The sequence below is a fragment of the Misgurnus anguillicaudatus genome, chromosome 15 (assembly GCF_027580225.2).
Source record: "Misgurnus anguillicaudatus chromosome 15, ASM2758022v2, whole genome shotgun sequence".
In the NCBI taxonomy this organism is placed as follows: domain Eukaryota; kingdom Metazoa; phylum Chordata; class Actinopteri; order Cypriniformes; family Cobitidae; genus Misgurnus; species Misgurnus anguillicaudatus.
Window position 1 is genome coordinate 17,008,105 of NC_073351.2, and position 535,933 is coordinate 17,544,037.

At 37.8% G+C, this 535,933-nt stretch overlaps 12 protein-coding genes and 3 long non-coding RNA genes across 34 annotated transcripts in view; 9 read left to right on the forward strand and 6 right to left on the reverse strand.

The window, feature by feature from the left end:
• kcnab1a (potassium voltage-gated channel subfamily A regulatory beta subunit 1a) overlaps window positions 1-7,237 on the forward strand; it is a 111,097-nt gene extending 103,860 nt beyond the window's left edge. For all 7 annotated transcript variants that reach the window (XM_055173770.2, XM_055173773.2, XM_055173772.2 and 4 more), the window contains 6 exons: window positions 1,200-1,285; window positions 4,933-5,053; window positions 5,341-5,435; window positions 5,529-5,649; window positions 5,869-5,957; window positions 6,054-7,237. In XM_055173770.2, coding sequence (XP_055029745.1) covers window positions 1,200-1,285; window positions 4,933-5,053; window positions 5,341-5,435; window positions 5,529-5,649; window positions 5,869-5,957; window positions 6,054-6,143 — 602 coding nt within the window. In that variant the 3' untranslated portion in view covers window positions 6,144-7,237. The remainder of the gene's footprint in view (window positions 1-1,199; window positions 1,286-4,932; window positions 5,054-5,340; window positions 5,436-5,528; window positions 5,650-5,868; window positions 5,958-6,053) is intronic.
• A 240-nt stretch (window positions 7,238-7,477) lies between these two features.
• ssr3 (signal sequence receptor, gamma) lies at window positions 7,478-9,186 on the reverse strand. 2 transcript variants are annotated; one of them, XM_055173774.2, is made up of 5 exons: window positions 8,958-9,179; window positions 8,430-8,556; window positions 8,229-8,327; window positions 7,989-8,120; window positions 7,478-7,762 (listed from the first exon to the last, which is right to left on the reverse strand). In XM_055173774.2, the coding sequence occupies exons 1-5, from the start codon at window positions 9,088-9,090 to the stop codon at window positions 7,696-7,698; spliced, it is 558 nt and encodes a 185-aa protein (XP_055029749.1). In that variant the 5' UTR covers window positions 9,091-9,179; the 3' UTR covers window positions 7,478-7,695. The 2 variants fall into 2 exon arrangements, with proteins under 2 accessions (XP_055029749.1, XP_073709581.1); XM_073853480.1 differs by having other exon boundaries at window positions 7,989-8,327; window positions 8,958-9,186.
• Window positions 9,187-22,586: 13,400 nt separating this feature from the next.
• Window positions 22,587-46,426, forward strand: tiparp (TCDD-inducible poly(ADP-ribose) polymerase). The gene is made up of 6 exons (XM_055173534.2): window positions 22,587-22,764; window positions 23,463-24,367; window positions 39,060-39,246; window positions 39,720-39,907; window positions 43,157-43,432; window positions 45,362-46,426. The coding sequence occupies exons 2-6, from the start codon at window positions 23,490-23,492 to the stop codon at window positions 45,807-45,809; spliced, it is 1,977 nt and encodes a 658-aa protein (XP_055029509.1). The 5' UTR covers window positions 22,587-22,764; window positions 23,463-23,489; the 3' UTR covers window positions 45,810-46,426.
• A 17,778-nt stretch (window positions 46,427-64,204) lies between these two features.
• LOC141349138 (uncharacterized) lies at window positions 64,205-122,134 on the forward strand. Its single transcript, XM_073853939.1, has 7 exons — window positions 64,205-64,412; window positions 64,769-64,851; window positions 71,369-71,583; window positions 94,247-94,366; window positions 105,158-105,321; window positions 114,858-115,057; window positions 121,967-122,134. The coding sequence occupies exons 1-7, from the start codon at window positions 64,409-64,411 to the stop codon at window positions 122,132-122,134; spliced, it is 954 nt and encodes a 317-aa protein (XP_073710040.1). The 5' UTR covers window positions 64,205-64,408.
• Window positions 122,135-124,268: 2,134 nt separating this feature from the next.
• On the forward strand, window positions 124,269-176,403 carry LOC129418696 (Leucine-, glutamate- and lysine-rich protein 1). The gene is made up of 7 exons (XM_055173533.2): window positions 124,269-124,373; window positions 136,094-136,171; window positions 144,696-144,878; window positions 158,813-158,906; window positions 162,586-162,750; window positions 167,156-167,359; window positions 175,157-176,403. Exons 2-7 carry the CDS (start codon window positions 136,128-136,130, stop codon window positions 175,568-175,570), a joined length of 1,104 nt encoding a protein of 367 aa, XP_055029508.2. The 5' UTR covers window positions 124,269-124,373; window positions 136,094-136,127; the 3' UTR covers window positions 175,571-176,403.
• Window positions 176,404-178,882: 2,479 nt separating this feature from the next.
• LOC129418730 (uncharacterized) lies at window positions 178,883-363,963 on the forward strand. Of its 6 annotated transcripts, none has more exons than XM_055173587.2 (15): window positions 178,883-179,124; window positions 192,293-192,340; window positions 222,437-222,574; window positions 270,851-270,941; window positions 350,830-350,874; window positions 355,461-355,488; window positions 355,982-356,079; window positions 356,221-356,355; window positions 356,481-356,537; window positions 356,881-356,908; window positions 359,185-359,210; window positions 359,735-359,752; window positions 362,370-362,419; window positions 363,025-363,484; window positions 363,590-363,963. In XM_055173587.2, the coding sequence occupies exons 3-15, from the start codon at window positions 222,566-222,568 to the stop codon at window positions 363,904-363,906; spliced, it is 1,362 nt and encodes a 453-aa protein (XP_055029562.2). In that variant the 5' UTR covers window positions 178,883-179,124; window positions 192,293-192,340; window positions 222,437-222,565; the 3' UTR covers window positions 363,907-363,963. The 6 variants fall into 6 exon arrangements, with proteins under 6 accessions (XP_055029562.2, XP_073709582.1, XP_055029561.2 ...); XM_073853481.1 differs by lacking the exon at window positions 192,293-192,340 and adding an exon at window positions 222,153-222,226; XM_055173586.2 differs by lacking the exon at window positions 192,293-192,340.
• Window positions 332,482-335,687, forward strand: LOC129418731 (uncharacterized). Its single transcript, XR_008636222.2, has 3 exons — window positions 332,482-333,912; window positions 333,999-334,062; window positions 334,629-335,687. It is a non-coding gene; the product is annotated as an uncharacterized lncRNA (long non-coding RNA).
• Window positions 363,964-396,317: 32,354 nt separating the features above from the next.
• Window positions 396,318-398,508, reverse strand: LOC129419515 (uncharacterized). The gene is made up of 2 exons (XR_008636555.2): window positions 397,931-398,508; window positions 396,318-397,696 (listed from the first exon to the last, which is right to left on the reverse strand). It is a non-coding gene; the product is annotated as an uncharacterized lncRNA (long non-coding RNA).
• Window positions 398,509-399,342: 834 nt separating this feature from the next.
• On the forward strand, window positions 399,343-411,500 carry cfap45 (cilia and flagella associated protein 45). 2 transcript variants are annotated; one of them, XM_055174642.2, is made up of 12 exons: window positions 399,343-399,611; window positions 399,691-399,810; window positions 399,936-400,060; window positions 400,918-401,062; window positions 404,835-405,005; window positions 405,153-405,331; window positions 405,840-405,969; window positions 406,050-406,196; window positions 406,379-406,492; window positions 407,493-407,686; window positions 407,956-408,180; window positions 411,335-411,500. In XM_055174642.2, exons 1-12 carry the CDS (start codon window positions 399,609-399,611, stop codon window positions 411,402-411,404), a joined length of 1,623 nt encoding a protein of 540 aa, XP_055030617.1. In that variant the 5' UTR covers window positions 399,343-399,608; the 3' UTR covers window positions 411,405-411,500. The 2 variants fall into 2 exon arrangements, with proteins under 2 accessions (XP_055030617.1, XP_055030618.1); XM_055174643.2 differs by lacking the exon at window positions 399,343-399,611 and having other exon boundaries at window positions 399,644-399,810.
• On the reverse strand, window positions 404,824-413,732 carry LOC141349718 (uncharacterized). Its single transcript, XR_012357697.1, has 4 exons — window positions 413,324-413,732; window positions 413,040-413,250; window positions 405,102-405,308; window positions 404,824-404,962 (listed from the first exon to the last, which is right to left on the reverse strand). It is a non-coding gene; the product is annotated as an uncharacterized lncRNA (long non-coding RNA).
• A 12,699-nt stretch (window positions 413,733-426,431) lies between these two features.
• Window positions 426,432-435,650, forward strand: tbrg1 (transforming growth factor beta regulator 1). 3 transcript variants are annotated; one of them, XM_073853485.1, is made up of 15 exons: window positions 426,432-426,583; window positions 426,715-426,866; window positions 427,699-427,756; window positions 428,330-428,412; window positions 428,499-428,535; window positions 428,778-428,858; window positions 431,551-431,763; window positions 432,217-432,287; window positions 432,503-432,723; window positions 432,804-432,941; window positions 433,225-433,373; window positions 433,656-433,753; window positions 433,865-433,975; window positions 434,391-434,554; window positions 435,157-435,650. In XM_073853485.1, exons 2-15 carry the CDS (start codon window positions 426,751-426,753, stop codon window positions 435,243-435,245), a joined length of 1,629 nt encoding a protein of 542 aa, XP_073709586.1. In that variant the 5' UTR covers window positions 426,432-426,583; window positions 426,715-426,750; the 3' UTR covers window positions 435,246-435,650. The 3 variants fall into 3 exon arrangements, with proteins under 3 accessions (XP_073709586.1, XP_073709587.1, XP_073709588.1); XM_073853486.1 differs by having other exon boundaries at window positions 428,796-428,858; XM_073853487.1 differs by lacking the exon at window positions 428,778-428,858.
• A 1,948-nt stretch (window positions 435,651-437,598) lies between these two features.
• LOC129419117 (uncharacterized) lies at window positions 437,599-504,635 on the reverse strand. 2 transcript variants are annotated; one of them, XM_055174142.2, is made up of 14 exons: window positions 503,828-504,635; window positions 499,146-499,463; window positions 459,062-459,119; window positions 455,314-455,568; window positions 455,080-455,140; window positions 454,832-454,962; window positions 450,670-450,789; window positions 450,109-450,222; window positions 447,014-447,124; window positions 443,905-444,018; window positions 442,932-442,978; window positions 442,653-442,820; window positions 441,352-441,502; window positions 437,599-441,248 (listed from the first exon to the last, which is right to left on the reverse strand). In XM_055174142.2, exons 1-14 carry the CDS (start codon window positions 503,984-503,986, stop codon window positions 440,812-440,814), a joined length of 2,244 nt encoding a protein of 747 aa, XP_055030117.2. In that variant the 5' UTR covers window positions 503,987-504,635; the 3' UTR covers window positions 437,599-440,811. The 2 variants fall into 2 exon arrangements, with proteins under 2 accessions (XP_055030117.2, XP_055030116.2); XM_055174141.2 differs by having other exon boundaries at window positions 447,014-447,127; window positions 503,828-504,634.
• Window positions 504,636-509,237: 4,602 nt separating this feature from the next.
• snrpa (small nuclear ribonucleoprotein polypeptide A) lies at window positions 509,238-511,490 on the reverse strand. The gene is made up of 7 exons (XM_055174146.2): window positions 511,433-511,490; window positions 510,970-511,046; window positions 510,691-510,863; window positions 510,419-510,589; window positions 510,140-510,313; window positions 509,975-510,063; window positions 509,238-509,802 (listed from the first exon to the last, which is right to left on the reverse strand). Exons 2-7 carry the CDS (start codon window positions 511,040-511,042, stop codon window positions 509,643-509,645), a joined length of 840 nt encoding a protein of 279 aa, XP_055030121.1. The 5' UTR covers window positions 511,043-511,046; window positions 511,433-511,490; the 3' UTR covers window positions 509,238-509,642.
• Window positions 511,491-511,636: 146 nt separating this feature from the next.
• On the forward strand, window positions 511,637-516,436 carry actmap (actin maturation protease). 4 transcript variants are annotated; one of them, XM_073853489.1, is made up of 8 exons: window positions 511,637-511,775; window positions 511,856-511,948; window positions 512,125-512,299; window positions 512,382-512,450; window positions 512,553-512,677; window positions 512,754-512,883; window positions 513,049-513,119; window positions 514,364-516,436. In XM_073853489.1, exons 3-8 carry the CDS (start codon window positions 512,139-512,141, stop codon window positions 514,693-514,695), a joined length of 888 nt encoding a protein of 295 aa, XP_073709590.1. In that variant the 5' UTR covers window positions 511,637-511,775; window positions 511,856-511,948; window positions 512,125-512,138; the 3' UTR covers window positions 514,696-516,436. The 4 variants fall into 4 exon arrangements, with proteins under 4 accessions (XP_073709590.1, XP_055030118.2, XP_073709591.1 ...); XM_055174143.2 differs by having other exon boundaries at window positions 511,647-511,775; window positions 511,859-511,948; XM_073853490.1 differs by having other exon boundaries at window positions 511,705-511,763; window positions 511,859-511,948.
• Window positions 516,100-532,800, reverse strand: itpkcb (inositol-trisphosphate 3-kinase Cb). Its single transcript, XM_055174117.2, has 7 exons — window positions 531,748-532,800; window positions 523,977-524,076; window positions 522,606-522,819; window positions 522,153-522,357; window positions 518,485-518,586; window positions 518,220-518,291; window positions 516,100-518,113 (listed from the first exon to the last, which is right to left on the reverse strand). The coding sequence occupies exons 1-7, from the start codon at window positions 532,783-532,785 to the stop codon at window positions 517,892-517,894; spliced, it is 1,953 nt and encodes a 650-aa protein (XP_055030092.2). The 5' UTR covers window positions 532,786-532,800; the 3' UTR covers window positions 516,100-517,891.
• Window positions 532,801-535,933: the final 3,133 nt, after the last annotated feature.

Consider the following 535,933-nt stretch of genomic DNA (forward strand, 5'->3'; position numbering starts at 1 on the left):
CAGAAGAGTCAAGCCTCAAATAGGAAAAATATTGAAACTCTTTGGTTATTTTTTTGCTCGATGCTAATGGTCTAATCAGATTCAATGGATTGTGCTAAGCTATGCTAAAAGTGCTAGCGCCAGAACCAGAGATCAGCTGAATGGATTCCAAAACGTTAAGAATCAGATGTTTAACTCTAGGGGAGCTGGAAAATTAGCATATTTTCAAAAAAAGTGGAGTGTCCCTTTAAGAGTTATTCTAACATGACTTCTTTATACTAGTTTTACATCTTCATGGGGATAAAGTAAACGTCCCTGCACCTCATATGCTACTGTACATTTTATCTTGGTCTAGTATATCTCTCTAAGGACTAGCACTGCTTAAACCAGAATCTAAAGCCAATATACCAACAAATTAAAAGACCATGCTGACTGTAAATTTGTACTTTATCTCTGTGAACATAATGACATAACTTCTCTCTGGTTGCGTTTATGCCATGACATGGCAATGTTAAAGCCTCTCTTTCTCATAGGAATGGGCTGGTAGATAGCTATGCAGTCTTTCTGCTGCATTAATGCGTAAAATGTCCAGACTTTAGTGGTGGATTCTCACTGTGTGTGCACCGCATTTTAAAGTTTTTCTGTGACATCACTTTCTTGCCTCTCCCTTTCCTTCTTGTTCTCTTTTTCAACTTTTTAATACTTGATCTGTTTTTTACCTGCAACACAGAAACATGATTACCATTTCATCAACCTGAAGGGTAAACGCTGAAGGGAATATAAAGTTACCCTGTAGTTTATCATCTGTTATTTCTCACGAGTGCATTTATTGAAACGAGTGATATCACATGGATGCAGGTGAAGCAGAACTTAATCAACTTACTAAGGCTTCTCAAATGAAGCTATATTGAACCAACCCAATTTTAACAAAAGTTCAAATACACCAGATAAAGTCTGTTCTTTTATTTTACTAAATACTAAATGTGTTGATCCATGTTTGCCTCAACCCAAATTCTGAACACCTTTAGTCACTTTTACTGTTAATAAAGCTTCTCAATGCAAACTGAGTGTCCATTTGTTTGAATAGGTTGTCCTGTTCCCTGTTTTATTAGTTGTGTATTTGTGTTCATGTCATTTTAATATCTGCAAGCAGACATTTAATGGTAAAGATTTTCCTGCATGCCTGCTAACCGCACTGGGTTGAATTTTTGTTTCTCTAGAGATTGTTAGAGCCATGACCTACGTCATAAACCAAGGCATGTCCATGTATTGGGGTACGTCACGGTGGACAGCAATGGAAATAATGGTGAGTTACAGCTTTTTTATAAAGCTCAGTTGTGATGGGGATCCTCCACATGGCAATCAAACCCAAGAGAATAAAGAAATTACTTTCATGTGGAGTGGGAGACATTAACTGTATTTCGACAGATATTGGTAACATCAGTTTTAAGACACACAAGGGATTGAAGTGTTAACTATGCAATAAGTGCTGGAAAAGATCATTGGCTTGAAAACAGGGACAGAATGCAAGAAGCAAACCGGCTTTGGTGGACAATAGAAAAGATTCTTGTATGTCTCCTTTTCTTATGTATATTGCCCACATCACATATTTTTAACCCTCTGTGTTTTGTCAGTATTGTGTGTTGCTGTAATTGCAGTGTAGCACAAGACAAGTTTGCCCAAATGGATATGTTGTAATTAAGCACTGACAGGATTATTTCATGGATGATAAATGTTGGTCTAATGAGGGTTTTTTACAGAAACAGTGGGAGAGGAGATGTGGTGATGACCTGTAATTTGCGTGACTGTGATAATACCATGTTCAGTGGTCATGACACAGGGCAACCTCCTACAGCCGCCATTACAGTGTGCAATGAGTAACGTATACCATTATATATGGATCATGAGAACTTTGTGTTTTTTGGTTGTATTTTTGTACCTGCAGGGTGTTGTATTCATAAGTTATATCATAATTATATATACAGTAGGCTATACTTAGAGGTCATATGCTAATTTACACTTTATACTGTAATTATTTTATATCACTGTGTAGGCACATATTGTGACTACAAAAAAGCAATTTTTTGGCTTTCTACTATTGCCCAAGAATAAGGATGCATGGTTTTAAAAATTTTACAGGATCCTGACATTAATAATGCAAAAGAGAACATACAAAAATATTAAAATTTTACAATAGTGTACCAAGAAAATTACAGTTTTACAGTAGCGTACCAAAAATATTAGTTTTACAGAAGCATACCAAAATATTAGTTTTACAGTAATGTACTAGAAATATTACAGTTTTACAGTAGCGTACTAAAAATATTACAGTTTTACAGTAATGTACCAGAAATATGACAGTTTTATAGTTGAATATCAGAACATTACATTAAAATACAAAAAATACAGTCTTGCAGTAGTGTACCAAAAAGTTTACAGTAATGTACCCAAACATAACATTAAAATACAAAAATACAATATTACAGTAGTGTACCAAGAAAATTACAGTTTAGAGTAGCGTACAAAAAGTATTACAGTTTTACAGAAGCATACCAAAATATTACAATTTTACAGTAATGCACCAGAAATATTAGTTTTACAGTAGGCAAAAATATTACAGTTTTACATTAATGTACCGTAGATGATAAATGTTGGTCTAATGAGGGTTTTTACAGAAACAGTGGGAGAGGAGATGTGGTGATGACCTGTAATTTGCCTGACTGTGATAATACCATGTTCAGTGGTCATGACATAAGCCACCTCCTACAGCTGCTATTACAGTGTGCAATAAGTAACATATACCATTATATATGGATCATGAGAGCTTTGTGTTTTTTGTATGTATTTTTGTACCTGCAGGGTGTTGTATTCATAATTATATATACAGTATACTTAGAGGTCATGTGCTAATGTACACTGTATACTGTAATTATTTTTTATATCACTGTCTAGGCACATATTGTTATTTTTTGACTAAGGGTGTCACGATTTCGATTTTAAATCGAAATCGATCGAAATTAAGTCACAACCTGGAACTTCAAATAAAAAAATGGAACGTCACGTCGTATCTTTAGTAAAAGATAATGAATTTTAAACTGAACCAATCATATTAATATAAGTACATATGCATATAAATAAATTGACAATAATAGTTAGATCATCCAATAATAGTTTTCTTTATTTTATTTAATAATAAAAGATATTGAATTTCAAAATAATTAATAAAATATTTTTATTAATATAAGTACATATGCATATAAATGTATATGATATGTATAGAAGTATTTTTAAACACAGTGCCTCGACCAATCTGACTCCTTCACGCGACTTACTGTCACTGCATGCACATTCAACTGTCCTCGCGGCTGCTGCTACTCTATAAAACAAAAAGGGGACAAAAGGTCCTATTGTCTTTGTGCATGTAGATGAATTAGATAAATTAATAGAAACAATACAACCTTAAATTCACACTTAAGCTATAGCCTACCGAGGTTGTGGAGGCTGGACCTTTGTGGAGGTTTTAACTGTTGCCAGCACTCCCGTGCCTTATCAGTGCATATCTTAATGCGCACCTATGGTATATATATATTTTTGGGACAATTAGAGCGGGATTCGGGGATTAAGATTTTGCTTCAGTATAATTTTTAGGACAATTAGAGCTGGATTCGGGATTCGGGACAGCAGCTTAGGTTTTGGGACTGTCACGAATTTTTCGGGAGGTCTGATCACCCTATTGGGGTATAGTCTCACAATTTCGTCTGACGGTAATAAAAGAGTGTTTTTATGGTGCAAGTATTGACAGATGTTCCTCTGACAGGAAATTTTATCAGGTATGTGCGTGTACCATATTTTTCCACTGGCAGCCCGACTAACATGGCAGGGCATCTCTGGGTTCAAGGTCAGATATTATATTTCACAAAAGGCATATCAACCTGTTCTTTAAAAAAAACGTAAAAATCGAGAATTGAATCGAACCGTGACATTAGGATCGAAAATATAATCAAATCGAGGAAATCCTGACACCCCTATTTTTGACGTTACATTAAAAAACAACAAAAATTACAGTTTTACAGTAGCATACCAAAAAATATTGTGGTTTTACAGTAATGTACCAGAAATATTAGTTTTACAGTAGCCAAAATACTACAGTTTTACTGTAATGTACTAGAAATATTAAAATTTTACAGTAATATACTTGAAGTATTACAGTTTTACAGTAGCATACCAAAATGTTACATTAAAATTACAGTAGTGTACCAGAAAAAATTGTTTTACAGTAGCATACTAAAAATGTGTTTTAAAGTAGAATACCAAAAACTTACATTAAAATACAAAAAAATATTACAGTTTTACAGTAGCATACCAGAACAATTACAGTTTTACAGTAGCATACCAAAAAAAATTTACAGTAGCATACTTAAAACTTACATTAAAATACAAAAAGAATACAGTAGGGTACAAAAATATTACAGTTTTACAGTAGCATACCAGAAATATTACAGTTTTACAGTAGCATCCCAAAAACTTACATTAAAATACAAAAAATATAACAGTTTTACAGTAACGTACCAGAAATATTACAGTTTTAAAGTAGCATACAAAAAACTTTTTTACAGTAGCATACCCAAAACTTACATTAAAATACAAAAATAATACAGTTTTACAGTAGCGTACCAAAAATATTATAGTTTTACAGTGGCATACCAAAAATATTATAGTTTTGTTGTCAATGGAAATTAATTACAGTTACAATTCATTTTAAACAGACTTGTAATTTTTAGTTCACTCTAAAATGGCGGGGCTACTTTAATAAATATTGGACTGAACACACCGCAAGCATTCACAAGCGTCATTCTAATTTTCTAAGTAACCATTGAAAGACAAGATGTTTAAAATAATACTTGCAAAGGTAATACTTTGTCTTTTCTTCTCTCTTTCTCTCTTTCTCTCTAGGAAGCGTATTCTGTGGCAAGGCAGTTTAACTTGATTCCACCAGTATGTGAACAGGCTGAGTATCATCTCTTCCAGAGAGAAAAGGTGGAGGTCCAGCTGCCTGAGCTTTACCATAAGATAGGCAGGTGTTAATCATCAGTCTGTACATTTATAAAAATATAAACATATTCCTAATCACTAAGCGCATGAAGCATCTGTTCAACTTGATCATAAATGTGACCTGTCTGTGAAATTATCTAATTAAAGTTTGATTTCAATCATTCATTTCACTTGAATTAACTTAAACAGTCAATTTCATGTAGAAAACAGTCAATCAAGTTACTTTAGCTGGGTTTTCACAGAAAGGGTCATATATAGAGTAGCTATATATAGCTGACATGTTATTATATCATCTGCATATGACTGTAGGTGTGGGGGCTATGACATGGTCACCGTTAGCCTGTGGGATCATCACTGGGAAGTATGAAAATGGCATCCCAGAATCCTCCAGGGCAGCTTTAAAGGTACCCAGATTTACAGACTAAAACTAAATACCAAATGAGAAATAGAGCTTTTTTTCAGACTACCTCTAACCTATACACTTTGTCTCTTCTAAGTCATACCAGTGGCTGAAAGACAAGATTGTCAGTGAAGATGGACGAAAACAGCAAGCTAAACTGAAAGAACTCGGCCTTATCGCTGAGAAACTGGGCTGCACGTTGCCTCAGCTCGCCGTAGGTAAGACTCTTGCTCCTCATTACCAATGAAACTGGCATGCATCACCATGTACTATAGCCGGTACCTACACAATTAGCTTGTATAATGATGTAAACCCTGACCTCTTGGAAACAACCAGAGCACCAAGGTGCAGATTAATTTTAGCTCTTAATCTTTAGCAAAAGCACACATTGTGACCCACTGACCTTTTTTAAAGATTATGTTTATTTTACTTTCTAGCTTGGTGTCTGAGGAACGAGGGCGTAAGCTCCGTCCTGTTAGGAACCTCCAATGCAGAACAGTTAACTGAAAACCTGGGAGCCATACAGGTAAGCATGGAAATTGTAAAATCTATTCAGAAAGTACAAGTACAAGTACAACCGTACCAAAAGTCTTTTGAATAATTTCGTCTGTTGCACATACAGGTACTTCCAAAGATGACATCCCATGTAGTGTCAGACATCGATCATATACTTGGAAACCGGCCGTTCGGCAAGAAAGACTACCGGTCCTAGGGCCTCTGTTCATGCCGAGGGTGGAGACAGAGATATGTGCAGCAGTTCCTATGCCCTAAGTGGTTCCTGTTTCGAGGCTTTTACATCATTGGTCTGGCCTCTCTGAAGCCTTAGAGTGCTACGCTCCATAACGTGTACCTGCATTCCCCTCCGTCTTTGCTGGTGCCCTTTTGCACATCAACACTACAGCAAGAATCTCTATGATTGGTGTCCAGGTGTCATTTAATAATGACGCCTTGCAGGAAAGATGGCAGAGCTGCTGAGCCCTTTGGTGTGATCTGTGAACTTTCTCAGTGTCCATACTTGGCCTGTGATCTGTCACCCTCTTGTGTTCAAATGCAGCAACTGCAAGTCTGTTTCCACACTGGGAGCAAGTGGAACAAATCAACGATTTATTTTAATAAGGGACATTTTGTGGTGGACACCTCTGACTTGACATGAAGTGATTTGAGGGCATCATTACTCTTACTGAACATGCAAAAGTATTATAAACAGACCTCAATTCACATTTTAGAGTATTGGAATTAAACATGCTAATTGTATAATACTTTTTTGTAAACTTGTTCCAGATTCTCCTCACTTTGCTTTTTAATTCCAAAGTTTCGATTTAAAAGACGTTCAGAGGGCATAGATTAAGACTCAATCATAAAATATAATGGGAGAAAATCTAATTAAGTCTGCGTGTACTTCATGTTTGTTTTTATTACAGCTCTTGCTTGACCTTTTTGAAAGCCATACTATCATGCCCTTAATATTTGAACACAGAAGAGCTATGGCTTGCCCTGCGTGTTTTACAAGCATTTAGAAATCAGGCATGAGCAAATAAACACAAGTATTTTTATCAGGAAAACACGGATGTTACATTGAATAAAATGCAGGTGGTTTTCTTTTAAATGATGATATGCGTGTGTACATACTAGTGCTATCTTTAGTCTAACTCTGTGCAGAGTGCCTTGATTCTAACCTGCATGAGCATTAGGGCTGGCCCATATACCCCATGGGTCCATGAGTGTAATACTGTGAGCATTACTTCATTGTAAATGATCTCTAACAAAAAAAACTTGGACTGCACCATGTGATGACTGTTTATAACTTTGTTTGAGAAAAAAGATGGCGTGTTAAATTTACAGGATGTTCTGAATCTTTGCATCAGGGTATTTTGTCAAATCTTGCATCTCCTTCCCTGTATGACCGCAGTGACTTCTGTAAATATAAATATGTAAACAGTATATGGAGGTAGATTATATGCTTAAAATAAAACACATACAGCCAGTAAAACAATGGTTGCTTAATTTCTGTGTGTCCTTTTAGTAAACATAAGAGAGAGAGAGAGATGAATAAATTGTCTTTTATTGATACAAAACAAAAAGACCAGACATAAAAAAGCGTTCAGCATTTACTGATCATGAATTTCATGAAAGTTTAACAGATGAAGTAATGGATGCATCCCAAAAGATCACAAACATCTTAATTCCTTACCACCCCTCCCTCACCAAATCCCATAATCCTCTAATTTGTTTGTCGTTTATCTCCTCCTAATGTGATCAGTCTCTTATTTGGACCCTGTGGACAGCAGGGCAATCAGACCAGAAGAGGCGCTAATGGACAGAATGTAGTTCCTGTGAAAGACACGGCAGAGAAATCATTAGATAAAAAAACAAAGCCTGATTTGATCAATCAATCAATACGCTCAGATATTTTCAACCCAGCACTGGCTCATAAAGGAGCTCACATTTGTTGGGTCAAATATAAAAATGTTATGTATTAAATTAACCAAATGGTTGGTTTTGTCTCTTTTTGACCAAACGCTGGGTGTAGGTTGATATAAATGTATACTAAGCTTACACTGTTGGGTTGAAGTTCTTCAGCAGGAAGAAAGAGGCAACGATGACCAGCAAGAGAAACAGGGTGTTGTTGTAAAAGATGGAGAAGGTTGTGGCCTCATAATCAGCGACCTCATTCTTCTTCCAAAGGATCCTGCGAGAAAGACTCACTGTTACCAATAAAGTACCTCTAAAACAATTTAAAGCAAACCTTGTGCCATAATTTGAAAGCGAAACAAAAAGACTATGTGTATGTATGTACCTCTCGTCCTTCTCTTTGCGGGACATTTTGCGGTTGTCGGCCTCAGAAAGCTTGCGAGTCACTTCCTTGGACACAGCATCTTCACGTTTCTGGGCGACCCTTAAAGTACCAAAGCTGAGGTTTAGCAACTGAGATTTATCACCTGACAAAGACGACAGGAAGAATGAAAATAACTGCAAAGACACTGTATAAAAGCCTTACTTGTGCTTAAGGACAAATTTGACATTTTTGTAAGCGAAGGCAACCAGGTATGTGCTGACTAGAGTCATGACTGCATACAGCACTGCTGACTGGACCAAATCCATATGCCAGATCCTCCAAAAGAGCCCTGTTTTAAAAAAAAAACAGTCGGGTAAGGACAAAGATGCAATCCAATGGGATTTATAAACCAACTGCAATGAAAAATGACACAATTCTTTCGTTTAGTTAATGACAGAAACTGAGCTAAATACAAAAATATTACGTTTTTATAATTAGATTTACTATAATGAAACAATTCGGTCATGTCTTTCTGTGTATGTACACCACATCATACACGTCATAGAATGGACTCAAATCTGCACAACACTAACGTTACACGATATTATTGATTGTTAAAAGGGAAAATAATGGGTAGAAGCAAGAACCACCGAGTCATACATACAGTACCAAAAGTGCTGTCTAGATAAACAAGTTAGAAAGAATGCTGAATTGGACATGAGCAGAATATCTAACGTTAGCTGGACTTACAGATGGGAATTGCGGACACAATGAGAGCATTTCCGTAGAAAAGCGCCGTGGATTTAGCCGAGAGATTCCTGCTAAAGTCCTGCAGAAGCAGATCCTCCTCTGACTGCTGTTTGTTGTTGCTTTTTGGTGGCATTGTTGTAGTCTATCCTCCTCTCGGGTCCTGGGCTCGGGCGAAAAGAGACAGACACGTATATGATCCGAATGGATGAAGCGCTTACGCCGCGTCAGCACAACCAGTTACGTAGAATGGATGCGCTGGCAGCGCAGTGAGCGAGTCACAGAGCTGCTGCCCTCTACTGTGCGGAGGACGAAATGCATATTACAGAGTTTTTTTTTAATTGTATTTATTTTATTATTATGCATGTACAGACAATTACAAACAAACAAAGCACAACTTTGGAATAGGAATTTTGGAAATGAATCATTAAAACACAAATAGTAGGCTAATTAAAAAACAATGGGGATTTAAAGATAAAAATTAAACAACATGGGCTTTTGAAAGTCTAAAGTCATATTACAGAGGTTTGACGGTGCGCACACCGATCAGAGCAGTTTTGGTGATAAAAAAAATCAGAAGCAGAAAGACAAAAACTAAAGTGAAACTTTGTGTCGGCGGGTGCAAATGTCTTGATACAAACAGATTACTGCACCGTGTGGACTGTAGAAAACGTGAAAAATCGTAGTCTTTGTTTTGTAAGACATTTGGGTATAGATGACCACCAGGTGGAGACAACTCATACAAGTTTAGGTTGTCTATGAGCCATGGGATCTTATTATGAAATAAAATATTTGATAGGTGCAGTTCAAATTCAGAGAAATTTTATTCATGTAGAAATTTTCTTGTACTTTCAACTTAAGTATTTGTACATTTTCTCTACATACATTTTCTCTGTTTCATAGTAGGGGAGAGTGGGGCACAACCTAACGCTTTTTGACTTTGGCTATCATTCATAGATTAATAATTTTTACACAATCAACACACACATCTCTGCTACAAATGAACACTTAAAGTTCATTTGTGGGACCGTTATCATAAAATTACACCGAAAGTGACAGGAGTGCAAACGTTACAACTTCCCCCATAGGTGGGGTTCATTGTAACAAACAGAGGGTTTGTTGTAACACCTGCTAGAAATTTGGTTTAAACACAAATAATTTAATAAAATTCTGTCTATATACTAAAGGTGGATATTGTTTATATATCTGCCTATAATAGATAGATATCCACACATTCATCCATCCATGATCCTTCATCTAATCATTCTTGTATTAAGCATCAATGCATATAAATAGATTTTTTGAAAGGGCTTCACAATTAAGACAACAAAATTATAATTGTGAATTATTTCCCTTAATATTGTATTAACAGTTATCATTTTGATAACTTGTATCTAAATTGTTTTCATTTCATTATCATTGTACACTGTGTAAAAATGTTTTCAATCCCAGCTATCAGTTACTAGGAGTTGCTGACATGTTTCAAAATGGTGTTATGTTTTAGGTAACAAGACAGTGATTAAAATAATACAAGATTGGATTTGGTGACTTTCACACCCAACTCAGAAATCGGAAAAAAAACTGTAGACGAAGAAATTTACTTGTATGCCTCCAAAACACTATTTGTTCAAGATCTTAACTAAAACAAATACAAACATCTCACAAATTCTCAGGAGAAGCAGCAAAATGGGGATTGAATTACATGTCTGTGAATAATAAAGAAATGCAGAAAATACCCAGTGAGGTTGAAGTTGACGTGTCAGGTGAAAGGGTTTCCCCATTCAAAAAATGCAGCTTACGCCATGACATGGGCGTAAACCTTCAGGGTTGTTACTTGCTGACTGACAGTCCTCGATCCTGTTCGATCACATTTGCAGCTATTAGTGGTAAATGGGCGGATCCATGTTGGTTACAATGTAGTACATGTGCATCATGCTTAGATTGGAAAGCAAAAGAATTTTGATCACCGCCAGCTTAGTCACATATGCTGACAGTTATGACAACGCTGCATAATGTCAATATGATTCGCCCTTTGTTTTCTTTTTTGAAATGTGGCCCTGTAAAGGCCCTGTAAGCTTTATAAGGATAGATAAATGTGCTGTTTATTTTAAAGGAGAGATCTGGAGTGAGCGGTTTTGAAAGACAAAGGAAAACATCCATAAAGCGAAGAAGAACCTTTTGTCTTCTCTTATCTGTTAAGCCAATACTACAATGTTTTGCATAGGTGTACACTACTAAGCTTGCTTAAATATGTGTGCACATGTATGTGTGCAGTGCACCTGCGTATTATTAGATCAATTTACTTTTTGCATTTGGCAGACATGATGAGTCAAGCAATTTTGTGTTTACAAGACGTCCAATAGCCATCTACAGCTAAAACATATAGGCTAAAACAAGACAATATTTGGGCTTGATTTGGTCAGTGAAAATTGCTGACAAAATAAATTTAATTAAATAAATATTTGAAACTAAACACCTTGTAATCACGGTTGACTTTGCTAAGATGATGAAATATCATCTCGCAAGTTATAATGTAACCAAATTCAAGTTTATTCTAGCTAAAAGTGTGTTACTCATAGACAAAATATTGGGTTAACCTAAGCGGTTAACCGGCTATTACTTACTGAGTAGTTGGTTGCACATTTATACAATGTTGGGAGGGTGTTACGTGTGATTGCCAGGTGGATTTTTACTGATCCAAGCCAAAAAATCCCAACCCAAATCATTACATTTTATTCCCTAAATAAGGCTTGTGGCACACCTATTGTACGTCTGTGGGATTATATTTAGTTATTTTTGCATGTTTTGCCATCTGCATGGCAAATATCACAAGCTTTGACATGTAGAAAAGTAAATTCAGGTAAATTAGGTTACTTTGTGTCATTGAAATGAAGGGCATAACATGGCCCAGTTGTCCTTAATTCACCCTAGCACAGCTCTCCCTGATAATTTGCATGATTCGTAGAACACAAACAGTGTGGCACAAGTTACATGCCTAACATTATTAATTATAGTTAGTGGTTTATTCAAATAAGGTTATAATAGCAAGCACCACTAATAAAGCACAGTGTGATGTTGTTCAGGAACTACGTCCTGTTATGGAGTTCAATACAAAATAAATGGAACGCGTGAAGCCCTTTTTTGTTTGCAGTAGGGGTCATAATGTTCTTCAGAAGTACACGGCACATGCTTAGCCAAAGGGAAAAGGCTTGAGGGTTAGACCAACCTGCCAAGGCTGTTAAAAAAACACCAAAAGAGAGGGAAAGAAAAAAGAGTAGATGTTGACATTTTGGCAGAAGAGGAAAGCGCGTTCGTCTATCTGCATCTGAAAGGTCACCGTGCTTTTTGTAGCGTCAACTCTGCGGGTGATGAACACGGGAGATGGAAAAACAAACTTGGTGTGACCACTCAAAAACCAGAAACAACACAGCAGGAAGATCAACCTCCCGAAATTGCGTAGGGTGTAAAATAAAAAAGAAATATTCTGCTCTTTGGCCTTTAAATGATGAAAACATTGGAACAAAGACTGAGGATACACAGAGTAAACGGGGATAATGACTGCTGAGTTAGCCAGACATTATGACCAGTGAAGACTGTGTGCCCAGAAAGACTTCACTGTTTGTGCATTCACATAAGACACTAGCAGATAGATGAACACATGGTTTTGTGCGAGCTGTGATTATGTGGCCAGTTTTTTTTTATGATGCTAAGATAGAATGATACAAAGAGTCATTTGTTTGACTCATGGCTCACTGCATGAGAGTTTGTATAGCAACCAAATGATGATGAGGTGTGTGTAATAAGGAAACAAGAAAACGAAAGGTACAGGAACATGCTACAGACCATAATGTTGATAAAAAAATGATTCATTGAATTTAATCAATTTTTTTAAGGTAAGTGGTTGCAATCAATTTATTTAAGCTACATTTAAACAAAAGTTTTATATTTTATTTTACGTTACTAATCTTTTTTGTTTAAATGTAGCTTAAATAAATTGATTGCAACCACTTACCTTAAAAAAAAATTGATTAAATTCAATGAATCATTTTTTTCAGTGCATATACTTCTGAAAATATGTAGTAACATGTAAAAAGTACATTGTAAAAATTCCTTGTTGCATGCAATTAAATTAAACTTAATATAAAATTACATTTTTTTTTTCAAATTTCTGGATTAAAATAAAGTTGAAATAACTTTATTTTTATTGTTTATAGCAACTCACTAGAAAAGAAAGTTGACAAAAACTGTAAGTTGACAAAACGTACAAATTTACGTGCAACATAATTTTTTATAGTAACTCTATATAGTATTCTTATTTTAGAGACCCCTCCCATCTTTCATGTTTCATCTGAATAATATCAAAATATATAAAAATAAAATAAAATAATAATAAAATAAAATAAAATGCTGATTAATTCTGATTATAGATGGTACTGTCTTATTTAAAACTTGTAAGACAAAAACTGTAAGTTGACAAAATGTACAAATTTACGTGCAACATAATTTTTTATAGTAACTCTATATAGTATTCTTATTTTAGAGACCCCTCCCGTCTTTCATATTTCATCTGAATAATATCAAGATTATAAAATAAAATAAAATAAAATAAAATAAAATAAAAATATAATAATAATAAAATAAAATAAAATAAAATAAAATGCTGATTAATTCTGATTATAGATGGTACTGTCTTATTTAAAACTTGTAAGCCAAAACTGTAAGTTGACAAAACGTACAAATTTACGTGCAACATAATTTTTTTATAGTAACTCTATATAGTATTCTTATTTTAGAGACCCCTCCCATCTTTCATCTTTCATGTTTCATCTGAATAATATCAAGGTATATAAAATAAAATAAAAATAAAATAAAATAAAATAAAATAAAATAAAATAAAATAAAATAAAATAAAATAAAATAAAATAAAATAAAATAAAATAAAAATAAAATAAAATAAAATAAAATAAAATAAAAATATAATAATAATAAAATAAAATAAAATAAAATAAAATGCTGATTAATTCTGATTATAGATGGTACTGTCTTATTTAAAACTTGTAAGCCAAAACTGTAAGTTGACAAAACGTACAAATTTACGTGCAACATAATTTTTTTATAGTAACTCTATATAGTATTCTTATTTTAGAGACCCCTCCCATCTTTCATCTTTCATGTTTCATCTGAATAATGTCAAGATTATAAAATAAAATAAAATAAAATAAAATGCTGATTAATTCTGATTATAGATGGTTCTGTCTCATTTAAAACTTGTAAGACAAAAACTGTAAGTTGACAAAACGTACAAATTTACGCGCAACATAATTTTTTATAGTAACTCTATATAGTATTCTTATTTTAGAGACCCCTCCCATCTTTCATATTTCATCTGAATAATATCAAGATAAAAAAAAAATAAAAAAAATAAAATGCTGATTAATTCTGATTATAGATGTTACTTGTCTTACTTAAAACTTTTTTAAATTGTTACATTTTGCAAATGTAAGCGATGTAACAAGACATATTTATATAGTAACTGCATCATATGACCTCTATCAACAAATGCTGTTACTTAATTACAGTTTCATTATATAGAAACTATTCATAATACACCATTTTACTCACTCAACATTGTAAAGGCTGGAAAACCCCTATAAAACTTTTGAAGGATTTACTATTTTGGTGTGACCATGCTTGTATGTCACAATCTCTCTCTGTGATTGGCTGGTTTGTAATAAGCGGATTAAGTACCGCTCCCTCTCCACTGCTTTAGACTGTTAAATACACTAAATGAATGCAGTTTGGCATGACCACAATGAAAGAGATGAATGAGTGTTCTCTTCATTATCTGCTCTGGGGATCTATGGGAAGACCTTGAATTGTCTATTTTTGAGAGATACATTTGATGTGTTTTACACAATCAATATATGTCATAGATTTATTGACCTTGTTCTTGAGTTCTGAAAGCTCTCCGCCCAAACCTCATTATGAACTTGTACTTCCAGCACCTCCCCTTCCTTCTTAACAGTGGTGGGGTTGCTGTCTGTTTACTTTGTTTTGAAACAAGCTGGGAACCTCCCTCTGGTAAAACAAATTCAATCTCACCAGTTACAGAGAGAGACGAAGTTTGGATGGGAGCTTAGAATCAAATATTTAGTTACCAACATAGAATTTTAAATCTTTAATTTAAAACATTGTGTTTAATGTCCATCAAGTCTTACATAAAATGTATTATTTTATTGTTTATTTTTGTGTGAATTAAAAAATGAATAAATGAAATATATGGCATTTATTTGTAAACAAATGGATGTCAATCATCTGAGAAAGGAGTTTTAAAGAACGTTTTTTCAATATTTTATTATGTTCTTACCTCAACTTACACAAATTCATACATATCTATCTTTTTTCAGTGTTTGCACTTAATCTTTGTGCGTCGTGTGTTAGCCTTTATCCTAGCACAAAATATATCATAAAATCGGCATGTTTTATTTTGTGCACCCATACTTACTCGTGTAACTACTCATGTAACAGTCTTTAAATAGGGAAAACATGCAAGTGTTTGGTGGCTTCTAAATACATCACTGTTTGGATCCTAAGGAATGAATGGGACTAGACTAAATGCTAACACATTCACGATGTGCTGTACAAAGATTAAGTGCACGCATTTAATAAAAGTAGGTATGTATTAATTAGTCTATATTGAGGTAAGAACTTAGTAAAATATTAAAAAACGGTGGTGTTTACCTTTAAAAAATGCTGAGTTATCCCAGCTCCTGGGATAAATTGGCCTAGAAAATGTTTATATTTGACCCAACAATGGATTAAACGTAACCCAGCATTTTTTTGAGTGAAAGTAACATTTTTTATTTTTTAGTCATGTGAGCAAATTTTTAAATGTAGTTATATGGACATTTATATTTATTACGTTTTTATTTATATTATATTACAGTTTACATATGGGTCAGAAATAAAAAAATTAAATACTTACCTTTAGTAGGTCTTAAACCAATGTTAACTATCGCCTTTATACTTGCACTTATGCCATGATGATGTTTCACATTTTGTAACTGGATCAATGATACTATAAAGCACCATGTCTATTTTTTGCTATTCAGAGCCTCGACCATGTGCTTTATTTAAATGACATATACAATAAATGCAATATGATATAAATACATCTCAGGATTATCTTAATGTAACTGTAATAGCTGTGATTACAGTATGTTAACATCCATATGAGGAGCTCAGATGCAAAATGCCACTTACGTTAAAAATGAGATATTAACCGAACCCTCTAGGCACGTATTATACATTCATCAAATATTTTATGGCCTCAGGCCATTCAGAATTACTGGTTTGTTGGCAGAATCCATTAAGAGTTGGAAATAAAATGCTAATTTACAAGAAAACATGCCTGTGGGTTTTACATATGAGCTCTTATGTACAAAAGGTTTAAAAATTGTACATGCCAGATATGAGTCAGTTCTTTGTAGTTCAGTATTTCCATCAGTATTTCTTTCGATTCAACGTCGGTGTGCCTGAGAAATAGAAAGTGATGAGTATGTTTAGTTGTGTCAACAAGACAAACGTAGGTGTGTTTCCATATCCAAATATGGAATGTCAGTTATGTGGGGAGAGAAGAAATTCAAAAAGTTGTGAGTACAGGTAGGCCTAACATTTCACACACAAAGTAGCACTTCACAATGCATGTTAGCCAGAGTGACGATAATGGCTGACCTTTTCCTCAGCTAAAATTACAACAGGACGCCCTTTTCGTTTCAGAAAAAACATGCATGCTTTTACAAGAAAATCACAATGAATTTTCCAGAACCAATCAGATGTGTTATGACACAATAAAGTCACTAACTTTAGATAATGCTTTTTAAGAAATGCATGATTTTTGTTGGCTGTAGCCCCTTTGAGAAACGGTTAGCCTGCAAGAAGAGTACAAGAAATAACACACCCAAGCTTACATCTGTACGCCAGATGGCTCAGTCAAGCCATAAGCAGCTGTATATCGTACACTTTCTTTACGTGCCAGTAGCTGCTGCATCTTTACAGCGTTAGCGTTTTCTTGGAATAATGCAGTTATTCCTTTCATCTATAAACAGGTTATTCTGCAGGTTGAAATAGGTTGCTTACGACCTAAGGGTATAGAGATTTGGAATGCTTTACTGTGGAGTTTCATTTCAGAATCCAACCAATAATAAACATGCTTCCAGGATAGTGCTGGAGTTTAATAACCAGCAAATCGATGTTTTCTGGTTGTCTTAAAAATGACAAACTGGTGGGGCAGAGCAGGGTTGGAATTGAAACATTTAGAAAAATCTCCAAAACACCCTTGAAACAGAACAGAGATTTTATTTTCACATAACCCCAAGTCACCAATAGATGGCAGGATTGTTTTCTCAGTTGGGTTTCCTGGAAGACATCTGATTGACCTTCAACTAGATAAGCGAAAGTTACTCAAGCTGTGTGTGATGTAATAATTCAGGAGGCAAGATGTTGATGTTAAATGTACAACATTATTAAATTACACCAATCTTGACCTGGCTGTTGCTCTGATTGTATAAAGCCATGTGATAGACCTTATCATAACCAGTCACAGGATGCATCAGGCAATGATGTGTTGTACTGATCCTGTGATCATTACAATGATGTGCCGTTTAAAACTCCAGGATCATAGCATGGGTCTCTGTACAAACAAGTCCTGAAAAAACAATATCCAGTAAAAACTTAAATTAAAGGTCACGTTCTTTCTGATCCCATTTTTTAAACCCTAGTTAGTGTGTAATGTTGCTATTATAGCATAAATAATACCTGTAAAATGATAAAGCTCAAAGTTCACTGCCAGGCGATATATTTTCTTTAACAGAATTCGCCTTTAAAGGCCTACAGTGAACGCCGGTTTGGACTACAGCCCTCTACTTCCTGCTTTAATGGCGTGAGTAGAACAGTTTTTTGACTAAACTCCGCCCACAGGAATACGTCAGTCGCCAGCTAAGCTAACGGCAAGCTAAGCTGCTATCGAATCACAACTCACTAAACAAACTACACAATCAGAACTCGATAAGTATTTCTGAAGAAGGGACATCATAGAACAAGTAAGACATCAGCCCGTTTTGAGGACAGTGAAAACACAGATAAGTAAATTGTGTGAAAAATACCGCAATTTTTTTAACATGTGAAACATGAACATGTTATAAAGCTTCAAAAACACATAAAGAATGGGACCTTTAAATTTGCAGTCAGTGCGAAGAGAGATTAGGAAAGCAACCAGAAAACTTTGCTGTGGCAACAACCTATTTTTGCTAAAATCACCATCATTCAGTTTCCTTTTTACCCACCATTCCATGAATCTGTTTTCCTTCCAGGAAATATAGGTTCTTGGCTCTATCCACTGAATCTTCTCCAAAGTCACCCTTAATTTCCATTTGTTATCCAAAGTCAAGTGTTGGAAATAAAGGTACTAAAGCTGTCTCTGGGATAGTACCCTTTAAAACGGGAGATATGAATCACACTGTAAAAAGTGGAAGTTGAGTTAACTTAAAAAAAATACTTCAATTGGTAACACCTAAAATTCTCACTTTAAGCGATAAAAATAAAATAAAATAAAATAAAATAAAATAAAATAAAATAAAATAAAATAAAATAAAATAAAATAAAATAAAATAAAATAAAATAAAATAAATTAAATTAAATTAAATTAAATTAAAATGTAACAATTTAAATTAATGAAATTATATTTTTTTACTTTTCACATTGCATTAGAATTTTGTTAAGGTACTAAAATGCACCCTTTTCACTGTAAAAAATAATACACTGGATTTACTTAAAAATATTTTGCATCATTTTTGCATCTATTTTTAAAGTAATTGCATAATTTGCTTTAAATTCCATGTAATACTTACTTAAAAAATGTATGCAAAAATGATGCACTATATTTTTAAGTAAATCCAGCCTTTATTTTGTTCAGTGTAGGTACAAAAGTATATGTTTTGAAAGGGTAACACCAGCATTTTTGATGGTGCAGATTTGGCTTCTGTTAGTTCTTCATTTATCTATTTGTCCTGTTTGTCCATTTTTCTTTGTTACAGTATATCCCTATCTCGCTTTTGCCCGGTGCTGTCCTTGTCTTCTGTTCCCATTCCATCATTCTTGTCAGAAAGAGGTTGTTAGAGTCTGCTGTGGATTTAAAGAGCAGACAGCTCATGTCTGTGTATCCTGGCGTGACCTACAAAGGTCCAGGGAATATACTGAGTGAGAAATAGTTTCCTCGGATATCTAAAGCGAGAGACATTTTAGTCCCTGAACGCTGCTGTGTCTGTCAGCACTATTTCATGGAATCCAAGACAGGTGAACGCAACAAAGAGATTTTTTTTTTTAAAACAAAAGAGACTGAATTCTTCAAATGAAGTATTAGGGGACAGTGCATACTGCAAGCCTGTGTATGTGTTGACTGAGCTGTTCATAATTCATGTGGCTTTAATGGGTGGTGTTAAGGAACCGTTTCTTGTGAATGACTAAAAACGGGATCCACTTATGGTAACTTCCGTCACAGGGGGACTGGTTGTGCAATTAAAGTAGAAGAGAGGGGTCTAGGGGCCCGAAAGGAAAGGCAGAACCGAAAAGGAAACTTAAGACCCTGAGCTTAGCCTCATGACGGGGAAAGGAAAGTAATGGACGTATGTTCATGTCAATGCTTGTAGTCATGGCGAGTCTAAAAAAGTTCCTATGAGTGGTTCATATCATATGGAAAAATGAAAACCAAGGTACTAGGCATTTCCCCAAACATAAACAATGACTATTTTACGGGTGCCACCCAGACAGTTAGTCACTGCTCATTAAATATTTGCCTAATATCACACATGTCTCAGTATTAATCAGTTTATAGGTTGTGTTCACATTTTGTTGCAGGTGTAAAGGTTTAGAGATAACAGAGGAGGTTTGTCAACATGTACGCTGGGGTTAATATGTCATCAGGAATTGTTTCGTTTACGTTGGGTATTCTGTTAGATTTTTTTTCCCACATGTCTGTTCCATTACATGATGTTCCAAATGTGCAGTTCATGTTAACTCATAAAATAATTTGAAAGATAATGAATTGTTTTTGAACAATGGCCATTAAGAACTTCAATAGCGAATTAAAAACACCCAAGCTATTTTTCGAGCAGAAGCCAGGTAACCTTTTTTTAGTTCTCTGTGCTGTCTTTGGAGACATCTGTGGCATTTGTGAGATGACAACCTGCTGGGCAGGTTTTTGTGGGGTCATTAAAATTCCTGTTCTCTCCTCTGCTACTAAAAGCTACATGTTGGCTCATGTCCATCTCCCCTCTTTGGTGCTGGAAAAATTTGCCCTTTTTCACCGATCTGAGACTTCTGCTCTTTCACTCACTAAAATTTAGAAGTGACAGAAACCGTTCTGGGATCAGGGCAAAGCTGAAACCTTCAGCTAGAGGATAAAGAGATAAAGCACCAAAGGGGAAGTCAACGTCATTTAAGGAAGAAACAGAATAGATCTAGATGACTTTGGCTCTGATGCTGTTTCAGGTGACCTCTACCCTCAATTTTCCTGCATCCCTGGTGGCCTCAACAAGCAAACCTAGGGCTTTGATCAGCACATTGTGAGTGCACACTAGGTGACCTGGTCATGTGCAGATGAGAGAAGAGGGCAATGAGAGGGAGGGTGAACGGCAGCTCAAGAACAGGGTATTGTTCCCGCTTTCCTGTCCTCCCTGGGCTAAATCACTGCGGAAGCTTTTTTGTTTGGGTCAGCTCTGCCACCACCACCTGCCTCTCCATCTCCGCCTCTTTTCATAAACCCCCCACTGCAATCCCATGCAACTCACGGGCTTGAAGAAAATCTCTTTGTGGAATGCCTTCAAACAGTCATTCATTTGCTTATAGACGCACGGACACTCAAGTCAGACAAGGTCACTAGGTCGACATCTCAGACATACTCCAAGCAGAGCTGTAATAGGAGATTTTAGGAAAAACTCTCTCGCACACAACACCGTCTTACAGAGTCCAGATGGGGGAATTATGTGTGTACGCCAAAAAAATTCAATTTGAGGTTTTAAAGAAGCCCATGTTCTTGAAAGAGATTAACACAGAAGCAACGTCTTGCAACATAATGGCTTTCTCTGAGTGTTCTGGCAAGTAACAATACTCCTTAATGCCCTAAACACCAATCCACAAGAAGAGGCCTGTATGTTTCTGTGGCATAGCGTGCACGGGTACTTATAAACCTCATGTTTATAAAGCCTTAAATGAGGATGAACAACACAAACGGTACTAGGCCAGAAAGCCTCACATATTAAGTGGTTTTAATACCAAATTAATAGCTATACAAGTTAAGTGCTTGTCCCATTTTGTGTGAACTAGCGTGTAGTAATTTTGTATCATTTGTGAATCAACCATTAAACTCTGATGAAAGATATTCCCGTCTATACTGTGTAATTATGGTATTAAAAAACGTTATGCATTGTTTTTGTGACTAAATGTCGGTTGCGTGGTAATATTTTTTTGTTGTGTGCTTCTTTATATCAGGTTAGCAGTTAAATAAAATCCCAAAGGGGAACCGACTGATCATTAATAAGAGTGCGTATCCTCCTGCAATTCTCTCAAGGGCAGAGCCATGGGAACGCGCACACGTCACTGTAGATTCCGCTGTGAGGGAGGGCTCGCACCGACATGTCTATACACAAGATACACAACGTGTTTTGGGCGAGGTACAATGTGAACTTGGCCACAGAGGCGTAGCCACCCAATTATACGTTCGTGTCTTTTTACTCCCTTTCAATGGCAGATATAATTTTACAGAGCAGCGAATATCTGTTTAAATAAAGTGACGACACATTTCTCTGTCTGATACCATCCTCTGTCTGACTGGTCTGTACTTGTTCCACCACCCTCAGGTCAGGTGTATGTTTACTTACTGTCCTCATTTGCGTAGGGTGATCATTTTGGCATTCATTTGCAGTTTGTATGCGTGAGCATGTAAAACAGGAGTGTGTTATTTGCCGTGAATACAGGTTGGGTTGATAGTGCAGTGGATAACCTTTCACCTAAATTTGCTCACGTCATTGTCACAGTATGGTGATACATATGTTTATCTCCTAAGCACATCAATAATTTACTTGCGTTTTCAATTCTCACAAACTGATACTGAATGACTAAGGTAATGGATCAGTTGGACCTGTTGGACTCCAAGGCCCCTCTTTATTCATTACAGTCAGCATTATCATTTCTACCCAATAAAGTATTCTAGAAATATGTATATTTATAAGTTAACAAACACTTAATTTTTTAGTTGTTTAAGCGTATGTTTGTTTTATCCTATGGTTAAGAGACATGTTTGGAAGGTTCTTGAGGCCCCCTAGTGGGCCCCTGGTTGTGAAACACTGCACTGCACGAGGTAACTTTGAATGTCTTTTACATGTTAAAAACACGAACCAGCCCGTGTCCTATAATTACAACACCTGATGAATTCTGGCGTAAGCAAACTAGTGGGGTGAGTCAAAACACATGCACGCATCGCACAACTTCCTGCTTTTTTCCTCCGTTCTCCTGGCAGTAGCTCCGCCCCCTCAGCGCTCAGACGCGCAGTGATTGGACGAGCGAGTCTTATCGCGCTTGTGTTCCGCAACAGCTGCGAGCCGCTCAGACGCTACTGGAGACGGACGGGAACGCATCGCGCTGTGAATGAGCGCTTTGTTAACGCACTGCCCTGTCCTGTATGAGAGAGGAGCACGGGATCACCGGGACAGGATACGGGCTTGCACTGGACCATCAAAGTCGGGACGTTTTACAGGTATATTCGGAATAGCTCCGAAATTATGGAGCGTTAACCTCAATCTCCGGAAAAAGAAGCGGTGTTTGTGCATTTCGCATGGGAAAATGCTGAAATCGGAGTATATTTTAACGTTTTATGAGTGTTTGGTGGTGTGTTTGGGTGTATTTTGGCGAAAGGTAAGCTTACTTGTGTATTTGTGGAAGAATGGGGTTTAGGCGCCGCAGTGGGCAGGCGCGCTCTCGCCGGGATCGCTTTAACATAGCTAGTACGTGCAAACTGGAACGAGCAGCTATTGGCAACTGGCACGTACGCTCCCAACTCCGTGTATCTAGATCAAGGCATCAAAATACTCCCGAGAGATCGTTTGGCTTGCGTTATACATGTAATTGCAAAGGGGCATTTAAACTATGCTGTTCGCGAGGATAGGCTACAACTAGATTAGTACATGTTGGTTTAGAATAATGGATTTATGTAAATCACTATCATGCTCCTTTCCCGTTGGTGATTTGGGGGGAGAGGGGGTCTTGAAAGAAACTTTCTCTTTCTGTAATGCCCCCTCCCTCCCCTCTTTTCTCGAGAAAGGAAAGGTTTCAGCTTACGCATATAGCTAAACGTATTGATTGGTCACCTAACAGTGAGTAAGCTGAGCAAAACACCCATCATATTGATGACAGATTGATGTGTCGTTTACGCATGTCTCTTTGTTTTTGGAATAGGTGTCGGTGGAGTAAAGTTTCTGAGCCATGCAGGAGGCTGTGGACATCACCGATCCCACCTTAGCTCTGCCCGTGGGAAGCGGAGACTTCACGGAGCACCAGATGGGACTCTCCGACAAGATCCCATTAAGGAAACCCTACTTTAAAAAGAAGCACGCGCAAAGAAAACTGGACGCGAAATGCTTGCGCGCTTTAGAGGACCCTGTTTTAAGTACATTATTAAACACGGACGCGCTCATGTCAATGGACGGCGTGTTTGTTCCGCGAAACCCCTCGAGACCACAGCGGAATATATGCACGGTAGCCGTTGAGAAGCAGTCGAGGATCGGTCAGGTGTGCATGAAAGAGGAGGAGGAGGAGGGCGCCGTGTCCGGGCTCATGGCTGTGGACACGGACGCTGATGTGACCGCGAGCGAGCTCCCCGGGGAGCAGAAGGTGACGGATATTCAGCGCGTTACAATAGACGCTAATGAGGGACGCTTCCAGCCCCAGGAGCGCGACGTGGCGGCGCCCTCCTCCGACGTTTCGGGGTCGAAGTTAAATGACATCTACACCGCGGAGACCTTGCAGGGTGCAAATTGCCTCGCCATCAAAGAGGGCTCGCTGAAAGGCGAGATCTTTCAGGATAAAAGCGAGGAGGCCTCTTTGGATCTAGTGTTTGAACTTCTGACCCAGCTCCAGTATCACACGCATCAAGGGGACGGTATATCGATTTGCGTGGATTTTCTCCAGGGCGTCTGCGTCTATGGCAGTGACTGCGCGCATCATCACACCGTTTTACCTTACCACTGGCAGATCCGCAGAGCAGACACGCAGGTCTGGCAGAGCATAGCAGATGATTCCCAAGAACAACTGGAAAGGCTTTATTGCAATCCGGACAACCAACATGTCAGACTTAAGTTTCTGTAAGTGTTCCTGGTTTTCCCTTCCTAACCTGATTTCGTTGAAAACTAATGTGCAACTTTGAAAGAAAATAATGGGTTATGATCATTTATAAAGAAAAGGAAACAAAGCTTAGTTTTGTGTATTATGCTCATGCAGCTCAATTGCAAGAGTATTGCATTAGGTTATAGGTTCGATTCCCTGGGGAACGATCCCATGACCTTTGCGTGGCAAACGCAGTGCTCTACCAACTGAGTTACAGGAAACGATGAAACTATAATTTAAATGTATTGTAAGGTCCATCTGCCAAATGCGTAAATGTACGCCTAATGTTTATATCACTTGAGATCTCTCAGGCTGCTATAATCACTAGGGATGCATTGAAAGTGAAGTTAGTACGTGACAGGAAGTTTTGTGTGTACTTGCGTGTTTGTGGATGAGGTATATGTGTCTAGAGATTGCTTCTCTCACATAAGCCTTCCGTTGGCCAGGCTGACATGTGGAAGCGTACTGACAGCTGTAAACCGTGAACTTGCGTGACCCGTCAATTTGGTCTAACGCACACTCATACACACGCGCGCTCCCACTCACTGCGGCTTGCGCGCAGGCGGTCACACGCACTGCTTGCAAAGACAGAGAAGGGCTCACACGCAGACTTGCTCAGAGACACGCAAATGAACAAGCTGCAGAGACACACGCACGATTATACACACGCACCCACCCACACTCACGCGCAAACGAGGACTATTCATGCACGTACTCGGCCAGCTCATGCAAATGAAAGAATACATTTTTTATTTGATTTATGCGCACACACACACGCAGACGCTTTTATCCAAGGTGCATTTAAGATATACATTATTATCAGTATGTGCATTACCTGGGAATTGAATGCCCTTTGGGCAATTAACGCAACGCTATGTCAGTTGATATACAGGAACAGGAAGATTTATCCACTACCAACTGCACTTTCTATTACCACATTTTTACGTGTCAGAGGAAATTGTGGAAGTTTCGACCCAGCAGGATTTTTGCCTAAACAAAAAGGGCCCTTTTGTTTGCCAGACTCCCATTTAGGTCCAAAGCGCGTTGTGTATGCAAAAGTCCTTTCCAAAAGGAAGTGAACTTGGTCATGACAAAGCAAAAATGACCTAGTGATTTTAATGCTCACCATGACACAGATCATGACTACTTCCTCAGACAGATAGTATTGTTGATTTGTCATGGAAATGTTCCCATATGACAGCTGCCTATTTAGTGCAGTGTTTCTCAACCAGGGGTCCGGGGCCTAACAGACTTCCAATGGAGTCTCAAGATGAAGTAATTATTTAAAATAAAACAAAACAAGCATTAATATAAAAGTTATTTATAACACATATTTCTAGTTGCCAGGTTGTAGAATATTTTATATGGTAAAAATTGTGATGGGGCACTTAAATATTGTTGTCGACAATGGGGGGCCTTGAAGTAAAAAGGATAGGGTCCACTTTTAGAGGATTTTTCAGTTTTAAAGAAGATTGAATGGCCACATTCATTACACTGTTGGCCAGTTTAGCATATGTGCTAAAGGCTGCTTTAAAGAAACTGGCTCACAAAAACCTGTTTTATGTTAATAGCTTAAGCCAACCATTTACCCCCTGCTGACTGGGATTTCGGACCCACAGAAAGCCTGTAAACCACACCCATATCTGCTGAACCCCCAGCTCCCCAGCATACAGATGACTGTATACAAATGATGCCCGCACATAATGTTTTAGGACAGAAGTGTATGTCTGTATGACAGATGGCCAAGGCTTAAGCCACCTGTAAACTTGCATGAATGTAACTGCATTATAACCAAAGATCAATCTGAGTGGTGGTTATTTTAATGAAACACAGCACAAAAAGAGGTTTGTTAGGTAAAAAAGGAAATAATGGAGCCTAATGAAGACAAATGCATTGGTACACCCTTTATAGTGGGGCTTAGTGAAACGTGACTGACTGCACCTGTGGTTGCTTTGCTATAACACCTGTGTGATCTTGAGGAAAACTGACTAATGCATGGTGTATACAACACTGGAATGACATGAAAACCCACTGGTTGGGAGTAGTTGAAATAATAGCTAAGAAAAGTGCCTTTAGTTCTAAGAAAACAACAACCATCGCTTGTTTAAAGATGCCGCTTGGTTTGATATTTGTGACCATGTCTGTAAAATACAGGCATAGTCTCATAATTTTGAGATTAGTGGCATTAAAGTTTTATTTTAGTCATTGGTTTACTTTATTTCAAGTCTTGACCTTAGTCAATAAAAAAGATGACAAGGTTATATTTCACAGAATGTTCTTTACATTATGTACTGTAGGATACATTTAGTGTAAAACAGTAAACAGTAAATCCAAACAAATGACTTTAGCTGGGTCCGCTGTTTGCTTGAATGCTATGGCAACATGTGATGACTGGTCAGGCTGTTACTGTGGTTTTCAGTAATCTAAGGAGCAGAACCTTTATTCATCGTTTTAAATGTTCATAACAAATGTGTGAGCAGGTGCTAGTAAATTTGGGATTGTTGTGCCATTGTGCCACTGTGCGTGTAGGAGAATTGTGACCCTTGATATTGAAGGTTTGGTCTGTATGGAAGCAGCTGAGGGTGAGATGATTGTGTTTGTCACACAATCTTACTGCACCAAGGGCACGGTGACTTAAAACCAAGGTGTTTGCTTGTGTGTGAGAAAAGAGATAACATCTCGTGCAGTGAAGTTATTCTCATGGGTGAGGTCTCATTGACTTCTCATTCTTTAGCGTCATCTTAACTCATGCGGTTCCTTATTTAGTCTCTGTTATACTTAAACCAAAAACAAGAAATGGTGTGTTGGAATAACAAAGTATGGTGTGTGTATATACAGTATATGGTGTACAACCATATATGTATATATATATATATATATATATATATATATATATATATATATATATATATATATATAAGTACAAACTGATACAATCTCAGCATATTTTCTTATTTTATTCATTGTTCTGTTTATTCGTTCTCTGTATGTCTCAAATGTGTTCTCTAACATAAACAAAAGCTGCAAAAATTTGCAGCTGAAGTATGTTTATGTGTTCTTCTCTTGCTGAGAGAGACAAAGAGCAAAAGCCAAATAGAGGCTGGATTGTCTGAACAAACAGTTCGTTCTTGGTCCCGCATGGTGCAACCGTAGTGCACGTCCTGTTAGTTTGTGGCCTCCAGAACATCCTGAGACTTTTTGGAGACTTTTCCTTCTCGTTCAGAGAGCAGGAGGGAAACAAGAGCGTTTACTGTCCTCAGCTCCTCCGAGCGTGTATGCCGTGAATGAAAACCAAAAAACGGGAAGTCAAGAGCATTGATTGAGGTTGATTTATTCCCTTTAACCCCTTGAAGAGGAAGAATGGAAAGCCCTTTGCACTTCATATTGAACTGTCAGAGACTTTATTGCTGTCATTGTCATCAGATGATTTTATTACAGCCGAATTTTCTTATAGCTATCGTGTAACTGCTGAATTTTACTTCTCACCCTTAATGTAGTGTTGTAAAAGATCTTTAGTGGAAGTGGGGGAAATTTCGATATTTCAAAGATCTGCAGTATTTTACCTTACCTTATAAGTTAAACTTTTTACAGTCTGTGCATCTTAAGTTCAATTTATACTTCTATGTCGATTGTACGGCATAGCCACAAACCTACTACATATGCGCACCTCTCCAAAAATGTAGCAACGTGTCTATTTTATGCGGACCGCAAGCGTTGTGATTGGTCTGCTAAAACCCCTTACTCAGGACAAAAAAATCGTTATTGCATGTTCTCATATGTATTTCTGCTTGATGGCCAAGTTGAGGAGCGCTATTTAACAACTTAAGCTGCAACACAAGTCTATTTACCACCATTAGGCATGGGCCGGTATAAGATTCTGGCGGTATGATAACCTTTAGCAACAATACCACGGTTTCACGGTGTTGCCATTGCCACTAAATGTGTTATTTCAAAATGCCAGGCAAAATTATAATATCCTTTCAAAAAATATATAATATTTTCGTAATGTATATTAAATGTAAACATCAAATCAATCACATGGCTTAATGCATTTTGGATAAAGACAGCTCATACCTTGGAAGCGATATCACAGAACATTACAGAAACATAGTAGTTTTGAAACCTTGACTGTTTAAAACCTCGATATACCTTGAAACCGGTAACCGTCCCATGCCTAACCACAATCACATGAAAACTGATGCTGATGGCGCACAGGCTATGGTGTAGGTCCTACGCAGAGCTATAAATTACACTTGAAGCATACAAGGGACGGGGTGGACATCCAGAAACTAGGCGGGTTGTCCACTCCATACAAATTTGGCCCTGTGGGATTTTGTAGATGTTTCAGATATAGATCATTGATGGAGACCAGTCATCTGCTAAATAGTTATTCTTGGCTGAGAGTCTGGTGATGTCAGTGGTGCATCATGAGTGCTTACTCATAAGCCAAGTAACTTACAGAATGTCCAAAAGTCACCTGGTTTAACCATTACTGTCATTCATCAGCATTATAGTCAGAGTCTTTGTCTATTTTTAGTAGCCTATGTGTAATAAATAATACATAACTTAAACATTAGTTACGTGTTATCGATACTACTTGTACAGCCGTCATTGTGTGTGCGTTTAAGTATCCGTTTGCTGGGTGAATTTACCACCCGCAGAGGTGAGGTCTTATCTCAGAGTTAGTAGTGTGTGATCAGGTGCATGCATTCATATGTGAGTGTGTGTGTTTAATTCTTCTCAGACTGTGACGCTCGCGCTGGGTGTGAATAATGCCGGCATGCGGGTAACTCACGCTGAGCACGTAGAAGTCAGTTGTTGTATTCGTTTGTCATTAAGTAGGTAAGATGATCATACAGAGAAGTTTGGTATGAGGGACAGCAGAACATACAAATATAAAATATCTCTTTACCGCCTCTATTTTCTTTTGGATGTAGAACTGTCTGTTCCTAATGGAGCGTCAGAGACCACAGATATGCCAGAGGTGCTATTTTACTGCTGTTTGGAGCATGTGTGTGTCTCTCATGAACTGGAAAACAAATGTCTAATCACTATTTTTGTCTTTTTAGCTTGTAAAAAAGCTTAGTTAAGACAAAATCATGAGACTTCTTTTCAGAGTGCACATCTTATTTTCTTGTCGGTCTTCTCTTACTGATAAGTTAATTGTTGGTTGTCAGGTGAAATATAAATCTAGACTAACTTAGTGAGGTTTATAAACAGAAAAACTATTTGCCAATATGAGGATCTTTATATGGATGATTATGTATTGACTGAAAACAATACAAAAATGCAGCTTATGTTTTGCAGTGTGTGAAACATGCCAGTCCCACTGGAAGCTTTAGGTTTGGGCACGCTCAGTGACGCACAAGCTATTAAACAGCTGCTAATCCCTCTCACTTCATGTGTGTGTGATATCTCTCTCTCTCTCTCTCTCTCTCTCTTGCTGTTTCATTCCCTTTTACATTGATTCCACTATTGCCCCCACTTGTACATATAGGTAATTTACATATTTTTAATTAATATGACATACTGTATAATATATATTTCTGTATGGGTAGATATATTGAATGGGAAATATTTGACAGATTTTGATTTGATCTTAAGCGTGCTGTGCGTGTGTGCATTTAAAGCTGATGAAATCTGCAGAATACTGATTGATCTTTCAGAAAAGCAGAACTGTATAGCCTTTCGGTCTGCCAGCTGGGCTCAAGTTCCCATGATTTAGCAGATAGTCTAGATAGCGGCTCATTTCAGGAACAAAGACGAGTTGAAACCATTTGATCAAGTTGAACCAGTGTTAATGAAACTGTCAGTCAATAATAACTGACTGGCCTTGTACACATTGCATCTTTAGATGGAGATTTAGATCTTGTTGTAGATTTTGATACCTTTTCTCCAACGTAGTTGCTCCCACCACCACATGTACATGGTGGTTACTGGTTAACTAAGAAAATATCACACCTTAATACATTTGTGGTCAGTAATTTTCCATTGCAAATAATAATTATGTAATATAGTAAGCATGTAGCCTGCCTAACACCAGACCAGTCTCATAGAGAATAAGACGTGGTCTGGGATCCACATGCTCAATTTCTCGTATTTAAGGCGTGGTTTATGAATGCCCAGAGCCATTTATTGGGCGCTACGAATGTCTATCAAATGCGTCTGTATGTAGCTCATAGTCAATCGTTTCAGTTATACCAGATGACGTATGTAGAGCGACATCAATTCAAACGTAAACGACTTTTATCGGTGTGTGCACACAGCTGAAAGCTATGCAACTAAACCGGTAGCTGTATATTGTATTGAAAAGCAACACATTTTAGTGGCACTATGACAACCACAGTACAGGCATAATGACAATATGATATTAATAAATACCACTTACCATTTATAAGTTAATTGTACTTCGTCGACGATGATGCCTAAGCAGGTTGGTCCTATAAAACTCCATGGCTATCATGTCTTGCAATATCCAAACATGCTTTTTGAATATGAAATTGTTTAACGCCAAAAGTTGCACTTTTTTTAATAAACTTGCGTTCAAAACTACTTAGAATACTATCTAAGGCTGCATTGAAAATTAACTTCGCGTTTGTTGCCGTGTTATTACAAATAACAAAACTGCTTTGGTGTGTCGCATAGACGTCGTCGTTCTGTGATTGGGTCCCTATTTCAGGGGCAAAAAAGGGCCATAGTTTCCATGCTAGACTTGCAGCGTGAATAAATTTGTGCGCAAGGCAGCATGGGGAAACCCAGGCTAGTAAGCATGTGAAAGCTAGCTTTTTGTAATTTTTTACGTGTACGCAAGGGTCCGCATGTAGTGCGTTTTTATCCTAATCAGAAGAGTGCACGTGTACATTGCACGCATAGGTTACGTGTACGCCTACCGAAAAATGTAGTAATTAGCCCAGGAGACCCTACTGAAAAACCCAGCTAAGACCAGCATAAGCTCGTAGCTGGTTCTATGGTTTAAGGTGGCAGTAGCTGATTTAAGCTGATCCTCCCAGCCTGTGAAAGCTGGTGGGTCAGCTGGTCTTCCAGCCTGACCGGCTAAAACCAGCTTAAAAAGTGACCAAAACAAAGCTAGACCAGCTTGCTACACCAGCATTACCAGCTAAAACCAAGCTGGGAGACCAGCTAAAACCAGCTCACCAGCTTATGCTGGTCTTAGCTGGATTTTTCAGTAGGGAAAGCATTTTGTCGCAATGCACATGCGTCGAATGTCCGTGTACACGACATACGAGTCAAACAAACTATACTTTGCAAGGGTGTGCGTTTGACCGTGCGCATACATTCACGTAAAAAACAGACTATACTACGGGCTTAAGTGTACACTAAAGAGGAAGACACTTTTTCATCTGTAAGCATTTTCTTTCAGGTCGACTGCTATGTAGCAGTAAGTAGCACACGTTCTGTACTTGTCATAATGTTTTATTTAGCAGCTATATCTGAATAATATCCAGTTTTACATTTTCTAATAAAAATCTGCTTGTTTCGTTACATTTATACATTTTGCAAAAGCTTTTATCCTGTGCGACTGTGCTAATGCAATGCTCTACTATTTGAGCTAAAGAAACAGTAGTTAGTCACAGAAGCTGCCTCAATCTTTTTACTTCTTACCGAGTCGGGTCAAAGGAGTTTATGTGTGTACATTAGCTGATCTCAGCACCTGACACCACTGAATCATCAAGCGGTTACAGGTCACGGTCACCGTGACGATGAACGCAGCCTCGTGATTGGGTTAGGGGGACATAAAAGAAACAGCAGGGCTAACAGGAAGAGCAAAACAGGTTATTCACCCATGACTCCACCTCATAGGTAGAGAAGAAGATAAAGAGAGATAAAACTGGCTTATCAACCGCTTTTCTCTCTCTCTCTGTCTCCCTCAATCCACATTAATGGCTTTAATTACAGCCTCTCTATCTTTCGCCCTGCTTATTGTCTCTTTTTCTCTCGTATTGATCTTTCTGCACATTATCTCTACAGCGGCTTTGCATTTCACAGTAGTTTTCGCTTCCAGAAATGTGCGTGTGCATGTGTGGACTAGAAAATCTGCAGGCTTGATAAGTACGCCGTGCTGATGAGCCCAGTGAATAAGTCTTTGCACTTAATTTAACGTCTGGAATGTTATTTTTATACCCTGGAGGATTCAAGCTGTCTCGGGGTTTATGGTATAGGATGAGTGAGCATTGTCTGCGAGGCAGGGTAAGGGGCCGCCGGGTCTTCTATTGTTATCAACAAGCTATTACTCGGCCCGTCAGGCGCCTTCTCGGATAACGGTCGCTATGGTTACCTTGCGCACAGGTGGCCCGACTTTGGTTCATCGTGCCAGGCCTGAAAAAGAAGCGAGTACTTGAAAATGAAAAGTGTGTGTGGGTGAGCCGCTGTGAAATCCAGTCTGTCAGGAAACCTGTGTGTGCGAAAACACCAAGCGTGAGGTATCGCATACCTCACATGAGTGTGTGTGTTGATGCACACCCAAAAGAGAAAAGGTAACACAATCTCAGTGTCACACAAACGTGCATGTGTTTGTGTTAAAGCGAACCGTGTTGTGAAATTGAAGCCGTTTTGCTTCTCACTGCTGGATAATCGGCGTCTGAGAAATGACGTCATAAACGGCTTTGCTGGTTTTGTCACTTTAAATAGAATGGAGAGAGAAAGACTTCTGAAATGTTGTGTAATCCTCTCAGCTCTCTTATTTCATGTTGCCTTAGCTCTTCACTTCACTGTGCAGTCACTTCTATAACCACCCATTCCTCCCTAATCCCGGAATGCCGTGTTCTTTCCTTATTGTGCCGGATTACGAGCAGAGAGTTCTGGACAAAGAACGAGCGTTGCGGAAAGCAAGAACACAAAGACACTTTATAAAGAGTCTCACAATTTTCCCAAACCATTTATAGTTTTTTGTTTCTTTCTCTGGCTGTCTTTGTTTTCGTTCCTTGGCATTAGAAGCGATTGTTTCTGTAAATAGCTAGTGATGGGTTACCATGGTCAGCTTGTCGACCAACAACTGACTGGTTGATTATCGAGTTTGACGAGTTAAGAAATAGTCCAACACTATCCCATCATTCTGTTTCATTCGTTTGTCCTCCATTTTTTTATGCAGAAACACATCTATGTTATACCATGGGGCTGTTGAATGCTTTATTCTGATTGGTTGAGAAATGTTCCACAGGTATGAATTATTTTTCGATAAACACCCACCTGACCTGTCAAATGTCTTAAAAAAACCCCCAGAGCAATGTCTTATGGTGCTTTTCCATTGCATAGTACCCCACGGTTACTTTACACGGTTACAGCTTACTTTTGGGAGCGTTTCCACTGGGTTCAGTTCGTAGTACCCAATACTTTTTTTAGTACCACCTTAGTCGGGGTTCCAAGCGACCCGAGCTGATACCAAAACGTGACGAGAAAACACTTTAGAAACATCCACAGGTTGTGAATCAGGAACACCACAACAGTTTATTTTCCAGACTTGCAGTTTGTGGCGGCACATTCGCGATGCGCACATCCGCATATATGCTTAAATGCAACTTAAATGAGGCACAGCTAGTGCTGCCTCACGATTAGTCGCGACTAATCGTTTGCAGAATAAAAGTACTCAAAGTACTCAAGTAATGTGTCCGCCTCTGTTTACATAATATATGTGTGTGTACTGTGTATAATAATTATGTATATATAAATACACACACATACATGTATAATTTTAAGAAAAAATATTTATATAATAAATATTTATATTTATATAAATTATATAAAAATATAAACATGTATATACTTATACAAATGTTTCTTAATTATATACATGAATATGAATGTATGGGAATGTACAACAACGCTCTCACTTGATGTCACAGCAGTGGGCAGCGCAAATATAGCAACACGCCTATATTCCCTCCCAATCCGAAGTGTTACTAAACTCGATGGAAAAGCTAACCAAGCCAAAGTGAGGTGAGCTTGACCCGACCTGACCCAAACCAAACCGTGGAGTACTATGCAATGGAAAAGCGCCATTAGCAATGTCTGTGGTAACCGTAGTATAAGTGGAATAATTGACTCCCGTCCTTTAAATTGTTTAAAAATAATGCACACCTGCGGTGTAACAGCACTGGGTAACAGCCGCATTACTACCATGGGTGTGCATTATTTTCGAAAATTCAATGGCCTGTCTGCAATAATTTTTTTAATTAACACTTCAAATAAACATGATCAGGATCAGGTGAGCCTAAAACCATTGTATTTCCAGATGGCTTCTTGTTCAAGGTTTTTAGGCATTCAGGCAATTTTGAAATGTGCATCAGAAAAAAGGGCAGATGGTGCAAAAGAGTGTGACATCCACTGGACCTTTCAGTTGCTGAGCTCGGAAGAAATTCAGACTCTGCTGCTGTATTGGGTGCAGATGACTTGGCATTACTCAGCAAGTCATCAAGAATCAGAAGTGAAACTAGCAACAGAGCGATTCCCGCTGAAGAATATTTTGGTTGCGAAACCTGTGACTGCCAGCATTTCAGTAAAGAAACACGAGAGCCCTGCCCCATCTTGAGTTTCGCATCATTGAATATCTAAAAGTTTGTTTTGCTTGTGTGATCATTTTTGTTTCTGGGATGTGACAGAGAGAGAATGGTACGTATGGGTTGTACATTAGTTCCAGTTCTTGTGGAAAATTGGCAGATTTATTTTTAAATATCCTGAAACTGTTTAAATAAACCTTTTCAGTCAGCTTAGCTCTTTCATCTTAAAATTATGACTATATTTAGCGCTTCCCATATAAAGAGAAATCACAAATTTGATCTCTTTTTAATGTCTACTAGACACCAATGAGATTCGATTGTCTGGTTCTTAGATTATTTTTCTGGAAAAACTTTTTCCTGTATTAAATATAAAGTATTTTGAACTACCAAAGATATTTCAATTTTTTCTCATTAACTTTCCACAAAGGTTAGGGCTTGAAAGATGCATGTGTTTTAATTATCCATGTCAAAGTTATTTGCATCCATTTCTCTAGTTTTCCACAGCTCACAGTTGATCTTCCTCATGCTTGCTTGCAGTCCTATGATAATAAAACTTTTCCAGGCACAATATTACACAAATAAGACACATTTTGTTCTCCTGTGATGGGGTGTGTGTATGTATTTTGGATTTGGATTGGATTTACTGTCCTCTCTAGCATTCAAAAGAACGTCAACGCCTCAAAGTTACGTTTGTCTACTAGATTGGTAATATCTGTTATTATTAAATTGCTGTAATGGTGAGAAACCTTTTTTATTCTCTTGATACTTTTGAAAAGGTATGGCATTTAAAGGAAAAGAAAGAAATTGGCGTATGTGTCCTGGTGTCTTCGTAGACGGATGGTCTCTGTTGGGTTATGATGGCTGAACCCAAAGCTGCTTCTCTTAATGTGTGTTTTTGTGCCCAGGACTGTTTGTAAAATACAGGGTGTCCCGGACATGCTGATTTTAAGTGGATCTGGGCGTGTACGAGTGTAAGCCTGTAGCGTTCCAGTTGAGAGGACACTGTGTGTGTCTTTCTCTATGAAAGAGAGAATTGAAGGGGTTCAGATAGATGGTAAAAGTTTTTGGATGGATTTCTGGAAGGTTCTTAACCTGTTAACACACTGGGCTTTATCTTGGCAACGGCTGCTGGGAAGCCATCAGACGTCATCATCATATGTGTGTGTGAGAGACTCACGAAGTCCACTTTGGCTGTGTGTCAATGTTGGCTGGTTACGTGTGTTTTGGTCTGACTCAATTCAGTAGGTCAGTTAAGCATTGATAAGCATCTTTCTCTTTTCTTTCTTGCTCTCTCTCTCTCTCTGTCTCTGTTTCTGTTTCTCACGTACGTGAAGTCTGGGCCTGGTTTTGTTTGTCATGCATTTTTTTAGATCAGATTTGGTGTCTCTTGGCAGGATTTCAAAGCCAGAAAGACACTGTGCGAGTGAGTGAGGGAACATGATTAACCCTCATTTGTTTATCTGCTCTTCACAGTCTCACTTCTGTCTCTCATGTCTGTTTTGGCAGCTCATGTGCACTCTTGCTTTATCTTTCCAATATGAGGAGTGTTTTATCATCGGTCTCCACAGGTTTCCCATCATCCCACCTGCTAAAAGGGTGATTTATGTGACAAAGAAATGTCTAGGATATATTTTACCATAAAAAAAAATTTTTTATGACATTTTCCAAAACAATCTCATGGCAATTCAAAACTATTTTATGCTAATTCATATGAATTTGTCTCATTCAAACAGTTAAAGTCGCCATGAAATGGAAGTAGCGATTGTCTTGTTTTCCCCGTGGTGACGTATATCAGAGTGAATCCGGCTTCTGAAATGAAATAAGGCAGGGCTGGATTTAAATTCGTCCATTGAGAACTGATTGGATCGTTTGATGTTGTGTCGTGTTGCTAATTGCTAATCGCTGTGATCTTTTCTTGGACCCCGCCCACCTGCCATACCATATGACCAGAAGTATAGAGAGATCGTTTTGAGGAGGGGAGGAGATTTGCGTTTTTGATTAAAGATTTCGAGGGCACTTGAATTTTTTTAAAAAAATATGAAGCTTACAGAAAAATCATTTGTAAAAATACCATAATATTCCAAAACAAATGACGGTTTTTCATTTTATTTTGGTGGCGACTGTAAAGGTGCAGTGTGTAATGTTTAGAAGGATCTCTTGACAGAAATGCAAAATAATATACACAACTATATGATCAGGGGTGTATAAAGACCTTTTATAATGAACCGTTATGTGTTTATTACCTTAGAATGAGATGTTTTTATCTACATACATCGAGGGTCCCCTTACATGGAAGTCGCCATGTTGTGCCGCCATGTTTCTAAAGAAGCCCTTAACGGACAAACTTTTTTACTAAGTTGTCTCCGGAGATAACATGTTTGTCCCGTGGCGGCTAACGCAGCTTCTCTATGTGTTTCAAAAGTGAGGGGTGGACAGTGGACTAAGCCGTTGGTTGCAATGCGCAACCTCACCACTAGATGCCACAAAAATGTACACACCGCACCTTTAAGTAGGATCTGGTGTCACCCCAAGGTTTAGGAGTGGGGTTTCATTATTGATTTTATGCTTTGTTCTATTAATTGTACTTTTTCGTATGATTCACAGTATGCAAATTCTTATGAGTTTACCATATTGAATTCCCATGAGATCAGGCTGTATTTTCACACAGATACATTTTCCTATTAAACTTGCATATTTTCTGTACAATACATTGTGTTTTTATGCACAGTTTATTTAAATTAAAGTAAATAAAAAAATATATAATATTATTTTTCCACAATGCACAATTGAGTATCAGGTTTAGATGGTGAGATTGAGGGCTAAAAGTAATAAATATAATGCCACAGTGTAAATAATCCTCATGGTTTCAAAATATCAATTTTTTAGCTTTATTGCTGTATCATTTATTCTGTTGTGAAATATGACTCACAACTTTTCACTTTCATATTTTAACATCCAAGCAAAGTCCATAAAAAGTGAAAAACTGGAAGTTTGATAGAGTTGATTTTTTTTTATTGCAACATGGATTGTTTTGTTCAAACAGTACATGTGTTTAGTCTACTATTGTCATGTTTTGAAGGGTGGTTAAAGTCTCATGCAGTTAATTGTATTTAGTGTGTATGTATCACGGAGGTTGTTGAGATCCTCTCTCTACTCTGAACTCTCAGTGTTTAGTCTACATCACGTCTGTTCGCTTGCAAGTGTTTCTCTTAGGCTTCAGTCCACCCATCCTGTCCGAGCTCTCCATCTATCTGCTGTCTTTCTGAGATTAGCTGTCTAAATTTGCTTCTATGATACAAAGTAATGATTTTAAGTGTTCTTGACAGTATGGGTTCAGTACACTTAGCATGACAGTTATCTTATACCAGTTATCTATGCTTCTCTTCTGTTTATTTTTATCTTTCATTTGACCCGTTGGGTTCCCTAATGGACGTTAATAATAAGCCGTGTCTGTGTGTGTATAAACTGTTATGAATTCAATGTCAATTATTTGAATTTAAAGGCCAGTAAAGGACTACTATTGTATTAGATGTTAAATTTCTGATGTTATAAACTTAAAAGCCATGTCTATTTTAAAGCTTGCCTGATTATTTAGGTCAATAAGTGGAACACCCATTGTGTTTGCCATTATTTGCCCCACTCCTGCCCAGACGTTTCACCTTTGACCTGACTTCGCTTTGTATAAGAGAATGAGTGTGATCGATGAGACTGCTATTAGTGACCCGTCCACCCCTGGAGGGTGACCTAAAACAGCCATGGTCAGCACATACGGAGAAGTTAGAGGTCATTTTCTATACATCCCCTGTCTGCTGGATAGTCTCACCCCTCATTGGGCTTTTCAAGATTCAGTGAACATTAAGGCACTGTCAGGCAACAAAGAGCAACCTAGACCAACGCAGGGAGTTTTCCAATAAGCCGAAGGAATTTTGTGGAAATTAGGTTGGGTGGTTGTTTTAGTAGGCTTGGAAATTTGTTGATGGCTCAAGAACACATAGCGTTGTTATTATTGTCTGGAATAACATATTCTGTTTAAATTATATTTACATTTACGCATCTGGCATTTGCTTTTATCCAAAGTGAATTACAATGCATGTTTTTGTTCACGTACATGTTTACATGGAGGATTGACAATGTTTACATTTTGTTTTACGTACAGGGGTCGAGTGTTTACGACGGACTTCGGTGAAATGCAAGTTTTGGACCTGGAGTTTGACCTCATTAGGCGTCTGTCCACGCCCTCCAGCTCTGAAGCCACACCCACAAACACAACCCCCACCCCCAACTGCCTGACTATGTGGAAGTACTACTGTAGAGATAACTTTGGCTGGAGGGAGTACTCGGAGGTGAGGCATGCCAATCCTTTCATTGTCTTTTATCGTTTGTAATAAACACTCGATCAAATAAAAATCAGAATTCAATAAAAAATCAGGAGTGAAACAGTAAGCAATGACAGTTCTTATTATTTTCAGATTCGGTCTTGATACTGTAGGTTTTGTTTAGTCTTTTCTTTAAAAGCATTCAGCATTATTGTTGTTGGCAGGTATTCAGTTTACGGAGTTAGACTCTATTTTTGTTTTTGTGTTCATTTTTGGTCTGAGCTAAAAGTCGAAGACGTCCTGTTCTGCTCACAAACTCCTGAAATCACAACATTACGTAAGCGTGCCTTTGAAAACCGAGCTCTTTATTTCCTCTGAAAATCTCTTCTGATGGATACATTCTGACCGGATGAATCAAATGGGAATCGAAACACATTGAAGTGGGCTGTTTCTCTTTCGTGCTCTGACTAACTCATTTCCTTTCTTTATCCATCTCACAGCCAGTGGTTCGGTTGATTGAAGAGGCAAGCGGTCGCGGCCTGAAGGAGGTCCGTTTCATCACGCTGCAGAATCAGTACATCCTGAACATTCGTGAGGGCTTCCAGCAAAACGCCGTGTTCGGTTTCCGTCGGCAAATCAAAAAACGACCGCTGTTCAGATCCTCCATCATGCTCACACCTTACCTCCAGTAAGTATCTTTTTAAAAAAAAAGCCCCTTATACATCCTCACATCTGACATACTGAAAGTTCTGTAGATGGAAATTCAAAGTTCATTATGACCTGTCCTGTGGTTGTACAGAATGTCCCAGATCTCTTGTTAGACACCCCAGCTTTCTCACTTAATATATATAGGAGCACAACAACACAAAAGATCCTCTGATCGTTCACCGAAACCTTGACGCCTTTGAATTTTAGAAAGACGAATTCAATGCGTACAAAGAACATATTGGACATATTGCAGTATTCCCATCAGTGAAGGGTTTAAAGAGATCTCTTTATAATTGCCCGGAGTACTGCTTGTGCCTCCAAAACACTTTTCTGAAACATAATATTCCTGCTCATCTTACTCTACGACTCCAGCTTGTAAACTGAAAGTCACAGGTCAGTCTATCATAATCTCATAAATCTATCATATGGAGAGAATGCTCTGTTATATCTATCATCCGTTGTCCGCTGGAATGTGACGTGTGCTTATTTACGGGGGAAAAAGTCAATCTAGAAAGCAGCAGATTTAAAAAAAAGAAAATGGGTTCCAGACTCGTCAAACAGTGACCATTTGAAAATCTGATTTCTGGCTAGCTTAGTTTTTGTCCTGTCTTTCATGAAGTGAATCAGTCTTGCCTGTGAAGTTTGAGAGATGTATGAACATTTTCTCTCTACACTACTCTAAAGCTGCGTGAACTTTTTTTTGAAACACAGTTTTTTCCATTATTTTTAGCCTTTTAAACTTAATTCTTGATTTTACGGATTTGCTTTTTTTATTAAAATGAGAGGAACCACCATTATGTCCAGTAAAAAAGTTTAAAATATGTAAAACTATGCTTACTGTATAAAGTAAAATAGTTTATAGCCAAAAAATATATGTATTAATTTACATATATTTATATATAGATAGTGAGTGCATTTACATGCACAGTCTTACGCCGATTATGTTTAATAAACTGATAACACGTGGGGTCATGTAAACGCGTAAAACGGTTTTCCTTTATCGGGGAAAGCCCATAAACGGCGTAAGCAAAAAACGATCGGCACAGATCGTTTTTTGCTCATTACGCCGATTTCGCGTGGCATGTAAACACCTTAACCGGCTTTCTCACGGTTTTGTCCATGTGCGCATGTCTCCGTGTATGAAAGATAAACGTCACACGTGGAAGTAAGCGCAAAGTAACGCTTAAAATCTCCGCTCGACTAAAGCAGTTGGCAGAGAAACTGTTAAAATAGAAGCTTATGTTACATATACTGCATATACTGGTTCTGCAGACAGGAGAAGAGATACAACAGTACAGCTTAAGACAGATATGCCGTTGACTTTTTGAACGACTGTTGTGTACTATAGGTGGTGACGTCACTGCCTGCGAGAAAACGGATAATTCTTCAAGTCCCATGTAAACGCAGTTGTCTGCATAGCCGGCTTATTGATTTGCATGTAAACACATGAAAACAGTTTTTTGTAATAAGCAGATTTCTGATAGTTATCCGCTTATTCTGTGCATGTAAACGTACTCAGTGTGGAGCCTTATTCATAAAATGTTGTGTAGAAAACATCCTAAATTTAAATAAATAAAAATATACATATATATATATATGTGTGTGTGTGATTCATAAAATGAATGTACGCATAGAAATCGCATGTACGCCTCACTTTTTTAGACGTGAAATCTATAAATGGCAAAAGAGCTTGAAATTGTGCACACCTGAACAGTTGCAGATTTCCGCCTTTAAACTATGCCTGATTAATGTTATTGACTTATTAAAGAGCACCTCTCAATGTTTAAATCCTTTTCGAGCAGCAAGAATGTCTTCCAAAAATCTAAAGCAATCGGACAAGCAAAAGTCCGTACATCTGCTCAGACCCTGACGTGGCGCTATGCACTTTTCCACATCACAGTTTTTATAAATATGGACTTTGCCATGGATTTTTACGTACGCACACTTTACGATCAAATGTGTGTGTATGCACGCTTTATAAACGAGGCCCCATATCCCTATATCGTTTGGTTCATGTTGTCAGGTAGGCAACAGCAATGCTGGTCCACCCATTTGAAAGTCTCCTGCAGCGTCAGGAACACATTGTCCTGAGCACAGGGGTGGAACTCATTTGTGCGATTGACAATTTGGCTGAACCGCTGCCCGCTCAAGCTGAGTAATGCTCAGCAAGCAACATAAATCTCCCTCCTACACATATACACACAAACAGTCTTAAACAAACAAACCCTTAACCGTTGGTTTCTCAAAAGTGTATGCTTATCTAGCCGTCATGCTATCTCTTTCCAAGCTCTCTTCATTTATTAGCTTTTCCTCATTCTCGCTCAGTGATTCTTAGAAATATATGATGAATATACTGCTATAGTTCCAGTAATGACAGTCAGCTTTAGAGAGAGAGAGAGAACGAGCAAATATAGCACATGAAAGTTGTAAGATGATTCAGAAGTCGTCATTATTGGATCATGTCTACCTAATAGAAATCAAATGAGTCCGGTCACCAGAATAGCTCATCCAAATTTGAAAATTCTTTCATAATATACTTGCCCTTATGTCTTCCCAAATGTCTATGATGTCATTTCTTCTGTTAAACACAAACAATTACATATTAAAATGCAGCCATTTTAAGCTTATTTATCTCGACAACACCAAATCAAATTATGTTTTCGATCAGTGAGAATTTTCATATTTGGGTGAACTTTTCCTGTAACCCTGACCTCTAATCACTATGAACTTTAGGGCTATTATTATTATTATTTTAAACATGGAAAATAGTAATGATAAAAAATAGTAATACTAAAATATCAAAAGACATTAAGAGTGGGTATGTCAAAATATGTCCAAAGTTGCATAAAAGCATTTCATAAAAGAAAATAGGAAACAAGTTTCATCCAAAACATTCTTTGTTCGTAAATTAGACTTAAACAATACCAAAATGTTTTATTTGTTTGCCTTTTTGGACTGTATTTATCTCACATTCATCACTTATATTAAATCAAGTCATCATTTTTACTGTCGTCACTTTCCTTTGTTTTTCATTAAGTCAAAAAATATGAATTCATTTATAAAACATATGAATTGGTTTTTTTAAACATTTTGTGAATTTCACCTTCTTCGAACCATAAAATTGGTTTAAATTGTCATGAATGCTAACTGTTGATGTTTTATCTTCGTAAACGTCTACACATCATGGCTTAATCTCCTAATGGCATCATATTTTTTCCGTCTTTTCTAGGACTCTCGGTGGCCTTTCCTCAGCATTTCTCTCCTCCCTGGAAAGTTCTGGAAACCAGCCTCTGTCTCCTACATTAGGCGCTCCTTCCAGATTGTACCCAGAGACCTGGTTACCCGTAAACTCCTGTCAAGACTTTCTGCAGGTGCCCGTGTCACGGGACGACCGCAGCTACCGGACCGTCTATAGCCTCTTCCACAAGACCGTTTCTGAGACCAAATTCCGCATCCTCAAGATCCTCCGTGTCCAAAACCCTTTCCTTTGGGAGAAGTACAAACGGTACGGTAGCAAATTCTCTGTCTTAATAATTGTATTTGGAGCCAGAGCAATGTTTAGTAAACAGTGAGATCACAAAGTGGCTGAATCGGACAATAAAAAGGCTATCGAGAATGATCTGTTCTTCTAAACATCTGTAAAATAAATCCAATTTAGCCACACCCATATGTAAGATTCAAGGCTTTGATGTTGTTTGTTTGCACACTGTTAGGTGTCAACCACGCTAACGGTTCCTACTAAGTTTTTGTTGGTCGGAAACAGATGTGATTGTGGTGAATAGATGAGGTGATCTTGTAGCGTGTGAAATGTCGATCATGTACAGAGGAAGTGCACACATAAGAACGGGGCGCTACTGTTTTTTTAATAAGCTATTGCCATAGAAACAAGGTTTCATACCATCAGTTATGGACCAAAGGACAAGAAAAGGGGTGACTCAGGGGGAAAGAGTCGCTGCTGACTCACTGAGGTGTGTTTGTGTACTTGTGCGTGCGTGCGTGCCTGCCACATGCTGCTATCTCGAACATGCCGAAGATTAGCTAATCCTTGCATATCTCTAAGTTCCACATGTCTAATAATGCATTACTAGAGTGATTGTAGTCTATGAGGAAGTGTAAACATCTTTGGAAATGTATAAATGTTCGGAAAAGCAATATAATGGTATTTGAGATGTCTTTGTGGCTGCTTCAAATGTGATCTACATAGCAGGATATTCTTTCTGATTAACATGAAAAACAAAAAAGCGAAAGCAGGTTAATCTAAAAATACAAAGCAAAGTCATTTATACAGGTGTATATTTTGTTTATTTATACGAATCTTAACAAATTTAGTGCAATAATGCTGTCAAACTATAGCAAATCGAATTAATCTTTTTTTTGCACATTCGTATTGTAGTAGTTTGATAAAAACTACTCATTTGCTTGCCAATAAGCTGGGTGTGGAGATCATAAATGATGATTTGTTTGCATCCCAGGAATGCTCAGTGGGAATGATGGGAGAAACTGAAAAAACACAGACACTGATATCCATGGGGTCACTGCTTGCAGGTCCTGCGTGACAGCGTATTAGAAATAAAGCAATGGCCATGACGACCGGGTCTATAGAAGGGCTGTAGGGTCATTGGAGGTCAGGCAGTGTCACAATGGGTCCTCTTACTGATCAGAGGCTTTCTCTCAGCCAAGATGACCTTTCGTTCCCTTCCTGAAACACCAGAGGCACAGATTCGGGTTAATGGAGCCTCGTAGCTGACTGGGTTCACTCGGGTCCCTGGTGCTCATCTGTTCACTCACCCTTTTGGTACCCTTGCACTTCTCTGTTTCCACTCGACCAGATGACAAGCTAAGCACTCGGGAGTTCAGCTTGTTGTCTTGTTTTTGTTCGAAGACAGCTGGCGTGCTCTGATACGGGAGGGAAAGTAGTTTTAAGCCCTTAAACTGTTGGCATCAAAATGTAAATTTCGGTGTTAGGCGAATTGCTTGTCTTCATCTCTCTTTAAAACTGCACTTGTTACAAATAAGACCTATAGTTAAATCTCATGTTCCTCATATTGTGGTTTTGGGTGCTTAATGTGAGGAATTTTGCATATATCTGTAGCAGGGCATTGTGGTAGCACCGTAAAGGGAACACCCATACAGATAAAAAATTTATGGATTGAAGTCGCTTTGGATAAAAGCATCTGGCAAATGCATAATTGTGATGTAATGCTCATTTAATTTGAATCGTTCATGTCACATTTTCATTTTTACAGTTAGGTAAGCCACATATTATGCTGCGGTTGGGTTAGCCAATGTTATTCTATGCTAATTTTAGATCCTGATGTTTAAAGTCAAACACTATCTGTCTGTTCCCAGAACTCGACTTCTGTCTTTGTTTTTGTCTGCCCTTATTTGATAAACATGTTTCATTAAAGCATCTGTTTTTCTCTTCTCATTACAGGAAGAAGGAGTACATGTCACGGCGTATGTCGGAGATGGATCGCATGCTGAACGAGCGCCACCTGTTCCACGGCACGTCCCAGGATGTGGTGGAGGGCATCTGCAAGCACAACTTCGATCCACGTGTCTGCGGCAAGCACGCAACCATGTTTGGCCAGGGCAGCTACTTTGCACGCAAGGCCGTCTATTCCCATAACTTTTCCAAACGGTCGCCCCGTGGCGTGCACTACATGTTTCTTGCCAAAGTCTTGACGGGCAAGTTCACGGTGGGCAACCCTTCCATGCGCCGGCCACCTCCGCTGAATCCAAGAGACCTTTCCAGTGATCTGTTCGACTCGTGCGTGGATAACTGGATGGACCCACAGATCTTTGTTATCTTTAATGATGATCAGAGTTATCCGTATTTTATTATTCAATATGAAGAGGTGGGAAATACAGTAGCTATTTGAAGAGTGACGTACATGTGGATAGCTGCACTCTACACCTGCGGGCACGGATCGAAACGAAAAGAGGAGGGTTGTGCTCCTGCACTGCGAATGGAACTCATGGACCGTATGGGATACGTTCGACAACGGAGAGCATAGGAGCAACAACCAGTTTCCCACCCTCGCTGGTGTGAGGGTTAATGTGTGACCATTTAGTGCCCGTCTTCGCATCCCCCTGTGAATACAAATGGGGATTGTATGTATGTGCGTGCATGTGCGTGCATGGTGTCCTTCTGTGCTGGACAGTTTAGTGTGTGAATCTTGTGTGCGAACGTGTGTATCTGATGTGGCTTCCATAGCTGACAGCGGGTTCAAATCCATGTTAGTTAAAGGCCTGTTAATGGCTTGCCACTCGGACTCGGGGCTGTTGTTACAGCTTCACATTGTTTTTTCCAAAAGACTCACCGTTTCTTTTATTGCTGCCATCCGCGTTCCATACTTAATTTGTGAAAGTTGTAAATATGATTTTTTTTGTTTATATTTGAACTGTGTGCCTTTTGTTCATAAATAAATTGTTTATTTATGTTAGTCAATGTAACAATGAGCAACTGAAAACAATAAAAAGAAAACATTCAACGTGAGCGTTATTTTTGCGTCATGTTCAGCGGAAGTTTCTTTTAAAGTTTAAGACATAACAGTTCATATAATTTAAGCTCCATACACGACTACCTTGTAAAGTCTTTTGGTAAGCTTTTCATGTGGAAGTTTTGAGGAAGTCACGTAAAAGGGGCTCAACTGGTATGTTTGATGCTAACATTTAATGGCAGCGATTTACTTGTTATAGGTGGAACAGTTTGCCGTTATTGGCGAATTACACTTGATTACAAGCTTTTTCTGTAAAGGAAAAAGTATGTGTCCCACCTTCTCTCTCTTTTGCTGTCTTAACCAACACCATCACTCGCTCTCCAGGGGTTCTGGGTTCCTAAGGTTCATGTTTAATGAATCCCAGAGCACCAGACAAAGCGAGGAGGCAGCAAGAGAACACCCGCCCAACCCTAATATCAGCCAATTTAGGAAACAACTGCAGGCATTGCACAGGTTCTCAATTCTCAGTTGAAATACTCTATAACACCCTCCCCAATTCCCAATCCAAGCTTCATTTCTCTTCCTGAATTCTGCACACCCACAACCTTCTGATGCAACATGTAACTCTCGAGATTAAATTCATTGTGCATATGCTCCTGGTTTTTCTTGGTAGACCAGCATATCTGTGATGTCATCCTGGTTAAGCTAGAGAAACAGCTTAGTGGGGCACACCAGCATGTGAAACACAATAGATGCCGGTGACAAGCTATGCTGGTCTTTTCATATGGATTAGTTTTTGATATGCAAGTTTTGTTTGCTGTCAGCTGTTTTATCAAACAACTCTGGAACCCATAGAAAAGCCAGGTGCTGTTTGTCTGCCTGACTGCCCATGTGGAATTATCACTGGCACACAGCCCTTATCGCTTTGTGTCCTGGGGCTGGAACAACTGAGGTGGGGGAAAGAAAAAGGACAGTCAGTGAAGGAAAGGCAAATAGGGTGTCCCCTAAAGGAAAATCACTGATTACAACCTGCTGTGACGTGACCATGCAAACAGGAACTCGTGAAATTATGTCTTCTACTCTTCCTGACTTCCTCCAATGCTTGTTCTCTTTTTATAGATACTTGACACCTACCCTGCACCTCTCTTCCCCAACCTATCTGCTGTCCTATCTCGTCCTCCTAAAGCTATAGACAGACTCAAGTTCCTGGTCAAAGCTTTGAAGAAGTTCACTTGATGATGTGACGTGCATGCCTTAAAAACATTTATCCAGCCGCCACATTGGTTAATGACTTCTAAATCTCTCGCACTGGAGAGACGCGTGTTTGTGTAAGGTGTGTCTTGAAGAGACAAGCAAAGAATGTGTGTGATTTAAGATATTTGAGTTCTTGTGTTGATTTTAAATATTTGACTTCTTGTTTGCTTCAGGGAGGGTTAAGCCAGGAACGAGCACACAGAGAGCTCGGTAATGTTGAATCCCCGTACTTCCTGCTTAACCCAGTTCCATATTGCTCCAATGACGCCCAGCTGCAACCAATGAACATTCCAGCTCACTTTTTCCATCATTTCAAATTTCTGCCATAAGCCCTTAAGAGCAACAGGGGCGAACCAAATATGGGAAGGGAGATTGGGTGAACTTAGAGTGACCTTAAAAGCAGTCTGCTCCGCTTGACCTCTGCTTTCTGTCCTGAAGATAGCTTTAAGGTCCAGTTCTTCACGCATGGTCAAATTCCTGGATTTTATGCCCTGCACACTTCCGATTCATCTTGCATTCCCTCCTTATCTAGTGTCCTTTATCTCATTTCTGTTTCCGATGATGAGGATTCTGGCCCTTCTTTTCACCTATCTACCTTTTACTGTGTCTTGCTTTAATTGGATTTCAGAAGAGGTCAGTCGGCGGGTAAGAAAGGCAGAGAGGTTAGGAGCAGGGTTATCTAAGAAATGACTCTTTTTGAGGGGTAGAAACATGATAGACTGATGAATATATAGCTTTGCTCTATCCATAGGCCAAAGGGTTATCAAGTCCTTTTGAAAGCAGAGCTTTGCTTCCATTTACCTGCTTTATGCTGACTGCTCACTCAACACATCCACGGCTTACATTTAAGTCTAATGCTGCATGGGCAAAATTATATTGAAGACCTGGATACATGCACCACTGTCCAAAAGTTTAGGACCACTTAAGGGTTCATTATAGTTCTGCGAAAGTTCTATGCATAGGCTACGTGTCGGTTTTTACCATCGTAAGCAGAAATCCTTATTAGGAAATTCGATGTCGATTTTTTTTTATTCAACTCAATTTTATTTATAAAGCACTTTCAAAACCATTAAAATGGACCAAAGTGCTGTCCATACTCAAAACGGATGGAAACATGCAATAATAACATCAAGAAATCATACCCAATCCTTCACACTTCCACAACCTAGTCAAACACTAAAAGCTTGATTAAACAAATAGGTTTTCAAGTCCTTTTGAAATACGTCTATGCTTGCAGATGATTTTATAGAAAGGGGTAGCATGTTCCAAAGTGCCAGAGCCGGAACAAAAAAGCACAGTCTTCACCACGCCTCAGCCGAGAACGTGGACCGTTTAGAAGCAAATTCTGAGAAGAGCGTAAAAGACGTTGAGGCTGGTAGGAAATAAACATGTCCTTGATGTACTCAGGCGCCTGATCGTGCAGTGCTTTATAGATGAACATTATATTGTATTTTGTGTTTTACAGGTAACCTGTTAAGAGATATTAATGCAGGCGTTATGTGATCCATTTCTGGTATTAGTGAAGACGTGACGGGTTCTAGCGGACCAATCACAGGGCTTGTGGTCCATGTAGAATCGACGTGCTGTCACATTTTTGTAGAGGTGTGTGTCAGGCTACGCAGAGCTACTCATAGCATACGGCGTAGAACATACGCAAGAACATAAATTTTACTTTACTCATTCTTTTTATATATTTTTCCACATTTATAATAATAGTAAACTCATACAACCTATGGAATAATAAAGTAAATAAAAGCTATGTTATATCTAAGCATCTTTAAAGTAGCATCTTTAAAATTTGCATACAATTTGTAAAATATTATCTTTACATGTTATTCTAGTGTCTTACCCTGAAATTATTTTTTAAACGGTATTAAATAAGTTTTTATTTTTGGCTCTTTAGGGACGATTTTATTCTAAGTCAGGCACAAAAAATAATTTTATATAATTTTTTTAATGAAAACAAATTACACTGCATAATGCGATATGAACCTATAGTTATTTAATTATTGTTTACCTGGAAGTGTCTTGATCTACTACATTTCTAAAATAGGCTTCTCAAACAGTGTGTAGATTTAAATGATCAATTTTCAGGTATTAGTTAAGACGTGACGGGAGGGGTTCTAGCGGACCAATGACAGGGCTTGTGGTCCATGTAGAATCGACCTGCTGTCACATTTTTGTAGAGGTGTGTGTCAGGCTACGCAGAGCTACTCACAGCCTACGGTGTAAAACCTACGCAAGACCATAAATTTTACTTTTTATATATTTTTCCACATTTATAATAATAGTAAACTCATCCAATGGAATAACCGAGTAAAGTAAATAAAAGCTATGTTATATCTAAGCATCTTTAAAGTAGCATCTTTAAAATTTGCATAAAATTTGTAAAATATTCTCTTTACATTTAATCCTAGTGTCTTACCCTGAAATTATTTTTAAACAGTATTAATGAAGTTTTTATTTTTGGCTCTTCATGGCTGATTTTCTTCAATATCCAGTTCAAGTCATGCACAAAAAAGTAATTTTAAGTAATTGTAGTTTTGTAATAAAAAAGTTATTACACTGCATAATGTAATGATATAAACCTATATTTATATTTACCTGGAAGTGTCTTGATCTACTACATTTCTAAAATAGGCTTCTCAAACAATGTGTATATTAGACTTCATCAATAACATCCATAGGCTTTAGTTATCATAGGACATTCAAGTCATTTTTGCAAGCAAACCTCACCAAAAATAATATTGGTGTGCATTTTCTGACAAAACAATGGGACTGATATATGTGCCATATGGATAAATGATAGGAGTATAGGTGAAATACAAAATAAATAAAACTTTATCATATCAATGATTATATGCACCAATATTACACATGCAAGACAATTGAGCTCATGTGGACATGTGTAAGTCTAGCATGTGCCATGTCCTGACTCCACTCTCTCTGTTTCTTTTCTACCTCCATTGTCTTTTCAAATCAAGGCAAAAGCCCATAAAAACTCAAACAAATGATAAAAAAGGAAAACTTAAGAAAGGTCCCACCTTCAAGAAGGTAGACCCGTCTGGGCATCATCACAAACACTTGTAGTTAGTGGGCTGCTGGTTGCGACAAGCCCGCTGGTACCATTTCCTGAGTAGAGGAATGGGAGGTGCTGCAATATGCCCAGTGCCCAGAGGAAGGGTGCAAAGATGTGGGTGGGAAGCTGGGGCCGGTGTACGTGCTGCACAGCTTGAAACTGGTGCTGGAGGTGGAGACTAGAACAGGATGCTGAGCCCTACAGGAATGCATACGCCCGTGCACTCTGTACATTACGCTCATCTTTCCCACCCCTGCACATGCTGAAGAAAAAGAGAGAGAGATGGAGAAAAATTTAAAGAGAGAGAGACTGAGAAGGCAGGGTCAGAAAGAAAGAGGATTATGGTGTCTTGGTGCGTCTCTTGTAAAGGAAATGATCTCTTCAGACAAAATTGTAGGGTACGGTCAGCTGTTACATCACAGCTTCTTGTTTTTTTTTAACATGCCAACAGGCTGATTCAGAAGAATCTGTGACGTGTGCATCTGTTTACGCATTACAACATTTACTAAATTAACATGCATTGTAAATCAAAGAGCAACACCACAATGTGAATATATTAATGAAAAAATATACACATTTTGGAAAAATCTTCATCTTAGACCATTTCCTTAATGTTATGTTTTAAATCACACACTCTTTAGATCTATTAATAGTATATTTACTTACTTTATCCTCATACTTATACACTTACTACCAAGTAAACATCCAGACACACCTTTTTTACACCTACTTATGATTACCATTTTCCACATTTTAGAATGAACGTTAAGTCATTAAGACACGAAATATGTTAGGCGGCAACCAAAAATGTTACATAAATTAAAATTATATATTTTTTAATGTTTAAAATAGGGATCTTATGCCTTGATAACAGCTTTGCACACTCATTTTCTCATCCAACTACATGTGGTGGCCACCTGGAATAATTTTTCTCTTGCGCTGCATATGAACTCGCTTACTTTCATACTATATAGTAGGCGAGAAGTATGTTCGAATTCATAGTATTCGAAAAACAGTAGGCGAAAAGTTCCCAGATGACCTACTACTTCCAACAAGATCCAGAGTCCCGGAGAAAAGAGTCATCCAAAGAAGAAGAAGGAGAGGCATTATCATATTCAAAAACGTCAGAATATGTAACGTTAACTCTATTCAAATGTAAATACATAAGGTGAACAGCTGTTTCTTGTCATTAAATGTGCTTGTTTAACATCATCCAAGTTAACATCTCACTTATTGCTGTTTTGTTACGTGATGTATCAACATGGTGGATGTACGTATGAATTTCATAAGCACTATTCATAGTCATACTAGATTCATACTAGAACGTATTGTTTTAACGGTCGATGAGTTGATCTAATTCAGTATGTACTGTCAAAAACATTTTACATTATAGAAGCTTCAAGAAATAATATAAAAAAGTATTGCAGTCACGGGTTTGAATCCAGTGAACATGCACACTGACAAAAAAATGCATCTTTGTATAGCACTGTAAGTCACTTTCGATATAAGCATCTGCATAATGCATAAATGTAATTATAATGTAATGTTTTAGTAATGCAACCTCTGTCAGTCATTTTAAAAGTAGAAAATATGTATAATTTTAAATATTTACGCTTTGTAATATTTCCAGTGTTCGAAGCACCTGTCTGCACCCATTCATTTATTATTTATGATGTTTATTTAGGTCAACAGACTTCTGTAATTTAAATGAAACTGAAATTAATCTCTGATTGTTCTCACAGCAATAGTAAATCTTTCTATATCTATCGTTCCCTATATTATGAAGCATAGGTCGGGTAGTGTTTGTTTAGGCTACTTTGAACCAAACTGGAAGTTCCTACAAAAGCCTCAGTGCTAAGCTACCTTTCAAAAACCTAAATAGATTCCTGGCCTGTGTTGTGCACAATGTACGCCGTGTCAAGTGTTAGCCTGTCTGGGTGTTGTTTATTACTGCAACTTCCCCTAACCTGAGGGATCTCAGTTCAGCCTTGAACACTGACAAACATTCCTCAGTGTGAGTCAGTGGTAACAGTTTTTAATGCACACACAGGCAGCACTATTTAAACCCCTTAGCAAGAAGAAAACACATGACATGGTTTGGATTGTGGCGTATTTTTGTCAGTCTAAAAGGCCCTTGAGTGTGTTCAGTAACATTAAAAAAAAGAGCAGACCACTAATTTAATCAAGCACAAACCAGGACACCCAAGGCCTTAAGTCAACCGTCTCCAACTTCCAACCTCAAATCCTATAATCATATTTCCAAAATATCATTGAGGTTTTCCTCTCAGAGGAGTTAGAGAGATGTGGTTGACAAAAAGAAATAATAAAGAGTCTGCTTTTGTGTCATTTTTCTCTACCAGGGACCACACATTGCTAGGAAAACACATGTGAGACGGTGTGTCGGCATGATGGAGGGGAGACGAGGAGGTAACAGGTGACAAACGTCGGCTTCCCGTTCCCCACAACTGATCTCGCATCGAGAGCATTGTTCATTCCACATACACGGTACAAGCCCAGGCAGGTTGTCACGGTAACAGTGAGGGAACGTAGTCTTGCACTACTTGCGTCACCGGAATTCCATGCATTTGTATGCATTTATGTTTGAGTGTACTTTGCATGCACTGAGCAGTTGAATTAAGACAAAAGAAGTCTCTCATGATCTGAAAACAAAGCCTTGAATGGAAAAAACTAAAGAATTTTTTAATTCCCCCCACATTCATGTCCCTGTGCGGAGCTGTCGTTTTATTGCTGTTGGACGGGTTGTATGGCAACTTTCTAGCCGTGCTTTAATTACAGATGCTCGGCTGTGTTTATAAACAATGGGTTTATTTCAGAATTCTAAGATTCTCTCATTACGAAGTGTAATAAAACTCAAAATGATGCAGTAAAATAAAGATAAGTATGTAAAATAATAGAAGGGTAAAGGTTGTTGTTTAGACTGTTTTATATTCCCATTTGCCTGTTGCAGTGAGATGATATTGACCAGACATGATTTATATAGTTGTGTGTGACTGCTTTATGTTCGTAGGAAGTCGAGGCTTAGGGCTTGAAACCAATGCCTAATTAAAAACTGGAGCCCGAATTCAACTATGCTCAAAAACAGACTAATCATAATCAACAAAAACAGCTAAACCGCTTCATGGGTCAAATCTAACACTCACAGGAATGTGCCTGTATATCAGCGGTTGTGCGCCTGCAAAGATGATGAGGCGTGTCGCAAACAAAACGACTTGATTAAGGGCAAATTACATGCAAAAGACCCTGGGAAATATTAAACTACATTGTTTTGAGAATGCAAATTCGTTTCAACGCCAACATCGAAACATAGACCTTTCAAAAAGATAAACCTGTTCCACCGTAACAATCATGTAAAACATACTACTCCATTGAGTGTGACAGGTCACCTGTTGCTGTTAAACATTGCTCAAAGCCCTGATATGATCGGTTACGTATAATATTACGGTGAAAACTGAAACCTGCCTTGTCAGTATGCATCACGCATATTTACTGTATGCCACACTTAACTTGGAAGATTTTAATCAAGCGCACGCACGCACACACATGTTGGCATGTGGTTTACGGGGACATTTCCATAGACGCAATGCATTTTACACTCTACAAACTGTTATATTCTATTCCGCTAACCTACCCCAGTCCCTAACCCCAATGTCAGGCTCAATCTATCTGTTAAATTCCCCCTTTTCCTCATTCAAAAGCTTGATTGGATGCTTTCCACAACAATCTTTCCCACCAGTCTCTCACAGAGCTTAGTAGTAAACATCTACACAATAGCCATTCCCCAAAATGGGCTATTGTCACTTAAAGTGTTTGCCTTCTCACAGAGGAATCTCTTTCTTATTGCGGCAGTGGACTGTTTTTCCTTTCCCCGCCTTCCTCTGGGGTGGTCTGGTGAAGATAACCCAACTGAGAGGTGCTGATACAGATCAGATTTGAGGACTGGCTGAAGAATGGCGTTCTAAAACAGCCGTAATAAGGGAAAGGAAAATGGTGTCAAATCCGGCCTAGAGTTCTTGCAGATGCTCATGAATGAGAAAAGGAGCACGGGTACAGGGCTCTGTTGAGGATTAAACAATCTGCTTATGGGATTTCAGTTAATTGAACAATGATGGGAATGACAGGGTTACTGATTGCACAGACAGATTATCAAGCAATAGCTTGACTTCTTTATCAGCAACCGGAAAAACAACTGCTGCTACCTTGTTTCTGAAATATGCACTGTTACCTGTGATTTTATTTACAGATTATGTACTGGTAGGTATAGCAATAGAAAAACATTGGAGCTTACAGTAATAAAATTGGTTTAGGGGTGGTTTCTGGACAGGGATTATTTTAAGCCAGGACTAGGCCTTATAATATAACTAGTTTTAACAAACATGCCTTACTAAAAACATTACTTGTGAGCATTTTGAGGCTAAAGAAAGGGCACTGATGTATTTAAAGATATGTCAGTGCAAGTTGTTTTCAGTTTGGACAGCTCTTATATTTATTTTAGTCTAGGACTAGTCTAATCCCTGTCCGGGAAAGCGCCCAATGATGACAATTTGATCTGGTTTTAGCATGTTGCTGTCGGGTTTATTTCAGGTCACCATGTTAATTCCAGGTCAGTCCTATGGTAATCTTCTTTAATTACACATCACAGCATGAACTGCAGCTCTGATAAGTATTGTGTACTTGAGATATAGGTCAGCTGAGCTGTAAGGGGGCGTGCACACCAAAGCTTTTACGCCAGCGGCCGGCGTATGTTTTGAATTGTTTGCAATGGAAGCGTGGCATTTAAAAAAAAACAGTAGCTAGTGTTTTATCCATGCTTGGAAGCCGGCGCTTGGCGGTTTTTCCACACTCAGCGCTGGGTGTTGTGAAATATTCAACTTTAGGTGAAAAGCTCAGCTCGTCAATGTCAGTTCTCACACAGCCGTCCAATCACAGTGGAGGAGGGGCGGGACAAATATCACAACAACCAACCGGTGCATCGTTCAACGACTGATAAACAAAGCAGAAGTATCACAGCAACCAACGCGCTTAGCTAATAAATGGCTGTTTCACACGGTACCAGGCAAGTGACGAAATCGCCACGCGGCTATAGCTTTTCTTGTGTAGTGAACGGGTTTCGTTCAGCATTTAGTGCCTATATGTTAATCTTCAACTGTGCCTGCCGTGAAAAGCCGTGTCCGCAGAAGTGGCAGGATTTTGGGTGCACGAGCAAGGTGTGCGGACCGACTCCACTTTACCTCTGTAACCGCCCACGTTTTGCCGCTTTCTGAACGTCTTCTTTTGACAATGAACTAGCCACTCGTGGCTGCCGTGTACCATGTGAAACGACCAGGAAGCTATCAGTCGGCTGATGTAAAGATGCCAGTCAGCGTCCGCCTGACATTTTCAGCCGCGTAAAAAGCTTTGGTGTGCACGCGCCCTAAATGTGTGATTTTTTAGTTAGTTTGATGTGCTTATTGTTACATTATGATTCCATTTTTATGTGTTTCAAAACTAGGAGCTTTTGAAGACTTCTCTTGTTTAGTACATTTAAAATTATTCATTTACACAGTTTGCGTATATTATTTAATTTGAGGATTTTGTTACATTATAAAAATAAAAAAATACTACTGATAACAAATACAAGTAAAATATATAATTTTTTATAATTAAATAGATTTATATATCACACTATATAAATTATGTTTGTTTCAAATAAGTAATAAGTTTCACAGACAAGCTTAGATTAAGTAAGGATTAGCCCATTGTTAAAATATGACATTTAGGTTTTATAAATGTGACTTATAAAGACTGATTTGAATCTTGAGACAAAATAATTTAAGATATTAGGGCTGTTTGTTGTTTTCAGTTAAAAGAGCTCAAACATGCATGGGACGAATAAGCCTTGTCTGTAAAAATAAGTGTAATATTCAAGTCAAAGGTATGTATGAACAAACAGACTGTATGGCCAACACAGATTCATTATAATTAATTGTATTCTGTTAGAAAATGTTGAATAGAAGACTGTCATCAGTCTTTCATATGCTATAATTGTTTTCAAATAATTATAAATAATACAAAATAAGATAATTATTTTTTTTCTTTATGCCAAGATGTGAGTTATGATGAGCTACTACTATTATAAACACCTCAGTCGTAGTTCACAGTTTAGTCCTGTTCTTTGTGATGAGGCATAAGATGAATAATTTGGTGACGCAGTTATGAAGGCCACGCCCCCAGCGCTTGATGCGTGACTCTCTTCAGTAAGTCACGCTGCTGCCGTTATTTGAACTGACCTGGCGGGGGTTTTGTCACGACATCCTCAGCTCAAATGCGCTGCCTCTGCGTTTCTCATGCAAATCCATTCACGAGAGCTTTTCTAACTCTCCCTTCCTCCATAAACACACAGACGCTTAGCTTGCTCTTTGAAACCTTTAGTATTTGCCTATTTTTACCCAATAACAAAATAAAACGGCTTTCTTTAGCGAAGTAAGTTAGATGCAAACATTCTACAGTCACAATCTACAAAGCGACAATGTGAGGTTTTTTATGTTGTAGCGTGTTCCTTTAAAGCAACCCTTTTATATACTGGAATTTCTGTCTTTCTTTATAAAAACGAAATAAAATGACATCGTCATGAAAATGAGAGCTATCACTCACAGTCTGTTCCTCAACCGGCTCTCAAATCATGTAGAAAAAAATATGCTGCTTGCATGACTTCCCAACCGATATCAGGTATCTGCTTTATAGTCCTCTCTCACGAAACAGGCACGCTAAGTGTAGGGTAGGTCAGTCACGCCATTGCCGTTCCGGGCGACACGCTGGCCATCAGTTTTAATTGATTATTTTTTTTTGAGTATGTTTTTAAACACGTTTGCGTGCAGACAGCAAGAAAAGACCATTTGGTGTTTGGGTCCCCAGGAAGGCAAAATCCCACAGGACTGAGCTGAGCGCAAGGCTGAAAAATTGTACAGGGAAGCAAATAACAAATGACTATTTAATACTACCACACAACTGCTAAAACTAAATAAAAAAAACATCTGGCATTTATTCAAAGGAAAATCATGTCACATAACGAAAAATGCTTTATCTTTTATGTTCATTGATTGATCGATTAAAGACTGTAATTTATTATAAGATGCAGTTAGAGGGAAACGCCCAGTCACATTTTTACATAGATTGTAATATGTCAACTCCCGTAAAATGCTGTTATCACGGAACTGTATTTCCACACGAGAAAACACTGATAAATCAAATGGGATCGTTTAAATTCCAGTATGTGTCTTTAAACTTTACTCATTCCTTCCTTACTCTCACGCACAGGCGCAATTTACCCCACTGCAAACACAGAGATCGCACGCACAAACACTGTGACATCCTGACACGCACGCACACACGCACTTCTAAGCAAGGTTATATTACCCCCCACACCCACACCATAGCGTGCCTATAACTCTAAACGAATGCCGGTCCCACGGGCATATTACCATTGCAGCACTTGGTAATAACACAATGACAGGACACTACTAATATTAAAAAGATTTAACAATAAATATTTGTTTTAAAAGAGAGATCCTCATACATGATAAAAATCTGAGAAACTCATTGCATGCAAAATATCCTGAAAGTACACTCGTTAAACCACTTGTACCATAAAAGAGGTGACAGATCCTGGGGGATCCAAACATTTGAGAGGCTGTGGGGAGAGGAAGTGTGGTTTCGTGGCATCAAGTTGAAAAGGTGTTTGTTGTGAATACTTAGGTCAGGTGACTTTGTTTATACATTCTGTGTTAAGCCAAAAGAAAGCACTTAAAGGAAAACACCACAGTTTTTCAATATTTTATTATGTTCTTACCCCAACTTAGACAAATTAATACATACCTATCTTTATTCAATGCGTACACTTAATCTTTGTACAGCGTGTCGTGAATATGTAAGCACTTCGCCTAGCCCCATTCATTCCTTAGGATCCAAACAGGGATGAATTTAGAAGCCACCAAACACTTCCATGTTTTCCCTATTTAAAGACTGTTACATGAGTAGTTACACGAGTAAGTATAATGGCACAAAACAAAACGTAAGAATTTTTTAAGCAGATAAAAAATTAGAACTATATTGTTTGGTGGAAGAGCACATAGTTTGCAGCACTTTGACCTCGGGCGCAGTAATAATGACGGACGTTTGAGCGAGAGGGGGAGTAGTCAGGAGCAATGATGTTACTGCGCGCCATCTTTACTGACGAGAGGCTTGTGACAATCGCATGCGATTTAATGTGCAGCCATAAGTTTAAGGTTCACAAAACAGATAATTTTCCACATACCGTACAATATTGTTATTCCTCTATACCCTGTCTTACTGAAACATCGATTTCTACAAAGCTTATCTTTCTGAAAAGCTCAGTGTGCCCTACTGTAATAGGCCAGCTATCCAGTGCAATGTGATTGGCCAACACATTCTCACCCCATGGCGTCAATATTTGACGACACTTGACCATGCGTCAATAGTTGGCGCGGAGGGTATACCTTTCGCGTCATTTTTTGACGAACTGGGGACTTCAATACTATTAGGTACGCGAAATTAAACAGTTGTCACCTGGCATTGGGGTTAGGTTTGGGTAGGGATGTCATTATGTAAATCTAACCCTAAACCGAAGCGAATATGGTAAGAAAATAGGAAAGAGAATGCAACGGACTTAGTGGTGTTGAGGTCCCCAGTTCGTCAAAAAATGACGCGAAAGGTATACCCTCCGCGTCAACTATTGACGCATGGTCAAGTGTCGTCAAATATTGACGCCATGGGGTGAGACTGGGTTGGATTGGCCAAATAGAGGGTATGCATTGACGTCACTTTTCCACGTGACCACGCCGGAGCACACCCTGTTGAGTGGCAAACATTCAACATAATGGCTGGTTTTCATAGCCGCTGCTGTGAAAATGACAGTAAAAATTATTATTATCAGCTTAAATTTAATTTAGTTGGACTTTATAGCAGAGGTGGACAATACTTAGTTACATTAGTTACATTATCCAAGCAACTGTGCTTTATTAGAATGTTTGTCTTGGGAGAATTTTTACTTCACTACATTCTAATGCATAGAACCATTTTGTGTATTCTTTAATTTTGCATAATAAAATGTATTTTATACCCAATTACATTAAAATTGTTTACTTTTACTTGGGTAAAAGTATGTTAGTGTACTTAAATATTAAATGTAAAACAAAAACTTGTATTATTTATGAAATGTAATAGAGTAAAATTATGATAATATGCTTTGTAATGTATATTTTCCAAACAAAAACACTGATAAAATACAAATACTTGAAAAAATACTTTTAAAGGGGCCGTGAATTGGTCGATTTTATTGCTTTATGACGTTGATTGATGTCTACTTATGCATTTCGCGTTGTTTTTACATTCAAAAACATCAAAAGCAATAAGTAATACGCTATTTTGTAACATGGATTAGTGGCTGTCTTGAGAAATGGTTCGTTTGAAGGGGCGGGCCGCATTGAAGACCTGAACGTAAACACCCACTGCTATGATTGGACAGCTTCATTCCCCGTCATTACATGTAGGGAAATGTTTTTAAAACATTAATGTGATAAAAATAGCAGCCGAACACAAATATGTTTGAGACACAAAAGATTCTGGGTGCTAAACATGATACACATAAATGACAATACGTATATTAAAGTAGAAACAAAACTCGACGTGACTAAATTACCGTATAAAACACAGTAAGCGTGCATCCGAATCTAAACTGCGGCTAATAAATCCTTATCAATAACTTTGTATATTACTATTGTGCTTGTGAGGTTGCTTTTACATTCACGTAATGTTAAATACCACAGTTATATGATAAAAAATAAGCTTTGTTGAGTGTTTGACCTTTCAAACGCAACTTGCCTAAGTTACCGTATACAACACAGTAAACGGGCATCAGAATCTAAACTGCGGTTGATAAATCCTTCCTTATAACTAACTTTGTATATTTCTACCTTTAAATTACAGTCGTATTGTTAAGTGTTGTACCTTTATTAATCGTTTAATGTTTTTAGTAAATTAAAACAGTCAACAAACGTATTTAGACACGGATGTTACAACAGGACACATCAAGCAATCTCTTTTAACAAAGCAATAGTGAAACGCAGTAACTTAAATAAAGTAAAATGTCTTACTGTGAATTATACTGCTGTGTCATTGTTGTCAGATCCAATATAAGTGGTGCTTCTGACTGAGTCTCTCTGCAAATCCAGCATCGACTTCTTTACAAATGAATCCATGTCCACAACGTTAACAAACGCTCCCCACACGAGCTGGAACTTCTTCAAAAGCAAACTTTATCCAAGCATATTGCTAATGTTAGGTTCCAAGCCTCCGAATTGAAGTATTTAGCTTCTGTGTTGTTCCCATGGTTGTTCCCACACGGTTCTTTCAAAACCGAAAAAGCGTTTCCATGGTATCATAACAGATCACCGCGTCAAAATAAAAGTCTCTCAGAAAAAATGTATTTAAAAAGTCATTTTGGTTAAATTTGTCAATCTTTAAAGACATGTTTACTTACTGAGACACACGTGTCACGCGAAGCTGTGGGCGGGGCTACAAAAGTAGACTTGTCCTTTTGGTTATGGGGAGGTGTTTCAATTCTACTTTGACGTCATAGATTTCCGAATTTTAGACTGGAGTTTTTAGCTGGCTTGGTGCCAAAGACGGTTATATTTCAGTAGCACGGACGTTTTCAGTTCTGAAACTTGCAGGATGTTCATTTAAGTATGATGACCTCTTATATAACAAATTATCAAGTTAAAATTGAGTTTTTGATTCACCGCTCCTTTAAGTAGAAAGTAAAACCTCTGCTTGATAGTGACCCTAGCAACTTGTCAACCCACCTGTGGTCTGTGGACGTTGACATGAATATGATCTATTTACTTCTCCTTTCTGTGTTTTTTGGCAGTTTGTAAAATGATAGCTCCGAATTCTTGTTAAATCTGTTAGTACAGTCTATCGCACAGCAGCTTTTCCCATTTAGATGCATTTTCCCCGTTATTTCGCAGTGTATCGCTGTCTTTTGCCACTCAGTGGGCGTAACCACAGTCACTTTCGCCGAAGGTGACATCACGTGCATACCCTCTATACATCATGCGTATGACGCAAATGATACGCCCCCTACCATTTTTGCAATATGAGCTCCCAAAGCAAAATGTCTACACCTGGGGTTCTCAACCTTTTCCAATTCAAAGCCCCCCTATAGTCCACTACAAAATTTGAAGGCCCGCCCATTCATAATTTCTACTCATTGAAATATACTAGAACTTGGCATAACTAAACAGAACGTACTGTATATTCATTACAAAAATAACCAAATAATAAGTAATATTTGAATTTAAGTTGCTTTAGCTTTTTAAATCTTTGTTTTGTCTTATTCTGGATGGTTTTAGGTCATCTTGCGGCCCCCTTGAAAGTTAAAGTTTGAAAGTCCCCTAGTGGCCCCGGCCCCTTGGTTAAGAAACACTGGTTTACACAACATGGGGTTTGTGGCAAAAATACCTTAGTGAGAATGAAAGTTACTCTTTCTTTCTTTGCATATACATTTGGGGGTGTTATGCAAATCTTTCCACACAGTGACACAGATATGTGGGGGCGTGTTTGAATGATATGTGGGGGCTTGTTTGAATGAGACATTTTTGGAAACCGTGGATGAGCCTTCACCTTTATAAAGATATCTCTTAAGTTAGATACTTTAATCTTTGCAACTTTACGGCTCTTTTATATGCATGAACAGCTTTTAACGCCCCAAAGACAAAGGAAAACATGAAATCTGATCATATGACCCCTTTAAAAAAATATAGAATCTGAGATTTTGTGGCTTGAGCTAAAGAAAATCAATTCAACAATATAATATAATATTATTACTCAGTTTCTGTGAACCCCTATGGTAGAAGTAAGAGAGTCTCAAGCAGTAGTTTTTCCACCTGAGGGTTCATCAGACTTTGATAAGCAATCAAGTAAGCCAGATAATGAAGCATTATGTGTCAACAGTAATGATACTGAAAGTGTTTTTTATGGTAACTCATAAACAAAATGTGACCTCTGCATTTAACCCATCCCAGTGAGTAGGAAACACACGCATTGCAAGTTGTGAACACACACACACACACACACACACACACACACACACACACACACACACACACACACACACACACACACACACACACACACACACACACACACACTGTAAGCTATAAACATATTCACACCCGGAGCAGTGGGCAGCTATTCCTGCAGCACCTGGGGAGCGACTCTAACCACTAGGCTGCTACGACTGCCCCATCTTAATATAACTGGTGACAGCACAGCAGTAGTAGTGAGGACAGTGGTTGCTTGTGTGATGAGGATGAGACAGAGGCACAACCAGAAAAAAGGAGAAACCTATTCTCCGATTCACGATTTTACATGTCCTTTGGTGTGTAGGTGTGTATTAGTACAGGTAAGCGATATGCAAAAGGTACATACCCCAAAGTAAACGATGACGCAAGTTGGATTGTAGGCAACAGCTTACTTCCTGTTGACGTAGACAAGACCGACATTATCATAATTCCAACCGCTTCGGACTCACAGCCTGTAAGTTAAATCCTGTTAGCATAGCATTGTGAGCGAATCTTTCAAACATGGTAAGGAGCGTCAGATTTCAGGCTGACGTCAGAGGTATTAAGCCAATCACAACATACAGGTTAGCTGGCCAATCAGGGACGCTTTTCAGATCAATGAGCTTTGTCCAAAATCAATGCGTTTGAGGAATGTACAGTATGTGGAAAATAATGTATTTTTTAAACCACGCGAACACATTGTATTATATCAAGTACACAAAATAACGTTGTTTTTAGCAATGAAATAGGGGCTCTTTAACTGCCTGTCATAAGATTCCTTATAACATTTAGGTTTTTTAGATTAATGTTTTTTTCAGATGGAGATGTTTTAAGAACATTTTGAAATGTCTGTGAAAGTCTGTCTTATTTATTAAGTTAAATGCTTCTCAGAAATGCAAAGTGAAAGGTGTTCCATGCTTGTCACACACATGGGTGGAGTGAATTTGGCTGACATAAGGTTTACTATCTATCAACTGTTGGCTATCAACTCGTTACACGTGATGCTTGGGGATACAAACATTTAAATCAAAATTAAAAGTCATGATTAAAAAATATATCAAATTGTATTGTGTCCCAAAAAGAAAGAAAATAGCTAAATAAATTAATTTTATGATCTTTCTTCATGGTTTTGCCCTTTTATGCTTAATCTTTTCACATAGGCTACACATTCTGCAGTAGGCTAACGGCGGATTAAACATGCACGAGGGCAGCAGCAGTTGAGGTAATCTGCAAACAATTTTTTATAAACAAACATAGATTACGCAGCGACACCGAGTCCACAGTAAACCATATTTAGCAGGAAATAAACACTTCTGCAAGAGTAATATGAAATAAAGATGTAAAAAATCCTACCCAAAATGCGCTCTGAAAAGAAAACTCGGTTTACAGATCCACACAGGTCACTCTCTCTGATCTCTACGCTATTTGCGTAAACACAGCGTTGATTCCATGGAGACTGCGTAACGCTTAACCACTTGTGTTTCACTCAGCGTGTTTGACCGAATGGATCAGGGGTATTTAGTTACAAGACAGGAATTTAACGCTTTTTCTAGCAAACTGAGAATATGGGTATGTAAAGTAACACTTTGAACATACTGTATAGTTATAGTAGTTTATTTATTTAACTTTTGAACGAGGTATGTCTTGGTATTAACTTATAGTTCGAGGATTTTGCTATGCTAGTTTCTGCTAATGGTGGGAAATGATTCAAAATGAAACCCCAAATAAGGCTGTTGTACAAACTGTCGTTAAGGACATGGTGTTTACTTAAAATTTAACCTAATCCTGAAAGGAGCAAATTTTGTTAAAATCATGATAGATACACACAATATCTGAATTATATTCTCTAGTTGTATGTAAGTAACATTTTAAGACATTGTGTCTGTGCATACAATAACATTTGTATGTTATCATCTGTCCTGTAGAGAAGATACCCAGGGAGCGAGCTGATAAAGAGGAAATGGAGATGCAGATTCCCTCCTACCCCCTGCCTCTAGAAATACAGCAGGTAAAAACATTAATTTCACAGGTTTTACACCCCTACTGTGCATATATAATTGCATAGGTTCTCAGTTTTGTTGGTATGGTTATTGCGGACACCGAATCTCTGCACAATAGTGAAAGAAGTCTGATACGTTGTGATTTGTTGTGCTCAGGGGCAGCTGGTGAGAGATATAAGGTGATGCAACATTCACTCTCTCAGATTTACACAAAGGTCATGTTGCTCTAGGTCATTTAGAGAAGTTGTATTATCATAAACCAGTTGAGAGTTTGACATTTATTCCAACATATCTTAGTTTGCCAGGATTACAGTTTAGGAATGGGGTTTAATAGGATTTAAAACAGCAGGATGATTTTTTTTTTTTACAAAAGAATGATTTCTAGATACCTTTATAACACGGGGCTGTTGAATGCTTTGTTCTGATTGGTTGAGAAATGTTCCATGAGTGTTGAATATTTTTCTGTAAAATGCAGACCTAACCTGTCAAATGTCTTAAAGTGCACCTATTTCATTGCAAAAAACAATGTTATATTGTGTATGTGGTATAAAACAATGTGTTTGCATCATTTATGTTTAAAAAACACATTATTTTCCACATACGCTACATTTTTGTAGCTCCAGATTTCCCTTTCTTCCTGAAATGCACGGATTTTGTACAAAGGTCCCTGATTGGCCAGCTAATCTGTATGTTGTGATTGGTCTGAATACACAGACGGAAATCTGACGCTCCTTACCATGTTTGAAAGATTCGGTTGCTAACAGAAGTTAACTTACATGGTGTGAGTCCAAGCGGGAGGAATTATGATAATGTCGGACTTTTCTACATCACCAATCCCAGTAAACTGTTGCCTACAATCCGTGTGTTTGTTGTAGTCCAAGAAAAGAGATTTACACTGGAGACTAATCGTTTACTTTGGGGTTTGTACCTTTTGCATAGCGTTAACATGTACTAATACACACTTACACACCAAAAGAAATGTGAAATCGTGAATCAGATAATTAACCATCAAAGCAATGTTTGTGTTAACCGTGGTATAATCAGAATAATTGACTTTGGTCCTTTGAATTTTTTTTAAATAATGCACGCTTTGCTTCGCGTCATGTCACATTACCACCTTGGGTGTGCATTATTTTCAAATATTTCAATGGCCGTCGTTAATTATTCCTTACGTAACTTATTTCAAGATGGCTGTAGCATTTATTTAACTTGCCTTGCCTGCTAGGAACATAAGAGATTTTTGTCTGTCTGGTACCTGTCTATCTATCTAACTGCATTGCCTACTAAGAATTTATTTCCCAAGCAAAACTTTTGTTTCATCAAATCTATCCTCAAACCTACCCTCTTAACCTGCATAGACCAGGTATTGTAATCTTAATGACGCCATAGATTTCTTTTTTATTAATTAGATTTGAGATAATATTGCATCGGTCCCAGCAATTTCAAAACAACTCATTAGCTTGCCACCTTGCAACAGGGAGGTTTCCATGTAGATGGGTTATTGTGTTCTGTGGCCCAAATGCATGGCATGCATGGCATACTTCTTTCAGGGTTAACACCCTTTGGATATTATCTTCGGATTATGAACAATTAATTTTATATGCCTTGTAAAAATAGTTTTTCACACCAAGCATCAATGCCTTAGATATTCAACATACTTTTAAATCACAAGGTGCATTTATTGCTTAATTGATTGGCAGCTTTTATAACTTTATCTCTCTGGGTAAACTTTGAGTGACTTTTATTCCTGATTTTTTACTTCCTGACTTAAATGTCTTAAAAACCAAGTCGACTGCTGTTTTAAAATTTTTAGCCTTTCCTCTATTCATTTTTGATGTTAGCGTGGCAAGTAGCTCTGCCGAAGTGATGGAGATCCTACTGAGTCTCACTATGGTGCCTCTTTGTAACGTTGCTCCTTTCTAAATAATGAATAAGACAAAAAACAGCCACATTTTTCTACCTTGGGAAATGTGAGGGGATAATGGTGGCAAGTGTTGCGTGTGCAAAGCATAACTGTATCTTTAACATCCCCTGTAGTTCTGCTCACGAACAGCCCTTTATTGGCCTCTCATCTGCTTCTGCTAAAGTGGATGGTTCCTTTGCCAGGCAAGAACAAATAATGCGTAACATTTACTTTTTTAAAACAACAATAAGACTTATTGGCCATTTGTCTGTTTTTTGTCTTGCTGTCCACAAAGGAATGGCTTGAGGAGGAGACTGAACTACTAAGCTTTAGTTATCCACCCATTGTTTTGACGTAATACGGTAATACGATGGAGTCATGAAGACAAAGAGATACCAGAAGTATTGACACACTGATAGTTTATTGATAGATTAGAAGGATGTGTTCCTATGCCTCAGTGCATAATGTATAGATTACATTTGAATAAACCCATCATCTTTCCTCTTTTTAACTTTAGTACATAAACAAAAAGCTGTTCTCAACTTCCATGAGCACACTAAAAGATAAAGACCCACCCCGGCATTTGTCTCTGTGTGCGTTGAGCTGTATATCAACATGCGGTCAAAGGTGATTCTTCCCAGTCACTCCCCTTGTTCTTTCTCCACGCGAGGATGTGTGTGCGAAGACAAGAGAAGGAGGGTATTGGGGAGCTCATCCAGGCGTCAAATGCACCCATGACTGCTGAAGGCCATCGTCTGACCGGCACAACCCCACCCCACTGCCCTGCTCCAAGTGAAGTGCCAGTCTAGACCCCATCCCCCTGCCAACAGGCATCCCGCTCTCATGTAATGTGTTGGCACGGTGGGTCCAGATGAGAATCTCGGCGTTGGCTCATGGTACAGTGAGCACAACGGGGGGTCTTTATCTCCATTAAAATTCACAAAGCTGCAGTCACGAACCATCCTCTCGTTCGCTCAGGCACGCTCATGCGAAACGCACAATCGCTCGCAAACATAATTTAGAGAAATTAGGAAAAGATTAGAAGAAATTCTTCCACTAGCTTAGTCTCTTTGTAAATGCCTAATTGATCGGCAGTGTCTGTAACTATTTTATGGTTAGTAGGAGATGAGAGAGAAAATGTGGGACTGCCACAAATACTGGACAGTTTTTTTGGATTCTGAAGTCTTAGACCATTGTAATATCGCTGAATAGATTAGTTTTGTATTCCAGAAACAAGAAAAAATCATAACAGGCTCCTTTGCGTGATGTTTTGGATGGGCTTGTTGTCATTTGCAGAGGTATTGGGGGTATGTTGCGTGTCTGTAACACTGACCCATTTCTGCCATGGGATTTGACAGGGTTCATTTGAAGAGAAGGGAGGGGTGAGCTGAACAAAAGATTTGGGGTTTGTTTTGCTACCTTTGCACGTAAACTGCTCTTACCTACCTTTCTCACGAGACAATTTTCCCAATGTTTAATCACGGCCAAAAGATTCCAGTTAAGTTAATTATGGGTCTTTCCTAACAAGGCCTGTCCTGTTATTGTAAGATAACTGCTTAGTCATATGTTAAATTCATCTTTATTTTCTCAGGGAACTGAGGGAAGATCCATTGTTTAAAAAAGATATAAAAACAGGCATATTTTGGAATCTCTAAGGCACCTTTTGGACTAATAACACCATTGAGTTTTGTGTAGCCTGACCAAACACCATTGGCTTAAGTGGGTTTTGGGTGGGACTACCTACTAGTGAACAATAACAGTGAGAGTTTTTAAACACAAATACTAATAAAATCTATAACTTGAATGCACTTTGAAAGGCTTTGAAGAAAAGTTATGACAAACGCATAAATGTAATGCATTGTAAAAGAGTTACTTTGCCACTTTTTTCTGTATAATGATTAAAAAAAGTGAACTTTCATAATCCTCTGAGAAGGATGTAGGACCAAGACTATTCCTGTCTTGTTGTATGTATCTTCCTATATTTAGAGCTTTAGTACAAGGTATATTTTTAAATGTGTTGTGGATGCGGTGTTTATGTGTAAGTGTGTTTCAGCACTAAGCGAATGTGTCAGTGCTAGGGGCAAGGGTCTCCCCAAGGGCCATTACTGTCACGGGAACACGTTTCTACTTGTGGCAGACATCTCCCTTTAGGCCAGCATGTGCGTGTATTTGTAAGCTCTAGCATGCGTGCCTGTCTTTAAATGTGACTGAATATGTGATGGAGAGAGAGAGGGGGGATCAGAGCCTTTGGATTTCGTGCAAATGTCTGCATTTTCCGGGAGGCAGAGGATTGCATGTGTGCGTGTCTGTTTAGACAGTTGGGTAAGCTGGATCACAGATTGGCATTAACCGAGACGGGGTCAAACTCACAGAGCAGTTGTGTTATATATGACTGTGTGTGTCTGTCTCTTTCTCACTTGAAATATTCAACCGTTGCTTTTTCTTTCAGCTTTGGAAAATCAGTATTAATTAGTATTTTTATACTGTATAAATATCTTTAAAACTAAATACTGTACATTTACTTTACTGCTATTTTGTGCTACTGCATCAAACAAATTCTGGATGGAGAAAAATGTTGGACGGAGTGTTAATGACTGAGAGTTTCATTCATTTTTACCGGATGAACAATGACAGCATCAAAATTGAATGAAGTGATGAGAGGATCATCAAAAAACCCTCCAAAACACCTTTTCTTATCTCATTTTCTTTTTAGTTCTAAACATAATTCTAATAAGATTTGTAAAATTTTTATTCAAAACAAGAAAAAAATTATTAGGCAATGTGCTAATTCAAATTATATTATCTCAAAACAAATTTTTGTTTTACACAGTTTTGTTTCTTTTCGAATCTTTGGCGTTGTTTCTATGTCATTTTGTTGAAAAGACAATTAGTTATTGTTTTACTGGAAAACAAAATAATGAAGGCGTATTATTACTAAATTATTAAGTAATAATTTAGTAATAAAATACAAGTTTTGGTAACACTTCAAAATAGTGTTGTATTTGTTAACAATAAGTTAATGCATTAGCAAACATGAACTAACAATCAACAATACTTCTACAGCATTTAGTAATCTTAGTCAATGTTAATTTCGGCATTTACTACTACATTTATAAAATCAAGCGTAACTGTTAACATACACGTACCATGAACTAACATGATTAACTGAATTGACATTAACTAACATTAAAGTGCACCTATTTAATTACTAAAAACATAGTTATTTAGTGTATTTGGTATAATGTATTGGTGTTGTTTATGGTTAAAAAACACATTATTTTTCACATACTGTACATTTTTTAGCTCCAGATATATTGCTTTCCTCAAACGCTCTGATTTTGAACTCCTCGATCTGAAAAGCGCTATGTACTTAAACTTCTTACCATGTTTGAAAGATTTGCTCACAATGCAATGCTAACAGGAGTTAACTTGCAGGCTGTGAGTCAAAGCGGGAGGTGGTCTTGTCCACGTCAACAGGTCCAGGAAGTAAACTGTTGCTTACAATCCGTGCGTTTGTTGTAGTCTAAGAAAAGAGATTTACGTCTGAAACGATAACTTGCGTCATCGTTTACTTTGTTGTTTGTACCTTTTGCATATTGCGAAAATGTACTAATACACACTTACACACCAAAGGAAACGTAAAATCATGAATCTGACGATAGGTGCTCTTTAACAAGATTTAATACATGTTGAAAACCTGTATTGTTCATTGTTTGTTAGTAAATGCATTTAATGCATTTTCTAATGTTTACTAATACAACATAATTGTACTTATTTTCCAAGACACTAAATGATTGATTAAAGACAAAGCCTGAGATATAGAAAATCAGAATGACTTATTTATGAATATGTCTACATATGTGCTGCATTCAACACTATTGCCATTCTGTGAATAAATAGCAAAAAAGTGAACAGATGAAAATCATCGATGTGACAAGAGATGTAATGATGCAGATGCAAATAAATCATTCTGGTTTCCCTCTAAACAGAAACATCTCTATCACTTCTCGTTTCATGACCACTAAAGTCTTAATGTTTTACAGTCTTTACAGTAAAACTACTTTAACACAGCTGCAGGTTCGGCAAACATGATCACGTGATCTCTTACAGTAAATGTGACAGAAACTGAGATGATTAGAAACTAAAGAAACATACAGTGCCTGACCTCATGTACAAACTTCTGTTTATAGTCACCAATGAAACGTAAGAAAAACATGTTCACAGCATTGTGTTCAGTGTATGGTTAGTGGTCTTTGGTGTGGTATTTGTGCTCTGACAGTTCTTTTGCAATGCGGGTAGGAGAGGCATGACTTGGTTGTTTGTCATGCTCAGAAGGTCATTATAAAACTGCCATTAGGTTAAGTGAAGTGTGACTGTGTACAGTAACTATATAAGTGATATGAAATGCAATGGATGATAAATGTCCTTACTCTGCCTGGAAATTTTGGATTTGTGTGTTTTAGGGAGTATGTATGGGTGACACCTTAAATTTACTGTATTTGTAAAACACAGTGCATTCCATACCATAAGATCATTATTTAAGATAACATAACAATGTTTGTGGATTGTAAAAATTATAAAACTATTACACAGTAATGAATGTATACTGTATGTGTGATCAGATGGATCATTCAGAGAAGGCCTGCCGTTACTGTGGTGTGAGCTATTTGATCCTGCACGAGTTCCAGCGTCTGCAGGAGCGTCTGCTGGAAGTGGAGAGGGAGCTGGAGAGAGAGAGAGGGAGTGTGGAGAGAGAGAGAGCCGTGAGAGAGGAGCTCCAGCAAGCCTACACTCATCTGGAGGAGATGAAGGCAACTGTGCTTCAGCATGAGGAAACGTGAGTCTCTCAAACATATATCCACACATCTTATTAATATTATATTCATCCAGAACTCCATGCTTTATTTTATACTTTACTTATGACACTGGAATGTCTTTTAACCTCAGTGTTTTAGGTTTAGATGAGGGGTGATTGATACCTCAAGGCGAGATGTGCTAGTACTTTAGTAGGTGATAAAATTTCTTTACTTGGTGGACATTATAAAGGGTAAAATTACACAGAAGGAAAGAACAAAGGCTGTGTTCACACTTGTAGTTCACTTCTCTTGGTTATTTTGGTCTGGACCACAAAAGAAAAAAGAATTTCCTGGTTTGCTTACATTTCACAAGGATTTTTAAAGATGTAAATGAATCTTTGGTGTCTCCAGAGTACGTATGTGAAATTTTAGCTCAAAATCCCATATAGATAATTTATTATAGCATGTTAAAATTGACACTTTGTAGGTGTGAGCAAAAAGATGTGTGCCATTTTTGGGTGTGTCCTTTTAAATGCAAATGAGCTGATCTCTGCACCAAATGGCAGTGTCGTGGTTGGATAGCGTAGATTAAGGGACGGTTTATCCCCTTCTGACATCACAAGAGGAGCCGAATTTTAATGACCTATTTTTTAACATGCTTGCAGAGAATGGTTTACCAAAACTAAGTTACTGTGTTGTTCTTTTTCACATTTTCTAGGTTGACAGAAGCACTAGGGAACCAATTATAGCACTTAAACATGAAAAAAGTCAGATTTCGTAAGTCAGTCCCGTTTTTACGCATACGTGAGGGTCTCCGTACAGTGAACGTGACACGAATTTCGTTATCAGAATAGTATGCGTGCACTGTACGCCCGCCACCAGATTTTTGTAACCACGCATACTGTACGCATAGGTCACGCATACAGGAAAATGTAGTATGTAGTCTATGAGATGCATTGCATTTTGTCACAATACGTTTCTGCGTATGAGTCAAATAAACTATGCTTTGTAAAACGTTCGACCATGCATTTACGTAGGTAAAAACAAACTATGCTATAGGCTTTTAGTCTGGGTTTCCCCATGCTGCCTTGGATGCAAATTTATTCACGCTGCAAGTCTAGCATGGAAACTATGGACCTTTTTTGACCCTGAAATAGGCCAATCACAGAACGGTGAGAGGCAGGAAGACGACGACGACGATGTCTATGCGACACACGGAAGCCAAAAAAGTTTTGTTTATCCAGCACATCAGCATACGCGATGTAGTGCAATGCAGCCTTAGATAGCGTTTTGAATGGAAGATTATTTAAAAAAACGAGCAACTTTTGGCGTTAAACAATTTTATATCCAAGAACGATGTTTGGATATGGCAAGACATTATGGCCACTGAGTTTTATAGGACTAACCTGCTAGGCATCGTCATCGACAAAGTACAATTAACTTATAAATGGTAAGTGGTATTTATTAATATCATATTGTCATTATGCCTGTACTGTGGTTGTCACAGTGCCACTAAGTTGTGTTGCTTTTCGATATCAATATACAGCTACCGGTTTAGTTGCATAGCTTTCAGCTGTGTGCACATGTACCGATAAAAGTTGTTTACGTTTGAATTGATGTCGCTCTACATACGTCATCTGGTATAATTTTAACGATTGTCTATGTGTTACGTACAGACGCATTTGATAGACATCTGTAGCGCCCAATAAATGGCTCTGGGCATTCGTAAACCGCGCCTCAAATATGAGAAAATGAGCATATGGTTCCCAGACCACGTCTCATTCTCTATACGACTGGTCTGGTGTTAGGCAGGCTACTAGGCTTTAACATTCACGCTGGCATTTTTAGCAGCAAACCAAACCTGAAGGCATAAGGATAAGGTCAGTAGGTCACATTAGCTTTTATAACATGTATTTTGCAACATGTTTTGCAGACCGTACAATACAATGCTTTGTGCTAAGCTAAACGCACTTACTACGTGAGTAAACATATGAGGCAATTTTCACCTGTGGAAACTCACAAAAGCTTATAAAATGTCAAAACAAGTGTCAAAACAGAGCCAGGCACTCTTTTATTATAAGCACAAATGAAACTATAATAAACACTCTTTATCTGTTACAAATTTGTGTGATTTTTAGGTTGCGTTTTGTCATCACTTCCTGTTTTTGCTTCGTTTAGATTACTTTGGGCCAAACCAGAGTTGTTTGGAAGCAGACCGAGACCCACCTTTTCAGCAGTCTCGGCCTGCTTGTTTGGTGGGTACCAGAGTTGGCAGTGTTCACACTAAAATGAACTGCAGCAACTGAGCGATTGCATCAGAGTGCATTTTAATCAAGCCAGATCTGAACACACTTGTGGTCTGGGAAATAGAAATGTCAATAGATCTGGGTGGGCATCAAGTTGTGCATGGGCAAGCAAGAACTACTTTTTATCACCACCCTGCAGTTAAGGATATAGTAAGTCTTTATGGTAAGGATAAAAAACTCCCATCATAGTTTTTAAAACTTGTCAGTGCTGCTGTCAAACTGTACCTTTTCTAGATTTACCACGTTGTCTGATGGTGTTGTGAACCACTGCAAAGCACACACAGTTCAATCCAATTCAGTCTTTCACCCACTTTACATTTTATATAGCATCCACCCACTCCTTATCAAGAGCATTTATACAGTTTAGAATCACGTGTCATCCATCATTCAGCCCGGTTGAACTCGTTAGTGAGTCAGGAAAAACGTTAACATATTATACCATATATGTTTTCAAATGGGCGTGTGTGTTTGTGGTCACGTAGTGTGTTTATGCGTAGTTTTGTGCATGTGTGTGTGAATAGTTCATCATGCCCTCCAGGTGTTGTTCTGGTCGTTCCTCATCTGGATTCCCTTGTGAGTCGCTACGGTAGAGCCGTGTACGTGCAGATATTCTCTCCCAGCTTACGCAGGCATAATTCCAAGCATAATTATACCAACGTGGCATTCAAAAAATAAACATCTCAACACCTACGCCTCTACAGGTTAGCACAGACAGAACCAAGAGAGAGGCGGAGAGCGAATGTGCTATAGTGAGTCCTATTTCAGGGCTCTTCCCCACTGCGGCTGATAATAATAGCAGGTTGTGTCGTCCCTGTGAGCTCACGAGAAAAGCAAACAGCGCTGCTTCAGTCGTGCTTCTGAATCAATGCTCCAACGATTCATTCATACGCAGCACATTCCAGACCCAACACGACTGAGAGGCGTGCATCTGCGTGCACATTTGGCTTGTGCACTTTTGTTCGAGGAAGACAGATGGTAACAAGGTGGATACGACCAGACTAGACAGTTCATTCTCTTAAACCAAAAACGAAATCAAATTAAAGCGAAGTCTTTTTATTAAAAGCTTAAATCAGATCTCACTGTAAAAAATTGGGTCACAGTTTAGTATGCCAGTGACGAAACATTTTTCTATAAGAAATCAGCTCCAGACCTTGTTGAGACTTTCGTTTTGAGTCATTTTGCGACCTGCTTGTGAACCCATTGATATGACTCAAAGCAAGAGAGGAAGAGGCGGATGTGAGATGGCAGTAAGTGGGTCGTGGGAGATGTAGATAGTTAGTGGGCAACAACATCCGTGACTGGTGTGAGAATGATACAGAGTGAGTGAGAAACTGAAAGGTGCTCATTTCTCTATGCACATGTTATGCATAACTATCGCTGCATCTTTATTTTTTTCAACATTTTTTTACCAAAGAAAGCCAACTTAAATGGTCTTTTCTGTGCCACTAAGCAATACCAAACAATAATGTTTTCAGACAGATGTCCCAAATATTTGACCTCCATACCATTGGCTGGATTAATAGATAATCCTGCCTGTGTCATTGGTTGTGTTAATATTGCTATGCTGGACCTCTCAAACAAACAGAGTGATGTTGAAAGCACCACATCCATATTGTTAACAGCAGTTCTCCTGGAGGGCTACAGTACCTTGTTGTGGATTTTAATTCCAAGACTACTCCAACACACCTGCCTTGAATTTACAAGTAAACCTTAAAGGGACACTCCACTTTTTTTGAAAAATGCTAATTTTCTAGCTCCCCTAGAGATAAACATTTGATTTATACAGTTTTGGAATCCATTCAGCCAATCTCTGGGTCTGGCGCTACCACTTTTAGCATAGCTTAGCATAATCCATTGAATCTGATTAGACCATTAGCATCGTGCTCAGAAATAACCAAATGGTATTTATTTTTAAACTTGACTCTGCTGTAGTTACATCGTGTACAAAGAACAACGAAAAATTAAAAGTTCAGATTTTCTAGGCCGATACGGCTAGGAACTATACTCTCATTCTGGCGTAATAATCAAGGACTTTGCTGCCATAACATGGCTGTAGGAGGCGCAATGATATTACGCAGCAGCATAAAATAGTCCCCTTAGTATCTTTTAATAGCAGCAGACTATTTTCAGGCGCTGCGTAATATCATTGCATCTCCTGCAGCCATGTTACGGCAGCAAAGTCCTTGATTATTACACCAGAATAAGAGTATAGTTCCTTGCCATATCTGCCTAGAAAATCGCAACTTTTATTTTTTCATTGGTCTTGGTGCACGATGTAACTACAGAAGAGTGAAGTTTTAAATAGGAAAAATATCGAAACTCTTTGGTTATTTTTTAGCGATGCTAATGGTCTAATCAGATTCAGTGGATTATGCTAAACTATGCTAAAAGTGGTAGCGCCAGACCCGAAGATCAGCTGAATTGATTCCAAAACGGTAAGAATAAAATGTTTAACACTAGAGGAACTGGAAAATGAGCATATTTTCCAAAAAAGTAACTATTTAATTCATTTTTACAATGAAACAAAAAAAACACACTGGTGTGCACTCCATGAGACAAAACAAGTGATATATGTTAAGATATGTCAATGAAACATGTTTTTAAATTAAGGCAGCTCAAAATGCATTTTACCCTGGGACTAATATAAGTCCGGCCCGGGAAACACCCCTATATAATTGCATAATAAACAGAGAAAAGATTTTGGAGTACTGTTTAGGGCTTGTTTTATATTTGTTGTGTTGTTGTCTACCATAATTTAAAGTGAAGTTCATTTATACACTTTGCAGTGGATATAAAAATAATCAAAGTTGTCCTAAAACAAGAACATATATTGTTCAAAATTCATTTACAACTTTTATAAAAAGGTTTTGATCCACCTCAAATGTTGACTAGCATGTTAAACACTTTTCACAATCTGCATTGTTGCAAGGCAGCTTTAAAAGTATAGTAGAACAGTGTATAAAACTTAAAGGATATTTTTTTGCGTTTCACATACAAACTGTTAATAACACTAAAGAATGTAACAAATTTCATGTTTAATATAACATACACAGTTATTTAGTTAATAGGTGTTTTTTATGTATGACTTTTTTAATGTGTATGGCACTGGCAGTATCACTGACATAAAGAATAATTGTGCTGATGTTACTGTAAAAGGTTTGGGGTTTTTTCACTTCCTCAGCGTATCTCTTAGCAATGAAGAAGTAGATGTTGAACTGTGCTGGTGTATGTGTTAACATTCCTGGATCTCTGTCATTGTGGGAGGTTATTTATAGGTTAATGTATACACGTGTTTGCGTGCCTGCGTGCTTGCATACGTTTAACCGTTTTGTAAAATGCGGCTGTAGATCTATAGCGTGTGAGCACAGAGACTGAGGCTGTGGTTTGCGCAGGAAGTGGAAGAGGGCAAGTACATAGATGCAGTGTTTTTCTCAGCATGCATTCCTGACCCACAAACACTATTCTCATTAGTGTATTAAATATAATGAGAAAGTAATGTAAATTCAATGCATGAATTAAGAACTTTAATTTAGATGCAATTCAATCAGGATGTCAATATGCTATATACAGTACAGCAGGACATTACGTATATGCTAATGCATGTTTGTGAGGTCTGTAGGTCTTTAGTTTTTAACCGATGATGCCTGACAGCTTCAATTAGTTTGCTATCAAAGCTTTGCTTTTGGTCTCACCTTAAATAATAATGATTGACAGGCCAGCTGTGATGCATGCTCTTCAAACACCATTTTTAAAATATTCAGGTGTTTATGTTTTTCTATTCATCTCATGTTTTTTTAATTGCATATTTTCATTTTCCTTTAGCAAGTTTTACATTTGAATTCAGTTGCTTGGATGTGGTCACCAGGCCAGCGAGTGGTAAAGCTGTTCCTATTTTTCATCTGCGTGAGTTCAGACTGAGGTCATACAAAGGCTGCTTTCATTATTAATAAGTGGCTCCAACCACGTGCCTATTTGTGTGATTGTATGTGTGTATATGAGTGTAGACCCCATGGGTCTCTCAGCAGGCCTTATCAGTGGCTTTTTATTCTAGCTCTAAGCATTTTTAAACCATCGCTTTCATGAGCTCGTGCCCCACCCACAGGGCATCGCTTTCCCTATCCAATTCAAATGTAGCAGGTGCGTGATTGACAGGGACAAAGGGTCAACGCATGAAAATAACTCATGTGATATGGGTTTGAAGAACAAATTCAGCTAAATGAAGTTTGTCCACGGCTGTGCAAAAGACCTGCGCTGACAGGTTTAAAAAGGAAAGCAGTGAGTTTGTAGATCAGGCACTTTGTATTGTTATTTCTTATGCTGTCAAAAAAAAGAAGCCTTTGAATCCCTGTCGGCAGAGTGATTACCGATACAAATCTGTCCTGCATCGTGCTTTTGTACTGTACCAGGCACTTGCATTGCTCTTAATGCTTTCCTTTGATGTGCCGGGACATGATCTCAGTTGAAGCCTATAAGCCAAAATGCAAAACATGATTTAGAAATGGAAAAAGGGATAAACAGCCTTCGGTGGTTGGTGTTGTCATTATGAGAAGGTACACTCCCTACACAACAGTGCTAATGTAAACAAAGTGCAAACAGACCACAGTCTACAACGCAATAATACTAGACACAAGGTTTAATGCATTCCTTAAGGAAATGAGAGCCATCTATAGTAAAATGATGGGGTTGTGACGGTTGTAGTTGTGAATTATGTGGGTCTTTTTCTTTGTAATTGAGTCACCTTTATCTGAAACTAATAAGAGTTAAAATTGCATTTTTACGTCTTGGACTAGTATATAAATACTTTGATACACTAATATAGTAATCGTTTAGTACCACGGTATACCATTACTATAGCATAGTACCATTACAGTATAAGGGGGTGGTTTCCCGGACAGGGATTAGTTTAATTAGGAAATATAACTAGTTTTAACAAACATACCTTACCTGAAACATTACTTGTGTGCATTTTGAGGTCAAAGAAAGGGCACTGATGTATTTTAAGATATGTCATTGCAAGTTGTTTTCAGTTTGGACAGCTCTTACATTTATTTTAGTCTAGGACTAAAGGATCTAATCCCTGTCCGGGAAACCGTCCCTATTTGTTTATTTAGTCATTTTTAGGGGCACATTTGGAAAGTACATTCATTTTTTTGTTGTTCTTCTTGATGTTTTGTTCTATATAGTGTCATATAAGTAAGATAAAGGCCCAAAAAGGTACAGTACTTTAACACTGAATGCATTATTGAAAGTTCAGTTAATCGTGTGGCTTTTTGTGTCTTGTAAGCAGTGTTGCATAGTTCAGCATGCTGTCATGCATCATATCTCGACATATCACACATATTATGCTTTTACTTGACAGTTTTAACTGGGCCACGGTTAAGGTGTTGACAGAAATACAGTATTGCGTATATATAAATATAGAGCTGGATCCAAAAAACCTAATGTCTTTCAAACATAAAAGTGAGCAGACAGATTACAAAAACAGAGAAAGATTAGGTCATAACCTGTCAAATATTTAAAGGTGCTGTAGAATGGATTTACCTAGGCATAGATAAATAATAAGAGCTCTGTACATGGTAATGACATATTGTGAGCCTCAAACACTATTGTTTCCTCTTTTCTTATGTAAACCTCGTGCATGCAAAAGACAGCTAGAAAACATGCCAATCTCAACATCACACCAACTGTGACATTACCGTCGCAATGTACGCCCCAACATTAAATTAAGTACAATGTTTTAACAATGTTTAAAACAAAGTTGTGACTGCTGCGTTAGTGATATAGCTAGTTAATGCTAGCTTTTAGCCAAAGTTTTACTATGGTCTTTATAGTTACATTGTGCAGGTCCATACCGAGGGGCAACCTTCTGATCTCTCTGATGAAGCCAATACTGCAATTCATCGAGTGGCCACTAGAGGCAGTCTCCAAAAAGGAGTACATTTCCATAGACCTCCATGTTAAAATGGCCAATTTTACAGTAGAAAATAATATGTTTACAGCCTGGTACAGTACAGTCTGTATAGCTAATTTTGCTCTTCAGGACAACTGTGAGGGGGGTAAATTTTTTTTTGTAACTCATCCGACGATAGGCACCATCTACTTTAGGCTTAAAAAACAATCTTTAGAAACCTATGTGTGACGTCACGAACACTACGTCCATATTTTCTGTCTGTGGTCAATACTGATAAAAACACAAACTTATCGGTTTGCCGATTATATCGGCCAATATGAGCATGTCGCAGATATATCTGTTTCGATGTATAAACCGCAGATATGCAGTCGATATGAACGTTTTTTACAGAACAAAGAAATGCTTTTGAATGGTGTAAGTACTTGTTTGTCCAGCAGAGCATGCTCCACTGTTTTGGTACTGATCACCCAGGTCACTGTGTAGTGACACCAGCCAGCCCCCCTTCACTTCAGTCAGTGGTCTCTTAGTTCAGGCAGCGGCAGTCACGCGGTGTCTTCACAACATTTTTACACCTGGTATTAAATGGACAATAAGTAGTTTTTAATGTATTTTATTAGTCAAAATCAGTCACAAAGTCCAAGCAAGTCTCAAGTCTTAACCATCAAGTCTCGAGTCAAGTCTCAAGTCACAGTTCAGATAAATTAAGCAAGTCAAGGGTTCACCCTAAGCAAGTCAAGTCGATTCCTGATAAGTTTCAAGTCAAGTCACAGTACTAAAATAAATAGGGGTACATTTGACTAATTTAGCATTATGTACAGAAATCGAATCAAATGAATAATAACACTGTCTTTATTGTAAGAATTAAATATCATTATAATTTTTTAGTGCTACAGAATTGAGTTTCTCTTTGTCTTTGGTTGTGTGATACAGACTTGAGTAGGTTAATTGAGGTTACTGTCTCTTTAAGAGAAGCACAGACTGGTTGCTGCCTCTAATCTATACATAATCCTATACACTTCCTCCAGCTGTGTGACCTCACGTAATTGCGTAATGCCGTGGAAAGGTCACGTGTTACATATATGAAACCCACATTTATGGACCATTTTAAACAATAAACTGACACAAAGACATTAATTCGACATACAACAACGTCGGAATGGTCCTCTTTCTCCACACTTAAACACTAGGGTTTAGTTTCGATACATCATTCGTGACCTCTTGACGTGATGAAGTATTACGTGAGGTCGCGCTGGCTCGTCACGCAGCCAGAGGAAGACGAGAAGTTGTGGTTTAAAACTTTTTTTCTTGCCAAAAATTACAACCGTTTTGCTAGATAAGACCCTTATGCCTTGTTTGGGATCGTTTAGTCATTTGAAACTGCAATTTTAAACTGCATTAAAACAGTTTAGTGTTGGGGTCCATTAAAGTCCATTAAAATAAAAAAAAAATCCTGAAATGTTTTTCTCAAAAAACATAATTTCTTCTCTACTGAACAAAGAAAGACATCAACATTTTGAATGACATGGTGGTGAGTAAATTATCTGGATTTTTTTTAAGAAAATGGACTAATCCTTTAATATTCTGTGCCATTTCTACATCTACTGTAAAATGTCAGATTGCCTTGTTGTTATTGACGACAAGATTCTCTCTTGAACATTTTTAAATGCTGGTATAAAATGGATCATCTGCTTTTGAATAAACATGGTTTATGCTAGCATGAGTGCGCGGTCATTAGCCTATACCAAAAAAATGACATGCCTGAATACTGATAAATTCTGAAATTCGTGTTATCAACATACATTTTCATTATATTTCAAACTGTTGTACTCATATTTTCTAATATGATTTTATATTAAATTTGAAACAAATGCAATATAGAAGCATTTTCACAAGTGGTTCTTGACATTTGGACCCCCACTGTATATTTATACAAGACACTTATCCTATAAAACAAGACAAAAGCATGTTTGGGTTGAATTACTTGACAATGAAAAAGCAACCTTTTAGGGTAAAGATTAGATTACAATAACTCAGATATTTCCTTGTCATATTGTTATTGTTAGCAACCAAACAAACAGTGAAAGGCTGGACATCATTCTGCCATACTGTGGGTCTGAGTCAGCACAAATTATGCAAATTCAGCATTTTGTTTGTCTCTCATGGGACATTCATATTGGACTATATTTCCAAATAAAAAGAACCTTATAGTCTGTTCCTAAACACATGCACAGACAACACTAACAATAGATGACACCTTTCTTTCTTTCTTTCGTTCTTTCTTCCTTTTATAAACACACAAACTGATATGTATGGTTTCCCTTTGGAAAGGGGCAAGGGTGGAATATGGGCTATATTTTCCATCCTTACTTTCCTCATGCCCTCAGCTTTATCAGCACATATACCTCAAAGCCCAGGCCAAATATAAAACTTTTCTTGCATGTTTTGTATGTCTGTATCAGTGCTGTATTTTGGACTTCTAAAATGAGAAGGGAATTGACTACACTATTTATTCCAACTCACATCATAATTCTAATTCTGGTTTACATTGCTTTACATATATTTGTTACTGTGTTATTGTATTTTAATATAAAGGGGTGAGCGGGGCACAAACTAACACAGGTTAATTGTAGCACAGCTACTTAGGCTTTTGGTCTTTTTTCTTAATGTCAGAAGATGATCTCCTGTGAATTTGCGAAAAGTTTTGATGTGCTTTGGTTAAGATATTGAACAAAGAGTGTTTGGGAGGCATAAAAGTACATTTCTTCATCTTACGTTTTTTTTTTTTTCGATTTCTGAGTTGGGTGTGCAAGTCACCAAATAAAACCTTATATTATTTTAATCACTGTCTTGTTACCTAAAATATAACATCATTTTGAAACATGTCAGCAACTGTAACTGATTGCTGGGATTAAAATCATTTTTGTATACAGCCGGGTTAGTTTTAACACAGTTAAACTTTTAACTTTTTAAAAAGTTTTAACACTAAGCATCTAGTATACAATGATAATGAAATGAAAAAATTTAAATACTATTAATCAAAATGATAACAATGCAATATCAGGGGAAATAACTGACAATTATAATTTTTTGTCTTAATTATGAAGCCCTTTCAAAAAAAAATAGGGCTGGGAAAAGATTAATCGCATACAAAATAAAAGCGATTTTTGGCATAATATATAAGTGTGTGCTGTGTGTAATTATTATGTACACATAAATACACACACATTCATGTATGTATTTAAGAAACATTTACATGTGTATATATATTTACTTATATTTTTATATATACCATATTATATATATATATAAATAAAAATTATATATAAATAAAAAAATCTGACGTGAATATATGTATGTGTGTGTGGTAAAAAATACACAATAATTACACACAGTACACACACATATATTGTGCAATAAAACAACTTTTATTTTGTATGCGATTAATCGCGATTAATTTTTTATGCATAATACAAGGATGGTTAGATGAAGGATCATAGATGGATAGATATCCACACATTCATCTATTATAGGCAGATATATAAACAATATCCACATTTAGTATATAGATAGAATTGTATTGAATTATTTGTCTTTTGATCAAATTTTTTAGCATGTTTTACAACAAACCCTCTGTTTGTTACAATTAACCCCACCTATGGGGTAAGTTGTAACGTTTGCCCTCCTGTCACTTTCGGTGTAATTGTACGATAACGGTAGTTCACACAAACAAATTTTAAGTGTTCATTTGTAGCAGAGATGTGTGTGTTCATTGTGTAAAAATGATTTATCGAACTTTAATATTTTTTGAATGATAGAGCCAAAGTCAAAAAGGTGTTAGATTCTGCCCCGCTCTCCCCTATATTATTATTAAGGAACAGTATGTAGGATTGTGGCCAAAACTGGTACTGCAATCACAAAACTTGTGGCTAAAACTGGTACTGCAATCAGACAACTGGTGGCCAATACACAAAATGACAACATAAACATCAGTTGAGGGCTGCAACTCCACTTTTTAAATGACAATATCCTGGGCGGACCACTGTTGTCAGTGATATAAGTATTTGAAATGAAAATGATTAATTAATGTCAAGTGACATATCAGGGCCATTTTATGATTAATTGATATACATTTTTTACATACTGTTCCTTTAATAATGGTCAGTTTCTTTTTGTATCATGATGGTCTAAAATCACTATACTCTAAAAAATGCTGGATTAATTTTCAACCCAGCATTGGGTCAGAAAGGGACGAGCCCATCTATTGAGTTTAGGAGTAATGCGCAAGTGAAATGTCAAAAGAAAAAACAATAAAATCCAACGATGCTGAGCTTCACGCTAACCTACGTCAAGGCCTCCTGTTGTTGCTTTGAAGTTTGAGTCTTACGATGGTGCATATAATTTTATATTTCATCCAGACATTCTGTGATCTCATTTAAGACCCTAATGTCTGGATGAGCCCGGAGAAACTGAAATAACATCAAAGGGGCATGTGAGTATATTTGGGCTATATGTGTCACCTCTGTGTTTGTATATATATCTCATCTTGTTTTTGTTTTATGATGTTTGGTTACCAAGAATGATCCCATAGCTGTGATTAGAATCAAGGAAATACTTGGATAGGAAGGACAAGCTCTCTCTCTCTCTTTCTCTCTCTCTCTCTCTCTCTCTCTCTCTCTCTTTGTATTTTATGCATACAGGTACAGTTCTGTCTTTCTACATCAGCACTCTTTCCTTCAACATCTTTTTTGTTTTCACTTCATTTGCTTACGGTAATAAATTATGTCAGACATTTGCATTTCAGTTCAGGCGATTAGAATTACAAGTCTTTTCAAAACGGTTGAGTGTAACTCAGAATAGGGTGCATTTCTGTAAAGATGTTCTAGTTTCCAGTAGCCTGGTTCTTTCATTGCGACGGTGATTTAGAGTCGAGCTCTTTGAGCTTCTCGACTGATCGGGAATGTGGCCGTTGAGTCACGACTCTGTTCTCTGTTCATTATTCTAATGCTCTCCGGCTTCACACTGCTGATCAAAACCTCACGTTCAGACTCGCTGCTGTTCAATAGACAGAGAAGAAGCCGTCAGGGTCGACCGACACGCTGATATCTTTTCGTGGTTGGTAATCATAGAGTAATTGGTTTGCAGTTAGTTGGTGTGATGCTGCTTTTGCTGATTATGATGGCTGTTAAGGGATTCATTTGATGCGATGCCATGGAACAGGCAAAGATTTTTATTCATGGTCACAGACCAGCACAGTTTATTTAAATGCAACATTAAGTTAATGAAACGATGACTCTTCGTTCTTTCTTTATTAACTTGACAAACAAATGACATTTGCTGGCATCACTGCTGCCAAGCTATTATACATTTTTGATTTAACTCAGATAGCAAAGTAAGGCCTTCTGGATTGGATCTGTGTTAACATTGCCATGGAAGAAACAAGTTAAAAACTGAACAATGCCAACACATTGTCTACATTGAAATCTTGGACAGGACATTTCAAAGCCATGTAGTTTAGCTGATCATGGCCAGATTTCCTGAAGCATTAAATCCAATGTTAAAAGCGCATAATAGTGCATCTAAGTAACATGTAAAAACATTTGTAAATTAACAAGATTCTTAACCTTGTGTATTACTTTCTTAAAATTATCATCCTTTATATCATGATAATATATCATTAGCCACATCACTTGGCCTGTGGCCTTGTTCTGTGTGATATGTCGTGCTGATAAAAACGGATAAGTTCAACGTATAAATGAAAGTATGTAAATAAGTTCTAGCCCAAAATGTCTTTTGTGTGTTTAAAAGGGACACTCCACTTTAAAAAAAAAAAAAATGCTCATTTTTCAGCTCTCCTAGAGTCAAACATTAGAAATCCATTCAGCTGATCTCCGGGTCTGGCGGTTTCACTTTTAGCATAGCTTAGCACAATCCATTGAATCTGATTAGACCATTAGCATCGCGCTCAAACATAACCAAAGAGTTTCTATATTTTTCCTATTTGAAACTTGACTCTTCTGTGGTTGCATCGTGTACTAGGACCGACAGAAAATTAAAAGTTAGGACTAGGACTAAACTCTCTTTCTGGGGTAATAATCAAGGACTTTGCTGCTGTAACATGGCTGCAGGGGGGGCAATGATATTACGCAGTGCCCGAAAACAGTCCCTGCTATTGAAAGTTACCAAGGGGGCTTTTTTCAGGCGCTGCATAGAGTAAACATTTGATTTTTACTGTTTTAGAATCCATTCAGCTGATCTCCGGGTCTGGCGGTTCCACTTTTAGCATAGCTCAGCATAATCCATTGAATTTGATTAGACCATTAGCATCGCAGTCAAAGAGTTTCGATATTTTTCCTATTTAAAACTTGACTCTTCTGTAGTTACATCATGTACTAAGTCCGACAGAAAATTAAAAAATTGCAATTTTCTAGGCAGATATGGCTAGGAACTATACTCTCATTCCGGCGTAATATTCAAGGACTTTGCTGCCGTAACATGGGAGCAGGAGGCGCAATGATATTACGCAGCACACGAAAATAGTTGCCTGCTATTTTGTTACCAAAATCAACGGTTTAACTCTAGGGGAGCTGGAAAATGTGCATATTTTCAAAAAAGTTGAGTGTCCCATTAATGGGGAAGTGTGTAATTTCTGCATCTTTAAATAGCTGTGTTAAAGGTTTCCTTAGACTGGAATAAGAACGTGTTCTGAAAAATATTAAACACATCAGAGGGTTTGACATTAAGCATTGCCATGTGGATGTCCTTCCTTCAAGTTAGTTTGTCATTCACTTGTTCAAGTAAAATGTTACTTGCCAAGATATAATAATGAATGACATTTCAGCTATGTCAGATTGGTTATACCTGATTGCTATAGAACAAAGGCTATATCACAAATAAATCATATTTTTATAATTTATTTATATTATGTATTTGTTTTTGCATTGACTTTTGAGTTTTCCGCAAAGGTTTACAGTTTATTTGTGGCAGCACATCCGAATATGCAGTCAGGTAGGATGCGAATCCACGCACAAGTTACAAAAATGAGTAACTTGTGCATGTCTGCATTTGTGTGCATCTCTCATTTGCCCGTCCGAACTTTCATTTATCCTGGAAAAAAGGTTGAGCCCTGCATCATATCTTTAATGTGGCTGTTATCAGCACAGTTAGGACAGTGACACTGTTGCAAAGGGACAACATAAAGTGATTTCCTTAAATGACTCAAATGGAAAAGTTTCATAACAGAGCTGAATGTCTATTCTTGACCATAGCCATAAAGATTTGCTCTGTTGACTCACATGTTTCTCTCTAGTTTACTGTCTGGCGTGCGAATTGTCCTTCTGCGTGTTTATATTTTCACAGCATGAGACTTCTGTCTCACGAAACCATGCAATCCTGTTGCACTGAACAGATTTATTTTTTGTGTGCATCCTCTGAAAAAGACAATGATGAGGATTAATGTGCAGGATGAGGATTACAGTATGATGCATGTGTTTGCTACCCCAGCTGTACATTTTTCTCTCTCACAGCTTTTGAATTTCACCTCTACTTATACAACCCCATACTTTATACAGTACTTCCAAACTCACATATGTATCTTATATTTTATCTGGCATTGAGAGCTGTGTGGACAGATGCATGGGTGAGGAATAGGGGTCTGAAAAGCAAATGCATATTCTTAAGCTTAATTTATAGTCAAGCTCTTTGAGCTTCTCGACTGATCAGGAATGTGTCCACGAGTCACGACTCATTATTCTAAGTTCATTATTCATGAGACAGAAGTCTATTGCGTAGCTAGCTACGTAGGCTATGTGTACATGCGTAGCCTGATGCACACCTCATCAAAAATGTAACAACCATAAACTTTAAAAAAGATGGAAGACGCCCATTTGCTCTCCTCCATTGGTGAAAAGTGAAGCCGCCAGTGTCCCGATACGGCGCAGTAGTAAAGGAAGTAAAGCCATGAAATCAAGGCCCTGTCCTCCCTCTGGCAGAATTCGCATATCACAGCTGTCAATCATGACGTCACACCACCGTTTTTATAGCATTAAATAACTAACTAAAAACGAACTTACTTTAAAAACAAACACTTGAATTTACACCAGCGTGATAAAACTACAGTAAATGACAGAAACCAGCTTCGGAAAAAGGATATTTGAAGTGTAATTCAATTGTTTAGTTAGTCTCAAGTCCCATTGAATAACATGGGGGAGGCGGGGTTTATGACCAGTCACTGGGGGGGCGATCGAGACATTTTGGCTTCACTTTCAGGGTTTGTGCGGCACGCTTGGTAACAACATGACCGTAACACGCAGAACGCAAGTGCTGTGATTTGTCCGCTAGAACCCGTCCTGTCAGGTAAAAAAAATCCTGATCGCATTTCTTTATAGACATTTCCACTTGCGACAGTAAAAACAAAGATGGGCCAAGTTGATATTAAACTCCATCACTGCTGGCCATTTCAAATCATACACACAAGCTGGTGCTCCTTCTTTTAGGGGTTTACTGGCCAAGCTGCTGTTGCACTGCTACTTTGGGTTACACGCGTGGATACTGCCAACTAGTGGTCTGCACGTGTTATTGCACGTCGAAATGAACAATGACGCAGAAGTATGAATGAAAACCGACGCGTAGCCTACGTCTTTGAGGCTACGCCGTAGCTCCTATGAACTATAATGAGCACTGTATGCAAAATATTCTATATACGCAAACAAAAAGGGTTTTACACAATCTAAAGGAACAAACCCAACTCGCTTTGTTGTAATTTAGTTGTAACCCATTGTTGTGTCAAATATAAACTTTTTCTGCTGGGTTTGTCCCTTTTTAAGCTAACCCAGGATTTTTTATTGTGTATGCATTGATTACTGTAAGGCGTGAAATAACCATTACATCATTAATACCACATTCATGTTTAGAAACCTCACCAAATTATTTATTAGCACAAACAAGCATACATATTATTACATATAGAAAATGTAAGAAAATTGGGTTACACTTTATTTTATAGCATCACTGTTACAGTGTAATTATACATTTATGTACTAAGTAATAATCATCAACAACATGTACTTACTATAGGGTTGGGGTTAGGATTAGGGTTTGGTTTAGGGTTAGTTGCATGTAATTATGCATAATTAACTGTTATTACTATAATAATTACATGTAGCATGTGTAACAAAGAAAATAAAGTGTTACCGAAAAATGTTTCTGTTCCAAAACCTACAGTAGTGAGCTTCAGTAGTTATGTAGGCAGAAGCGTACAATATATGTATAGGTAAAGCAAAGGTACAATAGAGGCCTTTTTTGCCGTTTTTTTTCCGGGTGGCATTGTTTTATGCAGTATCAATTGAAGACAAGGCAATCCAGTAATGCATGTGAAACATTTATATCAATGTGACATCAATGATCGAAATTAAACTTGTTTAATGCTCCAACTCTCATCATTAAATAATAAGACCTCAGCCTGGATTTCACAGACAGGATTACACATATGAGATTTTATTATAATTAGGATATATAGCCTTAGAGCGCAGCTGCTTGCGTAAGCACTAGACAGCAAGCCAGCTCCCTAGGCTTTGGAGACACTGACACACTATCATACGTATCTATATTTAGCTTAATATCATGAAAGTGATTCACTGCTTCATGGACTCACAGTGATATAAGTACCGAACACACATGCACACAGATTTTCAAGCCTCCCACTCAATGGCACGTTAATGGAAAGAGCAGGCCAGTTCAGCGGCTTACTCACGCACACGGTCTTAGCTACAGCCAGTTGTTATCTGTTATCACGATTCTTTCGAGACTCCCACACACATACGCATGGTCCTATAGAAGACAGAAGAAGTTGTCTGGGATTTGCAGCCCATGATCACGACTCATATCTCTTGGTACAGACAAACACCCACTCGGTAGGCAGCTGAATGAGTGTCTCTAGTCTGAGGTCCTGCCCTAATTTTGAGTAAAAGCCAGACATCGCCCGAGTTTTTTAATCCTCGCTTTAATTTCACTATAAGACAGTAAAGCCAACATCTGCCACTTGCAGCAGTGCCACTCATTACTGGAACATACATTATTTTATGGTAAAGCTAAGCGTATGGATTTATGCTCTGATTAAATACTTTGTACGCCATCAGTTTCGGCAGCCGTGAGCCTCTCAAGCCTTAAAAAATACCCATAAGCCCCGATATTTACCTGTGCGGATGGCGGGAGTGTAAAATGAAAATAACAGAGACATCTGGAGATGAAATATATTGTTTCGTGTTGCTCTCTCAGCGGTATTAAATAAGTGATGAAGATTCTGGAACAGGTCTCTCATGTCCTTACAAGATTGTAGCGTGTGTAATTTCACAGACAGTACTGGGTACAGTGCATTCTGAAGCCATCTGTGGCTACACCATATTTCAGCATGGCTGGATCTTCTGACAGCAGAAGTGAGAACAGTACATTCTCACTCTTTGTGTTCTGCTGTGGCTTGGAGATTTGTTACGGGGTAATAAAGAGTCACGAGAACCTCCTCGTTTTATGAAGTGAAGTTTTGTGAAGTCTTTTCTTACAATACGAACACAAACTTAACTTAGCATAAAGGACCATATTTTCAAATGCAAATCTGCTAAATGTTTTTGCCTCCCTTATATGAGGAGAGATTCATCTGATTTAGGAACATCAGTAAAATTATCACCTTTGTAACATTGTCCATAACAGCCAGGAAGAAATGTACTCAGAGTTGTTGGTTTTGGTACAATGACCATATGAGGAGCTCAGATGCAAAAGCAGCTAAAATAAGATAATTATATCAACCAAATGCTTCCGGCACATATTATACATTCTTCAAATACCTAGTTTTGCTTCAAATTCGCTTAATTCCAGCCTCAGGCCTTTCAGAAAAAACTGTTTGTGTATAAAAAAAGGCTCATTTAAAAGTAGAAAATGTAAGACACACTTAGAGGGTTTTGCACTTTTCATATCATTATTATTTTTTCAGCCTGTTTATTAAAATGCAACCAGGAAATAAATGACATTTGTATGCAGTATTAATAAAACTATGGACAAATTATAAGCTAAAGTGTAATGTTTTTAGTATGAGCTCTTACACTTGAGCAATAGCAGGAACCACAGTTTCTCTTAAACCTAAATGTAATCAAACCCTAATTTCTCATTTTAATCTAATGACTTTAGCAGTTCAGTCTCCCCAAAAGTTCAAGATGTGCTTACTGATGAGAGAGGTCACACTAAATACTGACTTTTGCCTGAAGAAGCCATTTTGTCTGGAAATTTTTGTTTTTTATTTTGTGTACAAAATAAGTATTTTCTGTTTGTATCTTAATAAAGAGAGCGACAAATAAATAGAGATGGTCAATGAAACTTTGCTAAAACAACAAAGCTGGTGGTAAACATGCAATAATGTACTTTTTTTCTGAAGTAATATTTTAATGTATTTCTTGTGATAATATTGAAACTTTTCAAGACCTTAAGTGCCTGTAGAGGAAAAGAATCAGGAACACATTTGAAAAAAGAAATGCAAGGGTCATTCTTCTATTGGGGTGGCACATGAGAGGCAGAAATTATAAAAATGCTTGTTTGATTTCTTTTAATAAAATGTATTGTTATGCATGTAAAATTTGTTTAATATGCTATCTCCATTAAAATTGAAGCTTAATAACATAATTTCAAATAATTTTCAAAACATCCACTTATGTCTGTGGTGTTACCAATATTTAAAGTAATTAAGACAGCCTTGAATTAGCCTAAATTACCCTAAATCCAGTCTTTTCTAAAATAGAGGCTGCCATCATGATGATTTCAATATTAGGGGACATTTAGGAAATATTAATAAGTATGCATTTATCAAAATTTTGATTAAAATATGTAAAATCTGGAAGTTATAAATATAACACCACAGACACTAATAAAGTGTAACACATTAAATTGTCAGAAATTTAGCCAACTTTAAGAAAATGAATGAGAAAGAATGCACTTACCATGCACCCCTCAAATCAACCAGCACCTGCAATGACATTGACACACAGGAAGCAGTCCAAATAGATTTCCTCCAATTCTTAAAGGGGCGACATTCATTGTTGTAACACCACAGACATGAATTTTGGTGTCTACTACTTTTTTCTTAAATATTACAAAGTATACATATTTTAAAACAATTTAACAAAATTGTACATGTTAAATAAAATCTATATTCACAATATAACCACTTCATTTGTGTTAAAAATGTTATATTGTTGCTATTACAATCCATGATACCTCTTTGAGGTATGGTGGGAACATGCATATTTTGTTACAAATGCAATATCTCAAACTCAATGAAATATGTATTAAAAAAAAAAAAATCAATTGTTAATAGTGCACGAATTGTGTTTATCCTACAGAATACAAACATGGAAACATTTGATAATTTATTGGTATTTTAAGTTTATTTTTACTGTTGTAAAGTAGAGTAACACCACTTGCCACCCCAATTGAAACAAAAAACTGTTAGGTGAGGTCACTGTTACACTCTCTATATATATTAAAACCTCGCTTTAAATAGCATTTTTATTAATTTAAGTATTTTTGAGAGTGGCAGACAGTATTTGGTAAGTTACTTAATAAAATAATTCACTACTAGTTACAATCATGTAATTAGAGTACTGTACAAATTACTCTCTCCAAAAAGTATTTCATTACATTTTAATAATTACTTTCTCAATCCTATTTAGTAAAATGATACAAAGGTAAGCTTGTATTGGTTTGAATAAATCATATATATACATAAATTATTCTGGTCACACTTTTTAAGGTCCAATTCTCACTATTAACTACCTTTGCCTCAATATACTCCTACTTTACCAAATAGTAAAAATAAGTATCTATCATTAAATAACTGTAAAATAATAGTAATCCCTTACTTTACTTTTTCAAAGAAAATGTAATTAAATTGCAGTAACTAATTACTTAGTAACTAGTTACACCCAACACTGGTGGCAGAGCAATCTGTATTTTGTATTCCCATCCATGAAAGGGGTTGCTATATAATTATAAATGTATATATAATATTGATGTATATTTTTTTAGCTCTTTGAAGAGTACAGAACATATTTTATTATATAAAGAATACAGAAAATGTTTTTTTTTTCATTTAAACATTCGGTCTAAACAATCTATTAATTGAATAAGTAGATCTTTAATTTTAAGAAAAACTATTTTTTGGCCATGTTCAGCTGTTGCCATACTGTAGATCCGTGTTTCCCAACCTTTTTTCTGCCACGGCACAGTTTTGATAAGTAAAAAAAATCATGCGGCACACCACAATCATAATAATCATTAACAGAACTGCACAAACCTCTATTGCAATGCTTAAATGACTTGTTAAACTGGAATATTATACTGTATTAAACATAGTATTCACATTTAATGTTAAACTTTATCTTGTTTTCATGAGAACACATATGATATCCTGGCTGGATTTTATGACAGTGACACACGCAGCTGTGACCAACTCAGCAACTTGGTAGCTAGCTTCGAGCACTTTTTCAAACACTGTCGCAGTGTTATTTTCCACGGGACACCAAACAAGTGGTCACGGCACACTAGTGTGCCGCGGCACAGTGGTTGTGAAACACTGCTTATGAACTGCGTTTTCAGAACATAACAAAACACAATTCAACAGCTGTAACACACCAGCAAATACCAGAAGCTCTCTAAACACAAAATCTCAAAAGTGTGTAAAAAACCCACCACACTCTTTCTGAGTTACAGCTTCTGAGAGAAGGGGAAAAAAGGATTTAACAGAAGTTTAGAAATTTGCTTGCGTTCTGATTATTCAGCACACACAAACAGATGGTGTGAATGCGATACATGACTTTACCACAAGAACCAATGCATCTGCAACTACACAGCTGGGAATCTCTTCTGAAGATCTAAATTTATTCATAACCATGTCTTTACCAGCACAAACACAAACAATAGCTTACATTCTTCTCTCTCTCTCTTTCTCTCTCTCTCACTTACACAAACACATCAGCGAATGCTCATAGGCACACACAAACAAACACACACACGATTACATTTTCAGTGTTATCGCACTGATATATCAGCTATTGCCTCAGGTTCGATAAAACCCTCCGTGCCATGGATTACTCAGCCTTGGCGTATGCTCTCCCGTTGCTATAGCGACCTCATCTGTGTGAGATCCTCCGAAGCCCATAATATTCTCCAGCCTGTATATCTACCCTACAGAAATCTGTCTTTCATTTAGTGTCACTCACACAACGCGCAACACAAACCATCGTGTTATGTGGCCGGGCAGCTCTTCTGCCATCAAACTTTTATTGATAGAGATATATTTGGAAAACTAATGTGAAATGTTTCCACACAAAACTATATTTTGTTCCACAGAAAAAACTCAATGTCATAATTTTTGTGTCCTGTCAACGCCCACGGCTCCATTATGCCTCCCTCATAATATCCCTCTTCTGATTTCTCTTTCTGTTCCAGCACAAGGGCCCTTGACCTGCAGCTGTGCGTGGTCAGGCATGAGATGGAGAGCGTGAGGACAGACAAAGAGAGAGTGTGTACGGAGCTGGAAAATGAGCGCTCTTGCCGCCTGCACCTGAGGTAAGGAAACGAGGGAACAATGGCATAAAGGGACAAAAGAAAGCGCTGTGGATTGGCCAGCTCCCATTGGCTCGTGAGAGCGCGTGTGGCGTGTCTGCAGTAGCTACCTCAGCCACGGCACGACAGGAAGAGCTCTGCAGATGGGAAACAACTGTGTGCGTGTGTGTATACACTTGTGGGTGTTTGAAGGCACACATGCGAGAAAGAAAGGAGAAGAAAAAAAGAGAACGAGCTTTGGCTTTCAACAAAAATGTTTGCCGATATGCTTGACCATTGAATTTCTTTTTGCAATCAGATTTCCTGCGTAACATAGCCTAAATATACAATAGTCATCTAGAAATCAAAATGATTGCTTTAATATTTTGTAGGTTTGCATGGTAAAAATTTAGTTTGGATGAACAAAATGACACTAAAAGAAAAAACATTACTGTAAACGGAGTTTTGTATTGAAACTTTATATCAAAGATGGGACCAAGTCACACATGTGGAAGTCTCAAGTAAGTCTCAAGTCTGAACCTTCAAGTCTCAAGTAAGTCCCAAGTATTTTTTTTCTTGGGCAAGTCAAGTCAAGTCGAGTCACAGGCTATGTCAAGTGAAGTCCAAGTCAAGTCACCTTATTATTGTCATTTTACCTGCAGAATCTGATCTTAATAAAGATATATAGAATATAAAGATATAGAGAACCACTCATGTTCAGTAAAATACATCATGGAATCAAACAAAATTGTAATCTCTTCCGTTCGCGCACCTACATTTAAAAATAACGAACTTGAGCGCGCAAAAGACGTGATATGTGAACCGACCCTAACATTGTAGAATCCAGTAATTTTTCTCTCTGTGTGTGTGTGCTCAGGTGGCAAACTTAGACACAGTAGCCAAGTCTCGTACCGCTCAGATCAAGGGGAGTATTTTTAAAAAATAAATCAAGATTATTTTGCCCACATTTGTTCCCAACACGGTATGATGAGGGTTAATGGCTACTTTAGTTATCCATTAACCCTCATCATACCTAACTACCATTAGCTTACTACCAACTAACTTTCAAATGACGGGCGAAATTGGAGGTTGTCGTCTGGCTGCCCGTGATTTTAATGTTACATCATGTCTTGCAACGCACCGTTCGTGTTGTTGAAGCCGAAAGCGATGACCCCCGCTACCCTCCGGCTGACATGTTGATATCTGTTCTAAGTGGGCGTGGTGTGCGTACGAAGGGGCATGATTGATGATAGTGTCGTGATTCAGTCATGACAATGCCATTCTCAGCCTGCACTGCAGCTGGGTCAACTTTATTTTTTTTAATAGTTTATATACTTTATATTCAAACTGAAAACATGATGTGATTAACACTCAAGTCATTCAAGTCATCGTGTCTCAAGTCAAGTCAAGTCCCGAGTCTTTAACTTCCAAGTCCGAGTCAAGTCTCAAGTATTTTATTTTTTGTCAAGTCACAAGGCACAAAAATAGTGACTCAAGTCGACTCAAGTCCAAGTCACCAAGTCACAAGTCCCCATGTTTGCCTTATATTCTCCAAAACATTGTGAAATCTTTTCCTATTCTGTTGCTTAGTTGAGACTCCTAACGGTGGGTTTACACCAGACGCGAGTTAAACGATTTGTGCGAGTAGATTACATATAACGTCAATGCAAAGACATGATCAGACGCCTCCTCGTGTGGGGCAATGCGAAACACACGCTGTTCGCCGCAAGAAAATATTCAACTCGAGCTAAAAATTGGCATGACACGTAGTTTCTTCCCACGAGTAATCTAGTGCGAGTAACGCGATGCCCCGCGTTTAGTGTGTATGTAGCATAAGTGTTTGTGCAGTACAGTGTTCCTGTAGATCAACTGGAGGAGCATTGTGTAGTATTGGCAGTAGTAGCGTGGGCCCCCTGGGTAACCCGTGGGTCTGGTATATATTATTTGGCAGCGCGTTTGCCGCGAAAACACGCGCTATTCGCCTCAAGCGCGTCTTCGCCTCAAGCGCGTCTCGCCCGAGTTGAAAATATTCAACTCAAGCGAAAAATTCGCGTGACAGTACGTTTTTGCCGCCTCTACCGTGGTTGGTGTGAATGCACCATTAGAACTTACATCACGAAAGCGCCAAGCAGCTCCTGCCACCAGCCACAACAAAAAAAAACAAATTGAGAAATAACAGTAAAGATTGAAGACGAGGTGCGGGAAAACTAAGGGCGGGAATTAACATCATTAAAAAGATATTTAATAATATAGAGGTATTTAAAGTTCTTCTATACAGATGAATACAAACACTACTTTGTAAATGTTGAAAATATGTATCATTATCCTATCTTGTTATAATATGACCATGCTGGTTTCTATGGTTCATAGGCGTATGTTGTTGGCAGTTTACATGCCAGTGTAATCTAATGGCTGTTTCCAAGAACTTTTATGCAGAAATAAAGCCTGTTTTCACTTACATTACAATGCCTAGTATGTCTATTTAATGGTCGTGGGTGTGGGGCGAGGCGGGTTGTAAAAATAGATACAATGGTGCTGGGAGAGCTGGGGCGGGCCAAATAATTTCATAAAAGCGAGACCCATGGGTTCGAAAAACCCCGACTCGTGCATTACTAGTTGGCAGCGCAAAATGTTCATGGGTTCAAGCCCCATATACTGATAAAAACATGTAAACAGCACTTGAATATACTGTAAGTCACTTTGGATAAAAGCACCTGCTGAATGCATTAATTTAAATGAATAGTTTTTATCTTGTTAAACAAAAATAAGATATTAAAACACACAGTTGACGATACCCATTTATTTTCATGGTATTTGTTTTTTCTACTTTGAAATTCAGCGGATACCATCAACTGTTTGGTTACCATCATTTATCAAAATGTCTTCTTTTGTGTTCAACAGAATAAAGAAACTCAAACATGTTTAGAAAAACACGTAGATAAGTAAATAATGACAGAATTTTTATTTGTGGGTAAATTATCTCTTTAAATGTAATGTGATTATTTGGATTCTTCCGGTTTCCCGTGTATATTATGCCATTTTATCTGTATTTACACTATCAATTCACATAGCTAAACACAAAGAAGTGTAAGCTACTTTATAAACTCATTCAAAGCCACCTGGACACTATTTTGATTTGGTGTTTCTATACTAAGAAACAAGTATGAAAAAATAAAGGCTCTTATTTATTTTCTGCTAGCTAGCTACTGTAAGGTAGTCTATATAAATAGTAAAGTAAATGAGGTAATACTAAGTAAATAAAGACTGTTGAAAATCATAGGAAGAGCTATACAACGTACTGTAAGCCTACACACCCAGTTTGATTCAAAATAGCTGTGGCATAAAAAATATTTCCACAAATATTCAACTTCACATTGTAATTTAAAATAAACAAACCATATTAAATAAAGTCTGTAGAGACTCATCCGATTGATATGTGATGTTTGAGTTGCAAACAGTTAATAATCAAATGCTGTGAAGTGAAGCTGTCATGAAAGGCGAGCAGTCTCGGTTGACTGGCAGGTGATAATAATGCCGTCATGAGCTCTGTGACAGGTTTCTTCATCTTCTCCAACCGTCTGTGTGAGCCGTGCACACAAAGCCAATGATGGCATCACAGACTGAGAAGTGCTTTCAGGAAGGTGTGTGTCGGGGGAATGCATGTGACTAAAGGAGTGTGCGGCAAACATTTATTTGCGGTTTGTGTGTAGCAGTTCGTTGTGACGTAAATAACCAGGAGGGACTTGAAAAACCTTTTCTAATTGGCTTTATGCTTTTTGTCATTGTTGTCTCGTGTTTTTGATTTCTCATTGTTGCCAGTTTGACTTTGATTGATGACTTCAGCTGACGAATGACGTCTGTGCATATTTTTGGGTCTCTTTCGCTCTCTCAGTATACCTGTTGACCCAGGGGACGTAAGTGCAGAACTCTGCTGTAGTTTATGTTCTGGTGTTTTTTCTCCCTTTCTCACATACATTCTTATAGTTTTATGACACAACTGAGAAATATGCTGTCTGGGCATCACACACACACACACTAGCACGTAAAAATGTTATGTCACACCCTTGTGACCACAAGATCTTACAAGGTGATTCATTCAGTCTTTAATGATAATGATTATATCAGATTTCATCACCTGTAGAACAATCGTCTTATTTCCCTGGTTCCCTTATGTATTATGAACTGGTATATTGGAATGTTGGGCGTAATGTTATGATATACACTGGACGTTATTACTACATCAGAGTTTCTTAAGATGCCTTTCACGTTTCTCAGAGTGTCAAGAACTAATAAAGTTGCTCTCGGTCTAACATTGTGTCCCATCAAAATGTTTCCCTGGATAAACAGAATGTTCTGTTCTGGTAGGGGTAGTAAAGTACATATTTGTAAAGTCTCTCTCTCTTTTTCTCTCTCTCTTTTAAGGGGGTCGCACACTGGACGAGAAGCGCTGCGTTGCGTCTAGGACAACTCGGAGGTATCTTACACTGGAAGTGCCCATTAAATAGCGCAAGCTTAGTCAGATAGCGTCTACTTCAAAATGCAAAATATATGTTAGTAGCCAATGTTAATCGCTAACAATTTGGGAGAAATATGATGTTATTTAAAGGTGCAGTGTGTACATTTTTGTACATCTAGTGGTGAGGTTGCAAATTGCAACAAACGTTTCAGTCCACCGTTCACCGAAACGCATAGAGAAGCAACACGGACAACCATGTCATCGTTGGAGACAACTTAGTAGTTTGTCGGTTAAGGGCTTTTGTAGAAACAAAATGGCGACTTCCATGTAAGGGGACCCTCTGTGTATGTAGATAAAAACGTCTCATTCTAAGGTAATAAAAACATAACACTTCATTATGAAAGGTCTTTATACACCACTGATGATATAGTTATGTATTTTATATTGCATTTCTGTCAAGAGATCCTTATAAAAGTTACACACTACACCTTTAATGTTAAACTATGTGAGTGGTGTAGTGGGCAGCGTTCCGACGTGTGGTGCTTTCGCACTTTCAGCGACACGAGTTCGATTCCCGGCTCGTGGTGATTTGCCGATCCCATACCCCTCTCTCCTTCATGTACTTTCCTGTCCTCTCCTAAACTCACTGTTAAATAAATGCAAAAACTGGCCAAAAAATATTAAAACAAAACTATGTGAGTGGCACTCTGTGGCGCGACAGGGATTTGAGCAATGTCATATCGGACAGGCGCCGCCGGTGTGCATACATTCATAGAAAATAATGTGTTTTGTTTTTAGATTCGCGACGCGGTGCTGCGCTTCTCGTCCGGTGTGCGACCCCCTTCACTGTCTCACACACTCACTCACTCACTCACTCACACACACTCACACACTTACGTACGGTCCGTTCACATGGGGCGTAAGCGTTAACGCTTCCCATTCACTTTTCATGGGTGATGTCATGCGTTGCCGAACTAAATTGTGGCTCCGTTGGCGCCGCGTCAGTGCTGTTGCTCGCGGCAGAAGTTGAACATTTCTCAACTTCTCAATCAGATGGCCTTATGCAAGTAACCTAGGCAGAGCCAGCCAATTATGTTTATGGAAGACCGCAGCATAGGTTGCGGGCACTGTGATTGGCTGTTGGCCACGCTTCAGACAAGCCTTCCGTCGAGCGTTAACGCTTACTCTGCATGTACCGTCACTCCCTCACTCACTCACTCACTCACTCACTCACTCACTCACACACACACTCTCTCTCTCTCCCTCTCTCTCTCTCTGTCTCTCACTCACTCACTCGCAGGCTCGCTCACTCACTCACTCACTCACTCACTCACACACTTTCTCTCTCTCTCTCTCTGTCTCTCACTCACTCACTCACACACTTTCTCTCTCTCTCTCTCTCTCACACACTCATTCACTCACACACTTTCTCTCTCTCTCTCTCTCTCTCTCTCTCTCTCTCTCTCTCTCACACTCACTTACTCACTCACTCACTCATTCACACACACACACACACACACAGACACACACACTCACAGACTCTCTCTCTCTCCCTCTCTCTCTCACTCCCTTACTTACTCTCTCTCTCTCTTATTTTCTTACTGTATTTATTCTGACATTAATAAGTATTTTCATGAATTAATCTAACAGTAAAAAATTTACTTTCTTAAATTTTGGTAGGTTACGCAAGACTAGGTAAAAGAATGAGATCAGCGCCTGTAACAAATGAAGTGTGATCTTTTTTTAACTTCATTCCTCACTTGGTTGTAATTATTTTAAACCCTTTTGTGCAACATATCGAGAAAAGAATATGCTTATTTTGAGTCTTAAAATTACCACTTTCATAAACTTATGTATCACTTTTCATAACATACATTAAAGCATCTGAACCTTATTTAAAGGGATGAAAATGAAAATTCTGTCGTAATTTACCCATCCTCATGTTATTTTAAACCTGTATGAGTTTTTATTTTGTTGAACACAAAATAAAATATTTTGATAAATGATGGTAACCACACAGTTGGTGGTACCCGCTGACTTCCATAGTAGGAACAACAAATACTATGGAAGTCAATGGGTATCGTCAACTGTGTGCTTACCATCATTCATCAAACTATCTTCTTTTGTGTTCAACCTGTCCAAACTCATACAGGTTTAAAACAACATGAGGGTGAGTAAATGATGACAGAATTTTCATTGAACTATCCCTTGGACTTATTTGTCCTGGGCCAGTAAGCAGCCACCTAGCAACCACCCAGAACACCCTAGCACCTGCATATAACATTAAACATCACTTTAAACACATTTTTTTCAGCAATCTCCCAGTAACATTGTAGCAGTGTCTTTAACATTAACAAGCACCCCTCAAACATGTTAAAGTCTAGTGAAGTTTGATGCTTTTAAACAAAGTATTGCATATCTTTGAACTGCCTAGTTATCAAAGCAAAGATAAAATGAAATACTCTTTGATGTCTTCGCTCCTTAACCCACCGAGCTATAATGCTTACGTGTCCATAAAGGCCCTTTTCATGTCTCGTGTAAAAGCGCGTGTGCCTTTATGTGCGTTTGAGAATGAAGTGTGTGCTTCGCATATGGAGCATGTGCGTGTGCAGCGTGAGTTCACTGTAGCGTGAGGTCTAGCAGTCTGTTCGGTCAAAAGGTTTATGGCCTGATTATAGACTACGCCCCAGCGCTTCAGAGAGAGAGGGAGAGATGGAGAAGGACACTGAATGAGACAGGATGTATAAACCGTTTGATCCACGACCATCCCTTTGCCTACTTTCCTCTGCAAGGTGAAGAGGATCATTTTAAAAATGATTATGATGATGATGTGGGAGGTGATTTATACAGACCGGGATGATGAAGTCATGCATCCCAATTCCTAAACCGGACGAGCAAGAATGCTGGAAACGGGGGAAAGGCGGCTTAGCAGCTGGCCAGAAGCACACATCAAAAACGTAGCATGTGCTGTCCAGACACACCAGCAACACTTCAAATGGAGAGAGTGAACAGAGAGAAAGGACTGGACAGGAGTAAAGGGAGAGAAAAACAAAGGCATCAAGGGTCAAAGTGAAAAGGGTCAATCATTAAGGAGTTCAGTTTAACTGACACAACCAAATGTACTACCAGGAAAAAACAGCAGCAGACAGCTGTTGCTATCGAGTTGTTGACAGCTCTTTTCTAACAGGCTGTGTGGCCTATTGTCTATCTCCATCCTCTCATTGCCATTTTACCATCCACCTCTTTTCTCCTCTCATCTGTGATGTCCTTTTCTTATCTTTCTGCTCTTCTTATGTGCGCTCTCATTCGTTTGATCCACTTGTTATGGAGGATGGATACACACAATTGTCTCTCACCCGTTCTTACTCTTTTACTGTCTCCGTGTCTTACCGCAATACTACCATGTTTGCCGGTTGCCATGACACTTAGACAAATGGTTGAGTGTGTGTTTGTGTATGTTTGTTTGCGCAGTGACAGGCCGGGATGGAAGGATGGATGTGTGTACGGTTAGTGTGTGGTCGCCGAAGAGATTGCGTGTGTGTGCGAGTAGTAAGCGTCCTGTTTATTCACTTTGAGAATTCTGGCAGCTCTTATCAGCCTCTGTCTGCTGATGATGATGTAATGCTGGTTGAAACCAGAGGGGCGTGATTTAGGGCAGCAGTACAGACACCGAACTGACACGATACTTCAAAAGTTCAGACCTCATTAAATCACACCGCAAAGAACTGACAGCCAGCCAGATTTTCGGAGAGACCAAACACAAAGAGATGAAGACGGTCTCAAAGTCGAGCTGAAATAAGACACAGCTTCAAATGAAACAGAGTTCAAATATTTTATCAACACACACGGTGATAAAACTTATGTAAGGTGATGCCTGTATTTTGGGATATTTAGAGTTGCACATCAGGACAGTTTTGTAATAACTAATTTCATTTCATAGAAGTTCGTCTAAAGAATTACAATTATTAATTTCAATTGTTGCTTTAAAGGTACGTTTACATGCGTTTACAAATAATCCGTTTGTAATCGTATTGATGGCTCAATCATATTGAAAAGCTTTCATGTAAACACCTTAATCAATACCATTGAGGGCGATGCAAATTTGGATCGTATTGAAGGGGGTGGTTTACTCCGATCTCTGATTCGATCAGCAGGAGAAAAGTACGCATGTAAACTTGTGAATTATAGTATTATCGGATGCAAAAATGCAATGTGCACATGTGCAGAACATACCCGTGCTCAAGTTCACGTCTTATAATTACCTCTGCAGCATTTATATGTACTTTTAAAACATTAGGCTACATAGAGCAATAAAATAGGGTTGCACCATAGGTGTGTTTTCATTACTTATATCTGAAAACTTCTTATGAACAACTTTTCCAACTCAGTTTTGACTTTTATCCAGAGATAAAGCTTGAACTCGACTAGAGATGCTGTCCGCAGCTTTGCTAAGTCCTCTGCTTTTTTCATATTTAGATTTGGGCTACTGTTTAAACTGTTTCCACCTGTTGTTTTTTTTATTGTGGGTTACAGATGAAATTATTTTGTTGATTAGTTATTGATATTTGGGCTGTGGACAGTCATTGGGATGCTTTTGGGATAGTTTTGAATGTCCATTGAAATGTTTTTGATATGCAAATCTGGCAACCCAGACTGTGCGCTTGCGCAGACGTTCAGTTCGGATTCTATAGACGGTTTCATCGGATGCACGTGCGCTAACGCAATACACGTCTGGATCCGAACTTCACTTCCGGTTTTTTTTTATGGTCTGACTAGTTGCTAATCTGATCTCTTGAACAAATGTCTCGTCGAAAATAACAAATGTTTTGGTTTCCTAGCTATTCTATGTGTTGTTTTTTTGATTATTATATAAATAAACTACGTTTAAAGAACTTTGTTGTTATTTATTTTTAGCAGAGTTTACCGGAAGTTACGTGCGGACCACGACAGCCGCTTGTTTATGTTGTTACTGCTGAAACCGTCTAATTTACATGTAAACGTAGCCTGGCTAACACCAGACCAGTCTCATAGAGAATGAGACGTGATCTGGGAACCACATGTTCATTTTCTCGTATTTGAGGCGTGGTTTACGAATGCCCAGAGCCGGATATTGGGCGCTACAAATGTGTATCAAATGCGTCTATACGTAGCTCATAGCCAATCGGTGTGTCGCATAGAGGTCATAATCATCTTGCTGCCCCCTCCCCGTTCTGTGATTGGTTCCCTATGCCGTTTATTGGGTGCTACAAATGTCTATCAAATGCGTCTGTATGTCGCTCATAGCCAATCGGTGTGTCGCATAGACGTCGTCATCGTCTTGCTGCCCCCTCCCCTTTCTGTGATTGGTTCCCTATTTCAGGGGCAAAATAGGTCCATAGTTTTCATGCTACACTTGCAGCGTGAATAAATCTGCGTGCAAGACAGCATGAGGAAACCCAGGCTAATGTAAACGAACATTTTAATCAGATTGTAATGTATAGTGTGCATGTAAACTGTATTGTCATACCCTTCAATCATATTAAATTCAGTCGGATTGACAAGATTTTGAAATTGAAATGAAAAACGTTTGGAATATAGTGGTATTTTTTACAATTGACTTATATGTGAGTTTCATTATTTAAAAAAAAAATCTTATCTGTGAGCTTCATTATTTAAAAAAAAATTAATGTGCCCTCATAATCTTTAATCAAAAGCATAAATCTCCTCCCCTTCTCGAAAAGATCTCTCTTTACTTCCGGTCATAGGGTATGGCGGGTGGGCGAGGCCCGGAAAAAGATGAATCAACTTTCAACAATCCAATATATTCTTGATGAACGAACCCAAGTCCAGCCCTTTTTTCATTTCAAAAGCCTTTTCACTCGGATATACGTCACGACAGGGAAAATAAGACAATCGCTACTTCCGTTTCAATGTGACTTAATGGGAACATTTCACAAGACTCGTTATAGATGTAAAATAAATCTTTGGTGTCCTTAGAGTACATATGTGAGGTTTTAGCTCAAATTACTACACAGATAATTTATCATATGTTAAAATTGCCAATTTCTTGCACTAAATGGCAGTGCCGTGGTTGGATAGTGCAGATTAAGGGGCAGTATTACCCCCTTTTGACATCACAAGGGGAGACAAATTCCAATGACCTATTTTTTCCACATGCTTGGAGAAAATGGGTTACCAAAACTAATTTACTGGGTTGTTCTTTTTCACATTTTCTAAGTTGAAGAAAGCACAATTATAGCACATAAACATGGAAAAGTTTGATTTTCATGTTATGTCCCCTTTAAATATACTGTACAGTGTAAATTGAATCTAGGTCTATCAGTATATTAAGTTTGTCTTTATGTGTATGTGTGTGTCAGACGGAGGTGTGTACAGCAGCAGCAGGTTCTCAGTAAAGCTCTGGCCGTACTGCAGTCATCTCGTGGGGAAATGACGACCATAAAGAACCGGTTTTTACACTTCCTGGAGGACTGGGACAACAGCAAAGCACTGATACAGCAGAGTTGCATCAGCGCTGACGCAGGTAATTAAACACACACAAAACTCCCTCAGCTGATGCCCCATGAACTCTGTCCTGCTTCTCTCCTATCTCATTCTACATCTGATGAAACTCGTGCCTTTATATGCATCTGCATGTGTGCATTAAGCAGGCTCATAATGCACGTGCTCTGAGCTAATGCGAACGGATCATCATGCCCGGAGTCCACCCATCACTTGCACAACGAGCGTGACATTCACAATATATCTTGTCATGGTCTAAAATTAAAATAGGAACACACTCTCCCTTAGTCGCTGTGTGTGCGTGTCCATGGCTATTAGAGTGAGGGCGCACTGTACCCGCTGTGCTGAGATAATTGCAGTATAATGATAATAGAGGATGTGAGACATTTGCTAATGGAGCTGCAAGTGAAGAGTGTCAGAGAAAGACAAGGCCGATTTATGACCCACAGAAGTGTGTGCGTATATGTGTGTGTGTTGTTTTGCTGCTCTCGTGGGGATGAAATTTCTGAGAAGTTCTCATGAGAATAGAGCAGCAAAGCCTGACAAACATATCTTGTGAAAACAGCTTTATTATTGAGCTAGATAATGACTTACTTCACATCTATAATAAGGAATGTTGTGTTTCGGGTTAAAGGTTAAGATTATGATAATGGTAAGGATTAGTTTAGGATTAGGGTAAAGAAGGCCAAAAACCTTTCACTGATCAGTGGATGGTGTGATCTGTGTTACACAGACTGCCCCCTGATGTGTGTGGCGTGACTGGAAAACTAGAGCACTTAAAACAAATGTAAAAAAGAAATTATAAATTTGATTGATTAAATTTAATTTTGAGAAATTTTACTTATAGCTTAAACTCAATTTTCAAATAGGTTTTAGCATTTAGGACTTGAATGCATAACCTAAATTCTTTCTCTTGCAATGTGGGACATAAATAGTTAAAATGAACTGTGTAAAGGTCAAGGGTGACGTTTCAGATTCACCTGCCCTTAAAGCTGCAATTCATAACTTTTGCTTCTATATCGCCATCTCTTACTTTACATACCTATCTTGACGTGGGTTAAAGTCAAATGACGTCAAACTGACATTACTCGTGTAATCGTACCCGACAGCTCAACTTACAAATAAGCTGATTACAGGCTTACTGTTGCAAATCGGGGTAAATTAAAGGGACAGTTCACAGAAAATGTACATTTTGCCATCATTTACTCACCCTCGCGTTGTTCTAACCCTGTTTGAGTTTTGTTATTTTTTAAATACTAAAGATATGTGACCCGTGCTGGCAAATTGAGTGGGAATTAGAAAATGTTCAAGTTCTTCATACATCAAAATGAACTATTATTTGTTGGAATCTGACAAAATATGACACTGCCACACTTCTTTGAAGTTGATAGTCAGCAAAAAAAATTACTATTTCATTTTGAAGGTTTAAAATCACCACATCCATACCTTAAAATCACTGGTTAACTAATGGATTTGGCACACACAAAGTCAAAAACAATATTTATACGAAAAATATATGTTCAACTTTTTTCTTTCTTTTATTGTTTGATTGACATTGAGACATATAATATAATGTTATAGACATCTAAAGTACTTATTTGGACGGGATTAGTGGAAGGTGGGGTGAAGCAAATTTTTTCAGAGCTTCTTAGTGATTTTAGTCCCATTCGAATGCTCCATGTCAGTAATCATTACGGACAATGTCAGTTAAACTTATGGCGACTTTTACCTTTTGTAAAAAGGTCCGGAGAAATTACCTCAGGTAATACTAATCCAGTGCAAATAGACCAGCTGTAAATATACACGTAAATTTAGTCGTTTCCTGTTATTTTGCAGGTTTCTTTCAAATATAAAAGCGCTTAAAGAAGCATTTAACTCACGTTCTAGGCAGAAAAACAAGTCAGTGGCAAGTCAGTTCCCAAATATCACGACACAGACTTTAACTCTTTCCCTGCCATTGACGAGTTATCTCGTCAATTAAGAGAAAACGCTTCCCTGCCAATGCGAGAATTTCCGGCTTTCCGCATTATCAACCAGGGGCCGGATTCACAAACATTCTTAAGAAGAAAAATCTTCTTAACTGCCATTTTTATCTTAAATTCAAGCTTAAGAAAAAAGTTAAGAATATTTTGTATTCTCAAAAAAGCTTCTTAAGAAAGTTCTTATTTTTTCCTTTATTTCCTTATACAACTCGGAAGTAACGTCTCACGTGAAAGAACTCTGTGTATGTTTTAAAGATCGTTCTGCATCTGATCTCTATCAGAAGTCCTAATGAAGGTAGGATGAAATTTTTTTTGTTAGAAAGCAGAGGATCTGTTCTTTTATTTGATATATTGTATGTTGAAATATTTAAAGGTGCAGTGTGTAATTTTTAGAAGAATCTCTTGACAGAAATGCAAGATAATATACAAAACTAAATTATCAGGGGTGTATAAAGACTCTTTCATAATGAACCGTTACGTGTTTATTGCCTTAGAATAAACGTTTTATCTACATACACAGAGGGTCCCCTTACATGGAAGCCGCCATTTTGTGCAGCCACGTTTCTACAGAAGTCCTTAACGGACAAACTTTTTTACTAAGTTGTCTCCAACGATGACATGTTTGTCCGGTGGCGGCTACTGTAGCTTCTCTATGTGTTTCAAAAGCAAGAGGTGAGCAGTGGACTAAGCCGTTGGTTGCAATTCGCAACCTCACCACTAGATGACGCTAAAATTTACACACTGCACCTTTAAAGAAGAACATTTTCTGGAAGGCATTAAACTTTTGTGAAAATCATGAAAAATGCTGGCGCTGGCTGGCAACGTTTTTTAAAAAATGCTGGCGGGGAAAGAATTAAAAAGTCAAAATCATTTCTCGGAGGATTGGAACTGTGTCTGAAATGGACGTTCTGAAATGAAACAGTGTTTCGAGTTTTCTCGTTTGTGTCATGTTGTTTGCACATGTAATATCAGGAAGCAAGGTAATGTGCACGTGACGACGAGAGAGGTGACGCGCTGCGTAATCGAGTTACCCCTCCCACTTCTGAATGTTTTACTGAGATTTCGAATCCCGTGCGAATTGACCATCAATATTATAGACGTCCTGTGGTAAAATTACGCTCGCACGTCTATGTGGAAGCTTCAGCTCTGTCAGTCAGCAAGAGGAAGATCTTAATAACTCTTTTAACATCAACCAAGTCAAAAACTAAACCAAAATGTCAAGCGCATGTGACTGGACACATATCTTTATATTGGATTGAGCATTTAGGACGATACACCTATCAGAAAACGTAAAAACAAAGATTATTTTAGATGTTTAATTACCATTTAGAGCATTGGGATCACTAGACGATGGCTTAATGTACTTAATTTTATGAAAATCTCAATTTTGACCAAAATCAACATTCGTATTTTCTTGTGGCGCTAGCTAAAAATTAGACGGTGCGCCTTCCGACTCATTTTGCCAGCACGCGTTACATACCATATTTTATGGACTATAAGTCGCTCTGAAGCTCTGAAGTTGCATCAATCAAAAATGCGTCATTAAGAGGAAAAACCATGGACTACAAGTCACATTTATTTAGAAAATTATTTCACAAAATCCAAGCCGAAGAACAGACATTTAATCTGGAAAGGCAAGTTATTCAACTAAACAATGGCACAGAACAGAAGGCTGAATAGATGTCTGTACATTAGCGTAACATTAACAGTTATTCAGCTAACACAATAGCATACAGAACATACCTGGGAGGCTGAATAGGCTAAATGAACAGAACAAGCCAACGCGCATCAAGTTCGCAGGCTCGTCATCCCACATCACTGAATCCATTGAATTACATAAATAGAGGAGCAGCATATAGTGGACTTCATATATGTCTAAATTAATTCATACTGACTTGAAGCTGCAGGGCCAGCCAAACTATGAAAAAAGTGTGACTTATAGTCCGGAAAATACGGTATGTTTATAAATGATGGTAATCAAACAGTTGACGTTACCCATTGACTTCTATAGTATTTGTTTTTCCTACTATGGAAGTCAGTGAGATCCGTCAACTGTATTGTTCCCATCATTTATGAAAATATGTTACTTTGTGTTCAACAGAACAAAGAAACTCATACAGGTTTGGAACAACATGATGAGTAAATGATGACAGAAATTTCATTTTTGGGTGAATTATCCCTAATGGAGACAATAACGAATTTTTGGTTATGTTCCCTGGGATGGTAACACAATGCTTTACCAGTTGAGCTACAGGAACACTATCATTACACAATGGTTCAAAATATTACTACACATTGATAAACAGGGTTAGTATTTTTGGGGGGGTTGGATTGGGATCAGTTAGTATTTTGAGAGTTTGAGAATTGTTTACACTTGTGTGAGATGATATGTGGCAGACGTGTGTTCTTCATTAGTGTTTTCTGTATTTTTTTAAAGAATGGTTATGTTGTGACTTGCATGTTTGTGTGTATGTTCAGAGAATGTTTGCATGTTTGAGTTCGGTTGCTTGGTTGCAAGATTTGCAGCATGCAAATCGCTTTTTGGGCTGATATGAGCAAATGTGCATTTGTCATGTGTTGTTCAACATAGTTTTGGTTAACAGATGGTTTGTATGCCGTAGGGCGAGTTTACCTTTCGCTCACCCCATAGGGTGTGTGTCTTCTCCCCACAAACGGTTCGAATCGCCTTCTCTCTGCCTGCTGCATGCTCCAGATTCCTGTGTGCGCATGTGCTAGTGGATGTGTGTCATCCAGAGGTGAATGAGTACACAGAGCCAGACTCCTTTGAACCAATGCACAGGTATTTTGTTTACAGTAGCCTAAGGAGTGTTTAGACTTAGCTTTTTTTACTGCCATCCCCTAGCTGATTTTCAGCACGTGTGCGTGTAACATATACTGTACATGTTTTTGAATTTGAGCATGTGCATGCGTTATGAGTCATTTCGGTAGAAAGCACTCAAAGAATGTTACAGTTGACTATTTGTGCCTATCGAATCGGTTCTGCTCAAAGATAGAAAATGTACACACATGTGCACGATCATACACTCACCTAAAGGATTATTAGGAACACCTGTTCATTTTCACATTAATGCAATTATCTAATCAACCAATCACATGGCAGATGCTTCAATGCATTTAGGGGTGTGGTCCTGGTCAAGACAATCTGCTGAACTCCAAACTGAATGTCAGAATTGGAAAGAAAGGTGATTTAAGCAATTTTGAGCGTGGCATGGTTGTTGTGCCAGACGGGCCGGTCTGAGTATTTTACAATCTGCTCAGTTACTGGAATTTTAACGCACAATCATTTCTAGGGTTTACAAAGAATGGTGTGAAAATGGAAAAACATTCAGTATGCGGCAGTCCTGTGGGCAAAAATGCCTTGTTGATGCTAGAGGTCAGAGGAGAATGTGCCGACTGATTCAAGCTGATAGAAGAGCAACTTTGACTGAAATAACCACTCGTTACAACCGAGGTATGCAGCAAAGCATTTGTGAAGCCACAACACACACAACCTTAAGGCGGATGGGCTACAACAGCAGTAGACCCCAACCGTGTACCACTCATCTCCACTACAAATAGAAAAAAGAGGCTACAATTTGCACAAGCTCACCAAAATTGGACAGTTGAAGACTGGAAAAATGTTGCCTGGTCTGATGAGTCTCGATTTCTGTTGAGACATTCAGATGGTAGACTCAGAATTTGGCATAAACAGAATGAGAACATGGATCCATCATGCCTTGTTACCACTGTGCAGGCTGGTGGTGGTGGTGTAATGGTGTGGGGGAAGTTTTCTTGGCACACTTTAGGTCCCTTTAGTGCCAATTGGGCATCGTTTAATGCCATGGCCTACCTGAGCATTGTTTCTGACCATGTCCATCCCTTTATGACCACCATGTACCCCTCAGCTGATGGCTACTTCTAGCAGGATAATGCATCATGTCACAAAGCTCGAATCATTTCAAATTGGTTTCTTGAACATGACAATGAGTTCACTGTACTAAAATGGCCCACACAGTCACCAGATCTGAACCAAATAGAGCATCTTTGGGATGTGGTGGAACGGGAGATTCGTGAGCTGGATGTGCATCCCACAAATCTCCATCAACTGCAAGATGCTATCCTATCAATATGGGCCAACATTTCTAAAGAATGCTTTCAGCACCTTGTTGAATCAATGCCATGTAGAATTAAGGCAGTTCTGAAGGCCAAAGGGGGTCAAATACAGTATTAGTATGGTGTTCCTAATAATCTTTTAGCTGAGTGTATATACTGTACCACTGGGCTGTTAAATGCTTTATTCTGATTGGTTGAGAAATCTTTCACAGGTATATTCTTTAATATACGCACACCAGACCTGTCTAATGTCTTAAAATAACCACCAGATGTCTGTGGTAATCGTGGTATAAGCTGAATAATTGACTCTGGTCCTTTGAATTATTTGAAAATAATGCTCACTTGCGGTGTAATGGCACTCCACTTATTGTTGTGCTACCTTACCACCTTGAGTGTGTGTAATTTTTGAATGCGGCCTGTTGTCAATTATTCTTTACGTATATATGTGTGTGCGTGGGGGGCAATCTGATATGGGTGTGGGTACAACAATTATGTTCTGCTACCTGTCTGTCTGCTTTCCACGGTTATGAGAGTTCAGGAGAGGCAAGTCGAGAGGTACACTGTAAAAATTCCCTATTGCACTGAGATGTTTAAGTTTAAAGAACTTGAAATAACAAGTTTCATTCAACTTTCTTGACTATTGAGGAGTTGGCATAAATAAAAAAAATAATAATAAGTTGAATGTGCTTATTTTTTATCAATATAATATCATTATATTTTAACTAGTCAAAAAAAAATTAAATTACATATTTATTTAAGTTGTTTAAACTGAAACATTATGTGCAACAAGGCATTTTTACAGTGTATCGAAGACATAAGTTATAATAAAAGAAATAACAAGATAATATATACTCTAATAAAGTTACACAGATGATAAAGGTTTGGTTTTAACAACGCAATATGCAATGTTATTTTATTGAATTGCTTTAAAAGTCAATATTTTGATAAATCTAAAATGTTTTAAACACATTTAAAGGAAAACACCACCATTTTAAAATATTTTACTATGTTCTTAACTCAATTTAGACGAATTAATACATACCTATCTTTTTTCAATGCGTGCACTTTTAATCTTTGTACAGCGTCTCGTGAATGTGTTAGCATTTAGCCTAGCTCCATTCTTTCCTATGGCTCCAAACAGGAATGAATTTAGAAGCCACCAAACACTTCCATGTTTTCCCTATTTAAACACTGTTACATGAGTAAGTATGGTGGCACAAAATAAAACTTTTGTTTGGAGCCATAGGAATGAATGGGGCTAGGCTAAATGCTAACACATTCAAGAAGTGCTCTACAAAGATTAAGCGCACGCATTGAAAAATATAGGTATGTATTAATTTATCTAAGTTGAGGTAAGAACATAGTAAAATATTGAAAAGCACAGTTTAGAGTCACAGAAATTTTACTGTTGGTGACCCATAATAGTAAATATTTTGTTTTGTGCCACAGCGCTATAATCCATAAAGTCTCATTCAAAAATATGTATATTTTCCAATTAAATTATACTTATGAAAGGTATTATGTTTTAAATGAGATATAATGCAGCAGTTTGGTCCTATTCTCTAATTTGATTGGTTGAACAGAGAGGCTACAAATGAATCACATCCATGTCTAACAGCTCTTTCTTGTGTGATATTTCTTTAATAATGAACAGAATTTTATGGATATTTCAGAAGTCTCTTTGGTACAAAAGTATCTTTGATTCCTGATTATAGTTCATACCCAAATCTGCCCCCATGGTGCATACAACTTTGCAAAACCAAAGGCAAGTTCAAACAGTAATGCAGGGCGGGGCTTTAGGTTGCACCTCCTACACACACACACACACACACACACACACACACACACACACACACACACACACACGCACACACACACACGCACACACACACACACACACACACACACACACACACACACGCGCGCAGATACTGTAAACACACACTTACCTAATCCAGTATTATGCTAAAAAGTTTCACTGAACCCAAACCCATGCTGGCTCAACACTAACAGCTGCTGTTCAGGTGCTTAGTCAGCTGAGGGAGACAGGTATAGTTTGAATCTGGACTGTATGTGTGTTTGTTTGTTCATGTGCTTTAGACAGCAGGTTTGGGACTGAGTGGTGCATAGCTGAAGGTAACCGCCTCATGACCTGAAGTGTGTCAATCATTAGACGCAGGCTCCACCTTTCTCTGTGTCTCGTTCTCTCTCGCTCTCTCTCTCTGTTTTGTTCTGCAATGTTTATGTGTTGGCGCTTTATTGGTCTGGCTTGTTGACGCGAATTTCTCTGTCTGCCGTCGATGTGAAAAGTTCTCTGGTATTTTCTCACACATCGGAGAATCTCTATGTAGTTATCTTTGTCATGCCATGCACAAGCACATCAATAAGCTTTTACAGAGCGATGCCTTTTGCCTTCTCGGTTGAATGTTTTCACTGTGTGTTTTAGTTTCGTCTCACTTCATGTGTTTACAATCTCAAGCATTCAGAAGATTTAATTACATTTTATTCAGAGCAATAAAACATTCCCCAAAAAGTAAAAAAAGTACACACAAGCAATATCAATACACTTCTGAATTTTGCTTAAAAAGTATGCTTGTGCCTACATTAAAATAAATGCCATCATTACATTTTTGGACACTATGTCATAATACTGTCTGCTTTAGAGGGTGGGAACCATGCTCACTAAATTATCCTGCATCTCACTCCTTGTCATTTCAGCAGCTCAGATTAGCAAGCATTTTGTTTTGGTGGTTATTACTTTTTACAAAGGTTGTATTTAACTGTATATAAGGAATACACAATAAACCAAGGTTAAAGAGCACCTATTGTCCCATTCATGTTTTTAAATTTCCTTGGGTGTAAGTGTGTATTAGTACATGTACGATATGCAAAAGGTACATGCCCCAAAGTAAACAATGACGCGAGTTATCGTCTCCAACGTAAATCTCTTTTTTTAGACCAAAACAAACACACGGATTGTAGGCAACAGTTTAATTCCTGGTATAGGTGATGTAGTAAAGACCGACATTAACTCCTGTAAGCATTCCATTGTGAGCGAATCTTTTAAACATGGTAAGGAGCGTCACATTTTCGGCTGACGTCAAAGGTATTTAGACCAATCACAACGTACAGATTATCCAGCCAATCAGGGACACAGAGCTTTTCAAATTCATGCATTATAGGAAGAGAGTGAAATCTGGAGCTACAAAAATGTACAGTATGTGGAAAATAATGTTTTTTTTTTTTTATTAAACCACACAAACACATTGTATTATACCAAATACACAAAAATAACATTGTTTTTAGCAATGAAATAGGTGCTCTTTAAACTAATGCGTTGGCCACTACAGGTTCCTTTAAATTATTAACTCCATCACTCACAAATCCAATGAGAGTAGATAAAAGTACGAAGAAAACTTAGATCCACTTGTCTCACAATTTTCGCACATAAATTCATTTTCAGAGGGCACGCACCTGCAGCACGAAGTGGGCAGGTTGGAGGCGGAGCTGAAGAGGCTGCAGGAGGAGATATCAGACTTGAGGGAGTGTCTGAATGCTGCAAGAGAGCAGATTTTGCAGTTGGAGAGTCAAGTCCAGATCCAGAAGCTATTGCAGAATCAAAACCAGGAAGCCCATTCTCTCATACAGGGTGTGTATATAAGTGTAACTCATTTAATGTTAAAATCTTTTCTTCTATTCTTGCTTACTGTGCAAAGACAACTATGAGTTTTTCATTATTAGATGGATTATGTTGTTGTGACTGTGTGCCAATGAAATGGAATATAATAGAATAGAATAGAATTAAATGGAATAGAATAGAATAGAATAGAATGGAACGGAATGGAACGGATTGGAATGGAATAGATTTTGGTAACGTACCTTGGGTGCAATCCTAAGATACAATACCAAAACTTTTTTTAAATGTTTCACCCAGCCTGACACAGCAAAATTTTCATTTTTGTAATTCTGCTTGCTGCAACTAGAGATTAACATTTTATACATTTTACCTGATTAATTGAGCTAGTTTGTGCCACCTATACAAATTCTAAATTCGTTTGGTGCAAAATTTACAAACATCACCTTTCACTTACTAGTAATCATAGCATGCTGCCTGACCAGTGAAGGACACTTTTTTACTTTTCATCTCAATCTGTGTATTAGTGTTGTTTATCCATCCACATCTGGTGTGTTGAGTTTTTGGGGGTCTTATTTATTTGCTGGGCTTTTTCAGTTTAAATTTTTTTGTATGTGTTTAACCTCATTCTCACAGCACTTTGGTCCCAGAAAATACCCGTAAAATTGGCAGACAAGCTTCTGTGTGAACGCAGACACATCCCATAATGGGTCTGGGATCGCTCCCGGAAAGAGGAGCTAGTAACATTGCCGTAAGATACCGGGAAAGCTAAACTCTGGGGGAAGTTTCAGCTACACTCTGCAAGACATCGGCCCTCCAGGACCGAGTTTGGACACCCCTAATCTAGGTTAACTATAGACACATGTACATAGTCTGGCTATGAGTAACCCACTTCTGGCCAATATAAACTTGAATTGAGTTACATGTCAGTTTTGCCCAAATAACTTGCAAGATTTGTGATATTTCATCATGTAAGCAAAGTCAACAGTGATTACAAGATGTTTGGTTTCATGTATTTATTTGTTTCATTTCATTTATTTTTGGGCTGTGGATAGATGTCTATAGTCTCGCATAGCCAGACCTTCAAGACTGAAGGTCTGGTGTTTTTTGCTGCTTTTTCGAGGCGAAAAAGCCTCGTTGATGCTAGAGGTCAGAGGAGAATGGGCCGACTGATTCAAGCTGATAGAAGAGCAACTTTGACTGAAATAACCACTCGTTACAACCGAGGTATGCAGCAAAGCATTTGTGAAGCCACAACACACACAACCTTGAGGCGGATGGGCTACAACAGCAGAAAACCCCACCGGGTACCACTCATCTCCACTACAAATAGGAAAAAGAGGCTACAATTTGCACGAGCTCACCAAAATTGAACAGTTGAAGAATGTAAAAAATGTTGCCTGGTCTGATGAGTCTCAATTTGAGGTGGTGGAGTCAGAATATAAACATAATGAGAACATGGATCCATCATGCCTTGTTACCACTGTGCAGGCTTGTGGTGTAATGGTGTGGTAGATGTTTTCTTGGCTCAATTTAGGCCCCTTAGTGCCAATTAGGCATTGTTTAAATGCCACAGCCTACCTGAGCATTGTTTCTGACCATGTCCATCCCTTTATGACCACCATGTACCCATCCTCTGATGGCTACTTCCAGCAGGATAATGCACCATTTCACAAAACTCAAATAATTTCAAATTGGTTTCTTGAACATGACAATGAGTTCACTGTACTAAAATGGCCCCCACAGTCACCAGATCTCAACCTAATAGAGCATCTTTTAGATGTGGTGGAACGGGAGCTTCGTGCCCTTGATGTGCATCCCACAAATCTCCATCAACTGCAAGATGCTCTCGTATCAATATGGGCCAACATTTCTAAAGAATGCTTTCAGCACCTTGTTGAATTAATGCCACATAGAATTAAGGCAGTTCTGAAGGTGAAAGGGGGTCAAACGCAGTATTAGTATGGTGTTCCTAATAATCCTTTAGGTGAGCGATTTTGGCTGTCTATTACATGACGCCCAAATTTTGCCTTGTTTTAGACCAAACTTCTGGGCTGTGTTTGGACGGCTGTTAAACGTCTTGAACATAAAATTGCTTGCTGGAGTTATAGACAGGTGTTTTGGGGTTCAACACCTCTGCATGTGGCACACATAAAGTTTTGGAAAGCCAACAAGCCTACCATAGGAGCTGTCTGTTTAGGTATAGTTCACACAAAGCCAAAAAAAAACTTTCTTAACGTATGTTAGTGTAAACCTGTGTTGTTATTTTCTCTCTGAAACACAGATTCTTTTTCATTTCATAGCTCTTCGCATACAAAAACATTCAGTAGTTGCCAATTCCTGTCAAGCTCCAAAAAGGACAAACAAAAGCACCGTGAGTACATCATAATAATTCATAGTCTTACGGATGGTCAAGGTCACCACGAACTAGCTGCATACTGATTTTCCACCAATTTCCCCTTTTATTTCGTTGAAGAGCAGCATAGAGGTTTGGAACGGCATGAGGGTGATTAAATAATGACATAATTTTCTTTTCTTTTTACTTTTCTATTGAAACCAGAAGTGGAGACCCATTATTCAATGTCTTAATCAGCACACACGTTCTTTTCTTCCACACATGCAATTATTACATTAACACGCTCCACTATCAAGTAATCATTGTTCTGATTGCTAAATGGAGCCGAGGAAATTTTCCTTTGAATTTGAAGAATGAAAGAAAAAGAGAATGTTAATACCTCTATGAGTCTGTCTAGCCTGGTCATGTTACAGTGACCAGAAAGCAATTATCAGTTCATTACTGAACAGAAAAAGCCCTCCTTCTAACCACTCTCTTATTCCCCTATCGAGAAAATGTCAGACTGACACAAGCAGAGCAGTGGAGAGCACTTTCACCAGAAAAAGCACCACCTTAACCGCTCTCAGCCTCTCGCAAGCAGCCAGTCAGCCAATTCCCCAACAAACAGGCTGAACAAAACAGAGCATTTTTCTCTGGATGAAAGCGGTCTGAACCAATCCCATCAGGAAGCAAAAGCCCCGTGCACTGTGCAGTCCTGAAATACATTCTGTTGTGGTTGAACACAGTTACCAGAACAGAGCTGCATGCTCGCTGGCTCTTTGAGGACAGAATGATTGTTTTCTTTATAAGCTGTGATGGACTGTGGCTTCAGATGCTAATGGCTCAGCCTTCAGTTCCTTTGGCAACAAACGCCTTTGTTTCTCATAATTTACTGTTGTTATACACCCTCTTTTGTGCGGTGCAGTGTGAGATCAGGCTACCGGCTGTTCTGTTCTAATTATTATCTCCTCAGTATATTTCTGTGCCCTATGGCCTGTGTGGTCTCTGGAGATGTGCTTCACAATTAGGCTAGAGTTTTACAAATGATGACTCTCTGGATCTCAGACGTCCTGCAGCCTCTCACCAGTATTTTTGTCCTGTGGTTTATGATGCTAATCATTAGGAGTGTAGGAGGAAAGAGAAAGAGAGGTCAGAGTGACTTGCTCTGGTCGGTGGCAGTAATGGACAGCCTCTCTTTGACTCTACACATCATTTCATTTATTTGAGCACTCACTGACAAGACCTGTGTGTTTTTCTGCACGTCTTTCCGGTTACATTTACATTTTTTGTTTTTTCAATGCAAATTTGTCCATCTTATCATTTTTTATCTGAACATAGGTTCACCTGATCTTGTTTTCCTGTACAGTATAGATCAGTGGTAGAGAATTGTTTACATCATCATTCAGAATTGAAGTGGGACATACAGGACTTGAAAATAGCCTTAAAAAGCAGACTGCATAATTGAAATTAAGGGATATAGACAATTTTGCAAGATGTAAACAACACAGAAGCAATTCATGTTTCAGTTTTTTTAAAGTATTAGTCCATTTTCTTTCTTTTTCATTTTCATTTTAAGGTGAACTATCCCTTTAATATTAATATTTTGTTTAGTGTTAAAGAATTAGTCAATTTTCTTTAAAAAAAAAAAAAAAATCCAGATAATTTACTTACCACCATGTCATCCAAAATGTTGATGTCTTTCTTTGTTCAGTCGAGAAGAAATTATGTTTTTTGGGGAAAACATCACAGGATTTTTCTCATTTTAATAGACTTTAATGGACACCAACACGTAACAGCTTCAACAGAGTTTCAAAGGACTCTAAATGATCCCAAACGAGGCATAAGGGTCTTATCTAGCGAAACGATTGTCATTTTTGCAAGAAAAATTAAAAATAAGCAGTTTTAAACCACAACTTCTCGTCTATCTCTGGTTTTGTGACACCACTTTGAAACTGTGTTGAAACTGCAATTTTAAAATGGATTAAAACTGTTACGTGTTGGTGTCCATTAAAGTCCATTAAAATGAGAAAAATCCTGGAATGTTTTCTTTAAAAAACATAATTTCTTCTCGACTGAACAAAGAAAGACATCAACATTTTGGATGACATGGTGGTGAGTAAATTATCTGGATTTTTTTTTTTTTAAGAAAATTGACTAATCCTTTAACACTAAACAAAATATTAATATTGGGATAGTTCACCTTAAAATGAAAATTCTGTCATCATTTACTCATCCTCATGTTGTTCTAAACATGTATGATTTTCTTTTTTCTTAAGAACACAAAAGAAGATATTTTGGGAAATGATGGTAAACACACAGCAGATAGTGACCATTCACTTCCATAGTAGGAAAAATATTTTAGAAGTATTGTGATAAATAATGAAGAAAATATTTTGATAAATGATGTTAAGCACACAGTTTACGGTACCCATTAAATTTCACCATATTTTTTATTCCTACTATGGAAGTCAATGGTCACTATCTGCTTTGTGTTTATCATCATTTCTCAAAATATCTTTTTGTGTTCATCAGAAAAAAGAAATTCATACAGGTTTAGAACAACACAGGGATGAGTAAATGATGACAGAATTTTCATTTTAAAGTGAACTATCCCTTTAATTAATATTGTAACAAAATACAACCAACAGAACATTTTGAACTGAATCAAAATGTAAAATAAATGTAAACTAAAAAGCTCAAAAACAACAGGAAGTGCTTCTGGACCAGTGTTGTTTACATCTTTCAAAATGGACTATAGAAGGATACCAAGAAACTGCTGTTGTTGTAGTTACTGTGATACTTCTGCTTTGTTTATCAGTCGTTGAACGATGCAGTTGGTTGTTGTGATATTTGTTCCACCCCTCCTCCAATGTGAGTGGACGGCCGTGTGAGAACTGACATTGACGAGCTGAGCGTTTCACCCAAAGTTGAATATTTTTCAACTCTTGGGTCTTATTGTTGAGCCTGGGGAAAAAAACAGCAGCTGCTGGCTTTTTATTTAAAGTTATATTTTTGGCCAGTTTTTGCCTTTATTTAACAGTGAGTTTTAGGAGAGGACAGGAAAGTACAGGGAGGAGAGAGAGGGGTATGGGATCGGCAAATGACCACGAGCCGGGAATCAAACTCGGGTTGCCGAAAGTGCCAAAGCACAACATGTCGGAGCACTGTCCACTACACCATCGGCTCCGACAGCTGCTGGCTTTTTTGAAAAACGCTGCGCTTTCATTGGAAACAATTGAAAACATATGCCGACCGCCAGGGAACGTAAAGCTTTGGTGTGCACGCCCCCTAACATTAAGGTTTTATTTGTTAACATTAGTAAATGCATTAGCTAACAAATACAATGTTATTGTAAAGTGGGTTTTCATATACACAGTTTCCATAAACACTAAATTATATAATTGATTAATGTTTAAACAGCCACATATTGAGATTTTTATATAGAGTACCGTTAAAAAGCTTTGTTGTTTTAATGACATCCATATTTATTTTTCGCTTAAGATACAAAAAGAAAATACAGGGAATATGTACACAATATGTCTTTTCCAGGTAAACGTCAGTATTACTAAGCTCTTGGCACTAAGCACATTTTGAACTCTTTTGGGGTTATTCGATTAGAAATTCGATTTTCTGCAGAGAGCCTGCTGGTTCCTGTTATTGCTCATGTGTAAGGAGAGCTCACACTTAATATTTTACACTTAGGTTTATAATTTTATTCTAATATGCAATAATACTGCATACAAATTTCCAGTATATTCTGGATGTATTTAAATTAAAAAGCATAGAAATAATGACATCTGGTAACTATACCATTGAACACACAACAGATATAATGGTGGCCTATACAATTTTTGAACACTACTGTTTATTACAAACTATTTATACCACGGGTCTGTTGAATGCTGCATTCTGATTGGCTGAGAAGTGTTCTATGGGTGTTGATTATTTTTCTGTAAACCGCACACCTAACTTTTCAAATGTCTTAAAAGTAGGCACCAGAGCAATGTTTGTGGTAACCGTGGTATAAGCGGAATAATTGACTCCGGTCCTTTGAATTATTTGAAAATAATGCACACCTGCGTCGTGCCGCATTACCACCTTGGTGTGCATTATTTTCTTATAATTCAATGGCCCGTCGTCAATTATTCCTTACTTATTGCTTTTTGACATTTTGTGATGTTGTATAAATGAGCAGATAAAGTATATTGCATGTATTTACTTTTCTTTTGCTGCACAACATTTGTGCTACTGTTGTTCAATTTCCAATTCATTATCCTGTTTATATTAAATTTAAACACAAAAAATAAGATCCTAGCTGATAAATGCATAGATATCTTTTATGTAAGATGACTACAGTAGCACAACTGTAAATCTCCAGCTACTCTCACTCCTACAGTTTTCTGTCATCCTCTCTTCTCTCTCCTCTTTTAAAGTGTCTACAGTTTCCAGTCCTTGGCTTTCTTACGAGTTCCTTGTCTCTTTGCATCCTTCACTGATCATGAGAGCAGGGTCGGGTGAATACACTCCCCTGAATGCTGCATCGGGTGTCACCGAGCTGACATGATGAATGAGAATGCTTTTACGGGCCCGTGTTTGGGTGTAGAGTTCACCCTCAATTATGGCTGCTGGCAACCAACCGATAGCCACCAGATTATCCTTCATGGGAGACAAAAAGCAGGGAAGGGGGAGAAAAAAGAGAAAGAAACTGAGAAAAAACGACTCTTTATTGGCTGAGGAGGAAACAGATGAATTGAGGAAGAAAACCAGATGAGCGTTTATAAGGGATTGACAAAACACAGAATTGGGACAGAAATGTGTTTGGAATTTTAACAGTGCGAGTAATCCTCGAAGAAACGTACAAACAAATAAAAAGGGTTGATTTATTCCTCCATCTGTGAACATTTGTGGGTATTTACATTTTCGTTTACTAATGCCATACCGGAGCTGAAGTTATGGTCATAAATGGAGCAGGTGTAAAGGCTGGCACAATGGAGGCACAACGGAGACGTGTAGTAATCTGATCACTCTAACAATCTCAGGAGGAATCTACAAGATCTGACTCAGCCAAGAGCAAATGAAGGTTACTGGTGCCAAATGAAACTACAAGTACATACTTGAACAAGAAATCACTGATGGCCAATCACCTTCTCTTTTTAGTTTTTATAAGCCACATCAAGTGCAGCAAAATGTTTGCACATTTGCATATAACTTGGGAACAATAGATATATAGTATTCCTTCCAAAGCCAAGAATTACTGATCATTAAATGTACAATAAATTGAAAAGACAATGAATTAAGACATTTATGATTGTAATGATTATTGCTTTTTAAACAGTTTTTTTTTGTAGTACAGACCTTCATTCAGTATAGAGTAGCAGTAAGTTTCATTATGATATTGAGTTAAAGGAATATTCCTATTTCTTAAAAGAAAAATCCAGATAATTTACTTACCACCATGTCATCCAAAATGTTGATGTCTTTCTTTGTTCAGTCGAGAAGAAATTATGTTTTTTGAGGAAAACATTGCAGGATTTTCCTCATTTTAATGGACTTTAATAGACACCAACAATTAACACTTAACTCAACACATAACAGTTTTTTTCAACGGAGTTTCAAAGGACTATAAACAATCCCAAATGAGGCGTAAGGGTCTTATCTAGCAAAACGATTGTCATTTTTGACAAGAAAAATAACAAATATATACTTTTAAAGCACAACTTCTCGTCTAGATCTGGTCGTGATGAGCCAGGTGACCCCACCCAATACGTCATGACGTCAAGAGGTCACAGAAGACGAACACGAAACTCCGTCCCAGTGTTTACAAGTGTGTTGAAAGAGGACCGTTCCTACGTTCTTGTATGTCAACTGATACGAATTAATGTTTATTGTTTATTGTTTATAATGGTCCGCAAATGTGCGTTTTATATATGTAACACGTGACCTCCCTACGTCACCACGCATTTGCATTAGGTCGCGCTGGACCGGACCTGGACGAGAAGTTGTGGTTTGAAGGTGCATATTTTTTATTTTTCTTGTAAAAAATGACAATCGTTTCACTAGATAAGACCCTTATGCCTCGTTTGGGATCGTTTGTGGTCCTTTGGGACTCCGTTGAAAAGAACTGTTACGTGTTGAGTTGAGTGTTAATTGTTGGTGTCTATTAAAGTCCATTAAAATGAGAAAAATCCCGCAATGTTTTCCTCAAAAAACAATTTCTTCTCGAGAACAAAGAAAGACATCAACATTTTGGATGACATGATGGTGGTGAGTAAATTATCTGGATTTTTCTTTTAAGAAAATTGAATATTCCTTTAAAGTTTCATCACATGCACATTCCCATTAGAAGATTTCTTTTGTGATAGGCATGGCTTTATCAAACTTTAATACCCCTTTCTAATCATTTATCATTATGCGCTTTTCTTTTTTGTCAGATATGGCCTTTTTTGACACAGACGTGGCCAGCGTCTAGATTGTTTCAAATAGGTTGTTTTGTTCAATAAGGCTCCAAACTGGACATGCAATAAGGCTGCAAGATTTTCATGTGCTTTGATGTGTCTTTTTTGTTGCTCTTTTAAGACAGTAGTGCATGAAAGAACTATCTTTTTTTCAAAAACTAACACCAGACTGAGGTGGTGTCTAGAGAGTTTCTCATTTCAAAACCAAAAGTTGACTTTCAAGTGTAAGAATGAAAGTGTCTAATAAGTTTTTCCACAGTTCTTTAAGCAGAACAACCATTTTCAACTTTGCTAATAATAAGACATGTTTGCTTAAATTGCATTTTAAAATATCTACAAATAGAAAACTTATTCAGATAATAAATCACCTTATCAACTTGGATGCCTTTAGTTTGCTAAGGGACATGTTGTTTTATATTTGGGTAACTTTTATGACTTTAATCTGCCTAAATGCTTTATTTTTGTTCTTACAGGCTTAAGGGAGGAGGTAAGGGCTCTGGAAAAAAATCTTGAGAAAAGCATACATGAGCGAGAGGATTTAAAGAAACTACTGGAGTAAGTACTGTATTTACACTTTACTAAATATGTATGACTTTCTCCATTATTTGTTTTCACTTTGACCAAACATCACTTTCCACTAGTTTAAAGAAAAGTGTCATTTAAAGGATTTTTGGTAACGCTTTACTTGAAGGGGTATTTATAACACTGACCTTCATAATCATGATATGACACGTGCTTTACACGAAGGAGATTTTATTCACATTCATGGCAGCTGTCATTAAGTGTCATTTGTTCAATTACAGTATGTCATTTTAATGCAAAGATGACATTGTTTAAGATGTCTTTGTTATGACAATTTGACATTAACCAATACATGATAACTTGTCAAAAATCTGTCATAAACATGACATAGCAGAATAATGATCAAACTTAAGAAACTAGGTAGCTTTATGGGTTAACATAACATTAAACTGTTATTAAAATGTAATTTTGTGTTAATACTTGGGTAGTTTTATAACAGCATCATGAATATTTTTCTTGATCTCAACTAAAGTTGTACAAATTGAACTTGTAATAAAATATCAATAAGTGTAAATACTATGTCAAATTATTTTAAATACCTTAAAGGTGTAGCGGAGGATTTTCTCGAATTTTAGAAAAGAACCGCCTTCTCCACTTTTTTAAAAAATGCAATTGCGCAACATTCCTGATTGACAACTAGGGGGACCAATAGTCTTGATGATCCACCCAGAAAAAGAAAATGCTACACAATACCTTTAACAAAATGCAACAGGCACGGCAAAATATTATACTTAACTTTTCTATGTCTACAATACACACAGAGGGTTCTAAAATTTTCTGACATAAAATAAAAAAATAACATTTAATTAATTAATTAATTAATTTAATGTAATTAAAGGAATAGTCCATTTTCTTAAAAGAAAAATCCAGATAATTTACTCACCACCATGTCATCCAAAATGTTAATGTCTTTCTTTGTTCAGTCAAGAAGAAATTATGTTTTTTGAGGAAAACATTGCAGGATTTTTCTCATTTTAATGGATTTTAATGGACACCAACACTTAACACTTAACTCAACACTTAACAGTTTTTTTCAACAGAGTTTCAAAGGACTATAAATGATTCCAAACGAGGCATAAGGGTCTTATCTAGCGAAACGATAGTCATTTTAAATGAAAAACAAAAAATATGCACTTTTAAACCACAACTTTTCTTCTAGGTCCGGTCCAGCACGACCTAACGTAAATGTGTAGTGATGTAGGGAGGTCACGTGTTACATATATAAAACGCACATTTGCGGACCATTGTAAACAATAAACTGCCACAAAGACATTAATTAGTATCATTCCACATACAACAACGTCGGAACGGTCCTCTTTCAACACACTTGTAAACACTGGGGCGGAGTTTTGCATTCGTCCTCTGTGACCTCTTGAGTCATGACGTATTGCGTGAGGTCACGCTGACGGTATCAGGACCGGACCTAGAAGAGAAATTGTGGTTTAAAAGTGCACATCTGTTACTTTCATTGTCAAAAATGACAATCGTTTCCCTAGATAAGACCCTTATGCCTTGTTTGGGATCGTTTATTCTTTGAAACTCCTTAACTGAGTTAAGTGTTAAGTGTTGGTGTCCATTAAAGTCCATTAAAATGAGAAAAATCCTGCAATGTATTCCACAAAAACATAATTTCTTGTGGACTGAACAAAGAAAGAAATCAACATTTTGGATGACATTATGGTGAGTAAATTATCTGGATTTTTCTTTTAAGAAAATGGAATATTCCTTTAACTGTTTCCAGTGATATAGACTCATAGCTGAATGGCTTAACCCAATATTGTACTGCTTTAATTTAATTTTAGGTGAATCGGTCTCCAAATGCAATAAAATATAATTTTATCAATTTGTATTATTATTACTATTAGATATAAGAGATTTTATTTCTTAAACACCTGGTTGGAAACTGAAAACATTATGAACTGAAGAATATTCATGGTGCTGTTATAAAACGATTTGACAGAGTCAAACACTCAATGACATGATTTTAATGACAGATTATATTTGTACCACTGTAGTTGAGGTCAAGAAAAATATTCATTATGCTGTTATAAAACTATATTACAGAGTATTAACACTTAATGACATTTAAATGACAAATTAAATTTGTATCACTGGTAAAAAGTGATCAGTTATGTTGTCTTGTCATGACAAGTTATGGTGTATTGGTTAATATTGTCAAGTTGTCATAACAAAGACATCTCAAACAAGGTCATATTCGCATTAAAAATGACATGATTTAACAAATGACACTTAATGACAGTTGTCATTAACATGTATACAATCTCCTTCATGTTCATGGCACGTGTCATGTCATGGTTATAAAGGTGTCATGTCAGTCTAACGAACACCCCTTCAAGTAAAGTGTTACCGGATTTTTCTTGGCAATAATTTAGAGCAGAAATTAATATTATCATCAGAAAGCTATTTAAGTACATACTCCGTTAAATGTGTTACTGGGTCAAAGTGACTACTAATGATGGTAACATACTGACATTTGTACATCTGAACATACATCTAAATATACAATGTATCCTTAATAAATCCTAATAAGGTGTATTACATATATACTGTGTCAGTGATTTGCATCAACACATCAACCAAATACATTTATTTTATTATAATTTAATGTTTCATTTCATCCATATTTATCAAAGATTCAGCTTTAATTCAGATGTTTTATCTCTGAATCCGTTGATCATGCACACTACATCTAAACACAGCTCATAATTCAGCTCAGTACAACAACATTATCTATGAAAACACATTCAAGTCCTCTTTAGAATGATATAATATGTGTGGGGAGGGAGAAAGTAAAGTAGTTATCATCATGCTCTGTTGGGTAACAAGCATCTATCATCATCCCTGATTGATGCAAACCATTTTATATTTCATTTGCATGCCAGTGTGCTGCTGTCCATGCGATATCAATTTGTCTAAAGAAAGGAAAGCAGTTTATTTTTCTTAGCAGGGTGCAGAAGAAGCAAATGTTTGTTAGTTCTGTCAGGTGACACTCCATAGGTTACACTTTCCTTCTCTGAGGTTCATCACACACTTAATCACCATTGACTTAGACCCCTTTAATAATCTATCCTTAGTCATTAGCAGCTTCAGCTTTTTCTCTTCGTTCCTATTTTTACTTTGTACATTTACTTATATCCCATTTACTTAAGGACTAAACAGTGTGTTTTTTTAAATGGCTTGCTTAATCTCCTAAGACCACAAGCTTTGGTTTGTCTTTTTTCAGATTTCTACCAGCTATATGGGGTTAGAAGAACCAATAAATATAATAACCAAATATTTTTCTTTAAACATGAAGCCGTGTAATTGACCACGTTTGTGTACAAAAGGTTCCAGTTACACAGAATTAAGTATTATGGTGCAAAAAAATGATCTACAAGTAGTTTGGATTTTTACTGACTTGACCACAAAAAATTTTCGTTTTGTTTTTATGAGGGCTGTCAATAGATTCAAATATTTAATCAAGATTAATCACATGATTGTCATGAGTTAACTTGGGATTAATCGCAAATTAATTACGCAGTGCACGAAGAATGCCTTGCATGAGGCTGTTATTTTATAGTTTTATTCTGTAAAGACAAAGACTTGTTAATGTTTAATTTTCATTTAACTTTGAACAAACTGCCAGTAAACAACATAAATTTCAATCTACAGTATGTTACTGTCAAACAACCGAGCCACTAAGGTGACATTGGAGTAGAAAAATCTAAAGTTTAGTTTCGCGTGCTCACGTAAAAGTATCACAAGCGCACGTAAAAGTATCACGCGCGCACGTGAAACTATCGTGTGCGCGTTAGGCTTTCGCGTTTGGTTTCGCGTGCTCACGTGAAACTTTCGCGTGCGCACGTAAGCTATTGCATGCGCGCGTGGGGTTTTGACGTGGGCGCGTGAAGCTAAACGCGGTGGTTTCGCGTGCGCACGCGATAGTTTCACATGCGCACGCGAAACTAAACTTTATTTAATTTTTGCTCCATGTCCCCTTAGGGCAGTGGTTATCAAACTTGGGTCCGGGGCAAACAGATGCATAACTACAGCAATTTTTTTCAGTGTTGAAATAATTTTGACTTTTTGACAAATATCTAATATGTATCTAATAATAATTGTTACATTTAGATTTCTGCAGGATTCAAAGCACTTAAATAATAATAATAATTATAATTATTATTATTAAATATGTATCTACATACATTGTAAGCCGGCTATATTTAACTTGGTAAAAGGCACAAAAACACACATTAAGGTCTCGCACTGGTCTCATTCTCATTGTTTGTACCTGTGCTCTCATAACCCCTTCCCTCCGAATATCAGTTTTCTCTTTTTGTCTCTGAATGAGAGCTTATAGGTAGCTCAGTGGCATGGCAGGACAGTTTATCTGATGTGACAGTGCTAGCCGTCAGGGTTGCTCTGGCATTGACAGCTGTGTGTGTGTGTGTGATGGGTCTTGCCATGTGTGGGTACTTTCTGTCATCTGCTAATGCATTTCGTTAGGTTGATTAACAGATGTGATGCAACTGACAGACCTTCACTTCTGTACATGTTTGTGAGAACAAATCATTGAAATGTGTGGGGGTGATTCTTCAGTAGTGTTATTTTCTTTTAAATATTTTCTGTTTAGTTGTTTGGTAGCCCTTTACAATAAGGTGGTATAAGTTAAGATAAGTTTAGTAAGTTCATTGGCTAACATAAACTAACAATGACCAATAGTTTTTTAGCAATAATTTTAGTTAATGTCAATACAATTGTATATGTGAGTTCATTGTGCATTAATGATTGTAAAAAGTTACAATTTTTGATTTTAAAAATGTATTAGTAAATGAATTTGAAACATGAAGTTAACATGAACTACGATTAATAAATGCTTATTAACAGTATGGTCTATTGTTAGCCAGTCCCTCCAGGATTTAGCAATTTATTTTTCTGATCAAAATGACTTTTTTCAGATTTGATTTTGCTGTTGTAATTTACAGAAATGTGCGCAGTGATTTTTTTCTCTATAATTATATTCATGCTTGTCTAATATTAAAGTATTATTTAGAAGTTCTTAAGTAATTAAATAATTAGGTAAACAGTCAGTGATAATAAGAACAGAGAAACAAAATGAAAATATGACAAAAAAATACAAATTCAAGATACGGATACAGTTTTCTTATTAAAAAAACTGGGTCGCTGGGATGATTTAAGGAAGATTTAATTCAATTCAATTTTAGCGCTTTTCAGAATTGGTAAGTGTTTCAAAGCAATTACACAATTACACTTTACATTAAAACAAGCAGGGGAAACACATAAAAATCGACAGACAATATGGGGTGGTTTCCCGGACAGGGATTAGCTTAAGCCAGGACTAGGCCCTAGTTTTCTTATGAAATATAACTAGTTTTAACAAACATGCCTAAAAACATTACTTGTGTGCATTTTGAGGCAAAACAAAGGGCACTGATGTATTTTTAGATATGTCAGTGCAAGATGTTACCAGTTAAGACAGCTCTTACATTTATTTTAGTCTAGGACTAGTCTGATCCCTGTCCGAGAAACTGCCCCTATAAGTAGCAAAATACAGCGGCTATGAATAAACTTTACAAGTGAGCGTATTAATAATGTATCGTATACAAGAGGGTGCTAAGTAAAGCCAAAGTCTGCTGACTGTCCTGGGGTTGAAAAAAAACCCTAGGAGAAAAACCTCCTGACTTTTTAGCCAGGAGGGAAAAAAGTCCTAGGAAAAAAACCCTTGGGAGATATATATACAGTATATATATATATATATATATTTATTGACGTTATATATATATATATATATATATATATATATATATATATATATATATATATATATATATATATATATATATATATATATATATATATATTTATATATGGGATGTAAACGGTATGTAAATGGATAAGGAGATTTAACGGGTTCCGTCGGTGGTCGTTGGTCAGGCATCGGCTGGGCATCACGTTGAAGGACGGCCAGTAGATCAGTGGTGTGTTGACCTCTACGGCAGCGGGAACTGCGTCTGTTTATCTCAATGTACTCGAGTTTGAGGACGAGACAGGAAGAGAGAAACAAAATCCTATTAGCGTAGCGGCCGTTCGCATGTAATGCAAGTGTCACACAGTGTTGTGTTTTAATATGCTCAGTTCCGGACAGGCTAGCTATTGCAGCATTAGTATATTGCCCAGACGAGTTATGTTATTAATAAAAATTGTATTGAAATAATTAACCGCTTCAGCCGTATAAATGTTTAAAAAGTTTTGATATTGATAAGAACATATGAATCAATACTTATAGCCAACACTGAGAGAGGTGCGTCATATAATGTTGTTTTATTGTAGGGTCGCTTTTAAAAAGTTTGAAAATGCAATTTTTTACAGTGTTGAAATAATTTCATTATTCAAATAATTTTTACTTTTTTGACAAATATGTATCTAATAATAATTTTTTACATTTATATAGTGCTTTTCTGCAGCACACAAAGTGCTTAAATAATAACAGGCGCCATGCGCACATGTTTAAATAGGGAAAACATGAAAGGGTTTGGTGGCTTCTAAATTCATCCCTGTTTGGATCCTAAGGAATGAATAGGGCTAGGCTAAATGCTAATACAGTCACGACGCGCTGTACAAAGACACATTGTACACATTGGAAAAAGATAGGTTTGTATTAATTTGTCTAAGTTGAGGTAAGAACATAGTAAAATATTGAAAAATGGTGGTGTTTTCCTTTAACAAATACAACCTTATTGAAACATGTTACCAGTTTTTTAATAATACACCTGTCCCTTCAACTGCATTTTCCTCATATAGAATTGTTAAAATTTTTAACATTGTACTATGTTGAACTTGAAAAATACTGCTACCATCTAATGCTACTAACACATATTGTATCAATAAAATAGTACACACAGTATCAATTATCCGCTTCAGCACACATTATAGCCAAACCCATTTGAAGATTGATCAAAACCAAAATCAGATCTTCATTCCAGGTCATGATAAATGTTTAAACATAGATGAAACATTGTTTGAAGAAGTTAAATTTTTCATGAGAGCATATGAAGAATAAAACAATAAATAATGGAAATCGACATATTTATGTGCTATATTTAATATCTAATTTATCTGCAACCCGAAATTCCTCTTGAGACATGCAGATTCTCAACCTAATCTGAATTATTCAAGCGAACAAGCCAGGAATACGGCCTGAATTATTCAAACTTTCTTGGTAAAGATCCTTTTTCCCAGAGGACCTTTGGACCTTTTGTATTGGATTGCGCTCGGCTCCTTTGAACAACATGATGTGAATGTGTGTGTCATTATCCGTGTGCCAAAGCTTTGATTTCACCCTACCAGGGAAAAAAGATCAGTGTTTGTATGCAGTGTATGTTGTTGCCAAGGCAACCATGCAACCTTTAACCCTACCTCAGACACGCATCACACATCTGCTGCACTACCGAGCGAGTTTGTTTCCTTGGCTATGATGATCCATGTCATAAATAATTAGGGACAATATAAAGTACACATGAAGTGACAGACCACAAATGTGATTAACCTGCAGGGAGAGGCAGTGTAAAAGAGCAAGAGAGATAAAGAGACAAGTTTGTTATAAATGATCTCAGTCTGCTAAGATATGAAAATTTATGAGATGTACAGTTTATAGCTTAGAGGTTATGATATGCAAATCACCTCCTTTGTCTGACCTCAGAGGAGCTTCTCAATAGAAGTTACTGCCTTTGTCTTCTGCTCCTTTCATATTTTTACAGGAACGGGACATTTAATCTTACACTTAGTCCCTTGAGTTCAAATTTCACACTATTCCCTCATAGATACCTGGTCTTATGCATCTTACGCTGCTCCTCTAACACGAGCGAGTGTCCCTCAGGCCTATAGTGTTCCTGTGAAAGAGCTTGGTGCTTTTTAAAAAATAGACTCTGTTACATGCCACAGATTCCACCTCCATTTGTTTCCCATTATGAACCTCAGAAAGTATTGTCTGTGCAGTGTATTATTGTAAACGCAACGATCAACACATTCAAATAAAAAAGCGGCACAATGTATCGATCACTTAATAAGCTCAAAATATTAAAGGTTTCAGATGTATTGTTTCGCTTCAGAATATATATTTTAACACAATTGAGTCATTGATTATTTGGATTTCTTTAATGATGGATGTACATGTATGTGTTTTTGGAACTTCAGAAGATTGACAATCATTACAAAGCATTAGAAAAATACACAAGATATTATTTAATATAACTCCAAATTAACTCCAAATATTTTCAGATGAAGTAAAAGTCTTGATGGTGAGTAAATAATGGAATGATCTATAATAATAATTAGGGATGCACCGATGTATCTGCCTGTAATCTGTATTAGCAGATAAAAACTTTTTTTGTGACAATGACAACAGAATTGCAGTTTTTTATGCTTTGCACTTTCAGAATTTCAGGGAGTAAAAGCCAAAACTATCTGCATCTATCAGAATCAGATGTCATTCTAAGTAATTGAATGTCGGTATCGGCAAAGTGCCTTTCCCAAGCTAGAGATCGCTGTCAAGCTTAATTTTTATTGTCTAGTGAATTTCTGAAAAACAGATGAAGGAAGAGACTAAAGAAAGAAAGTTACATTAAATGATTACTCAATCCCAATTATTTACTCACCCACGTCTTCTAAAATGACTTCTTTCTTTGTTCAGTCGAGAAGAAATTAAGTTTTTTTTAAGAAAAACATTCCATGATTTTTCTCAATTTAAAGGGACACTCCACTCTAGGGGAGCTGGAAAATGAGCCTATTTTTAATTAGACTTTATTTTAATAGACTTTATTTGACCCCAACACTTTATATATATACTATCTATACGATCCCAAAGAAGCATAAGAGTCTTATCTAGCTAAACGATCATAATTTTCAGCAAGACAAAAAATATGCACTTTTAAACCACAATTTCTCATCTTGCACTATGTGTGTGTGACGTGCCAGAGCAACCTCACATAATGTGTCATGACGCCAAAGGTCACGAAAAGGTATGCGAAAATACCGCCCCATTGTTTACAAGTGTGGAGAAGAGGACCATTCTGCCGTTGTTGTACAGTATGTGGAATGATATTAACTAATGTCCTTGTGTTTTATTTATTGTTTAAAATGGTCCGCAAATGTGTGTTTCACCTCATGATGCATTGTGTGACGTCGCGCTGGACCATCACACGGATAGTGCAAGACGAGAAGCTATGGTTTTAAAATTCATATTTTTATTTTAATTGCCGAAAATGACAATTGTTTTGCTAGATAAGACCCTTATGCCTCAGTTGGGATTGTTTAGCGCCCTTTGAAGCTGCACCGAAATTGCAATTTTAAACTGCATTTAAACTGTACACTGTTGGGGTCCAATAAAGTCTTTTTTTTATAAGAAAAATCCTCAAAAAAATGTATTTCTTCTCAACTGAACAAAGGAAGACAAACATTTAGAATGATATGGCAGTGAGTACTTTTTATGAAAGTGGAGTAATTCTTTAAAGAAGCTGTATGTAACATTAACTTATAGTGGTTGGACTTGGTATCGCAGATTAAATTCAAAAGAAGGTTTAGAGACTTTTTTTTCCATGTCCTCCTCTTGGGTTTCCAGACAGGAGTGCAACTGACAATGGAAAGCATAAGTTGATCTGCTCATTTTTATGTTTGCAATGTTTATAGTTATGTTTGCAAGTCACAAACCCGCTTTGGATTTCTATAACTAAATCTGTGGCTCATGACGGAGATTGCATCCACCGGAGGTCACATTTATGGGCACTTGTATTTAAGCAACCGTGAACTGGCAACCGAGCTGTCGAAATACACTATTGGGTAAACTGACAGTGGCAGGATCACACAAACCAAAACAAAAACAGACATTCAGGCACGGAAGGCGCATTTCAAAAAGAGAACAACTGGCTAAATTATTGTTTTTCAGAGAAACAGATATGTAAACGTCTACATGATCTTTCAAACATTTCTACAAATGTTTTATTTAGTCAAACCTACGCCAATTTTTCATAAAGTCATTTTTAACAAAATGTGAGTTGTGTTTGCTTATGCAGAAGTTGACTTCAAAATGCCAGAAGGAAAATTGATTGGAAAAGTAACTGCAAACTACTCCTTGATGTGCCACATTTTCATGTCTGAAGCAAAAAGCAGCACAAGTTATTCATTAAACGTTAATACTTTAAGTGTGAGCAAAAGCAGTGGTGATGCTTGCCATAGTAAACACAGATAATCACAGAAGAGTACAGATCATTTATTTCTTTCAAATATAATCCATTCTTTGGCAGAAGTCAGACGTTTAGTAAGCATTTCAGCTAGAGTTACAGTCTACGATCTTGTTTTCAGGTCCATCTGACCTGACAGCCATCAAGGGTGCTGCATGTTTTCATCCAAACGGAGACAACCATCTTTAACATGTTAATTCTGCAATCTCTCTCCCTCTTATTCTTATCTCCAGTGTCACAGGGATCCAGGGAAAATAAAGGTTATCTTAACCCGCTGTCAGATAGCAGTGTGTCACAGAGCTCAGCGAAACCTTCAGGCAACCATAATAAACAAAAGAGGAACGGTTTTCGCCAAACCATCAGTCTCATCAACTCTCTATACACCATCATCCTTGATAACAGTTCATCTGAGAGACTCCTGTGACTGGTGTTGAGGGAGCCGGATGGGAAGTGTTGGTGTGAGAGGGTGCAAAGTATTCGTGAGTTGGGTTGGGCGGATGTAGAAGGCTTTACAATTGACAGACGACACCCACTGGGAATCTATACCACGCTGACCTTGAGAGAGAGCGAGTTGGAAAGAATAGAGAGCCAGGGGGTGAAACTGATTGTAATTCAGCTTAGCAATTCAGAGATTTCGCTGCTTTGTTGTGCCTAACGTTAGGCCCCAGGAGCCTGGCTGGCATTGATGTTCGGTGCAGGGCATAAAAAGAAGAAAGAGGAGAAGAGTTTCCGTTAGCAACTGGGATCAGACATGCAAAGTATCCTGATCATCTGTGAGCCAGAGGGTGAATTTTTCGGAGATGTCTTTTTTGAGGGGGTCTTGCAAAAGATTCGGTACATATTTAGCTTATTATTATCATCTCTTTACTATACATAGATCTTTTATGTGGACTTCATTTGAAACCAGTTCAGTAAAAGGGTCCATATAATGATCATTGAAGTGAGACCGGCACATTAAAGCACACAAAGCATTTAGAAATGGACACTTACTCACTCCATTTACTCCTTTCAGTTTAAGTTTTATGAGACTCCCTATTCGCACTTGTCAGTTCTGCGCTAGCTAACTGAGTTTAACATTATTACTCAAACTACAGGCAATGCTGCAAAATAGCATAACACTTAACAGCTGTATGTCAGAATGCGTTTCCATCTCTTTTTTTTACCTGCTTCTTATCTTTCTCCATCAATTACTGAGGTTTTAACACCCGTTGTACCCTCGGTGGTACCTGATAAGATCATACATGTTCGTGCCATGGGCGGCAATGCTTTACAAGTCGTTGTTCACAATTGCGTGGTGTCAGAAGCGGATGCCAGAGAGACATGCTTGGGTGACTTTTTGGAAAGGGGAGATTTTTTGTTAGTGTCTCCCGAAAGGAAAGAAAGAACAGATGCGAGAAGCTGCTGCTTTTAATAAAACACATTGCTGTTGTCTTTCAGGACAAAGTCTGCAGAGAAGGAAAAACTACAAGAGATGTGGAGCCAACAGGCCAGCGAGCAGACGGCTGCAGTGGAGAGGTAAATCACAATCATGAAATCTGTCTGATGTTTGAACTATTTCTTTTAGCAAATAATATCAATAACATCGTCTAATTTATTTATTTAGTGCTTTTCTAAAATGTTGCATTGTTTCAAAGAACTTTACATGAAAAAGGAAAACACAGTAAACTGAAAAATTATTAAATATTTAGAATATAATATAAGTATTATTGAAAATGTTCTTGTCCTTAACTATCGTAATCTACCTCTACTTAAACTGTAAAACGGTAAATTTATTTGACTATAGAACATTTATTCAATCAGTATAGATGACAAGTAACTAATTAAACCAGACATGCCTTTATAGTTTACAAATGACCGTTAAAAAGAAGAGAAGATTAAGACCAGGACTCTATCATAAGTCAATTTCGGACCGTTTAGTTCTGGTAATAAATTTACAGGAAAGAGTACTGGGACGCTTTTCCAAGAACTAAATATTCCCCAGTACTATTGTGCAGCCAGGACTCTAAAGTGACGTACTCCGATCTGAAATCAGCGCAAATTGCATTCACATAGTGAAGGGTGATACAGAAGACATCCAGACAACAATCTGCCCCAAACAATAAGCGCAAAATCACAACAGTTGTTAAAGACTAAATGACTAAATCAGCTTTTTGTGAAATGTGAATAATCTGTATGTGAGCTAATTTTACAAGTAAGGCTAATATTAAGGTCAGGCGTGTAATTTATATGGGTGATTATAATTAGTCAGTGTCTATACTGTTACTGTCAAACTCTGTTACCAAGTTAACAGTGTTGGCAGTATGTAACAGAACTGTCTGGCAGTCATGCACAGCTGCTTTTACATGGACAATTGTAAACGGTTTAAATGTTCAAAACGATTTAAAATGCTCTATATAAACACCTCATTTGGAATAAAAAGAGCCAAACCGATTAAACTATAAACGGCCACTAAACCAACTTAAAGTTGCATTTCCGCCACCTACTGGACTGGAGTGTATGTGCAAAAATGTAGAATTTATGTATGATGCAGAGAATGCAGCTTGTGTTGTTAAGGGAAGTCATGTGAAGTGACTGTCTTGTCGCTTAAATTTTCCCAATCTCCTTCCAATCCTCTGTAAAGTGATACGAGACAGCGTTGTCTCTGGTCAATCCAGGATTTATACCCTGATCCTCAAATGCGTATGTTTGGACTCGCTCTTGCGGACATGTGAAGTCAAGCACGTATTTTGGGCACATGTGAATGAGTGTTTTAGCTGCTGCTTTTGACAGTTATCACTAGGTAGACTTCCCAAATTGCTGTTGATATGCGTGTTTTTCCCCTATTTTTTTTGTAATGATCCAAGTTAATACAATCCCCTCTCAGTTATCAGACTGTGGAAATTGAGACAGCATTTTAGCTGACAAGAAAATACTTTGACTGGGGTGAAAAGTAAATTAAACCAGATACTGTTGTCCTTTAAATTCACAAAAACATGTCATTTATTAACCCTCATGTCGTTCAGTGAGGTTTATTGTCACATTTGCACTATAATCTGTTTATCATATAAATGTTAATTTATTAACTAACATTAACAAACAAAAAGCAATACATTTGTTTAAGTACTTGTTTATCTTTTTTTACTTTTATACAACTGTTTATGCTAGATAATGTTAAGAAACAACTTTGTATTAGAAATATATTAGAAAATGATAAAATTAACATTACATTAATCAGGGCTTTACAGTATATTTATATATATAGTATGAATGAATTCGGACATATTACATCCACCATATTATACATCACAGGTCCGTAGCCAGCCTATTGAAAGGGGGGGTTCTTTTTTTCAAAAAGTGGAATTTTTTTTGCAGTTTTTCTCCTCCTTTTGTATTTAATTATGAGCAGGGCCATACGCAGGATTTTACAAATACTGAGGTCCATATATGTATTTTTGTAGGGCATGCACCCCAGGAAAAAAATATTTTTCTGCTCTACATATATGAATTTCAAAAAACATCAGAAAACCAAAGAATTAAATAACTATAGATTTCAAACCATGTCAGTACGCAGAAGATTTGTGTTGGTCATTATAGGAATGCATTGTAATAATTATTTTACCATCCTGGGCACAATGGGCTGTCAGTAAAGTAAACATAGGCTTACTGAATATAGGATCATTTTAGTGAATTAACTAAAGGCCATCAATAATTAGTTTATTAAATTAATTCAAAATATGCACACACTTATTATACACTTTATATGCTTAAATACAACACAACTGCAGGGAACTAGAACTGTATAAATGGGTTGGCAGAGGCTACTTTAGGGGGTCCATATCCCATGAAAGAAAACTGAAATTATTAAAAAAGCATAAATGAATCTACGATTACTTCACATTACCCACATTAGATAAATATTCTTCTTGCCCTGCATGCATTATACTAACTGTGTAAGATGTAAACATAATGCAAGCCTTCATTTTAAAATTCTCGCATCTGATTTAATGTCTGGTAATGAAGCAAAAGGCTTCTTGTTAACTGCAGTTACTTTAGTAAAAGTTGTTCAGAAAATCAAAATTCCACGATAAACCTTAAACGTACTTTTAATATCAGAGCTCAACACTATAGGCTACAGTCAGGACCAGTGAGTGACTTTCTCTTCTTTTGTTGTTTAATTAACTTTAATGACTTCAACAGGTACCGTGCTGTTTATTGGGCTTTAAGACCGAATGCAATAAAATGTTAAACCAAAAGATGAATGGGCTCATTTAAACTCCGTTCACGCGCATTACCGGTGGATGAAGCGTTGTACCGCACACGTGATGCGTCGCGTTTTCCAGTTCAAGCTTCGCATCAGTTCAGTACAACACAGTGAATTTAATCATACAGTAACAAAGATATCTTAACGAATAAAAGAGTGGCGTTGAATTTTGTTAATAAACACGCGCTGAATAATGGGAAGTGAATTACTGGAGGGAGTTAAAGCAACGCATTAAATTTGAACACCCATGTGTGCTCAGCTGCAGTAATGTTTCTTGTCTTGTCACCTTGACAATCACTGCGCATCTGAACCCTGTGTTGCACCTTTGTCTGCCTGGTCTGATTTTATTGGTCATCTCGGAATAATTTTGACTTTATCTTACTTAACGGGGTGCAGCTCAGACCTGTTGGCTTGTGACACCACACTACCGCGAGATCTATTTAAGAGTCATTTACTATAGAATCGGTCTCGCGGTGCTAAGACGTCACGTGCCGATCGGTCTGCGCAGCGCAGCCAGAAGTCAAACGAGCGCTGAGCGTTGAGTCAAATAAAACGAGCATCAGAAAATGACAGAAATCATGCGTTTAGCTTCAATAATGTATCATATTAATTTGAAACAGGAACCCAGAATTTTTGTCACAAGCATTGATTAAAACAATGATGACAATAATCAAGCGAAAAAACGACTTAAATTCTGGACCTTTTGGCAGTGAGGGGGGGTTTGTTCGAACCACCCGAACCCCCCCTGCTTACGGGCTTGCATCACGATGAAACATTTCATCATAACAAAAAGTGAGCTGTTAACTGTTAAACAAGGGCAATTTAAACACAAAGGACAGCTGTGTTATGTATGTATTTGCATTTGAATACAGCCGCATTACAACTTTCGGACATTTTTGAATAAAACAACGCCTCTCCTTTTTCTTCATTGGATAATTCCTCTCCTGGGGGCTCACGGGCTAGTAAAGTGTCCATCGAATACTACTCGCCCCGCCTACTGCTATATAGTATGGAGGAAGGAGGTTTCGGACACAGTGCCTCTCTCAATCTTTCTCACACACATATATGACTGTCACACCATTACTGTAACCTTGTAATAGAGTTTGACAGTAGCAGAATTGACACTGACTAATTTGGACAACAGAAAATCATAATATAATCTTGTTATCGATTAACAATAAAAAATATAACCATTTGAAAAATCGGAAAAAAATCAGGACACCAAATATAACTGCTTTACGGATTTGTTTAGTCTTATTATTGTTTTATATTGTACATTTATTATTATTTATATGTTGTTATAAAAGTTTTCAGTAATCTCTCATATATGCGTGTTTCGAAAAAAGATCTCAATGTCAGAGTTTCTCATCAAATTCAATAATAGCGATGCTGTCCACGTTCATTTTATAGCTTTGTACTCTTACTGCATGTTAAAAATCTAATATTTGTCTTTTTAAATAAACATTTGAAAGAGATTTAATACTGAAGAGAAATCTCCATTAAATCTCTTGACCTCTAAACAATCATGTTTTCTTCTGAAGAAAAAAAACAGTAGTCACTTGTATCAGGACGATATAAATAGAGCATGACAAGCCTCTGTGGTGACATTTTATTTGTTTTGATTAATGTCATGGACCATTAAACTGTGCACAGCCATGAACTATTGTGTACCTGTTTGACTAGGGTGTGCTCATGTGTTTGTGTGTAAAAGTGTGTGTGTGCGTGGCAGAGACAGATTTTGTTAGTATCTGTCAGTCATCTGTAATTTCAAGTGTCTCGGTGCTTTCATGCGCATTCCTGGATGCGATTTCGAGCATTGTGCGGCGTGACACGATTGCTTTCCCGAAGAGAGGTCAGGGAACACGCTGTGATATAAAGAGGATTTATGAAAAGGCATAAAAGCTTTTCGCGTAGGGCAAAGAGACCTCAGACACAATGATGGGGGTCTGTAAGATCTTGAAGACCTTAGAAGTATAAAGAGGAACGTGAGGCGTGTGAGCTCAGAAAGCGACATGCATGTGTTCCTATGCTTTTTGAGGTCGCACCCTCCTCTCTCCAAGTACCATAGCAGTGTTTCAGATAGAGAGATATTTTAAAGTTATTACATTCTATAAAGCATCAGCAGGCTGAAGCTGCGTGTGAAGCTCTGTGATGGCAGATGGAAGCACTTCCCATTTGAGGCTTTGGGTTTCAGAGCTTCCCGCACACACACATACACACTTCTCATCTCAGTTTTCAAAGCTTCTTTAATTTTCACCACCCCAGAGGAGCAATGATATCTCCAAAGCAGGCTCATCTGTCACATGCACTAACGATTTTTCTGATGACAGATATCAGACTGAAACTTTGTTGAATTCACCCCCCACCAATCCTTTATCACGCTTTTCACTCTCGGAAACCCCCACAGATACACCCATGTGCTCCCCACATTTCGTTCATTTCGTATTTCACTTTATATTAAACATATGTTAAGCTTCAACATTTCATTTATTGTTTAGGCATTCCAGAAGTGGTCTGTGTGTACTTCGGCATTTTTTTATCCATGACATTCACGTTAATCTGCCGCATACAAAAAATCTCCACAGATGTGAGTGTGCCTGCGGGATGACGCTTATCTTTGTTTGATTTATAGAACTAAGACCATACAGTCCTCTTCTGAACACGTTCTTTCATTTTTCGTGATCGGTCCTCATAAAGAGGCCTTGAAGATATTGTATCTTCTGTTAAAGCTGCTTTATAGAGGAAACTGTCTTGATCTTTAATGCGGTTCACATGGGATGTGTACCATTGTCACACTATTTCCTGAAGTGTCTCTTCCTCTATCAGGAGGATGGAGGCTCGCAGATAAGGTTTGCTGTGTTTGGGAATTTCCTAGTTTTTTCCTGGAAGGAAAGATAGAGAGTGGACAGGGTCTCCTGAAGGTCCTTGTTCAGGGAGCTAGCGGAAGTTTTTGGACACCTGCTGTAACTGATAAGTAAGTGTACAGCAGTGAAATGTATTTGTGTAAGACGAAGACCTTTTCACCTTCTCATCTCATTGTCTGTGTAACCAGACCTAAATAGCCTGTTTACAATAGGTATCGTTGGTGCACTTCTGGCTATTCCAAAACATTATGTATCATATTTGTTACCCTGCCTGTGAAAACCCAGCTAAAGGACTATGGGCCTTATTTTAACGATCTAAGTGCACGGTCTAAAGCGCACGGCACACGGTCCGAATCCACTTTTGCTAATTGAACGATGGGAAAAATGGTTTGTGTGCCGAGCGCACGGTCGAAAAGGGTTGTTCCTATTCTCGTAATGAGTAATGGGTGTGTTTTGGGCGTAACGTGCATCCCCTTTAAAAGCCAATTGCGCTGGCGCTATGTCTAATCCCTATTTAAATGACGGACTTTGTAAACTGAAAAACTAAGCGAAGGAAGAAGACCCCCAATTTAAGATTAATGTTAAATCATTGTGTCGTTTTTTATTTGTATTGAAATTGTTATTTTTTTATTAAAACCTTTAAAAACCCGTTTTCTTTTAGCCATGGAAGTAAAAAAGCAGGCTTTTAATTGCTGTAAATGTATGGATATCCAACATCATCAAAACAGTATGAAAAGGTTTTACTCTAAAAATACTTTTTTTTGTAGGAGAAGATAAATAATTTACGTCCAGAGAGCCGTTTCAGCACTCGGACAGCGTCATGAGTTTTTTTTAAAGCATTACTTTAAAAATGTTTCTCATCTCACCATATCCACAGGTACAGAGTCATCATATACAATAAATCTGTAGGGTGGCATTTAAAAAAAAACATTTAAAAATAGGTACAATATTTGCATTTGTTTAAAGCAAAACATTTAATTATTACCAGGCTACAGGTGAAGCAGCTCTTTACGCCTTCTAAAATCTTGTAATTGGTCCTCATTTATGTTCAAGAGACTCAATAATAATCGTTTACATTTGAATCCTTAAATTTTTCATATTATAAAAAGGGTTGTGTTCTGCTGTGCATCCATGTTTGGGATAAGCAAACGCGTATTGTCGTCCCGTATTATGAATCCGTTTATTAAATAACAAAAACTTTATTGCGCCATTGACTTTAGACTTTAGACCAGGTTTTTGTTGGTCAATGGCGTAGTCTATTTTAGTTGCTCCAAAATAGCAACGTGCCAACAATGCGCCTGAACACACCTCGTTTTCAGACCAGAACGCCCCGGGGTGCAAAATTGGGTGCAAATGCATTTGCTATTTAAATAACGTGGTGCTAAACGTGAAAATGATAATTGCTCCGGGTTGAAACTAGCAAAAGACACTTACTTCGAGCATTGCGCTGCATTGTGCTGGGTGTATGATAGGGCCCTTTATGTTTTCCACATAAAATCATCCTACATAATGTACAGAACATTCTGTCAAAATATAACCTTGATATGTTTAATATTGACTGAGAAAGGCCTTTTGAAAGATTAAAATCAATAGCCTCTTTCACACAGTAATTTCTGTAAATTACCATGAATTTACCAGTAAATACAAAAATGTGCTGTTCCGTCTTTTAACCAGTAAGATATAATTCACACATCAGTATCAAAATACCGGTAAACTCTGAGAGAAAGCAGAAGTTACCTGTGGCACACAGCGAGCTCAGTGTTGTATTTGTAAACAATGGCGGGTTATGACTTCATATCCACGGTCTGTATTTTGTTGTTTTCACATCTGTGGCAAACGCTGATGGTCGCAAAGTTGCTTGTGACCAAACAACTTTGCATTAGGCGACGTCAAACAGAACCTGCGTTTTTAACAACAGTACTGTTTGCACATTAGGCTTCACAGAGGGTGTGCTAAGGAATTCGGCAAATAGATGGTAAGCTGTTTTAAACAACTTTTGTGAAGAAATGTGGATGTTAGCTTCAGGTGTGCTCGACATTTAAGCAGCGTGTGTGTGGAAACGTCCGTAAACAGTGTGGAGGTAAACGCGTCATCTGTATCAAAACGTTATGATTGGCTCGAAGCTGTCAGTGCGGTCTGACGTTGTCCGTTCTAAATGACGATCATCTATATTTTTTGGTTCACACATAGCGCTTACCGGTAAATTACTAATAATCTTACAACCTCTTTTACTGGTAAATTGGCAGCACTGATTTAAATTACCAGTAAAGACAATAAAGGGACTATTGGCTAAAATCAGTGTGAAATCAAACTTTGATGCTTTAAATCTCATAATTAGATTATAAGGCTTCAGCCTGGATTTCACAGACAGAGTCACCTATATTTTTCATGGAAAGGGCAATCCCAGAATGCATTGCATCATACTTACATTTAATATGTTTTAAAGAAAATGCTTCTGTTTCACTATTACATTCCATCTGATTAAAATGGGCTATTTTATCTGATAGTTATTTGTATATTGTTTGTGCTTATTATGTTAACACAGAGCTAAGACAGAGTTAACACTAACGCCCGACTCTTGGAATCAACTGTAAGTGTTAGCAGGTGTTAATCAAGTCTCCTTTACACTTAAGGGAGTGTTTTAAATTAGTCGTTTATCACATTCCTTTTGGGTTACCCTGCTAAAAACCAAGCTTACACCATAACATGACTTCATGACAACATCCCATGCTGGGGGCCAGCATCCAAATTATGCTTTTTATATTCTACTCACTATGTAGGCAGCACAGAAAGGCAGCTCAGTATCCTTCAGAACAGAGGCGTTTGTGTGTGTGTGTGTGTGTGTGCGTACAGATGTGTGCAGATATGCGGCTTTCATGTGGGTGTAAATGGTTGCATGTGTCGTGAGTCAATATGTTCACGCTTTCCCCCGAAGGCTGTCCCGAGACTTGAGGGAAAAGGAGGAGAGCCGGTTGTCATGTCAACAGCGATGCAAGTCCCTGCAGGAGCAGCTGTTGGCGTGGCAACAGAAAGAGGAGGAGGTGACCCGGAGACTGGAGCGGGCGGAGGTCGAGATGAAGGACCTGAGAGAAGCCCGATCAGCTCTACAGCAGGAGAGGTTCGACACAAACACAAAACACTCTTACCGGCCGCGCTCCACAGCAGGAGTAAACAAATACAGTCTTGCTTACTCAGTTGCCATGCATTAATACATACAAATAGGTTTGTGTGCAGTCACACTACAGATGTCTGGCTTTTTCTCTTTGCATCCTTCTGTCCCACCTGCTCCTCTAAAAAATCGGTCGGCACGTCTGGACTTGTAAGACGTGACTCATTGTTCGTGAACCTGTTTCTTTTTTATCCGTCTTCATTTATACAAAAAACCTTTACACAAATGCTGACTAGCAAAGAAACATTAAGTTCCATTTAAAGTAAAAAGCTACTAGGCCTGCATTACAGCGATTTTACCATGGTTATGAAGTGACAGACAGACACTTCATAAAAACTGTACTAACTTAAAAATTGTGGTAAAATAAGAGTAATGTACAACATCTTGGCATATTGCATCTATACAATGCCAATATACTAAAATACACCAGTAAATTTTGAATATATATAGAGATACATTTATTTTTGATTATAACCATTTCAGCTCATCCAATCAGAATTCAAAGTTTGAACTATTAGTTTTATAAACTGTAGTTATCTATGCCAAATAGCTTGTTAGTTATCGTTTAGAAAAAAGTGTCTACTAAATGCCTGAATGTCTAAACAAATGTGATAAATGTAACGCTTATGCATTAACAAAACAACAAAAAATTGCATTTGTTTTTTCAAATCCAGGCCTAGGTCTCTTAATCTAGTTATTAGATATGGAGCAACAAAGTTTGATTTGACTTATTGATTTCAATTTTTGACATTACCTTACTCAGGCAATATTAAAAATATCAAAGTTATATTTTCACAGAATGTTTTTTTACATAATGCATGATGATTTAATGTAGAAAACAGTAAATTACAAAACAATGTTTGTCGTTGCTACTCAGTCTCATGTAGATGCGTATAAATAGCACAAAGTGTGAAAATCGTGCAGTACATACGGCAAATTCCACTTTGGCGTGCATATGATACGCCAGTCCTTCCCATTCACTTAAATGGCACATCTTTTTTGTAGTTTTCTTTATTGGTTTCTACATTTTTTTCTGTTTTTTTACTTGGGTTTAGGGTTAGTTTTAAGATTTGCTTAAGGAGGATATTTAAAGTTGCAGTGTGTAAATTTTAGTGGCATCTAGTGGTGAGGTTGTGAATTGCAACCATTGGCTCAGTCCACTGCTTACCTCTTGCTTTTGAAACACATAGAGAGCCTACGGTAGCCGCCACCGGACAAACATGTCATCGTTGGAGACAACTTAGTAAAAAGGTTTGTTCTGTAGAAACATGGCTGCACAAAATGGCGGCTTCCATGTAAGGGGACCCTCTGTGTATGGAGATATAAACTTCTCATTCTAAGGAAACAAACACATAACTGTTCATTATGAAAGGTCTTTATTCACCCCTTATAATTTAGTTTTGTATATTTTTTTGCATTTCTGTCAAGAGATCCTTCTATAAATTACACACTGCACCTTTAATATACAGGTTTCTCCATGTTTTTGTCTATATTTAAGCCATGGTCGCTTGGAGTTAGGGTTAGAATTGGGGTTTGGATGTCGTTTTTATATAACAAAAAGTTGTTCTAACCCTAAACCCAAGTGAAAATGGTAAAAAAAATAGCTAAATAAATTGAAACAAATAAACAAAACGACAAAAAAGATGCGCTGTTTAAGTGAATATATAGGAAGGACTTTGGCGTATGTATTGCATGATTTTCACACTTTGTGCTATTTATACGCAACTCTGTGAGACTGGGTTGGTCTGTCTGTCTGTCCTAAAGCGGTCTTTGTCTGGATCCGTCTCTCGGGTGTCATTATCCTACCGGTTTTTAAGGTTCAGCTGATTGGCTCAGTCCAGATCAAGACCTGTTTAGTAGTCTGAGTACCTGTGTTCCTCTTACATATCTTTTCATTCACCCGCCCTCCACTTCTCAAACCTGTTTTCTATTTGATCTTCCATTGTTCTTTTCCACCTGTTCACCGGGGTAATTGCAACTCAATTCACGTCTATCCTCTCCTTTATTAGGGCCTAATTGTATCCATCCCCACCTGGGTCTTGAGTTTCTGTTTGTATGTGTTTTTCTCCCCGTCAGTGGCCTTTTGTTGCTTACCAGCTGTTGCGTGTTTAGATGTCTCGTGTTGTTTGTATACACGCCTCTGTCCCTGTGGTCTACCTGTCTGTTAGCAACCAGCAGTACTGGGGCTCTCCATCTCTGCATCGTGTGCTGTATTTATTCAAGCTCCTTTACACTTCTGCTGGTGTGTCTCAGTGCAGCATCGGGTGATGGTCTCATTATCCTCCATCTGTGCTCACTCATGTCTCACTCATTTTCACCTGTTGATGTTCAGGCTTGTTTGATCTTCAACACCCTTTCCTTGTTAGGCCTGTGCATTCCCGATTGGCATACATATTGAATATTAGTGATGGTGAATAATGGGAACTACATGTATGGTGCTTGTAAGGTCACAATAGATGGGTGTGTTATTATGCAAAGCTGTTCAGAGTGGTTTTTAGTGCACTGGCAGTACGTACTGAATTAGAAGTATTTACTTATCGGCCGTTAAAACAGTACGTTCTATATATGGCTAGTGTGAATGAAATTTGGACATACTGTATCTTCCATGTTGATACATCATGTGGCATTTGTCGTCATAACAACAAGAGAGACATTAATTTGGACGATGTTAATCAAGCGCAATTAATCACAAGGAACAGCTGTTTTTCTTATGTATTTACATTTGAATAGAGCTGTTACCACTTTACGACATTGTTCAATATGACGCCTCTCCTTCTTCTTCTTCTCCTTCTTCTTCTTCTTCTTTGGGTGACTCACAGGATAGTAAAGTATTCATTGAATGCACACTTTAAATCTTGCTGGAAGTAGTAGGTTATCTGGGTTCTTTTCACCAATTTTTTTTGAAAACGATGAATTCGAATACTATGAAAAACGAATTACATTATTGCAAAAAAATCTGAAGGAATGAGGAAAAAATAAAATGTCACGGGCTCTTTCGTCTGTGTAACACAGCGGGAATTTTTTAAAGAATGTTCTGGGAACATACCGTACTTTCCGGACTATAAGGCACATCATTCAAAAATGCTGAGTTAACTGTGGTAATAACTGTGGGTTTACACCAAATGCGAAGTGTGCAATCGCATCGCGTTGCTCGCTCTAGATTACTCGCGGGATTTAACTTCGAGTCATGCGTATTTTTTGCTCGAGTTGAATATTTTCAACTTGGGTGAAGACGCGTTTGAGGCGAATAGCACGTGTTTTCCCATATCGCGTCATTCGCATCGCCCCACGCGAGGACGCGTCTGATCGCGTCTTTGCATTAACTTTGTATGTAATCTACTTGCGCAAATCGTTGAACTCGCATCTGGTGTAAACCCACAGTTAGTCACAGTGGACTATACGTCGCGTTTATTTTGAAAATTATTTCACAAAATCCAAGCTGAAGAGCAGATATTTAATCTGGAAAGGCCAGTTATTCAACTAAACAATAGCAGACAGAACAGCAGGCTGAATAGATGTCTGTACGTTAAAGTCATATTATCAGTTATTTAAACGATAAACCATAGCATACAGAACTTACTTGGAAGGCTGAATAGGCTAAATTAACCGAACAACCCAACTAGCGTGAAGTTCGCATACTTGTCATTTCACATTACTGAATCCATTGAATTACATAAATACAAAAGCGAACTCTCGCGGTTGTAGAGGGATATGTTGTCTCTTGCCTCATAAATGTCAAAATTAATTCATATTGACTTAGAAGGCGCACCTGACTATAAGACGCAGCACCAGCCAAGTTATGAAAAAAACGCGGCTTATAAACTGAAAAAAACGGTACTCACTTTATTTACTGATTTTTGCCTACTAAATAGTATGGAAGTAGGTGATTTTGGACGCAACATTAGTGATGTTCTGGTTTCTAATATAATCATTAATAGTTTAGTTAGTGCACTTACAAATCCTTCAACGTATGAGTAATAACATAGTGATGCTTGTCTTAACATGTTTCCCAGTATTGCAGTTACTAATACACAGGGTTTTTCACTGGTGTCAACTTTGTCTACTTCTGCCTGACTGTCTACCGTGAAAACTTCCTGCCCGAGTCAATTGGAGTTTGACGTCTTGAAAGGCAGATATCTGATTTTTGAAAGTACAGTGATCAGTTAGTCATATGGCATGAGTCAGATGTGAGGGCCTTATTAGACACATGCTCATACCTGTGCTGTAGGTGAGGTGGAGTCAAAGGTTGCAGGTGCTTGACTAATAAGATGGAAATGACTATTTAGGTTGTCAAGAAGAAGCCTCAAGCATAAAACGATTTACATTTTTGCGAAAATATCTAAAGGAATGAGGGTTCCCGGCTCTTTCTTCTGTGTAACGCAGTGGGAATTTTTTGAAGAATGTTCTGGGAATTTTTTCAAGATAATTAACTAAATGAAGACAGGGTCTCCAATTCGAATCAGTGTTTTGAACTCAAGAATCAGGTCTCATACATGGATGAATCATTCGTCTTTTCAAATTTTTGTAAACTGAATCAACCAGTTCATTAAAAAGATCCATTTGTTTACAAATTAAACATTGCTTTCTCATTAACGTTCGTGAATACGCCAAGAGCATCGGCAGATGTCAAGATTTTGTAGTAATGGTGAATAAAGCAAGTCAAGACATACATAAACACTCCAGCTTTCTTTCAACCTAGTTTCTATATTACTAGGTCAGTTTGGCATTATTTCTAAAGCTCTGAAGGATAAACAAAGAGGTTAACAGAACGTTCTGATCGTGTGCTTGAACTAACTGTGCTGTTTTAGTTGAGAGGGACAAGTGCACACACGCACACACAAAATAACTGGGACCCTGCGGTAACCAAGCTTTGCCAATTATCACAGTCCTGGCAGACCAGAGCAAAAGAGTTTCTGACCCCTTTTTCACCCTATAAAGGACATCTTGTCCCCCAGCTCACTAGTTTTCTTGCCCAACTGCTTCATCAGTCTTTGTGTGTCTTTTGAATAATAAGGACAGACCCGTCTTTCATCCGTTTGACCGGATCACAGTGACACTGTTGATGTGTTTTTAGATGAAGAGAGAAGGAGTGTGACACTTTACTGTGGGAGCACTTTTAGATGGTCTCACATACACACAGCCTGGGGTTGTACAACCACAAGCAACCCCCTTTACACTAGCTAACAAAGACCAGTTCAAAATGAGAAAGTGTCATCATTTCACTTCTGGTCAAATTAGAATAAAACCGTTTTGAAATGATCTCTTGGCACACGAGCTCAAACATATACAGTTTAAATTCTACATATTCAATAATGTTCCTCATTAAAATTATGTGAATCATATAAAGGGTGTGTCCCGCGTGTGTCCTTACGACCCTGCAAAGGACAAGCAGTTTTGGATTTGGACCGTATGGAATTATTAAGAAGTTGTTTATTATTAGCGAGGGGCAACCTTTGATCTTTGTTTGATGATGCCAATACGGAAGTGACTTAAATAAAAATAAAAAATTCATTGAGTGGCCACTAGAGGCTGGCTTCAAAAGGAAGTCAATTCCCATAGACCTCCATGGTAAAATGCCCAACTTTACAGTAGAAAATATGTTTACAGCCTGGTACAAAAAGTGTTTTTAGTCTGTATAGCTAATTTTGCCCTTCATGACAACTGTGAGGGGGTGAATTTTTTTGTAACTCATCTGTTTAAATTATATTAAGCCTTACCCTGCGTTCACACCAGCCGTGGTACAGGCGGCAAATAGTTGGACGCTTGTAAATCTTTAGTTTACTAGCTTTATTCGTGCGTGAAAGCTGTGCGCGAAATTCTAGTCATTCGAGACATTCACGTGGAAATTCACGTCATGGGAGGGGCTTCTGCGACTCCGCTCGCTCCCTGTAATCACGTGACTAGTAGAGCAAGCTAACCGCACTGCAGGATGCCTATTCGCGTCTTTGCATTGACACTTGCGCTTGCCACCTCTTTTACGTCTGGTATGAATAGAGACAGAGCGCAGTTATGCTAATTTGAAAACCACGCCCACCGGGGGAAAAGCAATCCAACCGTCTCCGTTGACTTTGTATTGCGAGAGGCCACCTCATTGTCATTTCTGGCTTATAACAAAAACGGAATAATGCCTAAAAGCTGCTGTGTCACAGGGTGTACAGCTAACAAGCCCAAAATCCCAGAAATAAGTTTTTATAAGCTCTCGAGCTGTAAAACTCAGCCTCTAAGGAGAAAAAAGTGGATTGCTGACTACGTTTCCCCTATAGTGGGCGCAGTTCTACTAATAGTAGTACTATGAAAAGTTGCCTGTTTCCACTTTTGTGTCTTTTAACACTCGTTTTTTGGGACTGACAGCCTATAAAAACTTATTTCTGGGTTTTTTGGCTTGTTAGCTGTACACCCTGTGACACAGCAGCTTTTAGGCATTATTCTGTTTTTGTTATAAGCCAGAAATGACAAGGAGGGAGCCTCTCGCAATACAAAGTCAATGGAGACGGATGGATTGTTTTCCCCCCGGTGGGCGTGGTTTTCAGGTTATGAGTATGACGCGTTGCGCTCTGTTTCTATGCGACATTAAAGTTCTGCATAATTAAGGGCGTGGCCACTTGAGTGATGGGGGAACTGCCACTGTTGTCTCTAGAGTCGAGCTAGGCGCGTGTGGTTTTAGCAACCAGCCACCTTTGCTTCACCCATGTCCTGCCTCTTTACCCATTTTCGGTTATCCGCGAGTGATGCGTGGTGATGTGACGTTAAGCTCAAAAATGCTTTTCACAAACCTATGGGTGACATCACGGACACTACGTACATTTTTTACAGTCTATAATAGAGGTTATGCACGTGACGTCACCTTCGGCGAAAGTGGCTGCAGTTAGGGCCGATTCACACCGGCTGCGTGGCATGTGCGTTTCAGCTGCGTGGCGTGTCCGTTTTTATTTAGGCTCCCATGTTAGCAGGTTTGACAGTTCACACCGCCTGCATGACACGCACGTCTCAGGCGCGGCTCGAGCCGCGCTGAAAACGCGTGCATGCTAGGAATAGGACCGACGCCTATTTTTCACGCCACACTCAAGCGTCTTGGAAGTGTTTCCAGGCAAAATATGTGTCACCTATAGCAACAGCAGCACGTCAGCGCTGCGTCAGGCATGCTTCTGGTATGTACAGACACAGAAAACGCGACGCAGCCGCCACGCAACTGACATGCAACTGATACGCCACGCAGCCAGTGTGAATCGGCCCTTACGCCCACTGAGTGGCAAAAAGTCTGGGCAACAGCATTAGGGCCGATTCACACCGGCTGCGTGGCGTGTGCGTCTCAGCTGCGTGGCGTGTCAATTTTTATTTAGGCTCCCATGTTAGCAGGTTTGACAGTTCACACCACCTGCATGACATGCACGTCTCAGGCGTGGCTCGAGCCGCGCCTAAAATGCGTGCATGCTAGGAATAGGACCAACGCCTATTTTTCACGCCACACGCAAGCATCTTGGAAGCGTTTCCAGGCAAAATATATGTCACCTATAGCAACAGCAGCGCGTTAGCGCTGCATCAGGCATGCTTCTGGTATGTACAGACACAGAAAATGCGACGGAGCCGCCACGCAACTGACATGCAACAGATACGCCACGCAGCCGGTGTGAATCGGCCCTTAGTGTAGCGTGAAAAACGCGTCTAAAATAGGAAAAGTAGTTGTGTGAATGACTGTGCTAAGCTAACAAAATTTGGAGCGGTCGTTTTCCAAAAAACACTCAAAGGTGAAGTAAATCAGTAGCCAGGTATGTAAAATTTGGGGATAAAAAATCCTATAAAAATACACCAATGAATTCTCTTATTCTGTGTAATTGCAAAGTTTTGTCAGTGAGCCTTCATTAAAAAACATCCATTATGATGAGCCTTTTGTTCTAGAAAGGTGGGATGTTTTAATAGTGTTAGGCAAGACATATATGTCAGGAAAAGCAAAGTCTGGCCATATGCCAATGTTCACAGACTACTGGTTGTTTGGCAAGTTGTTAGGGTCACTAATAAGGCCAACTTAATTCAATTTAAGCTGATAATAGTTAGTTTTACTGGCTTTTTACAGCAGCCACTATAAAAGCCAGCCATTTTGTTGAATGTTTTGCCACTCAGTGTAAGCTCTAGTGTAGTCACATGGAAAAGTGACGTTGTTGCATACCCTCTATTGTTAGGAAAATGAGCCAATTGTGGTGGATAATTTTAGAATATTTTTACTATTTAATTTGAAAGATTACAACTAAACTTTCAAGAAACTACAAGCACAGGGGGACTACAGTACTATAGGATGTTTATATATGAAAAGCTGTCACATAAAATTCACAGAATTTTGTGTAAGCCCTATTTATAATTGCTTTAGATAGTTGAGTAAATTTTGTTAGTATCATTTGTCTTTGAAAATGATACAATATGGGTGCGTGTGTGTAAAGGTGAACCTGGACTGCTGTTGTATCCAGTGTGTGCACAGACATTTACAGCTCCACTCCATCCAACTATCATTTTCTATCCAAGTTCTGTTTGTATACAATCATAACAAGCTGGCTAGCAAGTATAGTACATTTTATCTTTGTGAGTGTATGTTTACACATTTGTGTTGCTGTTTGTCATGGAAACAGTGAGACAATTTACCACCACTCCTAAACTGAACCAAAAAGTAATTATATACACATGTCTGTCAAAAGTTTAATTACTTATTTTTTACTGTTTGCAGATTAATACATGCATACAATTTCAGCATGTATGTGATTGCCATTGACAGGTTTCATTATTCAGAGTGTTTATTGGCTGAAGGGATTTTCTGTTCCTAATTAACATGGAGGTTAATGTCATTATAAAGATATTTGTTTGGCTCACTGAAATATCATTTAAAAGATGCTTGTGAGAGAAAATAATATGAAAGCGGATGGAGACAGAACATTTCTCAAGTTGGAATGATTGAGAGGACAGGAGGGAAAATGTGCGTGTGTACTTAAATATATTTTGGTGACAAATTGGTGCCCAAAAACAAGCAAAATCTGACAAACATGAGCAAAGCCTTCCTTTGGGGACGTCCTAATTTGTAAAAATGCTATAAAAATATTGTAAATGAAGGTTTTTTTTGTTAAAATGTAAAAGGTTTTCTGTTAGGGTTAAGGTTGAAGTATGGTTCGTGTGCGCAGTACGCAATTTTTGTCATACATCTTTATCATTATGTACTGTACTCGCACTGCCAGATTTTTGCAACCCCACGTACATTACGTGTAGTGCAAGTGCCTACACAAGAATGTACTATGTAGCCCAGGAGATGCATTGCATTTTGTGGCGGCTCGTGACTGCGCATCCGAGGGGCGCAAATTTAAAATATGTGTTTGGAGTGTCATGTGTGTTGCTCGTGTTTTCAAAATATGTGTTTGTTGCGTCATGTGAAACATGTGCATCACATGTTTTGCCTGCTGCACACACGTCAAAACCGTTTATGATAAAAGAGACGCTCACAATCACAAAATACACGCAAGACACTCCCTTAACAGTAAACTGTGATTACGCATTACACATTTTTTATTATAAACCCTTAAGACGCATCTGTAGCAGGCACTTATTTTGACAAGACACGTGATGCACATAGGTTAACTTGACGCGCAGAACACATATTTAAAAAAATTACGAACCACACACATGACGGGCTACATACATGTTGTGACGCACTTCACATTGAGCGCCCTCAAAAGAAAGAAGTCGAATAAACTATACTTTTATCAGGGGCTTTAGGGTTTAAGTGTGGGTTAGGGTTCGGTTATAGTATTTTCCGAAGTCGTCGGAGCCGATGGTGTAGTGGGCAGCGCTCCGACATGTGGTGCTTTCGCACTTTCGGCGACCCGAGTTCGATTCCCGACTCGTGGTCATTTGCCGATCCCATACCCCTCTCTCTCCTCCCTGTACTTTCCTGTCCTCTCCTAACCTCACTGTTTAATAACGGCAAAAACTAGCAAAAAATAAATAAACAATTAAATAGTATTTACCGAAGTCAAAGCAGTGTTAGCTCACCACAGATGAATTTGTGATATGTCCATAATTTCTCACAAGACTTTTTTAAAATACTCGCGTACTGCAGTGAGATATGCAAAACATTTAGATGTTCTGTGCGTTCCCACTTGACTTTGTCATTCAATGTGCTGAATCAGCCACAACTGGTGACAGTTCAGAACACACCGAAAAACGAAAGGGCTCATTTGCGTACGTCCTACGGTGTAGCCGTGCAAACATACATGCAGTATCCACGCGTGCAGTATCCACCACAGTAGCAGCGCGACCATCAATGAAGCAGCAGTTTGGTCAGTTTAACCTACAAACGAAGAAGAAACAGCAGCTTGTTGTGGATGTTTTAAGACAACATGATCTCACAAAGTTCCGTGGGATAGTCACGGAATTTTTTGCTCATTTTTCCGTGGCATTCTCACGGATCTCCGCATTTTTCCGTGGCCCTGCTACAGACTGTCTTTTTCCGTGGCATTCTCAGGGATTGGTTACTCAACTGCTTTTTCCTGTTTTCAAACCATTTTCGCTTCGGTTTAGGGTTAGATTTGGTGTTTGCGTTAGTATGTCACTTTAACTATTGGTTTATACTATTTTTTCTGATTTATTCTTTTATATTTTCTAAACTTTAAACAATTGTCGCCTGGCGTTGGAGTTAGAGTTGGGTTTTTGTAGGGATGTAATTTCATGTAAATCTAACCCTAAACCGAAGCGAAAATGGTAAGAAAATAAGACAAAACAGTTGAGTAACCAATCCGTGAGAATGCCACGGAAAAAGACAGTCCGTAGCAGGGCCACGGAAAAATGCGGAGATCCGTGAGAATGCCACGGAAAAATTTGCACAAAATTCCGTGACTATGCCACGGAAATTCGTGAGATCAGGTTGTTTTAAGAAGACCAGCAGTGATGGAAGTAAATAAACAGTGACTTTTGTTGCAGTTTGAGTTAAATCACTCCTCAACTTGGCCCATCTTTTTTCTCACCGTCGCAAACGGAAATACCTATGATACAGTTTTTTAGTGGGAGGAGTTCTAGTGGACCAATCACAACACTTGCAGTCCACGTAGAACTGATGCGCTGTTAAAAATTAGTCGAGGTGCACGTCAGGCAACAAAGAGCCACGCAGTGCCTACGGATAACCTAAGGCGTAGACCTTACGCATGACTAAATTGGATTTACGTCAGACAATGCTCAAACCTGCCCACTGTCGAAATACTGGGTTGTTTTAACTCATTGTTGGGTTAAAAATAAACATTTTCTGAGTTGAACCCAACTGCTGGGCTCTACCCTGCATTTTTTAAAGTGCACATTTTACTTCATAATAAGACTTGGCACTGACCCTTTTTATCCATACTTAATTTTTCCTATTATATCCCATGGCTATGAGCAATTCTATATTTAGTGTTCGTGCACTCAAAGCTTCATTTAAAATCCTACTAATACCACAAAATGTTCCTTCTCTCGTTTTTACTTCACATCTCCAGTAACTTCTCGCATTTCAACAGCATTTGGTTTCTATCTGCCATTTCAACATGTTTGCCAGTGATTTGATTACACAAGTGCAGTGAAGTGTGGACATTCCAGACTGTGTCTATTTAACACTTGTGTATCCGAGAGCCACTTCCTCCAGCTAGCACCATTACAGGCAAACTCTTCCTGTCAGAGAGCTGTGGGTCTGTTTGTCAATCTCCAGCCTGTCTAACATAAATAGTATGTTGTCTCACCGACAGCTATCCTCTTTCTTTCTCAAGGTGAAAATATGCATCACTCATTCAGTTTTCCTCTTGTTTATAAGTCTTCCTGCTCCTGTGTGTAACTTGTCTCATGTTTGGAAAAACACTGCGACTATTATTAACACATATTTCTGTGTACGCAAATTAACCTTTTTTAGTGTATCTATGTGAAAGGATTTATCCAAACTCATATAATTTTGTTACTATATCGTAATGCATAGCGTATTGAGTTAGCAGCAATGGGAACACACATACTTATAAAATGTATGCTTTGAATGTACTGTAAGACGCTTGGGTAGTGTCTGCCAAATGCATAAATATGGAAATTCATATTTTTGAAATATGTACTGGTTGGTCATTTCCATGCAATTACAGTAAAATGAATAGGAACCATAAGTGTGTCATAAAGTAGTCAATTCGCATGTGTTCTGTATTCCATGTCTTCTGAAGTTATACGATAGCCGTTTGTTTTGAAAAGTAAGTGATTGTTCACTGAAAAGCTTGACATTTTAATGTCTTCTTTTATGTTCCACAGAAGAAACAAAGTCATATGGGTTTAAAATGACAAGTCATAATACAATAACCCTTTAAGGTCTGATATCTTGAGTAATATCTTGTATTTAGGACAGATGTAGCTTTGACTAGAGAGGTCAGGTTAGGATGGAGAATACTGCAATGTCTGTGCTTGTGATCTGATTCAGTCTGTTTAAACTTTGATGTTGCTTGTAAGCTGTTTGTTTGTTTGTGTTCGTGTCTCTGTCTTCACCAGTCTCGCATGGAAATAGTCTGTCTACAAAGTCTCTGTCAGTGTATGTCTCATAAAAGGAATGTTTGAGCCACAGAGGAATGTGCTGTAAAAATGAAATATCTACCAAGCTGTCTATATAGTCACCAGCGTTCCTCGCATCCTTTATACTATTAGCAAAAGATGATTTTACAATATTGATTCATAGATTCGTAAGTGGGTTATGATGATGAGTCAAACTGTGATCACAGTTTAAAAGCAATGAGAGAAAAGGCTAGTGGATTTGTTTGCTTAAAGTTAAAACACATTTTACAGAGCATCGGATATTAATCTGTATAAATGGGCGTCTGGTATGGAGGGGTGTACTGTAGATTTTAATTTCTACTAAAACAGATGCAGTCTGGCCACAAGGCAGTTTACTGTGTATTTAAGGTAAACATTTTATAAGTTTGGTTGTAACTTGGAAAAATATTTTCGCTTTATGCATTTGTATTAAAGGTATACATTTTATTTTGTATGAGTTTTTCTTGGAACTGAACACATGATTTTGCACTGCTTTTGTTGACTGTTTTTAAGGACCTAAATTTGAAGAGCTTGGTTCCAAAACGAGATAACTTTTTCTTTTCTTTTTGTTTTTAAAAATTTTCAAAAATCTAATTTTTTGATTGTGCATTCCAATAAATATCAATCAAACTGCAGTTGATTTCTTTTGATTTAAGTTTTCATAACTAAAAAAATACAGCTAAGTAACACAATAAAAACAGGATAACTTTATAATAAACAAAATGAAAAAAAAAAATGTAAATACATTTTAAAAACTGAGTTATCTGGTTTTGGAACCAAACTCTTCATTTGTAATTTTATTTATTAGTCATTACATTATTCATGATTTTATTTAAGAACATTTCATGACATGTGACTATTATAAAAAAAAGGCAATTATCGAAAATATGAATGCTTCTGAATGTATCACGCTTACTCTTGTTTTTAGCTCAAGTAATTAACCTTTGATGTGTACTTGTAGTCTTCCGATGACTGTCTCCCTGAAAAACACAAGACATAGACTGTCTCATTTGTAAGGGTGGTTATGAGCGCCCCCTTTGGGGCTATCCTCTGCCCTCGATGCACAGCAGACTTCTAGCACACAGTGACATTATGCCACCAAAGTTGGCCACTTTGTGTAATATTTCCCACTAATTTCTCTGCAGTTTTAGAGTGATGTTGCAGCTGTATAATAATAATAATAATAATAATGTCATTGCATGCTGTACTGGATGGCCTTTGTTCTTAGCTCTGCTTTTTTTCTTTATTAACAGTACTGGATGTCTAATTGTTTGTAGATGCATGTGTTCTCACTGTATGTTAATGACATTTATGGACTCTCTTTCCAGGGAAGAGTTAAACAGGATTCATGCAGAAAAACTAGAGAGATTGGAGGAGAGCTTCAGGAAGAGACTGGATGATGCAGAAGAGCACAGTGCAAAGGTGAGGTCACAAAACAAAAATCTGGGATGGATATATAAATCCTAATTTAGTAATTTTATGTAAATTTTGGTTTGTGACATTTTTAGGCCCTCTACACTTTACTTCGAGGAATATAATTCTACAGCCTCTTAAATTTGGTATTAGCATCCAAATCCATTTTAGGCCGACCGTGTCTAAATTTAATGGATGTATTTCCTTTTTACACTAGGGCAGTGGTTTTCAATCCTGGTCCTGGAGCCCCACTGCTCTGCACATTTTGTATGTTTCCCTTGTTTAACACAGCTGATTTAAATCATCAGGTCATTAGCAGAGATCTCATTGTCTGTCAGATAAGAGAGACATACAAAATGTGCGGAGCGGTGGGGCTCCGGGACCGGGATTGAGAACCACTGCACTAGGGTGACGCATATATGTTTACATTTCTATTCAGTTTCACTACCTTGGAAAGCTACTGACACACTTTAATTTAGATCTTTTTATTTTTGTGGGCTGAGGTTTCCCCTTAGCAAAACAGTATTAAGAGGAATTTGATTTAGTGCAATTACATTTAAGACTCACAGGTTTCCTGCAGTTATACGCCAGACATGCAAGTCTACTGTAGGTGGAAGCAGACACAGAGGGCCTCTCTTCACCAAACTTTCTCTCTTTCTCCCCGCCCCACACTTACACAGACCCTGTTGTGTTCTCACATGCACTCCGTCTTCATGAAAAACATGGTGACCTTGGTCATGCCCGACTAAAAATACATGGCGTGTCACCACCCCCTTGTTTGTTGTTTGTAATTGCTGTAACCATTTTATTCAGCCGCTGACACTTTAATATTTCAAAACCCACTGTTGGTGAGAAATCCACATCTTTGATATGACAGCCGTTGGTTACAGAATGACTGCATAAACAGCTTTATATTCCTTTTTCCCAACCACATGAGGCCTAATTAATCATAATAAAAGGGCATAATTATATCTCATTATGCTTTTGCTTTGTCAGCTGCTTTACTGTGTAATTATTCAATGACAAGTAAACATGTCTTACTGCTTTAAATATATATTATATTTTTTTGTTATTGATAGTATTTGAATTTTGAGTTGTACAGTTTAGTTTTATTTGTGTGCAGGTCATTTGTTTGTATCTTTGGAAAATGTCTGGTTTTAGTTTTCATCCTCTACATGTTTGCATTAGAAATCATTCCTCCTGACAATGACCCTTAAAACTTTTCTCCCTATAGGGGAGAGTGGGGCACAACCTAATTTTGGTTTTGGCTCAATCATTAAAAAAAATTGAGTTTGAATAATTATATTTTTACACAAGCAACACACACATCTCTGCTACAAATGAACATTTGGGGTTTGTTTCTATTAGTTATCATTCTTGGACAATTACACCAAACATGATAGATGTGCAATCGTTACAACTTGCTACATAGGTGGGATTATTGTAACAGGCAGGGGGTTAGTTATAACACTTGTTAAAAATTAAGTTTGGAGGCAAATGCTTCAATACTATTTTGTCTATATACTTGAAGTGGATATTGTTTATATATTTGCCTATAATAGACAGGCTTCTACACTATTCATCCCTCATCTAACCATAGTGCAGTTATAAATGGATACAAATATCTAAATATGTGAGAAAAAGCAGCACAATTATGACAAAAACATTTTTATATGTGACCCAGTCTGTAAAAACCATACTCAAGTCTCAAAATCAAATTCTGAGATAATGAACATCAAAGTCTGATTTTAGCCATTCATTTCATTATGATTTTAAAGGCGGAGTCCACGATGTTTGAACAACGCGTTGGAAAAGGAGACGGGCCGACTACCAAAACACACTTATAGCCAATCAAATCAAATCAAATGCCGGTTTGCGTATGTGTGGGGCGGGTCTATCAACAGAAGGTCCAGATTCTATTGGGGAAGGGGCGTGTTTGTTTAGGTGATTTCAAATATCAACATTAGCTTTCAAACATCATGGACTCCGCCTTTAATCTTTGACGTGACCTTGTTCAATCAATATTAAAGATATGAACAAAAATACATTTTGACACAAATTTTTGATAAGACAGACACATTTATTTTGTTGGCAGACAGCAATCATTCGTGTATAGTCTTTTTTAAAACAACGGCAAGAATTACGCTAATGTTAGCTGTTTTCATATAACACAGCATTACTAACTAACCCCGCTGGGTGAAAATATTTTTAAGCCTACCAAAAAAGTTGCTAAGAGCTGCAGATATATTTGAAAATTATGCTATGTTTTAGTCAACAAGACACTGATTAAGATGACATTGGTTTTGGTATCTTTCACACCCAACTCAGAAACCAGAAAAAAACATATGATGAAAAAATATACTTACATGCCACCAAAACACTCTTTCATCAATAACTGTATGGAAAAACATTATACCTGTCCATAAATTTGCGCGAGACCATCTTTTGGCAGCGTGAAAACAATACGGTAAGGTAAGCTATTATTAGAGTATTAAGTTATTTTACACTTTTTATGCGCATGCCTAGTTACGTGATTGGTCATGTTTCATGCGTTTATGGTCGTGTATAGTGTGGATGAAGATTCTTTTTAAAATGCCAGTATAAACGAGGATCGTTTTCATTTTAAAATGCCGTTATAAAACGCAAATGCTCTAATGTAAACAGGGCCTTAGAATTAGGCGCTTTAATCTCCATACACCGCGGGTTCCCATACATGGAAGTCGCCGTCATGTAAACGGACAAACTCTTCTACAAATGCGTTTCATCCCTATGTGGTCTCAGACGACATATTTGTCATGTGGGGGCTACCATATGTGTTTTGAAATTGAGGGGTGCTGTTAGGTGTAAATCGAAATATCACCACTAGATGCAACTAAAATGTACACAGCACTGCCACAGGACAAACATGTCGTCGTCTGAGACAACATAGGGATGAAACGCGCTCTGTGGAGCAGTTTGTCCGTTTAGGGCTACTGTAGAAACATGACGCCTACTTTCATGTAAGGGGACTCGCGGCGTATGTAGACAAAAACTGCTCATTTTCAGGTAATAAAAACAATACAGTTCATTATGTAAGGTCTTTATACACCACTGATTATATAGTTATGTATATTATATTGCATTTCTGTCAAGAGATCCTTTTAAAAAATACACCTTTAAGTTGTACTGTAGTGCACATGTATAGTTTCACTTTAGCTTTTGTTGGTTTTCAAACTGCCAAGTGTTAAGTGCATGTGCAGGTGTTTGTGTGGTTTGCATGGGGTTAACTAAGTGATAAGATGTTGTCATGCAAGTTTTTCATCTTTGTTTATTTAACTTTTATGCATTTATACGGTGCATATATAAAACAGTATAATTGATCAATTAATTAAACTGAAGCTCAAGGTAAATTTGAAGAGTTTTCAAATTTTTGGCAAAACATGTTTATTATTATGTTATCATGTTTTTTATTGTGCTGCTTAGCTGTATTTTTTGTTATGAAGGCTTAACTACATCAAAACAAACTAACTGCAGTTTGATTGATATTAGAATTAGATTTTAAAAAACTTTTTGGAGCCAAACTCTTCATTGGTTGGTGACAATAGACAGTAACCTGAGGGTATACTGAAGATATTTAAACTTCATTTGACCTCAACTTTCGTTTGACCCGCATTTGTGTACACGTCTATGTGTTTGCATGTGTGTGCAGATGGAGGCTTGTCTCGAGCAGAAACAGGCTGAACAGGTGAAACAGCTGGAGCGGTTAGAGATGGAGTTAAGGAGAGAAGCGGATATTGAATTGGACATCCAAAGACAGAAAAGCCAGGAGCTACTTGAAAAATACCAGAATGAAAACCAGCAGCTGCAGAAGAAGGTACAGTTAATTGACTCGTGGCACACCCATGTGACCTCCACCTTTCTTGACTGTGGGTCACTAACGTTCCACTCGTCAAAGCAGTGAAGGGTGGTTTGTTTATGATTTTATTAATATATGAAAAATGTTAGCCTATCAAATCAAGGTCATATCACAGCCCCTCAGATAGAAAGCATTTCAAGGTTACAGTAGCTTACAGTAGTTTTGGGGTATATTTGGTATCTAATATAAAAATTATGGACAGTTTTTTTAAATGCGTGACTCATTTAAAAGGAGTAGTCCACCCCAAAACTAGGGTCTATTGACTTTTGATAGTAGGAATAAAATTATTACTATGGTCAAGTCAATGGGGACCATTTTTGAGTGAACTGCTGTTTTTAAATGCTACTGTACCCACTACTTTCATTGGTAAGCACTGACAGACTATCGTAAACCTCTTGTAGTGAATCAGTGATATCATTCAATTCTTTAGACATTACCTTGAGACTATTTTATTTTTCATTTCATGTATGTAGCATTGTTTTCTTCCTGCTTTCTTATCATAACAGTCCGCCTGGTAAGTCCGTCTGCCATGGCTCTTTTTTTCTCTCCCAGACCCCTTGTGTGTCTTTGTTTTTTGGCTCACACCTCCCTTTTGTTCATGCTAATAAATGATGTCTGATTACTGTCTGTTCAGTGGAGCCTGATATCCAGTGTATGTTTGTTTGGTCAGAGACAGATTGGTAGAGGCAGGTCTACTGGTCCATAAGTGATGTTGAGAGGTTTTGTCTGTATGCATGCCAGAGATGAGGAATTGTTATGCACTGCTGACATTGGGGGGGGGGGGGGGTGACCAAGATAGAAGAGGTTTTGGATTTTGATGTAATTGAAAAAACACATTGAAAAATCTGGGATTTAATTAAAATAAATTGAAAGTTGAAAATAGAAATAAATGGAAACATACTAAACAAATTAACGTTTAGTATGTTATACATTATTAATGATTAAACAATATTTCCGGTTATATATGTCAAGTAAGGGATAATGTATAGGCATCTGGTTTGGTTAATATCGCGGAAATAAGCCCCAGCACTGTGATCACACTGTCAGGGCTTATTTCAAGATAAGAACCGGGTGTCTGTACATTATTCTACTTATTACACTGCTATTTACCTTATAAGTAAGGTAAGGAACATTAAATATTTATTTGATATATATTATTAGATCATTATTAATGAGAGCAGACTTTCCATTAGGAAAGCCTGTTTATTTTCCGTTTTAAAGGAATAGTCTACCCTTTTGCCATATTAAACTATGTTATTACCTCAACCTAGACAAATGAATACATACCTATCTTTTTTCAATGCTTGCGCTGTACAGCGCGTTGTGAATGTGTTAGCATTTAGCCTAGCCCCATTCATTCCTATGGTACCAAAAAAAAGTTTTATTTTGTGGCACCATACTTACTGGTATAACTCCTCATGTAACAGTCTTTAAACACGGAAGTGTTTGGTGGCTTCCCTGTTTGGTACCATAGGAATGAATGGGTCTAGGCTAAATACTAACACATTCACAACGCGCTGTACAGTGCATGCATTGAAAAAAGATAGATATGTATTAATTTGTCTAAGTTGAGGTAATAACATGGCAAAAGGGTAGACTATTCCTTTACGATAAGATGTTCAAGTGCAACAAACATGCTATAGGTTTAATAATTTGTAAATATAATGTCATTTGACTGTTCCTGTCAAAATGATTTAGAGCATCTGGGTTACTGGGTGTTTTATTCCGATCAAAATCAAGCACTCCAATGAGCCGTGTAATAAATCAGCTTATTCATCATCATGTTAATTCAAAAGGTCAGGTTTTCTTGTTTCTTTAAGGAAAACACCATCATTTTTCAATATTTGACCATGTTCATCCCTCAACTTAGACAAATTAATACAGTACATAATATTTTCTCACTGCGTGCACTTAATCGTTGTACAGCTCATCCATTTATTCTAGCCCCATTCATTCCTTAGGATCCAAACAGGGATGAATTTAGAAGCCACCAAACACTTCCATGTTTTCCCTATTTAAAGACGGTTACATGAGTAGTTACACGAGTGAGTATGGGGGCACAAAATAAAATGTTGCGATTTTCTAAGCGGATAAAAAATGAGAACTATATTGCGGAAGAGCACTTAGTTTGCAGCACTTCGACCTCTGGCGCAGTAACATCATCACTCCTGAGAAAGGAAAACACGGAAGTGTTTGGTGGCTTCTAAATTCATCCCTGTTTGGATCCTAAGGAATGATTGGGGCTAGGCTAAATGGACGCGCTGTACACCGATTAAGTGCACACATTAAGAAAAGAGAGGTATATATTAATTTGTTTTATTACACGGCTCTCTGGAATGCTTGATTCTGATTGGTCAGTTGAGACATTTGCAGGTTCGTTCTTTTCAAATAATAACCGCTCCAAAGTAATAACGCATAGCCGGTACTACTTGTATGTTTTAAATCCCTCCGCGCCAACAAAGATTACTGTTTGGCGCCATCTTGTGACAAACGCTGGACAACCACAATTAAGAATGGAAAAAGTTTGACATTCATTTTAACATGTACGGAAAAAACAAAACATTTAAACAGCGGATAGAAGAAAGAACAACGACAAGACACAGAGAGCTTACTGAGACTGAACTTGACAAAATAGAGCATGACAGCTACGAAGCCAACACTCAAAAAAAATACAGAATGGGCATTAAAACTTCTCAAAGACTGGCTAAAAGAGAAAAAAATGGAGACAGACAAGTATGAAGCAGAGGATCTTAATAAGGTATTACGATCATTTTATGCATCTGTGCAAAGTTTCGCGGAAGGATGAAAATTTTAATTTAAAACCAAATGCCAATAAAATGTTTCAAATTCATATTCATGTCCAGTTTTTTTCTTATGTGGCAAGTAGCCATGTAATAAGCAGGATAATGTAGAGGCAGCCGGTAGTTATCGGGTAAATAAGCCCCTTCAGTGTTATACAAGACCCTCCGCTTCGCGTCGGGTCCTGATCACACTGTCGGGGCTTATTTCCTGATAACTACCGGCTGCCTCTACATTATCCCTTACATATATTATATATATTAAGTTGAGGGAAGAACAGAGTAAAGTATTTCCTTTAAAGCACACAAAATGTTATTTGGAAGAATATGCTGGAATAACTTGGATCATCTGGTTTGCACAAACTATAAGAGTCAGTGCTAGCTTGAATGCATGCGAGCTGTCAGAAACCGAATGGGGTGAAATTACAGTTTTACCCTCCAATGTAAATTTTGAAATGGCTGAATTATTGTTTTTTCTTATAATTTTGTTACATAAACATCATACAAATTTATGTAAACACATTATTGTGGTAGTTATACAGATTCCAAAGTTTAATTAGTTTGGCAGGAAAGTCTCATCATGTCATGTTAACCATATTTTATTCTCAGTTGCTTTGGAGCATTTCTCTAAATTTTGCATTCGCATTTTTCAGAACAAACTGCACAAATTCAAGGATTTCCTGCAAAAGCGTATAACTTCCAAACTTTAAAATCCTTAGTTCATCTCTCAAAAGTACATTTTTATGTCAGTGAACATGTCAGCCTCATCAAAATGGCAAGTCCTTGTGCCATTGTTTATGAACAAGACAAATGTTTAACCATGTTATTATCAATACAACAAGAGTACACAATTATAGATTTCAGTATTTTCTGAGGTGACCTACAGCTTTTGATGATGATTGTAAATAAACATGGCAGCGATTTTTAAACAGTATGAAGTATGAAGTTACCGATTCAACAGAATTCACGTTTACATCTTTCTGTAAAAAAGTTTTGAATATTGGTACAAATAAAAAATAACAAACCTAAAAAGGTTCACTTTAAAAAAAATTCAAATCTCATCTCCTGATGGAAACCCAGATGATCCCAACAGATATCTTTCCTCGCAGGGTAAATAATCACTCTGTCTTATACAGTGATCAAACAGATTAGGACAAAAATCATAACTTGATGAACTTATTAACTAACTAAGTACTTTTCAAAAGAAATTACATAAGCAATTGAAGCGGAAAAAGGTAGCAAACAGCAGACCATTGTACATAATCATCTGCATGATTGTATGAAAGCATTTGCAATTTTCAGAATAATGAGAATTTGCTTTTATGTTGTGCACAACTGAATTGATGATGTGAAGATAAAAAAAAAGTGTTTTGCAAAGCTAATTTCTGATATGAAAAATGCTCCAAAGCGACTGAGAAAAACTGTTATTCTAAAAACCTATTAAAAAAAAAGAACCTATTAATTTCTTTAAAGTTGACAATCTGAAAAGCTCTATTAAAAACACCAGACCGCACAGCACACAATTTCTTTTTAAACTATGTTTGCATGTGTTTTTCTGTCTTAAGATTCCCCATCTGCTGCGTTCAGCCACACAGGAGCTCAAGAAGGAGCTTGCAGTGCTGCAGGAGCGCATTAAACAGCAGGAAGAGGAAAGGCAGCGTTCTCGTGAGAGCGCCACACAGAGGGAGCAGCAGGTACTGCAGGAACTGCAACAAGCTCAGAAGAACTTACAGCAGCTCAGAGAAGAGAAAGCAGCCTTAGAGAAAGAGGTAAGACAACCTGTCCTTATATTTATACCAGTTAAGGGCTGATCAATTATCTAATGAGTCCTGTCACAGTCCTGTCAGAGAGATTTGACAGACTGCATAACATGCGCTGAATAATAAAGTGAAGCTGCCACTCAAGGTCCAATTTTACTTGATGTTTGGTTATACATCACTGTTTATCATCATCATTATTATTATTTGTTATCTCTCTCCCACTTCTGACAAATTTAAGCACACACAAAAAGAAAATTGTCAAAGGCATACAAATCGGGTGTTAAGCTTTAAATGGAAAATTCATTCAAAGTACTGTACAGTAAATCAATTGTGACAACAGAGAAAATTATAGAGACGGACTTACTTGACAGCTTTTACTAAGGTATGAAAACTGTGTTGAAAAACAAACAAGTGACCGACTTCAGGACACTTTAGATTAGAGTGGTCCTTATAATGGGTCATTTTTTTTACATGTTTAACTCTAACCCCCTTAATGTGTTAGGATATCAATAAAAACAGTCACACTTTATTTAACAGTGTCCGTGTTACAGTGTAATTATATAATTAAATACTAAGTAATATAAAGTAACAACATGTACTAATTATGCATAATTAAAGGAACACGCCCAGATTTTGGAAATTTAGCTTATTCACCGTATCCCCCAAAGTTAGATAAGTCCATACATACCTTTCTCTTCTCCGTGCGTGCTGTAACTCTGTCTGACGCAGCCACCGCTAGCTTAGCTTAGCACAAAGACTGGAAGTGAATAGCTCCAGCTAGCATACTGCTCCCAATAATTGACAAAATAACGAGAACATTTTCCTATTTATGTGTTGTGATTTGTATAGTCACACCGTGTACAAATAACAAGGTGATATGAGACTCAGCGATCTTTTAACAGTATACTGAGAACTATATTCTCATAAACGAAGCACTGCTACATGGGCGGAGTGATTTGCACAACTCTGACCGAACTCTCTGCTCCTCACCAGGGGCTTCTCGGGTGCTGCGAGCAAATCACTCCACCCATGTAGCAGTGCTTCGCCTTCTGAGAATATAGTTCTTAGTATATATACTGTTAAAAGATCGCTGAGTCTCATATCACCTTGTTATTTGTACACGGTGTGACTATACAAACCACGACACATGAATAGGAAAATGTTCGCGTTATTTTGTCACTTATTGGGAGCAGTTTGCTAGCTGGAGCTATTCACTTCCAGTCTTTGTGCTAAGCTAAGCAAGCGGGGGCTGCGTCAGACAGAGTTACAGCACGCACAGAGATGAGAAAGGTATGTATGGACTTATCTAACTCTGGGGGATACGGTGAATAAGCTTAATTCCCAAAATCTGGGCGTGTTCCTTTAAACTTTATTCCTATAGTAAGTACATGTTGTGTACCAAAGACACTGTAAAATAAAGCGTTACCATAAAAACACACTGTGCAAGATTTTAAATTGTTCCTACAATATCTAGAGATTGCTCAAAGCTTTTGAATATTTCCAAAATCACATATTTTTGCAAAAACTGTACCATTTAAAAGCGCACAACACACATAAAACTTGCTTTTTGGAGGTTAACTTTGTTCCAGTTATTTCAGTCTCTTCTGATCCGAGTAACCATATAGCAGACTTGCTTTGTGTTGCTTCAGCCATTGTCTCAGTGTATATTGTCTATTGTGCTTCGTTCACATTGAAGCTTTCTTGCTTTGAAAGACATATCACAACTAAAACAGGAGATTTAATTGCATGGAGTATGGTTAAATAAGTCCATTGTTGCCATAACTATATATTATTAAACAATTATACATGCTAGCACAAAGTATTACATAATACACAAATGTGTTAAACTTCAAAGGTCTTGAGCAACCTCTAAATATTAATTCGTATTGAAAAAATGTTGCACAATTTTTTATTTATTTATTCAGTTAAAGTAGATGAGATGTAGTGGAATAAATGAACAAAAACTGAAATCCAAACCAGCTGAGGTGACATGAGCTTGTCCAGTGTTTATATGAGTGAGATTTATATCTGGGACACTACTCTGTTAACATACATGCCTCAGTCAAAGGTTTCAGTCAAAACACTTTTGAAAGTACTTTCGCTCACATTCTCAGACTCCAAAAGCCCCTTTCCTCTGACCCGACCCGCTCCTCTAGTTGCTGCGTGCCTCACCAGTTCATCCAGTTCAAGGTCCCGTGACATGAATTTCACAGCTGAAATATTCTTTTAATGTCGACCCCTGAGCGCAGCATCCCTACTGTACCTCTCCCTACCCCACACACTTTCAAAGCAAATGGTGTTCTTTTGTAGGAAAGATTTCACTGCATTTTAACAATCCATTAAAGCTATCTAAGATCTGACTGTGATATAAAATCAATACCTGAGGGCATTTAACGCTTCACCTTTTATAAAAAGCACCTTCTTGATGTTCTTTTCTCTCTCACTCACTCTCTCTCTCTTTTCATCTGGTCTTTGAACTATGCTTGCTTTCCTCAGAGGCAAACTTTAGCTGGAAATTTATAAAGATTTATGAGGTCCAAGATTCGAGAGAGAGAGAGAGAGAGAGAGAGAGAGGTAACTGGTAAAGACTGTCTGTCCAAAACCTAGATCTTCCCATAATGTAGACAATAAGATTATGCTGTTTTCTGGGAATAAAAGAAAGAAAATGCATAAAAAACTGGCAACTTATGAGAATCTACATTAAGGGTTCAGTTAGGACGTAGAAAGATCTATTTACAACAAGGAGAATAACTGTGAAATAAAAAAAGATAGAATAGCAGTGTCATCACAACAGATAAAATAATAAACATACAGAGGAACGACATTGTTGTGATCGCTTTTAGAGCGATGATGAACGATAAAACACTGACAGTCAATCTGAATCCATACAAATTTAAAGAGCACCTATTTTCAGATTCACGGTTTTACATTTCCTTTGGTGTAAGTGTGTATAAGTACATGTTAATATTATGCTAAAGGTAAAAACCCCAAAGTAAATAATGACACGAGTTATCGTCTCCAACGTAAATCTTTTTTCTTGGACTACAACAAACACACGGATTGTAGGCAACAGTTTACTTCCTGGAATTTATGATGTAGACGAGACCGACATTATCATAATTCCTCCCACTTTGGACTCAGCCTGTAAGTTAACTCTGTCAGCATTGCATTGTGACCGAATCATTCAAACATGGTAAGGAGCGTCACATTTCTGGCTGATGTCAGAGGTATTCAGGCCAATCACAACGTACAGATTAGATGGCCAATCAGGGACACAGTGCTTTTCAAATAGATTTTTGTACAAAATCTGTGCATTTCAGAAAGAGAGTGAAACCTGGATCTTAAAAAAAGTACGTTATGTGGAAAATAAGTAGTAATAAATAGTATAAATAAATAGTTTTAACCATAAACCACCCAGACATATTATATTATACCAAATACACAAAATAACGTTTTTTACCAATGAAATTGGTGCTCTTTAAAGGACAAAATTATTGTCCATTAGTGTGGATGCTAATAAAGTTATTGTTATATTTATCTTTGTACTTAATATTCTTGGTGTAAACAGTCTAAAAGGGAGGGTAGGCAATCTCAGAAAAGCTAGCTTTAAAAGCATAAATGCCTTTTCCAAAACACATAAACTTGGCTTTTAGCTATTTTTTATCCAGACAGTTTTTTCGTAGTCTTTCTTTGTTTTTACATTCTCCTCAACCGACAAAACATGGCACAAGAAAAGAAAGGTGAGGTATTCACTGTTTGCCTTTCATTCTCACTTGGTCTGCATGTGTCGTGATGGAACATGCTGGGTTGCCAGATCTGCATAACAAAACCAGCCCAACAGGGAATCAAAACTAGCCCAGTTATCCTTTGCTTTCATAAATCAAATCATCTTACCTTAAAATCAACAACTGTTAAAAATAGCAGATAGCTGACTGATTTAAAGAGCACCTATTTCATTGCTAAAAACAATGTTATTTTTTGTATTTGGTATAATACAATGTGTTTGCGTGGTTATAATTAAAAAACATTACTGTTTTCCACATACCGTACATTTTTATAGCTCCAGATATCCTTCCTTCCTCAAAAGCACAGATTTTGTACAAAACTCATTGATCTGAAAAGCGCTGTGTTCCTAAATTGGCCAGCTAATCTGTACGTTGTTGTGATTTTCAGGAATACCGCTGATGTCAGCTGGAAATGTGATGCTCCTTACCATGTTTAAAAGATTCGGTCACAATGCAGTGCTAACAGGAGTTAACTTACAGGCTGTGAGTCAAAGCGGGAGGAATTATATTAATGTCGATCTTGACTACATCACCAATCCCAGGAAGTAAACTGTTGCCTACAATCCGTGTGTTTGTTGTAGTCCAAGAAAAGAGATTTACATTGGAAATGATAACTCGTGTCATCGTTTACCTTGGGGGTTTTACCTTTTACATATCTTTAACATGTACTAATACACACTTACACACCAAAGGAAATTTAAAAACGTGAATCTGACAATAGTTGCTCTTTAACACACACAAAAAACAGTTTAAATGAAAACGTGGCCTCAACTAGTGTTACGCGATATGCCCCATATAAAGATAGTAAGATCAATCCAGATCACAAAATAGTACCTTTTGTAAAAGCTCAAAGCTCATCTAAAGTACATTTGTCTCTTTTTACCCATTTATAGTCTGTGCTACCACCTGTGGTATGCTCATTAGGTCACTCATTAGTTTGAATGTAATATGGACTCTATACTGCTCTTAATATAGCTCCCTTAAATCCCTCTGGAGTCAGAGCAGATGTGTATGCATCCACAGCTCTCTTCACATGCAGATATATTATGTTTATGCATAACATTTAGTCTCCCAGCATCTTTTATCACTACGACTGCGGTCCCTGCATCCCCACAGTGGGGAGGGGTCAGAGTAACTCTGGCAGCCTGACAAATGCATCGGGGCTTTGCTCAGTCAGCCTGACTGCGGTCGGATGCTTGTATGATATAAACTCTCTGGCGCTCTGCGGCTTCGTGTGTCATTCGAGGAGCGGAGTGAAGCAAAGGTCAGTGTGTCTACACAGATGCCCGCACAGTGTTTAACCTTTTACTGACATGCACACTCTGGTCTCTCTGGTGCTGTTGGAGTATGCATGCCTTGTTAAGCAAGCACATCTGTGCAGCAGTTTGTGTGTGTGTAGATGAGATGCATGCATGGTTGGTGTGTAGGTATTTAGCTGCAGGGAATAAACTGGGTGTGTGTTTGTGATTAGTGCTAAATATATATTAAGAGCATTTTAGCATTATAAGATTTGATTGTTAGATTTGTATTCAAATTAAGGTTACATAATACCCAACAAAATACACAATATTGAGTCTTGAGATCTATGAGGTTATTGCAATGTCTCAGTTTGTCCATTGGGTGGCACTGATTCCCAAACAGAATAGTCTTTGTTTCATCATGTAGTAGGCCTGTGCTGGTCATGTTCTCAGTAATGTGGCATATGTGCATCTGGAAATCTAACTGGACTTCAAGGGTTTGTGTGTGTAAATATAGCGCCTCATTTACATAGATTCTAGCTGCTTTAGATTCTTTTTAAACAGTCGAAACTACACCAAGACTTGACATCACTGTACATACAATGAATGTGAATCCAAACTTGAATTTTTAAGATGACTTAGCTCACCACACATGAAGCTGGCATGCCAACCACATGGTCATTTTGAATATGACATATGCTCTGTTTATACCTGGTATTAAGATGTGTTTTGGTCAATCTGATCACACATTCCGTCCACAACCAGTGTTTAAATCCATCTCTGTTGTCCACTTTTAACCGCTTCTGTCCTGATTACTTCAAGGGAATGGTCTCTGGGTGAGTCCAGTCTGCAAACTTAAAGGGACACTCCACTTTTTTTGAAAGTATGCCCATTTTCCAGCTCCCCTAGAGTTAAACATTTGGTTTTTATCGTTTTGGAATCCATTCAGCCGATCTCTGGCTCTGGCGGTACCACTTTTATATAGCTTAGCATAATCCATTGAATCTGATTAGACCATTAGCATTGCGCTCAAAAATAACCAAAGAGTTTTGATATTTTTCCTATTTAAAACTTGACTCTTCTGGAGTTACATTGTACTACTGTCTGAAAATTAAAAGTTGAGATTTTCTAGGCTGATACGGCTAGGACTATACTCTCATTTTGGCATAATAATCAAAGACTTTGCTGCCGTACCAATGATATTATGCAGCAGCCGAAAATAGTCTCCTTGGTAGCTTAAAATAGCAGGGGACTATTTTTGGGCACTGCATAATATCATTGCGAGTCAAGTTTTAAATAGGAAAAATATTATTATTATTAATATTATTGTTATTTTTGAGTGCGATGCTAATGGTCTAATCAGATTCAACGGATTATGCTAAGCTATGCTAAAAGTGCTACCGCCAGACCCGGAGATCGGCTGAATGGATTCCAAAATGGTAAAAATCTAATGCTTAACTCTAGGGGAGCTGGAAAATGAGCATATTTTCAAAAAAAAGTGGAGTGTCCTTTTAAGGATGCTGTATATGTAAAACTGTATTTAGGCACATATGAATAATCATGCTGCGTTCACACCAGCCGCGGTAGAGGCATCAAGCGCGAGTGATTTCAACGTTAAGTCAATGTGAAGACGCGTTGACGCGCTTCTGGAGGTCGCGAATGAGGCATTTAGTGCGGCACGGTAGACGCGATTTTGCCTTACTCGCGCAACTAGTTCATGCGAATTATGCGAATTGAGCGTTGCCACGGCAAACGCACAAGTTGAAAAATTTGAACTTTGGCGGAAAAACGCGCCGTGTCATCAGGAGCTTGCTCTAGTAGTGACATGATTACAGAAAGCGTGCGGAGTCGCAAAAGCCCCTCCCATGACGCGAATTTCTGTGTGAATGTCTCGATGACTAGAATTTCACGCACGAATGAAGCGAGGAAACTCAAACTGCTCAAGCAGCAAACTAGGCACGGAACACGCGATTTTGACGCCTCAAACACGGCTGGTGTGAACCCACGGTAAGAGTTCTGTACATGGTAATGACTTATCGTTAGCCTCAAACACTACTTTCCTCCTACTTATGTAAACCTCATGCATGCAAAAGGCTGCTGGAAAACAGGCCATTCTCAACATAACACCAAGTGTCGAGATGTACGCCCCAACATTAAATTACACATTAAATTAAGTACAATGTTGTTACAATGCTAAAAACAAAGTTGTGACTGCTGAGTTAGCTTTATATGTTAGTTAATGCTATATGCTAGCGCTTAGGCTAAAGTTAAGTTACAGTTACGTTTTGCAGGTCCTGGAAAAAAAACACACAAACTGACCACTCAGAAATGTCCATTAACAATCTACAAACAATTGATTATTCCTCAAATTCCACATATTTATCTGATACAGACTCAAACGTAAGGTCTGTTTGTACACACAGAGCAACTGAAAAGAGCTGCTCTGTGAAACAGCCAATCAGAGCAGAGCGCAACGTTATTATTCATGACCCTGTCAAATAAGGTAATAATAGACCATTTCATTCTGGGGACAAATCCTAGTGTTGTAAATTAACATATTAAACGGTCTCTAGATAATTTTTGCACTTAATAAAGCCACATACCTTCAATTTTACATATTGTATCAATGCATGTGTTTATCCTAAAACCTGTAACTGTGGTAACCTTTATCACCATTTGTGCACTTATATTGTACTTCGACTTAAACAATTTGTTGCACCGTAATAACATAGATATTACATAAATGGTTACTTTCCACTATTCTCTCTTTCTTTGACATGTAGATGTATCTTTTGGAGGAGACCGTAAGGCGAGAATGTGAGGAACGGGAAGAACTGACCTCAGCCCTGACCCTGGCTAAAGAACAGCTGCATCTCAGCACGAAACCCCTCGATACCCAAACACACACCCGCCTCTCCAGATCTACAGCAGCACACCCTGACCTCCCTTCTTCTAAACTCACGCCCAACCTGCTCCATCCTCACACACGCAACCACGGCACAACCTCCACTCAGGGCAGCAGACGTAGGGGTTTGGCCGAGTTACAGTCGGGGAGTGTGAGCAGAAGTGTGGCTTCCTGGCATGGAACATCAAGGCCCGTTTCAACCCTTCCCAAAATCAACAAAGAGAGAGTCTCTTCAGTAAATGACTCGTATACGAATCTGACCGCTTTATTGAGCAGAAAGAACAAACTCTGATTCTTATAAACATTATTTGGTTGTACATGCAGTACTTATCTTAGGATGTTTCTGTATTGTTTACATTTGAGTGTGTGCTCTTAATTTGTATTGTTGTGTATCTTTTGCGAGGGCTCTGTGGACACACGACACAAACTAAAGCCAACATGTATTGATCCAAAAAAACATGCGTATGTATTTTCAGTCCTTTCATAGCAACAAGAGATTCAAACACCACCCACAGATCCAAACCTTTCAGCGATACACAATGGCTTTTACAAGACATTGCCCTGATGCAACTGCTCACACACAGAAACCACTCAAAAGGTCTGTGTCACGAACACTTAGCCACATCCTTCTACAATTTTGATATGTCAAACACGGATACACGCACCACACTTTTACAAGGTTTGCCAACATGCACATTTTCCCATTGACTTCTGCATTATTTTTTCTTATGCAATTGACATTGGTGTCAGTGTGCCCAAGGACTTTCCATATTCTCTTTATTTCCATCTTTTTTATATTGGTGAGGGGTGTGATAAATGAGTGTGTGACATTGAAGTTATTTCCTATCTCAGAGACTTTATGATCTTGCTACTTTTATCCTTGGTTTTCTGTCTTGATTACTTTCTTTGTTCAATACCTTGTTTATCTGTGGTTTGTACAAGGACTATTACAAAATGTGTCTTAAAATGGTCATCTTTTATTGCCAAAACCTTCATGATAAATGTTTCAGTGACACAACTACCATGTGCCAATAAATTGAATCTTGCATTGTTGTAAAGAACTTGGTTCCCAAATGCATTTGTAACAGTTAAACTGACATGCAGTTAATAACAAGAAAAGGCAAAGTGATGTGTTTTGTATGTGTGTATATCCTAAAATTCAGACATTTTTATCAAGTTAACGCATCCAGATGAACTTTTGACATCTGACCCAGGGGCTTTTATCTATGGGAAAGTTGTGTGCCATATGATCTCCCTTCACACTTCCTGTCAGTCTGACCTCTCTACCTCTTCCTCTTCGCTTTGAAGTGGGAAAGTCTTTAAAGTAGGGCCAAGTAGAGTATCTTTTGTGTTTTTGTAAGTACATCTGTCAGTCTCAAAATAATTTTTATTTTTAGGTGAACTGTTCCTTTAACAACAATACTACAGATGAATGCATTCCGTGCTAAAAAAAAACAGAATACAAGCAAGACCAGCATATGTTGTGTTTTGGTGCTGGTTTGCTAGTGAACACCAGCTAAACCAGCACCAAACCAGCACTAGCACCAGCATCCCAAGCTGGTCACACCAGCATCCCATGGTGGTCATACCAGCAAGAACATCATATGTTGTGTTTTGGTGCTGGTATGCTGGTGACCACCAGCTAAACCAGCATAATTCCCATGCTGGTTTGATGCTGTTTTTTTCAGCAGGGTTGGCAAAGTGACTTACAGTGCACTCAAACTATATGTTTTATCGGTATTTGTGTTCTCTAAGATTCAAACCTATGATGTGATGCTAACACATATTGCCCTGCTGAAAAAAACAGCATACCAGCAAGACCAGCATATGTTGTGTTTTGGTGCTGGTTTGCTAGTGAACACAAGCTAAACCAGCACAAAACCTGCATCAGCACCAGCGCCAAACCAGCACAGCATCCCAAGCTGGTCATACCAGCAAGACCAGCATATGTTGTGTTTTGGTGCTGGTTTGCTAGTGAACACCAGCTAAACCAGCATCAGCACCAGCCAAACCAGCACTAGCACCAACATCCCAAGCTGGTCACACCAGCATTTCATGCTGGTCATAACAGCAAGACCAGCATATGTTGTGTTTTGGTGCTGGTTTGCTAGTGAACACAAGCTAAACCAGCACAAAACCAGCACCAGCGCCAAACCAGCACAGCATCCCAAGCTGGTCATACCAGCAAGACCAGCATATGTTGTGTTTTGGTGCTGGTTTGCTAGTGAACACCAGCTAAACCAGCATCAGCACCAGCCAATCCAGCACTAGCACCAACATCCCAAGCTGGTCACACCAGCATCCCATGCTGGTCATACCAGCAAGACCAGCATATGTTGTGTTTTTGGTGCTGGTTTGCTAGTGAACACAAGCTAAACCAGCACAAAACCAGCACCAGCGCCAAACCAGCACAGCATCCCAAGCTGGTCATACCAGCAAGACCGGCATATGTTGTGTTTTGATGCTGGTTTGCTAGTGAACACCAGCTAAACCAGCATCAGCACCAGCCAAACCAGCACTAGCACCAACATCCCAAGCTGGTCACACCAGCATTTCATGCTGGTCATACCAGCAAGACCAGCATATGTTGTGTTTTGGTGCTGGTATGCTGGTGATCACCAGCTAAACCAGCATAATTCCCATGCTGGTCCATGCTGTTTTGATGCTGTTTTTTTCAGCAGGGTTGGCAGAGTGACTTACAGTGCACTCAAACTATATATTTTATCAGTATTTGTGTTCTCTAAGATTCAAACCCATGACTTTGGTGATGCTAACACATATTGCCCTCCTGAAAAAACAGCATACCAGCAAGACCAGCATATGTTGTGTTTTGGTGCTGGTTTTCTAGTGAACACCAGCTAAACCAGCACCAGCTAAACCAGCACCAAACCAGCATTAGCACCAGCATTCCATGCTGGTCATACCAGCAAGACCAGCATTTGTGTTTTGGTGCTGGTATTCTGGTGACGACCAGCTAAACCAGCATCAAACCAGCATAGACCAGCATAATTACCATGCTGGTCCATGTTGGTTTGATGCTGCCAAACCTCAATCACAAAAATGGGTTATTTCAGGAAATCTATTTTGTTAATGTCTCTAATAGGACACTTTATGTGTGCCATCCCTACTCAAAAATCCAGCTAAGACCAGCATAAGCTGGTGAGCTGGTTTTAGCTGGTCTTCCTGCTTGGTTTTAGCTGGTATTGCTGGTGTAGCAAGCTCATCTAGCTGTGTTTTGGTAACTTTTCAAGCTGGTCTAGCTGGACTTAGCTGGTCAGGCTGGGAAACCAGCTGACCCACCAGCTTGACCTGCTTTGCCAAGCTGGGACGACCAGCTTAGACCAGCTACTGCCACCTTATCTACCAGCTAAAACCAGCTACCAGCTTATGTTGGTCTTTGCTGTATTTTGCAGTAGGGATAACACAAAAATCTCTTACTAAGGGGCGTTTTTAGACCTGAAATCATTTGTTTTTAAGACTTGCAATTGGTTCTGAAATGAGGAAAATATTGCAATTTTTTAAATGATTTTGTTTAGGTTGCTTCACAACAAGGCGATCAAACTTGATAGTCAGACATGAGCAAACTGACACCTCATTGGTTAGAAAGTTTTAGTGTCGTGTTTTTTTTCAGGGGGTTAGCAAGCTCATTGCGTCATCCACCAAAATCAGTTTATTTCTGTTAAGAAGTTAAAACGAAGTCAAGGATGCATGGAAAACGACAATGTAGTGCACCAGCTGAATATAAATAGAATATAAATTTCAAAGCGTTTTGAGAGAAAGATGGGCGTGAACTTGTGCAATGGATATGCTGCCCCACAGGGTTCGTCTTCTTGAGAGATCAATCAGGTATGCTTATGTATCGCTTATATGTCTATAACTCATAATGTCATATGAATATACAGTATGTAATGTATATGTGGGTTGGTTTTATCTGCTGTGCCACGTCTGAACTAAGAGCACACACATCACATTTAGACCAGTCCAAGAGATTTAGATGTGAAACATTCTTTCACTTATTAAAATGTGCCCTTATGAAAAACAGTTTGACTATGGTGTAAGTCTATGCTGTGGTTTGCATACTATTTTTATTATCTCCCAACCACAGCTGTAGGCTACTCTACACAAAAATAGGGATTCGCAAAACACGACCTTGTGTCGTAACTTCACTTTCTTAGATGCATTGCTTTATTTTCTACACAAAGTAGGTCTCTTGGATTTTATGCGACGCTGGACAGACATAAAAATGTGTGTTACATCACAGCTTTCGAAGCAGTCTCGCGATACTTTGATGTCATGGGGTGATCTGTCTGCGCAGTGCCGCACGCAGTCGAATACGCCTTAATTCTTGGCCAGTGACGTATTTGTTGACGCCGTATTCCGGGAATAACTAGGCTTGTGCTGACATCTAGTGGCTTGTTAAAAAATCACAATCATTCTTGTCAGATGAGAAAGTGTAACTGCGTCCCGGAGAGATCTTCAAAAATGAGGGTAGGAAACTCCAAAAAGGAGTTTCCTATAGGGCTTGGGCGCCGCGTTGCATTCTGGGACGTCGCGGCCATGTTGGTGGCCTCGCGAATGTAAATATACAGCAAGTTGAACGAGGAGAAGCGGCGGAGTTGGGAGAATTAAAAGAAAGAAAAAAGATGTTAAAATCCGGAAAAGGGTGTGGAATTTACTGGGATACGTTAAACAGGGAAGCAGGGACCGGTATGTGGACAAAATCGGATCTATTAACGGTTAGGATCCATATGAAAAAAGAGTTAATAAAGAGCCTTTTAAGATAACAGCGTGGTTGTTGTGAGAGCACGATTTCACGCCAATCTGTAAGCAAAGTCACGTATGACCTAGCTTCACAACTAGCTTAGTTAATGCAGCAGTTTTTGCTGTCAGCAGAGGGATAGCAACTGAAAGATGAATGTTGAAATTTTCCCGTATTTTGGGCGAGTAAACCGGTGTTGTGTCGAACTCAGTTCCCCCCATGCTTCCCTCCAGTGTAGTCGTGCTTTTATAGCGTCTTCATCACGTTACATTTAGAAAGATTAAAGATTTGAATTGGTTATACTAAAAAGGCATAATATCATGTATTTTATAATACAATTTATTAAATATTTCATACTTTGACAGTTTTCTATTAGGGTATTTCTTTTAAAATATAGCCTGTCTTTTTATTTTTTTCCTTAACTGGTTGTTTTAAAAATGTAATGTTTGCATACATAATTAAATAAATTTTATACATATAATATGATTCATACTGTAAAAATAATTGACTTACCATTAAGAACAATACAGATACATTACAGAAATGCACACATATACATCTCAGTAGCCATTAAAACTTTAAATATATAAATAATAAAACCTATAACGTGATAAAAACGCCATAAAAACACTACACTGAAGGGGAAAAATAGGGGGAACATAGGGGGAACAGACTTCGACACAACACCGGGACAGTTCCCTTATGTTCAATGTTGACTTAAGCTATATAAATTAATATTCAGATGTTATACTTCACTGTCGTATATATAAATGTCATTTATATGTCATGTATATACATTACTGAGGGGTTGAGGTTAATGTTTGGTTTCCGATATTGAATAAAACATAATGAAGTTTTCTGTAATCTGTCATTTTTAATGTAAATTACTTTTAATGTGTTACTTTATTATTAATACAGCAACGGTTTACCATGGTTAAAAAAATAACGACAAATTAATTAAATTAAGACACACAATTGAGAGAAAGTATGTCTATAAGCAGAGCGCAGCATGGAGCGCAGCAGTAAAGGAGGCAACCAACATGGCCGCAACGACAAGTAATGACGTCACGACGCCCAAGCCCTATTGAACGAATGACAGGGCATGCCTAACCCCCACCCTCATGGGGAGATCTCGGATCTGCAGTTACTGTGCATATCTACTTAAAGGGATAGTTCACTTTAAAATGAAAATTCTGTCATCATTGTATGAATTTCTTTTTTTCTGATGAACACAAAATAAGATATTTTGAGAAATTATGGCAAACACACAGCAGATAGTGACCATTGACTTCCATAGTAGGAAAAAATATTTTGAAAGTATTGTTTATTGGTAAATGGTGAAGAAAATATTTTGATAAATGATGAAGAAAATATTTTGATAAATGATGGGAAGCACACAGTTGACGGTACCCATTAAATTCCATCATATTTTTTATTCCTACTATGGAAGTCAATGGTCACTATCTGTATACAGAGTCTTTATTAGATGGCATTAGGTATATATAAAAAAATTCTCAGTTTATTAGCTTTGGAAATAAAGAAAAGGAAAATATGTTTAAATTCATAAGACTTACATGAACACACTGATTATTAGCGTTTCACAGCATTTTACAGTTTGTAAACTATGTATTTCTTAAAAAGTGTAAGAAATATACAAGGAACAACCACAAGTGGGCGAGCACTGTTGTGTTTAATACTGCTATTCAGTTAGCAATTTAGATATTGGTAAGTTAATCACAGCTGTGTGATGCAGCATCTATGCTGCTACTGTAGGTGTCAGCGCAACATAAAACATTAGTTCATCACCTTTAATAATAACGATAAGATACTAATAATTTTAAAATGCTTCTAAAACATTAGTTCATCACCTTTAATAATAACGATAAGATTATTATACTTATCATTTTTAAATGCTATTAAAAATTAATAATGTATTAGGACTGGGGCTGTAAATCGTAGTGGGAGCAACAGAAACGAGTTAGTAGATTTTTCCTGTCATCATAGAGCTCAACTGGTTCAGGGTTCCCACGGGCCTTAAAATTCTTGAAAGTTTGTGAATTTGGGTAAAAAAAATTCAAGGCCCTGGGAAGTTTTTGAAAATATACATACATAGATACAGGTCATTGAAAGTGCTTGAATTTTGAATTTCATGCAAAAAGTTTTCTGGTTAAAAAAAATCCATATTATCTCCTTTGTAGTGTAGGATAATATCATAAAAATTGTAGACTTTTTAAGCACACGTGCTAAACTCTTGACTTTAAATGCTTATATCTTCTGTATATGAATGTTGATTCATACCAAAATGCTTTTTTGCATCGTTGTGTTTGACACATAAAAACATCTCTGGTTATGTATGTAACTGTTGTTCCCTGAGAAGGGAACGAGACGCTGCATCTCCCTTGCCATACTTCCTGTGTCCCTGTAACGCCGTCTTTGGCAATATTTCAGATAGCGATATACTTTCTGGTTCCTGCATCACCCTGTCTTTTTAGTTAAGCCTTACCATTGGTTGAATTTGATATACATTCAGACGCACTTACCCTTGGAGGTGTCCCCAAAGTGTCACTGCAGTGACGCAGTGCGAGTTCCCTCGAAAGGGAACTGTAACAACGTATCTTAAAAGTTAACACGATGTAACCTTGCTCTCACTTGAAATGTGTCTCCACATTTAGTCCTTCAATTTGAGGGTATTGGACCTGGAAAGTCCTTGAATTTGAAGTTAACTGAGGTGTGGGAACCCTAATAAAGTCTGGGTTTTTCACAAAAGAATTCTTCACCTTTTTAAAAAGTTCACTTTTAAAAAAAGAGGGCTCATTCACTAAGCATGCGCATGCACAAATTTGTGTGTGAGATATGTGTACAGATGTTTTGACAAACAAATCGTGATTCAACAAAACGTTTCTATCAAAATTCCTATCAAAATGTACAAAAAAATGTATAACAACTAAAACCACACATATCACGTATATAATCAAATACTAGGCTATAATTTTAATGTTAATATAATAAAATTTACATGATTATATTTTATATGATAAGATTTTCTGTATTAGGCCTATATATTGTAAGGGAAAAAACTATATCACCCATCCATAAGTTGGCCCAAATTGTGGAAACCAACGGCATGGTGAAGGATTCTAGCACGTTCGGTCTTTTCTGGCGCTTGCAGATGACGTTTTGGCATTATGTAATTTAAGTAGTTTTATCTGACTCCAAAAGATAATAATCTCATTTGTTTATAATACAAATCGGATTGATTATTACTTTTAACACTTACAGAATTTGGATGGATGTTTTTTTATTTGTTCTTATAGTCGCACATGATAGTATGGGCCTTATAATTTATATACTGGTCAACGGTCATAAGCAAATCAGTGTTCAGTGTTTCCCCTATAGGTTTACAGCTTGGGGGGGGGTTAAATTGTGATTTGTTATGTGGGGGCTCTGTAGGGAGGGGTACTTTGAGGGGTAACATGTTTAATAGTGATGACAGCAAAGCCACTGGTGTGTTTCAATGACATTCTGGACCTCTGATGGGATTTGATAAGTTTCCGACCCAAAATATTTTAAAAAGAGTGTCTGAACTTTAAATGATGCAAGTCTATGAGTTTGACGCCCTATATCCATTTGTTGCACATGTCATTATGCACAACTGATCAAACTTTGAAGGAAGTTAAAAGAATCAACAACCTTGAATAATTCTAGGCATAAGATTGGCTACCCAAAAAGACTTAACAATAAAAGGTACAACACACAGTACTGTAGTGTATTAGCAACATATCTTAGAAATTAGCCATAGAGATTCCCTATGCTGTTCAGCAGCTAGTAAAACGATCACTATCCACACTATTCCTATTCCCCATGATGCTTTGCGCAAATTATGGATGCGACTTCCGGTGCGTGCTGTCACTGAACCGGATCCCGCATTTTCCATGATGATTACGGTCATAATTTCATGTATGAGCCAGTGTGAGGATGAAATTAAGAAGTGTCCTGAATGATACATCATATGAAGATATATTCAATCATTTCATGTTGTTCCTTAGGGGTGACGGGTCTTCAATGCGCAAGTATAAAAGCACAGAGACATACCAGTATCTATACAGTGGGACAGTCAGTCGAGTGTTTAATACATGGAATATACAGAGACTTCTTGTTTTTAACCTTTTCAGGTGATGGTTTAAAATGTCATAACTGTCCGTCTGGTGTGTGTTTTTTTTAAACGGCAATTTTTAATCGACTAGTTTGAGTTTTTGAGTTTTTAGCATTAAAATGCCAGTCAAAACGGCAGACTCGTATCCCTCGCAATACGACTACCATTAGCTGTAGTGACTCACCGGAAGTTTTACCCATATGAGCTCAAAGATGGCGGCGCCCGCATTCAGGAATAAGGTGGATAGGTTTGATTTGTGTAATCAAAATACATTATTTTACACACACACACACACACACACACACACACAAAAATCTCTACAGTGTCAAATGATCCTGCATGCGCGTTCTTGAAGCTGCTCTGAGTTTTTTCACTTGAGCTGCATATTTTCAACTTTTGAACAATTGAACAATTCGTGTCATTCGCATCGCCCCATGCGAGGATGCGTCTGATTGCGGCTTTGCATTGACTTTGCATGTATATGAGGTGTGGCTTATGCATCTGCTTTGCAAACTAAGCAATCAGTTGTGCCGATGGTTGCGTACTTTTCCGTGAGGAGAAGTCGTGACCAATGAACGTGTGATACTATGTATGTGTGAAGCTACGTACATCTGGGCCTAAATTTTTTTAAATTATAATTACATGTTAAAAGCTGTTACACTTTTAATGACAAATAAGTTAAAATAATCAATTGAGAAACATCTTACCAAAAGGCACATTTATTCAATATAGCACATATATAAACAGTACAATCTTACAGATTCTCTTCACGTTTTAAGTAACGATGTAAACACTTCAAACACTTCAACAATGCAAACATGTCCGTTATGAGTTGTCCAAAAAGTATTAATTTATTTGTGTGTATATATATATATATATATATATATATATATATATATATATATATATATATATATATATCTCACTGTATTAGACAGGCAATTAGACAGGGGAGGACCATTCTCAGAGGGTCTCACAATCCTCTACTTGCTATGAAATATCGAGATGAAATCTTCAGATCTATTGTCAGATCTTATACTGGTGCAGTGCACTATCATGTATCAGACCTCCTGATACATGATAATGCGCAACCTCATTTGGCCAGAGTCTGTAGGCAGTTTATGGACGATGAAGGCATTGATGCCATTGACTGGCCTTCACATTCCCCAGACCTTAATCCAACTGGCACCTCATGTATCTGAAGCCATAAAGTAGTACCATATAGACAGGAGCTCGCGTATGGTCTAATCCAGGTCTAGGAGGAGATCCCTCAGGACAGCATGTGCCATCTCATCAGGAGTAATTCTGTAATTCCTGTCCTAAATGTGTTTATGATTTGGCTTTCACTTTTCACAACATTAGGCAAAATATTAACGTGAAGAATTTATCTAAAGTCTATATAAACAAACAAACAAACGTTTTCATTGTTTGCTAGTGTCTAGTGCTTTTACAGCCTTCAAAAGTGATTGAAAACTAAACTTTTTAAATAGTAGACATAGTTTGATATTCAAGTTCAAGTTCCTTTTATACCCTTAGGTAAATTAGGTTTCAGTGGCAAGTTCACAGTTCCTCAAACATATAACAGACAACTAAAAAACAACAATAAAGCAACACTTAAAAGACATCATAAGAACAGTAACATAAAGTAACAGCATAAAATATATAAATAAATAACAAATAAAAAATAAATAAATATTCATTCTTAATGCATGAATGTTTTATTAATAACTTTTCTTTGCATCTTTTTAAACTTGGTTTTTATATCTCGAATTAAGAACTCAATGGTAAGTAAAGATGATGATGATAGTATTTAATATCCGGACGTTTATCCGCTTGTATGTTATCCGGACGTTCATCCGCACGTACGTTATCCGGACGTTCATCCACACGTACGTTATCTGGACGTTTATCCGCATGTACGTTATCCGGACGTGCATCCGGTCGCAGAGTAAATATGTATCAATTTCAATACGTCCGCCAGGGCAAATTTGAGCGCAGCTCCTACACATGACCGTGACGTCTGACGTCTCATATCTAACGTCTGACGGCCAGACGGCAGGCAAGCGTATACAGGTTTGTTTGCTTGTCTGTTTGCTTAGTGGGTTGCAAAACTTGCACAACAACGTCATCTTTTCAGTTATGTGAGAGAGAGAGAGAGGTGCGCACTGCACACAACATGAGAGAGAGAGCACGCACAGTAAATTAAACCGAACAGTAAAATATAAATGTGCACACTCAATTGGATAATTGTAAACGCGCAAACACAGACAGAAAAGACATGCCATTGTGGAAATAACACGTTACTTGAGGGCTAAAGTTTGTTTAATAAAATAACAAATTGTTCTCTGGTGCTATAAAGAAAAGCTCTATGTTTGCTCAATTTTAAACGTACTTTATTTAGTCCCCTTAGAGGTGACACTAAATGATTGCAATAATTATTTCAAACCAGAGGTAATGAAATTGGCCTTACAATATTTAAGCAATATCGCTCGAGTAGGAGTGTGATATAGCTCTATATCATCACGGCTGTGATTAGGCCAGAGGCACGAGGCCGTAGGCAATCACAGCCCTGATGATATAGACCTTTATACAACAGTTCTTTCTGGTTCTCGAATCTGATTGGCTAAGAGCTATGCGATATTGTGCTGATAACGCCACTGTAACCGCTTCACCTTTCGTATTATTCCGCCACCTAGTGAATGGAGGTCCTCTAGGCTCATCTCTGAATGGAGAAACTGCACCTACACACAGACCTGGACACACACACAAACGCGCTGTTTTGAATCACGCTCCGTGTGTCTCAATAGTTCACTAGCTCGTAAATCAGTCTGTGCATCCCAATCGGAAGTTATTATTCCGTCAAAGATCAGCGCTCTTGGATGTAACGTTAAACTTAATGGGATTAATGTCTTGTCACGTCGTGTGGACACTTGGAAAGAGGATTGTAAACACTCATTTTCTCAAGCTATATCTCTTATCAGAACGCGAAAACACAGTGGAACTGCAGGTAAGCACCGCAGCTTTTAAATGTGGACATTGATCATTTATTTTATCGTGACGTGACTTAAAACATGTTATGAGATATCGCCACTGATATATTTATAAGCAGCATGCAAAAACATCTCTCTGACACTTATAAAAACAGTTTTATATAGTACTGACAAGAACAAAGTTTAATAATAATCGAGTGCTCGTATCGCGTTATAAGAGTAAATGGGAACGCAATAGTAACATTAAACAAGTATAGTTTTATTAACTTTTACCTCGCGCCAAAACAATAACAACACAAAAGACACTAAATATGAATAAAAAACAAGTAATAGTTTGATCATGACACCAAATATTGCTGATTTGATCTCATTTTGACGATCAAAAACAAACAAGGCTGACATTAGAGCCAGGGGATCCCTGTCAGAGATTTAGCCCAGAGAGGGCGGTGGTCAGCGGGGCGAGTAAATACTGACGTCCGCTCATGCTTTGGTTCTCATTCGTACCGAATCTCACTAAGCAAACGTTCAAACAGGCGCTATCTTTACTAATCGACTGCAGATTTAAATATAATACATATACATTCTCGACTGAACTAATCTTAAAACTACACTTTGTGACCAAGAAACGGTAATATAAAGAAACGGCTTTTCCGTCCATTGAGTTGTTATGAGATTCAAAGCAGCCGAAAGTGTTTCCTGTCATTCTGGCCGCTCTCAAATCCGTGGCGGAAGAAGTAGTTCTCAGACAAAGAGGCTTTTAAAATAACTCCGTTGTTGTTTTCTAGTTTTCGTTTTTCAAACGTGTGCCGTCGAACTGTTGTATAAAAGCAATATCGCTCTCGGAGTCGTGTGATATAGCTCTATATCATCACGGCTGTGATTGCCTCCGGCACTCGGCCTACGGCCTCGTGCCTCTGGCCTAATCACAGCTGGCTCGTGATGATATAGAGCTATATCACACTCCTACTCGAGCGATATTGCTTAAATATCACATGACTCCGAGAGCGATATTGCTTTTATACAACAGTTCGACGGCACACGTTTGAAAAACGAAAACTAGAAAACAACGAGATATTTTAAAAACCTCTTTGTTTGAGAACTACTTTTTCCGCCACGGATTTGAGGGCGGCCAGAATGACAGGTAACACTTTCGGCTGCTTTGAATCTCATAATAACTGAATGGACGGATAGGCGTTTCTTTATATTAACGTTTCTTGGTCACAAAGTGTAGTTTTAAGATTAGTTCAGTCGAGAATATATGTGTATTATATTTAAATCTACAGTCGATTAGTAAAGATAGCGCCTGTTTGAATGTTTGCTTAGTGAGATTCGGTACGTATGAGCACGCCCGCCGACAGGGGGGGACAAACGGGTCTGTTGTCCCGGGCCCAGGATGAGGGGGGGCCCAGAACTGGAACCTATGGAATAATTCAGTGTTTTCCATACATTGATTTATCTGCCATAGAATCAACACTGGCCGCCACAAATAGATTTTTCATGATTACCATTTACATTTTAATTCTACTATATTCATTGTAGTGAGCGCTCAGCGCGCCTCCCTCCTCCCTCTCTCGTTGCATGCAGCGCCTCAACAGCGCGCGCCCCTCCCCTCTCTCTCCTGTTGGAAACAGCGCGGCTCTCTCTACAGTCAAAAGTATTTTAACTCCGCGTTCCTTTTACTTTCTTTTTCGCGTAAACGTCAACAGTCACGGATGTCACTTATAGAGAAGATGGCTGATCGAGTTCATCATGAGTGAATTAAACAAAAGGTCAGCATTACCACACATACCCGTTCTGGTGTGAGTCTGTGTCCGAGCTGTCTCCCTACCTATGATGCGGTATGCTCGTGCACGTGTTCTGTAGTAACACTAACCGTGTATTCTCTCATATTCTGAATTTGCAACAAATTGTTTGCGCTATACGCGATGATATACAATAAAACTACCACTCGTGTTTAAAATAAAAAAGCGCTCATAAGGCAACAACACTGATGAGAAGAGCAACATCAGTACTGCCTCAATGTAAATGTATGATGATTTTGTCAGATGAGGTCGCGTTTTTAGCAGCAGTTAAAGAAAGAGATTGGATTTACATTGACATTAACATACATTAACAATGAGTCACTGGGTCGTTACTGGGTCCTGTTTAGTCACTATTTTATAGACAACAGAACAAATAATATGTAAAAATAGCATTCAGTTGTGTTAAAATGCAATATAATGTGACAGATTCAAGAGTAAAACACGACGCAATGACGCCACATATATGCTAATCGGCGTGTGACGTCATCGCCGCCACAGTCTGTCAAAATCCTGTCGGAAACACTGCAATTGTTAAAAAATAAAGAAAATAGGCATATTTGTGGAAAAAAATCCAATACAGTCACCTCCATAAACATTGGAACAGAAGCACATTTTGTGTTGTTTTGGCTGTTTGCCAGAATGTATTCCAGTTACAGTTATGATGGTTTTTCTTTATAATGGAGAGGATAATGCGATCATCCACCACTGTTATCCCATTTATTTAGACATACAGGATTTTAATGTTGCTAAGCTCACCACTGTGTTGTTTTTTTATCTGGATGTGCCAAATTGTTGATGTGGCAACTCTTAATGTTCCTGCCATCTCTCTGATGGATTTGTTGTGTTTTTGAAACCTAATTATGGTCTGTATCACTTGCATGGAGATGTCCCTGAATCAAATGATTTGGGTTCACAGCCACAGCTTCCAAATGCAAATACCACACTTAAAATCAACTCCAGACCTTTAACATCTGTCATTCATGAGGAAATTATTTAACAAATAGACAATACCCGTCAACTGTCCCATTACTTTTGAAAAGGGGGAGCTACATATTAAATGGCTGTAATTCCTAAATCCTTCAGCCATTATGGATGTGAATACCCTCAAAATAAAGCTGAGAGTGTGCACTGTAAGACAATATTCATAATATGACTGTAACTGGAATGCATTTTGGTAAACAGCTAAAATAACACAAAATGTGCTTCTGTTCCAATATTTATGGAGGTGACTGTATTTGAGATACATAAAAAAACGTTGTATTTGTTTTCTTCCTATACTTGAAATAGTGGTCAAGAAACCCCCCGCCCAACACAAAAATGGTTTGGCCACTGATCAAAATTTTATGATGTCATTTGATTTGAAGTTCAGTACGCTCAAAATATCTCGTCAGACTCAGCACAAGTGCTCAGAAAAGAAAAGAGAAGAAAAGAGCAGAAAATAGAGGTTTTTAAAAGAGGGGGTTGACGTTATATAAATAAAAGTTATTTTGTGTCAGCATATAGTCAGTACTACATTTATTTACTATATAAATGTTGAATACAATGTATAATAATGCAATATTCGTGGGTCATGAATCTGATAATGCCAAATGGCTTGTTACCAGTAAAAAGTAGGGGGGGCCGAGGGGCCCTCCAAGATTATCTTGTCCCGGGCCCAGGCAAGACTGTCAGCTGGCCTGCGTATGAGAACCAAAGCATGATCGGACGTCAGTGTTCACTCGCCCCGCTGACCACCGCCCTCTCTGGGCTACATCTCTGACAGGGATTCCCTGGCTCTCATGTTGGCCTTGTTTGTTTTTGATGGTCAAAATGAGATCAAATCAGCAGTATTTGGTGTCATGATAAAACTGTTACTTGTTTTCTTATTCATATTTAGTGTCTTTTGTGTTGTTATTGTTTTGGCGCGAGGTAAAAGTTAATAAAACTATACTTCTATAATGTTACTATTGGTTTACCATTTCATCTTAACGCGATACGAGCACTCGGTTATTATTAAACTTTGTTCTTGTCAGTACTATATAAAACTGTTTTTTTATAAGTGTCAGAGAGATGTTTTTGCATGCTGCTTATAAATATATCAGTGGTGATATCTCATAACATATTTTAACAGTCACGTCACGATAAAATAAATGATCAATGTCCACATTTAAAAGCTGCGGGGCTTACCTGCAGTTCCACAGTGTTTTCGCGTTCTGATAAGAGATATAGCTCCAGAACAAAAATAAGTGTTTACATTCCTCTTTCCAAGTGTTAATTGTCCACATGATGTGACAAGACATTACTCCCATTAACTTTAATGTAACATCCAAGAGCGCTGATCTCTGACGGAATAATAACTTCCGATTGGGGATTCACAGAGTGATTTACGAGCTAGTGAACTAATGAGACACACGGAGAGTGATTCAAAACAGTGCGGTTGTGTGTGCCTGCAGTTTTCCATTCAGAGATGAGCCTGTTTAGAGGACCTCCATTCACTAGGTGGCGGAATGATACGAAAGGTGAAGCGGTTACTGTGCCGTTATCAGTAGAATATTGCACGCCTCTTAGCCAATCAGATTCGAGAACCAGAAAGAACTGTTGTATAATATTGTACATGATCTATATTATTATTATTATTATTTTATAGAGATACATTATATTATACATCATTATAGCCTATATTTTTCTACACAAATAAAGAAGATGCACTTAATGTTATGATGGTGTGTAGGACGAACCCAAATGCAGACAGCGGTGGATGAACAAAAAGCACTGGCGCGTCACAGGACCGGAGATAGATGAGAAGTTGTGGTTTAAAAGTCCATATGTTTTATTTTTCTTGCCAAAAATGACTAATCGTTTCGCTAGATAAGACCCTTATGCCTCGTTTGCGATTGTTTAGAGTCCTTAAAAACTTAGTTGAAAAAGAGTGTTGGGGTCCATTGAAGTCCATTAAAATGAGAAAAATCCTGAAAAAACATAATTTCTTCTCGACTGAGCAAGGAGGGACGTCGGCATTTTGGATGATATGGTGGTGAGTAAATTATCTGGATTTTTTTTTTAAGAAAATGGACAAATCCTTTAATTAATGATTAATGAATGAATGAATTAATAAATGAATAAATGATTGTAGGAAGGAATTACGAGGCAGAGATGTTGTGTCCACTCCCCCGCATAATTTCTTGTAGGCCTACTTTTTGTACAGAAGACAAAGGACCCTTTTTCTTGGGTTTTTCCAAGTTCAAAATGAGAAGGAGGTGCTGCTGTCATGAGGCACATACATGTCAGGGCTCGACAATTTATTGTTTTATGTGATGTCACTTACTTACAGGAGTGCCCCACTGGAGGGCAAGAGAGCGTTATATGCGGTTGGCCCCAGGTAAGGAAATGACTCATTTCTTTTATTTACCCTAAATCCTGAAAAGTTGTTTTGCAATAAAATGCACTAAACGACAAGGAGACTATTCGGGGCTATGCTTCTACAGAATGCAGTTTTGTGCCATAAACGTATTTGCCTTTGTCCCCATTGAGGGGAAACAATTGCAGGCAGCCATCAATATACAATATACAGTGACCACTTTATTAAAGGTAACCTCACATTAACATTGGATATATTAATAATCATTGTATTTTTAAATCATATTTTTGCATCATTTTCTTACCTGGATTGTTGTCGAGTAATGAGCAGTGTTTCCCATACATTGATTTATTTGTGGTGGCCCACCACAGAATCAACACTGGCCCCCACAAATAGAATTTTCATGATTCCCATTTACATTTTTATTTCACTATTTAAAACAGCTTAATTCGGCTTAAAATATAATTTGATACATAATACAGATCAAATACAGATACAGATCAAAAAGTAGAAGTGAAACATATTTCAGGTGCCAACACTAGATCAAACGCAAACACGACATGATGACGTCACATATATGCTAATTAGCGGGTGACATCATCACCACCACAGTCTCTCAAAATCCTGTGGGAAACACTGAATGAGGCAACCAAGTACAATGATTAGTTAGATAAACTGCTAAAGTTAGCTTAAGAGTTGTCATGTAGAAATGCAAACTGATGTGAAAGAGTCAAGTCAAGTCAAAGTTTATTTATATAGCACATATTTAACACAACTGTAGTTGATCCAAAGTGCTTTACAATAAAATAGTAAAAAAATAAAAGAATTAGAAATAGAAAGGAATAAAAAACAAGAATGAGGATAAAATTAAATATCAAGACAATCAGACAAAGTTGTAAATACATAGTTGGAAGTGCCAAATTATAAAAAGATGTGCACATGTATATAAAGAGATCTGTACAAGAACACAATTTATTAGGTACCCATACATATACACACATATAGATACATATACACATCCCCGCACCCATACACAACTACATATACATACCCAACATCATTCGAATGCTAATGTATAAAAGTAAGTCTTTAAACTTGTTTTAAAAACACCCAGGGGCGGTTTCCCGGACAGGGATTAGCTTAATCCAGGATTACGCCCAAGTTTAATTAGGAAAAAAAACTAGTTTTTACAAACATGTCTTACTAAAAACATTACCTGTGTGCATTTTGAGGCAAAACAAAGGGCACTGATGTATTTTAAGATATATAAGTGCAAGTTGTTTTCAGTTTGGAGACCTCTTAAAAATGTTTTAGTCTAGGACTAGTCTAATCCCTGTCCGGGAAGCCGCCCCCCAGTGTTGGAGAAGTCCTAATACCCAAAGGTAAACTGTTCCAGAGCTTTGGGGCGGCTACAGAAAAAGCCCTGTCACCTTTTGATTTGCAGCGATATTGAGGGACAGATAAAAGTGACTGATCACAAGATCTTAATGATCTGACAGCTGTGTAGGGTTTAATAAGATCAAAAATATAATCCAGGGCCATAATGTGCAATGCTTTGTATGTGAATAGAAGAACCTTAAAATCGACTCTGAATTTTATGGGTAGCCAATGCAATGAGGCAAGGATAGGGGAGATCATCTTTTTCTAGTTCCTGTCAGCAATCTGGCTGCAGAGTTTTGAACCATCTGCAACCGAGACAATAGTCCCTTTCACACATACCGTCTTTACTGGTAATTTACTGGTAAATTGCAGTTAACAGATCATGTGTGAACAGAACCTTTCCGGTAAATCAGTGCTCCCAATTTATCAGTAAGACAGGTTGTAAGATTACCAGTAATTTACCAGTAAGCGCTATGTGTGAACGAAAATTATAGGATTACCGGCATTTAGAACGGACGACGTCAGATCGTGCTGACAGCTTCGGGCCAATCATAGCGTTTTAATACAGATGACGCGTTTACCCCCGCACTGTTTACTGACGTTTCCACACACATGCTGCTTGAAAGTTGAGCACACCTGAAGTTTACGTCCACATTTCTTCACCAAAGTTGTTTAAAACAGCTTACCGCCGAATTGCCGACGTCCTTAGCACGCCCTCTGTGAAGCCTAAAGTGCAAACTGTTGTTAAAAACTCATTTTCGGTTTGACGTCGTCTCATTCAATGTTGTTTGGTCATGAGCAACTTCGCGACTGTTTACCACAGACGTGAAAACAACAAAATACGGACCGTGGTTATGAACGACGTGGATTGTTTACAAATACAACACTGAGCTCGCCGCGTGCTACAGGTACTTCCGCTTTCTCAACGAATTTACCGGTATTTTGATACTGATGTGTGAATGATGTCTTACTGGGAAAATAACGGAACGCCACTGCGTGTGTGAACAGCACATTTTTGTATTTACTGGTAAATTCATTCTGGTAAATTCATGGTAATTTACCAGAATTACTGTGTGAAAGAGGCTAAATGTGGATTGTGGTAGACCAACATACAAGGAATTGCAGTAGTCCAATCGTGACGAGATTAGTGCATGGATCACAATGTCAAGGTCTTTGCTAGAAAGAAAGCGTTTTACTTTTGCCACAGATCTAAGTTGGAAAAAGCTACCCTTTACAACTGTATTTATGTGTTTGTCAAATTGGAGATGGGGGTCAAAATAAACACCAAGATTTTTTGCGTGATTATGCAGGTTTTTACTTAAAGGACCTAATTGTGTTTTAACAGAGTTGTCGCTAGCAGCAGGACCCAGAAGCAGCACTTCAGTTTTATTTTCATTTAGTTGCAGTGAGTTGTTTGTCATCCAGGACTTGACTTCATTTAGACATGAAAACAGACGGTCTAATGAAGAGTCACTAGTGCCTAGTTTAATTGGTAGATATAGTTGAAGATGAAGTGAAAAGAGTGAAAATGCAATGTTTGCAAATCCTTTTATTAGATGATTTGTTGTACAAAGAGTATTAAACTTGCTCAGTGTGTTTACTTTTTTTCTTAATGTAAACTGCCACTAAAAGATGTTCATTGGAATTTTTTGAAATATTTGATATATTCAAATTTTATGAGTTGTATCTCCCAGGATACGTTGCCCTATTAAAGTATAAAAAAGGACATCAATATTTATTTTTTCATTTGCAGCAAAAATTGTTATTCTGACTTCCCCCCTAAAACATGCCATACATATTGTTTCATCCATTTTAAACAGTGTAAACAACAGGTTTACAAGTAACAATAAATGTTAATAACTAAATATAAGTAGGCCTAACTAAGAACAAGCAGTTCTGAATGTCGTCATTGGCTTCATTGGTGCTTTTCCTCCTCCACCTGCACATTTGTTTTATTTTAGATAAAACAATTTGGTAAATTATTTAGCATTTTATTAATTTTGCATACTCAATTACCCCTAAATGTAAAGTCAGTGACCTTTCTGTGTGGAGTTTGCATGTTCTCCTAGCCTGTGTGACAGCTGAACACAACATTTCAACAGTCGGGAAGTTCGGTCTGGTGTCGCTCCGTTGTGCTGCAACTATGCTCGAACCAAAGCTGGCCGAACCAATCAAATTGTCAGGGAGGGCTTTATACGATGATGGACAGATGATCAACAGTAACGTAATCAACCACGTCACCATAGAGCGCTTGTGTTGAATCAGTTTACAACAAAGACGGCTGTCGCTGGAGAATTTAGATGTTTGGATTCTGCCATCGAGTCTGTTCTAGGAGATATCGACAGCACATTGATTTTAAAAGAGGAACAGAGAAAAGCGTATCAAGGCATTTGTTGATTGGGTTTTCTCCCACAGGCCAAAGACATGCAAGTTAGGTTAAATTGGAGATACCAAATTGTCCCTCCCCCAACCTGTATGAATAAACTTGGATGGATATAGCCATAGATGCTGAAATGGTGTAAAGAAAGAAACTATATCTGTTTCATGCAAAGGCCTGTCATCTGCTGCAATTTAGGGGAATGCGTGCCTGACATGAGGAAAAGTCCCCACATTTCTTGTTTCTATTGCACTGCTGCACTGTCACAAAAACTTCATCTTAATCTCTGTTTTTCAGAATTCAAACCCCCCTCATTCCTTCTACCATAAAATGAGTTGTGTAGCCATTAAAGAAAATATCCAGTTAAAATGCTAAGATGCATAGACAATACTGTGGTTAATCCCTTTTTTATACCCTAATCTCATATTAATTTTAATACTAATATTAGAAGTATTATTATTAGTTTTTTAACAAAGAAAACTAAGATTAATATATATTCACTTACCACAAAATCTGACTGTCCTGCACCACCGGTGGACATGTTGGATTTAGGTCAGGCAGACCAATTGATAAAAAAATTGAAGCAAATCATGTGACCCACATACTCAAGACAGACCAAGCTATAATAAGTGACATAAGTATTCGATGAAAACATTTTTTCCATGCTCCAAACAACAAGACACAGAAGAGAATGTATCTCGTGGTGCACGGTGCCTTAATAGAAGATGCAAAACAGATTTTTATGCCGTTTCTGTCATGTTTTATTTGGCATTTTGTAAAATTCCATTGACTTCTCTTGGGAGACTCGTTGCGCGCTGATATATCACTCCGCCGCCGGGAAACAGAAAAGGGTCTGTTTACATGTGGTTGTAGTTTTTTCGCTCGGTTTCTCTCAGAAGAAATTTTTCCCATATTTGTAGGGCTGGACCAGAATATTCGAATATTCGTTCCGTGGGTTGACATTCGAATTTCAGTTTTGAGATTCGAATATATATATAAATATTTTACAGCGTTAATGCAGAGCTTTTGCCAAGCAGGAAGTGCGCTTCACACTCCCGCTCTATAGGTGGCGCAGAGAGACCAACATCCATAGCCAACAGCCACCAAACGACACCAGTGGAAGATCGCCTCAAACGGAAAACGCGCTTCCTGCTTTGGCATTCACGCTAATAATGTTGTAAATAACGTTCAGTTTCTTGCAAAAACTGATTGATTTGCTTCACAAGACTTCAATATGTCACACGGAGTTATGGGGGATTACTGTTGTATTGGATATATATGCTTTAGCTCTTAAAGTGTGCGAATCTGTTGACTTGCATGACGGAGCACTGGGGTTTCTGCAAAATATCTTCTTTATTGTTCTGCTGATGAAAAAAAACATATTGGATGGTGTAAGTGTTATAAATAAACTTGATTTTGAAAGTATGCTACCGTTTTATTACAGTTTGTTGGACTACGTTCATTCATGCTTCAGACTCAAATATAGAGCGGAAGTATATACGCGGTTGTGAGGTATCTGAAAAAAAATTTCCACTATAGCAAATAACACGGATTGAAATCATACATTGCGCCAATATATTTGTTTTTATCCACGAACCACTCGGTGAGTAGTACAGTTTTGAAAATGAACGTTAAGTGTTGTTTTAATGACATTTTGTGCATGGTCATTGACTTCCATTCTGAAGCAGTCAAGAGACGCTTCTAAATGAGTCGAAAAGTCAAGACACGACCCATTGTCAAAATTTCTGTGTCCATCACTGTAGTTTATCCAAAACAAACCAGAAATGAGACTCAAAGTGTTAAATACCAGAATTATCCTTTAAGATCCTAATCCTCTGCGTGATCTTATAAAAAAGCTCTTTCAGTTTTTTTATGCTGTTCACTTGCGAATCTAAGATTGAGTTATTGAGCTCTGATTGATTCAGTTGTTGACTGAATTATTTCAGGGGTTTAGTAAAACAAATGTAATTAAAAGTATAATTTATTTACGTGTGCCAAAGTATACACTCTGGAAAGAAAGAAAAGTTGACGTGGGTGGGTTGCAGGGCCTTGAAGGCAAGACAAGGCAAGGCAAGTTTATTTGTAAAGCACATTTCATACACTGAGGTCATTCAAAGTGCTTTACCTGGAAATGAGAAAACAATCTATAAGAAAAAAATATGTTAAAATAAGAGACACACAATAACATCACAATAAAAGCAAAGATATGTGAAAAATTAAAGTAACATTTAAAAGAAAATAAATATGATTTTAATAAAAAACTGTTTAAAATGTTTAAAAAAATAAAACAGGAGTAAAAGTTGAAGAAAATTGGCCATGAGGCATTTGTAAGTCATAATCCGCCCCCAGTTTTCACTACATGCGTCAGTTGGCTCCATAAATGCTTGGCAGTCAGCAATTTAGTAATGTGTTTTGCAGTTGTATTGTGGTAGTGATGCATTTGAGCTTTGTTTGGCGTCATCCCTGATTCTTCCCACACTTCACATGCACAATCAATTTTAAGAACCTTTTTCATCGAGTCAAGTTTATCAAGTATATTTTGTGTACTGTTTTATATTAAAATATAATTAAAAAAAATATTGCCTGTGGAATAAATACTTTTAATCTTTACAATGTTAGTTCCCAGGTTTTCTGAAATATTTAAAACACTCTCTAAAGTCCCCCTGTAGGTGATCATTTTATCACTTAAAGGCGGAGTCCACGATGTTTGAAAAACGCTTTGGAAAAGAAGACGGGCCGACTACCAAAACACACTTATAGCCAATCAGCAGTAAGGAGCGTGTCTACTAACCGACATCCTTGCCGGGTTGCGTATGTGTGGGGCGGGTCTATCAACAGAAGGTCCAGATTCTATTGGGGTAGGGGCGTGTTTGTTTAGGTGATTTCAAATATCAACATTGGCTTTCAAACATCGTGGACTCCGCCTTTAAAACTAGGGCTGTCAATAGATTAAAAAGTTATCTAGATTAATCACATGATTTTATGAGTTAACTCGTGATTAATCGCAAATTGATCTCACATTCTTATCTGTTCTAAATTTACCCTAATTAATAATAATAATAATAATGCATTTTATTTATATTGCGCTTTTCTTATACCCAAAGCGCTACATCAAATATAAAACAAAAGTAAAAAATGAAAATACATACAAAAATAAGAATACAACAATAAATAAAATAAAATAAATACAACCAGTGTCACAATCAGACACCTACACCATCATAAAAAGATGGGTTTTTAACTGCTTTTTAAAACTTGTTAATGTTGGGGCAGGCCTAAGAGTTACTGGTAGTGCATTCCACAACCTAGGGGCTGCCACGGAAAAGGCTCTTTCACCCATCGTCTTTAGTTTGCAAGAAGGCTGTTTCAGAAGGAAAGAATTTGCGGAGCGAAGAGATCGAGAGGGCACATATGGAGTAATTAAGTCACATATATATGAAGGTGCAGTTCTATGTACAGCCTTGTATGTTAAAATAAGAGTTTTAAAATCGATACGAGCATGGACTGGAAGCCAATGCAAGTTCCTAAGCACCCCAGAGATAGGCTGACGGGAAGGAGTATGTGTGAGAACACGTGCAGCTGAATTCTGTATGTGTTGCAGTCGCTTAATAGACTTTGCCGGTAGACCGAGATATAGGGCATTACAATAATCAACCCTAGAGGTTACAAGGGCATGGGCAAGTCTTTCTGCATCAGGCAATGAAAGAAAAGGCCTAATCCTTTTTTTCCCTAATTTAACGCTTTTCAGGTTTTTAATAGTCTAATCATATATGCATATAGATGCTTTATGCAAATGTATGTTAACAACAGCCTGTTTACATTTTTAACAGAACCATCAAGCCATTGTTTTGTATATGAATTTTCCTTTCAGAATAATTTTCTTTCTCCATTTTTGTTTGCTGCTGCATCATTTGTGACATGTACTGGCAGGGTTGAGTCAGAATGAGCAAATTTCCAAAAATAGTTCATATTTTGACATTCTCTATTAAAACATAGAACAATGCATGATTTGGTGGAATATAACAACATATGACAGAACCACAAAAATTACCACAATTACCACATCCATTCGTTAAAATCACTGGTAAAACTATAAGATTTAGCACACACAAAGCAAAAACATCATCATTATATGTTAAACTTTTTTTTTCTTTTGTTTGATTGACATTGTGACAAGCTGCTTAAAATCTAAGTGATCTAATATAATGTTACACATCAGATATTTTTACCAAACAGTTAAAGGATAATTCCGGTATTTAACACTTTGAGTCTCATTTCTGGTTTGTTTTGGATGAACTACAGTGATGGACACAGAAATTTTGACAATGGGTCTTGTCTTGAGTTTTTGACTCGTTTAGAAGCGTCTCTTGACTGCTTCAGAATGGAAGTCAATGGCCATGCACAAACATGTCATTAAAACAACACTTAACGTTCATTTTCAAAACTGCGCTACTCACCGAGTGGTTCGTGGTGTTCGTTGATAATTAAAAACAAGTTGTGTAGAGAAATACAGTTTCTGTCGTGTTTTATTTGGCATTTTGTAAAATTCCATTGACCTCTCTAGGAAGACGCAATGCTCGCTGATATATCACTCCGCCGCCGGGAAACAGAAAAGGGGCTCTCAGAAGGCTCTCAGAAGAAATTTTTCCCATATTTGTAGGGCTGGACCAGAATATTCAAATATTCGTTCCGTGGGTTGACATTCAATTTTCAGTTTTGAGATTCGAGTATATATATAAATATTTTACAGCGTTAATGCAGAGCTTTTGCCAAGCAGGAAGTGCGCTTCACACTCCCGCTCTATAGGTGGCGCAGAGAGACCAACATCCAGAGCCAACAGCCACCAAACGACACCAGTGGAAGATCGCCTCAAACGGAAAGCACGCTTCCTGCTTTGGCATTCACGCTAATAGTGTTGTAAATAACGTTCAGTTTCTTGCAAAAACTGATTGGATTTGCTTCACAAGACGTCAATATGTCACACAGAGTTATGGGGGATTACTGTTGTATTGGATATATATGCTTTAGCTCTTAAAGTGTGCGGATCTGTTGACTTGCATGACGGAGCACTGGGTTTTCTGCAAAATATCTTCTTTATTGTTCTGCCGATGAAAAAACATATTCGATGGTGTAAGTGTTATAAATAAACTTGATTTTGAAAGTATACTGCCGTTTTATTACAGTTTGTTGGACTACGTTCATTCATGCTTCAGACTCAAATATAGAGCGGAAGTATATACGCGGTTGTGAGGTATCTGAAAAAATAGTTCCACTATAGCAAATAACACGGATTGAAATCATACATTGCGCCAATATATTTGTTTTTAATCATCAACGAACACCACGAACCACTCGGTGAGCAGCACAGTTCCGAAAATGAACGCCAAGCGCTGTTCCAATGACATGCCGTGCATGGCCATTGACCTCCACCCTGAAGCAGCCAAGAGACGCCTCCAAACCAGTCGAAAAGTCGAGACTCGACCCATTGTCAAAATTTCTGTGTCCATCACTGTAGTTCATCCAAAACAAACCAGAAATGAGACTCAAAGTGTTAAATACCGGAATTATCCTTTAACCAAACATTTACTTAAGACATAACAGATTATAGATCCTACCTGCGTGAATTCTTATCAAAGCAGATATCTGTTAAACTGTAATTTTGTGTAGATGTCTATATATCCGGGTCGCGCACTCGCGCGTCTGTGTGCACGCGCTTCAGATGTCAGTCAGTCAGCGTGAGGAAGATCGCTTTTGAGTCGCTCTTAATAACTCTTTAACATTAATCAGGTATCGAACTTTATCTCTCTTAATGACTCTTTTAACATCAAGGAAGTCCTGCAGTCTATTTTCTAATGCTGGGTACACCCCAGAAGATTTTTTACATCTTATAAGATTGTCAAAGTATAAGTTTTGCTCCTATAGTGTGTGGTGTGCCATTATGAGTCAAAGACAGCACACCACACACAAACAGATTTTTAACCAGAGTCTCAACTGTGAACACAGGAAATCCCTCAATCTCGCGAGAATTCAGAATAAGCATGGCGGACGATATGCAGGAAGACATTTCAATGAGAGTGATTGGAATAATTTTTACAAGACACGTTGTATAAACATTTGTACTGTTGCCACAAATCAACAAGCTGATCCTCCATCTCTGCTGTCCACATCAACTTCACTTTGGCCGTTTCTCAATCCGAAGGCTGTAGCCTGCGGAGGTCGCATATGCAGGCTGCATACGTCATGAAACCTGGTTTATTCAAGTTAACTGAGCATTACATTCGCAAGTCATAAGTATATTACAACAATATACGATACTAGGAATAATAGTTAATTTTATAACTGTTAATATTCTGAAACAAGACAGTCTTGATGATGTCTATGCAGCCTGGAAATGTGACCTACGGATTGAGAAGCGGCCTTTGTGCTGCGCCATGACTGCTTCCGTCTTCCCTCATCTCGCTTTCTGATTGGATATGGTTTCGTTTCACGTGATTATCTTAATAGCATGCTCGCGTTTGTCTTCGGGATTCCCCACACACATCAGGATTTCTGATCGTAAATATTCACCATGTTGAATATTTACGATTCGCGATCGGCGCGGCTCCGACGTTCTTCCGAGCAGGTTCGGACAATCTTAACACACCTCACATGAAGGGACAATCTGATAAGATAATCTGTGAAACCTTCGCGATACTCGGGACATAGCTAGGATTGTCAGAAGGAGGGAAATCGGCCCAAAATCAGCCCGATCATCTTTTGGTGTGTACCCGGCTTGAGTCATGCATAAAAGCGAAACCAAAATGAATTGAGACGCATCTTTGTATTCGATTAAGCATTAGGAGGACGCTAACTTTACACCTCAGACGTATAAATAAAGATCATTTCAGATGTCCAACGAGCATTTAGAGCATTGAATTTGCTAGACGATTTGGTTAATGTTCTTATTTCTTTGAAAACCTTTGACTCATTTAGACAGGGTCACATTTGTCTGCGTCTCTGTTCATTCAACTATAGGCTGGACCATAATCGGCGTTAATAAAATTAGTGGCGTTAAAATGAACGTTATAAACGTGTTAATTATGACAGCCCTACTTAAAACTCATTTTGAAGCATTGTTATAACATAAGTAAAAGTTTTTCCTGTGACACTAATTTCTTCATGCTGTAAAGCAGCTTGAATCTAACTTATTATAGTCCCATTTAGTATAGCTGGATGCGTAAATATGCAAATTAGTTCCCTGCCTCTACTCAGTCATATAACTCGGACCATATATATTAATATGTAATATGAATAATAATGTGTAATGGTGCTGATGTGTTGGAGGATGAAGAGGACGTAGGAAACTGTGGTGATTTCAAAACGTGGTTTTGAGAGTTTCTTTGGAAAGATTTGTGGAGAAAATACTCAGCAACGGTGTTGAATGATGTACTTGCATAACATAGACATATAAACAACAAAAAATATTTCACCAAAGGGGAACTTTAAATAGAAATAGGATGATTGATTTTACTGTAATATTAAATTAGAGCTCATATCTGGCCAAAAACTTGATATAATGAGTATGACATCTGGTGCTTTAACAGTTGATCAGCAATGTAAGCAGAGATTTCCGTGGTTGCACACGTTTGAGTCATTTCCTGATTCTATTCTTAGGCCTGCAACTCCTCTTCACCCTCTTGTCTAATAATAGCCCAATACTCACATATCAGAATTATTAAGATGTATTTTTGGAATTCTTAAATGAAAACATCTGTGGCAACAGTGTTTTATTTACTGTATCCTGAACCACATTTAGAAATTGAACATATTTGTGTAAATGTTGGTTCTGTGGAAGGAAATTTTGGGCACTGACATAATGCTAAAAAAATCAAGCACTAGCACAGTCTTTCTGGTAAAGCTAAAAAACAAGTGAGGTCTATCCTCCTTGTAAACCTGTAAAGCAACAGTATTTTCAAAAACTTTGTTTCCTTGAACCTTTACGTATACTTAATCCATTAATTAAGGTCGCAATCCAGCACACAAGCATCTTCTGCTATAGGGCTGGTTTTGTATTATTTGAAAGATGAAGGTTGAGGGCCGTGCCATTGAGAGACGTGTTATATCATCTGGTCTGGAGGTACACAAGCTGGCCTACCATCATCACCAGAAGGCCCTTAAACAAGCCCGGTCCATCTACTACTCCGATATTATCAAAAACAGTCCAGGAAATTCTAAACAGCTCTTTTCCACCATCCATCATCTTCTAAATCACAAAACCCAAAACCACACATGGTCAAGATGTGGGCTCCTCAGACCTTGGAAAGCTGTCTCAGAGATCATTTGGAGCAATAAAGTGAAAGGGTCAGTTCTTACAAAGTGCTGTTTCATGGCCACATCTGCTTGGAGATCATCCAATTTACGAGACCGGCGAGGGACCCAACATTTAGCCTGGACATCTGTGATGAGAAATGGGTTCTAAATTAAAGGCCCAGTTCTTTCTGTGTTTTTAAAGCTTTGATTGTGTTTACAGTGCGCAATACGTAAAGAGTTCTGATTGTCGTTTATTTAGTGTTTTGTGATTAGACAGCAGCTTAGCTTGCCGTTAGCTTAGCTCAGTGCTTCTCAATTATTTTCTGTCACGCCCCCCCCCCCCAGGAAGAAGAAAACATTTCGCGCCCCCCAACTCTCCGCCACAACTGTAATAGTATAATTTGTCTATTACACCTCTGCAAAACATTGTATCCTTATTAATATTTAAGAAAAAAGAAATATAGATCAACTTAGAACAAAGAATAACTTTATTAAAATTGTTTTTTAGTCTGTAGCAGAAAAGACTTAAAGTGCATAAATTTGCTTGAAATTTAAAAATGAAATCAAATTAAATATAATCAATAAATAATAATAAATTCAAATTGATCAGCAACATTAACTCAGGAGCACAATCTATAAAGTCTGTAACGGAAAAGACTTAAAGTGCATCATAAAAAAGCAATCCTTATTTAAAGTGTTAACATTTTTTGATCAGGAACATTAACTCAGCAGCACAATATTTTAAACACTTAAAAATTAATAAAACATGTATATAACATTTTGTTTTTAAAACATTTAAACTGATTTTTTTTTAATCAAAATGAGGAAGTCAGGATTAATGGCTACACTTAAAGTGCATAAAAAAATTCAATCCTTATTTAAAGTGTAAACATTTTTTGACCATTTCATACTGGAAAAATAAAATATAATCAATAAATAACAATAAATTCTAATTGATAAGGAACATTAACTTAGGAACACAATAGTCCTATATAAAGTCTGTAACAGAAAAGACATAAAGTGCATTAAACAAAATGCAATCCTTATTTAAAGTGTAAACATTTTTTCACCATTTCATACTGAAAAATAAAATGTAATCAATAAATAACAATAAATTCTAATTGATCAGGAACATTAACTCAGGAGCACAATATATAAAGTCTGTAACAGAAAAGACTTAAAGTGCATCATAAAAAAGCAATCCTTATTTAAAGTGTAAACATTTTTTGATCAGGAACATTAACTCAGCAGCACAATATTTAAAACACTTAAAAATTAATAAAACATGTATTAAACATTTTGTTTTTAAAACATTAAAACTGATTTTTTTTATCAAAATGAGGAAGTCAGGATTAATGGCTACAATGAGCACGTTTTGCAGTGCACAGCTTTTCGAAGCGGGGTTTGAAGCATGACACTGCAACTCTTAGCTCCTGCTCAATGTTTAGCTTGGACCTGTACTTGGTCTTCAGTGCAGCAACAGCAGAGAAGCCAGTCTCACAAAGATAAGATGTTGCAAAAGGTAGTAGAATACCCATGGCCTTCTGCCCTAAGAGTGGATACTGCCTCTCTACACTCAGCCAGAATTCACTCAGTGTCTGGGATGTGAAGCTCAGTCTCAATGTGGAGTCAGACGACATGTCAATGAACTGTTCCTCCTCTGCAGAGCTGTGGAGCTGGTGAATTGAAAGGATCTCTCACCCAGTCATATTGGGAACTGTTTTCAGGGAAGTACTTTCTAAAGAATCCGATCAGTGATGAAATATGCTCCTTAATATGTGGAATCACTGAGGTGGCATCATAGTCATTAGTGTCAACAAATTCATGCAGGTTGTCGAATGAATCAGTATTTCCTTCATCAAGTCGCCTGCCCCACATTGTAAGCTTTCGAGTGAAAGAGCTGATCTTGTCTGTGACCTGAGGCAGGTGTTTATCTTTCCCTTGAAGCTGTAGATTTAGTTCATTTAGCTTTCCAAATATGTCACTCATGTAGGCTTGTTTTGCCAGGAAGTTCTCATTACTAAAATTTTCTGCGAGGTCATACTTGTTCTCCTGCTCCAAAAACATTCTTATCTGCTCTCTGAGTTCAAAAACTCGGGACAAGACTTTTCCTCGTGACAGCCACCTTGCTTCACTGTGAAACAGCACAGCTTGATGTTCAGCTCCCATCTCCTCACAGATAGCAGAGAAGACTCTTGTTTTTAGTGGTCTGGTCTTTATAAAATTGACCACACCTACAATGTCGGTCATAATCTAACTTAATTCAGAGGAAAGGTGCCTTGATGCCAGTGCTTCTCTGTGTATTACACACACAGTGTGTCCACTCAGCATTAGGTGATGCCTTCTTGATGAGTGCCCGAAGTCCTTTTCTCATCCCTGCCATGGTCTGTGCACCATCACTGCAAACACCAATGCAGTTCTCCCACTTAAGCCCATTCTCAGTCAGGAAGCCGTCCAGTATTTTGTATAGCTCTTCAGCTGTGGCTCTGTCTCTGTCATATTTACAAAAAAGTAGATTCTCACACAGGGAGCTTGTCATGTCAAAACGCACATAAGCAATAAACAAACAGTCTTTGTTGCTGTCAGTTGCTTCATCGAACTGTAAAGCAAAACGTTTGTCTTTGAGTTTATCTACCAGTTGTTCTTTAAGATCATTAGCGATGTCATCTATACGTCTGGCGACAGTGTCATTGGACAGAGGGATAGTTTTTAATTTTACAGCACTTGCATCATCCAGCATGACAGAGACCATGTCTAATGCAGCAGGCAGTATCAGCTCCTCTGCTATGGAGTGGGGTTTTTTGCATTGAGCAATTTGGTACGCCACCTTATATGATGCCAACAGTGCTCGCTGGTTTACCGAAGTTGCATTTAAAAAGCGGGACGATTGTCGGCAATATTCGGCACATTTTCGATGAAAAAACTCAAGCGGCTTATCAGCGTTAACCACATAGCAATGGTAAGAGAGCCATGTTTCCGAATGACCGAACCCAAGGATGTCCTGTATATAAAAAAGAGCAGTGGTCCGAGCACTGAGCCTTGAGGTACCCCAGTACTGAGACACTGGTGTTCGGAGACGTACCTCTTACTCTAAATTACCTACCTGAGAGGTAAGACCGGAACCACAGTAGCGCCGTACCAGAGGCACCCATAGCCTTGAGGGTCGACAGGAGGATGTGGTGTCAAAAACGGCAGATAGATCTAGTAGGATCAGTACAGATGATTTGGAGGCTGTCCTTGCCCATCTTAGAGCTTCAGTGACTGAGAGCAGCACAGTTTCGTTGGAGTGGCTGCTCTTAAATCAGACTGGATGCTGTCCAGGAGGTTATTTTGTGTGAAGAAGGAGGAGAGCTGGTCATAAACCAGACTTTCAAGAGTCTTGGCAATGAAGGGAAGGAGAGATACGGGTCTGTAGTTCTCTAACATTACAGGATTAAGTGTGGGTTTTATTTAGCAGCAGGGTTATCCGGGCCTCTTTAAAAGCAGTGTGGAATGTACCAGGGGAAAGTGATGAGTTGATAATGTGGCTGAGACCAGGGATAACCAATGGAGAAATGGCCTGAAGGAGATGGGTGGGTATGAGATCTAGCGGGCAGGTAGTCAGGTGGTTCGAAGCAAAGATCTTGGAAACGTCTGCTTCAGATAGGAGTGAGAAAGAGGGGACAGAACATGTGTCAGGAGTGTGAGCATGCACAAGAGGCAGCAGCACAGAGAACTGACTTTAGGTTGATTTTACTTGCATAATTAAGTTGTTTAAATGTCATGGTGCATTTTTTACAGTGAAGGTAAGAAAAGTTGACACTGAAAGTGATGGGTGATGCGTATGAAGTTACAACCAAATACAGTGCTACAAATTAAAAGGACTGCAACATACTGCATCCAGGTCTCTGTGAACACTAATCGAAAAGCTTATTTTATATCTGATTTTAGGATACTGTACTCCAAAAAACACCTTGTAGGTGCGGAAAGCAACTTATTACGATCTACAGTTATGTTTCAGAGTTGTTTGCCTTATGGATCAGATCAAAACACATTTAATATTCTGCATTTGTAAAGGAAGAAACATTAATGGTTCCATAACCAACCCATTCTCACCAAAAAGCGTACAAATGACACGCAGTGTGATTATCGTGCAATAGATACGCCAAATTCCGATTTTGCGTGCATATGATACGCCAGTCCTTCCTGTTCACTTATATGGCGAATCGTTTCGTGTCGTTTTATTTATTGTTTTCTCATTTGTTTTCTTTTTTTTTTCCATTGTCGCTTGGGTTTAGGGTTAGAACAACTTTTTGTTATATAAAAATGACATCCTAACCCAAACCCCATCTCTAACCCCAACTCCAAGCGACCATGGCTTAAATATAGACAAAAGCATAGAGAAACCTGTATATTAAATAACCTGCTTAAACAAATGTGAAATCTAACCGTATAAATTTTAACCTCCCTGCAGTTAATGCTTGATGACAGCAAGGCCACAAAGGCAGTTGCGATTAGCTAATCGTGAAAGGATGTGATATGAGAAATATGCATTGAGGCTTTGTGACAGTCTGACCAATTGAGTGAGCGAGAGTATGGCCGTACTGTCTCCATGTGAGGCACGTTATCCAAAACGGCGCTTCTCCCTCAACAGACGAGGGGTTTCAACTTGACCCACGTGTGCAACCCGTGTCTCTTAAATTTGCTTGTTAAATATGAACAATGCGTTTAACTCTCTGGGGTCCAAAAAACGCGGCGCCGCGAAATCTACCTAAAAAACTCCTCATAATCATTCATAATCATACACATTCATGTAATACAGTATTAGAAACCGTGAAGTGTCTACTTTTATTTGAGTACTTTCATAACAACAAAACGTTGTGCTTTTGGCAAAAAAAGAAAATAAACAGGGTGTGCATTCAGACATCTCTGTCTCCATGACCATCTTCCTGAAACACGTTACAAACATGAGCTGATAACTCCGCCAATACTTGTCACACGAATGTGATACATATGTCTAAAGAAAGCCTGAAATGTCTACTTTTAAATTATGTCATTTCAAAATGATGTCAAATCAAAAGCAATGTCTGTGTAATCTGCCTGTAAGTAAAGAGAGGTACAGTTTTTCTGGTTCAACCTCATTACCACCAATGTGATCCCACCTACCACATCTGTGCTGTTCATATGGAAATTACATGACGTGGGCTATGCAAACAAGAGCAACGCCCCCAAACAATGCTATAAGAAGCACCAAGTTTTAACATATTCATTCACGGATCAACGCTTTTGGAAGATGACACGCTTTACAGGTGAACTTCTACAGATGCTCCTGGACAGTGAGGAAGAGTTCACCATTTCTGAAGAGTAAAGTTCTACTTACATTTGTTGGAATGTTGTGTGATGTAAACTTTTATATACTGTATACTGACTATTTGCAAGCAGATAATCAGGTTGATTTTATAGAAACGTCTCATAATTGGCAACTTTTATTTACATGAAAATGTTAGTTCAGGCATTAAACTGTACTCTGACTAGTGTAATGTGAATATACAATATCTTATAAACCAATATCACAATTTAGGATATATTTTGACTTATATATTACTGTTTATGCCGACTTATCAACAAGTCTTGTTTATGAATATCTGCTCGGGTGTAACCGTTAGGCCTGTCGCGATAATCGATTAATCGCACGGTAAATAAAATGAGCTCGATCATTTTTTTAGGCCGCGATAATTCACATTTGCATGCTTGTTTGTTTTCCTTGTCTCTCTCGCTCTACCAAAGAGACTGGATGACCGCTCCGTGCAACGAGTGACAAGGAGTGAACCCTCGTCAGTCATTTGTCAGTCGCATGATCTGTGTGGGGAGGGGGGACTCCTGGCGTAGCCTATCACAGTAGGCAGAGGCGGACAGAGTACACAGCTTCAGTACTTGAGTAAGAGTACAGTTACCCCTTGCTAAATTTGACTCAAGTAAAAGTAAAAGTACTACAGTCAGATGTCTACTTAAGTAAAAGTACAAAAGTACTTGTTTTTAAAAGTACTTGAGTATCAAGAGTACAAGAGTACATTTTCTAAAAGTTGCATTACTACTGCCACAGTGCACGTTGAACCATGTGAGATGATTGACAGCTGTACAGCAAATGATAGAGGTCAAATCTGATGCAAATCAGGTAGAGGAGACACAAATCGCTCTGTTCACTGTTTGAGCTCTTCAGATCGCATAATTCAGTAGAAAATTAATAGAAATGTTATTCTGTATGACTAAATATTTTACTAACATGTGATGATTAATCATTATTTCCCCAAATATGCTCACCATTGTACTAATAGCACTGGCGGATTCTGTATATTTTATCTATTTGAACACAAATAAACCGGAGAAGAAGAGAATAAATGTTTTACGGATGATGATTTCTATTCAAAATAACGAGCGTTACAGATTCATTATTTTGGACTCCTGGCATAAATTAAGAAATTAATGTTACTGCAAACCAGTTTAATCATAAACAGTGGTCAAATGTCGAAGCTGGAGTCTTAAACCTGTCTTGTGATGCTGAGTTTGTCCAGATCAAGTAAGAGTGTGATGACGAGTAATTCATTTTGAACAACAATAATCCGGGCTCACCAGTGATTCCTGCCGCTGAAGTTTTGTTTTGGTAAACACAGCAAACACTTGAAAAGACAACTATCATTAACTTGTTCAGAACATTTAAATAGTCTGGCGAGGTGGGGCCACGGGTTGACACATTCCCAGAATGGACCTGCTGCGTCTTCATCACTGATCTATAGGCTATAAATGACTGGATTGCGCATGACGTCACAACTGTGAAGCCACCGCGCCGCCATGTTGGTATACCCAAACATTCTATTAAATCAATGGACGCAATCAGATTTTAAAGATAAAACATCACTTTAGTCTTTGTTTTTATATCTGAAGTTACCCTGTACATTATTACAACACAAACGTCCTAAGCATGTACATGGTTATTTACTGAAAGTTGTACATTTTAGTTTTTAATCAGTTATTATACATTCATCTTCATTACAGTATCAGATCAGCAGACAGACGGCAGCATATTAATGACAAACGTGCTCATTCTGAAATCTAAATAAATAATCACACTTTGTACCGTATGTGCATGCAATAATTTGCTGGTTTTATGTTATCTAAACTTAAAAGTTACCTCAACTTATTTAGAGAGAAATAGCGCTGACCGTGTAGCTGAATGTCAAACAAAACTTTATTTATACCCGTGTCATTAACAGAACGCAGCAGACACACTCACCTTAACGTTTTTTTATAAACCCATTTTCCTGCCCGATTAAAACATAAACATTGCAAATAACACCAGAATTAACAGTTAATTTACGTACACATATCATAAAAATAATCTTGCGTGACTGATACGCTGTAAAGCGGGTGAATTTAAAACATGATTTTTAATGGAAGTCAATGACACCGTCTGCCGTTTGGGTATACCAAGATGGCGGCTCGAACTCTGCGCTGGCTTCACCAAACGCTGTTACGTTAAGCGTTCTATGCGCAATCCAGTCATTTATATAGATCAGTGGTCTTCATCCATTGTTTCGTGAGTGGTTTCGTCTCTTTTCTAAATCTGACCATAGTGACTTTGGTGGAAAGCTGAAGGTGATTGCTGATAGGCTGTCCCAATCAGTTGCGCCTGCACAATCCAATCACGTTTAAGAGAGGGAAACAACAAATTGAGGGTTTCTGAGATTTTTATTTTTTTCTTTTTTTTTAAGAAAAAGTAACTTGTACTCACGGTTATGGATAGAAATGTAGTGGAGTAAAGAGTAAAATATTTGCCTCTCAAATGTACTTGAGTAAAGTCATGAGTACTCCAAAAAAATGATACTCGAGTAAAGTACAGATCCCTCAAAATTGTACTTAAGTACTGTACTCAAGTAAATGTACTCCGTTACTGTCCGGCTCTGACAGTAGGCGTACCGAGGAGGATGAGCGCCGCTTGAGGAGTGTAGCAGGAGAAAACACTAGTTGAGACGAGAGTTGGAGAAAAAGATGGATTTACTAGAGGCTGTTTACACTTGTCATTAACATGGGTTTTCATCGATCGGATCACAATGTTTTACGTCTTTTCGGACTTTTCTGACACAAGGTGAACAGTGCTATTTTTAGCCTTGCATTGATAAACTAAAGCGGGTGATCTCCGCAGTTTCATTTTGCAAGCGTGTGAAAGTTGCACGATCTTATTTCATCAGTAGCTAAGTTTCCATCCACTTGTCAATCGAATTATCTGAAGTTCGGTTAAAAAACTTATGCGAATAAAGCTGGTGAAACTGTGTTTCCATCCAACTGCTTTAAAGCGAATAAAAACCTGTGCGTAATGACGTCACATGCTGGTTTGCGATCAAATTGGTATATCGAATTGATTTGAGACATTTCAAGGTGTTTCCATTCATTTTCGCACTGAATCGCACAATATTCAAGCAAACATTTGCGAACAAAGTTTTGCTAGACAAATTTGCGCCATTTCACAATTTATAAGTGCTTATGTGCCAGCTGAGCTGATAGCCACATATCAAGCTATAATAATAAGAAAATGACGTTAATTGCTATGATGATGCAGATGCATCTAAATTCCCAACGACAACGGAGGCATTAACGTGAAATGATAGTCCGGATCAATTCTTAACGTAAATGAGAACGAAAAAATATCTTTAGAGTTGTTAATAAGCCAATGAAGCTACGAGGGTTCTTTGGCCGAGGATCCATCTCATCAAGGTCGAATTTGCTTTTATTTTCCCTCTGGCACCGTTGCGAGATAACTCTCTTTTTGAAACACGTATCGCTGTTTGAGCGCCTCATTTACTCCGGAGGACGTCCCACGTCTTGTCATAACCATTGTTGGACATTTCCTTCGCCAGTTCCTGATAAATTATGGCATTTCTTAGATTTTTCTATCTAAAATAGAGCTGTAATCGGGCCTGAAATGACCGGAGCCCGACAGCGCCGAACCCGAAACTACATTTTGATTGACAGCTTTTTAAAAGCCCGAACCCGTTTATAGCCATACATTATTTAAATTTGCGCACACAAACAGCTTTTATCAAGAATGAGTAATTTACACAGGTTTTAACATTATTTATTAATGACTAACTGGGCTACACGTCACTTGGAAGTTGAAACAAAGAAAAAAAAGTCATCATCGTAACATCTCGTTCTAAATAGGCATATGCAATACATTATAGGCCAGCATGCCAATAAAAACAATTATTTCTTAACGAATTAAATTAAGATAATACATTCTGAATAAGATGGTTATTTGGGAATAACGAAATTAAGATAAAGGTTCCGTGGTATTTGCTTCGGCACTTTCTTTACATTAATGCCAACATTAGTCTATATCCTCTGTTTAAATTATGTATTTAAGGCTAAGTAATATTTAGTTATACATTAAAAAACCTTTACTCACCCAGATTAGGCTACATTTTTGTTGAGGAAATTATTAAATCCACTGTAAATGGCTTCAGCGTGGTCCTGCGCTACCTGATAGGGCGCTAGCAGAATTGAACTTGACCGCTCATTTACCGTGCAAAGGCGGAGCACGAGCCCGTGTTAAATGTTAGAAATGAAGCCCGAATCCGACCGAACCCGTTGGGTTCGGGCAAAGATCTTCAGCTCTAAAATAGCAGTTTTTTCTCTGGTAAATTAAATTTAAAATTAATCTCGTCTCGTCGTTTGTCCACTTACATCTGACTTTGTTGACACACGCAATGTGTGCCACCAGAGCGGAAATGACCTAAAACTTTTTCTTCTTTGTTTTGTGTGTGGGTTGCAACCATAAAAGGACCTAAACCTTAATCGCAAATCATTATTTATTCGGCAAATAACGTTTCCATCAGCGTTTATCGCATAAGCCATAAATCGATCAAGATAAAATCCGATGAGATCGAACTTATTTCTTTTGAGTTGATATTCATGAAATTCAATCGAATTTTACTGTTTCCATAACGCATTTTTCATTCGATATCACTTAATTCGGATAAAAACATGTGGATGGAAACATGGCTAGTTGCGCTGAAAATTCAAAGAAAGCTCTAACATATACATGTAGAAAATACTGTGCAGCATGTTTACTTGCTAAACAAGCAGTGGACATAATATTAGTTTGTGTCCATATAAACTCATAATTACTCCCGCTGGCGTTTAAATGACAGCGGAGAGACTCGCCCACCGTCTCGATAGACCACCCCTCACAGTATTCAGGACAGAAGCGGTCGAAAGTGGACAAAAGAGACGGATTTAAATACCAGGTGTAAACGTGATATGTCTCTCTCGAACACTTATACCACGTGTAAACAGCCAAGTTTCAAAACCAAACGCTACAGTTGCAGTGTGGGTGTACTTTGGATTTAAACCTAATGACCGAGGTGAACCACTAAACCTGAACGAGCCGTTATGTCGCATTTGTGGTAAAAACGTAGCACTTAAAAGTGGCAACACGACAAACATGCATATGCACCTAAAACGCAATCATCCTGTTATTTTGTTCATTTCTTGTGGATATTTAAAATGTCTTCCAGTTCCAGTATTACTTATTGTTTAGAAATAAAAGTTTATAGATCTTTGAAAAGGTGTATCTGCATTATTATAATGGTCCCGGAGCATCAATTTTATCGTCTATCGCGATAAATTCTGAGGCAATTTATCGTCTAGCAAAATTTGTTATCGTGACAGGCCTAGTAACCGTACTGATGTGGCAAAGAGAGCCAAGACTAACATCCAGGCAAGCCGCAGGCAGTCCTTTCTTTCATGGAAAACCGAGACTGATATTATGGTTTCACACACATTTGAATTTCTTTCCTGCATGGGAACCTGGACCACAGCTGAGTCATGCAGACCCACACACAGTCTTGAGTCTCTTCAAAATGTTTTTTTTTTCTGAGAATGCAGTTTTAACTTCATGCCATAACACAAATGCTCAGGCTGCCAGGGCAGAAGCAAAGGGTTGCAAATATTAATGAAAAGATGTCAGCGTCATTGAGATGTACCGCTACATTGGACTACTACAGCATGATGTTTTCTCTGTGCCTTTTCCTGCCACAGTGATAACAAGAGAGGGATACAACACAATTTCATGGAAAGTGCACATGAGTCACCCAGAAGACGACAAGGTTAATGACAGGATAAAGGGGCACAGCCAAACCTCTTATGAACACTATCAATCAAGCTTGTATAAACATCTATCATCCTAAAAGAAACGGATGTAGATGTCAGAATGGTGGCATGCAAAGAAAACACAGGAATGAGACAGTACGTGAAAGCTAAACCAGTCATGGCTTCAAGTTGTTTGTGCTTGTGCCAAATTGTACTGGTCGACACTATTATTTATTTTAATTTTAAGCATCTGTCTTGCAGTATCGAGACAGAGCGCAGTTATGCAAATTTGAAAACCATGCCCCTCGAGGGGAAAATAATCCAACCGTCTCCATTGTCTTTGTATGGCGAGAGGCCGCCTCCTTGTCATTTCTGGCTTATAACAAAAACAGAATAATGCCTAAAAGCTGCCGTGTGACAATATGTACAGCAAGCCAAAGAACCCAGAAATATGTTTTTATAAGCTGTCGAGCCGTAAAACCATGGCTTTAAGGAGAAAAAAGTGGATCGCCGACCATGTTTCCCTCTAGTGGACGCAGTTCTACTAATAGGAGTACTATGAAAAGCTGCCTGTATCCACTTTTTTCTCCTTAGGGGCTGGGTTTTGCGGCTCGACAGCTTATAGGGACTTATTTCTGTTTTTTTTGGCTTGTTATCTGTACATATTGTCACACAGCAGCTTTTAGGCATTATTCTGTTTTTTGTTACAAGCCAGAAATGACAAGGAGGCAGCCCCACGCAATACAAAGTCAATGGAGACGGTTGGATTGTTTCCCCCCGGTGGGCGTGGTTTTCAGGTTATGACGCGCTGCGCTCTGTCTCTATAGTGTCTTTTTGCTTTGTCTCTTGTCTGGCACTGTTTGCACTAGGTTGCACACATGCACTTTATGTTTTTTGGTACTGACCTTTGTTTTATGTAGTCCAGTGTCTGCATGTATCACCATAGTCCTGGACAAATGACAATAAAGCTTATGTTTTTTTTTACATTGACAAAATAAGACTTTTTTACTAATTACAGATAATGAGCCTCAATGAGCCATTAGTGTGTTGGGTCTTCTTCTCCTCAGCTGTGAGTCACATCAATATTCATGACCAAAGAGACAGAGAGCAACGGGTCATAACCTGAAAACCACGCTCACCGGGGGATACAAGCCAGCCATCTCTATTGACTTTGTATTGCGAGAGGCCGCAATACTTGTCATTTCTGGCTTATAACAAAAAACAGAATAACGCCTAAAAGCTGCTGTGTGACAGAAATAAGTTTTATAAGCTGTCGAGCCGTAAAACCCAGCCTTTAAGGAGATAAAAGTGGATCGCCGACTACGTTTCCCTCAAGTGGGCGCAGTTCTATGTAGTACTATAAAAATTTGCCTGTTTCTACTTTTGTGTCTTTAATCGCTCGTTCTTTTTTTGCATGTTAGATGTACACCCTGTCACACAGCAGCTTTTGGGCATTATTCTGTTTTTTTGTTATAAGCCAGAAATGATAAGTAGGGAGCCTCTCGCAATACAAAGTCAATGGAGACTGCTGGCTTGTATTCCCCCGGTGGGCGTGGTTTTCAGATTATGATGCGTTGCGCTCTGTCTCTATTGACCCTCCTTTGCATATTGCCTTTACACAGCAAAAAGTGTCCAACAAAAGTTAAATAATGTATTGTTTGCATGTGAATGAGTGGGTAAAATGGTTTATACATCTTTTTGTAGCAAATTCCCAACTCTACATGATCCAGTACTTTTTTGTTGGTGAAGTATGTGTTCCTTGGCCTTATTTCAGCAACTTTTCTTTTTCTTTTTTTACTAACCATGCATAAGCATCTTTTACTTAATAATACAAACATGTACATACATGTTACTTACATATTATTGTAGCACAGTTGGTGCTGAATACAATGTTATGTGATATTATCCACTAATATGTTTAAAGCAACTGGAAAAAGACCAAATGTAAGAGCCAAATGTCAAACTTATGCTAGTGTCCCAAAGTGGTCGGACCCCAGAGGGTTAAACTTAAAACACGCATGCAGCCTTATTAAAAATAAACTAAAATTCCATATAATAAAATAAAATTGGTTTGCTAATTTCACTTGAATAACATGACATGACATTGAACACATTTTCTACTCATTTTAAAAATCCTAGAAGTAATTTAATATTTTGATAATTATGAAGCTGAGTATTCCAGTTCTTTGTTTACAAAAAACAAACATGCATACAAATCTTTCCAGTAAAACTCAGTCACCTATATAAATATTTTAACTTTTTGTTAAAGTTGCAGCTATAATGAACCCACTTATTTAAATACTTGTAGTCCAAGCTAAAGACCATTTTACATGTCATAAAATAAGACTTAATTTCTTTATTTTGTTTCCTTAATTTCATAAAAAAAAAACATGATAAGCATACACTCTTAAAATTGATGTGTTAAAATTTTACACAAAATATGTGTAAAAGGATTCCAACACATTTTGTGTTAGAACTGACACATAATGTGTAAATATTATGCTTAACTGCTTACACAATGAATGTGTAAAACACGTTTACCAGTACACCATACAATAAAATGCATAATTATTGTAATTTAATGACGATTTATATTTAAACGAAGTAACGAAATAAAATATATCTACTGTTAACCAACATATATCTACTGTTAACCATTACTACCACATAACAGCCAGCGGGGATTTTCATAAGGACTTGCCGAGATCAAGCTGCGTTGGGCGGGGTACATGAGCGCTGAGTATCCGGTGGTTGTTTGGATCAGAACTCCGAAAGAGTTAATACAATATTTAATAGTTGTCTGCTTGATTTCATTATTTAAAGTTTATAAATCATATGTTTTTTTTTCTTTTACATTAAAACTAAACAAATCCTGGGTAACACACAGTTGTGTTAAATTAATAGAAAGTTACACATTAATGTGTTTACTGAAGCAACACATTTTTTGTGTTGCATTTTATAACACATATTCTGTGTTAAATTTAACTCAACATGTGTTGTCCCTGCGTACACTCAGAACATGTTGTGTTGTTTTTAACACATTTGTTTTAAGAGTGTACAGTTTAATCACCAGACCCATATGCAGTATTAGTAAGATCTAGCCATCTAGAAAGGCCATACAGAGTTTACAGAGGGTCATACAGAGGTTTTCCAAGACTATTTTCACATGCAAGGTTCAATCAAAGAAGTTGAGTTCTTGTGCTGTGCGTCAGGCGCAGAAGCTGGCTTCAAAAGAGATGCATGAGTGTTGCCAAGATTGCTTTACAGGATGCAGAAGGTCAACATCCAATGATCAGGAGAGAATTGTACTCAATGCACCACATTTTAATTCGTAACATGAACATGATGAACAGGACATGTGGCTTTGCATAGTTAAACGATATACATCTATTATCACTTAGGGTGTACTCACTTTTGTTCCCAGCTATTTTTACATTAATTGCTGTATGTGAAGTCATTTTCAGAGGACAGTAAATCTTTACTGCTATACAAGTAGCACATTGACTACTCTAAAATATCTCCAAATTTCATTTCTGCAGTGTTTTTGTGACAAACTTACTTTTGTGACATAATCAGGGGTGTGGTTTTTCTGGATAAATCCTTAATTACGGCTTTTCCGACGTGAAAATGAGTCTCTCGTGAATCATGTAGCTCTTGACAGTTAGATGTTTTGCCAAAAGAACTATGCAAGTAACTTTAATGTTACAGTATTCACTTCAAATTCAGCATTTAAAGGTTGTAATCAATAATTAATCTGTATTAAATGCCCCCACTAATTATTCTATAAACATTAAACATGTTTTGACCAATGGTGAATCTCTTTATCAAGTTGTGTATGTGGCTTGTGTGCCTATTATTATTGTTATTACCATATGCAACCAAAGATTTTACTAAAAGGGCACAGATTTGTTTACAAGAACATAAAAACCCTCATAGATCTAGTCACTTATTTTTACTCTCAAAATGCACCGCATTGATGTATTTACCCCTTAAATGTACAAAGTGACTGATTTTGTTCAGTCTGATGCAGTGGGGAGGCAACATAACGGTCAGGGTGGTTGATGATTGGCTACTTAGATTGATCAGTTTTTTTAATTGTTCAGAAATCTCGTTTTTTTGGTTGTGCATTCCAATTAATATCAATTCAACTGCAGTTGGTTTGTTTTGATTTAAACCTTCATAACTTAAAAAATACAGCTAAGCAGCACCATAAACAAAATAATAACATGATAACATAATAATAAACATGTTTTGACAAAAATGTAAAAAAATGGATTTATCTCGTTTTGCAACGAAACTCTTCATTTCATTATGTGTGTGTGTGTGTTGATGTGTGTGTGTGTGTGTGTGTGTGTGTGTGTGTGTGTGTGTGTGTGTGTGTGTGTCGCTGCGTCATGGTAGGTGTACTGTATACTTTCCTGTTTTTTTGTCCTTTGCCAGTCACCTGCATAATGTATGTATACAGCTCAGGTGCAAAAACTTCCTAAATGGGTGATTCTCACGAATTCCAGACTTTAAAAATGTCCAGCATCAGATTTTTTTAAAAAGCCCTTGAAGCCATTTTTATAAGGCTTCATATAAGATTAAGGTCTGAACTTACTATAACCATTATTTTTAGAGGATTTAAAAAATATTTCTTACAATTTTTTACATTTTTAGATTATCATTATAAAAAAAATATCATTACCGCAACATGTTATTACATTAAATATATGCATTTACAACCCCAAAACAGAAAAAGTTGGGACACAGCAGAAACCGTGAGCAAAAAAGGAATGGAACAATCCACAAATCTCACAAACCCACACTCCATTCACAGCAGAATATAGACAACAAATCAAATGCTGTAAGTGATACACCCCGAAATTTCATGCCAAACATTGGCTCATTTTGGATTTCATGAGAGCTACACATTCCAAAGAAAGTTGGGGCAGGTAGCAATAAGAGGCCGGAAAAGTTAAAATGTGCATATAAGGACCAGCTGGAGGAGGACCGATGTTTTGGAATAGGAATGTTGTCCTATTCTTGTCTAATACAGGCTTCTAGTTGCTCAACTGTCTTAGGTCTTCTTTGTCGCATCTTAATCTTTATGATGCACCAAATGTTTTCTGTGGGTGAAAGATCTTGACTGCAGGCTGGCCATTTCAATACTCAGATCCTTCTTCTTCGCAGTCTTGATGTTGTAATTGATGCAGAATGTGGTCTGGCGTTTTCATGTTGGAAAATGCAAGGTCTTCCCTGAAAGAGACGACATCTGAATGGGATCATATGTATCTAGAATTTGGATAAACCTTTCAGCATTGATGGTGCCTTTCCAGATGTGTAAGCTGCCCATGCCACACGCACTCATGCAACCCCAAACCATCAGAGATGCAGGCTTCTGAACTTAGCGCTAATAACAACTTGGGTTGTCATTGTCCTCTTTAGTCCAGATGAAATGGCATCCCAGTTTTTCAAAAAGAACTTCAAACTTTGATTCGTTGGACCACAGAACAGTTTTGCACTTTGCCAAAGTCCATTTTAAATGAGCCTTGCCCTGGGAAAACGCCTGTGCTTCTGGATCATGTTTAGATATGGCTTCTTTTTTGACCTATAGAGTTTTAGCTGGCAACAGTGAATGACACGGTGGATTGTGTTCACTGACAATGTTTTCTGGAAGTATTCCTGAGCCCATGTTATGATTTCCATTACAGTAGCATTCCTGTGTGTGATGCAGTGCTGTCTAAGAGCCCGAAGATCACGGGCATCCGGTATGGTTTTCCGGTCTTGACCCTTACGCACAGAGATTGTTCCAGATTCTCTGAATCTTTGGATGATATTATGCACTGTAGATGATGATAACTTCAATCTCTTTGCAATTTTTCTCTGATAAAGTCAGAAAACTATTTTTCGCTGCAGCATTTGGGGAATTGGTGATTCTCTGCCCATCTTGACCTCTGAGAGACACTGCCACTCTGAGAGGCTCTTTTTATACCCAATCATGTTGCCAACTGACCTAATAAGTTGCAAATTGGTCTTTCAAATGTTCCTTATGTGTACATTCAAATGTTCCGGCCTCTTATTGCTACCTGTCCCAACTTTTTTTGGAATGTGTAGCTCTCATGAAATCCAAAATGAGGCAATATTTGGCATGACATTTCAAAATATCTCACTTTCAACATTTGATTTGTTATCTAGATTCTACTGTGAATAAAATATAAGTTTATGAGATTTGTAAATTATTCCATTCCTTTTTTACTCACAATTTCTACTGTGTCCCAACTTTTTCTGTTTTGGGGTTGTACAAACTCATGTTTCGGTAATGAGAACTAAAAAGTTGTCTAGGTACTATAACAAACACAATTTTACCTTTTATCTGGAGAGAAAAAAAGAACTGCTTACCTGGTAACCATCTGAGTGTCACAGTCAATTATGTCCCTTACAACAATTTTTTTTTAAATGTTAGTTCCTTGAGGGCTTAAACAATGATTGAAAATTGTTGCAGAGGATGAGAAATGTTTATATTCTTATAAATTATAACATTTATATTCCTTATTATTGTCTCTACATTTACCAATGATCACCAAATACCACATGTTTATTTACTGTAAATGTTTATAGTATAACATGCACTGAAGCTTTTTATTTTTTAGATTTTTTAATTATAAATATTTTCATGTCAAGGATCCCAAATCCAGTTATGGACATGTTGCGAATGAAAATCTTCCCCTTAAATGTGGAAAAAAACAACAAAATTGGTTTGTATGATGTCATTTGAAATCATGTGCATGTTGGAATTTGTTCCACCTTTATTGTGAAATTGTAATTTATATATTGAAGTAAATAACAATAAGAATCATTTTGGGATGAAAAGAAGCCAAGTAAAAATTAACTTTGTATTATTTGGCTATTTTTCTGGCAAAAGCATTCTAACTCTGTCAAATTGGTTTGGTGTCTCCTGTGCACAGCCCTCTTCAGATCACCTCACGGATTTTCAATGGGATTTAGATCTGGATCCTGCTGGCTGGGCCATTTCAAAATCTTGATCTTTGGTGAAGCCATTTCTTTGTTGATTGGATGTGCTTGGTGTCATTCTCATGCTGAAGGTAGGGCTGCACGATTAATTGAGGATTTAATCATGGTATCGATTCATAAATAAATGTGATCTTCTTTCTAAATGACGCGATTTACTTGCATATATTTCCTTGTATTCCGATGCTGCATTCACGTGTTCACGTATTTACATTACAATCCAGGATGCTCACACTCACACAGTGTTAAACCAAACCCTATTCAATCAATCAATCAATCAATCAATCAATCAATCAATCTTTATTTATAAAGCACATTTAAAAACAGCCGAGGCTGACCAAAGTGCTGGACATCAAATAAAAAACACAATTGAATCTCTGTAAAAACAAATCATTGAAATATAAAATAAACATAAAAACAACATTCTAGGAAGACCACAATTATTAAAAATAAAAAAAATTCAGGGAGTGTTAAAAGCTAAGGAAAAGAAATATGTTTTCAAGGATGACTTGAATGTGGCAATAGAAGGGGCTAGCCTGATATATAAAGGTAGGATATTTCATAATTTGGGTCCAAGAACTGCAAAGGCCCAATCACCTCGTTTTTAAGTCGAGATCTCGGTACAACAAGTAGGCATTGGTCACACGATCTTAAGTTTCATGTCGAGAGGGTAGACTGGTCAAAAACTCGGAGGCCAGATTGTTAAGTGCTTTGTAAACATAAAGTAACATTTTAAAATCAACTCTAAATTTAATGGGAAGCCAGGGTAAGGCTGATAAGATGATAGTAACCCACCTTCTAAGCAAGTAAGGAGTATCTAATGATCAACTAAATCCAAGGCAAAGGTCAGATCTAATCAAACTAAAGCCACAGATCTTCCATAAAAAATGTCACTCGAAACTCTCAACAGAGCAGATTCAGTACTGTGTAATGCTTAAAATTTAGACTGGAAAGTTTCCTGTACAGAGTTCATGTTTAGATAAATTTGCAGATGGGTTAATACATAAATTATTTTCTAGTATCCTGGAAATAAAAGGGAAATTTTCTTTAGATAAGGTGTCACCACAGCATTTTAAAGATGTTTTGGGAAAGAGCCAGTGGACAAGCATTTATAAACTCATTCACCGCCAGCCTTTTTGAGAAAAGTTGCCCACCTGCATTTTTGTGATTTTAACAAAATTTTCACAAAATTCCTTACAGGAAAAATTATTTTCTATAAATATATAAACATACAAATTATATCAAATTAAAGAACACACCCTCTGCTTTCAAACAAACAATAAACAAACAAAAAACAAACAAAATGGGGAAAAAACCTTTCATTATAAATGTACTTTTTCTACTTAATTTAACCACTGAAATATCGATATTTCTCTTCAAAAATACAACATTTTGAGCAAAAAGCTTTAAAAATTGCGTTTTTGTAAAGGAATTTATGTTAGAGATCAGACTCAGAATGACTATCAAACATAAAGGCAGTTAAAATAAATAATTAAATCTTTTTAACTTCCGTTTTTGACAAATTCGGTTTGGCGCCATCTGGTGGATAAAAGCGGTATTTCACTTTGAAATTCGTCCAGAAAGGCATATTTATTAGTTAAATATGAACTCATAAATGACGAGATAACTCGTCAATGGCGGTGAATGAGTTAATAAACATTAGGAGACCTGGACCAACAGTATCAATAATTTTTTAGCTTTTACATGTGCATGATTTTTGAAAAACACTTTGGAAAAGGGAGTCGGGCCGAGTACCAAAACACACTTGTAGTAAAGGGTGTGTCTACTAACCGACGTCATTGCCTGGGTTGCGTATGTGTGGGGCGGGTCTATCAAAAGAAGGTCCAGATTCTATTTGGGTTGGTGGAGTGTTTGCTTACTTGATTTCACATATCAACATTGGCTTTCAGAGATCATGCACCCCGCCTTTAATTTACTGACTATATCCATAAGTGGGACCAGGTCCATGGGCTCAAACTCAGACCAGGTTGAAAAAACACATTGGAGCATCATGAAATGTTATCACTGAATTTGATATTTGAGATCTTAGAACTATAATCTTGACTATAAAAAAATGTCCCAAAATTTTCTTAGAGGGTTACAGAAGGCTCTAAAATAATATGCACAGAATAAATTAAAACAGAATTAACAATAGAAAACAGAGATTGAGGATTATGATGATTTTTGCAACAAATTCTGAGAATACATTTTGCAGCCTTTTCTGAAAAGTTTGATAAGTCTCCTAAAATTTCAAAGGAGATCTGTAGTTCGCCTTTTTTCCATTTACGCTCAGCACGTCTGCAAACCTGCATAATGGCATTATACCAGGCACTGGGGCTGGTAGAGTTCAGCACAGGTACACAGCAAAATCTGGAACCTCAGAATAACTCTATAAGAGTTAATTTCAACACTTTAAAAGTGTCTCATGGGGTCCACTCCCAACAGAGTTATTTTAACACTTTTGAAAGTGTTAGCACATTGACTCTTTTAAAGTGTTAGCAATTGACACTATACAGAGTTAAAAATCTAACTATAAATTTACACTGATAAGTGTTAAATATTTTTTATTTGTTAAAAATTAACTCCCTCGGTGTAATTTGTTAACTCCAATGTAGTGTTATATTTTTTAATACTATGGTGTTAATATGGTAAATGTAAAGACAGAAACATATTACGGTACTTTTGGGACAATACAGCAGTATAATCTTTCATTATCATTAAAAAACTGTTAAGGATTTTTTAAAAATGTCATCTGATCAACATTTATTTATGACAGAAAAATTGTTCTCAATGTATCATGCATTTAAGTGTTCATTAAATTAACATATATTAAAGGTAGGGTAACACATTTTGAAAAATGCTAACGGTAGCCGCCTAGCAATGAAATCCCGATCCCACCCTCAAGTCAAATCGCCATCCAAAGTCACGCCTCTTTCAAAACGCATGAACACGCACAGATCAGACGGTCACATCTCATGTCTCATTCAGCAGTGAGAAAACTTTGCAGTACAAAGTCGAATAACACTTCCAAAATAACCAAACAACTGGTTTACGTCAGAATAAGTTTAAGCACACGTTCGGTTGTGTAGACGTAGTAACTATATCGTTACGCTAATCCGTAAACGAACACAAATTTCATAAGCAACACAATGTTTCATCAAAGTAGAATATCTGAATCCATCTCAATACAAACACACCGCGTACCCACCCCACCAAAACAAACAGTGCAACGACTCTTTCAGACCCTTTGCAGCTCCTGCAGCTGTTTCATCTTGTGGTAAAGCAGTAAAGTTACTGATGTTAATTTGGGTTTTTGCTCTTGCTGATCCAGGCAGTTTTGCTGTTGTTGTTATAAAAGATGCCCCTAGCCTTGTGCCTCCTGTGCAGGCTGTCAACTCAGCAGAAAAGTCCGCCGCCCTCACCGTCTACAGGCAGGAGGTGAGCGCACGTGAACGCGCCGATGACGTATGGTGTCTGCGTGGACTCGCTGCGCGGTGGGTATTCAAATTACGCTTACGTATGAGGGACAAAAATGGAAACGTCCGTTCGGACCGAAATCTATGATTTGTTGAACATTTTTTGGTCCTACGCCTTTCACAGATAACATAAATTTCTACAAATACATTTAAACAACTTAACACAGTGATTGCTATCAGGATGTGAGGAGACTTTTAACCAGCATAACAAAAAATGTTTCAGGATCAAATCTGTTACCCTACCTTTAACATCCGAGACAACTAAAAAACACATTCCCAATGTATAACAACAGTACAGATATTTATAAACACAGTTTATGGGATGCTTCAGTTCATACAAACAAGTTTGACTTCATTTCAATCCAAAATCCATGTTGGTCTTCACATAATAACAGCAGAATATGATGAACCAGCTGTAAGGAGGTGATATGATCCTCGGTCAGATCTTCGGACTAGATATTGAACTTTTCTGTTAATAAAACAAAAATAAAAGGGAAACATTCATTATTAAAAAACAATACAAAATGCATTACAGAATTCACATACATAACACATTACAAAATACTTCGAAAATAGTTATACATTTATGTTTTGCACAAAAATACTCACTTTGTTATAAAATTGCTCTTCGTCTGAAGAAATGTTCATGTAGGCCTATTTCTGTGCTCCTCCAAAGTCCCCAAAGCAAATCTCCTGAACACATTAATGGATTTAAAAACATATTTTAAACTTAAACAGCATATAAAGCAAAAAAAAAAACTTCCAAAACCATTATACGAGTATGAATTGCTCCATCTGAGGCTAAGACCTAGGGCCCTATTTTAACGATCTAAGCACATTGTCTAAAGCACACAGCGCAACGTCTAAATGGGCGTGTCCGAATCCAGTTTTGCTAATTTAACGACGGGAAAAATGGTTTGTGCGCTGAGCGCATGGTCGAAAAGGGTTGGTCCTATTGTAATGGGAGTATTTTGGGCGTAACGTGCAATAAACCAATGAGAGTCTCAGCTTTCATCCCCTTTAAAAGCAAGTTGCGCTGGCGCTATGTTTAATCTAGGGCTGTCAAAAGATTAATCGCGATTAATCACATCCAAAATAAAAGTTTGTGTTTACATAACATATGCGTGGGTACTGTGTATAATTATTATTTATATATAAAAACGCTCCCAATCATGTAGATATTTAAGAAAAATTGGTTATATTTACATATAAAATATTTATATTTATATATAATATAATTTATATAAATGCAAATACAGTATTTAAATGCAAATATTTCTTAAATATATACATGAATGTGTGTGTTTTTATATATACATAATATTTACACACAGCACACACACATATGTTATGTAAACACAAACTTTTATTTTGGATGTGATTAATCGCGATTAATCTTTTGACAGCCTTAGTTTAATCCCTATTTAGATGACGGACTTTGTAAACTGAAAAACTAAGCGGAGGAAGAAGATCCCCAGTTTAAGATTAATGTTAAATAATTGTGTTGATTTTCACTTGAATTGAAATTGTTATTTTTTTATTAAAACCTTTAAAACCCGTTTTCTTTTAGTCATGGAAGTAAAAAAGCAGGCTTGTAATTGCTTTAAATGTATGGCTATCCAATATCATCAAAAAATAATTTACAAGTATGTAAGATAAGGTTTGTACTGTTAAAATACTTTATTTGTAACAAACAGGAGATAAAGAATTTACAAACGCTCTCCTCACGTTTCAGCACTTTGGACAGCGTTTTTTTTTAGCAAAGAGTTTTTTTTAAGCATTACATAAAATGTTTTTCATCTCACCATATCCACAGGTACAGAGTCATCATATACAATAAATCCGTGAGGTAGCATTAAAAAAACATTTAAAAACAGATGCATTTGTTTAAAGCAAAGCCTTTATTTACTTACCAGGCTACAGGTGAAGCAGCTCTTTGCGCCTTCTAACGTCTCATTTATGTCCAAGAGACTCAATAATAATCTTTTTCATTCAATCCTTTAATCTTTCATATTTAAAAGCATTTTGTGCTGCTGGGCATTCATGTACTTTGTGATAAGCAAACCCGCGTTGTCCTCCCGTTTATAGGCGCATATTAATGCGCTCTTTAAATAACATAAAACATATTGCGCCATTGACTTTAGATTTTAGACCAGGTTTTTGTTTGTCAATGGCGTAGTCTATTTTAGTTGCCTCAAAATAACAACGCGCCAACAATGCGCCTAAACACGCCTCGTTTTCAGACCAGAACGCCCATGGGCGCAAAAGGGGCGCAAATGCATTTGCTATTTAAACAACGCGGCGCTAAACGTGAAAATTAGGGTGGAAACTAGCGAAAGACACTTGCGCTGCATTGCGCGGTTGTAAGATAGAGCCCCTAAACTCAACTGCCGCATTCATATAATGACAATAACACATGACTCTTGATACTCTTGAATGTTAAACTTGATACTAACAGCAATATAAAAAATATAACCTCACAACTCTCAAATGTAATTGATCAAAATTGTATTTATTAAACATTTACTTACCATTTACAGTGAAGAGACGACCTTCTGCTTGAACTGCATCATCCAAAAACACGGTTTAGTGTGTGCTCTAAAAAGGGGGAGGTCTTCTCTATTTAACACCCTAAGAGTTAACAAACTCCACTAACAAAACACTGTAGGAGTTAATTTAAAAAAAAAGTGGTAACACTCTGTTTTAACACCAACTCTTTATTTTTATAGAGGTAAATAAAATAGTTTTAACTCAATTCAGTGTTAAATTAACTCAGAACTCTTTATATTTCCATTAACACTGTAATTTTAACTCTGCTAAATTTGCTGTGTAGAGTTAAATAAAGTGAGGTGTGAATCAGTATCTAAGGTGTCCAGGATGCTATCAGTCTCCAGAGAGTTCCGTACATCAAGATAGACTTCAAAGAAATCCTGACTGGATCGTTGAGTAAAACAGCGAGTTAAACGTACTGATGTTGAGTTTCTAGTAATATGACTTATAAGGGGTTATAACAGTTGGCAATCCCCCTCTATAGCCAGATAGACACGGGGAGTTTAAAAAAGTGCAGCCACAAGGTAGCAGTTTAGAAAGTGGTGATAACTCACCCGGTTTTTATCCAAGTCTCTATGATAATATCCAATGTTGATGTAAAAAAATCATTTAACTCCACCTCGGCATGCACGAGAGAAAACAGGGCGCAGCCATCGATAGACGTCTTTGTGGAGATTCCATCAAGCATTTCACTAGTTCGCCTGCGCATTCAGTCTATTGAATGATGGAAAAATAAGACTTGGCTTGCTGTCCTCAGAGGGAGCTCGAACTCGAGGCTCGGCTCGAGCCCCAAGTTCAAACCCCCCATGGTAAGACTGTACAGAGAGAGGAATGAGCAAAATAAAGGAGGAGATTTGGGGAAGAGGAGGGATGCCAGATGAATCATCACTGGTAAGGTGTGAAGACTGACTCGCTTAAATAGGCTTTCAGAATGATTGACAGGACTGAATGTTTAGGCTCCTCCCGAACCTACGTTTAAAATTTCACTACATTCGCAAGTCATAAACATACTACAACAATTTAAGAATAATAGTCAACTTTATAATTGTTAATATTCTGAAATAAGACGGTCTTGATGACGTATGCAGCTTAGATATGCGACCTCCGGAGGCTGCAGCCTTCAGATTGAGAAACGGCCATAGTATCAGAAAGGATTTTTAGCACGAGGGGAATATTTTGCATGCCTGCGTTTCTTCCTGATGTGTCAAAATATGATTGTTTAGTGTTTTAAAGGGTTTGTGTTTTTAAAGTTTTAAGGTTGGCCAGTTTGAGTGTACAAATCACAGGTGCTCTTTATTCTAATTCTTTTTATTTATTAATGTCAACATTGTTTATGTTTAACAGCTAACACATCTTAAATGACTCATTTTAAAAGGTCTAAGATATGGAAAAGAGACTTTTATGCATAATGTATAGTAGGTACTGAATTAGATGAAGTACCTACTTACTTGGCATTAAAACAGTAGGTACTGTATAGTATGAATCCTGGTAGTATGAATGAGACTCGGACGTACTACATCCGCCATGTTGCTACATCACGTCATGTCATTTCAGCGCGAAAACAGCCGCGTGCCTCTTCTTCTTCGTTGGATAACTCCTCTCCCGGGGCATCATGGAATAGTGAAGCGTCCATCGTATGCACACTGCAAAATCTAACCGGAAGTTGTAGGTCATCCGGGTACTTTTCGCATACTGTTTTTCGAATACTATGTATTCGGACATACTACTCGCCTCGCCTACTGCTTTTCGCGTACTATATAGTATGTAGTGGGCGGTTTCGGACGCAGCAAATGAGAATCGTGTGAGATAATTGTGATCTCATTTCCCATGGAGAAAAACCGTGACTCACACTTCAGCATGAATCATGCAGCCCTAGCTATTTATTTGAAGCTATTTATTGTGGGCATGGTGAGTTTTTTTGTGACGTGCTCTGGGTTTTTTACCACCAAATATATATATATAGTCAACATTTGAAGTGGATCAAAGGGGTTCATCAAAGTTGTCCTAAGACAAGAAGAGTATTGGTTTTAAAACAACAGTTATTAAAGGTTTTGTTCCACTTCAAATGTTGACTAATGTATTTTGGACTTTGGGCTTGGGTGGTTTTTGGTTGGAAAAGGATCATAGCCCAAACATATAGAATTCAGGAGATTATTGTAGGGAGCAACCAGAAATTGTCAGATATTGTTCCAATTCTTTTAATGTTGCTGTAAGCCTCTTGGCAGCCTCCCTTTCCCATGTTCTCCTGGTCTTCTCATCTATTTTAGGTGGATGGCCTGGTCTTGGTAAAGTCAATGTTGTGCCATATTTTCTCTGCTGCATGAGTTAGCTCTCTGTGGCCCATAGCTTTTTCAGTTGGATGTTACCAAAATGATGTCAGATAAAATATTTTAGCACCAGTCATACTTTTTAAAGGTATTTTACTTGATTACAGGTATGTACTAATTTATATTTAACTTAAGCAGAACTCCATCCTAAAACAACATTATGCTCCAACACAATATTTCATCATATATGTAGTTGATTATGCTGCCATCAAATATACTAACTCCATATAAAAAATGTAAGCTTTTAACTGCTACAGTAACAGTGATTTGACGGGTCGTCAAATCACCGGAAGAAAAATGCACGCCTACATATTCTGAACGTCCTGATTGGGGGCGGGTTTTGAGGCAAGATAATTGACAGTAGATGATATCATTCTTGAGGCATTGAGGTAAACAATAAAAACGAACTCCTGGTGGCCTGAATTTGTTATCCTTACATCCACATACCGCACAGGTTCTAGTCATCTTTTATCAAGGGTTTCGGTGATTTCCTCTTCAGAGACGGTAAAAGCGGAGTTACTCTTTGGATGGGTTCAACTGCTGACTAACTTCAAGTTGACTTGAATTGATTTAAGGGCAAGTTGAGTGGTAAAGAAGCTATTAAACTTGTTCGACTTCATGCGGCGCCACAAGATTCAACAGCCAGATCCTCTTGCGGAACTTTGCTGTCATCTGGCTGGCGGTTCTTGTGGCGCCGCATGAAGTCGAACAAGCCTGAAGGCTGCATCAACCAGTGGTTAGTGGGTGGAGCTAATGACTTTGCACAGTGCATTCTGGTTAATTGAGTCCTGCATCCATGCATCCTGGATTTTTTCCGGGATCGTTTGTTCATTCACACTGCCAATGATTTGCCGGCATCTGCAAGTTCCCGGAAAGACAATGTGACCTGTTTAAAGTTCTACACAACGTCTGAAGTTTGCATATTATTTCTCATACGTGATGTTTCTTATATTAAATTTCAGTGTAAAAAAAACCCTGCAATTGTGTGGTCACACAATATGTTTTTATATTACATGGGAACCCTGTGAGACCGTGGAAAGATCCCGCTGTCAGGTGAGCGAGCGCGGCACTCACGACGTTCAGGTGAGCGAGTGTGGCACTTGTGAAAATCAGGAGAGGTGGAGGACACAGGGGCAGACTTTGGGAGTGCTGGAGCACCAGATTGGTTGGACGATTACTAAATTCTCAGTAAAAATATAAACCTTGAAATTGGAGGCATTTAATTGGTGGACAAAATTGTAAAAAATCCATTAGATTTAAATGAACAAGGTCGCGGATAGCGAGACAAAACCAAGGATCATCCAATCCCAAACGAAAGCATTCAAATATTCAGCTTCGCATCAGCCCAGCTCACCAAATGTATGAGGTCCTCCAGAGGCCAACCAGTAGTTTTGAGATCAAAGCATGTACTCCTCTGCATTATCTATTTTTTGGTCAGATGTTCATGGAGATAATCAACAGAACAAATAACTTTAATTGTAAGAAGTCCTCACATAAACCCACACTTACAATAACATTAACATCCGACAAGGACTGGGAAAAACAGGAGAACTAACAGGCTACAAACATTCATCAACAGCTGCCTCAGAAAAATATTAAACATCTGGTGGAAAGACAAAGTCAACAACGTGGACCTGTGGAAAAGGACAAGCCAAGACCCCATAGACTTACAAATCGAAAGAGTGGAGTTGTATTGGACACACCCTAATAAAGTCTGCCACAAACATCACCCGACAACCCCTGAAATGGAACCCCAAGGGAAAAGGCAACAAGGTCATCCCAGGAAAAGCTGGAGAAGAAGTGTAGAGGCAGAAATGTCTGAGTGTGGGCTCAATTGGGGAGAGCTTAAAGGGCCATTTCACCGATAGGAACATTAATCTTTATGGAAAGTGAGTCATATTTGTAGTCAAAATGTAACATAAATGTAGAATTTTGTGCCTATTTGACAGAGAAAAGACAAAATGTGACTTTAGAGCACATTTGTATGAAAAACTACAACTGCCACTATGCACCACAATGCACAGCTCTGCAAGCCACTCCCATTACTCGGAACACGGCTCAGACATGCTATTATGTACATAAATGCCACGTTAGTAAAACAAAGAAAATAGCCACCACCACTGTGTCTGACTGACACCAATCATGATTTACTTTTAAACGTGATGTTACATTGTGGTACACACAATAACACTCTGGCCTGGTGTGTAGCAAAGTCTTATTCAAACAGTAACGTGCGGTTTCAGATCCGCAGTACAAATGTCTTTCCAAGTACTTAAAAAAAGTGTATGCATTTTAAATGTTTATTTAGTTTTACCAATTTTCTTTTTGTCTCTTGTTTACTGTAATTACATTTGTGTTATTATTGGCCTCACTGCTCTCACAATATAGACATATAAAACACCGCTCAGATATGCTATTGTGTACATAAATGCCACGTTAGTATAACAAAGTAAATATAAATACTCACTTTAGTCAGACGTCCGTTTATCCCTGCATCCTCCACACAAACGCGTCCCCTGCATAATATCTCCACAGACGCGCTGCCTCAGCTCTTGGAGCTTGTGCTCGTAAACCGAAACACGTCTTTGAAATAAGCACGCGACCAGAAACATTCACAAAACAAACGTCCATATCCTTATCTGATCCAGAAATCTTAAACCGAAAGCAAACGGCGCGAGTCCGTCCAAGCTTATATACTCCGCAGCGCATCTGCTCGTAAACCGAAACATGTCCGTGAAATAAACGTTCCAAACGCGCGCAAAGTTCCTCTCTTGCATAGAAACCTTCACCAAACAAACGTCCATATCCTTATCTGATGCAGAAATGTTATAAAGAAGCCACACAGCGAGAGAACAGGCAAGCTTCTCTACGCAGCAGAGGCCGATGGTTGCTGCTTCTTCACCGGGCACCTCTACCCAGCCGACGCCCAGGCTCCGGCCTACTCCTCGGGCTTCTGTTCCTACATCTGCCTCAGCTCTTTGCAGTATTGTGGCTCATAAAGGTGCAATGAACAGCGGATTAGAGCATCACGCTTGTAAAATCACCCTCTTCCATGTAATATTGATTAACTTCCACTGTTATTGTAACATGAATTCTGGCTCGCTCCACAACTTCTGTTTAGCTTAGCTTAGCATAAAGATGGCGGCTGGTCGTTTTTTTTCGGTCTGTGTTCGTATATTTTCGTAAGTCCCACCCACTTATCTGTAATTGGTCTGAAGCGTGAGTGGGTCCCACCCATAGCCCCCACCTTGGAAAAATGAGGAATGAGTGTCTGTAGTCTTTCACAAACAATAGAGATACAGGATTTCCTTCTTTCAATGACGCAAAATGACGATTTTTACATCATTGAAAGAAGGAAGTGCCTCACTGAAATCAGTATTTCTCCCCTCTCAGGGGAAACTGAGGGAATGGTGCACGACCATTCAAAAACATGACTGGGGTTCTAACGGTACAAAGCTTAATGCAAATGGGTGAAGTTTCCCTTTAAGCAAAAAGCCATAAACAGAGTGAAATTGAGGCTATGTTTACACGTGGGCGGTTATTTTCATAAACTGACATTTCAACCTCTCTGGTTTCAAAAATAATATCGTGCACACATGTCAGTTTTCAGAAAAGTGTTTTTTTACACGTACCCGTGCATATATGCCATCAAGAGAAGCTCAAGCCCACTTAAGCCAATCACCGGCAGCGCTTGTGGTGACGCGAACTGGTTCTTCATGTTCGAGGCAGGAGTTGTTGCAGTAGGTGATCGATGACGTCAAAGTACCGCGAGAGGGAGTTGATTGAGGAATCATACGTAGAGGTCTAATTTCGAATCGCTCTCGCGGAACTTTGACATCATCCGTCTGTTGGTTCTTGCAGCACCGCATGAAGTCAAACACGCGCAAGATTGCTGACCTCAGAGCATTTGTCTCTGCTCCTCGACATAATGGAGCAGCTGTATTTGCAAATACAAACACACGAAACGAGTTTGCACGAACATAAATGTGATCTTGGAGGCGTTCAGAGTAGCAATCACATGTAAACATAGGTCGCACTTTTGACGTAGGTGCGAGCTCTGGCGCATACTCTGTGACGTTGCCTGCTTAAACATCCGTTTGTCTCAGTTTACATGCAACCGTGCAACCGTATATTTTGAAGATCTCCACTCTGGACGGGGTTTTTAGAAACAATCGATTTCAGAGGCGAGTTCTCCATTTGCATGTAAACGAGGGGCACAAACGAAGGTAAATCTCTTAGTTTTTAAAAATAACCATGTACGTGTAAACAGAGCCTGAGGATATTTGTCAACGGCTTATGCACCCACGAGGAGCTAAGGACTTAACAATATAATGGGACATGATCAGGGGTACTGGCTGGCAGGTGAGGATGGTTGCAGACGAGACACAGGTGAGGAAGCATGATGGATCATGGGAAATGGAGTCCAAGGGAGATGACGGGAAAAACAAAAGGGAAAACGGCAGGTAGACAGACTGGGACTGTGACAGCCGTCCATGTCACCGATCTTTATTATTGATGAGAACTTTATTGTTTTGCTATTTTATATAGGTTTTAGAGTTGCAAAAGTTCAGCTATGTCTTAGTTTGGCACAGATGAGGCATCTTTTCTGGAAATATGCAGACATGGAATGGAACACCTACTACATTCTGAATGCAAGTAATCTTTTTTTGGAAGGAAACAGGAAAGGGAAGGCATTTCGGCAACTAATACGTTTTAATTGAGATTATTCTCAAGGGCAGGGGTTGACATTCCAGGCATAACCATACACCCACATACTGTACAGCACTACCGGAGGACGCCCAAACATGCTTGGAAATTCAGTAAGGAATGCATGTAAATCATTTATAAAAACATTAAAGGAAAGATTCCTACTTAGGGCCACCACAGTGTGGCATTTTTTAAAATGTGTCATGCTCTGTATTTAATTCAAAATGTGGTACTGGAAACATTCCTTAGATCCTCCTTACATAAGTGCTAGGCATGCATGCTTTAACCAGGGTCAAATGAAAGGGACATTATTCACCCAAAATAAATGGAATTATGGGCATAAAGTTTTCACTACCAGGTTTATACCGTAGGTGTCCAATGTATGCTCATGATAGCTCTTGAAACCACCCACAGCTTATTTTACAATGACTGTTGCAAACTAACTATACAGTATAGTCACAAAGCTCTAGTACCAATGCAGAATTAACATTTATAATGAAATATCTGCAAACTGGACTTAAGCAGAGATCAAGGAGCTTCTCACTGTCGGCACTGGAGCTAAGATCATTCACCAGCATAAGAAGAACAGCCTGTCGCACTCTTTTTATGATCTTAACATAAACAAAAATGCATGCGTGTGTCATCGCAACAATAACTTATGCTTCAGATCTTTTACACAGGGGATTAAAATGCAGATTAACATAACTGAAGCGGATCCCAGGGTGCTCGTCACTGGTCATGCTGAAACTGAGATCATTTACCAGCATAAAAGAACGGCACATCACACGTTCCTTTATGATCTTATCATAAACAGAAATGTAAGTGGTTTCTCAAAAAAGAAATAGCAGAAATTTAGCAAACTTCTGACACTGCTTTGTATTCCTTTAATCCAGGGCTATTCAATTACAAATTCAGTTGGGCCAGATTTTAAAACCAAGAAGGTTAGCTGGGCCAGTCATTACAGCGGCAATTTTAAAACCAACACAAACACATTTTTTTTACATTTAAGGTTTATTCATTGTTTTTCCTTTAACTTTGGTCAGTTTGCACAGCAAAAGGTGCTTAAAAAACAATAAAAAAGCTAACTGAACAGAATCTGAGGTAGCCCCTACTTTTCCACTTAGGCTACAAAAGAAAAAACTGACATAAGGTTTGGTACATCTTGCCTAGGCCTACCTAGACAATATATTTGACGTATTTGATCACAAAGTGCATAAAACAAAATAGTGCAAAGTATTGGCATTAAAATCATTTTGAAACTAAATAAACATATTGCTCACATTTGACCCAGGGACATCTCAAAGTTCATAAAACAAAAAAGTGCAAAGTATTAGCATTAAAATCCTTTTAAAACTAAATAAACATATTGCTCACATTTGACCCAGGAACATCTCAAAGTGCATCAAATGAAAAGTGCACATATTCACAGCTTTAACTTACACATGAATACAATGTGTACTACTGCACACTGTTAGAACATATTTTAACTCTTTAATTTAATTGATGAAGGCTACAGTTACCGCTGACTTAGTGAGAGAAGTGACATTTTTTGTTTTGAACGAGAGCAGTGACTTTAGGCTCGTAAGTGGTCAATGCAATTTGAAGGCATTGGTGGAGAGTACGGTCAGTCAGGGAGCAACGAGAGTTGCTTTTTATAGAGTTCATGTGTGAAAAACTTGACTCACATGTGTATGTTGATCCAAACATACTGAGCATGACGATCGCTACCTTCTTCATGTTTGGGAACTGATGTACGTTGACATCAGTCCAAAACTTTGCAGGCCCGTTAGTGCGAAGCTCCTGTGCCATAGTTACAGATGACTGCATGTCAACAAGTTCGAGTGTGAATTTCCCCTTGTCAATGGAAGGGACAAGTTGCTTTGCTTTGGCGGATAAGTCCCCTTCTATTGCAACATTGAACGGGTTTCTGACAAAAACTGCCACCTCTGTGGGCAAAACCAGTCCATCCAATCGACTAGCAAAGTTCTTTTTCAGCATCGCAATGAAATCTGTCATCACATCTGTGATTTGTGCGGGGGATGAGATGCATTTGCTGAGTGTCGGAAAATGCAGCATTCGGCCTGTGCTCAAATCAGTTGCAAAAATATCCAGTTTGACTTGGAATGCGCGCATCTGTTCCACAAGGTCGATAACAGTTTTGTCTCTGCCTTGTAGTCCCAAATTGAGATCATTCAGGTGTTTGAATACGTCACTCAGAAAGCATGCATCGGCCATGAAGTTGTCGTCCAGCATGCGACTCAAGTGCGTTTCTGCCTTTTTTTGCTTGCTGCTGCGGAAGAAAGTTATGATCTCCTCTCTGAGACCACAGAAACGCTCCAGTGCTTTGCCTTTGGAGAGCCATCTTACGTCATTGTGCAAAAGCAGGTCGTGGTGCTTAGCAGACATTTCTGAAAGTGTTGGAGGCTTGATGTTGAGCGAATAAAATTAATTATAGCCATCACGCTGTCCATGGTCGTTTTGAGCGCTCCGCTTAGTTTTGCGCATAACACCGCCTGATGCACAATGCAGTGTAAGGAGATTAACTAAGGTACAACAGTAGACCAACGTGCTGCCAAACCATTCACTTTCCCTGTCATGGATGGAGCCCCATCTGTCACAAGCATGCACACACGCTTCATATCTAGACCATTGTCTTTAAAAAAAGCGGAAATTTTCCCAAAGACTATATCGCCAGTTGTGTGTCCGTCTAACGGCAGTAGGGCGAGCAGCTCCTCTCGGAAACATTTGCTGTCAAAAAAACGGACATATATGCACAACTGAGCAGTATCAGTTTTGTCTGTGAACTCATCTACTGCTATAGACATAGTCTCAGCTTTCATCAGGTCTCCCAACAACGTTTCATACACCTCTGTAGCAAGAATGTCAACCCTACGAATGTTGGAAGTATCTGACAGGGGTATGTTTTTTATAGCAGATGCCACACTAGTTTTAATTTTATCGTCATGTATCACCTCATCCACAACGGACAACATACAGTCCTTCACGGTTTCAGAGTCTGTGAATGGCCTTTTCTTTTTTGCCAATATCCAGGACACACGAAGTGATGCTGCGGTAGCTCTCTCTTGGGCTGTGGATGAACGCACTATGGTAGTACTGCTCCGGTTGTAAGATGCAATCAAACTCTGCACCTTTGCAGGAAACTTAGTTCGGAAAGTCTGGTGTTTCTCAACGTGGTGCCTCCGCACATTGTAATCTTTAACTACTGCAACGCACTCGTTACAAATTAAACACATCGGTTTGGCGTTTGGATGTGGCGGTAAAATAAACAAGTATTTCTCAGTCCAGGTAGGGTTAAACTGACGGTTTTCATTGTCAATTTTACGTTTTAGTGTTGAATAAGACATATTGATAGCGATCAGTCTACCGCTCTGGTCTCTCTCTCTTTCTGGGTTTATTGGCGGATCGCGACCAACTTGTTTAGGTGATAGCGCCCCCCACTGTAGCGGGGGTATGCAACTTCATAAAGACTTACGTAGTGAATGTGCATTTTTGGCAAGACCACGGGCTGGGCCACTTTGAGGTTGCTTTCGGGCCGGAAGTGGCTCGCGGGCCGCCAATTGAATAGCCCTGCTTTAATCTCTGTGTGAAAAAGGCTTTTGTTGGACAAGCAATACTTTACCACAGTTATTGTTGGCAAGTTTTGTTAAGGGCTTAAAACTTTCCCATGTGTGATTTTATCACCTTACAAACCTTAAACAAGCTGCATTGTGAAAAACAATACTGTTGCCTGAACTTGTCCTTATCCTTTGCTAAACCTTTTGGCGTAACAGATAGTCCCAGTAGATTAGATTATTTTTTGTTTCGCTTAAGCAATATAACAATGCAGTTAAAACAACAGGTTGTGATCATCAAAATAGATATCTTAGCCTACATATTACACTTGGATTGGAACATTTGAATAATTACATGCATTTACATTATTCATTTAGCATAAGCTTAAAGTGACTTAGGATGCACTCACACTATTCAAACTGCGCCCGAGCGAGCTCAACCACCAAAGCCTGGTTTGTTTGACAAGTGCGATCGCTCCATACAGATGTGGCCAGTAGGAATGCAATTTTTTCTCACAGCATCCACCAATTCGTCTTTCGGACTGCCACAGAATACTGGAGGCACGTTTCTATAAAGTTAAATAAATCTGTTCTGCTTCACAGAATATCCACCAGGTCATGTTGCACATACAACAACACACTATATCTAGGCCATTTAAGATTTCTTTAACACTCAAAGTTTGCAATTATTTGTCCTTAACAATTGTTTAATATTCTTATGGACTATTACATTACATTTCTAAAATAGAATTAACATGACTTTGATTTACTTCACATCACATCATGATTAAGAGAACAAATCACTGATCATTATTGGCTGTTTGAGGCGATGCACGCTAGTCAAGTTGATTGTTGCAGGTTTTCTAATGGTAGAATGGCTTTTTGGATTCATTAACAACAAACAGTGTATCAACAACTTGGAAATGGAAAGCGAGGTGAACAACAACAAAAAAATAACATGATAATAATGAAACCTCCTTTCTGAATTGGAAGCATGTACTTACTTGCAACTGTTAATAGAGTGCGCATGTGAGGCGGAGTTATACACTGTGTCTATTAGTCATTATATTTCATTACGAGATAAGCTTAGATTGATGATGTTATCAAAACACAAACTACATTGACTCATTTTGTAATTGATGTGTTACACATGTTACTCACTATCTGATGTGCTCAACATTCACTGCTTTTCAGATAAACAATTTGCTTTCCAGCATCTTCTGTACATTTGACCCTTTTGCACTGTGACTCAACTCTATTGAGCAGGGGTGAAAAGAGTACTAAAAAGTACTGTTAGTTACCAAAAAATGTAGTGTGGGTAAAGTAAAAAGTATCTGTCCTAAAATCTACTTACAGTAAGAGTAAAAAAATGTGTCATTGCTGCCTTTTCTCTACTTGACACAATATTTTAAAACACTGACTGGAATTCATTCACAGACAGGGTTTAGTCACTGACAGTAACAGCATGCTTGTAAAAAAGGGGCAGGGTTTCCCGCAGAAAATGTGTTAGGTTAGGTGGTAGGGTTGGGCAGGTGGGCGGTGCTGAGGGTGTGGCAATCAAAGGGGCGTGGCATATGCATCATGATGAAAATTTTTATAAATAAAATATTTATTTTTAAAAGACTCAAATAAAACTTAATTTTGAAGAAACTATGACAAAAAATGAATACATACTAGATTATTATCTTATCATTTCCTACAAAGCACTTCATAATCTTGCACCCAGCTACATCTCTGACCTCCTATCTGAATATGACCCTGCACGATCCCTACACTCATCCTCGACTGGCCTCCTTGTTACACCCAATTTCAGTTTCTCCACAATGGGAGCCAGGGCCTTCAGTCGTGCTGCTCCAAGACTTTGGAACGCCCTCCCCTCCCACATTCGACAGGCAGACACAGTCAATTATTTAAAAAAATTGTTGAAGACTTATTTTTTTAAGAAAGCATTTAATCTTTAAATATTTTCTTGTATTACACTGTTTTTTAACATGTATTACCATGAATTTAATGTATTTTAATGTATTACCCTTTTTTTGATGTCCTCTGTAATATGTAAGATGTCCTTGAGTATCTAGAAAGGCGTCGGCCAAATAAAATGTATTATTATTATAGATTATTAATGAATAAAATGAATTAAACGGGAATAGCTGCATGATGAAGTGAAACTAAAGGGTTAATAAACACAAACTAAAGCAGATGTTGTAGAATGTCTGGCGAACGATGATAGATGGCGCAAAAATGGTAAAAACTAATTATTTCCTGGAAGAAGCTACAAGGAATCATTAGCTCTTATTTATGGAACAAAAAAAACTCAGAATCAAAGCATCTACATTACAAAGACATAGATCATCAGGAGGTGTCAATTTGCCCAATTTTGAGTGGTATTCTTGGTGTTTTGTTTTGCGTTCGTTTGCCATATGGTCTAATCCAGAGACTTTGGTGTCATGGCGTCCTATTGAAGAACGTTTAGCACAACCATATTGTCTGTCTAATTTGGTCTATTCTAATATACCCCATAATATAATCAAACGTGATTTTGGGCCAATAATTTCTTATTTACTCATGATATGGTATAAAGTTAATCGATTTGCTAAAATTTCAAAAACTTTCTTTGCTCAATCCCCTTTTTTTAACAACCATTCTCTTCTAATTGAAAAGAAACCAATTATGTTCCATAAGTGGAGCAATAGAGGGGTTTGTGTCCTTAGGGATATTATAGGGGAACAGGGTCTTCGCGCATTCCATGACCTGGAGAGATCTTATAATTTAACGGGCACTTTTTATTTTTATTTACAGTTGCGTGCTGCGATGCGTGCTCAAGGTGTTCCTTGGGGTATTGAGTTGGAGAACCATTCCCTTCATGTAATTGTTGATACCAAGGGTAAAATGAATGGTATTGTCTCAGTCTTATATACGTTTATAACTAAAGCTTCATATAAGCCATTACCTCTTTTTAGACTCTGGAAGACAGATATTAACATCTCGCAGGACCCAGACTGGTGTACGGTCTGGTCAAATATATTTCTATCCTCTCAGAATCCTGACCATCAAATGATACATTATAGATTTGTCCATAGGTCTTATCTAACTCCGAGAAGATTGCAGCAAATGAAATTTAGAGATTTTCATTCTGTGATTTTTGTACAGACAATACTGTTGCTACTTTTTACCATATGGTGTGGCAGTGTCCAGAGGTCAATAGATTTTGGTATAGCATTTCATCCATTCTGTCTAATATTGTAAAGGAACCAATCCCTTTTTCGCCTTGCTTGTTTTTGCTTAATGACACATCATCTCTTGAACTAACAATAAACAATCTGCGTCTTCTTCTGGCTGGTCTGACAGCCGCTAAAAGAATGAAAGTCTGTCGCTGGAAACCACCACATACATTGTTAGTGAAGAAATGATTTTCCTCTTACCGGGATATTGTCCAGCTAGAGCTTTCATCAGCACGTTTACATCCTACTAAAGCTTCTAATATTGACTGTTGGTTAGAGTTATTAGAGAAGTTGAATGAAATGATGTAGGTAAGAATTTTTTGTGTTTTTTTTTTCTCTCTCTTTGAAGTGGATATGCATATTATGTGTCATGTATAAATGAAATGGTCATTATGTTGTACATACACTCTACTTAGCTTTGTGATTACTATTTAAAATATTGAATGGATTTGTATGGATTTCATCATAGTTGTAAAGGAGGAACACAGGATGTACTTGATATTTCCAAAATGGAAGATGGTTGTTGGCAAGGGGATAAGGGTGAGAGATGCGTGTGTGTGTGTGTGTGTGTGTGTGTGTGTGTGTGTGTGTGTTTGTGTGTTGTTTTCGGGTTTTTTTTGTGTGTGTGTGTGTTTTTTTAGGGCTCTATACCTTGAGCTAATCTTGTTTAGGGCTTGGAGGGTGGGCTTGGGATAAAAAAGAAAAAAAAGAAAAAAAAACGGATTATTTCCCACTATTAAAGGCGGAGTCCACGATGGTTGAAAGCCAATGTTGATATTTAAATTCACCTAAACAAACACGCCCCTACCCCAATAGAATCTGGACCGCGTCTGCGCTGTAGTCTGAGTTGTTTTATCAACTGGCTAGTTACCTCCAGACAGTGACGGTCCGGACCGGACCACGTCTTTCTCATTTCGGACGTGCGTCGCGCGTCCCCGCTTGCGGTTTGATGCGCGTACGCGCTATTCTCCAAGATGCACTTGACGCCCTTTTGTGCAGCAATCTTTTTTTTTGATGACCTAGTTAAGGCGGTAAGGTTTCCAAGCTTAGGCGGGCCGCCTTAACTGAAATATGCTGCGGGAAACCCTGAGGGGGCTTATTATGAAGCTTGAGTTATATATGAAGTTATAAAGATCAACTCGTGAATGGACGAATACTGGCTTTTTTTGACTTTTTAAAATCAGCTTTAACTCTCTGGGGTCTTGGCTGATTTGGCATCCTTGAGTAGTTTTGACCTGCACTGCCATTTTTGTTTTTTAGCTGCTTTAAAACATAATATTGTAATATTGCACTTGTAATTTTGCTTAGCAGACACAAAACATTGAGGTTAGGAGACAATGTTTTATTTTTATGGGTCAGAGTAAATTTTTTATGTTGGTGTTGTTTTTGTGTTGAGATCTTGTAGGATATTAGTCATTCAAAAACAAAACACTCATTAAAAAACCAAAAGTAGTAGCTTTATTTTGAGTCATCTTTTAGTTATCAAGTTAAAGCCGTGTGGCAGCTAGCTTAGCATGTTTGTCAAGAAGTCAGTTGGGGATGGTTGTCTCATAGCTTGTGGGGTTGGTTGTCACATGTGAGTATTGGACATGTAGACCTTTTAAGACTGTTTGTCTGTTTGTTTGTTTGTTTGTTTGCTGTTAAAATAAAATAAATAAAGCATTAAATAAAGAGGTTAACACTAAAAATTATTTCATTTGATTTCTCAACACAGTAGACAATTCAAGTAACTGATCACTCACTTTAATCCCATTGTTTAAACATAATGGGCATTGATGACAACTATCATATGGGTGGTATTCATATTAAAACTTATTTGCAGTTTCTAGCTTAAAAAACTAAAAAGTTACACATTATCTTTTCAGATCCCTGTGATGGGGTTGGTTGTCACATTGTGTCAGAGTGTCTTTGATGGTTATTTACTTCCTGTTACAATACATTCTAAAAGTAAAAAGTATACACCTTCAAAGCCAAGACCCCAAGTTTTCATTTCATGTAGGAATTACTGCTGAAAGATTTTTTTAAGATGAGCAAATTCATGCATGAGTAAAAATTTTGACAACCAACCCTGGTCTTCCCTACTGTAAAAATGCATGTATATCACCACTTTCATATCATAATGGCTTATTTATTTTGTTAATAACAAATATTCATCAAGGTCAAAAGCTGAAGATTAAAATTTGTTTATTAATCTGTGGCAAAATTCTCAGCACATCCCTGAAGACTCGATTCATTTTGTTAATTGATATTTTGACATTTAAAGATGTTTTACTATTTAAACGCTGCATAACTGTTTTTATTTAAAGAAACAGTATGTAGTATTGTGGGCAAAACTGGTATTGCAATCACAAAACTTGTGGCTAAAACTGGTACTGCAATCACACAAAAATGACAACATAAACATCAGTTGAGGGCTGCAACTCCACTTTTTACATGACAACAGCCTGGCAATACCACTGTTGTCAGTGATATAAGTATTTGAAATGAAAATGATTTCTTAATGTCTAGTAACATATCAGGGCCATTTTGTGAATAATTGATATACATTTCTTACATACTGTTCCTTTAAGGCTTAAAATATCTAAATCAAAAATATTATATTAGTAAAACTTTGTAGTAGTGTGTGGCTTTTGCACTTTAAAAAGTACACTTCTACATGTGATTACCCTAATTTAGTGCCTTATTTAGCTATAATACGTGAAAACATCTAATTAAGTAAATATATATATCTTATCCAATTAGTCGATTAATCAGAAAAATAATCGACCGATTAATCGATTCTGAAAATAATCATTAGTTGCAGCCGTAAACATGTATGTACATGCTTGTGTATTTGAGAGAAAAATGTGTATGCTTGATTTTTGTAAAAACAAAATGTATAAGTCACTGATATAAGTTCACAAAAACCAGATAAAACATGTTTTAACAAGACTTTTCAAAACTGGATCTAGTAGTCTAGAGGTTTTTTTTAATGATGTGAAAATCATTCTGTCTACTCATTCACATAAAACAATATATTGATTTAGAATCTCTAAAACACTTTTTGAGTAGAACAGCCATATGCGAAAAGGCATGAAAGCTCCTGAATAATCTATGATTGACAGCTGAGGAAACAAAGACTTGCATAATGAGCCTTTAAGGCAGGAATGTGAGAGGAAATTACTTTCTCTGTGGTAAAACCATGATAAGGTATACTTGGGAATTTATAACAAAATATTTCAATAGAATGTAAATACACGTGCACAATAAGGAATTTGTTGTGTTTTTTTACAGGAGCTCTGGGTACATACAGTACATACATATATGACAAGAAAGAAGAACATTTAAAGGAGCGGTGAATCAAAAACTCAATTTTAACTTGATAATTTGTTATATAAGAGGTCATCATACTTAAATGAACATCCTGCAAGTTTCAGAACTGAAAACGTCCGTGCTACTGAAATATAACCGTCTTTGGCACCAAGCCAGCTAAACACTCCAGTCTAAAATTCGGAAATATATGACGTCAAAGTAGAATTGAAACACCTCCCCATAACCAAAAGGACAAGTCTACTTTTGTAGCCCCGCCCACAGCTTCGCTTGACATGTGTGTCTCAGTAAGTAAACATGTCTTTAAAGATTGACAAATTTAACCAAAATGACTTTTTAAATACATTTTTTCTGAGAGACTTTTATTTTTAAGCGGTGATCTGTTATGATACCATGGAAACGCATTTTCGGTCGTGAAAGAACCGCGTGGGAACAACCATGGGAACAACACAGAAGCTAAATACTTCAATTCGGAGGCTTGGAACTTAACATTAGCAATATGCTTGGATAAAGTTTGCTTTTGAAGAAGTTCCAGCTCGTGTGGGGAGTGTTGTTAACGTTGTGGACATGGATTCATTTGTAAAGAAGTCGATGCTGGATTTGCAGAGAGACTCAGTCAGAAGCACCACTTATATTGGATCTGACAACAATGACACAGCAGTATAATTCACAGTAAGACATTTTACTTTATTTAAGTTACTGCGTTTCACTATTGCTTTGTTAAAAGAGATTGCTTGATATGTCCTGTTGTAACATCCGTGTCTAAATACGTTTGTTGACTGTTTTAATTTACTAAAAACATTAAACGATTAATAAAGGTACAACACTTAACAATACGACTATAATTTAAAGGTAGAAATATACAAAGTTAGTTATAAGGAAGGATTTATCAACCGCAGTTTAGATTCTGATGCCCGTTTACTGTGTTGTATACGGTAATTTAGGCAAGTTGCGTTTGAAAGGTCAAACACTCAACAAAGCTTATTTTTTATCATATAACTGTGGTATTTAACATTACGTGAATGTAAAAGCAACCTCACAAGCACAATAGAAATATACAAAGTTATTGATAAGGATTTATTAGCCGCAGTTTAGATTCGGATGCACGCTTACTGTGTTGTATACGGTAATTTAGTCACGTCGAGTTTTGTTTCTACTTTAATATACGTATTGTCATTTATGTGTATCATGTTTAGCACCCAGAATCTTTTGTGTCTCAAACATATTTGTGTTCGGCTGCTATTTTTATCACATTAATGTTTTTAAAACATTTCCCTACATGTAATGACGGGGAAGAAGCTGTCCAATCATAGCAGTGGGTGTTTACGTTCAAGTCTTCAATGCGGCCTGCCCCTTAAAACGAACCATTTCTCAAGACAGCCACTAATCCATGTTACAAAATAGCTTATTACTTATTGCTTTTGATGTTTTTGAATGTAAAAACAATGCGAAATGCATAAGTAGACATCAATCAACGTCATAAAGCAATAAAATCGACCAATTCACGGCCCCTTTAATGTATAGATTTGCATAGTGTATTGCATATACAGCTGTATAAATCAATATGTGTATATATGTATGGCTTATTCAGGACAGCGGTGGTAATGCTATAGGGAAAGATAGTAATGTTGTGTTAATTGTTCAAGCTGGAGATAGCATGGGGGAAAATGTTTTTATGTCTAGATGTTCTACTGCACAGAGACATGTAATGTATGGATGAGGGGAGAAGTGCAAACAGGTTGTGGCCGGGGTGAGAGTGGTCTGTTATGATGTTCCCTGCCTGTTTCTTTACTCTGGAGATGTTCAAGTCCTGAAGGTTGGGCATGTGCACACCAATGGTTTTTGTAGCTGTCCTAACAATCTGTTGCAGTCTTCTTATATTTGCTGACTGCCACAAACCAGACTGTTATAGAAGTGCACAGAACCATCATCAGCATCTGTATGAGTCAATGTGATTACCCCACTTCAGTTCCTGAGAGATGTTGGTGCCCAGAAATCTGAATGACTCCTTTGCAGCCACAGTGTTGTGGATAATGTTAAGTGGGCGGTTTCTCTCACAAGTCCACAATCATTTAATTTTGAGCGTATTAAGCTCCAAGTTGTTATGACTGACCCAGACAGCCTGGTACTCAGCTTCCTGTCTGTAAGCAGATTTATCACCGTCTCGAATGAGGCCAATGACCGTGTCGTCTGCAAACTTCAGGAGCTTAACAGAAGGATCTTAAGAAGTGCATTTATTTGCATAGAGCAGTGGTCTTCACTATTTTTTAATGTGAGCCACACTGATAGGTCCAAGTCAATAGGAGAGTCGCTTTTACAAAGTATCAAAAGTTACATCCAGTCATATAAAGCATGTCTGCTTGTCAACCTGTTGCAATGCAATAAATACAAGGGCGAATCATTCTTTATAATTTATCAGTCAAATTTGTAACTGAGAAAAGTTGGCAAGTGACATTATGTATAGAGACACTGGTATAGAGGGAGAAGAGCAGAGGAGACAGCACACACTCCTGAACTCCAGTGCTAATAGTGATTTTCCTAACCTCACTAGCTGCTTCCTGTCTGTTAGGAAGTTGATGATTCACTGACAGAAGGAGGTGGGTACAGAGAGCTGTGTCACTTTGTACAGAAGGGTATTTGGGATGATGGTGTCGAGAAACAGGATCCTTGCATAAGTCCCTGGTTTGTCCATATGTTGCAGAATATGTTGACTGCCTCATCCACAGACCTGTTTGCTCGATAGGTGGGCCAACACTATTCTCTGAAATAACTTCATGACCACAGAAGTCAAAGCAAGAGGTTTGTAGTCATTTAGTCCTGAGAAATTTTTTGTTTTTTGGGTGCAGGGATAATGGTTGGTGACTGTTTAAAGCAGGAGGGAACTTCACACAGCTCCAGTGATCCGTTTAAGATCAGTCTTTCGATGGATAACAGCTGGACAGCACAGGCTTTGAGACAGTCATGGCCTTTGGCTTTTCTTATTTTCTGTTTCTGAAAGACTCGGGTTACATCCTCCTCATATATCTATCTAGTCTGAAAAGCAGGAGGGGAGGCAGTGTTTATGGTCGTTTGGAGATTATCAGAATAGGCGTGAGAAACCTGCAATTGAACTCATTCAGTTCGTCGGCCAGTTTTTGATTCTCTACAGTGGTGGTGGTTGCTCTCTTGTAGGTGGAGATGGCTTTAGAGCCTTCCACACTCTTTAGATGAAAACGGATTTGTTTTAAGTTGCTGCTAAGAAAAATAAGGGGTGTCTTTTTCTTACTTGAGCACCTGCACCCCAAAATGTCTGTGCACGCCCATGTGCACCGCCCTTTATATTTATGGAAAAGCACAGAGCCATTTATGTGAAAAGGCGAGAATAAAATAGAGCTTAAAAATGCAAAACAATCCAAATATCCTGTTTATTCATTGGATGGCATGAGTAGAAAATCCCTTTAATTTAAATTAAACGAATGTTTTCTTTATTACAGAGTTGCCATTAGCCTGTCACAATAGCTACTTTTCATATGTCAGTTAATTGCCCCAAAAATAATGCCGATAGTCGGTATTAACACGATATTACACTTCTTTTTAAGAACATTTTATGTCATTGATTAGATATGACAATAAAATAGCATAATAATGCAAGTACATCCTATCTAAGAACACAACTTAGATTTCTTGAGTATTAAGAGAAAAAATATGAAATATTAATATGACATTGGAATATAAGAAATTAAATAATATTCTAAATATTTAAAACATAAATAAATATTATAAAATATGCATTTCAATTTTAAACAGCTAATAGTCATTGTTCAATGTAAATCCCAACTTCACAGAGTTTTTTACTTTAGTCGAGTGTTACTCTGATCGCATCTGTGAAAATGCGCCATTGCGTGCAGTCATGTTTATAATAGCTGCACTTCAGATCTAAACACTAGGGGGTGGTTACCCGGAAAGGGATTATCTTAAAAGGAATAGTTCACCCAAAAAGGAAATTTATGTCATAATTTACTCACTCTCATGTTGTTACAAACCTGTATACATTTCTTTGTTCTGATGAACACGAAGGAAGATATTTTAAGAAATGTTTGTAACCAAACCATTCGTGGACCCCATTTACTTTCATAGTATTCTTTTTTCCTACTATGGAAGTAAATAAGGTCCACAAAAGGTTTGGTTTACATTTCTCAAAATATCTTCCTTTGTGTTTATCAGAACAAAGAAATTGATGCGGGTGACAGTTAATAAATGGTGACAGAATTTTCTTTTTTGGGTGAACTATTCCTTTAAAGCAGGACTAGGCCTTAGTTTAATAAACGTGCCTTTCTAAAAACATTACTTGTGTGCATTTTGAGACAAAACAAAGGGCACTGGTGTGTTTTAAGATATGTCAGTGCAAGTTGTTTTCAGTTTGGACTGTTCTAAAAAAATGTTTAGTCTAAGACTAGTCTTATCCCTGTCCGGAAAACCATCCCTAGATGTTTTGGTTATGTTTCAGATGACTTTATATATAGCTCTTTGTATTATTTGTCTCTGTTTTTTAACAGAGTAGACATGATTGCTTGTTTTATTAATTTCCTCCCTTCGTCTCATCATTCAGGTCAAAGATGTGGGTTGTAGCTTTGAAACCAATTTCAGTCCGATTAATTTTTTTAAACCGTATGTATTCACCAGAAAAATAATTTCAGCTTGAGTAATGCTCTCTTCGCCTGCTACTGTCTGTTCTCTCTCTCTCTCTCTCTCTCTCTCTCTCTCTCTCTTTCTCTCTCTCTCTCTCTCTCTCTCTCTGTGTGTTATGCATGCACGCGCACATGTGGACCCTGAGCTGCGCGTGCCACTCTAGACAGTAGACAGAAATGACAGAGGCGATGGCAATCAGCTAAAATGCTAATGACATTTATTTTGATTCAAACAAACACATGTGTAAACATGATGGCAATATATCGCCTCTCTCTCTCTCAAAAAAAACATGTTTACTTATCGTGCCTTATCACGACAGGCCTGACTGTGTATAAAATGTTCAACATTTCTGAGATGTGAAAGGGTGTGCTATCTAATCTTACTAATGTAGCAGATCACCATGCATATCTGCAATGCAGTTCATTGCGCTTTGATAGCTTTGCCAGATACTCACTTAATCTCATGTTTAATCAGAGTATACTGTTATGTGAGTGTCTTGCAAGTATTTTGTGAACGTGAGCATCTCTTTGTCATAAACCCTTTTTAAGTAGAAAAAAAAAATTTTTTATTGCTCCTATCACACATTTTTAGTACTATTTCCTACACTGGATTCATGATCATAATACTCAATACTCACTACTCTTGAGTAGCTCAAAGAGATAGATTTTAGGACAGGTACCTTTTACTGTACTCAAACTTTAGGCCCAGCTTGCCTTACCCCTTCATCCGGAGGCTCTCTGACGTTTACCTATCTACTGTAACCGAACAAAACAAAACTGATAACAGCATTGGTAACTGTGTGTGTTCCGGCTGTGATAGCAGCAGCATTCAGAAATGTTTATAGAACTGGCATGTGATGTGACAGACATAATAACACATTTTTCTGGTTGTATTTAATCTACTGCCTGTTAGACGTCATTGTTATGGAGCCAAAACAAGTAAATGTTGATTTAGCAGTTTTGAGTGTGCTATAAAAAACAACTAATTTTTATTTAATGACATCCTTACCAACAACAACCTAGACTCAATGTTTCTAAGTGGTCATAGGGCACAGACTGAAAACTTTAAATTCCTTTTAGCTATTCTAGTGGCAGCATCTTGGGTGGCATTTTGGCTGAAATGATTGTTTACTTGTCATTACTGAATGAGCTGCCCCAAACTTTAGTGTAGTTTGTTTAAACCTGGAGCTACAAAAATGTACTGTACTATGTGGAAAATAATGTTTTTTAACCATAAACCATTTTTTTAAAACACATTTTATTATACCAAATACGCAAAATAATGTTGTTTTTTAGCAATGAAATATGTGCTCTTTAAAGGTGGAAACTAATTGCATGCCCTGAGATTGTTTCCAAAACACACTTCTTCTTTTGTTGATTCTTGATATAAAACGCAGTGATGCCTGTGACTTCTACTCAAAGAAATAACTTCCGGAGAAGTGCCCATAAAATGAATATGGGGTCACTGATATGTAACGGGTACCCATGTTCGAAAAAAAAACTTAGTCTACAGCCTTTGTTTTTTTTTTTTTTGTGATTCTTTGTTTATTGAACATTTTTAATTATAACTTTTTACAAGAACATTGCCCAAGATCTGCCCAAAAAAAAAGAAAAAAAAAAAAAAAAAAAACAACAAAAAACAATCAAAGAGGAGGTTACAATACAATATTACAAAACCATTTAGGATTACATGAGGTCTGATACAGCATCAATAAGGTCCAACCAAAATTGTATTGTCTTTCCATTGGCACCATGTATTTTGGCTGTGGTACACTCAAGCCGGGCAATGTCCAGCAGATATGACATCCACATCACTCTTGTTGAAGTAGATGGATCCAACCATAATTTTAGAATAACCTTTTTAGCAGCAGTCAGAATTGCAGATAGAATCCTTTTTTGATTAACTGACAATGTCAATGAGGAATCATCCAGCAAGAGAAAAAGCAGTGGGTCCTTTGGGACCAGAGTCTTCAAAAGATCAGACGCAAGATCCTGTACCCAGGACCAGAGCAAAGCAATTTGTGAACAGTCCCAGAACATATGCTTGTATGTACCTATATTTGAACTATTACACAGATGACAGAAAGGGTCAGGCTTCCTTTTCATTTTATATAATAAACAGGGAGTGGCATATGCCTTATAAATTAACTTGTAATGAATCATTTGGTGAGCTGGGTTTTTAGAAGTAATGAAGCAATTTTCCCAGACACTGTCCCAATCAATCACAGTATTAAGTTCTCTCTCCCAGAAACTCTCAATTGGAATGTTTGAATACTGTCGTACCACAAGTGATTTATAAATTATAGTCACCATACCTCTGGAAGACATGCTAGAATCTATCCACTTTACCATAGGATGAGAAGGTATATTATTTGCCCAGGGCACTCCGTAAGCTTTCAGCGCAGATCTTAATCTTAAATAAAGAAAGAAGGAGAATCCTGGGAGAGAGAACTCATCCTTTAACATCTGAAAGGACTTGAGCCCATAATCATTGTACAGGTCTTTAAAAGTGTAGATACCACATTCAGCCCAGCATTTAGAAATAAATGGTTTGTTACCAGTGCAAAGATTATTATTATGCCAAATGGGGGTACGGTCATTATAAGAAGCAGAGGCTCCCATAATCTTTTCTGCTGCTTTCCAGGTTTTGATGGAATGGCATATAATTGGACCAAAATTTTCTAGAGCTTTCTTAGATATTCCAGTAAAGGGTAAATCTTGTAGACGTAATGGGGAAATAATATTAGTTTCTAAAGCCCGCCATGGAACCGGGGAGTCAATATCTAGCCATGTCCTTAGTGGTCTCATCTGGTATGCTAAATAATAGGACCAAAAATCTGGTAGAGATAAGCCACCATGAGGTTTTAATCGATGCATAGATTTAAGACGGATTCTAGGCCGTTTATTATTCCACAAAAATTTTGATACTGCTGTATTGATCTCTTTAAAGTATTCAGCAGGTGGAGTCAGGGGTAACACTGAAAATAAAAAACTTAACCTAGGAAGTATATTCATCTTTATTGTAGCTATCCTTCCATGAAGAGCCAAACAAAGTGGGGACCAACACAAAAGGTCGCTCTTGATCTTATCCAAAAGAGACTGATAGGTCCACTTGGAAATAAGAGATAACGAAGGAAAAACTCTAATTCCAAGATAAATAAACTGGTCGCTAACAGGGATCATAGTGGGTAGGGTCTGAATCTCTGATTTAGCAGCTAAATTAAGGGGCATAAGTATGGATTTGTTCCAGTTGATCTTATAACCGGACAGCTTACCAAATATATCAAATAATTTTAAGCATTCCTTAACTGAATCTGTGATATTTGATATGTATAATAAAACATCATCCGCGTAAAGTGAAATTTTGTGAGAGGTATTCATACAACTTATTGGAACTATTGCAGGACATTGTCTAATTGCTTGAGCCAGAGGCTCTAATGACAAATTAAAAAGCAAGGGTGACAGGGGACATCCTTGCCGTGTGCCCCTGCCAAGATAAAAGGAAGGGGAGATAGAAGAACCAGTGATTACTCTGGCTGAGCATTCAGAATAAATAGTTTTAACTGCTTGTAGAAAAAAGGGGCCAAACTCAAAATACTCTAAGACAGACCACAGAAAGTTCCACTCGATTCTGTCGAATGCTTTCTCTGCATCCAGAGAAAGGATTGCAGAGGAAGCTGTATAAGAGTCTGCTCGTTGTATGATATGAAGAAGCCTTCGTATATTATCGGCCGCAAATCTACCCCTTAAAAAACCTGATTGGTCATAGTCAATTAAGTCCCCTATACACCGATCCAATCTTATGGCCAGGACTTTTGCCAACAGCTTTGAATCTGTGGATAGAAGGCTAATTGGCCTATAACTAGAACATTCGAGTGGATCCTTTCCTTTCTTCAACAGCAAAGTTATTAAGGCTGTGGTTTGGTCCCTATGCAAAGCTCCTTTTTCTAACGCAAAATTAAGAGAGTTAAGAATTAAGGGTGCTATTATGTCCCATATTATTTTAAGTAACTCTGGGGGAATCCCGTCTAGCCCGGGGGCTTTATTACTATTCATGCAATCCAATGCAGATTGTAATTCCTCAATTGTCAATGGACTATCCAGTTTGTTACGCTGAAAGTCGTTTAATTTAGGCATATTTAAATGTTTAAGGAATAAATCAAAATTCGCTGGATCAGAATTGGATTCTGAAGTATATAGATTTTGGTAAAAGTTTTCAAATACCCTGTTTACATCTTTAGGTTGAGTATATATTGAGCCCTCATGTCTAATAGCTGATATACTACTTTTAGATTCATTATGTCTTAACCTCAAAGCCAACAACTTGGAGGACTGTTCTCCATGAAAGTAATATGATTGTCTAGTACGGTGTATAATAAATTCAGCTCTATGTAGGTATATCGTTTTTAATTCTGATTTAAGAACATTTACTGTTTTGGCTTTGGTCTCACAAAATTTATCTTTTAATTCTTTCTCTAATAAATCAATTTGTTTTTCTAAATCATATTTACGACTCTCCCTACGTTTTTTACTAAAGGATGAAAAACTTATACATTTACCCCTAAAAAAACATTTAGTAGTTTCCCATAATACTTGGGGATCGGAGGCTGAATCTTTGTTAATCTGTAAAAATTCTGTCAAAGAGTTGCGTAACTCAGCCACAAAAGTGCAGTCCTGTAACAAAGAAGAATTAAATCTCCATCGACTGCATTTAGTGCCCAGTGATGCAGGGGTTAAAGATGTAATTATTGGGGAATGATCAGATAAAAGAATTGGTAAAATATTAACTTTACTAATATAGGGAATAAGTGTAGGGGACACAAGCAGATAATCAATCCTTGAATAACTTTTATGTCGGGCTGAAAAGAATGTATAATCTCTAGCACCATCATTCTGTAATCGCCAGATATCACATATATTGGAGTGTCGCAAGAATGAATTAAAACATCCAGAAATCATTGAGTTAGATTTTGAGGCATGAGATCTATCTAATTGGGGATCGAGGACCGCATTAAAATCGCCCCCTAACACTACCAGACAGTCAGCTAAACTCACAACTAAACGTAATAATTCTTGGAAAAAAGAGGCATCACCCTCAGTGGGTGCATATACCGAAATAAAAGCATATTTAGTATTATTTATGGAACCAACAACATACGTGATTCGGCCTTCCGTATCTCCATCGGATCTTATAATTGAAAAATCAAGATTACGCTTAATTACTATCAGTACCCCTTTAGTTTTATTAGCAGCTGAGGAGGAAGATATTACTTTAAAGTGTCTATTTTGAAAGCGACGCACATCAGATACTTTCAAATGAGACTCTTGTATTAGAGCAATAGAGACCTTTTTGTGTCGTAAGTATTCTAAGCATTTGGTTCGCTTAATAGGGCTATTTAACCCATTAACGTTCCATGATAAAATATTTACAGCCATATATCATAAAGAAAAAGCAAAACATATCAACCAGACCTACAATAAACCAATCAGACTTACGTGGGCAGTCTCGGGCATAAAACAGAAAAACAAAAGTAGGAATAAAAACAAAATGGGCAGTAAGCAAAGAGTTTGAACACACTCTTCTGTCTGCCCTTAAAATAACAATCTTTGGATTCACGGCCCCTCTAGCAGCCAGGCTCGTCCGTCAACATCTGACCCGGTCGTTTTCGGATGCTGAAACCATCAAACTTTCTCAGTAAAGTCTTCCATAGTAGTTACAGATTCATCGTCGTTCACCTCAGATTCCCGCGACGCAGACGCTACATCTTTCTTCGGGGGAGATTTTGTAGCGGGGTGCAGATTATGAACGAACTTTTCAGTCTACAGCCTTTGTTAATGATTTTACAAAACAGTTTATAGCTATTTCTTTTAAATATGACTGTTTAGTTTTTGCCAGAAATTTCTATGTTCATTTAGACCAGGGGTTATCAAAGTGGAGTATGGGGATCCCTGGTTATCCACAATCCATAGCCGAGGGTCCACAAAATGATTTGCTATAAATGATAACATGGCGCTGTTTTATTATAAATGACCTATTTACATTGAACCCTCAGGGGTCCTTAGGTGATTTGGCATTCTTGAGCAGTTTTGACCTGCACTGACATTTGTGCTTTTTTCAGTTGCTTAAAAACAAAATAATGGCAAAGGTCTCATAACACTGTGTGTTTAGCATAAACTGAGCTTCAGTATTATGTGAGCAACATGTATGTACATGTTTGTATTTTACGAGACAAATGTTTATGCGTGGTTTTTAAAAAAAAATCAAAATTTTGAAATCACTGATATTAAGTCCACAAATCCCATATTAAACATGTTTTCACAAGACTTTTCAAAACTAGATCTAGTACTAGAGAAAATCAACCTGCCTACTCATTCACACTAAGCCATGTGCAAGGCCATATGCAATGAGGCGTGAAAGCTCCTGAATAATCTGTGATTGATATTGGAGGAAACAAAGACTTGCATTATGTGCCTTTCAGGCAGGTGTAAAGGGGCTGCTTACACAAAGCGCGCGCGAGAGAGAGAGAGAGAGAGAGAGAGAGAGAGAGAGACGAATCCATATGCAGAGTGTTTATTTACAGTATCCCAAAAGGGCAAGCAAACAAATCCAGAGGGTAATCCACAAACGTAATACAAACAGCAAGGGTCATACAGTAACATGAACAAGAATACAAGATAACAGGAAACAAGACAAGAACTATGAATGCTTGGTATGCAGTTTACAGCTGGCAATTCTTCAGCATGTAATGAACAGATTGAACCGGTTTATTAAAACATCCCAAACAACAAAACAAGACAAAACCATTGCAGCAGGAAGGTGAGAGGAAACTCAAGGAAAAAAATTAACTTATTTTATTTGTGGTTAATTTAAATTATAGCTAAAATATAATCCAAAGAAATAAAGGTCAAGGCACATTTTGAGGGTAATTCAATTCAATTCAATTTTATTTATATAGCGCTTTTCACAATACTCAATTGTTTCAAAGCAGCTTTACATTAATAGAAGCAGTAAAAGCCCAGAAAAACGACAGATAGCACAACATAATACACAATAGCAGAAGCAGTCAAATTTGCTGCGGCTATGACTCGACATTATGAGCGTATTACTAATGTAACGTCTAGGAGAAGAAGCTAAGTTAAGCCCAAGCAGGCTACCTCCCCGGGGTCATGTCTGTATACTTATATAAACAACCTATTTTACCACACACATATTTGATTGAAATATTTTGTTATAATTTTACAAGTATACCTTATAGAAACCATGGTTTTACTACAGAAAAAGTAAAGCAATCATGCTTTTGGCTAAATTCAATTTGTATTACTTTATGTTTCATTAAAAATTATGATAAACTGGTTTCTGTAATGAGACAATGGTAAATTAAATCATGTTAAAAACAAACATATTTAGTAAACACAATCAGGAATTCCTGGGAACTTCCACCAGTTCCTATTTGCATCCAAGGTTTCTGGATGTTTCACAAAGTTTTCTTTTAAGTGTTACTTTCCAAGCACTCTCCCTTATACATCTGGCAAACCCAAAGTTTATCTGGGATTTCCCATCTCATATTTGTCCAGATACAGTTTTTCATGCAGAAAATGAAATTATTGCACTTAGGCTTGCTAAGTTAAGAGTTTTTTAAACTGTTTTACTTGACTCAAAGAGTATTAAGGGCTGTTCACATTATAACAATAACGTTAACTATAACGATAACTATATTATCGTCCACATCATCGAACGATAACTTTATGCTTATTCAATATGTTCTTGTTGTATTTACATAGCGGGTAACCAGCAGATGTCCTCAACACTATATTTAACACTCATACTCGTACCACACATATTCCCACACATCAAATAAAAACCAAACCAAACATTTTCAAGATGTTATGTTAATGTGGCGGGGCAATGTGAAAAAGCTGAATAATTAATGCTATTAATACCAAAATCTGAAGATGTAATAGAAGCAGACTATGTCGCCCCTGTTTCAATGACAACCCAAAAATAGGGGAAACAGGTTCATTACTATGGAGGGCAAAGAGAAGTGGATATCAGTACAAAATAGTTGATTTAAAATAGATACAATTCTCAAGAGCTACAATACAGCACAATTTCCCAACAAACAAAACAGAATTTAAGGCGACCAAGGCTTTTCCGTAGCAGGGCAGGCTAGCAAAAGGGTAATTATCAAAAGCAACACACACACACACACACACACACACACACACACACACACACACACACACACACACACACACACACACGCACACAAGCACGCACGCACGCACGCACGCACGCACTCACTCACCCACACACACACACACACACAGACACACACACACACACACACTCTGGTTTCCATGTTTTGTGGGGACATTCCATAGACGTAATGCATTTTATACTGTACAAACTGTATATTCTATTCCCCTTACCTACCCCACAATTGGTCCCCACAACAATTAAATGTATATTTTGAGGTTGTATTTTATTGCGGTTTGTGACAAAGGAAAACTTTGTGAACAATTTTTATGAACATTAGAAAAAAACAAACACTGGCACGTGTAATGTTACTTTCAAACAAAATTGCAGCGTTGTTTAAGTCCTTTCCTCTTTTGTGGAAAATTAAAGAAACAGCAGCCCATTAAAACAAAATAAAACAGCTGCTGCTTATTAGAAAGAGCAAACATAAAACTTGTCCAGTTCATGCTGTGCTTCCTTTTCCCTGAAGACTTTTATTGAGCGTGTTAATGTGCACTGTCAAATCTACCATAAAGGGCAGCTTCCCCAGCCAATCTGGCTGTTCCAGTTCGGGATAGACGAGTCCTTTACTTACCAGGAATGTTTTCACGTGTTCCAGACATGCAACAAATCGTTTCAGGACCTCTCCCCTGGTGGTTTAACCCGTTTGCCATTATTTTGTTAATTATCTGAATAACAAGGTTCATCACCTCTGTTCATTCCGGGGGAAATGTTTGAGCGCACAGGGCTTCTTAATGCAGAATGCAATGAAAGTCAGGAGCTTTCTTTCTAGCGACCTCTGAAGTAAAGTCACAAACCCATTTTGTCCTCTTCTATCAGTTACTTACGCCATGCGGTTAGTGTTTATTTGTTTGGCTCTTAAGCAATCCAATATAGCCTCACACATATCCTGTTCCAATGTTTGGCCTTTTAGCGAGATTAGCTTGAATGATTTCCTGTGGCCCAGCAGGGTTCACATATCTGCAGAACAGCAAATTCCCTTTTGATGCATCACAGGCGATTGAGTATGTCGGAGCCGAATTAATGTCGATAATTTGTTGAGTGGTGATGTTTGCTGCCATCTTTAGGTTTTTGCAGACAGAGGCATCTCTAATTTTTGGAACAATTTCATGTTTGTTTTTGAAGTCTGACAATAGATGCTCTGATATTTTTATGAACAATTCTTTGATATATTCACTGTCTGTGAATGGCTTTCCACATCGGACAATCTCCTGAGCAGCCACAAAACTAGCAGCTGTAATCGAGTTTGTAGACTTGATCCACCTGTTGAAAGTATGTTTGCTCTGCTCAGCTTTCTGAAATTCCAAAATTACTTTTTCCGTTTATCTCCAGCTTTACCTTTCGGCAAATGCTGTGTGTTTGTTCTGGAAATGTCTTTCTTACATGAGATTTTTTGTTGTTTGCTAATTTTTGGCCACATATCAAGCAGACAGGTAAGCCAGCATCATCAGCAAATTAGGCAAATGAATCTGTCCATGAAGGATTATACGTTCTATTTTCTTCTGAAAATTTTATTTTTTTATATTTATCTGTATCTTACCGGGATCAGAGTTATTCACGGCATGCGGCGTGATCAGTGTTAAAATTGTGTGACGAATGAATCTGGTGCATTTTTGATCTATAAAATATAAAAATTAAAATTAAAGGTATTCCAAAGAAAAAATGCAATACAATAAAAAATAGCATTTATTTGAATTTATTAAAGCTTCAGGGAGGGAAAAAGCCACGTGCGGCTCTGGATTTCCATAAGGACCACATGCCCGCAGCGCAATCACTTACCGTTACAAACAGGCACTTTGTTAACTTAAATTATTTAATGATAACAAAACAAAATAAAGCAACTATACCTACCGTATAATGATCACTGAAACACAAATCGTACAGTAGCTCACAGTATATGTCACCACAGCTTACACATGAATGAAAACACACAGCCAGAACAAAAACACGAGTTAACGTAACCGGCATAATGCCAATATTGACAAATAATCCAATTCGACATAACTGGGGGTTAATGACAGCCTGCTCACCATCGTGATAACTCAACAAAATGATATTCCAGCTGTATATACGGTTTACTAAAATGCCCAAAAAGCACTGCAACATTAGCCTTTTAGCTAAACACACCTTTGACGGAAAACACGCGCACACATCAAGGTGCAGAGCAAACAGTGACACATATCCAGGTGGCATAATCACAGTCTTTAAATAGACCACACTGTAAAAATTTGCTGTAATTATGCAGTTGGTTGCCAGTAACCTGTAGAATATAAAGACAGAAAATGTTTCATGTTCATTTAACTTTGGACATTTGGTTGCGCAGGTGGTTGCCAGTAACTTTAAAGCCAGTTTGTTTAAAGTTAAATGAACATGAAACATTTTCTGTCTTTATATTCTACAGGTTACTGGCAACCATCTGCGCAACCAAATGTCCAAAGACATTTTTTACAGTGCAGCATTAAGTGCTGTTAGGCTACCATTAAATACCTGGAAGGGAACTTAACCTACCACATTAACATCTGTGTTTAGTGAATGTAGGAATTCTTACCATGCACATCATTCCCATACTGTCTTAATATCACCACATCTGTCCACTGACTAAATCATCAGGCAACAGTTTGTTAAGAAGCCCTCATGCTTGTCAAATGCTCACCCCCCGCACCCCTTTGCAATAAATAAGAATTGGCCTTGGGGATGTAAGTAATCTATTGTGTGTAGTGCTTCATTTAGGATTTTTCCAGCTGTGGTGGTGGCCGCACATCGGTGATATTTGCCTGGTGGTTTAACCTTCCCAAAGGCGTATTCAGCATTGGACATCTGGGGTTTACCCCAGACCATATTAAATTCAGGGATCACACGAAGAGTGTATAATAAGAATATTAATGTGATCTGTAGCATATACAAGTGTACTCACCTAATTGCGGCGGGTCGCAGAAGTAAAGTGGCATAGGAACTTTATTCTTTCCTCTCAAGTAGATTTTTGCACGCAAGTTTTACTCAGACGTGACCTGAATGAGAACTGAATTGATTTTTAAACTGCTGCATCGAAGGAATAACGATCGAGTGATAAATAAACCAACAATATTGTATACCTACTGTATAACTGTCTTATATTATTTATATCTACTATGTACCATACAACAAACAAACACTTTTATTTTAATATACAGAACATCTAAACATAAACAGAACGCCTAAAAAAACTAAATATAAAGGTATTGCTGTCGGAGACTTGCCATTGGCTGTTGTAATTGAATAAATAATGAGGTCAGTGTAAAAAAGTATTACAGGGGCTATTTTTCTAAATACTATTTTGTTTCATATTATTAGGTCTAATGTAATAATGCGTTAAATTATCTGATTCAAATTTTAAAGATACTTTTTCAAGTTACCATTGTAGAGATCAGTAGTTCCATTCTGGTAGTTAAATACTGTTCTCATTAGCTCCTCCTTTACCTGCTGCATATTCAACAGAGTGGAAGAATTGGAGTAGCCCATAGGCGACAGATAGCAAAGAAACGTATTTATAGGCTAGATTTTTTATGTCTATTTTTAACAGGCTGTACGCAGTAAAGCTAAAGCACAATAAAATAAGGCAACTTGATTTCAGGGGTTTACATAGGCTTTTGTCAGGTTTCATATTTGTTAGTCAACTTTTCAAAATACATTCGGGGCTAAACTCAAAACATTCGGGGCTGAAGCCTTGGGAAAATCATCTGGCGCCGCCCCTAAACCTTCCCACCTAACCGTGGGTTCACACCAACCGCATTTGAGGCGTCAAATTTGTGTGCACCACGCCTAGTTTGCTGCTTGAACAGTTTGAGTTTACGCACTTCATTCGCGCGTGAAAGCAGTGCGTGAAATTCTAGTCATCGAGACATTCACGCAGAAATTTGCGTCATGGAAGGGGCTTCTGCGACTCCGCTCGCTTTTTGTAATCACGTCACTACTAGAGCAAGCTCCTGATTGGTTAACGTGGCGTGTTTTTCCGCCAAAGTTCACATTATTCAACTCACGTGTTTGCAGCGGCAATGCTCAATTTGGGCCATTGGCCATTGTAGTTGGTCACCTTACTATAGGGGGGAAATAGTTAAAAAAAACGGCGGAAATGCCACGGATCAATAAACGTGAATTGTGAAATGTGTATTTACAACTTACCAGGTTCCCCAATGTCCTCACTGACACTCTTCCAACCGAGGTCCTTTTTATTCCTGTCTTTATAGAAATAAGAACTTGTGCCGTATAGCTCCAGGTGACTGCTCACGGACAATATCAAACGTTCCTCCATGTTGAATGAGTGACTCTGGGTGGGGCTGCCGCCACAGCAGCAAGTAGGCTCCTGATAGGATCCATTTTTCAACTTGTGCGTCAGACACAATTTTGTGTCAAACGCAAAATGTACAAAAAGCACCATTAGCGTGTACCGCTAATGAGGCGGAATCGCATCAACGGTGCCATGCTAAACACCTCAATTGTCTTCACATTGACTTAACATTGAAATCACTTGCGCTTAACGCCTGTACTGCGGCTGGTGTGAACACAGCATTCACACACAGATCACTTGATGATGTTTTTGATAAATTATTACAACCAACCATCATTGACAAAACAAAATGTATTTATTTGTGTTGTTTTAACACATTTTGTGTTGTCCTTTTTATTTATTTGAACACAAAATCAACATAAAAGGCCTATAAGCAGCATTGCTAAATGGGCTCATGGATAATGTTAACGTTAGATGTCACAGGGCAGAATGGCTGGGAGAGAAGTGGTTATAGTGGTTAAACGGATTACATTAAATTTTTTGAGTCATGGATCGAATCATTTTCGGATGAGCAAAAAAGGGAACTAAGGAAAATAAAATAAGAACAAATCAAGAAATTACATGCATATGAAAATAAGAAAGTTACAAATAAAGTAAGGTCTAACAGTATTTAGGAACAGAAATATAATCAAATGACAATAACTCTGTGTTTTTCATTCTATAAATGACAAGTAAATCAAATGAAGCAGTGGTGTCAAGCCTTACTTGAAGTAAAGCTGAGAATCATCTGCATAACAGTGATATGAAATGTTGTACTTCTGAAAAATATGGTCCAAAGGCAGCATATAAAGGGAAAACAATAAAGGTCCTAAAATAGATCCCTGGGGCACACCAAACAAAGCAGGCGCAGATGACGAGGAACAATTTCCTAAATTTACAGAAAAAGTCCTCATCTCGAGGTAGGAAGCAAACCACTTTAGTACAGTGCCCTTGACACCTACCATATATTCTAGCCGTTCAAGTAGGATATTGTGGTCGATAGTATCAAATGCAGCGCTCAGGTCTAACAAAACCAGCACAACACAAGAGCCTGAATCTAGAGCAAGCAAAATATCTTGTAACCCTCAACAGAGCTGACTCAGTGCTATGTAATGATCTAAAGCCAGATTGGAACGTATCCAAAATATTAAAAGAGTTCAAATAAAACAAGCTGTGAAAAAAGCTGTCTCTAAGCTTTCTCTAAAAGCTTAGAGACAAAAGGCAAGTTAGAGATCGGTCGATAATTACTGCACATTTCTGGATCAAGTTGAGTTTTTTTCAACATAGGTTGCATAATTGCATGTTTAAAACTAACTGGAATTACGCCATTGGCTAAATAGCTCTTTATGATATCAGTTACCATATGACTAATGGTAGATAAAGCCAGAACACTTCATAGTAGAGACTATATCAACTAGCTGAATTGGAGAGACAGGTTTAAAGTTAGACAAACAACTCATAGGACTTGACAATTGCAAATGACATTCAGATGGAACAATGGAACTTCTTATATCATACATTTTTTGAGTGAAATGCTTTAAAAAATCTTTACAAAGCTCAATAGAGGCCTCAGATAAAACATATATAGTCGGGTTTAGCAGATAGTAAATTGTATCAAACAGGGCTGCGTTCTCCGAAACTACCTTAACGCTACGTCGTTCTTAAGTTGTACCTTAAGCTGTACCTTATCGCTAATACGTGTTTTCCGAAACGTTCTTAGTTACGTATCACTTCTGTAAGTCATACGTTCGTAAGGTTGGTCTGGAACGCTCTTAGCTATACCTTATCCCACATGACTCCACTAGGGGCCATGACTGTGATAAAAGCTTGTGTAGATTGCAGTCTATATAACTAAATATCTGTTTAAAAAAAAAATTTGAAGTACACTCCGTGTTAAATTAGGCAAATATTTTTATATTTAAAGAATAAAACATTCACATAATTAGACATCATTTTGTACCTTTTGAGTCTTCGTATCGCGCTAAGAGAGAACGTTATCGGAGAACGCACCCCAGGACTTTTGGTCGCTTAGCGTTGTCAGAAATTAATTTAGAAAAGAGGTTTGATTTTGCCTTTTTTTACTGCCATTTGATAATTGAAAGACCTGCACCCAATCTTTTTTCCACTTTCGCTCTGCTTTTCGACACTCTTGTCTGAAGGCGCGAGTGACATCATTTAACCACGGCTGGACAGCAACATTCCACTTTTTACGCTGAAGCGGAGCAACATAGCGTCCATAGATATAGAGGATGCTTCATAAAATATATCTCAGTCAAGCATTCCAATATCTGTTTCGCTCAGAAAATTATTATTAAAATATGAAGAAAAATGTTCAGAAAACAAATTTGGCAAACAGTAGGGCAAACAGACTGCCGAGAGCTGAGAGGCGCGTGTTTAAGCAAAGAAATGTTTTCAAGATTGACACTTTGGCTCTTACCATTTGATCTAATGGAAGAGCGGCGATGTGTTGACCAGATGATCGGGATAAGATAATTTTCCTGAGAAACAGTCGTAGTCCTCAGAAGGGGGTCACGGCGAGATCCACAATGGATGTACCTGTGGCGGCGTGTAATTCCCAATGCGGTGCCTTAAGAGCTTATAATGCAATCTGTATTATTTGTGGAGCATTCTCACTGGCAAAGATCACTGTTTGTGGCCGGGAGGGAGCTGTACGCGTTTGGCGGAAGAGAGATTGCTGAGAACAGTGGAGACAGACAGTGGTGGTGTTTGTGTGGAGAAAAGCAGAGACTTTGGCTACATTTTTGTGTGAATCATCTTTTCTGCTTCAGTGGTGTAACTAACTCTTCACTGTTTGTTTATTTCTTTGCCTCTTCACTTTCTTGTTAATGTACCGCATTCACTCGCTTGAATGCTTGTATCGCATATAGCTCTGCTTGCTATATTTAACTTTCAGTGTTGAGCTACACACGCAAATGCGGTAATGCGATCCACTCTAAACTCAAATGGGGGGCGCATTCATGCAGATGCAATAATAAGGTTAACACTCTTCATGGGAATATACTGAAAAACACAAATTATTAAATAGAATATCTAATTAAACAAAATTTAGATAGGCTTCTGGAATCTTGATGATTATCAAGGGCAAAAAGTGGCAGCTCACTAAGTACACCCTTTTAGACTAAGCCCGTGCAGAGAGCTGTGTATCTAGTAGGTTGGAGCTAACCTCTGAAGGACTGTGAACCTCCAGAAACATGGTTTGAATGCCTTTGTGACAGTACATAAAAATTCCTTTATGGTCCATTAACATGTTTACTTGAGGTATTTGCCATTTAAAGGGGTTATGAATGCCAGAGATTTTTGTCATTTTGACCATTTTTCAAGACCACAGAACCGTTTTGTTGTGTTATGAAAGAGATTAATGATTGAGATTAACTCGAAACAGCACTTTAAAAAAATGTTGATCTGTTTCAACCCATGGGAGGGTCAAACATGGAAAACCCAAATGTTGTCTTAAAAAAGTTGAGGAGAAGTTACAAAATATGAAATATCTGTTATGAAAGCTGCTCAATCTCAGTAGATTTTGTCTTTAGATCCTCCTTAATTCACAATCCAGCTAGTGTTGAGTCTAGTTGGCAGTTTTTTTTTAAAGGGTCTTTTCAGTTCCTGACATCAGCAACATCAGTTAAAATATTCACAGTTGCTGCGTCCGAAACCGCCTACTACATACTATATAGTACGCGAAAAGCAGTAGGCGAGGCGAGTAGTATGTCTGAATACATAGTATTCGAAAAACAGTATGCGAAAAGTACCCGGATGACCTACTACTTCCGGTTAGATTTTGCAGTGTGCATAAGAGGGACGCTTCACTATCCCATGATGCCCCGGACGAGGAGTAATCCAACGAAGAAGAAGAGGCACGCGGCTGTTTTCGCGCTAAAATGACACGACGTGATGACGACGTATGTCACGTGATGTAACAACATGGCGGATGTAGTACGTCCGAATCTCATTCATACTACCAGGATTCATACTATACAGTACCTACTGTTTTAACGCCAAGTAAGTAGGTACTTCATCTAATTCAGTACCTACTATACAGTATGCGGTTTCGGACGCAGCCAAAGTCATTTTTATCAGAACAAAAGCATCACCAGCAGCTTTGTTGCTTTAGCAAAGTTTAAATGTCCATCCATATTTATATTTCACTCTTTTTATTAAGGTACAAACAAAAATACAGGAAATATGTACACACAAAAGTAAAAATAAAACAATTTCACATCTAAATGTCTTTTTCAGGCATCAGTCAGTATTTAGTGTGACCTCTCTTGGCACTGAGTGAATGTTTCTTGGCCACAGATTGGGATGTCTTTTATTGTGACAACAATATTGACAATATTGCGAAAGTAATAACTGAGTATATTCATTTTTGTGTCGACACTGTTGTGCCAAAAAAAAAGGATCACTATATTTGTAAACAACAAAGACTACATAACATCTAAAATAAAACATCCGATCAAGGGAAAAAAGCAAGCTTTCCGGAACGATTTAATGGAATTGAGAACAATTCAAAAAGATCTTAGGGGAAAACTGAGGAAGGCTCGAGAGGAACACAGTGCACGAGTTAGGGATGCCTTTTCAACGAATAATTCGAGGAAACTGTGGGACTTGGTGAAAGGAATGACTAACATGAACTCTGGTCAGAAGGGCGAAAATCTGTGGAATGAGTTGGACAAGGCTAAAGATATAAGTATTTTATATAAACCTTTTGATTTGAATTCTGAAACAAATGTGACCTGCTGCAAAGAACTGTCCAGGTCAATACCATGTGACCTGATACAGGACAGAATAACAATTAACACTAATGCTGTCACTACAGTTTATAAAAAGCTGAAGAGGAATAAGGCCATAAGGACCTGATGGTATTTCATCTTTCATTTTGAAAACATTCTCGGATGAGTTAACTCCTGCTTGGAGCCGGTCAGAGGTGGTAGTGAAGTGGTGCAACAGGCATAACTTGCTCCTTAATGTAAATAAAACGAAGGAAATTATTTTTGACCCCAGGTCGATAGGTGATCACAGCACATTTCTAATTGAAGGTGTACTTGTTGAGCAGGTAACAACATATACGTATTTATGTATACAATTGGATAATCAGTTGCAGTGGTCACATCAAGTGGAGTATGTCTGCTCAAAGATAATGTCAACATTTTTTAAGACAACTCAGAGTTCATGGAGTGGACAAGGATATTATGTTAGTGTTTTACAAGGCAGCAATTGAGTCTATTGTCAGGTATGGTATTGTGGCTTAGTTTGGTAACCTGTCCGTTAAATTAAAATCACAGCTATAAACATTGATAAAAAGGGCAGGGAAAATAATTGGGCAAATGCCACCTATTACTCTTAAGGAGCTCTTTGAAGAGGCGGTGAAGAAACAAGGTTTTAAAATCATCAACGATCCCAATCACGTCCTGTTTAATGAGTATGAGCTGATGCCTTTGGCGGAAGGTACAGGTTACCAAACTGTAAGCTTAATCGGTATAAATTTTCATTTGTGCCATTTTCAATCAAATTTATGAATAACAACAGATAGGGGTGTGTGCGTGCGTGTGTGTGTGTGTATTAGCTGCAGTGATGTATGTGTGATAAATATTAGTAAATGAGACTTTGGTATAATAGTAGAATAGGTTGTGGTCTTTGTAATTATAGGGCACTGGTTCAATATATTGTAATGTATGTGTATATGTGTGTATATGTTGTGTTATAGCTGATATGGTATTGTGCAATGGGGTACTGTGCAATACAGATGCTATTGGTTATAGCAGGGTTAACGGGAAATGTGGAATTGGCAGGATGGGGTGGGATGGTGGGTGTGTTTTTGTGTACTGTCACCAAAATTTGAGAGTGTGCCACTGAATTTTACATCCAGTTGCACATGTGCGACCACTGAATTTGAAACAACACATTGTACTTTCTGCATCTATCAAAGTATTAATTAGTAATACAGTGGAAATTAGTAGAAATGTGAATATTTAGTTAACATGTGGATTTAAGATGTGTGCCCCTACATTTTCTGGTTGCGCCCCTAAAATTTTCATTTTTGGGGCCACTGTGCTCCTAGTGACAAGTGTAAGTTAATTTTGTTGTTGTGTTATGTATCAATGTATCGCTATTGTTCTCTTGATTGCCAAAGACAAATTTCTCCAATAGGAGACAATAAAGGCTTATCTTATCTTACTAAACACATCTTGAGCTTTTTTGATGTACAGAGCTGGTATTCTTACAATAATAAGATCATTTGAGGGGGTAGGAAAATCACAAACAAGGTCAACTTGCTTCAGGAGAAATATCCAGGCGAGAGGTTTTGTCCAACATTTTTGGGTCACACAGCAGACCTTTAGCATCTTCCCAATGACATCCACATAGAAAGCTCTCACCGTCCTAAGACTTATGACATAAGCCTCTTTCACACAGTAATTCTGGTAAATTACCATGAATTTACCAGAATGAATTTACCAGTAAATACAAAAATGTGCTGTTCACACACGCAGTGGCGTTCCGTTATTTTACCAGTAAGACATCATTCACACATCAGTATCAAAATACCGGTAAATTCGTTGAGAAAGCGGAAGTACTTGTAGCATGCGGCGAGCTCAGTGTCGTTCATATCCACGGTCCGTATTTTGCTGTTTTCAAGTCTGTGGTAAACAGTCGCGAAGTTGCTCATGACGAAACAACATTGAATGAGACGACGTCAAACCGAAAATGCGTTTTTAACAACACTACTGTTTGCACGTTAGGGCGTGCTAAGGACGTCGGCAATTCGGTGGTAAGCTGTTTTAAACAACTTTTGTGAAGAAATGTGGACGTAAACTTCAGGTGTGCTCAAATTTCAAGCAGCATGTGTGTGGAAAACGTCCGTAAACAGTGCGGGGGTAAACGCGTCATCTGTATTAAAGCGCTATGATTGGCCCAAAGCTGTCAACACGGTCTGACGTCGTCCGTTCTAAATGCCGGTAATCCTATAATTTTCGTTCACACATAGCGCTTACCGGTTAATTACTGGTAATCTTACAACCTGTCTTACTGGTAAATTGGGAGCACTGATTTACCGGAAAGGTTCTGTTCACACATGATCTGTTAACTGCAATTTACCAGTAAATTACCAGTAAAGACTGTATGTGTGAAAGGGACTATAATCACATATTAACAAAGAAATGCAAATGAAGCATCCAGGTATCATTATTACTGAAGTTATAACTTACTGATATATTTTGGTCATTAACATGGAGGACAGTTCTTCATTTTCAAGTAGGGCTGTAACGATACATCGCGTTCCCCATTAAAAAGACCTGCCTGAAATCGATTCTGAATCTCAAGGCTCCGATTTTGTGTGTCATGCACAGCTTGTGCGTGTGCTACGGCTCTGTGATCATTAGGTAGTCCTTATCAATCTAAAATCACTATGGGTTTGAGTCGTTTATAATGTGAATTTAAGAAAGCAACACTCGTCAAACGCAATCATACAAAATATTTTTATTATCATGAAAATATCTGAAGAAGAGCGATATAAATATCCCTTTAGACATTTCCTTGAATAGCATTTGTAATGCTACTTCTTCTGTGGCACAAATGGCGTTTCTACACGAGAGCGCCCTCTGGCTTTTTGGATGTGGCGGCATTTCACCATAATTCATTCAAATTCATTCATTGATAAAACGCGCGTTTGCACGATTAATCATCACGACCCTATTTTCAAGGAATGCTCTGGCCTCAGCCCCAATAATGAGATCCTCATTCGCCAGTTGGTGTTCATGTCCATATGATACTTCACTGATTGGAATATCCACAATTAATCTAGCTAATACAATGTAGACCAAGTGTCTCTTGGCCAGTCTTGTCATCTCACTGTGTAGCTTATGGATCATCATTCCCTCTGCCTACTAAGAAAACATGGGTAAACTTAAATAAAACAAACATTTATTTTGTTTTTATAATCCTAGGTCTCCACCATTCATTCTACCTACCTGGAAGGCAGTGTTGAATGCAACCAATGGCTTAACACCGGCACTCAAAAACCTACCCTATCTCACGGTAAGTCATGTTATAATCACAAAATATTTGATTGATTTACTTGTGTTATTGACACTAGAACTGTTTGAGTCGTGACTCACTCTGATCTTTCACCCGGATCTTTAAATTAACTCATGAGTCGCGAGTCTCTAGTATCATTAACCCGGATCAGTTGAGTCCTACTACAATTCAATGTAAAACCATAAACAGCGCCACCACACACACACAAACCTCTTTCAACATTTTTAATGAGACTTCGCTCGCTCTACAGATCCACTCGTAACCGTCTGATCTGCGCGAGAACTGACCTGGGATTCTCACTCAGAGCTGGAATCATTGCAAACCCGAGAGACCTGCTGATCCGCGCGACCCGCGAATTGACCCGAGATTCTCACTCAGAGCCGGAAACATTGTGGACTCGAGAGACATGCGAATCGGCAATGTTTCCGGCTCTGACTCGAGAATCTCTCAACTCGTAACCGGCTGATCCGCAACCGGCTGATCTGCGCTAACTGTCTCTCGAGTCAGAACCGGAAACACTGCAGATTCGCAGATCTGCCGGAAACATTGCAGACTCGAGACTCTCCGGCTCTGACCCATAACGTAGTAGGAAGACTCACTATTTCATATGTGGTATTGAAGTTTATGAAAAATAAACCCCTTTTCAATGTTTTTAAACTTGACTTAAAAAATTCTATAGATTGTATTTCTGGATTAAAGGGTAATCAGAATCAAAATGTATGCAATACATAACTGATTTAACTGATAAATAAAAATAAGAAATATATATATTTCAGATGTGGTATTTTTTAGTCTGCCATGTTGCCAGCTTTACTATGACAGCAGTTTTCTGCAGTGTTTCATGAGTCCCATGGTCTGCAATGGTTACAAGTGGGTCGTACTGAGTTTTCTTGGCGATTTAGCAATACTGACTTGAGTGACTCAAGTGACTCACACAACCCGGATCACTTTAGTGAATGACTCACAATAACCCGGATCCTTAAAAGGAATCGAGTTTGCCAGGCCTAATTGACACGATTTTCTCTTTTTTGTGCCATGAGCACGAATGCCTTTTTTATGCCACACAGCACGAATTTCTATAAAAAGTTTTTTGTGTCCGCCTTCTTTATGCTGTCTTTTATATATTTTTTTTCTCATGGTTTTTTCCTATTTTTAAATCATTGTGCTTAGGATGTCTAAACTGTAACAGAAAGTCATTCTGACCACAACTCTAAGCGGCAATAGTAAAAAATAGGAAAAAACAATGAGAAACAAAATATAAAATGACACCATTGCTCATGGCAAGAAAAAAGCGGAAAATTGTGTCTGACCATTTTAAAACACTGGCAGAGGTTTTGACATTTGGCTCTTACATTTTGCCTTTTTTCAGTTTCTTTAAACATACAGTGCCTTGCAAAAGTACTCATACCCACTGAACTCTTTCCATATCCAGATGATGGATTGTACAGTGCCCTGTGACATGTTCAAGGCTTGGGATATTAATTTCTAACCTAACCCTGCTTTAAACTTCTCCACAACTTTATCTTTGAACTGTCTGGTGTGTTCTTTGGTCTTCATGATGCTGTTTGTTCATTAATGTTCACTAACACACTTCTGAGGGCTTCACAGAACAGCTGTGTTTATCCTGAGATTAAATGACACACAGGTGCACTTAATTTACTAATTATGTGACTTCTGAATGCAGTTGGTTTTAATGGATTCTAGTTAGGGGAATCAGAGTAATTCAAAGTAAAATCAGATGTTTATTTGAAAAAAAATTGGACACTATTTAGCATTTTCATTCCACTTCATATTTATGTGCTACTTTCAAGGTTCAAGGAATCTTTATTATCCCTGAGGGGCAATTTTTTGTGCAGCAGCATGCAACACAAATTACACAAAACAACAACCATACAATCAACAAAAATAAATTAAATAGATACAACACAGATGTCTGCAACTCACATTAACTTGTTAAGACCACCTATAGCAGCGGGGACAAAAGAGTTTTTGTGTATGTTGGTCCTGCATTTAGGCAGATTGAATCTACGATCCGACGGCAACAAAATGAAACAGCTGTATAGGGGGTGGCATGGATCAGATAAGATTGAATGCGCCTTCTTGACAGTCCTAGTCTCGTATACAATGTTTAAATCAGGCAAAGGGTTGTGGGAAATTTTGCCACACACATTAACTTTATATTGCAGCCTTTTCTTGTTTTTAAGTGAAAGGGACCCGAACCAACCCACAAGAGCAAATGAAATAATGGATTCAATAAAACAACAAAACATCCTCATAAAAGTATTCTCAACATTAAAATTCCGAAGTTTACAGTAAAAAACATACGTTGATGTGATTTCTTACAGACAGCGTCTACTTGTGGCTCAAAGGTGAGTTTGTCATCGATAATAATTCATAGGTATTTGTATTGCTTCACCACTTCTATATCCTGATAATTTATAGAAGAGTGGATGGGGATGGTTCTTCCTAAAATCAATCAACATTTCTTTTGTTTTTTTCTGTGTTGATGTTGATAAAAGACGACTTACAGTACATCACTCTGTAAAATCATTTAAAATAGCATCATGCTCTGGTCAATGGCCCTCATTTATCATTCTTGCGTAGAAACGGACGTATATGTTGGCGTAAGATTATGCTTACACTCCTATCACCGCCTGATTTATGAAACTGTGCGTACCGTTGATATTTAGGTGTACGCAATATCTGCCCTTCATAAATGCCGCGGCTGAAAACGATCGTCATTAGAATAACACGCCCATATAAATTCAAGTCTCCACCTCCCCCGCGCCCTCATTTTACGACATTGACACATGGAAGACGGCAAAGAAGACAAACCGGGGAAGTGGAAAGAAACAAAATTGTTTTATTTGGGAGTTTAAAGAGCGGGAGTAAAGACACATTAATAATTGCATGACATTTTGTAATATTTGTATTATTATTTTTATTATTAATGACGCTTAATTGATATTTAGAATAATAATTATTTATTATTATTATTATTATTTACTGTTGCCTACATCTAAATTATATGTCTGCTTAATGGTTCGGTTAAGTTTTTTTAAAATAATATTTTAAAATGATGTAGTAACTTTTATAGTGTGTTTTTCTGTATTTACATACAGTTGTTTGTTAGCTAAGATCCAGTTTGATACGGAGCTCCGGATATAATTCAAATTAACAATTTGTTTCCACGACATCTACATGTTTTACTAAGCTAATTCATTATTTGAAGTAATAATAATTGACATAGTAATTACAAAATATTATAATAATTAATTCCAAGGAACAAACTGTTGAATATTGGGAACGGATTTTATATTTATGGCCATACTTTAGACTAAATAAGAAAAAGAAGTGTCCATAACGTAGCATAAAAGATAATTCGTGGCCATGATTTTGTCCGCATGTCATCATGATCGGATTTATGGCTCCATTAAACACAAACATTTTACTTTACCTATTCATTTATTTATCATCGAATAACTAGCTTACCTTTTGATGCATTATTACCATGTTTTCGTAGCACATCCTTGTGCTTTCTTGCAATGTGCCGCTTCAGATTCCAGGATGAACATTTGCTAACTTTTACAGTCTCTCCGCACTTCCTTTTAATGTTTTCTTCCTGTCCAATTTTAACTTTGATTTTTACTTTACATTTATGATAAGGCTTGAATTCCACAACTTATTGCTAGACGTTTTTACAGATTCTCGAACTAGCAAATTATCAAAGGGCGTTCTGGGTTCAACGAGCGGTGCTGAGCGAGCGGACTTTTTAGAAAGGCGCTTTGATGGTAATATTACCGCACCGCTCAGGGCTCCGCTCCGCTCACATGCTTTGCCCTGAAACGTCAGGTAAAGCGCCCAGGCTCTCAACTGAAGGAATACATATGCATACAAATTAAATGCTTTGGTAAAGTCTCTCAAATTAAACATTAAAGTCCATGTTGCATAAAAATAAACACTGAAGTTTGTAATTATTATGTTTTTTTTTACAGTGGGTCATAATATATAATATATTTTAGTTGTCAGTGCGTTTTGTTGTGTTAGGAAGTGTTTGCGCATTTCTGCACTAACTCAAAATGTGCGTACACCACCTCCTGAGCAGGCGTAGGATTTGAGCGTACCGTACGCCAACGTCCATATTGATAAATCTCAAAGTCACCGTGGTTTTGGGTGTACGCCAGGTGTACGCTGGAATTTTGGTGTACGCACTTTTGATAAATGAGGGCCATTGTGTGTCAGCATAAGTGCCACAGGTCTAAAATCATCAAGAGTCTTTGGAGCTTTATTTTTCGGGCACGGGAACAATAATTGAGTCTTTCCAAATGTGAGGGACGGTGTGCAGATGTAAGGACATTTTGAAAATCAAACAAAATATGTCTGCCAGCTGTTCAGCTCAGTTCTTTAGTATACGGCCTCCAATGCCATCTGGGCCAGGACTTTTCCTTTTTTTTATACCTCTTGTCACAACCTTGTTCCTGTCAACCTGTACTTTGCCATGCCCAGGGGCAACGTTATTAAAAACTGACAGCTCCTCACTAAAATCATAAATGCGTAACCGATTATAAAAATTATTTAAGTAATTTAAGAGAGCAAGGTCTGACATGCCATTTAGGGAATCGGACACTTAAGGGGCCAGTCACACCAAAAGTGCATTAAACGCTTGCAAATGCAAACGTTTTTTTTTTTTTTTAAAAAAGAGCAGTGCGACGTGGCTTTTCATATTGCTAAGCAAACACAGAGTCAGCTGTCTTGTCAATCAAATATTGAAGCGTGAACGCTCTTTTGCTGTTAACTGTCATATTAGCAGAAACTTTAATAAGAGGGTGCTTGCTTTGACCTTGTTTGAAGATGAGAGGTGCACAAACACGCAGGAGAGAGTGAGCGAGTGGAGTCCGGTTCTTCAAAGCAACTGTAAACTTCCCTCACCACAACGTAAGGCCCACCTCTCCCCTCATTCAATTGGACAATGGAAAGACGCGAATGACGTCGGACGCTTCTCCGCTGTCAGCGTTCCTTCAAAAACGCGTGTGCGGCAGGCGGCAAAAAAACGCAAGGCGCTCGGCGCGCATAAACAGCGCGCAAATGCGCCCTGCCCATAGAATATCATTCAAAAAAGGTGCCTGCAACTGCCATAAACGCTTTTGGTGTGACTGGCCCCTAGGCTGCATCCCCATCATGGCTTTCACCCCCCCCCCATGCAGGCCGTGAATTGCCTGTGCTCAGCATGTTTTCAACTTTATCTTTATAAATCAAGTTTGGCAAGCTTGACATCCTTTTTAACTTGTTTTTTAAGTATCCTGTATTGATTTATATTACCTTGATTAAAACTAATATTTTGTTGATTAATTACGTTTTTGACTGATTTAGAAACCCAAGGTCTATTGTTTGAAAATATGGAAATGGATTTACGAGGAATAACTAAGTCCGCACAGAAGGTAATGTACGCAGAAGCGATCTCTGTGAGATCATCAATGTCTGTACATTTGTTTTTAAATAAATACTAGTCCGTGCAGTCATAACATTTCTTGTAGACATTGGATTGAGTCCTCTGACCAGTACCAGTTTGTAAGACGGAACTAAATAAACAGAGTTGTGGCCAGACATGCTGAGTGGAGCCCTGCTGTATGATTTATAAGCACCTTTGACAGATCCATAACAGAGGTCCAGACTTTTGGTCCGTCGTGTTACGCAGGTGACATATACACAGGGACTTCCCAGGTTTGCAGTTATTAAAATCGCCCCTTGATAAAATTCGGTGCTTCAGGTGAAATCCCCTGAAGCCCCTACACACACTTCACCATAGCTGTGTTGCTAAATCTGCATTAGCCTTCGGGTGAATGTAAACAAGTGTCACAAATATCTGTGGGAATTCCCTGGGCAGATCAAATGGGCGTAAAGACACAGACAAGAGTTCGTAGACGGTTTCAGCAGTAACAATATAAACAAGCGGCTGTCGCGGTCCGCAAGTAACTTCCGGTAAACTCTGGTAAAAGAATAAATAACAACAAAGTTCTTTAAATGTAGTTTATTTATATAACAAGCAAAAAACAACAACACATAGATTACCTAGGAAAACAAAACGTGTTATTTTCGCCGAGGCATTTGTTCAAGAGATCAGTTTAGCAACTAGCCAGACCATTAAAAAAATGAAACCGGAAGTAAGGTTCGGATCCAGACGCGTATCACGTGCGTCCGATGAAACCGTCTATATACAATGCTTCTCTGTTGATCACCGTATTGCACCATTTCTTATTTATATAAAGACATAAACCTCCATCAAGTGATTTTCCCGTCACTGTGAAGTCTCTGTCAAGGCGGACAAGATCGGAGAGTGGATCCTGCTTTTTAACTCTTTCCCCGCCAGCATTTTTTATGATTTTCACAAAATGTTAATGCCTTTCAGAAAATGCTCCTTTTTAAATATATAAACATACAATATAAGAAATAAAAGAACAGACCCTCTGCTTTCAAACTAAAAAATCTGTTTCTTCCTACCTTTATGTGTTCTGTTTTTATCATCTCTCAAATATGTGTAGGTTTCATCAAAAACACAAAATTTTGAGCAAAAAGCTGAGATAATTCAATTTTTGTGAAGGACTTTTGATAGAGATCAGATGCAGAGCGATCTTTAAAACATACACGGATATACAGCTGTCTGCCCTAAGGCAATACTTCCGGGTTTTATAAGTTGCGGAATAGCCACCTGGTGGATAATAGCGGTATTGAGAATTGACGAGATAGATCGTCAATGGCGATGAAAGAGTTAAGCCACGTCTCTGTCAAAGCAAGTAAACAGGAATTTCTATATTCCGAGGGGAACTTCACTTATGCCTGGAGCTCGTCCACTTTATTACGAAGGGACTGGATGTTAGCGAGGATAATTAAAGGAAGAGGTATCCGACGATGGCCTTGTCGCTTCAGTCGTTGGCATACACCCCAGCGTCTCCCTCTTTTCCTCACTCCTGTCCTGGGTGCCCAACTCTGGTTCACTGCGGTAGAGTGGCTGCCGACCGGATGATCTTTGTGGAAGAGCCACGCACCAGAGTTACGCAAAACAGGAGAAATTCATGGGAATATTAATGGGACTCCCGATGTTCACAGAGGACGCCCAAAAGTTTGCATAACAGAGTAAAAAAAATTAAACAACCCGTCAAACTAAGAAACAACACTCTCAACTCAGTACTCTGAGTTCTCTACACACACACTGCTACCTGTCGCCATTACAGTGCCATTACTGCCACAGCGCCATTAATAGCCCACAATTTTCTGCTTTTTTCGTGCCATGAGCACAAGCGTCTTTTTCGTTTCAATTAGCACTACTTACTATAAATGTTTTTTTTTTTTGTGTCCATGGCACGACTTTCTTTATCGTGTTATTTTATCTTTTGTTTCTCATTGTTTTTTCCTATTTTTTTTACCATTGCTGCTTGGGGACAATGGTAATGACATCCTAACCCAAACCCCAAGCGCAATGATTTAAAAATAAGAAAAAACAATGACAAAACAAAATATAAAATGACACGATGAAGAAAGTTGGACAAAAAAGGATATTTATAGAGATTTGTGCTGAGTGGCATGGAAGGGATATTTGTGCTCATGGCAAGAAAAAAGCGGAAAATCGTGTGAATAACACAAATAAATTAATCAAATATTTTGTGACAATAACACAACTAACCGTGAGATAGAATAGTTTTTTGTAGTTTTAAGTAAATTATGTTTATGCGTAATAATGAGAAATAAAATACTTAACATTTGTTCACAATAAAAAAAAAATCAGTCTTGTAGAGTTGGGAATTTGCAACAAAAATATGTAAAAACCATTTTACCCACTCATTCACATGAAACAATATATTGATTTAACTTTTGTAAGACTCTATGCATACAGTATACACTTTTGTTTGGCGATTTGCAAGGGAGGGTCAATGGTCATGAATATTAATGTGATTCACAGCTGAGGAGATAAAGACCCAAAACCCTAATGCCTCAATGAGGAATGCTGTGCTAGAATGATTTTGAGAAGACTTAAAGAGAAAATGTTTTGCTTGTAGTTTAACAACAAAATAATGTACAATAAAATCTAAATCTAAATAATCATCAAATGACTGGCATTTCCAAAGTCGCAATGCTAAGAAACTGATACCCAGCAGAGCTCTGCTATGAGGTGTTACATAAACTTCATGTGGTTCACGTTACCATATAACTTTAATGTCCAAAATTGCCTTTTAACTTCATGCTTTTGTGCAATGTAGTATTGTATTAGCTGAGAGGGATGCAGACCTGGAAAAAAGTTATAATCTGCTGTTACCATATTTTGTCCACAGTAGTGCCACATAAGCTAACAAACATAACTTATGGGTAAATATCACTGATAACACTCAATTCAGATAAACTATCATGTACATAAACTAAATTCAGAACATCTCAGACGAACATCTGCAGTGCTTAGTTATACCCTTACAAAAATTAACCATGGTTTTATTGTGGTAAAAGTGTGGTAACCATGTTTTTTATGTGTATTGATTACTATCAGCAAAACCATTGTTTTACCACTAATTATAGTTTATCTATGGTTTTTGAAAATGTGGTTGTCAAAACCATGGTTATTTTGTGGATACCATGGTTTTACTACAGTATCAATGGTTGAAAGTTGTTTAAAACAGCTTACCACCTATTTGCCCAATTGCCAACGTCCTTAGCACACCCTCTGTGCAAACAGTACTGTTGCTTAGACGCAGTTTCCGTCTGACGTCGCCTAATGCTATGTTGTTTGGTTGCCACAGATGTGAAAACCGCAAAATACGGAACATGGATATGAAGGACATGGATTGTTTGCATATACAAAACTGAGCTCGAGGTTGAGGTTGGTTGTTCGACCGTGGAACATTTGCCTCACTAAAATAGGTCTCCACTTGAATTTCTGCACTTGTGGTTATCTTAGAAACAGGTAATACTTGGCTTTCCTCCAGGATTTCATTAAAGATGCTGCCAAGGCTGCTGGTACTTGTGCCTAATGCCTAACACCTCCATCCATGGAGTTTTGTTTGCTTACTCAGAGGCTTTGTCACCAACCTTGTTATCTCCTCAAAAGGGGCCAGAACAATGGGGGCTGTTGGAGAAGGCTCCCACTGTTCTGGCCCCTTTTGAGGAGATAACAAGGTTGGTTTGCTGTCAGTGTGGCTGGCAGGTCGAATTCAGCTGTATATGCAGATAGTGGCCATTTTTGCGCAATGAGACAATAATGTTGATCTATCTAGTTCGGACGTCCTGCTGCAGACGCTTAGGCAGCATATTTAGCTCTACTTGGATGTCTTCTAACCGTGAATAGGCAAGCGGTGAGTGCATAAAGTGGCCTACAATTTTTCTAACATTCACGCAAACTAAAATCAGAGTCTATCCATTGCACAGTCAGAATTGACTTAAGGACATTGGACTCACGTCTAAACTCCAGATGAGAGAGACTTATCACACCTATTCACCAAGCGTTTGGAGAGGAAATTGCCAACTTTGTTGTACATTTGAGGGATTATCTTTTCCGTTATATGGGTGATTCTTATGAAAACTTGGTTTTAAAAATGTCAAGCATGAAAATGTAAAAATTGCTTAAATTTACTTTTTTTCCCACCAGACATTGAAAAACAAAGTCTGGAGTAAATGGGAACATTTATTTAAAAACGTTTACTTATCATTTTAAAACTTTTTGTAACATAATTTTAAAAATTAGTCCTAAAAAATTACTGCAACAGTCAGAAAACATCAACACTGACATATTTTCAAAATGACATGACAAACCTGAAAGAACATAATTTGGAGATTCTGCACATGCATTTAAAATCAAAGTATTATGCTTCTATTAATTAAATTAACATTTAATAAGCATCTGTTGCGGTAATGATAATCAAAATGTTGTGTAAGCATTCTGACAAGACAATATTTCAAATTAACTGTAAAAAGATGATCTTACCTGGTAGCCATCTTGAAGTAACTGGTCCATGTGCTTGGTCACTCAAAATCAAACTGTATTAAAATTCTGAAAAGTCAGCTCCCTTTCTCCCTCTCATAATGGGAGAGGGAGGGTGTTACTGCGCCGAGTTGAAGTACTCCCAAAAGTGCTATTACGCCATAAAATGTAGCTCCTCTTTTAAATCCGCTTAGAAAAGCGCTACATTTTATTTTGTACCACCAAACTTGCTCGTATAACTACTCGTATTAAATAGGAAAAACGTTGATGTGTTTGGTCACTTCTAACTTTATCTCTAAATGGTACCATTGAATGAATGGGGCTAAGCTAAATGCTATCGAAGCGTCGCAGCGCACTCCAGCGCTTATGTGCACACACACAGATGATAGAGCAGGGATGTATCAACAATTCTTAGTTAAGGTAATAACATATTTTAATATTGAAAATGAGTAGACTATTCCTTTAAGTTATGTAAAAGTAGATATGAGTAAAGCTGCTATTTCTACATTGTAAAGGCCTTAAAAACATTATTATAGAAAGATCAATGCCATTCATCTATACTTTGACTTTGCATCTACAAGCTTAGCTAACATGTAATGATTATGGTGTAACACTAAAATTAGCATAATAATGTTCTTCAGTATTTGTGTGTGAGACACACACCGCTTTATGCTTAAACAAGTGTTAACTTACAATAAATCTAAGTATTTTCTTTCTAAAACAAAGTCAGGAAGTCGTTGTCAAAAGTAATAAAAGTGAATGTTCACTGAGAAGTGAAAGCAAAACCGATAACAATTAGCAGATAAGATGTCATATTTTTTTTGGCTTAGTAAATAAAAATAACTAAGTATCAAATGAATAATAGTGATAGTGAATGAAATGCCACATTTTAACAGACTGCACATTGCTGACAGCTTTTGAGCATGGTTAATTTGTGCAGACATTCTTAGTGCACTTAGTGACGTATTCTTGTGGGCGGAGTTTAGTCAAAAACTGTTTTATGGACGTCATTCAAATAAAGGGCTGTATTCCAAACCCTCCATTCGCTGTAGGCTTTGAAAGGGAAATTCTGTTAAAAAATATATCACCTGGCAGTGAACTTTGAGCTTTATCATTTTCCAGGTATTATTTATGCTCTAATAGCAACATTACACACTAACTAAAGTTTGAAAAATGGGATCAGGAAGAATGTGACCTTTAATGCTACCAACAGGTTTAAAGTTAAAACAATCAGCATTCAGTATTCTAAACAAATAAATAACAAAACTATCCCTCACAGTGCAGCTATGTGCAATTAAAAAGGCACTGAAAAACATGCATAACATTCCAAAAAATAACATAACATTGACAAACGGTTTAAACATTACCTTGAACTTAAACTGTTTTAACCTTGACCTCACTGATCTAGGTGCTTTATTTTTAACAATTATAAAATTAAAAAATCAGTTTTACAGGTTCCGTTTCTCTGTAACAAAGCTCTTGAACATGTTTTACGTATTTACGCTCACATAACCATGGAGTTTTGTCTGCTGACTCAGAGGCTTTTTTACTCTCTCACTCTCTCGTTTTCCCGACTGAGAACACGTTTTATGGCACACACAATGGGGATGACATCAGCTACAGATGTGGGGAAGGCACTCACCAACCTTGTCATCACCTCAAAGGGGCCAGAACCGTGGGAGCATTTTCCAACAGCCCCCACTGGTTTGCTGTCAGTGTGGCTGGCAGGTTGTATTCAGCTGTATATGCAGACAGCGGCAGTTTTTGCGCAATGAGCCTTTCAATCATGTACTGGGTGCTGTTCCATCTTGTTCGGACATCCTGCAGCAGACGCTTAGGTGGCATACCCTGTATTTAGCTCTACTTGGATGTCTTCTTACCGTGAATAGGCAAGTGGTGAGTGCTTAAAGTGGCCTACAATTTTTTTTCCGCATTGGCCAATGCGTCACTTACACTGCGTTGCGACAACAGTCCCTCATGTGCAATTGGCAGTTGTGTGTGCGTGAAGCATCCTAAACTTCCCACGCTAAGTTGATTCATGGCTTTCTTCAATGCATTGTCCCTTAAAACTACACTACATGGATTTTATTAATCTTCCATTCACGCAACATCTGCCAACATCAGGCTGCCTTAATAGAATTCCCTGTGTGTGAGTCACGTAACTCTCAGGTATGCAACACAGCTTTTTTAAAACTAAAATCAGAGTCTTTCCATTGCACAGTCAGAGTTAACAAGGACATTGACTCCAGATGAGTGAGACTAATCCCACCTAAATTCACCAAGAGTTTGGAGAGGAAATCAAGAACTTCGTTGTACATTTAAGGAATTTTCCGTTATATAATGGCGACTTGGCAAAGTATAGCGAGGCTCGAGATGCTCAATTAAGCATTGAAACCCCACATTTGCTACCGCCGAAAGAGGTTGGTCGTCCACCTTTTTAACTTTTAACAATTTTAGGCGCATTCTTTAATGAATGCCATTGAACAGTTACTCATTTGATTAAATCAAAATTTCATTAAATAGTAACTGTTTATTTAGAGAAGACTTTTTATAGTTGCTGGGCAGTCAGTTTTTTTATTTCTTTCATTTATTTAGCTTTTCATTTGTTTATTGAAAGAGGTCTGTGTGGAGGTGGAGACGAAGCCAGGAGTGGTGGGAATGTCATGGTAGATTTACATAAAAGTCACATCAAATCCGTCTTGGTTGTTCACACTGCGGCCACATTTGAAAAAATCTGATTTGGATCTGATTCAGGACCACATATGGAAGTGGTCTAAATCTGATTTGAAAAAATCAGATCTGAGCAAGATTTGAGTGTTCACACTACTCCTGAAGAAGTCTGACCTGGTCAACTGACCCCCATAAAAATCAGATTTGGTCTAAATATGATTTGGATTAAGTAAGTAATAGTTTCAACTTAATATACTGATATAACATAAACACAATGAACATAATCCATGATAAGATTAGAAATATTTGATTAGGACATTTCCATGCATGACTAAATAGAAAGATTTTCTGTCTGTCACAAAAGCTCCCACAATCTTTTCTGGTCGTAAAACTCAACACAAGAGACCACCTTGAAATTGTCCCAAGAGAGCTAAAACACTCTTACATGCTGCAAAGACAACCACAGGAAGAGACAACCACATGCTTAACCGACTTTCGCAATGAACCTGAGATGGAGGACATCAGCTTTAAGAGCCGTTTCCCCAGAAATCTGCACCCTTTTGTGAGACATCATTAAGGTATCATGTCCCCCCCCCCCACACTATGACTATTTGTCAGCTGCATGACCTTCAACAAGTACCTCAAGAGAGCTCCTTACCAGTGTTGGGACTGATACTTTAAAAATGTCATTAGTAATAGTTACTCACCAATAGTAACTGAGTTAGTAACTGCGTTACATCATTATAAAATTATCTAATTACCAGGAAAACAATTATTGTGTTACTTAAAAAAATCTAATATTTCATATAACTTGGATGCCCCGAATATTAAATATGTTAAATGACTTAAATGGGTACTAAAGCCACCAATTTTATGGCAGCTTGTGACGATGTGAGCTGCTTTATTCGATCAGAATTACTTGCCACAGTCTTGGAGAGACTTTTTCTTCCTTGGCATAAGTTGCACATTACACAAACATTCTTGCCTTTTGCCTCAACAATGGAAAAGTAGTGTTTATTATACTTCAGGTGTGTGACCGCTACCCTTGAGCTCATTGTATTCATAGATGTGTATAATAAAGGCTAGATGTCTCGCCCAAGCTGCTGGCCAATTGAGTGGAACATCCGCATTTGGTGGCCATCTTACCAACTGGCTTGTTATCCTCTAGACAGTGAAGCTCCGGACCACGTCTTTCTCATTTCAGCCGCGTGGCGTGCGTGCCCGCTCGCGGTGTAAAGCGTGTCTGCGGTATTCTCCAAAATGCACTTGACGGCCTTTTGTGCAGCAAATGTTTTTTTGATGACCTAGTTAAGGCGGTAGGGTTTCCCTGCTTAGGCGGGCTGCCATACTGCAAAGTGCTGCGGGAAACCCTGAGCAGTTATTCCCATCACTGCTCCTTACACAGGTCTAAACCAGCATCTGACACGGTCTTAACACCTGTTGTACAAGCACGCTGATTCAATCTACTGGCATTGTGTGCTGGACGCATGTCTGATCTTCATGCATGTTTTCCTGCACTCGTGTTGTCTACAGGTCAGACAACAACGTGCGAACACGGGGGTTTTACGACCAGAAAGGATGTGTATGCGTATGCGTATGTTTATTTAAATGTTTAGTATTACTTAATCCAAATCATATTTAGACCATGTTTGATATCTATGTGTTGCATTTTTTTATTTCTTGAATGATAATATGCATTATGTTTTGGAAACTCTTCTTCATATTAATGTTATGAAACTCTTTAACATTTCCACCTCAACATCCAATTGAATTCCATATGCAAAACCGCATGTTAGAAGACAAAGACAGTTAACTATCCCTCCGAAAGTATGACCTCTGATTGAGTCAGAAATCTCTTAAGGGTATTACTGTACATCTCCAAAGTTTAAAGACCCCTGACTAACAACACAGCCTGAGTCTGAGTTCTTATCTGAGTTTTGTGTGTGGAGTGTCGGGTCATCTCTAAGTTCTTCTTTCTGTATACATTTGAGTCCTTTCAGGACTTTCATCAGGGTGAGGATGCGAAACTAGACATTTTCAACATAACTCTAAGTTTGTGCCAGGCCTAGGCCTTGTTTTTTTCATTTACCAAGGATCATTTGCATCAAGCTGGTCTTTTCGCTTATCAGTCCTTTCAGCCAAGATCAACTGAAGCCTTCTCAAACTGCATCAGGACACTTTCTTTTAATGGGTAAGAAATGCAAGTATCATACTTAGTCTTATTCACTGATGCATTACGCATAATTATCCCCTTTTAACTAAGGTGAATTCGAATTAAGTAACGCTATGTGCTGTCGGCCTTTATCATGAGCTTCAAGGTTTTGTTTACGGTTGTTGCTTGTTCCGAAAAGGCTCTCGACTTGCTACGGCAAACTGCAAAACATTGCATTGTTATTTTTTTCATTGTGATTTACCCAAGTAAATGGCTGCTTTCAAAATTTAAAAATAATAACGCTTTGTTTGGCCTCATCATTAGAGAGCGCCAACCTATCTTTAACGTCTCATTGCTCTATCAGCTGACGTGACTTGCAACACACGCAGAAGTGTCCACAACAACCAATAAAGTAGGAGAAACCCCAGGACATCGCTGAAAAGTTAACGTACGCAACGCTTAAAATGTGTCTCGATGGTAACTTCGCATTAGAGTACATACAGTCAAAAGGCCACAAGCAGAAAATATATTTACAGGGCTCGAAATTGCGACCATTTTGGTCGCATATGCGACCGAAATGTAATCTGTGCGACCTTAAAATATATTTGGGAGCAGTTGTGCGACTGCCCATTTTGTTGTGACGCGAGTTGATTGTGATCCTGCGTGCTGGCGCTGTCCCAGGTTCAGTGTTCTCTCCAACGATACATAACCAATCAAATTTCACCATTAAGTTCTTGCGTTTAATGAAGACCGCAGATTGGCTAATATGAGCGTCAGTCATTCCTTGTTGCCGTGAAGCGCGGAAATGTGAAAAGACGAACGCGTCGCGAGCATGACGAGAGCGAGACGATTACAGCCAAGGTTATTACTGTATTTTTTGACGACGATCCGGATTCAAATGTAACTAATCCACCACCGGAAAATACGAGTTGACGTTAAACCTTTCAGAGAGAGTGGCTTAAAGATTTCGAGTGTCTCCACTATGAAAATGTAACTTACTGTGTTTACTGTAAATCCTGTAAAACGGCGTTAATGGCGGAATCAAAACATTTTAAGCGCCAGACGTACCTTGCGCGAAAGTGCCAAAAACACAAGACCTGTCATGACAAATGTGTTTATTATTGATGGAGACACCGAGCTGTCTGTCAAAGTGTGTTTGATGGTGTATGTGCGCATGCGGTGGTGAATGGACATTTGACAAACATCCTTGTGGTCCATGTTGCTGTGGAATACGACAATGCTGATGGTATGTTTTTGTTGTATTTTTTAAAAAATTGCCTATTTAGTAGTAAAAGCATCCTGGTAATGCAGTTATCAATACCAATATATATTAGCCTTCTATATTAAGGTCACTTTTGTAATGTCACAATTAATCAATGTTTTACGTGTTTGCTAGATTTTCTATGTAATCTTAATCATGTTACCTGTAATTGTTAAATTATTATTGCTGCAATACTATTTCAACAGCATTTGGGTATTAATTTAGGAATTTATGCAGCAAAAAATAAAATAAAATAAAATAGAAGACCAACTTTTAAATGCTGGCCATAGGACGTGTAAAGCCCGATGGTGGTGTTTTATTTTTAATAAAATAAATCTATTAACATTTACATTGTAGTTGTGGTGCTTTTAAATGTTTTGATGGATGCGCCTAATTTTTTGCTGGTGCTCCTAACTCTTTAAAGTTGGGAGCACCAGTGCTACCAAATAAAAAAGTTAATTTTGAGCCCTGATTTAGGTGGCGAAGCACTAAAATCATGCAAGTGTATACCATTACCGTGAAATAAAATGTCAGACGAGTGTAACAGAGGGAAAAAAAATGTATTAGTGGATTCATTTACGAGTTATTTGTGTAATTTCATAATAAGCGCGAATGAATCCACGGACGGTAGGTCTCTCTCACTTGCTCTGTGCTTGTGCAGCAGCAGTCTCTCGCGTAAGGCCCCTCGAGGTGCGCACTAGCGGCTGCGTCGCCAAATTAAGAAAGCTCTTGTGGCACACAATGCTAATAGTTGTAAAGTTTTCCGAACTTTTAGCAGGCTAAGACAAAACTTGCATTTATATTAGTGATACGTGCACTCCTGTCATTTGTTGCGCCATTTTCTTAAAGTACAAACATCTTTGATCGGAAAGATGAGAAAGAGACGCAACTAATAGAAAGTAAATGGCGTCAAGACCTTAAAACAGACTTCATGGTCATCACATCATAGCACCTGTCATATTTAAAATATCTATATCTAGAGCTCCGTCTCTTATGTATTTATCCTGCTTGTAGATTTGTGCATATATTTATCCCTGTTCAATTTACATATTGCCTATTTTTAATGTACTGTATGCATACAGTAAATACAAAATACAATGAATGCATACTATAGCTTCAATAGTCTAAAAAAATTAATAACGAATTAATTTCTGTCTATCAAGACTTGATCTGTTGTTATCTTCTTGGCATTTTTACTTTAACACTAGCTTTAACTCTCTCATATTTTAAAACTGTGGTGAGCATTAAGTTAAAAGCTATAGTGAGTGGCAAATGTCTGCAAATTATTATATTTCAAATACAATATAAACTGAAAAACATGTTTACCGTGAAATAAAATGACTCATTTTGTTAGATTTTTGGTCATACCACCCACCCCTAGTGACAGTACTGTTTACTGGCATAAGTGTATCTCATTTCCTGGGCAATCGGTCAGTCCTTTATGTTGAGGCCTAAATAAATTTGGTCACAACCGCAACACTGTTCTCATCATATTCATATAATCTTGCCATAATTACTGCTGTAGTTATTTTTCTGTCTCCATGTTTGTCTCATCACAAAGTAATTCAAATGGCTTGGTCTGGCAGTTTTTGAGCTCATCCTCAGGCTCTGGGGCAATGGCACCTAACAAATAAGAAGAAAAAGAAGTGGTCAAAGAAGACAGTGACAATATAGATAAAAAGTATAAGATGATGATTTTGTTTTGTTTTGTTTTTAGTTATGTTTTCTGTCAGAAGGCTATTATATACAGATAGCATTAATTTACAGATCAGCCCGGCCGTCCGAGCACTGATTGGCAGATAAGAGACAGATGACCTAATGAAGTTAATGTATCTCTAGTTGTTTGCAAGTCCATTTGTGCAACAGTCAATCAATAAAAAAATGCATTGTTTTTTAGTTAATATTTACCTCCACAATTTCATTTATTTTATTTGTCTAAAGGCAGATACTGTAGTAAAGTAACTGAATATTCTCTAATAGACAATATATAACAATAAACAGAATTACAGTAAAAATAATTATACACTTTATAATGTTTTACAGACATATCCCAAAGTTGGATTACGCTAGCTTCTATAATATTCATGTATATGGAAAATGACCAATTAATTTACATTTTACCCTATAACATTTAGATAATGTAACAAAAACATTTGCTCACCTGGCTGTTTTAGAGCGTTTGCTATTTCTCTCCACTGTTTCTTTTTCTCAGCGCAGTTCATGCTCCTGCCACAGTTATATTAAATTTCACTCCAATGTAATGCCTGAGTTCAATGTTTTCTTGGTGACATGCTGCTCATCTTTCCGTGTACTCTTCTTCTGTTTCACCCGGTGACCTCAACTACTGGTCGGATTGGCTGTAGCTCATGACATCATAGGAGGTCGAGTCGTGCGACAGCTCCAGATATCTAGCATGCTAGATATTTTTCTGTTGTCGGCACGCATCTGCGAGCGTCTTTGATGCATTGTTGGCTCTTTCATACTAAGAGATTGGCGAGCGCTAATCGCCTGCTAATCCCCTGCGATTTGCACCCGATCACCCGACCTGTTAGCGAGCTCAATGACTTGCAAATCGAGCTTAAATCTGGCTTAAAATCATGTAGTGTGAGCTTAGCATAATGCTTACCTGAGGGAAGCTGAGTTGTTTTAGTCTTTCCAGAGGAGTATGTTCTAGCTAGCACTGAATTTATTGCCAAAGGAAAAAATTTTCTGGTGAAAATAAGAGAAATTATGAGTGCCACTGAATACAACGATTAGTTTTTTCTTTTGCGTACATGCAACAATCCTGACAAAACATGACAACATTTTTGTGATCAGACATAAGCTTTTTTTGTTTCTCTGTCGATAGACATAAAGCTTTACTGGGGCACAGGCCTGCTGTGTGCAAGAAGTGTGCAACACTTCTAATGTCCTTTGCTTAACCCACTATTCTACAGTGCAACAGTTACTGTGAAAGATAAATATGTATTTAAAAATATTTAAGTATAAACTTCATCATACCTAACATTATTAACATGTTTGGAGGCATAAATGGCATAAAATGGTTGGTAATAATGACAGCAGAAAAATATTTTCTACATTATACAATGATAGTGTCACAGGTCGGGGCGGACCACAGATATAAACAAGCCACGCCCCTTCCTAGTTTCCACCTTGAGGAGGTCCCAAAGCCAACCCAATGACCAGACAACACAAGCGTAAGTATTAATTTAAAATGAACTTTATTTAATTTATTTAAAATATAGGGGGAAAGGGGGAAAGGGTAGTTAAAAGAAAGGATCTCTGTCTGCTATCCAGGTGGGCCGTGCCAGAAAGGGGAGGGAGAAAGGGGGACCAGGTGCCGGGGATCCAAGGCACCACTGAGGACAGGTGGGAGACAACGGGGCGAGGCTTCTATGCCTTGGTTTTCTTGATCCCGTGGCGCCCTCCTTTTTTTTCCTGGAGGCAGATTAAAAAGACAAGAGCAGTAAGTGGTGGCTCAGGGTCGTGAATACCTGGGGGATTTTTCCGGTAACGGGATGGTATGTGCCTTGACGCTTCCCTAGGATGGTCTCAGGTAGGTTTCTCTCTAGCAGCTAGGTTCACCCCCTCTTCGTCCTCAGACTCTCCACTGTAAACACAGAGTATTTCTCGTCAGTACTAAGGCTCTTTCTCTCACCCAGGTACCCGTGGGTCGTGTGCACCTCCATCTCTCCACCGACGTCGGACTCGGACTCTCTCCTTCTACCGATTTCCAACGGTAAGTATCTCACAGGTATCGAATTCAGGCTCTCGCTCCGTTTAGCTGTAACACAGAGGATTACTTGGCAGATACTGGGACTTTCACTCTCACCTCGTCGGCTCGTGACACATACGGTAAGTACTTCACAGGTATGGTACTCAGGTTCTCTCCTTCTGCAGGCTTTTGGCTGTAACACAAATGATTACTTGGCAGACACTGGGACTTTCACTCTCACCTCGTTGGCTCATGACAACATATGGTAAGTACTTCGCAGGTATGGTACTCAGGTTCTCTCCTTCTGCAGGCTTTTAACTGTAACACAGATGATTACTTGGCAGACACTGGGACTTTCACTCTCACTTCGTTGGCTCGTGACAACATACGGTAAGTACTTCGCAGGTATGGTACTCAGGTTCTCTCCTTCTGCAGGCTTTTAGCTGTAACACAGAGGATTACTTGGCAGACACTGGGATTTTCACTCTCACCTCGTTGGCTCGTGACAACAGACGGTAAGTACTTCACAGATATGGTACTCAGGTTCTCTCCTTCTGCAGGCTTTTAGCTGTGACACAGAGGATTACTGGGCAGACACTGGGACTTTCACTGGTTACTCGGGCAGCTCATTACATAAAGCAGAGGCAAGTTAGCTTTAGCTACTGTATCTCTTCAACTTTCCTTCGATTTGTAGTAACTTTTGGTCATTCAACAGGTAATTACAACATTGGCTACTGCTCGTGGATGGTGGACTTACGGTGACTGCAATCCAATGGATCGATAAATACACTCCAAACCTCGAGACGATGAGGCGTTGTGGTACAGCCTTCCCAGAGGCCTCTGGGACTGCAAAGGGGGAAATCTAGCACCGTCACGTCGAGCCGAATGCTGCCCTCTCCTCTCTTCCACCTCAGCTACAGAGAACTGGACAGGGGCGCACCTTTGAAGAGGCTCCGTAACAGGTGAGATACGATCTTTGCCATGCTTTTTACAACAGTACGGTGTTCTTCATACACACAAAGCACTTGTTAATAATTGGTTTACTCACAACAGTCTAGGAAAGTCGATGTCCTTCACCACCATTACACCGAGTCAGGCCAGATCCGAGGGATGACCAAGAGAATGCTACACTTGGAGCTTCAATACGGGGGGCACACACAGCATATACAGTAGGTTGGTTCACCGGCTTCCACAGCCTCTCGTTCTCCCACAGCGAATTCAGTGAAGGGAGGGGGCTACTGACAATACAAACACAGCATCACACTGCACTACTTCAAAGTGTACTCTCACAGCAAAGGCACAGACTCACCCACAGCACTCGATGTGAACATTAAGGTCACAGCCCTGTCTTCCTTGAGTTGCTCCTGGGAACGGTTGGCGTTGTAAGTGTGGGCCAACAATATAAACGTCGCTGCTGCGCCCCCTTGCTTCCCCCAAAATCGTCACTTCCCGGCTCTCCCACCACTCTGCTCCGTGGCAGGACCGTCAACCTAATTCCTGAAGACTCACAATACACGTTGAACAAGGTTTACATCCCGATTGTTGAGAAACGAAATTTGGAAGCGGGACAAGACTTCTTCATTTCTCCAAGCTAATGGTCTTCTTTTCAAAGAAGATTTCTCCAAAGGAGATCATGAAAGGCGCTCTAAATTATGGCCGCTGGTGAAACAGGCACGAGATGTGGGGAAAACGGCATTCTTCGCGGGTGCTCGCGCGTTTATTCACGGCGAAGGAGAAATCAAGATATGATACTTATTGCGTTAATATCCACTATCTGGAACAGGTGATGGTTCTCACGTCTTTTCCCTGTGTGCAATAGTCCATCGGAGATGGTCTAAATTGCTGTTTAGTTGAAGCTGCTGTCTTTAGTTCTAACTTAGACAGATCTTGTTTTAAGGCTACTCCTTGTTTTGCACGTGATGTTGCTCGGACAATCAAATTTTTTTTCTCGTTTATTTACTGAACTCTAATTTGTTCCTTACTATTTGTTCTGTTCTTATATGTCCTTATCAATAGTTTATCTTAATACTAGGGGGTATTTTTATTTGCAAAGCAGCTTAAAACTGATTTTGTTTTCTTTCAAGAGTCACATTCTGTAACTGGTGATGCAAAATTCTGGAGATCGCAGTGGAACAACGATCTGTGGTTTGCTCATGGTTCTGAGAGATCTGCAGGGGTAACAGCCTTAAAAAACACTTTTTCTGGAAATCTTTTGGAGACATTCTCAGATTCTTATGGTCACTTTTTATGTTTACTTATTTCTTGGAATAATTTTATCTTTATACTGGTTAATGTTTATGGGTACAACCTTAATTCAGAGAATGACAAACTTTTCGAATCTATAGAAAGTAAAATTTCTGTTTGGTTTCAGAAATATCCACAAGCTTTTTTGATGGTGGGTGGAGATTTTAATATTACTTTAAATGATATGCTGGACAGATGGCCCTCTAAGCAGTCAGGTTCTTCTTGTAATACTTTAAAAACATTTATGCAAAAATACAATCTAGTAGATATTTGGAGGGAGATGCACCCTAATCAAAAAACGTATACTTGGAGTAATAAAAATGGAACAAGGCAGTCTCGCATAGACTTTTGGCTTCTCACAGACAGCATTCCCAAAGAGAATGTCTTAGTAAATATTCTTGTTACTCCTCTTACAGATCACAAGGCAATCTCTATTAATATTAGATTCTTATCCTCTATACTGTAGCACCATCTCGCAGTTCCTTTTGGAAAATGAAGGTTTCTCATTTAAGACATGATTCAGTTAATTTAGAACTTAAGAAACTAATTTCTTTTTATTGGGACTTAGCACAAAAGGAAGGAGCATTTGGTAGATATTGGGAACTCCTAAAATATGAAGTTAGTAAATACTTAAGGTCTTATGGTAGTTTTCTTTCCAAACTCAATAGAACTTCAGAGGAGCAAATTGTGTCTGAAATTATCTCTCTGTCTATGATAGCTCCCGACCAGCTTTTACCTGAAGAGAGTTTGCGATTGAATGAGTTGCATTGTAAATTAGATGAGATTTATGAGCGTAAAGCAAAAGGAGCCTTTCTCAGGTCCAGAGTTAAGTGGTTAGAAAAAGGCGAACAAAATTCTTCCTACTTCTTCAGTCTAGAAAGACAAAGGGGTAAACATAGCACAATTCACCATCTGAATATCAATGGTCTTATCTCTGACTATCATTGTACCATTTCTAATGTCTGTCATAATTTTTTTCTAATCTTTATAAATCCAGCTACTGTGTTGATACTGCCACTTCTTTTTTGGATTCTTTAGTAAATGTACATTCAATTAGTGCTACAGAGAAAGAATTTTGCGATCAGGATATATTTTTGATGAGGTTGCTGATGCTATAAAACATCTTAAATTTAACAAATCACCTGGCAACGATGGCATTTCAGCAGAATTCTATCGTCCGTTTTCAGATATTCTTGCCCCCTTTCTTTTGAAAGTATTTACTGAGAGCATTAAAAACCACAAGCTTCCTCCCACTATGACTCAAGGAATAATTTCCCTTATTTCTAAACAGAATAAGGATTTGCTCTTTATCGACAACTGGCGCCCGATCAGTTTATTAAATAATGATTATAAAGTCTTGGCCCACATACTTTCCAAAAGATTAAAAAAAGTGCTCAGTTCTATAATAGATGAGGCTCAATCTGGATTCATTAATAATAGGCATATCTCAAATAATATACGTTTAGTCTTAGATGTTTTAGATTACTCTAATTTAATTTCTGATGATAGCTTTCTTCTTTTTGATACTTTGGAACATGCATTTATTTTTCAGTGTCTTGAAAGGTTTGGATTCGGAGATTTCTTTTGTAATGCCATAAAAACTCTATACACAAATGGCAGTAGTTCTGTTATTCTAAAACATGGTGCAACCCATCGTTTTGAAATCTCAAGGGGAATTAGGCAGGGATGTCCCATCTCACCCTACCTTTTTCTTCTTGCAGCTCAGCTTCTCTGTATTCACATAAAAAACAGTAATCTGAAAGGAATAGATATTGCTGGAAGAGAGGTGATCATCAGTCAGCTTGCTGATGATACAACTCTTTTTCTTAGAAATGCTACGCAGATCCCTCAGGCAATAAATATTATTGATTCTTTCTCTAAAGCTTCGGGCCTACATTTAAATATTCATAAATGTGAGCTTTTGGCGATTAAAAGCTGCAATGACACATGTATTCATGGTATTCCTGTAAAAGAAAAGGTCTGTTATTTAGGAGTTCATGTAGTGAGAGACCAAAAAGAAAGGTGTATTTTTAATTTTCAACCACTTACGGATAAAATTCAGAAGAGATTTAATCAGTGGCTACAAAGAGATCTCTCTTTGAGAGGTAGGGTACTTCTTACAAAGGCTGAAGGCCTTTCAAGGCTCATTTATGCTGCTCAATCTGTTCACTTGGAGCCAAAGTTGTGTAAATCTATTGCCCAGAAACTCTTTAACTTTTTGTGGAAAAACTCTATTCATTATATCAGAAAATCTGTTGTAATGAACGTTGAGGAAAAGGGTGGTCTTAATTTTCTGGATTTTAGTACTTTAAACTATACCTTTAAAATTTGTTGGTTGAAACATTTTAGGAAAAATCCAGTGTCTTTATGGAACTTTATTCCCAATTATGTTTTTTCTCAGTTTGGTGGCCTTGATTTTCTTCTGTTGTGTAATTACAAAATTGAAAAATTGCCAGCATCACTATCAGCTTTTCATAAACATGCTCTTTTGGCTTGGGGGGACCGAATTGCTCATGACACCGGAAGTTCCGGTGTTTCTGCTCTTCCGTCCGGGCGGAAACCAATCTTCCCCACCCGCCCAATCTGGCAACACTGTTCTCCTTCTTCCTTTTGTTTTCTGGTAGACGCGCTCAGTTCGTTTCCATGGTTTCTCGTGCTGGTTTTGCTGCAAACTGCGCAGCCAATTGGCGTATGAAACATCATCACGTAGCATTATGTATCATGCATGCAATGCCTCATGCATCACCGGCCAAAATGGCTAGTTTTTATTAACTATATATATATATATATATATATATATATATATATATATATATATATATATATATATATATATATATATATATATATATATATATATATATATATATATATGTTTTATTAATCACAACCTTTAAGGAGGTAGAAACCATATTACAAAGTGAACTAAAAATGTCAATGTGATTGCAATATATATATATATATATATATATATATATATATATATATATATATATATATATATATATATATATATATATATATATATATATATATATATATATATTGCAATCACATTGACATTTTTAGTTCACTTTGTAATATGGTTTCTACCTCCTTAAAGGTTGTGATTGTCGGTGTGCCCCTTTGTGACTCAACAGCCCAATTGTGCCATAGTGATTTATTGTGCTGCGCTACGTCGTTTTTCCCACCGTGTTCGATACTAAAATCTGTGCTACATACTTTGCAAAAAGCGTGGGACTTGTCGATTTTGCTTTGCGATAAGAAATTAAATTCCTCCGTCTAGCTGTTGCCAGGTTGAGATCATAAATGGATTCAAAATTGTTTGTTGTGTCTGTTGTGTGAAGAGGATGCGTTTCATACAAGATCTGGCAACTGGACAACCTTGAAAGAATATACTGATGTGATTTATCATATAATGTGGGGGCCTGTAAAAATTACGAGAGTTTCCCAGGAAGAATAACCAAACGGAGTGGGGTGGGAGATACAGGAGACTCCCGGGAAAAACAGGAGTGTTGACAGGTATGGCCCAGAGTATGTTCGCAACAGGCAGAGGTTGACGCTAAGCACTTACACTGGGAGGCATAACACGTCATTAGTGCATTTTATTCATATTTTGGGCTCATCTGCTTGCCTCTACATCAGAGTTACTCAATAGTAGGGGCGTGAATCGTCACTGGTCAACGATTTGATTTAATTTCGATATGTATCACAGTGCTTGCATTCTTATTTTTTATATTACTGCACAGTACGGCTGTCTACCTCTGCTCCAGAGGTACACATTTCATTAATATGGCGGCAATTGCTTTGAGACCCAATGTGGCATCTACAACATGTGGATTGAACCCTTTACATCTTTCAACACGGGTCCAAATGAAAAGATAGATAGAGATGCGAGAGAGGAGAGACACGTGCAAGAAAGATGTGCGTGAACACTGCTTTAAAATAATCTATTATTAGTTTTAATACTTTGATGCAGTTAGTGTTCACAGTAGCATCGCAATGCATTAAAAAAATACTAAATATATTCCCTACTCCATAGGTAGCCCAGAGAGGGATTGATTGCTATCACCTAACATACACTCAACACCAGATGTTTTGATTCAGTGCAGTTAGTCACAAGATCAAAAATATGTTTTCACTTTTTCAAAACATGTAGTATCAGGCTGCAACATTACATGACAAAATGAAAAAGTTAAAGTAATACTTTCTAAATGCACTTACAGTATATACACTGTTCACCCATGACTACGTTGCATCCCAAAAAGACCCCATCGTCATCAATTCGGCTGATGATACGGATGATATTTGGAAGTAATGAGTCAGGCAGTGATGTGATGTGATGTCAGAATAAACAAGAAAGGTTTATTAAAAATAAACCAATGAGATCATTGTTGATCTAAGAAGAAAGTAAGAACATCACTCATCACTGTGCACTGGTGGGACAGAGAGAGTGAGCATAGATCTTGGGGTATTTATGTCACCAAAGTGTTCAGGGCCAATACAAAGGTGTTTGGCACCTTGATGGTTAACCACCAACCACTAGAGGACGTCAACTCCTTCACTTACCTGAGAAGTGAGGTAGCGAGTGATGGCGGATCAGAAGGAGATGTAAAGAGGAGAATAAGAAAGGCAAGAGATGCATTTGGCATGGGGGCAATATGGAGAACACGTAACAACACAGTCAAGACCAAAGTATGGTTTTTCAACTTGCGCATAAAAACCATACTACTCTATGGATCTGAGATGTGGAAAACAACAAAAAACCTCCTGAACAAGCTACAAGTCTTCACCAGCCACTGCCTCAGATGTTTTTATTTAATATCAGATTATATTAATAAAGATAAAATAAAGAACAAACAGCTGTGGGGAAAAGCAAAGCAGCTTGCAATAATGGAAATAAAGAAACAAAAATGTGGACGGATTGGGCACACATTGCGGAAACCAAAGAATTCCAACAGGACAAATGTGGTGGGGTAAAACCACGAAACACCTGGAGGAGAAATTTCACAGCCAATATGAAAAGAGCTGGCTACAGATGCATGATCTGGAGAAGCTGGCACAGAACAGGACGAGGTGGAGAAATATTGTCAGTGGCCTATGACCCTCTTAAGTAAAGTAAGTGATATCAATGAGGATTAGGGTTTTATATAAATAACACACTCAAGTATATAACAACAAAAATGCAGGAAACATGATCAGTAGTGACATAAAATCAGGCCAGCTATTTAATATGTTAAAAGTATCAAGAAACTACATTTTTTTGCATCATGACACTATTCTGAAATCTAAATGACATCTAAAAAACAAGCAGAATCTGGTTCTCCATGATTGAATTCAGAAATGCCATCTGAATAGCTTCAAAAAGATACTTCCATTGTTGTGGGTACTCTAAATAGAGCACAAAACTGTTTGAAAAGCACTCCAAAGGCAGTCTGCAAGGCCATTTATGATAACTTTTTCCTCCACCACTACAGCCACATTCAACTAGATCTCGAGGAGACACACATGCTGGTCAGACATCACACATAAATAAACACTATTGAGCGTTTTTCTGAGACAGGGCTTATCCTAGTCGCTGACGAAAATACTATCTCTTAACATATATCATTGTTTCATCTCAAAATGCACACCAGTACTGTATTTTGTAAGTTTTGAAGTTGCAAAAACAGCTGATGACTTCTGTGAAACTGGTGGCAAGTAGTTATGTTCCAGAATGATCTCAATAAAATGACCTGTGATCCAGATCGTTCTGACTAAAGATATTTTAAATTCAAAACACACACGTGCACAAATACACACACAGATATTTTGTTTTATTTAAAATTGTTATGGTATTGGGACTATTTGAAGAGTTTGGTTTCAAAACGCGATAAATTACTTTTTTTATGAGTTACCATCAAAATCAGTACTGTATCAGGTCAGTATTAGAAAGTAAATTCTTAATTTTACACTAAATTCGACATCCTCTGTGTTATTCTGTCATCTTTTCTCCCTTTTTTCCCCCAAGCGCTACAAACGCCAGTCCTCCTTTTCTGCAGAATGCAATAAATCCGCTCAACATATCACAGCGCACCATTCCACGCATTGTAAACAACAATGGCAGTGAGTTGAATACACACGGAACCCTTGTTTTCCTCATCTACTTTGTACTCCGTGATCATCAAACAAACAAAAACAAAATAATACTTTTGATGGCATTGATAAACCTGTGGTGGTTTTCTGTGACAGGGAAACGTAAGCCACTCGGGCGACGAAAAAATGCAGGCTGTTGCTTGTTCTCACGACAGCATTAAGCTTCTGTTATGCTAACACATTTACCCCAGGGGATCTTTTGAAAAACTTTCCATTATTTTACCCTAAGTCAATGAAAATCGAGCAGGACCAAAACATTGTACAGCTGATCGCTGTCAAAAAAGTTCTTCGACGTCAGGTCTGTCAATCATTATTATGGGCGTATAAGGCAGCCTTCCGGCCTTCGGGTACAGCTGCAGTTTTTTCCGGCATTTGGCCCCGCCCGTTCCCAGAATCACGTCTCCACATGACGAGCTCCAGCGCTCCCATCAACCTGGGATATATTTTTAAATACCACTGCCGCAGCAGTATTTTTAGTCCCCGCTCTCACTACCGCAGTAGTGATGTCAGGGGCAGTGTACACAACTTTTTATGCAGTCCAGATGTTTATTTTACGACAATGGCATGTTGGGGTTTGGAAAAATGCAAATGGGTTTTACAACGGCGACGTCAGATGCATCTGTTGTTTCAATCTAAGCATGCACAATCGACCAAAACAACAGTGGCGGACTACAGGACTATGCTGCCCTCGACTCCGCGATTAATTAACCCATTTTCCACCAAAGTTACAAATACCGGAGATTTTCAATTGTACTGAAACTTACCTCATTGTCAATGTAATCAAACTGCTCGTTTTCTCTGTATCAATTGTTTATTCACAGCTCCACAGAAGATTGCGCTCTTGTGTGGTTCTTCTATTCAAGGTAACACCGCACTTCATTTGCCATACCCTGCATATTTGATAGGACGGTCTCTGCGGATGGGCGAGCATACTCGCGCTTTGCTACGCTGATCGCGAGCCTCCGCTGTCAACAAACAGAAGGCGTTCATAATCGACGCACTCACTGTTGCACTATTCTTTGACCCGATAGGGGGCAACTCGAGCCTATCCAGTGCAAAAACCAACACAAAGTAAAGGATAGAAGAAGTTATTTGGCTAGAACAACCCTGGTGCTTGTAACTTCAAAACTTGATATATAAATATGAGAACATGAATAAAACCACAGTCACTAATGTCTTTATAAACATTATCATTTCCTTTATGTTTTTACTTAACAAACAATGCAGAAATCTTAAGGTTTGTATCTTATTCCTCATCCAGTGATTCATTCTATACAAATATTAGGCAATAATTTTGAGTCATACGTAAAAGAGTTTTTCATACTTTAAGAATGTCAGATAAATAGTATGCATTGTTTTGCATTAGGGGTGTAACAGTATGCAAAAATCACGGTTCGGTGCGTACCTCGGTTTTGAAGCCACGGTTCGGTTCATTTTCGGTACAGTAAGGGAAAAAAACTGCAGGTTGTTTATTACTATAAACTTTTTTTTACAATTTGTGTACACTTTTTTAAACACTTTTTATTAAAATATAATATATAAAATATATATAAAATAAAAAAGAATAAATAAAATACTACTGCAAAGTTCTCCACTAAATAACATACTTTTTTTATTATTTTATAGGCAAATCTTTTCTTAACCTTCTCTTAAACTTTTTCTACTAAAACCTTGCACTAAAATAACAAATTCAATTCCTGAATACATTTATGAACTATTAGCCTACATTTTTGCCACCAAAAATGTTTCTGTTTTGGTTTATTTGAATTGGCCATCTCTTTATAAAATAATATTACTGCTCTATGTGTAACTGCATAGCAAGCAACATGATGATATACTTATTATACACTCATGTTGAAATTAGTGAGTTGCATACATAGCCATCTTTTATCTTTTGCACGTTTCTCCTAATCTTTGCTTGTGTCGTCACTGCAAGCTGTGACTTAAACTAACGAACCCCTCCGCAGCTGAGTTACAGCTGATTAAGCCCGGGTTACAGCTCTTCTGATCGCATTGTGACAATGATATGATTGACGTGAGGTGCAGATGAAAAATCTGATCACGCATTCCGTTATTCTCGCTGTCACAGAAAGCGTGTCTCATGATTGCAACGAAAGATGCGCAACCTATCACGCACTTTTAAAAGAACAAAACATTGACACGCGTTTAACATGCGCTTTTAGATGTGACACGTAAGCGGCCCCGTAAACGTTTACATCAATAATCAAACGAATATACAACTAAGTAAATAAAAATCTTTCTGCGGGCCGAATTATGTTATATGTTTGACAGAAGACTTGCGCTGAACATGGAGACTTCTGCCACTTAATACGTTCGTGTGGAAACATACACAACATATTATGTTCCACCTATGTTCCGTACACAAAAGATTGCATTCGGCCATTCGGTGTGCACCGTGCCGAAAGCCCTGTACCGAAACGGTCCAGTACTAATACACGTACCGTTACACACCTATTTTGCATGGATTGATCATAGAGATACTAACATTACAGGTTTGCCTGCTCAGACAGAATCGCCTTGAGTTCGGTTAAGCATTGTTTAAAACGCTGTTCTTTTGGCCGCGTTGACGTGATCTCTACCGCAGTAGGGATCTCGGCCTGCATTAATTCAGTTATTAAGATTTTTTCTCTGTAACTAAAACGCTTTCATCGCCACTCGCACTATTGCAGTATGCCAACTTACTTTCATCAACAAGCCCGCCTAATAATTATACAATGTTTTATTCGTTAATGTATTGCCTTGACATTGCTTTCAATATAATTTCAAAATTAATTATTACATCAAAAGAAACGTGGTTTGGTCGATGCTCGATGAATTTGACTGTCATCTATGCTTGGGCAATTGATCCATCGCCACAAGCTTGATTGGCAGGCAACCTGAACAATTATAACACCAATCTTATCGCCTTTCACAACTTTTGTCTGACAGACAAACCACAAAGTATTTTTAAAACCTTAAGCATGCTACACAATTTTAAATGGTTCTTCGGTATTGTTTATCACCGCATCACAAATCTGATATCAAGTAATTTAAGCAATACCTCGTAGCCACACTGCAGGACCCCATATGGCTGTTTTTGCTAGAATTTTATCAGGAGTAAAATTTGGATCGTAATGGTCATGATCACTGTTTCTCCATTCCCTAAAACTGCTCCAACACCCAAACGTACAGAGAGCATATCGTTAAAGTAATTTATGCTAGCTTGAATGAATTGCAGAAAGTAACGTTTATTCATACCAATTTTTGCTTTCTAATGATGGAGCGAATAGAGAGCTATAGAGCCTCACGGAAGACATACTAGCCATTCTATGGTGATTCCCAATATCGACCACATCCAGGTGACGCACAACTTTCAATCATTATATTTGACTTAACCTGTTAGCAATATCGTCATTATTTCATGAATGTTTAAATGAAAACGAGTGTAACAACGTCATACAAGTAGTTCATCATCGAACAAGCTTAAATGAATTTAAACTGTTAAGCGTCGCTGTCCCGACTACGGGACACCTAAGTTTATATCAATATTGTTGATGCAAATCTTAATCCATCACCACAAACTATATATTGTTGGAAAGGTCTAAGGCTCTAGAATAGGCATTTCAACAGTGTTATATAAAATAAATTATGTAGGGAGAGTAATTGATTCATTTATGAAGAGAGTGTGTCTCAAAACATTTATATCCTGCTAAATGTCACTGTCCTGCCAGCAGTACGCCTACGTTTACTTCAGTGTTTTTGCATGTGAATTTCTATTCTAATGACAAACTTGATATCGTTGAAAGCTCCAAGAGTGTAAATTTAACTCAATAGAGTGGGTGACGCCTAAGGGGTTTAAAAAGTTTTGACCAGCGAATATGGAATGTGTTTTGTCCAACATTGGAATGACTGCTTCTGAGGGGCTGTTTACACTTGGTATTAAGATGTGTTTTCATCGATCGGATCACAAGTGGATGAGAGAGACACATTACGTTTACACCTGGTATTTAAATCCGTCTCTTTTGTCCACTTTCGACCGCTTCTGTGCTGAATACTATGAGGGGGTGGTCTGTGAGACGGTGGGCGAGTCTCTCTGCTGTCATTCAAACCCGAGCGGGAGTAATTATGAGTTTATATGGACGCAAACTAAATTTATGTCGGAGTGCACTGCTTGTTTAGCAAGTAAACATGCTGCACAGTGTTTTGTACATGAGTATGTTAGAGCTTTCTTTGAATTTTCAGCGCAATTGATGAAATAGGATCGCGCAACTTTCACACGCTTTCAAAACGAAACTACGGAGATCAGCCACTCAGTTTTATCAATGAAAGGCTAAAAATAGCGCTGTTCACCGAATGTTCACGCCAGAAGTCAAAAAAGACGTAAAACTTGTGTTTAATACCTCAGATTAGACAAATGGGCGGAGAGAAGGCGGTCGCGTGTGGCTGTTCGAACGCATTCAACCACATGTGCGTTCCGCAACTCCAAAGCGATCCGATCGAAAGTGGTTTCGACCACCTCTGGATGTGGTTGAAAGTGGTCGAAAGTGGACGAGCTCAAAACGTTTTGAACACCGTTTACACCTGGCATTAACGTCATCCACTTGTGATCCGATCGACGAAAACACATGTTAATGCCAAGTGTAAACAGCCTCTGAGTCAGTAGATGCATCAAAACATCACGAGTAAAAACGCTTAACATGCCTTAAGTAATTTACATTAAGGTTGACATGTGCCGAATGTAATCTTTATAAAGCATATAGTAGAGCCCACTCTCGGTGAACCGTTGACCGTTGCCGCACATCCGTTCCACTTCGCCTGCACCCGGGCAAAAAAAGTAACTGACGCAACACCCATGCGCTTTTTATTGCCAGATAATCTGTGCGATCTTCGTATGCTTTATCAGCAAATTTCCTGATTGCAACTAGTCTACCAGCCTTCTGTTACATGAGGGCAAACTTTACTATCCACCTTATCCATTCATATGCACCTAGTAGGTTTTGTGTCTATATTCATATACTATAAATCCAAATTTTGAATGAGCACAGCAACAGCCTTTAGCAACACATGCTGACCTCGCAGCGTGAGCATGGCTCAGACTCAGAATCCTTCTCATTCTAATCGTTTCCTCCGTCCGTGGCCTGACTGAAAACTGTAGCGTGAGGCTGCCTCCACTACCGGAACAAGCCTGGACGCCCTATTTTCTTCCTCATCTCCCTTCTTCCATTATTTGCCATTCCAAAGCGTGAGCATGCCTCCGCTAGCGGCACAGGCTTCTCCTTCTAATCCTGTCCTCCGGCTGTGGCCTGACTGAAAGCTGTAGCGTAAGGCTGCCTCCGTTACTGACACAAGCTCGGATGCCCTATATTCTTTCTCAGCTCCCTTCTTCTGTTCTCTTGCCCCCTAAGCGAGATCCTGCCTCTAGTTGTTGCAGTTGGTATAAAGCGTGTACTACATTTTCACCAGCAGGTGGCGCCATATCAAGGCTTTTCTAGTGCTTCGAAACAGTGAATCATAGTTGAACCAATTAGATTAAAAGATTGCTCCCGCAAGGTTTGAGATGGGTCCTGCAGGACAAACCGGGTCCTAATCTTAACACAGTCCTCTACAGTAGATGAGCTCAGAATATAGTCACAACATGCTCTAATCTGGCGTTTTCCTCCTATAGAAATTTGTCTTAAATATAAATGTCTAATACAAATTTGATTAAAAAAAAATCATTTTTCCATTGTTCGTTTGTTTAATACGGGTTATTTGTCAACAAAAATCAAAGGAATACGTTGGCTAGTTATTAACCCCTTTGAGTAATTTTGTCCCGCTCTCACTACCACTGTAGTGATCCTAGCGGCTTGTGCTCTCATTCAACAGTCACTGCAACATTCTCTCACCGCTGCAACAGTGACCTTATCACGTTCGCACTACCAAAGTAGTGATTTGCTCCTGCAGAAGCCCCAGACCGTGCAATTCCGATAAACTCCTGCAGGAGTCATAAGCCAAAATTTTGCACAGCGTTATTCTGTACAACTTTGCTCACTGCCTCAGCAGTGATTTCATCTCGCTTGCATATAATGCATTAGTGAATCACCATCATTCCCGCAAAGGCCGCAGGCCACACTCTTCCCGTCTACTTCCACAGAAGTCATAAGCTAAATTTTCACGCCGCGTTATTCGGTACAACTTTGCCCAGTGCCTCAGCAGTGATTTTATCATGCTTGCATTAATGCATTAGTGAATCACCATCGTTTCCACAGAAGCCCCTGGCAGCACGATTTCCATTAGCTTCCGTAGAAGTCATAAGCCGAAATTTCGCAGTCCATTATTTTGTACAACTTTGCTCATTGCCTTAGCAGTGATTTCCTCACGCTCTCACAAACGCATTAGTAAATCACCTTCGCTCCTGCAGGAGCCCCAGGCCAAGCGCTTTTTGTTAACTTCCGCAGAAATCATAATCCGAAATTTCACGCTGCATTATGCAGTACAACTTTGCCCAGTGCCTCAGCAGTGATTTCGTCATGCTTGCATTAATGCATCAGTGAATCACCATCGCTCCCACAGACGCCCCAGGCCGCACGATTTCCGTTAACTTCTGCAGAAGTCATAATCCAAAATTTCGGACTGCATTATTTGGTACAACTTTGCTCACTGCCTCAGCAGTGCCTTCATCACGCTTGCACTAATGCATTAGTGAATCACCATCGCTCCCGCAGGAGCCCCAGGTAACACGCTTTCTATTAACTTCTGCAGAAGTCATAAGCTGTAATATTGATGATATTCTACCTATTTTTGGGGGGGACCTAGAGGATTTTAATTACAGGTCTTAATTACTAGTAGGCACCTGCCCAGCTTGCTGTCCCTCATACATTCCTTTTTTGGGGGTTGAACTTGGGGCTCGAGCTCCGGCCTCAGGTTCGCTCTCTCTGAAGGTTCAGAGTTCAGCTGCAGAGCTCCCTTCGAGGACAGCAAGCCAAGTTTGTTTACCATTAATCATTAAGATCTGAATAAACAGGCAAAGCATTAAATTGTAGTTCTAAACGTAGGTTCGAGAGGAGCCTAAACATTCAGGTCTGTAAATCATCATTATGGGCGTATATAAGGCAGCCTTCCGGCCTCCAGGTCCAGCTGCAGTTTTTTCTGGCATCCCTCCTCCTCCCCATCTCCTCCTTCACTGCTCTTTTTCTTCCTCTGTGCATTTCTGTTGCAAGGGGGGGTTGAACTTGGGGCTCGAGCCCCGGCCTCAGGTTCGCTCTCTCTGAAGGGGGACAGCAATCATGTTTTCTAATACGTTTTCTCAACTAAGCCCAAATAAGAATATTGGTTTAACTTCTATATTTTTGCCTTTTCAACATTTCATTAATTGGTGTTTTTACAGTGCAGGCATAGTGGAAAGCGGGGGTGGTTGGGTCAAGGGTTGGTTGGCACACAGTTCAATTCCAGTACACTAATGGGCACTGCCACAAAAATCTGACATTAAAATGACTGCCCTCTTGACCTGAACATACCCATTTACTAAAATCATTGAATGGTCACTAACTATTCAGGTGTGGATAGCTTTTATATTTTACAGTGTCAAAACAAAAAACAGTTCCCCACACTAAATATATTGTAGAACTATGATAGATAGAGATATATAAAATGTAAGGATTTCAGTTAATAGAAATAGGATCACGTATATTTTGACATGAAATTTGAAAGTTTCTGATGAGTGATTCTATGTGGCTGACATCATTTTAGTTAAGTGGTGTGGGTAATGTGGGTGGGGTTGGTTGACACACTGATTTGGGGGTTGGTTGACACAGGTGTGAGATCTCACCACACACACCCCCACTCATACACACACACACAGACACTAACATGGTTAATAATTTGGCTAAAATGGGCAGACATTTTTGAATGTTTTTCTGTTTCTGTTTTGAATTAAATGCTTAAGTTCTTTATATTTGTCACCTCATTCTTTGTAACTATAGCATATGTGCCAACCAACCCCCATATTGGGGCTGGTTGGCACAGGTGCACATCATGACTTGATGAATAAAAAAAATTTAGGAATTATTTGTGAACATTAAATGTATCTGATGATTAGCTGAGATCTTAACCTTACTGTTGTTCCTGGTTAGACTTTTTTAACATATAACAGGACTGAGAGATATGACAGAGAGTGAAAAGTGACATCTTATGTTTATCTTATGTTTAGGTTCAGTAGTTTCACTTCAAATGGCAAAGGTTATAAGTCAGTAATTGAAATGCCTCAAATTTTTCACAAATGTCACTTTAGTCATTGTTTAGTATTCATATGCAAGCTTTGGCAAAAACATCCACTTCTTTGGACAAGACACAGTAAACAGTCCCTCACAAGGGACCCAAGTTTAAATGTGATCCACAGTTGATTCCCATTCCCACCATACAGTATTACTCTCTCGTTGTCCTTTCTGAATAAAGGGCTCAAAAATTTGGTCAATATCCTAATATGTTCAGAAAACCTCCTTTAACCGAGTGGAAAGCTCTTGCAGCCATTGTTCATCCATTTAAAGCAATACATGCCATATACTTTGCTAAAAATTGTAGTAGCGTTTAACGGATTCTGACAATAATCCAGTATTTCGGAATGGCCTGATGCCAGGATCAAGTGTATATTATGTGTCCAGAGAGCATTAGTATCTCATTTTTGACGGAGATGGTGTTAAACAGCGTTTGTATCTGAGCTCCTTTTTTAAAAATTGATACCAAATATTTGGATGCTTATGTGTCCGATAACCGATATGTGTCCGATAACTGTTTTATAACTGTTCTCAGATGCGTTCAGCGCACAATTCTCAAAACGGTCACTCAGTAGATGGTGGCGTTTATCGGCCAATCCGATATTACAAAACCGATATCTGTTAATGGGGAAATGCTTAATTATACCGTGGAAAATATCGGAAAAACAAATATATCGGTCAATCTCTACTCACAACTAAATTAAGCCACAACACATAAAAGGCACAACACAACGAAATAAATGCACAACACAACAAAATAAAGCCACAACACAACGGAAATGCTCCCGACCACTAGAGGGCACTTTCGGTATAAAAAATGCGTCAGTACGCAATCTTTGAAAGCACAGTCATACTTGCAAAGGTAAGGTGACAGGACAATACAAACATTATTAACATGGCTATAATTCTTGGATGCTTTAAAAAAAATTTGTATAAGTATGCAAGTGTTATAGGTGGATTTTTGACGTTTATAACAAACCAAACTGTTTGAAAATCGGTAAAAAATTAAGCAAGTTATGGTCATTTAAAAGTACATGCACCATTAAAACTCAATGCTATAAGTGAACGAGCGCCCTGTGGTAAGATGGCCGCCAAATGCAGACGTTGCACTCAATTGGCCAGCAGCGTGGGTGAGCCTTTATTATACATATCTATGGTCTCGTGCACACGGTTATAAAAACAACAGCAAATTTTATTTTGTTTACAAAAAAAACTATTATTAAGAGTTCTTTAATTTCTACATTTTTAAGAATATTTCTTTTTACATTAAAACATTTTTTATTTTTATTTTTATAAGACGCTAAGAGACATTTATTTATATATTACCTGTTTGCAAACTTTTTTTTTTCTTTGATGGCACATTTTTCTGATGCCATACACCCTGTAAAGCTTTCCACTGTAAAGCTGTAAAGCACAGGGGGAGCTTTACAGGGGGTAGGCTTATCTAAATGAGATGTAAATGAGCCCTATTGTCACTCCCAGCAGCATACAAAGGTGAAAACGGCACAAACTTTTACTATAGAGGTCATTTCTCCACTTTAAGATGTTTGGAGTGCCTACCTTCAAATGGCCACAACTACTCTAAATATTATCAGATTTCCATGTGTTACACATCGTTGGAAAGCTTGGATACTGGAATATGTGAATAACTCAAAATGCCATAGATCCAACTTGTGTCCCTACTTTCCTTGACTGGTCCCAAATGTCCTGATATAACTCAGGCCTAGTCCTGACTCCATTGATTCATTTTCCATTTACGACCCTACTGTTACTAATTTTTATTTACTTTTTACTAGGGCTGAACAATACTTGCTAAAATGTGAATAATTTTTTTCCATGGGACAGGAGATCACGATTCTCTCAAGCAATTCTCATTTTTCAACAAAAACATTTATTGCACTCAAGCAAAAAATGTGATACATGGGACTTTTAGTTATAATAAGTGTCATAAAAGTCCCTTTTTCAGTTGCTGAACGCTTTTGTTTTTAATATATCATGCAGATCAGTTGAATTTGTGAGACTGTGAAGACCAAAAAAAGTGCTAAGGCACTGTTGTCACAGGGTGACTATTGTAGGGCGGAACCAAAAGTGGCGGAGAGTGGTTCCGCCTGAAGATGGTTTCCGCCCGGATCCGATTTTTAAACTTTCACTTCCTGATCTCCTTGACTACTGAAATCACGGCAACAGGTGCGCAGGATGAATGTGGCAACCCACGATTGGAGGAAAAGAAGAGCACCGGCAATATAAAGAGATTGGCAAAAACCCAAAGGGGGAGAAGCTGATTTCGGGGTGAGCTCCGCTCCGCCACGGGCGGATTAAACGTCCACTCCTCTGCAGGCGCTGTTGATCCGGGAATCGCTAAAGCGAGCGGAAAGAAGACGGCCGAGTGAGCCTAAAGGAAGGAGTGGAAAGTGTTTGCTAAAGGAGCGCCACAGAAGAGAAGGGTGGAGTTTTTGGTCGCGAGTGTGGCTTTGCAGTTGGGCTGTGTAGTGTGGCAGTACAGTGAGGACGTACATTGGAGCAGTGAAGCGGGTGTTTTGGACACCAAAACGGAGTATCATTCGGCTTGGCTGAGTATGATTTAAGAAAGTGTGATCATCACGTGTGAGTACTAAATGTGCCAAGTGAGGCGTGTGCACCAAATCGATCAGTTTGTGACATATGTGTGAGTTGTAGCGACGGACGCAGCGGACCCATCACGGAACCGAGCGGTGGAAGAGCCGGAAACGCAACACCACTGGGCTTCGGGTGTCAGCCATTTTGCAATCTTTGGCTCTTCGCTGTAGTGCCCCGCGGACTTCTTCAAACCGACTCCACGAAAAAACAAACCCTGGCCTGACCTTATTGTTCACCAAGTGTGTCGTGGGTGAGTCTGGATTTATAGAGTGAGTGTGTTCACATGATTGTATTGCAGTGAAGTGCTGTGTGTACTTGTTGTCAGAAACTACCATCGGTTGGAGTCGGCCATTTTGGAATGAAGAAGACGCTGTGTGGCAGGTGAAGGGTCACCATTAGACCAGTGTGGAGGCCGGTGAGACGCTACGGAGTCTCCGGCCCGAGTAACGTGTATTACGGTGGTGACGGTGGAAGGAGGTGCAAGCAGTGAAGAACGTACGTAAGTACAATTTAGAGTGTTGGTTTTTCCTGAGAGTGAAAGTATTGAATTGCTGAAGATTAGTTGGTTACTAACTGCCTGTTAAGGTGCGCCCCTGTCCTGAGTCCAGCAAATCCCACACAAGGGAAGGAGAGGGCAGCGTACGGCTCGACAGTGATTGCATCCAGGCCCGGATTGGCCATAGGGAGAACCGGGAGGATTCCCGGTGGGCCGGTCTGTTTTTTTTTGGCCACGAGGGCCGGTGTTGTCATGCCACCGGGATGACGCGTATTTGCGGGTGAGAGATGTCCCCGCCGCTTTATGCACAAGTTGATTGTGTCCCGAGTCCCGACCACTTATTGGAAGAATTCTTGCATTAGGGTTCATTGACATCTAAAACGCATGGGAAACGCAGGACGTGCCGCTGTCTTCTGGTTTTCAAAGCGCTTACTTGAACACGAGTTTTGTTTCAGACGCGTCTATATTGATTGCGCTTGCTGGCCGCGCGTCTATATTTAAAATAAACTTGAGCGCGTCTTTTGAGTGCGCTTGCCGGCCGCGCGTCTATTATATTTTAATTAAACTTGAGCGCGTCTTTTGAGTGCGCTTGCCGGCCGCGCGTCTATATTTTAAATAAACTTGAGCGCGTCTTTTGAGTGCGCTTGCCGGCCGCGCGTCTATTATATTTTAAATAAACTTGAGCGCGTCTTAATACAAACGGGCTGGCCTCTAAACGTATTTTTTTTTATCCAAGTCATAGATGAATTCTCTATGAATAGTCATTATTCATCGTTTATTGCAAGAGGAACAAAAATCTATTTGATGCAAAACTCATTAGTTTCAAAAGTATATCCATGATGTTTTCTTTTTTTTAACACAATGTAGGCCTACGTTATTTAGCAATAGACATGATCTAAGTACTAAAAAAAAAGATACAGATTATTTCCATTTGTTTCCAATGCATAGGCCTACTTGATAAATCTTGCTTGTGTATTGTATATCAGGGGTTTCCAAACGTTATCAACCCAACAGTTAATCTCAAGACTCACCATTTTTTAGAAATAGAAATATAGAGGAAAATACAAACACATTTGTTTCCTTTAGTTTTTGAATAAGTTTACTTTAGTAATATTATGGTCTTATGGTAGGGCTGCATAATTATGGCAAAAATTATAATTGTTTACTGCATTTGCACGGAATATGAAATTATATATTTGAAAAATACAGTGAATTGCAAGGCTGCAGAGAACAGTGCACTACTGCAGACTTATACTACTGAGGGTTTAAAGATATTATTTTAATAGTCAGTCGTGAACTAAAGTGGGCCGGTCTAAGGCATGAAACTCCAGGGCTGAAAATGAGTCCCACTCCGGCCCTGACGGCATCCATCTTTCCAAACTAAGGCCCTGGGAAAGGAAGACTACAGATAACCACTCACTGTACCCACCGCTTACTCACCACCTGCACGTAAGAGAAAGTTCAGTTAAAGGTGAAGTGTGATCTTGTGTTATAGCCTAAGTCTGCTAAAGGAGGAGAACGAAGAGTCAGTCAAACCTGCAAACATACTTGCCACATCTACTGCTGCTACCACCTCCAAGTAAGAGAAAGTTCAGTTAAAGGTGAAGTGTGATCTTGTGTTACAGCCCCAGCCTTCTAAAGGAGGAGAACGAAGAGTCAGTCAAACCTGCAAACATACTTGCCACATCTACTGCTGCTACCACCTGCAAGTAAGAGAAAGTTCAGTTAAAGGTGAAGTGTGATCGTGTGTTATAGTCCCAGCCTCTTTAAACAAGGAAAGCGAAGAGTCAGTTACCTGCAAACACACTCCCCACATCCACTGCTGCTGCCACCTGCAAGTAAGAGCAAAGTTAGAGAGTGTTACCAAGAGACTATTCTGTGTTGCAGACGTGTACCAAAGGAACTAGGAGTGCGGACCATACTCACAACTTAGTTACTTTTTTACTTACATTATGTGTTGTAAATATGTCTTGAAGCTCCCGTTCTGTCTGTGATTTTGAAGCTTTGATTGTGTTTATAGTGGGCGATATAACACGTGTTCATGTTTCACGTGTAAAAAAAGCGGTATTTTTCACACAATTTACTTATCTGTATAGCGCTGTTTTCACTGTCCTCAAAACAGGCTGATGTCTTCCTTGTTATGTAAAGTCCCTCCTTCAGAAATACGTAACAAGTTCTGATTGTGTAGTTTGTTTAGTGTGCTGTGATTCGATAGCAGCTTAGCTTAGCAGAGCCATTTGAGCAAAAGCTGGTGACTGACGTATTCCTGTGGGCGGAGTTTAGTCAACAAACAGTTTTACTGACGTCATTAAAGCAGGAAATAGATGGCTGTAGTCCAAACCGGCCGTTTATTGTAGGCTTTTAAAGAGGAATTCTATTGAAGAAAATATATCGCCTGGCAGTGAATATTGAGCTTTATCATTTTACAGGTATTATTTATGCTATTATAGCAACATTACACACTAACTAGGGTTTAAAAAATGGTATCAGGAAGAACGTGACCTTTAAAATAAGTTGTTTTTATAATAAAGGTCACAGAGTCAAAATATAATGTGTGTATTTATTTTATTTACCCATTACATGTTTTCTATTACCATTAAAATGTAAATACTTAAAGGTGTAGCAGAGGATTTTCTCGAATTTTAGAAAAGAACCGCCTTCTCCACTTTTTTAAAAAAAGGCAATTGTGCAACACTCCTGATTGACAACTAGGAGGACCAATAGTCTTGATGATCCACCCGGAAAAAGAAAATCTTTCGCAATACCTTTAACGCATATAAAACATTAGACAGACATAAGACAGCAAAACAACAACACTAGCAGAGAGCAACCCTTCCTTATACAGTATGGCGGTGGCGTGACACATTATGCCGAAAGCGCCCCCTAGTGGCCGGGAGCATTTTCGTTGTGTTGTGAGCTTACCTTTGCTTTTCAAATGTTGCACTATAGTAGCAGTACTAGGCCAATGTACAAAATACCTTTTGTTTAAAATGTCTTTAGGGGGCCAAAAGTCTAGACATGTCTAATGTGTCTGCCAGTAGCACTTCTATAGAGACTTCGAGACCTGCTTCTTGCCTTCTGAACTTTTCCAGTAACAAGGTTATGTAAAGGTTGAATGATAAAACAAACATGAAGTAGAGACATAGAAATAGCTTTCAGCTATTTGGATGACCTGCTTCTGCACCAAAGTTTAACAGTAAAACATGCCGTGTACTTCTTTAGACCTTTGGATGACCTGCTTCTGCATCAAGAGTTAGTTCAGCCAAGATTCAAGATTTTTTATTAGTCACGTACAAGTTATATGGCATACAACAAGTAGTGGATTGTAGGTCTGGCATACTCTTTTTAGACTGCGCAAAAAATAAGACAAATTAAATACTACATGAACTATACAAAAAAGTATGTTAAAAAACAGAATAAATGATGATTAATTACATATTCTGAAATATTCACATATTCACAATGTAATAGGCTACTACACAGATAATGCACAGATATGTAAACGATGTGAAGAGATGTAAACAATGCACATAGTGTTTATCACAGAAATGTGCAGTGTGCAAAGAGTTATTGGGTAACCCTACACTACCAGAGTAAAAGTGCAGTGTGTTTAATGTTCATATTTAGCAGTATGATAGCGTGAGGGAAGAAACTCCTTCTGAGCCTCTCTGTTTGTGTCATCAAACTGCGAAATCGTCTGCCTGACTTCCTATAGTGTGTGGAGTGCCACTGTGGTCATGACAGCAAACCACACACCATCACATTAAAGAGACAGTAAGATGCCAATTTTAAGCGTCCTATCACTGTTTATAAGTTACGGACAACAGGTTTAAATGCATGCAAGGTCAAAAAACACTGTAATTTTCTCAAAATATAAATTTAAAATTACCCCATTTCTCAGAGATCCCAAAACGATTCGTTTGAAGCCATTCAGCAACTCAGTTTGCCTAAACCCCACCTTTTAGTAGCCTACACTGCTCTGATTGGTCAACTTACACAGACACAGTCTCAGCACAGACCACAGATCAGTGGTTCAGACCAACAATAGTGCCAACAGGATTTATCGAGAAGACATTATCGACATCAATACATCATTCATCATTATAGGTGCTCTAAGCGAATTCATGCGTTTTAGACCATAAAACATTTTTTGTTACATACAGCAAACATCTCCTCACTATCTGCTTGCTATCTGACCGCTGATCAAACTGTAAAAAAACGCGATCTCTGTAGACAGCCCAGGCAATAACAACACAGTGGCCAAACCTAGCACCACGAAACATAACAAAGTGTTCCAGCCAATAAACGACAAGAAGAATTTGGGGGTGGGGGTTGGGCGCATTAATAAAAGCATGGAAGGGAGAGGGAGGGGGAGGAGTTAGCTACGCTCCGTTTGTTTGAAAACAGTTCAAAAATCAACAAAATGTGACGTCGCACAGATTCGCTTAGAGCGCCTTTAATCCAAGCAATAAAAATGATGATAGAAACTAACATTTTACACTCATTTAAGCATTTATGTAAGCTAACCGGGCTATAGCAAAACCATAAGTGCACATGCGCTAGCCACTTGCTAACGTGACTCTCTGACAGTATATTAAGAGTTTAAAAAACGAAATCAATAATACACATCATTTATCATTAGTCCAAGCAATAAAAACGACTACAGAAACTAAAGTTTTTACACTCATTTAAGCAAGCATGTAGCTATAATCATACTTACAGGTTGTGGTTAGGAGGCGCATGTTGTTCCAAATAAAGTGGGTACTGAACCATATTTCATTGCCAAACGTCTATTAAATCCCTCCCTGAAAAAGTAATTGAACCACTGATTCTTCACAGCCAAACGTTTAGTATATCACTCATTGAAAAAGTAATTTTAACCACAGATTCTTTATATATCTTCATTCTTTGGTAATGAAAACAACACAAAATGAAAACACTACGTGATATGATGTTTACGCACTAATTAGCTGTGGGCCGGTCACAGTTTTCGTTTCTCCCGCGGGAAAGGCTGTAGGCAGAGATTAGTATCTCGTGTGACGTGGAAGTGTTCATGTGACGTGGAGAAAGTCAGGCAGGAGATTCAATCCATATGACGACTCGTTTCGAAGCCAACCATGATATTACGAAGTCTCTTTAAACAAAAAACATCTTCTGTTGGCAAACGCTAGTTATTACGGCACAGGAAAAGTACTACTGCTCTCTATGACGGTAACTAGAAAAAAAACGCATCTTTAATATATATATATCAGAAACAATGCAATTTAGTATTACATAAACATAATAACACAACACATATTGAAATGAAACTTTTTTTATAGTAAAACATGCCCAAAATAGCCCCTTATCCTTTCTTAGACTCACCTCATTATTTATTCATTCAAATACAACAGCCAATGGCAAGTCTCCAGCAGCATTTAATTTGTTTGTTTTCGACATAGTTCTGTTTATTAAAATTAGAATATGCAGTTTGGTTGTGGCATACTATATAGTGGATATAAATGATATAAGATGGTTATACAGTAAATATACAGTATTTGTGACAGCTGAGCGTCGTGTGCAGTTGTAAAATCAAATTTTAGCGGTTTTGTCATCGTCATCGACTTTTAACTTCAGGAGGAGCTGTCACTCCGCAAGGTCATCCTAAGGTAAAACTTTGTATTTTATAATGATGCGTTGAATTATAATATCTTATTTGCAATGTTATGAACAAAGCAGTGCGATTTATCTTTGGACTTGTCGCAAATCACACTCGCAGTATTTTAGGGCTTGTGCTTTTGTCTGGTGCTGTTACAGGATAACCTTTGACGAATTTGTCATGCATGTCACATTGCTTTCATGATGTTTCAAAATAGATTATTTAAAGCGTTGTGCTTTGTTAGATATTTGAGCATGGTTGCTGCAGCAAAACTACATTAAGTGTAATCATTATAACATTTTATATCATTATAAATCTAATCGCATCTACTTTTAAAATGTGAGCGTGCAAAATGACATATAAATGGCCCTTTATTATTAGACATATGCAAAATAATATTGGGTCGAAAATCCGTAATTTTAGTGTATGAATCATTTTAGTCAAGAAATGGCTGCCCACCCAAAATCCTGACTGCCCCCCAGTCCAGCAAGCCTAGTACCGGGCCTGATATAGAAAAAATACGGAAAAAGAAGGGCATTTTCATTCAGTAAGCTGTCACTGATGACAGACTACCTAATAAGCGTAAATCCATTGTCATAAGGCGGAAGCAGCATTAAAGTGCAATAGTAGTGGCACAGTCACACAGCATGAGTCAAATGTAATCATGGCACATTTGGGGTTGTGAGATAATGTTCATCTACTTCAGATAAAACACAAGTAAATAAATCAGATTTTCATATTAAGAAATCAGCAAGTCACTTGACTGCATATGTTGTGATAAATCGGATGTACTTTAGGGCTCAGGAGTAAGCTGTACGATGTGCATTGTCATAAGGCGGTTTGCGCTGAGCGAAACCATCGTGGAAGAAACAAAGGGGCTTTAAACTCATAACCAGGCACGTGCAGAGGGGGGGGGGGGGCGGGGGCGGCGGGGGCCCAAGCACCTGCCCCTTTACCCCTGGATGACCAAAATGCCCTTTTTGTCAAGGCATTTTTTTGTAATTAAATGCCCTTTTGTGAAGGCCTGCCCAATGTAACTATTAGTAAAATTAATAAAAAATAATTTAGCCGTAAATAAAATTAGTCACATGATGAAGTATTGACCTTTCATTGGCCAATCTCTTTAGGGACGATCACTAGTTCACAGCGCTAGACACTGTGCGCAGAACAGGGAGGATCCCCCTCGAGCCGGCATTGAACCGAAGCGGTATGCTTAATGTTAACCTTACTTATTATTATTATTATTATTTTACAAGAAAGACGTGAGGAGAGCATGCACAGCTTTTGTTTATTGCTGTCTATGTGTATTAACATCTCTAGAACGTTAGATGCAAACAGGGCTCTCAAGTCTCATGCTTTCGGCGTGAGACACACGCATTTCAGCCAGTTCACACGCCACACCTTGTATTTCTCACGCTGAAAATAAAACATATCTTCCCATATAAAAACAATGCTGTTCTAATGTCATCCACCTATCACGCTGAGTTTGTTGGAAGAGCAAGATCCAATAAATACGGTAAAAAACACTTAATTTTTGTATCATATTGAATTTACGATTCCTGGACTCGCCTTTGATAATAGACAATGTGAGCTGATAGTGCTAAATTATGTAGGCTACTCTCTTTGTATACAAATTTCGAACAGGATTAGAATTGAATTATATTTTAAATATGACAACAAAAACACAAGCCTGTAAACGTAATAATATCCTAACTGCATATGTTGACACACACAAACACAAAAAGTAATGCACTGTAAGTCGCTTTGGATAAAAGCGGTTGCCAAATGCATAAACATATAAAACTCTGCATATATAGATTTTTCTGTCTCACTCTATTTGCAAGGAAAATAAAGAAAAACATTACTTAAAATCGTCTTTCTATTCTTTATTACTTTATTATTTGTTTCAGTTGTGTGCTTGCGTGTCAGCGAGCAAAGTGCCCTTTTTATTCTTTGAGCACCTGCCCCTCCAATGGTCTCTGCACGGCCCTGCTCATAACGTAAATGAGGCATACGTCATCGCGTCACTTTATCATTTATATCGCAAACTTACATTTTTATCATATAAAAAATTATACCGGTGTTATCATAAACGGTATGATATGGCACATGTGGGTGCGTTTGTCCTCGGGGTTACCTCCACACAACAAGATTTTTGATCGTAAATATTTCACATGCTCGACTTGCTTCTGTGCAGATTGAGATGTTCTTAACACACCACTCACCACAGGAAAATCTGATAAGATAATCGGTTCAAACATGAAGACGATCTGGACTTTACGTACAGTAGGATTGTTGTAAGGGGGGAAACCGGACCAAATTCAGCCCGATTGGATGATTCTCGCGAAATTATTCTCGCGACTTTCTTATGAGGTGTCATGAAACATTTTGATTAAAAAAGTAAATGCAAAGTAAGAGTATCAAAATAAGAAGCATACAGTTACAAACATCTCTTCACATACTATTTTACACATGATTAAATGACATCATACAAACCAATTTTGTTGTTTTTTCCACATTTAAGGGGAAAACTTTCATTAACGCAACGTGTCCATGACTGAATTTGGGTTCTTTGACATGGAAATGTTTATAATTAAAAAATCTAAAAAATCAAAAGCTTCAGTGCATGTTACTATAAACATTTACAGTAAAGAAACATGTGGTATTTGGTGATCATTAGTAAATGTAGAGACAATAATAAGGAATATAAATGTGTCCAAGAAAAATTTTCTTATCAACCGCAACAATTTTCAATCATTGTTTAAGCTCTCAATGAACTAACATTTTTAAAAAAATAGTTGGAAGGGACATAATTGACTGTGACACTCAAGATGGCTACCAGGTACCAAGCGGTTCTTATTTTTTCTCTGCAGATAAAAGTTGAAATTTTGTTTGTCATAGTACCTAGACAACTTTTTAGTTCTCATTACCGAAACATGAGTTCGTAAATGCATATATTTAATGTAATATCATGTTGCGGTAATTATATTTTTTATAATGATAATCTAAAAAATGTAACTAATTCTATACGAAATCTTTTTTAAATCCTCTGAATATAATGGTTATAGTAAGTTCAGACCTTAAACTTATGTGCAAAAAAAGGCTTCAAGGGCTTTTTAAAAAAATCTGATGCTGGACACCTTCTAAATCTGGATTTCGCGAGAATCACCCGATTATCTTGTGGTGTGTACCCGGCTTTACAGTACAATGGCCAGGGTCATTCAGAGGTTTTACAAGACCGTTTTCACGGTCAAATTACTTTAAAGGTTGCAAAAGAAGGTCAGATTGTCAGTGAACCGCCAAAATTCCACCCACTGCAACAATTTGGTTTTTATTGCCATAACCACACATGCTGGACACCATATGAGCCAAACAAGTTTATGTTTAAGTTTGTCTCATTAGATGACAGGACATGGTTCCAGTAATTCATGCACTTGGACTGTCTTCAGCAAAGTGTTTGTTTGTTTTCTTTTGAGCCAGCTTTAGAAGAATTCATAGAATTCCTCTGGGACAACAGTGATTCGGACCGAATTGTTGCAGTGTGCTGGGTATGGTCTGAGCACTGACAATCTGACCTTCTTATTATTTTGTGACATACTATAATTGATACCTTGTTGTGATAAAAAAGAGACACTGTGCAGATGTTTAACTCCTGCCTCAAATGTAAGCAGGAAATCATACCGAACACACTTACTGTAATGATATAAACTAAGCCGAACATAAAACATCATCTGAAAATATCAGTTAACACATGGGTTGGGTTCGTGTACAGTAAATAGTTTCCAGTGCTGTTTTAGCTGGGGAATTTTTGGCTAATGATTGGTATATCCTGCCCAGAATGTCATGAGAATCAAATATTCCCACTGAATATTTTTTGTGGTTGTTAAGTATGCTTGGAATCCCAAAGGCAAACAGGTGCTGGTGTTAATAAGAATAAAGGGATACCACAGGAGCTTGCTGTTTTGGCTGAAGCTGATAAAAAAGTTTGTGTAAAGTTGCCTAAAATGCTGCATTTTTGAGTTCTTGTTCTGTAGTTTGGCTAGATGTAGTGTTTAACATTTAAATCTGCACTTAAAGCAACCAGATTGAAGTATTCAAATTCTCATTGACTATCTATTATAAAAAATAGAAAGATTAATATGAAACACTTTACACTTTTGTTTTTACAGGACATGCTTATGCACATTTTGTAGACACAAACGCTTAAAGCCTCGTTATTTTGCCAAGTTGGCCATGGATTAACATTCTTGAGCCTGCAACAGCATTCCTCATACCCATTAAATTCCTATTAAAATGTTAGTAGCAGGGGTAAATGCTGGTAAATTTACACTGTGTTGCCAAAAAGCATCATGCACAGAACTTTTCAGGCTCTTGAAAGTGTTGGCTTTTAATGTGTTCAGCGGTTAGTCCATGTATTAGATAATACAAATAATGAGTTAATTGAAAAAGAGACAAATAATATAGTGAATAACACAAGTATGCAGATAATATCTTATCAGAAGGGATTCGATTGTCGAAGTAGTTTGATGCTAGAACATATTTCCATTGTTCATAAAATGTCTTTATTGTTAGATCTTGGACATTGTCTAACAAAAATTTTGTTTAATATTTAAAGGCACACTATGTAATCTTTGCCGATAGAGGTATTAAACAACAATGGCATAGCCTGATGACTCTTTGAAAGGTGTGTGAAAGGTTTTGACTTTTTTGTAGATAAGATAAGGACAATTAGACAAAATATTATGCCATCAAATTATGACCTCACTGTTTTTTTTTAGAGCCCATGAATATTTTTAGCCACACTGTAAAAAAAATGTTGGCTCAATTATTTTTAGTAACTAGTTTCACAGATATGTTATGTTCACTCAACGTCTGTCTCCAAAGTGTTACCTGAATTGTTGTTTTTTAGTTGGCCCAAGCATGACTCAAATATAAAAAAGTATGTTTGCTCAACTAGCTTGATAGTTCATTCAACTAAAATGTTTGAACTTTTAAAAACTTACAACAAAGACTGAGTCAATTAAAATGTAAGCATTTATTTATCAAATAATTTTTGCTGGTGTTGTTAACAAAATGATTAACATCAGTCACATACAAACTAAAGCTTTTAATTCATAACAATCCCTTATCATACAGACTAAACATACAGAATTAAGTTTACTCTAAATAGTGAGCATAAAACAGTCCAAAAAGCACTTCAAAGTCAGTAGTCAGAAAATCTGCAAGGCCATTTAAGATAACTTCCTCTTGCTACAAGAGGAGACCGTCTCCCATGCATCCTTCTGGTCTGCCTCTCCACATCCTCACCGCTATGGTTTGATAAACAGAGGAATATAAATACACACACACATACATAAATGTTTAATATAATAAAGCTTGACAGTGAAAGACTTATTCCCTCAGACATCACACGTAATTAAACACTGGGCTTATCGGACAGGGCTTATCACTGACTAAAATACTGACATCTTTTAACATATCAGTCCTATTGTTTTGCCCCAAATGCACACCAGTGTTGTATTTTTTAAGGTTTGTTTGTCAGTCCGGTAAACCTCCCCTATATGCCTAGGCTATCTTTACTAAAATAACTCTATGTTGCCCATCCAACATTTAATTAATTGGATTTTTTACAGTGCAGTTTAACTTTTCAGTCCTTTCCTTCCCTACTCATTTTACATTTAGGCCATGTTTACATTAATGCGTTTACATTTTAAAACACATTATTTTTGCCACGCTTACCCCTTTCATTTAGACTACTCCGTTTTTGACCCTCATAAATGGAGTCGTTTGTAAACGCTGCAGATCCTGTTTTAGTTTAAGAATTCTGGGATTGCACTGCAGTTTAGACTGAGTCTTATGTAAACGAACAGCTGGTTTTAACGTGACAAAGATTTGCAATGCTATATCAGATTGTTTTTAAGATGTATCCTAATAGAAAATGTCTGTTTGATATTTATGTTTGAGTATTGTTGGGTTTGAATATTTATTATATTTATATATATATGTTTTAATTTAATTTAATTATTTAATTAAATATTTTGTGAGCGCAATCGCACCTGAGCGTGATTCAAAAAGAGAGATGTCAATTGCGTAACCACTCACCTTCATCTGCCTCCATAAAAACCTTTTGATTCGCGCAGCTGGGTTACGTGAATGTCAGAGCTGCACACGTGACAGACCAACTAAGCAATATGATGGCATGTGAGAGGGCTTTGTGTAATCGCGCAACAATTGACTCACAGACTTAACATGTTAAGAGAGCGCTTTACATTGACCAATAAGTACAGTGCGTGCTTCTTGGGGGGTAGGGAAGGGGGACAATCGCACTGGGGCATGGTTTGGTTTGGATAATATGAGTGCGCCCTTAAAGGGTAACACTAAACTAGACAAAACAGACTTGAATAAACTAACTAGACTTGATATAACTTGATTTGATGTGATGTGATGTGATTTGGAATTGATTTGATTTATACAAAAACTCACGTGGAAACAAACTCTTCAGAAACAGACGATCGAGCACAGGACAAAAACCCAAGGGCATTAAATTGGGGAGCAAATCAAGAGGGTAACAGGTGACATGAATCAAACAATAACGTGATTAAAGAGTAGATGAGGGGGCGGGGTCAGGAGACGAGACAGAAGGCACATGACCTACAAAACATGGGAATCCTGTCACTAAGGCTCTGGCCCTGTTTACACGTACATGGTTCTTTTGGAAAACTGAGACATTTTCCTTCGTTTGCGCCCTTTGTTTACATGCAAATGGAGAATTCGCCTCTGAAACCGATTCTTTCTAAAAACTCCGGCCAGAGTCACCACCAGCGCCGCCGTTTTTGGGTCTGACCTGGCGAACTGCTGTCTGGTTAGAAGAACTTCGAAAATGAAGTGGTTGTCCCCCATGAGTGGCGTGAAAATTTTAGGATGTCAAGGTCATCGCTGGTGTCACTCTCCGAATTGCTATGTCCCTACATCGAGGCTGAGACGACTGTCATGCGGTCATAAAAAAAGGGTGCCTGCACCTTATATTACATGTCCGACGAGGGTAGACTGCGCAAGACAGCCAAAGCTTTCAGTCTTTGTGAAGCAATAGCTGTCCATTTAGGTCTTATGTAGATACAACTGCCCGCATCCAAAAATTTTCTGCAGGAAATGGTGCAGAAATTTGAAGAGGCGCATGACCTCCCTCAATGCATAGCTGATGGCACACAGGTGGAAATTAAGCAGCTGTAAATTCCACAGACTATGTCAATAGAGGTTCAATTTAAACATGCAGGCTACCTGCGACTATAAATACTGTTTCTTTAATGTGGTAGTTAAATGGCCTGGGAGTGTTCACGACGCCCGCATTCTTTGCAAATTCCACACTCAACAGCCATGAAAGATGGAAAGATCCTATCATGTCCCAAGCAAATACTTGAGCATGAAGAGGCCATACCAGTGTACTTAGTTGGAGATCCATATCCTCTGCTCCCATACCTAATGAAAGAGTATGCGAATGGGGGGACCAATGTTCAAGAGTAGTACTTTGGACTGTCTTTGTGCCGTGCACGAATGGCTATCGAGTGCGCGTTTGGGAGGCTGAAACGGCCGGTTTGGAGCCTGAGAAGAGCAATGGACACCTTAATGACCTTCACTTCATCGTATATGCATGCTTCGTCCTGCATAATTACAGCAAGGCTGCTATGAACACTGTGGATGTCACCAGGATTACAGTACACTCTAAAAACAAACGGTGCTATATAGCACCAAAAGTGGTTCTTTGCTCGTAATCATAGAAGAACCGTTTTTAGTGCCATATAGCACCGGTGAAGCACCAGTATAGAACCTGTGTAGAACCAAATAGTGCTATGTAGAACCATATGTGGTGCTATATGGCCCCTATTTGGTTCTACACAGGTGCTTCACTGGTGCTTCACCGGTGCTATATGGCACTAAAAATGGTTCTTCTATGATTACGAGCAAAGAACCACTTTTGGTGCTATATAGCACCGTTGATTTTAGAGTGTAGCCTACTTCATTTAAATTGATACATTTTAGTACAGGCTAATGTTTGTATGTAAGCATTTTTCTTTAAAATGTTGTTCTTTGTATTTTGTGGGCCACGTTTACAGTAACAAATGGTCAGTGGTTTTATAGTTGCCCCAGCATGCTTCACTATGTGAATCTTACACAATTACAGACACAAGTCTGAATGCTTTTCAACCAGTTTGATTCTGATCAGACACAAGAATTGTCATTACAGCATTAAAGAGAACAAACACTGTACAAATAAAAGGCCTCTGTACTGCTTACTGCTTATAACTAACATATATAACAAAACAATAAATGAATGAGCATTCAAGTGACTTTCCAAGAGGCTTCAAGAGGTTTGTTTGAGCTTATTTTTATTTGATTAGGACAATGCACATTACATTTCTGTAAATGCACCAGTGTTAGCCGGGTGGCTAATTTTCAACTGTAGTTCTAGTAACTTAGCACATTGCAATAAACAAATTGTATAACTGTTAAAAAATAGGGCATACGAACAATGTTCAATTGAACTCAATTTAGTATTCAAATGACCTCAACGGTAAAAAAAAAAACATTCCAAAGGTACATTTAACACTTAACCCAAAAAGGTGCTATTTCTGTAAACTCTTATTGCAGCTGCAAAGATATTAGACAAGCCTTTATAAATACTTTCCTTTAAAAGTGCAATTTGTGTAAACTGTTATTACAACTGCTGAAACATTAGACAAGCTAGTATACTTGCCTTTTTACAATCAAAACGTAGCCGTGGCCAGCAGAAACAACCAAAAGATTTTCAATCTTTCTTGAAAAGTGCGTGGGTGTACGAGAACTGCCCTGGGCCCTCAACAGATATGAAGGACACTTTGTGTGCGTGTGTTCTATTTCCTGAGGAGGTTTGGGAGAATACATGATGTATTTGATTTGGCAGGTATGACGGCTTATTTCCTTGCTGGGCTAGTGTTGTAATCGTAAATTCTAGCTTTTATTGACATTTAGCTCTGTCTATCTACAAGATAGTGGCTCTCTATCTCACTCAGTCTCTCTGTCTCTCGTATAGGGCTTTTTTATTGCATAGTACCCCACGGGGGGCTTTTCCACTGGGTGCAGTAGTAGTACCGATACTTTTTTTTAGTACCACCTCGGTTGAATTTCCAAGCAAGCCAAGATGATACCAAAATGTGACGTGAAAACACTGCAGATCAATGACTGGTCTGAGAGAATCATCACTACCAGTGTCATCGCAATAATGTAAAAGATTAACTTTACCCTTATGCTAGCTTGCACTGTCTCAAATAACCAATTGTCATCTGTGCTTTGCTGTAAGTTCCCAAACTCCCTTTTAGCTATGAAAAATATTCACAGGTTGAGAATCAAGAACACCATGGGGTGGTTAGTTTATTTAGGAAATATAACTAGATTTAACAAACATACCTTACTAAAAACATTGCCTGTGTGCATTTTGAGGCAAAACAAAGGGCACTGATGTATTTTAAGATATGTTAGTGCAAGTTGTTGTCAGTTTGGACAGCTCTTAAAAATGTTTTAGTCTAGGACTAGTCTAATCCCTGTCCGGGAAACCGCCCCCATAACAGTTTTTTCCAGACTTGCAGTTTGTGGCGGCACATTTGCGACAAGCACGTCAGCATTATATGCTTAAATGCAGCTTCAATGAGGCTTAGCTGAAAGTGTCGACTGACGCCACGGGTGTTTGTACAGAATGTGAGACAGAGGTAGTGATAAACACGATGTGCAAACATCTATTTGTAGTGGTCAATCAAAATTTTGTGAAAATGAGATTTTGTAAGATAAGTTAATGTGTGGGAATGTATTCCAACAACGCTCTCACTTGTATGATGCCACAGCAGTTGGCAGCGCAAATATAACGACATGCCTATAGTCCTATGGAATTGCTATAATCTGATGGAAAAGCTAACCAAGCCAAAGTGCGGTGAGCTGAGCCGACCGAAACCGTGGGGTACTATGCAATGGATAAGCGCCATTAGATGTAGGCCGAAATGACACAAAGTTATCACACCACATCACAAACGTATCCGTATAAAGAGGTCAACACCAGTAATGACCTATGAACACCGGTGAAACTAATGACCTATCCGCCCTCTTCGGCTCATTAAAGACCACTCTTGCCGCTGCATTTTGGATCATCTGTAGAGTTTTGTTTGTGCAGGATGGGAGTCTGGCCAACAGCGCATTGCAACAGTCCAGTCTGGACAAGACAAGATCCTGGATTAGGACTTGTGTAGCATGCTCCGATACACAAGATTGTTAATCAGACAAAGCCCTTTGGGTCTCCCTGTGACATTATTCCTCCACCTCTCCTTAAAGAAAAAAATTGATGTAGTTGGCCCTGCTCTTAGTTTTTATTCCAGCGCCTGAAAGTCAGAACTGTACCAAACCCCTTTTAAAAAGTCCAAATTTGTCCAACAATCTTATCTAGGGCGACCATAAGTGCCCTTTTTAATAAAGGCATGTTCCAGAAGGTTTATTATTTTAGGTTCTATTTCAGAATAGCCACCATTATATTTCAATTTAAGAATGAAACTACAAGGATTGTATATGTTTTAAACTGAAATGTTAGAACCTCGATGATACATTCAGTTGACAAGTACGACTTCCTGAAGACACCCTGAAATCCTAGCCAGAACTGAGAACTTTTTATTTATATTTATTATATGCGGTGCTCTGTGGAAAATAAACCAGATAATGGCACATGGCTGTTTAACCCTATCCTGCCAGCTTTTAAAAGTCTTTCCGAAGTGTTGTTAAATTAAGCTCGTAACTTTGCACAGTCAGCAAAAAGGTATTAAGCCAGCTTACGTTAATATTAAATTCAGATAGTTTTGTTAGATCCGTCTGTTGTTCTTACCGGATATTCACGGAGCAGAGTTTTCTCCGCAGCCCCGGCATTATTGTAGTCAGAAGAGCAGGCTTTCACCAGAGCAGATAGGGTAAATGTGGTTGTGGTGTTTCTTCACAAAAACATCTCAAACTTAATAAAGAAGATACTGAGTACTGTGCAGTTAGTTACATGAAGGCTATGTTTTTTCATTCGTTCCGGACTCTCACTTGGTCTTTCAAGTCTGTTTACATGATGATAGCGTACTTTACGTCAAGTCCTCAAACTTTAAACTTTGCTTGGGTTAGGGGTTAGAATATAATATTTGGTATCATGTAATTTCTGTAAGATCAACTTGACCAATGACCAACTTGAAACCAAGGATTTGACTCTGCATGGCGTTTTGAAACCATTTTTCTGTAGTTTCTGTAGTTTTTAACTTAAAAATGGATAATAGTGAGGAAAATAGGCAATTTTGCAAGGTCTTGGCCATGTTAGTGGTTGGATTCTTACTTATTGTATGGTGTGGACAGGTGTCTTTATGCAGCTAACGACTTCAAACAGGTGCATCTAATTTAATAAATGGAGTGGAGGCAAAAAAGATGGGAAATCTAATAAAAAATCAAGAAATTACAAACATTTATAAAAAATAACAAAGTTGCACATTAAGTAAGGTCTAAAATCATTAGGTACAGAAATTGAATCAAATGAATAATAACACTGTATTTACTGTATTGTATTGTATTTATTTCTTGACAAGAATGGGACAACATTCCTATTCCTAAACTTGAGCACCTTGTCTCCTCAGTCCCCAGACATTTGTAGACATGGCCGTGTCACAACTTTTTTTTGTGTGTAGCTCTCCTGAAATCCAATATGAGCCAATATTTGGCATAACATTTCAAAATGCCTCACTTTCAACATTTGACATGTTATCTATATTCTATTGTGAATAAAATATAAGTTTATAAGATTTGTAAATTATTCCATTCCTTTTTTACTCACAGTTTCTACAGTCCCAACTTTTTCTGATTTGGGGTTGTAGGTTAAAGGTAGGGTAACACATTTTGAAAAATGCTAATGGTAGCCGCCTAGCAATGAAATCCCGATCCCACCTCCAAGTCAAATCGCCATCCAAAGTCACACCTCTTTCAAAACACATCCGCGAATCACATGCAAACCGAGGGTCATGATCCATACAGATCACGGATCAACTGCAATCCGTTCAGCACTACTGTACAGCACATTGGGCAGCTGTAGTTGTTTTAAATAGTGCTTTATAAATTAATTAAGATTGAGATGCATTCCCAGGCACTTCAGTAGGCCTTTAACATTTGTAAACATTAACAGTTTACAGATTTTTAAATAAACACCTGTTTGGTTTAAATAAAAACAAACAAACATGAGGGAATAACGGAAATTGCCATGCCAACTTGCTAGTGTAACCAAAACCTTGCAATTCTTGTCCCGCCACCAGGGTTTCCTGATTGGTCCACTGTTGGAACTGTCATTGATGAGCTGCGCTTGTTGAAAAAGTTAAAAATATTTTAACTTGACACAGTGTCTCAAAAGTTATTGGTTGTCCCAGTGAGATGGTCAAAAAGATGCGAGACGTGTTTGAGCAGTCAAACACACATGTTTAAATGAAAAGCAATGTAGCACAGTAAAATGGAAAAAAATTGTTGCCTTTAGCACCTTTGCTAAACACACACTGAAAAAGAATTGTTCATTGAATTTAATGAATTTTTTGGGGTGGGTGGTTGCAGTCGATTTGTTTAAGCTTCATTTAAGCAAAAATGATTAGTAACGTAAAATAAAATATAAAACTTTTGTTTAAATGTAGCTTAAATAAATTGATTGCAACCACTTACCTTAAAAATTTTTATTAAATTCAATGAATCATTTTTTTCAGTGCACTTGCGGTCTAACACCTAATACACTGAAAGGAATGATTAATTCAATTTGCTCTTTTTTTTTGGGATAGGTGGTTGAGATCAGTTTATTTAAGCTACATTTAAAAAAAATTGAAATACAAAACAAAACTAGCATTTTTTGTTTAAATGTAGCTTAAATGAGTTGATTGCAACCGCTTACCTTAAAAAATTGAGTAAATTGAATGAATCATTTTTTTGTGTATGTTCATGTGGGAACTAGGATTTGAAGTATGTTCTGCATGTAAAACAAACCTACTGTTAACTACTGAAGATTGCATTTGGTACACATGTGCACCTAATCGGAAGTCCTCTACCAAAATGTTTGGATAGGTGTACCGTTACACCCCTAATATATCATTTAAAGGACATTAAATTAATTTGATTTACTGAATGCTCTCAGCACGTATACCTTCAAATTATGAAATAGCTTTGCTTCAAATCCGGTTAATACCCACCTCAGGCCATTCAGACCGCTTTTTTGGCAGAATTCAAATGGAGGTTTTTGCCATGTTATTGCATTTAACCACTGCTGTCGTCATTTTGTTCTTTGAAAGAGGCAACAGGTGTGAGTTAAAATTTAAAATTGGAGCCTGTACTAACACAACAAAATTAAATTTGATGACTTTATGTCTATTTGTATTGGCTGCCCCCAGTTTTCCGTTTGTTTTTCCTCCAGGTAGGGACATGACGTAAATGTGGTGTTGGCACTAAAAGGGTCTATATGTAGCAGTAGGGTATTACACTGACTACAAAAATGCCCATAAACATCAACATTCACAGTTTGCTTTTTGATTAAAAGACAAGTTTGGGTTTGCGTTTGTTGAATCTGTAAAAATTTGCCCTGGGCTAACTGGCTAATGGAGCCAAACAGCATTGTTCTTTGTTTGTTGTTGTAACATAAAAAGTATGATTAAAATTGTTATTAGAAAACACATCATCAAAGAATAATACAAGTTGGTGGTCCATAATCAACAGGTTGTTCTGATAAAGTGGGTGCCGCTGCATCATTCAGCGCTTTTGTGCAAATCCGGCATTGTACTCTCTTATGGGGGTTACACTCTAAAAATGGGGTTCGTTTTACATAGAGAGGTGGGGTAAAGCAATTTTTATCAGAGCTTCTCAGTAAGTTTAGTCCAGTCTAAATGCTCCATGTCAGTAATCATTACGGACAATGTCAGTAAAGATTACAGCGACTTTTACCTTCTGTAAAAAGGTCCGGAGAAATTACCTCAGGTTATACTAATCCAGTGTAAATACACTGTAAAAAAATTCAGTAGAAATTACAATGTTATTGCAGCTGGGTTGCCGGTAATTTACCGTGGATTTACATTTATGTTATTTGCTGGCGGGAGTTTGTTCAAAGTTAAATGAATTTTGAATATTGACGGGTCTTTGTCTTTACAGAGTAAAACTATACAATAACAGCCTCATGCAAAGCATTCTGGGAACCAGAAATCATCATCAACATTTTTCTGTTTTTTGCTTCAGATTTTGTTTCCCAGAATGTTTTGCTTAATGCTGTTTTTTTAGTTTTACTCTGTAAAGACAAAGACTTGTAAATGTTTAATGTTCATTTAACTTTGAACAAACTCTTGCCAGTAAATAACATAATTGTAAATCTATGGTAAATTACCGGCAACCCAGCTGCAATTTCTACGGAATTTTTTTACAGTGTAGTAGACCAGCTGTAAATATACACGTAAATTGCGTCATTTCCTTTTAATTTGCGGGCTTCTTTTATATAAAAGCACACTTGCGTTCTAGCTGGAAAAACAAGTCAGTGGCAAGTCAGTTCCTGAATAACACGACACAAACTTTTTTTTAAAAAGTCAAATTTATTTCTCAGGGGCACGGAACTGTTTCTGAAACTGAGGAAATTCTGATTTGTGGGGGGAACCCCGAGCACAACCGCTTTCACGCTTAAAGGTGCAGTGTGTAATTTTTAGAAGGATCTCTTGACAGAAATGCAATATAATATAAAAAACTATATTATCAAAGGTGTATTAAGACCTTTCACAATGAACCGTTATGTGTTTATTACCTTTGAATGAGATGTTTTTATCTACATACACAGAGGGTCCCCTTACATGGAAGTTGCATTTTGGGCCGCCGTGTTTCTACAGAAGCCCTTTTTTTACTAAGTTGTCTCTGATGATGACCTGTTTGTCCGGTGGTGGCTACACAGTAGCTTCTCTATGTGTTTCAAAAGCCAGGGGTGAGCAGTGGACTGAGCCGTTGGTTGCAATTCACAACCTCACCACTAGATGCTGCTAAAATGTACACATTGCACCTTTAAGAGATTATCACGTGAAATAAAACAATATCCAATCAGAAAGCGAGACGATGGAAGATGGAAGCAGTAATGGCGGACCACAAAGTTCTGTATATATATGTGAGCAGTCACGAGCCACCACTTATTATATATAATAATAATAATAATAACTTAGATTTATATAGCGCCTTTCATAGTACCCAAGGTCGCTTAACAAATTGGGAGGGGGGAGTTAGGGGACAAAGGAGGTAGTGCAAAGAAATGTTTTGAGGTGCTTTTTGAACATTAACAGGGACAGGGCAGAGCGGACATGAGGTGATATATATATATATATATATATATATATATATATATATATATATATATATATATATATATATCGTCGCTGTCCGATGAAACTCACGTATGTTCATTTTGCCGATTTTGAGATTTTTCGACAGATTGAATGTCCAGGTTCATTTCCATATACAGTATGCGTCACATACCTGAATAGCCAATGAAAACTTGTGAAATCATGTCATCTGATTTTCACGTACCCGTTTGGTGTCAAAGCTGTCAATCACGCCGCATATCTTCTGCCTGTGAATCATCTCGCCGGTCTCGTAAAGTTTCATCGAACCTCAGCACTGGATGACTTTACTTCGAGGTAAACGTTTCCCCCGGACGCTAGACTAACATCTAGGAGTTACTTAATTACGGTAGGAATGTGCAAACAAAGTATCTGTCTAGCATTGGTGTTATTTACGCTGGGGATGTCCCCACCACTTTTTGAAAGCATTTGGTTAAAATGTTCTGAAAAATCAAGCGATGCTTAAGACTGGTTTTGTGGTCCAGGGTCACATATGTTGCGTTGTATGCTTATGGTGTGTTTTTGTTGTACATGTGTAATGAAATTCATTGTAATCATTTATTAAACGCGCTGCTGTTTTCTACGGTATGGTGCTTTGGCATTGTTCGGTTGAGCTGGTGTTGCAGGGACTGTTACATGTGTGATGTGTGCATTCGACATTGTTGAGGGTTTATAAATTTATGCTGAGTATTTTCTTGTTGTTGACTGATCTTTTGTCCCCACCACTTTTCAACACAAACTGACGCCCCTGTTGTGTAGCATTACCATGTCAGTGTATTGATTCATTGTCCCTTAATGGTTTGCGAGAGACATTTAATACACTTATAATTAATATTAAATAAAGTAAGCGTATTTAACTAAGACGTAGGCTATTTAATAAACTGAGCATATTCATCTGTCAATACGAAACGCGACTTGGCCATTCTAATTAATGATCGGAAGAACCCGTATCGATCAAAGTTACTGTAAAATATGCACGCATGTCCATTTCAACTCAATTTTGGTCAAATGTGGATTATATCATGACACTGGCAAGAATATGGTTACATGTAAATATGCCGTACCAAGTATGACAACGCTACATTCAACTGCTTTTGATATACGGTGTTTTTTTCACTTTCTGAAAAGTTACCGTTTTGGACATACGTGAGTTTCATCAGGCAGCGACGATATATACACATAGAATTTAAGGCTTTATTTTACCTGGCATACATGTTATTTAAAATTAAAATGTATTGTGTCAAATTGTTTTTATACGCATTAATAACACACATTAGTGTTACAATGGCGATACCACAAAACATGTTAAACTGTGGTATTTTTGCTTAAGGTTATTATTATACTGCCAAAATCTCATACCGGCCCATGCCTAATTAAAACAAATCAGAGCCACCAACTTCTCAAAAATATGAACATTTTTATTTCCATTTAGCCTTGGCCTAAGGTCATGTGATTGGTCTCTTTCGATTCGAAAATACCACGATTGGCCACAATGCTGACACATTTTTTTCAAACTCAGCTTACACTGTAAATTGGCTCATTACCAATTTTGGTTTCCATTTGTAAGACTGGTGGTTGAATGAAATAATTTGCATTATACATCACCAAAGTATGTTCGACAGATTTTTTTCTCAAAGTATTTTTAAATTTCCTATGTATACGTAACCAATTTGGGGCCACCTGGTACTCAAAAGCTGCAAGTGATGGCTATATCTGCTAATTTCATTTGCACTGGTTGTCTTAAATTAAGGCTGGGACAATTAATCGTGCAAATGCGCTTTTTCTGAATTAATTATTTTTTATAAATTACGGTAAAATGCCGCCACATATAAAAGCCAGAGTGCGCTCTCATGTCGAAACTCCATTTGTGCCACAGAAGTACCACCATTACAAACACTATTCCAGAAAATATCTACATAGCTGTTTTTCAGATTGTTTTAGGTATTTTCATGATAATAAAGAATATTTTGAAATATTGTGTTTCACGAGCTTTTTTAAATGCACGTCATAAACGACTCAGACTCATAATGATTTTAGATTGATAAGGACTTCCTACTGATCAAAGACCTGTAGTACACACACAAGCTGCGCATGAAACACAGAATCAGAGTCTTGCGATTCAGAATCGATTTCACACAGTTATTTTTAATGGGAAACGCGATGCATCGTCACAGCCCTATCTTAAATGTAACATTCTGTTCTGTTCTTTAAAGAGGACTCAGGATACTCTCAGGATATCAGGTGTATTTGTACAGCCTCCAGCTGTATTTGCCAGTTGTATTTATTTCCGCATTGTTTATTTAGTCTCTTTTCCTTTTCTGACGGTATGAACATACTAATTCTCTGTTGTCGGAACTTTTAACTCTTTTTAACAATTGCACATAAACGGTCAAAACCTGATCTAGAGCAGGGGTGGGTTTCTCCGTCTTCCCTCCCCTTTCCTCACTGTTTTTCTCAATATTTTGAATATTATTTCCCATTTTCTTTATCTACGGCAGGAGAAGAACTGCATAGCATCTGCTACTTGAAGCTTTTCCTAAGAAGACACCGTGCTTTCATCAAGTAGGTCTTGCAGACTGCATTTTTTAAAATACTACTGTACATTATGTGCTTTATTTCTGCTCTTGCATTTATTTAGCCACATTTTACAGATTTCAGTGCTAGACTTTTTCTGAATTTCTGATTTGTAAAAACATAGACTTTAATACTAAGATTCTAATCCTATATAGTGAGTATATATCATGGAAATCTCACGAGTGCATGTGTATTTTTAGTGATTTATTGAGGAAATGGCTAAGCTTGATTTAAACAGGCTTTATAAGTGTCTTTTTCCGTATCAACAGCAACTCAATTGTCCTACGTAAAGTATATGTGATCTGCTTTTAAAACATTTTTCTCATAACCCACATGTTTATGCATGCAAATACCATTAATATGCTGCATAGCTAAGAAAGTAAGTCAAAAATGCCTGTGTGTCTGTCTGTGTGTGTATTTATTTATTTGAGAAGCCTGCAGATTGCCTGAATATACCAAGCCACTGAGATTATGAAAACAATTGCAAATCCTGGTGTCCTATGATTTAAGTTTTTGATATTTATTAATCTCATCTTTCTGTGTTTTTCCTCCAGTCCTTTTCAAATAATCTTCAAGGCTTTCCCTGTCTAAAACAAGAAAAACTACGGTCGTTCAGAAGTTAAAGTGGCATACATTGTATCTTGACACCCTGTTTCGCTTTAACATATGTTGCGTGAACTGCATTTCTGACCAAATTCCCCAAGCTCTTGTTCGGACGCAGCCTGGACTACTGTGGAGACAATGTGATGCACTGTACGTACAGTTCTGCCAGATTATGGACTATTAGGATTATGGGCCATTTAGAATAACCAAACTTTGTAGTTTTGTAATAAGGTTGTTTGATTGTGTGTCTGTATTTTTATTTCTCTTTCTATTATTTCATTGTAATACTGTGTGAAAATGTGAGAAAAATCCTACTGAAGGGTGGAGGGTTTAAGGGTATGTCTGATTTGGCCAGATGACTTGGGTGTTTCCGGTAAACACCCAAAAGAAACCTGGGAAAAATGTTATACAGTGCCATTTTGATTAGCTTTTGTTGATGTTTCCAGACATTTTTGTCTGTAAAATAAAGCTTGATGCAGGCTGTCTACGTTATTTAGACTGTGTCTAAGACACAAAATATGCAGAATCAAAAAGACTGTCGCCTATTTCCATGTCTGTGCATTGGGTGTGTTAATACCTCAAGGTGTTTTTAGTTTAAATGTAAAAAATATTTTCAATCATGTGCACTGGGTGTGTTAAGACCTTAGGGTGTTTTTATTTTAAAAAAAATATTTTCAATCATAACATACAGCAGAATGTAACTGGAAAATATGATACAAATAAAGAAAATGTATTGTCCACAACTCTCTTTATTTTCCTTAAGGTTAAAATTAAGTAGCAGAAAGCACCAGGTTCATGGATGCAGTTTTATAGACATGAGATTATGTATTGTGAACAAGCAGCTTCACTTTGTGAAATGCACTGCTTGAGACATGTTAAGGTTATTCATTGCTCGGATGTTTGAAAAAAATGGTACTTTGTAAGCTAACCATTTTAAAATTGGGTAACTCACTAACTAATAATCTTGCCGTGGTTATTTTTAATAAAAAAGTGGGCAGCGCCATATTTGAGCTTTTTGTTTAAGACTTCTGTTAAGCCATTAAAGTTATTTTTAGTCGTATTGCCACGACCACAAGTGTGCCGTTTTGACTGGCATGTAAATGTTTATTATGTTTATTATGAAATCCAGAAAGACCAGCAACATTTGTGCATTTAGGGGTTGCCATAACAAGCTGAGTGGATCTCTACAAAACATTTGTTTTGGCCATAATCCACGCACAAGAGCCAAATGTGGATGTGGGGCTGGGCACGCGCACCCATGATTAAACCTATTGTAGAAACTGTCAGTAAACAATAAATACAACAATTGTTCAAAAACAACTATGCAACAAATATGCTGATTTATTTTGCCAAATATTAACAAAAATGTGCTAACAGTACAGAATATATAAAACATAAAGTTTTTAATTAATTCAATTTTATTTATAAACCGCTTTTCACAATTGTTAAATTGTGAAATGCAGCTTTACATTATTAAAAGCACGCGTTGTAATAATGTAACAAACAGAAGAGAGTTCTAAGTTAAGTCAATGTCAGCTGACTCCCTAGGACAGTGTTTTCCAAACTTTTTTTTTGCTACGCCACAGTTTTGATAATTAAAAAAATCATATGGCACACCACTATATCACAATAAGCATTAACAGATCTACACAAACCTGTATTGCAATGCTTAAATGACTTGTTAAACTGGAATATTGTACGGTATTAAATGTTGTATTCACATTTAATGTGAAGCTTGATCTTGTTTTGATAAACACAAATTATATCCTGGCTGGAATTGATGACAGTGACACACGCAGCTGACCAACTCAGCAACCTTGTTGCTAGCTTAGAGTGCTTTTTCCAAACACTGTGGCAGTGCCATTTTCCACAACGCCAAACAAGTGGTCACGGCACACAAGTGTGCTGCAGCAAAGTGGTTGGGAATGACTGCCATAGGGGTTGAAAAAAACTCCTAGGAGAAAAAAAACACTGATTTAATCACGAGGAAAAATAAAGAAAAAATGTGTTTGTGCGGGTACTTTTGTTATGTTTTAAATAAAAAAGCCAATAATTTCCTAAATTCCTCCCCATGTCTCGCCTTCATAAGAAACCATATATTCATATTTGGCATAAAACTGAAAAAATACTGAATAAATGTAATTAGTTAAAATGTTTAATATGGTTTATTCCAATAACTTATAATGTGTTGATTGAATGAGAAAGAAACTTCTGCTTACTGTAAGGAGGAAGCGCCACATTAACGTGATAAGCTTGATGTGTCACCATAGAAACTCAAATGTTATAACACTCAAATTAAAAATTGCTGTTTATAAAAACTCACTCCAGTGGGATAGTTGGGACATTTTAAACGTATGCATAAAAAAGGTAAAAAAGAAAAAGATAATGAATTCTGTGTGTGCTCCCACACAAAAAAATATCGGCCGAGGAATGAAATGGAAGCCTCGCACAAAAAAAAAGGAAATACATCACATCACCTACTTCTGCATTCGAAAATAAGGTGGATATAACAGGTGTTAGCAGTCACAATCTATCCTATGCATGTCAGTATTGGCACCCGAAAGAGCGTTGAGTTACTTTTAGAAATGTTATTTTATTGCGAAAAGCTACCTTAAAGGATTATTAAAAAAGATGTCTCTCAAGTTGACTGTTTTATTATACACTGCTCAAAAAAATAAAGGGAACACTTAAACAACACAATGTAACTCCAAGTCAATCACACTTCTGTGAAATCAAACTGTCCACAGCAATTTCACATGCTGTTGTGCAAATGGAATAGACAACAGGTGGAAATTATAGGCAATTAGCAATACACTTCCAATAAAGGAGTGCGAGCTGTGGCAAGAAGGTGTGCTGTGTCTGTCAGTGTAGTGTCCAGAGCATGGAGGTGCTACTAGGAGACAGGCCAGTACATCAGGAGACGTGGAGGGTCTGTAGGAGGGCAACAACCCAGCATCAGGACCACTACTTCCGCCTTTGTGCAAGGAGGAGCACTCCCTGCAAAATGACCTCCAGCAAAGCGCATGTCACACTGAGCAGACTCTGGAGATGCCGTGGAGAACGTTCTGCTGCCTGCAACATACTCCAGCATGACCGGTTTGGCGGAGGGTCAGTAATGGTGTTGGGTGGCATTTCTTTGGGGGCCCGCACAGCCTTCCATGTGCTCGCCAGAGGTAGCCTAACTGAGATGAGATCCTCAGACCTTTTGTGAGACTATATGCTGGTGCGGTTGGCCCTGGGTTTCTCCTAATGCAAGACAATGCTAGACCTCATGTGGCTGGAATGTGTCAGCAGTTCCTGCAAGAGAAAGGCATTGATGCTATGGACTGGCCCGCCCGTTCCCCAGACCTGAATGCAATTGAGCACATCTGGGACATCATGTCTCACTCCATCCTGGCGTTGCACCACAGACTGTCAAGGAGTTGGCTGATGCTTTAGTCCAGGTCTGGGAGGAGATCCCTCAGGAGACCATTTTCGACATCATCAGGAGCATACCAGGCATTGTAGGGAGGTCATACAGGCACGTGGAGGCCACACACACTACTGAGCCCCACTTTGACTTGTTTTAAGGACATTACAAGTTGGATCAGCCTGTAGTGTGGTTTTCCACTTTAATTTTGAGTGTGACTCCAAATCCAGACCTCCATGGGTTGATACATTTCATTTCCATGGATAATTTTTGTGTGATTTTGTTGTCAGCACTATCAACTATGTAAAGAAAAAAGTATTTAATACAATTCTTTCATTCATTCAGATATAGGATGTGTTGCTTTAGTGTCAATCATTAATAATTGAATCATTAATATACACCACTTTATTAAAATATCAACAAAGATCGAGAATATTTTATTTATATACAGGGATCTGTTATGCAGTGTGACTGAACGAATGCTATACTGTATAAAATGAAGAATTTAAGAATGCTTGTCATGAAAGTGATTTTGAAAAAAGTGTGAACCCTACAGTTTCCGTTACAAACATGAGAATAGTTGGCACTTCAACATAAACCAGGATGCGGAAAATAGCTTCCTCTCAGAGTAAATAAGAGTTATGGACCTGTGGGAGTTTAATTTAATCTTGTGCAGACATTCCATTGCATTTTTTGTACCGTAAGTCTCTACAGGCACAGCATGTAGCCGAGGTTTTGATGGATGCTGTAAAAAAACCACATAAAGTCAGAGATTTGAAAGAAAAGTGAACATGTGAATTGCTGCCGTGCGGTTTACATAAAGGCCACAGAGAGGAGTAGAAGACGCCACAGTCACATGGCTTAATGTAGGGGAGACCGGGGTTGTTTGTCACGGGGTATGGGGTCGGTTGTCACTATAAAGGTTCAATAGGATTTCAGTGATAAATTGGGATCTGAAAAGATGATGTGTAACTTTTTAGTTTTTTAAGCTAGAAACTGCAAATGAGTTTTAATATGAATACCACCCCTATGATAGTTGTTATGAATGCCCCTTATGTTTAAACAATGGGATTAAAGTGGGTGATCAGTTACTTAAATTGTCTACTGTGTTGAGAAATAAAATGAAATTTTTTTGTGTTAAAACCTCTTTATTTAATGCTTTATTTATGTTATTTGAACAGCAAACAAAAACAAACAAACAGAGCAACAGTGTTAAAAGGTCTACATGTCCAATACTCACATGTGACAACCAACCCCAACTGACTTCTTGACAAACATAGCTGCCACACGGCATTAACTTGATAGCTAAAAAATGACTCAAAATAAAGCTACCACTTTTGGCTTTTTAAAGAGTGTTTTGTTTTTGAATGACTAATATCCTACAAGATCTCAACACAAAAACAACACCAACATGAAAATTTACTCTGACCCCATAAAAATAAAAAAATGTCTCCTAACCTCAATGTTTTGTGTCTGCTCAGCAAAATTACAAGTGCAAATGAGTAAGCTATTAAAGGCTAACAAATTGATATCAAAATTGTACCACAGCCCCATGTAGCATGTCTGGAATAAGCAGTGTGACAACCAACCCGTGAGACAACCAGCCCCGGTCTCCCCTACTTGTTAATCACCTGAAGTGAAGTTGATCTCGTGCTAGACATTTATTTATTGATTTTTTTATCTTACCCTGTATTTAAATTGTGGGATGAATTCTTGACTTTGGAAATATAGTGAAGATAAACAGAATGTAAATCCAGGTAAATGAAATATATAGTGTGTAAAGGTAAATGGAACCCTAAACAGCAGAGATTATCACGTACCTACAAAAGGGTATTGAATAAAGCTTGCTTCTGACCTGCAGCTATCATTCTGGCTTGGTGGGATGTCAGCCAGCGAGTCCTCTGATTCTGATGACGCAGTGACTGATTTAATCTTAATAGATGGCTCTTATCCTTTGCACAGTGAATTTTAGCTTTTTATATATTTTATTTATACTTTTATCATATTTTTGTATATAAATTATATGAACATATTTATAAATTTGTCAACTGTTATAAGCTGTTTAAAATATCCCTTTCACTTCTCTATTGTTGATGCATAGGTGCTATGCGGGATGGGCCTCTAAAACACTGGGGGTATGTTAAACAACTGATGTACAGAAGGTAATCAGCTAAATTTAGCAGGTAAACCTTTGATTATGTGGGATCACATACCTAACAGTGTAGTTCATTATGCATTACATCATTTGGGGTTTTTTTATCATTGCGTTTATCTTCATGTTACAAGTGGAGCATATCAGATTGCCTCAAATCCAAGTCTAACAATCATTTCTCAGATAAGTAAATCCACAAATAAATCCCCTTAGGCATTCCAACAGTTTAACAACAAAGGCAGTCAGTTTCAGGGTTTGTATAATGCAGACATTCTCTAACCAGCCATTGAATCAAATAAAGGAATTCAGCGGTGGGAGTTCAGATGTCTTTGCCTTTTCTGTCCTTCCTTAGTGCTTCTGGTAGTCAGAAATGGCAGTTTAAATTGTTTACTTTACAAAGATTAGTTTAATGAGGAATTTCATCGGTCATCAGTCCGTCATGGGAGTTCCCGAAAGCCCGAGCACACTTCACCCTCCGGGTCCGCCTTTGTTGTGTGGACGCGCGTGTGTGTGGGAGACCAGTAAATCACACAAGGGCCCAGAGCGCTTGACCCAAATGACAGACCAATTAGACGGTGGGCCGAGGGGAGATTTCGTGTTATCAGACGATCTCTGGTGAGGGATAACCCAGTTTTTTAAATGTAACCGCTACGCTTTTCAACAAAGCAAATAAAAATTGTTGCCACTTACATACTTTGCACATTTCTGTAATATCGGTAACTTTCTCCAGGTTATTTTCCCCGGCGAATAGAGCAAGCAGCTACGTTTGGGGTCCGAAGTTCATGACGTATTTGTTGCCTTCATCCAATAGCGTGCGTGGAAAAGTGTCGGTGTTGATGACGCGTGTCAACACACTGGCAAGTTTCGCAGGAAAGATTGAACTTGTTAACTTATTTTAGCCACTAATGCTGTTTTAATATTCAGTTTGAAACAAAATGTAAAAAGTAGGGGTAACGTTGCACATTCTTGCTGTTTTTATTTTATGTAACCATCTTTGTCATGTCCTGTCATTTTTTTGTAATCTTTAATAAATACATCGTTCTATTTTTTACACCGTTCTGATTTCATACATTTGATCTGTGTTATCGCTTGGAAACGAGACAGCCAATTCTTTTCCCTCTTTACTGGAAAGAAGTGTCAAAAAATGAAGTGCTGCATGCATGTATTTGAGGGTAGTGGACCCACCATTCCCTTCACAGGCACAAGTTGGCAGAAATTGATTAAATCAGTGTTTTTGTGGAAAGACCTTGAATGCAGAGAAAGCAGTATACAAGAACAAGCAGTACAGGCATATAAGTTACAAAGCCAGGATCCTACAAACAAGTTAGTCAAACTAGCTAACACAGGCAGTGCTACAGCCATTTCACAAATATCACAACAATACAAAGCGCACAAAGGAGAAGAGAGGAAGTTTTTATTGAAGACACTGCAAAGGAAGGTTGATATTATATTGTATAGACATGCAGTGAAGAAAGTAGTATGGTTTACAGTAGTATAAATTAAATATGCAATGTTTTAGCAGTAGCCTTTAAATAGCAGACCAAAAATGCACCATAGACAAATGGTTTAAGATTATTATAACAGTTACATAGAAAATCACTTGGGGATGGCGACATATACAGTGTATATACATACACATGTGCAGTGTAGTAAAAGAGTAGTAGATGCAGTGTATTAACAGTAATATAATAAAAACAACCTACAAAATTTACCTTTTCAATTATGGCAGTTATTATCAACAAGACCAGACACCTGGGGTCTCATTTATAAATCCTTACTAAAAGTCTACGTGCGCACAAAAGCCAAAAGTAGCATACCCCAAAAAATATTAGGACAAAACAAAGCACTGTTCCCTTTATAAATCACAGATCACCTGCAATTCTTCATACATGAATCATTCTCAGGTCCCACCCTGCAAGCACATCTCCCATTAAGTTTGTTTTTTATAGATCACAACCTTTGCGTGGAACTGGCGTACGCACATTTCCAGCCCCGTTTTGTGCGTACGCCAGTTCCACAAAGGTTGTGATCTATAAAAAAAGATGTATGAACACTTGCAGGTGATCTGTGATTTATAAAGGGAACAGTGCTTTGTTTTATAAGTCTTAATATTTATTTTGGCGTATGCCATTTTTGCCTTTTGTGCGTATGTAGACTTTTAGTAAGGATCCTACGCACAGTTTTATAAACGAGACCCCTAAACATTGTGAAACTGGTTTCTCACCCATCTTAAGGGAACAGGTGGAACCAATATATGTAGCATGAGTTTTTCACAGCTGAAAGTTACACATCATCTTTCTTCAATCAGTGATGTGCAGAACCTAAACCTATTGTTTTGCACTTTTTTTGTCGTAGAGGCAGAGGATGGCGAGGCAACGCCAGTAAAAACACAGGCTCTGAGGTCTTAAGCCCATGGTCTTTACACATCCAAGCAGGCCCCGCCCCACACCTGCTTCCAGTACAATGCATTATCTGCAAACATGAGAAGTATACGGTTCAGAAAAACATCTAGTCTGATGTTGTCATACTCAATTCTAGTCAGAATTTGAGTCTGATACCGCTCCATTGAGCTATAATTATGAGGCGTGTCTCAACCGAAAAATGCCTCTGCACTCAATTGGATAGACCTACGACCAATCAGAGCAACGGAGTGTGTGACGTATGTTGAAATTACGTCTTTGCAGCCTGACCGAACTGCTAGTTATTTCGCTACAATGACACTAACATTGTGATTATACTGAGTTAGCGAATGTACATCAACACCTATTATGTTTACAACATTTCGTTTATATCACAACATGAAGTATTTACTAAGTCATAGAGTAAGACTATCTCTTACCATTTGTACGTTAGGTGAACTTCATCCACGACAATACCCATTACGTTGGCTTGAAAATATTGGAGCCTAGCATGTCCCTCCACTTATTCAGCAACCACGATTCTGGGCTTCCGAAAAGAAGCTGGCAACGACCGCTAATTATATCCATCTCGTCGTGCACGCTGAGTTGCATCGCCGTGATAACGTAAGCCATTTCAGTTGCGACCAACTTTTGCCGATTAGGAAGGACGGCAAAAACATCAACAAATGCCCTGCTCGCGTTTCTCTGTTCCTCTTTTAAAATCAATGCTCTGTCGATACCTTTTAGAACAGACTCAATGTCAGAATCCACACATCTGAACTCTACAGCGGCAGCCATTCAACACACGCGCTCTTTGGTGACGTGGTTCATTACGTTACTGTTGATTATCTGTCCATCATCGCATAAAGCCCGCCCTGACAATTTGATTGGCATTTGTCCTAGCATAGTAGCTCCTCAACGCAGAAACCCCAGACTGATCTTCCCGTTTTCAAAATCTTGTGGGCGGGGCTAAGATCGGCTGGCACCCAGGCTAAAAAAGATCAGGAAAGGGGTTAAAATAAAATTAACACAGTATAAAACAAGGTATCACTTCACCTGCCCTTACGAAAATTAACCATTGTTTTTCTACAGCAAAAAAATGGTTACTGTAGTAACATGATTAATTTTCATAAGGGTGCTATCGAGATTATACCTGGTACATCAACACACAAAAACACGAGAACATTAACTAACATATGCAAATAGAAGTACTTCTGCAAAACAGTCAATTTTTACTTTATGATATATTACCAGAACAACCGGCTGGGACGTGTCTCTCTTAAACGGAGATGGAAGAGAAATGAAGACGACACACATACATATTTTGTGTATGACCTAACGTAATTAGTATTTATTCAGCGATCGGCGGTAAAACTGAATCTGCACGGAACATCGTTGTTGTACGGAACCATGTACGGAACGGTTAGTCTACGCCTACGTAAAACGACCCTACCGAGACGCATACATACGTTTGAACAAACCAGTGTACATAACAAACATTTTATATAGATATAAATTAAATAAAATTAATACTTACAATCACACAAAGAATGTCCTTGGCGATGGTCAATGTGCTTCCGCTGCATCTCGTGTCTGAATCCGTGTAACAGCTGTTCTACTAACCTACATCTGATTGGTTAATAATAATCCTATGTTAGTATCTTGCCGCTCTATTGGTTCGACTGATATAGTAGGTAACCGCGTTCGCCTGCATATTTACGGGGAAATTTTATCATTTCGGGGGAAAATGTGCAATAAATGCGAGTGGCAACACGTTTCATATTGTTCAGAATAAAACAACCGTCCAAGGTTCTCCCTCCATGGGGATCATCCATTTCGAAAAGTAAAGCAGATACGGACCCTCGGCCCACCGTCTAAATTGGGAGATTAGGGAATGACCGCATCGCCTTCATAAACTAGCTGGCTTCTGTTACAACAGCGAATAACATCTTATAGTCCTAACGCATCGATCATATATATGTAGTATATATTGCATAAGCAAGGTGGTAAAAAGATTAATGAGAATAATTATTAGAATAAGACAAAAATTTTAAGATATTTGAGAACTTTTTAAAGCTCACGTAGCACACGCTGTTTCTGCATTTCTGGGGTTAACCTGGAGTACATATAGAGTAGTATTACATCCTTTATATCTCTGAAGAGTCTTTAGTTTAATCAGATTTATTCAAGAAAGATTAGCTTTACAGAATCTTTCCGATAACGTACAAAAAATGAAGAAGGAGGAGTTACTATCGTGGGAGGAGCGAGTACAAGTCATGCAACACTATACAACACTTATAACTTATGATTCACTACATGTTCCTGTCATTTATATAATATGCACGTGCCTATTTCCAACATAACACAGAAGTCTTTTTAACCGCATGCAACTCTTGATCCAGTTGGGAAAATCCAGCGCATCAAACACACACACAAAACTATACGCTATAATAAACTATATCCATTGTTTTCATAAGGCTGGCTTTCTTCTCCTTACATCCAAAAACACACTTCTTCTTTCATGCCATTGTTGAGTTTTGAAATTAAACAAAGCTGTGTCGCGTGATGTGATGTTTGTAAGTTCTATCGTCTCCCGCTGATTGACGGGTAGGCGGGGTTTTCCCGGGGAAGTGTCCATATAAAGAAGTGATACGTATAGAAACCCCTGAAATGTCAGCTGGACCCGTAATCGAAAAAAACTTTCTGAAATTTGTACGAACCCTGGCGAAGTGCATTCGGCACAGAAATACTCTGTAACATGCCCAACTGCTTTTTTGACACTTTGGCTACGTTTAGCATGAGGAAACAACTCTATAACTGTGTTAATAAGTCAGAATGCATGAAATACCATTGAACCACCCCTTTAAGAAATGTTTAAGAATTGCACTTAGGAACATTCTTACGACCTTCTTATAATTTATCTTAAGAACTTTATTTTTTTTGTTTTGTGATGTGTTGGGTTTAACAATTCTGTCTGCCTCCTGCTTGCTCAAATAGCAGTTCGTTTAGTCACAGTCATACACACTTACAACAGTAGAAATATGGAAGTGTTTCGATTTAACTTTGAGCAAACTTAAACTGAGTCATCACTCCAATTTGGTAATTTCCTGGACAGATGTTCGTGGTAACATCAGAATTAAGGTACTGTACTTGCAATAAATAACAGTTGCTAACTCAGAAGGATTTGGTAATAAAAACAAAAGAAAATCAATTTATTTCACCAGGTTTCTCTACCAAAAAATAATTAGATTCAAGTTTCAGATTCAATTATACTTCACAATAGATATACCCACAAAGTTGTGTTTGCTTGCAGAATGCTCAACTGATTCTTTTGCCAACCCTTTTATATACACAGATGAGACAAAAGTTTAATTTGTTTTCTATTTCTGTGGATTACACTTCAGTGTAACTGAACAATTTTATTACATCTATTTTTTTACCTTTTTGTATGTTCGTTTTTTGTTTTTGTTTTTTTTGTCTCATAACTTTTGTTATTTAGATTTCCACTTATTACTGTAATTGCTGAGTGTTTGTCCTCGCCATCGTGTGAGTTAAAAGGTATCAAAAAAACAATAAAAAATTGATAAAAAACAAACGAGGCAAAAGTTGTGTCCCATTTCGAACGAAGAATGTATTCCAGAGAATTTTGTGAATTTGCTTGTTGTTTATTAACAAGTATTATTAATTATGTTTTGTATTATTATCTTTTGCATTTTAATTTGTATATTTGCGTATTGATTATTAAAATTCTGGTTAGTTTAATCTACATCAACGTGTCATATTTTCTAAAAACAAAAAATATATATTTTAAAAGTAAAAAAAAACATCTCTGCTATGTCATGCTGATGGCGTCGTGCAGGATGAACAGAAGGTGATGCAACTACTTGACCAGCTCATTTCAGTTTTCTTAGTGGACTTCGAAGGCTACGTCCTTTGTAGACCGAGTCCTTCGCTCTCCGAATTGGGACATCGCTAAAAAATGATGAAAGTCTCAAATTAGAATTTGGTTGCTGGGGTTCTTGGAATCTGAAGAGACAAACAGATGTCATAGTTAAAAAAGTTCTGTTGTTCTTTTGGGAAAACACACAGGAAAGAGTGTAGACCTTAAGTTCTAGACGGTTTCGTTCACTTTATTCAAGTTAAAGAAATTAGACTTTTTTCCCCATTGCATCATGACCTTAAAAACGACCCCGTGGTTTGGTACAGTAGACTTTCAGTAATCTAAGCATGGAGGGAGGGATGAGAGAGAAACACAGGTCAGATACTGGCTATAAGCACCAAATATGGATGAAGCGAGGAATCTTTCCCAAAGAAAAACAAATGGTTGATGATGGCATGTTCCCACAAAGCTAATGCTCATCATATGGCCAACTGCCTTACATCCAAAAGGGGTGCTCTAATTTTCTGTGTTTATTTAAATGTTATAATCCAGATTAGCACACAGGGGCGGACTGGCCATCTGGAGCAGCGGGACGTTTCCCGGTGGCCTGACGGTCGTTCTGGCCTGCCGTGCACTCAGCTCAGGTTGAAGTGATATGGACCGTTTCTAAATCCAAAAGCTGCAGCCTCCGGAGGTCGAATATGCAGATTGCATATATCATCAAGCATGGTTAATTTAAGTTAACTGAGCATTACATTCGCAAGTCATACCCAAATTACAACTATTTACGATTTATTAATAATAGTATAAGTATTAAGTAGACTAAGTGTTAATATTCTGACATTAGTCATAATGACCTATGCATCCTACAACTGCGACCTCCGGAGGCTGCTGCCTCTCATTCTGGCGTAATAATCAAGGACTTTGCTGATGGCGGCAGCAGACGTAGTGATATTACGCACTGCCCGAAAATATTCCCCTTGGTTACTTTCAATAGCAGGGGACTATTTTCGGGCACTGCGTAATATCATTGCACCTCCTGCAGCCATGGTGCATAAAAAAGTCCTTGATTATTACGCCAGAATGAGTAGTTCCTAGCCATATCTCCTTAGAAAATCACAACTTTTAATTTTTCATCAGTCTTAGTACATGATGTAACTACAGAAGAGTCAAGCTTTAAATAGGAAAAATATCGAAGCTCTTTGGTTATTTTTAGCGCTATACTAATGGTCTAATCAGATTCAATAGATTATGCTAAGCTATGCTAAATGTGCTAGCGCCAGACCAGGAGATCGGCTGAATGGATTCCAAAACGATAAGAATCAAATGTTTAACACTAGGGAGCTGAAAAATGAGCATATTTTCAAAAAAGTGGAATGTCCCTTTATGATTAAACAGCAATATGCACAATAAGACTCTATTGTATTATTTTTATGTATTTGTTGTTTTGTTTTGAACAATTTAATAGAGATACAGACTTTCTTTGCTTCTAAAGGCCACCATTTTCTGTACTGTTCTGTGTGCTTTCCATCTTCATATTTTAGGCGACCGTTGTTTCATAAAGGAAGGTTTAAAGGCACGAAAATATGTTCATCAGAGAAAACATTGAGAACAAGTAAGGACATTCGACTCCTGGATCAAAAATGGGTCCCACTCCTACCCTGCTTTCATTTTACGCTATGTTACATTGTTTCTTTTGTGATGCTAGTTGTGGACCTTTCAGTGTGCTGTACACCTGTTACACGGACCAACTGTCCTCCTTAAGGATCTCTAAAATACAGCGGCAGGCAAACAATACAGATGTTAAACATTTAGGCTGCCAAAAGTGCCATTTGGTGTGATTATGAGGTGGTTTATGCGATTTCTGCCCTAGGGGATTATGAGGTGGTATATGTGATTTCAAAACTATGTCATCATGAGATGTTACATGTGATTTGTTAACTGTGTAACCTATCGTTTTACTAGAGAAAAATATAGAAACAGTTATAGAAAAGTCCCAGGGTGTCATAATACTGTAATTTGCCATAAATAATTGCAATGTTTTACCCACGCTTTCTTCCATGAACTTTAATGGATTGTGTGATTACTTGTACCGATAAACATGCTGAAAAGATAAGTGTAGTTTTTTGTGCTAGAGCAGTGGTTTTCAAACTGGGGGCCGCAAGATGGTGCCAGGGGGGCCCCAGTTTTATGACATTTTATGAAATACATTAATTTATTATGAATTCTGTGCAATAATAAAAAGATAAGGCTACTTACCAAAGCACTACGTTTTTGTATAATTTAATGTTTTTTCTTACTGAAATGGTGAGTTTTAGAACAGTTTTTTGTCACAAATTTTATTTGGGGGGCCGCGAAGGAATGCACGGTACACAAGGGGGGCCACACGCTGAAAAAGTTTGGGAACCACTGTGCTAGAGCATGGAGAGGAAAAGCGATGAGTCAAGCTTTCAAAAAAAATCTTTATAAATCCACTTACAAAAGAAGTAAGATTAAAGGTGGAACTGAATCACATAGCCAGAGTTTTGTTTGTTTTTAGTTCCCTCCTTTTATCTGGTAATGGTCCTGTGCTGTGTGACCTCATGAAAGGTTGCACACTTGCAAGCAATCCATTGGTGCGCTACCACTAAGTTCAGATTACTACATTAGCAAGACACATTTGGTGACTCAACCATCAGACAAACATCCTGCAACAGGAACAGGCCCATTGCCAACCTAGTGGTAGAGGGAGGTTCTTTTTTCCAAAAAGTGAATTTTTTTCTCTTATTGTGTATTATAATTATGTTAAGTTTAACACTTTCATTAAAGGACAATCACATGGTGCTTCAGTAGTTTAGATCATTTTTATTTTGGAAGCCTCAACCCTAAGGATTTTTTCTTCTGGCCCAGTCACTTGCCCCCCCACAAAAGAAAACACTACAACACATGTCCGATTCTTATTTAAATAGATTTTGACTCATGTAACTTTAATATTAATTTATCTACAGTATATTTAACTTACACCGTGAAGACTATGCAGTGTTATTTTACATTTGAAATCTATAAAAGTTTTTTTTGTGGTGCAGCCAGTGAAAATTTTGGCAGGGCAAGCAAAGCAGCTGACCAAACCAGCAGAAAAACCCTTTGTATTGAGCCCGTCCCCACACATGTATTTATTTTATGAAAATAAAAGCAGAGTAATTCACACATGACAATTCAGTGAATATCATGAATACAGAATTACAGTGCTACCATTCCATCTTGCACAAACCCACGAGCCGCCCCTGCTGACCGACTTTCTGTGTGTTTCGGTCGTGGTTGAAATTTCTCAAACAGCGCGCGAGAAGCATATTGAAAGACCTCTTTTCAAAGAAATATTGTTTCCTGGAATATTTAATTTGACAATGTCTGACATGTGCAAATGATAAGCTTTCATGATGAAATAGCCCAATCATCAGGCTATAATTTTTGTCAAGCCCTGTATTCTCTGTCATAATTTAAAAGGACACTGACTTAAATTCTGTACCTTTGGCAGTGAGGGTGGGTTTGTTCGAACCACTCAAACCAAACCCACCCCAACTAAGGGCATGGGGAATTCCCAAATTATTAATTTCTATATTGTTTTAAATTTCTAATTGAATTATAAATAGACATGAATTTATACTTATATGATAATTATATGATTATAAATCATTATATTATAATGGATTTGTTAAATTCATGTTGCTTCTTGCCTCTGTGTTGCATCATTCTAAATTTTTTTTTTTTTTTTTAAAGGGTATGATGCAAGACTTAAAAAACAAAAGTGTTTTTTTTTCTGCAGACTGGAAAATAAAAAGATTATTGGACTATATGTGGTTCCTTAACTGCTACACTTGTGGAACCTCTAAGACTGTTCCAAATATTCAAAATACATTTTGAGTACTGTACACCAATACCTTTTGGTTATGATAAGTTTATTGGTGGTTTTTAGAGGTTCTGCAGGAGTAGGACAAAGTTTCTCACATGACTCTTAAGATGCAGTAGACTCAAAACATCTGTGCTAAATTGTCTTCATTCATTCTTCGGTAAAATATTTGGCACATTTTCAGCTGTTAGATAAACTGTATTGCTCTCATCATTGGTCAAACTTATTCATTGGTGAAGAGGCGTGTTTTAGTAGCCTACATAAATTGCCATCCATTTGCTTGTGGGTGCTAATTTCTTTATGCTCATCTTTGTGTGCACAATGAAGTTCTGGACATCAAGTATGACAGCCTGATTTTTTTAAGTTTTATGAAAGAATTTGGATATTTGATGTTTGATATTTAAGAACTTTCTTTCTTACTTACAGTTTTGGTGACAATCTTGTGCCTCTTTGCTACATTCTCTGCACAAGGTAAGCACAAACTTATATTTTAGATGTGGTAGCAGGTAATAGTGAATTTATTGTGTTAGCTAATGTTGTAATGTTTAGACATTGGGGAACTAAATCATTGATTAAGACTATTAATAGTTCTGCTGATCATAGACACAAGAGAGTTTAAGAATGAATGGCTGTTTTTATTGTTTATTTTTTAATGTATAATTTTCTAATTATTCTGTTCATTCATTCTACTTTACTTACTTAATTTTTAAGTCTTAAAAGTTTTTGGTTGGCGTTTTTTAATTATTTGCGGTGTTTTTGCCATATAGAAAAAGTTTATTCGTTTATGATTCATTTGTGTTTATGTTGCTATTTTTAGCCGAAATATGTCATGATGTCATACTGTACGGCTGAATGGTCTGCTTAGCGACTCGTGAAGTCGAACCCAATTTGAATGGGTAACTTATACGGATAGAGGCGGAGGCTCTCTTGAACGTGCTCAGAGATCACGCGCCTGTCTGCGGGTAAAATCAGGCGTTCGACTTCATGTGGCGCTGCGCAGCCCGTTCGGAGTTTGTCAGAAAAGTACCGCGAGAGCGATTCGAAAGCATATTCGAAACAGTTTGCTCTCGTATTGCTTTCGCGTTACGTTGGTGTCATCCGCTTGTCAGTATGCGCGGCGCAGCATGAAATCGAGCAGCTCGATCAGGGTGCTGTGGAGACGCAGAAGCCTACTACGCGATGGACGGGACTTACTGTATTTGGCTAAAATTCAAATACGTTCCTCCGCTCTCTCGCACATTTCTAATACAAGTTTCAGCTTTGATTCTTATGTTATATCCAACGGGGAAATACAACGTAACTGCTGGTGTGACACTTCCAATTGATGTGACTGTCCAAAGTGGTTCAAATGATTGTGATATTATATCCAAAGGGGAAAAACGACGTAGGGTGAACAGGACAATTCCCATTGAGTTGTCTGTTTAAAGGTGGTTGAAATGTAACGTTAACTGAACTCATCCTACTATTTGCAGCGCGCAGAAAAGACAGATCCCAGTATTTTTGCCGCACACGTGACGTTATAATAAATATCGGCTGCTAACTTAGTCAGAGCGCGTTTGTCCAAAAAATGTGCCACGTGGAGGAATAAAAAACAATACAAGACAATTTGCGTCATCAAAACCGTGCGCAACAGCGAAATGAGAGTGATATGGCTGTTTATGGTCCTTGAGAAATAAGAAAATGGGGTGTGTCTTAAACTGATGCGAGAGTGAGTGCTGAAAACAAGTATTGCGTAGCCCTGACATTTCCCTCAACTCAGCTCGTGACGTCTAACCACGCGCACTACACCTATCAAAACAACAACAAAATAAGCCACCTCCTCGGGATTTTCTTTCTTGAATGCAGTTCCCTGTGAAATTCCCTAGAAGGGAATTCCCTTCTTTTGCCTGCTGGAATGACGTCTTGTGAAAAGCAATGGCCTGATGAAAATAATAAAAAGCATATCCCTTGAGTCAGCATATTGGTGACTGTAAAGCTACCAAAGGAAGAGTTTTATTGTCACTGGATTTAATGAGATATTAAAAGCTCAGCTTATGAGACAGTTATATATCCAAATTAATAAAATATTTAAAATATAATTTCTTAAGGTAAAACACACCAAATTAAAGGGAACATATCATGCAAATCTGACTTTTTCCATGTTAAAGTGCTAAATAAAAGTGCACAGTGCTTCTATCAACCTAGAAAATAGGTAATTGAAACTTGGCTCCCCTTATGATGTCAAAAGGGGATAATACCGCCCTTTAATCTGCACTATCCAACCACGGCACTGCCATTTAGTGCAGAGATCAGCTCATTTGCATTTTAAAGGACACACCCAAAACAGCACATTTTTGCTCACACCTACAAAGTGGCAATTTTAACATGCTATAATAAACTATCTATATGATTTTTTTAGCTAACATTTTACATACATACTCTGGGGACAGCAACGATTTATTTTACATTTTTAAAAAGTCTTGTGAAATGTCCCCTATAACATATTTTAGTTTATTTGAAATGTTTATGGTAACAACTGAAAACATTTGCTCATGTCATTTAAATAAATAAATTACTTTGTCTTTAAAGATTTCTTACTGTATATAATCATTGGCAGTAATTGCATTATTGGTGTACATACATACAGTATTCTCTGGACTCACACTCCTTTTAAATAAGAAGGAAGCACTGGCAGAAACACTGGCATTGGTGATGTGCCATCTTGACTATCAGTTGCATGGCTTTAAACCAGACAGAGATGTAGGTGGTTACCTGGTAAAACTTTTTTAATGATGCATCCGTTGAACCTATGCAAGATGAAAATAGACATGCCTGCGCATTGTGTTCGAATCACAGGTAATGTGGAAAGCAGGCATTTGAAGTTCCCAAACCCTTTTTCCTGTTGATGTGAGTAGTTGTTAAGGGTTTGTCAACTGCAATCTTTAAATGGACACCAGGCAACGTTTTCATGTTAATTAATCATCTTCGTAAGTCTGTACTGTATATGGTTAAATGACTCATTATAGGGCGAATGAAGACTCTTGCCCGCCCCTATTGCCTGTAGGAAGAATATCTCACTTGCAAGTTCGGTGTATCCTACTCGCATCCTTCAGTCTCACAAAGTCTCAGATATTGCTAAAAGCAGGATCAGTTTACGGCAAACATCCCCAGCACAGAGGCAGGCTTATGAAACCTGGCTAGCGATTGTTGCAAACATGTGTTTGCACATGTTGGTGCAAACAGAGCCAGGGAAGAAGTAGTTTTGAAATAGCCGGTTCCTCTGCTCGGCTGGGATGCTCATGGTGAGGCGGGAGGGACAACAGTTTGTTTTTACAACAGTGTGTTTGAAAGCATTTACTACCAGACACTAGAGGGAGCTTCATAGAGAGAAAACACTCAGACTTGCCTCGGGTGTCCCTTTAATATTGCTTATGATGTTTTGCATTATAGTCATGTGTCAGCAGGGTGTACAATGGGGGGATGCCTGTGAACCGGCATTCAGCGTGATGGGACGCATAGTCTGAGTGTTGATGCTGACTGTTTGTGGTCCATTGTTCAGGAAATTCAATAATCCCGTTGCAGAGTTATTTTCTTAGCTGGCAGCAGTGGCAAATCTACGGGATTTTCTTGACAAATGTGTAAAAAATGTAACAATTACAAAATAAATAACAGTACTATGAATAAACGTCTTATTAACACAATATAACTTTATATATTTCATAAAATTACTAATAATAAGTGAAGTTTCCATGTTCAGGCAGTTTATAGTTTTCGTTACCCTATAGACCGTTTCAGCAGTAACAACATAAACAAGCGCCTGCACGTAGCTTCCGGTAAACTCCGCTAAGAATAAATAACAACAAAGTTCTTTAAACTTAGTTTATTATTTAACAAGCAAAAAAAACAACACATAGATTATCTAGGAAACCAAAACATTTGTTATTTTCGACGAGGCACAAACGAAACCGGAAGTAAGGTTCGGATCCATACGTGTATCACGTGCTTCCAATGAAACCGTCTATACAGTAGGTGAACACGCTTGTCAACATGAAACGTTAAATATAATTCTTGGGAGGAAAAATCCTCTTGTGTGAGGTCGGCTTTCATTGCTGAGCTGAACCCCATGAATAGCATTCACACATATGGGTCTTTTCTCTATATAGGAATTAAAAATATAATATTTCAGTTTCAATATCATTACAAGATTATAGCAATCATTGTTGCAGTTTGATTTCTTTTCTAACAATGTAAATAATCCAGATTTCCAAGTTCAGTGTAACTGTGAGTTCACACCAGACGCGAATTCAATGATTTGCGCGAGTAGATTACATACAAGTCAATGCAAAGCCGCGATCAGATGCGTCCTCACGTGGGACGATGCGAATAACGCGATATGGGTGATGCGTTTGCCGCGAAAACATGCACTATTCACCTCAAACGCATCTTTGCCTAAGTTGAAAAAATTAGCATGACACAAATTTAAATCCACGAGTAATGTAGAGCAGGTAATGCTACGTACATACCAAACGCGGGGCATCGTGTTGCTCGCTCTAGATTACTCGCGGGATTTAACTTTGTGTCATGCAAATTTTTCGACCAAGTGACCATTTTTCAACTTGGGCGAAGTCGCGTTTAAGGCAAATAGTGTGTGTTTTCGCGGCAAACGCACCACCCATATCGCGTCATTCGTATCGCACCACGTGAGGACACGTCTGATCGCGTCTTTGCATTGACTTTGCATAGATGTAATCTACTCGTGCAAAGCGTTAAACTCGTATCTGGTGTGAACCCACAGTAACGCGATGCCCTGCGTTTGGTGTGTACGTAGCATAAGACAATTAAATGGTGTGGCGCATCAGAACTTACAGACTGGATCAAAATTTTTGACAGCAGATTTCCTTCACAGCACCCCTATCCTATACGTCATTAAACCATGAATCTTTCAGCTATGATCACACCTATAGTTAAGGCCAAACTTTTCTTGCAATGTTGCAAAATCTCAAGATGGAAAATAGCCTTAGCTGTAGCAGATTTCATTGTGGCAATAACAACACTAATTTTTATTTGCTCTTCCTCAGCAACACACCATCATGGTGATCGGGACCGGTGAGTGATTTCGCATAAGTTGTTTGTAATTGAGCTGTGAACTCTAAGGGCCAGATTTACTAAAATTGAAAAATACTTTGTTTGATTTACTGACAAGTTGCACGTTCAGGAACACAGGTGCAGCATCTCATTTGCATAATGACCAACACAATTTAGGACATGATTTTGGGCATTAAATAATGATTAAATAATGCTTGATTTATTTCAATACTCTCCTCTAATAAATGTTGTAAAACTCCTATAAATGCAAATGCAAAAAGATCAGTCGGCGCAAATTTTTCACTGCATGTCTTTAGTAAATCCTGACAGTACTTTATAACAGCAAAAGATGTGTTTGCACTGATGCAAGCTATTAGTAAATCTGGCCTAGAAAGTCTTGCAAACCTTGAAGCTGTTGCAATTTGAGAAGAGATATTAAATTTGATTTATATTCATACAACTTTGTTTAATAGTAGATCACTTTAAAGTAACTCAGTTAAATGTTTTGGTGAAGGAATGTCAGCAGCAGTCCAAACGGAAGCATGCCGCATCATCATCATCATGAATGTAAAAACGTCAGCTACAACATCTCAAACAGTTCCTGCTGTAAAGGTAGGAGTGACAACCATTAGCAGCTAACCAGCCAAGAGGGGAAGTAAAGGATATGAGTAATAAAATTAAAGTATGAATCATGCTTTTTTGGAAACGGTATGTGGTTTCCTATAACTTTTGATTTGGTTTTATGTGTTTTAGGTAATATAACTTCAGGGATAAGTATGCTGGTGGCTGATTGCTGTGGTTCCGTAGCCTACAATCCTTTAAATCAGATTTGTTGTGGTGACCAGATTCTCACTCGAGACAATGCTCAAGCTAAGTGCTGTGGCTCAGGTAGGCATAACCCACTTGAAGTGACTTGAATGTTTAAATTAGTGGCTGGCAGCACAGTAAATGTAGTCTTGTACTCTTAGATATATTACGCATTGAAGTGACTTTGTTCTCTCACTCATTTGCAGAGATGTACTTGCCAACAACGCATATGTGTTGTACACCTAATACAATTAAATCTAGAGGTTTGTATTCTTACCTATTATAGTAATTGACAGTTTAATAGCTGGAGGAATGCTGTTCTCAAAACTAGATATTTAACAATTTAAGTGAACAAATTAAGTGAATAATCCCACTGAACAATACAGTAACTACAAATTTTTAACTCATTCTTTAAGAATGATCAAATTTGTTCAAAGTGGATCCTATTATTAGACAGTTCTACATGTTCCCCATCCAATGCATGTTCATTTTATATATATTTTGGCTGATTTGCTTATGCTTTCATCCACCAGTACAAATCAAGTACTCTAAGCTCAGTTTAAACATGCATTCCCCTAACATTTTCCATGTGTACTTATTGTGTAGATAAGAAGTGTACCATTGTCTCCAATGGGTAAGTGTTTTCTCTAACTTGCATGTAATTTTGTCTTCTGTGAGTCACACTGTGAGTTCTGTTTAGAATCTCCTCTGTGATTATGAATATGCTAAGGCAATTATTTGTTGTCATGGCTTCTTTTTGTTGTGTTTTATGGGTCAAAAGATGGAAACATTCTGCATAATAGATTTCTGCATTCAACAGAACAGTCAATTTTATAATAATGCTTTTAAATTGAATTCTGTTATTTAGTATTTTATTAATTTTCTCTTTCTGTTTTTGTTCTCTCTTTTCACGCGGACATTGCAGAAAATACACGGAAAAAGCATCCTGGATTTGTCTGGCATCGTTTGATTTTTGGTTCATTCACACTGCCACAGATTTTCTGGAATCTGTGCATGCATGCATTCACACAGATGCCATAAAGATTCCGTAAAGACATAAAGTCCTGCACTTATCTCCCCAGCGTCTGAAGTTTGCTTATTATGCGTTATATCTCTCTCCAGCAACCAAGGCATGCATTTTGTACATTCACGTAAAGCATTCGGTCTAAACAGGAGGCAAAAACAATGCTGTAAGGGGTGTGCCGTCGTGAGGACGCGCTTGTCATCATAAAAATAATTTATGGTTCAGCCCTTTGACACAGGGGGCCCTATTTTAACGATCTGAAACGCAAGTCCGAAGCACAAAGCGCAAGTGACTTTGTGGGCGGATCTTGGGCGCTGTTGCTATTTTCCCGGAGGGAGAAATAAGTCTTGCGCCGGGCGCAAATCAATAAGGGGTTGGTCTGAAGTAGGTTCATTATTCATAGGTGTGGTTTGGGCGTAACGTCAAATAAACCAATCAGAACGCTATCCAACATTCCCTTTAAACGCAAGGGCGCAAGTTCCATGGCGGGTTGCTATTATTATGACGGATTTGACAGGCGCACGCCAGGAGCAGTTCACAGCCGAGGAGACCCACGTTCTTGTAAGAGCAGTCAAAGACAGAGAAGTTGTTTTGTATGGGGATGGGAGAAACCCGCCCAAATCAGCGTCGGTTAAACAGGCGTGAGAGGAAATAGCCGCAATTGTCTCATCAGCCTACAATGATGTCAGGAGACGGGGGGATCCCAAGCTTGCCAGCATAAATCGGGCACGCCGGGCACACAGGAGGACATCGCTGCGTCCACTCTCACCGCTGAAAGGGTTTGGGGGCTTTGAAATCGGACACAAGAAACGCAAGCAAGGTCCAACCCCAAAGTACACTTACAAATCAAGTTCACATACATGAAGGTTTCTTATGAAAACATTTTAATTATTATTTAGATAAAATAAACGTAATACAGCCACACAACAAACTTATGAAAATATTTTAATCGTTATTTGCATGATAATTGTTTAACGCTGCCACACAAAATAAATAAAAACTATCACCACAATGCTCACCACAATGATTTCCCTTATCTCATGTATTAATATTTTTTATTGTAACAATTTATGATTTGCAAAAATAACTGTTGCATCTGTGTAGATTAGATAAGCAATGCGCGTTGTGCATGCTATACATTATGGTCAAGCATGCGCCCTTAAAATAGCATAATAACCCACGCGCAACGTGCCACTGACTTTAGACTAGTTTTTTTTGGTTAGTAGCGCAATTGTTTTTGAAACTGCAAAATAGCATAAGAGATGGTTTGCGCCGGAGCACGCCTCCTTTTTTGCGCTGAACCACCCAGGGAGCGCAAGTTCATTCCCTAGTTTGCTGACGTGCGTCTGTGGAGGAAAAAACCTGCTGTGCGCCAGTGCAAAATACGAAATGATACATGCGTCACTGACAAAGTCAATTGCGCTGGGTGCAAGATAGGGCCCAGGGACTTAAACGCAGATCAACATTCACGACAAGAAATGTCGGCAAATTGGACTGAAGCAGAGATCATGGAGCTCGTCACTATCTGTGCTGAAACCGTGAGATCATTCACCAGCATTACAGAACGCACATGTTTTATCAAGAGAGAAATTGCGGCTTATAAGAAAACTTCAGGCGCTGTGGAAAAAACCTAACAGTTGCAGGACTTAAAATACATCACGTGTCTTTACAGGATCTTTACGGTATGTGTGTTAATGCATGCACAGTTTCCAGAAAATCATTGGTAGTGTGAATGAACCAAAAATCACACAATTCTGGATGCATTTTCTGTGTGTTTTCCGTAATCTCTGTGTGAGATGGGCTATGAGTCATTTTGTCTTATGTGAGTTACATTGTCATTTCGTATTTTAATAATTCTGTCTTTCTGTGTTTGTTTTTAATGTTAGAACGGCAACGGACAATGACACTAAAGGTAAAGGCATCAGTAACCATTTATAGTATAGCAGTTTAGTTCACACTTTTTTCGTGTTGTGGAAGCTACTTTGAAACTTTAGTTAGATAAGCTACAAGCTACCTTACAGTAAAAGTAGTTAAACTTCACCCGAGCTACCCAATAACAACTGAATAATTGTTAATGAAGAAGGTTTAAAGAAAAGGATTTGGGGTTTTAAAACAATGTAATGTAATGTAATACAATTACTGTATGATTTCAGCATTGTTTTAGTTTGTGAAATACATAATACTCATGTTTATCTCAAACTGACAGTCTCCAAAATTGCCATAAATTAATAAGTATAAAAAAGAAAAAATGAGAGCAGAAATATTTTTAATGACTTAGAAACACTTTTATTTCAGCTTTTTATAACAATAATTATGAATTGTTATTAATAATTATTATAAACAAACTAAGGTAAATTATTAAATCATGTGGTTTCATAAATTATAAAAATATAATATAAGTTATATCTGTATTTCTTCTTCTCTTTGATGCTAAAGGAGTGGCGCAAACACAAGGTTAGTATTCTGTACTTTTTCTACAAACTTTGGCAGGACAGTTTAGATTTTGGAATAATGGGATGCACGAATTCATCACTGCACTTAAAAAGAAATAAACATTTGATATAAAAGCAATAAAGCAGGAGGATTCATTTAAAATGGTTATTACTCACTTGTATGTGCTTCAGGTTTTCGACGTAGACAGACACATTTTTGGTTTCAGTACATACAAACCTGTGAGCTTTACTGTTTGTTTCTTTAAGAGACATGGGCTTGGACAAATATGTTTATAGGCATTTAATCTCAAAATCTTCAGATTCTGCCCTCATGCCTCAGTCTTGTTACAGTTTTACTTTTGTTCTGATGAATGATCTCGGGCTCTTCCATTACACTTCTGCTAAAGTGATCTTCAGGGCCGCCTTAACCTAATGTGAGGCCCCGGGGCTAAGAGGTTTTGTAGGCCCCCCTTCCCCTCGATTTAGACTTGCACCTTTACCGTTGCGTCTCTTTCTCGTCTTTCTAAACCAACAGATGTGTGTACTGTGAGCTGACGTCGCGTCAAACTACATCGCTTCAGCTGCGCACGCGTCACTGATATAAACGCAAGTAAACTTAAACTTTATTACAACTAACAGCATTATGTGCGGGAACTCCTTTCTTAATTTAGCGGCACAGTTTCTTGTGCACGGTGGGAGAGACTTCTGCATGCCAGAGACTCAGCTGAACGACCACAGAGAGCGAGTGCGCGCACGAAAGAGAGAGAGAGACCTGCACCTCACTAGTGCTTATTATGAAATTTTAGAAATTACTCTTTCATTTGATGGTGGATTATTTCCCGTTTCTCTGTCACACTCAGTCTAATGTGCAGGAATGTCAAGTTGACACCGCGCACTTAATTACATTACGCGGAATAAAAAATATGTTACGTCTGACATTTTATTTCACGTTAAGTTACAACGGACCAATCAGCAGCCATGTAACGTGCAATTAGAGTGATTGACAGAAAACCTGACAAGTTACAAAACAATATGACATTTTCAGCTTGTCATGAATGCAAACTTGGGAGGCCCTTGAACTTGGGAGGCCCCTGGGCTTCAGCCCAGGTAAGCCCGTGCATTAAGGCGGCCTTGGTGATCTTACACACATGCACGCAAGTACACACACACAGTAAAGTTGCCTAATCACAGACCAGTACGTTGTAAACAAAATTGACCAAGCCACGGAATATACCGGATTATCTGAGCGTCATGTCCACGCAAAGGCAGCTGAAATGCGGCACAAAATGTTACACAGTCTATCACGCAATCAGACTTTACAACATCAAATGGGAAAACAATAAAATGAACGACTTACATAGCATTCAGCTAACATTAGTCAACTCAGCACACAGTGTTAGATCGACAGCGATCACTTCCTGCTGCTCAATCTGGTCTAAGCTCTTTAATCCTTTACTTACTGTATTCTTCAACTGAACGCCTTGTAAAGGGTGATTTTGTAAGGATAAAATCATATTTTCCTTCATCTCAAGAATTTCACTTGCTTCCTCTGATCATTACTGTAACTATCAGTTACTGTACATGGAAATCTGCAACACGGTTTATAAGACTCTGAGAACGATCCAATCACATGACGTCAAAAACGTAAAAAAAAACAATACTGATTTGCTAACAACAAAAGTGGGAGGGTTTGGGGCGCACAGTGCTGTGCCCCAAGGTGGATCTGAAACCAGAGCTCAGCCTCATATCACATGCTTTTACCACATTTACTGACTAACACAGGCCCTATCCCAAATGGGACACTCCAGAGTTGTGGACTTCCTCATAGTCCACAGTTTGATGACATAACCTAGTGCAGACCTTAGGAACCCTTGACACGAGTACACTAGGGCGCACCGGAGTCGTATTTTGGGACAGATTCGAGCGTCACGTCCGAAATAGGAAGAGATGTTGTGAACTCATCCCATCTGTCTGATTCGTCCGATAGAGCATTACGAAGGAGGTGCTGATGAGAACACTTCGGAGCGTACAAATGACAGATGGGACACCCTACAGACTCATAGACGAAGCAAGCATGTGCTATTTAAGGCCACAAGACTGAAAGTCCACATGACGTGCATCATTTGGGATAGGGCCATACACACTCGTTTGGATGGCACCCCAGACACACACATGACACACACACACACAATGAAGTCAGTTTCGATTTTTTTAAATAAATGATAACATGACTAACAGTGAAATAGTACAACTAAATGATTTTATTTTGTATTAATTTGCACTATATTTAACTTTTTGGTAACACGTAAAAGTAGCTTTCTTCTCTGGCCAACTTTAGGGGGGCATTCTTACTATTGACCAGTAAACCCAGCTTTTTTGTGATTAACTTTTTTTTCATAAACTCATCCTATAACATCACAAACATTCTGTGAAAAATATTACCCTGAAATCTTTAATATTGACTCATTAAGGTCACCTCAAATATTGAAATCAAAGTGAAACCAATGGTTTAACCTTTCTGATTATGAGACTTTAGCCTGAATTTTACAGACAGGATCACATTTGTGTGAAACACTATTTTTCTCTCTTTGGGCTATGACGTGTCCTGCATTAATTTAACTCAAATTTCATTTTTTTAGAGACGATGTTTTGCTTGGGGAAAGAATATCAGGTATCAGCACTTCATAAGGTCAGTGTTATTTATACTTTCTTTTGAAATTACTAGATCGGGTATTAACAAAAAAAGTAAAATTAAAGTCTGTAACAGTTCACATGGGGTAGATTTAAAACTGTGTGATTAGATTATTGCAAGACTCTTCAGAAGAGGCATAATAATAACGTGTATTAAACATTCTTACAAAGCATTTGTATGGTTTCAGACTTCTGACTGATAAATAACAAAGAACTGTGAGCAATACCGGCAATTCTGCACAAAAGTCTACTGTATCAGTCAGAAAAGAGGCTGTGAGTCAGAAAATGTTTTTGCTGGTGACGAAATATACATCTGCTTAGTGTCTGCTACAGTATATCTAGCACATAGTTATACTTGGCACTTTGTCTGACCAAAATGATAAATGCCACATTTTTTTGTCAGGCAGACTGGTTCACCAGACACTAGCCTATATATGCAAACTACACAGTATATGCATCAGTGACTGCTTATCACTGCTGAGATGAAGTGTCCCAAATTATTGTCAAATATTTAAGACCACCAACAGTTTTCCTTTTTATGTAATAGTGTATACAGTCCTATGTACAGTATGTGTATGTTGAATGCATATCTTTGTCTTTTAGTGCTGCGGGGAAAAACACTACAGTTTGTCTGATGACACGGTGCTCTGCTGTAATGGGACTCTTTATCTTAATGTGCCTAAAAACTCTGAGTGTGTAGGAGGATTAATATACGCTCAAGACCGGATAAAGATGACTTGTGGCTCAAAAGTCTATGACCACGAGTCCTCCAGGTGTTGTTCAGGTCATCTCTACAACATAACTCAAGTTGCTGGCAAAGCAGAGTGCTGCGGAAACCTCTTGCTAAAAGATGAGAATCAAACTTGCTGTTCCTCCACAAGCCATGCATTGGTATATGAAACACAGGATAATCACCTTTGCTGTGGGCATTACTATTACAACAAATCCCTGTGGAGCTGCTGTGCTGGACATCTCAAACCAACCCCAAAGACTGACAACTCTACTGGCGAGTACCCACTTAAGCCGCTAACTGACCTGATCCCCGACATGTGCAATAAAACAGGTGATGTTCTAAAAGCGTTATGATGAGTAATTTTAAATATCTCTCTTTTTGTTTTAAAGCAAATAGAGAAAATTCTAATGCCTGTGAATATATATTTGTTTCTAGCAGTCTTTGGAAAGGTGGAAAGTGTTGCACTTGACCAGAACCAGCGTTACGTCATCTTTAGAGTTGTTGAGGATGTTAGTCTCAGTCATTGCGAACGTTTGGTTCACGTTACTCTGGATCACTGTGACACTCCAGCTCTAGAGGAAGGCATGACCTACCTGTGGGACTCCCAGAAGTTTAAACCTATTTCTCTCCCTGTTGATCCAACCTATGACAATCACATGTTCTTAACTGCATGTAAGATGATCAAAACGAAGAAGAGAAACTTTTGTGAGGTCTGTTTGGGTCATTTCCATGCAAATTCATGCATTATATAATTTAGAAAATAATATGAAGAGCTCAGATGCAAAATCCACAAAACCGACCTCTGTCAATAGAGATAATGATATTTAGATCTAATGTATTATATGTTCATCAAATACTTTTGCTTCAAATTGGCCTAATCCCGATCTGAAGCCATTCAGAAACACAGTTTTTTGGCAGAATTTGTTAAATGCTACAATGGTTTCTCAGCAGTCATTGGGTGCTTTCACACCTGCCTCATTTAGTTCGGCTGAATTGTACCACAGTTCAACTCAGCTCTGATGCACACCAAAAACGGACCAAACAAGCGGACTGAGACCTCCTTGAAGAGATGGTCTTGGTACGCTTTCAAACGAACTCTAGAGCGGTTTATTTGTGATGAGAACACGATTCAAGATGGAACCGACCTACCTGCAAAAGTACTGCGCATTTTTGGACTAAAACCACTGCCGTAGTCAGCTGCGCAGTGCATTATGGGATGAGAAAGTGTTTGTTGACAGTTTCTATTAGCAATGTTAGCACGACAGGTCGCGGACATACCTGGGATCTCATTTATAAAGCGTGCTTATGCACAAAACAGGGCTGGAAACGTGGGTACACCAGTTTGGTGACTGCTGTATTTTCCTCTTTTTGTTTACTTCCGGTGGTTCCGTTGGAATTTCGCGCACTTTGATTCTGACCAATCGAGAAGCAGTTTAGGAAAAGTGGCCAATGAGTGATGTGGATCTTATCACATGACCGAATTTTGGTTCGTTTCAACTGGTGCGGAGCAGAGCGATCAGTGTGGTGTGAAAAGGAACCTTTTTTGCTTTTGGTCCACAACAAATGTAGCCTGACGTTGTCATACTCAATTCTAGTCAGAATTTGAGTCTGATACCGCTCCATTGAGCTATAATTATGAGGCGTGTCTCAACCGAAAAATGCCTCTGCACTCAATTGGATAGACCTACGACCAATCAGAGCAACGGAGTGTGTGACGTATGTTGAAATTACGTCTTTTGCAGCCTGACCGAACTGCTAGTTATTTCACTACAATGACACTAACATTGTGATTATACTAAGTCTGGGTTAGCGAACGTACATCAACACCTACTATGTTTACAACATTTCGTTTATATAACAACATTAAGTATTTACTAAGTCATACAGTAAGACTATCTCTTACCATTTGTACGTTAGGTGAACTTCATCCACGACGATACCCATTACGTTCGCTTGAAAATATTGGAGCCTAGTATGTCCCTCCACTTATTCAGCAACCACGATTCCGTGCTTCCGAAAAGAAGCTGGCAATGACCGCTAATTATATCCATCTCGTCATGCACACCGAGTTGCATCGCCGTGATACCAATTTCAGTTGCGACCAACTTTTGCCAAATCCCGTAGGGAGGACGGAAAAAACATCAACAAATGCCTTGCTCACGTTTCTCTGTTCCTCTTTTAAAATCAATGCTCTGTCGATATCTCAATATCTCAATGTCAGAATCCACACATCTGAATTCTCCAGCGGCAGCCATTTCGTTAAACAGATTAAACACACGCGCTCTTTGGTGACGTGGTTCATTACGTTACTGTTGATCATCTGTCCATCATCGTATAAAGCCCGCCCTGACAATTTGATTGGTTCGACCAGCTTTGGGTCTAGCATAGTAGCTCCTCAACGCAGAAACCCCAGACCGATCTTCCCGTTCTCAAAATGTCGTGGGCGGGGCTAAGATTGGCTGGCACCCAGGCTACAACAAATGACTACGGATGTGAAAACACCAAATGATTCATCAGTCCCCTAAAATGCACGGAAGAGGAATTTGATGAATGTTATAAGACCCTATGATGAAAAATATAAAGGAAAATATGTCGGACGCACTTAGGGGTTTGCATCTGAGCTCCTCATATATTATTTTCTAAGTACCCTACTTAGTAATGTTTTATTTCATCCCAGAAATGGATTGATCTGATGCTGACACGTTAAGCTTTTTTTCATAACTGGGAAAATGTTTTAGCTACTAATGTGAAGATGTGAGCACATCAACATGAGCACTAAAGTCAATATGAAAATACAATTTTATTGCTCAATGGTTTCTCCTCAGGCAGTTTGTTACCATTCTCAGTTGTGTTTTATTTAAGCCTCAAGAGAAAGAGAGATTAAGAATATGAAACATATTGAGACATAAAATGTATATCAATTGTTAAGCTAATATATTTTCTTGGATAATTATGAATTTAGTTTGAATTTATGTTTTAATGTACTGTATACTGAAATTTATATCAATCTCCGAAGATTGCGAAATTTGCACACTTTGATATCTTACCAATTTGGGGCACCATTTCTGATTTTCATATCTCATCTAAAACTAAAAGTGTTTTATCAGGGAAAACATCTACAGTATACTCTTAAACATAAAGGTTCCTAAAAGAGTTCTTTGTCAGTCAGTACGGTTCCTTAAAGAGCCTTTCTGTTGCAACAAGGATTCTTTGTAGTCAACATTTTTCATTTATATGATTTTCATTTCTTTTATCAAGTATTAAGTTCATGGAAGAACACTTGCTCGCATTCAAAATATACTGCATGCCATAATAAGCATTTTCATCATGTACTGTAGTATGATATTTTATCGTCTCAGGTCCTTTTTATTGTTCTATGTTTATATTTTAAAGGGTTTCTAAATCCTTTATATTTTAAAATTCAAAGGTGCTTTTCAACAGTGCTAAACAGTTAAAATATTTTAAAGGGGGAAATATCACGGAAATCTGACTTTTTCCATGTTTAAGTGCTATAATTGGGTCCACAGTCAACTATAACCTATAAAATGTGAACAAGAACCAACCCGTAACTTAGTTTTGGTAAACCATTCTCTGCAAGCATGTGAAAAAATAGGTCATTGAAATTTCACTCCCCTTGTGATGTCAGAAGGGAATAATACCGCCCCTTAATCTGCACTATCCAACCACAACACTGTCATTTAGTGCAGAGATCAGCTCATTTGCTATTTTAATTATAGTAGGTCAACAATAAGCTTACTGCTTCAATAAATTAAACAGCTATTGCCAAGCATTATATTACAATATATTTATATATATCCAAATATCTATATGGGAATTTTATTTTAAGACTGGTGTTAGTTTTTACTCTCTTAATCTTATGTCTTGTCTATTTACAACTGTAAAGATAAGCTTATCACACAACTTTCATACTTACCGTGTGATTAAAATGGCTTTATACTAGTTGTATTGTAGAATTCTGGACATTGTCATTCACATGACACAAAAATGTACTGCCTTCATATCAAATATTTTGTTTCTAAATAAAGGAAACTTTCTGAAACATAATAAAATGTGTGTTTGAGCATAATTGGCATAATACTGTTAATAAAATGTGACCCTGCCTGTGAAAAGTAATTTTTTGTGATATATTGTTTCTACATTATATCATCCTACATAATGTAAAGAACATTCTGTGAAAATATAACCTTAATATCTTTAACATTGACTAAGAAAGGCCATGTCAAAGATTAAAATCAATGAGTGAAATTAAACATTGATGCACCTATATCCTTTTTAGGATTATAAGACTTTAGCCTGGATTTTACAGACAAGGTCACAAATATTATAAACCTGTGGGCGCATAACAGAAACTTTCTATCTTAAGTATATGTTATGTTAAATTTGGATTTTTCGCAAATTCAAATTACAGAAGCAAATCTTAAGTTGATTTAGGATTCTCAACTTATCTCACCAAATCTTATCTCATCACTAGTTAGGAAATCTTAAATTGCTATTGTTTTAGCATCAATGGGCTGCACATCATCTGTGAGCTACTATTACAAGTGCTAGGATACTACTGTACATTTCAACATTTGATAGAGACATGAAAAGAAATAGATGCTGAGTCAAATGTGTACTGTATTCATTATCATCATCACACTATCAAGATAACGTAACTGATTTTTAAAATCTGACTTTTTCCATGTTTAAGTGCTATGATTGGGTCCCAAGTGCTTCTATCAACCTAGAAAATGTGAAAAAGATCAACCCAGTAACTTCGTTTTGGTAAACCATTCTCTACAAGCACATGAAAAAAAAAGTTGTTAAATTTTGGCGCTCTTTATGATGTCATAAGGAGCTCTTATTATAATAATAGCACCCCTTAACCCTATAACTGTCACTGTCCCACAGGTGGGACGTTTGGCATTACATATTTAAAACAATAATTACATAGTCTAAACCTACACCAATCTTGACAAACTATATACCGTTGGAAAGCTCTAAGAATGTAGTTTTAATATATCAACACCATTTTGAAAAAAGAAGTATGTAGTAAGAGTCATTTTCTAAAATGTCGCAGACCAACAGTTGGGCCCAAAATGTTATTACATATTTCTTTGTAAATATCCCATTAACCTGAAATAACCTCGACAAACTATATATTGTTGGAAAGCTCAGGGAATGTAGTTTTCATATTTCAAGGCCATTTGATGATAGAATTTGTATAGGGACAGTTATTTTGTTAAATGTCACTCACCCCATAGGAATGCATATAAATGATTATAAATTTATAACACTAATACCCTATAAACTTGAAATAATCTTGACAAACTATATATTGTTGGAAAGCTCTAGGAATGTAGTTTTCATATTTCAAGGCCATTTGATGATGGAAATTTAGTAGGGACAGTCATTTTGTTATTTGTCACTGACCCAGTAGGAGTCCATATGAATTCGTATATATTCATAATTCTAATATTCTTCAAAATGAATATATGAATCTTCAAAAATCTTGACAAACTATATATCGTTGGAAAGCTCTAAGAATGTAGTTTTCATATTTCAAAACCTTTTTGCATTAAACACAATGCAGAGACAGTAATTTATCAACTTTTGACAAGATATTGCAGCTAACCGTTGACACCTAGTGGCCTTGGTTGGTAAAACCACTAAAAGTGTGACAGAAACTTCATTTTTTGTTATTTTCACCTAAAATTTGGTTCAGAACTAGTTGAGACTTGTGTCTTTATTGGTGTGGTGTTTTGAGAGTAAAACATTTTAATTTTTATATACATTTGTTTAGAGAGTATATACTTTATTGCATTATTTTTATTATTGAAAATAAATTTAAACGGGTATAACTTTTTTGTCATTTAATATTTACAACTTCAAACACCTCAGTGTAAAACTATAAATTTTCTTCTTAAAAAAGAGACCAAGATTTTGCTTCTAAACCAAAGAATGCCAGAGTTATAGTCATTTTAATGTGCAGATCACCTTTTCACCCCCCCACTCAAAAGGGGCAGTGACAGTTATAGGGTTAATCTGCACTATCCAACCACAGCACTGCCATTTAGTGCAGAGAAAAGCACAATTGAGTTTTAATTGCAACAAACCACCATCATTGTGATCAGTGTTTGAATTTCATCAGCTCATTTGCATTTTAAAGAACACACCCAAAACGGCACATTTTTGCACACACCTACAAAGTGGCAATTTTAACATGCTATAATAAATTATTTATATGGTATTTTGAGCTAAAACTTCACATATGTTTTCTGGGGACACCAAAGATTTATTTGACATCTTAAAAAAGTCTTGTGCCATGGCCCCTTTAAATAATGAGGGATGACAGAGATTGAAAAATCGCTCCACTAGTGAGAAACATTGTGATTATGTGAATAATGGGAGTGATGTAGTAAAGGTAAAAAGCATTTAAAGAGTCACCCAAAAACAAGCATTGTTTATGCACTTTGAAAAAAAATGCAATGTCATTCTCCCGCAAGTCTATCACAGTGTGATTGTTTCAGCTGGCTTTCATTTAAATTTTAAGTTAGGAAACCCGTGGCGTTACCCTAAAGTTAAGACCGTTTTAGGATGTTTTATCAAGTTAGGATGTTTTCATAATACCACTTTCCTATCTGCAGTTAAGATAAGATAATGCACTAGAAACGTCATTCTGTAATAGCTTTTGTCTTAAATGATGTCCTAACTGAAATTACCATGGTTACCAAATAGTTTAGATAAGATTTTACAGTTATGTTTTTTGTAATACACCCAAAATTGTCAAAATTGACCACTGAGAAAAAAGACACATTTCAACCCATGGTAAGGACCTTGAGATTTCTGCTTAGCTTGACGCCCCATTCAGACTGCCAGCAGTAGTAGAGGTTCAAGATCATTTGCGATTTATAAATTTCACATCTGAAAGAAAGGGGTACGCGAATTTTCTGCACATAAATACAGTTTATGAATCACACGTACGCATTTTGGATAAATGATCGTAAGATCAAATGTAGGATGGTTTCTACGAAACATTTTATAAATGAGCTCCCAGGACTAGACCTTATTTATATTAGGTCATTTAAGAAGTTTTTACAAACATACCTTACAAAACACACTACAGATGTGCATCTTGAAACAAAAACATGTCACCAATATATGTTAAAATGAGTCAGGAACAGATGTTTTTAAAGTTAAGCAACTCAAACATGCATTTTAGTCTGGGACTACGATAAGTCCTGTTTGGGGAAACCACTCTTTTAAGTACACTATGTAAGTGTAGTATTTTCACCTGGGGTTACCAAATATTTTATGGATCTTTAATGAAATATTTGAATAAAGACCAAAGATTTTGTGTTACTTTTTGCCACTACTGTATGAGTGTACGTGTATGAATGAGCGTGTGGATATGTAAATGTACCAGAGTGATCACTAAACCTCTGGCTGGCCACCCCTTTGATAAATTTCTCAGAAACTTCTGCAGAGGCTTTGGTTAATATTTGGAGAAATTAGATAACTCAAAGGCGCATTTGAAAGTAAAAATAGTTTATGTTTGATTTTTAGCATTAACCACAGACATAGATGATTTTGGCTAAATAATGCATCTGGGAAGGCATTAAATCCTGTTAATGGGAGTGGTTGTTTTCTACTGAGACTTGTGGTCTTTCTGCTTGTAAGTTTATATAACTTACAGTTTAATGTCACAAGACCAACCTGGAATCCAGCCACTATTGCATCTTCCAACTGCACAGTCCACCTCACAAATTCGAGCTGAAACCGGTCTTGTTCACAGAGCCAGAGAGGACTTGCACGAATGTTTGTTTTCTCTACCGGTCGGTTTGTTATTTTAATAACAAAACATAATCTATCAGCATCCAATTTTTAGCACCACAAACCTCAGAACACACTACTCTCCAGCCACTCCATCACATGCCCCCTCAACCCAATCCCCTTCCATCTCTACAGGCCACTTTAGACACGCTCACACCAGCATTCACACATATTATCAACACCTTCCTGCTTACCGACAGCTTTCCATTCACTTTTAAGCACTCCATTTCACCCAGAACTTTGCATTAAGCAAATGTGTGGTGCAATGTAATGCCTTCACAAAAGGGCACTAAATGACTTTCCCGCTCATTTTCCTTCACAACTTCCTGCTGGTGAAGCAATCTTTCAGATGCAATTCTCTCAGCCACATCTCTCACAATTCATAATATTCAATAACAATTAAAAACATATTTTCCGTGAATACCTGACAAGTAGATGTTGACTGCTCTTCTATCTCTTCTATCTTCCATTAAAAAAACTTTCTCTTTTTCTCTCAACAGGGATTGTTTAAGAATTGTGAAAACTAACTTTGTTGATGTCAGGGTTTGGTGACAGAACCCAAGTGCAGACGATGATGGGTTAACAGAACATACTTTATTAAAGGTCACATCCTTCCTGATTCCATTTTTAAACCCTAGTTAGTGTGTAATGTTGCTATTAGAACATAAATTATACCTGTAAAATGATAAAGCTCAAATTCACTGCCAGGTGATACATTTTCTTTAACAGAATTCGCCTTCAAGACAGCGAACGTTCGGTTTGGACTACACATAGACAGTAAAAGAAATGGACACAGCGACCCGATTGGATTCGCCGGAGACAAGTGAAGTCAATTAGAAGCATGCACTTCCTGGGGGTTGAGCGTACTGCGCAGACTAAAACTGAGCTTGATTATGTAGATGTGACGTGGGCAACCTGTCTGACAATTTTCTGCAGGGTTCACACCAGACGTGGTAGAGGCGGCAAGCGCGAGTGATTTACATGTTAAGTCAATGCAAAGACGCGATTAGGCATCCTGCGGCGCGGAACACGCTGCACATTTCGCTCGAATTAAGCGTTGCCGCTGAAAACACGCAAGTTAAAAAATCTGAACTTCGGTGGATTTCCACGCCGTGTTAACCAATCAGGACCTTGCTGTAGTAGTGACGTGATTACAGGAAGCGAGTGGAATCTCAGAGGAGTCGCAGAAGACCCTCCCATGATGCGAATTTCCACGTGTCTCGAATAACTCGAATGACTATAATTTCACACGGCTTTCACGTGTGAATGAATTGAGTAAACTCAAATGTTCAAGCACCCAACTACACGCGAATAGCACGTGTTTGTCGCCTCTACCGCAGATGGTGTGAATGCACCAAAATGCTACGTACACTCCAAACACGGGGCATCGCGTTACTCGCGGGATTTAACTTCGTGTCATGCGAAGTTAATTTAATTTTAAAAGATTGCCTGCAAGCTTCTCCTCCTGTCCATATGGTAATTTCTCTACTGTGTGACAAGAGAGTCACAGGTTATGATGCAATCGTTAGCCTTTTTTCACAAAAACTGCTTCTACTGGGCCATAACGTAAGATACAAGGTAATGAAGCCTTTTATACATTATCGTGTTTCTTTAAAAATAATTAATGGACAAATGGAGTCTTTAAACACCTCAGATGTAAAGTTATTCATAGTGATGCCAGAATGAATAGGAGTCAATGGAATGCTAACGGCAGATGGGGGTCTGCTAATCAATGTCCTTCATAGGGGCTGTAGGCTATTATCTGCTTAAATTAAATTTAGTTGGAGTTGATAGCAGAGGTGGACAATACTTAGTTACATTAGTTACATTTTCCAAGCATCTGTGCTTTATTAGGATGTTTGTATTGGGAAAAAGTTTACTTCACTACATTCATCTAAAGCATATAATCATACTGTGTATTCTTTATTGAATATTAAAATTGATTTAATAGCTAATTACATTAAAATTGTGTACATTTACTTGAGTAAAAGTATGTTAATGTACTTAAATATTAAATGTAAAACAAACACATGTATTTATGAAATGTAATAGAATAAAAATTATGATAATATGCTTTGGAACGAGTTTTCCAAAGAAAAACACGTATAAATTATAAATACTTGAAAATACTTTTAAATAGAAAGTAAAACCTTTGCTTGATAGTGACTCTGGCAAATTATCAACCCACCTGTGGTCTGTGGACGTTGGCATGAACGATCTATTTATTTCTCCTTTCAGTGTCTGTAAAACGATAGCTCTGAAATCTTGTTAATCTGTTAGTACAGTCTATCGCACAACAGCTGTTTCTCATTTAGACGCGTTTTCCTCATGGGAAAAACATTATATCCCTACAGTCTAAAGCATATAATCATACTGTGTATTCTTTAATATTACATATTTAAATGTATTTAAAGGCGGAGTCCACAATGTTTGAAAAACGCGTTGGAAAAGGAGACGGGCCGACTACCAAAACACACTTATAGCCAATCAAATCAAATCAAATGCCGGGTTGCGTATGTGTGGGGCGGGTCTACCAACAGAAGGTCCAGATTCTATTGGGGTAGGGGCGTGTTTGTTTAGGTGATTTCAAATATCAACATTGGCTTTCAAACATCATGGACTCCGCCTTTAATACCTAATTACATTTAAATTGTGTACCTTTACTTGAGTAAAAGTACGTTAATATACTTAAAATTCAAATGTAAAACAAAAACGTATTATTTATGAAATGTAATAGAGTTAAAATTATGATAATATGCTTTGGAATGTGTTTTCCAAAGAAAAACATGGATAAAATACAAATACTTGAAAAATATTTTTAAGTAAAAAGTAAAAACTCTGCTTGACTAGTGACCCTAGCAACTTGTCAACCCTCCTGTGGTCTGTGGACGTTGGCATGAACGATCAATTTACTTCTTCTTTCTGTGTTTTTGGGCAGTTTGTAAAACGATAGCTCCAAATTCTTGTTAATCTGTTAGTAGCCTACAGTCTATCGCACAACAGCTCTTTCCCATTTCGACGCGTTTTCACCGTGTTTTCGCCGATGTCACGCTGTACCCAAATGCTGCTGCTCTGTCTTTTGCCACTCAGTGGGCATAACCGCAGTCCCTCTCGTCGACGATGATGTCATGTGCATACCCTCTATAAAATATGAAACCCTGCCCCCCTGTTACTACAGCCCTTTACTTCCTACTTTATTACATCAGTGGGACAGTTTTTTGACTAAACTCTGCCCACAGGAATACATCAGTCGCCAGCTAAGCTAACGGCAAGCTAAGCTGCTATCGAATCACAACACACTAAACAAACTGCACAATCAGAACTCATTACGCATTTCTGAAGGAGGGACTTCATAGAACAAAGAAGACATCAGCCTGTTTTTAGGAGATACAGATAAGTAAATTGTGTGAAAAAAAAAATGTACACATGAAAACGTTATTGCGCACTGTAAACACAATCAAAGCTACAAAAACACAGACCTTTAAAACAAACGGGGAACACAAAATACCATGTGGGGGCAAACAACATGAAACAAGCTCTTTACAATGAGAGACTGAACACTAAACTTGACTAAAGACTTTAACACTGGACTAGACTGGACTCTCACTTTACTGGACCAACATACCAAATGACACAAAACGAACCTGCACAAGACCAAGAACACAATGACATTTAATAAGAAAAACTAAACAAGATAATGAGGGAAGGACATGTGAGGGGAATAAACTAATGATAAATAATTAACAGGGAGAACGAAGGGGGCGGGGACTAGAGTCAAGACACAGAAGGAGCCACCATGAGCCTTCACAAAGAACATGAGACTGTCAGAACCCTGCCACAATGGACTAGATACAGACATAAAACAAGACTTTTGCCAGGATTCTGACAGTAGAAGCATTTTTTTATTATTGCCTCCATATGAACTCCATATGACAAATCGCTTTATTGTTTCTTAATCTTTGTAAGTCGCTTTGGATAAAAGCATCTGCTAAATGCCTAAATAAAAATGTTTTTCAGATATGAATTTAAAACTGAATAAATAAGGGCATTTTTTAAGGTCTGTCTTTCAAACTTCAAAGCTCCATTGTTCCCACTTCTTATGTGTTCATGGCATAACAAAAATATATATCCATATAAATAAATATTTTGTCAATTACAATTAGGGTGACCAGACGTCCCGAAAAATTCGGGACAGTCCCGAAATCTAAGCTGCTGTCCCGAATCCCGAATCCTGCTCTAATTGTCCCGAAAATCATACTGAAGCAAAATCTTAATCCCGAATCCCGCTTTAATTTCCCCGAAAATTATACTAAAGCAAAATCTTGAGTAGTAGTTGTCTGATAAAACATGAGCGAGGAGGTTAAGTCATCCTGCAGCCAGCCCCAGCCGGGTGCTCATTGGCTGCAGCCAGCCGCCGCCGGCTGCTCATTGGCTGCAGCCAGCCGCCGCCGGCTGCTCATTGGCTGCAGCATCTTGCTTTTATACTGTAGGCTCTCATTTTGCTGGCAGCAGTTAAAACCTCCGCGAAATATAATGACGTTGTATTGTTTCTATTAATTTATCTAATTCATCTATATGCACAAAGACAATAGGAGCTTTTTGTTTTATAGAGTTGACTAAGAGAGCGAAAGTTGCAGCAGCCTCGAGGAAAGTTGAAAGTGCAGGCAGTGACAGTCAGTCGCATGAAGGAGTCAGATTGGTCGAGGGCACGCAAAGCACTTTGTTAAAAAAATACTTCTATACGTATTATATAAATTTATACGCATATGTACTTATATTAATAAAAATATGCTTAGTTCAGTAACTTCAGTTTGAAATTCCTTATTTTTATTATTAAGTAAAATAAAGAAAACTATTATTGTATGAACTATTATTGTATGAAGTATAAAATACTATATGTATTATATCAATTTATTTATTTATAAGCATATGTACTTATATTAATATGATTGATTCAGTTTGAAATTCATTGTCTTTTATTATTAAATAAAATTAATAAATAAAACTATTATTGGATGACCCCCCCCCCCATTACGTCTGACCCCCCCCCCCCCCCCCCGCCCGAATTTCAGCCAATATCATCTGGTCACCCTAATTACAATATTTACTTCTAATATAAAAATACCCATTTCTATGATATCCATAACATCCATGCTGTACTTTCTTTCGCAAAGGAAATCAAGATCAAGAAAGCATTGTAGCTTAATAATTAGTAAATGTCAGGCAGGAGCAGCTGTTTATGCATCCATTACTTTTCATCCGGTTAGGAACAAGTGAAGTTAGTGTTTCATCCAGTCTTGCTGCTGAGTCACATCCTGTCAGTCTTTACTTTTGCCTAAACCACTTTCCTTTCTTTCTTCCTTCCTGTACACTCATAGGCGGAAATCGCGGGGGGGGGGGGGGGGTGTCAGGGTGGTCTGGACCCCGCCTATCTGAGGGTTGTCCCCCCCAAAATATCATTAAAATATGTGTATTAAAAATAATTTAATGATTTATGCAAGTACAGTTTTGCCTGTATTATTGGTGTCCCCTTGAAAATTTGTTCTTTAAATATGTTATGTTTATTGCCCCCCCCCAAACATTTAAAAATGTTCGCCCCTGTGTACACTTAATCAAAACTTAAATGCTTTACTTTAAAGCTGTTGTCATGTAGTGTATCATTGACTTAATGTTAGTAGAGGTTACCCTTAAATGGCTTTTATTTCGAATCTTGTCCTGCATAACTAACACAGTTTTGTTCCTTTGAAAGAATCAAGCATTTTCCTTACTTAAATTTGTTTCAATATTAAGGTAAGGTGCCATTTTATTTTTATTAGAGCAAATCCTTCTGCTGACCCACATTTGTTCTTAATGCTTCTTAAAATAAAGTGAGGAATTAAGAAAGAAAGGTGGTATATTTTTGGCTCACATTTAAAAAAGCTCGAGCATATCCAAATTAATCATTTTCTTAACCATGTCATTAAATCCAACCTATGACCATTGATTTGAGAACCAAACTTAACCCCCACTGTACTGGATCTGAATATAGAAACATCAGATTCACAGCCAATAGTTTCTGATCACTATTAGCATTTCTGTTGTCTTTGGAATGCAGGGTCTCCTTAAAAGATGGTCCGGATAAATTTTTTTTTTTAAATGTTAATTTTCAAATTTACAAAGTTATGAAGTATTGCATTCTTGGGATTAATGAATTCCTGCATGTTTTGTAAGAAGCATAAACTTTGTGGAGAATGTTGGAACTAAGCAATGTTGATTTTCCTGTTCCTGTGACGTGGGGAGATACAAGGCTCTTCAGTATTCATTCACTACAAAATTCTCAGTGTGTAGTGAATTTTGTATTTTTTTAATGTGGTCAGTGTTTTTGATGACTACTGATAAATTTAACACAGTTTTTCAGCAGCACATACAGACCCACAGAACTAGAGTGGCATTCATGTCTCATTTAAGCAGACACTGTCTGTGTGTATGTGGTCATACAGTTTTTGGATTGGTTATGGTCTGTGGCCAGGGCTGAATTAACCATAGATGGGATTGGGTGAGTGCCCTGGGGAACCAGCCAATGAGGGTCACTAAGGGTTCCAGACATTTTGCAACCAGTTTTTGAGACAGCAGAAGCATTTGCACATATTGCAAATATATATACAAATTTGGATTTTTTTTCTAATTGTTATATGCTATGTTAAAAGACAAGTAGAACACATGGCCACCAATGTGCAGTTGCGGATTTAGACATGGGTGACATGAGCAGCTGACCAGGGCGGCTTTTTGCGGGTGGGACAAAAACAGAATGTGCGACAGAATTTTTGCCTCTCATTCGCACAACGCTTTAATTGTTTTATGTCACCATTTGCTTAGTTAATAACACTTCATTTAACTTATTGTATGAAGAGTTTGGTTCCAAAACGCAACAAATCCATTTTGACTAATTTCGGTAAAAACGTGTTTTCTATATCGAGAAAGTGACAAGATAAAAACCACTATTTTCTGTTACAAACTTTTACATAGCATCTTTAGGTTATAAAAACATTAAAATTTAAAATCTATAATTTGATTTTCAAGGATTTATTATAAAAACTAAATTGAATCAATATATAAATGTGAATTAATCTTTTCCATGTTATATTAATTTAGTTGACTAGTGGTATACACTGATTAAAAAAACATTAATTGCATTAATCAAAACATTTACTTTGTCGTATTAAGAACATTGTCATTGCTGCTGTTATACTTGGGGTGTCGTCTCGGAACTTTTTTCACAGTGATCAGCTTTTGATCAACACACCGCCATTATTGTTTACAATGCGTGGAATGGTGCGCTGTGATTTGTTGAGCGGATTTATTGCATTTTGCAGAGAAGGGGGAGTGGCGTTTATCACGTTTTGGGAATAAAGGGAGAAAAGATGACAGAATAGCATGGCAATATTGGATTTTGCATAAAATTAAGAATTAATTTTTTATACTGACCAGATACAATACTGATTTTGGCGGTAACTAATAAAAAAAATGGCGTGTACATTTCTTCCCCGCCACAGAAAACCACCACAGGTTTATCAATGCCATCAAAGTATTATTTTGTTTTTGTTTGTTTGTTGATCACGAAGTATATACAAGGAAAACTAGGATTCTGTGTGTATTCAAAGTGCCACCATTGTTGTTTACAGTGCGTGGAATGGTGCGCTGTGATTTGTTGAGCAGATTTATTGCATTCTGCAGAGAAGGAGGAATGGCCTTTATATCAAATATCGGAATTTGCGTAAAATGAAGAATTTACATTTTAATACTGACCTGATACAAAACTGATTTGGCGGTAAATCCTCTTTTTTTATGGTGTTTATCGCGTTTTGGAACCAAACTCTATATATATGCTAAAACTTATGTTACTTTCAATGTTACTTTTTGTTATAGGTCATAAATTAAACATGCATTTTCAAAAAACATGCACTAGCATCGGGTATTTTGCATTTTAATTACTGAAAACTGATATTTTCTTTTTTAACATTTTAAAAACAATCGTATCACATGTGGTGTAGTCACACAAGTTTATTTATTTATTTTTTATGCTTTCAAAGCTCAAATTGGATCCACAAATTACATACCACAGACCCTTTCCTTCCGGTTTATCGGCCAGCATTTGGCTTGTACAATGGAAAGGTAACCATGCTGATTTTAAATAAGACAAAGATATCCAACAGGTGGCCAGTTGACCGGACTAGACCTTTCAAATATTTGCGGGGGGCACTTGAAACGTGGTCACTGTCTGTGGTTCATTTGTATCCTGTTTTTCATGTCAAATGCTTGTTTTTATTGGCAGTCTCTTGAGGATGTTGGTAATTCAACATTTACAAGTGTTTATATTGGTGTAAGTTAGGGACTTCCTAGTGCACATTTTGGATGTTTTTATATTCAAACACATATTTTACAATACTGAACTGAGGCGTTGAATGTGTGAAACAAGAAACAGTATATAACCCAAGCCCCAATGTCCATCTCTTTGTTTTTTAAAAAAGCTGCATGAGCTTTAAAACTTTTTTGAGGGGTAAAAGTTGTATCTGTAGCTGACTTTTATTTAAAGGAATGCTTTAACTACTAGCAAGAGCTGTCAATACAGTAGTAACACAGAATTTACATTGGCACTGACCATTTTTAGTTAATATGTGGTGAAAGTGTGTGATGCCAAAAATATCAGAGTTGTGAAATAAACCACTAACTTACTATAATATTTACCAGATTTAAAATTTTAAAAGTGTAGCTCATTATTCGCCATAGTCAGGGGCATAGCACGGAATCTTGAGCCCTATGCAAAGATGTGTGGGGGCCCCTATTAACACTAATCATCACAGCTTTTTTAATATTTCCTATCTGTACAGGGAGCTCTCACAGAGTAATTGCTAGCAATTTGCTAATTTAAAAATTAACCCAGCAGTGATAAAAAAGTAGTATATGGTGTAGTATAACATATAGTGTAACATGGTTGCAACGTAACATAAATTGATATTTGCATCAATAATTTTTTACTGATTTATATTCATATTACTCACATTTAGGAGCATAAAGGGGGCACTTTAGTAGCCCCTTAGACATAAACATAATATTTAATTTACATTGTGTGGATTTTTATAACTTTGTAGTCCAAAACATTACAATATTTTTAAACAATTTAACAGTAATCAGTAAAAAATACTGTTACATGTGAGTATAGTATAATAATACACTAGTCAAAATTTGAAGTGAATCAAAAAAGTTGATCAAAGTTGTTTATCAAAGACAAGAACGGTATTGTTTAAAATTTTAAGAAAACATTTATGAAGGAGTTTGATCCACTTAATTTCTGGAAAAATGTTAGTTTGTTGAATGCATTGCCTGACTAGAATCTGAGCTTAATTTATCTTATCTCAGTATCATTAACAAGAGCAGATATATATCTTGAGACGGGCCTGCTTCAATCTTTGTGACTGTTTCTAGAACAGAGTGTTTTAATTTCTTCTTTATTCATATTTTTCCAATATGTTATATCTAAAACATATAGGGATGGTTTCCCGGCCAGGGATTAGACTAGTCCTAGACTAAAATAAATGTAGGAGCTGTCCAAACTGAAAACAACTTGCACTGACATATCTTAAAATACATCAGTGGCCTTTGTTTTGCCTCAAAATGCACACAAGTAATGTTTTTAGTAAAGGCCTGTTTGTTAAAACTAGTTATATTTCCTAATTAAACTAAGGCCTAGTCCTGGCTTAAGCTAATCTCTGTCTGGGAAACCACCCCATAAAGATCATTTACATCCTATTTACAAATGTATCTAGATTTTTTTCAAACTTTTCATGTTTTCAAACTTTTCGTGGAAATTCAAATATTTTTATTTATGAAAATAAATTATGAACCAGTGGCTTATATTGATTATGCAGGGTATTAAGCTATTTCTTGTAACTGTTGAAATAAAATATGTATGGAAATGTAACCAGTTCTACTCACTCCTACGCTGAGCGAGATTCCAACCACTCTGGTCTGGCATGAGAGTCAAACACTCTAACAAGAAGGCTAAAGGCCATGAACTCTAACATCTGTCACTTGAGCACTTCTTTAAGTTTGCTGAGTGAGGTTTACTTTTACCGCGCCGCTCTCACTGACTAGCTGGCCTTCATTACAGAAACTTAATGAAACTATTGTGAAACCTGAAGTGTACATGCCAGAATGCATTTCTTCTTATGCTTTGCCAAACATGCGAAAACACTTGTTTACTATAATAATAAAAAAACAACGTATTGTCATTTTTGCCTTCCTGTGTCATCATATGAGTTCCCCTTGATTAACAACGGTAGTTTCTGGTGTCTAATCCTCAATGGTAATATTTCTTGGATTTGTTTTGTGACTTCCTGTAAAACAGTTGTTTTCAATGTTATTTGTGGAGGCCCACTGCTCTGGTCCAGGTTTCCTGATAACGTTGTCTCTTAGCGTGCTATGACCCAGGATCTTTTATGCCATCAAGATTGCTGTATATTTTCCCTTTTAACCGTTTCAGGTTACACTGGAAGGGTTAAGTTCTGATGCTGATTTCGCCAATGTACTTAATTGTTTAATCGTTTTGATATTTATGATTTTAGTAATGAAACCAGGCTTAAAGCCTGTGTAAAATAATTTTTTAAGAGCTATTTTAAGTCTTTACAGGTACAGCATGTACCTAAGGTGTGGAAACATGCTCTGGTAGTCCCGGTTCCCAAGTCCAGTAGTCCCAATACCATTAAAGCGTCACTCCACTTTTTTAACAAATATACTCATTTTCCAGCTCCCCTAGAGTTAAACATTTGATTTTTACCATTTTGGAATCCATTCAGCTGATCTCCAGTTCTGGCGCTTCCACTTTTAGCATAGCTTAGCACAATCCATAGAATATGATTAGACCATTAGCTAGGGTGACCATACGTGCCATTCTTCCCGGACGAAAACTGGCCCATTTTCACATTGGCAGGACTATGATGATGTTATTTTGTCGTGACTTTATTATATCACTCTTAACATGTTCTCTTGTGTCTTGGTTCGGAAAGAATTTTGATTTTTGTCTCCTTTTTGTCATGCAATTCTATTTAACCCAGTCAATATAGTATAAGTACCTAGTAGCATAGTATAAACGAAACCAACATTTTCTTTTAGCCAAACTCATTTCAAACAAAAGTGATCTTGTTATATTATTGTTACCTTATAGACTCAAGAATGCATCCAATCCAGACATGAAAGATGCTCTGATTTGAATTTAAAAGATATTTATTTTACTAACCTTGTACTAGGTGACTTGACTGTTCATAAAAGACTCTACAGAAAAGTTTAAATAATCAAAACAGAAGTAGTCTAAGCAGAAACACACACACACACAGGGTCACTGCTGGTCAAATAGGTCACACACAACTATAGTATGCTATAGTATAAACTATAGTATAGAGACGCAGAACGGGCTCTGCTAAGGGAAAACATGTGCTAGTAGGATTAACCCCTCAGAAAATACCCATAAAGGAACCCTTAGGGCACACAATGTGGACATCTAGGCCATAACACAGATTTACAGAGAATACATCTAGTGAGAGGCTGTCAGCCGATGTTCCACAACATCGGCCGTTAAGGATGTGGAGGAGTAGAAAACTTTTCTCAAAGTATTTATGGCACTAAATTAGCTCCATAATGGCACCATTGTATCTGTTGAACGTGTTAGGTGTCACCCAGCCAGCATCTCTACAGTGAGGAACCACAAGCTAATGCCCAAGATGAAGCAATACTTCTCGTAGAGTGAGCCTTTAAATTAAAGGGGCTTGGGGTTCCCTGCATTTGATAAGGAAGGGCGATGGTGTCCACAATCCAATGGGACATCCTCTGCTTGGTGACAGCTTTCCTTTCTGTTGACCACCGTAAGAGACAAAGAGCTGTTCTGAGGTCCTGAAGCTTTGAGTTCAGTCCAAATACAACCGCAGTGCGTGCACGGGACATAACAAAGTCATGGCTGGGTCTGCCTCCTTCGGGGCAGCGCTTGCAGGCTCACCAGGGGTCTCAGTGTTAGACTGGAGTCAGCAGGCCCGAACTGAAGGCACGAATCGTCGACCGAAAATGCATGGAGGTCCCCTACCCTCTTAACAGAGGCCAGTGCAACCAGGATCAGAGTTTTCATTGAGAGAAACTTGACACTCGCTGACTGCAAAGGCTCAAAGGGAGGGACCTGCAGGGCTTTCAGCACCATGGACAGGTCCCAAGGAGGAATAGAGGGGTGCTGCAAGGAATTTAGCCGTCGAGCAACTCTTAAAAACCTAATAATCAGGTTGTGCTGATCTACGTAAAAAGGATCATGAGATCATGCTGGAAAGGAAACAGAAACTCAAAATACAAATAAACGTAATTATATAACACATATACTGGACAGTCAAGACCAGTTAAATCTATGATCAGCATTTCTTCAGGTATTGCTTGGGTCATCATCTAGCACAGGGGTCTCCAACCCTGCTCATGGTGAGCAACCAGATTTGACCTTAAACTCAAATCAAACACAGCTGAAGCAGCTAATTAAGGTCTGCAGGGTTGCTTTATAAAACAGAGGGGTGTGTTGGAGCTGGGTTGGAACTGAAGTCTGCAAGATGGTAGTTCACCAGGAGCAGGGTTAGAGACACCTGATCTAGCATCATAAAGCTGGCAACGCAGAGTGCTGTGGAAACCTCTTGCTAGGAGATAAGAATCAAACTTAGCTGTAATTCCACAACCCATGCAGTGTGTTTTTGAAAAACAAATCCAATCACAGTGGGCACTACTATAGTACAATATATCCCTCCGCTGTGCTGGAGATCTCAAACCAACACCAAGTGGCCTTAAAAATAATTTTACAAACAGATTCATCTTGTCTGTGTATGTTTTAGTGCTATTTGGCAAAGTAGCGAGTGTGCTACTTAACAGTAATTCCCATCACACTGCGTTGTAATGAGTCAAGAAAGAGAAAGTGAAAGTCAAGAAAGAGCCCATAATTCATTTGTTATATTACTGGATATCCCCTGCTAGACAACAGTATGACGTATGAGAGAAAAGTATTTGAGCAACAACGTGATAAATTAAATAATGAGGGGTTTTATTTGTAAAGCCTGCATACACACAAAATATGAGACCCCTGGTCTTTTTGATCAGTCAGTGTTTTAAAAAAAAAATAGCTAATGTTAAAATGTGCCAATATTTAAAGGAATTGTTCTAATGAAAAAAATTACAAAAACAAGAAAGTTGTTTTGGACAGTCAGGGACTTTTAGGGTAGGAGGCTCAGACCAATGACTTGAGAGGTAGTGGTGGCCATGTTACAATGTAGAATGATCTGCAAAAATAAAAATAGTCTGTAGATACTTCAGGCTTGGTCCAGTTGTTGTAAAGGATAGAGCAGGAGCTAATAAAACCAGATAAGGCAGATATTTATTGTCCGACAGATGTGTGACCCTGCCTGTGAAACCCAATCTAAATAAATGTCTTGTGATTTAGTGTTTCATATACAATCATCCTTAAGAATATTCAGTAAAAATATAACCATATTGACTGAGTAAGGTCATGTGAAAGAATGAAATCAATGAGTGAAATCAAACTTTGATGCTCCTTATCTTATAATTACATTATACTTTAGTATGGATTTTACAGACAGGGTCACATATGTTACCTTCTACTGTAAATTTAGTGTGGGAAATGTTGGCTTCTGTAAATTGCGAAAGTCTTTCAGATGTGACCAGGTAAAACTCCCTATACAGATGAGGAAAACCCTTGGGAAGAACCATGCTGCACTATTTTTAGCAGAAGTCCACCTCCAAGAGCTGGCACATATTTAAACAAAAACAAGAGGAACGGTGTTAAAAATGATGCTGTATTAAAGTTCATGTGGTAGCCTGAAACAAAAGTATCAGCGTTACTCAGCATTATGTCTTCTAGGCTATTAGAATGGATTTTAAGGGATAGTTCACCTAAAATGAAAACGTGTATGTTTCTTCTGACCTTCGTAGACATTTCTCCCAGGTGGGGGAGAAATCTGATTATGAGTTTAAACTGTATAGCTGATTTTGTTATAAGCAGTAATATCTGACTTTAGGCTAAAAATAATTTACATTCATGCAATTGACAGACACTTTCATCCAAAGTGGCCTTAACTTCATTCAACACATTTTAGCCGTATGTGTGCCCCCTGGGATCAAACAGATGACCATAATGCTGTATCAGCTGAGCTACAGGAATACAGATTTTGTGTCATTTATAGTCATTGGGATGTTCTCACATCTGGACAAAAAAGTCTTTAAATCATATCCTGTTGCGAAAGCATCTTGCAAATAAGAATTCCCATTGACCACATTGTTGTTTTCCATGGTCACTTCCATTATTCTGGGGCCTTGCCAAAAGACATCATTTTCACTATTTTTAGCAGCATATTTTTTACATGATTGTAGGTGTATTTTTGTCTGTTTGTATCAATTCTTTGTTAGTCCTCCGGCCATCTGTCCAGGGTGGATCCTTTTACTGGATGCTTGTTTTTTAATATGCTGTAGTCATAGATATTAGATGTTACTTGTTTGATTTACAACAGTAACCCATGTTCTATGCTGTTTCTGTGAGCTTTCATTTGCTTGAAAGTTGAGTCTTGAAGTCCCCAATCCCAACAATTTTAGACTTGAAGAGCAACTGGGGTACCCACACATTTCTTGTAGTAAGAAATGTATATTTCCAGTTCTGGTTTGAATTAAAAAATGAAAATCAATAATCACAATTAAGTTGTGTTTTTTTTTTAGATAATCTATAACTTACCTGCCAGTGGGGCAAAGTGTCACAAGTGAACATTCTCTTTTCACAGAGGTATATACTACTTAAGTATTTTAGTTACATTTTCCAAGCATCTGTGCTTTATTAGAGTGTTTGTCTTCGGAAAAAAAATACTTTTCTTTACTAAAAAATGTTCACTACATTCTAAAGCATAGAATCATACTGTGTATTCATTATATATTGCATATTAAAATTGATTTAATGCCTAATTACATCAAAATTGTGTACTTTTACTTTCTTGAGTAAAAGTACACATTTTTTTACTTAAGTAAAAGTACAAAAATTACTAGATGTTTAATGTACTTAAATATTAAATATAAACCAAAAACTTGAAATTATGAAATCTAGTGGAGTAAAAATTATGATACTATGTTTTGGAATGTTTGTTTTCCAAAGAAAAACACTAATAAAATACGAATAATTGAAAATTTACTTTTAAGTAGAAAGTAAAAATACTTAAGTACTATATAACTCTGTCTATTCAACAGTCTACAACTCCGTAATGAGATAAGATATGAATATAAATATGTGCCCAAGACTTCCTTCTTTCATTTAGTATGAGATTTATACCACTGTGATGTATGGTGCTCAGTTAATGTTAGACAGTGTGAAAAATGTGACAACTTACTCCGCTCTCCCCTAGTTAAAAAAATGAGGAAACTTGCTTTAAAAACATTAAGCAATGTGAAATAATTTAATTTATAATTTCTAGTTCTTCCAACATATGGAGGTGGTTTTCCGGACAGGGATTAGACTAGTTCTAGACTAAAATAAATGTAAGAGCTGAAAAACTGAAAACAACTTGCAATGACATATCACTGTAAAAAAATTCAGTAGAAATTGCAGCTGGGTTGCCGGTAACTTACCGTAGATTTAAATGTTTTTTACTGGCAACATTTTGTTCAAAGTTAAATGAACATTAAATATTTACAAGTCTTTGTCTTTACAGAGTAAAACTAAAAAAAAAATGGCATCAAGCAAAACATTCTGGGAAACAAAATCTGACGCAAAAAACAGAAAAAGGTTGATGATGATTTCTGGTTCCCAGAATGCTTTGCATGAGGCTGTTATTGTATAGTTTTATTCAAAGACTTGTTAAAATTTAAAATGTATTTAACTTTGAACAAACTCTTGCCAGTAAATAACATAAATGTAAATCTACGGTAAATTACCGGCAACCCAGCTGCAATAACATTGTAATTTCTACTGAATTTTTTTTACAGTGTATCTTAAAACACATCAGTGCCCTCTGTTTTGCCTCAAAATGCACACAAGTAATGTTTTTAATAAGGCATGTTTGTTAATGTTTGGGTTTGTGAATGCAATAATTGGACACTTTTTTTGCTCCTCTTCTGTGAGCATGATTTGCATGTCCTGTTCACGCAGACATCATACGTCATCAGCGCGTTCACTTCCCGTCTGTAAACAGAGGCAAACAAACTTTCCTGCTGAATTGACAACTTGTACAGGAACCACAAACGAAAGACATTTTTTGAAACAACAATGGCAAAACCTGTCTGGATCAGCAAAGAGCAAAAACCTGAATTAACATCGGTAACTTAACTGCTTTTCCATGAGATGGAGACAGTTGCAGAAGGCAAAGGGTCTGAAAGGGTTGTAGCAGTGTTTTTTATTCTACTTTGATAAAACATTGTGTTGCTTATTCTACAATAGGAAATTTTGACCTTTCCTAAATGAGTATGCTACGCAGGTCCTAGTCCAAGCTCTTGTCCTCTTCAGGCTGGACTACTGCAATGCGCTACTGGCTGGGCTTACAGCCTACACAACCAAACCCCTACAGATGATTCAGAATACAGCAGCAAGAGTGGTCTTCAATGAGCCAAAGAGGGTGCACGTCACTCCTCTCTGTGTCAAGTTACACTGGCTTCCTATAGTAGCTCGCATCATATTTAAAGCTCTGCTTCACCTCCTTACCTTCACTTGCTTATACAGCCTCATGTACCCTCTCGATCCCTGTGCTTTGTCACCGAGCGACGGCTCGTGGTGCCATCTGGAGCTGTTCCACAACTTTGGAATGATCTGCCGGTCGCAACACGATCTGCTGACTCTGTAGCTGTCGTTAAGAATCGACTACAGCCATGTCTTCCACCATTAGCTCACTTCCTAATATAGGACTTACTATTTTTCTCTGTTTTCCTTTTTCTTTATCTCTTTGTACATTCTTACAAAAAAATACTAACACATGGATATGTATACTGTGTTAGACTTGATGAGACTATTTCCAGTGCACTTATGAATTGCTGTTCTTGTGTTGCTATAATTGCTTCTATTATTTACCTCATTTTTAAGTCGTTTTGGACAAAAGCATCTGCTAAATGACTAAATGTAAATGTAATGTAATTTGTGTACCTTTACGAAGTTGCGTAACGATATATATTTTAAAGGGGCCATGGCACAAGACTTTTTTAAGATGTCAAATAAATCTTTGGTGTCCCCAGAGCACATATGTGAAGTTTTAGCTCAAAATACTATATAAATAATTTATTATAGCATGTTAAAATTGACACTTTGTTGTAGTGAGCAAAAATGTGCCGTTTTGGGTGGGTCCTTTAAAATGCAAATGAGCTGATAAAATTCAAACACTGATCACAATGATGGTGGTTTGTTGCAATTAAAAGTCAATTGTGCTTTTCTCTGCCCTAAATGGCAGTGCTGTGATTGGATAGTGCAGATCAAGGGGTGGTATCATTATAATAAGAGCTCCTTATGACATCACAAGGAGAGCCAAATTTCAACAACCTATTTTTTTCATGTGCTTATAGAGAATGGTTTACCAAAACTAAGTTACTGGGTTGATCTTTTCCACATTTTATAGGTTGATTGAAGCACTGGGGACCCAATCATAGCACTTAAACATGGAAAAAGTCAGATTTTCATGCCATGGCCCCTTTAAAAATTACAAGCAAACTACTAACGTTTCGTCTACACAACCGAAAACATGCTTTATTTAATTCTGATTTATGTTGGTTATTTTGGTAATGTTATTCACTTTGCACTGCAAAATTTCCTCACTGTTGAATGGGCTTCTGGTCTGTGCATGTTCATGTGTTTTGGAGGAGGCGTGGCATTGGATGACGATTTGAACGAAGAGTGGAATCGTGATTTCAGTGCTAGTAGGCTAAAGTTAGCATTTTTCAAAATCAAATATCCTGCCTTTAAGTAAATGTTTGATTAACTGTTGGGGAAAAATATCTGATGTATAAAATTAGATCCTTGCATTACTGTTGATCTTTAACTGTCTGTGTTTCAAAGTCAATCAAACAATAAAAGTAAGAAAATAGTTTAACATATATTGATATGTTTTTGACTCTGTGTGTGCCAAATCTATTAGGTGGTTTTGTTTTTGAACCTTAAAAAATCTGGATTAACTGGCTTTTTCCTAAATAAACTTTGCTGACTCTTTTACTAATAAAAAACGTACATTTGCATAAAGCATTTGTCCATGCCCATGTTGATTAAAGTATTAAAATCTGTGTTAAATTAAGGTTTATATAGAAAAGAAAAGTGTTAAATTAAGGCAAATATAGAACAGATAAAAATGTCTGATTGAGTTGTGATAAATCACAAGTTAACTTGTGAACTTGTTAACTGGTTAAAATATAGTGACTTATTTAGATTTGAATCGATTGACAGCCCTAGTTTCCATATAACAAAACATTGTGATAAAAATAGAAAAGAAAGCAAGAAACTAAGTTGAAAACAATGCTTCTGTTGTTCTTAAATTTGCTTGAGAAACATCTTTTGGCCATTAATTTTCATGATAGCTTAGTGCTAGCTCTCTAAACAAATCAGACTTTCACATTTCCAAGATCCCCAGCTGGTTTAACATGGAGCCAAATGTCTGGCTCAGGAGACGATTTGCTTGGACTGAAAAAGTCTGAATAAGAAATAGGAGTTGAGATGATAAATTAAAGCTTTCAAATCACTCCTTTAAAGTTTCTGCCATTTATACAGAAGAAAATGTAGCTCTCTCCCTTGAAGATACTGTTCAAAATATGTGGGAAATGCCTGGACTGACAAAACATTGGATCAGGTTAGATCAGGAAATCACTTCACTATCTCATCAAGGGTTCAATGAGAGGTCCCTAACTCCTAAGTTAGTAGAAAGGTACTAATCCTAATACTCTTAAACCCAACATATACAGCTATGAGAATCTCTAGTTAACACTGGAGATTCCAAGAAAATTTCATGGAGATTCCATAATTTATCTTATGTGAGAAACATCAGTTTTTGCTCCTACCCAAAAAAAAAGGCTATTGGGTGTGGTGTATTAAATGATTTGAGGTGTATTTTGAGCTGAAACTTTCCAAGCACAGTTTTGGGACACCTTATATTACATCTGCTTAGGTATCCTTTCTCCAAAAGTTGTGAAATTTATGAAGAGGCATCATGAAGAGTTGGACTTCCCCCACCAAAACAAATTTATAAATTGGTGTTGTGAGCCAAATTGTCTGGAAAAATGAAAGAAACAATAGATATTCGGATGAGGTTGAGTTGCTATAACTTACAAAAATGACTTAAAATTGCAATGTTTTAATTATGTTCATATGACTTATGATTGTGTTTGTGTATGCATAGAGATTGGAAACTTGTATTGGCTTGCCTAAGCCATTGAACAAGATTGTTTCAACCAGATTGAAATTTGTGGAAATTCATCAAGGCAGGACAAAAGTTAGCTGGAGCGATTTCAGTTCTGTGGAAAAACCTACTGTTGTTTGTGTGTGTGTCTTCAACTGCAAATGTGCGCATGCTCTACTTTCACGTTTCAGAAAAGAGCTGTGCTCTCCCCGGCACGTAGGCTATGAACATGTCCTTTGGATGTTCTTGCAACAACAAGAGGGTCAAGGGAAGCCCACATTTTGTAAAAAAACCAGACACATTTATGAGTCTCTGAGGTCCAAGTCCAGGACACAAGCCAGAGTTTCCATCCCTGTTTGAATTACATTGTTTCCTATGAGTGCACACATGGAGCTTTATTTGGCATCTGCAGATGTGACTCTGTAAGCTCAAAATGCTGCTGTGCCAGAAGGTCAGTTACGTAATTCAACATGAATTAACATGTAGCGGTGACATTTTATTAGGAAGAAAACTGGTTTGGCTTGTTTCAAGACATGATTTCTTCCATTATAGAGTGGTAACATGGTATTACTTAGACAGCGTGGCTTTCTAATTGTTTGACACAGATCTCAATCAATTTCATCTGGCATCATCCAAAACACATTTTTTGTAAGTTTTGGATGTAGGATGTTATAATCATGTTTGTAGATTTATTTAATATATATTATAAATAAGCAATATAAGGCACAATATTCATGTTTTTGCATTAAAATACAAAAAACTATAGCACAGTGTTATGTATTTATTTTACTTGTATACTTAATTCATTCCAAATGTTTTTAACAATTTTTAAATCTAGAGAAATTTGCCATTTTAGTCACCTCTCAATGGCATTATGGATCCTCAGTTTTAACTGCTGCAGATATCATAAGTGTGTTCAACTTCATGCATCGCTGTGCAGATAAATTGCCGTAGACATTTAGCAGACGCTTTAATCCAAAGCGACCTACAAAGATAAGGAAACACTTAAGCAATTTGTCATATGGAGGCAATAATACAAAAAGTGCTTATACCTATTTACAAGTTTCCCCAATTCTGAATCAACACCTTGTTGAGAGAAAGAGAGCAGTCAACATCGACTTGTCAAGTATCTTTGGAAAACATGAGTTTTTTTTGCGAGAGATGTGGCTAACCAGATTTCATTTGGAAGATCGCTCCACCAGCAGGAAGTAGTGTAGGAGAATAAGTGGGAAAGTGATTTAGTGCCCTATTGTGAAAGTATTATAAAAAATACTAAGAGAAAACAAGCAAACCTGTGCCTCCCCCCTGCTTGATTAGTGTGGAAAGTGAGAGAAGTAGTTTGAGAAAAGAGCAAAGTCCCACAGAGGTGTAGGAGGGGAGGTGCGGATGGGTCGCATGATGAAGTGAATCATTTGGTTTTGTGTCTGGGATGAAAATGTGTCTGTTCTAAATGAAAGGAATGTACTGGATGCACATTTTGTCAGTATTAATGCAAAGAGAATTTAACAAAGATTGACAGAATACAGCTGGACACAGTTTGACAATTAGCAAAACAAAGTTTGAATGACTCACTGACAGATATATCAAAACTGTGATCTAGGCGATACGCCCTCAAAGGGAAAAACATATAATGGCCAACCAAAATGAGCAGCTCATTTCTCATTTCTCATTTCTTTGAAGAAGTTACAAATTCTTTGGTACATCCATGCAAATGATTACATACAATTCTCTGCTTTTTCCTACATTATCAGTTGCTTATGTCGTGTTGATCAAAATGTATTATAATGGGTGTCTGTTGAATAGTCTCACCACCCACAACATTTAGGCATCAGTTCATGGTATACGTCTTTACATGCAAAATGGTTAGACAAGTTGTCATAATACAGGGTTTGGTCAAACATATTTCTATACATTTTCATCAGACATTTTTTCTAAATCCGCCCTGAATTGGTAAATTGCTCCCAGGTGAATCTCAACTTTCTCTAACAGACAGAAACATGGGGACGTGGGGAACAAGCAAAAACTGAGATGTTGAAATGACGGCTAACTATAGACCCAATATAGTCCGGCTATGAGTAAACTACTTCTACCCTAAATAACCTTGAATTTGGTTACATGCTATTTTTGCCAAGATAACTTGAAGATGTATAATATTCCAACATGTAAGCAAAGTCAACAGGTGTTCAAGGTGTTTGCTTTCATTTCTTAAGTATACGCATTGTCTATTCTTAGGCTATGGTAAGACATCTATTAGACTTTCACTGGCAGCCCAAACACCAATATTTACTTTGAGAGATGAACTAAGGATTTTGAGTAAGAGACTGGCTTTTGCAGGTGGTGTTTTGCTATTTGTACAAATTGTTTTGAGAAATGCACTTAGTGTTTTGCAAATGTCGAAGATGATTAGAGAAATGTAGACTTTCAATGTCAACTATGGCTAAAGTTCTGATGACAATTATTGTAAATTGTAGGTTACACCTGTAAGTTATATGGGAGTTTGGTTGACCATGTCATTGCCAAAGACAGCACTGCATAGCACAAAGAAAAACAAGCTTGCTGGGAACGTTACTGTGTGTCCGAGAAAGTCAAGATTCACCTGGGAGCAATTTACCAATTCAGGACAGATTTAGAAAAAACGTCTAATGGAAATGTATAGAAATATAACCATACCCTGTATTATGACAACTTGTTCAACCATTTTGCATGTAAAGACTTATACCATGAACTAATGAAACTACTTAACAGAGACCCATTATAATACATTTTGATCAACATGACATAAGCAACTGATAATGTTGGAAAGAGCACAGAATTGTAAATAATCATTTGCATGGATGCAAAGAAATGAGAAACGGCTTTTTTGGTGTGCACAAGTCACACGATGTTGTTGAAAATTTCAATTCTGATCTAAATGTACCAAAGCGACTGAGAAAAACTGTAACTAGGTTTTGCAGTTTGAGAACGCATTGCATTTTTGCTTTAACCTGGTTTACAAAAATTAGGATCTACTCAGTTTTCATCATCACTATCTCAGCAAAGCAGAAGACACGTCTTGCAGATGTGTTAACTTTTCTCATTGGACTGACACATTTTCCCCACCCTTTTGCAAAACAGTTACCATGGATGTCATTCAAGCAGTCCAAACTCCATTTTTTAGCTATGGTAACAGAAACCATCTATTCCTAACTATTAGAAACTACATTCATCAATATGAACTCACTGAAGCACTTGTTTGACACTCCTTCACATAAATCTTCAAATATCACCAGTGTGCAGCTCTTATAAAAAAGGTACCATGTCTGTGTTGTTCTTTGCCAGCATGGATGGAGGTCTAAGGCGTTCCACCACTCTCGACTTGTCAATGAGTGGTTTGGGTTAGACCCTTGTAGGATGATGCTTTTCCTCCCAGCATATTCCTCATTTTTGAATCCCATAGAGGAGTTTTTCTGTACTTGGAGGTGGAAGGTTCATGATCAGCTTCCCTATGAGCAAATGCCCTTGCAATGACTGCTGCTGCCCAAGAAATACTGTAGATGCAGAGGAATGTCAAGGTTGGATAAGGCATACAAGAAGATTTTTCCCTAGGTGCATTGGAAAAGAGGATAAATAATGTGATGTGGATGAGGCTATGTGGCCCCATCGTCAAGACAGAAGAGACTGGGTATCAATAGTGGCTGTCTTATAGTCCAATAGATTTTACTGTGTTTTGGTTTACATGTATTCTCTGTAATATTTACAGTATTTCTTTTTTTAAATATGGATTTATAAAAATGTATCTCATGGAAACAATAAAAAATGCATTAAAGCATTTCTTATTCTGGATCTAATTTTTTGCAAAAATGCTAATTTGACACAGCCTAAAGACAACAAATGGCACTGGCAATAGGTTAGATGGACAGGCACTGATTTGCACTATTTTGTATATTGAATATTTTGTATTTTGTTGTCCACTGTGTAATGATTGACTGAAAGAGCTCATATACTTGTGAGCAAGTTGTGTTGTTTGAAGGCAAATTTTGGTTTTGTTGCATATTTTTTATGTTTTGGCATGCTTAAAGTCGTTTGCAAACAAAATTTGTCATTTTGACCATGAGTACCACTGTTTAGATCTGTGTGTTAACTGTTTTGAAAATGTGGAGTTTAAGTTGACGGCTGCGTCAAAGCAAAAACTGCGAAAAACTGAAAAGGTCTTCACGAATTACCGGTTTGTTATATAATACTAAGTTATACATCACATCTCTTCTAATTGCACAGAAAAAATAAGACAAATGATGCACGTTTCAGTCTGATTTTTTATGAAGAATATGTGACTGTTTATGTCACTGGCAAAGAGAGCTTCACCATCCAAACGTTTGCCAAAAAGCTTGCATGTGTACTGACATCAAAGTACTGCCAGAGCACTGAGAAGCCCTGTCATGTAACTTCAAAATCATACAGTATGTTCAGCTTAAAGTCTAGCACACATATTGTCGTCAGTAGGCCCTACATGAAACATGACTGCCACGTACAGGTTTTAGTATTTCCTGCGTCAGACCCCTAATCCCCCTTCTGCAGGATCCCGCAGAATTTCGGAAGTTCTCGCTGCATTCTTCTCTCTGAGACATGCATTTTTAAAGGCCACATTTGTATGAACTCATGCCTAAATGTTGTTGGGTGTGAGACTATTCAACAGAGACCCATTATAATACACATTAACTTGTTTAACTCTGCGGACCCACCAAAATGACTTAAAGGCGGAGTGCAAAACACACTTATAGCCAATCATCAGTAAGGAGCGTGTCTACTAACCGACATCCTTACCGGGTTGCATATGTGTGGGGCGGGTCTTTTAAAAGAAAGTCCAGATTCTATTGGGGTATGGGCGTGTTTGTTTAGGTGATTTCAAATATCAACATTGGCTTTCAAACATTGTGCACTCCGCCTTTAATATGAAATATTTCTTTAATTTGTCTGTCATGGACCCAGTACCACATATGAGATACTGTTTGAAAGCTTATAATCTCTACTTTCTGCAGATATGCATCACTTTGACATATATTTTACTGTAAGAAAGTTATTTACACTTACTTTACACTGCCCCCCCCCAATTTTTTATATGATTTAATATTCACATATTTCATATTTTTCAAATATGACAAACATGGGTAAGTCTTATATCAAATGAAAGCTCTCACTCTCAGGAGTGATGCTACATTGTTATTTTTGTTCTATTATCAACACATATCCAACAATCGTCGAATGAATAATGAGTTAAAATATGGTCTTTTGTAAACGTATGTGAAACTTGAGTGTGAACTGCCTCAGATAGCACAGATAGCCACCAATGATACATCATCTTTTATCTTAGTTACTACTCTAAAAAAATTAGTCCATTCACAGCATTTTCTTTGTTTGTGTCCATGGATAATCCCTTGCTATTTATTATATGTGCAAAACAACACAAAGTATTTTTATATGAAAAATGTATTTTCCCACCATTCAGTAAAATAAGAATATGTTTTGAATGCGACATGCAAAGAGACAATTTTTTTTTTTTTTGGGGGGGGGGTTCTGCCTGCTGCTGGTAATAACCAGAACTGTCTGCAGTCTGCTAGAGCACACAGAACCAAGAGTTATTCTCTTTCAAAGACAGTGTTTACAACACACAAAAAAGAAAATGGTGTTTCATCATGAAAAACAACATAAATAACAACAATTGTCACAAACAGCAGCTTTTTTGTAACTTCAAAGGGTTTTCTGTAAAATGATAGAAATACATTGCATTTATTCTACTGTATGTGGTTATGGGCATGGCAATCAAAGGGGTGGGGCATTATGAAAATTAAAATATTTTAATAAAATAAATAAATAAAATATTTCTTTTTAAAACACTCAAATAAAACTTAATTTTGAAGAAACTATGTCAAAAAATGAACACACACTAGATTATTTTTAAATGTTTTACCTCTAACAGGAATAGCTGCGTGATGAAGTGAAACTAAAGGGTTAATAAACACAAACTAAAGCTGATGTTGTAGAACGTCTGGCGAACGATGATAGATTGAAAAATTGTAAAACCTGATTATTTCCCACTATTAATTACATTATCTTAAAGGAGTGTAACTACTGTAGCATGTAAATAATGCACATAAATAAAGTGAGCAAGAGCGCTCAACAATTATATCCAATCAACAGGCACGTGAAACCCTAGTAGCAGGTTGCTCAAACAACAAAATCACCAGCTAACTTACTTTAAAATTGCAAGAACTATAAACTAAAACAATAACAGGCTTAAATAACCCCAAAACATAAGTCCACTTACAGTTCTCACAGACAGGCGTTTTATCAACTGGCTATCCTCCAGACATGACGGACCACGTCTTTATCTCATTTCGGCCGTTTGGTGCGCGTGCATGCATGCGGTGTGATGCGCGTATGCGCTATTCTCCGAGATGCGCTTGACGGCCTTTTGTGCAGCGATTTATTTATTTATTTATTTATTTTTGACAACCTAGTTAAGGCGGTAGGGTTTCCAAGCTTAGGCGGGCCGCCTTAACTGAAAAATGCTGCGGGAAACCCTGCACTGACAACAGTGGTCCGGCCAGGATATTGTCATTTAAAAAGTGGAGTTGCAGCCCTCAACTGATGTTTATGTTGTCATGTTGTGTATTGGCCACCAGTTGTGTGATTGCAGTACCAGTTTTAGCCACAAGTTTTGTGATTGCAGTACCAGTTTTGGCCACAATCTTACATACTGTTCCTTTAAGAAATTACAAATATGATCTGAGAAATGTACCAAAGCAACTGAGAAAACTGTTAATAACACCAGATAATAGTCTAGGTCAGGGGTTATGAAAGTTTACATTTAAAGGTCTAAATCTGAATTCTCATCATTTTCATATAGGTCTGGAACAACTGATTATTACAAAATTGTTAAGCATGGTGCAAAATTATTTATTTGTTCTTTACAACATTCATTGCTGAGAATAGCTAACTTCTGTAGGTTGGGACAGTTTTCAGCTGTGACCATTTTAGTCCAAAAGGTAATAGTGTTACAGTCCACTTCCCGCAAACCACTTTTCACCTTGCCCCTGGAGCTTTAAATTTAGTTCATTTAGATGAGATGTTATGTCCACTAAAAAGGCCACAAGCTCCATGCTGTCATAATTCCTCAGAAAATCCAGGAAATGCCTGGCTTTGACATTCTTCTGCTGAGACAAAAACATCTCCAAATCTTTCCTGGTGGCCCAAAACCTCTCCAGGATCCTTCCCTTGCCCAGCCACCTCACATTATTACAAAGGTGTGTCTTTATGCAGCATTTGCCTGGTAAGAGAAAAAAGAAAATAAACTATTTTTGTGTTTTCTGTAAAAATACTCTTCTGTAAAATTTGATTTTTACATAAGTTATTTAGCACCATGATTGATTGATGCCCAAATTAGTGTTTGTCTGTATGTGTGGTTTGCGTGTGTGTGGTCTCTGTGTGTGTGTGTGGTCACCACTTAAAAACCCTTATTTGACCCACAGTAGTAGAAGTATAAAGTAAAATGAATACTCACATCAGTCAGAATGCATGAGTAGAAGACGTTGATGACAGGCAGAAGATGCTCTTAGGTAGGTCACAAGCTTTATAGTAGTTTCCATGACATCTGCATATTCTTCTCCTAGGCTAGCACACAGAACAGACTGGTTTATTATACAGTGGTATGTCAGCAGGTCTAAGTGCTTCTCTTTCAGATGCTGAACACCTCCCTTCTCCTTCCCTATCATAGCTGAAGCACCATCAGTAGTGATGGAAACAAAATTCTTGACATCAGTTTATATTTCATTAAGCATCTGCATGATAGCTTCATAGATGTCCTCTTCTTCTTCAGAGAGGTATAAGGCCCAGTAAGTCTTCACAGAATGTCCCCTTTGCCTTGCTGAAGTATCTCACAAACACACAGCTTGTCATTTGTTGACTCATCCACTGCAAGTGAAAGGCAGGGTGCATCTTTGATAACTGGTTAACGAAATCATGGGCTGCTTAACTAAATCAAGTATCTCTGACCTCCTAGTTAAGATATAATTTTGAGAAATGTTTGTAACCAAACCGCCTGTGGATCCCATTCACTTCCATAGTGGGGAAAAATTTCTATAGAACACTGAAAAAAATGATTCATTGAATTTAATCAATTTTTTTAAGGTAAGTGGATGCAATCAATTTATTTAAGCTACATTTAAACAAAAAAGATAAGTAAGGTAAAATAAAATATAAAACTTTTGTTTAAATGTAGCTTAAATAAATTGATTGCAACCACTTACCTTGATTGATTAACTTCAATTAACCATTTTTTTCAGTGAAGTAAATGGGGTCCACAAACTGCCTGGCCACAAACACCTCTCAAAATATCTTCTTTTGTGTTTATCAGAACAAAGAAATGTATACAAGTTTGTAACAACATGAAGGTGAGTAAATGATGACAGAATTTTTATTTTTAGGTGAACTATCCCTTTAAGCTCAATTTGTTTGTCCCTCCACAACAGTCCCACTTGCTCATGTGGCCCATTGGATTTTTTTTTTGCGTATTATAAGCTAATTATAATTTATTGTGCAAAAGGAAAGATTATTAAAAAATTAACATAGGGCCCAAGAATTAGCCAAAAGTGATGTTTAACTCGTATAACTTGTATATTACATGCAGTTATAATATGCACTTTTGTTTTACTATGCATTTGTTTCTAGAATAAAATCCATATTCGCTGATACATTGTAGTTTGCCTCTGTTGCCAGACAATTTTGTTAAAATAAATAGGCTACCTCAGTCAAGTTTAGTTTGATCTATTTTGTAATATACACCTATATATTGGATTAATCAAAACTGAGGGTTTATTAAAAGCCAATAATTATAATTATGTAAATACGCCAATCACGTTTGGCAACTATTGTATTTCTTAAGTCTTAAAGGTCATAAATATTTCGTATGGTATTTTAAGTAACTACTTTGATATGCAGGCATTAAATTTATGAAAACAAAGAAACAAGGCGCTGTTGCAGGAGACCGTAACCATAGTTACTGTCAGTGTCTCCATAGAAATGTAACAACAAACCACTGCTCTAGTTTGGCCGGTAGTGCAATTCATTGTGGTCAACACGGATGTTATTCTCAATTCCCGTATGTTATAGGGACATTTTAATACCCGTGACAATAATTTGTCATTTTTACGAGACAACAGTGTCACTACAACTTCAGAGAAATGGTAAGTATTCATTTAACCCACACACACACGAACGTTATAATTTGTGGACAGGAGGAATGAACTATTACTGTCTTTAAAGCCTCAAAGTGCTACGTCATTATCTGGAAAGATGTCGGGAAGCAGCGCGTTCTCTCGTCGCTATCGTACGCGAGCTCTTACCTCTCACGTGGACGAGACCCTCTTCGGGACCCCCAAACAGGTACAAGCTTAGTTCACTGTCCAACCCTATATCACGCAAATACCTACAAATACATGTTCGCGTGCATCTAACGGTTGCTCCTACAAATACATGTTCAATTGCATCTAACGTTTGCTCTTCCTTAGCATTTTACCGATATTAAAGATGTTTCTGAAGGAGAAAGTGCAAGGTCACGCTCACTGTCACGCTCCGCTCCTGCTAAATCCGAGACAGTCCGCATAATCACCAAAGACCTCATCAGGGAACTAAGGTAAGTCGTTTGGATCACTGTATTTAGCGACTTTTTCCAGCTGTGGACGTTTGACATGACTCAAATTATAAAGATAACTATAAATATAAGTATATTATCTTTATATTTTGAGCAATAATGTTATTGCTCAGAGGTTGTTTTTTTTTACATCGCAGGAGATTTTAAGAAGCCATGTTTTATTTAAGTATCAACTTAATGTTTCTCCTAAAGTTGCACATTAAGTAAAAATAGAAAATGCAAAGTTGTGGGACTGTACAATTAACATTATGATTGATCATATATGTAAAATATACTGGATTTCAGTTAATATTGAAATGTTTTAATAATATTGACATTTGATTGATCCTATACAGACTTGCCACATCTGAGCTCAGTTTTTGATATATTTAAGATCTCTTCTGAAAGCCTAATTAAAACATTTGTGAGATGTATGTGTCTTTTACTAAAATAACGTTTCCATTTACCCTCCTTTACACTCATTTATGTTTAAGGGGGAAAGGTTGGACAATGCCAAGGGCCCACGTAATGGGGCCCCCAAAGAAAAATGTTATTAGTAGTAACATGGGTGTGGTAGAGGGTCCAACCTCATATACTTTTATAAGGCCCAAAATTGCTAGTGACACCCCTGGATGAGATAGTCACCTGATTTCTTTTTGTAGAGTGTGGTGTGATTGTAGTCTTTAATGTAATCATGTTGATTCAATCATATTAATAAATATTAAATAATACCAACAGCAGGTTGTCTTTGAGAGTTTCAGAATTCAGTGCTAACTTGAAGGCCTGTGGTGCGCAAATTGGAAAAAAATCATTTTTGATGTGTAATAACCCTCCTATATTGTCTTGTTTTGTTGAACCAGAATCCCAAGCAAAGACCCATCGGGGCAGTCTATCATTCTGTCCTCCGCTGAGTTCAAGCGAATCATATCCGAGTCATATGTTGCCAGTGAAGAGGAGAAAGTGGCCATACAAGAGGCCCAGCGTAAAGCTCGAGAGGAAGCCATGGTGTGAACCCAGTAATTTTAAACTGTATTCGAAAGCTGTGGACACAATGAGTGGGTTACATGTACAGTCTTACGCCGATTATGCTAAATAAACTTATAACATGTGGGGTCATGTAAACGCGTAAAACGGTTTTCTTTAATCGGGTAAAAGGCCATTAAACGGCGTAAGCAAAAACTGATCGGCACAGGTAGTTTTTTGCTCATTACGCCGATTTCGCGTGGCATGTAAACACCTTAACCGGCTTTCTCACGGTTTTGTCCATGTGCGCATGTCTCCGCGTATGAAAGATAAACGTCACCTGCGGAAGTATGCACAAAGTAACGCATAAAAGTCTCCGCTCGACTAAAGCAGTTGGCAGAGAAACTACGAAAATAGAAGGTCATGTTACATTTACAGGTTCTGAAGACCCGAGAAGAGATGCAACTGTACAGCTTAAGACAGATATGGCGTTGGCTTTTTGAACGACTATTGTGTACTATAGGTGGTGACATCACTGCCTGCGAGAAAACTGATGATTCTCCAAGTCCCATGTAAACGCAGTTGTCTGCATAGCCGGTTTATTGATTTGCATGTAAACGCATGAAAACGATTTTCTATAATAAGCAGATTTTTGATAGTTATCCGCTTATTCTGTGGATGTAAACGTACTCAATGATCAGGCCTTTACCAATTTAATTTGATTGGTACCCAGTCAGACGCGATCTGTTGGGCTCATGGGTCAGCTTGCAGACTAACCAGTCATTGCAAGTCATCTTTATAACGATTTTTGTAAAACATGTCAATGCCAGTTTATTCTCCTCAAAGACTAAAACAGTATGTTGTTAAGTGTGTCCCCATCTCCTAGAAATGATGAATCATTTCAGTGTTCAAAAGAGCTTACTCTGCGACTTCATTTTTACGAAAGAGCCATTTTACAGTTTACTTTTTTTTGGCTGAAAGGAACAGTTTTTTTAAGCCGGGAAAGGCTGGTTTGGCTGTTACCTTGAGGTCATTGGTTGTCATTAGCCCAAGACATTTAATGCCCTGTACATGATTGAATGTTACAGTATATTTACAGTATATACAGTATATACGCACAGATGTATGTGTGCATATACATATTTAAATCTCAGGAACCCACAAAACCTCATAGCCAAGGCTTTAAACGGGTTCACTGAACAAAAACGAAACCAGAAACTTTTGATGTTTTGCAAGGAACAGAAATGAAACCATAAACTAAAAAAAAATATAAATATGTTCTGGAACAGAAACTTTTATTTAAAATAATGGTAACTGGTTAATACCGTTATTTTTTTTCGTACTTTAAAAAAATTTCTGTGCAATACTCTGTAAAGTTCACTTCCGGTCGTCGTTGACTAATCTGAGAAATGAGATCCTTGCCACCAGCAAGTAGTCTAATCAAGCCCAAGTCTCTAATGCTTAATCATAAGAGGTAAATATTGTAGGCTATCAAGTATCTCAAATGTTTTGTTATACTAATTAGTGGTGTAAAGGATCGCAGTTGATCCGTGATCCGTACAGATCACGACCCACGGATAGGCTCGCATGTGATTTGCGGATTAATAGGCAAACTTAAATAGGGAAAAGTTTATCATTTGCACGTGTTTCAAAGGCTTGAAAATGTTAACACTTAAGTGATTTTAAATAATTTAACACCAAAAAGGCGCTAAAGTGAGCACTTTTCTGTATGCACAGACGCACATGCATTGAATGTGTCAGGTCCAACTCCAATCAAACGTGATTATCCCTATGACCTTCAAAGATCAGAACTTTTGATGGATAAACTTGAAAGAGAGTTGCGCTACTGTGTCTCATACTGTAGTCAATTACATACATTTGGCGAATAAAGCACTGAAAAACAACGTAATTTTCCACTTTAGTGTTTATGCTGCATCTTCTTCCCAAGGCGCCATTTGGAATTCGTCCTCCGTCTGTGTGTGTGCGCGTGTTTAAGTGAACTCAACAAATGTAGGCATGTCAGAATTACAGTTATGCCGCTTACATAATGTAGCCTTTTTTAATGTTTGATGACAAGATAGAGGGCCCTATTTTAACGATCTAAGCGCATTATCTAAAGCGCACAGCGCAACGTCTTAATGGGAGTGTCCGAATCAACTTTTGCTAATTTAACGACGGGAAAATGGTTTGTGCGCCGAGCGCATGGTCGAAAAGTGTTGGTCCTATTGTAATGGGAGTAGTTTGGGCGTAACATGCAATAAACCAATGAGAGTTTCAGCTCTCATCCCCTTTAAAAGCCTTTTGCGCTGGCGCTATGTCTAATCCCTATTTAAATGACGGACTTTGTAAACTGAAAAACTAAGCGGAGGAAGAAGATTCCAGTTTAAGATTAATGTTAAATAATTGTGTTGTTTTTCACTTGTATTGAAATTGTTATTTTTTATTAAAACCTTTAAAAAATCATTTTCTTTTAGTCATGGAAGTAAAAAGCAGACTTTTAATTGCTTTAAATGTATTGCTATCCAATATCTATAAAAAATAATTTACAAGTATGTAAGATAAGGTTTGTACTTTAAAAATACTTTATTTGTAACAAACAGTAGATAAAGAATTTACAACAGCTCTCCGACGTTTCAACACTTGGACAGCGTTTTTTTTTTAAGCAAAGAGTTTTTTTAATCATTACTTAAAAATGTTTCTCATCTCACCATAACCACAGGTACAGAGTCATCAAATACAATAAATCCGTGAGGTAGCATTAAAAAAACATTTAAAAACAGATGCATTTGTTTAAAGCAAAGCATTTATTTACTTACCAGGCTGCAGGTGAAGCAGCTCTTTGCGCCTTCTAACGTCTCATAATTAGTCCTCATTTATGTCCAAGAGACTCAATAATAATCTTTTACATTCAATCCTTTAATCTTTCATATTTAAAAGCGCTTTTGTGCTGCTGCGCATTCATGTACTATGTGAAAAGCAAACCCGCGTTGTCCTCCCGTTTATAGGCGCATATTACTAATGCGCTCTTTAAATAACAAAAATATATTGCGCCATTGACTTTAGACTTTAGACCAGGTTTTTGTTGGTCAATGGCGTAGTCTATTTTAGTTGCCTCAAAATAGCAACGCGCCAACAATGCGCCTGAACACACCTCGTTTTCAGACCAGAACGCCCATGGGCGCAAAAGGGGGCGCAAATGCATTTGCTATTTAAACAACGTGACGCTAAACGTGAAAATTATAATTGCGCAGGGTGGAAACTAGCGAAAGACACTTGCGTTGCGCATTGCGCTGCATTGCGCCGGGTGTAAGATAGAGCCCAGAGACTTAAGGAAAATTATGTAGACTAATGATTTAAGTTTAATGTCCTAATGATCAGCCTACTTATTTGTATGTCCCACATCTGACATGGAACGTTATTAACCGGTTCGGGAACTTTATTTTTTTGTTCTAACCAGTTCAGGAACATCCATTTTAGGGTTGAACCAAAAACCGGAAACGTTAAAATACTGTTTCTGTTCGGAACAAACCAATTGGGGGAAAAATCTGGTTCAAAGCCCTGCTCATAGCTAACAAAAAGTACAAATTATGTTTAACTCTCTATCCAGTGTTTATCTGTTTTTTGTTTGTTTGTTTGTTTGTTTATCAATTTTATTTTATTGTTTATGATGAGAGATATGGTAGAACTTTATCAACATTCCTCAGACATTATGGTCTTTTGTTAACCCTAAGCATTCAGCTTATGCAGTTATGTATTGTAGCTGTCTTGCTGGCACGTCCATGTAATATTAATCTAGCTGTTGATACTGTATCAGGATGCTGCAGAGCAGAGAAAAGCACAGATGCGCCAAGCGGACCTGTCCCGACAGAAGAACCAGAACCTGAGCGAGCTGGAAGCAGAGGCGAGGGACCGTGCTCAGTACCTGCTGGAACGGGCCAACACCTTGAGAATGGAACAAGAGGATGAAGTCAAGAAGCTAAATGAGGTAGATTGAATAAAATATATCTGGGTATAGATCGGCACTCTTTTCTGTTACTTTTATTTTGCAATCTTTCAAACTTTAGTTTTTTAATGCTATTACCCAATTATTACTGTATGTCTGGATTCAAGTGTTGTCCTTGTTTTGCTGCAGTTGATCCAGCAGGTGCAGTGCCATGTTGTGCGGGATGCTCAGATTCAAGAGAAGCAGCAAAATGTCTCACAGTGGGTTGAGGAGGAGAGGAGACTGGATGCTATGATGGAGGTGGAACGACTCCGGGCCCTGGAAGCTCAGGAGGAAACTGAAGCGCTACACAAACAGCAAAGGATTGAGTAAGTATCATCTCGATTGGTATTAAAGGAGACATTTCACAAGAGTTTTTTTAAGATGTCAAAGAAATCTTTGGTGTCCCCAGAGTATGTATGTGAAGTTTTAGCTCAAAATATCATATAGATAATTTATTATAACATGTTAAAATTGCCACTTTGTAGGTGTGAGCAAAAATGTGCACCCAAATTTTGCAAATGAGCTGATCTCTGCACTAAATGGCAGTGTCGTGGTTAGATAATGCCGATTAAGGGCCGGTATTATCCCCTTTCTGACATCACAAGGGGAGCCAAATTTCAAATAGCTATTTTTTCACATGCTTGCAGAGAATGGTTTACCAAAACTAAGTTACTGGGTTGTATCTTGTTGATGTTTTCGAGGTTGATAGAAGCACTGGGGACCCAATTATAACACTTAAACATGGAAAAAGTTAGATTTCATGATATGTCCCCTTTAAATACTCTGCAATGTATGGTTATATGATTCCTTTTGTATCATGGGTGTTTCTCAAAGGGGTAAGCTGTGCATCCTGGACCAGATCCAACAGCGTCTGGAGGAAAAGATGCTAGAGGAAGAGGTGAAGGAGCAGGAGGGCCAGCAGATGCTAGAGAACATGGAAAGGGTGCAGATGGAGGAGCTCAAGGTACATGCACATTGTCAAATGAGGTTCAGTGTGTATATCCTCAGTGATTTGTATTTGCAAGTTTCTGTTTGATGATACAGGCAATTGAAAGGAAAAAAGAGGAGCAGAGGAAACTACTGCATGAAATTCAGAAGATAAATGAGGAGAATCTGCTTGCTAAGGAGCGAAAGAAGGAAGAGGAGAAATTAGCAGATCTGCGCGCTGTAGAGTATACACAAAAGAAATTGGTAAGTAAAGTGTTAGCCAAACAAAATGTATGGTTGACCAACACTGAATCGACAGCGAGCATTCAACACGTATAAGAATTGTTACCTGTTTAATATGTGACAACGATTAGATAGAAACCCAAATACCAAAAACTGTCCTTTTATGTGGACCTAAATATTTGCCTGATGCACATTTATTTTAGGAGCAAGCAGCAGAGTATGAAGCAGAGCAGATACGTATAAAGAAGGAGAAAGAGAAAGAGGTGGCACGACTGAGAGCTCTTCAGGAAAGAGACAGAGATCACAAAGCTGAGCAGGTAAAACGCTTTAATAATTCTCCTGTGACATCACTTTGCCATATAAGGTCAAATATTAAATAACTTAATAATTAATAACTTTTCTGAATTACGAGGGGGTGCAAATTCAAAATATGTGTTCGGAGTGTCATGTGTGTTGCTTGTCACGTCAAAACATGTGTTTGTTGTATCATGTGTAGCATGTGCATCGTGTGTCTTGTCAAAATACGTGCCTGCTGCACACGCGTCAAAAGGGCCCACGATAAAAAAGACGCTCACTTTCACAAAATACTCACAAGACACTCACTTAACAGTAAACTACATGTATGAAAACACGAGATTAAGCGAGTATCTGGCAAACGCAAGCACCTCTGTTTATCACAAACCCCTCAGACGCGTGTGCAGCAGGGATGCACTCCGACAAGACACGTGATGCACATGGCGAGGCGAACACATATTTACAAGCCACACACATGACGGGCTAAATACATGTTGTGACAAGCTTCGCATCATGCGCCGTTGAAAAAGAAGTCACCGGCTGCCACTGCTGAAATGTATATAAAAAAATTCATCATGCCTTAAAGGTGGTGTGTGTAAATCTTAGCGGCATCTAGTGGTGAGATTGCGAATTGCAACCAATAGCTCATCCCTCAATTTTAAAATGCATAAGTAGCCACCACAAGACAAACATGTTGTCGTCTGAGACAACATAGGGACGAAACTTTAGAACAGTTTGTCCATTTAGGGCTACTGTAGAAATATGACGGCTACTTTCATGTAAGGGGACCCAGGGTGTATATAGATAAAAATGGCTCATTCTAAGGAATACAAACAATGCAGTTTATTATGTATGGTCTTTATACACCACTGATAATATAGTTATGTATATTATATTGCATTTCTGTCAAGAGATCCAATGCATCTTTAATCAATATACCCATTCAAAAGATACCCTTTCATTTTAAACAGTGAAATGTACTCTTAGCAGTCTATAGTAATTTGTTTTTTTCTGAACTATGAGGATGAGATTCGGGCACGGAGGAACCAGGAAGCAGCTGAGAGGGAATGGAGGAAAAAAGAGAAAGAGGAGATGAAAAGAAAGCAGGAGGAGGAAGAAAGGCTGAAGGCTGCACGTTTGGAGCAGGTCACTCATAAGGAACACCTGCTGTCCATTGTGGCTGCGCGGGAGAGGGCAGAGTTTGAGAGGGTCCTAAGGTAAAAGAAGCAACGCATGCATCATACAGCTGGGTTTTACTTAATGCTATTAAAGTCTACAACTGCTTGGGTGGTCAGAGTGATTTTATTTCATTGATGATAACTTATGGTGTTTACATGGGTCAAGAAACTTTTCATCTGGCATTACAGCTTAAACACGTAAATTCAATCCAAATAAGTCCAAGAAACCTCCAGCCCACACAAGAAATTGAACAGTGCAGGAATGTAGAACAAAAGTCACAGCAAACGTTTTTTTCCTACTTTTCTAGGGCACAGCAGGAGCTTATTGAGAAAGAGCAAGACAAAGAACTACAGAAAAATCAGCAGATTCGTAGACATGCCGAGGCCGTGAGGCAACAGGTCCGTGAGAGAGAGCTTCAGGCCATCACCCAGAGGAGAGAGTTGTTCCGTGAAGGAGAGCGACTGGAGGAGGAGGCGCGCAGTCGCAGGGCCCGTCTCGATGAGATTAAAGAAAAGAAGCTGAGGGAACTCAAGTAGGTCTTAAAACCAGACAAATACAAAAAACTTTCCTCTGCAATTTAGGCCTATTTAACAATTATTTTCTAAAATACACAAAAGATTTTTACATATTTTTTTATTATTTTAAACAATATGAAGTGGTTTCCTGGACAGGGTTTAGATTATTCCAGGACTAAACACAAAAACAAAAGATTTACAAAAAACAAGATCTTTTATACACAAATGAATCGCTCTCACACACATACAAATAAAAAACATGAACTAAACTAGCACACAAAAAATGCATCATTAATCATTCAGCTTCGGGCAAGACCAAGACATATGAAGATCATCAGATGGAGACTGTTTGCATTTGTTGCAGGGGTCGCTTTGGAAGTATTCGGAAGTATTTTAGCCAGTTTGGCATTAGTGAAGTGATCTCTGTGGACCATTTTAATCTCTGTCAGGGAAACCACCCCCTTGTGTCTAGTTAAGGACAGCACATTTAATGTGTTGTCCTTAACTTAGTCTCACGTAGCCAGACCTTCAATACTGAAGGTCTGGTGTTTTTCACTGCTTTTTCTGGACAAAGCCCGCCCACGAGCTGTTTGACCGACATGTCAAACAACCAATCACAGTTTGTTTATTTTAGTGTCACGTTTCGGAATCCCCACAATAACGAACCGGCTGGCAACAAGTCAAAGTTATTAAAATAACCAGCCAACCGAATAGCATCTAAATAAACAACATTACTCACCATAGAACAACGTTGTGCACTTCATCAACAGTCACACCAATGAGACGCTCCTGTTAAACATCTGTTTGATGCATATTGCTTCACTTTTTAATAGGAAATTAAGAGAACCAAACTTTTTGACTCCACTAACTGCCTCAAGCAAAACTCTTGGACGTCTTTTAGAGAGTATATGCCGCAAACTAAAAATGTTTTTGAAAATCCAATGTTTAGCTGATCATGATAACTGGTCATCATTATTCACGTGAACACGACTGATTCTCTTCCTCAGCGGAACATCAGAGCTTTGTTTTCCAGGGACCGTAACTAATCGCGACACTAGCGTCATCTGGAAATCCGGTTTATTTTAACCAATCAAAGACGACTTCGACATTCCCACAGGGTTTCCAGAAAAGTGTACGAAAAACATCAGAAGTTTAGCCAACAATCTGTGGGCGTGACGTCTGAGGCTGAGACTATCCTTAACTTAACACATCTCAGTGTTATTTTTGGAACAACACACTTTGTGTTGTTTTAACACATCTTGTGTTTTTATTTGAACTCAAAATCAACACAAAATGACACATAATGTGTCAAATAGTATAACACAAAACAATGTGTTAAAATTAACACATCCATTTTCCTGGGATACTTTATGTTAAGATACGTCAGTGCACGATGTTTTAAATTAAGGCCCTCAAACATGCATTTTAGTCTGGGACTAGATAAGCCCTGTCCGGGAAACCACCCCAATATTTTTAATTTGAAACCTATCCAAACCTTTTTTTGGAAAATGTTTCGAAAACCATTTGTGTTTTTTATTTAAAATAAATGCAAGTTGGTTGGATTATTTAAAATGCAATAATAAATTAAATTGGGCAAAATCCCAATGTTGGCAGGTATGAACATTGTATATCAGTGGCGGCTGTTGACTGCTCTTCCGAGGGGCGCAAATTCATGTGTTCGGAGTGTCAAGTGTGTTGCTCGTGTTTTCAAAATATGTGTGTGTTGCGTCATGTGAACCATGTGCATCATGTGTTTTGTCAAAATAAGTGCCTGCTGCACACGTGTCCAACCGTTTATGATAAAACTTTGAGACACTCACGTTCACAAAATACACGCAATACACTCCCTTAACAGTAAACTTTGATTATGCATGAGATTATACGAGTATCTGGCAAACGCGAGCGTCTTTTTTATCATAAACCCTTTAGACGTATAAATGTCTGCAGCAGGCACTTATTTTGACAAAACACATAGCACATAGGTTCACTCGACGCGCCAAACACATATTTTAAAATGACGAACCACACACATGACGAGCTACATAAATGTTGTGACGAACTTCGCATCGTGCGCCCTCGAAAAAAACTCACCGGCTGCCACTGTTGCGTACATTAATTTTACAAAGTTAGCTCAGTGTAGTAGTTTTATTTGTGATTTGAACTTAGTTAAATGTATAGCGGAAGATTTTCCCGAATTTTTGAAAAAGAACCGCCCCTCCACTCTAAAAAAAAAATGCACATGCGCAACACTCTACCTGCTCCAGAGAGGGAACGCCTATTAAACGTGTGCACGAGAGAGAGAGCATGCAGGAGCCTAGTTCTTCTCTTGGCTCTGTTTACAAGTTGCTGTCGACATGTTTACAGTGTCTGCGCGGTTCTTGAATTGTGCCAAGGCTGGCATCGCTAATCATACCTTACATCAACTTTTACAAGCAGTGATTTTAAATGGATTTCTCCAAATAGCATGCCAAACTTTACCTGTCGAGTAGAAACTTTGCGTGGGAAGCCCAACCTGTGCTTTTAGCGCACGCCAGCGTGTAAAATATTTTCCCCAAAAACACTCTGGTCTTGTTTCTTTCTTCAGAGCCCTTTCCCTTCTTTTCATACAATTCGTAGACACTTTTTCTCTTGCCACCCCTACTGAAAAATCCAGCTAAAACCAGCATAAGCTGGTAGCTGGTTTTAGCTGGTTTTAGCTGGTTTAAGGTGGTTTATGCTGGTCTTCCCAGCCTGACAAAGCTGGTATTCCAGCATGACCAGCTAAGTCCAGCTAGACCAGCTTAAAATGTGACCAAAACACACCTAGACCAGCTTGCTACACCAGCAAAACCAGCTTCCTACACCAGCAAAACCAGCTAAAACCAAGCTGGGGACCAGCTAAAACCAGCTCACCAGCTTATGCTGGTCTTAGCGGGATTTTTCAGTAGGGACCCTTAGACATTTTGAAAAAACATTTCGGGAGCGACTGATTTTCGGGAGTACAGTTCACGTCAGCTTTTCTTGCCAGTTACTGGAATGTATGGTACTCATTTGTTTATGACAGCTTGATTTATTAGGAATCCCTCATTAAAAGAAAGGAAGTGAGACACATGGAGAAAGTTGCGGGTGGTCGGAACAAAGCTTAACTTCCCAATATTTTTGGAATAATTTGTTTTTTTCTTTTGACCACAGGGCAGCTGGGCTCTCAGATAAGTACTGCAAGGAAGTGGAGCGCAAAGTTCGAGTTCTTCCTGCTTTGTAACACTAAGGAGCAACACAAACTAAGCAAATGTCACCAAAATCTAAACATAAACCAGAAGAAAAATAAAAGTAAACAAGAAGCTGTTGTAGGAAAATACTTTCTTGTATGGTATTCATTTAGAGGACAGTTTTCTTGAATAAAAACTCTCATGTGCATGCAGAGTGCATTAATATGAACCATGGGAAGATAAAGGAAGTTGGATGCACAGTCTGAGAATGAGACATAATTTTTCCAGACTGATTTTTCAACCGTACAGGCTAGACTAAAACCACCACAGGATATAAGTGATCATAAATGTGCTCTGTTAGGGGCGTAGCTACAGTAATGTAGACACATTGCATTAGTAAAAATATGTCTGGGTTCTTCTGTTGTTGGCTTTATGACACACACAGTTGTCCAAAAATGTGATGTAATCACTTTTAAATGTACTTCTCCTTAGACTTTTCACAGTCTACTTATTGTACATTCAGTCAGTAAACTTCAAATCAACAACGGTATGTGAAAAATAAGTCTTCTTTATTATTCATTTATGCCAAAAAAAACCAAAATGTTATCCATGATAATAATGAAAAACAGAGTGCAGATCTTGTAAAAAAAATGAAACCAATCTGTCACATGTGGAGGAGTCTGAGTCATTATATTATGACCTCCCCATCTGTAACAATAGAGACCGCATTACTGATAATGCATTAGAGAGTGCTGGGTTGTGATGTATCCGACACTAGCAGTATGTGATGCTATAAGTGACATGGACATGTAAGAGACTAGTTTCTTTCTTCAAGGTCTGCACTTTTGCCACACAATTGTTAATGTCCATAAACGTCTCATAGGACTGCTGGGAAGCAGACTAAACACACATCCCATCCAAAAATCTCAGATTTCACCTTCGTCTGCCTTGAATTAGGTTTAACATTAAGCATGTTCCATGGAAAAATCTAATCACAGCAGCAGACAGACTCTTAATGGCAACATTGGAGCCCATGGGTCACAGACAGACTACCTGGCAACAAATGAAAATCTTTCTTTCTCAGACTTTGTGGTTTTCTTTCAAGTGGCTGACAACTGCCTGGAGCAGATCAAGGGATAGTTCATCCAAATATTTTCTCATGATTTTCTCATATTCTTGTGTTGTTACAAACCCGTTTACATTTCTTGAAATGTGAAGGAAGATAAATTGAGGAATGCCCACAACCAAACCGACTATGAGCCCCACTCACTTTCATAGTAGGATAAAAAATACTATAGAAGTGAATGGGGCTGACGATCGGCCCGATTACGAACACTCCTGAAATTTTCTCTCTTTCTGTTCATCAGAGCAAAGAAATGTATACATGTTTGTAACAACATGAGAGTGAGCAAACGATGACAGAAATTCATATACTATCCCTTCAAAACGAGCTCAGGCAGAGGATGTCACCTGCCAAAAGGTAAAAAAATACTATCTTGCGGGATGGCCAGAAAAAAACATATAAAGCAAAGAGCTGATGCAGTTGCCATCATTAACTGGTGGAACAGTGTCATCCATGCAATCACCACAAAATAGTTCACTGTGAACCACTCTTACCTTCTTTAATTCCGGCACATTCATGGCAGAGTTTCATAATAGATCTGTTTGAATGAAAGAAGAAAATGTACCTGCTCATTGTGGACAACTTTTCCATATAGAGGTTGTCCGTCTAAATGTCAAATCGGCAGAGATCACAGTCAAAACTGTTAAAGAGGTCTTTGCTCGGCATGGTATTCCAGAGGAGGTCACTCAGCTCCGACGGCAGACAAAAGTTTGTATCACATATACTCCAACGGCTCACACAGGAATACAATTTCATTTCATGTGCAAACGGAGAGGCTGAACGAGCGTAATGCACAATTAAAGGATTATGGACTAAGGAAAATCACTACAAAAAATCCTTGCTACTTACAGAGCAACACCTCTGGAGCACAGAGTTTTCTCGTCTCAACTGCGTTTGGTCAGATGTAGCATCGTGAGTAGCCAGATCTGCAGGAATAAAAAAAAGACAAGGAAGCAAGAAAACAGGATTGGAACTACAATTGTCGTCATAAGTCACGTCACTTGCTTTCATTGTACAATGGATCCAAAAGTGGAGGGTCACAGAGGGCATTTATGGATCTGTTCGCAGACCTCAACATCGTAAATTATAGAAACTGATAGAGGGGTGTTGCGGAGAAAATGGCAGTAAGAAACCCCAGAAAGACTTAAATAAATAAAACAGAATGTGGGTAAAAAAGGGAAAAGATGGAAATGCTTATGCGGTTGAACATGGAGAAGGTTATGTGTTGTTATTGTGTTGAAAAATGAAAAGTTAAAGGGATAGTTCACTTTAAATGAAAATTCTGTCATCATTTACTCATGCCCATGTTGTTCTAAACCTGTATACATTTATTTTATCTGATGAACACAAAAGAAGATATTTTGAGAAATGATGGTAAACACACAGCAGTAAGTGTCCATAGACTTTAATAGTAGGAATAAAAAAATATGATGGAATTTAATGGGTACCATCAACTGTGTGCTTACCATCATTTATCAAAATATTTTCTTCATCATTCATCACAATACTTTCAAAATATTTTTTCCTATTACGGAAGTCTATGGTCACTATCTGCTGTGTGTTTACCATCATTTCTCAAAATATCTTCTTTTGGGTTCATCAGAAAAAAAGAAATTCAACATGAAGGATGAGTAAATGATAACAGAGTTTTTATTTTGGGGTGAACTATCCCTGTAATATGTGTGGGTGATGACAAATTGCATTGCTTAAATAAAAGGGGATGTGTAACAGTAGGGACTGCATTACTCATAATTCATAAGAGAGAACAGGATTATGATTTATGTGTGGAAGACACGGAAGGAACAGATTATAAAGTAAAGAGTTCAGTGTGAGTTGGACATGACCGTGCACTGCTTGTTTACAAAGAAATCACATAGAGATTATAATACATCATCCTACAGTAATGAGTTGACCTTGCAACCCATCGTTTTGTGGACACATGCTCACTTTATAGAGCAATATAACACACAAAGACCAGTAGAGTATTTGGTGTCAGAATGGGAAAAGCTGACCATTTATCAGATTTTAATAGAGGACAAATTGTGATGACACAATACCTTAGAACTTCAACCTTAGAAATGCTGTGCATGCCATTTCGGTTGTTTAAGTGCCACTGAGTTAAGTGCATATGAAAAGTGGCGCATGGCATCCAGCTGGGTCTCATCTGAAGCTCATTGATGCCAGAGAGGAGTAGAGACTGTCACTCATTTTTCACAGGCCAAAATGTGACAAATCACTAGCAGAAACACCAGTGATGACCAGTTCAATGGGAATGCACAGTTCATTGCAACCATTTGCGTATTCACTCTAAAAATAGCTAGGTTATTTTTAATCTATAATGGGTAAATATTGGACAGAACACACAGCTGGGTTAACATTGACCCAATGCTGGACTGTTTTAAAGGTGCAGTGTGTAAAATTTAGTGGCATCTAGTGGTGAGGTTGCGAATTGCAACCAACGGCTTAGTCCACTGCTCACCCCTCGCTTTTGAAGCGCATAGAGAAGCTCAGTAGCTGCTACCGGACAAACATGTCATGGTTGGAGACAGCTATTTTTAGAGGGTGGGCATGAGAAGCCGATGTCCCAGCTAGATCCAATGCTAACTGTGTTCCATCACCACAATGCCTGAAAAGGGGCCCATGATTATTGTGATTGGGCAGTGGATGGTTGAAAGAAAGTGGCCTGGTGCATCACATTGACGGTTGAGCGCAGATATAGCATTTATTACCAAAAGAGGCAATGGCTCCCGGATTAACTGTTGTAAGGACACAGGCTGGGTGATGTTTTCCTGGGATACCTTAGACTACGTTATCACAACTGCACCATCCCTGACAGCTGTCAGGTAACTAAACATTGTTGTGGACCAAGTGCACCCAGTTATGAAAACTGTGTTCTCTGCCAGTGATGGCTATTACCAACATGATAATGCCCCATGCCACACCACCAGAATCATCAAGGAGCGGTTCGAAAAACATTATGGTGAATTTCTGTTAATGCTTGACCTCCAAATTTACTTGACACAAACCAAAATGAATATTTGTGGTTCAACTTGGAAAAATGGGTTTGCGCTATATCAACACCCCCCCACACACACTATATGGGAGCTGGAGGACCTGCTGTTGACATTATGGTACCAGATACCCCAGGAAACCTATTGCCACTTTATCAAATTAATACTTTACCTCATAGCTGCTGTTTTGCAGGCTACAGTATGACTGTAAAAGTCCAAGCAATGGAGTATTCCCACCAAATACTTACAGTACAAGTTTAAAGATTTATTTCAAACATAATACTTTCTGTTGTGTTATGCAACTTAAGCTCTTTTCACACAGACATTCCGTAAAATACACGGGGAAGGCATCCGTGATTTTTCCTGGATCCTTAGATTTTTTTGTTCATTCACACTGCCATGATTACCTGGCATCTGATGGTCCCGGAAAGACACATGACCTATTGAAAGTCCCTCCCTCTCTTCTACGCAGCGTCTGAAGTTTGCATATTATATATTATTTTACTCTCCAAGAAGTGCATTTTTGTTTATGATAAGATTATACAGGAGCGTGTGACGCTCCGATCTAATGCTGGTGAATGATCTCAGCTTCAGAGTGGATATTTGACGAGCTCCCTGATCTCTGCTTTAATACAGTTTTCAGACGTTTCACATCGCAATTGTTTATATGCATTTAAAACCCGCATTTTGAGGAGCTGAACGATATATCTTGTTGGGATGATGCAGGGGTATTTTCGTTTATTATAGCTCAAATGAGCATGTGATATTCTTTTATGCTGCTGAATGATCTCCGTTTCCACGCAGAAAGTAATGAGCTAACTTACCTGATATCTGCTTCAGTCCAGTTTGCTGACATTTCTCGTCGTGAATGTTGTAAATCCCTCATTTTAAAGAGTTGAACCAACTTCATGTTGCCATGACACGCGCGTCCTCACTACGGCACGTGCATCATTGTTTATGCGTCTCATTTATAATTTCCTGATAATTGCGTCAATATAGTTTGCTACATTTCTCGTGGTAAATGTTTATATGCATGTTATCTCTCGTTTTAAGGAGCTGAACTATAGCTTTTGTTGTGATGACGCATGCGTCCTCACTACGACATGCCCATTACGGCATTCTTTCGGCTTCTAGTTCACACAGAGGGGTTATCCGTGTATCTGACTAGGTCCTCTTTCCGGCAACGATCCCAGAAGATTAACGGGACGAGTTTGTGTTCACACAGACGCTTGTCTGGCAATTTTACGGGTATTTTCTGGGACCAAAGGTCTGTGTGAATGGGGTTTTTGTTGCCAAGAGCTCCATGTTAAGCTATGTATTAAGTTCTTTTTCATTATAAATTAGCTCATTATAAGATACAGTAAAAATTTAATAACATGCTATGGTCGTCCTTACCAGTTATTTTAAAGGGTGGAGAGAGTACACAAAAATGACTCTGAAATAAGGTACATTAACATGTTGACTCTGTAATTACAAATTGTATATTTATTGACCTCCAGTCCCAGTGGAAGGTGACTGGGCATTTATTGCTGCCCAAAATCTATTAACCTGAGGGACAGTGAATGATCAGAACACATGAGCATGCACATGCACCCAAACATGATACTGTACAAACTGTATCCCCAAACCCTAACCACAACCATCACAGAAAACGTTCGGCTACCTAAGATTTTCAATAAACATCATTCTGTTTGATTTATAAGCTTGTTTCCTCATGGGGACCTCGCAAATGTCCCCACAAGGTCACAAATTTACTGGTATTCCTAACTTTGTCTGGACATTTCATCCCCACAATGTGATATTTACCAGGTACACACTCACACACACATACTGATCGGTCATAACATTATGGTGTAGGTCCCCCTTTTGCCACCAAACAGCCCTAATCCGTCGAGGCATGGACTCCACTAGACCTTTCTATCAGAATCACATTCACTTTTTCAGCAATTTCAGCTACAGTAGCTTGTCTGTTGGATTAGGCTACACGGGCCAGCCTTCACTCCCTTACGTGCATCAGTAAGCCTTGGCCATCCATGACCCTGTCGAGGGTTCACCACTTTTCCTTCCTTGGTCCGCAAAGGTACTGACCACTGCAGACCGGAGAACCCTCCACAAGAGCTGCGGTTTTGAACATGCTTTTACCCAGTCACATAGCCACAATTTGGCCCGGCCACAATTCGTCCCTTGTCAAAGTCGCTCAAAGTTGCCCATTTTTCCGGCTTCAAACACATCAGTTTTTTCACTCATGGTTGATGTGTCAGAAGCAAGAAAAATGGGCAAGCGTAAGGATCTGAGTAAGGCTCATTGATGCACGTGGGAGCAAAGGCTGACCCGTGTGGTCAAATCCAACAGACAAGCTACTGTAGCTAAAGTTGCTGAAAGGTCTGGAGTCCATGCCTCGAAAGGTCAGAGCTGTTTTGGTGGAAAAGGGGGACCTTCACAATATTAGGCTGGTGGTCATAGTGTTATATGGCTGATTGGTGTAGCAGACTTAATACTATTATAATGTTCATATAGTGTCCAAATGTTTGGACAAATTGTATGCTTAGGCAACAAGTGACGTGACTTATGATGACAATTGTAGTTCATATCCTGACGTTTTCTTGCTTCCTCTTCCTTTCTTCTGTATTCCTGTAGATCTGACTCCAGAGGTGTTGCTCTGTAAGTTAGCAAGGATTTGTTGTAGTCATTTTCTTTAGTCCACAATCCTTTAATTGTGCTTTGGGAACAGAGGTGTAAAGTACAGCTACAGAGTCAGCAGATCATGTCACGACTGGCAGATCATTCCACAGTTGTGGAACAGCTCCTGAGAAGGTACACGATAATGTTTTTTTTCCCTTTTTGAGATGGCACCACAAGCCACCGCTCAGTGGCAGTAAGTGAAGTAAGTGAAGGTAAGGGGGTGCTGACCCAGTGGTTGTTTTTAAAGGCCAGGAGCTTAAATTTGATGCCAGCTGCTATAGGAAGCCAGTGTAACTTGACAAAGAGAGAAGTGACGTGTGCCCTCTTTGGCTCATTGAAGACCACTCTTGCCGCTGCATTCTGAATCATCTGTAGGGGTTTGGTCGTGCAGGCTAAAAGCCCTGCCAGTAGCGCATTGCAGTAGTCCAGATTGGACAGGACAAGAGCTTGGACTAGGACCTGCGTAGCGTGCTCATTTAGGAAAGGTCTAATTTTCTTAATATTGTAGAGGATGAATCTACAAGAGCGAGCGGTGTTGGCAACATGCTCCGTGAAGCTAAGCCGATCATCAATGATCACTCCCAGGTTTTTGACCACTCCAAGGTATTTCTTATTTTCAGACTTTTCCCAAATGGTTTGATAAAGGTTTATTTTTTCATCATTTAAGATGACAAGTAGAGCACGTAACTCTGAAGAGAAGATCGTGAGTAGTAACAGAAATGATCATGATAACATGATGTGTGTTTTGTTGAAACTAACAAGCTGATTTTGGAGGAATGTGCTGCTGAGAATCTATCTTGTTTCTCACAGCAAAGTTCATAAAATGAAGAAAGTGCGGCCTGATCAGGCGAATGATATTTTTAATGCTGATATACTTGAGGCAATTCACTCCCTTGGCAGAAGATTTAACAAACAGGAATAAAAGCTGGAGGAGCGGTCCAAAAAAAATGGAAAAGAATTGTAACACCATTTCTGAGGTTAAGGGAGGAGAGATGAAAGTTCACAAGCAGATGGAGTCTATAATAGAGCTGGAACTGTTCTTAAAAAAGAAAATAAAGAGCTGAGATCAAGAGTAGGAAAATGTAAATGCCACACAGGATGTTGGAATTTATGCATCAAAGGCTCGTGAGAGAAACATAACAAGAACATCTGACAGGAGGTGATACGGGTGTGCACTGGGAAATGGAAGAGGCGGTTGACACCGTGTATCGTATTGGCAGAAGAGAAGGAAACCGCATGTGCCAGATAATTTTACAGTTTTCAACGTGAATCTAGAGATCAAATAGGGACTCTGTCAAAAAGATTAACAATGTGCAAGGAAGCAGGAATTCATTTTGCTGAGGAACAAAGAAGACCGAGGGCTAGGGAAGTTCTTTGGCCACACATTAAACAAGCGCAAGCTGAAGGGAAAGTGTCATGCAGCAAATTTTTTCCTGATGACGAAGTCTTGGAAAATGGGAAATGTTGTTTTTTAAATGTCTTTTTTTTGTAACTGTTGCACTTTATTTTTCTAATCTCATTTTCAAAAGCTTATTGCCACTCTCGATTCGTTCACAGTGAGTTCCAGTGGGCGTATGTTCTCGTTGAAGTCTCGTGTATCTTTTTGCAAGGGGACTAAAGGACAATGTAAAACGCAAAGGTATATTTTTGTTTTGCAAGGGGCAGAAGTCACATTTTGTTTTTCTACAAGAGACTACTGAAGAAGATGCTTCTTTTTGGAAGATGCAGTGGGGAGACACTTTTTTGTTTAGTCACGGCTCTAATCGTTCAGCAGGTATCGCCATATGCCTTAACAATTGCCATTGGGAAGGTTGTGACTTTTCAGTCTGATGTTCTTGGTCATTGGCTCGCTGCTGTGGTTAATAGTGAAGGTACTTTTCTTATTTTAGTTAATGTTTATGGGTATAATAGCAGTAGGCAAAACAAGATTTTATTTTCTAAAATTAAAGATGTTGTCACAAACCTTAAATCAAAATTTCAAACAAATTGTGTACTAATTGGAGGTGATTTAATCTAGCACCAGATGAGTGGCTGGACAGATCTCCTTCTAGTTATACAAGTCACCATTTTAATAACACTATTCAGGAGCTTTGTCAATCAAATTATCTTAATGACATCTGAAGCATCCTATGAGCCTCAGTTTTCCTTGGTCAAACCGAATAGATCTTCTAAGTCACGAATAGACTTTTGGCTTATTACTGAGGAATATTTGGAGTTTGCCACTAACGTTTTCATTTCTGCCGCACCATTGACAGATCACTGCCTTTTTTCATTAATTTTAACACCAACAACAAAAAATACCTTTAGAAAAGACTACTGGAAATTTAATGCAGAAATTTTAAAAGATAAAAATGATTGTAGTCAAATAAGAAATTTGACTATTGAGATTCAAGATGGCCTTACTTTAACTTCTAATGTTTGAGTATTTTAAATTCAAAATAAGGGAAGTTTCAATTAGATTTGGTAAACAAAAATACAAAGAACAGAAGCAAAGAGAGTTAAGTTTAAGAAGTTCATGATAAATTACTCTCTCTTCAAGCTAAATTAGATAATTTGTATTTAATCAAAGCACAATGAGCTTTTGTACGGTCTTGTGCAAATGGTTATAGGAAAGAGAGAAGAATACAGCTTATTTTTGTCAGAAAAGAATAGACAGAAAAGCAATGCTGTGAATTGTTTGATTGTTAATGAGAAGGTAATCACAGCCCCCAAATTAATATCTAAGGAAGTTTACTCATTTTATAGGAAGATTTAAATGGGCAGTGAATCAAAAATTCAATTTTAACTTGATATTCTGTTATATAAGAGGTCATACTTAAATGAACATCCTGCAAGCTTCAGAACTGAAAACGTCCTCTTTACTGAATATATAAGTTTTTGGCACCAAGCCAAGAAAACAGTCGATTCAGGAATGTGCCGAAATGTGACGTCAGATTAGAATTTAAACACCTCCTCCATACAATGACCACTTTTGTAGCCTTGCCCACAGCTTCGCGTGACACACGTTTGGGCCAGGGGCAATGCAAACCATGCAGTGTCTCAACAATCAGTAAACATGTCTTTAAAGATTGCCAAATGTAACCAAAATGACTTTTAAATAAAATTTTCCTGAGAGACTTTTATTTTGACGTGGTGATCTGTTATGAGTACTCACGGAAACGGAGTGTTCAGTTGTGAAAGAACCGTCTATGGGAGGAACACAGTCGTTGTATAATCTTAACTCTGAGTCTCGGAACCTAACATTAGGAATGTGTGGTTAAAGTTTTTTTTTAAAAAGAATTTCCAGTTCGCGTGGGGAGTGTTTTTTTACTTTGTGTACCGCAGATTCATTTGTAAAGAAGCCATAAGTCGATGAGGGATTTGCAGAGAGACTGATTAAAAGCACCACTAACTGGATCTGACAGGAATGACAGAGCAGTATACACAGTGAGTAAAACATTTCACGTTTCACTATTGCTTTGTTAGAGATTGCTTGATATGTCCTGTTGTAACATCTATGTCTAAACCCGTATGTTTGACTGTTTTAATTTACTAAAAACATTAAACGATTAATTAAGGTGTAACACTTAACAATATGACTGTAATATAACAATAGAAATATACAAAGTTAGTGATAAGGAAGGACTTACCAGCCACAATTTAGATTCTGATGCCCGCTTACTGTGTTGTATACGGTAATTTAGGCAGGTTGCGTTTGAAAGGTCCAACACTTAACAAAACTTTTTTATCATATAACGGGGGTATGTAACATTATGTGTATGTAAGAGCAACCTCACAAGCAGGGTCATTAGAGTGTGGATAAAACTAGTACTGATTACCAGGGCCCCAAAAGAACGGAGAACCAGACTTTTTAGTCTGGAATATATTATGGGGGTGGAGCATAGGGGCCCATTAGGACTGCCTATGCATAGGGCACGAGATCTTGTGTAACGCCCCTGCTCACAAGCACAACAGAAATATACAAAGTTAGTGATAAGGACTTGCCAGCTGCAGTTTAGATTCTGATGTGCGCTTACTGTGTTGCATACGGTATGTTAGTCACGTCAAGTTTAAAGTTTTGTTTTTACTTCACCATACGCATTGTCATTTATGTATATCATTTTTAACACCCAGAATTTTTTGTGGCTCAAACATATATGTGTTCGGCTGCTATTTTTACAAATTAATGTTTTTAAAACATTTCCCCACATGTAATGACAGGGAATGAAGATATCCAATCATAGCAGTGGGCGTTCACGTCCAGGTCTTCAATACAACACGCCCCTTCAAACAAAGCTTTTCTCCAGACAGCATAAGAGCCATGTTACAATATAGCCTATCACTTATTGTTTTTGATGTTTTTGAATGTAAAAACCATACGAACATCATAAGTAGACCTCAGTATGAAACAATAAAATCGACAGCTTCATTGCCCCTTTAAAAGATTTGTTGTTCAAAGCTTTAAAGGAATGTTCTGATTCTAACCCTTTACTTCCAACTATGAAGCAGGGGTTGATCATTCTTATTCCAAAGTCAGGCAAAGACAAAAGATTTATTGATAATCTGAGACCGATTACCCTACTAAATGTTGATTATAAAATTCTTACATCTGCTATTGCAAACAGGCTAAAATTAAGGTTGAGTCAAACTATAAGTGAAACACAATCTGGATTTATTAGGGGACAGGTTCGGTGTTTTACACTTAAAGCCCTGTTTTCAGATTGTTTATGATGAAATAGAACAGTTTTGACTGAAATTTGGAGATATAATGCTGGCCCGAGAATTTTCGGGTGTTTGTTCTATCACCTCCCACCTCTACAATGGCTGTATAGGTGCACTGGAACAATCCTTCCTAAAATGCATTAAACTTTCATTTACAAAGACCTGAAACTCACCAAGTGGTCAGGGGTGTTCACTGATATGCTCACACAAAAATCGCTGCAAAAGATGCTTTCTATTTCGTCATAAACAATCTGAAAACAGGGCTTTAAGTGTAAAATACCGAACTTGTCCTTTAAAGGAAGGTTACAACAATATTACTTATTTTGGATTTAATTGATTATGCACATTTGATTAAGGATGATAGGTTTATTTTGTTTCTTGATTTCTATAAAGCATTTGATACTGTAAAACATAAATTTTACATGAACTTAAGTTTTTTAGATTGGGTTACAAATTTGTTAAATTGATAGAGATGTTGTTTAAAGACATTAATAGTTCAGTATCGCTTCCAGGTGGGACTTCTAAGCATTTTACCATAAACAGAGGTATTAGGCAAGGAGACCTGACAAGTCCGTATTTGTTTATTTTAATAGCTGAACGTTTGGCAATTTACATGAAAAATAGTAGCATAAAAGCTTTTAGAGAGTCAGCTATTCTGCCCTACAAAGCCAAAGCACTAACTACGCATTTGGTCAAAATTGAGTTAAGTATTGAAATGGGCTTTGTGAGATCTGATGTGTCTTTTGACAAAGTCTCCTGGTTCAATTTTGTCCCATTTCAGAGAAACATATGTTCCAAAAATGCAGTAAAAAATGAGGTAAAATATTTAGGTATTGTTAAAGACACTAAAACTAGAGAGAAAAAATGAATTTGGCTGACAATATAACAAAAAGTCAAAGTATATTCAATTTGTGGTTACAAAGGGATATTTCCATTTTTGGTAGAATTGTATTATAGAAAACTGAGATACTTTTTAGGCTGATTTATAATTGTAAAGAAATTAGTCTTTTTACTTCATTCATACTTCATACAAAAATGACTCATTACATGTTACATTAACATGTTGACTCTGTAATTACAAATGTTATATTTGTTGACCTCCAGTCCCAGTGGAAGGAGACTGCATGGTCATTTTTTGCTGCCTAATATGTATCAATGTCGCAAGAACACATGAGCACACACATGCACCCAAACACGATATACCATAAACATATAATATACCTGTCAGCCATAACATTATGACCACCTACAGTAGCTCGTCTGCTGGATCGGACCACATAGTCTATGGGCCAGCCTCTGCTCCCCACATGTAGGCCTATCAATGAGCCTTGGCTGCTCATTACCCTGTCGCCGGTTCACAGCTTTTCCTTCCTTGGACCACTGTTGTACTGACCACTGCAGACTGAGAACACACCACAAGAGCTGCAGTTTGGGAAATGCCCTGACCCAGTCATCTAGCCATCACAATTTGGCCCTTGTCAAAGTGGCTCAGATCCTTACGCTTGCCCATTTTTTCTGCTTCAACACATCACAAGTGTTTGTCCTCAAAGTTCATGTGAAGCAGGAAAAATTGCCAAGTTTAAAGATCTGAGTAAGGCTCATTGATTCACGTGGGAAGCAAAGGCTGACCCGTGTGGTCCGATCCAACAGACAAGCTACTGTAGCTATAGTTGCCGAAAGGTCTAATGTCCATGCCTCGACGGATCTGGGCTGTTTTGGTCAACAAAGGGGGACCTTCATAATATTAGGCTGGTGGTCATGTTTGATCGTTGTAGAAGTCTTAATACTAGTAATGTTCGTAAGGTGACCAGACGTCCCCGTTTTCCGGGGACAGTCCCGTTTTTTGGTGTTCTGTCCCCAAATGTCCCCGTTTTACAGCATGTCCAAAACAACCAGCAATGAAAAACCCGATCAACATCCCTGAATTTATGTATATTCTTTATATTTTTAATAAAAAAAGCAGAAAAAAAACCCCGATCAACATAGCGTTTGTAGTAACAGACCGGAGCAATCATGTAATGATTATTTTCACCAGCAGAGGGGGCCGCGAGCTACTTATTACTTGCGCACGTCACTGATTTAGCGATGAAGAATTTACAACGAGACACACGAGAAAGCATCATCATCAATCAAGTTATCATAAGATATGAAAACAGTTAAAGTTATGGGGGCTTAAGGTAATAACTACTCATGTTAAATTAAAATAATAAACCAATGAAGTGAACTGATCACAGTATGTTACGGAGCATTTGTTTGGTGTAGGCTAAATATGTTTACATTTTGCATTATTCCTTCTGTTTTTCACGTTTACAATGTTATGTAAACAGCTGAAGTAGTACCTTAGAAGTCATTTTTGATGAGGTATGTCTCTTGTGTAAAAAAACGGAAGAAAATAGATTTTTAGGCTACAAAAATTATTCAATTAATTGAATTAGAAACACGGCAAAAATTACTTTCTTATTAGTATTTTTCTCTTGTTTTCAGTACAAATACAAAAAAATTCTTAAGTCAAGATGCATTTTCTTGATGGAAAAAATGACCTAAGAATATAAGTCTAATTTTTAGACCAAAATATCAAATTTGTGCTTAAAACAAAAAAAAAAATCTACCACTACTTAATTCAAGAATTTTTTTTTTTGCATGTTTTAAGCACAAATTTATTTAAATTTATTTATTTTTTGTCTTAAAGTTAGATTTTTCTTATGGGATTTTGCTTATCAAGAAAATGCATCTTGTTTTAAGATTTTTTTCGATATTTGTACTGAAAATAAGACAAAAATTCTATTAAGTAAGAAGAGAGTCATTTTTTGCAGTGAACCCACAACAATAAAATAAGATTTTTTTTAATTCATAGATAACAACAAATGAGATTTTAATGATTTTTCACCATTTAACTAGGAAATGTCCTTTCATTTAAAAATCTGGTCACCTGTAGTGTCCAAATATTTGGACAAATTGTAATTTGATGCTTAGGCAACAATTGTTGTCTAAATAGAAAATAATATATTTTTGACTTCCAACATTTCCTGATCCCTAAAGATAATTTTAAGCTCAGACTGTGGTTTACAGCAATGCCCACTTTATATTTTACCCTCTTTCTTCAATTGTAAGAATTATATGGCTTTATTAAAATCCTTCACTTCACTAAATAGTACACAGAGAATCAATTTATTGCTGGATTAAACAGAATAAGACTTATACTCTTTCTTAAAATACTCTTTCAGTGATGTGGACAAAACAGGAGAATCGTTTCAGTCCAACATAGGTTTTGATTGTTTCTGACATTTATGTAAACCATACAAACATCCAGTAGATGGCATTTGGCCGTTTTTTCAATCCAAGGCTGCAGCCTCCGGAGGTCTCATATACAGGTTGCATACGTCATCAAACCTGGTTTATTTAAATTCACTGAACATTACATTTGCAAGTCATAAGCATATTACAACAATTTACGATTAACTAAGAATATTAGTCAACTTTAAAATGGTTAATATTCTAAAATAAGACGATCTGTATGGAGCCTACAAATGCGACCTCCGAAGGATGCACCATTCAAACTCAGAAGTGTTTTCTGAAATGTGTCCCCCAAAACATTAACCATTGCGATAAGTGGTTCCTATGTGGATTCTGAGAACAAATGCTAATATGTCGCATGTCATCAACAAGAAATAAATACATTATTTATGTCCCACGAATAAAAAGCACGCAGTCTGTGGTAAGGATCGCATGAATCATTGGCGATTTTATATGATCAGGTCTCCTGCATGTTCTGCGTGCGTGGATTTTGTATTTTTACAGTAACGTTAGCCTAGCATAGTCAGTCTGAGTGTTGTTGCATTTTTACAGATATCTGTAATCCACACACAGCGGTGAAGATCAGTGATGGATTCACTAAACTTTGAGTCAGAGATGGAGGCAGATGGGCAGGGCAGTTATTCTTTGTTTCCAGCCCTGGACAATATGAGCAGCCTTACCGGGGCAACCGAGAGTCTGGACGCGTGAGTTTGTGCTGGTGATGGATGTCTGATCTATCAGATAACGTCACTTTGTTTCTTTATTTTCACGTGGTATTATTATGTTTTTTACTCAAATGCCACGAATGGTACATAAATATGTAAAACATTAAGTACGGTGTCATGTAACACAATTTTACGCTATCACAGCTTAACAAAACAACAACAGCTTCACCATAGAGTCTGATAATATGAATATATCTTGATGCTAAAGTACCACGAATGAATACAATACAAAACAAAACAAAGTATTAATAGTAGAAGATTTCCTTATGCTTTATGATTTTTATGAATTATAGTTGCATTCATTTAACCAGGTAAGCCATGCATGTGTCATTGCAATGGCCTTTTAATAAAAAAATACACTTTTAAAGATGGACATTTTACAAGATTTTTTTAAAGATGTCAAATAAATCTTTGATGTCCCCAGAGTACTTATGTGAAGTTTTAGCTCAAAATACCATATAGATCATTTATTAGAGCATGCTAAAATTGGCACTTTGTAGGTGTGAGCAAAATGTGAAGTTTTTGGGTGTGTCCTTTAAAATGCAAATGAGCTGATCTCTGCACTAAATGGTAGTGCTGTGGTTGGATAGTGCAGATTAGGGGCGGTTTCATCCCCTTCTGACATCACAGGGGGAGCCAAATTTCAATTACCTATTTTTCACACGCTTGCAGAGAATGATTTACCAAAATAAGTTACTGGGTTGTTCTTTTTCAAATTTTTTAGGTTAATAGAAGCACTGGGGATCCAATATTGTATGTTTATCAGTGTGGAAAGATGTGTTTTAACTTTTATGTGTTTTTTTTTTTTCAGTGAAACCCCCAATGAGGTTACAGACAAACCAAACCTTACATGGCTCGACGCTGCCCAGGTTTAATATTTTAACCTTACTTGATTAATTTTACATATGTTTTATGTGAAGAACAATGTCGCACACCTGTTAGTTCTGGATAGGTGCAGTGGATAAAGAGACAATGAAGTCCAAACATGTATAAAAATAAAGGGTATCCCGCGCACTATTAATTTGCAAAATATGAAACATATTTATTGCGACCTATCGATCACAAGATCTTTCTTTAGGCATATATCAGTAAATATACATAGCAATAAATATTTTTCATATTTTGCAAGTTAATAGTGTGCGGGATACCCTTTATTTTTATACATATGTTTTATGTAACTGTGTAACTTAAGGGTAAAGTGCCCTAAAGTGGGACACCTAAGGTCTAGTGTTTCTTGGTCCCCCCAAAATGCATAAATGCCAGTGAAACTATTGCATTACAAAAATAAAAAAAAATCCCATGTCCTCTTAAATGTTCATTTAAATAGGTAACGCATTTCACAATTTTGTTTTAGGGATATTCACCCATAGATTATTATTATTTTTTTGTATCTATGCACGTATCAATTCAGTTTATTACATTTTTCTCTCGGATGGTTTTAGATCGTTCTGGAAGAGGCTGGACGCCCCATGCACATCAAGGAGATCAAACAGCGTATCATTGATCGTGGATTAGTGCAGTCGAAGTAAAAACCATTCAGTTCCTTAGTTTCTATACCTTCATAACTATGGCAATAAGGATTTATATATATTTTCTCTACCTCTTTCTCAGTGCAAAGTCGAGTCTTGAGGCAGTCATGTACCGAGAGGTGAGATTCACTATACATTATTTGTGACACTGTATGTATGTTACATGTCAATCATTCACCATACGTTTTCCATTCAGTTTATGTGTGCATGATTTCATTTGTATTGGTTTTAAGTTTTAAATTCACTGAAGTTTTACAATTATTACTAATGTATAAAGGAAAGAAAAGATCAGAGTAGCCTGTAGATGAGTCTGGAGACCTTCCTGTTGAATTTAGGTTTCAGTATGTAGCATTTTCTTTACTGTCACGCTGTGTTACAGACACAGAAAGGGAGTCGACGCTTCAAGAGGATTGAGAGCAGAAATGGAGTTTTTGCCCTGTTGGTAAGTTCCTGTGTTAAATACAAAATAGCTTCTGCTAAATGAAAGTTGGGAGCATCTTAAGTTGCATCCCACTGGCCACACACAGTATTAGATTGAATTTCACTTTACTGTAACAGCATTTAAAGTCTCAGTTGCTAGGAAAACCAAAATCGTTCATGTTGTTTTGTTGTTGTTACTCATCTTGTATCATGTATCATATACAGTACTGTGCAAAAGTCTTAGGACACCATGCCAGAATTAGATTCGTTGTTAGTAATCATATATAATAATTTCTCAGTCTCTTTAATAGAATATATCCAGAAAATACAAATGTGTATGTAGTATTAAAAACTGTATAAAAATGTAAAACGGTTTGTCACGTTTTTAGGGTAAACTTCCCTTCCACTTGAGCAATAGACAGAAAACTGCAGGATCTCTTAAACCTAAATAAAATGTAGTCCTATTTTCTAATTTTAAAGAAATTAGTCTTTTTACCTTATTCTGCTCAAAAACGCTCAAGATGTGTTTAGTGCCAAGAGAGGTCACACTAAATACTGATGATGCCTAAAGAAGACATTTAGTCCTGAAAATATATTTTTATTTTTTTGTGCATATTTCCTGTATTTTCAGTCTGTATCTTGGAAATGGGTTGAAAAATAAATATGGATGGACAAAAACTTCTAAAACAGCAAGTCTTGTGGTGGTGGCCTAAGACTTTTGCCCAGTACTTTAATGAATTGTTTAATGGAGGGCTGTGAATGATGGAATCAATTATAACTTCAGCTTTTGCTATATATGAGGTCATCGTACTTGAAGGTGCATCCTGTAATTTTCAGAACTGAAAACATCCTTGTTACTGAAATATCAACTGTTCTTGACACCAATCCCAAAAAAACATCTAGTCATATACAGTACTGTGCAAAAATCTTAGGCCACCTGGCCAGCTTTGTTGTTTTGGCAAGGTTTTGATGTCCATCCATATTTATTTTTCAATCTTTTGAAATGCAGACATAAAGTACAGAAAAATATGTACACAAAATTAAAAACAAAAAAATTTCAGGACTAAATGTCTTCTTCAGGCATCAGTCAGTATTTAGTGTGACCTCTCTTGGCATGAAACACATCTTGAGCTTTTTTGAGGAGACTGAAGTCATTCGATTTAGGATTTAATTTTATTTAGGTTTAAGATATCCTGCAGCTGCCTGCTATTGCTCAAGTGGAAGGGGAGTTTACACTAAATACTTGACACTTCAGCTTAAACTTTTATACTGTATTTAATGCTACATGCACATTTCCTGTGTTTTCTTGTTGTGTTCTGATAGAGTGACTGAGATATAATTATAAATGATCATTATGCAATGGGCTTTATGCCCAGCTGCGCTGCTTCCTGAACTTCGGCCAGCTCCTTGTTTCCTGTCTGCCACAAACTGATTAATCCAGGTGTGTCTGATTATTGTTGTTGTGACTACTGAGGTCAGGCACACCTGGATTAATAAGTTTGTCCAATAATGGCAGACAGGAAACAAAGAGCTGGCTGAAGTTCAGGAAGTAGTGCAGCTGGGCATGGGGCCTATTGCAATAACAAGTAGTCTGGTGGTGGCATGGTGGCCTAAGACTTTTGCACAGTACTAGTTATGACACAGTACTCGACTTTTGATCACCGCCTCCACATAACGTCTACTTCAATAGCCCCGCATACTGGTTTGTGCAAACCAGACAGCATCCAAATAACAAACATGTTGTTAAAAACTGCAAAATATGCCTGGTTGTGGAAGAACAGTCACTGCATAACCTTCCTTAGGGATATATTAGGAATGCGTGGTTGAAGTTTATTTTTAAAGAAGTTTCAGCTCAAGTGGGTAAAATGTCAACAAGCTACAGGTAGACGCTGGATTTGGAATGCTGTTCCATCAATTTTAGATCCGACAGAATAACAATCGTATGCGAGTAAATCACATGTACTATGTGTCACTATTGCTTTATTAGAGATCGCCTGATTTTTTGTATCATCCGTGTCTAACCACAAAGTTGCTGTAACACACTGATGCATTTTTGGTGTCTGTGGTCCAGCCGGCTGCTGTTTGAAAACAAAGTCAAGCGATTTAGATTCTGATGCACGCTTACGGTAATTGCTAGGCCCGTCATGTTTTTAGTTTTGTTTCACCCATACGCATTGTCATTTATGTGTATCATGTTTTGTGCAAAGAACATCTGGCGGCTTGTGTTAATCCCTCCAGCTTCTATTTTTCCACATTGGAAGTTTTCCAAAACAATTCCCAACATGTAATGACGGAGGAGTAGTTAGCTAGTTTACTATTGTTATCTAATCATAGCAATAGGCGTTTACTGGCCTGCCTATCAAAACAGAGCGTTTCTCGAGCCAGCCTGGTTTTCGGGAAATCTGCCCCATCTGCCAGGAGTCAAAGGTTGCTGTCCAGACTGGTTGTTTATGCTTATGTCGCACTTGCAAAGAGTATTTAAATCTTAAGTGGCACCAATGAGAGTTGGAAAAATCAAGCCAAAACTTTCCCTGAAACATCACCTGTTTGTCTTGGCTCAACCTCATGTCATTGGTTGAGACAGATGTGGACATGTTGTCACCACTAAACACACTTAACAGTGTGTGTCATAACCAAAGTACTTATGTAATGAAAAAAAAAAATCCTCTGTTGTATTTTGTGTCTTTTTGATTATTTATGACTTCTGTATACAGACAGATGCAGAAAGACAGCAGGCACTGCAGTCATTTTCTGCCCAGCCGACCTTCTCAAGTTCGGGGTCTGGCTCGTCCCTTGGTCCGCTACCTTCTCCTACGAGTCACACTGAGCCGAAGCCTAAGGTCAGGAAAGGTCCTCGCAAGAACCAAAATGAGAAATACAGACTGAAATACATCCGTCTGCGCAAAGCTGCCCGTGCCATGATATTCGTATGTAATTTTTTTAATTTTTACATTCAATTATTGCCATATTAACAGTATTTGTGACCTTGGACCACAAAATCAGCTTTAAGTGTATTTGTTACAATACATTGTATGGGTCAAATTATATTTTTTATGCCAAAAATCATTAGGATATTAAGTCAAGGTCATGTTACATGAAGATATTTTGTAAATTTGTTACTGTAAATATATTTAAAAAAAAGTTATCATTAGTTAGTGTTGCTAAGTATTTCACTTGGACAACTTTAAAGGCGATTTTGTGAATATTTAGATTTTTTTCGCACCCTAAGATTTCAGATTTTCAAATAGTTGTATCCCGGCCAAATATTGTCCTACCCTAACAAACCATTTTTTGTGTTCCAGGGTCACATTTATATCAGTAGCACAATGTGTGTGAAATGTAGTTTTTCACCTAAGTCATTTGTGGATTGGTGTTTTTAGGAAAATGCAGCACTATATGATGAAATTGCTCATCTGGAAGAGAAGTTTGTGCGGGCGAAAGAGGAAAGAAGGTTTGTTAAGCTAAACAAACTCTCTGCAGTTCTGTACTTTTGTTGTACTTTATACATAAAGCCAAAGAGCACATTTAAAATCAAAAATGTACTTGGATGTTCATGCTTTGTTTATAATTAAAATACATTGTAGTTCATTACAACAGCTATGTATTTAATTATCAAAATTATTGTTACGGCCTGATATACAGCTCAGTTACTTTTCTGTCCTTTAGATTTTTGCTGAAGTCTTTATTGCAGTATCAGTCTCTGGGTGAAGGTGAGCCAATCCCAACTCCCAGCTGCAGTACACATACTCCTGTCACTTTGAGCTCCGGCACACCAGGGGGCGCTGTTCTCTCAGGTAGCCACAGCCAGGGACCTGGAATATCAGGATCGGAAGACAGCCTATTGAAGAAACCTAAAAAAGAGCGAAAAGACAAAGGAAGGGAAGAACGTGAGTCAACATCATTTTTGCATTAGCCGTTTATGTATTTCTAAGACTAATACTTTGTGTATTTGCTGATTTCTCCTTAGTTATAAAGAAGATTTGCAAGAAAAGGAAAGTCACAGAGGGAGGAGTTCGCAAACTTGTGCAGCCAATCTCTCTCGACTCCTCTGGCAGGCCGGTTTTTCCTATTGTGCTCGGGGGACTCACTGTTTACAGTCTGGGGGAGATCAGCCAATCAAATCAGTTCTTTTGTAATACCAGATATAAGCTATAATTTATTATGTACACATTTATTATAAGCATTTTAATTATATTAATAAGCGTTCTATACTGTTATTTTGTAAAAAGTTGGAAGTTGATATATATTTTTGTACAGTTTAACTTTTGTATGCCTTATACAGTGTTGGGCAGTTATGTGCAAAGTAATCGAGTGTTTCATGTGTTGCATCTTTTAAGTTCTTGAATGCTTGAGTTTTGACAGGTTTTTTCTTGTTGTTTGTTCATGGTAGATCATCACAGACAGGGCTCTGTTTCACGATGAGACTGCTATTTATCCTGTGGGCTTCTGTAGCACCAGAGTTTTCGCAAGTATGAAGAATCCTGATCAGAAGTGCCTGTACACCTGCCAAATCAAAGACGGTGGCCAAGGACCTCAGGTGCACACATGCACATGTATATAAGCATAGAGTAAACGTGAGCATAAATAGATATGAAAAGCTCACATGGAAATGCCACCTCTGTCAAAAATGAGATCATGATATTTTAACCGAATTCTCTCGGCACATATTATACGACCATGAAAAACTTTTTTTAGAAATGCACTTAAAGCGTTTTGCAGCTAAAATTTTTTAAAATGCTAATGAAATTACTAAAGTGACAAAATCCTCTAGTTTCTTATAAGTCTGCTGTAGTTCAAATCTTTTTCTTGTGATATGTAGTTTGAGATTGTGCCAGAGGATGACCCACAGAATGCAATAGTGGCTTCATCAGCCCAAACCTGCCACGCAAACCTGCTGAAAGCCATTGTTGCCCGAAGGTAAAATCCTGTAGAATTACACGTGTTTTAAGAATTTTTTTTAAGGAATCCGTCACTTATTGACTTGTTTAGGAAAAAGATGGGAATTTTTTTCTTGTTTTTGTCAAATAGAGGCAAACCAATGGCAAACATTGTTCCATCCGGAGCAGACTTTTTTGGTTTCTCTCACCCTACCATGCAGAACCTAATACAGAGCTGTCCCGGGGCTCGCAAATGCAACAAGTCAGTAGCAATTTCTATTCTGGATGGCTTTTGATAATGTCATTAGACTTACAGTTGTTACATTGTATGCTTTGGAACATTTAGGAACGGTTTCCCGGGCAGGGTTTAGATTAATCCAGGATTAGGCCTTAGTTATATTAAGACATTTAAGTTGTTTTTACAAACATACCTTACATACCTTACTTGTGACAAAACAGTGGTACTGATATATTTTAATATATGTCAGTGAAAGCTGTTTTCAGTTCAGAGAATTTAAACATGCATTTTAGTCTAGACATAGTCTTAACCCCCTTCCTGGGAAACCGCCCCTTTAAGTTTTAAAAAGCTGCAAGTCATAATTGGTTTATTAAGGGCACAATATTGACCACTATAACTATATTTTTACTCTAAGTATGTCTTTGTCTGGGTGTTTTAGTTATCAGTGGGTACGTTTTGAGGTATGTCGGCCTGGAGATGGACAGGTGGCACACGGCCTGTCAGAAGATGATGCATCTGTGAGCTTCGAATCCTTCCAGCGATTGCAAAGCTGCGAGGAGAGCCTGACCAATCAGAACCTCACACCAGAACAGAACAGTACAGGTCAGCCAATTACACAGTAGAAACTATTCAACATGAGCTACAACCTTGAGTTGGGAAGCTGGGACTTAATATGGTCCTGATATACAGTACTGTGCAAAAGTCTTAGGCCACCATCACCAGACTTGTTGTTTTAGAAGTTTTAATTGCCATCCATATTTATTTTTTTATCTATTTTATTAAGATACAAACAGAAAATACAGGAAATCTGTACAAAAAAAAATATTTAGGCATTGTCAGTTTAGGATTTAATTTTATTTATGTTTAAGAGTTCGCAGTTTCCTGCTATTGCTCAAGTAGAAGGGGAGTTTACCCTAAAAACTTGACACATCAGTTTACATTTTTATTATTTAAATCTAATTCTGGCATGGTGGCCTAAGACTTTTGCATAGTACTTTGTGTGTGTATTTATATACAGGGGTCCCGCCCTTGATATCAGCTGATACAATGTATTGATACAAACCAGTAAAGCATCACAGTGCTGCAATTTTTTTGAAACTCACCTCATCAAATTGGGTCCAAGGACCAGAATGTCTATTATATAAAATTATCCATATTTGGTTTTTAGTACTCGAGTATTGATTGAAATGTGTGTTTTTTTACAGTCCGAACCCAACAGCCCAACACGTCATCTCACCTGTTGAGCTCGACGGCGCTACAGAGCAATGCTGTAACAGCTCTCTCCAACACATGAGCACAACTCACACTTGTCTAACAAATTGCTCAGATTACTCACAATTAGTCTTACAAATTTATTTGTAATGTGGAACTCAATGTTTGCATTGTGCCAACTCTTTGGATAGCTTTCTGCATGTTACAGTACGGAGCAATATTAGTCTGATTACGTTTGATGTGATTATAAAACATTGTTCTGTATTGATTCGTACTATTATTGTTTGTTATTAAAGTGTAATTATATTTGACTTGGAATTACTGTCATATGCATTGGATAAACTGAAAGAATGGATTGTGTTTGAGGTTACAATTTAGTGAACGTAACTTGTTAATCCAGTTTTGTAAAGCTCAAAAACCCTGATGTATCGCTTGTCAGTAAATCACACAACACAACAAAAAACCAACCCTTGAGGCTTTAATTTTGCATTATGTAGGTCATGTCATGTATACGATGAGAAGAGTTGGAACCTTGAGGAAGGCTCTCATCGAATGACAAAATATCTTTAGACATGAAATACATCTGCTGGCATTTGTAACACCATATCATTCGTCATGTGTGGCAAATGTAGTTACGGCGGAGTGAGTTATCCAAATGTATTAAAATATAGATAAGTTTCATGCCCTTACAGATATGTGGTAATAATTATCTTGTGGGAACGGAGAGACGTTGAGTCACTACATACTATGCTTTATTCACACTGCAGGGCAAATGCAATGTTTTATTAATTGTAATATTTTTTTAGATTGAGTGCAATGTTGCCACGTAAGTTTTCTCCATTCAAAATGCATAATAGTCTAGGTTAAAAATTTGGATTATACTTGTACACATTTGATTTCATGTTTTCTGTTTAAAAAAATTAAGGCCTGCAAACACCCCAGACAACCACTGAATGTCACTACAGAGCTGAGATAAAGATGCCTTCATAGGTCTTATAGCATAACTGCTTGGCATTATCAGATCAGATGCACATACATGTAAACTAAATAAATACCTTATCTAATCTTGCAGCTGTTTCATTATCTCTTTATGTTGCATTAAACAAACACCCATTGTTGTTGTTAAAGGAGAAGTTCGGTATTTTACACTTAAAGCCCTGTTTTCAGATTGTTTATGATGAAATAGAATGGTTTTGACTTAAATTTGGACATATGATGCTGGCCCGAGAATTTTCGGGTGTTTCTTGTATCACCTCCCACCTCTATAATGGCTATATGGGTGCACTGGAACAATCCTTCCTAAAATGCTTTAAACTTTCGTTTACAAAGACGTAAAACTCACCTAGTGGTCAGGGGTGTTCACTGATATGCTCACACAAAAATCGCTGCAAAAGACGCATTCCAACAGGTTTCATCGTAGTTTTTTGCCAACTCCATTGACTTGTATTAGATGTGCTGTGAGGTACGGTATTACTCCCATAGATATATTACCCCGAGCCGGGAACTTTGTTTGTATTCTTGCAATTGGCAAAGGCGGATTATCGCCACCAACTGGGCTGGAGTGTTTATTATTCAAGCTATCAGCGGAAGAATATACGGGTGTGAGGCGTTTGGAAAAATAGGTCCACAAGTTTACAACGAATGCTAAAACACCTGGAAATCATCTTTTGCAGCGATTTTTGTGTGAGCATATCAGTGAACACCCCTGACCACTTGGTGAGTTTCACGTCTTTGTAAATGAAAGTTTAATGCATTTTAGGAAGGACTGTTCCTGTGCACCTATATACCCATTATAGAGGTGGGAGGTGATACAAGATAAGAAACACCCGAAAATTCTCGGGCCAGCATCATATGTCGAAATTTCAGTCAAAACCGTTCTATTTCATCATAAACAATCTGAAAACAGGGCTTTAAGTGTAAAATACCGAACTTGTCCTTTAAAGGGTTAAACGTGGGTGCTTAAGGGCTTCACTACAATGATAAAACACGTCAGAGATTTGGGGTGTACCAATGTTCTGCCAGAAACGAGACAATTCATATGCTGATCCACTATACAATGCAGTTAATGAGGGAAAGGCTGGGTATCCTGAAACACAGCAGGTGTGAACAAGGAGGGATCCCCGCTTTACTGTATGTCAGTGTGATCATTTATGTGTTTTAAGAGGATTTAACTTCCTACATTTCCTAACGGACGGGTGGGAACAGGAAGGCAAGAATTATATCCGCCCATTCCCTGTCCGTGAGAGGTTGGAGATCACATTTGTTAGGTCCACGTGTCTGGCACTCTTACTGTCTGCTGACCTCTGACTCATTTTCTCTCACATGCTCCAATATGTTTATGACAATCATTTGCACGATACTTACCAGTCTGTGCCTTTGTTTATGTGATGGAAGTGGTTGAAAGAATAGTGAATGCAGGAACTGACACATAAGGGCAGGATCCTCGAATATTTTATTCACCATACATTTCATGTAATTAAGAAAACGTCAGCAATACAGAACAATATAATGCTAAGCCTGACATACATACACCCTAATGCTCTACAAATGTCTCACACATACAGAAACACACACGTAAATGCTATTTACGCTTTGGTTGATAAATGCACTTTAATTACAATCTGATCTTGCGGCAAACACCTGCCGAATGAAAATGGCGACATTTTGCAAGGAGCCAGAGTACAAAAGGAAAACAAATTATATGTACAAAATATGTACAATGGCGCTATATACATTTATGTATTATAAAATCATACATCTCCAACATAACAGGAAAATTCTGCAGGAATTTTAGGGACGTCAGGTTGCACCTCATCAGTCTGCGCTGTCATCTTTCTCCATAATTCAGAAGTCAATATAAGTTCAGCATAAATCAACTGTTTACTTCTCTTAAAATTTGACATTTCACAAGACTTTTTTAAGATGTCAAATACCTTTTTGGTGTCCCCGGAGTACATATGTGAAGTTTTAGCTCAAAATATCATATAGATAATTTATTATAGCATGTCAAAATTGCCACTTTGTAGGTGTGAGCAAATATTTGCTTTTTTGGGTGGCCTTTTAAATGCAAATGAGTTAATCTCTGCACTAAATGGCAGTGCCGTGGTTGGATAGTGCAGATTAAGGGGCGGTATTATCCCCTTCTGACATCACAAGGGGAGCCTAGTTTTTTCACAGGTTTGCAGAGAATGGTTTACCAAAACTAAGTTACTGGGTTGATCTTTTTCACATTTTCTAGGTTGACACAAGCACTGGGGACCCAATTATAGCACTTAAACATGGAAAAAGTCAGATTTTCATGATATGTCCCCTTTAAAAATGTTTAAAAGTCAGGGAGTTCCAACATTTGATTTGCATGGCTATGGAAATGTATGGCAAATGTATCCATCCACAAAAACAGTCACACAGGTACACAACAGAGCTGGAGTCAAGATCAAACCATCCGGATAGAGACCCCGATCAAGACTAAAACCATACAAATGAAAGTGAGTCCAAAAAGCCTTTTATTTTTTCTGCAATGAAATGTAACACAGATTTACTGCCGTTTATTTTACTGCAGTACCAAATATCTGACATCTGCTGAGCTTTCCGTGAAGTTCTGCAGGTGCACATTTTAAGTGAAATTCCCAAAGCTCAGTAGAAGACTGCAGCAAGTTCAGTTTTTGTTCGTGTGATGATGTAATTTTGTCAGCTTTTAGAAGTACACAGAACTACAACAAATCAACAGTCAGTGTGCAGAGGTCAATCTATCAGTCAACACAATATTTATTTTGTTGACAGACAAAAGAGCTACAGTGCATTGATGATGAATAACAAATGTCATAAACTGATAATAATAAAGACTTTCATATTTGTTCCAGTTGACGCTAAATAAAATTAAGGAACATGTAATATTTATCAACAACTTTTACAGAATCATAATATACAAATAAGGCAATTTTGGTCAAAATTAAATTAATTTCTATATATTTATTTAGGAAAATAATGACTTGGGTTTTAGATGTCATTTTCAAGACCATTAAACTACATCCAAATCCAGACCAAGCCACCAAACATGAAGCGACATAGATCCAGACCAAAGAAATGTACTACTAAAGCTAGAATAGTAGTATAGTCCCATTTTTAAACGATGGTCCGCGTACAGAGTGCATGACGAATGTAAGCGAATGTCTGCATACACGTACGAGTCAAATAAACTATGATTTGCAAGGCTGTGCCTTCGACCATGTGCATATGTTCGGGTGCACGTAAAAAACAAACTATAATTAAGGCTTAAGACTCCGTTTGTTTTTTCAAAAGGTCTCAAGTTCATAAAGCATGCATACGCACAGATTTTATCGTAGAGTGTGTGTACGCAAAAATCCAATAAGAACGCCTTTGACGTGAAAAAATTAGCACCACGTCAGGGTCCAAGTAGACGTACGCACTTTTGCTTGTCCGATTCCTCCAGGTTTTTGGAAGACATTCTTGCTGCTCAAAAAAGATTTAACCATTGACAGGTGTTTAACTTTTTTTACATGTCAATGTTATTAATCAAGTATTGTTTAAAGGGCACCAATGGTCCAATTCATGATTTTACATTTCCTTTGGTGTGTAAGTGTGTATTAGTACATGTTAACGATAGACAAAAGGTACATACCCCAAAGTAAATGATGACGCGAGTTATCATCTCCAATGTTAATCTCTTTTTTTGGACTACGACAAACACACGAATTGTAGGCAACAGTTTACTTCCTGGGATTGGTGAAAGACCGACATTATCATAATTCCTCCTGCTTCGGACTAACAGCCTGTAAGTTAACTCCTCTTAGCACTGCATTGTGACCAAATCTTTCAAACATGGTAAGGAGCGTCGCATTTCCGATTGACGTCAGAGGTATTCAGACCAATCATAACATATTAGCTGGCCAATCAGGCCACAGAGCTTTTAAAATCTGTGTGTTTCAGGAAGAGAGTGAAATCTTGAGCTACAAAAATGTACGGTATGTGAAAAATAATGTGTTTTTTAACCACAAAACACATTGTATTATACCAAATACACAAAATAACGTTGTTTTTTACCAATGAAATAGGTGCTCTTTAAAGACGCAAAATTTCAAGATAATTTGCGATTAAAGATTTCTCATCTGATCTCAAAGTGAGGCGTATGCGCGTTTTCTGTGCATACATCCGTTCCATGAATCACACGTACGCGCTTTTAAAAAATTATAATACGATCAAATTTAAGATCAAATTTTTAAGATCAAGACTCCGTTATTTTTAAGATCAAGACTCCGTTACTCTGTTACACGCTCACAAATGCACGCACACATACCCACACTTACAAACAAACAAATGTGAACGAATATAAAGGGCACAATTGTAAACATAATAAAATACACTTAAATATCCAAGAATAAAGGTGAACGACTGGCCTTTAAATCATCACGCTGCCCTTAACTCCTGTTGACCTGTCAATATAGTGACTTCAGTTGACAATGGATTGGTCCCGTGCCAATATTATCTTCTCAGTTGGAACCTTCTCTGGTCTTTATAAAGTAAATCTCAGAGGTCAAGGTTCTACAGCAGAGGTTGATTAACAAAAATCAACCAAATCGGAGCACAATCCTCCAGGAAGTCGAGAGTCCCTCCCAGCGGTCAAGGACCGGTCACACCTCAAGTTCCTGGTTTTCTGCATAGTGGAAACGATTTAGTTTCTCCCGCTCGCGGTTGGAGATGTCCAGTTTTGGCACGTGGGCCGGTTTCAGAGCTGGGGATGGGGCGGGCGACGGGGGGAGAGTAAGTTCAATCTCTTCACTGCAGTGTGCAGGCACAGAGAGCATTGATGTGGGCACTGTTTGCACTGGTGGAAGGATAGCCACGCTGTGGTCCAGGTTACGGATGAGAGTGCAGAACTGCCGCTGGTTGTTAATGGCGTTGTCCTCTGGTGCCGAAGTACGTAGCTGCTCTTTGGTACGATTGCGGTGGTGCAGACGGGAGAGCAGGAGCGCACACGCAGAACAGCCGCCTGCGACAAGCAGAGCAAATACGCTCACGAACACCATATATATACTAAACCTACTTTCACCTGGATCTGACATTGCACCTGAATAGTGAGAAAGAGAAAGACATAATTTTAATGCTGATGATGTTATACATTAAAATTATTTCAGTGAGCAACTCTTAAATTTCAAAATTTATGCTCGAACCTTTGCAGTGGGGTTCATGACATGAATCCTTAAGGCTCATGCACTCGTTTCCAAAGTAACCTTCAGGACAGACACACAAGTAGCCTCCTTCTGTACGGCGACACGGTACCCCCTTTGGGCAGGGGGTGGGATTACAAAGATCCAGCACAGACTGAAGTACAAGAGGTATTATTAACTTAAGTCATCATTACAAAATGGATACAATGCAGTATCAACATAAGCCTCTATACAGATAAAGCCAAAAGCTATGACAATAACATATTACTTTGTATGCTAGTTTGCAATACCAGAAGGAAATACCAGCGCTTGCAATAGGATACTGTTAAAGTTTAAAGGGACACTCCACTTTTTTAAAATATGCTCATTTTCCAGCTGATCTCCGGGTCTGGTGCTAGCACTTTTAGCATAGCTTAGCAAAATCCATTGAATCTGATTAGACCATTAGCATCGCGCTCAAAAATAACCAGAGTTTCGATATTTTTCCTATTTACTACTTGACTCTTCTGTAGTTACATTGTGTACTAAGACTGACAGAAAATTAAAAGTTGCGATTTTCTAGGATTTCATTCTGGTGTAATAATTAAGGACTTTGCTGCCGTAATATTGCTGCAAGAGGCGCAATGATATTACGCAGTGCCCAAAAATAGTCCTCTGCTATTGAAAGTAACCAAGGGGACTATTTTCAGCTGCTGCGTAATATCATTGCGACTCTTGCAGGCATGTTAAAGCAGCAAAGTCCTTGATTGTTGCGCCGGAATGGGAGTGTAGTTCTTAGCCATATCGGCCTAGAAAATCACAACTTTTAATTTTTCGTTGGTCTTAGAACACGATTTAACTACAGAAGAGTCAAGTATTAAATAGGAAAAAAATCTAAAGTCTTTGGTTATTTTTGAGTGCGATGCTAATGGTCTAATCAGATTCAATGGATTATGCTAAGCTATGCTAAAAGTGCTAGCACCAGACCCGTAGATCAGCTGAATGGATTCCAAAATGGTAAAAATCAACTAGGGGAGCTAGAAAATGAGCATATTTTCAAAAAAAGTTTTCCTTTAAGGTAAGCTTAGGATTTAGAAAAGTTCAATTAAAAAGTTTAATTAAGTGTCAAAAACATGAACTTGAGTTGCCTATACCGCAATATAGCATGTTACAGTGCAACCTAGGCCTGCACAATAAATTGCATGAGACTGTCATGCGCATCTCGTCAGTGACTATCGCATGTGATTTATCGTGCAGCCCTAGTTCCACCCATAAGGCCATGGCTCCGCCCAAGCACTGTATAATTAAAAGTAATAAACACTCACTTCACAATGGGTGCCAGTGTATCCCATCTGACAGCTACAGAAAATGCCTCTGCCACCTTGATGCTCCTTACAGTGCCCACCATTCAGACAGGGGTTGCTGTCACAAGCATTCAGGACCACCTGACAGTGTTTACCAGAGAAACCCGGCAAACATACGCACTGAGAGCCCTGTACACAACCAGGATGTCAGGTACACAACCAAAGTAACTTCACATCTAAGAGCGTTAAATAAGGTTATGGAAAAAGACATTGATTTACAAAATGAACAGTTCATCTCACCTCACAGCGTCCTCCATTCAGACACAAACCCTGGCAGCTGCTGTTCCCTGATGAATAGATGATATTTACAAAAATCAATAGGCAACAAAGTGGAAACCTGCACAACATTTCAGTTAGAAGAAAGAGACTAGCTAACTAAATTCGGATTGGATCAGATAATAAGACTTTATTAATAAAATATGATGAACCAAATGAACTACTGGTGAATAAAGTAATTTGTTTGAAAATCTACAGCGGGCAATATTGCCTATGCTTTCCTTAGTCAGCTAAAATTAGCTCCCGTAAACGGAAGCATAATTAAGTTGCTAAGTTATATTTTAGGGGCTTTTGTGCCTTTAATGAGACAGAATAGTGGAGAGTAGACAGGAAAGTGTTGGGTGGAGATAGGGGAACGGGATCCTCAGAGACAGGAATTGAACTCAGGGCTTATTTAAACTTGTGTCCCTTGGGAATACTTGGACCTGAATACACCCGTATGTGACAGTCACATGACATGGATCACAGTGCTCCCTTATGTGTGCTTCAGTTTCTTTTACATTCTGACTTTCATCATTTGCAATGTTTCTAGTGATTTTGCAACTGTTTAATACGTCTTTGGAGTATTTTTTAGAAGTGGATATTTTTCCCAAAAAAGCTTGCATGTACTTAAAAGGGTTTTGCAGGGAAAGACAGTCAACTTTGTTAAATACCAATCAAATGACTAAAGTGACCTTTGTCAGATGCACTTAGAGGGTTTTGCATTTGAATTCATCATGTATGCACTGTAAAATTGGAGCATTTTTGTCAAATCAACATATATTTTTGTGTTACTTTGAGTAAAACTCCAACTTGTTTTTATAAGCTATGTCAACTTATTACAAGTCAAAACTTAAAAAGTAAATTAAATTGACTTGCAATACCAAGTTGTTTTAACTTCATGTTGCATTTTTTTTACTCTGGTTAAATGTATTTTTTTACAACATTCAATACTTACGGATGTCACAATTTGGCCCCGACCAACCAGAAAGGCAGTCACACAAATATCCCCCAATCAGATTACGGCAAGAGCGGGCATTGACACACACACCAGTCTCACATTCATTAGTGTCTGAGGAAGAGAGCACAACACACAATAAACAATCATGGTACTTATGTGATCATGTAACATTTAAGGGCAGTTTCCCAGACATGGATTAGCTTAAACCAAAACTAGGCCTTAGTTTAATTACGAAATATAACTAGTTTTAACAAACATTCCTTACTAAAACATTACAAGATATGTCAGGACAATTTGGTTTCAGTTTGGACAGCTCTTAAATTTTTTTTAGTCTAGGACTTGTCTAATCCCTGTCCAGGAAACTGCCCCTTAGGGTCCCGGACAGAGTTTAGATCAATCCAGGACTAGGCTTTAGTTATATTAGGACATTTACAAACCTTACAAAAACATTACTGGTGTGCATCTTGTGACAAAACAATGGCACTGATATACGTGATATATGTTAAAGGAGAGGTTTAATGCTATTTCATGCATTCTGACTTATTAACACAGTTTAAGAGTTGTAGTCCTCATGCTAAACATAAGCAAAGTGTCAAAAAAGCAGTTGAGCTTGTAACAGAGTATTTCTGAGCCAAACTCACACTTCCTTTTTCCTACAAGTTTCGGAAAGTTTTTTTCAAATGGGGGTATCCATTACGACTGATTGACCCCATATTCCTTTTATGGGCTTTTACCCCGAGAAAAGCACGCCTGCCATGCACGTCAAGTGAGAGCGAGAACGCGCATTAGCATTGCTCTGTCGAGTAAAAGTCAAGTCACCGGTATCATTGCACAGCACGCGACAACTTTGTTTTAGCAAGATAGTTCGACAAAAGAAGTGTGCTTTTCGATGTAAGGAGAAGAAAACCTTATTTAGCTTTCCCTGTCGTAAGACAACAGGGGATGCAGTTCGTCTTTACCGGACAGCAATGTAATTGCGAAATGAGTTTGTTTGTTCTCTGGCTGTATTTCGGAGAGGACTGCTCTACAAACAAGGCTCAGTTTGACGCCGGATTTTCCACTTTTTTTACAACTATTGTACCGGTCCCATCTTTAAAAGACCCTGTTTAGGAGTCACAACCACAGGCGTAAATAATTCAAAATCTCACGTGTTTTGTTTGCAATCGTGCATACGTGCATGTAATGTGAACAACACCAACAACATCACTTTGTACTGCATTTACAACATTTACACCTTTTAAAACGGGCAAATGCAGTTAAAAACTGTATTATGTTGCTTTTTTATTAAAATAGCGGATAAACAAGCAAGGATTAATTACATGATAGAGACGTCCTGCTGTAATCGTTGCTGCTATTGTTCCTGTTTGTCCATTACTTACTAAGTATCCGATTCTGGATCATATGTATATTATAAGGCTGGTTAAAAAAAAAGTTTTTTTAAAGTTTGATTTCCATCTATGTCGGCTGTAAATCCAAAGTAGTTTCCAAAGCTGCGCGTACTCGTAACTCTTCAGCTCCGCCTACCGCAAACCTTTAGGTGTTCGACCTTTTACGCCAAAAATCGGAAAGGCTGTTTTTTCTTTTATAAATCTGACTAAACGAAAGACTCTTTGGCCATTTGAATGATGAAATACTACTCTCTATATAAGCAAGATTAACATTAGATTGGCAAAAACGTCTCGTGTTATGTCAGCTTTAAGATCAGGGTTGGGGGTAACGCATTACAAGTAACTTGCATTGCGTAATATTACTTTTCTGAAGTACCAAGTAAAGTAACGCACTACTTTTTAAATGTACACATTAATATTTAAGTTACTTTTTCAAAAAAGTAATGCAAGTTACTTTTTAGTTTAATTAATTTGATAAAAAAATTATGTACTGAACTAAACTAAACATAGTCTAAACACATTATGCACTCTATGCGTACACGCTGTGTGGGAACAGCTTGAGTCAGAAACTGAGATGGCAGGCCAGAGCTCGACATTTTTGTGATGAAATATGCAATTTCTGAATGCAGAACTTTTCAGTCATGAAAAAACACTTGCAAGGCTTGAAAGAGATCAAGCCTCAGCCAAGAAAAAATAACATAGCATTACTATTCATAAAAGTAACTTAATGTAATGCATTACTTTTAAAAGTAACTTTTCCAAACACTGGTTAAGATACATCAGTACAAGATGTTTATAAATTAAGGCAACTCAAACATGCATGCTAGTCTGGGACACGAATAAGCCCTGTCCAGGAAACTGCACCTATAGCAAACAATTTAATGATCAAATATTATTCACATTAATTTGCTGTGCCGTCACAAAATAGCAATATATTACTTCTCGCCACACTTCTGGTGTCTGTACCGGCCCGCATCTCACCATTAAAGACTTTTTAATGATCTCTTTTCATACTGACGCTGCTGGTACTTTCTAAAGTGTCACTTTGACACATGCCTACATTTTACTGAGCAGTCAGCAGTCCAGAGAGACAGATACACTCCACAGGGCCAGAGATGAACTCAAGAGAGATCCTGTCAACAACATTAGTGCCACATCCAGCCATATGTCATCTTGATTCAACAATTAAAAATAAGCTGCACACCGCACCATGAAATTGCCCAATCTGCTTTAACAGATAATAATCCAGAAATCAGTAATGGGGGTCATGATGAATAACAATTTCAATGTGGCATGCGCAGATATGCAAGTTTTGATTAAAATATGCATTTACTTTAATTTTCCAAGTTCATAGGTTTGATTTTTAGATAACACATTAATAAATGTACACACAATTTGCCACATGCACAAATGCTAATATAGAAAGCACATATGGTTTGCTGGTTTATAATGTTTCTGTATGATTTGTTCAAGTTTCCTGTATTTAATCTCTTATAATGTAAGGCAGGTCCGTGAACCCGCTGAGAGTCAGATGAGGAACGCAAGCATAAACAAGTACGAACAGGTTTTCACATTACAAACAGGTAAAGACCGTTTACGACAAGCTTAGACAGGCCGAGGCAGGTTTCATCAGGTGAGCACGAGAGTAAGGCCGAGCCAGGCAAGTGTGAACTTGCACGGACGGCTAAGGACAGGTGAAGGCTGCTTTATATGCCTACCGAGCTGGCAGGTTCTTCCGGTCCAGAACGGAGGACACAGACACTGGAAACCCTGAGGCGTCTCTTGACACGTAGCGCCACGCCCACAAGGACTGGAGTCACAATGCAACACTGCTGCAGAGAACACAGATTTCATTTATAGATAATTTCATTTGTTTGTCTATGTGATTTTCATGTGCATCTGGGTGAGGATAGGAGCTAATAATGTGATAAGGCTGTGCATGTGTGTGTGTAAATGCTGGAGGTGTAGTTGTGACAGGGATGAATGGTGTAATGATTATTGGTGCTTTTAGCTCTCGAGGCTTCTTTTGTTATTTCTACACTCGCCCTGCTGTGGATCCTGAACAAATACAGATAAATCAAACCCAGAGAGACACAGTAAAGCAGAGGAAAAACGTAAACATACAGCCCTTTTAAAGAGAATTAAAAACAGAAGAGCGCAGAGATAAAAGAGGAGATAAGTGGGAGTTACAGTGATATAAACATGAAAGAGGACAAAGGAATAGAGGAGGAACAAGAATGATAATTATTATATTAGGTTATATACAGGACAGACACTAGACATATTCAAAACTATTCACATTTTCTATGTGTATGTACTTTTCCCCTTATTCCAGAGGTGTATAATACTTAAGTATATCAGTTACATTTTCCAAGCATCTATGCTTTATCAGAGTGTTTGTCTTGGGGAAAAAATGTACTTTTCTTTACTAAAAAATGTTCATTCTAAAGCATAGAATCATACTGTGTATTCATTACACTGTAAAAAATTAGCTGTAATTATGCAGCTGGTTGCCAGTAACTTACTGTAGAACATAAAGACTGAAAATCTTTTATGTTCATTTAACTTTAAACAAACTGTTGCTAGTAAATAACATAAATGTAAAATCTACAGTAAGTTACTGGCAGCTAGTTGCCAGTAATACCCAGTAATACTGTAATTTCTACAGAAACTTTTTACAGTGTATATATTGCATATTAAAATTGATTTAATGCCTAATTACATAAAAAATTTTACTTAAGTAAAAGTACAAAAAATTACTAGATGTTTAATGTACTTAAATATTAACTATAAACCAAAAACTTGAAATTATGAAATGTAGTGGAGTAAAAATTATGATAATATGTTTTGGAATGTTTGTTTTCCAAAGAAAAACACTAATAAAATACGAATAATTGAAAATTTACTTTTAGTAGAAAGTAAAAATACTTAAGTACTATACAACTCTGCCTTATTCTTTTGTTTTATCTCAAAAAAACGTTTTGCCATAAAGTCAAGTTCAATTGCCTGGGTCTCAATTGAGAGGCAACCTTTTGATCTCTTTGATAAGGCCAATATGGAAGTGATTTAAACTGCAATTCATTGACTGGCCGCTTGAGGCTGGCTCCAAAAGGGAGTCAATTCCCATAGACCTCCATGTTAAAATGCCCAACTTTACACTAGAAAATAATATGTTTACAGCCTGGTACAAAAAGTGTTTTTGGTCTGTATAGCTAATTTTGTCCTTCATGACAACTGTGAGAGGGGTGAATTTTTTTGTAACTTATCCGTTTAAATTATATTAAGCTTTAAATTTCTGCATAATTAAAGTGATAGTTTGGCCAAAAATGATATTAAACCCATGATTTACCCCATTGATGACACCCCCAAGTTGTCCGAGATGCATATGTCCATTATTTTTCAGATGAACACTTTTTTAGTTATTTTAGAAAATGTCTTAGATGTTTCAGTTAATCAAATGTGAAGTTACGGGGTCCACTCCTTTAAAGGTGTAGTGTGTAATTTTAGAAGGATCTCTTGACAGAAATGCAAAATAATATACAAAACTATATTATCAGTGGTGTATAAAGACCTTTCATAATGAACCATTATGTGTTTATTACCTTAGAATGAGACATTTTTATCTACATACACGAGGGTCCCCTTACATGGAAGTCGCCATTTTGAGCCACCATGTTTCTACAGAAGCCCTTAACGGACAAACCTTTTTTTACTAAGTTGTGTCCGACAATGACATGTTTGTCCAGTGATGGCTACCGTAGCTTCTTTGTGTGTTTCAAAAGGGAGGGGTGAGCAGTGGACTGAGCCATTGGTTGCAATTCACAACATCACCACTAGATGCTGCTAAAATTTACACACTGCACCTTTAAGTCCAAAAAATGTGCATCCATTCTTCACAAAATAAATCCAAACGGCTCCATGATGATAAACAAAGGCCTTCAGAGGGCAATCCGTGCAGTGTTGTTGTAGAAATATCCAAATTTAAAACTTTATAAACGAAAATAAATCACACAGATTACCCTTTGTTTATTATCGTGGAGCCATTTGGATTTCTTTTGTGAAGGATAGATGCACATTTTTTGGACTTGAAGGAGTGGACCCGTAACTTTACATTTGATTAACTGAAAGATCAAAGACATTTTCTAAAGTAACTGAAAATGTGTTCCTCTGAAAAATTATGGACATATGCATCTCGGACGGCTTGGGGGTGAGTAAATCATGGGTTTAATACCATTTTTGGCCGAACTATCCCTTTAAGGGCGTGGCCACTTGAGTCATGGGTAAACTGCCACTACAGTCTCTATAATCAAGCTCGACGGCCATGGTTTCAGCAACCAGACACTCTTTACCCATTTTCAGTTATCCGCGAGTGATGCTCGGTGACGTCCAAGATGGTGACTGCAGGCACCGCCTAATTTACGCTTCAAAGAAGCTCTTCACAAACCTATGGGTACCGTCATGGTCTCAATGCATGCTATCCTTGAAGGTCTAATAAATTGTTAAAAAGACTTTATTTTTGCAGTCACCTCACCTAAGCCTAGAAGCCACTGGTGCCCCTCAATAAACTATTAAGCTCTTGCAGAGATGCTGCATTGTTAGAAGAATCACACAGACTCCTAAAACCTGAGGAGGTTTATAAAGCTGATGTAGGTTACATCCTATAGATTGCTCGGTGTTTGTGCTTTAGGTAAGCTGAATTATTCTGGTATATTCCTGACAGCAATCAGCTGGAGCAGTATAGGAATAACATCTGCCTTTGATTGCTGCTGATTGCCATCTGTGCAGGTGTGTGTGTGTGTGTGTGTGTGTGTACCAGAGGCACAGGTGGGTCCTGTCCAACCCTGCATGCACACGCAGCTGAATCCTGTTGGGTGTTCAATACATGTTCCACCATTCTCACATGGAGAAGAGAGACATGCATGCTCGACTGTTAGAGAATAAGAGGAAAGATTTTTTTTGTCATGCACCTGTTTATTTAATCACACTAATGAAGAAATTATTCAAATGAGCTTTACAATAAAAGAATAACATGTATTTTAGTCTAATAATTCCTGTCTTTGAGATATCATACTCTTAATGCAGTCTTAATGTAAACGTATCTCTTATCAACACCTCACAGAGTCACATTTGAAAAATCTCATTAAAAGAATAAAATTAGGAATACAGAAAAGACAATGATGGTCAAACTCAGACAAGGTGTCACAGTTAAAAAAAGAAAAGCTTAATGTGTTCAAACTCCACTTTTCCAGAAGCCAGAGAGTGAGTTTTCACTAGATTATTCACTTGGTTTAATTTTATTACAGCACATCTTTAAGGTTTGGTCTTTATAGATGTGGGTGATTGGCTTTAGTTGTGTTTAATAGACTTTGCTCACCAATGTTACAGTTGCGGCCATGGAAACCCTCCTGACACACACACAAGTACTCGTTGGGTTCGGTGTTCGTACAAGTACCACCATTCTTACACGGTTGATGAGTACCACAATAATTCAGATCTGCATGAGTAAGAGAGAGAGAACGAGCGAGAGAGAGAGAGAGAGAGAAACAGCATCAGGGAAAGAGACTGATTAGCAACTTAAATACAAAATATTCATTTATTCATTTATTCAAACTCTGCCGGTTGTGCTTCAATGGTTCAGGACGAGAGCAATTTTCCACAATTGACTGGAAACTGGTATATGAGACAACATTTTAATGATGGATAAGTACGGTTCCTGCCATTGAAAATCCTGTTTCAATCTACAAATATCAATTATGAAAGTAAAATGGCTTGGAAATGTCATTTTATGTTAAGTAAAAAAGGAAATCAGTGCAAATCTGCCCTATAATTTTGCAGGTTCGCCTTGAACCAACAAAGAAACACAACCCAACAACAGCCCTCCAACAATAACACATTTACAAAATAAATACATACAAATTCTTAATAAAAATCCTTATCAATTGCTCCCTATCTTGCTTCATGCACCACCACTTACAGTACAAATTCAAGAAAAGAAAGAGTCTGCAAACATATGAAAGCTCTGGGAAACAAATTTCCATGTACCAGGGGAAACTTTTGTTGTTTATAGCAACTATTATTTATACACAGTAATTTCAAGCTTAGACTCATGAGGTTAAACAAAATGCCAGTTTGGTCTAAACACAAGTGGAGATTGACATTCCAGAGATTGTTGAAATCTAGTTAGTTCAATAAATCATACAAAATCTAACGACTTGGTTTGCATAAGTGAATGAATTAAAAACATACACAGAAAGGGCCAACGCTGCTGTGAACATGATGCAGAACTGGCTCCTGAGATTTAAAGATCAATCCGGCATACAGTTTTCATTTGTGCGCATGTGTTTGTGAGGGTGTGACAGTGCTCCTCACATGACTGGTGAATGGCAGGAGTCTTGTTTTAGCCTTCAACTTTAAAGAAGCGGTGAGCTCACGTTTTGTTTACCCAAGACTATCCATTTACACTTCTACAAAGCTTTGATGAAACCCCACGCGTGGATACATATCAACTAAACTGGATCCATTTACACAAACGTTGCCTAGCATTGACGGAACGAAAATCTACAATAGGGCGAAATTTGGTAGGCAAAAGGAATGTTTTCATGCAGGAGATCAACAAATCTGATAATGGTGAATGCATAAGTACTGAATAAGCTGTCAAGAAAATGCTTTTTAAGCATTCAACACATATTTTTATTATGGCATTATAACGATTTCACTTAGCTAACTTCAACCACACCCACTCTTTCAAAAATTTGCTATTCCTGACGAAGTCATGAAACCTAATGGCTGCAAACCCACATGAGCAAAATGATTGACAGGTAGAGAGTGTTTCTGAAAAAAAGTGAGAAACGCTCCCCTGACTCTATTTGCTGTTTACAGAACTGTCAATGTGTCCCCAGGACCTGATTATTATTATTAGAATGCGCCTTTTTTTATATATTAAGTTTTAATTATTTATTTATTTAAGGTAAAGTGTGTATAATAGATGTATGTATGAATGTTGTTGGGGTGGACTGATGTGCAGCAGTTCTCTCATCTAAGACAAATTTCTCCTAAGGGAGACAATAAATGGTACCTTGATCAAAATATAAGGTACATGGTACAAAACCTTTAATATATTTATTAAATATATTAATATATTTTGGGAATCAGGGTTTTATCTGAATATACCCAAAAAATGCATAGAAAACAAAAAGCTACAATTATTAGTATTTTGGTTGATTCTTTCTTGTGGTAAAATGTTATAGTCATTTGGACTTATTTATTAAGCATGCGTACGCACAAATTTGTGCGTGAGATGTGCATACAGATAGCCTGGGTGCCAGCCGATCCCAGCCCCGCCCACAAGAACCTGAAAACGGGAAGATCGGCCCGGCGCCCCCCCGCCGAGGAGCCACCATGCTAAGACAAATGCTGGTCGAACCAATCAAACCGTCAGGGGGGGCTCTACACGATGATGGACAGACAATCAACAGTAACGTAATGAACCACGTCACCAAAGAGCGCGTGTGTTGAATGGCTGCCGCTGTAGAGTTCAGATGTGTGGATTCTGACATTGAGTCTGTTCTAAAAGATATCGACAGAGCATTTTAAAAGAGGAACAGAGAAACACGAGCAGGGCCTTTGTTGATGTTTTTGCCGTCCTTCCTATTCGGCAAAAGTTGGTCGCAACTGAAATGGCTAACGTTATCATGGCGATGTAACTCAGCGTGCACGACGAGATGGATATAATTAGCGGTCGTTGCCATCTTCTTTTCGAAAGCCCGGAATCGTGGTTGCTGAATAAGTGGAGGGACATGCTAGGCTCCGATATTTTCAAGCCAACGTAATGGGTATCATCGTGGATGAAGTTCACCTAACGTACAAATGGTAAGAGATAGTCTTACTCTATGACTTAGTAAATACTTCATGTTGTGATATAAACGAAATGTTGTAAACATAATAGGTGTTGATGTACATTTGCTAACTCAGTATAATCACAATGTTAGTGTCATTGTAGCGAAATAACTAGCAGTTCGGTCAGGCTGCAAAGACGTAATTTCAACATACGTCACACACTCCGTTGCTCTGATTGGTCGTAGGTCTATCCAATTGAGTGGAGAGGCATTTTTCGGTTGAGACACGCCTCACAATTTTAGCTCAATGGAGCGGTATCAGACTCAAATTCTGACTAGAATTGAGTATGACAACGTCAGGCTAGCATACAGATGCTTTCACTAACAAATCGTGATAAAAAAAACCTTCGTATCAAAATTTCTTCTAAATATACTCAAAAATTCAAAAAAAACTTAAACCACTGGTACGAAATAATCACGTATGCTATAATTAAATACTGTGTATAATATAATAATGTTGATATATAAAATTTACATGATTATATTTTTTATTATACATGATCTATATTATTATAATATACATTATATTATACATTATTATAGCCTACTTATTTTTTCTGCATATTTAAAGAAGATGCACATAATGACAAATCTTTACGCTTTCCTTCCTCACTTTTTAAATCTCTATATGAAAGCGTCTGCTTAATGCCTAATGTAAATGTCATGTAAATGTAATAAGAAGTCCAAACTTCAATCACTTGATCTCCTGTTTGATTTTAGATACAGATGCACGTCTCTGTCATATTAATTTAATGGCATATTTGTTAACGCATCCAATACTTCTTTAATTTTACTCCGGTTAGTGGACAGCACTGGCTTCCTCCTGAGACAGCAAAACTTTCCAAATAAAAAATGCAAAGCAAAACAGAACTTTACAGATAATAAATATGATCATGGATTTCTTTTCGAGCACTTTGCTTCTATGACAAACTGCTCTAAAATTCTCTGTGACCCAGCGCTGCGGAAAACCCTTATATGGAGCTGGTTTGGGTGTGGTTTATGCAAATTACCAGCCTCGTGCACGCAGCCGCTCATGCAGAACACTCCAAATTAACAAGTATAAGAACAAACTCATGTGGAGGCACATGTGTTGTGAATTAGGCGTGAGAATTTCAAGTGTGCGTATAAATATGAAAAACGTAAGCAATTATTAGTGAATAAGACCCAATGTCCTGGTATATGTTCTTACTGTATAAACTTTGCACATCATGCATGTCACTTTAAATTTTTCTCAAAGCTGAGCTTCAGTTCATACTCCAAAAACACCTATGCAACAAAAATCTTAATGCATCTTTAATAAAATATATGAATAAAGAGCAGAGATATAAATTGTTGGACATCGCCTACTACTACTGTAGGTAGTTAATTACAAATAAATTATAAGATTAATTGTGATTAAATATTGTTATTAATAGATAGCCCTAATAATAAAGCTTATCAACCCACATGCATTTTTGCATGCATGCACATACACATTTTTTTTTCACAAAAAAATTATCCCTAGCTGTCACTGGGTTGGTACCCTTTCAAAAAGTACACCTCTGCATTGTACCTAAATGGTACATATTAGATATCCTGTGACCATTTTTTGACAATTTTGCTGTTAGTGTATACATCCAGTAGCTACCAGTGCCATCTCACCTTTGTCGCAGAGCAGGCCGCCCCAATTTGTGTCACAAACACACTTCCAGGGTTCAGTGCAAGTGCCATGATCACATCCGGGAAATGTTTCGCACTCATCACACAGTTCCCCTTTCCAGCCATAATTACACCTACACAACCATACACACACAAAGAAAGGCTATGACACATGAAATGAGAAAAGTGATGAGCAAAAAGTACTGAATATAGTAGGTGTCAGAACTATGTAATATCTTCCCTGGACTCACTTGCAATCTCCGGGCAGATCACAAGTGCCGTGATCCAGGTGACATCCCTGCTTGCACACCGCTACAATCACCATACAGAGACAGCATTCATTCAGATTAGTAATGATATGCACTGTAGCCATAAAAACGTCATCAACATATATTATACACTGAGCAATGTGGGATCCAGCAATTTCCAGGTTTGTCTACAAAGTCAGGGTGAGTTGATGAAAAACACATGCTGGATCCACTCACCATGGGTGCACTCCGGTCCAGTCCAGCCCTCCTTACACGTTTTGCTACCAGAAGGATCGCAGTCGAAATGGCCGAAAAAGTCATCGCGTGCACGGCAGAGCTTGTTGCAGAACGGCCCGTAGTAATTAGTATCGCATCGGAACCGCAGACGGTATTCAAGAGTGAACGTGTTGCCGTGATGGTGAAATATTTGCCACTTTTCACCTGGGTTCAGCATGGAGGACATCAACACTCGTTCTATTAATTCTTCACGACCTAAAGACAGAGAAAAAGCTCATTTATACACAAGTACCTCCATAATTTGTGTGCATTTCAATAGCTTAACTGGTAAAGCATAGCACTAGAAAGGTCATGGGTTAAATTTCCAAGACAAGCATGTACTGATAAAACGTATACCTTCATTGTGACCGTGCCTGTAAAAAACCCAGTTAATGTAAAAAAAATTATATCTTTAAGGTCATGTCAAAGACCTCCCAATCTCACGATTAGATTATGAGACCTCAGAATGGATTGTAGCCAGATTTGTAAAAAAAAAAGATTGTATTTCCAACAGGTTTCTCAAACACTACAGTATTTTAACATACGCGTAGTAAACTGACTGAAGTCTCTCACTTAGTGAAAGATAGCAGCAACAATACAGAAGCTCATGTTAGACAATGGCATATGATAAGACATTTCATTGTCTCTCTTTTTATTCCCTAGTGTGTTGTAGTAGACAGATCTCTAGATCAGCTAAGAGAAAAGAGTTTTCCCAAGAGAGATTGTCTTTGTTGAATCTGGTCACACTACATTGAATTTTCTCTAACAAAGCACTCTGACTGTAAAAAAAAGAAAGAAAAGAGATTGTAAGAATGTTAAGTTGACTAGTCTTTGATTTATTACTTATATTTTTTTGTTTTGGCATTATTTTATCTTTAACTATCATGCATGCTATTTACAGTGACGCATCAGGCAGACGCCTTTATTCAAAGCAACAATACACAATCGCATCCAAACAGCATCTTTGGCCATTGCATCATGTCTCGCCCTGTTGTTTAAGCATCCGGCCACGGGCACTGCCTTTTCAATATGAGAAAAATTATCCAACTTTAAAAACCCTGTATTGTGTTTCAGGTTTGCTCCGGCTACCTGTTTTCCAAGAATGCATCTTATGGAAACACCCTCAATAAACCTGTCATCATCAGGGTGAGGTGAACCCGAAACCAACCGAACTGTATAAGGTTTAAGACTGACTGATCCTTTAGTTGCGCTGGCCTCCTCAGACTTCTCGATTTCAAAAATATTTCACAAATCCCTATTAAAACCCAAATTGGAAACACAGGTTCACATACAGTACAAGATTTATCATGTTGGGTGAACTCCTTTAAACACCACTGTATAGGGAATATATGTCATTTTTATTATCGCATGTTTGCATCTAAGATATGTGCACACATTATATATAGGCTAAAGCTTACCTAAAGACGTTATAATAATATAATGAACAACATTTGTGTCCTTGGTGCTCTCTGTCCCTCAAACTTTTTATCAAGGACAAATTGGCTCAGGATGGACACTCTGTTAAAGCTATATAGCACTCAGAAACATGGCTTGCTATAATCCAAACTGGAAAAATGCCTCTATAATTCTAACTCACGTCATTTATACTCCCAACTCAGCCCATCTAAGCCTAACCTCACGGCAGACAGACTATAAATCCAGCAAATGAGAGAAGGAATGGATAAAGCCAGTGAAACGAAATGACATGAGCTGGAGGGCAAAGACATTGAGAGATTAAGAGAAAAGACACCCAAAGGATGAGAAGAGAAACAAGGGAAAGAAGAGTAAATTATAATAAAAATGGGATTTCCTGCATGGTGAAATGAAAGTTAGACAACAGAAAATTACAAAAAATATGACTAAAGATAAAGACAGCAAGAGAGAAATAAATTGAAGCTGTGTGTACCAGAACTGAATTCTTAATGTGGTGGTCATGAGACTATACAAAAAAGGTCTTGAATTTTGGTCTCAAGACCAAAAAGGGATATCAAAGGGATATTTTTTTCAGAAAATAAAAACTCTTGAAAATGTCACTCTTTACTTACTTTCATGTCTTCCCACACCCATACACTGTTATGTTTTTCCTGAAAAGCAAACTTTGGTGCACCTTAGCCCAGTTATGACCCAGTCTGTGAAAACCCACTTTGCTGCCTTAAAATTCAACTTACTATTATTTATCTTGACAAGAGATAAGTTGCTACAACTTATAAAATGAAGACTTATTTAAAAAAAAAATGTATAACTTATAACAACAACTTGTCTCTAGTCAAGTTAAATAATAGTAAGTTAAAAAAAATAAGGAAGCACATCATTTTTACAGTGCCATATAGCACTTAAAGAATTAGTAAATTTTCTCTAAAACAATCCAGATTATTTACTCACCACCATGTCATCGAAATGTTGATATCTTTTTTGTTCAGTCGAGAAGAATTTTTTTTTTTTAGGAAAACATTCCAGGATTTTTCTCATTTAATGGACTTTAATGGACCCCAACCCCTAACAGTTTTAATGCAGTTTAAAATTGCAATTTCAAAGGACTCTAAACGATCTCAAACGAGGCATAAGGGTCTTATCTAGTGAAACGATTGTCATTTTTGGCAAGGAAAAAATATGAACTTCTCATCTTTCTTCGGTCTTGTGACGTGCCAGTGCGACCTCACGTAGTACGTCACCACGTTAAGAGGTCACGGATGACGTATGTAAAACTACCGCCCCAGTGTTTACAAGTGTGGAGAAAGAGGACCGTTCCTACGTTGCTGTATGTTGAATGATACTAATTAATGTCTTTGTGTCAGTTTATTGTTTAAAATGGTCCACAAATGTGCGATTCATATGTGTAACACGTGACCTTTCCACGCCATTACACAATTACGTGAGGTAGAAGAGATGTTGTGGTTTAATAGTGCATATTTTTTATTTTTCTTGCCAAAAATTACAATCTTTTCGCAAGATAAGTCCCTTATGCCTCGTTTACAGTCCTTTAAAACTGCAATTTTAAACTGTATTAAAACTGTTAAGTGTCGGGGTCCATTAAAATTAGAAAAATCCTGGAATGTTTTCCTCAAAAAACATAATTTCTTCTCGACTGAACAAAGAAAGACATCAACATTTTGGATGACATGGTGGTGAGTACATTACCTGGATATTTTTTTAAGAAAATTGACTAATCCTTTAAAGTTGTTCTCCAATGATTACAAGCCAAAGAACCACTTTAAGTGCTATTTAGCACATTTTTTTTGGGGGGGGGGGGTTCTTAACATGATTTGCCAGTATCCAAATGATTAAAAGGATAATTTTTGAAGCATGCATGCATGTGTAATTTATTTATGTATTCATAAAGGAGTCGACCATAACTGAGTGTGAGAACATAATCAGTGTGTTTGTGCATCTGTGGGTAAAATGAATCAACATATTTTCAGTCACGGAGGTTTTCTTCAATTATAAGAAGAAACAATCAGAAAGCCACACAGGAAATGAAAAAGTCACAGCGAGTGACCTCATGCATTACCCAGTTCTCATCTAATCCCCTGAAGGAAGCATGAGGGGTAAATAAGGGTTGTCTCCGACATTTGAAAAATGTCTTTCCGTCTCTCTGTCTCTGTACTGGTATACTACTAGAAATCTCTTGTGTGAGGAAGCATATGATCCATGGATTTTTGTTTTTACGCGCACACACACACACACACACACACACACACACATTTCATACCTGTCTGTGATGTTTCATTGTCATGGTCCAGTGCCTCAATCACAAGCGAAAACGATTTCTAAACAAAAGAAGACAAAGGAAACAATGTTAGGGAAATAATGGTATCATCATGTAACAGCAAACATGCTCATATGATATATTCATACATGCTTTAATGTTTATTTGTATACATGTAGTACAAGTTCTACATCTTTAATATAGTTTATGTATAGCAACAAAAAGATACAGGCAAAATTAAAAACCTGACAGCCTCAGTCACCATTCACTTTCATTGCATCTCTGTCATGGGATAAAGTTTGTATAATATGAATGCAAATATAGCATAACAGAATAAAACATTTTAAGTAACTGTTCCTTTAAGAATAGCATTGTATAGTATAGTATAGCAAGTTTATAATAGATATTTCCCCTAACAAGAACTACTAATAAAGTACTGATGTAAAATTGTCCAACATGGGTATTTGTGATGTGCCTTCAAATCCGGTGGTTTAAGCTCTTACGGACATAAAACCAAGAAAAAGCAGTATCGATTGACAGTACCACAGAGACCACTGCTGTCTGCAGTCACTCGATATACCATCATCACTAGACACCAAGCAGTCATGAAAACTTAAATAAATAGAGCACTTTAAACACTGCGGTATTGAGCAAGCGGCCCAAACCATTAAATCTCAATTTAAAGGAGCAAATGACAAATTCCTGAGAGCACAGAATGAACAGATACAGATAGACTGAAAAAATGAATAAACAAGAGAGAAAGGGACGTTTTTTTCTCTCGTGTCTCTTAAATGAATAATTCAAAACCACACTCTCATTCTCTGGTAAGGGAGGTCCAAACCCTGCAATAAAAATCACACAGCTGCAGGATTCTGGGTAAGGAAACTCTAAAAGGCAGAGTGGATGTGCAGTCACGTCTGTCTCATAAGTGCCCACCGCCGAGGACAGAAGTGATGTGAGGGATGAAGAGGGGAGAACACATGGGACATGACAGTGATTGCAATGAGCGAACATGATAAAAGTGCAGTTAAGGAAAAGTGATTCAGTGATTGAATGACTGACTGGGAAATAGACATGAGATTAGGTAGAATGGCTTCATGAGACTGAAAAAAGCATATGTATACAACTGGGACAAAATGACCGAAGCTCAATTTTATTGTAACAAAAAAGTGTTAAGGTCAATTAAACCATATTATAATTCTTGAATACATTACTATGCATTTTTACTATAAACTATACTGATTACTACCCAAATTACTTGTCTCTGATAGGCATATGCTGCATGTTATTATGTCATGTGTTACATTTCCAGACGTCAACTAAGAAAAAAAATTACAACACTTTTCTGTTAGTTAATGTGCTGGCAATGCTTAGCGACTAATATTTTAAATGCTAATGAGCTAATAGTAATTAAATAATGTAAACACATGTTTTAGATCATCATTTGACATAGAAAATTATTAAAATATATTTAAATAGACATTTTAGACGACACACACACATACACATGCACACTTACTGTATCTGCTCATTGAAGTATATAGGAATATATATGAGAATGGCTTTCTAAAATTGCGCTCTAGAGCTCATTCAAAAATACCAACCAAAGCAGCACACAATTTTTCCTCATAATACATTCACACAGTGCCCTCAGTGGTCTGACAAGTCTGAAACATTCACAGCACACACACCCTTAAATAAACAACCAGAACAAAAGCAAATTTCTCAGACACACAAAAAAGCCCACAGTGGTCATCCCTTTAACCCTGGAGGTTTTTTTAACTTTAAAAGAGAGATAACCCAGAAGCAGTTCAGTGTTTGGCACATAAACAAAGCCTAGGGGCACTAGTAGTTTGGTACAGCTTTAAACTAAGTTCAGACTGTCTACATCTATTGGACAGAATATTTTTTACCAGTTCGCCTGCTCGTTCAGTCTTACTTATTAATGGTCAATGAACTTGGCTTGCTGTCCTCGAAGGGAGCTCTGAACCTTCAAAGAGAGCAAACTTGAGGCGGGGGCTCAAGCCCCAAATTCAACCCCGCCGCCATCAAAACTGCATGGCGGAAGAAAGAGCAGTGAAGGAGGAGATGGGGAGGAGGAGGGATGCCGGAAGAATTGCAGCTGGACGCAAGGGCATAGAGACGCTTATACAGTATACGCTCTTAATGATGATTGACAGGCCTGAATGTTTAGGCTCCTCCTAAACCTACGTTTAAAACTACACATATTATAAAGCAAAAATTTTGAATTTTAGTAAGGATAGTCCTGGATGCTGATAGGTCAAAACAGCAATTAAACCAGTAAATGCTGTTCATTATTTTAAGGAATATCTAAACCATCTTTTTGAGAAAAACTTTATTCAAGTCTTAAAGGGATAACTCCAAAGTAAGTTTTTTAATATTGATGAACCCAAAATAATATATTTGAATAAATGATGGTAAGCAAGCACATAGTTGACGCTACCCATTGAATTCCACTGTGTTTGTTTATCCTACTATGGAAGTCAATGGTTAATCAGCTCTGTGCTTACCATCATCTATTAAAATATGAATAGTTTGGTTCCAATACGCGAAAAACGCCATAAAAAAAAAACGAGTTACGAGTTACCAAAATCAGTATTGTATCAGGTCAGTATTAAAAAGTAAATTCTTCATTTTACACAAAATCCAGTATCCACTGTATTATTCTATCATCTTTATTTTTTCCTCCTCTGCAGAATGCAATAAATCCGCTCAACAAATTACAGCGCACCATTCCACACATTGTAAACAATAATGCCAGCCTTTGAATACACACAGAATCCTAGTTTTCCTCGTTGTACTTCGTGATCAACAAAAAAACAAAAACAAAATAGTAATTTTAATGGCATTGATAAACCTGTGGTGGTTTTCTGTGGCTGGGAAGAAACGTAAGCCACTTGGGCGACTGAAAAATGACAGCTGTTGCTTGTTCTCCCAAGACAGCATCAAGCTTCTGTCATGCTAACACATTAACCCCAGTCAGGGGATCTTATGAAAAACTTTCCATTATTTTACTCGAAGTCAACGAAAATCGAACAGGACCAAAACATTTTACAGCTGATCGCTGTCAAAAAAGTTCAGTGACGACGTCCCAAAGATGATAGCACTAATGACAGTGATCTTAATATGACAAAGTAAGTGTTTTGATTAATGCCATTAATGTTTTTTATCAGTGTACACCACTAGTCAACTAAATTAATATAACATGGCAAAGATGAATGCAAATTTATATATTGATTCAATAGATTTATAGCATTTAAAAAAAAATTGTCATGGATTTATTGCATATTGCGGAAATAATAATACGTTTTTATACAAAATCTTTGAAAATCAAATTATTATTTACATTTTTAATGTTATTATAACATAAAGATGCTGTAGTTACTACAGTATTTTAACAATATAGCAGAAAGTCTTGCATAGAACAGAAAACATGCTTTAAGAAATGTTTTAAAAATAACAATGAATCTAGCTTGACTTATTTTACCTCTTGGCTTTAAAAGCACGCATTTGCTATAAATAAACTTTTTATCTGTTATGATTGGAATATTTTTACATATGGTCAATAAGAAACATTGTTTAAAACAACTGTCAGGTGTGCCAACAGAATCTAGACTGCACACCTGATGGGAAAATGATATTTGAACAAGTAGCATTCAGACATAATAAATATTTACTTGACTGAGGCGGATTCTTGTTAAGCCTATATAATGCCATGTATTAGTCTGATCTGCGTTGTGTAATGTCTGTGTATTGGTGGCTTTAGCCGGTTGCTGGTTGTCTGTGTTTTGACTCTGTGACATCCTGGCGGAAGAGACGAGACACAAGAACAGAGTTTAGGAAGTGAAGCTCTCTAAAACAAAACCACACTAACACACCCCATTACATCAGTGCTGGACAGTGTTCAGACTGTTATCTCCCCTTTCTCCTTTCCTCTATTCTCTCTCTCGCTCAGATCAATGCCAAGGTCAGATCCAGGCACAAAAACACAGGTGAGTCACAAATGCACATGCAGGATGGGTGTATGAGCTTCTCCTGTCAGCGGTCAAGATCAGAAATCTATTAAATCAATGCTCTTCTGGTCTACCACACCTTTGGCTCAGAATGAACCACTGTCATTTCCATTCTTGTGAATTTATCCATGATGTAAATTTTATGTCATCGTGGTATGACAAATGAGTCATGAATCATCGTACAGGCGTGAGGTGTTTGCAGAAGAATTATCTCTGAATGACTAATGCCATATTTAAGTACAACTTACATAGTACTCCAAGTTACTGTGGTCCTGGTGTGGATAAAAAAACACATATTTATTTTGATTTAAATCTTTCTTTAATCAAAATGTACATTTTGCAACCCTATATTTTCATAAACAACGGAATCTGTCAATTAAAAGTTATTATGTTTAAATGTTATGTCACTATTCATACAGACAAATAATTTAGCAGGATTTGTGGTGAAATGCAACCTTGTCTGTGAAATCCAGGATAAAGTCTCATAATCTAACTATGAGATTAAGCGCATCAACATTTTGATTTCAATCATTCACATGACCTTACTCAGTCAATATTAATGATATTAAGGTTATGCATTCGTTATGTTATGTAGGATGGCTTTAAATAGAAAAGAGTATACTTAAATCACAAAAAATACTTTAGTTTGGTTTTCACAGACAGATTTACAATTAATGCATTTATTTATCCACCTAAATTCATACTAACCCTTTAATATACAATGTATGCTTACACTACACAACCCACTGCCTACATAAATAGTAATGTGAGTAAACCTATAGTTAATACACTATTATTACACGGCTCTCTGGAATACTTGATTCTGATTGGTCAGTTGAGACATTTGCAGGTTCGTTCTTTTCAAATAATAACCGCTCCAAAGTAATAACGCATAGCCAGTACTACTTTAACGATTTAAATCGCTCCGCGCCAATAAAGATTACTGTTTGGCGCCATCTTGTGACAAACATTGGACAACCACAATTAAGAATGGATAATTTTGACATTAATTTTAACATTTAACAAAAACTAAACATTTAAACAGTGGATAGAAGAAAGAACAACGACAAGACACAGAGAGCTTATTGAACTTGACAAAATAGAGCATGACAGCTACGAAGCCAACACACAAAGAAAATACAGAATGGGCATTAAAACTTCTCAAAGACTGGCTAAAAGAGAAAAAAATGGAGACAGACAAGTATGAAGCAGAGGATCTTAATAAGGTATTACGATCATTTTATGCATCTGTGCAAAGTTTCGCGGAAGGATAAAAATGTTAATTTAAAACAAATATGCCAATAAAATGTTTCATATTCATGTCCATTTTTTTTTCTTATGTGGCAAGTAGCCGTGTAATAAGCGGGATAATGTAGAGGCAACCGGTAGATATCGGGTAAATAAGCCCCTACAGTGTGATACACTGTCGGGGCTTATTTCCCGATAACTACCGGCTGCCTCTACATTATCCCTTACATGTCGTCTGTTGAAACATATGTCAGACAGTTATAATTATCGCTTTGTATTCTTCAGGCCTGTGGGAACAGTCTACACCGGAGCGATGACTGTCCCATCGCAAAACACAGACAAATACATCATATCCTGTTTATAATTTCTGAGCCTGTTTCTCATCCAATCATGCATAGTCTCTCTCACGCACACCCAAAACACATTTAATAAACTTCTAAATTAACAAAAGGGAAAAGATGCACAGATACCCGAACAGGCAATAAACAACATCAACACAGATAAGAGCTCAGAGACAAAACTCTAACGTTTTATCACTTAAGACAAAAGCAGCAACAAGAGTGCCTTAACGGGGACATACCATGAAAATTTGACTTTTTCCAGGTTTAAAGGACAAGTTCGGTATTTTACACTTAAAGCCCTGTTTTCAGATTGTTTATGGTGAAATAGAACGGTTTTGACCGAAATTTCGCCATATGCGGCTCCCCCGAGAATTTTCGGGTGCTTGTTGTTTCACCTCCCACCTCTATAATGGGTGTATAGGTGCACAGGAACAATCCTTCCTAAAATGCATAAAAACTTTCGTTTACAAAGACATGAAACTCACACAAAAATCGCTGCAAAAGATGCTTTCCAACAGGTGTTTTAGCATTCGTTGAAAACTTGTGGACCTATTTTTCCAAACGCCTCACACCCGTACATTCTTCCGCTGAGAACTTGAATAATAGACACTCCAGCCCAGTTGGTGGCAGTAATCCACCTTTGCCAATTGCAAGAATACAAACAAAGTTCCCGACGGCGGAGTAATACCGTACCTCACAGCACATCTAATACAAGTCAATGGAGTTGGACAAAACTACGATAAAACCTGTTGGAAAGCGTCTTTTGCAGCGATTTTTGTGTGAGCATATCAGTGAACACCCCTGACCACTCGATGAGTTTCACGTCTTTGTAAATGAGAGTTTAATACATTTTAGTAAGGATTGTTCATGTGCACCTATACAGCCATTATAGAGGTGGGAGGTAATACAAGAAACACCCGAAAATTCTCGGGCCAGCATCATATGTCCAAATTTTAGTCAAAACCATTCTATTTCATCATAAACAATCTGAAAACAGGGCTTTAAGTGTAAAATACCAAACTTGTCCTTTAAGTGCTATAATTGGGTCCCCAGTGCTTTTATCAACCTAGAAATTGTAACCTAGAAATTGTAAATAAGATCAACCCGGTAACTTAGTTTTGGTAAACCATTCTCCACAAGCATCAGAAAAAATTGGTCATTGAAATTTGGCTCCCCTGGTGATGTCAGAAGGCAATAATATCACCCCTTAATCTGCACTATCCAACCACACCACTGCCATTTATTGCAGAGATCAACTCATTTGCATGTTAAAGGACACACCCAAAACGGCACATTTTTGCACACACCTACAAAGTGACCATTTTAACATGCTATAATTAAGTATCTATATGATATTTTGAGCTAAATCTTCACATATGTACTCTGTGGACACCAAAGATTTATGTGACATCTTAAAAAGTATTGTGAAATGTCCCCTTTAAAGGTTTTGATACCGTTTTGATCCATGTGTGTTAGCTTTGAAGCCAAAAATGCAACCATACTCATATACCCTAAAAAAATCATCTTAGCAAATTCATGATTTAAAATTGTATTTATCTCTTTATATGAAAATGGAGCAGAAGTATTTAGAGCTCATGTTGCACTACAATGATTTTTGTCCAATCAAATCATCTTTAGAATGAGAATGCCCCACTAATACCACCTACAGCGACTAACAAATAGCTAATTATAGTGTATGGTCAACCTTAGACGCATCCCACCGTAATGATTTCATGTGGTCTTTAATAACTCAATGCAATATGTGCATATCAGATGTATTTGTTTTTATTCCTTCGTTTGTGTTCATTGCTTACGGTAAGGGCTCTGCTGTTACATGAACATTCAGTGACTATGAGAATGACAAGCTGTCAATCAACATAGAAGTATTCTGGAAGTAGTGCCTTCATTCTATCTATGGATAAAGATGATCAGTATATGCATATGCTTTAATTTCATGCCTAAATGGAACGGTTTTTATTTCTGAAAGCTTTTGGCAAGGGGTATTTTTCGACAGTTTAATATGCTTGAATGCCTCCTTATGAAAGAGCTCTATTCAGGCTTAAGGGAAAAAGGGGCAAAATTGCACTGCAATGAATTCATAATGAGTGCTTCGATGCAAAGTTCACTGCATTGGCCTCCTCAAAATAGCAGCATTTAACGCAGTCGAAAGGGACTTAAAACTTTCCAAACTTTTAAAACTTTGTTACAAGCTCATTGGAGATAACCTGATGTCTCCTCATATTTTTTCTGGTTCTCTGAATTAATATGTGTGCCACATCTGCAGTCCATCATCCATTCAGTAGCCTTTAATAAAAGGTCTAGCCAAAAATCTGTGTTTGGTGGGGGGTTAAGATGTAGATTAGTATTTGTTTAAGTCTTGTACTTTTTTCAGGCCATGGTCCAGACATAAGCAGTCTGTGTCTACTTTTGAAGTGAAGTCAACTTTAGAAATTAGTTTAAAATGAAATATTCAGCTAGCTAGCTAGCTAGATAGATAGATAGATAGATAGATAGATAGATAGATAGATAGATAGATAGATAGATAGATAGATAGATAGATAGATAGATAGATAGATAGATAGATAGACAGATAGATAGATAGATTAGATAGAATTCATTAACAACTTACTTGTAGTGTTATTTTCTTAACTTAGGTTTAGAGCAGGGATGGGCAACTTCGGTCCTGGAGGGCCGGTGTCCTGCAGAGTTTAGATCCAACCATAATTAAACACCTGAAGCAGCCAATTAAGGTCTCTGCTGAGGCAAGTTGGAGCTAAACTCTGCAGGATACCGGCTCTCCAGAACCGAAGTTGCCCATCCCTGGTTTAGAGGTTTCATTTAAAGTCACAATTATGGCGATCAGTGTTTGTTTTAGTTGGACTTGACTCTTAGCTCATTAGTTTATACTATACTGCTATACTAAGTGGGTTTAAAACATGTTTGTTATGGCAAAGAAAATACAATAGTGCAATTCAATGGTGATGGTTAATACATAATGTCAAGCATAATCATCTAGAAATTTATTTATTGAGTGTTTCCTAGTGGTTCCTCACTCATCAGAAGCATTTTTTTCTGTTAATAATGTGATACTACAGTGTAAGGTCCAAAACTAATATAACAGTTTGTCATTCTGAAGGATTTCGAAAGACTGCGCACATAAAAAATTAACCGCTATGTAAATTAGACACACAAACATCAATAATCTGAGTATGAATCTTAACAACGGTGACAAAGAAAATGGTAAAAATGTTCATCATTTATTCATGCCGCAGTGCTTTCTCGGAGTCCAGGATGAGATTTGTAATTTGTTGATACCCAGCATGAATTGCACCATGAAGATTTTCATTTTAGTGTCAGAATTGCTGTGATTCATACTCGGATGATTGTGTGTCAACATTATACAGTGGTTAATTTTTAAGTGTCAGTGTTTCAAAATTGTTCATAATGACAAACTACTATGAGAGTGCTGGAGCTCATATTGTAGTCTCACATTATTAACAGAAAACGATACTTCTGATAAGTGTGCAAACACTACATTAATACATCAATTTTAAAGATGATGATAATGTGTAGACTTTATATACCAAGTCCAACTAAAACAAACACTGATCACCACAATGGTGACTTTAAATGCAATGTTAGGTTTTAAATAGAGATGGTGATAGAGAGGATAATGTAGTAATGTAGTGCACTACAGTATGAAGTTTAAGTAAAGACTGCCTTCATGAAAACAAATGTTTATGTTCACTTCTATTCACATAGAAGTGGACATCTGGGGCACAACTCATGTTTCAAAGACTTTATTCCCCCTAATCTCTAATGACAGATTTAGCTAAAGGGCCTTTTATCTTTTGTTCTCCCTCTTCTCTCTAAATATCTGTCCATCCATCCATAAACATCCACCAACTACCAATTCATTCTCATACTCGTTGCTTTAACACACTTTGTCTTTCTCTATTGCAGTTGCTTCCTCTCTCACTCATGTTCAATGACTGTCAAAACACGATATTGCATCACTTTGAATGTTATTTAACACAAATAGAGCACATACAAGAGTAATATAGGCAAAATTTTGACAAGAAGTTATGAAAGCTCAAATCTCTCACAGACAGGGTTATAGGAGGATATCCCGCATTAAACGGCCTGTACAAACAGAGCTCAATGTAACAGGAAGAACTCCCATCCCTCTGAGAGGAATGACACACTCCTTTTTTTCTATCCCAAACTCACAACTCTACTCAGACCAAGCTCTCAAACCCTTTTTTGGCATCTGATATTTTTTATTAATACATACATTTTAAATCAGTTTAAATCCACTGGCATATCAGCTATGGCTATGGAAGCTATTTGACTATGATATAAACTGATAGCTTTTTTCTTTCTTAATTAATTAATCCGGCTTCTGTGGCTATATTTATGGAGATAAGCATTCTCTATGTCCACAATATTTTGTAAGGGCAATTACGTATTTCTAATTCATCTAACCTGCAGGTCGTTTGACTGGTTTTGGTGCAAACTGGCTAATATACGTGAATGCATGTTTTTAATGACAAAAGTTCATACAAGTGAGCAATAATATTGGTCAACAAATATCGTAATCTGCAAAGCTGTTTGTTAAAATCGGTATAAAATAAATAACAAAAATAAATCAGTGCGTTTTTACACAAACTTAGTTAGAAATATTTCAAAAAATGTACGTTTTTAATTTCAATTTCATTGTGACTTTACCTTAACCCCCCACCCCCATAGTAATACCTTAAACTTGAAAAATGTTTCTGGCATGGCTTATTAAAAACATCACATTCTACACATACATCTGCTGAAAAACAAAATCCCAGCATATCCTTGCTTTAATAAGGACAAATGTGCTATTACTGCACACATTCTACACATCGACCAATGCAGGACAACAGTCTCCTAAAACATCAATACAGTAATTGTGCACATTCACACACATATACCCAACCCTATAATAAGTACACTTATCTATTCTCTCTCTTCCACACATCTATAGAGAGCAGGTGTTGCCATGGAAGCCGCACCATTCCATCTAATCCTAATAGCAGCAGAAGATGATACCAGCACAGTAACAGGGTACGAAGTGCCATAGAGGGTTTAAAAAGAGGCAGAGACTAAATTAGAACAGGTACATTAATGATCTTCTCCCTTTACCTCAATGACCTCAAATATAAAGAGGGAGGAACACCATTTAAACTCATATACATAAATACATTCTTTCTACATTGCTGGTCATCTTCAAATCATGTCCTGGATATTTGTATCGGTTAATGTTTGACATTTTAAAGCTGTTTATACTTGTTTTAAAACTGTTTAACATTCTCTGCTATCCACCATCTCCTGTGTCCTTCTTGTCCTGCTGTTTGTCTCTTTGTGAAGAATGGATGGTTTCTGAGAAGCCTTCAGGCGGTTTGAATTTTGGCCGCAGTGAGGCACTTAACTTGAATATTCAAACACAATAAAAAGAACACGTACAGTTACATACATAACTATGAGTTGTTACACGAGCCTTACATTTTATTAAAGGTGCACAGAGATATTGCCGAATAATTCAATTCAATTTTATTTATATAGCGCTTTCACAATTATTAAATTCTTTCTAAGCAGCTTTACATTAGTAAATTCAGAAGAAAACACAGAAAAATTGACGGACAACATAAGCAGCAGAGTACAGCAGCTAAGATTAAACCGCACTAGCGAGCATAGTAGTAATGTAGCGTATAGACCCCTTCACGGTTCCCACTGTGCATGTCGGGGTCAGAAAAGTCATTACAGCAGATTGAGTTGCGTATTTTTCGGTATTGTCAAAAATGCCTACTTACGTCATGGGCTGTGAAAATCGCACCAGGTCTTTCGTTAAGTTTTCGCGATTCATGCAGAATCTCAAAAATAAAAAATACAACATCTGCAGCTGCAAGCAATTAACGTGCAGACTGTAACAATGCAAATATCAGAGAGGCTTGCGTTTGTTGTGTTCACTTCATTTGAGGTAAGTCATCATTTTTCAGCCCTGTTAGATTAAATTATAAAGCCTGGATGGTATGAACAGTTTGACCCCATGCTGCACGCGCACTTGATAGTCATTCAATGTTTACAAACCTTGAAGGGGTCTATAGAAGAGGGTGCTAATTTAAGCCAATGTCAGCTGACACCCTAGGGGTTGAAAAAAAACTCCTGAAAAACCTCCTGGCTTTTTAGTCAGGAGGAAAAGGTCCTAGGAGGGAAAAAACCCTTAGAGAGCCAGACATAGCTGATTCTATAAAGGATATAGAATAGATACTAATTTAACATAACAAAACATAAGTAGATTAAACGTGGGCGGCCGGTGGTTGTTGGTCAGACAGGAAGCAGGAAGGCAATGTGATGTATTTACAATTTTTTAGAATATTTTACACTAGTTTAGTCACACTAGTTTAAAAATAAACACCAGATTATTTCTGTCAATGAAAAGGGGACAGGAAATGCATCAAATTGTGCTGTGTGTAAGGAAATGTTAAGAAACATCACATCATTGTAATTAAGTGAATGTTATTAATTCATTAAACTTAAGAAATACTATTTTAATATTCAGAATGTTAATTTGAGAAACAGGTTTGTTTATGACTAAGACCAAATACTTTGAAACAAGTTGTTGAAATAGAGACGAGACACCCATCAGCTGCTGCTACACTCTAAAGGGCTCGTTATAGTTGTGCGTAGATGCGACGGCGTAGCCGCGACGGCGTAGGTTCCGCATCGGTTTTCATTTATACTTTTGCGTCGTCATCCGCGTCGACGTGCAAACACGCGAGCAGGCCGCTGGTAGGCAGTAACCACGCGTGTAACAACAGTAGCAGCGCGAACGTCAAAGAAGAAGAAGCTTTGCAAGTTAAGCCACCAACGAAGAAGAAACAGCAACTTGTTGTGTATGATTTGAGAAGACCAGCAATGATGGATGTAAATAAACAGTGACTTTTGTTGCAGTTTAAATCACTCCTCAACTTGGCCATTCTTTGTTTTCACCGTCGCAAACGGAAATACCTATGACGCAGTTTTTTTACCTGATGGGAGGGGTTCTGGTGGACCAATCACAGCGCTTGCGGTCCGCGTAGAACTGACGCGCTGTTAAAAATTTTGCGAGGTGCGCGTCGGGCTACGCAGAGCTACGGACGACTATAAATCGCACTTAAGAAAGGATGTGTTCATTTTTATTTTAAAACATTGTGTGTCATTTCGTGTTGATTCTGTGTTCAAATAAATAAAAGGGACAACACAAGATGTGTTAAAACAACACAAAGTGTGTTGTTCTAAAAATAACACAGTGTTGTTTTAAAAGTGTAAATTAATTTATCAGTTACACACCCTCAGAAATAATCTACAACCCTGATCTTGTATAGTATTTTTATTCTACCTCTCATGTGCCTCAGTAATTGTAAATTTGTATACTGTACTTCAAATGTTTATATTAAAGGTTTTTTTAATTGTAAATATCCTCTGATTCTATTTTATTTGACTTTATTTGCATTAGTACCCCATCTATCACCCAGCACTTAATTCCACCTTAATAATTTAGCTTAATTCCACCTTAATGTTCATCTTTTTGATTTGCATTTCTTACCAAATTAAGTCATTTAATATTATTCATTTTAAAGAAACAATAACCACATAACTGCAGGTATCGCTAATGTGCACTGGCAGACATCACTCCTAACAATCGGTTATCGCATCGGCAACAAAATCTGTGCATCTCTAGTAATATTTAAGATTCTATGCTCTCTCTCTCTCTCTCTCTCTCTCTCTCTCTCTCTCTGCATAATTACACCAGTCTACTCTACCCGTTTCTTTCTCTCTCTTTCTCTTTGTCCAACCCTCTGTAATTTCCCTTGTCTCTCAAAGTCAAATTCTTCTTGGGTTAATTGTCCTGACAAAGGTATGTGACTCCTGAACACTAAATCCACAGGCCCCTCACGCTGCTCCGCGACAGGGCCCACGGCGGGGGTGGGCATCCCCTTTTGTCTTCCACAGGAAATGACCCCGTCTGGCAAGCACGTTTAGCATGTGTGTGTATAGTAATGAGTCCACAAGTCATTCTTTTAAATTAATGGGGAAGAAGCTGTTTTTAGAAATGATGTTGTTTACTTTAAAACATCAGCAGCACAGCGTGTAATGTATTCGTGCCTCACTGTGTTTTCGTCCTGCGAGACTGATTGCATTCAGACCTTGGTGCTCTTATTTGTCTAAAAAAGGTCTGTTTCACAACAGCCTGCCTTATCCAGTGTGAAAATAATGGCCCTTAAAACACCAGTTATCTAACTCAGACACTAACCCCCTATATTTTACCAGAAGCAGAGAGAGAAATGGAAAACACTCTGGGGTAAAACAAAAACAAAGAAAAAATTGTAAAAAAAAAGCTGAATGCATCAGGCAGAAATGACAAGGCTTGTTTATAAGAAGAGGAGCCAATTAAAATAACCTGCCAATCAGAGTCAATTGAAATCTCCACTGAACTCAAACCTGTCTCTGAGTCCCAGTTGCTCAATATTTAACCGTCCAAACGTTAGACAGAAGACAACCTGATAAAAAGACATGGAGCTGTGGGTTCAGAGTAGATAAGACAAGGGAGGACAGTGTAGTTAACAAGGTACACCAGAGATGGGAGTAAGTCAGACATGTGCAAGTCACAAGTCTCAAGCAAGTCCAAGTAAATTTTTGTGAGAATCAAGTCAAGTCCCTGATCTATGTCAAGCAATTCAAGTCAAGTCGTAGCTTGGGTCTAGCAAGTCATGTTTGATGACCGAATTTAGTAGCTAATTTAACCCAATTCAGACTAAGGGTGTTTTCACACTGGCACTGTTAAGGTCGGTTTGTTTGGGTTGGTGTGAACCCTACAGCTGCACTCTGGTACGCACTTAACGGCTGCTCCGAGACTGCTCGAAACAGGTGGTCTCAAAGCGACTGTCACCGAACTCACACTCGACCCATCTGTGGTGTGAACGCTCGACATGTTTGAGCCACTGGACTTCCAACGTGACGTGAACCGAGTGTTATATTGTGGTTAAACAACAAACAGGGCAATCTTGATTTGTTGCAGAGATTTGCTGTCTCCTGGAGGTATAAGCTGATGATTTCATAAATGCACAACTGTCCTCCACACACAAAAATAGTGACATTTACGGTTTTTACCAAACAGTTCCGTGAGAAGGGCTTTAATAGATCAGTTGCGCAATTTCGCATTAAAGCAAAGAAACTTCGCAAAGACGTGCATCGTTTATCTCCATATTTTCCTAGATTCGCTCTTCGTGTCAGGCTGATTGTCATGGAAACATGTGGGGGTAGTCATAGGGGTCAGAGCTGTCAGAGACCAATAACAGCGCTGACAGTTGTCACATGGTGTAGGGTGCGGAGTTTTGAGTACAGTAAAAACAACATATGTGAACACAAACCGCACTAATTGAAAAATGATACATTGTAATCTGGTGCGGTCTGAGGCTGCATCACGGTGCGCACAAACATGTGTGAAAACACCCTAAAATATATGGGCTTCATACACTAAAAAAAAGGTTTTTGGGTTAGACCACCTCAGCATAGGTTAAATTATAACCCAATGGGCTGGGCTTGTCCCTTTTTTATTTAACTTTATTAAATATAATTTATTTATTAAATATGAAGAGTTTGGTTCCAAAACGCAATAAATCCATTTTGACAAATTTCGGTAAAAACGTGTTTTCTATACGAAGAAAGTGACAAGATGAAAACCACTATTTTCTGTTACAAACTTTCACATAGCATCTTTAGGTTATAAAAACATAAAAAATTCAAATCCATAACTTGATTTTCAAAGATTTATTATAAAAACTAATTCTTTTTTCCACAAAATGCAATAAATCCATGACAGTTTTTTATTTCAAAATGCTATAAATCTATTAAATCAATGTATAAATGTGCATTCATCTTTACCATTTTATATTTATTTAGTTGACTAGTGGTATACAATGATTAAAAAATAAACATTAATGGCATTAACCAAAACACTTACTTTGTTATATTAAGAACACAATGTGTTAGCATGAGAAGCTTGATGCTGTCTGGAGAACAAGCAACCGAGTGCCTCTCGCTGAAATCATTAGATGTTGATGGCTTACGTTTCTTTCCCGTCACAGAAAACCATCACAGGTTTGGCAATGCTATTAAAGTATTATTTTGTTTTGTTTGTTGATCACGAAGTACAAAGTAGATGAGGAAAATTAGGATTCCGTGTACTCAGCGCGCCGCCATGTTGGTTTACATTGCGTGACTGGTCCGCTGTAATATCAGAAATGGATTTATTGCGTTCTGTAAAAATGGAGTAGTGGCGTTTGTCGCATTTTGGGAAAAAAGGGAGAAAAGATGACAGAATATCACGGCGGGTATTGGATTTTGCGTAAAATTAATTATTTACTTATAACTACTGACCTGATATAATACTGATTTTGGCAGTAACTCATTTTTTTCAAAAATGGCGTTTATCGCGTTTTGGAACCAAACTCTTCATATATAACACTATTATTAGATTAAGCAAAGAATTAGGATCTTAAACTTTTTGTTTATTATATTGTGCAATGAAGGCAGGAAAAATAGTTTTCTTTGTCAACAGTGGATGAAAGGATGACAGAGGTGATAATTGATGTTTATGACTGTGTATCAGTTATCACCATTTCATTTGATTTTAAACACATTTGCTGTTTGTTAACTGTACATGAACACTAGGGGCGTAGCCACGAGGGGGCCTGGGTGGGCCTTGGCCCCCTCATTTACATGTCCGGTCCCCTCAGATTTCTAATTGCTTAAAATAAAATATGAAAATGTTGATTTCTTAGTCTGATCTATAGATTGACCAATCAAAATGCTGCGCAGTAAAATGCATCTGTTTTCAAACTTGATTGGATTAGCTCATGTCACCTGTTGTTGTACGCTGTCATCTTCGCATGAGAGTTCATTAATATTCGGTGACAATGGCAGCCGGGCGTGCAAAGTACAATATTACACTTTTTCAAAAAAGCATGTAAAGATGAACTAGAAGGAGAAAATGTGCCATCTACATCAAATGAGTCTGCTTCTGCGACAGTGAGTGAAGTGGCACCTGAGGCTTCTCAGGACACAGAAACGCCTATCACAGAAGTGTAGCATTGAGACTTTCACGACACAGATGCCCAATGATTTGTCCCATGGTTTGAATTATAGCCGCTGAGCTATGTTGTATGCTGTTATGCTGATGAAACAGTGAAGTAAAAATTCTGTGATTTTATGCTGTATAATATATTTGCTTGTAAATCTTTCCTTGCTGTTTTTCAAACGTAAATTGGTGGATTTTCTGGACTGAGTACAATAACATCATTGACACTTTTCATAATCGCCCTCATAGACTCATGTAAAGGGTAATAGGACTGTATGTGTCTTATATATATATATTAGGGCTGTCAATAGATTAAAATATTTAATCGCGATTAATCGCATGATTTCATGAGTTAACTCTCGATTAATCGCAAATTAATCGCACATTTTTATCTGTTCTAAATTTACCTAAATGTAACACTTTTAAGTTTTTAATGCTCTAATCAGCATGGATTTGGATAATATATATGCTATATGCAAATGTATGTCTACAACAGCCTTTACATTTTCAACAGAACCATCAGCCATAGTTTTATAAATGTTTTTGCCTTTAGAAGACCTTGTTCTTTCTCCATTTCTGTTTGCTGCTGCATCATTTGTGACCTGTGCTGGCAAATTGAGTTGGGATGAGCACATTTTCAAAAATGTGTCATTTATATTTTATCATTCTCTATTAAAAAACTTCAAAACAATTGGAACAATTGTTGGAATCTGACAAAGCATGACAGAACTATACCTGTTAACGCAGTGCAAATACAATATCAATATACATATATGTTTTTCTTTTATTGTTTAACTTTGACATTGAGACAGACCAAGACTGTAGGATTATGCAAGGGTTTAATATAATGACACAACAGATACTTTTCCTTAACAGTTAACCAAACATTCACTTCAGATATAACAGATTATAGGTCATACCTGCGTGAATTCTTGTCAAAACAGATATTTTTAAACCTGTAATTTTGTGTTAGATGTCTATATATATCAGGGTCACGCACTTGCGCGTTTGTGTGCATGCGCTTCAGACGTCTGCGTCAGACATCGCTTTTGAGCCTTGTCACTCTTAATAACTCTTTTAACATCAATCAGATCCCGAACTTTATCTCTCTTAATAATTATTTTAACATCAAGAAAGTCCTGCGGTCTATTTTATATAGTTTCTGAATGCTTTTTAAAACGAAACTAAAAAGTGAAAGAAGACGCATCTTTGCTTTATATGGATTTGGGACGGATAAAGAAAACTGCACGTGCAGAAAACGTGCATTTTAGATGTTTAATGACCATTTTGAGCATTGGATTCGCTAGGCGAGAGCTTAATGTTCTTATTTTAATGAAAAGCTCAGACTCATCTAGACAGCGCCGGTCACTTGCTGCATCTCAATTCATCCAGCTGTGGGTCAAACAGAAATTGCGTGTTGCGTTAATAAAATTAGTGCCGTTAAAATAAATTTGCGTTAACGCGTTATTAACGCGTTTATTTTGACAGCCCTAATATATATATATATATATATATATATATATATATATATATATATATATATATATATATATGAGTTGCCCCCTCATTTTAAGATAGGACCCCCCAAAAATAAAATTCTGGCTACGCCCCTAATGAACACTGCTGCTAAGTTGTTTTTAATAAATTGGATGTTTTATCAAATAAAAAAGTTATTATTTCTCATTTTCTTTAATCATTTAATTATTAAACACTAAAAATATAGCAGAAATATGGATTGACGTAAATACTTGTCTTTGGCAACTAGGAAACTTGTCAATGGTGGGGAAAGACTTAAATAAATAATTTCTTGTTTCATTTGGCTTTCTTAGAAAATGTTATGACACCACTGATCATAACAAACTTGAAAATTACAGTTTACATTATTAATATTATCTTTAGCATTTAAGTCCTGCGGCCGGTTGCATAAACATAGCTGTGTCATTAAGACTGCGTCTTAAGAATGATTCTGACTAACTAGCAATTATCTACCTTTCTATGTAACATACTTAAAACAGTTATAATCAGTCTTGAAGAAAAAAATTCATGACTAACTTTAAAGACTAGTCTTAAAGTTTTATGCAACCGGCCACTGGGATAGCCGATTCTATTGCTTACATAGCCTATAACTAGACAGTAGGGATGCATTCAGGTAAAAAAACTGGAATATGGAACTGAAACATATTTTAACACAATTTTCTGTTTAATGAACGCAAAACAAATTCAAATCAGTAGAGATAATGAACGTATCGCACCCAAAAACAATTAAATCAAAAATACAAATCCAAATGAACAATCAACAAAATCATGAATAAACAGATATTAACAAATCAAGATCCACACATCAAAAAGGCAAATAATATTGAGTGAGATATGTCTTCTTTTAATTTTTTATGTCCTGCATGTCCTTTACAGCGTGACTAGGTTGCTCACACTCTGTCCATGTTCAGTCATGCCTGTTAATGCTTATTAGTTAGCGCTTTCCCTCTGCTTGCCTGCTGTGTCATGTGGTTAGGTTGCGCCGCTGCAGTGTGTTCAAAAGCAGATATTTATAAAAATATATATATATATATATTTTGAGTCATTTAACTCAAGTCTGAGTCAAGTCTCAAGTCATGAATGTCAAGTCAAAGTCCAGTCGAGTCTCTTATTAATATTTGTCAAGCAATTCTCAAGTCCTAAAATTTATGACATAAGTCTGACTCAAGTCATGACTCGAGTCCCCCATCTCTCAGAAGAAAGTATGTGACCGAATTAGTGTGAGAGAGATTTATTGACTGACTTGAAGAGACAGTGATAGATAGAATAGTGAATATGTGAAATAATGGAGGACATTTATCCGGAGTAACTTAAAGTGCATTCAAGGTACAGTATAAATAAGTATACATTAGTATTATTAATATTTGTGCTCCCTGTGTATCAAACCACATTTGGTGCTTATAATCCAATGAATAAGAGCATACATTTTTTACAATATTAATCAATCACATGACCCTCCAGTACGGACTACACAAATCAACACAAACACACACATTATATATTTACTGGAGTAAAAACATATTCGATAAAACCATTGCATTCTTCGTCACCACCTTGAAAGTCTGTTTTTTTCGAAATACTAGATGCATCTAAATGTATTTCTCACACCTGATATTGTAGTGTGTACTTGTCCAAGCAAACTTGCACACATACAAATGTATATTGTGTTCTTATTTGACTAAAAGTGAACAAGACCAGCACCCCTCTTTTACAGTCCTTATTATACAAATTCCCACTTCAATCCAATTTGCACACAAATGAGAGCATAATAATGTACCAGCATCTCTAGACTATTCTGTCCCAGGGCTGAATCTTATCTAAAGCACATTCACAAATGAATCTTAATGTAATTAACTTGCGACCATCCTCTGTCACTTGACATGTTGATCAGTCAGAGTAAGGTTGGACCTGTCCTATCCAATCACAACACACCCCAGGAATGGGCAAATTTCAGTTTGCTCTACTGCCATGTTAGGTTTGGTACGCTAGGAAACTAGAAATAAAAAAGAAATATTTATAAGCGGTGTTTGAATTTTTTAATTATCGGCTAATAAATCTTTATGTTTGCTCAACGGGACGGTTTTCCGAACAGGGTTTAGATTAATCCAGGAATAGGCCTTAAGCCGCCTTTCCACTGTACACAAAAAACGACGCCCGAGAAATCGGAAGTCATTCATTTCCTATGGAGAGTCGCAATGGGGCTGCATGAGGTGCCGACCATCTGCGGATGCATAAAAAGTATTGTATAGCTGTCATATATGCATAGCTGTTTATTGTTTCATTCATTTGCGTTCATTTATTTATTCCACTATGGCAAATATTGGAATGAAGGCTCTTCCACTGGAATGAGCTTCTTTCCCATGTTACGATTAAACTGAAACTTCATTACGACTGCCACTAGGGGGCAAAGTCTGACAATCGTGTCGTTATGTCGTTTGCAGTGGAAAGGCGGCTTTAGTTATATTAAGACTTTATATTAGTAGTTTTTACAAACAAACCTTACAAAGACCAATACTGGTGTGCATCTTAAGACAAAACAATGGCACAGATGTATGTTAAAATATGTCCGTACAAGGTGTTTTTAAAGTAAGACAGCTCAAACATTTTTTTGTTTCTTGAGAAAAGCCGCTCTGATGACAGCGCCTGACAGATGCTTGACCTATCATCATTCACCATCGTATGTTTTACACCATAACAACTTTGTTTGCAGCACAGTCATTCAAACATTAAGGTAAGATGTTAGATCCGCAGCTCAGCTACCTCTAGGGACACAGAGGTGATATAAACAAATTTAAACCAACCTGTAAACATTTACCTCCCAAACAATCACAAATCCTGCAACTGTCTCTTCCTAAGATACGTGGTTTCATTTAAACAAGACGCTGTTTACCTAAGGATTCAAAAAACAAAAATAAAAGCTGCGTTATATGTGGTGGATGAGATACAAACATTCCCTGCTGAAAAAAACAATAAAACCATTACAGAAAATAATTTATTGGGAATTTTATTGGTTCTAGTGGAATATGGCCCAAAACAGACTACAGTGTATTGGTTCTTGTTGGTCTCTAATATAATGGTATGTATTGGTTCTATGTATTGGTTCTAATGGAATATGGCCCAAAACACACTACAGTGTAGTGGTTTTAATGGTAAAAGCTAATGGTTCCTATTGGTATTTTAATGGAAACCATTAGAATTTAATGGTTTTATTGTTTTTTTCAGCAGGGTTGTTTGGAAAGCAACGGGAATTTGACAATTTTAACATTTATATTGTGTTATATCAAGCTTAATTCGGCTAATCCACCACCATTTTGGCTAATCCATCACACTGCTTTATCAATATCGATACTGGGCAATGAAAAAGACATTTTAGTTGATTAGTATTTTAAAATCATAAATAATATGCACTGCAAACCCCCACCACCCCTTCATCCCACCAACTCAAACAATCCTCTAGCCCACCTGGAGTCATTCATTAGAATGAAAATGGTGAAACAATTGAGTGGATATTCATTAGTCTAACTGCGTGACTGCACAGGTATGTGGTGTGTGTGCTTGTATGAGTTAAAAGAGAGAAAGAAAGAGTGGGAGAGAGAGAAAGACAGACTTCTCTCTCTTAGTCCCTGTGGTAAATGAGTTTCTTTGGTTCCCAGGCAGCAGGAATGTCCAGGTAACTGAGTGGTGAAACTTTCCAAAATACAACATGTCATAATAGAAGTGGATCGGTTTACAGCTTACCCTTGAGACACATTCTCTCATACTCTCTCTCTCTTTCTCACACACACACACACACACACACACACATATACACAGATGCAATATACTGAAACAGCTCATACAAAAACATTTTGAAAGGAGGCTGTTCAATACATGTATGTTGTTACTTTTACATAGAGCTCACCAGAAATCATTTCTTAAATCTTCAAAAAAGATGAAAAAACACTCAAGTCGTCTGGAGCTATACAATAGCTTTTGTATGAGAAGCTGGCTGATATTTATTTATTATTTGTTTATATCTTTGTTCATTTTGGAGCTTGTTAGTGCCTGAACAGTAAGAAAATGCAATTTTGTGTTCCAGGAAAGAAGTAACAGCAAAGCATTTAGGAATTGCATAGTAAATAAAGATTGAATTTTTTGGATAAACGATGATTCAGAAATACAGGCACCGTTTTGATGAAAGTTTACAAAAGCAGCCCATATTTTCGTTCCCATGTATAATTGTGTATTTTTGTTTTGCTGGTTCACGGGTGTGTTTTCCTGCTAATAACAGCATGTTTGTAAACCCATGACCTACACATGGAGAAAATGCTGACATCAATGTAAGCAGTAATGATATCAACATAAACATAATTTCAAAGCAGTATCGAAGCAAATCAAAACAGATATGCCACATTCAGGACAACTTATTTAACTTAATATTTTTAAATGTAAATATATTTACATTTTCTTCTAAAGGAATGCAACTTAAAGTCCCGGTAAAGTCCGATATTAAATGTTTGTCACACCACAAAAACGTGTATTTAACCACCAAACCAAATTTGAATGATTTCAAAAAAATGCCAAGCAAATAAAATAAAGTATAAAAATCTTGGCAGCATAGAGACAGGGCGCAACGCGTCATAACCTGAAAACCACACCCACCGGGGGGGAAACAATCCATCCGTCTCCATTGACTTTGTATTGCGGGGGGCTGCCTTCTTGTCATTTCTGGCTTATAACAAAAAAAGAATAATGCCCAAAAGCTGCACAAAAGTGGATACAGGCAACTTTTCAGAGTACTATTATTAGAACTACGCCCACTGGTGGGAAACGTAGTCGGCGAACCACTTTTGTGTCTTTAAACACTCGTTTTTTGGGGTCGACAGCTTATAAAAACATATTTCTGGGTTTTTTAGCTTGTTAGCTTTTTACACAGCAGCTTTAATGCATTAGTCTGTTTTTTTATAAGCCCGAAAAGACAAGGAGGCAGCCTCACGTAATACAAAGTCAATGGAGACGGTTGGATTGTCCCCCCGGTGGGCGTGGTTTTCAAATTAGCATAACTGCGCTCTGTCTTTATTCTCTACTTTCAAACGGTGGGGGAGTGTCCACTGTCGGCACTGAACCACGCCCACTTGCAGGAAAGCTGCCCTCTCTCACCTAAATGGATTATCGCAATTGTGTTAGGGGCGGAGTCGTGCGTGGTGGCTCAAGTGTGTCATGAGCCACCATTTTAGGCCCGCCTAAAAATCTTGAATTTAGAAATGGTTAAAAACTGTTTTACAATCTAATTTCCATTGCATAGTACCCCATTTTTTGGGTCGGGTCGGCTTACTTTTGGGGGCTTTTCCACTGGGTACAGTACGTAGTACCACCTCGGTTGGGGTTCCAAGCGAGCTGAGCTGATACTAAAACGTGATGTGAAAACACTGAAGATCACTGATTGATCTGAGAAAATTGTGATGAGTGTTATGCTCGTGTTAGGGTTAGAAAATCGCCATAACTCTGCAATTCAGTAGGACATAGTTTACAGTCTTTGTAACATGTTTCGGCAATACATTTCTAACATGTATAATGTTTTAGAAACAATTTTCAAGATTGACTTTTAAACATATGGGTTAGATTTTACTCACCGGATTCAATCTCCTCATCTGAATTGAGGTGGAGTCACGGGTAAATTGGCCTTTACGTGTTTAATTGATGGATGGGACTCATAAGCTCAGCCAGGGTTCATATCTGCTTGCGCCAATTGGGTTTACATGCCATTTAAATGGGTCTATCCCTATCAAGTATATTACACAGCCATCTTAAAAGTGCAGGATTACAGGCTTAATGAAAGTGGAATGGAGGAAAAATATAAATGATGTGCTGCAGCTTAGTTAATAAAGATTTGGGCTGCTAACTGATAGACGGAAGGTTCAAACCTTGTCAGAGTCAATCCACCTGTCAACATGTCCAGGTCATATTTTTTATAAAAAATTATAAGGGGAGAACATTTTGCATAAGGAAAATTAAGCTAACATGATTTCCATGACAATTAACTACATTTGCCCAAATTCTCATTTTAGGGATGTAAATGTCATATATTGTAATTACAGTAAGAATGACACAATGGTCATAAAATAATATAATATAATCCAATATATTATTTCTTGTTCTTTTCTCTTGACTTTAGAGTGAATAATGACTGTGGGGAACTAATGTAATATGGTGAACTATAATTAGCATTCAGAAAGTTTAGCGTCAGCTAAATGGCAAATTACTGTGCTAAAATAACTATCCCACCTGCTAAACACTATCCCTAGGTTCGAACCGCATATGTACTGAATAAGATGAAGCACCTACTCATTTAACTGTTAAATCAGTATGTTCTATATAGCCTAGTATGAATGTGGGTGGTGTGAATGAAATTCGGATGTAACAGCAGGTGAGCAGTTAACTTGGATGCTGTTAAACAAGCACAATTTAACCACAAGGAAGAGCTGTTCCCTATGTATTTGCATTTGAATAGAGCCGCGTTACCACTTTCCGACGTTTTTGAATATGATGCCTCTCTTTTTTCTTTTCCGCTGAGTGACTCCTCTTCCGTGGGCTTACAGAATTCCATTAAATGCACACTTCAAATTCTTGCCGGATGTAGTAGGTCATACAGGTACTTTTTGCCTACTTGTTTTTGAATACTATGAATTCAGACATAGGGGAGAGCGGGGTAAGTTGTCACACGGGTAAGTTGTCACACTGTTAATAACTCCAACACTAGAGGCTCTATCTCAAAAATCAAATAGCCACTTTATGTGACTTCTTCTTCTATAGTGAACTTCCTGTTCACATGTGGTCAAGATCACTGTAATCTGAGGTTAGCACAATTTTCTTATTTTTCTGCTTAAAAAGTAAAAAAAAATCACTTTACATTTTATGCAATACAACTTTGTTAGGTGTGAATGTTTAAAATGATTATTTTGCACAAAATAGAGGAGACCGTAAAGTGTCTTTTGATACTTTAGCTAAAGTGATATGATGAGCTAAACTTGAGATTTAGACAACATTAGCACACAAGTAAGTATGGGGCAAGTTGTCTCAATGACTTTGGGGCAAGTCGTCACATCTGACAACTTGCCCCTGTACAAACAAACACATCGAACATGCTCAGAAAACATGATATAGAAAAGAATAAGCCTCAATCTAGCAAAAAGCTGTTTCAAAAGAAAGGGAAGCAGAAATCTGGACCTATGAAAAACAAGGCAGCTAAAAGAAGAAAAATCATGCAAGAGTCATCATCAGATGATGAAGAGTGCTTCTGCCTCGTCTGTGTAGAGCCATTTTCAAAGAGTCGTCCAAAGGAGACCTGGGTAAAATGTGTAAAATGCAACAATTGGGCCCATGATGCTTGCACCTCAGGCCAGGCAATTTATGTGTGTCAGAATTGTGATTCTGGAGATGAGTCCTATTAGTCATACAGGGCATCTGTTTTGTTCAGAGGTTAAACATGTTAAGTTAAGCAAGTTATCTGCAGCGTTCCATTCAGTTATCTGGTTTTATGTGAAAGCCATAGAACATTTGAACCAAAGTTCAAAGTAAAGTGGTCTTGCCACTTAATTGAAATGTGCATTATTTGGATTGAAATAATTGTTTTTCCAGATTCTCCAGGCACGGATGTTTATATTTCCAGTTTGGTTTGAGTTTAAAAATTAAAATCAATATTCACAATTAAGTAGTTGTGTTCTTATTTTTAGATAATCTAGTGTGACAACTTACCCGCCCTAGTGTTACAACTTACCCTCCGATGGGGCAAATTGTCACAAGTGCACAGTCACTATTCAACAGTCTACAACTCTGTAATGAGATAAGATATAAAGATGTTATGAATACAACATATGTGCCCAAGACTTCCTTCTTTCATTTGGTATGAGATTTATACCATTTTGATGTATGGTGCTCAGTAAATGTTAGACAGTGTGAAAAGTGTGACAACATACCCCGCTCTCCCCTACTACTCTCGCCGTGCCTACTGCTTTTTATCTACTATATAGTATGTGGTTTTAGAGGTAGTATATGAGCCTCTAACCAAATCTACATTCAGATATAATCTCAGGTGTGGATGATTTATGATGTTACAAAAATAACATGCAAATACTTTTCACTTGAACAAAGCACCAGAATATCCTCACAATAACCATATTGTAAACTTTAATAAATAAGTCATCTGTTCACTCCTGTATAGCGCAGCAGTGGAATAGCATTGTATTAGCAGTGAAAAAGTTAATGGGTTCAAACCCAGGGAACACGCGTACTATAAAAAAGTATACTTTATAATGCACTTTAAGTCAATTTGGATAAAAGTGTATGCCAAATGTAACGTTAACTAAAGTAATAATGTAGATTCATTGTTAATCACACCTTAAAGAAGCTGCAAAGCCACTGCTTATGAAAGCAGTACCCAAGGCATTGCGGAGACAGTGATGGATAGTTTGGAATATCGCAGGAGGTAAGTATCCCATCTTCATCACATCAGATAACCTTCAGGACTCACTTAAAATTTTAGCGTGTGATAATGAAACACACACTTACCAAGCACAAAACCAGACAGAACTGAAAAACAACCTCGCTGCGAATGAGTAAAACTCTGTTTTATGACACTTCTTTCTTTCTGTGCTGGCTGAACTGGACAGAAATGTAGAGGAACCGTTAAGTGACAACCAGAAGATCCAAATGCATTTAGTCTTCATTTTAAACAATATATATTGTATATCTATAACGATCAATATGTGACCCTATCTGTGAAATCCAGGCTAATGTCTCAATTTGATTAGAAGTGTCAAAGTTTGATTTCAGTTATTGATTACACATTGACATGAAATAATCTTACTCAGTCAATAGATATCAAGGATATATTTTCACAGAATGTTCATTACATTATGACTTTACTAATTTAGGGTGAGTTCACACTTATAGGGTGAATAGGCCGAAAGTGGGACAATTTTTGAACTTCACACTTTTGTGAAATGTACTTCCTATTTAAAGATTGCTGCACCCTCATACATGACTGGACATTTAAAGGGGTCATATTATGAAATTTAAAAAAAAGTAAAATAATTATTTGGTGTTCCTAGAGTGCTTATGTGAAGTTTTAGCTTAAAACACGCCACAGATAATTTATTATAGCATGTTAAAATTACCATTTTTTAGTTCCGAGCAAAAATGTGCCGTTTTTGGGTGTGTCCTTTAAAATGAAAATAAGCTGATGAAATACACTGATCACAATGATGGTGGTTTGTTGCAATTGAAACTTAATTGTGCTGTCAATCATTTCTCTCTCTCTCTGCACTTAATTGCAGTGCCGTGGTTGGATAGTGCAGATTAAGGGGCGGAATTATTATAATTGGCCTAGCTACCTACATCACAAAACAGGCCAAATCTGAACGATCTAATTTTTCACATGCTTTGCAAAAAATGGTTTACCAAAACCAAGTTACTGGGTTGTTATTTTTCATGTTTTCTATGGTGATAGAAGCACAGGGGACCCAATAATAGCACTTAAACATGGAAAACTTCAGATTTTCATGCTATGACGCCTGTAAGATTTTGATTTTTGAGAAGTCATACTGTAGTTTTATTGACATTTATGTATTTTTGAGGGACCTACAAACACTTTAGGTGTCCCACATTAAGCAATGCACCACTATTGGGCAATTCACCCTACTGCATCTATCTCAAACTAGCCTTTTTCAGTTTTTACTGTACATACATGTACAGTAAATGCCAAAATCATTTCTGAGGCCACTGTTTTAATATAGCCTGTTTCGCAGCATGCAAAAATGTTTTGCATCAGAATGATGATTTTTCACAACCCTTAGTAGTGGACTCCACGAGGACCCCGATTTAACCCAAATCGAGAATAATTTGATCTGCCTGCTCCTGCATTTGTGAGACAAGAGAGAGGTGATGAGAAGCAGAAGACATCAACAACCAAAGATTCCCAAACACCACAACCTGGAGGTCACACACATCAACTTCCTCTCCATGTCCATTCATCCTGAGCATAGACGCCCTCCACTCTGTCATCTCTGTTCATAACAGAATAAAGGAGAGAGATGATCTCATTTTCTCTGTAACCACACAAAGGCCAAAAGCTTCAATCTCGGCACCATTAATCAGGAAACACTAAACAATAGGAAAGCCACAATAGGTTACAGTATGACAACACAGTTTACCAGTAAAACGCATTGTATGGGTCCCCCACTTCAACCAACACTTTCAGTGTGAACAGAGAGAGGCAGAGGAGATCAGAAGAGAAAGAGACAGAGAACAGACGGCTCAACTTTCCTTATAATAACTTTCCTCACCTGTTTGTCTCCTCACCTGAGGCTGTGGGATTTCGATACCCCCTTCCCTCCCTCCACTTTAACCACCACACAAAGATGGACAGATAATACCGTTCTTTCACCCCCTTGATGCCCACAGTAATCCATTCACTCCCTCTCTCTTGCCCTGCAGCCCAGACCTGAAACTAATCTTGACGGCCTTTTTCCTGTAAAATTTTCTCACACTCACATTAGTGACACATCCGATGTGTCCTTATGAGCATGCACTCGCATTTTCACGCAGAGATAAAGAGAAGAAATCATATCTTAAAGCTGCATTTGGGGATGGTGCAGTTTCAAAGCTCTTATAGCCTACCTATCCAATCTTAAAGCATTTCGTGGTACTGTATAGCCCAAATCTATCTCAAGGCATTCCGTGGTACTGTATTGTCCAACCCAATCTCAAGGCATTTCGTGGTACTGTATGGTCCAACCTTATCTCAAGGCATTTCGTAGAGGGTATGCAGGGACGTCACTTTTCAACGTGACCACCCCGGAGCTTGACCTGTTGAGTGGCAAAACATTTAGCAAAATGGCTGATTGTTCTAGCGGCGGCCCCAAAATGTTAGTATAACTGACAATTATTAGCAAAAATTTAATTTAGTTGGACTTGATAGGGACCCTAGCAATTTGTCAACCCACCTGTGGTCAGTGGACGTTGGCATGAACGATCCATTTACTTCTGTAAAACGCAGTCTGTAAAACGATAGCTCCGAATTCGTGTTAAATCTGTTAGTACAGTCTATCGCACAACAGCTTTTTCCCATTTAAACACGTTTTCCCCGTGTTTTCACTGAATTGACTGTACACAAATTCTGCTGCTTTGTCTTTTGGCACTCAGTGGGCTTAACCACAGTCACTTTCGCCAAAGGTGACGTTATGTGCATACCCTCTATAAATATAAATATTTAATTTATTTATTTGTGTTAATGGACACAATTGCCTTTTTCATGTCCCAGAGAATGACTTTCATTTTTTTGTATAATTTTATGTATTGAGTTTTCCATTATTTTCCCCTATTTTTAAACCATAGTCGCTTGGGGTTGGGGTTACACTGTAAAAAATGCAGCATGAAGTCAAAACAACTAGGGCTTGCACCAAGTTGGTGACTTACCAATGACATGGTAAGTCAATTTAACCTACTATTTTAAGTTTTGGCTTAAAAAGGTTGACATAACTTATAAATTCAAGTTGAAATTGTTTAACTTATTTTTTTAAATGTGTGTTGATTTGACAAAAATGCTGCATATTTTTTACAGTGTACAGCAGACGACTCTGGACCAGATTCGCACCGGATCTGTTCCGGACTTGACAAGTTCGACTCAGATCCAGTGCGGATCCAGCCCAAAGTCACACTGCAAAAAATTATGTGTTAATTTTTTACACATTGTGTGTGTCTGTGTCATGCTATTTAAGGCGTTATTTCATGTTAAAAAAAATGAAAGGGACAACACAATTTGTGTTAAAAACAGTGATGGGAGTAACGCATTACAATTAATTCTGTTCCTGTAATTCCACTACTTTTAGCAGTAATAAACATGTAACGAAGTATTTTTTAAAAAATCAAGTAACATTAAATGAGTTGGTTACTCTATTTTGTGATAAATGAACACTTGCAGACAAGACATTTCTGATCTAATGTCGCAGGACCGTGGTGGGCGGCACAATGAATAATAACACAGAAGGTGTGTTAGGGACAACACATTTAAATACTTCGTAAAAAATTGAGAATATAAAATGACACGAAAATTAAAGTCGTGCTTCGGGACACAAAAACATTTATAGAAAATAAGGCACAAAAAAGGCATTCATGCTCCTTGACATGGAGAAACTGAAAAAATCGTGTCTATGATCATGAATAAATAAATAAAATATTTTGTGACTATACAGCTTGAGATAGGGTTGCGGCACCACCTTTGTGCCCGGTTTGTCCATTCTGAGAGAGAGGGGAGGGTGAGGGTAAAAGCAATATTTTAAGCGGAGCACTGATACTTAATCAGTGTGTGGAGCATTATGATTGGATTTACACTATTAATACAGAAGACGAACCAATGGGCTCCTGTCTCTGCATGATGGTCAGTGACAGTCATTGGCAAAAATAAATAAATAAATCAACACTGTTATCGGCCGCCAAAGTGCGTCAGCCCACTGGGAAAATGCCCGGTATGCCCGATTACCAATCCAGCCCTTGTTGTGGGTAGATGTGACTGAGAGGTCGTGAACAGATGTAAACACTCAGGAGAAGTTGGATGAGTTTGAGAAGATGGGATTTTTTATTTATTTACCCCAATTCAGGTCAAATAAAGGCAATAAAAATCATCAACATTAAAGAAGAAAGTAAATTGACATGAGAGTCAAAACAAAACAAAACAATCAAAATTTATAATTTTCAGCTGCTTAGAAACAGAGCTTAATAAGAAATAACATTTGAGAGCCTACATCAGACTTATGTCTTCACCTCTCCTTTTCCCCCAAGACTGACACTGTTCGACTATTTATAGACCTGAAACACACCTCTGAAATTGGCACATACCAACACACCATACAATACAGGGGTGGCTCAGGTGAGCAAACAATAAAAGCTTAACAACAGCCAAAATACTAAATATACAAACCTAGAAAATTGCAGACCATTATTAATATAATGCAAGCTCATATTTGGCAAAGCCACAATATATATTTACAGCTAATAAATTAAATTAAATTAATAAATCAAACTCTGGGTCACTTCCTGTTGACCCAGAAGTTATAGCGTAATTTCAAGCTATTTGAACCTGCCCATTGCAGCAAACTTCCCTTTAAACAGACCAAACGGGATATGCTGGTAAGACACAATGATGGTACCTTGAAACTCTGTTACCTTTTAAACTAAATAAACAGACACATAATTAATAAAAACATGTGTTGTGCAGTTATTATGATCAGCTATTGTTGTGAAGTGAATGGCATGATTCGAACAGTAAGAAATGTGTAAATGGCTGTAGCTATAGCATATAAATCACCGTAGTGTTAGATGTCAAAAATGTGCACACAAAAGCTCCGGGATAAATGAGTGTATTGAAGAATGGCTGTAATTAACAAATGATTAGAAACAGTATGATGGTTAACGAAATACATAAACACACTATACCAACATATAAAGGTAACATACTCAGTCTTTACCTTATGGTAGGTAGCGCTCCGCTACGTGACGGTAGCTATGCGCTCTGTCACCCCCCCCCCCCTTAAGAGAGAGCGTCCAGATCTAGTTCATGACGCGAAAGAAAGTCAGCAATGAGATTGTCCTTTCCAGCCCTATACTTCACCGTAAACCTGTATGGCTGTAAGGATAGATGCCATCGGGTTATTCTAGAGTTAAAATCACGCATGCGGTGTAGCCACTGCAAGGGCCTGTGGTCTGTCTCCAAAACAAAGTCTTTGCCAACTAGGTAATATTTTAAAGTGTCCAGAGCCCACTTGATGGCAAGACACTCTTTTTCGATGGTGGAGTACCGTGTCTCGCGAGGGAACAGCTTGCGGCTCACAAACTGTATTGGCCTTTTGTCCTCCCCCTCACCCTGCAACAACACTGCTCCTAGGCCAATGCCCGAAGCATCGGTTTGCACAGTGAAGGGCAAGGAAAAGTCAGGACTCTGCAACACTGGTTCGTGGCACATACTTTCCTTTAGGTCATGGAATGCTGCCTCACACTCAGCAGTCCAGACCACCTTGTTGGGACTGGTCTTGCGAGTGAGGTCTGACAGGGGAGCTGCTCGGCTCGAAAAGTTAGGGATAAAACGCCGATACCATCCGATCAACCCCAGGAAAGATCTCACCCCTCTCTTGGTTGCAGGCGGCTGGGAGTTGCGTATGGCGTCCACCTTGCTGACCTGAGGACGTATTGTGCCACTACCTAAGACGTATCCCAGGTAGCACACTTCAGACCGGGCAAGCTGGCATTTGCTGGCATTCACTACCAGCCCGGCCTGCGGAATCCTTCGAAAGACATCACTGAGGTGTTGAAGGTGTTCTTCCCATGATGAACTGTGGATGATGACATCATCAATATAAGCCGCGGCATAGTCCTCAGCTCCCCTCAGCACCTCATCCATGAGACGCTGAAATGTTGCTGCTGCCCCATGTAGGCCAAAGGGCATGACCTTAAAATGGAACAAGCCAGATGGGGCTTTAAAGGCAGTCAGTTTCTGTGCTTGGGGGGTGAGTGGCACTTGCCAGTAGCCCTTACACAAGTCTAAGGTGCTGAGGAACTCAGCCTTACCCAGGCGCTCCACCAGCTCGTCCACACGGGGCATAGGATATGGGTCAAAAGCGGAAATTGTGTTCAGCTTTGAGAAGTCGACGCAGAAGCGAAGCCCCCCCATCCTTTTTTGGCACCAGGACCACGGGACTACACCACTCACTGTGTGATGTCTCGATCACCCCCATCTCAAGCATTGCCAATACCTCCTGTTTCAATGCGGGGATCAATCGCGCTGGAACTCTGGTGGTGGTCTGCCTAATGGGGCCTGGAGAAATCAGCCGGATGTCATGGGTGATGACGTCAGTTCGCCCCGGCTGGTCTTGGAACAGGCCTCTTGGGATGATTTCCATCAGGTCCTCCTGTTGCTCAGATGTCAAGTGTGTAATGGAGGGGTAGGTTGACTTGCCGCCCGCAGTAGGAAAGTACTGCTCCGACGGCTCTTCTTCCTCTTCCACGGTCCGTGCCCACAGCTGATCTTGTATAGTAGATGGTCGGTCAATCCATTGCTTTAAGAGGTTCACATGGAAGATCTGTTTGGAGCGACGTCTGTCTGGTATTGAAATTTCATAAGTAACTTCACCAACCTTGCGAAGTACCGTGTAAGGGCCTTGCCACTTCGCCAGCAGACTGCTTTCTGATGATGGCAACAGCAGTAGCACTTTCTGTCCGGACTTGAAGCTGCGACTGCGTGCTGTCTTGTCATACCACGTTTTCTGCCTCGTTTGAGCCTGGGCCAAGTGTTGATGGGCCATGGAGCTCAGCTGGTCCAGCTTCTCCCGCATCTTCAGGACATAACTCGCAATGTTGGTTGGCTGGTGAGGAGCGTCCCCCTCCCAACCCTCTCGGAGGATGTCGAGTGGGCCTCTCACCTCCTGTCCGTACAAGAGTTCGAAGGGAGAGAACCCGGTGGATGCTTGCGGTACTTCTCTATAGGAAAACAACAGGTAAGGAAGCCACTGGTCCCAGTCTGCTCCTGACTCAGATACAAACTTCCGCAGCATCGACTTCAGTGTCTGATTGAACCTTTCCACCATGCCATCGGTCTGCGGGTGGTAGGGTGTGGTCTTAATACCCTGAATCCCTAACAGGGAGTATATCTGCTTCAATGCCTTGCTTGTGAAATTACTTCCCTGATCGGTTAAAATTTCTTTGGGAACACCCACACGGGAAAAAAGTTGAATTAAACTATTGGCCACTTGCCTTGCCTTAGTATTTCTGAGGGGGAATGCCTCTGGGTAACGCGTTGCGTAATCACAAATTACCAAGATATAGCGGTGCCCTGTCCTACTCCTCTCTAAGGGACCAACTACATCCATGGCAATACGACTAAATGGTGTGTCAATAATTGGGAGGCTGACGAGGGGAGCTTTTAAGCCTCTTTTGGAGCGAGCAGACAACTGGCACTCGGGACATGATCTACAGTACTCAGCTATGTCCTTGTTGAAACCTGGCCAATAAAATCTTTGCAGGATTCTCTTCTCTGTCTTCTCCCTGCCTAGATGTCCTGACCACGGAATGCTGTGCCCTAGGTGTAACACTTTGGCTCTAAGATTCTCAGGAACCACTAACTGCTCTGTGTTTGCACTCACTCGATAAAGTTTCTCATTATTGACAACAAAACATACGTCACCCTCCCTCATGGCTTCTTTAGCCTCCTCATCGGTCTTAACCGAGGAAAAGCAAGAGCTAAGTGTGGGGTCTTCCTGTTGAAGCTTCTTGAAGTCTTCACAAAGAACTTCATTGCCATCTAATTGTGGGAAGGACAGACTTTCCCGCATTTTGGTACCTGACACCTTTGCTCTGCGCCTTTCTGCCTTGGACTTTTTAGGTTTGTTATCAGAACAACCCTCAAATGGTAAGTCTGACCAACCATCAGTGTCTGGTTTGTCTCTGGCTTGTGCTCTAGTTGTAACATAAGCACTGACTGTGTTAACACTTTGCAAAAGCTCTGTAAGAACTGGTACATCCTGGCCTAAAATGACTGGGTAAGGGCATTTATCCAAAATCCCCATGGTTAATAAGTATTTTTGGCCATTAATCTCAATGAGAACCTCACTGGTCTGGTGCTCAGACTCATCGCCATGGATACAGCGGACCCTCACTTTGCCCACAGTCTGAAAATCAGACTTTAAACAAGATTTGAGAATGAATGATTGACTACTCCCTGAGTCAACTAAAGCCTGAACTACTTTTCCTTTTATCTTCACAGGGACAGTAACATCCGAAGTAGTACAAGGTAAGTGTTTGCTAGGGCCAGGTAAATAACATAGTCTTGAATCAGACACTTTCTTCAGTGTACAATTGGGCCTAATGTGACCTTGCTGGCCACAACCATGACATATAGGTACTCTTGGTGTTTCAGCTGGAGTGGGGTTAACACTGAGGCTTTTGGGGTTGTTAGAGGACCTAAACATACGACCACTACCCCCCGCAGACCTACCAGAGGATGTCTTCTCCGGCTCTCGCTGGGCTACTTGGTATGGTCTTCTCCAGTCCTGCTGTTGTATACCCAGGTGATAGCCTTTTCTGGGTTGCCTAGCGGTCATGAATGTCTCCACCAGGTCTGCAGCTTGTGCCGATGAGACTGGGGTACGTTCTCTCACCCACACCTGAAGCTCAGGGTACAACATGTCCAGAAACTGCTCCAGCACGATTTGGTCACACACCTGCTCTTTGGTCAACCTGTCTGGAACTAGCCACTTTTCCATCAGGTCCTTTAGCCGGGCTTGAAGTTCTTTCGCCGTCTCGCCCTCCTTGATGAGCTTGGAGCGGAAACGTTGGCGGTAAGTCTCTGCACTGATATTAAACTTGTTGAGAATGGCTTGCTTCACTTTCATGTAATCCTGACTGTCTTCCAAACACATGGCTACGTAGGCAGATCTGGCCTTACCATTTAACAAGGGAACGAGGTATAATGCCCAAGTCTCATGGGGCCACTGACTTGCTGCCGCGAGCCTTTCAAAGGTGGTTAAATAGTGCTCAATATCTTCATCCTCTTCATATGGGGACATCTTAGGAGGTTTCCACCCCCGCTGGAGGTTTAGTGGTGCAGCAAGGCCGAGAGTGGTGGAGTTGAGGGAGCTCTGTATCCTGGGTGCTGGGTGTTGACCTGGATGTGGCTGAGGAGTTGGTACATCCAGAAAAGGCATGTTGTGTAGATCAAAAGTTGTCGAAGGGCGAGAGCCAGGTGAATCTATCTGCTGTAGTACGTTGAGTGGCTGTCTCGACGCCTGCATTGATGCTGGATCGCCTCTCACCAGTTGCTGTAGTTGCATAAATTGGTGCTCCATACCTTTCCATCTGCGCTCTTGCCGGAGCGCCTCTGCCTCTATCTGGTCCTGCTGACGGCGCTGAGACTCCACCATCGTTCTCACCATCTTCTCCAAGCGGTCTGTTCTGTCTTCGACCACAGGAGTGGGATGTTTAGATGACTCTGTGGATTTGGGCCTGGTCCCCATAGTTGAACCATCTCTAGGGGGTGCCATACCTCTGCCTTGACTGTCCATCTGTACTCACTGAGTGCTGCTCGGACACTGTTTACCCGGAAACCGCTGCCACCAAATGTTGTGGGTAGATGTGACTGAGAGGTCGTGAACAGATGTAAACACTCAGGAGAAGTTGGATGAGTTTGAGAAGATGGGATTTTTTATTTATTTACCCCAATTCAGGTCAAATAAAGGCAATAAAAATCATCAACATTAAAGAAGAAAGTAAATTGACATGAGAGTCAAAACAAAACAAAACAATCAAAATTTATAATTTTCAGCTGCTTAGAAACAGAGCTTAATAAGAAATAACATTTGAGAGCCTACATCAGACTTATGTCTTCACCTCTCCTCTCTCCCCAAGACTGACACTGTTCGACTATTTATAGACCTGAAACACACCTCTGAAATTGGCACATACCAACACACCATACAATACAGGGGTGGCTCAGGTGAGCAAACAATAAAAGCTTAACAACAGCCAAAATACTAAATATACAAAGCTAGAAAATTGCAGACCATTATTTTTATAATGCAAGCTCATATTTGGCAAAGCCACAATATATATTTACAGCTAATAAATTAAATTAAATGAATAAATCAAACTCTGGGTCACTTCCTGTTGACCCAGAAGTTATAGCGTAATTTCAAGCTATTTGAACCTGCCCATTGCAGCAAACTTCCCTTTAAACAGACCAAACGGGATATGCTGGTAAGACACAATGATGGTACCTTGAAACTCTGTTACCTTTTAAACTAAATAAACAGACACATAATTAATAAAAACATGTGTTGTGCAGTTATTATGATCAGCTATTGTTGTGAAGTGAATGGCATGATTCGAACAGTAAGAAATGTGTAAATGGCTGTAGCTATAGCATATAAATCACCGTAGTGTTAGATGTCAAAAATGTGCACACAAAAGCTACGGGATAAATGAGTGTATTGATGAATGGCTGTAATTAACAAATGATTAGAAACAGTATGAAGGTTAACGAAATACATAAACACACTATACCAACATATAAAGGTAACATACTCAGTCTTTACCTTATGGTAGGTAGCGCTCCGCTACCGTGACGGTAGCTATGCGCTCTGTCACAGCCCTGCATTTTCAATTTCCAAATGTAAGAACATCTCTTTCACCATCATTGCATTTATCCTTTACACAGAATGCAATTCCATAATGCACTGCTACAAACAAGCATAGTGTATGAGGCAAGAAAATGTTTAATAGATTATTAGTTAAGTTACAAAATGTAGTTATAATTTAAAAGCATTTATTTAAAAAAATCACAGATTTACCCCTTTGTGCATGTTGTTTTAAGCGACACATTAACATTTGTGACCCAGTCTATAACCAGAGAACTCCTATTTTCCCCAACCAAAAAAACAAACAGGGCCTTCAAACTCTACTTTCAAGGACCCATCCATCTTCCCACAGCAACAAAGTTATTTCCTCTATTTTGGATTCTGTGGCCTGAAGTTGGTTGTAATGCTGCACCGTGATACCTCAGGGGAATACTGTAAAGTCTTTTAGATGGGGGACTGGGTTCATGAGACTCATCATTCATTCATTTGGGATTTCTGTGACTCACTAAAGAGGTTGATATCCACAACCTCTTCTGTAAATTAAGATTCTGATGATCATAGGAAAAAAAACTGTGTAATGACTTAGTGACAAGACATTTATGATCGCAACCACAGGACAAACAAAGGAGAAGCAATATGGGAATATATCTATCTTTATGTTTCTGTGAGTTGTGGTATAGCATGAAAAACCATAGCAGAATTAAATCACTGTGTAATTAAAGATACGCTTTTAAGTCAATGATTAATGGTCTAGATTTGTAGCAGTGGGTCTGTATGCTCCGCTAGTTCAGACTATAAAGTGATGTAAATATGTCTGGAGGATAAGAGACAGTAAACAATGTTTTACATTAGTGCAGACAAAACATGATAAAGTGGGAATAAGAAAAAGACAGTTTAAGTGGATAGGAGACATATTTTAGTCAGAAAAATGACCACACAGCAAATAAATGCAAACTAAAGCCCAGAGTATAGTCTGTTTTTTTAAGGGACATTCCACTTTTTTTGAAAATATGCTTATTTTTCAGCTCCCCTAGAGTTAAACATTTGATTTTTACCGTTTTGGAATCCATTCAGCTGATCTTCGGGACTGACGGTACCACTTTTAGCATAGCTTAGCACAATCCATTGAATCTGCTTAGACCATTAGCATCGTGCAAAAAAACAAAGAGTTTCAATATTTTTCCTATCTAAAACTTGACTGTTCTGTAGTTACATTGTGTACTACTCATACTTGATGATAACATTGTGCAATGATATTACGCAGTGCCTTAAAATAGTCCCCAGCTGTTACCAAGGGGACTACTTTCGGCTGCTGCGTAATATCATTGCACCTCCTGCAGCCATGTTATGGCAGCAAAGTCCTTGATTATTACGCCAGAATGAAAGTATAGTTCCTAACCATATCTGCTTAGAAAATCTCAACTCTAAAACCATGACACACGAGTAATTACACCCCTTCTACTACATTATCTTGTAGGCGCACTGTAGACTATACTTCAGCTTTAAAGTAATAACTCAATGAATATAAATATAAAAGCCAAAAATAAAAATTCTGTCATTATTTACTCACTCTAATGTTGTTTCAGACCTGTATGAATTTCTTTTTCTGATGAACACAATTTTGTTTTTTTATAAATGATGACAAGCACACAGCTGGTGGAAACCAATGACTTCCATGGTAGGAAAAACAAATACTACGGTAGTATTGTGATAAATAATAATGAATATATTTCGTATAATATGGTAATATGGTAAGCACACGGTTGACGGTTCCCATTGAATTCCATTGGATTTGTTTCTCCTACTGTAGAAGTCAATGGTTTCCACCAGCTGTATGATTATCATCATTTATCAAAATTCCTTCTTTTGTGTTCATCAAAAAAAAAGAACTTCATAAAGGTGTAGGACAAAATGAGTAAGGGTGAGTAAATAATGACAGTATTTTAATTTTTGGGTGAACTATCCCAATGATGGGCACTCTTCCACTGATGAAAACGTTAAAAATTCACCATAAAGCTAGAGAGATGCTGTATTGGATGCCGCCAGGTTATTTCATTTGTTTTAGGAATATCAATGAGTTAAAGACTCTGTGTAATCGATTCAAAGACTCTGGAGAGAGAAAGAGAGTCAAACACTGACCACAGTACAGCAGTAAAGTTCAATAAAGGTTCAGTAAAGATCCCTGGCACAGCATGCTTGAGGTCTGGCCAACAGTTGGACAACATTACTACCAGTGTATGCTTGCCATAATGCCGCTGAAGTCAGATCAAGGTGAAGTAAATACTTCCTTATCAGCAGGTCAATAAAAATAGCACATCAGCTTATATTCCTAAGAAAATACTTAGGGGTGCAATGTGCAGTGCTTTGTGTTTCTTCTTAATAATCAATTTGATAAGATCAACAGAAGTGAACTTGGCAACTGAGACAGTTTAATGGTGACAATTTAATGGTGACATGAAAACTACCTTCTGATATGTGCAAAAATGCTCAATTGTCTGTGTAATATTTCGGCCTGCAAATTGAATTCCAGACCATGCAGCTATCCATGGCAAAGATGATAATACATAGATGTACATATAAAAAATAGGTCACAAAAACTTAAATAAACATAGTTCTACTCACTGGCCATGCGTATTTAAACGGGATGAGAATTCGCCCATTTCTGCTTTGGGTTCCCTCATTCCCATGGTGATGTAAGGTGTGGGAGTTGCCACCCAGTACAGGTGTGCTGCTGGTACCGTAGGTACAAGTCCCAGTAGGTGAAACTCGAGCCTGGTACTCCTTCAGACAGGCTTTGAAGAAGGTGTCACACTGATCACCTGATGAACAGCGCTGCCCCCCGCTGGCCTGGGGGTCACAGCACTGACCATTCTGTAGAAAGCCATGAGGGTTCAGCCATTGTCGGATCTGCACCTCAAAAGTGCCCACTGCACACGTCACCTATAAGATTTGAAAAAAGCCCAGTAAATATGTGTAAAATAAATATGAAAACAAGTCGATGAAGGCATTAAGATGCAAAGCAGGCCCTTCAAAGGCGTTATGAAAATTTAAATTGTTTCTCTTGCACGTTCGTATTCCCTGCAGTTACCAGTTTTTTTTTTTTGTTTTATCATTTCTGGACTTTGGTTGACCCTCCTTCTCTGTATGCAGGCTAGAAGCTTTGTAAAATTAGGCATGACTTTTATTTGAGAAAATAGAGTATAACCTAGATCTACAGCGAAGGAAGTCTTTCATCACCTTGCTAAACTTCTTTTCTGTACCATTTAAACAAAGACAGTCTTATGTGTTTGGACATGAGGATGAGTAAAAAATATTAATAATTTTGGGGAACCTATCCCTAAGACATAACCCAACTGCATTAAAACACAAGCAGAAAAAGCAATGTAGTCAGATACACAGAAACTACATACAATATACATTTATTAATGGAAACATGTCTGTGCCACACATGTCCTGTTGCTTTACATTTGTATTTTGTATGTTAAAGGGTCACTCCACTTTTTTTTGAAAATATGCTCATTTTCCAGCTCCCCTAGAGTTAAACATTTGATTTTTACCGTTTTGAAATCCATTCAGCTGATCTCCGGGTCTGGTGCTAGCACTTTTAGCATAGCTTAGCACAATCCATTGAATCTGATTAGACCATTAGCATCGCGCTAAAAAATAACCAAAGAGTTTCGATATTTTTCCCATTTAAAACTTGACTCTTCTGTAGTAACATTGTGTACTAAGACCATGTTACATCATGTGCAGCCATGTTACATCAGCAAAGTCCTTGATTATTACGGCAGTTTGAGAGTATAGTTCCTAGCCATATCTGGCTAGAAAATCGCAACTTTTAATTTTACGTCGGTCTTAGTACAATTCAATTCAATTTATATAGCGCTTTTCACAATTGTTAATTGTTGCAAAGCAGCTTTACATGAGTAGATGTAGGGGAGAACCCAGAAAATCAATAGGTAACATAAGAAGTAGAATATTGCGGCTAAGGATAACCCGTACAAGCGAGCGTAGTAATAATGTAACGTATACAGTAAAGTGCTAAGTTAAGCCAAAGTTGGCTGACTCTCCCGGGGACGAAAAACCCCCCTAGGAGAAAACCCAGTGGGAAAAACTCCTAGAAGGACAAAAACCCTTGGGAGAAATGTATATGGTTCAGCAGGTGGTCGTTGGTCACGCATCGGCTGGGCATCACGTTGAATGTAACTACATAGTCAAGTATTAAATAGGAAAAATATTGAAACTCTTTGGTTATTTTTTTAGCGCGATGCTAATGGTCTAATCAGATTCAATGAATTGTGCTAAGCTATGCTAAAAGTGTTAGCGCCACACCCGGAGATCGCCTGAATGGATTCCAAAACGGTAAGAATCAAATGTTAAACTCTAGGGGAGCTGGAAAATTAACATATTTTCAAAAAAAGTGGAATGTCCCTTTAATTTAATTGCATCCATACAACATGATGTTTTCTTTACATCCGACAACCTTCAAACATCACAACTACAAACCACATGGGAACCCATCTGCAACTCAAACAGTAATGACTCCAGTAGCCTTTGCATCTCAAGGCAGATTAAGACACAAAGTAAAGACGATAACATTGATTCAAAGTAAAATCTCTCCGTCTAAACGTACGGCTTCAGTTCTCCTCCCAACTGCAATCACACTCTTTATCTCCACACATACACTTAACTTTATTATCTCAACCTTCTACCCGTAGGTTATTTACTTCTTCCTTGTCCTTCCTTCCTTCTATTCTTCCTTTCCATGTATGAGCTTCTTCCTATTCTTCCACCCCTTTCTGTTCTTCCATTCTTTCTCTATATCAATACCCCTCCCTTTTTTCACTTTCTCTCTCTCTCCTCAGGGAAAAGGACATTTACAACACGGCTCTTATCATTCAGTATCCGACTCTGTCTTTCTTTTCTTCTCTACCTTTTCACCTGGGATCAGTTTTTTTTCTCAGCGTTATGTTCTTCCCAGTCTTCATTGTTGCCATTTCTCTATTGATATCTAACTTTCTCTCACACACACACACACACACACACACTGCAGAAGCGCATTTCTGGTTCACTCTCATTTTTAGCGGACAAACTGTTTCCTAGAAAAAGCCTTATTGTCTAGAATACTTGCTGAGACATTTGTTTTTAGGAAAATTTACCATTTTGGTCTCTCTTTCATTTTCCGTTGTGTTATTTAATAGATTTGAAAACTTTACTAATATTATAATGTGAATCATCAAGTGTCCAGACTTTTGACATGTGCATAACCTCCCTTATGTTAAATACTTTTTAATTACACTTAAAGCCACCTACATAATTAATTCACAATTACTTTAAGATGGCAATGTGAGGTGAAACCTTCATGCAACACACACACTCTCTAACACACAAACAAAAGCACACACAGATTTTCCTCTGAATGAGACATTCCTGCTTGGGTCAGACAGTAAGACTCGGTGGTGCCTGTTTTCTCCCAGTGACCCCGCGTCTCAACAGGGCTGCTGAATGGCTACACTGTCCTGCTATTGTTCAATCAGGGCATGTTGTCCCATTCCTGCTCCCAAAACATGGACACATCAAACAGTCGGCAGATAGACCACCGGCCATCACTCTCCATCTCTTTTTCTTCCTCTCCCTCGATCCTCTGCCAGGGTCATTCCCAACATACCTGTATTTCAGCAGGCTCTCTTGCGGAGCTGCATCACAGAGCTCATTACCGAGACATTAAAACCCCGCACAACTCTGGCTATCCGTAATCAGAGACAAAGAGATGCTGTTGTTCAAAACAAAAAGACTGCATAACATGTTTGCTGTTTATGTCTATGAGGATCAGATCGGATCAGATCCCAACCGGTCGGAGAATATCTACATTAACCCTACCGTACCAGTCCATTTAGTTGCTTAACCAGGAATCATTCTTTCCATCATCTAACTTTTTCCTACATCCCACAATAAATGAAAGACCGTACTGTTTAAACATCTCATCCTCCAGCTGTTACAAGACAACTGCTGCTCTCCACAGTCCCAGCACAAGTTGTCACTATCCAAAACAGTACCGGGGGACACAGCTGGTCTATCTGAAGCACCGCTGTTATTGTACAAATGTAGCACAAATGTAATTTTATTTTTAACCCATCTAACAAAGCTGTGACAATTCCTCATCTGGGTTCTTATTTATCTGCAGCATACTGTGATAAATGTTTTTAGGATGTTATCCAAGAATGTTCAAAGATTTCCAGAATGAACGTTTTTATTGCAAACAACTGTAGAAACAAAATATTTGCAGTTTTCACATGCCCTTAGTGTCAGGACAGGTATGTTCATACGGCAAGGATCCACCAGAACACACATTCAGCCCTCCACGGCAGGTCAACAACCCCAGCGGAGACCTCAAAGACCTGGATGGTAGGTGGCTGGGGTGTGATGTGTAGCATTGGGTGTATATTCAGCAATTATATTGAGTTGGATGAGGATGTTTGGTTTTTAAAAAGGGTAGCAGTTTCAACTTTCATAAAAGAGAGAGTCCTATTAAAAAAAAAAACATAGAGTGGATCTTTGCGTTTTCCAAATACAGCAAAGCCAATGAGATGGAAAAAACGGACCAGCATAATTTGTCAGTAGCATAATCTGTTCTGGAAGGAAAATGTAATGGATGCCAGCTAGGCCAGTTTGGTCTCTGGTTTGAATCCTGTTGGGAGTGGGTCGAGCAGAACCCTAACAAAATAACACAAACGAAAGCAAAATCACGAGCCCACAAAGTGATCCATTTCTCTTTATAAAACATCATGGCTGCTACTTAACTGCCTGATGTATAATGCAATTAACAATAAGCCTCTCTCTAAACATAAAAACACTGCATCCCCACTTAAAACAGAGCTAAATGAAGAATAATGGTCTTGTACGAATAAACGAGTGCTGTCAAAACTGCATTTTACACACAAACATGTTTTGCCTCGTTTGTAAGTTTGTGCACATTCAAAAACAAAATTCCCTTATGCATTAAATATATTGCTGAGCGTGTGAATAAAAGATCCGCATGCGAATAGAGCAACACGCCCAAAAAAAGAGCGACAAGTGCAGTGCGCGACAAAGAAGGATGAAACAACAGGTGTCTCCAAAAGGTGACAGGAAAACGCAGCTATGTCTCTCCATAGGTGCAAATTTCTTGCAAAGAGCTGTAAATTACGAAAAACACTACACTTCAAACAAGGATCGTCTCTCTGGACAGCACTGCGGAGAGAAAACAACCGTGTATACAGTCAAGACGAGGTTAAACTGAAAATAGCGCGTAATCGGCGGCTTACCTGCGGCTGCAGAGCGAGTGACACTAGAAAAATCACGGTCCATTGCTGTCCGCGCTCTACATCCTTTATCATCCTACCATGACTCCTTCTGTCCATACTCGATTTATTATCCCAAGAGTGCCAACTCTTTCGGTCCCTATCCATTCTCATAGCAGACATTTGCTGACTTCTGCGCGTACGGAACAGCCTCTCCTATGTACTGCCGCTTATTTACACTGTTAATCCGTCCATCCTTCAGGAGAACTGCGTGAAAATGTGCAAAATAAATTTGGTAAGCGGTGCACAGGTAGATGATACGACCACCTATCTGTCTCGCACACCGGTGCTTTCCAGGCTCCGTGCGGACTCCAGGGTGGGTTCGCCTCCTCCTCCTCCTCCTCCTATAGATCTTCCTTCTTCCACCTGCTACACTTAAGAAGCTTTGAATGTCCGACCTGCTGCCTCACTGACCTGAGCTTTCATCCCATTTACTTTCCCACCGACTGAAAGCGCGTTTCTTTATCCCCGCGTAACCTCCGCGCGCGCGCACTGCTGGGCTCTTCCGATTACTTTGGCGAAGCGACACTTTATAACCTCTGATGAAAGTGAAGTGAAATCGCGCAGAAAAGAGATACGCGATGATGTGCTCTTCTGCAACTAGGCATCACCGTGGGAAATAAACTACAGTTAAAGTTGTCAGAGGGCGTGTCCTCCGAATGGGAATATCCGCCACCTTGTGCGTATTTCTCTTGGATTAGTTCATAGATAGATGGATTTGCGGTATCAGTATTTTGGGATTCAGACAGAAAGCTTAAAAGAAACAGATACCATTCAAATTTGTGGTCATTAACCGTTCAAGCAAGAACTTTTAATCGATTTCCCGCTGGCTATGTTCAACAGACACTATTCTGCAATGCACATCTAGTTCTTTTTTCGTGGACTCCCACGGCGATTTGGGAGTAATGCGACTCAAGCTTCACTTCATCCGCGTGATCAAAGAGCCGCGGCGCCAATTAAAAAATCAGGACAAAACAGGACAAAAGGCGCAGTCAGAGAGACTGGTTACATTCAATACAGATGGGTTCCTGTCGCATCATCAAACTGGAGGAGCTGTGCTTTTTCTGACTTAATCATCATTAGGTCGTTGGGTGAAGACAAACAACCAAACCGGGCTATTCAGAGCTTTGGCCACTAAACAATGTTTGTGGGGCCCTTATGCTATCAAAACACGCGTGGTTTGTTAGTTTTTAGGACTTATATTTGTGTTTACAGTAAGATGTGTATCATTACAGGACCACACACACTGCCTGTAAACTCTTTATAACACTACACTGCTTAAGAAATAAACTTTGCATGTCAAATATATATATATATATTAGGCTAATGGTAGAATACCGTAAATACCGATATTTCTCTGTGGCGAGGCGATATTTACAGATTTCAGGTAAAATCCTATAATAATCTTTTAAATTATATAGGAGTATTTACAAGTGATATTTGGCCATTTTGAGATTATGCTAAAGTGCTCCTGCTTACAATCTTCATCTCCAGAATCTACCAAAAACCTTGCACATTGCATTTTCCCAATAATTTTTATCAGGATCCCTTATAGAAAAATGTCATTAGTTTCCACTGTGTGTATGTAAGGCATAGTTGCACAGGCTATCACACAAAGGAACTGCATTATGCTGAAAATATAATCAGACAATTTTATTGACCGGATCCTGCCCCCCTACTCCATCCCTATTTTCCAAAGTACAGTGACCCAGGGCCAGAACAGAGGGTCCTTCAAACCCGGCTGTCATTAGCATAAAATGCTGCTGACCTTGATGCCAACTGCATTTTCATTCTTTTGAATAGCACTTGATGCCTGATGACTCTAAAGTGTCCAGCATTGAGAGCTGATCTTGAGAGTTAATGCTGTGATATACAATATTTCATACAGCTGAAGGTTTACACCTGTGCTCGAACAGCACTGATATGGCTTGGAGATTCGTTGCCATCTGTTGGACATAGTCGGAAGTTACAAGCTACAGTGTTGAAGTGAATAGGGCAAGCCCAAAAATGTTTAAAATATACACTGCCAATCAAAAGTTTGAGTTTACGTTTAAGTTTGGCAACCTATTCATTTATTACAAAGAAAACCACTAAATAGGGACCACCTGGACCAAATACTAAAGAAAAAGCTAATAAAAGCCAATAATATGAGATCTTCTTCAATATGATTTAAAAAGCATTGAAGGTTATTACTTCAAGAAGCAGGTTAATGATAAATTGGTTGATTATAATTTTGTAAATTTGTACTAATCCTATAGAGCGACAATAATAAAAATGCTAGATATATGATATAAAGCTGGGATCTGAGTTCTTATGAAGTTGTGATGTGAACAAGAAAAGGTCTGAGATCACTTCAGTTCTGAAGAGGACCAAAAAAAGAACTGGGTCCTCTTTTGAGTCCACTATATTGTGAACACCAAGAGGACTGAGGTCACATTCAGCTAGTTCCTTTTCTGGTTCACTTTAAGTGAACTGGGTTTGGTTCTTTTAAAATGAACTATATGTGAAAACACCCACATTTTATAGGGGTGGTTTTCCAGACAGGGATTAGATTAATCCAAGACTTTGTTAAAGGCATTTACGTAGTTTTTACAAACAAACCTTACAAAAAAAATACTGGTGTGCATCTTGAGACAAAACAATGGCACTGATATATGTTAAAATGCGTCAGTACAAAGTGTTTTTTAATTAAAGCGGCTCAAACACGCACTTTAGTCTGTGACTAGGATAAACCCTGTCCGGAAAACCGTCCCACAGTTTCTTATAGTGTTATTTCAGTTTTTATAAATATACAATTTTTTTTTTAATTGTGGAAAACTATAAAAAATTAACCCTAAACAAAATATAAGGCACAAAAATATAGCCACAGTAAGTAAATATGTATTAGCATAAACTTAGAGAGACAAAACCATTTTCAAACCTTTTCTGGCTATACTTTTGAGCAAAATATTTTTTTAAAGCCCCATACGCTCTCACTTTTAATACCTTATGGTAACATCAAAATCAGTAACATTACACCACAAATGTAGCTTCTTAGTTACTACAAAAATTTGTTAAAGGGGACATGTCATGAAAATTTTACTTTGTTAACATTTAAGTGCTATAATTGGGTCCCCAGTGCTTGTATCAACCTAGAAAATGTGATAAAGAACAACCCAGTAACTTAGTTTTGGTAAACCATTCTCTGTAAACATGTAAAAAAATAGGTCATTGAAATTTAGCTCCCCTTGTGATGTCAGAAGGAGATAATACTGCCCCTTAATCTGCAATATCCAACCACGGCACTGCCATTTAGTGAAGATATCAGCTCATTTCCATTTTGAAGGACACCCAAAACAGCAATTTTAACATGCTATAATAAACAGTGTGGGGGGTAATGCATTACAAGTAACACGCATTATTACACGCAATATTACTTTTATGAAGTAACGACGAGTAAAGTAACGTATTACTTTAAAAGATTAGTGTGTACATTTATAGTTACCTTTTTAAAAAGTAATGCGAGTTACTTTTCTGTTTAAATAACTCAATTTAAAAATAAAATAATGTACCGAATTAATCTGAACATATTAACGTAGAGTTACGGACTCTGTGCGCCTTATTGGGAACAGTTTGAGCCAGAAACGAAGACGGCAGGCCAGAGCTTGATATTTTTGCGATCATAAACACCTGCAAGGCCTGAAAGAGATCAAGCCTCAGCCAATTAAGAAGTAACACAAAAGTAACGTAAGCATTACTTTCTATGAAAAATGTAATTATGTAATTTCTATGTAACTAAGTAACGCAATTAGTTACTTTTTGTAACTTAATATTGTAACTTATTACTTTTAAAAGTAACTTTCCCCAATACTGATAACAAATGATCTATGTGTTATTTTGAGGTAAAATTTTACATACACACTCTAGGGAGACCAAATATTTATTTTACATCTTAAAAAAAGTCTTGTAAAATATTCCCTTTAACACTACAAAAATAGCCTAACTAGGTATATGCTAGAATGTCTCTTTGCTTATATTTGCCATGAAAATAGTTACTTAAACTAAACCCAAACAGATTATAATCACATATTTGCGGCTGACTGGATTTAAAATACAGCACAGCGATAACACGCTGTACGTTTTTTCCCCAATCTGACCAACCTGTTGTTGGTCATATGATTTGTGTGGGGACAGCTGTGTCCCACTCTTGACTGGGATGAGATCCGTGTCTGTTCTGTGGCTCAAAGGGGCAGTGTTGGTGCACAAAAAACTGCTAGGCATGATGCCAGTTGCATGAAACACACCCACCCACCAGCAGTTAAGGTCAGGTTTTTCTCAAGGCGAAACAGCACTGTGCAAAGGCTAGAGAAAACTGCAGAGGAATGCAAGCTCGCACACAAAAAAAGTTGACGTCATCATTTAGGTCATAACACTACCGAAGGCATGTGTTATTATATAGCTCCAAAAATCCTAAGAGTTATTTGAGAGGTAAATGATCTCCTATACAATAAAAAAAAAACTTTATACCATAAAAAGGTCAATAGCAATTTCACAGTCTGTATGCGCAAAAGAAATATATAGGCATATATACTTACTAAACCACCTCATAACCACCAAGAAGTGGAACAGATGATCTCTTCTGATCAAGCTGTCTTTACACTTCAGAAAGGATGTGCGACCAATAAGGACACCCATAAGTAATAAAGAATGGTGCTTGTTAGGCACACTAAGCTCATGGGTTACATCCTTATGAACAGTCGGTTAAGTTTCAAGGTACAGGGTTCCCACACCTTAGTTTATTTCAAATTCAAGGACCTTTTAAGGACTTTCCAGGTCCAAAACCCTCAAATTCAAGGACTAAATGTGGGGACACATTTCAAGTGAGAGCAAGGTTACATCATGTTACCTTTTAAGATACATTGTTACATTTCCCTTTTTAAGGGAACTCACACTGCATCACTGCAGTGACACTTTTGGGACACCTCCAGGGGTAAGGGCGTCTGAAGGTGTATGTCAAATTCAACCAAATGGTTAACGACAAAGACAGGGTGACGCAGGAGCCAGGAAGTATATCACTATCTGAAATATTGCCAAAGACGGCGTTACAGGGACAGAGAAAGTATGGCAAGGGAGATGCAGCATCTCGTTCCCTTCTCATGGAACAACAGTTACATACGCAAATCGCCATTACTATTAGAACACGAAATGTATTTTTTGTAAAAACAAAAGCAAACCTTGAATAAAAACCTTGAACAGTCTTGATGGTTATGAAGAGAAAGAATACAGAGGTGGTGTTTTAGAAAAAAAGTTTGGATCAGAAAAATCTTTGTTTCATGTGAATATTTATATTGCGTCTTCCACCAAAAACTTAGAATGATCACACAAAAAACACATGTAAAACAAAACATTTAATTAAAAAAAGCTCCAGGTACAATGTCTGGTGACCAGACTCTGGGTGCAATGCAAAGACAAATGGTGTAAAAAATAATGAAGCACATACTTACAATCTCAATGCTGATCCTTTCAAATAAGAACGAAGTAAATAAAGACATTAACCTTAAAAGTAACCTTACTTACTCCTTACCTTGTATTGTCCATTACAAATACAAGCTGTGGCAATGCTAATCAAGTCACATTATATAAAGAGCAAATTAAGATTTATCCATTTACTTTAAGAATGTGTGGGGGATCTAGTGTCTTTAAAAATGCTGGACTGTACCCGGCAGACATCTTAACACCTGTGTGTAACTGGGATTTGTCAGACTCTGAATGTACGCAGGAGTGTTGGTGCACAAAGAGGTTATTTCTTCGCAAAGGAGATTTTCATAGCATTGCTTTGTGTGATCTTAAATCCTTGCAGAGCTTCTCTGGCAGCTCCAGCCTGCACATCATTATCAAACTCCACAAAGGCGATATCGTGACGACCAGGAACAAGACGAACTTCTTTGAATCCAGGGAACCTGTGACAAGAAAGATATCCTTATTAACCCAAATCTGATTCAAGATATCCTGGAAATTAAGGGTCTTGTCGCATCACCAAGCGATAGAAACCGGAGACTTGGGGAAAAAAATTATTGGACTCCAAATAACAAACTTTAAACAGGAAGCTAGGTTTAGCATTCAATTACTTACTGGTTGAAAAGCATGGAGAGCATAAGCTCGTTGGTCTCCTCTGGCAGATTGGTGAGGAACAGGATATGATTGGGAGGGTTTTCTGATACCTGCAGACAAAAATAAATAGATGTTAAACCAAAACAAACCAAACATTCAAGATTTTATTCTAGTTCACACACATACCTGTTGTGGCATCTGGCCAGGCATTTGCCCAGGCATCATCTGACCTGCCAAAGCACCTGGAGGCATTTGTCCAGGTGCCATGCCAGGTGGCGGCATCATACCAGGGGGAGGCATGTAAGGAGGCTGACCGGGCATTCCCATCATACGAGGGCCTTGACTCATGGGTGGCATTCCCTGTTAACACACAAAAAAATATATACTTTGCTGACAAGCAACTTTTAAACTTGATTGATGCTTTGCAATGCTGTAACCAGGACACCCCTTCCCAAATATACTGACAGGCATAGCTGCTGGTACTCCAGCCATGGCAGTTGAGGCAGCAGCTTTCTGTTTCCCAGTACCCGCTTCCGGGGCTTTGGGCTTTTTCTTCTCCTTCTTACGGTCTCGCTCCACATATGTACCCTTCATCTTAGCAATAATGTCAGAGTCCAGCTTTGCATATTGAATGCGCTAAAGTAAACAGAAAAGAATTAGGCAGAGATCATTGCTTAATTTAATCAAATACTCATTTGATAGACAGCATTTACTCGTAATAAAATAACAGATCGTACCATTGGTTTGTCGTAAAATGGGAATCCCTGCATAGATCGGAGAGCATTGGACGCACTGTTTATTTCTTTAAATATCACAAAGGCCTGACCCTTCATTTTCAACGTACGGGAAACAAGAATGTCCAGGATTTGACCAAACTGGGAGAATATAGCATACAGCGACTTCTTCAATTCTAATAAAGAAGTCAAAGAAGAAAAAAACAAATTGATCAGATCGTGAAGTAAATGGGTTCCTATAAAACAAGTGAGAATATTCTTATTTTGAAATACGAGACATACCATCTTTTTTGATCTTCTCATTTAAGTTATTAATGTAAATAGTGTGGTTCAAACGCATCTCCTGGCCAGCCATGATTCTGGAATGAAAAGAAAATAGAATGAGGGGAAGAAAAAAAGATTAAACTTTATTCAGAGAATAAAACATCAACAAACAGAGGTTGAGATTAAGTTTTAATCCCTGCTGCATGATCGACCAAAATTTCCCAACATCTTAAGTCAATAAACATCAAGTAATGGATTTAAGTGACGATATTTATTTAACTGATATAATTTGCGTTTATACAATTGATAAGGATCGATCGATCAATCGATCACGTTTTTTACATCCATCGAGCCCGCTTTCTAAACCGAAACAAAACTAACTAACTAATCCTGCACCAGCAAAACAACACAATTTCAGTAACGACAGAAAGCACGTATTTTAAGATAAAACAAGACTCGAGTAAATAAGAAAACTACTTACATTCAAAGAAAGGCCGTCGACTACACGCTCGAATGTAAAAAAAACCGTATAACTTCCGCCTCTTTAAAACCCGCCTATCTGAAAATATCAGGATTTGATTGGACAGTAAAACTTCTAAGCAACTTGTTGATTGGTCATAAAGCGAGCGCATCCGGTCACTACAGCCTGCGATTGGGTGATGCTTTGGATGAGGGCGGTCTCGTGTTGATCGTGTTACACTTTATTTGGTTCGGGTATCACATCAGTGAACAGAAACTAAAAAAACATTTTCTATCTTTAGAAGATATTAAAATATACAAATTTGATTTGCTTTGTAAACAATATCTGCACGGTATTGCAACGTGTTAGTTGGATTTATTTTGTATTTTTATCGACACTCTCACTGCCGCTTCCAATGTATGTCCTTTTTTGGTGTTCACTAAGTAGGGAACACTAGCCAGACTTTACCGTACTGGTAAAGTAGGGGTCAAAGTTACTGGAAAGAAGCTGGAAAACAATGAGAAAACGCTGATAAGGGTTTGTGCCATTTTATATTATCTTATGTGCACATTCATTGCAATAAAATTTGATGCAGTTAAATTTTACATCTTTTGTAACTAACTTAGGCATGCTCGTGACACCCGTTTATTGTAACATAAGTTACAACACCGTTCTCTCAGTTAAGGTTTTCTATCTTATCATTTATTTCAAAGTGTGAAGGTCCAGCATGTCAGGAGCTCCCCCTCCACCCCCTCTCCCTCCACCCCTATCACTGACTCCCTCAGTGTCCAGTAAGAAGAAGCTTTACCAGGCTATAGCTGAAGGAAAGAGACCTGTGGACGGAGATCATGAGGAGGCCAGGATTATTATAGCACAGAGAGAAAACAGGTACGAGAGGTACATACTACAGCGGATTCGTCCTTTAAGTCCACCTGCAACTGTGAATTTATCATACAGTTTCTCCTTGAAGCTTTAGGAAGGATGTACAGTGGTTGCTGTTCAACAAGTATGTGCCTTCACTTATTCAAGATGGTCCACAGTAAGTTACTATAAAACTTATTTTTCTTTGTAACAACATTGAATCATTAAAATACTGATGATGTTTGTAATTACATGTCATTATTCTTCTGTGTGACTTAAGATGTGGCCTTGTGGCCTTATGGATGGCCGGTCATTTACTGCAGCCTCCTAAAATCATACCCATAGAGATGGTGGTCCAGGTTGCAAAGGACAAAGGCTACACTGCACAGGGGGAAATGTTTTCTGGTACTCAGTAAATAAACAGATTTCTGGATGTTTAAAACACTTACTTCAAATGCTATAATGTTTTTTTTTTAATAAGCCAGTGACATGGCCAAGCTGGCAGAGGAAGTATGCGGATGCAGAGTTCAGATATTATCAGGAGGCATGATGGGAGATAACTCTGCTGTTATTCTGAAACATCTCTCCAATGGGCAGCCTATTCTCGTACCGTATCCTTTTTTCGCACATTTTCATTATTTTTATTGAATAAATCGTTTTTTTTTCCAAACTCGCTACCATTAGTGGAAGAAACACAACAGAAACACTGCAGACACTTAAATATTAACATACCAATGTAAACATGCATAGTTCTTTCCCTGACCACTTTGACAAAGATATGATGAAGATTTTAATCATGAGCCTTGTCTGCGCAATGGCCACAAAGCCCATTGGGCAGTTATCTCGGGTAAGATAAATATAAGCAGCTAAAGCGTGAAAAATAAGTATTTGACACATCAGCATTTTTATTAGTAAGGGGATTTCTAAGTGGGCTAATGACACAACATTTCCTCCAGATGAGCCATCAAACCAAATATTGAATTCATACAAAGAAGTCGGAGCATTTGGGTATACAGGTTGAGTCATAATAAATAGAGTAATAATTATTGAACACATGACTCGATGCTGGTAATTGCTCATAACTGGTATGGTGTTCTTGGGTTGGTGGGCAGTGCCCTTTCTCCATTGTTCAAACATGGTGTGTAGAATGACTGCCAAAAAGTTCAATTTTGCTTTCATCTGACCATACTATAGTCTCCCAATAATCCACAGGCTTCTCCAAATGCTCTTTCGCAAACTTTAACCGAGCCTCAACATGCTTTTTGTTCAGCAATGGAGTCTTGCGTGGTGAGCGTGCATGGATGCCATGGCGGTCCAGTGCATTGCTTATAGTTTTCTTTCAAACAACAGTGCCTGCTGATGCAAGGTCTTCCTGAAGTTCTGCCTGAGTGGTTCTTGGCTCTTGGGGAACTCTGATTATTCTTTAGACTCCTTGGGCTGGGATCTTACGTGGAGCACCTGATCGTGGCTGGTTTATGGTGTAGTGATGCTCTTTCCATTTCCGGATAACGGCCCCCACAGTGCTTCAGGAACATTCAGCATTCTGGAAATGCGCATATAACCATTCCCATCAAATCTTTCCAACAATAACATTACAAAGCTCTTGAGAGAGTTTTTTGCTTTTACCCATCATGAAGTCTTTCCTGTGTGCCTCCTGGGTAATGAGAAGGCTTTATAGGCCATCAATTAGAACTAAAGCAGCTGATATCAATTAGTACTGATAGGGGGCAGGGTTTCTCTCTCAATACTGACAGATTTCAGGTGATCTCCTGGCTTTCTATGCCATTTCTCTTTATGTGTTCAATACTTATTCTGTGTGTCATTTCACTTTATTTATTATGACTCAACTTGTATACTTAAATGTTCTGATTTCAATATTTGGCTTGATCTGGTGGTCAATAGCCCACTTAGAAATCCCCTTACTGCTAAAAATGCTGACCACTATCCCTAACGTGTCAAATACTTATTTTCCTGCTGTATATAAGACAATACAACTATATAAGACTAAAATAAGCAACTTTTAACAAACAATCTCATAAACTACTAAATGTACTCATTATTAGCCTAATTAATATATCTGTATTTATTCAGGTATAATACTGGGCCTTAGGCAGGGGTGTATGGACAGCAAACTGTTCCCCCCTGACATCACACTTCCCTGGCTTCATCTGTCACAGAATGGTTCATGTGTTTCTTGGCCGATTGATGGCATTGAAGACGTGTATGTTCTGGCCAAACAGGGGAAGAGTCTACGTTACCAGCTGTGGAAGTATGAGACAGTAGCACAGAGCAATGCCCAGCTCAAAGAGATGGACCCACAGAGGGCCAGCGATGGGACACATTATGTGCTTCCTTCTGGTGGGGTACAGGAAGGTCTCGCAGGTCAAGTGGTGCTGCTTCATACTCAAACACTCATGACATGATCATGAAAAAGACCATAGACTTAAATCATGTATTTCAGTCTTCATCCACTAGATGTCCTCATAGGTATTATTTTAGTTTGTAAAGCACAAGTGAATGCAGAGAGCCCAGTGGAAATGTGAAACGATAAAATTACTTTTTAGATAAGTGTATTTATTGTGTATTATTATGACTTAGCTCTCACATAATCTGCAATCTTGCCTTATTGACAAAGGCAGGGCTGAACTTTATAGCCATAGAGTGCTTTTTCAACAATAAGGTTTAAATGTTTATGGTAACTAGTTAAAGTTTTTAATTTAGGAGGCAAACCAGGTAACATAATACATTTTTATGGTTACAAACTTTTAAAACCGAGCCTTATTTGCAGAAGTTGCTTTAAAATGATTTATTTTGCACATTGCAGATGCATTTCAAAAAATAAAATAAGTTCCCATGACAGTTTGCTTCTGTTTCATGTTCGTGATGTTCTGCTATCCCACAAAGTGTTTTATGTAACATTTTAACTCTGACCGCTTATTTTGTCACTGACTGATGTAAAACTGCACGTCAACATACGGCTCAGAGCAAACGAAATGGTATTGCTCAACATGATTTCCTGAACCACAAAGATGTCGTTTAGTGATGTCCATGAGTAAGAGGACAAAATGTTTAGCTTTTATGATGTAATCCCAGTTTCAGAACTATTCTAGATAAATGACATGTTAAGAAAGAGCTTAACTCAACAGGAAATTACACCAGAAGAAACATCATTCAGCAGAAATAGAAGTGGGTTAGTGGCCTAAAATCTTGTTGTATTTCAGATATTGTAACTTTTTTTCTAATTCTCAAGATTATAATATATTAAAAGGGCCATCACACAAGACTTTTTTAAGATGTCAAATGAATCTTTGGTGTCCCCAGAGCACATATGTGAAGTTTTAGCTCAAAATACTATATAATTTATTATAGCATGTTAAAATTGCCACTTTGTAGGTGTGTGCAAAAATGTGCCGTTTTGGGTGTGTCCTTTAAAATGCAAATGAGCTGATGAAGTTCAAACACTGATCACAATGATGGTGGTTTGTTGCAATTAAAAGTCAATTGTGCTTTTCTCTGCACTAAATGGCAGCGCTGTGGTTGGATAGTGCAGATTAAGGGGTGTTATTATTATAATAAGAGCTTCTTATGACATCATAAGGAGAGCCGAATTTCAACGACCTATTTTTTCATGTGCTTGAATGGTTTACCAAAACTAAGTTACTGGGTTGATCTTTTTCACATTTTGTAGGTTCATAGAAGCACTGGTGACCCAATCATAGCACTTAAACATGGAAAAAGTCAGATTTTCATGCCATGGCCCCTTTAAACATAAAACCATAAATGTATTAGCAATCATTCGCTTTAAGTAATGGAAGTAAATAACGGAATCATAATAAACATTTCCAGTTTATTGGATTGGCTTCAAGACAACATACATTAAATGACACCTGAGCACAGAAAAAAAAGTAGATCTCTACTGCAACTAGACATTTGTCTCACTTTGCACTGAATGAGCCAAAACGCTGCACCATCCAGTTTGCTTTCCCATATATGCACTTTAAAAACCTTTTAATACTTTAAATCATTTGTAAACAAGGCAATTGTTCTTGAAAAGAATGTCACAATTTCCACAGTCGGAAAAATACTGAGAGACTGGAATGTTGTGTTGGAATGTTGACAGACAAACCAACAGACACGCACAGACCTGCTCAAGTCAAACAAACTGCTCAAGTCGAACAAACTTAAAAAAATATATTAAAAAAAATTGAAAACAAAACACAGAAGCAGGCAGAACATTAGGTATGCATGGTATACTAAAGTCAACTCAAGCTGGCCAGGTGAGTTATCTTTAATAACATGGTTTTGGTTATACAGGATGTTATTTTATGACGTTTCAGAATCAAATTTTCAAGAATGCAGCTTTTAGTCTAAAGCAAACAGGAAGTGTTAAGGGTTTCTTTTACTGACCACAGCACTAAATGTTAAAGCGAAGGCACACGATTGCCTACGACACAGCTGCTTATGTACATTAAAAAAAAATTCCACTAGATTTGCAAGTTTCAGGAATTGGCCTGTTTGCTTACGTAAATGAATTGATATTTCTGATATGCTGAGCATTAAGCTGAAACTCTGGTAGCACCTGCTGTGAAATGAGGTCAGAGGTCATACAAAACGTAAAAAAAACAGGTAATGGTTGGTGCAGATAAAGAGACTTATCAGCTCAAACCCAAAAACCAAACGATATGACTGAAACAAAACACAGATAAAACTGCAGACTGATAAGTCACCTAAACAAAAACAAGTTAACTAACAGTGCACAAATATTACTATTCCAAATATCTAGTGATCATGCTTGTTATCTAACTTTGTTACTATGGCTAGAATAAAGAATACTAACATTGTGCTATCTGGTCACTGAATAGACCAAATACAATCTTGGTGTAGTCCTCTGATAATCCTCATTCTCACGGTCAAGGAAAAGCAGTTAGTGTTTATATTTTGGAAAAAAGTAAGACTACCCTGACGCATGAATTTCAACTCCAGTTATTTGTCAGTAAATTAATGGTCATCTATCTACAATTGACTGAATTGGAAAATAAAACTGTATTTATGATTCACAATCTTGATAGACATTATTACAGACATGGTAGAGATTATAAGAAACAGAAGCTAAATTACATATATATAATAAAATTAAAAGCATATAAAGCTCATAAAAGCACTTTCAACATAATTAAATAAGTATTATTTACAGAACCGTGGAAACCCAAATAGAAATTTATGAAAAAGCAAAGCATATTTCCAGTCTCATAGTGTTATCAATATACCATAAGGTAAAAAAAAGGTACAAGTGAACATAAAATATACTATTTAAAGAATAAACGTGCCTGTGTGCTCTTTTAAAAAACCCACATGCCACAGTCTTTTATCATCAGTAGTCTTTTTACAGTCTGTTTGGGTTTGGTATCAGTGTATTTTGGCTATCTCGGAGTTTCCACGCACTGAATTCCAAAAGTCCGGGCAACAAAATCAGTTCCAGTTTTTTACCCATTTGTGGTTCTCTTGCATTTCCCCCGTCAGCGCGGTCACAAAGAGCACCATCCTCTCAGGGCTAATGATCCCTCGACAAGCGTGTTCCTCCACGAGATCTTCAGGGTTGAGGCAGATTCAGCATATTCATCAGGGCAGAGGAGATGAAGCGTCCTGCAGCATATCACCAAAGATCTGAATCAGATTGTCCAGACCCCACAAGTATCCATCCTCTCGGTTTCCCTCCGCCCAATGCGTGCGGTGGTCCAGGGTTTGGGGCGGTGGAAGTTGGACTGTCTTACCAAAGTCAATCATCCAGACCCGGGCCAGGCCTGTAGCATCATGCACGAAGAGCAAAGAACTCCCAACAACCTGGAGATAAAGAGATGGAATTTTTAAAGCGAATGTGCCAGATTTTTTACGCTATCAGGACATGATTTTACAGTACACAGAAAATGGTTGAGGCAGCACTCCTCACCTCATGAGTCCTGAAGAAGTCTGAAACTTCCAGAACGCTGCGTAATTCCTCCAGTCTCTGCAGGTAACTCCTCTAAACAAACAGGAGAAGAATAATGGAAATCTGTGTGAACTCTATTCAACAATGTCATCCTTCACAGAGATAAGGCAGTTACCCCAAAGTAAACAAATCACAGCAAATTAAAGATTCAATTTAATACATTAACATAAGCAACAATATAATAGAAAATTCAGAACCAGTGAATGTTTCTTCAGGATGAACTTACCAATAACTGTGTGTTTCCATCCACAAAGTCATTCAAGGCCTTCATCACCTGCTCCTTATGCTTTGTTTTTTTAAAGCTGGTGTTACACGTACCATCTGCTTTCTAAATAGAGAGAACATTTAATGTTAATGTTACTGTAAAAATACTGCATAATAATATGATAACAATAAACAATACTTTTACAGCATTTATAGTCTTCCTTTGTAAGTGTATTATCATAAATGTATTATGATCGGACAATAAATAAATCCTTATTTATAAATGAACAAACATCATTATTTATCATTCCTAATGCATTAATTAATGTTAAATGTATGTAGCCGTACTTTAAAAATCAAAACCAAACAGTACCGCTGGTTAAAAATAACAATAAAATGATCTATAAATAGCCAAGCTGCGTTTGTGGAGCTGACTGCGACAGTTATTTTAGTCACCATTTATTCTTGGGTAGAAACATTTGCATGTTTTAAAGCAATACTATATTGCTATTTACATATACCCATTTGTAAAGGCTGAATTTCCACAACAGATAAAATGTGAAGAGTTCAGATGCAAAACCCTCAGGATCTGACATGTAAATAAGCATCTTATTTTATCTTATGTTTAGGTTTAGTAATTTCACTTGAATGGAAATTAGTCAGTAATTGAAATGCCTTATTTCACAAATGTCACTTAAGTAATTTCATTGGTATTTGGGTCAATGATGTGACGTTAAATATTTTGTGTCCGTATGGTTTAATTAAATGTAAAAGGGTTAAAATTTCAAAATAAATTTGTAGATTATTTGAATACATTCTCTTTTTAGAGGCCCAAGTCTAAAATTTCTGGTTTTATTTCATTTTGAAAGAATATTTGGGGGATAATTGCAAAAATGTCAATGTGGTGTAACCAGTCTGTGTCAATTGTGGTGTAACTATTTAAAAAAATATATATATATATATTCATAAATATGGAATTAAATATAATCATTTAGTTTAGTGTAATATTATTTTTTACATACATTTTTACATCATTTGTCAAAGATTATTTAGAAAACAGAGCTGTTTTCAGCATATGTCAGGACAAATATAACAAAAACCCATTCAAATTTACACTTAGACATGACTAATAAAATTATCTTTTTTATAATTACGCTTACATGCAATCAAGGTGGATAAAATATTTAATATTTCTCATTCTTTGGCGCAATTGGTGGTTACACCATTTGACATTTTCAGGTCCATTCAGTCTTAACTTTCATAAAAATGGTGCAAATGTAATTTTTTATTGCATAAAATTATAAAAAATAAACACACTATGTGCATTTAAATAAACCTGATGCGTGCTTTTAAAACAAGTTTTTTTTTTAAAGATTTTTGAATTTCTCATCTTGCCAAATCGTTTTTGTCACTGACCCATTTATTAAATGTAACTTTTCGCTACTTTTTGCTATAAAACCCTTTAAAGTGCATGCAAGCATTTTTGGTAAAAACCTCCACTTCTGAAAAAAACCTACTTCTTTGGAATAGACATATCAAACAGTTGCAAAATCAGATGCAACTAGAAACACTGCAAATGACAAATGTCAGCATTCAAAATATATAAAGGGAAGCTGAAGCACACATTAGGGGGCGCTGTGATGCATGTGGCTGCCACATTCGTGTTGTATTCAGGTCCAAGTACTCACAAGGGACCCACGTTTAAATGTTATCCACAATCGTTTTACATTCGTCTTATTTACACGAACAATCGGCGTGGCGTTTAAAGCAACACTAAAGAGGTTTTTTAAAACTTAAAATTAAAGTTTCAGTCGTTCACTCGAAACAGGGTCAACGGCACTTTCACATTCGCTTTACAGCCCTCTATCGGCCAAAACCGCACTAAAGACGTTTTCAACCGTCAGGTCGCGGTCATGTAGTTCGGATGAAAACTACAAAAACTTGCTTTACAGCAGACCTACAATACAATCAGAGCCAGCTTTGCTGCAGTAGGCTAAATTATTTACAACAGTGGTAATGGACAATTACGCTTCTAACCTGTAAGGGGGAGCAAAGAGCAAAAACTCTTTAGTGTTGCTTCAACGGATTCTGCCAACAAACCGGTATTTCTGAATGGCCTAAGGCAAGGGTTAATTGTGCGAAGAGCATTTGGTTCATATCAATAATATCTCATTTCTGACAGATGTAGCAGCTTTTGCATCTGACGCACATGTGATGATGCAATTACGCGTCTGGTTGGAACTTTGCTTTGTCGAACAACAAATGTTTTAGTTTCCTAAGTAGTGCTGACATATCGCAGTTGATCCGAGATCTGTACGAATCACGACCCACGGTTTGGCTTGCATGCGATTCGTGAATTAATACGCAAATTTATATAGGGAAAGTTTATCATTTGCATGTGTTTCAAAGGCTTGCAAATGTTAACATTCAAGTGATTTTAAACAATTTAACCACAAAAAGGCACTAAAGTGAGCAGCTTTCTGTACACACAGACATACATGCTGCTGAATGTGTCCGGTCCAGCTTCAGTCAGACGTGATCATCCCTATGCCCTTTAAAGATCAGAACTCTTGATGTGTACACTATAGCGAGAGTTGCGCTACTGTGTTTCATACTATAGTCCATTCAAATACATTTGGTAAAAAGAACAATGAAAAACAACGTAACTTTTATGTGGAGTGACTGTTTATGCCACGCCGTTTGGAATTCGCCCTCCGTCTGTGTGTGTGCGCGGGTTTAAGGACCCTCAAAAAAGTGCACATGCGGAGAGACGCGTTTCAAAGAGCAAGCAAACATAAAATTTTTCTGTTCTTGACAGGGCACATACAAACAAAATGATCTCCACAGTATTCTTTTTTTAATAAAAACATTTGTTTATGTCTTAAGTGTATGTATAGACTAGAGTCAGAAACCAGTCTGTGCTTATTTGTTCTTAAAGAGACAGTAACCTCAATTAACCTACTTAAGTTTGTGTCATTAATGTTAATCAAACAACACAAGACAAAGAGAAAATCACTTCTGTAGCTCTAAAAATAATAATAATGATATTTAATTTATACAATAAAGACAGTGTTATTATTCATTCGATTTGATTTCTGTACCTAATGCTAATTTTAGCCCTTCCTTAATGTGCAACTTTCTTCTTTTTTATAAATGTTTGTAATTTCTTTATTTGTTATTAGTGTTCCCACCCCTTGTTTTGCTGATCCGAAAAATTATCCGATCCGTGCCTCAAAAACCGTAATGTGATCTGAACCATGAGTTTTGTGATCCGTCACACCCCTATTCCTAGGTAATCTATGTGTTGTTTATTCAGATTGTTATACAACTAAACTATTTTAAAAGGACTTTGTTGTTATTTATTCTTAGCGAAGTTTACCAGAAGTTACGTGTTTTCCGTCACACGCCTATTCCTAGGTAATCTATGTGTTGTTTATTCAGATTGTTATATAACTAAACTATTTTAAAAGGACTTTGTTGTTATTTATTCTTAGCGAAGTTTACCAGAAGTTACGTGTTTTCCACAAAAGCCTTTGTTAATGTTGTTACTACTGAAACCGTCTATAGAGTACAAAAACCCTTTTCATTTTGCAAAGAAATTTCATTTTCATAATTCACAAGATTAGGAAATAAATCCATTATCATAACAATGGAAAGATTAAAATAATCCTGATATAAAATGTTTATCACCTTGATGCCCTCTATGCGAAAGCCGAGAGTGGCTGTTGAGCTCAGTGTCTCTCTCCACTGCATGTATCTGGGCTTGAGAACGGCCTTTTGGGCTCTCTCCTCTGGACTGGGAGCTCCTGGATCTACAGCCACCATCTTCTCATACATGTCCTTTCTCAGGCGAGGATGCTCGCGAGCCTTCATCAGCTCTTCCTCCAAATACGTCCTGTGGTAAAAGAAACCGTCAATCAAACCGATCACACCCCTCGCAGTACAACGTATCCATCATCATGACATTTCCTGGCTGTAACCTGATCATGAGACCATGCATTTTTACCACAGAGAAACAGGTTATGGAGGATGTTATATGCAGGTAATGACATAAATTACTGATGTTTATAATGCTAAAGAAATCCTAGACTCATGTTGGCCCTGATCTCACAGGAAGTTTATGGCTTTTGTGTTTCCTCTCACCTGCTTCCCATCTTGCAATCCATGATTGAAGGAGACTCGAATTCGGCCAGCAGATCATCCATTGAATTGTAATCCTGGCCGTTTTGCCGCACAACGCCGTGGTAACCAGGTACATATGGCTTGAGCTTGTCATTCATCAGCTTTTGAAGGGACTCGTGCTCACATTCACAATACTTCTTCAACAGTTTACCGTATTCGCCCGCCTGGAAGTTACCTTCAAGCACATAAAGAAATATATAATAAAGGCCGCCTTGTTGGTATAGACGGTTTCAGCACAACATAAACAAGCGGCTTTCGTGGTCAACACGTAACTTCCGATAAACTCCACCAAGAATAAATAACATCAAAGTAGTTTAAACGTTATTTATTTATATAATAAGCAAAATAAACAACACATAGATTACCTAGGACACCAAAACATGTTATTTTCGACGAAGTATTTGTTCAAGAGTTCAGTTTACAGGGTTCCCACATCTCAGTTAACTTCAAATTCAAGGACCTTTCAAGGATTTTCCAGGTCCAATACCCTCAAATTTTAGGACTAAATGTGGGGACACATTTCAAGTGAGAGCAATGTTATATACACTTGAAGGGGTCAGTGTGTCTGAATGTGTACATCAAATTCAACCAATGGTGAGGCTTAACGACAAAAACAGGGTGACGCGGGATCCAAGAAGTATATTGCTATCTGAACTATTAGCCGTTTCTCAATGTCAAGGAAGGATCCTCGTAAGCCAGAAGTGCGAGGATGCTACGTAATCGACGTCCGTCGAAGGACTGTTCCAATTTCGAGGATCCTCGAAATTTCAGCCAAGGACTGAGTCCTTCGCTCGAGAAATATCCCATATACAGGAAAGGATGCATATGTGTATCCTTCCCGCTCTTCACGCGCTGAAATCACCCACAATCCTATGCGCGCAGCACCGAAAGCACACCTTTCAATCACGCAATGACGTGCACTTGCTAGCCTGTTCCATTTAACGTGTTCTCCGAATGCTTAAGAGGAGCCTCGCCTAGCCTCTGAAGGAAGTGACTTGGACATTGAGGAATGGCTATTGCCAAAGACGGTGTTACAGGGACACAGGAAGTATGGCAAGCGAGACGCAGCGTCTCATTCCCTTCTCAGGGAACAACAGTTACATACGTAACCTGAGACATTTTCATTTGTCAAACACAACTATGCAAAAAAAGCATTTTGGTATGAATCAACATTCGTATACAGAAGATATAAGCATTTAAAGCGAACAGTTTAGCATGTGTGCTTAAAAAGTCTCAAATTTTTATATTTTTTATACGTGCGTCCGATGAAACCATCTATACAACCAATTTTCCCTATTTAGTGATGGAATACACAATAAGATGTGTTAATACCTGCATGTCCAGCGAGCTGAACCCATGGATATCGTTTCTTAAAGGAAACCACAAAGGGTGAGCAGTGCACCATGGTCTTCAACTTCCTCCACGATTTAGTCTGAAATAAAAGAAAACACGGTCAACTGAATTCAGCTTTTATTTGAAAGGCTCAAGATTCTTTTGACTTTGCTCTTCTGGGAATGGCCTCAAACCTGAAACCGAGGCAAAACAATCCATATCTGTCCAGACAGACTGAGTGTTTCGTTACGCATGGGAATTAAAGTTCCATGAGAGTTTATTAACCGCACAATGTCAACATCGTAGATATGACTCACATGTCCTACAAAGTAAAGTACAGGGTATTGATCTAAAGCTTGTGATTTTACGTAAGAATGTGGGAAAGGACGTAACTGAACTGTTTGTATAAAACACTCTCATGATGTCCTAGATTCCTCTCAGGTTTTTACATTTACTTTACTTGCTTATATTATTTCCTTACGAAATTCCTCAAATGTTTTTCTTCATTTTGACAAGAACACGTAAATAAGTAGCTCTGCCCGGAAAGAATGTCTCAAGGAGATGATTTGGCAGTTTTAAGCATACCTACAACATGTAAAGACCTTTTCAGACCATTTCAATGCACAAGCTTGTTGGATGGGTGGAGCTTAGCATGTGGGTGCAAGTGAGAAACCTTGGGTTACGTGCAAACCTTTGCTGCGAGGTAGCAAGGTGTGGAAAAAAATCTGAAATCCCAAAGCATTTTTCAATGAAACTTTCCCTTAAAAATTTTTGCTAAACTACCCTCATGTTGCTCTAACTGAATTTGTATGAGTTTCATTATTCCGTTGAACAAAAAAGAAGATATTTTGATAAATGGTGGTAAGTACACAGCTGACGGTACCCACTGACTTCCATAGTAGGGTCAACAAATACCATGGAAGTGAATGGGTACCATCAACTGTACGCTTACCATCACTTATTAAGATATGAAGAGTTTCGTTGCAAAACGAGATAAATCCATTTTTTAACATTTTTGTTATGAAGGTTTAAATCAAAACAAACCAACTGCAGTTGCATTGAAATTAATTGGAATGCACAACCTAAAAACGAGATTTCTGAACAATTAAAAAAACGGTGGTTATCTCGTTTTGCAACGAAACTCTTCATATCTTCTTCAGTGTTCAACAAAATAAAGAAACTCATACAGGTTCAGAACAAAATTACGATGAGTAAATTAATTTAATTTTGGGTGAACTGTCCCTTTAAAATTACTCAGATGCTAAACAGAAGCCTTGTCTTTCCCCACAACAATTCTCTTTATCTAATGCAGACAGCAGTCACAAACACCTCTCAACATCTGCTCTCAAATCTCCCTATTCACACACAAATGCCATTTAATCTTTATTCTGTTCCCCGGGGGACAAATGATCCTTTACACCGTCCTCTTTGTTTTATATGTTTGACGTTTCACATATTGTACTGCGTTCAACATACGCCCACAGGCATGCACAAGAGAAAAAGGTCCTAAAAACATTATTTACTTTCATGAAAGACCAAATCACATTCACCATTGTTAAACCTCTATTGCAAATTGTTTTCCTGTAGCTCAACTTGCAGAGCATGTTCCAGGAAACAAACATGCATACTGACAAAATGTGTGTGCATTTTGCACTGCAAGTCGCTTTGGATATGCATTTGCCAAACAAACGTTTTATGCTCGTATAATATTTAACAACTCAATTATGATTGCAACACTCCAAATCAATTTATGGCCGCAACTCCTATCTCATGGTGATAACAAACAAGCCCTGTGAGATACACCTGTGGGTGAGCGTACAAACAGATCTGCTCCAGCTTCCTTGTGGCTTATCACAAGGACGCACACACAAAGAGATGAATGAACCAGACTCGTGTCGAGTTACTGCCTCTCTTAATCAGTTTAGTGCACGTCTGACGCACTGAAAAGAGTAACAGGCCTGCAAATCCAGACTTTTTTTGGCCAATATCGAACATCACTTCACACAGCCTGTTTACATGTCATCTGTGCGTGTGTGTTTTTCTGACAAGCAGCAGCATGCACGACTTCCCTGCCAAAAACACGAAGAGAAATTACACAAAACCAGACATGCACTCTTTAAAACACACACTTAACAAAAGCACGCAGAAGCCCACGACTCTGCCATGGCTCTGCAACCACACACGCATCCGGGAAACAGACTGAACAATAAAACACACATCACACTGTTAACTTACTCTCAATCTCCGATTCTGTGGCCTATATCACCATCTCCTTACTTATTATCAGTTAATGCTTTCTTCTTTCTCAGATGTCCTCTCCAACAAACATCTTACCTGGGTGATTCTCACGAAACCATTGAAACACCAGGGCACTAATGATTTTAGCTTTAAAATGTGTAATATAGTAACATTAAAAAGCATCAGAATTAACACAATACTGTGTTCTACCTTGCACAATGTGTGATTTCAACATAAGAATTTAATTTTATCTCATTTTCTGCTGAAATTCTCATTACCGCAATGTGTCCGGCTGTGTTTGAACATGCGTTATGTTGTAATTTAATCAAATTAACACAAAAATATTAAGAAAAAAAATAAATGGATGTTTTGCTAGACTACTTTAGATGACAGAAAAAATATTTACTGAATATTCATGTATAATAATAATGAAGAAAAATTAGGAAAATGATGTGTCCATCCCTGATGTTCTCATCCTCCGCAACACTTTTTGAGAACAGTTTAAGCACACATACAGAATTTTAATAAAGTTTGATTTTGAGTGACCAAGCACATGGACCAGTTACTTCAAGATGGCTACCAGGTAAGATCATTTTTTTTACAGTTAATTTGAAATAGTGTCTTGTCAGAATGCTTACACGACATTTTGATTATCATTACCGCAACAGATGCTTATTAAATGTTAATTTAATTAATAGAAGCATAATACTTTGATTTTAAATGCATGTGCAGAATCTCCAAATTATGTTCTTTCAGGTTTGTCATGTCATTTTGAAAATATGTCAGTGTTGATGTTTTCTGACTGTTGCGGTAATGAGATTTTTTTAGGACTGATTTTTTAAATTATGTTACAGAAAGTGTTAAATGATAAGTAAAATGTTCCCATTTACTCCAGACTTTGTTTTTCAATGTCTGTTGGGAAAAAAAGTAAATTTAAGCAATTTTTATATTTTCATGCTTGACATTTTTAAAACCAAGTTTTCGTGAGAATCACCCACCTACTCTTTCTCTGACCCCAATCCACTTACATAACTTTTTTCATTAGCTTTCACAAAGCATTGTAAAATGTTTATTCATTTATAACCACATATTTATTTTTTCTATACACACTTGTAACACAATACATCAAATATTATGTCATGAATGAAGTCATATAACGTTGCTATGTGGTCTCTAAATAGTTTTTTTGCTCTAGGCATGGGCTAATTTGCTAAGTACTTTTTTCACTTGTTATATAATCCACCACACAAGTCTGATCACCATGGAAAGTTAAAGCAAACACCTCAACAAGCCCTGTGATTTCAGGTATTGTTCACTAGAAAAAACTTGTCTGGTGCAGGATTAGTTTCACATCAAGTTTCAATCTCTATGAAAAATCCCTGAGCAGTAACAGTAATGCTCGCCTTAGCAAACAAAACTAATAAATGTAACTTCATAAAAATGCTTTCAGTTTCTTTTTGTATTTGAAAGTGGTGTAAAAAACCCACCCACCCCCACTACCCACCTCCTTCCCTTCCATTTTCCACTTCTCCCCACCCTCTTCTTCCTTTAACACCCGCTCTTCTCGCTCTCCAAGAAGCTCCCAAAGCAAAGAAACTCATTGTCATAACAAAGGCGATAAACCTGTACAGCAACTTCGCAACAGAAAGAGATCGGGCCAGTGTAGGAAGCAGTGGAGAGAGACTTAATACGTACTTTTTTTCTTCTTCATTTGCATGCTGCTATTGTGTATGGAGTGTTTTGTTTTGTCTGAGAGAGGTTGTGGAATAAAAGCACGCTTGTGATTTTCCAGCAACCATCATTTAAACCCCTCCCTCTGTGATGTGCCATTTCAATGTCACATGGAATGTCAAAGATTTTGTCAGACAAGAAAACTGTCAAACGCTTCATTAAGTGCAGATAGATCGTAATCATTGCAAAACAACTTTTTTTTTATTATCAACAGTTATCTGTGTCGTGATCACATCTAAGGAGCAACATAGATTAAGAAAGAGATGAAAAGACAGAAGTAAGAAGCACTACCATATATGGCTTCATGGTTACTAAGCGACAAAGGAACCGCCCACAACTCAATTTTCCATGACATAATCTCTGTAGCGTCTCAGAATGTGCGTAAGTGTGCATTGGTTTGTGGATGTCATCAGCTGATGTAAAAGGATTATTTTTGGTTATTTATTCAAAATGCTTTGTGAAAAGCACAACACAAACATATGTGAATTGAATTCCTTCTAACAAATACTTTTTCAAGACTATGGGTCAATGCAATGCTTATTTTTGTGTTCAGGGGGATTATTTACTTAAAAAAACTTGATACATTTATTAAATGTCACTTTATTGTTTAAATCTGTTTATATTATTATATTTTAATTTAGGTTTTGTTAACGTACAGTAACTTTGTTATTGTAAATTTGTTATTGTTGTTTTGGACTGAAATTATCTAGCATACTGTATGTTACATTACAACCCAACAGTGGGTTCACCCTTTTTTGACCAGTTCTGGGTTGAAAATAACCCAGCATTTTTTTTTACTTGTATGATAAGTATAAACCTAGGTCTATTTGACAATTTTGTGTGCTGACTACAAGAATATGTAAATGTCCTGATTGTCCCAACAGGATTCTTTTCTTCAGTAAGTTGTGTAATAAAAAAGATCAAGAATGTTTAAAGAATGACAAAAACAAACTAGAAAGACAATGAGTAGCAACAGCACATTTCCTGACAATCATTCCAGACTGATTCATCCTGAATCACAGAAGGATGAAACTTAAACAACACTATTGCTTATTCATCTGAATCATGGGAGAATGAGAAAGCAATGGAAATGAGGACGGACGTGCTGGTGAAGAGACAATGCAATGACTGCATGTGATAAATTTGTCCTCAGAAAACAGGGATTGTTAAAATTACAAGAGACATATGACTTAATTTGAGATAAGTATAGTACATTGTGTACATAATATCTGTTTTGGATATTAGCCTGTTGGCCAATCGCCAATTTCTTAGGACTGTTATTTTATGACTTTACTCATGGTCCCAACAGAATAATAGATGCCACAGTTTTCTCCACGGTCCCAAGCTGCCACTAGGGCAGTACTCTTTAAAAGGAAAACACCACAGTTTTTCAATATTTTACTATGTTCTTACCTCAACTTAGATGAATTAATACACATACCTATCTTTTTTCAATGCATACACTTTTAATCTTTGTACAGCGCGTCGTGAATGTGTTAGCATTTAGCTTAGCCCCATTCATTCCTAATTTCCTATGGCTCCAAACAGGAAAGAATTTAGAAGCCACCAAACACTTCCGTGTTTTTTCCTATTTGAAGACTGTTAGATGAGTAGTTACACGAGTAAGTATGGTGGCACAAAAAAAATGTGTTGATAATGTAAATAATTTGTTTGGAGCCATAAGAACGAATGGGGTTTGGCTAAAGGCTAACACATTCAAGAAGCGCTGTACAAAGATTAAAAGTGCATTGCATTGAAAAAAGATTGGTATGTATTAATTCATCTAAGTTGAGGTAAGAACATAGTAAAATATTAAAAAGCTGTGTTTTCCTTTAAAAAAAAACTCCTGATATGTATCATGCATTTAAAGATATGTACACATTTGGTACCAATAATATTTACTTCTGGGGTGCTAATATGAATTTTTTCATATTACGTGACAGCTAGTGACCATTTTTCCCTGCGCAGTTTAGTGAAACTATTAATACAATTATATGATACTAATACTACCTTAAAAAACCTTTATACGTAATACTTAGGGCTGCCACAATGATTAAATAATCGTCTCATCGCGATTGTTTGACCCCATCGCAATGATTTCAGATCACCGCAATGAATGCACATCTCTCTAAAAACACAAGGGGGAGCTATAGCGCCTGTATAAACGAGACAGTATCAGATGGCGCTCCTTAACTGACGTGATACATTGCAAAGCCATTAAATACATGTATACTAATTGTACTAATATTACCTTAGTAGGATTGGCTACTATTTAATGCCTGTTTATTTCGATTGCATTTTTATTTTCAGTTATTTTTCAGACACGTTGTTGTGTTTATTTCTTTAATATGAAGAATTTTCAGTTTTTGAAAAATATTTATGTGTGTGAAAAACAAGCAAAAAATGTATGAGAATTAAAAGTCAAAGCAATAAAACAGATAATTAATTGTCATAATCGGCAAAGTCCTAAAACAGGCAAGTAATTGTCGTAATCGTCGTAATCGTCAGAATTTATTAAACAATTAACCGTCAGCCAAATTTCTTAATTGTGATCGCCCTAATAATACTTATACATTACGTAGATATATCAAAGGGTAACATTAACAGCGAGAGACTTCAATGAAACTACTTTAAATCGACTTACAGAGCGGTGAGGAAAAACTTGATCAGTATGCAAATTTCCTGGAAAAGAGTTTTGTGGTTTGGAATTACTAGCGTTTTGTTTTGGAATTACTAGGCAAGATACATCCAGTCAGCTGACTTATTAGGTCTAAGTTTCTACTCAGACCAAGGTCAACATAAACAACTGTCTCATTTAAATATTAAGTTACTCATAGTCTCACTGTGCAGAAGCGGTAACAGAAAACAACACACAGATCAATTATTCACCAAGACATACAGCATGGCTGTACATGTTAGCTGTGCTGTAGGCAGGGTATAAAAACTGTCTGGAATCTTGGGATTTTCCTAGTGGGAATGTCTGGTGACAGGGGTCTGACTGCTCCATTTGTCATTTATGAACGGCAGCATATTGTGGAATTTATCAGTGACCTTTGGAAATTATGCAGAATTTTTAAACCCTTCTGCTTATGGTTTTAGAAAAAGCTCAGTTTAGCCTACATTGGGTTTATATTACTCACTTTGTGTCTTTTCGCTTTCTTTTTCTCAGGTTTATAACTTTCCAGTTATAAACACCTCTCCCATAAGCCTCCACCCGTCAACTGTTCCAAAGGCCAACAGATTCTAGCAATATACATCTGAAACTGAAAAACTGATGTTTTTTCTTCTCAGCAAAAAAAAGAAACTAGTAATATTTCAGTGACCTTTTTAACCATGATTCTATCTGAAATGTCTAATGAGTTATAACTGAGTCTATATAAAGCATCAGATATTAGTACAGATAAGTACTCCATGAGCAGCCTCCTCATTCAATACAAAAACACAAATAAACAAGCTATATACTTAATACAACATTGTATACTATTGCACAATTGTAGACAAAGTTGCAGATGATTCAGATATTTTTGCTGCTGTTGGGAAAAGATTCCCTGATCAATGTGATTTCCAAATATGGGATATCAGTAGATAACAGGAAGATAACATGCCTGCACTAACTGATAAAACCATAATGTAAACCTTTAGACAATAAAGTCGGCCCACAGTCACTTAGGCGCCCTTCCCCTAACCTTTGAGACTATCCCACAATAAATAAATGCATAATGGTATACCAACAAACTCACCAACATACTTAAATAAACTTATTGTACCGGGACATTGAAAAACATGGGAAGTAGATACCTACCACTCCCAAATCATCAGGGCTCCCAAACATGTTGCACATACTGGGAGAGAGACTGGTGGGTTCTATGTCACTCCCAGTAACATCATCCTCCGACTCTTCAAACGATGAGGCAGAAGATAATCCCGCAGATGAGGAGCTGGAAAGCTTCCTGTGGAACACAAATGGGGCAGGAGAGCCCCCACAGCCGCTGTCCGAGCAGGGCGAGTACTCATCGGGATGCAAGTCCAGTGAAAATCCCCCCATGCTTAGCGTTAAATCACTGATATGCGGACTGTCTTGGCTAGGAGCCAAATCATCATGAGTTACGATTAGTTTAGGAATGGTTCCTGAAAACGGGCTTGTTGTTTGCTCCAAGGGACTGGAGAGAGGTTGGTCCTCCTCCTCTCTGTGCGTAAACGTGTCACATCGCCGGCTCGTTGAGGTTTTCAGCGCGTCAGGGGCTGAAGTGATACCGGGCGTCATGTCTTTGTCTAACGGAGACGAACAACTAAACGCGCAAGAGTTAGAGAGCTCCTCTTCGCGACAGCACGGTGCGTTCACGTACTGGATCGCCGAACTTTCTGCTGAACTCTCGCCCGGAGTCACGGCAACTCCTTCCGACACGCTTTCCATGTCCAACCGTGACACGCAACACTCATGGTTCTCTCGCAGTCCTTCCCACTCTCCGCTTTGGGAACCCGGTACGGAACCAAAGCTCGCATCGATTAAATCCGTCTCCCGTCTCAAAAGTATCAAGTTTTTGGGCACATGTTGCTCACCGGAAGAACGCTCATTTGAAACAGTTTTGCTCGCTTTACGTACACTTATACCAACGCACCCTCCCGCTTTAAAATCGTCCTGCCAGCACTTCTGAACTCTTCGAAGCTCTTTAGTTTTCATCTGATTGTCGTCTAACCGGTCACCGGTTTTGGTCAAACAAACAATTCCTCGTTCGCGATGTTGTCCAGCGGTCGCCAGAGCTGCGTTGTGAGCGCAGTGTGAAGCGCCGCTGCTGCTACTGCTGAATAGAGATTGGCCCCTTCTGCATACCGTACACATCTCTCACGCGCAGCCCTTTAAATGCCACGCCCACTGTCGAATCCGCAACCCTGATGTGTCTGAACCGTGGAAGCAATATGTACAAAGATAACAAATGTGACGCACACTGTCTTATGGCATGAACATGAAAAGAATACAAATATTCATCGCAGTCATGATGATATGCTTATTTTGATTTCCTTAAAACAGCGTTTCTCAATCATAGGGGTCCAGGGCCCACTAGGGACCCTCAACAAACTTTACAGGTTATGAGCTAAAAGCTAATTAATAACAAAAAGCAAGTTATTTCTGAGCTATTTCTATTTCAATGAATAGCTAAACAATTCCAACATTTACCAACGCTGCTCTATTTCTTTAAAAAAAAAATTCGCTAAGAAAGACAATCAGTTGTCATTATTGTATATAATAAACATCATGTTTTATTGCTGATGTAAAAATTGATGTAACGACAACAGATTCAAAAGCTTTTACGAAATTAATGAATTTTAAAATTTGTTTTTTGCAATCCGTCTGGATATTTGTCTCCCTCCAGTGTTTAAAGAGTGAAAATACTTTCATTGAACAATGAATTCAGTAAAATAAGTTAGTGTAGTGCAATGTAAAACTTTTTTTGGACTACACTAACTGTACAGAGACATTCAGCAGATGATACCGTCTGACGTCACACTGTGAGTTTGGCCACAGGACACCTCTCAAGGTAAGACCACATTTACCACAGTTACAAGAGCTTTATAACACAGGAATTCAGCACAAATAATTATGTTGCTCTTATAAAGAAATTAAGATTACTTTACATCTGCATTTGGCAGACACTTTATCCAAAGCAACTTACTGTGCATTACAAGGTATACATTCATCAGTAGCCTACATGTGCTCCCTGGGTTTGAACCCACAACCTTTTGTGCTGCCACCACAACCACTGAGCTATACATGAACACTTTGCAATAGATAGCCTACTATAGAAACTTTTGAATTTATTAAAATGTCATTAAAATAAGACCTACTTTCATGCACAGTTCAGTGAGGATCCAGACACACGCAAACAGGAAGTGAGCTGGTGAAAAACTGCTCTTGCTGTGAGGTTGTGTGGTGTACAGACCACAACAATGGCAAACCATTCTGCATTTCACAATGTTTGACATATTAACACTTGATGAGGCCTTGAACATTTAGGAATTGTCCCTAAATTATCCCAAGTTGCATAATAAATCATGACTCGTGATGAACAAAACAAAAATCATCACAGACAGAGGATGAATGCAGTAAAGTTTTACTCATTGGCATAAAACAGGATTTGCCTGATTGTATATGATATCACTGTCTTAGGGAAAACCAAGCCAAGGAAAATGTGTAGTGACATATCTAGGAAATTACTATTTTGATTAATCTCCCCTTATGTACTGCTCTAAATATTATTTGTACCTTCTCTAGCCTCTTGTCTTTGACTTGTACTTAAGCATCTCCCTTTTTTTGTTTTTATTTTTTATTCCTGGCTGTTCCTTTATCAGGAAATTCTTTCTGTACATTGACAACATTTATATTGTTTGTACGTATGTATATTGTGTTCCCCAACGAGAATTTTGTATGTTGGTGCTTTTGTTTAATAATAAAAAAATCCAAGCTACACACAATTATCATTACCTCATTGACAAATAAAGGCAGTTTTAAATAGGGTTAGAGAACATAAACCTATGCAAAGCATGTTGCAAAAATATTTTAAGTAATTATTTGTGTATCTTATATATTTAAATACCAGCAACAAAACAACACCTCTTGATATGATATGACATGTAATGATTATTCTCTATGTTAAACAAAAATGTCCTTGACTAATCTAATATACAGCTCTAAGATCTTGCAAAACATACTAACCAACAAATACATTCAGCTTCACCTGTACATTTTCTCAAGGATAACCTATGTCTCCACCTATTATAAATACAAAAAATAATAATACTAATAAAATCACTCATAATCCCCCCTTCTGTGCTAGATGTCACATACTTGTTATTATATATTATACTTACTGATAGGGCCACATTTTAAAACTGTAAATATGATGCGGGCCAAACTTTTACCCCTATTTTACCCCTACACACACATATATATATATATATATATATATATATATATATATATATATATATATGTGTGTGTGTGTGTGTGTGTGTGTGTGTGTGTGTGTGTGTGTGTGTGTTTATATATATATATATATAAACACACACACACACACACACACAGACACACACACACACACACACACACACATATATATATATATATATATATATAAGGTTAAAATGGGGGTAAAAGATTGCGCTGAAAACCTATGTATGTATGTATGTATGTACATATACACATATACATATATATATAAATATATATATTTATTTATTTATTTATTTATATATGTATATGTGTATGCATATATGTATATGTATATGTGTATATGTATATATGTATATATGTATATGACCATTTCAAAACTTCCCCACTTCTGAAGAGCATTTTAAAATTATCCACACCCTTTTCCATTCATCATCTCGGAAAATCTTAATCACAACTTTGTCCCAGAAATCAAAACATCAATATTTACAACCCAGCAGTGGGTCAAAAAGGAACAAAGTCAGCCGATGGGTCAAATGAATGCAAAAAAATGTTTATAAAACATCCCAGCATGTGTTCAATTACAAGTACAACCCAACATTGAGTGTAAAATTACAGTAATGACACAATAACCATCTAGTGTTTGGATGGATGTTATTACTTATTATCATTAATTTAAACTGGTTTTCTTTGTAAAGGTTTCTGCAGTGCATTGCCCTTCCCTGAGATATGAAAAACGAACATTTTACAAGCACCAACATGCAAATATTGTCATATATATTTTTGGGAAGGTGTGAAAAAGGCTGGATCAAATTTTAATCCTTTTATTTCCTTTACGTCAATCAGCTTGTTATACAAGTGTTTCATCGTGACTGTGGCACAGGTATGCATGTATAAGACAACACCCATATAAATGATATAATACTTGATACTGTATGATTCACCCTCACCAAACACATTACTTCAGACGAGAGATAAAGGAGCAAATGATTACGGATAAGAATTATAATGGAAGCCTGGGCTTTGCCAAACACGATTTGCA

Coding starts and splice junctions, on each gene's coding strand:
- cfap45 (XM_055174642.2), top strand. Junction 400,061..400,917: donor GACCTCATCAGGGAACTAAG/GTAAGTCGTTTG, acceptor TTGTTGAACCAG/AATCCCAAGCAAAGACCCAT. Junction 407,687..407,955: donor GAGTTTGAGAGGGTCCTAAG/GTAAAAGAAGCA, acceptor CTACTTTTCTAG/GGCACAGCAGGAGCTTATTG.
- tbrg1 (XM_073853485.1), top strand. CDS start 426,751: ATGGATTCACTAAACTTTGAGTCAGAGATGGAGGCAGATGGGCAGGGC. Junction 427,757..428,329: donor CATGGCTCGACGCTGCCCAG/GTTTAATATTTT, acceptor GGATGGTTTTAG/ATCGTTCTGGAAGAGGCTGG. Junction 432,942..433,224: donor CACTGTTTACAGTCTGGGGG/AGATCAGCCAAT, acceptor TTTGTTCATGGT/AGATCATCACAGACAGGGCT.
- ssr3 (XM_073853480.1), bottom strand. CDS start 9,090: ATGCCACCAAAAAGCAACAACAAACAGCAGTCAGAGGAGGATCTGCTT. Junction 8,328..8,429: donor AAATTTGTCCTTAAGCACAA/GTAAGGCTTTTA, acceptor TGGTACTTTAAG/GGTCGCCCAGAAACGTGAAG. Junction 7,763..7,988: donor AAGAACTTCAACCCAACAGT/GTAAGCTTAGTA, acceptor TGTCTTTCACAG/GAACTACATTCTGTCCATTA.
- itpkcb (XM_055174117.2), bottom strand. CDS start 532,785: ATGTGTACGGTATGCAGAAGGGGCCAATCTCTATTCAGCAGTAGCAGC. Junction 524,077..531,747: donor GCCCTGATGATTTGGGAGTG/GTAGGTATCTAC, acceptor CTTTTATTTCAG/ACTAAATCGTGGAGGAAGTT. Junction 518,587..522,152: donor TTCGCATAGAGGGCATCAAG/GTGATAAACATT, acceptor CTCTCTATTTAG/AAAGCAGATGGTACGTGTAA.
- LOC129419117 (XM_055174141.2), bottom strand. CDS start 503,986: ATGTCTGCTATGAGAATGGATAGGGACCGAAAGAGTTGGCACTCTTGG. Junction 455,569..459,061: donor CAATGAAACATCACAGACAG/GTATGAAATGTG, acceptor CTCTGTCTTTAG/GTCGTGAAGAATTAATAGAA. Junction 441,503..442,652: donor ACACTGGCACCCATTGTGAA/GTGAGTGTTTAT, acceptor CTTGTACTTCAG/TCTGTGCTGGATCTTTGTAA.
- LOC141349138 (XM_073853939.1), top strand. Junction 64,852..71,368: donor TGCCTCTAGAAATACAGCAG/GTAAAAACATTA, acceptor ATGTGTGATCAG/ATGGATCATTCAGAGAAGGC. Junction 105,322..114,857: donor TTGCATCAGCGCTGACGCAG/GTAATTAAACAC, acceptor ATTCATTTTCAG/AGGGCACGCACCTGCAGCAC.
- LOC129418696 (XM_055173533.2), top strand. CDS start 136,128: ATGTGGAGCCAACAGGCCAGCGAGCAGACGGCTGCAGTGGAGAG. Junction 136,172..144,695: donor CAGACGGCTGCAGTGGAGAG/GTAAATCACAAT, acceptor TTTCCCCCGAAG/GCTGTCCCGAGACTTGAGGG. Junction 144,879..158,812: donor TCAGCTCTACAGCAGGAGAG/GTTCGACACAAA, acceptor CTCTCTTTCCAG/GGAAGAGTTAAACAGGATTC.
- snrpa (XM_055174146.2), bottom strand. CDS start 511,042: ATGGCTGGCCAGGAGATGCGTTTGAACCACACTATTTACATTAATAAC. Junction 510,314..510,418: donor GAGTACCAGCAGCTATGCCT/GTCAGTATATTT, acceptor GTGTGTTAACAG/GGAATGCCACCCATGAGTCA. Junction 510,064..510,139: donor CTGGCCAGATGCCACAACAG/GTATGTGTGTGA, acceptor TTTTGTCTGCAG/GTATCAGAAAACCCTCCCAA.
- tiparp (XM_055173534.2), top strand. CDS start 23,490: ATGCAGGAGGCTGTGGACATCACCGATCCCACCTTAGCTCTGCCCGTG. Junction 24,368..39,059: donor CATGTCAGACTTAAGTTTCT/GTAAGTGTTCCT, acceptor TTTTACGTACAG/GGGTCGAGTGTTTACGACGG. Junction 39,247..39,719: donor GCTGGAGGGAGTACTCGGAG/GTGAGGCATGCC, acceptor TCCATCTCACAG/CCAGTGGTTCGGTTGATTGA.
- actmap (XM_073853489.1), top strand. CDS start 512,139: ATGTCAGGAGCTCCCCCTCCACCCCCTCTCCCTCCACCCCTATCACTG. Junction 512,678..512,753: donor ACAGGGGGAAATGTTTTCTG/GTACTCAGTAAA, acceptor TTTTTTAATAAG/CCAGTGACATGGCCAAGCTG. Junction 513,120..514,363: donor CCATTGGGCAGTTATCTCGG/GTAAGATAAATA, acceptor GTATTTATTCAG/GTATAATACTGGGCCTTAGG.
- LOC129418730 (XM_055173587.2), top strand. Junction 270,942..350,829: donor AAAACCTACCCTATCTCACG/GTAAGTCATGTT, acceptor TCTTACTTACAG/TTTTGGTGACAATCTTGTGC. Junction 356,080..356,220: donor AAACAGTTCCTGCTGTAAAG/GTAGGAGTGACA, acceptor TATGTGTTTTAG/GTAATATAACTTCAGGGATA.